This window comes from Neopelma chrysocephalum, unplaced genomic scaffold (genome assembly GCF_003984885.1).
Source record: "Neopelma chrysocephalum unplaced genomic scaffold, ASM398488v2 Primary Assembly neopelma1_142, whole genome shotgun sequence".
Lineage (NCBI taxonomy): Eukaryota > Metazoa > Chordata > Aves > Passeriformes > Pipridae > Neopelma > Neopelma chrysocephalum.
Window position 1 is genome coordinate 1 of NW_020897804.1, and position 548,290 is coordinate 548,290.

The window sequence follows — 548,290 nt, forward strand, 5'->3', positions numbered from 1 at the left end:
CTTCAAGAGGTTTTCTCCCCGAAATTAAGGACTAGAGCGTGATGAAAGAACAAGTCCTTCTGATTGGTCAAACCAAGAGTTTTATTTCCACCTGTTAAGAGACACCTTTGCTTACCAGCAGAGTCCAACACAGATGGGCAGACAGACTCGAATACAGTTAAATACAGGAAAAATTGAACTATATACAGCAAGACAGACATCTACATATTATAAAGACTTTTTTCCTGTATCTATGAGTTCTTGCCAATGCAAAACATTACTGGAACTCAAGTATATTCAGATTTTTTTCTTTTTTCCCCTTAAAAAGAAAGCATGTAATGAATTTCCTATTTTTTCCATTTACTGAGGCATAATATCCATTTTGAGATGCACAAAATTTGTGGCACTTCACAGGGTACACAAAAGCTAAAAATGTTTTGTCTTGTTATTTTATAGTTTATGATATCTAAATTTCAATTAAATCTATTTATGGAGACACTAACTGTAAAGTGTTATTTACATGGAGGGAGTTGTGCAAAGTCATTTAGGCTATGGCTAGTACACTGTGAAAGATGCATGGTTAAGGAACTCACCCTCATCCCCAGAAGTAATCCCTTAAATCCTCTTTTGATCGTTTTTCTCAAGAAGCAGTCACCCAAAGAAAACTGGCCATAATTTAGTATTATTTGTTTCTTAAGCTACTTGGAGAAAGCTGTTCCTGTGACCCTTAAGGGTCTTGACTCTTTTAATGTTGGTTTTTTTCTCTTCACACAGTTAATGCTTTAAGCATTGACTATCTGCTTTTTGGGACACAAATGCAGCCGTCACCATCACCACACTACCCTAAGACAGCTGTAGTCCTTGCCTGTAGTTTCCATTACCAGTGGGAGCACACAGGAACTGAATGTGTGTAACTTTGCAGGAGTCACCCTACAGCCACAATGCAGAAACTGCATATTCCTGCTAACAGTGCTGAACCAAAGCTATTCCAAACCAGGGTGGGGAAGGTACTGCATTTCTTCAGACAGAATTTACAGAACAAAACTTTGTATTGCTATATCCAGAAACATCCCTAAACATCCTCATTTAAAAAAAAAAAAGAAAAAAATCAACTTTACTTTGGGTTGCAAACTTTAAGAAAGATCTTGAAACAGCTAATTACAAGAGCTGCTGTAATTAAAGACTTCCTACAGATCCCTAGGACAGGTTAGCAAAGACATATCCTACAGTTGTGCTGCACCAGGGCACAGAATGGTTCTTATAATGGTTTCCATAATCAACCAACTGCCAAAAGGTGTCCAAGGTTAATTCTGGACTTTTTCACAGATACGCCTACTGCAAATGTGGATCATAAAACACCTATTTTTATCATCTTGTCTACATAAACCTGTTTGTATCGGCTCATCTAGGATTCTACATCAGCTTGCACATTTAGTAACAGACTTGAAGTAGACATTTAGAACTCAGTTCTGGGGTGAAAAAAAAGTAACTTGATAACAGTACATAAACTGGTGTATTCTTGCCTTCTGAAATAGAGGAATTCTCTCTCCTAGGACATATATCCGCCTTCTCTTCTTTTTTAAAAATACACATTTAAAGAAAGCTGGGCAACCCTCAGGGCAAAGAGTGACTAAACTTCTCTCTCAAAAAGCTGTCAAGTTAACATTGCAACCAAACACCTTCTAAAGCCTCCACTTCCTAAATCCACGGCAGTACGGTTATTTAATTTTCAATCCTATGCACCAGGCTACAACCAGTCAAGTATCAGTGTAACAACCAGAGAGAACAGTAAAGCAAACACACTCAAAGCATTAAACAGGGAACAGCTGACACAGTAAGAAGATCTGTAGGTAGTTTGGTATTCACCTGACAAGAGGACAGCATACAGTTTGCTTCTTATTCATCACTCGGAAGCCTAGAGAAGTCTATATTCTCATTAGTTATTAGGAGAGAGTGTTACAGCACAGCAGTAAACCCAAGAGACCACCTCATCATGTTAGAAAATAAATTCAGTGTTTGGATTCAAATACAGGAATTCTTGGGAGTTAAAACAATCAAAGAAGTATTTTCACATTGTACATGTTGCAACATTTCTACGTACTTTAGATCTCATGGAGTTCATAAAAACATCTACATGTTCAAGCCTTCTGCTCAAAACACCTGACTGCTGGTCAACAGCAGGTTATTTTATTGCATAACCTTCATTGTCAATTTAAGCCTTGTTTATGAAAACACAAGCCATCAGTACAGAACTTACTCTACTTGGGCAAAGATGACATGCAGGAAAGTAAGAGTTGTGAACTTCTTACAGGACAAAAACAAAAGTGTAATTAAATGGTAAATTGATAATCTGTCTTCTGAAAAGGAAACTATTCCATATCTATATGTGACGGTGGGAATAATTTATAGAGTAAGAAAAAACAAAATATTCAGGCCCCCTCATTTTAGCATTAGAAAAAGTAGAAGAAAATTGATTAATTGCTTCCTTCCTGGTCTAGGCTGCTAGTCTAGTTTATAGACAGTCATTGATAAAACATTATAACAAGGAACATAACAAGAAGCAGCTTGGACCATAAAAAAAAGTTGTCTAGATACATACAAGTCGTTCTCCAAAAAAACACCAAAACGATTTTATTTGGATTTGTGCACAACCTGTTGCTCTTTAAATCTTCAGAGCACTGAAAACATGACATTTTCCCCCAAAATCCATTGAGACTGTCCTGAGAAGTAAAAGTACTCATATATAAATGGGATGATATTGTCTGTGAGTGAGTTTCTTCCTGCAGGTTGGGCAAGAGTTGGCATTCCTAAGGGAATCACGGAGGCACTGACTGCAGAAGACATGGCCACATTTTGTTGACACAATCAGTCGTCCACTTTGCACAATCTGGAAGAAAGGAAACCACAACAGGCACTGGAAGTAAAGAATTCAACTTTGCTGGTCTCCTGCCACCAGGCAAACAGGACTTAGATATCTGGAATTGTCTTCTACTCTTAGAATAATAAGGAACTGAAAGATCTTTCAGTGCCATCCTGGCAAAAGTTTCTGCCTCTATCCACACCACCAAGAAGTGACTTGGAGTGACAAGTTAGTGTGAGCTTCAAAACAAGCTCTGTGCTTCAAGTTAGATCTCTGCAACATCCCAAACAGGCCAACTGAGTTGTGCAGCTCCCCCTCTGCCCCATTCTCCCTCCCACAAGACAGAAAAGATGACAGCATGTGGACTCTTACCTCTGAGTAGACATCCATGCAAATGGGACAGCTAACAGTACCAGACGGCCTTGTGGCAGAGAGAACAGAACAAGAAAGAACACGCAGCCATTAATCTCACTGCATGTCGAGCGTTCCCGACACACAAAATGTCCCGTCACCATCCGAGCGCAGACCAGCCATGACACAGTTCTTTTGAAGATCCCCGTATATCTTTAGCTCCCTCAGTTTGTGGCACGTAATAAGGAGTTTGGGTCTCCTTGTTTTAAGGGAAAGGTTTTCACTAGGGGGAAGATGCAGTCAGTCACCCTGCTCTATTGCACACACACTTGCCAAAGGGATACAGCTCAGCTGCCTAAGGAACATGTCCTAGCCCAACCGCTAAATATTATTCTCTATTAGAAAGAGCTTCCTGCTCTTTTCTTTTGAAACCAATTTCTATTTTAAACTTTCAGACCTCTACCTTAAACACTTGGCTTTATGTCACCACTCATGTTAAATCACAGTTTGTAATTTATTAATCATAGAGGAATAGAAAGCATGGGACAGCTTAAATTCAAGCAGGGAACCCTACTAACACCCACCCCTTGTTTAACCTAGAAAATTTAACTCCACTAATTCTCCCATTTTTACTCCTCAAATTCTTTAGGCAGCAGCTATAATAGCACCTCAGTAACAAATCATAATTAATGATAATCTTCTCAGAAGGAAGATGAGGCCAACTCTACAGATGGCTCTGGCAATCTCCAGCACCAGGGAGGACCCTTTTGTCAATGTTAAATGCTGCAGCAGTGAATTCTTTCAGCCTCACCTACACAGAGCAGGAAGGCACAGTCTTTAACAGAGAAGCCTGAGGCTGAAGAAACAAACTAATATTTTTCATATTATCCAATTAGTGGGATTTGTTCTCTGAAATACTTAACAACCAAAATTTAAACATCTATAAATCCACTGTCAAAATGCACTATGAGTTAGAATAGTATAGGCCCTTTCAATGGCATATTTATGATCTGACACCCAGAAGTCCCAAACTCGAGTTCTCTCTCACATTGCCTTTCAGTAATCCAAAAGGCTCAAAGCACATCAGCTTCATTAAATCCTGTACTTTTCCCCCTCCGAAGAACCACTTTAAAAAAAGTTTATACGACAATTCTTATGTCCTTTGTCTTCCCTAGTCACAGAAAACCCAAGTTCTCTTAATTAGTCTAAACATTACAGCAGGACTTTACTGTTTCTCTGCTCAATGGGGTCTTTACTGACTGAAACAGCAAGTTCCCTATCTCACATGCAGGGAGATAGGGCTCCATAACATCCATGGGACAGAACAAGAACTGGCCATAAGAGCACAACCTCCACAATCGTCTTGCAAGGATACCTTGGGGAGGATGGCTGCTGCTTGGAGAAAGGCTGCAAGTGGCACAGTGTGCAAAACAAGCAGGGAATGCAGAAGCATTTTTACTGGAATTTGCCAGGCTGTTGCCTACCAGTCTTGTGATATCAAACCTCATTGACACCAACAAAAGTATTTCCATATCTAAAATAACTACTAGAGTTTTGTATAAAAAGCAAATGCAATACATTGTGAGCTATGGTCTGTGACTAATCCCCCTTCCTTGCCATACCCCCATACTCATCTTTAAGGCTGTATACAAAGTTGTACATCTGTCTTGGGCTGGCTTTTCATCCTGAAGTGGAAATGGTATCATTTGATCATCATGCAACATGGGATGTTGTACTCATTGAAAGAGGGAACTAAGTGAAGGCTTCAAAGACAAGTCAGGCGATGGCCATACAAGTCAGTGCTGTCTTTATCAAAAGAAGCACAACGCAATGTTTGGTAGGTCATGAGGCATACGTACTTAGTGCTTTCAGTTTCCTCTTCCAGTGGTCCCAGTTCTCGAGACACTTTTTCAGTCACATACACATCATTATCTCTTGTTTCATCTTCATCATCGCTACTCAGTACACAGCTGTCCGACTGTCGCTGGCTTCTTAGTCTGAGATTTCTCCTTTGTCGTTGATTCTCTGCAATTTAATTTTTTAAGTTAGCTATACTATTATCTCTCTCTATCTGGAACTATCCTTGAAATGCGAGATTAGAAATATTCTGTAAGGGTTCCTATTTTAAATGGACCATACTCAGCTGGGTTAAAAGCAACCTTAAACAAACTAGTTTCCTAAATATTAAGGCCGAACATGTCCAAATATTGTGAATATTTTGCTACATAATGACAGAAAACATTTGCATTCCTCCCCCTACAAACAGCTAAAACGTGACCTTAAAGATTCTCAGTGTCACATGTTTCATGTAATTACACCACCTGTGAATCAATTTCCCCTGTAAAAAGAAGATACCCCTCCCAGTCCCTACTGACAGAAACTGCTTCGATCCTATGGTGAGGAACTGCAACAGTTGCTGTGTGATAGGGAAGGGAGAAGACTGAAGTCAATTATCTCTGCAACTCCAGTGTCCATGTAAAAATAATCAAGCACTAATCAATTAAAATGACATAAAGAGTCACAAAATTAAAGTATCTTCCTGCCTAAGTGTTCAGCTACAACTTTTAATGTCGGTACTTTTCACTTGCTCTTGCTTCATTTAGAGCACAGAACAGACTACATTCTAGGTAAGCAGCTGACAACATACTAATGCATGTCTAATAATATAATCAGAACAAGGCTGACAGATATAAAGGATTAACTTTCTTAGACCTGTAACTATTTTAATATCTAAAGCAATAAAAAAACCAACTTGTTAATTAACACTTGTTAATACTACTCTCTACAAAATTTGAAGCATGTTAGAGTAGATAATGAAACTGAATACTATGACAACAATCACTTTCTCCTTAAGCTCCTTCACTGCAATACAGGTTAAACAAATCTTTTGACATTTTCTTTTTTATTCAAAGCTGATATTCCAGTGCTAATTAAAATTATGGTCAACTTGGGGCTTAAAGAAATTCTATTTTTGTAAAGTAAGAAGCAATTAAAACAGCTTTGATGTATTTTATTTCAGGTACTTTCTACAAGCTCTGATAGTGACTATGAAACACAGACTGGATTCATTCTCTTAAGACACCAGCTAGATGCTTTATCAATATCCTTTGCCTTTTCCTAAATGCATTTTCAATTTATGCTGCTCAAGCTCATTGGAAAAGGCAAACAAAAATAATAAGTCCATTTAAGACAATTCCATTACCAATTTTAAAACGTCCACTCACCTTCAACAATCTTGCATCAATACATATGGGAAAGAAGAGAAAACAAAATACAATTAGACTTTGTTGTGCACCCCTGGTATTACATACAAACACCAGTTAAGCAAAGCAGTTACAACAAAACAAGCTAAGAATGGTAGGCTATTGCTCTTGTTTTGATTAAGAATGTTAAAAGTATTATATTAACTGCTGCTCTCTAAACAACCAAGTGGATGCTGATGGTTCTGCTTCCACTGCTCCAATGGGGTAGAAATAAAGGCAGCTTATGAACCACCTGAACCCCTTCCTCCCTGCTCCCCCATTTCAGTGCCATGATTTATGGTTTCAGGCTGGAGGCGATTCTTTCCCTCTTTCTCCCCAAACAGGCCGATTCAGCAGTGATGTCCATAAATGCTTCATATGAGAGCAGCTGCTGAAAGGAAACAAAATAATCCCCAACCCACTGTTGTCTTTGGTGGAACTGGAGCAGGGGCAGTGCAATTGTAAAGTTTGAAGCCTTTCTTTTGCAAAGGCTAAGGAACAATCCCATCAAGAAGTACCCCCATGCTATTCCTGCTGCTTGTTTCTGATTTGCATAGCAGCAGTGGCATCCCAAATCTGAGAGGATAAACCACACTGCTGGCTGGATCAAAGCTTTCAAAACAGCAGTAAAGGGGGAAAAAAGTAGATTTTTTTTTAAGACTTGTTGGAGTAATGAGATCAAATGCACCCAGTCAGCTAAAGTTGTGCTTGGCATCTCTGACAGGAGTACCTCAAACCAATGCAGCAGCTAAACACTTCACATAAGAATAAGTCAAAGACGTACTCTTCTCTCCCTTGGCTTTTTCTTTAAATCACTAGGGATATTTGAAAAAATTCTTCACCAAAAGGGTTGGCAAGCACTGGAAGAGGCTACCTAGGACAGTGCTTGAGTCCCCATCCCTGGAAGTATTTCAAAGACATGTAGATGTCATGCTTAGGGACATGGTTTAGTTGTGGACTTGGTGGTGCTGGGTGAACGGTTGGACTCAATCATCTTAGAGGTTTTTTCAACCTGAACAATTCTATGATTCTATCTTTGATATATCTAGAAAAGCTTCAACTATCTCTTTATGTTACACTACTCATGACTGATATATATTCACATCAGGTTCTGGAGCAAAGAGGTATTTTATATTATCCTATCACTACCTGCAAGTGCACCTCCAGAGCAGCTTCTGTGTTATGTGTAACAAAGGGCTTCCATGCACTGACAAGTCAATTTTGAACTTAAAGTCAGATTCTATAAGGGAACACAAGAGAAAACTAATTTGACTACAAGATTTAGACAAGTGTGCTGTTCACTACTTACCACAACGGAATCATTGTGAGTTAGATCAACAACCACAGGATCTGAAGATTCACATGTGAGATCTACTACTTCTTCACCAGCTGAAAAACAGAATGTTAGAATCAAGATCAGAGATTGCAGAAGAGTAAAATTGCCTGCCACTGTACAACAGGCCAAGATTCAACCACGTTCTGTCCGTTTTATCTATAAAAATGTGTCCAACATTTCACTCAAGTTTTGCCCTCAGCAGTCCACGCAGAGCATTACCTGCCCTGTCTTCTGCAAGCTGCAATGCAAGGGGAACAGCAGCTGAGCTCCTCACACAGTTCTGTTGGATAATACAGCTTGTGGGAGGCACACAGCAAAAAACAATTCATCTGACACAGTAGAATGTTCATCACACAGAAAAAAAATAATAACTTTAAAGTACCATGCTGCACATGTTCCCTTTAAATGGGACACAACTAATGACAGAGCTTTTCTTATCTTTTTCAAACCCAGGAGTTCCCAAACTTAGTTTGCCACTCTCTGTAGTGGCAGCTGCAGTGACTCCCAGCTCATCAGAGTAGACTTCCAGATGTTTGAGCAGCTTTTGAGGACCTTTCCTATGCAACTCATCTTTCGCTAGTGGTAAATGTATCGTAGCTCAGAACTAAATCAAACCAGTTGTCAGTAGCTTGTTATTTCAAGATGCCACACTAGGTGCTTCCATTCTAGGTTTCCCTTCCTCTACAGTAAAGGGCCTAGAAACGAACATTTTCTAGGCTAAAACACACATTCAGTTGAACACCAACCCTCCAGAAGCAGTTTCTGTTCTTACCAAGTTCAAAAGAAAGCTTACCACTTTCTTCAAGTTCTATTGGCTCTGCTTCTGACGCCATTTCTGCAGTAGAAGCCGTGAGCCTGCTTCTTTTTCGAGCTTGCCTAGAATTAACTGCTCCCCCACGGCGCTTTCGTTGAGTCTAAGAGAGAACAAAGACTTAGCATTTTCTGTGTGAGTAATATTAATGTGGCCCTCGATTTTGCAACACCAACGGAAGCACACAAGGATACAGACAACACTCCTGGAATGATTGTAGCATTCATTGAATGGTGGTATGAGTTATTCCTACCTGAATGCATGGCATCAATGAAAAGACATCACCCCAGATCTCTTACCAGTTGTCTCACCAAGAAAAAGCCTATCAGGATGGTTTGAAAATGAGAAGACTAGTTCACAATTTATCAGGTTTTTGCTCACATTATAAGCATTTCTGAACTATTGCTAGCACCTAGAGAGATTCAAAATCTTCATTACCACTGAACATAAAGTTACATGAAGATTTAATATACTTATGTTCCTGTGTATTAGCTACAAACTCTTAAAATAATTTTCAGAAGTACCATGGAAAACATATTTCAAGAATCAGGATTGCATTGAGTAGTGAAATACTTACTGTGCTCATAGTGTTTCTTGATCTAAAACCACCGATCAAGAGGTACACACAACAAAAAAGTAATGGCAAGGAAGCTAAAACTATAAATTCCTTGGATTCCTTTAAGTAGGTCACTGACAAAAAGTCCAGACTTTTCAGGGTCAGAGAACGATGTCCTTCCAAACCTATCAAAGAGAAGAGAGATTACCTATCTGCAATGCTTGTTCTCTTCAATACTCCCACTCCAAGATTCCCATTCCTGAGTCGCCAGCTTCCGCCCAAAGCCAGAGGGGAGGGAAGTCCCCGAGTTCAGTATTTGAGCCTCAGACACCTGCAGCTGAGCCTGAAGCCTCAGTCATTCTTACCCATTAACTAAACACCAGAATAAGTGAATTTGACAGCAAACTAGAAGAATACTAAGGAATCCCAATGACAAAAGCAACTGATTGACTCTCAAGGCAATGTCCGTGGGCAGCAATCACTGGGAATTGTGTCATAAGCACCCATCTTCAGAGAACCAAAAACTCCAGATGAGCAGTTCTCTTCTCCAACCTACCTTCAGACTCCAGCAGCTGGGAGCCAAAGAGCTTGAGAAGGAATCTAAAGCAAGTGGAGCAGAGAAATTTCAGTTTCAAAATACCTGCTGATGTGCAGGAGAACATGCGCTCACCACAGCTGCTCTGGTGCCTGCAGGTGTGTGTGCCCAGCTACCTGCCAAGGGGGAGAGGTGAAAAGCATAAAGGCAGCTCTGAGCAACTGCCAGGGTACTGAAGGTCCCATCTCAGAGCTCGGCTGTGGTACAGTTACCACAGGCCCAACACACAACAAGGAACTGGGGGAGGGTGTGAGGGGAGACTGTGGAGGGGCTAGGAAAAAAACAATTATATTAAACAAGAATTGCTGAATTGTCTTCCTGAGCTGACTTTGATTTTCACTGCAAAGACCAGCACACATGCTGTTAGCCTACTCACAGATGAGGATACACTGAGACCATGCAGTGGAATAATGAGATGGAACAGCACCAGTGGTCAATCCTAACCTTGAATTAAAGGAAATCGGACTGATCTTTTTCATCTTGAACTTACTCTCTCTAGTTCATAAATCACTTTCTTAAGAGACCCGTTAACACTGAACTGTAATATTTACATTTATGTATAGCTTTAAGCAACACACCACTCAGCAATATTCTCACATTTTTTTATTTTAAAACTGGCACAAAAGCCACAATTAAAGTCAACATGTCTTCCCCCTCTTCCCCCCAGCTGAATCATTTACTACATGCCAGACTTAATGCTCAGTGAGTCCACAGGCAGATTCTGGTCACAGTAGATCTCATTTTCAGAACTGTTATGTGTAACACCCCCTCCTACTACTACGAACCTATTCAGTAAACAGTTCCTTTTAGGAATCTAAACTGACAAGTACAGTTTTTCTGTCTCACCTGGGACATTGAAGACTAAGGCTCAGAGAAAGTTGGGAACTGACTTTGTCTCTTGCTCCCCCAATGCAGGACTCACCTACGCATTCCTTTCCACAACATTCTGTGTCCAGGTAGTGTGAGCTCTCTCTGAACACTTCACACTGTTCTTAAGGTCTAGATTTCATTTCACTTGTTAAGAAAGAAAGCTTTTCTGTCAACCTTACCAACATTCTTGTGAAGAGCCTATTTGACTCACTTTACTGAGTTTCCAGGATAGAGGACAAGAACTTTTAAAACAAGACCATGCCTAATGATGCACTCATACAAAAAAAACCCAAACCCAAAAGAACAGCAGGACTGTTCTGTGAGCACATTTTCTTTGTGCTATAGGAGTTCCTAGTTCCACACAATTATTATTAATGGGTTTGGAGGTTTTAGGAGACAAAGGGAAGAGGGAGGTGAAGGAGGAGGACACAGCATAGGGGATGAGGGATGGGGGCAAGGGAGAGAATCATCCCTAAGCCTGGCACATGTGCTGTTTCAAACTAATTTCTGAATGACAAGCTACCATCTTCATCAGCCAGGTACAAATGAAATGAAAAATAACTTGGGCAAAGTAGTTTTCTGCACACAGCAAAAGGGACAAGAGACAGCAACACATGAGGTACATTAGGAAGTTAGGACATTGGATTCTTTTAAAAGTTTTATTTCATCAAGAAAGTCAAGGACGTTTTCCTCGATTCTCCTCAGATATGGAATTGGAAAAAATATTTGGGATCTTAAAAAGCTGGGAAATGTTAGTTGGTACACATACCTGAGGATTACAAAGAAATTAACTTTATATAAGCTTATTTTTAATTACAGGTTCTTAGAACTGTTTTAAAACAGAACCTTTTGGAGCAACCTGATACACTGACATAACTGCACTGATAAAAGAAAAAAGAAGCTCATTGTATTCACCAGACAGCACCAGTTTGCATATAAAACACCCAGAAGGTTTTCCAAGACCTGGTGCTGTTAGGATTTAACACTGAATACAACCCAGTGCAATGGTTTGTTGACAAAGCATCTTTAGAAAGGGTTAAAAACATGGGAGGAACACCTGGGATGACTCTAAACAAAAACGTTGCACAGATTCTCTTTGGCCACAAGTGGCTTAAATGCCAAAGAAGAGCTAAAACAGAAGAAAAAATGGAGCCAACCAACAAACAAACTTGTATTTTCAAGTTATGGTGAAAAGAAAACCAAAGTAATACACAATAGAAGACCTGTTGTGCTAACACCACCCTACTCACTTTAAATATCCGCTTACTTCTTTAACAAGATATCAAGGAACAGATTATTTACAGGATTACTATGAAATGTCTCAGAGGATCTAGTATCAGACCTCAATGGCAACAGCAGACAGAACAACTTTTTGACTTAAATGACAGAGAGCATGATTGCTATTTAGATGTGTGATGGTTTCAGTCTAGGCCTTCCTGGAGACCAGCTTGTAACCAGGAAGGAACTAGGAAAGTGACAAAGGAAGTATTCCATGCCATTCCTTTACGTAACCTGGGGTATAAATAGGGCATAGATAAGAGAGTTCGCTCTCTTCCTTTCCGGCGAGGTTCGAGAACGGTGGGTCCCTGTCTTGGTCTGGCTTATCTGGAGCTGAGGCCTACGGTGACTGCTGCTGTCTGCCACGTGTGAGGGGAGAGTGCTGGGCCGCGTCCAGCCATCCTGCTTCTCTCAAGGGAAGTGGTGAGATTTTGCCAGTTCTTTAGTTTGCTGGTTACTGGGTTTTTAGATTGTGTAGACCTGTTTTGTTTTTGTCCCTTTTTGTCCTATTTTGTCCTTTTTCCCTTCTCCCTTCCCCTCTTCCCTTTGGGAAGCTATTTGGGGTTTCTGGGGTTATAGGTATATAATATTCTCCCTGTATGTATCTGTTTCATAGGTAAAATATATATTTTTGCTATAGCTTTGGCTGCTTGGTTTTTTTCTTCCCTCTCTGGGAAGCAGACCCTGTTGTCAAGTTTCGGAGACTTGGCAGGAAGCCAGCTCGAAACTTGCACAAGATGGTTTAATTTTCAGAATCTTCCACCACCAACAGTAGGCTTTCTTTGTAATTAATGCAGAGAGTACATATGAGGCACAAACGTTCTACCTGCAATGGCTCAAATCTTAACTTCTTCAGAAGCTGCTTTGAAGAAGAAAGTTGAGAATTATACCCATAGGGAAGCTCATCACTGTAAAACCACCTCAAAATAAAGCACCATAGCCAGGCACATCAGTATCAACACAACCCATCTCAGGAGAGTCATGTTTACAAAGAAAATCAGACTACTGGAATTTATTAAGACCGCGGAAGTAGTCCGCAACATTTCTGTTTTGCAAGAACAAACCTCTTCTGGGGAACTACAGATTTCCACATGTTCTTGGCTTACTTGGGAAACTTCATTGAACATTAACTACCTGAACTGTAAGAATGCATACTGAAAATAAAGTTTGCCTCCTTAAATACACCACAGACCGAGTCTAGCAATGCACAGGAAATACACCACAGGTCAAGTCTAGTAATGCACAGGAACAGAGGTAAACACATAGCACATTAAGAGATACGCTCATCAGTAGGAATTCCTTACAATTTTCAAAACATCAGGACCACTCAATTTAATAACACAATCTGTTACACAGGACTGGAGAGGACAAGTTAAATGATAAGGCCCATACACTCCTCTTCCAGCAGCCACTACGGAACCACCCAGCACCAAGACTCCCAGGAGTGGCTGATACAAAGAGTAATGCATCAACCTCCTTCCTCTCAACCCCTACACATCCAATGACCTCATTAACTCACAGTTTCAGCTGGACTGGTTGTTTTTTTTTGTATGTGAAAACTTAGTAGATCAACTTAGGAAGCCAATAAATACTTTTAACTTCTACATACTTTTTATTGCACCACTGCAGGATGATAACAGTACTAGAGAAAGCCACTCCCCTTTCCCTTACAGGCAGAGCTCTGCACATGCAGTTATTGTTCCTATCATTTAGCTCTCCCAAGGGCTTAAGCAGTGTTGACCTCACAACAAACAGCATTTTAAAGACTATATCCACCAACCTTTCTCTGTACAGGTAGATACTTGAGAAAAATAAAGGTCAAGCCATTTAAAATAAGAATGTTTACACCAGGAGTGGTAACTACCCCTATTCCTCATTTAAGTCTTCTGTTACATTTTTTCCTCCACAAGAAAATTAACACTTTCACTGAGTTCAAGTTGACCTAATTAAACATGTTTGAATTACCATTCAAAAATAATTGATTCTCTAGACAACATAAACTGAAAACTTTTTTGCACCACTCTGAAAATAAAGTCTTGGTCTCCCACGTCCTTAGCATGAATTGAGGCAAATTGTCTTAAGCAAGAAACATTTTCCCTATGTCTGACTAACACAAACAAGACTTTAGTTCATAATCATCCTAAACACAACAAATACACTGAAGTACCTACTTGAAGGAAGCAATTATGTCAATCCAAACGTTGGAAATGTGCAAGGCACAGCTGACAAAACCAGTGTACACTAAATATGTCAAAAGGTGTTATCACACGCCTTTAAGACTTTGCTTCTCATTTCTACCCAAAATGTCTCTTTGTAACACTAACAACAGAAAACACAGTATCAAAGATGCAGCTGCATAACAAGATTTCCGTGGCCAGAAGATGCACATGCCAATCACAAAGTGCTAGTCTTAATTTTTATGTTTTTTATCACAGAGAATACTAATCTGATATTTTACTCTTACAAAGCTTCCTATTCCTGTACTTCCAGCACCTTTAAAGATGCTCCCCTTTTCTCAGATGCCCTACAGCAACTTCAGTTGGAAACAGAAGTTGAATCTATTATGTGTTATCCAAATTAGGTCAAACACTCCCACACTACAAAAGCTTGGTGAGAGGCACTATAAACAGAGTAACATGAGAGATAACCAGCCAACCAGAGATACACCAGCCTGCCTGCTCCAAGCAGGCAGCTACATCTACAGACAAGTATGGTATGTTCACGAGCAGCCTAAGAAAAACAAAACAGCAAAACACCCACAGAACAGAAGACACCAAACCTTTCCATCGGTCAGATGTCCTGTTTCAGAAACAGCAACGAAAGATGGACAATGGCCAGAAGAAAAGCTCCTCATTGCTCTTACTTGCACAAGTTTCTCTGAGAGGCCATAGCTTACTTTCAACCGTCCCAAAAATCAGATACAAAGAAAGGAAAACAAAAACAGTTGAGTCTTTCCACATCCTGTAATCGAAGTGCAGAGGGGGGGCGCTGAGGCAGAAGAGAAACATTCCCCTCCCCTCCTCCTGTCATACCATATGGGGGGGGGAGAGCGGCAACTTCAGGGAGCTACATCCACTGAGCCCCTGCGGTTCCTCCGCGGGAGAGGAGACCCACTTTCCCGGGCACACGGGGCAGAGCCGGCAGGAGCCCCGCCGTGCCCGCACCTCGGCCCTGACGGGCAGGGTAGGGCAGGACAGGAGCGGTGGGGCCGCCCCGCGCCCCCCGGGCAGCGCCGCTCACGGCCCCGGAGCCCCCCGAGCCCGGGGGGGGAGCGGACCTGCCACGCGGCTCCCGGACAGGGCCGCGCCCGGGGCAGGGGTTCGGGCACCGTTCCCAGGCCGGAGCGGCGCCGGCCCAGCCCCGCGCACCGGCAGGAGCGGCCGCATCGCCCCCGCTCCCCCCGCCGCGGCCGGGAACGCCTGCTTCCCCTTCCTCTTCCCCTTCCTCTTTCCCTTTCCCCTCTCCCTTTTCCCTCCCCCTTTCCGCTCCCGTTCCCCCCCTCACCTGCCACCCGGGCTCTCTGACGGGCGGGACGGGCCCGGTGCCGCCACCCTCCCCCGGCCGAGCCCCCGGCCCGCCGCGCTCACCTCAGCGCCGGCCGGCAGCGCGCACGGCAGCGCCCGCCCCCTCCCGCCCGCTATTGGCGGAACTGCGGCCCCGCACCCTGCCGAGTGGTCGGCGCGCACGTCAATCAGGAAGGGTTGACCGGCGGCCCCGCCTCTCCTCCGGCCGCGGGGTGTGCTGGGAGCTGTAGTTCCGCGCGGGCGTGCGGCCTGTGCGGGGCTGTCGGGGCCCGCTGTCCCTTGTCGCTGTCCCTCGAAAGCTCTCCTCAGTCCCCGTGTTAGTTCGGCCCTGACCGCGCTTTTGCTGTGTTCTGTGGTGCTGTTGTACCTGGAGGTAGGGTGTGTGTGATCTCTGGGGTGCCCCTCATCCCTCTCCCCTCCCCCCCCCCCCCCCGCCAGTCTTCTTTAAACGTTTCACAGAGTCACAGAATCAATGAGGCTGGAAAAGACCTCTGAGATCATCGAGTCCAACCTGTGACCGAGCACCACCTTGTCAATGAGACCATGGCACTGAGTGCCTCATCCAGTCTGTCCTTGAACACCTCCAGGCACAGTGCCTCCACCACCTCCCTGGGCAGCCCATTCCAATGTCTAATCACCCCTTCTGTGAAGAAATTATTTTTCTCAGAGTGTTTCCAACACACTGAGCAAAATTTATCAGAGCCATCAACATGGGAGAGCGTTACCTGTTGCCCATGGCATAATTACTCCAGATCCAGTGTGTAACTCATTATAAACAATGGCAGAGGTGTTTCAACTCACCTCACCTCACCATCAAAAAGGGGTTTTCCCAGCTGATTTACCTTAATGCAAGGACCATCTGTCCCTCCCTGGTTTCTTACTGCCCTGTGCCCAGCAATTGGGCTGTTTGTAGCTTTCCCTGGTGACTTCTCTTCTTCCCTGGGTGAAAAGTGCTGGAGGTCTGTACGGGGTATTTTTTTTGCTTGCCATTCCAACGTAACTGTCTGTGTGTCTTTGGTTTCATTTAAACAAGAAAACGTCTGTCTCTCTGAGACAAAACATCATGTTCTCTAAGGCAGGTTGCATTACCTGGCCCGGCAGTCATGTTGCTGGGGCTGATGTGGAAGAGGGAGCCAAATGCCACCCAGCAGTGACCATGCTACATGAGCGGTGAGCACCCTGTGCCTGGTGCTTATCACAGGGCAAAACCCCCTGGTCTTCCTCAGGTCATCTGGGCTTTGTTACACCTCCTGACACCATAGTGGCATGTGAAGGCTTTTGTGGTCTGACCATTTACACTGGAATGAGAGATTTCTGGAACGTGCAGCTTTTGGCACTAGAAATGTTTCTTAATGAGTCTGTCACTATGATCAGACAGGTGAAACCTCTGTTGTTTGTTGGGGGTTTTTTTTGATAGATGATTTCAGAGTCAGCCTTGTTTACTTAGGCTCATCTTCTTGGCTGCAAATAGTGTAACAAATGTGTAAATGAATGAATCATGAATTATTCATCCACCTGTGTTTCCATGAAGCAAGGGTAGAGGCATTTCTTGCTCAATTATCTGTGAGTGGAAGAACCAGGTGCTGGCTGGTCCCTGCCACAGACACCAGGCAGCAGTCTGAGTATAGCTGTGTGGCTTCAAAGCTCACCTGGCTCCAAGGGCATTAGAGCTGCTTTTGTAATGCAATGCTAACAAGTCCCACCAGGCCTTTGATGGCTCTGCACTGGGTCACCTCAGGTTTTGGTGTACCCCACGCTGCTAGAACAGGAACACTAGAGAAGGTGCTCTAGAAGGCAGGGCCAGAGTGGTTCTGAATAGGATCTGCTGTGTCCAGCATCAAGTTATATGCTTTTGTTAGGAGGAAGGTGGTATTTTTTATGTTATTCTGTGTATTCCGTTGCAAGACCTGCCTTCACTGAAAAAATCAATAGCCTATATTGATATAAAAATGATGAATATATAGATATAAAAATAGGAATGTATTGTTATTTTCTTCAAAATACATTCTTTTATATTCCTCAAAACATTGAATCTGAAGATGACTTTATGCATCAGATCCTAAAGTAGCAATAGGGTTATTTGTGACTTCTGAAGGTAAAAATTCCACAGCTGGATTATTGAGATTCCTTTATTCCTCAGTCCTTTCATTTGAGAGCAGGGAAAATATGGAGAAGGAAATAGTTATGAATCAGCTTGATTGCAATTCAGTAAAAATTTTGAAAACTTGGTCCAAAATCACAGGGGAAGAAGCCTGCAGTATGATGGGGTTTTGAAATTTCCACATGACTTCCCTATCTGCTTAATGATGCTTTTTTCTTGCATTTCTAAATTCTGTTGAAAAAGTTTAAGAAGAACTATTCAGCTATGCAACATCCTAGACTGTGACTGTCAGCTGTTAATTGTTGGCTTCTGGAAAATCAAGGTGTTAGAGTCACCACTTAGCTTTGTTGCTCTGGAATACAGTGCAAAAGAATGCTGAACAACCACAAGGGAAGACAAACTCCCTGCCACCAAAGGTTTGTCATTTAAAGATATTACAATCCCTTACTTGGCATGGTGTCATAGTTCCCTTTTCTCTGTAGTTCTGTTTCTATGATTCTTTCTTTTCACTCAGCTGTGTTCCTTAACTCTTTTTATGGAGCACGAGCCCTACTTGCATTGCTTCTGTGGACTACTATAGCATTTACTTCGAGTGAAAAATACAACATATTTTATCAACTTGAGGGTTGTGGAAATGATCTTCACAGCTAGATGGCAACAAAAGAATTCCATTAGACTTCCTGCAATAAAAAGTGAGAAATGCAATGTTGTGAGAGCATTAGAAACAGCTGCCTGGCTCTAATGTCAGTGACAGTCTCCGTCAATTTAAATATTTGCAATAGCCATAATTAAACACTTAGTAACTGGCATTGAGTTAAAATGGAAATACATTACATAGCCTTACTGCTGTGTAGATTTTAATTCCGATTTATATCCTCCTTGGCTTTGTGCCTGGATAAGTCTTGTGATTTAAAGGCTGTTTTACACTGTATAGCAATTATCATGAGGGCAAATTATCTTCTAAGTGAGTAACAGAATTTTGACTTTTTCTGGAAGCAGCTCCCTAAAGAGATCAAACAATGTTATGTTCTCCTTCCACTGTTTAAATACTGAAGAGGTTTACATCTGCAAATAGAGAGATGGTCTTCCTGGGTCACTGAATCTAGACACTGGCTCCTGGAGGCTATCACATCACCTAAACCTTCTAAACAGATTTTCCCTCATCCTCTAAAACCAGTGTTGAAACTGGTGATCCTCTTACACACAGTTACTGTCATGTAAGAAGACGTGTTAGAACCTTGGGCTGACCATGCCTTCTGAAAAGATGCATTTGTAAACAAATGTTCCTTAGGTTTTGCCCTCATATTTATCCTTTTGGAAGATGAGTGTAGCAAACCATGGCATACTATACAATAACAGAAATACAGGTCTCAACATTCTTACCCAGATATTTGCCATTCTGCTGTAGGATCTCTGATGATAAGGTTTCAGTTTCTTAAAGCTTTTGATTATAGCAGAAAAAAATCATTATATCATAATTATTCATTATAAAATAATATAAAAAAATACAATTATAAAGAAACACACCCATTTTTATTCTATTGTGCCTGTAAGACCCACATTTTTCTAATGACACTGTAAAGGTGAAATAAAGAATAAAACTCAACCTTGTAGTACACAGGTACATTGGGAGATTTCCAGCAGGCCTGAATTGGTTCCAAGTGTATTTTACTGTATATCAGAGCGCAGTATGTAGGTTGTGGTTCCAATTCTTGCAGCCACACAGGCAGCCCTTTTCTGAGCTGCTTCTCTGGCCATGAAGCCATGTTGAAGGAGTTTGAACTGTCTTTCGTGAATCTCTTCCAGTTCTCTCCAACGGTTCTCTTGCGAAGAATCCTGCAGGAAAGACACACAGATGATCAGACTGCAGATGATACAGTGGTCTCCTCTTCAGAGGATACACTGAATTTCTATTTGATCCTGCTGGCCGACAACCCGGTTTGTTTTCTAACATGATTGGGAAACTTGTCAACATCAAAGCAGGTGTGTGATGAACAGAAAGGTAACCTGAGCGGCTTTGCGCAGTTTAAGATGACTTAAACACAGCTGCAACACTCCACAAAACCATGGGAATGATGAACTGTAATATACCTCGGATGAGAGAGGGGGTAATCCCAGTTTGGGATGAGGTGTGTGTTATGGGAAGCTGGGAAAGACAAGAGTTAGAGACAGGGTAAGATGCTGTCTTGATGGGATAATAAGAGTGGGAAGGCAGGTGTAGTATGGATGAGCCCTGCTCCGTGGTGGCAGAATGTGTGACAAGAAGGTGAGGTCAAGGCCGCGGCTGGAGAAACTGTGCCTGTGCAGGAAGCAGGGTGTTGCTATTGCCAGTCATGCATGGCACCATCTGCCTCTGCCCCCCTTGCCAGTGCTGGCAGTTGAGCAAAGGTCTGTGAACAGCAGGTCTATTGCAGAGCCTTTCTCCTTATGTAATAACCAGACCTTGCTTGGCATGATGCTGGTTTTCTGGGGGATAATCTTTAAGAGTCCTGCTTGCTTTTTACGCTCCGTTTTTTTTTCTACAATCTTCCTCTGCAGGTTTAAAATGCGTTCATCTTTCATGAGCCTTTCACCAGACTGGGACTTTCTTTTCTTTTCTTCTTGCCTGCAAAATCAAAAAGAAGCAATGAGAAGGCAAAATAATATCATCCCACAGAATAAATCCATCTGAGCATATATTACCTTGATAATAATGAATTTGCTCTTGCTTCTGGGAACCAGCTAGACTCAAAACAGATGTAAATCATATAACTTGCATGTGATATTTGCAACTTGCCTCTCGTTGTTTACACCATAGCATTACTAAACCATATACAATAATAATTTCTTCCCACAGGATGCCATGATGACAATATCTGAAGTACTTCAAGCTTGACATGATATTCTTCAGAAAAAAACGTGCAGAACCTGAGATAATACCACAGCACTTTGCTTGTGAAAGCTATGGAGTTTTCCTTATATGATCATTAGTATTCATCCTGATCGCTGTATTTCTTGGCAAATGAAAGATATTCTTTTGTGTGTAATCCCAATGCCCAGACACAGAATCTCTGGGATAGTGATGTATTAATTAAGGTTAGTTGCACTAGGTGAGCATAAATTGATAGCAGCATGTGCAGCATAAAAGTAAGGCATAAGAGAGAGGGTTTTGGACAGTCTTCCTTTTTTCCTCACCTACTGTAGCCACTTTTCTGTCCTCTGGAATTTACATTTGATCTAGTTTTGCTTACTTTCACACAACTGGCACAATTTACTCACAACTTCTTCATGCAGGTTGCACCATATTATGTAGTGACTCACTTAACATCCAGCTTTCTCATTTATTCAACATTGCACTTGAATTTGGTTTAGTATGATCAAATTGTAGAGTTAATATTATATCATGATCAGCTGTGATTCTCTGGCCAAATTCAGAGCTAAAGGAAGTGTCAGATCTTCCAAAGAATGCACATAATTATATAACATATAATCAGGTTAGATCTGATGCAGCTGGCAGGGATAGTTTATAAAAGGTCTTTTTATATAGTGCAGTGGTGCGACATTACAATTGCTTTTATTGGAAACCAGATAAAGACTCTGAATGACCCAGAGCAGAGTGCACCGGGGCATTGTCCAGCTGATTCTGTAACTGTCATTCTGCCAGTGGCAGGACTATTTTCAAAGACAAGATGCCTCTTGGAAATAAATGTTTTACAACTGAACTCTACCCTTATATCTTGGGTCTTACATCAAGTGTTTTCAGTATAAGACACACTCTCTTCAAGAAACTGGCAGATGGGGAAGAAGGAAGTTCCTTCTGATGCTAAATCCACCAATTTGCCTTAAAAAAGTGTCTGTATCAAGACTCCAGGGATCCAAACACTTCTTTCATCTTGGGAGAGATGGCTTTTGCCTGCCTTGTTAGCTTCATCTTTGCTAACAGGAAACTCTCCATGACAGCAGATTTTCTTCAGAGCAGCCATTCTGGACTAGAGGGCCCAAAATCCTCAGGGAGTGGATGAAGGGGAGATATGAGCTCTGTTACATTCTAAAATGTGACTGGACTCTAAATCAGGGACACAGTCTAGCTTGGCTTCTCATTTCCAGTTGCTTTCCTGAGACACTTCCCAAACCTCTCTGCTTCTTGTGTCATACTGTCTGGTTAGGATAACATTTCCTTATCCTCCTTAATACTGTATATACTCTGCTACACTGAGATTAATTTTTAACACTATTCTGTAAATATGAAAATTAGGTACTATCACTTAATCTAATTGAGAACATGGTTTATTTCTACTTGCACTGTATCAAGGCATTGCATTCCAAAGGATATAGGAGAACGTAACAGTAAGGTTTTATGTAAATACTTGATTAAATCTTGTCAGTGGGAATAAACAACAAAACCTTTCCTTACGTGCAAACCCAGAGTCTTGTAAATACAATTAAAGGAAATACAGCAAGAGGTTTAACATCATGAAGCAGCAGCAGCTGCTTCTGTATTAACATTGTAAATAGTTCCTTATCCCCAGAGTAATATTCAGTCCTCTTCTACAGGAAGTCATGTGCCAGTCATCTACACTATTCCAAAAAGCTGCCAATCCCATAGATTTTCAGATGCCACACCATATCATAATGGAAACTCCAAGAGGGGAAGGAATGAAAAATGAAATTTTAGAATTCTGTTTTTCTGTGATGGTCAGTTGAGAACTTTCATAACTCAAGATGGAAAAACCTCTTATGATCTCTGTCACCTCATATCACGTACTTCCGAAGGAAATAAGGTAACAGCCAGTCAGAAAGGGCCAGTACATAGTTAGAAAAATCCTATCCAGATCCAATATAAAATTATGTGATAATTTATGAAAAATCTTCTGTGTTTAAAAAATGGAGAATTTGAAGATTTGCACAGATGATTCCTCCTAGAAACTACATTTTGCTCTTCATTTACATTTTCAAACTCCACCTTCGCATCAAAAGCATAAAGAGATAGATGTATGACAGCTCTTAACTGACTCAATACTTGTAGAGATAGAGTAAAAATGATGACTTTACCATTCTAAGGACCAGAATATCAACCTAAGCAGCTGGGTCTGTATTTATAACCTCACCTTGCAAAATGGAGTCTTGTGCAGTAAACACATTTTGTTAAAAAAAAAAAACAAACCAGGATTGCCTTATAGTGCAATAAACATTTTTTTTTTGTTTCCTCATACTCTCAGTCTCCCTGTACTTCCCTCCTTGCCTTTTTCTGTCCTGCACCATATAATTCTTAGTTACTGCAGTAAGTAAAGTCAATGTATCTAACTGTTAACAGTTCACTGTTAAGGCAGTCATTATTTTGAAATTTAAGAACTCTACACTATTAGACTGATTACTATTTTGTATTAATGTGAGGGATTTAAGCACTCAAAATCTGACTCCTTTCCAAAACAATCAACTTATTGAGCACCTAATTTTAGGTGGGGAAGTGATTTTTATTCATAACAGTGTTTTCCTTATTTGAAATAAAGATTATGAGGGTGTATAATCAAAGTTCATTCACTGAGTCACAGAATGGCTGAGGTTGGAAGGCACCTCTGGGGGTCATCTTGTCCAACCTGCTCAAGCAGAGCCACCTCGAGCTGGTTGCACAGGAATGTGTCCAGATGGCTTTTGAACATCTCCAAGGATGGAGACTCCACAACCTCTCTGTACAACCTGTGCCAGGGCTTGGTCACCCTCACAGTAAAAAGTGTTTCCTGATGTTCCTCTTGTCCTTTCAGTGGTCACCACTGAGAAGAGCCTGGCTTTGCTTTTTTAAAAGTCTCTCTTCACATCTTATATTTCTGATCCATCACTGATGATAAATCTCCTCCTTCTATTTGAATGCTAGTGAAGAACTCATTACCAGCGTAGGAAATGAGAAACTAAATCTTACTTCCTTATTGGAAACATACACAGGACTCTTTTATGAAGTATTTCTTAAATTCGTGAAATCAATGAAATCACGAGTATTGTGAAGTACCAAACTGAAGTCCCTTATATTGTTAATTATTCAGCTTTTTTTTCATTATTCTAGGCTATATTTTTGAAGATCTGAAGGAACAACCACATACAGCCATAGCATAGCACTATTTTTTTCCCCCTACATGTGCTGTTTGCCCCTTCCCTCAGTTCTGTGCTGTATCTCAGGGTTGTGTTGCCAGAGTGTCTTATGAGTTTTGAAGGATGGGCCTCCATTCTCCAGTCCTCATCCAGAAGGCTTTTGAACCCCTGAGTCAGACCTGGACGCTCCAGGGAACACCTGCTTTAGGAAGTTTGTTCTACTTGGATAGGACCATCACAGCCGTTCATCCATAACCCTCCCTTCTGCTTGTCCTCTTTCTCTTTCTCAGTAAATTAGCATGTTTTCAAACACACATAAATCTGCTGGTGCTCAAGTTTGAAATCTGAGAACTCAAATGTTCATCCACTTCATATGCCAGTGCTGATTTTCAAACTGTGTGAAATTCTAGTAATTAAAGGGATGTCCTGCATATACACTACATTCATTGTTAAGTGTTCTGCAAGCACTCACAAAGCCACTGCTGTGATGGGTGTCATGGCTTGCAGTCTGTTGAAGGCCAAAGTCTCAGTAATTTTTCATGTTCCATTTCCTGTTTTGTTAATATAACTCACTATAGGCCTGCTCAACCTGCTTCTTTTGTGTTGATGTATGTCTGTTTGTTGGGGACCCCTGGTGGCCTAGTGGTTAGCATGCAGAACTCTCACCTCTGTGACCCAGGTTCGAATCCAGCCAGTCCCCCGGGCAGATGGAGCCCGTTAGCCCTGTGAGGCCATCCATCTATGAGAAGGTCACTCTAAACAAACCTACGTCCTGAGGACCTCACTGCCATTGTCCAAGCTTGCTTGGCCCCGGCAGATGAACCTTAGGATTAAAGGGTGGGCTCAGTTCAGCGCAGGCTGTGTCTCACCTAAAAAATCCATTGCGCAGGCTGGAAAGGTAAAAGACCTTTCCCCAAATCTTCGTTCGCGAAGACTGGCCATTATATATTATATTATATGTCTGTTTGTAAATGACATTGAAAGGAACCTGCTTGATAGGGACCTGATTAAACTCCAGCGGACATTAAAGCACTTTTTTTAGCAAAGTTTAGCTGCCATACTTTAGCTGATTAGCAGTAGCCTTCAACATAATGCAATTTAAGACATAAACACCTAGTTTCATATTGATGCATAGGGCTAACTTATGAGGACCATTGGTAAGGTTTGCTATTCTATCCCTATAATGAATTAACTCTGTAAACATAAAAATTTGCTTTTTACATCTCCTGTGCAGCGTATCAAGAAAACAACCCAAGCAATTAATCTCTCACACTGATTTGATAGGTATTTAGGAATTCAAGACCTGCAAATAATATACTAAGTCTATAGTTTCTATAGAGAGAAATAAAAACTGCATCAAAGTGTCTAACATTTGTAAATGCTATGGCCAGCATGCCATATTTCTGTATTAACAAAAATAACACCAGAGATTTGGATTCTAGATGAAAATGCATGAAATACACTCCTAAAGAACAACATTTTTTATATACTTTTTATAGGAGAGTCTTCCAAGTTTCATACATAGATTGCCTGGGAGCCATGAAAGGAAAATGTCTTACAACATCTATAACGAAATGTTATATTTTCTTTATTTGGAGAGCAAACAGGGCACATTAAAATTACTGTATTATTTATCATAAGTCTGACCAGAAGCTTGCAAATTTAGTGTTTAACTTCATTTGGATTCTACTATCTTTGGCATGCTGCTCTGTTCTAAAAAACATTTCAAATGATAGGACAAAAAAGTGAATCAAACTAAGCTTCTCATTCAAGCATAGCTTATTTCAGGATCAGAACAACTTTAGGTCTGAATTAAGCCAAAGAGTTTAAAGTTTAAAGGAATCCAGTCCTATACAAATTCACAGACTGCACATCTAGCAGGACAGATGATTCTTTAAGCAGTTACTAGTGAAACAGGTTTCACATAGTACACAAATTCTTAATGTCCAGTTTGTCTCTCTACTGGAAAGCAGTGGCTTGAGTTGCTCCCACAGGGTTTCACAATATTGAATGCTTAGCAATGAGGGTGTTATTTCCAGCTCCAACTCCATTTCAAGTTCTTAAGTCTTAAAATCTTGTCTTGATATATGCCATAGAAAAGAGGGTCACTGATCTGTGCAGTCAATCCACTGCAGCTGCAGTTATTGATTCATTAAATTCATTAAACTCTCTTCTTAAGTACTAACATATTAAAACCCAAGTCTTTGGAGATTAACTATCAGCAAAAAAACAAATTAGAGCTGAGACTAGTGTAAACTAGTTGAAGGAATACATCAGTACTGCCTTCTGTAATTGAGATTTAGAACTGGATGATTAATCAATAACATGAACTGAACTCTAAGAAGCCACCTTTGGCCATAAACATGAATCTAAGACAGGTCTAAAGACGTATGTTTGTAGCCTGATGGAATACGTCTTCAGAATGTCAGCCTGAAATCAGTTTGCAAAATAAATATAGCAAGACAAGGACTAACCTCTCAAAGCCACAAAAGGGAAAAGGGGAAAGACAACTTGCAAGAAAACTTGCAAATATTCCAGATGCAGTAAAAATGGTGTAAGATGTGTGCCACATTTGATTCTTTTACACAGGCTCAGCTTTATTTGCAAATAGCTGTAACTTAGATTTTAAACCCTTTGTGGAAAGGACCTGTCTTCTGCATATGTGAGGCATCTATGTTAGTTATGGATCCTTGATGACAATGAATAATAAATATAATAATTAATAATAAATATGAATAATGAATGCAGAATTTTATCAGAGAGCCTGTAAGCAAAGAATTTCCTCTTTGATCTACTGCCATATTTAATTTATAACTTATTATTGCTATCAGAAAATATTCTTCCTAAAGTATTTTTAATTTCTAGAATAAGGCCTGCCTTTGCACATTACAGATGATATTCAAGGAAGAAAGCTACAGCCCTAATATTGGTTTAGATGAAAACAAGAAACCACTTTAAGTGGCAAGCTGGAATGATTCTAATACATCAAATTAGTTCTGATTAGCTGAAAAGGAACAGAAGAAAGGCAAAACTTCTTTCTAAATATATATTATTGGCTCTGAATCCTGGGGCAATACTGTCAACACTAGCCTATGGAGTGTCTTCAACCATAAATGATGAAAAGGTTTGTTAAATCTGATGCAAATTATTTTCAAGAATAAAAAGGAAATCCTGTCCCCAGTGTAATCCTCAACAAAAGTCATACTGATTTACAAAAGGGCAGTATTTTGCTCTCTACTTGTTCTTCTCCTCAAGGGGCTGGCAAAATATTAACAAAGTTGCAATGTCTTAAATGTCACATGCTGTTTTATACTGACTTTAAAGCAGCTGCTCGTCCAAGTTCTGCTCTGAATTGGGAAATCTGATCCAGTTTTTCTAGAATAAGTTGTTCCTTAGCTTGTTTTTCATGAATTATCTGGTCTCTCTTCTCTTCCTCTGCTGCCTTCTGTGCTTCTTTGAGTAGAGCGAGGCGTTCACGTAGTTCCACTATTGACATTTCACAAAATAAACCATGGCCACCAGTCTAGAGAACATGAAATATACGTTTAAATAACACTGTAAATACCAAGGGGGGGAGTAAATGAGTAAAAACAGAACATTTTGATTGTGTTCCAATGCATGCTGAATATATTCTGACTTGCAGAAATATAGGGATGGCCCTAAAGTTACTGGTATTTAAAAGCTGGTTTTAAAATGTAGAGCTTATCTCTCGTATGAGAGATAAAGAAAAAGCATTGAAATATACAGAAGATTAATCATAAATACAATATATTTGCTCTCCAAAAAAATTCTACTTGACTTTTAGTTTTAATTACACTTTCAAATTTTAAAAATGTGCAAAACCACTTTTCTTTTTTAATGTGTAAAACCAGAAAAGACTTTAAACTAAAAAATAGGTACCACCACAGGTAAATGAAATGGTAAATGGTCATTTATCATTTATCATTGGTGGCGAATGGAAATAAATCCAGTTGGTGGCTGGTCACGAGTGGTGTTCCTTGGGGCTCAGTATTGGGGCTGGTCCTATTTAACATCTTTATTGATGATCTGGACAAGGTGATCAAGTGCATCCTCAGTCAGTTTGCAGATAGAATCATAGTATCATAGAATTAGCTGGGTTGGAATGGGACCTCTGAGATCATCAAGTCCAACCCTTGATCCACTACTGCCATGGTTACTAGACCATGGCACTAAGTGCCACATCCAGTCTTATCTTAAAAACCTCCAGGGATGGAGAATCCACCACTTCCCTGGGCAGCCCATTCCAATGCCTGATTACCCTCTCTGTAAAGAATTTCTTCCTAATATCTAACCTAAACCTCCCCTGGCACAGCTTAAGACCATGCCCTCTTGTCCGTGCTGGTTGCCTGGGAGAAGAGACCAACCCCTACCTGGCTAAAACCTCCTTTCAGGGAGTTGTAGAGAGTGATGAGTTCTCCCCTGAGCCTCCTCTTCTCCAGGCTGAACAACCCCAGCTCCCTCAGCCTCTCCTCATAGGACTTGTGTTCGAGTCCCTTCACCAGCCTTGTTGCTCTTCGCTGGACCTGCTCCAGCACCTCAATATCCTTCCTGACACCAAGTGGGGTGGGAGTGTTGATCTGCTGGGAGGCAGGAAGGCTCTGCAGAGGAATCTGGACTGGCTGGATCAATGGGCTGAGGCCAGTGGTCTGAGGTTCAACAAGGCAAAGCCCTGGGTCCTGTACTTCGGTCACAACAACCCCCTGCAATGCTGCAGGCTGGGGGCAGAGTGGCTGGAAAGCTGCCTGGAGGAAAAGGACCTGGGGGTGCTGGTCAACAGTGGGTGAACATGAGCCAGCATGTGCCCAGGTGGCCAAGAAGGCCAATGGCATCCTGGCCTGTATCAGGAATAGTGTGGCCAGCAGGACCAGGGCAGTGATTGTTCCCCTGTGCTGGGCACTGGTGAGGCCACACCTTGAGTGCTGTGTCCAGTTCTGGGCCTCTCATTTCAAAGAGGACATTGAGGTGCTGGAGTGAGTCCAGAGAAGGGCAGCAGTGCTGGGGAAGGGTCTGGAGCACAAGTCTGATGAAGAGCAACTGAGAGAGCTGGCGGGGCTCAGCCTGGAGAAAAGGAGGCTCAGGGAGGACCTTACTGTCATCTACAACTCCCTGACAGGAGGTTATAGTGAGGTGGGGGTTGGCCTCTTCTGCCATGTCCCAAGTGAAAGGATGAGAAGAAATGGCTTTGTGTCAGGGGAGGTTCAGATTAGATATTAGAAAAACTTTTTTCACTGAAGGAGTGGTTAGGCATAGGAATAAGTTGCCTAAGGAGGTGGTGGAGTCACTGCCTCTGAAGCTGTTCAAGAGACCTCTGGATGTGGCACTTGGGGATATGGTTTAGGGCTGATAATGGTGGTGCTGGAGTGGTGGTTTTACTGGATTATCTTGAAGGTCTCTTCCAACCTTCATGATTCTGTGATCTCCTTCTCAGATTTCAGTTCAGAGTGAATTTGCAAATAGCAAGTGCCCTAATACTTTGCCTCCATGACCATCAAGTTGTATCCAAAGGAAGTGAAAGGGAAACACTTTGCGACAGGGCTTATATGTAAATGGTAATGTTTGAGCATGGCAAGCAGAAACCAAAAATGTCAAGGAAAGAGATTTTCCTACAGGTATAGAATGGTAGAAGCTGAATATTTTGAATGTCTGCATTTCAAAAATACTCAGTGAAGTTGGTGAAATGGTTCCTAAATTAGGAAAAGTTCTATACTCCTGCAGTAGATACTGCTGGTGTTCAAGCAACTTAAGTGCCATCAAGGGAAGAACTGGTACTTTAAAAATTATGAGAAGGAGTGAGAATTTTATGAACAAATACTTAATTTCACTATGCCAAAAAAAAAGCCTTTAGTAGAAAGAAAGAAAAACAGGGCAAGCTATCACCAAAAGTGTGCTAATTCACTAGAGTGCTATTGTAATAGTTGGTATAAGGGAACTGTGAAGTTGTGATATAGAATCATAGAATGATTTGCTTTGGAACTTCTATGAGCAACCTGTGCCAGTGGTTCATCACACTCTTCTTAAAAAATTTGTTCCTTATGCCCAATGTAAGGCTTACAGTTTCAAACAATTTCCTCCTGTTCTGTCACTACAGGCCTTGGTAAAACATTTTTCTTTTAAGCGCTTTTATACACTGCAAGGCTGCAGTGTGGTCTCCCCAGAGCCTTCTCTCCTTCAGGCTGAACAATCCCAACTCTCCAGCCATTCTTCACAGCAGAGGTACTCCAACTCTCTGATCATTTTTGTGTCCCTCCTCTGGACCCACTCTAACAGGTCCACATTGTTCTTGTACTGAGGACTGCAGTGTACTTGTACTGAGGAGCAGAATCCCCTCCCTCGACTTGCTGCTCTCACTGCTTTGGATGCAGCCCAGGATATGATTGGCTTTCTGGGCTGCAAGTGCACATTGACAGCTCATACTGAATTTTTCATCTACCAATGCCCCCAAGACCTTCTCCACAGGGCTACTCTCAAGCAATTCATCCCCCAGCCCGTTTGATACAGGCAAATGGGGGTTGCCCTGACCCACGTGCAGCACCTTGTTGCACTTGGCCTTGTTGGCCTGCATGAGGTTCACACAGGCCTGCTCCTCCAGCCTTTCAATATCTCTTTCTTCAACTGTATCAACTGCACCACCCAACTTGGTGTCATCTGAAAACTTGCTGAGGGTGAACTTAATCCCACTATTTATGTCATTAGGGAAGACACTAAACAGCATTGATCCCAGTATGGACCCTTGAGGGACACCACTCCTTCCTGTTTTTCAATAAACCATTGACTGTAACTCTGGATGTTGCAAACCAGCCAATTCCTTATCCATCTAACATATCCATATCATTCAAGTCCATTCCTTTGTACTTTCGATATGACCTACTGTATGGCCACTCTCTTTTCAGCAACCTTACATTTTGGTAACTTTACTTGATTTTTGAATGAATTTTTCATATATGACTTGAAACCTGCTGTGTTTTTCTGCTTTGTCTTTTGAGATGAACTAGATGGGAAAATGTCTTTAAAGCCATATTCTGCACTTGGAAACAAACAGTATTTCAGTGGAAGCTCTACTTGAGGAGTCAACAGCCACCATAAGATGCAATGACATGAACTAGGTTCAAAAATAAGAAAGTACTGACATTCCAGTCACTGTCATTTTCCTGAATGAGACCCTGCACCATTTTACAGTTGTGATAGAAAAAGTAATGACATTTCCACATCTGACTATATCAAACCATTATGTCTTTGCAGCCAACACTTTGTGACTGAGTCATCAGGGTAACAAATGTGCAGTGAGACCATACTAAAGGATCTGTTTAGGGTTGACAGAGTGTACAAATCTACCTTTTGGCATTTACCATATCTGTGGTGTAGGATAATTCTTTGTGCTCCTCACTTTTTTTACCTGCTTTTTCCATTGTGGTTCAGTATTATTTCTTCACAAATGGGTGGAAGAAGTCTGCATTTGAAAAAAGAGAATTGCCTTTTTTGGCTGGAAAAGAAGTGGAGAAGCCATAGAGGCAACCAAGGAGAGTAACGGAGGATGGGACATCTGGGGAGCTGATTTTGTTCTTGTTCACTTCTTTCACATTTGACATTAAATGCATTCTAAAATCTGATAAATGAGATGGGGGATTTATTTGGTAGTTGCAAAGACAGGTAGCTTTAGAATCAATTAGTGGCTCAGTTCTATTCAGAGGAGCAGGAGATAAAACCAAAGCATCACCCTGATTGTTCCAACAGCCCCATGGAAGGAAAACCTGTTCCTTCTGTATGATTTCTGCAGACTAGCTATGGATGTTTTTTGTGTTCTTCATTTGAGTACTCATGAAAGAAAGGAAAAAACCACCAAAACAAAAGGATTCTGTGATTTAAAATTGCTAGTGTCTTTTAACATTATTCTATGTTATTCTTCTTTCAGTGTAGATAAGAAAAATGGAAAAGTATTTTCAGCTAATCTGGTTCTGATTTAGTGTTAAGTTAACAGATTTCTGGATGCTGCCTAAGTCTGGGCATTACAAGGCCCAATCTCGGGCATATCAGTTGTTGTGCATCAACAGAAGTTTGGGATACAGTTCCTGTAGACTTAAACACACACAAGTCATTTGCACAGTACATATGTAACAGCTCAGAAGGTTTTGGGTTCTCTTGACCATCTCTTTCATACACCTGAATGGTGACAGTTTTAAAAGCAAAGGAAATGTATTTTGCTAATTACCATGGCTATCACCTCTGCAATATGAACAGCTATACCTCAGTCCAACGTTTGTGTTCATTCAGTTCTTACCCAGGACTGACAAATTTTTGAATTCGTTTATATGGGTAGAACATCTTGTAATCACTTGCTAGTTTCTTTTCGCAAGATATCGGGAAACCCAGGTTCTATTGGCAAAATTCAAAGAAGGTTCAAGGGAACTAAGTTTTCACTTACCATCAGAATATTGCTCTTGATAAAATTTTTTGGTTTATAATTTCGGGAAAGTTCAATTTCAAATCTAACCTTTGCGTTATGGGGTCACTTTGTACTTAATGCACCCAGACTGTGATATATCTGCATGCAGTACATGATTCCTCAATATATGAAACATATACAGGACACATTTATGTAAAAACAGTAATTCTGCTTTTTGGGCTTACCTCTGTTAAGTCAACAAACTTGTGTCTGATGCCAGGTATAGACTCAAGAGCTCGTATTTCTTGAATTAGTTCATATCTTTTCTTAGCCTTCTCCTCCTCTTCTTTTAAAGCTTGCCGAAGAAGTTCTCCACTTTCTTCAGAAACTTGCTGAGCTGAAAGATAAGAATTAATCTCTGTTAGCTGGTTTCCTATTTTAACAAGTAGTCCATCTGGAGGAAAATTCATATGCATTTGTGAATAATGATAGTAATACTGATTTGAAGGTACTTGAGGGAACAGTCTGGCATTGGTGGGAGGAATCATTAGAAAAACAAATGAGTACTTCCCACCTCCACTATCTATCCTTCTATTCAGCTCATAAATGTACTGTATACATACACAGGCACTTTGAATTACTGCTTTGTAATTTCTGTTCTCATCTGTGCATACTATTTCATTATTTAATAAAAGGATATTATACAATAGAAGATATTCATAGTTTTTCAAGCTATGTATATCCTAGAAATCACTGAATTGCAAAGGCCAGTGGGCTCTGCTAGTCCATTTTGGAGTGGCTAACACTCTGTCTGCCTCAACCCTTACGGATATAAGTATGGAGATACACAAGCAGAGAAAAGTCTCCTCACCAAGATATGCCCAACTAGAGGCAGTCTGTTCATACAGTAGATGTTAAACATGGCATTACATTGAAATATGTACAACCATGTCAGTGAAACAGCCTGGGCTTTATTAGCAAATGCATTAACTGAAGAATTTTCTTTAAGGATAATGGAGGATGAGTAACATTATTTCCCTTCATCATAACAACTGGTCTATCTTGGAGGTGTTACATCCTTCTCCCTTGTGATACTGTCCTTCTAGAAGATGGCTTTTCTTTAAATAGCCATCTTCTTCTCTGGATGGCCTTCTCTGGAGAAGACAATAATCTTGAGCCATGATTCTTTCACACCAGTTGCCAGGCAAAAATGATATGAATCACAAGAATCTGAGCTTCATGACTTGACAAAAAGTAGAGTCATTCACGTGTTACTTTTAGATGGAAGGAAAACTTGTTGCAGAACATTAGTGCTTTATTTCTCTCATTTAAGCAAAGATTAATTCCCATGACCAGTAGTTTAGAATTTCTGATCTATCCAGCTTATTCCTGGAATTCATATTCATACATTCATGGGAATGTACAGCCTGGATCTTTCCCTCAATTTCACTTTCCCCTCTGTAAAAATTGTAATTGGTCCACTAAAAGAAAGATGAAGTAATTTGGGGACATTTAGCATCATCTCTCATTTTTCTGGCAATATATAAATACCTATCTGCTGTTTGTATTCCTGGAGCTTTGTTTTTACTTGCTTTACATTCTTGTGTCCTTCCATGACCTGCTCCGCCAGCTCTTTCATTTCTTTCTGTTCCTGTAGACGTTTCTCTGCATGCTGGTGCATCAGCTCCGCTTTCTAAATTGCAAACAAAGAGGTGAACACAACTCCTGATGGCTGGTGACCCGAGTGCCTCAAATCATTGAAACAGGGCAAAGACAATTGGATTCAAACTATTACATCATCCACAAAAGTAGCAAAGGACATTGGCTGGGGACAAGAAAGAGACACAGATTTAAGTTCCCTTCTTTGTTTTATTTACTCACAACTGCCCTCCATGACATTTCTGCTGCTATTTTCCATAATTCCCTCCAACATGTTTCTAAAAGCAGACAAAAAGAGCCATTTCTGGGTCTGGTTGTGAGATAGGAAGAGGTGTGGTAATCTAATATATAGCTGTTTATGTGCCTACAGGATCTTCTTGGGCCTAAGCCATAGCTCTGTAACATAGCCCACTTGTGGCTACCATGTTCCTTTCTTTATTAGAGGAAAGGAATAAGAAGCAGGAAAATGGATTTTCCCAGACTAGATTCCTTGCCGTTCTTTCTGTTTGAGATGTAATACCAGAGTTTTAAAGGGAGGAGGAAGGTCAGCACGACAGCTGTTGGTGCTCAGTGTGTCTGGAGATCTGCATGTGGATGAAATACCCTGCTGGCATCTGTTGACAGGCAAAGCTACCTGGAATTGGTCAGCTTAGAGCAAGTCTTATTTGCACATCCTCAAATCTATTCACATTGGGGCATTTCTGTTAACAAATAAAACACATATGCTCTGAAATTGCATTGAATATAACAATTGCAATAATTTTGGAATGAGTGTGAGTGATCACACTATGATCAGTTGTACATAGTAGGGTTCACTGTAAATCCTTGCTACAGTCTATCTAAACAAACATGAAGACTCAATGCCAAAAAAAGATTGAAAGATTTTACAGGACAAAAAAGGAGTTCATTAAGCAAGTTTCCCTTTTGCAGCAGGGTCTTTATCAAAATTTTGTACATTTGCTGTCCCATCTTACGTTGCTGGGACACTGAAGAGAGACACCTGTGAGAGATGGTCAAGAGAAAATTACTGGCCTACAGGGCATAGCAACATACTGGACTAATAGAAAAGAAAAGCCTGTGACAGTGGCTATGAAAAGTTTAAAATCTATAGTATATGTTGATTATTGATCACCTGTTTAGTTTATAGAAAATGTAAAGCAAGTTTGGGAAAATAATGAAAAGATCTAGCAATGTTTCTGGGAAACTGATTTGCCAGATCAAAAACTGTGTGAAACTGTTTCTTGGCAAAAATACTCAGTTTTCCATACAGATGGATCCAAAGAGGGTTCTCTGCCTGAGTTTTCCCCTAAGAGAGACCTAGGCATGTCAGATAATATGAAGTCAATTGAGTTTTAACAGTTTAAGAAAACAAATTCTTTCATATTTGTGGCTCTCATTTTAACAAGATAAAGAAATTACTCCTATATTTTATTGATTTCATTGCAAATGGTGCTTTGTATCTCAGTATCTGTTCAAAAGGGATTTCCATAATGATGGGAATATAGGGGACCATGCTTTAACCTTCTACTTTTATTCAATTTACTTCTTAACTGTTATCAATCAAATCAATCACCTGTAAAAAGTACTTAAATGTACAAGCACTGCTGTATCTGCAAGTTATAGCACTATTTTTCCTTTGTTTGCAGACTTCAGTGAGTAAAGATGCTGCACAGAATTTTTATACCTTCTTATAGTAGGTATTATCTGTGGTATGTTTTACATTGATTGAAAGTAAGCAAAATTTGAGCATCTCTGGATGCATTACCTCTTCCCTCAACAGATCAGCTTTTTTCTTGTTTTCTTGAATTACATTCTGACGGGCTAGAACTGCCTCTTCATGACTCAGTTTCCCTTGAAGCCTCCTACACTCTATTTCAGCCAGCTGTTCTTCCAAATCTTTTCCACGCATCTGTTTTTGCCATTCCAAGAATTCAGATGGGTCTCCAAACCCTTGTTCCAAATTTTCAATTCTACAAGAGAGAAAAGAAGAGCATACTATTCTAGGGATCTGGCTCTGCAGCCCTTCCTTGGTTCATAAAACATTTCCAGTAGATTTTTGTGATAGGAAGGGTTTGATCTCTGCTGAGAAAAAAGTCAGTCATTGCAAAGTCACTTGGCAGATATATTTTAATTCCAGTCTAAGAGGTGTTTCTACTATGAGGAAAGCCTGAGAAAGCCAGACTGGAAGAAAGTGCGTGAGGGCACAGACCTGAAAGTTTTCAGTAAAACAGAGCCCCAAGAGAGGGCAAACTTTAGCTACGTATGGATTCTCATAAGGAACAGAGAGAATCAGGCTGAAGGTATGAACATTTTCTCAGAGGATTGCTTTCCTTACAGGTAGAAATAACAAATAACTTTTCTCTTTGGCAATCTTCTTGGCAACTTTAACACAGAGAACTAAAAACTTCTGCTTAATTCTGTTTCTGTTTTGCATTCTGTCAATTAAATAATATTGCTGTAATGAGGCAAAGAAGTATTCAGCTATTAAGCAAAGTCACAGTCTTATTTTTTGTGCTCAGCTGAGAGAGAAAAGCCTAGCAAAGCCCTGGGGCAGGCCCATCAAAGTCCTGCAGCAGAGGAGGGAATGATCCAATAACTACGGCAGAGACACAAACATGCAGTGAATTGCGTCTTACTGCTGCTCCCCAATGCATATATATGTGTGTATATATATACATATCTATATATATCTATTGTGTGTTAAATGCAGCTGAAGATTAAACTTATTAATGTAAAATAGTTACAGGGAAAATCTATTCCTTTGCTGAGTAGAACAAATTCTGCCATCTAGAGTGAACAGTATCATACGTAATACAGAAGAGCCTCAATATACATACATAGCTGATAACAGAACCTGAGTGATGTATAATGTCTTACTGCTAGAATCCTGATGTATCTACTGAAACCTGAAAGGTTGAAAGACCAAGTCCAACCTTACACAGTCATTCCAGGACTTAAAATGCTAACCACCTGCTAAGTCAGGTGGTTTAGAAGTAATACTAAATCAAGATGACATGATAGAGGTTTAATCTTTCTTAAAATTTTTAGTGAAAATGTTCTGTAATTCTAGTTACAGAATACAATCTGTAGTTGTCGCGACGCGGGAAGAAAGTGACGCTCAATATGAGAATCAGCAAGCTTCAATTTATTATTTAAATAAGTTAACTTTTATACAATTTAGTTTGTTTTGGGCACATGCTTACAATAAGGCGATTGGATAGCTCAGTCTGTACACGCGTCTCATGTCTCCAGTTCATTGGACCTGATGTTTTGTCCACGCGGTCTGACATAATACTTGGCATGTAGAGGCCTTCATAATTAGGGGCTTTCTGAAATTTGCAGGTGTACCTTTATCTCTAGTTTCTCAAGGCTTTCTTACTATAAACATACTATGTTCTCAAACCTTATAACTAGACACACAGCTAACAAGTATAAACATTGCATATTTTCACACAGTCTATAAGCATAAACATTACAGCTTACAGCTTCTAGTCATGTCAAGCAAGGCCTACAGAAATGCAATAGAAATTGTTCACAGAATTTGAATCCTGCCACATGTAGTGGCCATCCAGGAGTCACCCTCTCCCTAGTTAATATCCTGCGAAAACCTATCCTGCTGAATAATGATTCCTTATGTCAGAGGAATCCTTATGTCAGGATTCCTTAGAGCCCTAAGTGCACCAAAAGGATCTGCAACCTCTTATTCCCACCCCACCACCACCGCCCAGGATTTAGTGCTTGTGTTCAAAGACAGCTCTGTTGCAGTGTGACCGTGTAACACAGGACTGGGCTGAGTGAAAAGAACTGTGTGAGGGAGAGATATGAAAAGTCCTGGTGTGTGTGGAGAGTTTCATCCCGGGAGACACATTTAAGCCAGTGTTAAAAGCCTTGCCTAAGCTATCCTGCAGGTGTGCCTGCACCCAGCCTAGGACCTTGTTGACTTGGCTTCCTGGCTGGACCTCGGTCCTGACTCATCACTTTGGACTCATCCTGCAATCCCTGGGCCCTTGGCTGACCCTGCTGGCTGTCACTGGACCTGCTCCACTGCCTTGCCAGGGTAACACGGAACTGAGCTGCTGTCAGTGAGGACACTGTCCCTACAATGTCTTGCTGTCACCCTCAGCTCCTGGCTTATCTTGCCTCAAGGAGCAGCACATCTTTGCCCGCCATATCTTACTGTGATATAAATGGACTGGTATTTTTATATACATATGAACAAGTTCAAGTATCCAACTTGGCATGTAGTTGACCACAACCATTGAAGAAAATGGAGATACATGAAATTATTTGGCTTATTACAGATGCACCTTTAGGAAGGACACAGAAATAGATGTGTATTTGGGTCATTATTTATTCTAGAGAATCAGAATAAATATAAAAGTGATCCCTGTTGGACTTTGCAAGTGGACTCTAACCAGAGTGCTGAATCAGAACACAGTCACACTGTACAGCATCTACAGAAAAACAATTACTTTAATGTACATTTTTTTTCAACCCAATTCTCTCTATTTGTCAACCATCTTTATAGAGTAGCTTCCAAATGCTTACAACAGATCCATTAGTTTAGTTTACCTGTAATTTACTTAATTATTTTGAATGTGGTTAATTATCCCACATCCAGAGATGTGAAAAGTCATTCTAGAAAGAGAGTGGTCATACCTCTTGAGCTCGTCTTCCATTTTCCTCTGATAGAGGGCACCCTCCCTCAAAATAGCTGCAGTGTTTAATTTAATGGGTATATTGTCAATCTGTCAGGAAAGGGAATGCATATACTGTTGTTAGTAATGTAAACCATAAAACAGAGTATAAAAACATTTCAGTGGGTTAAATAAATTGACCCAAGACAGCATAAATTTTGCTTAAAGCATTCATCTAGCATTAATCTGACATTCACAATGAAATTGCATGCTGTTCATAAACCACTCAAGCTGCTTAAGAAATCAGCAAAGTCCCCCAAGTGGATTATAAATTTGTAATCACTCCTGGACCATGTCAAATCCCATAGAATGTCTTCACTTCCCGTCATATCTTCCAGTGCTCATATACACAGTGCGAAGGGATTCCATCTGTTTTGGACAAAGACAATAAACCACTTCTCTGAAAGACAGTCAGTTAGCCAAAACCATTCAAGTAAAACATAAGCAGAATCTTTCATAGGAAGGTCTCAGAGGCAATTTATAAATAATCACTATTATAACTTGTATTTCCAAGACAACTGGCATCACCCATTGTCATATCCATTTTCTAGATAGAAGAAGCGAAGTACAGGTCTCAGTGACTTTCAGGCCTCATGGTGTAAGTTGGACTAGACCCTGTGGCTGCTTTGTAGTTCTTCAAAGTATTGCCTTAGGACTGACTACCAGACAACCTCTAAATACTGAGGGAGGAAGGGAACAACTTCTCTGCCAGCTAAAATTGTTCCCTGCTCAAGTAGGCTATTTGGAAAAAATGGATCACCTTTGCAGACACATGTAAGAGACCTGATCTGAACCAGGGCAAAGCACTGCTGCTGGGATAAAAACTGGGATCATTCCTGCAGAAAACAAAGCTTAATCACAACACATTAGACTTAAATCCAGACAAGTTCTGTGTTCAGAATTAAAACACGTATTTAAATTCCAAATTAAGAACTTAATGAGTGGCTGAGAAACAGATGCACAGAATCACTCAAACTACATACTGCAAATATTGTATGCACAAATATGCACTGCGGTCTCCTAAAATACATGAGCTAACTGGAAAAAAGCATGTTTCATAATTTCTATTAATTAGGTAGGTTGAGGATAGAAAACACATTCCCATCAGAAATTCACTAAGTAGAATTAAGATGTTTTTACATAGATGGCATATTTTAATGCAAAAAGTTAAATAGTTGTCTGTTTCTTGACAAAATTGTGATAGCTTGAAGAATGTAGGAAAATGCTCAAAACTAATGTATTTTATTTCTTTTGTTTGACCCACTATACTTACTCTTCTTAATGCCTAATGACGTTCTACCTTTTGGTCTGCTTCTCAATACATCTCAGAGTTTCTGCATTATATGAACAGTCACTTGCCAGACTGTTATTTTAGGTACTCTACTGTGTAAAAAATGTAAACTTGGGCATTTTCTCAGACACACGTAGAAGTTTTCATATTTTTGACAATTGTCTATGTATACAGATTTCATGTTTGGTATTTATCAACTATAATTTGGATAGAGAACTGAACTAAGAATGATTATGGAAATACCTTTAGCTTCAGTTTTGCAGTTTATTGACCAGAAATATGACTGTATAACAATGAAACAGAAATATGGCAATACAGTAAAAAATATCTAGGACTCCCAAGATATATGCAGGCAGGCATGAGTAAAATAACTGAATAGATTGTTCTATGTCATATAGTATCAAAGAAGTTCTGAATTTTACTCATTCTCTTCCTGTCATGAGATATGTTTGGTTTTTTTTAAGACGAGAAAATGGAAATAATTGGGAAAATCGCAGAACACTCTAGTTCTTGTAAAAAAAAAATTGTTTTCAGTATTGCCACTTAATGAACACGCTACAGCTCACCAAAACCAATAAATATGTAAAGAGCAAGGCCCGATATGAGCAAGAGGCAGACTGAGACAGAGTGATGATGCATTTGTACTGTCTCCTTCTCCCACTGAAAAGGATGAATGGATAGTTTGGAAGAGCAAGAGAAATAATTGCTGCTGCTGCACATAGTAAATGTGCCTGAAATGGAAAAAAAATATATTTAATATAGTGTGGGTGTTCTAAAAAGAGGAAAGGAAAATACTAGTAGGTTAAAACATTATATAATCTCATTAATTTGAGGATAGGTTATAATCTTATTTATACATCTTGGATAAACTTTCCTCTTAGGGTTTGTCTACTCACAGAGTTGCACAGGTAGGAGGCAACAGGAATAGAAAGTATTTTAGAAGTCAATAACTATATGCCTATCTCTGCTTGAAAGTTAAGCAGCCATCTTGAATATCACCTAACCAATCTTTAAGGCAAATGTGTTTAGACAAGATAAAACTGATTATGCTTCTAGAGGAGACACTAGCAGGTTTTAGAAGTGGCCCTGATCAATGCCAGAGGATGCCAGATCCATATTTTTTCTTATGCAATTTGGGCAGATGGTTTGACTCTCAGTAGTCCACATTAAGGTTTTATATTATCAGAAAAGGGAGTGGAATATACAGAGTTTTGAACTGAGCCCACATAATTACAAGTCATGTGTGTTTGGGTTAACTATGTAAATGTTTCCTGTTTTGGGGGAGGGGTTGGCTCTGTTTTGTGCAGAAGGAACTGAGATCTTACTACTTTTCTGTACTTTAAATGCTGCTGGACTATAAGCAAGCAGACTGAGTAGCTGATACTGTTATTAAAGATAACTCTGGTATGTGATAAATGCCAGATAGGCTTTAGAAATAGTTGCCAGATGCCCAGTTCCCCAAATAGTCTTTTCAGGATATATATGAGCTGTCCCTAAACACACAAGCAGACCTGCTCACGAGATATTTGAGATCATGATACAAGCACAGTTTCCACCTTAAATTATTCTGCATATGAGCTTGAAACAAATGAAAGGTGACAGATTGAACAAATACAAGACTGAAGATCATCTGTAGTACAGTTATTGCAGAAACAGCAACGTGAGTTTTCATGTGTTACACCATTAATGCCGAACAGCCCATTTTCCACGTTTACAATTCCCTGACCCTTGGAAATCCTAGAAGAGAAGCAATCAGTATAGTGGATTTCATAACCTCAGTATGCATCTGAAGGAAACAAGACAAACATCCAGCCTGATTGTATATTGTGTATCAGACAGTCATTAGCTGGAATGATTGCTCAGCATTCTTTAGGATCTCATTTGAAACAGTGATTTACTGATGCAAGATTCTTCTGTCCTTATGCTAAGTTCTTAACCCAAGGGTTTACAAATCTTTTTTTCCTGGGGATGATTCTCAATTCTTACCATATTATGTAAAATCTTCTCCCTTTGTAACAGAAAACACTGTAAAGGCAATATGGTTACATGGTGCAACTGCACACAATTTACCTGTCAGAGCCCTCAGGGAACCAACAGGTTTTAATCACCCTGACCAGCCTCCCCTGGAACCTCCACTCACACCCTCTGCTCACTGGTCTGGGAGCCCCACTTAAGCTCAGATATGGGCTTCAGCCCTTTCCCATTGTGCTGGGATTTTTTCCACTCCTGGCTGACTCTCCGGTTCTGTCTCCTGCTGTCATGGATGCAGGTTGCTGTTGTAGCCTCGTCACCTGAATGGACTTCTAGGGCAGACTCCAGACCTGACCTGTTGCCTTGGTTTGCCCAAGGGTGACTTGCTGTCAGCGAACCTGTCACTGCCACCAACCTTCTCACGTTCAGATACTGTGTCCTGGTTGGTGAGGGCACTGCCTGTGCTTTCATTACCTTTGGCTCCTTATTTCTCTTCCCTCATGGAGTAGCCACGCTACTGTTGCTCCCTGATCATTTCTTTGTGGATTGTTCATGGTGCATAGGACAAAATCTATGAGCCATAGACCAATCCATCCCATGCTCCTGGCCACAGACCTTAGTGTGAAAACATGGATTCCAGGAGAGTTTGTGTCACTACAGGATTTGCAGTGTGTTTTTCACTCCAAAATTTTCAAGCACATCTGACATCAGTTCCTTAAAGGTTTCTCACCTTACTTTGGATCTTCTGAGCCCGGAATGATGGTTTACTCTTCATACTGTCATGTGTGCTCTGCAGTTCAAACCAAAATATATGGTTTTATTTCAGAAACAGATTTTCAATTATTCAGCAAAAAAATTTAGATATTTATCAAAAATAACACTTGAATATTCATCTAGAGTAACAAATACATAGGGGACATATTTTGGAATTGTTATATCCACAAAAACTTGCTATGTACACCCCATTTAGTGGGAAAATTTCAAATCAAATGACCACAGAAATGTAGGTCTAAATATTAACTAAAATTTATTGACTAAGATAATGGTAAAAAGTAAGTGATGCTTTGTTTGACTATGAAATATTACTTATATATATGTAAATAAATTCAGCTTTTAACTGAAATAGATACTGGGAGGACAAAATAGAGTGTCAAAGCACACTTCATGAAATTATTAATTAGTGGTAGAATTCTACTGATGGTTACTAATTTAATTTTATCATGTTAGCTATAGATACTGATGTGAAACTGTCTGGTATCATGGGGATGAACACAGTGAATAGAATATGCAGCAGTGATGCTGAAATGCATATATTACATACATAGCTTAGTGACATAACTGCGAACTGGGAATCAACCAAAGCAAGAATTCTGTATGAATGGGACTGTTATTCCCTCAGCTTGGCGGCTCTGTGGCATAAAAGTTAATGGAAAAATAATATGTGGATTTAGAGAAATATTGCCAGTTTGGAGACTTGTTGGAGGAGTTTCACAGAAAGGCTGATTGTCTCATAATTAGGAGAATAATAAAGCAGCACCAGAAGAAAAGGCGGTTGTGCATTATGCATCCAAAGAGGCAAGTGTTGGTATATGGATGTGAAATGACAGTACAGCTATAAATCATACCACATAATTCCTAAGACCAAGTAAATATAATTTTTCAAATACTCTGAGATATCTTTAAATACTTCAGTCATTTTTCATCTTCATATTGGGGGATTTTTAGGTAAGGAAGTATTTTGTAGCATACCTCTCTCTTTTCAGGCTTCATGGTTGCACACCTGAACTGGTCAGTATTTGCTTTCAGGAGCAGATCCTGCAATTACAACAATTAACTTAAAGAGTTAATTTAAATTCTCTAAGAATAATTTTGTCTCAAAAAGCCTTGCAGCCCTGACCACTATTTTCATTGAATATTCTGGGTTTGAAGGGACCCACAAGGATCATCGAGTCCAACTCATGAGTGGCCCCTACCGGGATCAAACCCAGAACCTTGGCATTAGCACTGTGCTCTAACCAACTAAGCTAATCTCAGAGTCTATTCATTGAATCATAGAATGGCTTGGGTCATCTAGTTCCAGCCCCCCTGCCATGGAGAGGGACACCTTTCCCTAGACCAAGTTGCTCAGAGCCACATCCAGCCTGGCCTTGAACACTTCCAGGGATGGGGCATCTACAATTTCTCTGAGCAACACATGCCAGTGCCTTACCACCTTCACAGTAAAGAATTTCTTCCTGACAACTAATGAAAACCTACTCTCTTTCAGTTTGAAGCCATTCCCCCTTGCCCTGTCACTACATGGCCTTGTCAAAGGTTTCTCTTCATCTTTCTTGTAGGCTCCCTTCAGGTACTGGAAGGCCACAGTTAGGTCACCCCAAAGTGTTCTCTTCTCCAGGGTGAACAATCCCAATTCTCTCAGCCTTTCCTCATAGGAGAGGTGCTCCATCCCTCTCATCATCTTGGTTGTCCTGCTCTGGACTTGCTCCAACAGGTTGATGTCCTTCCTGTGCTGAGCTGGATGCAGCACTGCAGGAGGGGTCTCACCAGAGCAGAGGGAAAGAATCTCCTTCTTCTCTCTGCTGGCCACAATCCTGCTGCTTTGAATACAGTCCAGGACACAGTTGGCTTTCTGAGCTGCAGGTGCACATGGCTGGCTCATGTCCAGCCTCTCATCCACCAGCTCCCCCAGGTTCCTCTCAGCAGGGCTGCTCTCAGTCTGTTCATCCCCCAGCCCCTGCTGATATGGGGGGTTTGCCCCGACCCAGGTGCAGCACCTTGCACTTGGTCTTGTTAAAACTCATGAGGTTCCCATGGGCCCAATTCTCGAGCTTGTCAGGTCTCTCTGGATGGCATTCCATCCCTCAGGAGTGTCAACAGCACCACTCAGCTTGGTGTCAGCATCAAATATGCTGAGGGTGCACTTGATCCCTTAATCTATGTCATTAATGAAAACATTAAATAACACTGGTCCCAAGACGGACCCTGAAAGCTTGACTTAGTATTTATATGAATTTTAATTTCTGATTAAGGACTTGAAGTAAGCAGCTCTTGATTTTCTACACAGTTCTGTGTGGTTGTATCCTCTGCACAGGGCATCAGGCCTTTGATAGGTCCATCCACATGAAACATGTTGCTCATCCAGATTTCAACTCAAAAGCATCATAATTATCCATGGCACATGAGTACCATTGGTAGTAACTATTTCCACATAGCTGACAAACAATGGCTTTGTTTTTGAGTTACATTAGAAGATTATGATCAGGGGATCACAGCACCAGGGATTGCTTCAATGGGCACACCTCTGGCACTAATTCCCCCTGTCATTTTAAAGAGGGAAGCGCAGGCAACCATGTTTCCAGTTTTTGTGTATTTCTTTTGGTTGTAAACCAAATTCCTAATCAGAGCTGTGAAACACAGACTAGATTTTCTAATGGTTTTCTGGGCAGCAGCTGATAACACCAGTGCTTCCATAACTGTCTGGAGTGTGGCTTCCAATGTTCTCACTCCTCACAGATGCTCAGACATGGTTCTTATAATGACAGCTACAGCTTCTGCCGAAATGCTGTGAAAAAAATGGCTTTTTTCATGCATATTTCTGTTAGGACCCATCATTTCAGCTTTCTTAGCAAACAGTCGAGGGAACTGACCTTTGTGAATGCTTTGGATGCCTTTTATAACATTTCCAGAGGCGGCAAAAGCTGCTGTTATTGCAGCTATAATTTCTGTGGTGGTTTTCCTTTGTTTCTTGTATTCGTGCATTTTCTCTACTGAAGAATGTGGCTGGTTGTAAAGTGATTTTATAGTTGCCATAGATTTTTGACAATTTAGGCACTGTGATATTTAGCTTTTCCTTCCTGGTTTTTCTAAGAAGTTTGTAATGTACAAATAAGTGCACAGACAAATAGAGATGTGCTTCCTCAACAATATGGAAATAACAAAAGAATAAAAAAATAATGTTTTATTGATTTATAATGACATATCAAGCATAGATAGTGTGATGGGCCAGCGAAAGGAATGCAAAGTTTATCCCCCTAGAATCTATCCCACATTAAACACTTACTATAGTTTCGAAACAGAATCCAATGCCCCTTTCACAAGGACATGAGGAGAGCCCAGAACAATGATGAATGGACTTGTACTGGCCAGTGAAAACTAGAGTCAGGCATTTTCAGAATGGAGGTGTGAGAGTGCAGTTAATAAGGAGTCACATGGCAATACCTTTTATCAAGCTTATACCATTATTTAATTGGATATGGTGACTGCAGTGTGGGGAGGGAGAAAGAAAGTGTAAATGGACATTAAATTAATTCCTTTCCAAGGAGAATATTATAACAATCTGCTTTAACTATGACAGCAGCTAAATCATTGACCAAGATTCATGTCAAAGTTTGGATAAAATAACTAGATCTGTTTGTTTTTCCAGGCCTCCCTTCTCCTGCTCTCTTAACACACAGACTGTGTACAAGCCACGATGACTTCCTGCTCTCTCAGCTGCTGAAGGAAAGAGTATGAAGTCTGCACGAAAAAAGAAGTCAGAGTCTGCTGATATTTTAAAACAGTGGATGATGACATGGTTATTTATCAGTTACTACTGAAAACAAAAATATTGAACATATTTTATAATTTGAACCCTTAATTAATAACCAAATACCTTAAATATCCACATTTCTTGTGGGAGTAAAAGAACCATCAAACTACTTCAAGCTTGAGAAGACAAGGAAGTAATCATGTTTCTGCTATCTTATATGCCCACTTACAAAATTTCTCATGTGGTACTTGTACAGTGACTAAAAGGTGGATCTTGCCTCAGACAATTAATAATAAAATAAAGAAGATGGGGAAAGGGTGTTAGAACAGATTAGAGGATACAAACTTCATGACTCTATAGAGAAAGAGCCACAAGGTGCAAAATTTAGGTGCAAAAGCAGATCTGTTTCAGATAAAGTTCTAAGATCTGTGAAGATGGAACAATATGGAAGAACAAGTTTAGAAGAAAGGAAGGAGTAGAACAAGAACATAATACACTTACGCTTGCTTTTTGGAAATTTTTTTCTTTGATTTCCTCTAGTTGCTTTATTTCCTTTGGAGGTTTGTAGGTGCTTGGAGGAACCTATATTAAAAGAGAAAAATCTCTAGAACATAGGATGTAAAACATTCCAAGTGACACATTCACTTTTACCACAGAACAGCAGCAATTATTTTTTAAATATTGATTCTTTTCTATTAGTGCCAGTGTAGAAGACAGGGACGGATTTCAATTAGCTGGAACTACCCAGGCTTTTCAGTCCTGTCTAATGTAATATAATCTCTGGTCAAATGAAAAAAAAAAGCTAAACTAGTACAAGAAAGGCTAAAACAATAGTAAGTCCTATAGGCCCTATCAAAGGGGAAAAAAATGTTGCCAGAATGGGACCAGTTCTGTTTGACATCTCAAACTTCAGTTTCACAGCACTGAGTCATATAGGGCAGCTGAATAAAGTTAAGTTGTGGAGCTCCGTGTGTGGTTGTAGCAACAAGTTACAGGGACTCCAACGAAGTTTTGGGAAGAGAAATCCTCTGAAGTTTAATAAATACCCAGGAACTTCATTGTAACTGAGGAAGTCCTTGAGCTGAAATGGTGGGAGACTGAGAAGGCAGGTGGAGAAAGCAGCACCTATGTTTGTCCCATCCCTCTGGTCTTCCCAGACATCTATGTTTAGCCACTGCTGGAAAACATACACTGGGCAAAATGGGCCCTTGCTCTGGTTTACCATGGCTGTCCCAATGTCCTTGTAAGGGAAAACCACTGGAGGTGTGGATTAAATGTTTGGAGGAAGAGGACTGAAAGGGCCCTCCTAGCATTAATCAAAGATTTAGGAAAGCATTCACAGATCAGAAAGTGCTACAGCTAAAATGATCAGGAAGTGACTGTATGGCTGTCATAGGGATCAACAGGAGACTAGGGACTTTGGGGAGATTTCAAGATTTGCTTGAGCAACAAATTTTGATCAGAGCAAACTCTGAAAAAAGATTGAATGTCTCCTTTTTATGTGGGTGAGATAGTCTGACAGTTTAGTGGGCATCTGCTTAAATGTTTATCTTGCTAAAAATGTTCTAGATCAATTAGAAGTTACAAAATTAATTAAAGAATTAATGGGGGAAATGTATAGTCTGTATTGTACTGGAGATCAGTTTAGGGAACATGTGAATCCCATCTAGCTTTATTAGACTATATAAAGAGCTGTGCTTTCAAAAAGTCTTGAATCTGATGGACTGTGGTTCTGTGACTTTCCACTGCCTTTACTATGTGACATCTTTATCTGCAGCTACAATAAATGCACAAACAGAAGAAGCTAGCAATGAAATGCACTGGTGAGACTGCTCAAGTATTTTTGTGAGCTTTTTAAGTGAAGCAGAAATGAAAGTATTTCCCAGCAGTATCTAAGAATTTTTATTATGCTTTCATAGATGGAGAAATTAAAGCCCAGAGGATGTGCAAATGGTTGCATACACAGTGAGTATCAGTTTATTTCACTCTCTGTCCTAGTCATGTGCTTTACCTGCAAAACTGCACTCGACTGCCAATGTAAGCTGAAAATCTCACCTCAGAAACAGCTATGCTTATTGCAAGTAATTTAAGGAGGGGACTTTTCAATCAGGTCTGTTTCAAAAACATTCTTAGCCTTGTAATTCAGCCCTCAGACACCATGGTATAAGTACCAGGCAGACAGACAGATAGACAATACAGCAATTACCCAGTTGCTGGGAGAAGATAAGAAGTCACTGTAAGTAAATTGTAAATTCCAGCAACAGAGAGATCAAAAAGGCCAAACTGTACCTACTTAATCCAAATGTGAAAAAAGGGGGCTGGGAGTAAGACACCAACCTTGCTTTCCCTGTCCAGCCAGTGCTCAGGCTCACACAGGCTGTGTGGATATCCCTTAACCAGAGGTTTATTTTGGGAGTAGGTACCACAAGAAGTTTAAGGAAGAACAAAATTATTAATTGCTCTAAAATTTCATCATTCTTCTATTTTTTAAAAGTTATTGTTGTAAGGTGGACAAGGACAAGCTAATGCAATGCTATTGTATTAAGGGTTTCTATTTTTATACATAAGAAGATCATAAATCTATTGTTTGATCTGTATATTTGCAAACAAAATCCTCTGTATTGCCTAAATTATTTCATCCATTTAGTTATTTTAAACAATCAGCAATTTCATTCATGAAACACAGCTGAAATAATAAGGAAAATATCTAAAAAATACGTGACATTTGGCTGAAAGGCGTTACAATAACATCCCAGTGCAGCCTTTTTGTTTTTTAAAATATATTATTGGTTTTCAGAAAATCTAAAAATAAAATCATTGCATAATCTTATTGTTCTGGTACAGTGCTGATACTAAAAGAGTGGATTTTATTCATCACTCTAGGCCAAGATATCCAAGGAAGTTAAATGTGTCCAAATAATTTTGCATGTTATCAGGTTTAAGCACCTGTCTCTATTTGTCTCCTTTGAAAACTTCAAGGGAAAGCACTCCTTTGTAGAATTGTATTTATGAATGTGTGAGTGTGTATGTGCATACTTGTGTCTGCATCCATGTGCTTGTGTGCAAAGGCCAGTGGAGACAAGAATTTATAATATTTAAACCAAATATTTAGAGTGAGTAGTTTCATTGTTAAATTTCAAAAATAAACTCTCACTTTACTGACTCTTGCCATCTGAGCTTGTCTTTTCAGTCTCTCTTCCTTTCAGGATGTAAAATGGTGATACTGATAACAATATGGCAAATTAAAGTGAAGCTTAATTTGCTGAGATAGATACAGAAATGAGTACAACATGTGTCACTACTACACTATTGGTTTTAGATTCACACAAGCTTTAAATTTGCAGACCTGGCCAGAATGTAAACCAAATTTAGTATAATCCTAACACCCCAAATGAACTTCACTAAATGCATCTGTGTTAAAGCAAATTTATTCTAAGAGGGGCTGCACAGCATAAAGGTTCCAAAATGATAGCAACATGACTCATTCCTATACTGATTAAGTAGTTATTAAATGCAGTTTTTCAGATCCTGGTATTAAGCTATTTCAATGTAAAATCCCATTAACTGTATAACACAGTACCATTAAATTGCTCTGCCATCCTAAGATGTAAATGGTTTCTAAGAGCATTCAACACATGTATTATTTAAAACCTGAAGTGCTAATACGAGGTGGCAGATAATGCCCAAATCTATGATTTCCAAGCTCACTTCCCACTGCATTTGAATACAGATGGTTTTGGAGTCCTTATAAAGTTACTCACAGCAGCTTGATCCCAGATCCTGTTTGCTTTACCCCAGTGAGATAACTTAAAACCAGTTGTGGGTCTCTGATTTGTACCAGTGTAACTGAACCACAATCTGAGACAATCAGTAAAATAACAACTTAGTATTTCAAAGATGCATCTAGTCTCATTTGAGGATGAGCAATGAATTTAAACTGGAAAAACTTTAATTTTACAGATTCAGCACTAATACAGTTAGAAAGGAATAAAATTCCACCCTCAAGGAGGAGCTGCAAACCTAGACTCCATCTCATTTCCGGTTAAATTGCTTTTCTGTTTATTTTAATGAAAGTTCATTTACAAAAAATGTAAGTTAATAAAACATTTTCATTTCAATGTTCTTTTCTTACCTGCTTCAGTGCATTATCCAAAGCAAGCATCTTACAAAGCCAAGGACTATCAGAAACACTTGTATCAATGCTGCCATCAATTTATACCCATTTTGTAATTCTACCTCTGAAAGTCACAAAATGACTACAAGAACCAACCTTTTCCCTTTCCTCTGTTTGGCTTACAACTCGCTTACACAACATTCACTGAAATGAAAAGAATTAGTTTATCTGTGGATTTTTTAGAAATCTGACCTTCAATAACATAGATTATTGCCGAAGTCCTTTTTGATCTGTCAAAGGTTGTAGATTTTCTATTCTTACTTAAAAGAGGTTATTAACTCCCCTATCAAGATTTGGTGCACAAGCATACATAAAATTTAGAGTTTTTCAAATCATAAATCAACTTACAGGTCGTCTTTTTTCCAGTACTGGCAGATGTGTTGGCAGAGGTAGAGGAATGGCACGTGGTTTGGGTACAGTCAAATTAAATTCCTTTGGCTGAGTGACTTTAGAAGTCTTGACAGTGGTAGCACAATTATTTAATTTATTTGTGAGTTGTTCAATCAGTTGCTGGACTTTTGGCTGCCATCTTCAAACAAAAACAGAATTTTCAATTTTATTTTCATTTTTTTAATTTCATACAAACTTACACACTATATGAGGTTGGCATGGGTGCAAATTCTGTAAGGCTTTCAGCCATTCAATTTTGATAAAACTGGTCTATGAATCTGTACTCAGGATTTAGTTTCACTGTGTTACTCCACCTCTTGATAGATGCTGGTCCATTCAGTTACTACTGGTGAAATAGCCACAGTTTTTACAGACTAAGCTACTATTCCTTGCTGCCAGTTCGTTTTCAACAGGACCAGACTATGAATCAGAAAAGCAGCTGTCATAAGCTAATTACACACTTAACATACTTAAATGAAGAGACTATTAACAAACAGTGGTCTGAATAATGTCACTTGTACCAACCAACAGAGCACACACAAATCAATCTCAAAGAACAGGCAGTTCTAGTAAAAAAGATAGAAAGATGTAAGGAGTTTGGTGAGTTAGCAAATGAACCCTCAGTGAACCCTGGGGGCAGCCAAGATTATTTTTTCTCTGTGTTTGCATTTGGACTTGTATGGAGGTTCAAAATTCTTCCAAGGAATGACAGGAAGGGGCATATTAAAGGTAAAACACAAACAGTGTACTGTCATTACAGGAGGAGGCTTGCAAGTAACTTGTGCAAGTGATGAAGCTCCACTAAGATAAATAGGACTCTTTATATTAACATAATTGACATTAGAAAGAGGAACACAAAGACATATTTAAAAGAATTTCCACTACTGAACTGACTAAACTCATCAATGCATCCTCAGCCCCCTGAAGGAAGTTTCAAACGCAGGAACCAAATCTGGTCTTTAACATTCTTGTATAACTTACATTTACCACTTCCAGGCAAAACACGATTCATTCCACTGAGTGTAACTGAGTGTGAAGGACAGCTCCAATAAGCTGAGTGCTAATGAAACAAGCAATGGCCTAAGCATCTGCCTGCATGCATGTGTACATATAAAAACGGTGTGAATATGGATGTGTAGCTCTACCTCTACCTCTCTATCTGTATCTTTACAGTATTGTAAGCATATGTTATAATTAGATTCACTACACTGGAGTATTTTGAGTCAAATTCTGACTTCAAATATATCCATCTCTGCGGTTCCTGTAGAACTCAGTAAAATTCAGAGTAGTGCAAGCCAAATCTATGCTATACGTTTGCTGGAGTGCTCATAAACTACACAGTATGAAAGGATTAATTCTAGTGACTCTGATATGACAGAACCAGATGCAAACTCTTTTTCAGCTGACATGGTTTGTAGCATGTTTTTGTCTAACAGTGTCTGCCATCATCTGGGTTAATCTATACTGTTCTGGATAAAAACAGTGAGAAAGTGACCCAGTAGGCTGCAGAGCTGGTGTTTGTCCATGGAACATGGAAATGCTCCAGTCTGGCAAGGGTACTGTTGCTACTCTATCACCACCTAACCAGTGTGTAGATGCACCTGGCACCTCAGAGCATTTAAGCAGTTAAATGATGCTGCAACTGTGTAAATAAATATTAATTTTAAAAGACTTGTTTACATGCTTATCTGATTTGCTCAGAAGGGATTTTACGACCATCGGCATAAACAAGTCTGTGCATAAAGCCAAACTCAGAGAAGTCAAAAATCATTTTTTCAAATGCCTAATGTCACAGATGTTGAAGTGACTTATGAAGCATGACTCTAACTCGGTAAGATAATTTGAACCTTCTATTTTTTTCTTTCAGATTATGATGTTTGATATATTCAGGGGCACCAGGGAGTACATGTGCAACAGCTGTGAAAGAACATTTCCATGACAGAACCTTGCCTCTGGGTAAGTAAAAAGGATTACTAAAGTCTCATGAAGACAAGAAGGGTTCTGAGAAACTTCAACAGGAGAAACACTTTAACAGAAAACTCAGATTTCAGGGTAAGCCTTCCCCAGCTTTTAAACTTTGAGCTGGCCAGAGACTACTAAGTTCTACTTACCTTAGCAGTGGATCAATCAAATTCTCTTTTACATACAGTGAATCGTAGAAGTGACTCCATTCATCTTTTATCCATGTGTTCAAATGCAATTTATTGAAGAAGAATCTAAGAAACTAATAATAAGTGGTTTATTTTAACTATAAATACTGAAGATATGGTGTACTTAAGACCACAAAAAGATAGCTGTTTCTATTACAAACACTGCTGAAGAGCTAGCTTGTATTTTACTTTGAAATTGTAATCATAGGTGCTCAGTATTTTTAGGTTCTTCTTAGTTGGTGGACACTCCCATGTCTTTCAGCCCTATTTTGTGAAACACTAATAGATACTAAAATATTTTAGTGGCAAAAAAATCATCTAGAGGCTACAACATACAGATGTGTCTGTTCATCTTTAATTTGCTTCAAACATTGTGAAAAAAGTTTTTATTCAAAATTAATTACTACTGGAATACTCTGATTTTAGTATAATTTTACAATAGAGTTTCAGAGTTTAATATACCCAGAGTCAAGTTCTGATTACTTATTACTAGATGATCCATGGAGCCCAGAAACATGTCAGGACTGGCACTGCACCTGAATTACTTAAATTCTTTTCATCTCCCTGGGAACTGGGCAGGGAGAATTGCTGAAAACTATAGTAAATGTTATACAATATATTTTCTTCTTTTATTGAAATATAATTATTTGTCACATTCTCATTAAACTAGAAGACTGAAATTTGGCACACTTATACATTGTATGGTTCTACATGCCGGAGGAATAGCAACTAACATTTGAACTTTTGTTTGCCACTGCAGTTCACCAGAAGGTCAAAAGCATTTCTTTAAATCTTGAACTATTCAATTGGCCTTTTAAAACACTCTTGAAAAATGGCACTCAGATTCAGCCTGTATCACTTACAGCAACATAAATTCCAAATTTGAACATTAGCTCTTTCATTAAAATTCCTGGAAATGAAAGTACAAGCATCATGCTGAAATAGTCACAGTAAGAGAAAAAAGCACACTAAATAATATTGATATCACGAGACATACTGGGAAGCAGTGTGCAGTCATTCTGAGGAGCTTCCAATAGAGACTTGCAGAGCTTAGTTTAGACTCGGCATCAGCCCCATCCTGAGTTGGTTTCTACAGAGCCATAAAGCCCTTTGTATTGAGTTTTTAGTTCTGCAAGACTACCAAGGAGCTTCTTAATTCAAATGCGGTTCCAGGCACAAGGTGCCTCAGAGCTTTGTGAATAATTCAGCTACAAACCACTCAGATTTGACTCAAGGTGTTTGCTGCAGATGTGCAAAAGGTGTAGAAAGCCTTCTACTTGAAATCTATAGTCTTGATATGACCATTTCCAAGGAATTAACTTGTAAATTTAGCCTTATTTTCATCTATTGTGCTTTTGGTAGTCAAAAGACTAATCAGTGCTGCAGGACTAGAATTGGATTCCCCCTTGGATTCCCATTCTTGCCTAGAAACTACTGCTTCTCCCCAAAACTGCAGATGCTGGCTTATCAGCACACCACCCAAAAAAAGATCTTTCATCCCTAAAAGCATGACTATAAACTAAAGTGCTGAATTGTCAAGAAGTTGGGTTTTTTGGTGCTGCCAGATTCTATGGAGTTTGGAAAGTATATGGTAAGGGATGCATTTCATCCCATCGGTCTTTGTCCAAGTCATTCATTGTCCTTATGGAGGATCTTCCTCCGTAGCTCTTGCATATTGGATTAAATTTGTCCCCTAACATAGTAATTTGTACTTATGCAATGCATAAATAAAATGTCAGAAGTCTAGACAGAGTTCATACCCTCCACCAGAACAGAGGCAATTTATAGATATTATTTCTACCAGTCATTGTAACAAAATTTTACATCCAGTTGTCCCAGCAGTTATGTGTGATTACAGACCCAGTGAACAGGTCCCCTGTCCCAGAACACTTCCCACCTTACGGAAGGCCCTGACTACACACAAAGTTTATAAGAACCATAGTTTTAAACCCATCTAAACAAGTGTATAACAGGAATGAATTGATCATGAGCTGATACACTTAAAATGAAGCAGACCCTGAGATTTGAAGCTGGTTTCAAATTTCTAGGTATTCAAAGAGCTCACAGAAGAAGCTGATGTAGAAATACTGCAGGTGGTGATTTGTAAATCCTCCAGTTTTCTTTCACTAGCTTCCACTAAGTTAGACTCCTGCTCTGTTTCCCCCTCAGTATTCCTCTTTATAATTAGCCCACCCTAAGAAGCTTCATTCAATTTTCTACTTCAGTGGCATGTGAGACTACATCTCTGAATTGTTGTTTCAGCTCTCCCTGACTCTCCGTCTCCTAAATATGTGCTGTAACTATCTTTTACAAAGTACAACTCAACTGCCACTTCAAGATGAAGAGATGAAACAATAAAAAAGGCTCACAGTGATTTCTATCTGTTGTATTTAACAGCTGGCTGTTACCTCTTTGAGGCCTCCTACTGCAACACCAGTCCTGTACTAGTTATTAACATTTCTCCCTGTACTAAGACAAATGCATAATCATGTGATTGACACATATCTGATGTACTCCTGAGGTACAGAGAATGGTTAGCTGTGTTATCAGATATCAATACTGTGATGTACATTTTTGTACTGTTTTAGTCACAGTCCCCAAAGCAATGCTACAATAAGTATATGCCACAATATGCATCATACTAGAGAATACTTGGAATGCAGCCCTGGAACGGTCATTGAGGCACTGCAGGGATTGCAAATGGCAATCCAGGATGACTGGACATCCCTTCTGACCAAAGTGTGTCTGAACCAAAAGTCCACAGTCTTAGTTTTGATAATCCCTATCACAGATGGCGAATGTTGGCAGAATAAGAGCCACAAAGCCACAGCACATTTCTTTTTTTTTTTTAACAGCAGAAACGTCTGTGTTTTGTGAACTGAATTGCTAGAACAAATTCCTTATATTTCTGTTTGGTCTTTGGCCACATGTGACACAGGTGGCAAACCAAGTATCAGTGGCCGTTGCTTTTATAGCAGCAAAATGGGGCATCCCAGATTTCTGTTTGGATTCTCTCAGCATCTGTCTCTTGAGAGAAGCCACTGGACAGTCATTTTGGTAACAGCATTATTCTGCTTGCTCTTCTATCTTGAATGTTCCAAAAGTTTCACTACTCACAGAGCATGGTAACCAAGTTTCATTTCCCTTTTAGAAGTGGTGGAATTACACCACAGGGAATTATGAAATGAACTGTACCCATTTTTACTACTTTAATGTACTCTGGCTGTAGTAAGACAAGTGTGTATAATTAAAGACTGGTTTTAATGCATTTTTCAGGTGGGCTGAATTAATACCTTGCTTTTGAGAATTTGAACATACCCTGCTAATATTCTTAATGCATTTTTACACAGTGGGATTGTACAGATTTCTGAAAAACAAATAAAAAGTGGGAAGTTTCCTCATTTGGTAATATCTTTACATCCATGTAAGCATTTGCAGAGCTGAAATGCTTATATTCACAATATAAGCTTTTGACTCTTGATTTAAGGAAATAACTGCAAGAAACAGCAGGTTCTGTTTCCCTATATAGATCAGCCACTACCAGAGAACACTGTTACTGACCCAACCAGGGCTGGTTTTACCTCCCATACACCATAAGGCTGATCTTGTCCTACTATTCCTACCCCATTATAATAGCTAATACAATGCCCAATTCTTATAGTGATATTCCTTTGAAGATCTCAGAAGTTCATTAGAACAGCTGTTAGAAGCAATCAGAACATGAAACAGAACAAAACAGGTTCTTAAATGCTAGAAGGAAAACACTATGTATTTTGCATATTTTACAAGGCAATTAAGAAGTTATAAAGCTATTTTCAGCTTCATATTGAATTTTTATTTCAATAGCATATTTTCTCTAATACACAAATCCTTAAATTTTAAAATAAATATAGAACAACAACATGTATGAGTAATAGAACACAAAAATAGGCTTGAGCTAGCAATGCATGGCTACTTTCTTAGAAGGATAATCACACTGAAGTTAGAAAATTGGATTTTATCCTAGGGTTCTGTAATTATACAACCATAAAGAATTTTTGCATGTATTTTTAATATTACAAAATAAGAGCTTGTGATTTTCTGTTCAAGCAGATGAACACGTGTAAGTGAGGTAGCATTACTATTCTGTCTGGATATTCTGCCTAAATGAACATATTTGAACTTGCATCAGACATAGGGAAACACTGTGACTTTGTGTTGAATGGATTCCATCACACAGTCTTGTAAGAGAAAGGTCTTAAATCTCACACAGTTGATCGCATTCACCTGAAGACTACTCCTGTGAGTAAGGTTCATCTGTGTGATTAAGAAAATTCCATTCAGCCTGTGATGTGCTGAATTTATTTTTTAATTACAGTAAATCTATCCTAGGTAAGTATGTGTGAAAATTTTTTTAGTATCCTAACTGAATGCAGACACAATAGTCATCAGGCAAAATCTACAGGTCAGCATCCTGAAGGAGAATCCCAGATTTCTGATAACTTTTGTTGCTAAGGCTGCAGATCTGCCTTCTGCTGTTTTTGTCTCTGTTGCTGGGGGGACCAAATGCTGCTTCTAAATCCTCTGCTGCAGGTGCATTAATATCATCTACCATCACTTTGGAGACAAAGAACCTCTTCTAATGCAAGAGAAGAAAAACTAGATACCATGGTGATGAAGATCTGATAAGATACTTAAGCAAAGTTACATCTAAAGGAAGAAAAAGCAGGTGCATACCATTGGAAAACGCAGCACTTTCCTATCAGAACAGTTATTCTAGACAAGGAAAGAGAAATTATCTAAGCTGGAACATCAGGACACTGATGCTTAAGCCATATAAAGCTAGGTGAATGGAATCAACAAGGGATAACTGGCAGAAGTGGGAAAATTGTGTTGCTAGCTGAACGAGCTCAAGATGCATCCAATCCAGTGGCTCGTGTCTAAGATGTTTACCAAAGAAGGGGCTGGGAGAGCATTTTAGACAGAGTGATTTGTCTGTCTACCAGATTATGATAATTCTTCGAGCCACTTCTCTGTTCTTTCTGATAGTTAATGAAATATATAATTTTTTGTCTCTGAATGGAATTAATAAAAACCATTCCACAGTAAGTCCGTCTAAAACCAGACAACCTAAACTGCTCTCTCCCTACATATTGCAAAGCAACTGTACTCGTTAAAGAGACACTGGCATCCACATGAACATTCAGAGTAATCACTACAAGGATAAACCTTAGCCTTTTGACTAATTACTAAAATTTGCCTGTCTCTTTAAATCCATATTTGTTATTCAAACAGCGTGTTCAGACTATGCTTTGAAACATCTGGATGATCAAAGGTTACAGATGCTGTGTCACCAGTAATTTAATTTTTAGCCCATTTTCCTGGGAAAACAGGGCTTATGAGAAAGCATTGCCACTCAGTTTATCCCTCTGCCCCTCTTTACAACATAGCTTTTAAGATAATTAGCACTTTCAACCATTTTGAAAGAGAAGCAAAAGATATTTATATTGCTACAGATTTCATGAAAATCAGCAAACAAATAGTGGAGTGAACCCCAAATTCGTGACTCCAGAGAAGGAAAGGCAGGCAGAACTTTGTTGTCCCACTTTCTGTTTGGCAGCAGTTGTTTTGACAATTACATGTTGTACTGGGGCAATTGGTACATTAATAGCTCCAAGTAAGCCATTGTTTTTTGGAAAGGAGAAAAAGTGATGGAAGCACAATAGGCTTGACAATGAAAGTGGTAGTGGGTTGTTCAGGGGGAAAAAGAACACTAATCAGCAGGAACTGCAGTTTCAATTCAGATTCATTGTGTATGGAAAAAACTTCTCCAGCCTACAGTCAAGGAAGGAATGTGAGCAGAGGCAATAGTAAGTGTGTAAGTTGGAGGGACAATTGCAAATCACATGAAATGTAAATCGTGTGATTATTCTACCTTCTCAGGTTATATAAAGTATATTTTAAATTGATCTTTGACTGAATATGAGAATCACCCCGTAAGTATAGAAATTTAAGGGGTTTGTGATAACAAAATACTAATTTAATTTCTGAATTTTAACAGCAAATAACACTAATTTCTCAATTTAAGTTATTCTCAAAATTGAGAAAAGTCATCTGATTACTCAAACACAATGAAGAGATAATTATTTTTTTAAATGTTTTGTACTTTCGTTACCTTTTGCATTTTTGCAGTGTCCAAGGACTTCACAATTCTGCTGAAGTGCTGAAGACCAAGCTCTTCTAGTTGAAAAGTAGCCAGATAACAGATAACTATCAAAAGATACATACATTTAAAATGCAGTAGGCAATTCTAATAAACCTATACTCAGCATACTCTGGGATGTAGACCGTCACTTTAATTTTAACAGTTTTGATAGTGATTTTTTCAACATACTCTATTTTCATGTTTTCAGGGAGGATGGCTCTTATTCTTCCGTTCCAAATTGTCAGTTTATTATACTTAACAACATTATACATAACAAAAATTTTAAACATAAAATTTCGTATTTATTGTACTGTTTTTCCCAAGTGACCACTTTGCCTAAAATGTTATAATATTTGTTTTTGTTCTTGGAAATAAAATCAGGTTTTTAAATTGGGAAATTCCAAACCTCATTCTTGCACCCCTCTCTGACAAGTTCACAGTATGATGATCTTTGAGTTCTTTTCTAACCTAAATGACTTATGATTCTGTTCTATGATACAGAAAGAGGCACAGTCAGTACTGTGAAATTTTTGCAGACCTGTAAAGTTCATGGGCTTCTGTATCAGCCTGCATTTGTTCACTCAGGCTTCACTTGTCCTGCAGTGTTTTAGCTGCCACCAAACAGTAATGGTAAAATCAGTAAATTCTGACCAGTGTGCTGCAGCCAGCTGAGTGTATTGTCAGGCTTCAACCTCATGTGCTTTAGTATAGCAACATATTTAAGCAGTCTTAGCAGAATATACATTTATCTCCTACAAGCTTTATTAAATTCAAATCTGCTCACACATAGCAACAGCCTTTATAAGCAGCTTTGATCATTTAAGTGTCAATGCAGCTTGGCAAAGGGAATCACAAGCAGCTTAAAAAAATGTAAGCCAATGACCTTAAACTCTCAACTTGTTGATAAAGGAAAATTTTCTGGGGCCTCCCCTCTGCCTATGATTAATGGAGGCTTTTGAGTGGACCAGTCCTGACAATCCAATTATAGCAACACTCAGCTTAAAGATATAATTTATGTGCCCCAGACAATGAAAAACATGGCCCTGGAGAAATGGAGACAATGAAACATTGCCATTTAGAATAAACTCAATACACTAATAATTTTTTCCTTGACAGTTTAGGTTTCCTTCTGTTTGTTATTTGATTTAGACTTCTGTACTTTTCCAGATTGTGACAGAAGCAACCACAACTGCCATAAAAAATTTGTAGCTTTTAAAACATAAAATGTAGATATATCTATATGTTTACTGTATTTTTCAACCACTTTGAATTGACATTCCAATATACCCACAAAGCATCTGAACATATCTGACTTAGAGAACCAATGCCAGTGTGATTTGTGATTCCAGCTTATTTAGGGACTTAATAAATCAACTTCAGAATGTGTGTATTAAATGCATAATATAAAAATATTTTTAAATTAAATTTTAATGCACTTCCCAATGTCTGAAATAACTTTTGGAGTAGTAACTATCCTAATTAACTAGCTCATAGTATCAGATGTAGCTGTATTGGAACTGATTTTAACCAAGTAACTAACACAAGGAAACCAGCTGACTTCACTCATGGAGACAGACAGAAGCCTGTTTATGTCATTGTGACAGTCAGTAATGAAGATACCCATGTATGGACAGAAACAATCCTATCTGCCTATGGTGAGATGTGCTGTTCCTCAGCAGATAGAGCTTTGTTACAGAGTTTTGTGTCTGAATGGCAGAGGTAATAGGTTGCATGGAAGAGAATAAAGGGAAATCAGCGAAGAACATTTTTTAAAGGGATGGTTAAATGTCTAAGATGCTTCTTCCAGCCAGTGATGCTTTTTCCACCTGCATCTTACCTGACTTTCTTAGGTAAAATTCCAGTTAACACCCGTAGGAATCCAGACTAAATAACAATTTCAAGTTTTAGACTTCACATTGTAAGGACATTGGAAAATGTCCTGTATTTCATACTGCACTAGGCACAATGACAATGCTCCGAATGTAATATAATACTAAGATCTGCACTAGTAAAATGCTATTTTTTAAAGTTTTGTGGTAAACACATTTGGTGTTGTAAAAACAACTCACCTATGTAGAGATTACGCTCAGGAATCAGGCAGTATCTCCCATCCTCAGCATAAAAGGCATTGACTACAACATCCAATAAGGATTTATATTCTGTGCATCCTGCTAGTGTATCCAATACAAATTTTTCTTCTGTCATCTTAAGAGTCTATAGAGATACAAAATTAATAATGATTAATGTATTCTGGAAAGAAAATGTTTGTTGTGTACAAAAAGTACAATCATTTTGAAGTAAGTTGAAAACAGGAATAACGAACAGCAGTGCCCTTGGTAGGGCTGATGCTCTTCTAATGCTGTCAAATATGGGCAGTCCCAGCAAACTAATGGCCCTTGTTAAGGAAAATGTAACCTTCCCTAGTGTTAAATGTTCAGTTTATCTGCTGACATACACACTGAGTTAAAGCCCTTGACGTGTGAATGTCAGAAGTTAATGCAAGAAAATCTGAAGTCACTGAGCTATGAGCAATGGTTAACCTACGCAACTGTATGAGAAAGTTTCAGTAAGAGTTTGGTTTTCCCATAGGAAACCTCTCCTTTGTTGGCGAAGTCTGTGCTACTTAGGGAGACTAAATTGAGGGGAGAAGCTAAACAGGGATTATGGACAAGACTCTTAATTATTCCTGAAACCTAAGTTTGGAAAATATGACTAATTTTAACAACCTGTGAGTGCCAGGATTCTTTTTAATGCAGACTGTTTCTTATCCAACTATGCTCTAGGTCTCTTATAATATTGATGCAATACCACAAGAGAACAGGAGAATCAGATGCTCACCGAATGCCTTTTGCATCCTACCACGTAATCCCTTTAAAAAGTTTGAATGCTCCTGAACTTTACAGAGAGTTTCTGACATAATAAATAACCTATGGAATATCTGTTACTGTATGAGATAAACTTCCAGTATGAACCACCTTTAAGCAGTGCAATAAAATCTGAGGCCCAGAACAGTTTGTCATTACATGAATTGAAAAAGGACAGCCATGCAATGACAAAATGACAAACAATAATGATCCTTTGATTTAAGGAGGTTAGACAAGAAGTCAAGAAGAAAGCTAAGTGCCTCTTCTGAAAACACATAGTCCACATTTGATATAAGATCTCTCCCACAGCTCTGAAATGTGGGAACAATTGAACTGCAATAATATATCAGATGAGAGGTTCACCTTGCCTAGGAGGCTCTCTGCTACCCTCTTGATCGCTTTATTTCCCTAATGTGATTCATTTCTAGTTTAAGGGTATTATTAGAGGCTGCTGGATGGAACTATGTGAGTTTTCTGATGTATGACACTATACAAGGCTTTGAGACTGAGCACATACCAGGCAAAACTTTACAGTTACAGTTCTAATTTTTAAATGTAAAAAATTATGGAGAAGTATTCAAAGCGTTATTTTCTCAGGTTGTCCTTCAAAGCAAGGATAAGTTTTTTCACTATTCCTGCTCAAAAGCCAGGTTTCGTTCCTTCCAATTTGTGCATATCACCAGAAAAAAACAGAGGAAAGAGACTGAACGCATCTGAAAATTTTCCAAAACCAAAAAAAAACCACTGATGGGAAGCATGGACTCCATCTTGCTAAGCACTGAGAATTCTTGTGAGGCACAAGTCCATTCCAAATAAACCTTTTATTGTTGAAGATTTATGGAAGTTCTTTCATAAAACTAACAAAGAAGATCCAGAAATCTAAGCCCCCACTAAATGATCAAATATACATATCCCAAATTTGATATGAGATATCGAAGAATTCACCACAAAAGGCAAAAGCAAACCTAAATAACTGAACTGGAAAAGTGAGAGAGGATGCACTTCCAGTAAAAGCAGGATTGTGACATTTTTAATCTAAAATAATTGGTCTCCTTGAGCAAATGCTCTTGTTCATGAACAGATCAATCTGCAGAAAACAGCAGATCTGGTAATAAACAGAAAGTCCATAGTAAAACTGGTCAAGCGCATTGGAAACAAGCCCAATAAAAACTCTCACAATTATCTCTGCTAGAAAGCTAGAATTTAAATTGTTTTCAAGATCTTTATTAGATTAGAATCTTTGCATTTGCCTTCTGTGTACTTTGATATGTCATACATGTATGAAGTGCTACAGCAAACCCGCGCTTTTCAAAGGGACTTTGGAGAAATGGCCAAAAGTAGATAAACAGATAACAGCATGATACCACCAGTGCCCAAATCATATCTCCCATACAGTAGAGACTGCAGCATAAAAATACAATGGCATATTCACATTTATTCTATTTTTACTGCTCTGAGTCGACAAATCAGTCACAAGCTAAGTGTTAGAATAAACACAGAAATAAGTGCTTACTCCTTGAGCAAGAAAATACATAATCACTACATGGCCTCAAGCCAAGCAACAAGGTGACAGGAAAGGCAGCCTGGAGACAGCTCTGCCCCAGAACATCAGTACTGATTGGTAATTCTGTGGACCACAGGCCAAAAAGTCTTACCATGAAATATAATCAGTCAAATATGATTTCAACCAGAGAAGGTACTAAATGTTCTGTTCCTACATGTAAAAATTGAGAATAGTTAAGCAGCCTGCAGCTGTGTCATCGAAGGAAGTGATCTCATAAAAACTCATAATCAACTAAACAAGACTGGGAAGGAGGAGTACTTGGATAGGAAATCTCAGAGGTGAGCCAGTTGTTGGTTAAGCCCTGTGGATAATTTAGTGAGTCAAAAACTGAGTCAATGCTTTAAACCAGTTAGGATACTCTGCATAGAAAGTGTATTGTGTCCTCTACAAATTTCTTCAGGGATATTTAGAATTTATCTGTATATATGAAATAATAATTGCTTTGGGAAAGGAATATGTTGGGTCGGTGTAATTTCTGGCACTAATTCCTAAATATATTCTTTCTGAGTAGCTTTATGCTGCGCTTTATGTCAGTGGGATTGGGGACCCCTGGTGGCCTAGTGGTTAGCATGCAGGACTCTCACTGCTGCGACCCAGGTTCGAATCCCAGTCCCCCCGGGCAGATGGAGCCCATTAGCCCTGTGAGGCCATCCATCTATGAGAAGGTCACTCTAAACAAACCTACGTCCTGAGGACCTCACTGCCATTGTCCAAGCTTGCTTGGCCCTGGCAGATGAACCTTAGGATTAAAGGGTGGGCTCAGTTCAGCGCAGGCTGTGTCTCACCTAAAAAATCCATTGCGCAGGCTGGAAAGGTAAAAGACCTTTCCCCAAATCTTCGTTCGCGAAGACTGGCCATTATTTATGTCAGTGGGATGTATTTCAGAGTGGGACAAATGATCCTGAAACAGTACAATATGACAGATTGTATGTTTATAGCACCTTTTGCCTGAGGTTTTCAAAACACTTTACTAACATTAATTGCATTTAGTGAGATTCCTTTTGGCTACTATTACTCTCTAAATGTAGGAACTATGGCATAGAGCAGGTAAGAGATTTGCCCCAGGCAGCACTAAGTCATTGGTGCCAGCAAGAATAAATAAATGCTAATTTGTGAGCCTCTGATCTGTCCATCAGAGCAACTTCTTACCTTTTCAGGTATACTTTAACTCATGTATTTCTCTGAAACAACCAGCAGTTAGCTGTGTTTGCAAGTACGTGTGAGCCCTTCAGCATGAGGAAGGCCAGATAATTTACAGGTCAAAGTAACACATGCAGCAATCATCTTCTGGTGCACTTAATATTGAAAATTTACAAAGACAAAACAGATTTTGAATAGATACAAATATCTGACACTGTTCTCTCTATGGCATTGAATTTAATCTTTTTCTGATTAAGAAGTGTTTAAGTTGTAAAAAAAAAAAAGATTCTGCCTGAAATTATCGTTCAGGATAATGGAAAAAAGATGTGATTGTCTAATTATGTGCTGATTGGTGTTATCTTCCCCTTTTGAGAAATCCCTAATGCCCTTAGCCTGCTTCCATGGATATATTTTCCCTGCTCTCTGACACATACCTGTAGTTGTGAACAACTCAAGTTTCCTCAAGGAGAGAAGAGACTGTGTAAGAAGGCTTGTGTACACAACCAACTTCCAACATGGGTTAGTACAAGAAATAGCATAAATTAAATGGAAAAATATCTGCAAAATGAAAGCTTTGCCACCGTGGTTGTGTCATAATAAGGCTGGTTAGAAAAGGATAGGTGAGGAGAGAAAGAAAAGCTCTTGCTTCTGGAGAGAAAGAGAGAAAGAAACATCTGCCATGCTTTCTGTTTGAGACTTCTAAGGCTAAGGATACAGTCTGAGGTGAAACAAACAGTTTAGAAAGAAGACAATATTTGATGAAAAGATAAAATAGCTTTCACCTCCTGAGAGAACCAAATAATAGTATGTAGTGAACCTCTCTACTTCTAGGCAGAATATGCACATTTTGCAGATACAGTCTGATAAGTTTATACTGCTTCAGATATCAGAGTTAGTCCTCTCCAAGTGTCTAATCAAAATGCTGTGGAAAAGAAAAAAAATATTCCTATTTACTTCATCAGGTTTTGAATCACTCACCAGTCTTCTTTCCATTTGAAATCAGTGAAAATGCTTCCGATAATTTCAATGGGGGAAAAAAACTCCTTGGATCTTAGAATATAACTAGGATCCTGCTTCTACTATTCACAGTAGAATTTTCATCTTCAGGAGACAATGCTGACCAATGCTGTACCAAGAGGTACCGTTAACATTATTTTCCCTTGTAGTTAATATTAAATCGCATGAGCAGAGCACTGCAGAAAACTCAGATTCCATCCTTGCCTTAGGAAGATCCTAATCTGCATTTATGTCAGTAACTAATAATACAAATTAGAGTTGTATAATTTTGTAGGATTTTTTTTCACCACATCTATCATTCTTGCCTTACATTACCTTCATATTTAAAACTAAATCTATGACTTTTGACATTTGGGGATTTTACTCACAGTTGAGTAAAATCAGTTGAGTGGGCATGTGTGAGACACAGCTGAACCAGCACAAATGAGAACTATGAAGAGTTGTGCCAAATTACACCATGTTCTTGTGAAATGAAAATCTTATAAACAGGCTCATCTTGCTATCAACACGAGAGGGATAAAGGAGCAAAACAGTGAATTTGGGGTGGCAGTTTTGATTTTACAGAACTAAGCTTTTCAGTAGCTGGGATGTAGAAAGGTCAATATGATGGCTCTGATCCTGCAACTCTAATTGAAGCAAATAATTCCACTGCAAATAGAGTGAGTTATTTGCACAGAGAAAGGCACAAACATTGCATGGTAACTCCCATGTTAAATCTGTCTCCTGTGATCGTAACAAAAGCTTGATTCTAACAGTCGCATGGAAGAACAATACCTGGGATGCTTCAGTTAGGTACAAAACTTAATCTTCTTTCAAAATAAACAGATGCAGTCTATTTCTATAAACACTCTGATGAAATGATATCTTTATGTACAACATACACTGGAGGAAACATCACTCTGGATATGGATCATTTTTGATAGATTTAATTGAAGAATGCTTAATAGAAAGATGGGGGTTTAGTACACAAGAATGAAGATATTATCTGGAGGGCATCAGTCTGATAAAAGGAGTATTAAAAAGCATTTAGGATGATAAACAAGAAGTAATCTGGCTATTCAAATGAAGAACAACAGAAACAGAGATGTAAATTTGAATGTGAATACTAATAACTTAGGGATCTGGGATAGACTGAGGAATTATTTTAAGTTAAATGTGTTATTCAGGATAATTCAAATTGAATTCTGTTTTAATAGCAAAAACATTTAACTGGACTTATTAGTTTTTAGGAGGTTTGAGGGAATAATATGATTCTTCATGATTGAAGGTGAGGGCTTGTTTGTTGCAACTAGGAATCATCCATCATGTTGCTAATGAACCTATGTTCTTATTGAAAATATTTGCAGTGAAAAACAAGTCCAATATTATGTTACAAACATCATAAATTACAATGCACCAAACACAAAGATGGTAAATAACTGGATTACAACTCAAAGTGTAGTTTTCTTCCTGGAAGAAAATCAAATCTGATCATTCACTGAGAACAACAAACAGAAATTCTTTTTATGATGTAAAGTTCACATATAGCAGAAATAAAATGTATAGAGTTTAACACAGAATCGCCACTAGACTGATTTTGATCATAACACTCTAATTAGAGGAAACTGTGTTATTCATCTCGATCTATTCAATAATTACAAATCCTTCCATATTTCATGTGTTTTTCTCTGAAAACAAGAGGCTAATAATCAGTGAGTTTTCCTACCTAACTCCACTTTTCTATAGATGCCTGAACTAGGAATTGGAAGATAGGAACTGAGATTGGAACATGTCTTTCTTTCTTGCTTTCTGAGTGGCCTTGCAGAGATAATGTTCTCCCTTGACACATTGGTTTTAAACACTATTAACTACCTGCCACTCAGCAATTCTTTTATACATTTCCATCATACTAAAAGAACATTTTCTTTAGACATACAGTGGTTCAGACTGACCTGAACTACTGCCAGAGTAATGGTTTACCGCTCTTTAAAGTTCACTTTCTGTTCCTTTAGCACTAACTTTCTGATTTCCTATTTGTATATTGAATCACTGGGTGGTGGCAAAGAGCAATGAGTGAAAAAGAAAAACGTATCCCAACAGTTATTTGATATGGTGTCTGCTTGATCTACCTCACTTACATAAATGCAGGGCAAGATGGGTGATTTTTCAAAGCAGTACACGGGGATTAGACACGCAGCCGTCGTTTCTGTAAATGGACTGTGTAAAGCTAAATCCCACATACAGCTAGGAAAAAAACATACCTCTTGATAGCAGTATCTAATGCCATCTTTCCTCTATAAATAAAGACAGCAAACTACTTATCTCATGTACACCAACATATGTACAGGGTAATGCTTCTGACTTCGGACAGTCTCTCCGGAATATACTCAGAAGCAGAGTGTACACTCAAATGTTTGCAGAAGAGGTTTCTGTCTCAAAGCTTGAGACGAGATTTCCTACAATGAGAATATGTGCAGGTGGGACACTGAACAGAATTACAAAGATGCATTAAGAAATAGAAATAATAATAATCAAGAGGCCGCTTCTGCTTCTCTTGAAGTTAATGGATACCCTCCCATGTTATTCAAGAGCAGTAAGACCAGAGTAACTCATATGGCCTGATACATGTAACTGATTTTTGACAGAAAGTTGTCAAATTTTCAGGGTTTTAACTGACTATTTGGAAATATTAAGCAGTTTCAAATCAAATGCAGAGAAACAGCTAGGAATGTATTTTCAAAGTGGCACACAGGGGTCAGCAGTGCCTTACAAATTTGGCCATATAGTTTTCTTATGAAAATCCATGCACATTTTGTCAAGTAAAAAACACCCATTTGCATGTGTTTAGTGTGAATTTATACTGTAGCAGTGAATTCCCCTGAAAATTCTGTGTGCCCTGACTGTGCCTAGCCCAGGGCAAGCAGAGCTTTCACTACAGTACAGGATGAGCCTGGGACAAGCTGTGCTGGGTCAGTCTGGGAGCTCACACTGATAGAAGAGAGCCTGTCTCACCTACCTGCTCTGTCACATCTGCCTCTTGTGGGCTGCAGTTTAAAGAGAGATATTTCTTACTGGATTTAGGAACAGTAGAGACTGGAACTGAATGTGCAAGAACTTTGAGATGAGTGGAACAAGACCAAAGAGCAAGCAGGGCTTGCTGCACAGTGACAATAGCAGTGGAATTAACCACTTGAAGAGTTGGAACTGGGACAGGTTAAATAAAGAGACCTGAGCAGGCAAACCCGAGGGTAAGAGAAAGGACAGGGACAGAAAGATGACAGAGCTTGGAACAGAACTCAGTTTACCTTTTGATTCCATCCACCCAATATTTGGCTAGCAGAGTATTCCAAACCTCTACAGTACAGCCATTGTGCACTGCCAAAACATAACAATTTCTACACAGTCTTAATGGAAGAGCAAAATATATTATTTCACACAATCATGTATTTTGGCTTTTGTTTTACTTATATCCCTAACCTTACATACATCTAGAAGTAAAAAAAGAAAATCTTGCTGAAGAGTGACTATGCAAAGCTCTGGATTGTGTCACCTTTCAACAAAGACCAATTGTATTAGTTAGTAAAAGATCTAATATGGAAATCTACAAGTTCCTTCTTACTGTCATTTGCAAAGCAAGCATATTGTCACCCTACGGCTTCAACCCATTGTATTTTATGGCTCTTTCTTTTTTTATATATTCATATGTACAGTCCTTCTTTATAAAATATATTTGCTTTCCTACTTTCACTTCTCTTCCTGTGCATCCCTTGAACAGCCATTTTTACTGCCTTAATTTGCAAGGATTCCCACAAGAATGGTCTTATGCCGCTGGTAGATGGATGACAGGGATATTTGGATCAAGACAGATTGTGCCTTCCAGACTCACTCCCTTAGGACTACATCCAGCTTCCTTTCATAACATATTCACATTTATCATGTACACAAATAAGAAGCCTACACTTCAGTCAAGGATGCTGGCCTCTCTCTGTGACATTTCCTTGTTATTGTTGTCAGCTCAATTTCAACAATGTGAAGACAAAACTTCAGCACTCTCCTGCTACTTCTTTCCTCATTTATTGGTACTATTGCCACCCTGCTTGTCAGTCAAGCTCATAACCTCAGAGGTCATTTTTCACACAGATTACTCCCCTGGATATCATAACCAGTTTACGTGCACATCTTCTTCACTCTTTTTGAGCAGTAGGTTTCAAGTAGTATTTTCCTATTGCTTCATAGCTAAAAATCTAAGGTAGTGTCTCAAAATATTCTATTTTGTTGCAATAAACATCTCTTTCCTGAGTTGAACTAACCCAGTCTTTAGTGAATCAACCATCTGGAATGCTATTGTTAAGTTTGTTCTGCTAGTCCATTGATTTGACCCACTTACTCCATCTACCATCTCACAGTTGATTCTAGCACATAGAACTGAAGCTGCCTGTTAAGATGCTTCACAACTCAGTTCCGTTCTGCCTATAATTTCTTACTTTTTACTGATGTCATCCCCCATTTCTGATCAGCCAAGGATGGCCATCTCCTCATTTCATTTATTAGATTTCCAAAGAAGTAATTTTGTTTACTTTCAATCATACATACATTTATATTGCTCTTAAAACCTACTTTATTCTGACAAAGGTTTTGCTCTGCAAAATGTCCTTTGCTCCTTGCAGTTCAGGTGAGAATGTGTGGCTGTCAGAGGCACTTATTTCCAGGATCTGACTCTTAACACGACTGACATCACAGGGGCTCCTACAGCCCCTGCTAGTGGGGTACTGAACTCTCTTGAACATATTTTGGAATGACTGTGTGTACTGTGTTTTTATTTTGAGGGAAATAATCTAGCCCAAAATTGTTGTTTTCACCAGGAAAAACCCCAGAAAGCTAGACAATAGGCTAAGGAGTATATTTTATGTGGAACATCAACAGGTTATCAAAGAACTAAACAAGACACCTCAGATATCACATTAGATGGACGCAAATACATCCAAATACAATAAAGATCTGCAGTATGAATGAAACATACAGTGTTGACAGTGACTGGAACCTGACTGCACTTTTAGGGGATGGAAAACTACTAACCAATTAGAAAAGTCTAACAGAACAGAAGACAGCAACTTGTAGAAAAGTCTGATATACTGCATATCTAATCAATAAATAAATAAACATAGAGCTGTGTCTTGCAATTATTTAGATTTGTGCTCTTGGAATCTAACCCTCCTGATTTTTGTCTGGTCAGTACACACCATGAGGTTTGCTATTTGTCAGGCTGCTGGCATGGGGCGTACAGGCACGGATCAAGTCTGTGATTTAGAGTGATGGCATCATTCAGGATACAAACTGAAGGAAGTTTCTGCATGGGTCAGTTAATACTGGCTAGTTGGTAGGCGGTCAAGCCTGGAAATCATGTGTACAAAAATGCTGCAATATTTTCAGGATCATATGCCTATTATGAAACAGAAAAGAAAGAAGGGAATTTTTCATGATGAATTATAATCACCCATTTGGTACTGAAATAAAGATGAATTTTATATAAACACATATATTACTTTTTACTTTCTTGGATTATTATGTAGTAGTAAGTGACCTGAAACTATCCTAGAAAAAGATTTTGGCCTTAACTTTGGCATCAGCTATCCTCCTTTTTCTTCCCCTTTTAAAAGGATTTTTTATGAAACTTTAGATTCATGTTTCTGTAATGGAGTTACTGCTTCTTTTGTCTTTGTACCACCTTTCCTCGGCCGAGAAGAGCAATGATCTGAAGATTCATTTTTACAAGTGTTTACTTTGGCAGCAATGGTAGCTGAATTTACCTGCTCTCAGCCCAGTGAAAAAAGGATTATTTTGAAACTCGATCAGTTCCCTGATGTAATTCAGCATATGAATGCACAAAGGGTTATGGCAGTACTACAAGGCAGGAAGGCAGAGGCAGAAACAAGGGGTCTGAGTGAAAACTGTTTAAGAAAGCAAGAACCCAAGGAATGTGTACAGAGCCATTGTCTCAGCCTCTGGTTTTCACATCACACCTTCATAATTTTATATTCCTGTACTCATTTGTGTTTATGCAAAATCAATGCAACAGACCATCTAACAAGAATAGAAATGGTTTAGACCTTATTGTCAGAAGTGGAAATGAGTACTGGAGCTACATGGCAGTGTGGAATCAGAGCTCCAACAATGTCATTTGATAACACATGGCAGTCTAAACAATATCACTGCCTTCCCTTAGTGATTTTCTAAAGCTGATTCAATCCAGTAGCTGCCTCAGCACAAGTCAGGGCGACACTGGGGATAAAGAGATGGGAAGAGGTGACAGACTATGGTCAGGAAAGGATGGGAACTGCTTCAGCCACTATAGCTACATATTGGAAAATCGTGGTCTGGTTACTTGCAGTATTCGATTAGAATCAGGTAGTTGATTTACTGCCACTTTCCTTCTGTGCCACTGTTCTGATGGTCACTTATGTCCTCAAAGCAAGAGTGAGTCAGCTTCTGAACTGCATTCGTACATACAAATGGGTGGGGTTGTTGGAACCTTCTATGTGGAAGGAAGAAAGGAATAAGAAACTACAGAACAGCTTAGTCAGAAGTGGAACAGAAGTTTTCTCTATCACTGTCAGATCCATTTTAGAAGGTTGTTGCCTTCCTGTTTTTTTGTTTTTATCCAAGCAGTTTTTTAACCACTCTGATCTTTACTGCCTTATTTTTTGGTGATAACTGTAAGAAATTTGGACTTTACTCATGAATGAAAAATGTCACTGTAAGAAAAATTAATGGAAGTTACAACAACATGTTAGAAAAGAGACATCTTTATATTTTAAATCACATAGTAAAACAAAGTAGGCTATGTAAGATGAACTGACACTTAATGTACCTGCAACATCACAGCTGATTCATTCAAGAAATCCTCCACGTTCTGATTTTCAGGGTTAAACTTGTCAAGCTGTTGCACAATTACTGCAATAATTTCTCTATGTCTGACCATCTTCACCATGGAGAATCCTATAAATACAGAAAATCTTTAATTTTTCATGTCCCTTTCAGTTGTGGTATAATGTATGCTGATAGGCTCATACAGAAGATACTGCAGTAACATAGAAGAGAACATTTAGGTCAAGCTTTCAAAAGCACAGTTACTCAGAACAGCTAACAGGAGAAAGGAAAATACAGTACAAACATCAATTAAAAAAATACATATTTCTTACATATTTCAACAAAATTACATATTTCTTATTCTGTAAACATCTTAAAATATCTTTAGGATGATACCTAAATGGTTAGATATTTGACAAAAATAACCTGTGCCAGGCTATTTGACAAAATATAACTAAAGGTAATACTAGAGAAAAGTATGAATTTTTGCCTGTGTGCCATACAGGTCCTATTTAACACACTATTCTTCCCAGTGAGATGCAACAGAAAGCAAAATTTTAGTCTTAAATCTCATCACATATTGCTGTTAACAGCCTATTTTTCCAAAACAAGAGAACAGGATGACAGAGAAATTATAAGGAAGCAATGAGACGGTGTTGGTCAGTAACTGGCCACAGTCACATCAGTTGTCTGGGTCACTGTCAAGGCTTCTGAAGGCTCAGCAGGTGGGTGCTTGTTATATTTGATGCTTTGTTTGTGAAATGACTGCATTCTGTCCATCTCAAATGATGTCTTACTCATACGTCTGAGAATTCGTAGGAGTGGTTACCTTGATTTTAATGTTCACATGGCAAGAACACAATGCATTCGTTCCTACTCATGCACATGTGGTGCTGTATGAAAGACCAATGATAGCAATGATCAGGCCTGAAAGTCATTAATCTGGTTTAGCAATGGGAAAAAAAAAATGAGCACAAAAGTAATTTTCAGTGGTGAAAATAAAATATGCTTTTGAAAATAGCTCTTGTATTTTATATATCATCATATTTTGATGCCAGAAAAGAATGCTTGATCAAGATGATGAATTCCCACTGTGGTAAACATAATTAATTTCTTGCTTTAAAATGATATCATAACATTTCCAGATACAGTGGTTCTGTACTCTGCCTTTCAGCATACTCAATAAAAACTGCCTAAATAGCACTTCTAATTACTAAAGTGCTGAAAAAAGAGTTTGTCTGTGATTATGTTCAATACAGGCATTCAGTTACTTGGTATGATCAAGACAAAATGTCCAATTAAAAAAAAAGTCCCTCAAAACAGAGCTGGAACATGACAAGGGATGGCAAATACAGAAAGAGGCACTACTGTTTCTCTGTCACAGGGGAGTTGCTGTTTCTCCACTCCTCTGAGAATCATTTGTTTCTCAGGTAAGAACCTGCCAAGGTTCTTACACTCACAAGGGATTCTGGATGAGCGAGAGAGAAATACCTCTGTACTTCAGGCTGAATCGTAATTCAGGCTCCAACAGATCTAACAGTGACAAATATTTTTCTTCTGGCACAGCAGAAAGAAATTTGAGCTCTCATGCTCTGTACATGCTGATAGTCACCCCTCACCCCAAATAACAATAATTAAAACCAAAAACTGGAATACGAAAACTAAGACGTAGTAATGCCTTGAGATCTCTGGACATACAGGAGTTCTTAACAGCATTTCACTTGTATTTAAACATGCTGCTATTATTATTGTTGATGTTTTAAAACATACACATTGGGAATAAAATGCTTTTGGTATGACATGCACCCTCATTTCCACACAGTTGTTTAGGAGAATACTCTAATTGGTATGTATAAAAATGATATAAATTTATACTGGGTATAAAATGGTAGAAATTTTCTTTCATCATCAGCTGTAGATTTCAGCTAAAGGGTGGTGAGAATCTGACTTACTCTTTTCTTACAATGGAGCTTGGAGATATTTTGAAAGCAATTACATAGGATAAGATTATCCACAATTGTAGGGACTGGTTTCAATGACCTGAAAGATTCCTTCAGGTTTTACATTCGCTCCTACGTTCCTGGCCTAGAAAGACTGCGATTGCATTTCCTCTGATGAAAGCTGTCCTTAAAAAGAGCTGAACCAAGCCTCCCTGCAAAATTCAGTCAGATCAAGCAGCTACTGCTCAAAATGGAATGAGGTGTTCCTCAGCTGTGTGCTAGAAACAGGGCCACTAATACAGGGTACGACTGTCCCAATGTTTTTCATACAGGGTACAGTTGCCAAGTATTTACATCCTGACATTCTCATTTACTCTGGACTTTTCTGCTTTGCTGAGTGTCACTCAGAGTAGTTCTGGGCACAGGTCCTCTTTTTAGCACATTCTTCCCTTAAGGAAGCAAGGCATCAGATGGAAAACGTTCACCCCGAGTATCTATAGTCCAGATCTTAATTTCAATTTGCATGAATGTCAATGTTTTGCATACTTATTGAAGGTGGTTTACTTGATATGAGCATTTTTAAACTATTTTCTTGTAGCACTTAACAATTAAATATTCATTGTACAAAACCTTTTTACAAAGAAGTTGTATATTTATAAGGTGGGTCAGCAAATGGACACCAAGGTTTGCTACTTGCCCAAAATCTCAGATAGCAGAGCAACCCCCTCCACAGAGTAACACAGTCCCCATTTATCTTTTCTATTGCATTTATGAAAACATAATAAAAATGAATACTGAAAAAGGGCAGGTTTAGCTTAGATATTAGGGAGAAATTCTTTAATGTGAGGGTGGTGAGGGCACTGGCACAGGTTGCCCAGAGAAGCTGTGGCTGCTCCATCCCTGGAAGTGTCCAAGGCCAGGTTGAATGGGGCTTGGAGCAACCTGGTGTAGTGGAAGGTGTCCCTGCCCATGGGCTGGGCTGGATGGGCTTAAAGGTCCCTTCGAACTCAAACCATTCTGTGAATCTGTGATTACATGATAATAAACAAGTGAAGGAGCCATGACACTGCCCAGAGCTCCCGTCACTCTCACACATCAGGGACTGTACCCGCTTTTCTTTCCGGAGGGGTCACGTACGGCCACAGCTGCCCTGCACCGGCGCTCCAAGCTGCCCCCGCTGCTCCCTGTCCTGTCCCTGGCTGTTCCCGCTGCTCTCGGCGCTCCAGCGGTGCCCGCTGCCCGCGGTGCTCTCTGTCCCGTCCCTAGCTCTTCTCGGTGCTCCCTGTCCCGTCCCTGGCCGAACCCTGCGCTCCCGTTCCCGGCTCCCCCCGTGCTCCCTGTCCCGTCCCTGGCTGTTCCCGGCGCTCCCAGTCGCGTTCCCAGTTGCCCTCAGCGGCTCGCACCGTTGCCAGGGGCGCGCGAGGGATGCTGGGCGCTGTAGTCCTGCCGCGCCCCCCCCTCAGCGCTGCGGGACGGCGCGACCGGGGGCGCGGAACTACCCGCGCGGGGGAAACAAGATGGCGGCGTTTGTTTGCCGCCGTTGCCAAGAGGCTCGTTTCGCGCCTCCCCGGTGTTTGCGCTCACAAGCAGCCAGTGGCAGGTCAGCCGCCAGTTGCCGGTGTATGGGCAGCGCCAGTGGGCACGAACAGAATCTACGATCCCCCGAGCGGACGCGCGCAGACCAGCCCACAGAGAAGACTACAAGAGACGGCAAGGGACTGCGAGTCCCAGCATCCCCCGCGCCAGGGCGTGGCCCGCGGAGCGCACCACCCGCCCGTCCCCCGCGGCGTGTTACGCAAATGAGCGGCCTGGTGGGCGGGGTCACCACCCGATTGGGTGGGGAGGGGAGGGCGCGGGGGCGGTGCCGCGCATGCGCGGCGGGGGTGGCGCTGTCGCCGGCCGCGCAATGTTTTGGGGGCGGTCGGGGCGGCGCGGAGCGCGCGGAGACGCCGCTCGGTCCCTGCGCTGAGGGAGCGCCCGCGGCCGCCGCCGCGCCAGGAGCGGCCAAACAGCAGGAGGCCATCCGGCGGAGCCTCCCGGAGAGGGGCAGGGCTCGCCCCCGGTCCCCCGAGCGGCTCGGGCGGGCAGCCGGCACCCCCCGTGGCAGCGGCGGCGGCGGGGTGTCAGTGGCCGCGGTGATGATGAACAGGTTCAGAAAGTGGCTCTACAAACCCAAGGCAAGTTGTTTGTGAGGAGGAGCTGCCGCCGCCGCCCGGCGCCTCTCTCCGGGGTCACCTCAACCCGCGGGTGCGGGTCGGGACGCGGGTCCCGGCGGATCCCGCCGCGGGTCCCTTCGCGCCGGTGCCGCCACCGGAGGAGCCGCGCGGGGCGAGGGGAGCCCGCGGGCGCTCGGACAGTCCCGCCGGGCGCTCGGTGTCGGGTCTGCGGGAGCGGCGGTGTGAGCGTCTCGCCCGCTGCGGCGGGGGGATGACAAAGCAGAGCGGGAGCCGCGGTGCGGGTCCGGCCCGGCGGGAGCGCGGCCGGGCGGGCTCGGGGCTCTCCCCGCACCGCGGGGCTGCCGGCGGTGCCCGGCCCTGCCCCGGTGCGCTGCGCGGAGCCCGGACCCGGGGAGACGTGCGGGCGCTCCCGCGGTGCCGGTGACGCTGCCTGGGTGCGCACCCGAGAACTTTTTTAAGTTAAGAAGATTTATTGAACGGTGCTTTCTGTAGGTGTGTTATTTTCTGCCCTTCTCGCTTTGAAATTCTTGGAAGGAATCCAAGAATCGCAGTTTGCTTTGTAATGAAATTACCATCTTCTGGCACGAGTTAAGTAACAACTGTCTGGAGAGCGATCTTGTCTCGCATGTGATGTTCGGGTTGTAAATGAAGGGCATTGCTGGTTTTGAACATCTAGAGCATCCTTTTATTGTCCAGACATCACAGCAGTCAGTATAGTTATTCACTTTATCAAGTATCTCAATTAATTTTTGTTCCTGTTTGTCACTATCGCCCATTTTTTCCTTATGCTTCAATTTCAGTAATGATGTTAAGTCGCAGTCTTCTGAGTAAAGTCTCAGATTTTTCTCAGTAAATCTCCTATGTATTCACTCCTTTTGGCTGAATTACGCCCAGTGTGTTGCAGTTTAAAAAAAGAAAAATAACTCTAGGCAATTCTGCAAAGTAAAAGTTTGTATTATGCTGGCTTTATGGATTTTGTATGTAGTCATAATTCTGGGTACTGCTGAAGAATACATCCTGTCTGATGTTGCCGCTAATAGCTGAAAGGAAAATAATGTAGAGATTAAGTATCTGAAAATACAGTAACAAATTATAGGTAGCTTTCATTAAGCTTTGTTATTTGTTTTTGGTTTATACCAGGGAAAAAATAAGAGAGGAACAGTTAATGAACAGAAAGAAATACTGGTATTCTTAAATGCAGAAGAAATCATTGCAAAAATCGCTTCTGTCACTGCATTTTTTAACCAAAACTCATTAGATTTCGCGTTATTTTTCTTTCTAATGGAGATCTCATCTTTTTGTGATAAAATTTACATATTAATATACTGTCTCGTTGTTGTATGGTGTGTGTTCAGCATTCAAGGTCTGTATCAAACAATGTATGAGTATACTTCTGTGGGACCTCTCTGGTGAAGGAACTTTTCAAGCCTGTTGCATGACACTGGACCTCATAAATCAATGACACCTATTACTGTTAGTTTAAAACCAGCACCAAGTCCTTTTTGTTGTATATTTATGCTTCCTTTGCCAATAGTTTTTGTTAGTTTCAGTGGCTTCCTGGATAATTTTTGTTTGGTATTCAGAATGGGCTGCTGGCGAACTGTAGTAGCTTCAGAAACAGGCATTTTTCCTGGTGTCCCTATTGAATCGGTGTGGGTAGTGTCATTAAATACAAAGAAGTTTGAATAGCACTTCTCTGATAGACTGTAAGATGGAGGAGCTCACATTTGGAGGCTGTTCCTTTCCTGGTTGTACTACTTGCTTTTGTATTGCATCAAGGAATCCTTAGGATTCCTTCCCATAAGGTTAATGGGTCCCATAGGCTGTTTTGAATATACTGTATTTTGAAGATGACTTTCCTGAATATTTATTCTGATGGGGGCTATCACCGCTCATGACTTATGTTACTTACTTGTAATCCTCTGTAGGTACTAAGCATGACAGGTACATTATATGAGTTAGATTTTGCTACTCCCAGTGATGGGGAATGCTGCTTCTGAAGTATTCCAGATCCTACTGTCATATAATAGGACTTGTGCATGGCAGCAGATTTTGATGGCACTGGGCATTTGGCCTACAGCTTTGATGGCCGTTCAGAGATACTGTTGAAGGCAGTGGGGGATGACATCAGAGTGCAGCAAATTCACAATGCAGCCTGCTCAGAAACCTGAATATGTGCTTTAGCTTAATCCCAAGGGAACTGTTTCATAATTCATCCCCCCAAAAACCCAACCCCAAAATATGTAAATTAATTCAGTTTAATCTTTGTAAATGGTGGAGATGGGGAAACGGAGCAGAACAGATAGTGCATAACAAGATGGAATCACAAAACTCTCAGGATAATCATCAATTCCTGTAAGATGCAGGGACCTGCATCGAGGCAGGGATATTTACTTGGTAACTGCTGCATCTGTTTGAACATACCAAGAATGGGAGAGAAAATGTGGGTGTAGGAGGTGGAAAGTCTTGACTAATGTTGCGAGCTTGTCACGGGAACAGCACGGCTCTCCTAGATCCTGGTGCAGTCTTCCTGTCCAGCTCTATTCTTCAGGTATGCTGATATGCCAGATTTTAATAAACCGGATCAAATGCCGGGGTAGAGGTAACCGGAGAATGAAATAAATAGCAGTGACGTGATCTGTAGAGCTGGTAGGGCGCAGATTGTTAACTGATGTATTGGAGACAGAGCAGAGATGGGATTTTGATTCCAGCCTCCTGTGCCACATCGATTGTTGTTTAATTTTTAAAATGTTGTCTGTAAGATGTATTTTGCTTTTGGGGCCTGCGGATTCAAGGTGTGAAGTTTTTGGAGGGAGGCAGGTGTTTGCTTTTGAACCAGGAGAAAATGGGTGATTTGAAGCAATAGCGTTCTTGATTTGCAGCACATTGCTGGAACAACAGTTGCTCTGTTTGACCTGGGGACACACTGCAGGCTTCCCAGGCACTGCCACCTTCCTGAGACAAAGGATGATCCCTTCTAAATCAAAATACTTATCTGTATGCACAGATATGATAGAAATATTTTCTGTCAGTTCAGGGAATTTCTTATCTTGTACCGTCTGCTGCTGGAGCATTCCACAGGTGTCCGGTCAGAACATGCTCCCAGGCAGATCTGAGCATCCAGTAAAAATACGAAACTGGACTGGTTCTGCAGAGTTTTGAAATGCATTTGATCAAAGAATTCAGAATAATTTCTGTGAATGTTGCAGCTTAAATCTGTAGACTGGCTTGAAAAATGCGTGGGTAACTAGCTCACAGGGATACCTGCTTTGAATTGAGCTCATGTTTTACTGGTATTTTGAAAGACCTGTTTAGTGTTTGATGGGGGGAAAAAAAAGTCTGTGTCTAACCACAACCTGAATATGTTTTTAGTCTGCTTAGCATAACAGACTGAAACATCTTCAGTGTATGTTTATTTTTCATAGTTATTTTTTTCCAAAATATTGCTTGCTTTGGGTTTACATCTCTGAATAAATTTTTACCAGGGGGACAAAAGCCAGGGATTTATTTTTTTTATGAGACCTTACCTTCTTTTTTGCTATTTCAATTTGCATTCATTAACCTATTTATTTGTTCCTAGTTTCTTTCGCATTGTATATGTGAACTTCTAGCAGTAAATGTTTAAAGAATGTCTTATGTTCCTGTAATTCACTCAAAATTCATAGTTATTGGTAGTAAAGATAGTGCTTCGTGAATGCACTGCCGCAGTTAAAGGGTGCTCCCAAGGCTTGCATAAAGCCTGGAGATTTTGTAGGTGTGTTTTTTAACACCTCTCTCCTTTAAGGCTGACCGAAGTGCAGCTGTGCCCTTAGTGCTTGTTTTGAATAAAAGCCAACCTAACTACCATGGAGATGTGAAGGTAGATTTAAGGAAATGGCCTCAACTTGTAGCTAGGAGTGAACACTTACTGACAAGTGGGTACTCGGCAGAGCTCTTTCACACCCCTCAGAGGCTGTGCATCATCTCCCGCTGGAGTGCTTGAGATTCTGAGTATTGTAGTTGTTTTCTTCCTGGGCGTTTGTTTTGAAATACTGTTCATTGGTTTCTTTTCTTAAATCTGATCATTGCTTTTTGCAGCTGGATTAGCAGATACATCTTCAAGACAAGAGGTTCTTGCTGCCTGTTAATGTGTCTGCAGTGGTGCTCTGTGATGAGAAGTAACATTTAAGGATAAGTGGAATGGCAGGTTCTTGGAGAAGGCTTGTTTCTGGGTTTGTGCACAGTGCCTTTCTCTTACTATTTTAGGGATCTTCTTAGCTACATTTATATGAAAGTAAGCCATAGCTAGTAATAATTGTTGCTAATAATAGTTGCTAAAGGACTTTGAACAATAGATAGGCTTGCTAATTACAAAAAAAGGCTTAAAACAATAGATAGTAAGTGGGTATCTTGGAAGATCTCAGGCAAGTAAGGTGATGAGAGCATGCCTAGGGGATCGAGCAATCACCTGAAGTAGAAAAGTGAAAGCCAGTGGCAAACCCCCAAAACAATGAGATTACCTTATGTACAGCTTTTAATGTTCAACACTCACCTAGGACTTTTTTTACTTTTTTTAAATACTTCTCCTTGTGCAAAGTAATGCAGGAGGTTCTAGAGGTCATCTTTCTCAGCAGTGTTGTCAGGGTTGCTTAATGGCAGAGCTGACTCCGACAAGTAAAAGATGGAAAATACAATAGGAAATAGTTAAAACTAATTTTTTTACAGTAAGAGAAGAAACATGTTTGTAGGATTTTTTTGTAGGAAAAGTTTGTAAGGAGGAAAAAAGTAAGAGATCTTTAAAGATGAATAGAAGTTTGAACTTTAGAAGAGTGGAAGATAGTAAAAAATTACACAGTCAACTGTGCTTAACATACTGCAAAAAGCATTTTTAAAATTGGGTCAATAGAATGAGATGCAGGAAGAGAGAGAATTATTTTAAGTGGTGTTTTGATAGATGGAAATGGTCAGAAATGAAAAAGACAAAGCTGCTGGAATAGCCAAGCAACTGTTGATACTGATTTTGGGAGACTGGATGAAAAAGGAAGGATGATTTACCAGTGATAGATGGAAAGCAGCTAACATCTTAATTCAGGTCTGATTTCCAAATCTTAAACGTGAAGGGTTGCTCTTCACAAAAGAGAATTAGAGCGACTTTAGTCTCGGGAAAAATGTCTTAGAATGAAGAGTGAAAGAAGAGGTAAATGCTATTTATAACTTAAAGTTTCTCTTGACTGGTGCCATACAGTATTCAAAGCCTTTGGGCACAGCAGTTTGGGAGCAAAATGTATTATTAATTGCAATATTTATATTAACAACTAATGACTTTACAAGACAGAAGATTGAAGAGTTTCTCTTACTTGGAGAAAGAGCTTTTACTGGGTATTTGAAAGGCACTGTTTTAATGACCAGATCTTTGATCTCGGTTATCTGCCTAATTATTCTTGTTGCGCCTCTGATCAGAGGCTGCAGCTATTTAACTACATTAATCAGTGTTATTGATAACAATCCTGAGGAAGGCAACTTATAAATCATCATGCATTATTCAGAGTTTTGCATACTGAATTGCTTCATTTTAGAAGCACCATCTAGTGGTTTGAACATAAGTGTGGGAACTAATAATTCTTCGCTGATAGATTGTAGCACTGCAGCTAAATGAAGACAATTACCTGCAGTCATATTGTTTCTTAGCCTTGGTTTTACCTGTGTCTGAAGAAGGGAAGTAGGTAATTATTGCTGTTGTCTATTAAGGGAATTGCTTGACTGTTTTTAATTACTCTGTTGTGGAATACATACACACCTTGCGAAATTATTTTTGATGCAGATTGCTGTGAGCAGAGTCATTGTGTATCAGATGACAGGTCCACCTAGCCTGGTGTGATGTCTGGTGGTTATCTCTTTCTCTGTCCTGTGACAGATGCCTAGGGAAAAACAATGAGATGAATAGAAACTGATATTTCTTCTGGGCTTTTTTTAAAAGCTTATGGTAGTCTGCAGCTTAGGAGTTTGCTGAGCTACAGATTGTACCCTTATAATTCAAAAGCTCATGAAGACTTCTTCTTAAGATGACTAATAATTTTTCAATTCATTTATACTTCTGGTCTCATTAATGACTACTGGCTTCTCAATGCTTAAAGTTGAGTTTGATCCCAGTGAGGCAGGCATTTTCATTAGAAACTTTTTCAAACAGCCAGTGGTGTCACCTGTTGTGTCACTTGTCCTGCAGACTATCTTCTGGTCTTTCCCTTGGAAACTTGATTGGGATGTTTTAGATTCTGCTCCTCTTCTTCCACAACGTAGTAGTACTTAACAGAATCTAGAAAAACTTGCTTCTTAAAGATTACAGTGCACTCTTCCTAGGTTTTTTTAGAGGAATGACAAAACAAAAACAACTCACCTAAAATATCCTCAGCATTGGATGACAGAAGAATATTTTCTTCCTGAACTAACTGAAAAATAGTGAAAATGCTGTTGATATGCTTCATTTAACTGCTTTAGTAGTTATGATGATCTACTTTCCTGGCAGTTGTGCTAGCAACATTGATTAAAATTAATTCAGTAAAACTATTTTTAAATAATGGTGCTAAAATAAATAATTGAAGGCTGTGTATGTTTGTTTGGCTCATGTTTAAAGACAGACCCACCTTCATGGTGCACGTGAAAGAGCAAGTTCCTCCAGCTTGGTCGTTTAACTGGAGGATGCTGCTGGAGTCTGTCTTACCTGTTTTCAGCTGAATCTTTGTTTTGATCTTGAAAGTACACGATATTCCAAATATTTATTGTACCTAAAATGCCAAGCCGGGGATCGTTGGTGTCATGGCCATATGCCCCCTGCTTGCCTTCAGGAAGTGAGCTGCTGCATTCCATGCTAGCTGAGACTGTTGAATCCTATAAACTGGAGCTCTCCCTAAGTCAGCTAAAAGCAGAGCACTTAGCCTGTGTCTGGTGGACAGCTCAGTGTAATAGAATATGATTTTCCTTTGAGGCAGTGTCAGCTGCCTGCTATGTGAAAACAGGTGAGTGACAAAGACTGTAATGCATTTTCTAGAGGTCTAAATTTAGGATATAGGAAGGAGTGAGGTTTTTTGGGAGGCAGAATGTTTGGATAACTCAAAGATGCAGCATTCCCGTCTTAGTATAGCTTGCTACTGTAACTTACTCTTATTTATTTATTTTGATTATGTGGGTCAGACTTATTACATCCTGTCTGAGTATTTCTGTTCTGCCCTGAAGGCTGTAGGAGTTTCCTTCTTGTCTCCCCAGTAGTCAGTGACTTTTTTGCATTACTTCCTCAGGCCTCTGGCCTGAGAATTCCTCTTTCTGATCCCATCAATGGTGGTTCTTAGTCTGATTCCTCTACATTCCCCGCCCTCTCCTCCCTGTACTGTTATCACTTTTGATCGCCCTGAAAAGCTGATTGACAGGAAGTGAATTAGGAAACAGGATTCTGCAGTGAGGTTGGGGAATTGTGTAAGAATCTACAGCAAGGAGAGTGGACCTCTGAGCACATCGGGTAGGGAAAGCCTCTGCTCTGCTCTGTCCTGGTAGACCATAATCTTGTGTTTCTTCTCTCAGGGTCTTTACTCACACTTGAAAGCCATTCAGAATGAATAATGTAAGAGTGGGCATCACATCAGTTCCAGGTATACCACTCTGGGTGAATGAATGAAGGGAAAGCAAATGGGGAAAGGGACACTGGAGAAGGCAGGTGAAGATGGAGTTGACAAAAACACTTGGCATAAAAATGTAAGACAAATAGTTTGAGGGAGGAAAAAGGGAGGATGACTCCTGTAGTCTTTCAAAATGCTTGCTATTTATTTTGAAATGGAACACAGATTAATTTAAATTGGGGTGATGTGGAATGTGTTAATTCCTGCCTTCAAATGGCACTTTGATCTCTGAGAATTATAGGTGGTTGAAGCTAAACTAACCGGATGCTCAGGGTGTTCTGCATTTCTGCTTTGCATTCTTCTAATTCTCACCTTCCTTTGTAAACCTTTTAAAGTAGGAAATGTTTCCTGACTTTCTGAAGTTCATCAGATGTTCAAAACCCCAGTTTATTCAGGTTATTGTTTCCTGCCATGAAAGGAGCTGAGCTTGGAAGGGGTCTTGTGTGTTTGTCTATAAGTGGCTTTTGGATGTTTGTCATCTAATAAACTTCTTTAGGAGTGGTATGGGCTGTCATATTAATGTCTTTCTCTAATTCTGCTTCTGTAAGCACCAATCTCCCGGCAGAAATTTCTCCTTGCTGTCTTGGACCGGTTGCTGAAGTTTGCGTGCTCTTACCATGCAAATGAGAACATATCAGCATTCTTCTTATAAAACCCTCCAAATTTCTCAAAGCACTGTCTGCTCTTACTTTATTTTCAAGATTCATATATCTGCATAGAGTGCCTGCATTGCTAAACATTTAATGGTTTTTTTTAAGTATTTTTTAATAAAGCTGGATGAGTGTATCTGATCTGGTCAACAACCCTACAAAAATATCTTGATGCAATAGAAGTCATGTCTTTTTATGGTGCAATATGGATAGAAGCCCTTGTAGAATAAGGAACAGTTAATAAGATGTAAGAAGTAGGCAAAAATGTAAAAGGCCTTCATATCTCATCTGGTACCCATGATTTGTTCTGCTTTGTATTTTAAGGAATCTTGCAGGTCCTCGCTGAGGCGTAACAGATGAAGTGGGAATGGTAACTAGGCATTTCTGTGTCCCTTGGTGATGAGTGGTGCATGTTCATCCTGGAACATGGTGGTTACATGAGTGTAGGTCCTGTAAGGACATGTGGTGCCATGGGTGAAACATGCTGTGTTCCTGCAGGTGTACCCACAGGCCCTGTTGTGTGGCTCTAAAACGTGAATTTTGCACTGATTTTTCTGTAAGTCTGCTTCTGCTTCATACAGATATTCCTGGTGGTGAGTTTGGACAGATCTGGAGGTTGTAGGTAGCAGTGGGTTCTTTCAAGGAATGGTCTTCCTGTGCACTGCATAGTTATCTGAGGGGTTTTTTTGTGTAAAGCTGAGCATAAGAATGTTATGTCACGATCACCAGCAAATAACTGGAAGTGGGGAGGTTAGTTGATGTGCCTTATGTTAAAAAGTGCATATTGTGTACTGACAGGTTCTCTCGGGTGTAATTGTTACTTTGACTAATTTCTTGATATTGAAGTGATTATTGAACATTTTCTTGAGAATTGATGTGTTCATGTTGGAGAATCTGATTTCAGGTATTGTGGTGGTATTTTGAAGTTACTGTATGGAAGAGTGGTTTTTTAGCTTTTTGGGTTTTTTTTAGTTTTACTGTATTTTGATAATTTCTTTGCTAACAGGTTTGTTGAAGCAGTTGACTGTATTTGAGGAAGATATTATATCCACAGCAAATATTCTCATTTTCAGTAAAACTGGTTTTTTGTGGTTGGGTTTTTTTAATTGTGGTTCTTTTTTTTTTTTTTGCTTATATTATATCATACCTATGTGTCCAAAACTTTTGACTTTTGTTCACTACTTGCAGTGCCCTCTGTTTCCCTAACATTACTTCCACCTAGATTTTTTTGGTGGTGTTTTGTACATAATTGCAGACTTGATACAAATTTTTTTCCCCTCTTGATTTCAGTCAAGATACTTGACAAATACTAGACCTGATAGTCGTGGTGACAGTAGGAAGACAGGGACTGAAATAGAAAGGTAATAGGTTTTTTTTTTCCCTTCACTTCTCTCACTAGAAGAGACAAGCAAGCATTTATCTTTGTTTTAGAGCCTATATTCCATTGACACTTTAATGTTTTTATCTAGTTATTTTTTAAGTTATATTTTCTCAATTGACCACACTATTTGACAATTAGTTTCTTTAAGGAAGCCTTAGCCTGAGGTTGTAACTGTTTTTTAGTTAATTTCTTCTTTTCCTATTGCAGTTTAAGAGTAACTGTTTAGCACTTTCATAGTAGGCAGTTCTGTGTATAGTTGATAACAAGAAACAAGGAAGTTAATGTTAAAATAACTTACCTCTGAATTTTAAAGTATTTTTAGATATAGAACTGGGATGCAACTTTTTCAAAAATAATTGCATCTTTTAAAAACCATGACATTCTTTTCAGCATGAAAAAATTAGAACTATTTTTCTTCTGTATTATAAATGTTCTGTTAATTTCTTGGTGTAATATATGTGTATATATATGATCTCCTGCTCTGATGTTAACAAATCAGTGTTGGTGAATTGAAGGTGCCTAGTTGTTTATTTCCTGCATGAAACAAAGAGGTTTTCCATTGCTTAATTTCATCTGACTTCATATGACTTGACCAGTGCATAATAAGCTTTTTGATTAGTTTTGAAAAAAATGTGTCTGATAGATATAAATTCATTCTTTTTGAGAAATTATAAACTGTGTAAGACTGTCATAAAGAATACTTCATGAGTGATCCTGAAGAGTTAATAGGTGACAAACTTTCTCCTAGAAACATTAGTTTTACTGTAAGAAAGCTAAGCACAATTTTTGCTTAAGCCCAGAGTCATTTTTTAGCAGTCAGGTCAAGCATTGAAATGTTGTGAGGTTGGTTCCAGTTCTTTTTATAGTTATTTTTCCATCTCTCTCTCTATATATATATCCTAGTGTGCCTGCATGTTGTGTGTGATCCAAAACCTGTGTATCATCTGTGCATCTTTCAAATACAAATAGTCATTCTTCCTATCATTGAAATGGGGGACTGAGGCATGAGGGTGAGATGAGGTTATTTGGTGCACTTAAATGTAAGACAATAGCCAAACTAGCCAGAAGAGCTTAATTTGGGGGTTTCTCAACCATTTTATTCCTCATTTACCACTTATTTCTATCCACTACTTTATATGAGATTATTTTTCTTTTTAGATTACCCTGCAATAACATTTTACAGCTGAAGCGATGGACCAGATTGTATGTACTTTGCTATTCAAAGATTGGAGTGCAACTTACTGTTGCCATATGTTTAGATTCAGTGTCCAACTCTTGCTTACAAATGAGAACATATGGGAGATAGGTAATGGTGATTTTCAACTGTTAATTAGTCATCTTTAAACTGATTCCTCACTAACCATCCCTCCAGTCACTTCTGTCTTTCTCATCTCCCCCTCGTGGTAAAATCACTGGCTTATGTTGACTTGCAAAGCTTCTGAGTATGGGAAAAAAAGGTTTCCTTCTACTGAAATACTTCTGTAATTTGGAGGGGGAGGGTGTTTTCCAAGTCAACAGACGTTAGTGAGTCTTCAACGCACAAAGTACAGAAAACCCATTTCATTGAGGTGGGATATTTTCCTTACAGATGTTATATTTTGTTTGGTTTGTGTGAAATCAAGTTGCTGATGTGCTAAATGTTGCATAATAAAACAGGAATTAGAAGTTCCTCTTAAATGCTGGCACTTGTGAGGTGTATAGGTTTTACAGAGTTGGATAAAAATATTATCACTGATGACTAATCTTAACCTTTGAACCTGTTAATTACAAACTCATGATAGGATGCGATATCACACTCATGATAGGATGTGTATCACATTCTGGTTACTTAACTATGTTATTACATACTGTTGGACTCCCTTCTTTTACTACTTATTAGGCAACTTTTCTATTGTAATGACCTAATACTTCTGTAAAGTGAGATGTGGTCAAATGAATTAGTGCAGTAGTGATCCCTTCAGAGCAAAGAGAGATGTATTCTCTTGTCTCCAGTTTTCAGGATATCTGACTCCTATCAAGAGTCTCTGCGTGCTCCCCTTGTGAATTTTAAATCAACCAGGACAGTACAGAAAGTGCAGGAATGCTGCTGGTGCTCAGCTGGTGCTTCAACTTGTGGCCATGTGCTCCTGTCTTAACTCCCCGCTGCTGGAAATTGTGTGGCTGCATCTTGCACTGGATCAGCTTTCTAACACAGGTGGAAACTCACTTGCTTTGTTTCTATAATTTTGCAGTCAGTTATCAGCTTACTGGAGGAGAGGGGCAGCATGAACTCCTCTGGTGGCAATGTGGTCTTTATATTACCTTGTACCAGCTGTGGAGTTGCATCTTCAGTGTCTTTAGTGCTTGTGCCTTATGTTCTATTCATAATATAAAGACTGGTGAAATGAAACCCTAACCCAGACTGCACCTATTCTATTGCTCTTTCTTTTGTATGAGAGGTGCTAATTTCTTAAATGAAGAGGCCAGGCTGAAACCCAGGTGAAGTTATGTGGGACTAAGAGTTGAGCTTCTGATTCAATTCTTTAGCATAAAACAGGCTCACCCAAAGTTATTTTTAGGTGACATTAAGACTCAGACAGTGTATAAAATGTTAATGCAAGTAATCTTGCAGTGACAGAGGCATAGATAGCATGTGCTGGAAGCAAAGCTCTGCAGAAGTAGTGAGGCAAGACTGTGAGCTATATAAAGGGCAGGGTTTTTGTTCTTGAACTACATGCTGCTTTGAGCTAGCTGTTCTTACCAAAAAGAGCTGTGAAAGTATTTGGTTAATGCTCTGTTGTGTGTTTGGCATATGTGTTCTCTGTTTAAAGTTCCATATATGAATTGTCAAACCTAGAACTTGCTAATTGGGTCTTGGAGCCAGTAGATGGAGGGATCAGCTAAGTGCACTATTTAAACATTAAAAAAATTAATTTAAAGTGCTTTAAAAGCATATCCTTTATTTAATTTTCATCAGCTGGCTCAGAATTAATATATTGAAATGACAGTATTGTCTGATACTGTAATATTTTTCACTGTGTGCTTACTGGAATGAGATTTAAAAAACTGTAAGAAAGAGGAGAATACAAATCCTTATTAAATTTACTTTTAGCCAAAATAATTTTTTTTAATTATTTTGCACTTTGCCTACTTTGAAAGCTAGCAAATAAAACTTCTCCATAGCTAAATTGAAAAGTAAGATTTGGGATACACAAGTAGAGGTATTTTTACTTTCTAGATTGCTGCCCCCACCTTTTGAGCACGACCTGCACAAGTCACTGCATTCTGCACTCAGTGGCACTGCACCACTTTATAGAGGTGTTGAGTGGTTACAAAAAGAGCTGAAAGCTTTGCTGGTTTGGAGGAGCTACTCTTAAAGCAGCAGAAGCTGCTTCTGGGGAGGTTACTTGCTTAAGCAACTTGAAAGCAATATGGGTGATGATATTATATGATGTGTTTCCATATCTGTGTACCTGCTTTCCCCGTTCCCCAGTCCATTAGATCCATGTGGAGCATTTTGGTATTTCATATCTTACGTGCAGGAAAAAGGCAGCATTATGGAGAAATGCTGCCTTCCTGATGTTATTCCCACTGATAACACCTTGTGTTGGAGGAAGAGAAAAAGAGGGTTTTTTTGTGATTTGTATCACTTTTCTCTCATGATAAAGGAAAGTGTTAGGGGAAGTCTATTCTTAACCTGCCTCCAAAATTATTTCTGAATTCTAATTACTTCTGAAAAATCAATGAGGGATTTGCTGAGGAATATGGGGATTGAATAGAAACTGTCTATAAGCGGTGTTGGAGCACCCTCTGCAGCCTCATAATAATATTTAAATGAGCTTTGTATATTTCTGGTGATACATTAAATGGAATGAATAATCACAAAGAAAAATTAAGTATCCAGGTGCTTTATGCTGCTCTACAGGCTCATCAAAGTACAGTAGTAGATCCTTAGGGAAAATAATTAATTAGCATGTTGTAGACCTTTCGTGTCTATTATCCTACTGTACCTCTCCTGAAAAGAAAACTCTCAGCAGTTGCTGTAGGTTCACTGAAGTTCAGACTGAAAAGTAAAGAATAGCATGTCCAGTGGGAGACGTGTGAGAATTAGTTCTGTGTGATAGACAAGTTATAAAGCTATTTAACAAACTGGGGAGAAAAGCTTAAAAAGTATTCCCTCTTGAGCTGCCAGTTTACTGCCTTATAATCTCAAGTTTCCAAGACTGGGTAACCTACAAGTCATTTCTGGGCTCCATGTTCAACAACAGGCTAATCACTGGTGTCATGCTGGGATATAGGCTCAGGTCAGGTTGGGAAAGCATGTGGCCAAATGTATTTCCAATGCTGTGGGCTTTTTGCAAACATCTGGGTTTCTTCTAATTTGCTGTTGAACAGCCTGCCCTCCTTAAATGATGAACCACACTAGGTTGCAGAATAGCTACACAGTTAAGGAAGAAACAACATGTGATTTGTTTTCATAAGTAAATGCTTTTCTTAATGTTCAACAGTAATTTAATTTTTGTTTATAATGTCTAAAGTCAATGACACTTTGTGTGTATCAGGATCATGTCAAGCCTTCTTTGTGTTCCTTCAATATGTTTGAAGGATTTGTTCAGAATATTGTAATGATAACTAATGGCAGCTAATGAAGCACATGGGAATTCTCTGCTATGTCCGTGTAGAATTGCCTGGCTTTGGGTGATATTAATACATCATGTCCTTTTGTACATGACAGATGGATTTGTAGCTGTGCATAATCACAGAATTGTAGAGAGGATGAGGTTGAAAGGGACCTGTTAAAATTGCCTAATCCATCCCTCTTGCTTTCTCAGGACCGTGTCTGGTCAGGTTTGAATGCCTCCAAGGATGGAGACTCCACGACCTCTCTGGGCAGTCTGTGCCAATGCTCAGTCACCTTCAGAGTAAAAATGTGCTTCCTGATGTCCAGATGGAATTTACTTTTATTTCAGTTTGTATCGACTACCTGTTTTGTTCTCACTGGGTATCACTGTGACAAGTCTGTCTGAGTCTTCTTTCTGCCCTCCCATCAGGTGTTTATACACACTGATCGGATCCACTCCAAGCCTCCTCTTTTCCAGGCTGAGCAGTTCCAGCTCGGTCTGTCCTAGTATGACAGATATTCCAATACCTGAATCTTTAGCAGCCCTTTGGACTCTCTCCAATATGTTCATGCAGTTCTTTACCAGGAGGTGCAGAACTGGACTCAGCATTGCAGATGTCTCTCTAGCCCTGACTGGAAAGGCAGGCTTACCTCCAACATGTGGCACCTAGTGCAGCCCAAGATACTGACCTATGGTGCAAGAGCCCATTGCTGATCTGTTCTTCAAATTTGGTAAAACTGCTTTCCCCATCTCTTTGGACAACCTACCTGCCTTTGTAAGTACTTCCCTCCCAACTCCCAAAGCCATCTTAACCAATCTGACAGCACTGTGACAAATTTCTCACCCTCTGCCTCGTTCCCACTGCTTCCCCAGCTTTGGCTATGGCATTTGTTGGAGCCCTTGCTGAGCTGACTCAGCTTAGCAGAACAGTTTGGAGGTTTGTGAGGAGAACTGAATTGACCTCTTTTCCACTCTTCTCCCTGCCCCTTGGAAAGCTTCCCCCCCACATTCACTGATTAAATCAGTTTGACAGTGAGAGGCCAGATGAGCTGTAGTCATCCAAGAACTGAGTTATAGCCAGCCAGGTATGCAGGAATGGGGGTGGAGGATTGAAAGAAATGGGATTACTCTTGGCAACAGCAACTCATTAAAGTTCATCAGTGAAATTGAGTCTGTTGTAATATTGGGGAAATGAACATTTCCAAGCCAGTGGGTTCACAAACTTCTTACAAAGCACAATTAAAACCCTCACATTCTTCCATATTGAATGAGATTGCCTTAGGTCAAAAGCAGAAGTTGAACAAAGATTTGAGAGATAACATAAATACACATGAACTAACTAAAGCTATTGAACAAGGCAGTGAAATGAATATATTTTCTTTTTATGTTTAAAAAATGTCAGAAAATAAAAAGGCCAATTGTTTTCTGCAGATCCTTTATTGAGGAAGGACAGGTTTTGACAGTTAACTTTTCATGTTCAATGACTGATACTTGGTTATTGGACCATACACCTTGTGAAAGTGTTGATTCTGTTTCATTCTAAGTCTTCTTGCCAGGTTTATGTGTGGGTGCATGGTGTGGGTGTTTTTTTATGATGAGCATAAGGAATCATAGGTTTTGGGGGGGAAATTCATCTGGGAAAATAGCTTTTTTTAAACAGAAGCTTTGACTCGGGGTATTTTGAATATAGCTGCATTTGCTGATTTAGGTTTTGATCTGTTTTGGCAGGCTATTTTTAGAAAAGTCTCTAAAGAAAGTTTTCTCTGAAGTGAAAGTTATGGCTCCCTTTCTGTAATGAAAGTAGCTGAAGTCCAGAGTGGTGCTATTTATTCTTATGTATTGTTGTAATAGAGGTTTCAGGAAGGTCCTAAGTCAGTGAAGGCATGAAAGAATTGAGCCTTTTTGCAGGTAATTCCTTTAGAGATGTTGGGATGGGAGGAGAGCCTGGGGCAGGGCTGCTGCTTCCTCTGCCAGTGTCCTGTTCCATGTCTGTGTGCTGCTCTCACAGCTTGAACAGCCTTATTTTCTAAAACCATAAAGCTTTAAAACAAAACTATATCGCCTTTTTCTGTCTTTTCCATTAGCAACCAGTCTGAGAGTATTTGTAGTTATGTAGGCTTTACAAGAGTTGCAGAGACGGAGGAATATTGCCTACTTTTTCTAAGGGAAGAGGCATTGCCAAGCTATTCAAAGGCTAACTTTAGCCTAGTGAAGCTTGTCTGCTTCCCACATCAAGGAAGTGAAAGACATTTCTGCGGGAGACAGTCTGTAGCATCTGTAGCTAGTTTTTAGTGTGACTTGCCACCTAGAAGAGCTCTTCTCTCTTATTCTTTCTCCTGTCTCCTAAGCAAGGCAAGTCACATTCCTGGAAGTCTAGCTTCTGTGAATAGTCCTCTTGGAATTCCTAAAGGGAGCTGGCTAGTCTGCTTTCAGCATTTGAAGTAGTATTGTTTTCTCCCTAAGAGGTACTCCTGGGTTTTGCACGTAAAATAATTATTTAAAATTTTAGAGACATCAAAGAATGGAAATGAATCATAGCAATCAGTTGTATATTCTATATAGGATTCTTTCAGTTTTTGACCTTTTCTAAAGGCCTGTTCTTCTGTAAGAAAAAAACACAAATAAGCCTGAAAGACACTAGAGGATAATGTTCACAATACTGATCACGTTATTTTAGTCTGTTTTTGTCTTTCGACTTAGTCCTTTTCTGTCATGAGAACAGCATCAGGTACCTTGAATCTTTGTTTTAAAGGTATAATGGCTTCCAAGAATAAAAAGACGACTCATTAGAAGAGCTTTTAAGTCAGATTCGCCACAACTTGGTGTGCTGGTTTAAAAGTTAACCAGCAGGGGAAATGAACTCAATTCAAAAGAGAGATTTATAAGTCAGAATAACAATTTATTAAAATAATGCAATAAGTACAATTATACAGACAGATAATTGGTTTTAACCCGCAAAACCCCAAATGTATAACCCAGCACCCTGGGGTATGAACAAAAGTGGTGTACCTTGGCCCACCCCCGAGTCCAAAGCAAAGGGAGAGGGGAAAAAACCTGCTGGTGGGAGAGCTGCTGCAGTCTGGTCAGAAGTGGTGATTGCAGTCCAGTTGAGGGTGGTGGTCTCAGTCTGGTTGAAGGCGGTGGTCTGCAGTCTAGTTGAAGGCAGTGGTCTGCAGTCTTCCTCTGGATCCTACGAGAGGTGGCAAGGTTCCCAAACTCCCAGTTATATACTCTCCAGTTCAGGCGGGAGTGCTCAGTCCCTCCCTCAGAGTAGGGAATTCCATAAAAGGGCATGATAATGCTCAGTCCCTCCCTCAGAGCGGGGAATTCCATAAAAGGGTATCAGAGCGGGGAATTCCATAAAAGGGTATGAGGACAGGAACATCCCCCCCACCTTGCAGGCCTCCACTGACAACAGTTTCTGGGGAAATGGCATGGAAGGCTATAGAATACACAGTTTTGGGTTGCACCCATCCAGTGATGAATTGGTCCCAGCCGTTCTAACCAGGACACTTGGTTTGAGTGCTTTCATACAACTTTTGTAAATGGAACCTTTGTTGGTACCAGAATGCTGCTAATGGTAACAACTGTCTCAAGGTGAAATCTAATTATCGTTTCAGAAAATTCCCGCTTTGTATGGCTGATTTTTTTTTTTTGTTTTGTTTAGGGACTAGAAAATATTGCATCTGTTTTAAGGTAACTTCTTTGTTTAGTTGGATTGTTGAAAAAAAATAACTTTCCAGGATTAGAATGTTATATTTTAATGTTGTATTTAAAAACATGAAATTACAATTTTTAAATTTTTTAATAATACTTAACTGCAAAATCAAATGCCAAATTATATTTTGTTAGTAAGTATAATTTGGTTGTTAATTTTGCCGTGTCTGCAGAGAAAGTTTGAGAAAGGATCTTCATCTTTGTTTTCTGTCTTAATGCATTTTTTCTCACCTGAACTACAGAATCACAGAATGGCTGGGGTGGGAAGGGATCTCTGGTAGTCATCTAGTCCAACCTCAGTGCTCAAACAGGGCCATCTAGAGCCAGTTGAGTGGGACTGTGTCCAGATGGTTTTTGAGTATCTCCAAGGATGGAGATTCCACCACCTCTCTGGGTAACCTGCGCCAGTGCTGTCACCCTCACAGTAAAATAGTGTCTCCTGATGTTCAGAAGGAGCCTCCTGTGTTTCAGTTTGTACCCATTGCCTCTGATCCTGGCAGTGGGAGCCTCTGGAAAAAGCCCGACTCTGTCCTCTATGCTCTGTCTCTTCACATATTTATAGACATTGATGAAACCCTCCTTGTTCTCTTCTTCACGCTGAACAATCCCTCCTCTCTCGGCCTTTTCTCATGGGAGAGATGCTCCAGTCCCTTCATCACCTTAAATGAAATGAAATCAAAAATGTTTGTGACAGATTCTTCTTAATGCCAGCACTAACCAAAATAGCTTTTTTGAGAAAGATAGTTAGGGTTGTCAGGCCCCATTTATCATGTTCTTGATTGTCATCTCTCAGCAGAGGAGAGGGGTTGCTGTAGTAAGGCTGTCATTATAGCATGAATATTGAGTTGCTCTGGGTTAAAGTAGTTAGCAGGATTTTCTTGGGCATCTCCTGGGGTTTCTAGCCCTCAACATCTTATTTCCATTGTGAGTGTTGGTTTGGCTAAAAGGTACTAAGGGTCTGCCAATCTATTGCACTGACTTTTTTGATCATTGAGTAGATGAATGTCACGTAAAAGGCACTTTCAGACGTGACCAGCTCAAGATTCTGCACAATTTAGACCTTTTTTCTAAAAACAAAGGGACCTGAAATTGTATTGATTTCAATATTTTACAGTACTTTTCATTCATATATTTCATGTGTAAACCTTGAGGGTAAAATAACAACCCTGGGCAATAATTCAGATTATGGAAAGTGCCTGGATTAGCCCCTGTTGTATCCCCACTGTCTCGCTCTTCTGGACATCAACAATGTTTGAGTTTTAACTGATATTTCTAGCAGCTTTTTCTAAAGAGTTGGTGAACTCAAGCAAAAGGTCTTGTAAGAATGGAACACTAAACTTGAGTTACAGCTTGAAGTAACAATATGATAAGGCAGAGCCCTTGGTTTGTCATATGAAAGATGCAGATGTTTGCTTCTTAGATACGAATTAATTTGATTATTGGTACTACTCCTAAATTTGAATACCTGTGGGTGCTGCTTCACTTCTGCTTTTCCCTTCATTAAATTTAGGGTAAATGTAGTTCTGTTTATGTTTAGGAATATCTTTTATCTACCTTGTTCGTAAGTTTAATATTTTCCTGAACTGCTTTAAAATGGATCAGATCAGCCCTTCTTAATGAATTCAGTTTCTTCAGAATCATGGCACATTCCTTTCTTCTAGCAAGACTAGATTTGCCCTAATTTAGCACTAGATTAACATTCAATTGTGCTAAACAATTGAAAAAGAAATATGTATTTAATCAGAGTCATGTCCTGGTCTTCTTCCAAGTCAAAGGGAACTCTTGTCATTCACTTCACTTGAAGGTAAAATTTCATACCCAGCTTTTGGAAGGTATTACCTGGGCTAAGACTTTGCAACATAAATATTTTTTTTTCCTCCACTGACCGAACTTTCTCCAATGTGACAAGGAGAAGATCAGTGACAGAAAAAATTATCTGAAAATTTAGTTACAATAGTAACTTTTCTTTTCTTATAAGTGTGTATAGACATGACTAATTAATGTTTTATTTCTTAAAATAAAAAGTAAATTGTGTGATCTACCTGCCCTGTGACTGACATTTTGGTAGCTTTTCTGTCCTTTATTTGGCATCCCTGACACCGATCACAGAAGTATTTGGTGCAGCCAATTGAAGGACTTTGCAACTTCACGGCATCAGGTAGAGTTGCTGTGATGTGCAGAAACAGCTTCAGTTATTCTCAAAGGCATTTTCTAATAATTGCCCATCTAAATCACCTTAGCTAATTAGTAATTATTAATTAGATAATTAATTTATAAAATCACTTAGTACAAAAACTGAATGCACATCTTAAGTGGCGATGACCGTGTGTTGACAACTGAATGTGAAATACATCTGAACTAGTTCAGCAAGTAACAATACTTTTAATAAAATATTGTCATTGTTTTCTTACTATCTGTAGTGTGCAGTTTGAGCAGAAAAGCACTGTTGATCATCACCAATTGCCTGAATAAATTTCTCTACAAAGAAACTTTCCTAACTTGTAAAACTAAACAATTTGAATGTCTAACAACACTTTGCTTACATAATTTGTATGTTTTACTTGTTAATATATAAATTGCAAAAATGCTTCCTAGTCGCAACTTGTCAGTTTGAGCATGGATTTTCCCTTATTAGTATTATTGAAAGTAATTATACACCTTCAAGCGTGGACTTGAATGCAAGGGAACTGGGTAACTTTTGAAAACATAGCTGAAAATGTGATCTTAAACCACTTTTTCCAGTCTTGCAATTTCTCATTTTAAATGAAGGTTTTAGTAGGCTTTAAGATGTGTTTTAATACAAGTATACTGCAGCAGGTAGAAACTTGAGTGTCTCATTACTGTTTCAACAGCACAAGTCTCTTATTAGGCATTGTAAATCAACACTGAGTTTTAAAACAATAACCTCACTGAAAATCAGTCAGATGTGTTTGGAGGTTGGTTTCTTATTGTCTTTCTTTTATTTGAGATGTTTCCAGCAATTCCGTTTGAATGTTTCCAGGTTCACAAGCAAGTGAATCTTTGCTTGAAGTTGTTTTTGCTTGGAACTGGTACAGGTAGCAAAGACTGCAGGGAATTTGATACAGGTTTCTTGTGTTGCTTTGAGACTTCACCAGGTTTGTTGTATTTCTTGAAAGTTTTAATATTACTGATTTTCAGGTATAGAGATTGTCGTGGGTGAGAATTGCATAAACAGCATAAGCTAGCAACCTGTATAATGCATTGCTTAAACAGTATGCAGTAGAGTTGGGTAATTTAAGGTTTGTAAGTGCCTAGACTTCCCAGGAAACTGATTACTTCTAAAATCTCCTGAAATTCTTCTTTTTCTTAAATGCTTAGCTGAGCAGCAGATGGAGATAAAGAGTACTCATAAATTGTGTCCTTTTTTTCTAGGGTTTTTCTTTTCTGTCTGTTTCCATAGGCAGCACGTATTTTTATAGCTGGTTAGGATCAAAGTCCTGATACGTGGGCAGCACTAAAGGCCACCTGTTGATAAGGTCAGTCTGTGGAGAATGTATTTGTGTTACTGTCTCATCCTGTATGATGACTTTTGTTATCAAATAAAAGAAACTAAAACATCAGCACTCCATTGCCCTGTATCCTTCAGTTGCAATCTGCTTTCTCCCTCATTGTTTTCCTTTGGAGAAACAAATTTGAAGTTTGTTGATATCTTCTGAATCTTCAAACCAAGATCTACAAAGCTTCATTGTAGGTCTGACTGGGCCTCCAAACCCAAAAATTTGCTGCCACTATAGATAGATATGCAAGATATCAGAGGACTAAAATTGCACTTTATTTTTTAATGTTTCAGGGACCACAGTATACCAGAAATTTTCAAGCACACAGACACTATGAAACTTGCAGCAAATGTGATAATAGATGATCAATGTATCAATCAATCTAGTGGAAGTGATTTGGTCACAGTGAGGTGCATCATGTGAAGTACATGTAGTATGCAAAACTGCTAATACTTGGTTCTGTCCACTGAATGACAATGCTTTTTGCTGGAAAAAGCACTCTCTTGTGTTGTTTAGAACATCTGCTGTTGAAATGTGCACTGTTCTGGGCTGCTTACTGAAAGCTCTGCATTTGCTGTTGGTACCTACAGCTGGGCAATCCACCTGAAAACTAGCTGGAAATGCTACGGCTTTTCTGTATCAGATGAGACTCTTAAGAGTTGCCACATGATCCCTACATGCATTATTCTGATCTTGAAAGGATTTGTAGCTTCTTTTTAAAGGTAGAGTGTGTTCTTCAACATGGAGTCTTTTATGCTCGTTGGTTTTCTCTAGCAAACAGCTCCAAAGCTAGTGTTGTGACAGGGTTTAAAACCACTGAATTTGTACATGGAACTAGAAACCAGAAATTCTTGAACACTGGAGCTGGGTTTCAAAACAGATTTTGGTGGTTGTAGGCAAGTCACACAAAATCACTAACTAGTTTATAGGGGTGATGATCAAGCACTTGCAGGAAGATAGTTTGCTAAAACCTCAATCTAGATGAGTTGTTTAGACTTAGCTTCTAAAAATCTCTGAGCAACACAATCTCAGAAGTATGATCTACCTTTCCAAAATACATACTAGTGAATAGAGGGGAATCCTACCTCTGAGTAAAACTGATATGAGAATTTTTCATAGAATAGGTTTCAGTAGAAAAAACAAGTAAAAAGGAGTTTTACTGAGATACGTGGGCACATTTTTTATTTTTCTTGATGCTTTTTGGCTTCGTTCTCTTGGAATTCTCTGCCCTTTATGGGCAGCACTAGTGCTGCCTTTCTGCTGTCAGCAGTGACACACTGCAATGAGCACACGACAACGACGGGACCCAAGCCTTGCAGGAGGACACAATCATTCATTTGCCATAACTCCTGCCTGCCATTTTCATGTTGTGAAGAGAATCTTCTGCTTTGTTCAGCAATAGCTTAAAGGCTCATTTAGGTTTTGAATGGGAAGGTTTTGGTAGTGGGGGGGCCTACAGGGGTGGCTTCTGTGAGAGGCTACCAGCAGCTCCCCTAATGTCCGACAAAGCTGACATCAGCCAGCTCGAAGATGTTCCCACTGCTGGCCAAGGCTGAGCCCATCAGTGATGGTGGTAATGCCTCTGGGATAATGGGTTTGAGATATGGGGAAAGTTGCTGCACAACAGCAGCAGTAGCCATAGAAGTGAGAATACATGAGAGAAACAATTCTACAGACACCAAGGTTAGTGAGGAAGGGAGGGGGAGGAGGTGCTTCAGGTGCCAGCAGAGATGCCCCTGCAACCTGTGCTAAAGACCATGGGGAGGCAGCTGTTCCTGCAGGCCGTGGAGGGTTTACAGAAGAATTTAAAGAATTTACCTAAGACATTATAAATTAAATTAGTATCGCATAGTTCTGCAGTAGGTTTTCTGATGCAGTGTAACTTTTAAAGAAGAGTAGTAAGATACCTTCTGTAATTTAGAATTTTGAATCCATAATGTGCTAGCTACATCTAGTTTATTTAAATCAGAACAAACTGAAAAAACTGGGTGTAGAAGTACCAAATTGTACATGTTGATGGACTACAGAGTGAGGTCTGCCCCTTGTAGAGCTTGTCTCTAGTTCTTTGGTGGGTATTATTATAGCTCTGTTAGGTAGGAATCTCTCAGATCTCTTCTTGTGTACCAAGGACCTTGAGTTCAGTGCTTGGTATGACACTGGTCGTTGTAGAGGATGAGAAGTGACATTGCTGGGTCGCTGCACTGAAATGAGTAGTGCCCATCTTGCCGAGTGGAGTCTGGAGCTGGGTCACATCATCCCAGCCAGTTGCCCGGTGGTTTAACACTGCTGCCTAGTGGAAGGAAGCTGAACTCCTGTGTCAGCAAGTTCTAGTTTGGGATGTTATGTTAGCTAATGCTCACTTGGTTGTTCAGGATAGGGGGCGAGTAGGTGTTTCTATGTGGATAAGTGTTGGAGAGTTACAAACTCTAAGGGCTTTTATCTTCAGACATATTTAGAATTCCTGTTCCTAAGGCAGTACCAGGGTCTTAAGTTCATCATGTCTATTTAACCTTATTGTATTTTTATCTTTCCTGCACCTCCCATCTCTCTAGTGATGTTGCAGTTGAACTGTGCTGGAACTGAAGTTGCAGAGCAAAAAGAGGGTGAGGGTTGAGGAAGAAACCAAGAAAGAAAAAAGTGAGCAGGAATGTTTCTTAAACTGTTACTAATTTTGAAATTATAAATTCACATTAGAATGCAGAGAGGCATGATAGGCATCTTGGCTAGCTTTCTACCTATGTTCTGGTTATAATACAAGATTATAATGTCTGCATAAGTTAAAACAAACAAAAAACCTCAAAAACTGCTAGAAACATGAGGATCTCCTTGTAAAATTTGCTGCAGTCAACATACTGAACATAAGTATTTGTGTACTTATATTTACTACCATTCAGAGCAATTTTATATATATATTCATAACTTGTTATTTTTGGTGGGCTTACTTTTGCATGACTGATGGCATGCTTTATTCACAAGGTGTCAGAGCTTAGCTTTGATATGTACTAGCTCTTGATGGGTTTTCACTGGTTTTGGCTAAATTGCAGAAGAAGCTTGAATGTGAAATACAATAATATTTGACCAAAAACCCACCTGTCAATTTTACATTGGTAAATTACAAATTAAATAATCAACGCTAGTTAACAACACTGTATTTCATCACAAAATGGCAGGTTCTTGAAAAAAACCCAATTTTTTCATAGCCTAGAATATCACACGGCATTTGTGATGGCCTTACCAGAAATCATGTGAAAACAGCTGAGAAATATAATAGCTTAATTTTCAAAATAGACTAAGCAGAAACAAGAATAAAGCTGCTTCTGCAGTGTACAGCACTATCAGTATTTATCAGAGATGATCCCAAATACAGAGATGACATTTTTAGCTTTTGTTTCAGTGATAAAAGGCAAGACCTTTCTAGATTGTGATCTTGGAAATCATAAGAGGAATGGTGACCTTTTGCCAATTGGGTGTATTCCTCTTAAAGAAGGAAGAAGATGAAGATGTGGTGGATCTCTTTGGGTGTTTGTACTGCTACTATATACTTCTAAAATGATTCCTGGTGGAGAATAAATTCAGGCAGTTGTAAGTGCCTCACTAGTGCTGCTTCTCTGTTCTGAATCATTACATGCAGAGATGCACTTTGTGTACAAACTGGTCCCTCTCATGGCAAAAGATGACACAAATAGTTCCCTAGGAAAGAAAATGCCATTGTTTTCTGTTGAGATTTACTGCTTCTAGTGGAGCACTGTCACTCGTGCTGCATCACCCAGTTCTGAGGGTTTGGGATGATCCATGGCATTGTCTGCTTTTCACTGGCAGGGCTGTTTCGCTTGGTCTGGGCATCCTTTCACTTTCTCGTTGTTTGGAAATAACCATCCAAATTGTTGCTTTTCTCTTGTGACTTCCCGGGTTGTATTTATTTATAGATTTGTATGTGCATCATCATAGGTGTACACATTTATGTGTACCCATATATTGACTATATTGTTAGAGTTTTGTAATACAGTAGTACTTAGAAGTTGTGACATATGCTTGAGATGGAATATCTGTTTGGGAAATTCTTCCAAACCTAACAGGACTATTGCAGCAGTGGCTTCTTTGTGTGTGTGTGTGTGTATATCTCATGTGAGCAGGGTGTGTAAGTGCTTGTAACTGGATGAGAAAGCATTTCACATGGATGAAGCTGCCATGAGCCAAGAAGGAATAATCATTTCCTCAGCAAGAATAACTTTCAATTTTTTTTCTCTGTTCAAATGAAAGGGTTTCCTCTCTCCTGATTTTTTTCAGGGCCAAGTGATACCAGCAGGCTGCTGCACATCACAAAGTGTCCAGCAGTTCTAGTCACAATGAAGTTACTTAGTTTAACTGTCTTCTGTTGAGTGAATCCTCACCCCTGATGGGCTGACTTTTGCCACTGGCAAAGAGTGAACACTAGACTTTCAAACCCTCTCTTCCCCCTCCCTCCTGCCTTTTTGTTACAGGTCATGGAATCAGACCACAAATTCATTGTAAAAAGCCTGGAAAAGAAATTAACAAAGATACAACATTACCAGTTCACTGGTGACTGTGTTTCTAAACTTTTTTTTTTTTTTTACAAGCTTAAAAAATAACAAGTCTGGCAAGTATTTGCATTTTGAGCTACAAGAGATGCGTGTATTGTTTAGAAGCTTTCACTTCTGCTTCTGGAGCTTATGCTCTCATGACTGTCAAAGTTTCAACTTGCTGTTGGGAACCTTTCATTAGAAGCAACACAGGAGAAACCACTTTAGGGTTTATTCGTGACTTAAAAGAATGTGGCTTGTGGTGGTGTGTTGGAGGCTTTGAAGTGGTGACTCATATTGTGCATCATCAGTATCAGGAAAGAGTGCTTTATATAACATTGATTTTTGTATCTTGGTTAAAAATTTCAGACAAGTAGACTACATTTAGAAACAGTGAATGTGATGTTTGAAGAAACACCAAGTTGGAAGTTTGAATGATGCACGTTACAAGTGACTTGAATAAGCAACTTTGCAACAGGACAAATTGGGATTTCATGTATTTATTCCAGCTTTGACTATTATAAGCAATTTGTACTTTCATGATTATTATAATTTTGGAATGGTTAAAGTACGAAATGATGGTCTATGAGACTACTTGTTATGCCAGATTCTGTACTGGATTTATCATGACTGTTACAGTGACCACCTTTTCCTTAGTTTCTGTATAGCATGAATAGCATAAAACTTGATCAGCTGGAGCTCTTTTGGGAATAACATGCTCTGTAAGACAGAGAAAATAAATGTTTTAATTGTGTAGTTGCCTCCACTGAAACTCTGACGTAGCCCCTAATATGCAGGAGATGTGGATATCATCACTATACTGCATCAACAGAAGGGCTGTTCTGTTTTGTTCTCCCTTTAGCTTTGTGTGTACTTTGTTTTTAATAAACAACATAGCTGTGATCAAATAAACCCAAAGCATCCAACCTCAAACAAAAAAAACCCCAACCCTGGAAAAATTTGTAAAGTTGTCTACCACTTTCATGCTGTAAAAAAAGTACGACACAAGAGAGTGAATAAAAACTTGTAGAATCCTGAAGCTGTCTCTTGGATGTGTTCAAGAAGTTCATAAAGAAACTCTTGCCAGTTTCAAGGAGACAGAGAAGCATAGGGCAGGAATTTAATGGCCTGAAAGGGAATTTATGCTGTGTGGTGTGATGTCTATACCTGTACTTTTCCTGTCTTTCATTTATTTGCAGTTAATATGATGGTTAATAAGGACTCACAGGAACAAGTTCTAAAATAAAAATAGATTGTGTTATGGCTGTAAAAGTATTTAAATCTGTTTGATCTGATTGATGAGAAAACACATTCTTTGAGTATTTCCTGTGGTTTGTTTCAGCATTTTTTTGACTTCCCACCTTTACCCTTACAAGCATTTCAATTCTGATGCTTGAGAGAAGATCATGCAAGGTATTATCTCATGCTTTTCTTTGCACTTTTGGTCTTGGAAAAGTCAGATGTGGTTCAGTGCCAGTTAAACCTTCCTCTGCATCTTGTTCTGGTTTTGGCTTCCGTGTTACCACTTGAAGCCTTGTGCTACATAAGGACTCAGAGGATTAAAAAATTATTGATATAAAATGCTTATATCGTAATTTTTTTAGAGGAAAATTTCTCATTTTCAAGAGAAATGAATATACAAATCCCCTCACTTTAGAAGATGAGTCTGCAGTAGAAATAAGGAGGTATACAAAATACCTCAAGTCGAATGGTCTTTTTCAGGATTGATGTTTGCCTGCTGTGTTTATTTCTTGTGTGCAAGCTTCAGGGAAGAATGAAGTAGTTCTTTATTCTTCTCTTTCCTTAGTGGTCTGATTTAGTAGGCTCTGCACATTAGGTAAGAGAGAAGTTTGCAATCTCTTTATAAAATTCTATTTTGTGTATTGAGACTTGAATTTGGAGTACAAATGCATGCAATTATATTTGAAGAACTGAATCCCCTTTCTTGTGCTTTCCTAATGTACTTCAGAGGAATTATGTTTTAAATTGCATCCTATTGATTAAAACCTATGCAGTATGTCTCCTCTGAAAGGCTTTCATATCTACAGGTGAAGGCGAACCTAATCTCCAGTGGAAAACTGAAATGGAGGGTACAGGACTTGATAAAAGCTGAGCTGAGGTTGTAACCTGCATCTCTTAACCCAGTCTTACTCAGTAGCTGCTCTTCTGTGTTGACTGGCAATCTCACCTCCCCTGTGCGTTGACTGATGAACGAACTTTCTCTAGCTAAAATCTTGTGTGTTGCTCAATAAGAAAAGGCTCTTTGATAAGAAAATCTTGCCTTGGAATTTCTTGTTCAAATCTCACGGTGAATTCTGTGAAGAACATTAGGCTTTTTGTGGAAGATACACATTGAAATTAATTACAGCAATCTCTCTACAATAGTGTTACACCATATGATCTTTTTCATTACATCTGAGCCTGTTTTTATGGTTACCTTTTTAATGGATGCAGTGTTTTGAATGTTGAAAAAGAGGTAAGTACAAAAAATTGACCCTCATTTTAGGAAGCAGGCTGGTAAAAGTTCGCAGACTCAGTACTTTTTGAGGTCTGGACAAGTAGAATTATGGTTCCATTGCAAGTATTCAAAACAATATTATTTTGAATCATTCTGAGACAATATAATATACAGAATGGATTGCAAGTGGTTTTCCCCCCCCCCCCTTGTCTTTCTGAAAGCTGGCAATGGTCATTTTATCAGGAAATGAGAAGCTTTCTGAACGCTTGCTTTTATATTTGCTTTTGTTTATAAACAGCTGTGACAGGGTCTGGAAAGGGAACTTAAGGTCCAATGAATAGGCAAGGGGATGACAAAGGATTGTGAAAATCCAGGTATATTAGGGTATTACATGTCTGCCTTTCTCTTAAAGATCATATTCTTTAGATATAAGTGTTCACTGTGCTATGAAATAAAGCCCTTTTAAAGATATTAAAAGCTAGCTATCTAAAAATAGAGGCTTCCTAAGTCACCTCTTCTGAAAACCTTTGCTTGATGTGTTGAGGCTTCCACTTTTCTTCATTCCTTTATCAGTTAAAGGTAGTTCTCTAAAGTATTATTTGGGAGCTCATTCTCATGCTGATATATATTAAATTTTGCACTGTGGCAAAATAGCTTGTGCTAGTTATTGTTTAAAGGGTTCAAATTTCATAGAAACATCTGTAAGGAAAATGGAATGTTTAGCAGAAATAACACCCTAAAAGTGAACCTTGAAATGTGGTTTTGGTAAAGTCCAAGTGCCAGGCAGGTTCTCCCTTGCAGGTGCAATGTGACTATGAAAGTTGCAAAATACTGCAGATATTGCTGTGCAACACAACTTCAGAGTAGCTTCTGTTCTGTGCTTTTTAAAAGCACACAGTTCCAGTAAGTTGTCATAAAATCATCATAGCCAGCAATAAGCTGGAGATGTTTGTGGAGCAATTTGCTTGTCTCTTGGCTTTCCCAGAGGTGGGTATTAACATGCCAGACTTCATCTCTCACAGTTCAGAGTTACGACTGACTAGAACTGCTTGTATTATTTTACATTTCAAGATTGTTCTTTGTGAGAAAAGGTTATTTTTTTTCTCACTTGCTTTAACATAACTGAACTCTTTCTATTTAAATCTTTTTGGGGAGAGAGGAATATTGCTTATCGTGTCTGAAAAATATTGATTTGCAAGCTTGCTCTGGAGAGCTGTGATAAATTGAAAACATCAGTATTATAATGGAAATATTCCTGAAATTCCCTTAATGCTAGAAGATAGTGTGGTAGGTACTTTGTAGTGTGAGGTAGCATTGGTCTTTTTGAACAGTCCAATTTTTCTAATGATAAAATGATTTTATGTCTTCTGTGTTTTTCTGTATGTGGCTCCTGATAGTACATAGCTTCCTGTATTCACCTTTAAAGGAACTAGTGGTATTCTTATCTGCAAAGCTCTATTTTCTGAAGTTTAGCCTTGAAGGCATTTTAAAAATAAACTTGGCACACTACACCCAGCTATAAGGAGGAAATTTCACTGTATTAAAAAAAACCCTCTTGTCTTACAGCTTTTTTTCTTTTTACTCTTCTGTTTATTTAACAGTCACTGAAAAGATGCAGTTAAGTCGCTTGATAGTTGATTGTAGGTGAAATGATGGAGAGGGCCTGTTCTGCATGGGAACGTGGTGCTGACACATCTGTGTCCTTGGAAGAGGGTGAGTGAACAAACTCACTACACTGAAATTCTGTTAAGCATTTCAGTTCAAATTCAACATGTGTCCAGTACCTCCCAGTGTTTTTCTGCATTAGCTCTTGCTTACCATGTTTCTTAGTCATTCTTGGGATAGTCCCACCATCCATCCTGATTTTTATCCTCAGTTCTCTCTGCTGTGCCATTTCAGACTCTGAGTAGACTTTGCCCCTAATCTGTGTCTCTCTTTCTTGCAAATGCTTTTGACTTTAGGTCAGAGTAGTACAGCTTTCTTATAAAACACTTCAAACAGGCTGCTGGTCATATTTTCTCTTAATTCAGCACTTTCATTGACTGCTCCAAATGTTATTTTCCATTTGGATTCGTGTGGTCACTCAAAGTAATACCTGGATTGGTTACTGTGAGTATACTTGGCACTGTTTTCCACTGCCTCCCTCTTCTCTGTCATAACAGACACATAAGTTATTTCCTTCATTTTCTTTGTTTTCCTGCCTGAGCCACTTACCCCACCTAACTCCAACATATGTAGGAGGTTTTGTTTAATATTGAAAGGTCAGCTCTCTGCAGTCGGACAGTAATACCCAGCTTGTGTTCTTTGCTTTCCTCCCTGCTGCTCCCTGACAAAAATTCCTTGTTGGTTTTTTTTTTCTCCTGCAGTGTAATCATAAAAACCTTGGCTATAGCTAACCTGCTTCTGGGATTAATTAGCATGCTAGGCATAGCTTGCTCCCCAATTTATATGTGAAAATCCTAAAGCTCTTTCACTCTCCAAATATTCAGAAAGTTCAGATCAATGTACAACAGCCCTGAGGTGGATGGTAGGTTGGGAGAGAAAAGGACATCCTGGAGAGGTCAGAGATGAGCACAAGTACTGTTGGCCTGGAAAGGGAATTTATTCTGTGTTTTTATAACCAGTTATAAAACATCACCCGAGCAATGTTCAGGGCAGAGGAAATGCTGCAGTTGCTGGTAGATCTTTTGAGTAAAAGAGGAGACCTTGCTTGTTCTGCATATTTCCTTTTCTTTAAATAAACACAAAACCCTTGTGAAACCCAGGTGTCTGAGTAGGAACTTCAGTTTAGCCCTTCTCATCTGCCCCAGTCTAGCTACAAATATTTTTGAAGTTTAGTGTTTGTGGTGGGGGTTGGTTTGTTTGTTTTTTCTCTTTCTTTGAAACAGTAAGATTCTGTAGCATCTTGTATCGTACTGGTAATACTGGTATTAAGATACCATCGTTATGGTAGTTCATAGAAGCCACACACTTTGTCCCAGTAATTTTGTTTAATACTACTTCAAAAGGAACCAAACAGACTGCTTTGCAGTAATGCCAGTATGTTGATTTGTACCAAAGATGATGATAGATGGTGGTAGTTAATCGTCATGTTTCAAGTATAGACAAGAGTTTAGGTCTTGTGATGGATAAATAACACCAGTCATAAGTTCCCATCAGGATTTTACTCATGAAGTCTAAACCTAAAGGTAGCAAAGCAGAGCAGCTGAGGGTGAGCTCTGTGTGTACACTGCAGACCATTGATTCCGAGTATCCTTATCCTTAGTTATTCTGTGCAGCACACCTGTATTTAACTGAGAAATATCTTCCTAAGATTTTTTGGTGGTTTCAGTTTCCTCACTCAGCCACTGCTGCCACCAGTCTCTGTAAATCTAGTATAGAATTTCTAAAACCAGCAGCAAGATGGGTTGGAGGAAATGAGTCCTCTTTTCTAATCTTGAATGAGTTATTATTTGTGATAGTTACTGGTTTTGTGGAGTTTATTATTTCAATTATGTTGCTTTGGGATGATGTTTGAATAATCTGTTTGTAACCCTCTAAAGCAACCTCTAAAAACATATTTATTTTAATTTTATTTAGATATAAATGAAAGAAGATAAAATTTGTACATTGTAAGTACAATTGAAGTATTACACTGCATGTAGCTGCCATTAGGGGAAAATGTGCCATTTAAATCTTACTTTGCTGAAGAAGCTTGTAATGTTAATTCTGGTTTCTTTTCATTTGGTGTTTAAGACAATTACAACTTGTGTTTTTGCTGAGCAGGATTGAACGCTGCCCGTTGTGACTGTAGTTGTTTCTCAGCATCAGTACAGGCCTGGTTCTTAGGTCAGCTGAAGATAAAAAATAGATTCAGTGCAAACCTGTGAAGAATAGTGGAAAAAATTAGTTTGTCAATATCTGCTATATTAGAGGGAAAGCTATGGATGCTATTTTTATTTTTACTGTGGCACTTGAAGGCTGTATTGTTTCCCATGGCACTCTAAGAGAAAAAAATTGAGTTGAAGGTGAATGATATTCAGAAGAGTATTCTCCAGGACTTCAATGCATGGCAGTCACAGGTTAAATTAGATGATTCTTATATTTAGTGTGAAATCACTCCTGTGTCCCTCTGATAATCTATCAATTCTACTTTTCTTCAAGCTGTCAGAAAGATTGGATAAGCCATTCCTTTTATATTTTTAATGGTATAAGTAAAATTTAGCTAGTTTTCCTTTACTCAAATACCCAGACAAGAGTATGTATGGAGTTTTCAATTACAAACTGTCCCTTTGATGCCAAAGTAAAACCAAAGAAGGATATTCAGAACAACGACAGAGCAGCCTCTTAAATGTCACATAATCTTAAAAAAAAATAAAAGATAAGAACAGAAAAGAGCAATAAAAGTTGATGGACTTGTGCAGTTTTTGCAAGATGATGCTTGACTTGTTTTAGAGTGACAGGGAAGGTAATTACTGCATGCAGGTTCCTTCTGAGCATGTTGCCTGTCACTAGGCATTTGTATTTTGGAAGCTCTGGTTTGAACACCTCACTTCACCCTATCACTGCAGCATGGTGCAAGAGCAGTAGCAGCCTCCTGCAGTAATGGGACATGGCTGTCAGTGCTTGGAAAGCACCAGGAAGTAGAGGAAGTCAGAATGTGTATCTGAAAAGTACTTTATTACATAGTTCTTGTAATTAATGTTGCCAGACCTGTTCTGCTGCACTTGTCAACAGCCCAGCCTTGCAGGGGTCTCCTTCACTTCCTTCACCAGCTCTTCCCAGATCTCATGGCACTGAGCTGCTTCCACAGAGTCAGGTTTGTAGATTTTCCAGGCTCCCTGTGTTAGGCATTTTTGAATATCAGGTTCACACTGCACTGCACTCCTGTTTGGCTGGGCTGTGGTATCTGTTCCTCTCCCAGACCTTGTATGATGCCAACCAGTGCATCTGCCACGAAGGGCTGCAGTGCAGGGCAGGGTCAGTCGTACTGTGGCAGCTCCCAGGGGGCTCAGTGACTCCGAGTCTTTCCCAGGTATCATCCCTTGACTGTCGTGCAGCCTAACATGTGATATCACACATAAAAACAGAAGGCAGTTGAAGGTTGTGTGATTTATAATTTTTTCTTGACTTCAATCTTGCATGACTTGGCAGCTTTTTGGAAGAAGGCAGAAAAAAGGAAAAATGTAGTTAAGTCTATTATTGAGAAGAAAAAATGTGATAGATGAACACTGTTTTCAAGTTCTCAAAACATGCGACTGCATATGTTTAGGCAAAATTTTGCTCAAGACTTATTTTGTAGCTCAGGAATTCATGTTTTGAGATTTTTTTTTTTAATGCAACATGTTCAAACCCATGTTACTTGTACTTATTGCCAGAAAAATCTTCTTGAGTTTTCTTCTTGATCTTGAAAGAGTTGATACTTTTATTCTCTTCTTGAAAGACTCTGGCATTCTTTTAAGTAATAAAACCAGACGGGTTTTCTTGTTTATTTATTTTTATCTTTCTGCTTTCTCCAGGATTTAAAACATCTTTTAGAATTTCCTTGTAGGAATTCCACTTTTACCTCCTTGGACCTCTGCTTATCTCCGTTTGAGCTTATAATCATTTTTCACTCTCTCTCTCAGGTAGTTTTGATTGTTATAATATGATTTTTATTCGTGCTTCCTTAAGAGCAAAACAAACCTTGAAAAGACAGGTGAAATCTCTGGGAAGGCTCGGGATATGGACCTAATGAACAACAGCACCTAAAATCTAATTTATGTTGTCCTTTTTTCTTCTACCTTTTAGCTCTCTCTCTTTTTTTCCTGTGAATTTGCATTGTGAAGTCCTCAGAGGAAAATCAATTTAGTTTTGCAAAGTGATGAAGCCCTCCCCATATTTTCAATCTGATGTAATGTTAAAAGAGACAGTTACAACTTCTTCAGTAAAAAAATAATAAGCCGTAATACTTCGGTATGGGACAGTTAAGCTGTGCCTCTCATTTCTTTGGTAAACTTCAAGAAGCAACTGCTTCATGCTTATCGCAAGCTTTGATTTCTTTGATTTAATGTTAAAAGCAGTTCTTGCTTTACAGCTGTTCCAGACTGCCTTATTTTGCTGAGCTGGAACTTTGGGGAGTGCTTGGCTTGCTGCCTGGTTTTCAGCAGCTTGTCAGGGACAGATGTTGTGCTGTCTCCTTGTGAGTATTTTAAAGCTGCTCAAGTGAATTCTTCAGACAGCACTTATAAATCCACATGGAGGCTTTTGAAGGCCAATAATTTAAACTGTAAGGCTAAAAATTTAAAAGCTTAAATGGCATATTTGACATGCTATTCAGTGAGAATGTGCACAAAAAATCAGAATCAGCATTTGCCAGTTTAAAAATACATTTAGAAAAAATAAATACAAATACAGATTCTATTAAACTCTGGTAAATATTCTCCTGTTTCATATTATTACATAATTAACTCTTCAGTGAGGAGCATGTTGCTCTACTTTGTGATGAGTCTGTGAGATATAACTTTGAATATTCATGTTTTAAACGTGCAAGTGTTTGTCATAGATTCACTATGCCTGGTTCACATAATTCCAGATTCATGTACATACTTAAAAAGGTAAAATGATTTGCACATCCATAACTGCTGGGAGAAATTTGGAATATAAATCAAGTCTGACGGTGATGTCAGTCAAAAAAAAACTGTCAGTGTTTCATGTAATTACAACTTTGAAAATGCAAGCCTGGAGCATATTTGTTTAAAAATTGCTCAAGTCTACTGTTCTATACCGTACTGGCATAAGGATCATTTCAAACCAGTGGTAAGAATTCTGGTTATTACTGGACTAAAGGAAATTCCAAATAGGACAAAATGTTATGGGTTTTTTTAAATTTTCTATAAAAAACTTTCTCAGGACACTAAGTTGAACACAAGTGTGCTTGATAATAAATTTTTTCTCAATCTTTTGTATTTTGCTAATCTAGAGAAACTCCTGTGTGAGAGAAGGGATAAGATGTATAAGGAGGAATTCTCAAAGACTGGTAGCTTAAAGAATGGAAAATTTCACTGGAACAATTTAGTACCAAAATTGGCTAGAAATATGTTCCTGCTCCATCTCTCATCCTTCTATTTTACTTTAATGACATGTACCATCCTGATACATCTGTTTTATTCTGGGGGTGTTTTGTGGTGTGTCAGCCACTAAAACAGGGCTCTTGTCAAGATTGAAAGGACCAAACCATTTAAGCTAATGTAAGTGCAGAGGCTTCAAGAGAACAGAAAATACTTTCATTAGAAGTTACAGCTTGGTTTTGCTTTTCTTCCCTCAGTATGCTGCTTGAATGCATCTTATTTTCTGTAGTTGTCCCTTTCTCTTATATTTTTTTCCATGATAAGAGGTGTGGGGATTTTGTGTAAATGTGCTGTATGTTCTTTAGTGTCCAGAGAGGCCATAGGAAAAGAAGACAGAGATCTCAACTATCCTTTATTTAACTTTTTGCTTGTGAATAAGCATGAAGGATGATCCTCAAGTTGAACTAAACTGAGTAATAGGAATTTGTATTGTCTGTTGTCCCTTTAAAGGGGATTTAAAAGTGTTTGGGCTTTTTAAAATGCATTTATCCTCACAGCAGTTCTGTTAGTGGGCTTTTATTGCCACTGTTGTCCATGAATAACTGATTTATGAAGCAGTACAATATTTTTAGTTGCCTTGTAGTGAGTTCTGGCACAGTGCATTGGAAGTGCAAGGTTAAACTTACTGAGGGGTGATTTGGAAGTTCAGCAGCAGCTTATGCAGACACCAGAGGATATAGTAACCTGCAAACAAAGTAAGCTGTTAATCACATATTTGCACTGAATTAGCCGCTTTCTGTATGACCATGGTTTATTTCATTTGTTATTGTTTCATTATACCCAAGATTGAAGTCAGTATTCTCAAATACTGAATACTTGATAGCTTAGAAATGAGATGCAGATATTTTTGTAATTGAAATATGGTAATAATGGTATTGATGCATGAGGTGAAAGAAGTCTTGCTTCCTATGTCATAACTATTATTTTCTAATTTCTGTGATAATGTGAATAAATTTATCCAGTTAACATGTTCCTTGTATAAATGCTTAGGCATCTATACATGGAGCTGAGGAGGGAGACATGGAATGTTTAATCTTTTTGTGTTCGTTTGGTTTGTTGCTGTTTTATGGGCTTTTTTTTGGTTTGGTGGTGTTTTGGGGGTTTTGGTATATTTTTTTTCTTAATGTGTGTGATGTGCTTGGTAGTCACAGGATACAGAGTGGACGTGTAGAGGACTTTGGCACTGCTCGTACCCCAGTGCTGGAGGAAGCAGGATGGGGTACCCAGCCTCGTCTGGTGGCAGTATGGCAGAATGTACAATAGATCTACCTTGTTTCACTTCGTAGTATGTTTTTTGTTTGTTTTGTAGAACTCTGTGGCATTTACAGCTCTTATGTTTCTGTGTACAAACTCAGCTCTGGGGCTATGCTATTAGATCTGTGAAGATTTGTCTCTTCTGTCTAACCTGTAACCTTTGTAGTACCTCTGGAGTTTGTAGGCAGGCAGTGCTAGGATGACAGTCTGTTGTTATGGACTACAGGGTATATCTTGATCTCCTCCAGATTTTTCTTTATCTCTGCCAGATTTTTAAGCACACGAATGAAATTTGAATTGTCTGTTCTAATTTATACATAACAAAGTTACTAATCTACTTTATTCATAAGTAGAAAGTTACAAATCTGATTTCATCAGTTTGAGTCATCCTTCACTCATTTCCTGATTTCCCTGAAGAAATCCCTTTCCCTTACGTACTTCTTTCTGCCTTCAAACTTGTACAATTGCAAATGATGTTGACGCACAATGAGATGTATTAATGCAGCGGTACGTTTTCCTTTCCAAATGTAATCCATGTTGAATAATGAAAAGCACAGGCTGATCTCATTTGTGATAGATGTGGTGTTAGCAAAAGATCATTTCTTCTCCTGTCCTTGATGGAAATTAGGCTGTCAAAGATACTTGCTGTCCATGTGTTAGCAGATGGGTTTCCTTGGCGTTAAGTGTCACCAAGTTTTATTATGGTAATGGCTCAAGGAAGAAATTGTGGAGAATGGGTTGTCATTAGCTAAGCGGAATTTAACAAAGAAAAAGCATCCTGACAAAGTTCATTTAGAACGATATTCCATCATCTTATAGTTTGTCATCTTTAGGGTTTCACAGTTCTGTGGAAGAAAACAAGAGATACAAAAGTACATTATAAAAAATTAGGAGCCTCCCCTTGTTCATCATCTTTAATGTCCATCATAGTGAAACCTGCTTAAAGTTGGTTAGTTTGCACAGCAGATAGTTGGTAGTTTTTATTAAAGAATTCTCTTCTAAATCTACTTCAATTAAGAGTTCTGAGAATCAGCTATATGCTAACTGATTGCAAAATTCTGAATGTAAATGTCATGGTTTAACTTGAATATTAGCAATAGACAGCATGATTCATATGAAATTTGAATCTCTCCCAGATTTGTAGTACAATGTTCATTAATTCTGATCTCAGATGGTGTGTAAAGTTCTTCCAAGTTTTATGTTTAATTTTTTGTATTAACTTATAAGAACAGTCACAATAAGGGGACTCTTTAAAATACATGCAAAACTCTGAGTTCGAATGTTACAGATGGTTGAGTCTCTGCATTACTCCTATCGTGAAGCAAGCATTAACATGGGCTTCAGTACTGACTACAAGTTCAGAATGTCTTCTACTCAACAGGTCCTTTGGGATAGTAACTGCATTCAGGGTAATTGAATAACAGAATGCTTTAGAGTAACCTGTGCTTAACCAAGTACGACTGAACGTGTACATCAGATTTGTCAAATCTGTACATCCTCCATCCAAGAAATGCCTCTGCAAACTTTTTTTTAGCATTTTGAGTGCAGCACCAATGAGTACCTAAACTGGCAACCAGATTAATATATATTTGGAGTACCCTTGCTGCCCAGAGGAGAAGCACTGATCCAAAAAGTGTCTCGAGCTTCATAATTTATGAAAGCAAGGAGACAATATTATAAAGCCCAAAATATAACCTTGTCTGAACTGACTTGCACAAAAGTGGTAGGATTGGAAGGAATGAATAATGAAAACTTTACTAAGGAGTATCTTGTGTTCATCTCCTTTGCTTTCTATTTAGTAATGCCCAAGTATCTTGTGATGATTTTGCTGTATAGTTTTTTTGTTGTTTTGTTTTGTTTTTAAGCTAACTAGGCAACAAAACAAACTGCACACATTGCAAATCACAGGTCACTCCTGTGAGCCTGGTTTTTCTCTAAACGCCTGCCTCTGCTATTCATGGTCCTCTGGTCTGCAGTAGGTAGGACATAAAGTAACTTCAAGAATCTGTCACTGACTTTAGCTAAGGAAGTTATGCACAATTAACATATTAAAGTTTCTGAAAATTCCTGTAAAGATGGGGAGACCCTTTTAAAGGTATTCCTGCCCTTCTGTTTTTCTGGATAGTGATCGGAAGTAATTTTGTAGTCAGGATCTGAAGAAAGAAGTCTTACATTGGCACTTGGAACCTCAGAGAAATCTTGTAATAACTCTGTGCTGGGCCTGGCTGGAGTTAGGAAGTTGTCTGTCTGCACAGCAGCCTGTGTGGGCCTGTGTGTCGCACTGGTGGCTAAAACAGTGCTGGAGAGTCGGCTGGAGCTGGGCAAGAGGTTGTGAGGGGACACAGCCAGGACAGTGACCTCAGCTGACCAAAGGGATATTATATTCCATGCCTATGATGCTGTGCTCAGTAGTGAAAGCTCAAGGAAAGGAGGAGCAAGGGGGGAGGATGTTTCTGATTATGATACTTGTCTTCACAAGGGTTACCCGTGCTTCCCAGGAAGCCACTGGACATCTGCCTGCTGATGGGGAGGAGTGAATGGATTCCTTTTTGCTGTTCTTATTAAACTGTCACTATCTTGATCCATGAGTCTTTTTGCTTTCCTTCTATTTTTCTCACATCTCATGGGAGAAGGGTAGTGGGTAAAAGGCTGGGGGGGGGTTGGTAGCTGCCTAGAATGAACTGACAGACTCCAAAAGCCATTGCAGACGGAGGATGAATGTGAGGGCAGACCTGTTTTATGAAGTAAGAGGATGTAGTCTTTTGCTCGGGGGGGGGGATTTACCAAGAGAGTTGCAAGATAAAGGATGCAGAAGCATCTTGAAAAGGTTGGTGTTGCTGGGAAGGATGCATGTGATAGAAACCAGTATGTGTGTACCATGCTCTCCAGCCCTTGTCCTGATCAGGCTGGTGGTGCTGAAGGTGCAAGACAGGCTTTAAAACTAAGTTCACTATCTGTCTGGGGGAAAAAAAAAATAACAAAAAAAAACCCCAACCAAACAGAAAAAAAAAAAAACAAACCAAAAAACCACAGAAACAAAAAAAAAGGTGAGGCTTTGTTCGTTTGGTTGGTTTTGGTTTCTTGAGAGCAACTTTGATGCTGGTGGTGTCTGCTGTTGCTTTTTGAAAGGGTTTATGTCATGGGCAGATGTGACTTGGTGACTGTCAGACTATTCTTGTGCTCAGCTGAATGGGTAAACTTCTGGAGAGTTTGAGGATTTGGAATTTGTGTCTTTTGGAATATTGCATCTTTGTAACCTTTATTTACAGAGTGAGAGTTACAGAATGGAATATTTCTGCATTGACTTGTCAGTGGAGGGTATTATTAATTACAGAGTAGCTCTTGTGAGCAAATTGATATAATCTGACTGTGGAGCTCTTCTTCTGCATGGGTAAACAGCTGCATTAAGCTATAAACAGAGATGTATCGGGCCTTCTACTTTAACATGGGAAAAATTAAAAGTTAAAGTTGGTGAGCAGGTTCAACAGTAAATAAAATGACTAGGCCATCAGATAAATGTTTAATGCAGAATGCACTTCATCTTCATCATTCAGTATCTTAACACCTAAGATAAATAGGATACTTGATGCATTTTAGTGTCCTGTTCAAACTCTCTTTAAAATGAACCAGATGTGGCTTCATCAGTTTTTCCTTGAGGGATTTATGGTATCAGATTGCTACATATCAGAATAATTAGAGATGTATGCTCAGTGATGTTAAAATTGTATATTTACAAGATGTAAATGCAGTTCTATAGTCATGAAGTCCGGGAACTAAATAGCTGAATTAATCTGGCAGAAGCAAAGTCAGGAGGAATTACTGATAGCAAGAAAAGGAAGTCTGAAGTTCACTTGTTTGATTTAGCTTTATACAGCCTGTTACTGGTTGGCAAACAGGGTGGTTACAAGGCTCTAATGAGCCATGGGAAGGACTGAGAGTTGTACAGAACTAATCTGCTCATCAAATAATTCCAGAATAGCTAAACAACACCATCAACATTCTTCTTCTGTTTCTGCTATTTACTGTCAATACCTTTTACATATTGATGAAAAATTCACTTTTCAATCTGTGATCTGGCAGGTTTATTAATGTTGTAATTATTATTTTTTAAAGGTCCATGTAATGAGAGCACCTTAGGATGCTGTGTAGAATGTTAATAGCTAGTCCTGAAAAATATCTTAGATTGTTGAATGAATTGTCCCACCTGCCCTTTGTCTTTCTCTTTCAAAATGGTCTTTATGCCATCAGTCTACATGAGTTCTCCTTCTCTTGAACAGTTCTGCCCGAGACTCCATTGTGACCTGCTTTGAGAGACTGTATCTTCAGATTTGTATTTCAGTTCAGAATGAGTTCTACACAATGTCATGTCAGTGGATTTGAATATTATACTCGAAGTTGATACCCTTTGAAATGCATAGTAAATACCTAAACTCTACTTGACACCTTAGGAAGGTACAAGCAGCAAGTACCTACTGATATAAAGAAGCTTTATTTTGGTCATATAAATATAGTGGGAGAAAAATCTTAGGTGTAAGAATTAAGACACTGTGGAAATTAGTTGCAAAGTATATGAAAAATTTTATACTCAAGAACATGATCCATCCTAAAGAATGTTAAGGGAACCTTTACATTTAATGATGCATCAGTACACGTGGTCACTCTTCTCAAAATGCAGCAGTCTGTTTTCCCTCCTACTGTTTCTTCTCCTTGCAGAAGTATTATTTCAGCTTATTAGGAAAACAGTGTTTTTCCAAACTTCATTAGTTTGTTTTAAAAATATTTTATTAGTTTGTGGTTTATTGTAAACAGGTCAAAATAATAAAATGCTTTTTGTGTCATATTTTTAACTTGAAAGGTTTTAAAAGATCACGTGCATTTATGCCATACGGCTGAATTTCTAATTATGTAAGGGTTTCTGAATTCTAATTATAGAGTGGCTTTATGGATGCTGTACAAACATGCAAGAAGACACTTGTGTTGGCTGTCCAGTTTGATACTTGGAGCTGCATTTTATCTTGATCCACCCCCTGTTAACACAACTCCTGGAAGCTTTAGATAAGGTGTGAGCTTTCAGGCTCTCAGCATTCCGTGCTGTAGCTGGTAATTGTGCTGTTTGACCATGAGCAGGATGCTTAATGATTGTGTGCTGTTATTGTTGGAATTTGATAGATCCACTTTTTCTTTGAACTGAGACGTTTAGATATCAAAAGTGAAAAATATTATTTTTCGAGCTTTCATTATGTAGATACTCTTCATTTTCTGAGTTGGTTTTTTTTGTTTGTTTTTAGAACTTTAAAGTCATTAACTGATTGCAACAGAACTCATTACAGCTTTGCTCATTTAATGTGTTCCCAAGGAAAAAAAGCAAATTGCTGCTCCTGTGTTCAGCTGTAGTTGAGTGTGTATTAAACTCTGCCTCACCCCCTGTGCTATTCTGAGCTTCTGCAGGCAGACAAGTGCTGAGTTCAGCCAGGAACACCAGCAAAGCCTTGATGTCCTGGGGATGTTGTCTGTGATGTGATGTAATCAAACACCTTGCTGTTTCAACAAATACCAGAAAAAAAAACTTACGAGTAGTTTGGGGAGGGTTTAAAGGGAAGAGTTGGGCTGGTACAGTGTATGGCCTGCAATCTGGCTAACACAAACACGGCAGAGGACATTTTTGCCAGTATGACTTGCACTTTTATTACAGGAATTGGCAAAGGCCAGACTATAAATTCTGTGTTAGAATTACTGTTTGTATCCCTTCTGACTCCCCTTCCAGCCTAGAGCCCCACCACTGGGTGATTGTTACTTAGAGCCACAACTGAGGAACTTTCTTGTAGTAGGGCTGCAGTGGCTGTGATTGAACTGTGCTCTTGGATTGCTTTAGGCCCCCCAGCAAATGAATAAGGTGTGTTCATAGACACAGCAAAGCTCACTCCTAAGGTGGTTAAATGAGTTGATTTGAATGTGGGGATAGGAGTTTCTTCATTACAGAATCTTTTCCCAGGTGTTCTGGAGTACTCCTATGGTGGCTGTAGATTTCTGTGACTTCTAATATGAGGTTTTGTGTTTATCAGCATTTTGCTAAACTTTTTTAGATGGGAATTGGTTTTGTTTGCAGAGTGTTTCTTCTATGAGCTTTCAGAAAGAGAACTTGAGTGCTGCAAAACGCCCCGTGCGAGTATTGAATCACCAGATTTGATTTTTATGGTCAAATGCCAAATATCCTGAGGTCAGGTAATTAGATTAAATGTTTTTCAGTACTCCATGTGCCTGGCAGTGACTTTGTCATATTCACAAGTAAAAGCAAACAAGTGATGAGTCATGTGATAGGAGCTAAATACATGTATTTTGATCGTCTGTTCTATTATAAGTGTTATTTAGCATCTAAAATACTTAATTTTGTAGTCCATTTTTATAAAAGTTGTCATACCTAGAAGTTAGTATTGTATATGCTTTTAACTATTCCACTTGAATGTTGAAATATTCTGTTTAAGGCAGTTTGAGAGGCAGAATTAGTTAAATCAAGCTAAACAATGAGTTTGGTCTTTGTAATACAGTGAAATATTTTCAGCAAGTCTAGTGTTTTTCTGGAAAGTATGATGAGAGACTATATGATAATATTTGGAAAACATACCTGTCTGACTGAAGAGCTAAGATAGGCATAAATACGTTTCAAGTTCTCTTTGAATAGATATAATATCCAGATATAGATGCCTTTTGGGGTAGATAATCATGTACTGTGCATCCTTTTGCTATAGTATTATGTGGTTTGACTTTTCTGTTTGTACCCGAGGGAAAGATTTTAATAGTAAATTAAACCAGTGGTATATTCTGCAGTCTTTAGCCAGGCTTCCCAAAGCAGGTGTGGTTTGGGGGAGGTGGATATTTATGCTCTGTGATTTAGTGGGATCCAGTGGACATGCACCTGGAAGTGATACACAGTGAGAAACAAGCCACTAAATTTACTGCAACAGGGAATAGAAACTCCCTGACTGGCTGAGAGCATAGCAGTGAAAAGCTGGTGTTTCTTTGCTGTCACTGGGGGTGTGTTTTAGGGAAATGCAGCCCAGCGAGTGGCTGCCAGCAGCTCCAGTGCAATGGGATTGTGTCATGTTTCCGACAAAAGCTTTGCTGTGCGACCACATGACTGCGGCATCCAGAAATAATCACATAATCTTGCTGCTAGAGGGCCTGCTTCAGACTCACAGCAGAACTCTCTATTCGGAGCCTAACTGATCTTTTCTTTATTTGGTTTTTTTTTAGCTGAAGATGGAAGGAACTTTTTAAATGCACCAGGCCCCTTGTGTTACTTGTCTGTTCTTTAACTGCCAGATGTTGTAGGAAGTGAGTTGTATATTTAAAAATGATTGAAATTGTACAAATGCATAATAATTTTTTTAAAAATGGAGTTTTGCTTTAGAGGGAGGATGGTAAAATTAAAAATAATTCCAGGTTATTGCTTGTGAAAAATAATGTATCTGGGAATAGTTGCAGGTAACTGAATTTCCATTTTGTTCCTAGGGTTATGTTTTTTACTTCTAGTGGCATTTCTGAAAATCTCAGTAATTCTCTTATGCAACCACTTGCAGCAATAATACGCTCTGAAAAAACATGAGAGACCCAGTCAAGGCTAGGAGAGAATTTAATGCTTTAAATAGGGAAATCTATTGAGCAACCGGATGCAGTGAAAGATGCCCCTGCCCACAGCAGGGGGGTTGGACCAGATGTCCTTTTAAGATCCCTTCCAACCCAGCTTGTTCTATGATTCTGTGAAGTGTTAATATGTTCAAACTTGACCTGTTCTCAGAGAATTGCTCTACCTTTGCTACTTGTCTTTCCTATTTAGATGGCATAGGGAGGAAGGTACTATTTGTAAAATCTACCAGGTTTTTATGTGAAGTAGTTTGATTTTGTTGTTTGTTTTTTTTTTTTTTACAGACTGAATGTAATGTTATGTAATTCTAAAAGACATAAATGGGTTTGGTTGGGGGTTTTTTAGGTCCGTATTTAGCTTGCCAGCTTAATTTCTCTGTTGTATGCAACATTTAGGAGGCCGTTGGGAAGGGATGCTTTAGCTTTTGTCAGGGTAGGTTTCTCTTATCAATAGAGATTATGGAGACAGGCAGTTCTCCTGCCTCATGTAATCAAAAAAAGCAGGGAGGGAGACTGGCTGCCCAAAACTTGGCTGTGGAAAAGCTGAAAGTTGTTCTGCAAGTCTTGCATGTTCAGCTGAAGGGGAAAAATAGTTATAATGTAAGGCTGGTTAGAGCTGCCACTTTTATGTGGTAAAGTCTTACCAGTTGATTGATGTAAATCAGTATCTTCTGTCTTGGGTGGATTTTCTGATTATTCGCCTCTCAGTTGCCCTTGTCAAACATGCACTTTTGAATGCTTGCTACTTGAACCACCCAGCCACTGTTGACCGATGCTCTAATAATGAGCAATGTAGTTATTTAAGTGTCGTGTGGCATCCTAGGTGTCATATTACAATGTTGTTACTTGTTGCTCTGGCTTTAATCTTCTACTCTTGTGAGATGCCACCTGGAGCACTGCCTCCAGCTCTGGGACCCCTGGCATAGGAAGGAGATGGACCTGTTGGAGCAGGTCCAGAGTTGGCCCCATGATGATCCCAGGGCTGGATCACCTCTGCTGTGGAGACAGGCTGAGAGGTGGAGTTGTTCAGCTTACTGCAGCCTTAAAGTACATGAAGGGGGCCTATAAGAAATATAGGGACAGATTTTTTAGCAGGGCCTGTTGTGATAGAACAAGGGGTAATGCTCTTAGGCATTTAAGTTGGGTATAAGGAATAAATTATGTACTGTGAGAGCGATGAAACACTGGAACAGGTTTCCCCATGGAGGTTGTGGATACCCCATCCCTGGAAAGGTCAGATTGGACAGGGCTCTTAGCAGCCTGATCTGGTTGAAGATGTCTCTCCTCACTGCAGAGGAATTGGGCTAGAGGATCTTTAAAGTCCCCTTCCAAACCAAACGATTCTATGATTCTAGTAAAAGTGTGGAAGATCAACTTCCCCATTCATTTTCAGCTCCCTGTAATGTCTTCACTGAACTGAACGCTGAAGCTGCTTTTTTTTCAGACCCCTCTTTTAATGGTAAAGGCAAGTTAGGAATAACTTTTGATGCTACCAAATTATGCAATAGCTAGTGCGTGTAACTGTTATTTTTATGCTTTTTGCTGTCTTCCCCATATTCAGTAGTACCAAGAGTCTCATTTTAGAGTTGTAGTCTTTTTAGGAAAAAAGGTACAAACATACAGATAGTTGTGCAGTAAACTGTAGATGTCAGTGCCTTCTTAGAACCTCTTTTCTTTCAGTGTAGAGACCATTACAACGTGTGTGTAGAGTTTCAGATGTAGTGGGCTTTAAAATATGAAATATAGCTCTTCTCTTGTATGAAATGATTGCTGTATACATGAAAAATTATTTCAGCAAAGCTTGCTGGGCTTTTTTAACTTGGCTCATAAGTAATAAAAGTGCCAGATGAGAAGAAAAATCTTGTGAACAGGTGTTCACAATTTTTTTTATCTGAAACCTTTCTTACAGTAACAGTAGCCTTTCTTACTGCTTATTCATGGTATTTTTTTACAAGTATTTATTGTTTGAAATTATAAAAAGTTATGGTAGCAATACTTTTTAAGCTCACTGAAGGGTTACCATATTCATTTGAAACCTAACTGAGGCTGAAAGTTTCAGATTTAGTGTGTTTCAGCCTTAGTTATATAAAAAAGCTGAATTTCCTCAGCTGCAATAGTTTCAAGATTTGTGACTTCAAGCAGGGTTGAACTTTGGAATTTAACTTAGATTAAGCCCTACAGGCTCTGTGAAAGGGGGGAGCATTGTAGTGATGGTGCTGTGTGGGGGGGTGTGAGCTCTGTTAGGGAAGGGTGCAAAAAGCCTCCCACTAGTTTGGAGTAATTTAATTTTAAATTATCATAGAATCATAAAATCTTTTATCCGGGAATCTCCAAGTGCTCTATAAACACTTATGGCTTCATTCTCACAATGTTCTTTCGTATTTGCAATAAGGGAGTGCTGTGGGAGTGAAATGTTACCTTAATTTTCCGCATGTGAGATGGGCATGTTATGGGTCTAGCGCAACAAATGTTCATGATGACATGAGAGTGTGAGTCACAGTGTAGACCACAGTTTTATTAAACTTAATCATACAGTTGCAGGTAAAAATTAAAGGCTGTAATCATATTGTTAAAGGCCTAGAACTGTTCCACAGTCACAGAGGGATTCAGTACTAGTGTTGGTAGCAGATACTCATACAGCAGTCAGCAGTATTACCAGGCCCAAAGCTCACATTTTTTCTCATCATTCACCAGACATGAAAGTTAAAATAGGATTAAGATCAGGAAGATCCATTCCCTTTTTTAATCCATTTGTTGGCTCATTCTGCTTTTTCATCTTATTTTGATTTTTTTAATACTATTTTGTACAGCTTCTGAGTCATCAAAAGGTTTGTAAAATGGCTTTTAAAGAGCTTCAGTGTTTAATCACTTGAATACAAGTTAGCAAACGGAAAGAAGCACAGAGAAAACAAACTTATTGAATGATGCTACAAATCTCAGCTGCAAGAGTTAAGAGGATGCAAGTTCTGCTGTTTCCTTGGGTGGCCTCCTCATTTGTCCGTTGCCTTTTTTTTTCCCCTTGTCTTATTTAATCAATATAGTTTTCAGCTTACTGCTTCTTTATATCGTGGTTCCTTACCAAAATGTCACCAGCCCAGCAGTGCTTCAGGTTACAATCTGTATCACTTCAGCTGCCTTAAACTGTAGGTGGAGTTCCTGGTTTTTGCTCGTACCTGCCCAACACTGCCATTTAATATCAGACTTGTAAAAAGTGTAGAACTTAATGTGGAAACATTTACTATGTTTTCATGATTTATTTTTTCCCCCCAAAATGGGGAAACTTGGTGGAATAACAATTTTATTTCAAAAAGAAATCATTAGAGTAAGTTTCTTGGAGACACAGTTTCAGCAAAGGGGAGGTTGTGTGTAATAAATCTGAGAACTGTGAAATGCAGTAGTTTATAACCAAGCTTTTATGAAAGGAGTAAAGAATAAGAAAACTTCCCATCAAAAAGCCTTGATGGAAAGGATCTGCTTTTCCTTAGAGGCACATGAACACTTCTGTACAAACACGGAAAGCCAATACAACTGCAAAGACTTCCTGTTTGGATACCTCCTTTGGTGGTGTTTTCTATAGTCCTCATGCTGCATCAACAATTGTATATCTGGCAAGATCTGTAAAGTTGACTCAAGTGAAGAATTCAAGAAAGGAAAAAGACATACCAATGCTGCAGAACGTGACAAAAACCCATAGATCTTTCTCTGGGATTCCAATGGAGGTTTCCTTAGGTGTAGCCAGGATTGTTTTCATTTTACAAAGAGCAATAAGTTACTTGTGAAGATTGAATTTATCCAATTACTTACATAGTTGGCATACAATTTTTTTTGGTAAATAATTGAGAAAATTGGTTTGAAACGTTGTAAAGATATACTGGCATTTGGTTGGTTCCCTGCTTCCACTTTGGCTGGATAGTGACACCTCTAGATGAATCTGAAAATAAGTTTCATAACATGACAGCAACTTGAAAAAATTAGCAAAACACAGGTTGGCTTATAACTTCTTTTTTCAGGTTTGGATTTTGGCTCCTTTTCTGCCCTGAAAGCTTATTTTCCAAATGTGTATATAGACTTCTCTATGGTTTTGCCCAAAATATTTTCTTCTTAATTTCTGCTCTATAGTCACATTCCTCAGAATAAGGTCCAAGTTTCTTCTGCTTTCACCTACAGTGAGGAGAATGGGATTTTCCAGTTCTGCAGTGTCAGTTCTCAGTTTCATTGGTGTCTGTGCTAAAAATGCAAATTTCTTAGAATATTTGTTGTCTTGAAGGTTCATTTCAATTCAAATATGTGATCATGAACCAAGATTATTGTGCATTAAATTACCACACATTAAGTGTGGAAGTCTGCCTCTTACCTCATTTTCCTGAGTCATGGTTTTTATTTTGTGCTTTGAAGCATATAACAAATGCTACTGCAAAACACTTGGTATGATTGCTAATAAGTTGTGCAAATGCTGCTCAGCTCCAGGGGTAGAATAACCAAGGTGTCAGGTTCACAGTGTTGCTTTCTGCTGGTTTATGCAGGCCTTGCCCAGGTCTTCCTCTGGGGTCACAGTCCAGCTGTGGCTGCTCAGAGGGCTCTGATGACATTAGGCTGAAAAGGCATCATTTCTCTCTGAAGGCACTGGTAGACTTGTCCCTGCTTAAACAGGATTTGTGCATTGTGTGTCTTTGGCTTATCTCAGAGTTGGTGTGTGATGGTCCTTTGAGTCATGAAGTTTTTCTTATATAGAGATAAAAAAGACTTAATGGGTTCTGTACTTTGTATGCTACAGTCATTTGTCTTGATTTCTTGGGGTTTTTATTCAATTTTTAGTCTGCAAGTAAAAACCTGTCTTAACTGTCAGTGTGTATTTAAAGATATTTCTATTTACATTGCCTGTGATATAAACAATATGCAGCAGCATCCTTTCAGTTTCCTCTTATCAGAGGATGTCAGTAAAGATTGGGCTGCTAAAACAGACACTTATTTTTCTTAATTTTCTTTGTTATTTGCTGGAGAGAGCCAACCACTGCTGTTCCCCCTCTGCACCTCTTCTCTGTATTTCAGTACGAACATATTTACAGAGTATTTGTGACAAACTTCTGGAAGAAACCTTGAGGCTCAAGAGTGCTCATTGATATCCTGAGCACCCCAGAGAGGCTTCTTGGCTATCATTAGTCATTGGAAGATGCATCTTCCTCAGCACACACCTTCCTACACCTTCCCCCCATCCCCTACGGTGTTGACATCTCTGTTTCAGTTTGAAGTGTCTCTTCTGGTAGATCCTGTAGGTTACCAGGCAGGCTCAATGCAAACTCCTAACTGAGGCTAATCTGTTTGGCTCATTACTGACTCTAGGTTTGAGACAAAGCACAGGAAGAAGTGACATGAGAGATGCCTGTGTGAGAGTACTGCGGTGAGGGGGGAAGAGATTCACATTTCTTTCCATAGTACCAAAAGTAAGGGGCATTGTATGAAGAAGTGTTTGCAGTATTTTCAGGAAGCCACTGAACAAGTGGAGTAAATGAAGCCCTAGACACCACTCTGGTTCCGAAGATTGCTTAGCTACAGGTAATGCTTACCAGATTCCAGCTATCCTCTAGGCTTTGGGTGTCTGATCCACACCTGGAAATGGGACCCTGGAATAGATAGACTCTTCAGTCCTTGTGGGACTTGTGTTCCTTACAGGATTGAGGGTTGTCCATCACACTTGGAGTGGGAACACACTTGGGTTCTCACTTACAATGCTTTAAAACAATCTGTCAGCTTACGGGTTTGAGTGAACTTGTGAAAAAGATGCTGAGGTTGTTTGCAGAGTTCTTGCTGGAGTAATTCTCAGGTATTAGTTGAAGTTGATGCTACACATAATGAGTGGATAGCAATACTGGAGGGAGCCTGTTAGCAGTGAATGTTTTCTGCCCTTGCTGTGTGATCTGAATTCTGAGGTTGATGGGTGCCCTTGGATGCTGTGTTTAGAGTGCCTCTGAAAAACTGTGGCTGGTTTGTTGGCAGTTTTATCTCAATACCAAAAGAAATTATTTTGGATTTAAAGAATAACCTTCAGATTTGCTATTATAACACTTCTGTGTGTTACAATAGTAATATATAGCACTACTATAGATAGCATTACTTTAAATTTGCAAAATGCTAGATGCTTTCTGATTAAAAGAGCAACTCGTACTGTCTTTTTGTGTTCTATAACTTGCTTGCCATCAGTGAACCTATGAGCTTGACATCAAGCATGAGCTAAATGCTGGAGGAATACAATGGTTTTCTTGTTTGAGTTCTGGAACAGTTTGGGTAAAAGCAGAGGTGACAACTCTAGGTTGTCTTTTTAGGCATGTTCTCCTCTGTTGAATGTTGAAGGAGTAACACGCCTGAAGCCACTTGACATAGAAGTCAAATTCAAATAATTCCTTGTTGCTCTGCAATAAGTTTTTGTGAAGACTACACCTACAAGCAGAAGCCAACTTCTGAAAACAGAATGTCTTATTAAGTCTGACAATGTTCTCAGACTTTGTGTTTACATGTCATACAGAAAAAATGGTGTTTCTGAAAAGGGGGTGAGTAACAGCAAAACTGAATACCTGAGCAAGTAGACAAGGATTTCAACCAGTATTACAGAAAGACAAGGGAGGAAAAGCAGCGTGGAGCTGATGCCTTGTACAGGTCTGCTGAGCCAGTCTCTTTCCTTCTCTTTGTTGGGGTTCTCCCTTCTGGCTTTTTTTTTAAAAATGCTTGCTGTGAAGCTGAAGTCTTGAAACTAAAGATGGTTTCTCAGAATGATTTGGGAGCACTGCAGCGTAACCAGATCATGATGAAGCCTTCTTGGAACTACAGTAATATAAATATTATATTAAGGTTGGTTATTAAACTGTAGAAAGGGACAGAGCAGTTTTTTGAAAACTGTAATTACTTAGGTTATTGCCAAGCTGGAATGAAGGTAGTTGTTTTGCAATAACCAAAAGATGGAAGATAAGTAGTATGAGCAGCAGCATAAAACCTGTGAATGCCCACTGTTTGGCTATTAAGAATTTCTTGTCAAATGTGTTGAGAATTATTTTTATTGCCAGTGACTCACAGTCACTCTCTCAAGGTGCCACTGAAAAATCAGATGTTGCAAAAAAATTGCTATATGTATGTGAGATAAATAGGATAAGCAAAGAGTTAAGGAAAAGTTTTATTTCAACTTTGTAAGAGACATTCTGTTTTATCAGTTCATTATCAGAAATCAGTTCAATCTGTCAGTTTGGTGCTTTATGTGAACTTTTCCAATGGCAACCAGCAAAAATTTTTTCCCCTTGTATATAAATCACTAAATCTGTCAAAGTCTGCCTTCAGCCTGGCTGTTCATCCATATGCTGCAGAATGCTGAAAGAACGGGAATGCAGCTATTTTATTTCTTAGACAGAACTATTTTACTGTGCTCTGGAATGCTGGATGTGGAAGCTAATTAGCATTTTTTTGAAATTTCTTTGTAGTTTATTATTACTCAGTGCAAAACTTCACCTGGGTATATGCAAACAAGTTCATATTTATCTTGGTCGGGTGGTATGATATCTGAATGGCAATGGCTCCCAATAAAAACTAGGATGGGTTCATTTTCTAGCATCTTACAAAACAGTTTCTCTAAGCAATTTAACCTTTTCTATGTGAAACAGTCACTGGGGAACCTTCTGTATATTTCTACATTATAATCGGTTCTTACATATAAAGCAACTTTAAACATTTTTTTTTTTTCCCCAGTATGCAGCAGAGGTTCAGTAGTTTGTTTTTAAATGGAGACAGAATAATCATAACAGCTCTTTGTGGGTTTAGAAACCACATGTCAAGGCTCTCTGAAATGTCTAGCTGCCCTAATACTCGTATTTGAACTTCTGCTGGTGCAGATGTGAACTGTGATGGATTAGTGGGTCATCTGGTTTTCTAAAATTATTTTGTAGCTATCATATTAGAAATTTATGTGTTAAAATAATTCAGCCTTTTATGGCTGTGTGCACTGTAATGAGAATTTGCTCAGATGTTGACTTTAAGGAAAAAAAATTTGGACCACTGAAAGAATAAACCTGAATGTGTGTGAAAGGTTTGTTTCCTATAGAGCTCACACATTTCTGTTTTCTCTGTGATCTGAATTTGCTGCACTGTAACTTTTGCCATCATATCCAGGAGACTTAAGTGATTTCAAGGCATTAGGAAAAATAAATCCATTACTGTATACCCTCAAATGAATGCATCCTACAATATGTTATTACTAAAACTACTTACACTTAGTACAAATAATTAAATTCCATTTATTAGATTATTTTTTCTCCTCAGAATGGGAAGTGTCCTTTTCACTTTTCTGTCCTTCTCACAATCAAAACAACATATGTTGTAACAGCTGATTTCTTGATGAATTCACAGTAATAATCATGAACTGTTGCTTGTTGTTGTTTTGCTTGATGCAAGGACATGGCTTTTGTCTTGAATGAGGTACTGCCAATATACAAGTAAGGATTAGGTTTTAGGGAATGTGTTTAGTGTATTCAGTGAAGTTGTATTACAGGCAGAGTGGAGTTTTAATCCAAGGTTTTTCCAGCAGTCATCAGAAAAAAATTGACAGATAGTTCTTACTTTGTCCCAGTAGTAGATGTAATTTTCAGGAGACTCTTCTTTCTCTTCTCTGCCATTTTCTCTCTGTAGCACATCTGTCTCCCGTAGCTTTGATTCTTTACATTTTACCTGTTTTTCTGGGTGTTAGTTTTTTGTTTGTTTGTGTTTTGTTTGTTTGGATAAGCCAAGCCTCTTAATCTGCATGTAATTTTGGAGCCACAGGTACTGATGCTGATGTCAACTTTTCCATTTAAGTCTGATAACATTTTTCTGAGGAGAAATAACATGTCAGCAGAGGGCTGCCTCAGCAGCCTGATCCTAGAGGACAAATGAGAAAATCAGGCAACAAGAGCTTCCATGAATGAACACATCTTGCACTTCAGAAGTATTTTGTAATAGCTAAACCATCTGCTGCACAGAACTGAAAAATTTTGAAGGCAATGTCTGCGTCTGTTGGTTCCAGGCAACACTTAGCCCTTGCAGAATTGGTCTTTTTACTTTGTGCTCATAGTCTGGCATGGGGCTGGGCAGCCTTTGTCTTGCAGAGGTGTAATGTTTAAGATACGACTCCTCAAAACTAGACCAGATTCTTAATGGCCAGTTTTCAGGGGAATATGCCATGATTTTCCTGTACCAAACTTTGTTTTTTCTCTGGACTACTTGGCATTATGCTTTTTCCTCTCTCTTCCTGGGGTGCTGTGGCTGCTTATGCCTAAGTGAAATTTTTCTTGGCACGAGCTGACAGACAAACCTAAGAAATAGTCTGAAAAAACTGCTACTTTTGACTCTCTTCCCAGCTTGCAACTGCGCTGATTTTATGAATGGAGAAAAAAAATTCTCAGAGCATGGTTATTCCAGTCTAGGTGGAGTTTCTGCCTAGGCTGAGTAAGGGTCTAGAAACCTCTGAATGGACTCAGTAAGTCATGTGGGAATGTGATTCAATAAACTACCAGCTTAGGAGACCCAGACAGATTTAATTCCTTACTACCAAGAATGTATATTCATGTCTTCAAGGTATATAAAAGAATATTAGTAACTGAGATGATAAATTAGTGATAGACTGTGACTGAGAACTATGTAGAGCGTGGAATCCAGACTTTCTTTTGGTTTAAGGGAAAGGGGCACCCCATGTTCTTTAAACAACCGAAGTACGGATACTTAAATTTTAACAGTACCCTGTCCACTGTCCTATATCAGTAATGCTCTGACCTGTAGGATGTTTCTCTCCCAATGAACATCTCAGTTATCAGTTCCTATACAAGACATGAATGGAAGGCCAGTTTTTTTGAGTATGTAATGTTGGGATTGTGCAAGCTGCTCTCTCTGGTTAGGCCTGTGTCTCTCTTGCTTTTTTGTTTTGAGCCTTTCTAGTGATTTTGAGATAACTGGATTTAATAGTACAAAGCTAGACAAAACCATATGTAGTCACATGTGATGGAAAATAAAGAGAACTGTACTAGATTCTGGGTTGTTTGAGGTTTTTTAAATTGCAAATTGTTGTTTCATCCGGCTAAAATGTTGCCAGGGCCTTAGACCAATCTCATGTCACTGAGGTCTTACTCATCTGTCTTTGCTGAAGAGCATCCTGGTATGATAAGTGATTTGAACTTAGTGTCTGTGTTTGCTGTAGGATTTCCAGCCCCCAGTTGTGGGCTGACAAGGAGAGGATTGTATTCAATATGCACATACCTTATGCACAAACCCCTTTCTTGTAATCCGATACAGAATACCATGTTTTATTATGGTTTTGTTGCTAGACATGCTAGAAACAAAACAGCCTTGGGGATAATAGCAGGTTTTCGGGTGAATATTCTAAACTTGTTTAGGTGACTGTGAATACGGAACATCAGCTTCGAGTACGACTCTAGGTTTTGGCCTGATTTTCAAAATAGACACAGAGAAAATACATGTTTGAAATCACTTCTTGTGTCAAGTGTCTTAAGTGTCTGGTTTTTCTTATTCCCTCTCACACAAATGTGATGTTTTGGTTCCCATCCTCAGTTGGCATGTTGCTTTTCATGCACTGTTGCTGTCATAATAAGGACTGTTAAATGACTTACTCCAGGGAGTGGTTTTTGTTGGAGGTATCCTGCGGTATTTTACATTGTTGTAATTTTTTGCCTTTATGGCACAAATGCCCTTCTTCTTTGAGAAGGAGCAGTGTCCTCTGTATTAGTGGAGTGAGGAAGGTTGGAAAATAGAAGAATGATGCTGTAGAAAGACTTGGAGGTACAATGCAGGCAGATGCACTTCGGGGGAGAGATGGTTCAGGGAGCAAGGCAGACCAGTCTGCCAAACCAAATTTGTGTGTGCTGCAGCTACATGTAGTGTAATTCTGTCTGGCTTCTGGCAGCCTGAGAGACTTTGGGCTGTTCCAGAGCATGAGTGAAAAGCTCGCTTTGTATAATTTCAACTGCTTTGCTCTAGTGTTACCGTGAAGCAGTAAGTTTTCGTGATAACAATATTTTGAGTCCAATGTTTTTTGATTGAGTGGGTTAGTGAAGGGTAACGTCAGTTCCCAAATTGCAGTCTCCTGTATTGAGTGGTGCTTGTGGTGAGGTACATTAAGGCAAGGCTTTATTGTAGCATCATCCATTGCAAGTCAGAATAAATTCCTCAGCTCGTGAAATGAAATGTATGAGAGTCATGTTGTCTTCTACATTTCATTGCTGAAGTGAAGTGTGTAGCTGTGCTCTGCTGGAGAGTTTTCCCATCTGTCGCAGAGGACGATATGCAGAGAGGAATTCTGAATCAGTCTTGGCCTGAGCAGAATGAAGAGAAAAGGAACTTTTCTCTTTGAATTCTCATTTTTCTTTTTTCAGATTTTTTCCCTTCAGTATATCTTGCTCTAAGTGCTGCACATTTTTTTTTATGTAACAATTTGTTCAGAGAAAAATTGTGTAAGAGAAGGTTCTCGCATTTGTTCTCTTTTGGGAATCACAAGGCTTTGTTGGGATACCTGGAATAACCGGGCTGAGTGCAGGTCCAGTGTGGCAGGAGCACAGAGCCACATATGTACTGCAGGAGAGGAATGAATGGCACCCTGGTGATGGTGGGGTGACAGACCACAGCCTCATTAGGCTCCTTTGCAGAAATTTGGGGTGTATAAAACAAGTTCTCTATGTACCCATCTGCTCTTCCCAAATGCTAACAATTTTGTGGTAAGAAACATATATAATAACTACAAAGTGTAGCAGTCTCCTGGTTTATGTTTTACGTAATGAAATTATTTCCCAGGAAATAAAGATGTTCGTAATAGCTCTGCTGGTAATTTAGCAAGTCTCACTTCACGGGTAATTTCGTTTTTCCTTCATGGAATAAAGTAACTTGCCTAGCTTTCTTAAAATTTTCCTTTTTTGAATACAATTTTATATATACAAGGTCCATTAATGTAATTTTCATAATTCAAGTTACCTCATTTACAGAATCACAGAATAGTTGATGGTTGGAAGGAACCTCTGGAGATCATTCAGTCCAACCCCTCTGCCAAGGCAGGGTCACCTGGAGCAGATGACAAGTGGGTTTGGAATATCTCCAGAGAGGGGGAGTCCATGACCTCCCTGGGCAGCTTTTCCAGTGCTCAACCACCCTCAAAGTAAAGAAGTCCTTCCTCATGTTGAGGTGGAGCTTCTTGTTTTGCAGTTTATGGCCATTACTCCTTGTCCTGTCACTGGGCCCCACTGAAAAGAGTCTGGCACTCTAGGATTTATCTTGTTAGGAGGCCTGCATTTGTCATAGCTTTAGAATTTGGCTTTATGATTTGATGCTTAGAAGTTACCAGTGAGAAGAGCTGGGTTTACTGTGGAACTTCAAGATGCTTTTCAAACAGGAAAGGTTTGTGTCAGGCTTATAAATCCATATTTTATATCTTTGTTTTCTATATCTGCCCTGTTCTCAACAGTAGTACTGGATTTAGCTTCCGTCTTAGCATGAGTGCTTTTGTTTGTGCTTTTCTTTTGTATCCTGTACTTCAGATTTTTATTTCCTTCCTCATTGCAGCACTTAAGCATTCAGTGATGTGTTAAACAATGACCACTGTATTTCACGTGTGGATTTTGTATAATTTAAATGCAGAGCTGCCTGTCTCAAACTGATCTTTCTGAAGCAATCTGCATTCATATACCACCTGGGACTTTTTGCCATAATTTTTTGACAGGTTATTTTGCTGAATATGGAATAAATATATAAGTGCGTATCCCCAAAATGAGTCATCGTGTTGTAATCAGTCGGTCCTTTTGCCACCTTACTGTAATTACACACCCCACACCCCTCTAGGTAATGCACTTTCTTTGGCTGAGGTTGTATTGGGACATGACTGGTTCTTAGGCTGCTGTAGGTAGTAACATGAAGAATCGAGCAGTAGCTGCTTGGAGAATGAAAGTGTAATGCCAGCTTGATTTACATTTCTCTTTTCAGTCCATTTCAAAAATGTAATTGTGTTTTGCTGAATATAAATAATCTTCAATGTCCCTTCAAAATACATGCATTTCTTCAGACTTCATCAGTTCCAAGTTTTATATCCTATTGCCTGTCATCTCCAATTGATAAATTTTGGAATTCCTTTTCCTCTCAAATAAACAAACAAAAAAGTAAATGAATAAAAATTGTTTCTCAACACATGCTTTAATTATGGATATTAGTCATGATTTTGAATGGCATTTGTATTCACAGTGCAATTTTGGGATGTGGTAACATCATCTCTGAAGTTAATGTGTGTTCCTGAACAGAGCCTTTAATTGGATGTATTCTATTTTAACCTAATTTGTAATGATTTTCTATGTATATCATTGATACTTACAAATAATATAAAAATTATATAAAGGAAAACAAATAACAAGTACAAAAAAATCTGAGTTATAGTATATTGGTGCATATATTTGCAGTTTAAAAAAATCCCCATCAGTCTTCACAACATTTTCTCTGGAAGGAAATGCTATATTTTACCTATAACTTGGTAAGGAAAAGCAATGTAGCTTTAGAAGTTGTAAAATATTCAGTACATGAGGAAAATGTTGCCTGACTACATAAGGTAACTGCTTGGATGAATAACTGAAAACATTTTACTGTTAAGACTTTTCAATTAATTGCTTTGACTGTGTTTGCAAGTTGCAACAAAAGTGTAAAATATGGGTGTCCTTTAAGTATTTCTCCACAGTTGCTTGGGTCACGTATATTGAAAGCAGGGATTTTATGTTTAATAATGCATTGAGGTTTTTTTTTACATCATCATTGGTAGTCCCTGAAGCTCTGCAGGCATTTTGTCTGCAGGCTTGCCTGTGTCATAGATGCTGGGTTTTGAAAACTAAAGCAAAGCTGTGGCTCAGGTGTGGAATAACTGCTGCTGGAGGGAGCAAAACGGAAAAGGCTACAGGTGCTGGAGCTAAATTTGGTTCAAGGAAGTTTGTCTCTAAGGTAGCAAGTAAGGGCAAAAAAAGAGATTTTTATTTCAGTAGGTTTGAACCGGTGTCTCTCGCCTTCAGAAGGAAATTGTACCATTATGCTCCTGGCAAATCTAGAGGGGTCTGGAGGTCTCATCTTTGAACCTTTGAATGGAACAACAAAGTGCTGATTGGGCTGGAGGGACACTTGTCTGGTTTAGGCAAGACTGCAGTGGGAAAGTACTTCCAAGTTCTAACCTCTACTTTGCAATTGTTACAGAGAACAGAAAGGCTAGAGCACAGAAAAACCAAGGGATTTACTGAGAGGAAAACTGCCAAGGGTTATTCTTGCCTGTTTGGGAGCAAATTCCCATGTTTTAGGCAAGTAATGTGATAATGTGACTGTAGGTTAGACAGCTGTACAAGTCAGGCAGCTGTATAAGTAAGGCTACAACTATTACCAACTGTTTTCAGAGCAGTCTTGAAATTAAGGGGAATAATTAGAACTTGGATTTCAGAAATGTCAGGAAAATTCCGACACTTTGATTTTATGTTGATTATTCAGAGAAAAATACGCACTGTTTCACAATTGAAAAGCAATTAATAGCTTTGATCCAGGACTTGCATGTGTGCTGAACGTTCTGTCAAATGCCGTATTCATAGTGAAACCAATTAAATGATTTAACCTGTTATGGGATTGAAATACAAGCTATAGCTACTCCAGCAAGTGTTGTTCTTTAAGGCTTTGGAAGCACTTGAAGTCTCTACCCCATTACTTGTGAGAAGTTAAGAGGCTTCCTCTGCTTTTGGTATGGTCCCTAGTTAGTGTTCATTTCTGGAGCCTGACTGGGGGATGTGGAGCCTGTGTAGAGCAGGGGTGGTAGAGAAGAGAGTTCAGCTGAGCTGGAAGGTAAAGTTTACTACTGTCTGCTGATAAAGGCCTGCAGTAGGTGTTCACATTGAAATTGAAATGAATTACACTTTTATGAGTTAGTATTTTTGCATTACTTAAGCATGCTTCATTTTTCAAACATCACCTTTCTGTTTCTTTTTGTAGTGGCTCCAATGTAGTGTTGGTTTTGGATACTGTTATGAAGCATAACAAAGGAAAACTAGTTTGAATCATATTCTTGCCAAAGCATTGTAAATATTGCAGTAAGCATTACTGGTAATGCATTTCCTTGCTTTTAGCAGCAGTCCTGCAATTAATGCCTTTGCCTCTTTTTGTCCTTTAGCATACTATAGAAATACTTGGCAACCAGAAGTTTGCAGAATGCATTTGGGGAAAGCCTGAACGTGTAGTTATAATGTGAGTGATATTGCTGATCAATGAAGAGTAATAGGCAATAGGGAGTATGTGTGATAGCTTTTCTGAAAGCTGTCATTGGGAATATGGGAAAAGTGTCCATTCATTAAATAGGTAGTGGCATAATTATGGTGTTTATTTATATTTACCAAAACAGGCAGCAAACAGGTCTGAGAAATTGATCTTGCCAGTAGAAACACTATGTGTTTCTTGTTTTATTTTTCCTCTCAATAAATTAATAGAACTGTTCATCTTAGGAAAATATAAGCCAGAAAAGCATTGATGGTTGTATTTAACTTCTGCATAGTTTTTACGCATTCCACATCTGTGATTTAAAAGGAGCAGGTTGGGTGTGGGGAATAGCTGAAGTCTGATAGTTTATCCAGCATGCATGCTGATGAGGAGAAATGGTCAAACTCGAACTGTGTGCTGAGCTAGCACAGAAAACAGGAATAGCTGTACAAACCCATTTGTCTCCCAGGAGAGATTTTCTCTGTGACCGGGAGACCAAGGACAGACCTTGAGGATATTGTTTGAAAAGACCTGGGAATGCCTAATTGAGCAAGAAATATTCAATTCAGCAGGGGGTGGGAGCAGGGGTGCATGGAAGCCTTCTGCCATGCACTACCATGTAGTCAGTCTCCTGTCTTCCAGCAAATATATGCTTTTCATGTACTTGAATATATTTTATTGTTGTTGGACTGTTTCAAAAGTTTTAAACATAGTTTGAAGTACTCTGTGGTCCTGCTGTTGGTCTGTCTGATGTCTTTCTCCTTCCTCTCTTCTTGCTCATGTTCTGGTAATTTTCAAAGCCACTATTTATGCTCAACAGACAACAGGTTAGCAAAGGCATATAGTGCCTTTGGAAAGCTTCATAAAAGCTGTACCTGAAGAAAAGTACAAAGATCAGTGTTTACAGAGCCATAGTGCTGTCTACTCTCTTATATGGATCTGAATCATGGGTCATCTACCACCACCACCTACGTCTCCTAGAACGCTTCCATCAATGCTGCCTCGGTACAATCCTAAACATCCACTGGTCAGATTATGTGACCAATACATCTGTTCTTGAACAAGCAGCAATCACAAGTATTGAGGCCATGTTGCTGAGAACGCAGCTGCGTTGGGCAGGGCACGTCTCCAGGATGAAAGATCACTGCCTCCCTAAGATCCTGCTTTATGGTGAACTTGCCACCGGCTGCCACAAGAGAGGAACCCCGAAGAGAAGATACAAGGACTCCCTGAAACAACACCTCAGCCTCGGCCATATTGATCAACATAACTGGTCTACTCTGGCCTCCAATCGGGAGGCCTGGAGACACACCATCTATAATGCTGCTGATGCTTTTAAGAAAGCACGCAGGATCACTCTTGAGGAGAAAGGACAACGTAGAAAGAATCGTGCCTTGCAGAATATACCATCTAAGGAGTCTTTCTGCTGTGCCTTTTGCAACCGGACATGCCTATCTCGTATTGGCCTTTTTAGCCACCAGTGTACTTGTAACAAACATGGGTAGAGCCCTTCCCAAATCTTCGTTCGCGAAGCCTGGCCATGATGATGATTTATGCTCAAGTGTGCTTGGAAAAAAGATGCTAATCACAGTATCAAATCATTAAAAGCAGTGAAGTTCCTGAAAGTTCCCTAAAATTTCAAGTAGGTCTCTACCTAAAAGGAGATGGTGACTTTCTCCAAAGAGAGTGATGATAAATGCCTGAGATCAAGGACTGTCTGGAGTATGTTCCTTATTAGACATGAATGAATCCCCACAGATGGGTGCTGTGGTAAGCATGGGACAAACATCCACGGAAGCTTGCTGTTATCTGGAAGACAGAGTAGGAAACACAAGTTGACTGATGGCACTTGGAAAGCTACTTGTTTATCTGATTTAGCTGAAATAGTGGAAATAAGATCAAAAGATTTACTTATGCAAACATTCATTTGAAGTTATTGTCAGCAGGCAGAAGCTGGGAAAAGTTTCTGTGCTGAGGGCTGTAAGAGCAGTTTCTTTCATCATTGGGTTTGAACAGATGTGTCTCAGAACAAAGTTTTGATGAAATCTTTTTGTTGCAATGATTGATTGTTCTACTGATATGATGCCAAGGTAGTTAAATCCTGAACATCTGGCAAGGTGCTCAGCCTGAGCTTATCCTACAAGGCAAATGAGGTTATCTATGAGCAACTTTACACAGATGACTGTTCTTTTATTAAAATATTATATGGAACACCTCAGACTCACCATAAGTAAGTTTGCTGAGGCAAAGAAAAATAAAGATGCACTGTGAATATAAAAAACCTTAGAAATGTGCTATGCCTGAGAACAACTATGGAGCAACTCTTTTATAATCAGCAGGCTTGAACTTGCTGGGTCAGGTTTCCCTGTTGTTAGAGTTTTGTCTGTTCCCTGATTAACTAAGATGTGGATTTTATGATCCAGAAGTAAAATTGTGTATATGGCAGGTTGTTCAAAATGGGTTGGTACTGAACAGCAAGTACTGAACAGCAAGGTCTGCTAAGCATGAGCAAAATACTGGAACTATAGACCCAGGAGGGAAAAAATAATTTAGGAATGTGTGTGCTAAAAGATGACAGAACCCAAAAAAGTCTTCAGAACAGTCCTTTAACTGCATAAACTGGTTATTTGAGGTTATTGGGGTTTTTTATTTTGTTGTTTGTCTGATTCTGAAAGGAAAAAAGGTTATAGCAGAGTAATAACTAGAGAAAAATTAACATGGAAGACGCGTCCAATAAGAGTTCATTGTTTGCCCAAGTATTTAGGAGTTGTTATAAATATTTAGACACATCCATTAAACATGGTATAACATAACTAAAGTGGGTTAAAAGTCCTCTAATGCAGAGTCGTGAAGACTTGTAGTGTAGCAAGATGGTTTGCATTGCTGGAGGAAAAATAGCTGGGTGCCACTTCCAAATGGCACAGGATTACTCTGTGTGAGGGAGGGGCTGCAGAGCTGGAATTGAACCTAATAGATCAACAAGCTCAGGGAGCTAAATTGGCTGTTTTCCTCTTGATAGGTAACAAATCACTAAAAGCACTGCAGAACCTTAGTTTGTTTGAAGAGATGCTTAGTGAAATGTTTAAATACAAAAATCTAGACAAATCTGAAACAAACGGCATAAAAGCATTACAAAAAAAACCAAACTCAAAACATTTAAAGAGTGATTTGTACATTTCAATATGTATCCTGACAAGCTGAATTTGCTGTTTCTAAGTAAATATTTGTTCTTTAAACTCAATGTTCTTGCAGCAGCCGAGAATGAAATGTGATTATCTTAAGGTCAAACTCTGAGATATTAGCTGCTGCAGAAGGCTTTTGGTAAGTGTTTCTCAAGTTCATCGGGGTGGGTTGACCTTGGTTGGCTGCCAGGTGCCCACCCAGCCACTCTCACTCCCCTTTGCAACAGGCCAGGGGAAGAAAATAGGATGAAAAAGCTTGGGAGTCAGGATAAAGACAGGGAGGTCACTCACCAGTTGCCATCACAAGCAAAACATCCAATTTGGAGAAGGTTGATTTCTTGCTAATTAAAAATAGCCTGCCATAGGCTAGACAAGGAGGCAGCCTTGCAGGTTACCCACTCTTCACGTGGAAGAACTGGCTGCTCCATCATTTCAGTACAGCAAAACCCCTTTCTCTCCTGCAGTCTGTCTGTCTTTCCTAGAAATCAAAGCTGTGGTTCAGCTGCAGGGCACTCCTGTTCCACAGAGTAGATGTCCAAAAGCTTCACTAATATGTATTCAGCATATGCTTATGTGCTTCCCCCAGAAAATATGGATTTGAGCACATGCTTTTCTAGATTAGTATTATGAACACTCAAAAATAGAAACTCTGTACACTGACTTAATCTGTCATGAGTGAAAACCAACTGCATGACAGTCTCAAATATTTGGTACTCTAGTTCAGCGTAACTGTTATCAGATTTTGCTTTTTGAGGGGTTGGAATTATACCCAGTGTAGGGGAAATTGGAAAAACTTACTTCCCCTGAATTTTGTTGTCCAATAAATCATTATCTCACTGGGGTTTTTTTGTGGTTTTTTTGTTGTTATTTTGGTGTTTTGGGGGTTTTTTTTGCTTGAGGTGCTGCTAGCATTTTATTGTGTTAACAAGCTGTTCACCTGCCTTTCTTGCTTGTGTAATGATATTCTGTGGATAAACACAGAGCAGCTGGCAAAGCTTTAGCCAGGCTGTAGCTTTTTTTCACTGTGCTTTTTTTTTACGTATTCTCGTGATCAATTACCAGTTGTTGTCTTCGTCTGAGTCTTTTTTTTTTCTTTTTAATGCATGAGCAACACCAATTTAAGACTTAATTGCATTGTACAAAATATGACTGAGGAAATTTTTTTCCTTTTTTTTCTCTAACTGATAGCACTTCAGATAGACAGTAGATTAAAAGGAAAAAAAACCCAAACTAAATAAAAACCCAAAACCAAACAACCCCCTCCAAAACAACTGTGTTCTTGGAGCAGCAGAGTTCCTCTTTCATTTGGTATGAACAAGTATTTTTGCTGCTAAAGATTTTGGCATTTAACTGTCAGAAGTTTTGACTCACCTGCCTGTTAGAGAATGATTGTTTCTTCTTACTATTTATCAACATTTGGAAATCAATGAAAAATTCAAAGGGCTAGTCCAAAGGAAGGATATGAATACACTTGCTTACATGTGAGGTGAAAAATAGCAGATGTAACAACTTGCTGGTGTCCCTTTCTGAAGAAATACCTCAAATCTTTGGAATGTGTTGTGTACCAGTTAAACCTACTATTGCAGCTGTGACTGCTGTAGGAAGTTTTCAGTTGGCTAAGTTTCTGTCCCTGGAAGCATGTTACTTTTTCACACTGGCAATGAATAAACTTTGGACTTTTTGCCTAAATCCTATCACTTTTGAACAAAAATTTTTTTCTTTCCAATGATGTTATGTAAGTCTTAGTTACATTTAATTAGCTTGAAACTACTTACATGCAAATAATATCATTTGTAAGCTTTAAAGACACTGAGTTGCCTCATCAGCAGCTTTATTTAAATTGCTTAAGAACCTAATTCTGCCTTGTGCACAGAGCACGTTGTCAACTTGTACAATGACTTGTTTTTCAAAACAGAAGCAGCATTCTCTGTACACTGCAGAGTAGAAGCAAGTTCCTAACCTATAGCTTTTCTGAATTCCCATCCTAAGGGGGATGTGCTTCCACTTGGGAAGTCTCTTTTCTGATTTCTGTGTTGTGCAGTAGTCGTTCATATTTGGGACTGTCTGATAATGCCAGCACTTATTTTAGGGAGTGGAAATTTTGAGGTTGATCCTGTGCTTCTTTCCTTTCCCCGAAAATATAGTAGGCAACAGATTTAGACTGAGAACAACTAGGCCTCCAGTAATAGAGACACTAACACCACTGTTACAACCCACCTCTGAGGCAGGGTAACTGAGATTGCTGTTAATCATAGAATCAGCTGGGTTGGAAGGGACCTCCGAGATCATCAAGTCCAACCCTTGATCCACTACCACTGCGGTTACTAGACCATGGCACTAAGTGCCACATCCAGTCTCTTTTTAAAAATTTCCAGGGACAGAGAATCCACTACTTCCCTGGGCAGCCCATTCCAATGTCTGAAACCCTTGGGTGAATTAGAGTAAAATGACACTGAATAACCAGGGTATGTATGAGGCAGACTTATTTTAAAACAGTTTAATTGCAGCGGAAAGGAGGTATGTGGGCATTTTGGTTCTTTTCTATAAAAGTATAAAAATACTATGAAGAAAACATGGAAGGAAAAGAGAGAAGGAAAGGATAAAATTAGATAGTGGAGAGGAAAGGTATCACCACCCATAAATCCATTGATGAGACTTGATCACTGCTGTTTTGCTGTAGTGGCGATCGCAGTCTTCATCTCTTGGAGTGGGGCCTGTGAAATAAAAAGTTCATCGGGTTATATACATTAAAGCTGGCATGGGAATGCCTGGATCCCTGGCAAGGGAAGGGATTCTTTGTATCTGATGCAGTGCTATGGGGCATGCACATATTTCTGATGGAGAGTTCCCAAAAAGAGTCAGGAGGTGCTTTGGGGTTCTTGGTGGCCTTGAACCTCCTCTGTTGGTCTTGCCCACTCTTTGACCCCACTTCTGCTCTTGCACTGTATTTTGTGTGGTCCCCATGGACCTAAACAGTAAAAAGTGGCTCCAGAAAAGTGCTGCCCTACCTTTGTACAGCCCCTTTTTCCAGTCACGTCCTGCTCTCTTCTTGACCATTTGAGTGGTCATCAGTGTTTGAGACATAGCAGTGCACTAACTCCTTACTGTCCAGGCTTCTGAAAACACCTTTCCCTTACCAAAGGGAGAAAACGGGAAGCTGTGTAGATGCAAGACAGTTCCACTGATGTGAATGTGATGGCCTTTCTCTGAAACTTTTCAACTGTTAGAGCTGTAGCAGAATAGAAATGGGTGAGCAGGCAGTTTAACCTGAAGAGTTAAAAGTTGTGTCATGTGGCCCTGCAGCAGTTAAAAATATCGCACATGGACTGTCACCAAATATTGTCCTGTCATTGTGAAGGCATTTCACAGAATGTGTAATAAAATACATGTATTTGCGTAACATGCACCTTTTACCAAGTACTACTTGAAAAGTTACCCAGTGGATGTGGGTTTACTTTGTTCCCTTGTCAAAAGGCAATCTGAATTTACCATCAGCAAAGGCATATAATTAATGCTTTTCTGTATAGTTTCTTTCCATGGCGATCAAGTCAGGGTTTCTGAGCGTGTGGGAGAGACATAAATGCTTAGTGCTGGAAAAGTGCCAGTGAACAAAGGGAGATCTGGAGCCTTTCATCTGGGGTCCATGGATTCTGTTTCAAACAGGGTTGGGGGTTAGCTATTTTTCTGAAGCCTTTAGATCAGCAATTCAAAAATGATGAATATTATTTTCCAGAGGACACCTGACAGGCATCAGAAGATAGTGCTATCACTAGCTGGGATCTTGCTCATCTGCATGGTTCCATTGCTTAAGTCTGTTCTTTGCCTTATTTAGCATGATCCTGTTTTCGTTTTGTGGTGATGGTGGCTCTGTTCCTGCTGGGATCTCAGTAGAAGAAAAAGCCTGTACAATATTTCTGCTTCCGTACAAAGGATCACAGAAACCTGGGGGAAATGTTGCCTTTAATGTTCAAATTATGGGCTGCTATCAATTACGTTTATAAGATGACGCACATATTATGTTCCTCAAAAAGGGGCACTACTGATATTTGAAAGCTGCTGTGAAAAATCATGCAAAAGGTGCTTGCAATTTTGTTTCAAAAGGAGGAGATCTTCTTGAGAACCACCCTTGTTTCTGGAAATGTGATTTTTCAAGGTGATTCCTAAATTCCAGAATTACTGTGTGGTTTGAGACTGTTCTGTCAGCACCCTGGCTTCTCATTGGTAGAATATTTTTGGTCTTTGTCCTATGTTGGGAAGTCTGTGCTAGAATTCTTCCTCTCCCAGTTAGTCGTCACTTTTTTTAGTGACAGGTTCTGGTTTTGGTCTACCAGCTTGTTTACAAGATGTGAGAATAGCATCTTTTCTTCTGATAACATGCAATAAATAATTTTAGAAACCTGTTGTTTTTCTAATAACCTGTATCTAACAAGTCTCTTAATTTAAAGATGTTTTCTTCTTAACATTCTCTTACAGTCCATTTAAATCCTATTTGAAAAATCAGATCAGGATTCATTATGCAACAAATTGAACTAACCTAATCCTAGTCACTGTTCATTGATAGGACTCCATAGTGTAACCAGTTCAGTAGTTAATACAACTGTTTCATGGGACAGTTTTATACAGACCTTGTGGATGTCAGGCAGGCATCTTCTGATTTTGGTATCTAACCTAATGAGTGGTACTTAATATTAATACTTAGTAATGTAAAAATCATTAAAATACATATTCAGGGAATGATCACTAATGAAAAAAAAGATGTATTATATGACCCACACACAAAGTGATGCTTTCAAATCTGTGGAGAATATTCTCCAGTGGTGTGGTAAATTCTGTAGAGATACACAAGATAACCTGAGCCACTGGTTGGGCTGAATCCCTTTGAATGTTAGATACAGAATATAAAGAGGTGTTAGACAGAAGAAATGCAGGATGCATTTATAGAATGAGACTCCTACCTGGATAGCTCATACTCAGGAGGGTGTTGGGGTGATAACAGACAACAATATCACCACATAAGAAAAACTTTCACACAACCCAACAAAAATTCTCCCCCAAAATCCCAAAGCCTACAGGTTTGATATGTTTAAAGGGGCAGTCAGTGGATACAGAAATAGGCAAATAAAAGATAGTACAAATACTTGATGTGGTAGTTGAAAAAGGCAAAATGAGCAGTGTGTAGAAGTTGCAGTTTAGCAAAGCAAAACAAGAAAATAGATGCGTTAATTTGATGTTTAATGTGATTATTTCCTGAAACAAACTACCCAGGTAAGTGGTCAGTTCTCTGGTAGGTGCTTTCAGATTATGTCTTTCTATTAATTGGAGCAACTATGGATGAGAATTGCTAATTCCTATTCTGTCAAAGAATAGTAAGGAATTTGGATGAAATTAGTTGAACTGTATTTTGCATCTCCTATTTTCTGTATCTCCTATTTTCTGCTACCAATTGGATTAAATTAAGTTTATGAAGTTGTGGTTTTTGCTTTAAATGACCCCCTCTGAAGAGATTTAGAGTTGCATGCAGTTTCAGCTTGCCAGGGACCATGTATGATTGACACAATTAATCAAAGATCACGCTACTAATCCACACCAAACATAACACAGTTGAGAGAACTCAATTAAAACTTCTGTTTCTCCAATTGAAAAAATCAGCCACGTGGGAGCTAAGTATCTCAGGCTTACTTGTTTTGCTTGAGACCAGTCTTAATAAATTGCCTTATTTTGATTCTGCAGTGCAATTTAGGTGCTTATAAATCAGCACTCATGCTTTGCCACAATTCCACACACAAATTCCTGCATCTTTGATTAATAACCTTGTATGGAAGGTTTCAGTGGTTGTGGATAAATGCTGAAGGAAAATGTAAAATTCAGAAATAATAAAAATAATTGGGCAGGGAATGTTTAAAGAAATGTTTTAGGCATTAATGCCTGATTTTATAAATACAGAAATTTAGAAGTAAACAACATTAAATTTAGTAGTTCAACTATAGACTCTCCCTGTTATTATCATTCATTTTGAATTTTATTTGTTTCCCTGACCATATATCACAAGCTTTATCCTTCTCCCTGGGCACCTTTACGCCAAGGCTATAGTGAAGACATTATTCAAGACTGTAGATTTTTGACAGCTTATACTTATGGTACTGAAACTGCTTAATAAAAGACAATGTTGAATGGATTAAGAGGAAGAAACTCGAGTGAAAAGGCTCTCTATTTTGTAGACAGTTGCCAATTAAAGGACAAAATAAAATAAAAAAACCCCTACCACTTTCATTACTACATTTCAACTGCCTGAAAAGCTGTTTCATTTCTGATTTGCCTCAGAATTTAGGGGGTGTAAAGTAGTGCTGTAGGAAGCTGCTAGGTAGTGTGATGGCTCTCAACAGTGTTAAAGGTGTAAATTCTCTACATTCCCATACAAGTAAGGCATATAGGAGCAGGAATGGGTGCCTCTGTTGTCAGGGAGGATTGTTGTTGTCTCATTAAATTGCTGACTGAGAACCAATTCAACTCATAACACTGAGGGCATATGTAGCATCACTTATAAGACTAAACCTTTTCCATGAGTCCTACGGCAATAAAATGCTTGCATTGATTAACCCCTTGATCCTGTCAAGTGTGGAGGATATTTGCTGTTCTCTTCAAAGGGTCCTTTTCAGGGACTAAATAGCTGTGCAAGTTTAAATACTCATGTACTATGAAAGCCTGAAAGGATTCCTCTGTGGGGGTTTGTATTCTAGAGACTAAAATATGGAGGTTAACAATGTGTTGTGTTTCAGATTGGAAAGATTATGGCTCACAGCATATATATTGTTATTATACCCTCAGTGTTATTGTCCTTTGCCATTTGTTGCACGTGGTGCTGATGTCTTTTCAAGTGATATTATCTTCTGGGTTGCTGTTGACTAATTTCTTCACTGTATTGCACTTGTTTCTGTTGGTACATGTTGTGCTCTAATATGCTTATCTTGTTCATCTTCACTAGTTGTCATTTAAAATGTGATACTTCTTGGTAATTTCTATGCTATTTCTGTTTCTTTAGCTTATAAAATCAATGTTTTGACTTTACGCAACAGTTTTCTTTACCTGGAAGTTCTTACCTATGTTATTTTTTTCCCCAATATTTGAGGTGCTATGAATTGTTTTCATGCAGCTTGGCCTTTGTTTTTACTGTTTCTATGCCTAGGCTAGTCTTTCTTAAAAGCATTTTTGAGTTGTTTCATTCTTCAGTGCATTAAGAATCAATTTCAGATACTTTACAGCTATTTGTTTTCTGTTGTATCAGGCATTTTTTTCTTTCATCTAGAGACAACTAATTCTAATTCACAGTCTACAGTTAGCATAGTGTTAATGTTTCTTACACTGTGATTAAAAACTCTTCATTTTATGCACATATCCCACAAATCTTGTGTATGTCATACTAACTACTACTTTAGAATGATAAGAGGTTGTGTTTATCGCAGCCCGTGAATCTTTCACCAAGTTGGTGGCATCTACAAAAAGCTACTCCCTCTCTCCTCCCACTTGTATCTCTACTCTCTTTGAACAGTCAAAATTCTTATCTCCTCCTTTCACACACACTAATCCCTTATTTTTTAAATATTTTGATAAAAGCTTTCATAAGCATCAGAATTGCTAGCTGTTAATATTTAAAAATCCTTCTGTGGTGTAAACCATTATTATTAATATTTCTCAATATTTTTGAGGAGGAATTCCTTTATTCTTCTGTTCTTTCTGTTATAATTTCTGTTTTGTCTTAGTGTGGCCAAAAATCCATTTTGATAATTCTGTTCTTTGCCACTTGAAAGACTTGTGGCATAGTTTTCTCTCTGTAATGCCTTGTTTAGTCATATTATTATTTATTTTGTGAAGTCTTGACATCTAATTGGCCCTGGTAGATTCAGTACCTTTCCCTTCTGTGGCTTCGTTCTTGTGATCCTCAAAGTGGGGATTCTGACCAGATAGCACTGTTCATCGTGCTACCAAGGTTACCACATTGCTTGAGAGATTATTCCATTGCTTGGTAGATTTCGGGGGGAATGATTGCTTTGTTTTTACGTGGAAAGCAACTGAAGTCTACTTTTGTTTAATAAACAAAACTTGTGATTCAGTTGTTTGCTCCTCCAGATAATTATGCCACAAGTAGTGAGAATGCCAGGGTGGTTTCGGAGATTAACGGGTTGAGTCATGTCCCAGGTTTGTTACATGAGATGTTTTTTTTTCTTCGAGGTAGAAAAAATTTCAAAGTGTGGGTAAATATCTCAAGATCGTTCTTTTCCATGCTGCCATAATATGGCTTAAATGTTAAAAAAAGTCACAATAAATACAACTAGCTGAAGTGGGTGGGGTTTTTTTCAAAAATAATATAATATTGTCTATGTCTCCAATACAGAGAACAGACCCGCAGCTCCTTGCTCAGTTCTACTATGCTGATGAGGAACTAAATCAAGTAGCAGCTGAACTGGACAGTTTGGATGGAAGAAAAGACCCCCAGAGATGTACACTGCTGGTCAACCAGTTTCGCTCTTGTCAGGTAATCAAAATGGCACCTTCCTGATTTCATTGACATTTGTATGTGCATCTAATGTATACTATTACCTATCATATTAATTTTTAATAAATGAACTTCTAAAAGGAACCCTTGGCTGATACATGCCTGTCCTTACTTTAAAGGGTATATTTTTGAAAACACTGTCCATAAATTAAACATACTGCATCTCATTTAAGAGTGTTGATGCTTTCCTTGAATAAGAACACACAGTAAAAACTTTGCTTCCTTTATATAAAATTAATATATAGGGCTTACTAGGACATGACAAGTATTTCAAAATTTCAGGCAGCAAAAAATAGCCATGTCATTTGTAGCTGCTTAGGTTTCATATCTCATGAATCTGATCGTTTTCCATTAATAAATGAACTACATTAAGACAGCTGGTAGGTTTTCTGTTATTTTGGAAAGAATGTTCTCTGCTTCATGTAAATAGTGTTGAAGATGAGAGAAACTACTAAGAAACCAAGCAAAAGAGGGTTTTTATCTGTAAATTACTACAGAAGTATGAATCTGTCTGAAAGTTTCCGTTGTATAATACCTAAAAAAAGATTCCTGAGACCACTTACTGAAATATGGCTGTGCTTTGAGCCAGACTTGAAGGGAGAAGAACCAGAGAGTGCAAAGACCAGTTCAGCCAAGTCTAGCTCTCGAAATAATTTCATGGTTTTGTGATAGGATTTATGTCTCTGGTTTGACTGGGATAGAGTTAATTTTCTTCCCAGTAGCTGTGTTTCGGATTAAGGGTGAGAATAGTGTTGGTAACACACTGATGTTTTAGTTGGTGCCAAGCAGTGATCAAGGACTCTTCAGCTTCTCATACTGCCTTGCCAGTGTGTAGGCTGGGGGGGGCACAAAAATTTGTGAGGAGACACAGCCAGGACAGCTGACCCCAAGTGGCCAAAGGGGTATCCCAGACCATGTGGCACCATGCTCAGTATGTAAACTTAGGGGGAAAGCTGGCTGGGGGGTGCTGCACAGGAATTGTCTGGGCATTGGTCAGCAGACAGTGAGCAATGGCATTGTGTATCTCTTGTTTTGGTTATTATCATTTCCACTTCTTCTATCCTATTAAACTGTCTTTATCTCAACCCATGAATTCTGCCTTTTTTTTTTTTTTTCAATTCTCTCCCCCATTCCCTTGGGGCAAGGGGAGTGATAAAAAACTGTGTGGTGTTTAGCTGCCTGCCAGGTTAAACTATGACCATTTACTAAGAAAAAGTATTCAGAAACTGAAAAACTGTTGAGAATATATAACTTCCCCTATCACTCTCTATGCCATTCTGCGTCAAGATTTTCAGTAATAAAATTCCAATTTTTAGAAGTAGAAACTACTTTTGTGGTACAATTAGTATTTGCATGAATGCTTTGATATTTTCTTTCCCAGTCACACCCAAGAAAACCCCTTTAAACCATAGTGGGTTCAAGTACAGAGTACAGCATGCTCAGGTGATAAGAGGTTTTCTGCACAAAAAGTAAACTCTTGCAGTCACCTCAGGACAATTTGAAGTGGAAAGACCATAGTAATAAAGATTCATTAACATCTCCACCAAGTTAAAAATTGTGCAGTCAAGTGTAAAGAATGTATTTTGATTCACCCTTACTAGAATTTCTTCCTGTTATTACTAATAAAATGTACCAAACTTCATTATGTGGAAAAATTTCATCACTAATCATATTAAGATGAGTTTCAAGATAAGTGCTCTGATCGTTTTAGGAAATGTTCACATTAAGTTAGCTGAGCCTGTTGAAAAGGAAAATAGTCAGGTGCTGTGTGCTTGCTTGCAGGAAAACTAAATTTTAAAAGTACAACTTTTTGAAGAGCACTTAGAGAAAGAGTTGACAGTCAACGTATTGTTATGTCAGAAACAATTTTAATACTTCTGTCAACTTTGAGTATCTTCACAGTTTCCTACTGTACTGTCCCTAGAGAAAAATGTGGAGTTTAAGGGTTTACCAAACTGGAAGCCATAAGTTTAGTAAGAGTCAAAATGCAGTGACTTGGAGGGAAAAACGTATGGGTGAGAGTGACCTTGAAAGGTCATTGACTTGAGTCTTCTGTGTGATGGGTCAGCTCTATGTAAATTACCCTTCACAAATATTTGTCTGATGTGTTCTTAGAAACCTCCAGTAATGGACATTGAACAAACTTTCTTGTCAAATTCTTTCCAGACTGGCTTTTTCAGGAAAGGTTTTCTTTTCTGATAATAAGGGTGGATGAAAAATATCATCATGCAAGACAGTCTCCTTGTTGGTTGTTTTATCCCTGACGATGACAGTTGATTCCCTGTTTCTCTGCAGATGCACAGGCTTTCTGATTTGTTTCTTATAGGATAGACAGACCTGAGGAGCTGTAAAGTAGCTTCTCTGAATGTTTCACCTGTAGGACTGTGAGAAATGCAGACTCTGAGAGCATCTTGGTCAGTTTGCTTGACTTGCTCTGTAGTGACTCACCACCTTGTGACTCTTAATACCTTCTGATGTCTGGTAATTTCTTTTCATTTCTCAAACAGATTGTTTCAGTAACAGCAATCTGTTGCTAGATCTGAAAGAAAAGATGGAGATTTTTTTTGTCATGTAGCTATTTCTGTAATTTGTCATTTTCAAAGTTCTGCAGAATAGGTCAGATCATCGTCAAATGTCATGTCCAAAACAACTTTGCTAATTAGGATTTATGCTATTTTGTAGCAGTTTGTGTAAAAGCAATGGTTTGGGGTTTTTTCTTTTAAGAATTTGTCCTGTAAATGCCAAACAAGAGAAGGAACAGTATTTTAATAAGGATTCAGAATGTAAGTATTTGCTAATCAAATATTGCATGGTAGGAGTGTCCTTCTCATAGATGGATGGCCTCACAGGGCTAACGACCTCCATCAGGCCAGGAGACCGGGATTTGAACTCGCGGTTGCAGCAGTGAAAGTCCTGCACGCTAACCACTAGGCCACCAGAGGACCTCACTGCCATTGTCCAAGCTTGCTTGGCCCCGGCAGATGAACCTTAGGATTAAAGGGTGGGCTCAGTTCAGCGCAGGCTGTGTCTCACCTAAAAAATCCATTGCGCAGGCTGGAAAGGTAAAAGACCTTTCCCCAAATCTTCGTTCGCGAAGATGGGCCATTATTATTATTGCATGGTAGGAGGACAAATTGGTTTTAGCCTAGGGTATGGTGGAGTTTGAGAACAATAGAGAAAAAACAGCCAGCCCTGGGGTCAGAATGGTTGTAGTGGAAGGTTGTGCATGTGAAAGTAGGGTAGCAGCTGCACTGTGCAGTAACTCTGTGATATCTCCAACAATAGTCAGGCAATTCTGAGACCTCTTATTTAGAAATGTGCACTTCTGACTCTTCAAGAAAAGCTTCTGAGAAGTGTCTTGTGACCACAAAACATAGTTAACCAGACTCCCAGTCTTTGTATTACTTTTTTTCTTGTTTCATCCTTGTTTTTCCACGTATTATTAGGTTTTCCAGATCATTCCTAATTTTTACCTCCATGAAGTTGAGAGGCATAGTATTTCAGTTAGATCTTAAAGTTTTCTAGGGACAAAGACTTCTAAAATCCCACGTCCTTCTGTCTTTGCATCTGGTTTTGAAATTCATTGTTCCTGGGTTGCTTATTTTCAGGTGATTTACTCATAATGTCTACTGGATTAACAGACGATGACAATTATTATTAAATTTTATTATTATGAAATTTTATCTTATCAACTAGAGAAAGGAATGTCTTTAAATTAGTGTGTTTTTTTTTTCTTTTAAAGACCAACAAGTCTTACAAACTGGAATTCTTTTTGGAGAGACGTTGGATATTATGCTGAATCTTAACTGTATCTGAAGAGCTAAGTTTTATAACTTTGCCTCTATTTTCAACTTATGATAGTACTGTTAAAGATCTCCAAGTTTATTATAGTGTGTGAACAGACTCAGACAAACAAGCAGGTCTCTGCCTAAAGAATGTAGTGCTTTATTGTGGACATATTTAATGTTTTCTATCTTAACAAAACTGGCAGTATTAGTCAAGGCAAATTGAAGGTATGGTGCATTGTGGTATTTCCATGGGATGTGCAGGGAACTTCAGTCTTGAAGACTGTTGATACTTCCTTAGTAAAGAAACTTGCAATTCTGAAAGCTATCTTACACTGTTTTGTCTTAGCACTATTTGCTGATAAGAATCACACTGTTAACAGTTAAATTAATATTTCAGAATTTCTGAAGATCTTGCTACTTGGATTTCAAAAGCTGTGGGTTGACTGTACAGCAGGACGCTGTGTAGCATGTATCAATGAGTAAGAATCGGGGTAATGGTTTTCAAAGCTTTACTTTCCATTTTCACAGTAATGTCATATAACACTGTTTTCCAGTTACAGTAGCCTATTATAAAAATTACATCCCTGGTTTTGCTTTGATTTTTGTATGTCAGTGGTAAAATATTGTAAGAGCATAACATATCTATCAATACAGTATCTTGCATTTATTGTATAGTTAATACCTATTCAACAGAATAAAACACTTCTTTCTCTAGTGATTTCATTTAAAATTAATAATTGAAGTGTGCAAAGATGCACGATGAAAAGCTGTGTAAGTTTTTCTTAAAAGAACAAAAGGTAGGTAGAATGTCATACTGGTTTATTGAACTTGATTGATGATAATAGAAGGAAAGTACTTCGTGTTTTCCTTAAGCAAAATATCCCTGCATTAGTGCATCTTGAGTAATATGCAGTGCTGGTTCATCTGACGGGGTTTTTTTCCTACAACACAAATCATTGCAGTATTTTTGTATTAGTGGTATAATAAGGTGTCCTTTCTGTGCTACTCACAACATCACATGGTATTGAATTTCATAAGAAGTGATGGTGCTTCATGTACCCTTTTGAATTATTCACTTATGCATTTGTGATCGTTGCCTAAAATAATTTGCTTTGACCATTGCTGTTTTCACATTGATTAATATTTTGTTAGTTGAGCTGATAAACTGGTTTAAAACAATTTCTCAGCTATCTAAATGGGGTTAGGTTTATTGTTATGTATTGCAGAACTTGATTGGTTTTGTTTAAGAGTAAAGAGAAAAAAAACGACCTGTGTTTCTAACTCAGAGTTTTGTTAGGACTTTATAGGTAATGAACCTGTGCATAAGTACATTGCATTGTGAAAATGTTTTCAGGATCACAGTACTTGCTTGCTGCTTCAGTACGCTGGGAATTACTTCTTTGTGTACAGTAGTGAGGTCTCAGAATAGCATATGAGTCAGTTCCCAGCAAGGTTTTATCAACATTATTCCTGCAGATTGTATCTCAGCAATGTGTAACTTGATCTGCTGAAGTGCACAGGGAAGGAATTTGCCCCATCAGGGCACTGACCTGAAGCAAACCATAGACTTTCCCGGCTGTGCTGCCCGTTGCACTGTACCACAGAATAGTAAAGTGAGGAATTTATAATATTTGTGAAATATGAGTGTTTCTGGCTCACTGGTAGGGGTGACGGACACTGCATTGACTTGTAGCTTATTATACTGACTTCACTCCTTTCCTGTTACTTGCCTGCTTGGAAAGCACCTCTTGAACTACTGCACTTGGCAGCCCACCATTTTCAAGTCAGCTATTAGCAGTTTCAGTTTGCTTTAATATTAGGCTTTAAAATAGTCCAGCATATAGTGGACTGCTTCTTGTACAGGTCACTTCTCCATATAGTGATGGAAAGCAGACACCTATAATTCTGCAGCTCATTCTCTGTCATAGCACAAGTAAATGTTGCTGAGGAGTCGGAGCCCTTAGAGAAAGCTACACATATCTGTGCTGTGTTGTCACTTGTCTGTCTCAATTTCTGTAGCAATGTAAAATGTAAAATACATGGTGAATATTATAAAAAATGCTGTTTCAACCAGGCTTTTCTCCAAATTTCTCCAAGCTCAATTTGACAACTGAAAGCATCAGTATGAAATAAGTTGAGATAAGAAAGTCAATGGAAACAAAGCTTTGCCCTTCAGTTTTTCATCCACCAATACCTCCAGGCCCTGTTTTGCAGGAGTGGTCTCAATCCACTCATTGCCCAGTCCCAACATGGGGCAGGACCTTGCACTTAGCCTTGTTCAATCAAAATCAAAGTTTTAATGTAAAAAGAAAATATATGCCCTTCATCTTTGAAATACACTTTTTATGTATCTTAAAAGCTTAGAAATGTTATTTGCTTTTGGAAGATGGAGATGGATGGATAAGACAAGTCTGAAAGGGGGAAAAGGTCTTCATCTGATACTGTTTAGTGTCTCGTTGAAACAGTGATCATGTTTGATAATGGATCACTTAGAAGGTGTTTACCAATTTCAGCCTGATACTGGGAAAGCAGTCCAGTTGTCTTTCACCTCAGCTTGCACCATGTACGTGGTGTATTATTTTTTTTCTTTAATTAAAAAAAACCAAACCCAACAACAACAACAACAAAAAAAACCCCCACAGAAACCTGACCCCAAAGAAACAAGACCTTTAACACAACAGCACCACATACAACACTGAAATTGTTGTAGGGTTTGCAAAATGCCAGCAGTGGAGGACAACCATGACTGAGCTGCAGTGAATTCTGTCATAGAGCATGTGTGGATTTCTCTGTAGTGGGAAATGGAAAGACTCTTCAGTGTGTGACATTTGAATTTTTTTATTATATATATTTAAAAATAAATAAAAGTTGATGTAGCATGAAATGACAACACAGGTGGTAATCAATAATGCACAAGGGTGAAACTGAAGCTAGATTGACAAGTTGCTAAATAATGAAAAGGGAACTTATCTTTGTATACAAAACACAATTAATTTTTTATCAGTGAAAAAAGGGATGTGATTATATTATGTTAAATGGTGCATGCTGGGGAAGCCATAGGTTGTTACTAAAAGGAATGTGATGCGAGGTTAAACTGTACCATTTGCTCAGGATGATCACATTCATTGCATGCAAACTTATATGGAAAACCACTGGTTCTGGTGGAAAATGAGGTACTCATCCATATAAAACATGAGGTGAGAATAGGAGAGCAAAATTAATATTTTATCTGTACTTCAATTAGAACAGTAATTTTTTTTGGTCACAAGTTTTGTTCAAATTAACAAATGCAGCACTTTATTCTTTGTGAGAGAGAACCCAGCTATAGAAGGCTCTTAATTTCTGTGGTATTAAAGTCTTCTAGAATTCTGTTTTAAAAAATTAGATGTTTCATTTCTTAGTGCATGATTACCTGCCCTAGATCATACTTTTTACATGAAGAATAATTGACGTGTTGATACCTTGATTGAATATTGACATGGTGGACCTGAGACACACTGGTGTAATTCCCAGAGCATTTGAAGGCTAAATCAGGACAACGGAGCCCAGGTCATTTTAAGCCTGACTTAAGCATTTGTGAAGTATGAGACTCTACCAGATCCAGTTCTGTAGGAATAACCGTAATGTGACGTGTTTGACTATCAGGAGCTTTATAGTTCTTCCACATTCTTCAGCAGTGCCATCAGAGGATTGCTGTCAGCTCTGCCATAGTGTGATTTGCTAGATTTTAATTATATTTTTTTTTTACTGTTACAAAGGATAAATTCTAGTATCAGCCACTGAATTGTTTATGTAGTCTCATGACTTAAATATGCTGCAGTTTGCCTTCTTCCCTCCATATGCACATGGTAGCACCGTGTTAGCAAGATTAACAATATGTGCAAATTATTTTTTTGGTGATGTTTCTGTACTTGGGGATTAAGTCTGTTTTTTTCTGTTAGAAGCTTTTTCACTTAATCATATAAGAAATTCCCTTTTATTTTTTCTTTAATTCTGGAGAAGTATGATAAGGAAGACAAGAAGGCAAGTTATTAATTTTTTTAAGACAGTTCTTGGCAGTGGAATTTAATTTTCATTGTGACCTTACCCTACTTGAAAGTTGAAGGCTGTTTTTTAATGTGAAATAATTGAATTCATAATAATGGATTATTATGAAGAATATTTTGTGGAGTACTGTGCAACATTGTTTTCTCGTGTGTCAGGTCATCATAAGTAAGTTTTCAATAAACAGAATCATAGGATCATAGAATGGAATACCCTGAGTTGGAAGGGACCTACAAGAATCATAGAAGTCCAACTCCTGGCCCTCCACAGCGCACCCACAAGAGTCACACCACGTGCCTGAGGGCATTGTCCATACACTTCTTGAATTCTGACAGGCTTGGTGCTGTGACCACTTCCCTGGGGAGCTTTTCCAGTGTCCAACCATCCTCTAGATGATGAACCTTTCCCTAATATCTGGCCTAAACCTCTCCTGACACAGCTTCATGCTGTTCTCTCTGGTTCTATCCCTGGTCACCACAGAGAAGAGACCAGCGCCTGCCCCTCCGCTTCCTCTCGTGAGGGAGCTGTAGACCACAATGAGGTCTCCCCTCTCATCCTCCCAGGACAACACCCTCATCATTTGTTTGTCCCTTAATCCTTACCCCGAGGCTCTCAACCGTGCCATTGCCAACTGCAAGCTATGTTCATTCCGGCCCCTCCATCACATACAACACCACCCCTGCCTCACCTGCCCTGCCTATCCCTCCTGGAGAGCCTGTAACCATCCATCATGGCACACCAGTCATGGGAACTGTTCCACCACGTTTTGCTTATGCCAGTGTTGATATATCTCTGGGACTGGGCCAAGGCTTCGAGCTCCTCTTGATGGTTCCTTATGCTGCACCTTTAGATGAAAACCTTTAAATGTTTATCTACATATATTAAACATTGGACACAGGTAGGAGTTCTACATATTACAAGGAGGGATTACAAAATATTTAGGAGTTGGAGAAAATAGAATAATATCAGACTGCCCTATTGTTACTATTAGTGTATAATTTAACAGTAGACTACTAATTGAATGGCTGGAGTTTAAGGTAATGGGAAGAAAGTAAATTGTTACCCTTTAGGGTAGCTTGTTCAGTCATTGCAGATTTATAATTATACAGAGAGAAGGAGAAGTTTAGATACTTCAGTCATAACTCCCAAGTTTCTTTTCTGGTGTAGAGATGCACTGGCATCTTCTGCCTCCATCTTACACTTTGGAAAAGAATTTGTGTTAGGTCGTTGCTGCACAGTGTTCTTGGTGAAAAATAATGCAGGCTTTAAGGCAGTAAATAAAAAAAAATCATTTTTGAAAGTATACATGTATTAGCAAGCTGGTTTTGCTTCAAAGAAGTTTGAAATGATTGATATGAAAACAGCTTGTGATAAGGACAACTTTGATGTTGGAGAGCAGGCTTCAGATAGGCTTTGCTACTGCGTGCTTTTGCACTACTTGCACACATGGAAACTTCCCATTTTAAAGGCTTTGGGAAGTATGTACTTGTGAGAAATGAATTACGCAGAAAATGTGCTGTTGGTTAAGAAAGCTTACCTTTTTGCTTATACCACCTGTTCTCTTCTGCTGGATTTCCATTAGTGCTATTTTTTCAACACTTTGGACAGCAGCAGTACAACTCCAAGTACGTGGTTCTTCGTGCTGCGAAGCAAATGAAGCCAACTGCCTTCTTGCATGTTGATACTGCTCTTTGTTCAGTATTTCAGAATTTAATTAAAATGATGTAGTACTCTTGATACTGCCATACAACGCATACAATATAAATTCTTGCCCTGAGAACACATTTTCAGTTCACTGGAGTTCTCAAGGTTTCTGTGCCTGAAGATTACTTACACAAATACCAAGCAACAGTTACTTATATTCTTTGATTTCTCAATTGCCCTGGAGTATCTGTAACTACTGTTAAAGTTGTTGCTCTTTCACTTACATAGTGCTCATAATAAAACAGTGTAATAGTTCATGTAGAAGTGTTAAGTGATGATCATCTCCAGGCTCCAAAGCTTGTTGAATTGATTTGTGCAACTGAGGCACTGAGCTGAGCGGCCTTCTTAATGTAAGCTCTTGTGATTTTTGCTTTAGAATTGCTCTGGTACTGTGAAAACATCTTTTTTGGGGGGTGGGTTTTTTGTTTGGTTGGTTTTTTTAGGTATGATGCAGACATAAATAAACAAGGATGAGTTCTGGCAGGCTTGCAGAGTCATGTCTGTTTTTGATTGATGTGATAACTGGGATTTAGAAGTATTTGCAATTTTCACACATTGGTACGAACGTCTGGCCTCAGTGGCAGCCTTGTTTATTATGTGTACTATTGTCCTCCATAGGGATTTTGCAAATTTGACTAAAATAAATTAACCCTGTAGCTGAAATGTGAAGAGTTTTCTCAGTAGATCTAATTAATAATATATTTGTGGTTGTCTGGCTTATTCTACTATGCAAATAAGAGGCCAGAAGTAAAACATATTTTATAATTGAGAAAAGGAAATTATGAGGGGATTCCTCAACACGAAAAGCAGCATTATCTTGATGTAAATTTTTAGAGGAACCTTAAATCATTCATTTATAATACAGAGACAATAGAAACGATTAGAGGCTTGAACAATCGTAGAATAAAAGTCTCCAAAGATTTTGGCTCTGCAGTTTTGAGTTGAACTATTGTTGGATGTAATTGGTGATATGATTTCACATTGGCCTCTCTTTGTCTTTTGTTTATAGCTGCACAATTTCACCATAACTCAATTAATTCTGTAATCAGTGAAATCAGGTTTTTCATTTGTATTTAATGCTAAGTGTGTTCTTTCTCTCCTAGTAGATGAAGGCTTTTAAATTTACCAGTGCTTTGTATTACCAGTGCTGGGTTTTATAACTGTATTAATGGAAATGCATAGAGTGATTTCAGAAGAAAATATTCATGTACATTTGAGTGGGTTTGGTTAGAGTGCTATGCTAGCCTCAGCAGCTGTGCATGTGGATTGCCCAGTCTTTGATTCAAGCAAGCCCTTGGGCGGTTGGTAGCAATGTTATAAACATTTTAGTTTCAGTAAATCTCTTAACTTTATCTCTTGGATATTTAGTTGAGTATGGGCAAAAGTTTGATTTTATTAAAAATGTTGATTTTATTAAAAAAACCCAACCTGTTCAAGTGTGTATTTCTGTGTTACCACGCATAGTTCCTTAGGCATTATTCCGTGGTCTTTTGGCAGTGTCAGTCTGAAAGTTTTTCATTCCGAATTTACATTATTCTTGTTCCTATTCCCACAATTAAGCATGGCATCCCTCAAAGCACAGCTCTGAGAGATCGGTGGATTTATAGATCCTTATCCATGGCCAGTTTAAGCTGGTCATCTTTATACCTCTGGGAAACACTTCCTCAGCTGTACTGATGCACGTTTGCTGTACTGATGCACGTATTTGCAGAGCCATTCTGTGAACTTGAGCAGTGAAATGACTTGGGTTGCTGTGGATCACTGCACTGAAACCATTTCCATGTGCCCCTGGTACAAATTAAGCTCAGAGTGCTGGTGACACAGCCTGTGACAGCCCAGAGGTGGGGACAGAAGCTACAAAGAAGGTGAGATAAGGGACCGAGTTCTCAAATTGGCCTTGCTGCCAAATGCTGACACTGCAGATTGACCTGACGCCGTCTGTGATGAAAAGTGCCTTTCTGTTTCAGGTGTAAAGGAAACTTATCTGAAGGTGTCTCCTATTATCTGATAAGTTTAAGTGGTGTGAGAATAAGGAATCCCTAGGGGAATATAATATGCCCTTTCATTCAGTGCTTTATCTGAATTGTATCCATGCTGAAGAGAAGCAATTTTTACGAAGAAAAGTCAGCACCAATGGGCATCCCTTGATGAAAAAGGTATCTGTAAAGAGCTGTTAAAGAACTCAGAGGACAGTGCTGTAGTGGATTGGCAATGAGTTATCTGAGAAATACTAATTGTATCATTAACATTCTTGACAAGAGCAAACTGGGAGTATGTACCATAATCACTGTGAACAATGAGGCAGTTCAGAGGTGCCATGTTTTCATGTTTGATTGCATCTGTCCACTGAAGAACATTTTCTTGTAGAATTAGGCAGAAATAGATCTCGTTAAAGGAGACAAATTAGCCAAAACTGTAAGAAACTCCCTGCTGGATTCTGAAGCCTAATGATTGGTTAGAAGTTAGTCAGAATCTATTCCTGATGTTATTTTGTTAATTGATATAGAGGTTAAACAGTGTGGATTGAACCAGGAGTACTTGTAGCTAAAGTAATGGCCAAGTCTTTCTTGCCTGCTTAATTTGCATCCCTCGAGATATTATATTAGTTATATTAGTAGAGGTCAATGAAGGAGACAGCAGGGTAATTATTGAGATCAAGGGAAGAAGTTGACTGAAAGAAACTTTCATGTTCCCAAAGTTTAGAAACTGTAGCAGACAAAGATATTTTTTAACAGTAGAGGGAAGAAACAAAAAGCAGATTCTCCAACCCATTCCGTTGTATGGGAACACTTGGACGTTACTCATTGATCTGTGGTGAGGAGGGAAGCATGCTCATTTTCTGAATTGTATCTGTTTCTGAGGCCTTTTCTGAAATAAAACTGGTGGACTCTAGAAAAATTCTCATAAGTTCTATATTTAAGAGACTTTATGCAGATGTAGGAAAGGCAGAAATTTGTGCCAGAAGGATTAGGCAGTTGACTGACAGGAGAGTGAGCTAAGCCTTATTCAAAGAAAATTATTCTTTTTTATGCAATGTCTTCTAATTTAATTTAGGTGGAGACAGTGCCAGTTTAATAAAGAAAGTGAAACTGAGGAAAGCCTTTCTAAAGTGATGATGTCAAGATTAAGCTTTAATCAGAGACAATGCACATTTCTACTGTACTTTTTATCTGTCACAATAGAGCTTGTAAATTTGGGTGGTTTTCCTCTAGAGTTTCATCTCCAGTTCAGTTGGTTTATAACTGAACACAAAAGACTATTTGTGTGAGTTGCAGTGCTCCAGCAGATGTCTTCTCGGTGCTGCCTGACATCTTCACACAGTTGGTGTCAGGTACTTGTTTGCTATTTGGGTGTGCCATTGAGTGAAAGATTGTAACATTTATTTCACAGACAGGCAAACTTGTCAACCCTTTCATATGTTTTCACCATACTTCACTGTAAATGAAGGAAATGAATTTGAGTGTAATTGTTCTAAGTACGCTAAATAACCTATAAGTATCAGAAGAGTTGATTTTAGTCTGCTGGACTTGGGCCAAAAATACAGATTTTAAATTTACCTTTTCCCACCCATTAATGTAAAGTGACCAATGGAATCTTATAGTTGGGTAGAAAACAAATGTGCAGAGTTAAACATTTCTAATCAGAAAATAATTAATTGCATCTTTTTAAATCTTGTCTGTTTAGCAGCTTTTCTTCATCATTGTTGGGAAACTTTTGGTCACTATAGATTAATTAGCATGATGACTAGAAAATATAAAATGCTTGACTGTAAGTCAAGCCATCAATACAACTCCATCAAATCACAGGAATTTTATTTCCTATCTGTGTTTCATATTTGATCTTATGTAAGGAGTAATTAATATTGTAAGATATTTTTTCTTTGAAAAAAAGGATCCCAGTAGTGTTTAGTACTGTAGTCATAAATTGTAGTTTCCCATGTTAACAAGTTTTTTCATGTATTTCCACTTGCTCATATAGATCAAATAGGTCATTCTGAGAAACTGCCTGTTATCTAAGACTGTGGACAGAGTGGAATGAAAATGCTGTGCACTGCAGGTCAGGGAATTAATTTACAGCAGAGAACCATAGGGAAGAAAGCTGGCTCCATGCCAGCTCAGCACAATGTTTTGAGGATGCAGGATGTTTTCACTTTGCAGCAGGGGAAGGCAAGGCAAAGATGGCAGTAATTCATGGTCACATCTGCTCCATTCTGCCCTCTGTGAGTGGGGATTCCTCTTTTATTCGCTGAGAGTTGTTGTTGCAAGTCTGGGGCAGTACAGAAATTAGATTGCTGGAGATCCAAGTTGCCTTTTTATGGTGAATTTTGTACTACTCTGTAGTGAGCTACATTAAACTAGGAGCTACTTCCGAAAGTTCATACATGGAACAATCCGAAGTTACTTCAGAAAGTGGAGCATCAAGAGCTGTACCCTCTGTAAGCTTGCAGATGACACCAAGTGGAGTGGGAGTGTTGATCTGCTGGAGGGCAGGAAGGCTTTGCAGAGGGATCTGGACAGGCTGGATCGATGGGTCAAAGCCAATGGTCTGAGGTTCAGCAAGGCCAAGTGCCGGGTCCTGCCCTTGGGTCATAACAACCCCCTGCAGTGCTACAGGCTGGGGGCAGAGTGGCTGGAAAGATGCCCAGTGGGAAAGGACCTGGGGGTGCTGGTCAGTAGCAGCTGAACATGACCCAGAGCATGCCCAGGTGGCCAAGAAGGCCAATGGCATCCTGACCTGTGTCAGAAATAGTGTGGCTGAGCACAGATTTTGTGAGGAGTGGCTGAGGGGATTGGATTTTCTTAATCTGGAGAAAAGGAGACTCAACAAGGGGGGACCTTACTGCTCTCTAGAACTACCTGACAGGAGGCTGTAGTGTGATGGAGGTCTGTCTTTTCTGTCAAGTAACAAGTGACAGGACAAGAGGAAATGGCCTCAAGTTGCACCAGGGAGGTTTAGATTTGATACTAGGAAAACTTCCTTCATGGAAAGGGGTATGAAGCATTGGAATGGGCTGTCCAGCACAGTGGCTGACTCACTGTCCCTGGAGGGATTTAAAAGACATGTAGATGTGACACTTGGGGACATGGTTTAGTGGTGAACGTGGCAGTGCTGGGTTAACAGTTGGACTTGATGATCTGAAAGGTCTTTTCCAACCTTGATGATTCTATGATGTTGTGTTGCCAGTGGGAAAGTCAATTAGCTGATGAGGCAAAAAGAGTCTGAAAGCACCTTTGGAATCTGTGCAAGATGGACTGCAGGGAAAGCCATAGAACTCTCTACTGCCTGGAGAGAAACTTGGGATGTGGAATAGCTGTCTGGAAAGACCCTGCTGGGTTCTGAAGCCAGGACTTCTGTGTGTCCTTTGAAATCCTGTTTGTTACATCAGAGAGTAGGACACCTTATTATGGGTTTCTTCTGTTAATGAAAGTAGCCCATAAAAACCTGAATACTAGCTAATTGCTTTAATTACAATAAAATCTTTTTTTATGTTTGGCATTAATTTGTGTTCATCAGTGGCTTCTCTTGGTCATAACGTGATGTTGAAGGAGTTCTGCAAGAAAAAATGTGAGGGACAATTAAACGAAGAGGCTAAAATACCATCTTTTAAGCTCCTGGAGATATTATCACAGACTGTGTTGCCTTGGCTAGATTTTACTGATAATTCAAAAAATGGATATTAAAGAGGTGCTGAACAGTACTTCCTCAAAGGAAGTTATATTCCTTTGAAGAAATCTTGCAAAAGGCCTCAGAAAAGTTGTATTAAATTTAATGGAGTGGAAGAGCAGCATAAATGTTATCAAGGACATGTACAAAAGGGTAGATAAGTCTACCTTTTGTTGATCTAAACGTATGTTTTATAGTATAAGCAAGATGAATTTATTGGCATTTTTTTAGTAGCTATTCTGGAAGCTAATACAGCAATTGATGTTACCTTTATGCTCTGATAATTGAGTATATGGCCAATTACTGCCAGGCCAAAAATAAACCAACTTTTTGTCCTCTGCTGTGGCTAACTACATACATTGTCTCACTACCACTCATTATCTTTCCTATCTAAATGAAATATAAGTGCTCTCTGTTATGTGAAACACTGAGCTGTGTTTTCCAGGAAATGGGGAGGTTGGAGTAAATCCCAAAGCAGAATCTCTGCAGCGGCTGCCTGTTGTGCTTCTGTAAAGCCTCAACAGAGCATCTGAACTGAAACTGTGCACATCCCGGTGTGCAAATAAACCAGAAGATAACACATAAAGCCACCAAAGGATACATTAAAATCCGGAGGCTTTTATGTAGAAAGATGGATCAAGTGAAAGATTTACTACTTCAATTCCAAGTAATTGATTTCTGTTGCTTAAATTAGAGCAAAATTTCAGTGCTACCACATATCCAAACCCATTCGTTATTAGCTTACAAAGCAGAATGCTGTAATTAAATAAATTGAATGTTTTTTAAAGCTCTTCTAAAGAAAAGACTAATTTGCTTACAATATCTTGGATAGTCTGTCTAAACTGGCTGGCATCCTTCCAGTTTCAAAGCAGCTGAAATTTGAAATTATTATGGGAGCAAATATTCCAGATTTCTTATTGAAGTTGTTCTGCTCTGGGTGCCATAAGAAGAATGGAAGAGGGAAGGAAAGTGATGGAGAATTGTTGATTTGGGTTTTTTTTCTGTAGGAGGATAAAATAAACCTTGTAGAACAGCAGAGAACCTGGGAAATTGCACATTTTAAAACAGCAAAAGCAATTCACATTGTAGAATTCTTTCACCATTCATACACTGTATAGCAAAGTTCCATCAACTGTTCTTTCCTTAATCTTCCAGTATCCCCACTAGACTGTGCAGCAAAAGATGGCCATCTTTTTAATTGGCTTTTTCTCTTAGGTTTTTGACAGAATGACCAGCTGCCCATGTGAAGCCAGATAACTCTTTACAAACAGCTGGTACTGGATATTGAGCTGTTGTGATTTATCTCCGTTGGGAAGCGTACATTAAAATTCTAATTACCTATGGTTTAACTTACTAGTACTGCACATGCTAAAAATAGTTTTATTTAAAAAAAAACCTGACTCAAAGTTCGGCAAATGTGGAGATGTGTTGGTAGATCTTGGGTGCTCTGGAGCAGAGGCATCTAGAGATTATAGGAATGTTGAAGAAATGAGGAAGAATATTAAATGTCATTTAGGTGGTAAACAAATGATATACGGAAAAATTAGTATTATTGTAAAAAGTTGAGTTATCTTCATTATGTCCTATTGCCTTTAGTTGCAATATTTGATTTAAATGCATTAAGGTATAACGTTTCATGATGCTTATAATAATTATCTCCTGAGATGATTTAGGCAGCATCTTAGTACTTTTTAACAGGTGTAATGATTAGAGAAACAGAACAAAAACATGGAACAGTTGCTTACTGGATAAGAGTCCTCTTGCTTTACTTCATTTGCATAAAATGTTCATTGATATGTCAGGAATTTTGAGTATGTATGGAGGTGATTATGAAAGGGGAATTTAGTCTGTCTTGTAACTGCTGTCAAATAAGATTGCATTTCAAAAATAATCCATTAAAGTAAAATAAAATTTAGGGGGCAAAGCTTTTCAATATAGCTTTTCATCCTATTCTGTATAGCTTTTTAGAAGAAAAGCAAGAGAAAAATTGCATTTCCCCATATTGAAGTTTGGTGGCAAGTAGAATAAATTGGAATATCGTGTCCTAAAATAAAATGTAATTGGATTATTTCAAATCTGATATATGTAATCGGATTTGAATAGAATTTTTCTCAGAGTTCCCTGCCTTAATATTTCTTGGTATTTCTTGAAACTTTTGTAAAATTTAACTGTTAGGATTACTTTTTACCACTGTATCTCTCCAATGCTAAAAGGTCTTTGCTAACTTTTGTTAATTGTCTGAAAACAGGAATCCGGCTTTTTCATCCTAATGAAAAAGACCAACTTGTATTGCTCTGGTGATAAAGTAAGAGCTGCAGGCAAAGCATCTGGTCTTAAAATAGATCAGTAATAACTGATTTAAAATACATCATGAGTGATTCATGCCCTTCTACAATTTAAATGGTTTTTTATCCTCAATTTCATTCTTTGCTCTGTAACTTTGGGTAGGAGCTAAGTAGTTTAGGAGTTGTTTTTCTTATGGGACCTGTTTTGAAAATATTTTGGTTCCCCAGCTGGACCTAGCTAAATAATGGTGAGAGAAGTATACTCAATACCACCAATTAAGAAATGGAAGGAAGGAGCATTTGATTTTCAGATTTGTTTCTAGAGGAGAAGGTTGAATATTATATGTACCAGTGTCTTTTAAACATATGGGGTGTTGTTTGTTTGTTTTTAACAACTTTATTGAAATGAAACTTATTCTCTCATTACAACCTTGCAAAATTTTACTTTAATGTAAAAATATTTTAATTCTTAATACATCAAGTACCTTACACCAATGTGTAATAAATATTGCCAGTGGTTAATTTATTCATTTATTTTGGTTGAAGACAACTGTGATTACAGCATTAATGTTTAGATTATTTTGTAGCAACAGCAGTTGCAGCAGTCAGCACAGAAATTGCAGAAGATGTGAATAATTTCTTATAGTTAAGTGGCTTTTGTCTTTCTCCATGGGGAACATACTAACAGGGCAGATTTCTTCAAAATTCCTGTCTTCTATTATTCTTTACGTGCAAAGGAAAATAAAACAGTGGGGTGTAGACTTAAAGCAATTCTGTTTGTTAAACAGTTTTGTACAGACAGATTGGTTGTATTTGCTTGAAAAATATTTTAAATAGAACATGATTTCTGTAAATAGTGGAAGAAGCATGAGACAGACAAAACGTCTTTAATGAAAGCACTCAGCCTTTTTCGTGCTCTCAATCTACCTTTATTATGTTAATCAAATTCCATGCGGTTCCCAGCAGGGGTATGTGAAAATTATCTTTTCAAATAAATGAATACAGATTATTTACTGCATATCAAGAAACTGCTTATAGGTCTTTGATTGCTGTCCTGGTGCAGATGTAGATCAGAGCAGTTATTAACACTCTGACTTGTGCAGTGTCCCCTTATCCTCCTGGATGTCTGGGTGATGAGGTAGCAGGTAAATGTGCCAGCCCTTACCCACTGGGGACTCAAGTGTGGAAACTGCCTGCTTTAGATTCCTAGGATGTGTTTAAATCTATTCAACCACAACAGTGCCAATATAACCCACTTTCTAGCAACTTCAAGGTACTCTGTCAGGTGCTCTTTTTGGGAATAACGAAGTGCATATCATTGGGACTGGTGAGGGGAAATGGAAGAAGCATAATTTACTTGTACTTCTAGTTTATTTGCTGATGTTTTGGAGATAAATGGCTGAAGTACTAACGAGTTCTTTAAATCATGCCTTCTCATCAGAAGTCCCAGTAAAGTAGTCGAAGTTAAATGCAATTAATCTGAGAAACAGTTTCTAGGAAAATTAGGAAGGTTGCAGTTTGGTACTCTTCTTTCTGTGCAGTGTTATCCTCGATTTTCTCTATGTGTATGAAGACCATGAGAGTTAAATACTGCATTTTCTATCTATCTTAATTAATTGTTGCCTCACTAATAAATCCTATTAAAAGTTTACAAAAATGTTGTGAGTTTTCTTTGGGAACAGTATACATCTATCCTATATTTTGCTTCAGGATAATGTTTTGAACATCATAAATCAGATCATGGATGAATGCATTCCACACGAACGGGCCAACCGAGACTTTTGTGTTAAGTTTCCTGAGGAAATACGCCATGACAACCTTGCAGGACAGCTTTGGTTTGGAGCAGAGGTAAGTCTGTCATATTTCTGTTGCTTGGGGTTAATAGACACTTTTTTTTTTGGTGGCATGAAGCCACAAGTACATCTTGAGACTTTTCTGAAAATTTTAAGTATAATTACAGAGCAAAGTAAATATCTGTGAGAACTTGCTGTGGGTGCTCAGTGGAAGGGAATTCTTTGAGGTTTTGGCTTTGGTTGAGCTAACAGCAATTTATTTTCATAATTGTGTGCTGTCATTATGACCACCTCTTAAAAACTATTCTTTGGTGAGTTAGCATCTGATAAATACTCTTGATTTTTGGTGTGTTTTTTTTTTTTAAATCCTGATGGGCCACTCATGTTTTGAAAATCTTAGAAACGAAAGTATATTAGGGAATTCTATCAGTATGAAAGTTAATCTCCAACAAATACAAGTGCGTGCTCTCACTTGATTTTAATGGCTGTGTTATGCTGTAACTCACACTAAATGTATGTAACTTTGAGCTGTCATTTGTTGCACATAATTTGCTTGTTTCATGCGCATGCTAAAAATATAATGGTTCCTGTGCAAAACAATGAAGTCCACTTCTCTTAATTGGTTTTTCTCAAAGACTTGCTTCTACAACAATCTGCAGGAACAAGGCATTGTTTTAGTGAATAAGCTTTAATTATTTTAACCAAGGGAAGTTTGAAGTGTCAGAAAAAAGGATGTGTTATGCAAGATATTTATTCATTAGTACTGATATCTGTTGGCTAAAACGAAAAATAAATCATTGTGGCATTTTTAGTGATAAACCTAATGTCTTCAGTTCTGCTGGCCTGAGGGAGACTTAAGGCTTCATGGATTCTTGAGACTTAAAGGGGGCAGTAGTCTAGACATCTCACTACACTACAGCACATTATGGTGCTGTTTTCAGCTTTGCCTCTCCTGTATTTAAAGCAATCCTTGGGCTCCTGTCATTATCCATTCTTTTCTCTACCAGTTCCTCTTTTCTTTTTCAAGTGCATGTTCTCTGTGAAGAGTTCTTGTCTTGTTCAGTCCAATGTGCCTCCTTATGTTCTGCTTTTGAAACTTGCTTTTGACAGTTGTTAATTGTAGGCTCCTCTGAGTCAGGGAAGTCTCAGATAGAATTTACAAAATTAATTTGGTATGTCAGTGGTTTGCAACTCTGTCCTCAGCAAAAACCACAGCAGTTTTTCTTCTCATTATCACGTGCCAGTCACTGCCATCATGCAGGTGGCACCATCGTGTGTTTTAAACCGATGGGAGTCTGCTGTGTTGGCTGGGGTCATTCTTTGTACAACCATCCATTATGAATCCCAGTGAATCCCATCACCTTTTCTTACTCTAAGGGACTAACAAACTGGGATTACAACAGCGAACACACAGGGAAAGTGCCAGCCAGTGTAGTGGCATTGTGGAAGATGCTTGAGGGAATCACTGAGGCAGTATTTTTTAACAGAAAAAACACCTCTCCCTTTATTCACTGTTTGTGTTACATAAGCTAATGCCTTCGCTCTTCCCAAATCAAACTTTCATTGTCTCCAAATCTAACCATCAGGCTGGAGACACCTGTTGGTTTCAGCAAAAGTAACATATGCAGTGATGATGTAATGCTAACTCCTGCTGCTGTAGGCACTGTCCTCCTGTAAATTCATGTAGCAAGAAGGCTGTGTGGACTTTGAGAATACACTTATGTCCTTGTCAGTGCAATCACTGAGTTACCAGACTGAGAATACCTATCAACAGGTAAGACTTGCCTTATCCATACTTTCCCACAAATACTGCTTTGACTCATAAGAAGTAAGAACTCCTCTGAGTGCCCTTAAAACACAAATCACTGCATCAGGGTGCTGAGAAAGGGCTGGGATTGCAGGTCCCCCTTACAGAGCTGTAGAAATACCTCCCATCCACAGGAGCACAGGGCAGAGGAGAGGAGAGGAGAGGGATACAGCTGCAAGTGGAGATTAAAAAAAGTGGGGGGAAAGGAGATCTTTGAAACTAGAAGACTAGAACCACCTTATATATTTTCATTTAATAAAAATATTTCCATTGATACAGCAAGTATGATTTATAGCAGTGCTCATTGTCTTCCAAATGTATCCATAAAGGAATAAAGCCAGCAGTTGTTTTTAACAGCAGGATTTTTGAAAAGTTTTATTAATGTGTTACAGTAAAAATCTACTTTTAATGTTATTGTCAGCTGGTCAGAAGGAGTCCATGTATAATGCCTGGGGCAAGAAGTCTCTTAAATAGCTGGTTTCCAGACACTGAAAGGGAAGAATCACTCGATGACCTCTCGATGATGGTTTTTATATTCTTTCCTGTAAAATATAATCACAATTTCTGTGGGAAGCAGAATACTGGTGTAACTGGCTCTGTGCTCTGATAGCCAGTGTAACCAGTTTTGTTGTAGAAGACATCACAGTTGCAGAATTTCTGCTCTTTCTATTAGGAATACGTTTATTTTACAAAATCGAGCAGTCTGGCCTGAATCAGAACAGACCATGGATCATAATTTTGCTGGATTCATATCCCTTTAATGCAGGCAATCCTTGTGTACATGGAGTATATATCCTGCCAGTGCTTATTGCCTAACTAGTGGGAGAATAGCTTTAAATTCTTCTGTCAGCACTTCTTGCACTTGAACCTCCCCCCGTTCTCACATTTCCTTGGCTGAGCTGCTCCCTAACCTTTTACATGAAAGCTTATGACTCTTGACATACCAGTCTTAAATCTTTCACTTGTTTAATAATTTGCAGCCAACTGGGGCTAATTACTGCCCTTGATCAAAGTATTAAATAGCACATCTTGTGCTTTGTTTTTAACTACAAAAGTAACTTTGTAAAAACTAATATTTTTATCTCTTTGTGTATTTCACAGTGTTTGGCTGCTGGTTCGATTATTATGAATCGTGAAATTGAGAGTATGGCTATGAGGCCGTTGGCCAAGGATCTGACCCGAAGCCTAGAGGAAGTCAGAAACATCATTCGTGACCAGGCCTTAAGGGATTTGAACCTCTACACAGAAAAAATGAAAGACTCACTCAAGCATTTTGATGTCCTTTTTGCTGAGTTTGAATTAAGGTAAAAGAGCTGAAGTAAGTGGGTTGTGAGCATTGACTTGGCCACCGCAGCTGTTGTGTGGCTTGTTGGTTTTTGGAAGTTGGCTGTTTTGTTCTGTTTTTGCTTAATGGAAAAAGTATAATTTTTTTATCATGGTGTTTGAATTCTTTAGTAATTTATTGTATTGTTAGATTTTTCCTTTCAGTGTAGCAATAATGAAAACTAAATAGCTTTTTAGCAATCAACATTTCCTCTCTCCAGCTAAACTATAATCTTCAATTTGCATGCTGGCATATGGTATTTGAGGGAGAATTTCCAAGACACAAAGGGAAACCATAAATCTCTTCTCTTAATGTTTTCTTTGTCATAGAAAAGGCAACAAATATGAGATGTTTAAAAAGAAAAGAATGATAGCAAATATTCCAGAGACTATGAGGTTTTGTTCTCTTGTGCTTAGAGATACAGGCAAGATGCACCCAGTGAATTTAACAAGGCAAATTGAATTCTGCTGAAGGAAGTGTTTTTACATAAGCAATAATTAAACACAGGAACTCATTGATTTGAAAACTTGAGATTGAAAAATGACTTGGAGGTTTATAGCAAAAATAAAAATAACTGCTTTTGGGGTGAGAAAAGTAACTGCTTTTTGCATCAAAGGTCACATTGACCAAGTCTTGCGTTGTCCTTCAGAGTTTAAGTCAGCTACGTGCCTGTGTGTTAGATGCTTGTGGTGCTGGCCATGGACAAGATAATGGGCAAGATTATTTATGGACCTTATATAATACAGTCATTCCTAGCTTCAGCAGAACATGTTTCTTAGAACTGAGTAGTCTTTTAAATTTTCTTGGGAATAACCTGTCTTGTCTCCCATTACTCTTTGCCCTTCCTCAATACACATATTCCCTTGAATTATTTTATTCAGGTAAGCAATCTTTTTCTGGTTAGAAAAAACGTTATTATTCTGTTACATTGAAAAACATTTTAATTGAAAACGTTGCCTAAAAAAGTGCTTTTAAGTGTGGTTTTGAATGCAGACACCGATGACAATCAGTAACTGGTTCTTGGCAGTGTCTGTGCAGTTTCTGGCCTGTCAGTACCAACTCTATGCATGTAGCATTTTTCTTTACAATTGTTTTGCAAACAACTTCTTCCCTTTCTGTGTTAATTGTATTCCAGAAATGACCAATTAAGTAGTACAGTGACAGAAACCCACTTAACTTTTACCAGTGTTTCTTCCCTTGTTGAATTAGTGCTTCTGCAGGTAATTGCACTTAGAAATGCGACCAAACCTTAAGTGTCATAAATTGTCTTCTGTGGGTAACTGAAATGTCACTAATCTAATTTCAGGTAAAACCTTTATAGATAAAATGTTTGGTTTAGTGAGTTTCTTAAGGAAATGCAGTCTTCAAGATGTGGCAATAAAGATCCTTCTAGGACCAACCTCCCTGTGCCCCTTAGTGTAGAATTCTGATAGCTAAATATGTGTAATTATATTACTGAACTACTACTGAATTCCACTGCCTCAGTCTGCAATAAGGAATTTGGCTGTATTTCTTATAGATTCTTATACTGTACAGTTTTCATAGTGAGTGCTGTCAAAATAAATACAAAGTAGTACAGGAAAGGTTAGGTTTCTAAGAAGATTTGTCGTAGGTTTGGGTGCATTTGTAATCTTATTTGTTAAGACGTGTAAAACAGTGGTATGTTATCTTCTTTGTAGTTATGTGTCAGCCATGGTACCTGTGAAGTCTCCAAAAGAATACTATGTCCAGCAAGAGGTAATCGTACTGTTCTGTGAAACTGTGGAGAGGTAAGTTAAGGGCTAGATCTGAGCTTTTATAGAAATACTTTTAATTGTAGTCTTGAAGAAAAACAAAACACCTGGTACTTTGCTTTTCTAGTAAGTATCCAAGTACAAAGTTAAAAAGTATTAAGCATGCTTGCCAGGCACAAGCCTGTGCTGTTTTGTTTTCTAGATAAAAAAAGAAAAAACACAAAAGTTAATAATCCAACAATAACAGTATTGTTCGTATGCCTAGTTATAGATATATACATAAGCTAGAGCTGTTTAAGGCATCAAGACTTAATGATATTTCATGCAAGAATACATGGGGAGGTGATTCAAATAGTTGTTAACCTCTAGTGATTGTCATAAAGAACTGGTAAAAAGCTCTTTAAAGTCTTACAGGACTGGAGCTTGACTCTGTGTATGAAGAGATGATGAAAAAAATGAAATTCATAAGTTCTTTCAGAAGCATAAGGTACAAAGAAAAGTGTGAATTTGAAATGCACCCTGTTGAACAATGTTTTCTCTTCCCTCTTGTGACAGATTAACTAGCCTAGCAGGTGGGCAGTAGGTGAAATACTCAGCTTTAGTGGGATTTTGAACAGTGCAACACTGTTCTTAAGAAGAAACTAGTGAACTTTATTCTGAGTAGAATTATTAGACATCAGTTGACTGTAAAACACCCTTGAAATAAGTGTGTTTTACTGTCACATGAGGAGAACTTGTGAAGCCGACCCTGGGTCTGGTGCAGTCAACCCTTTCATTAAGGAATGAAGGAGGACAGAGCACACTGCCACCATCTGTAGATGACACCAGGATCAGAGGTGTTTCAGGCACTTTAAAAGACAGGATTACAATTCAAAAAAGGTCACAAGTAGGAGGAATTACCTTCCATCAGTCAGAGAGCTACTACGTGTACACATATTCAACTATTACATATACATGGCCAGCGGAGAGCCACAGAGATGATGAGAGGTCTGGAGCATCTCTCCTATGAGGAGAGACTGCTGGAGCTGGGCCTGTTGAGTCTGGAGAAGAGAAGACTGAGAGGGGATCTCATCAATACCTATAAATGTCTGAAAGCTGGGTGTCAAGAGGATGGTGCCAGACTCTTTTTGGTGATGCCCAGGGACAGGACGAGGAGCAATGACCATAAACTAAAACACAGGAAGTTCCACCTCAACATGAGGAAGAATTTCCCTGCTTTTAAGGTGGCAGAGCACTGGAACAGGCTGCCCAGAGAGGTCATGGAGTCTCCCTCTCTGGAGACCTTCCAAACCCACCTGAACGCGTTCCTGTGTAACCTGCTCTGGGTGAGCCTGCCTTGGCAAGGTGGTTGGACAGGATGACCTTCAGAGGTCCCTTCCAACCCTGACTATTCTGTGATTCTGTATTTGCCCACTAAGAGGAAAAAGATGGGTTTTCATTTGCAGTTTCAGATAATCTGGCAGTGGGCTGTAGGAAGGAACAGGGCATGAGAGTGGGCCACACCCTGGTGTGTCCATCTGCTGTTGGTACCAAACAGGGCTGGCTCTGTGTTGTGTTCTGTCCACCAGCAGCAGTATTGGCCAGGGGAGTGCTGACAAGGAATAAGAAAAAGTTATTTCCATTCTTTTGGGGAGCAAAAGCATGGCTAGTGTGTGGTTTTAAGTGTTACTTTAAGCACTGATATGGACATATCAGAGAGGAAATTTGAGGATGTTATGAAACTTGAGGAAATTGGGAAATTGTGAAGAAACCTGGAAAACGTAGCCAAGTAAAAATTCTAATCAAATTGGGGTTTAGTCTAGAAGGGGCTTAAGACATTTGAGAAGCTATTTGAGGACAACAAAGCTTCCCCCAAATATTAAATCACAGAATCACAGAATATTCTGAGTTGGAAGGGACCTGCAAGGAGCATTGAGTCCAGCTCAGGGATTGAACCCCCTAAGACTTCAGTAATAGTCACTGTGTAGAACTGTGTTGGTTTTTTTTTTTTTAGTTTGGGGGAGGGTTGGCCTGGATGATTAGAGCAATTTGTATTTGAAAATTAAACCAAATACATTTTCTTATTTCCCATTACTTCAAAAATGTTTCTTTTAGTTGAAAAACCCTCAGTAGTGGTTTTCAGCAACAAGCTGAAGCTTGACTTGAAGTAGTAAAAAAAAAAAGGGAACATGGCATAAAACTAAATTTGGGGTTGGATTACTATAAAAGCTTTAAGTATTTAAGGGATTTTTTTCTTACATTAATTTTTTGTCTTATGCTATTTTTTTAAAGTAAGACTAAAGCAGTCTATATATGTAGAATACATATAAGACTAAATACATATGACTACATATACATATAGACATATGTATTTATGTCTATATACATATAAGACTATATACATAGTTTAGATAGTATTTAACTTCTGAACTATTTTTGTACAATCAGTTTGGTTTGGCTTATAACAATTTTTTCAATTTTTTTTCCTAGTGAAATGTATTCTTCAAGAGTTTGATCTCTTACTAAATCATTTTATTCTTCTGCTTAGAGCCTTAAGGCTTGGATACCTCACTCAAGATATGATAGATGACTATGAACCAGCTTTAATGTTTACAATTCCAAGATTAGCCATTGTGTGGTAAGTAATTTTTTAACTGTTCTCCATTCTGCCTCATTTAAAGGCTTATTGAAGATTTGAAAAAACACATTCGGAATTTTGACATATTTTCTTTCACCTGAGTTTGCTTGTACTTTCTTTAAAAAAAGTTAAAGAGGAGGATTATGTTTTAAATTAGTACAAATGATTACTAGTTTCATGTAGAATATCAAGACCAAAAAAATGTTAGATCTCTAAATATAGAAGCAGGAACAATTGATCAGACATCCTCCAGCAAAATTTAAAAATTAGGAACATCAGTCTTTGGAATGTCATGTTCTCAGAAATATTTTTTGAAAGCACATATTTTGTGTCACTCAAAAATAGTTTGACTTCAGGATACAAGTGTTGAAAACCAAAAGTATTCACTAAGATATGTGTATTTTTCTCAATGACTGGATTCAAAAGAAGTTATCATGGCAAACTGTGTTGGAACCACTGAGTTAGGCTTAATTCTCTTCAAGGAGAGTATTAACATGTGTAACTTTTGTGTAGATTTGTGTCCTGTTTTGACCACTTAAGACAACTAAATTGTAACAGTGTTTTTGCTTCATGCAGTTTTTGCAATATTGAACAAATCAGACACATTCTTCCTAATAGTCTTCATCACTTACTAAGACAATAGCTTCTCTGGAGTAAAGCCAGCATATTTTTAATATTTTACCATTGTGAATGTTTTAAAGTTAGCTAATATAGATAGTATAATTGAGGAGAATAAGAAACCTCAAATCCCGAGTGTAATACTCTTCTCCTCAGGAAATCCCCGTGGCGTGTTTTTCCTGTTGAATTGGATCTTGTCTGTAACTGTCATTCTAAAAATAATAACAGTAGTAATCTGATTATTGAAAGACAACAGGAATGTGAGAACTCATTTTGAAGCTGCTGCAAGACACAGTGAAGAGGAACACATTTGTGACTAAATGGAAAACCAAGGGCTCTCTGGAAAATAGACCATGTCTATCCCAAATTACAAAGAAGGATAGAGAAGGAGAAGAGAAAAAGTTTAACTGCTCCTAATTATCCAGTAATTTGAAAATAAATCAAATAAATCACTTCCATGTGAAGTTCCAGAGCAAAACTGCACCATCGAGATACAGTGTTGCCTGGAAGAAACTTAAGCCTTTTATTTGGACTGTGAATGGAGAAACCTGTAAAGCCAAAATGGATGCAATACACAGTTGTCAGGCTGTGGCTCTGTGTCCTCATGAGAAGGAAGGATCTGGACAAGGAGAAGTGCTGGATCCACTCAGTCTTTGCAGAAATACTTTTCAGGGCCATTTTTGTCTAAGGTTTCTTTTCAGACATCAGTTTATCATACTCATGTTATATACAGTGCATGTTGTCTGTTATCTCAACAGGTGTCGGTGCGCTTTGCACCTCATAGGAAGTATAAAGACACACTTTTTCACAATTTTTAGTTCTTTCCATGCTACAGCTATATTCAGAACTCTTTCAAATCTTATATGTATAGAGAAGCCATTTCATAACCTTTTTTATTTTGTAGTGCTCTAGCCCACTTCTATCTTAATTTCTTCTGAGAGTAAAGCTCTGTGGAAAGCAAACTGTACCTGAAAGTCAAAGGAACAGTGACTTTGCATCAGGTAGAAGTTAGGTGAGAGCAGCCTCAAGCTTCCACTGAGCAAAGCAGTAATATTTGTTTAGGCAGAACGTGAGACATGAGTCAGCAATAACTACATCACTTCATGGCAGCCTGCTTGTTGAAGCTTGGGAAGCATATAAAAAAAAAAGCATCCCTAGAAACAGGATAATTGGCCTTAAACCACCAAAAAAAGGTGACTTGCAAAAGAAGCAACTTTTCTCTCTCTCATCTCTTCTTACCCTGCTCCTGCCCTCAAAACCCCAATTCCCTGGTATTTTTTTTAATACTTAAGTGGAGTTCATAGAACTTGTGACATCAGCTTTGCTGCTATGTCTTTGATGGTCGCACAGGGTGCTTGCTAGGGAACAACTGAGGAGCAAAAAGACTTTGACAGTCTTGTCAGCCAAGGGTCCCTTGTTACTCTGGGTGATTTGGATGCTGGATAGCTTGCTGAAGCAACATATAATTTGAGTTTAGGAAAAAGAACATACATTTGAAATACCTTGAGTAACAGAGCACTGACTCCAAGGACAGGAAGAGGAAAATGGCCTGGGAAAAAGAAAACCTATGTGTAATCTTGAGTGGGAGAATGTGTGATCCATTTGCCTTTGAGAAACATGCTTTGTTTTTGCAGTGGGCAGGGGATTAAACAGTTTTAAGTAGAGTGGTTCCTGGTGCTGGCAGAATCCACTCTCTCAGACACAGTTTGGTACGATGCAGCAGATACGGTGAAGAAGGTGAATTTTGTTTAATCCCTGACACACAGACTGGTTTGGGCAGTAGTGATTTGGTCAGGAGGAGCCATTGAGATATCTTACAGTGAAGTACATGGAGGCTCTCAGGATTGTGAACTAACCCTTCCAGGGAAATTTCTACAAGTGCTGAGTTGATTTAGAAGCATGGTGTTATCAAAAAGTGGTTTATGTGATTTAGAGAATCTGTTTTCTTTTTTGTCATATGTCAATACCAGGTTATATTTACCTCAGAGGCAGAAAAATAGGAGCTCAGGAGTCAGCTATCTTGCCTAGAAGTTTTTCAGACTGAAAAGGAAAAGCCATTTCACTCTCTTAAATTAGTGGACTTTCCCCAACTTCCTTGATAATAGGTTTCTTTTGGGTTTTTTTAGTCAGTCAGCTGCAGCAATGAAATAAATGTATGTTCTTTCATCGCTTTTTCTCCCATGTTTAAGGAGGGGTGGACAAGAGGGGAAGGGAACTTTTCCCTGTTACCATCTAATTCTAACTGTGGGTGAATAAGACAAAAATAAGATAACAGGATGTAACTTAATTTAGTTTTAATGTTTATGTACGATTGCTTTTCTGACTTTATTCAGTTGTTGCTCTGTGTAATGAAATTCTCATTTTTGTGTGTGTTCATGCATGTGTTTGAATTACAGTGGCCTTGTTGTCTACTCTGAGGGACCATTAAACTTGGACCATAAACCAGAAGATATGTCTGAACTCTTCAGACCTTTTCACACTTTGCTAAGAAAAATAAGGCAAGTAATAAAAGATAGTTGTAACTGCATCTCTTCTGAATAGAAAATCAGAGGCCTGAAAAAGAACTCATAAATGCTTTAAAAAGTGTATTTGTTTGCTGTGTTAACCACAAACCGCATTTTCCTCTCATCGGCCTGATATACCCATGAAATAACTAAATGTAGTTTTTCATTTCACAGTAGTTTTCTGAACTTTTAATCTCTGTGATAGTTTCTTTTTTTCCTGAGTATCATTTTATTGCATTTTAGATCTTCTTATGGTTGGATGATGCCTGAAATAGTAAAGTTACAGTTTATTTTCGGGAGATTCTGTTTCTAATTAGCATCAGTGTTACTGTTAGTTAGGCTTATTACATTTTCTCATTATGTTGTGATGCAATACTCAGATAGTTGTTAACCTAATAGAAATGACTATCAGTTTTTCGTATTGTGGATCTGTTTTTACAGGATGGATCACTTTATATATACCTCTTTCCACAGTACTTCAGTCTTGGTTACCATTGGAGATGTGGGCTCTGGCTCAAGAATAAAGAGTATTAAAATATTTTTGTCTTAGCTGAGGTCTTCAGAATCTTTAGAAGATTTCTACTTTGGAGAAATTAAGCTGAATCTTTAAAGGATCTATACATCCTGGGTTTTTATATCCACCCTTCGGGTGTTAAAAAAAGTTTTCTAAATCTGTAAACCCTATTATTTTCTTAGAATTCAAATTTATATACCAACTGCAAATATTGTTCCTGGAAATCTGCAGAGATAATTTGACAGGGTTTGGGGTTTTTTGAGTCCAATTTTCACCTGTTTATTGCCTTCCCTGAATATCACAATGACAGTTTGATGTAAGAATAGTTTTCACATAGTTTATCCAGATTAATCTCCTCTCCTCTGTTAGAGGTGAAGCGTCTCCTGAGGGAGAATGTAAACTCTGTCAGGGGTGGTTCAGAGGGGACCTGTTTCCCAAGTTAGCTTTTATGAGTATCTAGACCACATCCTCTTGTGTCCCTTGAGGGTTTCCTAGTATTTCTGTCTAGAAGTCTTATTTTTAGGTACATTTGTGATATTCATATTGAAATTTGAGAATTAATATAGACAAATCAACATGTTTGGTTTGTTGGGGTTTTTTGAGAGATTATGATTTTATTAAACATTGAGTAAAGCACAGCAACATGAATTGAGGAGCAAAACCTAAGTTAGAAGGGAAAAAGACTTTATTCATACCAAAACTTAAAAAGTCCATGAAATTTACATTAAAATACCCTATTCCCAATATATGGCTATCACAGATATTTTCACCAGCATTCCACTGACTGACTAAAGCCAAAAGGATATATAAAAGCTAATATACTTCTAACCTCTACTTTCTGCTTACTCCTTATATTTCACAACATGGAAAATGAAAATCAATGAAGTCAGTTTATTGCTCTGTCCATTTAATTTTCAGTTACTGTGAACTTAGTTCTGGGATTGAAAAGGGATTAGTAAAATGCTTGTTTGTTCAATAACTGCAATTTTCAGTGCAAACTTTAAAAAAATGAAAAGACTCTTTCATATTCAGTTTTGGAAGAAGTTCTGATATACTTTAAGACTTATATTTAATCTGTCAAGGGAACATTAAGAAATGTGATTTCAGTTGTCTAGGAGACAAAGTTTGCAAAGTGTTCTTAGTGAGATAGCATCTATCAGAGCAAAAACTCAAGCAAAATGTAATGAGAAATTCCATCTCTGGCAGTCTCTGAATTGAAGGAACTCAAATATTGGCAAGAACTGGGCTCAAAAAGCAATATATATATATATATATATATATATAATATATATATATATATAACTATATTCCTTTAGTAATATTCTTGAATGAAAAATACACTGAATGAAAATAACAATGAGGTACAAATTAGTGTGCTGTTCATATAGGGTAATTGAATTACTTTTAAAAGTACCTGAGCTGTCTAGATTTTTTTTTTCTTATCACAGATTTTTTTAACTCATCAGGCTGCATTTCCTACTCTGTGAGAATGTTCACAGAAACCTATAAAGGAAGATGGAACAAGATACTTGATATCAATATTTCTTCTCCCCAGAAGAGGAGGAGTATTTTTTCCTGGAGTCTTTCTCCAGTCTTCATCACCAATAGTTAAGGCATGAAAATAGATTCAATAGTCCTCTGTTAAAATAGTTGCATCTTGTACTGCAGTTGTGTGCCTGTTGTAAGAACACAGAACATCTTACTGCAGAATATGATCACATCCCAGTGAATTTCTCTGTGAAGTTCTATAGCTTTTTAGCCAACTAAGTATTTTAACTCATGGAGTAACATCAAATACACAGCTGATCATTTTGTAGGATTACAGGTAATTAATTTTAAACTGTATTATCCTAAAATATCCGTAAGGCAAAGATAAGTACTGTATTTAATTATGTGGATCCACATAATTAAATCAGAAGTAGCAGAGAAGAATACCTATTAGCTAGGAAAATTTTTGTTTCCTATTGGTGGCTGACAACTTTGAAAACAATAGAGATTATTGAGACTCTCTGAGCAAAAGCCATAAAGGTTCTTGCTTAGATTTTGGTAAGGTCGAGCAGCAAATTACAGCTTTGAATGTTTTAATTAATATCTAAGCCAGGTGCTTGTGTTGACTTCGATTTTGGATGTAAGACATTCGCGTTGGTGTTTTATACATGGAGCAATGCATAATTATATAGTAGTGTTATCTCTGTTCCGTTGAAATGGAGACATTTGAACCATTTCTGCCAAACTACTGCAATCTGCTTAGGAATTACGAAGCATATTATCTGGCATATGCTTAGATATTTAACTTCAATGCCTGTGACACTGAACATGCTTGTGATACAAGTATTATCCATACAATATATACATGTGAGACTGCTGTACAGAGATTTTCAGAGGGAATTTTGCAGTACTCCTTAATTCTGCCCTATTTCAGAGCTCTTTGCTTCCCTGGTGCTTCTTTCTGGACCATTACAAGTGATTGCAGGACCCCTATGGATTTTGGTGGTGCAGAATCAGAGGATCGTACCATTTTAAGTACATTGAGGCCTTTCTGTATCATTGACTAGAAATCCAATGCAATATGCATGCTGTCAGTGTGTTAAACGATTGGGAGGGAGCAGTGTGAAATTTATATTCTTTTGAAGTGTGCGCAGTGACTGGGGGGAAACTGGTTAGGTTTTCCAAGGTGGATGTGTTCAAAAGCTTTATTTAATTTAAAACTTTTTTTCAGTGAAGGAGTACCAGTGCTATTTGTTATAGATCAGTTTTGGTTTCTCAGTGTTGATTTATCTGAACAGATCTGTGGACTTCAGAGTGCAGGAGCAGGAGGGTGCATGTGGCATCCCTGTACCTGCATCATGCTCTTACAGTGGCAGCTCCATAAAGACAGCTGGTTGTGCTCTGCTCAGAGCATGAACTGAAGCACAGGCTGGCAATAACGATGCTGTTCTCTGAAAACAAGCCAATTTAAAATTCTAGTCAGAATAGGAGCAAAGTTAATGGAGGAGGCTTGAGGAATGCACAAGATTAGGGGTTTTGTGGCCCTGTCCTCTATTTAGACAAATTTGTCTTTAAATGGACATCTGGCCTCAGATCTTTGAAGAAGTAATTTCTGCACCCTGGATATTGGCAGTAGAGTAAAATATGTTGATTGGTTTTGCAACAGGCAAAGTAAATTTCTACTACTGCTTGTAACAAGCAGAGCACGTCTGAAGAACTTGCTTTGTTTTTCTGCCAGTAGCTGTAACCACTGAAAGAAAAATGTTCCTCATGTTTTGAAAGCTAGATTGCCTTCCTGTGATACGATGCCAAAAAGAGTAAAAGCAGGTGAAACCTCAACATGCACTATTTTAAATTCAGTGTTTTCTAAAGCCTCTCTGAGAAGAAAGCACACTGCTGCTGTCAGGGTGGATTGCAGAAGCTCTTTTTACCTGTGGCTTCTGAATAATGAAAGCAGAGGGAGAAATTCTTTTTTTGCTTATGAGCACAATGAGTTAAAGGTGCTTCAGCAGAAAGGAAATGAACTGTTGAAATAGCTACAGTTTAGTTAAACTTACAATTTACTAATGATGCTTGATGTTTGGTATTTTAGTGAGATTTTATATTTCTTTCTGTATACTGGTTGACATTCTTTTTGTTCTCAATACCTACATAGGCATTTTAAAATATGGCATGTTTCTAATGCTGACAATGAATCCTGTATAAACAAATATATGGTGTATCTAAAAGGTAACTGTTAATCAAACATTTGTCACCTTTAAAATTGGCTGGTGAATCTAGGGAATTTTTAACCAGAGAAGTGAAGATAATTGCCTGAACCTCTTTTAGAACAAGCTGTATTTGTTAATAGCAAAGTTTCCAGTGTTTGAATTGGGAAAATGAGCATATTTCCTTTGAATTTAAAGCAGGATTACTTCTCTACTGAAATTACAGGGCTGGTAGACTACCACATATAATTCAACTGGTTATGTCACTCTTTCAGGCAGTGACACTCTTTCAGGCAGTGGATCTGATTTGCCTAAAAAGGACTGTCAGCTGTTTTCATTTATTATTATTATTATTATTATTATTATTATTAATCAGGCTTTATTTACTATCCTCAAAACTGCACACAATTAATCTTAAATTTTGAGGTGGTGGTATTGGCAGCAATAGAGTTCATCATTCAAGTCAGTGAATCCAGCCAGTATAAAGTAAATATGTGTTTCTAGGGCTTATTTTATAATGAATGTGTGAAACCTGTATTGAATAGGTCTGAGTAGCCTTTTGAAAGGAAGCAGAGCAACTCTGGGCACCAGGGAATCCTGGGTGCTGCCATGTGGTGTTCTGGAGACTGAACAGAACCCCAGACAGGTGCTGCAAGTCAGAATATTCAATCTTAGATTTTCCCTGGGCCCATTTCATCATTCCCAGTTATGCTGATGAACTTGGATGGAAAGCAAATTCCTTTGAATGTTGCTTGTATAGTCTGTGTTTGTAAAAGTTGCTCGTCCTTATCTCATGTTTTGAGAAGGGTGTGTGACTGTGGTGTGTGGAGAAGCGTAGCTGATGTTGACTTGGTCAGTTCCTGACACACATCTTCTGACCCATGCAAGCAAAGTTCTCTGGGGATTATCAAACACAAGGATGCCACCTTGGTTCAGAAATCCCTGAGCTCCAGGCTGTTGGCAGCCAGTAGGATGCACTCACTCAGCAGACATCACTGTGTGTCTGTCCTGTGCTTATGCTCTTCCTTAGGATCTATGATCAGAGCCAGGCTTCTCTGCTTGATGGACCTTGGCCTGACCCAAGCTATCTGATATTTTTAGCATCCTTGCATAGGTGAGGGACAGGCTTAACCCCTTCCCTGTTACATTTGTGTGCTTACTTGTTTGTTGCAGTTTTTTTTAAATTTAAAATCCCAACTGTTTTTAAAATCCCACATTACCTCGTTTATGCTTAAAAAATCCTACACCACAGTGTTTCTGTAAAAACTAACGAAGTGAAAATTCGTAGTACAAAGCCTCATGGCAACAATCATGTTATTCTATATTTTTATTCATTCTGTTGGTATAGTTATCTTAAAAATAAACAGTAGTAATGCTGCTATTTTTATGCTGACCTTAAAACTTAAACCATTCTCTGTCAGTTTGTTTTTAAGATGATGTTAAAATACTTAATCTCTTACAGACACCGATTACTGTTTAAATACAAGATCTGAATAAGAAGATGGTGTCATTACATACTGTTTAGACAAAAGAAAGGAATGTATAGGTATTTAAAATTATCTAGTGTGCCAGATAGCAATACTGGTTTATAGCTTTGTTAGGTAAATGGTATTTTTTTTTAAGGGGAATATATGATGGTGCAATTGTTCTTATAAGATATTTCTTTTCGAGGCTTAGATTTTTTTTTTCATAATACTCATAAAGCAAGATTTAAAAACCAAGTATGTTAATTGTGTGGAATGTACATAACCATAAATTTATTCTGACTTAAGCTTGCTTATCTACACTGTTAGATTTTTTTAAATTGTAGGTAGCTGATACACAAGTCAGGTACTAGTGATGTATTTTTTGAGCTGTTTGAAAAACTGATTGTACTTGCAAAAAAAATTTGGTCTGTGAGTTAAATTAAGAATGCAAACCATTGATTGGAAATCAAGATGTGAGATATGTTGAATGTTTCTTTCAGGTTTTCTGGTCCTCTTGTTTAGACTGAATTCTTCTAAAATGTGCATATTATTATTGTGGTGCCAGCTGTATGTCACCTGCTAGCAAATGATTCCTAAACACATGAGGAATAATAGACTCCTGCCCTCTGTTGAGCAGATCTTGCTTTTCCCACCCATTAATTTATGCTAAAATACACTTACTGGTCTTTGAAAATGTTGACAGCAGTTCTTGACAGAGGATACATTTATATGCGGCTTCTTATTGAGAAGGATAGCGTAAATGAAACTCAGATCTAAAATCAAGTGCTGCTGTGTCTGTGGATTTGTTTTGAAGTTATAAAACACTTATAACACTTTGTTTTCAGGTGTTCATAGTCCTAAACTGCAATACTGAGGACTCTTGGTAACACTGGAGATGCTGCATGTCTCTTAAAAACACAGTTTACTAAGTAGCTAAATGTTTGCTTCTAGACCTGCCTGATTCTTAACATCATGCAGAAGCTTAACTCCTTAATGACCGAGTGTTGTGGTTTAACCCCAGCTGACAACTCAGCCCCACACAGCCACTCACCCCCCCCCAGCAGGCTTGGGGAGAGAATCACAAGAATAAGTGAGAAAACTCGTGGGTTTAGATAAAGACAGTTTATTAGGTAAAGCAAAAGCCACATACACAAGCAAAGCAGAACAAGGAATTCACCACTTCCCATGTGCAGGCAGGTGCTCAGCCATCCCCAGGACAGCAGGGCTCCATCACACATAGTGGTGACTTGGGAAGACAAACGCCATCACTCCAAACATCCCCCCTTCCTCCTGCTTCCCTCAGCTTTATATAGTGAGCATGATGCCACGTGGTCTGGGATATCCCTGGATCAGTTGGAGTCATCTGTGTCCCCTCCCAGTTTCTTGTGCACCCCAAGCCTCGTCACTGGTGGGGTGGTACAAGAAGCAGAAAGACCTTGGCTCTCTGTGAGCCCTGCTCAGCAATAACAAAGCCATCCTTGGGTTATCAGACTGTTTTCATCACAAATCCAAAGCACAGCCCCATAGTAACCACTGTGAAGAAAATTAACTCTGTCCCAGCCAAAACAGAACACTGAGCTAAATGTTCAAGGCAGGAAAGAGCCTTGAACTTCTAATCCCTGTTTCAGTGAGCAGGCTTCCAGATATCCTGTTCCATATGTGATATTACTATTTTTAATTAATTCTTTTATCTGACAATATAATGCTGTGAAACTCCTGCAGTACTGTTGTGCAGAATATTTTCCAGAATCTAGTTGAAGGATGGCAAATTGGTTTGCTAATTAAAGTCAAATTTGTGAATTAAAAAAATTGAAATGACCAAATATATCTAGCTGTGGGTGACATTTGCACTGTAAGTAGATGGGGAGGGGGAAAGTTCCATTTTTGTGTGTGTTTTGGTTTATTTTGGGGCTTCACTGCAAGCATGCTTATCATTTGATACCCTACGTTTGCATGACTAATCTCAAATTCAGGCATCAGCAGTCACATGTTCTAAATATGAATGCCAAATGCTCTTTGAGTTACACAGTTGAAAGTACTCTGTACCCTCAAGTTCTGGATTTCTGCACTAACAGTAAAAGCTTTTTAAAAATCTGTAACATCAGTGCCAAGTGATGTGTGTATTTCTTCATTTTCAGGGATTTACTTCAGACACTAACTGAGGATGAACTGCACACGCTGGAACGTAACCTCTGCATCTCTCAAGATGTAGATTTTCCTGTCAGAGCAGATCCTGAAGTACCCTCTGTCATTACACCAGGCTTAGCTGCGACTTTGCCTCCTAAGGAACTTTCAGCAAAAGCTGAGAACACAGAGGCTGAGCTGGCTTGTTCGATGCAGTATGATGAACAGGAGCTGGAACAGCTGAACAGGATGGTACACAGAGTCGGAGATGAAATGTCTTCTCTGCTTTCCCCTCCAAGCATCTGTCAGTCTCCAGCTCACAGACCTACCCTAAGAAATAGTTCTAGTACAGAAGCTTCACCAACACGGCACCATCTTGACAACTTAACCGATGAAGAGGACAGAGTGTTTTTTATGGATGACCTAGATGGAGCAGGAGAAGCTCTTGCTGGGTTGGATTCAGTAAGTGATACTTTTGCTTGGGTGAATAACCCTTGTCATGATTCAAAACAGAACCTGCAATACAGAGATGCTTTGCTGTATGAGAATGGCCATCAGACAGAGGAAACTTTGCTTTTAAAAGATGCTGAAAGTGACTTAAGCAATAATAACAATGTTGAAGATGGAAAGCAGATGTCTGGCATTTCAGTTCCAAATTCGTGCAGCTGTCTGGAAGGTCCGGACTCACAGTTATACCTCAATGGCTGGGATGCGTATGGTGATGATGCAGAAACAGCAGAAGTGATTGCTCACAGGACAGGGGGAATGAAAATATCTGCTACTGTAATATTCAATCCTAAATCTCCCTCTAGCTCAGAATCTCCAGTAACAACTCCAGAAGCAGCTATTAGTTGTGTTCCTGGATCCGCTCATCCATTAGCAAATGAGGAGGTGGATGAATCCCATAAACTCAGTATAGCTACCACAAACTGTCTAATTAATTCCTGTGTGTGTTGTGGCAGCTGTGAAGACAGCAGGGAGGACGGTGTTGAAGGTTTAAAGACTAAACATTCTGCAGGAGGTGTTGTAAATGCTTCGTACACATTAGTGAAGTCTAAGGAATTGGACCATGTAGATAACTTGGACAGTTCAGTCCCTGCACAGGAAACATTAAAACCTGAAACTTCTGCTTTGTTAGCAGAAAGAGACTTTGGCAGTGAAGAGCAAAAACTGCCAATCTCCTCTAAGTGCCTGGCACATTCCTCAGGTTCACAGGTAGGAGCAGAAAGTGACTCACAAGGAGAAGCAGAAAGCATCTCAAATCAGCAGAAGAAGTGGGAGAAGAGAAAACAACTATGTGAGAAAAAAACGGACTACAGTGAAGATGCTAGTAGTGAAAGGACAGCAAAGGAAGATGTAAAGTCCAGATCTAGTTCAAGGTAAGAGCAACTTGCTGTCTTGGTAGTAATTTGCATGTACATAAGTTCTTGTATCCTTGTACTGTAGTGATTGGTGTATTATTAATTTTGATTTTGAAGATAATAGTGTGTTGCAGAATTAAGGAATTTGTCCATATATTTTTTTAATGCAGATAGCTTTTTACTGGACTTCAGCTGTTCTGCAAAACATTTGGAGGTCGTCTGAATTTTTATCATCTAATGTCTCTATATCATTGAAATCAATGTTACATTACCTGCTTAATGTATCCAAGAGGGCATTGCTGCTAAATGGTACCTGGATCATTTGCTGTTTTATAGGAAAAGTGTGTCTGGCAGATACTAAAAAGTTAACTTCTGCATCACTGAATGGGATTAAATTGGAATCTAAACACATTTTGCCTTAGCTTCATTTGTGAGAACGGGGTTAATCTGATCATGTTGCCTGTGGGCATGAGCATATTTGTGAATGTCTGTGTGCTGAAGAAGCCTAACAGAGTGCAGAAGAGCCTTTTAAACCTATTGGACCATTTCAGCCAAAGTTGATAGAAGAATAGTAGTCATGGATTAAGGTTCTGCATATTTAATGACTATAAGGAACTTGATAACAGTGAGATAATAATAATTGTATTAAAGAAAATACCATGCTTCAGCTCAACTTTGATTAGACATTAGGGATCTTACACACATCAGTAGAAAACCTGACTTCACTTTGGTTTACTGTTTTTGAGGATAACCTGTTTTGTATGAGTAATGACCTCAGTTTCCCTGAAGTATTAATATCATGAAGGAGAGGAAAGAAATTAGATAAATTATTATTTTCTATATTTCTGTGACAGCTTTCTTTGTGTGTGTGTGATGCAGCATCTCTCATTTTATGTTTATAGAGTTCACATAACACAGTGAAGGTAGCTTGAATCGTGAAGCACAACAATATAAAGGCTGCAGAAATAAACATTTGTTTAATAACATACCAATTAAATTATGAAATATATTACTGGTAATGGAAATAGAATCAAGAGTTCTTTGGCCTGGAGTTAGTTCCTATTACAGGTAAAATACAACTTAGTGTGCACAAAGCTCAAACTTTTGAGAAGGTAATTTTATCTTTCTGATTATTCTGACTATTTGCTATCTTAGGTTTGCAAGCATGGTCATATTCAAGGCCTTACAACAGGGTTTCTGAATAAACTTAAGAAGTAATTCACAAATCCCTGTGACATTTCATGATTTTGCAACACTTCAAGTGGAATATTGCTTAAAAGTAATTACTGTATATTTAATTAGTTTTCTGATAAATCCTACATCATTTACTAAACTCTGACAGTTTGTCTACTAATTTTTGCCTTGGGTAGGATATTAAATGAAATTTGTGAGAACAAGTCTGCAAAATATAATGAAATTATATATATATAAGCTACTTTTTCAGCCTCCCATTTTTGTGAATGTAATAGCTTCTCCACTGATTTGTCCAGCTTCTATTAAAAGTGTTTAAAAACTTTATCTGAGAATTGTCCTTTTACAGAGAGTTCTGTAAGTCTGTGTTCCTCTGTGTCCTTTTGTTTGCTTCTGGTTCCTGTCTGGCCTCTCCCACCTGTCGTGATTTTGTAGAACCTAAGTCACATTTTGTCTATGTGGTTACTTTTTCAGATTGGAAAAGTCACAGCCTGCTTGATGGGAAGTTGTCCAGACATTGACCATACCTTTGATCCTCCTTTTCCTCTTGCTCCAAACCGTTTTCAATTATACGATTTCCTCTTAGCAATAAGTGAATCAGAACTACACTTACTCAAGACATGAGCAAACCATGGATGTGCACAATGGCATAATTATTTTCTGTTGTTTTTCAATGGTTCCCAGTGTTTGACTTTGGATTTTTTGCCAAGTGGTGTGCTGATGTTCTTTTTGAAGTTGTCTGTTAAAGCCCCAAGATGTTGCTTGTGACCTCAGAGGCTGTCATTCTATATCTGATGTTAAAATGGTTCTCCACATGTTTACCAGTTGTCGTGCCATTTTATTACCTGTTATTCAGACTTTAGGATCCTGGGCAGTTCTTCAGTCTGTTCTAGTTATCACCCTGAATAATTTTGCTTTGGTAGCAACCTTTTAGACCTTGTTGCTCTCCCTTTTTTGTGGACTGTACGTGAAAACAAAACTCCCAGGGTGCTGAAGAACTTCAGCAGTGATCTCACTCTTCTGAAAAGTGCTTGTGTGTTAGCTTCTCCCTATTTGTGGTTAAGAATCATTTATCCATTTTGGGCCCTTCCCTCTTATGCTGTAGCTCCTTAGTTTTCTTAAAAGCCTTTAGTGAGTTATTTTGACAGAACCTACTTGGAAATCCAGAGGCTTGACAGCTGAATTGCCATTCTTCACAAGCTTCTTGACCCATTCACAGAGCTCCCAAGAGGTTCCCTCTGCAGAAGTCACGTTACTTCTTCCCAGACAGACCTTCATATTGTTGTCTACTTATTTTAGTTTTGATGTATTCTGTTAAGTTGCTTGGTATGAACATCAGGCTCACAGAACCAGAGTTGTTTGAATCTCCATGGAGTCCTTTTTATTTTTAGAGATTGCCACCTTTAGACTCTAAGCATCAAGAAAGTTGTAAAAGAAAGGTTAATAATTCATCTCATTCATTCTTGAGTTCTCCTAAAACTCTTGGATGAGTATTTCTGAATATTTTGTTAACAAATTAGTGGTATTTGTCTGTTTTCCCTGTAGCCTCTACCACAGTTACTTTGCTGATTACTTCTAATTGTCTGTATTTGTTACTGAGACTACAGTACATCTATTATTAATTGGCAAGTATTCCACCTTGGCAGCAGTAAAGAAGTACGAATGGAGTTGTTTTGTTACTAGATTGTTGATGCTTTATTTGGAAGCATTCTAATATTAACTCCTTCAGTATATTCTGTGAAAGATGGAGATGCAGGGGATCTACTGAGTACTAGATTAAGAAATTATATATGTATAGGTCTTAGTTTTTTCTTATAGATACCTATATATAGATTTGGTTCTTGCCTCTGAATCACTAGTCATGTTATCAGTAAAAGAGAGAATTCAGTTACAAAACAGAACTTCGTGGACCTTTCCTTACTCATGCTGCCTGGGCAGTGACTAATCACTGGTTTTTGATGATATTTTTAAATTGGAAGATCACATTAGGCTTCTGTAACTGCTCCCTATTAAAAGCTTATGAATGCCAACTTAACCATAGAGGAAATGTTGAAGACAGTAGATTATTTTCAGAATGATGGCCCATTAGCTAGAACAATAAGCAGTCTAATTCACATGGAATAGATGCAGGATAGGCTCATTCATCAAACTGATAAATGTATTTACTTTCTAGTTACTGTAAGTCACCAACTAGGAGAAGAAAATTTCCCTTGTTGGAATCAAGCAACTGTCAAATGTGTATGTTGTGGCACAAACTGCTTGTTTTGGTAGATCAGTTGTTATACTATACGATATGACTTTATACATATAATGTCCCTTATCCAGACCGGTTTACCATAATAATCCTTATATATCTGAAATAGCTGGTATTTCAGGCTGCTTTGTCTAGCCTCAAAATTCAGTGGAGTTTAAAATAGCATCCACAGTTTCTCTGGGGTGAGTGCCTCACACCACCTCACAGTAAAGAATTTCTTCCTAACATCTAATCAAAACCTACTCTCAGTTTGAAGGCATTCCCCCTTGTCCTGTCACTCCAGGTGCTTGTAAAATGTCCTGCTCCATGTTTCTTGTGGGCTCCCTTCAGGTACTGGAAGTCCACAATTAGGTCTCCCTAATTGTGGGTGAACAATCCCAGTTCTCTCAGCCTGTCCTCACAGGAGAGGTGCTCCATCCCTCTCATCATCTTGGTGACTCATCTCTGGACTTGTGATGCAGATTAATGTTCTTCCTGTCCTGAGGACCCCAGAGCTGGATGCAGGATTCCAGGTGGGGTCTCAACAGAGTGGAGTAGAGGGGCAGAATCCCCTCCCATGCTCTGCTGGCCACACTGCTTTTGATACAGACCAGGATATGTTTGGCTTTCAGGGCTGGAGAGCACATGGCTGGCTTATGTCCAGCCTCTCATCTACCAGCACCCCCAAGTCCTTCCCAGCAGGGCTGCTCTTGATCTGTTCGTCCCCCAGCCTGGATTGATACCAGGGGTTGCCCCGACCCAGGTGCAGCACCTTGCATTTGGCTTTGTTAAACCTCATGAGATTCCCATGGGCCATTTCTTGAGCTTGTCGAGGTCCCTCTGGATGCCATTCCATCCAGGAGTGTCAACAGCACCACTCAGCTTGGTGTCAGCATCAAATATGCTGAGGGTGCACTTGATCCCTTCATCTCTGTCGTTAATGAAGACATTAAATGACACTGGCCCCAAGATGGACCCCTGAGGGACATCACTTGTCACTGATGTCCATCAGGACTGAGCCACTGACCACTGGATTTGACTGTCCAGCCAATTTCTCATCCATCTAACAGTCACATTGAGTGCATCTCTCTCCAATTTAGAGTGAAGGATGCTGTGGGAGACAGTGTCAAAGGCTTTACAGAAGTCCAGATAAATTACATCTGTAGTCCATCCCTTGTCCACTGACAAGGAGTAGTCACTCTGTCATAGAAGGCCATCACTGGGTATTGATGTGTCTTCACTACTTTGGTTTTTAAGTCACAGCTGACATTGTCTTTCCCTGTTATTTGCTTGTAAGTATTTAAAAGATACTGAACACCAACAGCTCAAGAGTCTTGGGCAGCACTGTTAATGAGATGCAAATACGAGAAAAGCACTAGGAAAGATGTAGTTAGTATGTGATCTGCTGAAGGGACAATGTGAGAAATAAAGGCTGTCATGTAGCGAAACAAACTGTTAAAGGGGGAAAGTCATGTAAGAATAGAACAGAAGATGATAAAACTATGACAAAGCACCATTTGGTGTTTTAAGGTAAAAAAGGACATAAGTTAACACGAAAACCAAGCTTTAAATCTGTATCTAGCATTCCTTGTTTTTCAACTGGAAGCAAACTGTACAGATTTTTTATTTAAATGCCCATTCTGTCGTAGTATTCTGCCTGCTTTTTCCCAGTGGAAAGAAAATTACCTGGAGTGAAGGTTTTGGGGGTTTTTTGGTGTTTTATAAATATTTGGCTTTCTGTTCTTTCCAGAGTTGAAGAGTCCTTGTCAACCTGCTAATGTTTTATGAAGTTTAACAACTTGTGTCATATTGTCACACAACGCTGGTGTTTTCATGTTTTAGTCTTAAATACCTGGTTCTGTTTCATGTTTGTTTATCTACATGCTGACCTCAAAACTGTTCTGATATTAAAAAAAATCAGATTATTAAGCGTAGTTCCTCTCGTTTCCACTGCAGGTCTGTTGTGTCTAGCTTTAATTTTACAATTTTTTTTTCCCATTTGCCTTGATCTATTTGAATGTACTTATGATGAAGCCTTTTACAGTGCACCTGAAAATTGGCAAAAGGAGCTGAAATTGGTAGTGAGGAGAATTTCTCATCTTGACACTTCCTGCAAGCTCTAGCTGTGTCCATCGGCTGTTAGATGCTGGCGCTGTTTGCATTTACTTGTGGGGGCTTAAAAAATAGAATATTTCGCCATATGCTTTTGCAGTGTAAGGAGGAGGAATGAGGCATTCTTGGAAAAGCATGTTTTGCTATTTGTTGATCAGTATTGCCATCATAGAATAAGGTCAATAATTTATTCTTCTCTAGCCTGGTGTTCAAGTTGTCACATTTCTTAGTCTTGCAATTCTGTAATCTTTAAGTTGTATATATTGTACAATATTTATATATTACAATAGTATATATTGTAATATGTTTAAAATTGTATTTCCTCAGCATATTAGAATAACTATGGAAAAAGATGAACATCTGTTGTTTCTAATTTTGATTGGTTTGGCCTGTATTTCTTTTTTTCAATCCTTGGCAACATGTGACGTGCATATTTTCAGTATGATAACTTTAAGATAAGTTATTCCACCTTTATAAATGCAGGGAAAAGAGCCGTTTGTATTTTGAGGAAGGCTAGAATTTGTTAAAAAAACAAATTCACAAGAATTACCTTTCTTGTCTCTTAGTTTCTAGTATATGATTCTACAAGTACTCCTTTATCAAAACTAGATTGATCAATATTTCAATGTAAAGTAACTTGATTAAATATCTTAAATTCACGCTTTTCTATAATAGTCCCAGCACAGTAAGACTTGTGTATGTTTTTACATTAAAAAGTTGCCTTTTCCTTGAAAAAATAATGGACAGCTGTGCAAGTTCATGTAAACAAAAATATGACTGCTTAGTGTCTAGTACTGATTAATCTTTTAACTACCTATTAAGATGAAAGAAAACTTCTCATGACCAAAAAGAAAATAGCAGTAGATTGGGAACTAAACCATCAGCCTTTCTACTGCAAAACTTCCCTTAAGTAATCATTTATCTGGCTGTTGATAAAAATTCTTTATTTCCCTTTTGGTATTCTGTTTTGTATCTTTGTGCAACTAGCCAAATTCAGATTCAGTACAAATTATTTATTTTTCAGTCCCTCCTCCCATTCTTTATAACAACACAAATCTCAAATTAAGAGTGGCAGTGTTTTACCCTCTCTGTTGAACACAGGTTTTGTGTTGCCCAGTAACATGAGTGCTGTTACAAAGCCTTGGTGTGCAAATAGGTGTCAGTGTTTTATACCAGCTTCCCTTTTACTAGGTCCGTATGTCAATTGAACCAACAGAGAACCATATTAGCTCTCAACATGCAGATTTCCAAATTGAGTATAATAGGTAAAACAGAGTTGTAAAAGATACCTTTTGAGTGGATTTGGTGTGACACATGAGGCTTTATAGTTAGCCTTCCTGTAGTGAGCTGGTCAGAGAAGACCTGTGCCAATTAACCGTTGTAATGTGGACTGTAATTGTAACTCGTAAAGAAACTCATGAAGAAACCATCCTCTGAAACAGAGGTTTAATGAAATGTAAAGGACTAGAAACACATTCTAGTAGAAAAAAAGCACACAAACCAGAATAAAATGAATGCGGCTTTCAGTTTGGTTTCCTTCTTCGATTAGTTACAAAAAGTGGCCAGCAGCTTTAAATATAGGGTTCCTTAGTTTGGTCTGCCAGTATTCCATGAAGAGGCAGTCACATCACCTCATGTCACTTTGCTCTGTTGCCTCAAATCTTTATTCCGTATTTTTATCAGAAGTGCTGAGGAATTACGTTTTGATGAGCATGGTTAGTAGTTTTATCCAGTGTTAGAATGTAATTTTAAAAATAGCAGTGTAGGCATTTAAGACCTACAAATGAAACAAACTTGCCACCTTACACAGTTCAAGCAGTCCTATGAACCCGAGTCAAACACAACATTAATTGCAATGACCATGATGTGGTGAAGTTCAGGTCGCCTGGGGCTGATATGGGAAGAAAGGGTTAGCTGCTGTCAGCTGCAGCATGTGACTGTATGCAGGTGTCTTCTCTGATAATTGTGCTAATGAACATGCATGCTGAGCTATCATCAGTTGATAATGGGATTCTTGAGTTGGGAAAAACAGGTCAATTCACCTCAGGATCTACCAGCATCTTAGAAGAGCTGAGGGAATCTTCAGGTGGACAGTCATAAGTAGAAAATTCTATAAAGAGTTGTCTTGAGTCTGCGTGTACTGAGAGGGAAAGCAGTATGTCACAGGAGTCTGGTTTTATTTGCCTGGTTGTTTTGGTTTTTTTTCTTAAAAAAGCTAATTAGTATAACACAGAGAAAGTATAAAACAGTTATCATTATTGGATTTCCATTTCTTGGTACTAAATAAATGCAGAATTTCTCATCTGAAGAGTTACAGCCTGAATACGAATGAGAAATAAACATTGTAAATCATAAATACCATTTCCTGTACAAAAATTCAATCTCTATTGATACACAGGAGTGAGAAAAACATTTACACCTTGTAATTGCCTGAACTACACATCATTTATTGTAACAAACTAATGTCTGTGAGCGTAGCTTGTGTCAGGTGTGTCCAAGCAGTTTACATTGCCAAATGATGACTGACCAGATGGATATCTAATCCTGATACCAGCAGATCACTCAGCATGGCCAGGTTTGTGCACCAAGAGAAGGATGGAGTAGTGGAAAATGAAGATTTTTATAAAGCAATTTAGAATGGCAAACTGTTAAGACAAGGCTTAAAAAAGCTGAGGTGGTGGAGATGATGAGAAATTATGCTCATAGCAACTGGTTAGATGTGGGAGAAGATTCAAATGAGAGGAAAAGAAGTATGGAGATGAGGTAAGGCTTGTTATCTGTTCAGAAGATATCTGTGAAGATGAACAGAAAGGTAGCATTGAGATCACTGATAATGCAAGTGGTGTGGGCCATTATGTTTAGAGGTTACTAATTAAGTTTACATACTATTTACATACTTTATTGTTTTGCCTTCTGACTCAGACTGTCCACTCCGCATAATTACCTGACAGTAGAAAATGATTTCATGACTTGGGACAAATATTCACAATAAATAATATCCGCTCTTCACAGAGAAGTGGTACTCTAGGGCGGTGGTTGGTTTGGTTTATGTTTTAGCCTAGAGCATTTAACTCCCCAAAAAAGTGGAAGAACTTTGAGTTCTTTGGAAAAATGTAAGCCCTTTAATCTGCATGTAAGAGCTAGAAACCTCAAATTCTTTAAAACAAAAAAATACAGAGAACTAGAACCTAAGAAAATTGGATTTAAGTTCTTAAATACTAACTATTGGTAACTGAGATATTTTCACTGGACTTCAAATATATCAGGCAGAGCTTCACAGAAAGCACAGAAGGACAGCAAACCCGACATCTTTCAGATAAAAATGGTGCTCCCGAAATCAGCTGGCAGGACTTTTACACTGGAAAAATCTGGAAATGGTGGGGTGGGGAGGTGAGAGAGCATAAAAGAAGGTGCTGAGTTTGCTAGTTGTTCGTGTTTCCTGGTTCTGCTGTTCAAAGATTACTTTATTTTGAACTATACATGTCATATTTGCAAGGCAGCTTCTCCTGCTGTTGCAGAAAGAGTGATGGGCTTTACTCGCAAGACAGAAGCAACATATAAATGCTACAATGACTTAAAAAAATTCAATGGTAAATGTGACAGTGGTTTAGTAAGATTTGATGCCAAGGTACACTTCAGTATTTAGTGCATAGAAAACAGAGGGGGGTCAGGCAAAACTGCCAGGGAGACCCTTTCATTGAGTCAGGAGGTTCAGAGAACACCCCCTTCAGGGAAGACTTCTCAGAGAGGAGTCTGGGTGCAGCTGGCTCCAGACTTAATCCCAGTCTTGGTCAATAGTTTATGTCTAAAGGGTTATATATGTGCAGTCAGGCTTTTTATCACTTAGCTAATATTTCAACATTTCTACATGCTTATTCCCAGTTCACTTACTGAGTATCTGATATGATAAGGATTCTCTCAGCCTTGAGGAGTAACCTTGGGAGGCATCCCTACTCAAGGGGAGGTCCTGGCATGCAGCTTGCTGCCATGCAGGAGAGCTCAGTGTGCCCTGGACTGTCCACTGTTTATGAGCTAAGATGATTGACTAATAGTCATATTTGCATACCAGTTGTACTTTGTTTGGTGCATGCTCCACTACCCCTCAGCTGCTGAGAAAGATTTGTGGCCCTTGGCTGCTGTGTTATCTGTCTCCCCAGAGCCCAACTTGGGTGCAGCCATCACGACTGCCATTTTTGGCTACTGCTTAAAGAGAAAAGGGGGGCGAGCACACCACCACACCTGCCCAATCATGGTGTGAAATTACAAGCTAATGGTTTTTTTAATATCATTTAGCTGCCATAAAACAGATAGTAAAAGTACATTTTAGTAGCATGACCATATTGTAAGATTGGATGGGTAAAGGTGATGAGCTATAAAAGAGTAAGCCTTTGTTTAAATGCATATATCTCTTCATAATGAGCAGAATTAGCAAGGGAAATTACATAAAACAAATGAAAGTTAAATAGATTTTTGTTCAAGTCTGATAAAATTATTTTCCGGTTGTGAAGTCTCTCCTTTCAACTAAAGCATGGTACACTTGGGATTTATTTTCAAATTGGCAATCAGAAATGAGAAACATGAAGGGGTACATTTTCTGAGTGATTAGTGGGAGGTAGACAAACAAATCCTATTATTTCTTAGTGGGATTAGAGCACATACCTTCCATACACTGCTTTGAAGAATTCCCCCTAAGCATTCTTCCAGACTTCTAGCTGAAAAAATAGCTACAATAATAAATTTGGTGAAAGAGAAGAGTTTGGAATGTAGCTGGTTTGCATATGCCTAAAAAGCAAAAGAGCATAAAAAAATTTGCTAGTAATTGTAGATAAGTAAGGTAAAATAACTCTGACCTATATAACTACCTCTCCTTTAACTAGAGATGTTTCTTAGGTTTCTCTTTGCATTGTCCAAAGATTTCTGTTGACTGAACATTTGAGTTCAGCAGGCTTGAATGAATCTTCTGCACCGCCTAGAGCCAATACAGCTTTGATATCTCTGCTCAAGATAACGTATTTTCTTATTTAGTAAAATTTATTTTTTTTCATCTTGTGGAATTTCCAGTAGCTGAGCAGTAAATTGTTACTGAAACAAAAAATTGGTCTTTACAAGATAGTTTTGTAGTGCTTATGAAACTATTTTTATTCCTCTAATCCTGGTTTATGTTGATATGATGATGTAAGATCTAAAATGATCTGTTATTTAAAGGCTTTTCATTAGTCTTGGGATGCCAGAGACAAGTTCTGTACCATTCATTTAAATTATTCATATCCTTTTACTCAGTAGCTAGTGTATTTCCACTAATGAAGTGTCAGTGGTTTGCCACGGGACTGCTCCTTCCTGCTTATCTGTAGGCTTAAAGCACAAAATTTGAGGTTACATATATGGCAGTTATAGGGACTAAGCAAACTTAGGATCAGGGGTAGGTGTGTTACCTTCAGCTCCATCAACAGAGTCAGCTTTCTGCTTTCTAACAGACTTTTTCCTTCCAAGGGGAAGGGAACATAGGTCAAACTTGCCACAATGTTCAGAAGTTTTTGAAATGTATGGTTTAGTGTATCTTGGCCTGAAACCCATGGTGACTTTATGAACTTTGAGTTTTGTTATGTCTTCATTATAAGGTTATACAACACTTAGCAGCATGGGCATGCTATTTCCTCCATCTCTGATAAAAATGTAAGATGCTTGATTCTTTCTTGAATGTTTTAACTGTACGGCATGAATTACATTGAAGATTTTTTTAAGGTGTGTGCACACTGATTTTGCCGAATTTTCTGTCCTTTTGGGAATAAAACAGAATAGGTTTGTATCATTTTCTGAAGAGCAAAAACGCAACTGCCAGTTTATTCTTATTTCTGTATGCTCCATGACAAACCATGACTTATCGCAGTGCTCTGTTTTTACCTTTGTTGGCTTCAGCAGTTCATTTTGTTTCCGTATGTTTTTTCAGTTCTCAGGATGGCTTACGTGATTCCCCCCTCAGCTCCATCTCCAGCAGTGACTATGAGAGTGTTTCTGTCACTACATGTAGTCTCTCCAGCATATACGCTCTGAGGTAATAACATCACTTCACAGTCAGATTTGACGGATGGTATTGACGTATGCTCGGTTAAAAATTTTCATTGAATTAATCAAGTGACAGCAACACTTCTGAGTATTCTTCCTTTTGGACAACAGGTGCTTTTTTTTTTTGGTTTGGTTTTGTTTTTACCTAGCAGCTTTCTTCAGTGCTGTGACAACTGAGAGGCAACTATTTATGGAAAAGTTTTAATGCATACAGGAATCAATTACATATGTCCACGATCTCGCTTTTAGTTGTCCATATGGCATTTCTTTAAAGATACTTCGGGTCATAGCTTGAGATGTAACAAATGCTTTTCTTAGCTAGGCCTTGGCTTTCTAGAAAACATGTTTTTCCCATTCTGTTTTGCCTGGTAAAATGAAGTAGTGAAACAGGGGAGCATTCCAGTTAATAATACTTTAGCTTCCACTGTGTTGTTGGCCAAAATTGGTAAGAATACTAGTTTATATTCTCATCTTCTGAAACTGCATGAGAGTTTTAACTTTAGTTTTGTTCAAAGCATTTAATGAGAATAATAGAGGAATGAAGTTTAGGGCAGAAAAATGTCACTAAAGCATAAATATGAGTTCTTTACTTTTTTCCAGTGTTTGTGTAACATATATGTATGTGATGTACTGCATACACTGTATATGCGAGAACATTTTTACTCTGGTACAGACAGTTTGAAATACCAATACTTCAGCTGATGTAGATCTTCCTCCACTGTCTCTTGTGCCCTCTTTTTTTCATCTGTTTGTCTCTACACCCAGCACTTCATTTGAACTTTAGGAGTTCTAAATTTTGCCTAGGTTTGGGGATAAAAAGAGAAGGTAAAATGGCTTTTCTAATAGTGATAGATGAAATACTAACAATAATAATTGTGGGGTTCTTAGGCTGTATCTGTCTTCAAGCTCAATTTTTTTGGAGTTTTGTATTTTTTAAATAAGGACAGAAAGATGCAACGAAAACTGGTTTTCATTGTTGTAATTTTGAAATAGATTTCCTTTCAACCGTTCTTCGAACAAAACCCAGTTTTACCTGCATGCAACAGCTGCCCTATTCTAAATACTGTACATCAAACACTTTCCCACAACGTTGTCTGAACGGGCGGTAGAAGTACCTCATTTACTCTTCAGGAATAACTGGAGCAGTGAGAATAAGCCTTCATTAGGTGCACCACCTCTTTTCAAGGCCTTACTGTACTGCCTTCATATGTTAGTATTGCAGTTGCCACTTTATTCATGCTTAGGTAAATTAAAGTTTGATTTATAAGGCAGTGTTTGTACATGTTCCTTTGTGCTCTTGTCCACTGAACTACAGCATTGTATCATCCCTGTGTGGTTTGACAAAATCTAAGTTGCCTGTTTTTCTGCATTTGAGTGATATTACTGGAGTTCTAGTAGTTTGTGGTCCAGTAAAATAAAATAACTGCCTGTTTGACTATAATGATAGGAATTTCCCCTTTTGAAATACTTAGTTTAAAAAAAATTTAAACTCCTTTAATGACTTATTTTAATGAAATAAAAGAAGAAAAAAAAGTTCAGAAATCTAACTGCTTCACAGTAGTATGTTCCTAGATCTTTGTGCACAGAAATGTAATATTCAGTACATCTATTTGTATTATATTTTAGAATACATTATTTTTAAAGGGCTTCCCTCTTCTTTTATGTTTCTTTACCTAAGGAGTTTTATTTGCCTATTAAACAATTTCTCTAGAGTTGCATTATTTGTTTACTACAACAAGCATGTTCCTTGCAAATGCAATCTCTAAAATGCTTTTTTCTGACAAAGCTGTCTCCATGATGCATATCCAAAATAATACCTAAATTGTTTTTTGTTTCATTTTCTTCTGAAATATGCGATTTTAACGTACTTGATGTCTTGCTGTTTTCACTTAACAACAATTAGAAATTATATGTAACATTTTCAGTTTTATCTGAAAAGTAATTGACTAAACATAGAATTCTTGAAATACATTTATGTAGCCTTCCAACCTCCTGTGAAACATAAGCAACTCCTTTGTGCCAGTAAATAGTCAGTATCCATTTTCCAAATGGAGAACCAGGGAGAAAATTCTCACTCCTTGGATCCCAGAACACCGTTCAACCTATGGGTCGTTGTTTGCCATTTTCGATTTTACTGGGAGGAAAAACCTGTCAGGACTGTAAGGAGCCATTTGGGACCAGTTAAAGAGGCTGTTTCAAGTCAGCCTGTGATTTACTGCCTTAGACGTTTTCAATCATCAACCAATGCTGTGTAATTTTTTTAGAGCTATATTTATCCCACCTAATTTTAGGCACCAAACTCCTAAATTTGGAGTTCCTGAAGGTTCCCTGTTTAGTCACTGGAGAAAAGTGGAAACCTCGGTTAAATGTGTAATTAATTTGTTGAATTGCTTTTGGGTTGAAGATTTTCAGTCTTAAATGAGAACCATGGTTGCATACTTGGATTGCTGACTGTTCACACAGTAGTTTGAAAAACACTTGTAAACTTTGCTCCAGGTTGCTAGAGCACAAATGAGGGAAGAAATAAAGGTATGGAGGGCTTCTCAAATGGTTTTGCTAAGGAAAGGTTGACGATTTCACTGGCACCTGATCTGTGTAGAAGGTTCCGCTTTCTAGTCTCAGAGGTCTGATGGTTAGAACTTCAGCCCAGTTCAGAAGATAATTTTTTGCAAAATGTTCATTAAGCAGTATCCAGACTTGAGATGCCCATACCAATAGTCAGCTTTCTTAGCAAAGAATAAATGTGTTCTATGTATTTCAGAAAGTCTCAGAGAAACTGTGTTTTTATGCAGACTTCGAAGACTATGCGGAAGTCTTTTGTACATCAATGACTTGAGTGAAAATTGCCCTACAGCAAGGAAGTGGCAATAGGTCCATTGATATACCAGCTCCAGGAAAAAAAATCCACCCAGTTTTTCCTTTTTAATGTTTTCTTTCCATAAATGTTATTTTGAGAACCATTTTTAGTATAACTATAAATTACCAAATCATAAACAGGCAGGTAATAAAATACATCTCTGAAATCTTATCCATTTCGGTGCTTGAAGTAGTGAAGTCGGTGATTTTTAAAAATAACCTGCAGGAATTTTTCAGCTTTCAGCATGTTTGGATTATTGGACAAGATCCTGTCATAGCCATTACTTCGAGTGGAAACCTAAGTGAACCAAATCTGCTAACAGAATGAGAGGACTTAGGTTCATTCTTTAAGCATATCAAGTTCTTTGAAAGACTATAGCTAGAAAATGCAAGGAAAGTGTTGCTTTGGGAATGATGAGGAAAAATAAATGAGACAACAGAAGAACCAAGGTAGTTACAATTACCTGATTTCAAAACATCACTGAAGTTCTTGGAGTAAGAGTGCAAGGGAGGAAGAAATACTAATGAATTCTGTATTCAAGCATTTGCCTGCTAGAGTAGATGGTAAACCCTATTTCTTCATTTTAAGGTTATGACAAGCCAATAAATGACAACTTTAAATATAAATAATAACTTTTAAAACTAACCCTAATGATATACTAGATGCCTTCTGTAGTCAACAGGTATGTATTTTTTTATCTATTTATTTAGATATTTCTTTGCAGCTTAAATATTGGGGGTTTGTGGTATGTTTTTCTACTGTTTTAGGCATTTACAAAAATTTGTGGTGAAGTTTTTGCCTGTTTATGGTCTGTAAAAGGAAGCATCTGCAATGAATTGTGGCTCAAATTTATGCCAAAACAGCAAGACTCTGCCAGCAATTAGAGTGGGATATTTATCTGGCTATCTCAGTTAGAATACCTGTATTTGTCTACATGCGGGTAGATCCCAAGGTCATTGGCTTGTTGAATATAGTTGAATCATATGGCTTACTTTATGTGTATTTTGAGTATATCCCTGTTAGTATAAAGACACATGTGAAACAAGGCAGGGAAGGTTATTGCAATATTTAGAATACGAAATCTCTTAAATATAAGAACTGAAATTTTAGCTACCTGCTGCAGAAATAGATGGTGTTTTGCAGGAGGCTGTTTGAAGGTACCTTGCCAGTCAGTTCATGGAATCATGAAACAGCCCAGGTGGGATAGGACCTCAGAAGATCATCTGGTCCAACTTTTTGTGGGAAAGTAAGCCTAGGTGGGATTATCTAGCACTTGGTCTGGTTGCATCTTGAAAACCTCTAGCTATGAGGACTCTTCCACATCCCAAGCGAGTTTTTTTCAGGGATTGACTGTTCTTAGTGTAAAGTATTTTTTTGTTATATCAAGATGAAACCTCTCCCATTGCAACTTGTCCTCTCCATGTGGCATCTTGAGAAGAGTCCGTCCTCTTTATAGCCACTCTTTACATACTGCTGTACTGTGGTGAGGTCCCCTGGAGCCTTCTCTTCTCTTCTCCAGGAAATAAAATACCCAACTCCTTCAGTCTCTTCTTGTAGGATAGGTTCTCCATCATCTTCATGGCCCTCCTTTGGATGCTCTACTGTCTGTGTCTTTTCTTGAACTGTGGGGATGAGAGCTGGATACAAGTAGTACTCCAGTTACAAGCACTTGGTAGATTGGGATGGTCACATCTCCCATCTCTGCTAGTGGTGCCCCTGTGGTGCATCCCAGCATCTGATTTGCCTTCATTGCTGCAGCAGCTTCACTGCTGACTCCTGTTGTCCACTGGGACCCCCAGGTCCCCTTCAGCAGGGGATCCCAGCCTGTCCCGGGCTCTCTGGTGTTGTCACTGCTGCAGGACCTTGCACTTGTCTCTGTTAAACTCCACACTGTTCTTGCCAGCTCACTCTTCCAGCCTGTCCTGGTCTGAGAGATGGCTTTCCCTGCTGGCACGTCCACCTCTCCACCCAGGGTCAGCCAGCCTGGTGATGGTGCTCGCAGTCTCATCATCCAGATGGTTCATGGTGGTCATGAACAGCATGAGGCCCAGTGACCACCCCTGGGGATTCCCACTCGTGGCAGGCTGCCAACCTGAGTATAGACCACTGGTCAGCACTCCCTGAGTGTGAGCTATCAGCCAGTTTCTTGCCCAGCTGACAGATCAAGCAAAATTCTTAGGGATGGACAGTTTCTTACAAAAACAGGTTTTATTTCAGTGCCTCAAAAATTATACAAGAAGGAAAAAGAACTTGGTAATTTGCCAGAACTGTGAATTATAGTAGGAGAATTGAGTTCTTTCATCTCATGCTACAGAATTTATGCTATCAAAGCTACAGCACAATGCCCTAGGTTTCAACAGAGATCACAACTACTCTGGGGATCTTGTAGATGATAGCGTGGAGGACAACAAATACATTAACAATGTATTTGAACTCAAGTGTCAGTCTACCTGATCAGCTCTGTCTTCAGTTCTCCTGTCTTGCACTGTTACCATTGTTAACCTGGTCAGGTTATATTTGAAGCTGTGCAAACTGGCGAATTAATTCTGCATTAATGTTTGGTACTGTCATTTTTGTTTTGATTAGTACGTTACTGTAGATTTTCTTTGCCCCCTTTTTTCTGTCGAGCTTTTTTTTGTGGAGAGACTGCTCATAATCTGAAAAAGGCTGTTAGTAATGGCTTTACATGTACTCTACTGGAATCATGGAAATAAAGAGCTCAGTGAAAAGAGTTGTGGGAAGAGAAAGGGGTTTATACCTTGAGCAAATCTGACTTGACTCCCAGTATAGATGCTCTTCCTGCCTAATGATTTTGAACTGCAAACTGTGTGTGTGTGTCTTAGGCACTGAAAGTCTGTGCTGTTTTGCACAGCTCTGTCGCTCATGCAGTGTGAGGGCACTATTAATACAGCCGTAAACAGGCTGCTGCATACAGCCTTCCTGTTTTGCTTCTAAATCCCTTGCCCCAACAACCAGCTGAGCAGTACCAGCAAAACAAAAAAGTCAGTGTTGATGAGGTCTGTCAGCTTTTGCTTATGATTTTAGTCAGTGAGACACATGTGACTGAAGCAGATGTCTCTAGGTTTTCACCGCCAGGATTCTTCTTGATGTGTTTCATGCCTATCTTGTTCTGCACCTCGCAAGACAAAAAAAAAATAAAATCTCAAAATGGTGCAGCATTTTCTAAGGTACAGTGTTCCTTTTTAGGATATTCTACATGGTATTTTATATTTTATGCTTATCCTTGTCTTTAGTAACAAGTAACTGTTGCAGATTTTATCCTCTCAAGGAATATCCCCGGCACCCTGTGTAAGCTACTTGTTAACAAGTGCTTGTTCCAGTGGGAAGGTGAAAATTCAGTTGTTTCAAGTTTTTTAGTCTTTCTCTATTAAAATAATAGACTTCATATTTTAGAGGTGTTAAAATGTTCGATGTGGTTGAAGTAAATATAGGATAAACTGCTCTCTGTGTAAATCAAGTAAAATAGGGCAGTATTTTAAGCTGACTAGCATCAGTGGCAGAGGCAATAAGACTGTTCAAGCAAATTGGTAGACACCCTAAAATTTGCCATTTGGGGGCTATATTCCAAGTGGCATATCAAGCATATTGTCTGGCTGGAGACTGACACAAAGTGATCATAATAGGTCTGTGTTCTTGTTTCTGCATAGCTCAGTTGTAATTTTCATTTTTAGTAATTTGGCCACAATTATAATCATGTTCATTTTAGTGATGTGAAAAAAATCTGTTGTTGAATGTCACTTGGTGTTTCCTGTGATACTAATAGAACAAAATTACTGGCTTTCAGAAATTAGATTTTATTTTACAGATTAGTGGTTTTTTTCCCCAGTAAAACCCTTTGAATAGCATGTTTGGGAGTATTGAGATTATGTGTAATTAAAATCACTATAGTAACTGCAGTTTTTGCAGAGTTTTTGACAATGCCTACAGATACATTGTAAAATCACAATTAGATTGGAGGAAAAAAGAGGATTTCCTCATACTTATAGCGGCATTGAAGGTGAAAAATGAAGAGAAAGCTTTCTTTTCTAATTAAAATTTTAAGGCTCCACCTAATACTTTAATTAGCTTTTCTCAGCTTTGACTCCCACGTCTGGATATGGAATTCCTGTGGGATTCTCTTAAACCTTAGGATGCTTTAATGCTTCTGCTGCTTGTTCCGTATTATTTTTTGAGGGAACTGATGGAAGAAATATGAAAATATTGTGCTAATAAGTTTTCCTATCCCTCAGAGTTCCTCTTACTGGAGAATGTTTTTCAAGGCTGCTTTTCCATCTCTGTTTCTGCCTCACACAGGAGTTGCAACTCGAGAGTGTATCTGCAGGAATTGGATGCTAAATTAATTCACTTGTTACAATGCCACGCAGAATAGTGGCTTGTGTATTGCAGAGGATGTTGCTTAAAGCTGTATGAAGTTACTCTTTGCCCCTGAAAGTATTAGTATCAGGTATCCAGGTTCTGCCTGTCCTGTGTCAAGTTCTGGATAAAGAGTAAAAGCTGGGACTGGTGGGTTTCTATCCCTGTATCAGATACCAGAGCTGATATTCCATACCATTTTGTCATAAGTGCTATATACTATTTGTGGTTTTCACTTTCAGTTTTTCCAGTTCGGGATATGTTTTTGAAGTTTAAATATTTCTGTGCTCTAATTTCATTTTATTTATCCTTTTGCAGTGTGAGTGAACATTTGAGAGCTTTAAATGTATGTTTGATTGCAAGGAACTGTTAGAAAACAACGTCATGGTGGAATTGAAAAAATTGTAGTAGAACCTAAGCAATATTCTAACTTGTTGTTTTTTCAGTTCTGTTTTTTCTTAAATTTCACAATCACTTTTATCCATTTATGGTTTAAATTTTAAGTAAAGCAGTAAATGTGGTACCTTGCAAGTGTCTAAAATTCATTTGATGGTTAGAAAGCAGCTGTGTTGATTACTAATGCTTAAGTTATTTTTTCATATGCACACTTACAGAAGTTTTATCGATAATGACCAAAACAGCTATTCAGGAGAAAGCACTGTAAAAGTTGATAAACTTTGCACTGGCAGTGTTATTTTAATTCCCATTTGAAATACTGACTTTTGCATTCATCTGAAAACCCAGTCCAGAGGGGTAATGAGTTTGAATAAGCCAGTACCTAGGTAGAGTTTCTTATAATGGATCTGTTTAGCAAGATGCTACTTTAACAGCTGTGGTTTTTGCAGTCCAAATGAGAAATGCTCTGGAGTTTGAGGTTGGAAGAGCTGAGGAAAGATGCAAGAAGATGTTCTTCCAACAGAGTGGGCAGCTGCAGAAGCTGACAGGGTATGGAGCAGAAGTTATTGATGTTGATTTTGAATTCAACCATCTTCAATGCTCAGGACTTTTTCCTGGCTGAAAATATCATTTAGGACACATGGATAATCCTGTTAGCCAAATTCCTTATTTTAATTAGCCAGCCTCAGATTGCCCACGGGGCAAAAGAAGCTAAGAATGGGCTTCTGCAAATCTTGCAGTATATGGAAAGTAATTCCCCCTACTGAGGAATTCAAAAGGTTGACAGCAGATGGGGCTTCTAGCACATGTCCTACTGTGAATGGAGCTGGGCATTACTAATACATGTGATAATACTGTTCTCTAGTCAAGTCCAGTTCTTTTGGTGATTTCTAGCTAGAGGGATTTGCATGCAGTTATATTATTTGTTTCTCAAGATAAAGTTCTGAAGCCTTGGACATGTTTTCAGGGTGGGTTGGTGGGGGTTCCCCCCCCTCCCTTTAGCCTTTTCTCTTAAAACAAAGAGAAAATACCTAAGGGATTAGATTTTAAAACTCTATTGACTTAATAAAATATTAGGGTTTAAAAGTCAGGAAATAAAGTTCTGCATTAAAGTTTTTTTAGTCTGCTTTAAATGTAGCTTCTGGGGTTGTTCCTTAAAACATAGTCTTTGGCTAAATAAATATATGCTATTACCCAAATAATAAGACATGTTCTGTCTTGGGTTTAAATGACTCTAAAATTGATTTCTAGCCACCCTCTTCACTTAAAATAATTGTAAGAACCCATTACTTTCACAGGTTTTTTTCCAACCATATCAAAACTAGCACGTTAGAAACCAGCAAGTTCTAGCCTACTGTTTATTGTGTTTCTTCTGAGAATATCCAAAAAGAAACACTAGAGGTACTGCACAAAATAGGATGGGAGGTAGTATTTTTTTTTATACAGAGTTACATTTCTCTTACCTAAACCTGTATAATTTTCATCTTGTCGTTCTTCATGATGCAACCTTTGTCTTTTCCCAACTATTGTGTTTGTTCCTTTACATGGCCTTTGAAGTTTATTGTTTGTTATTTTTAGCAAATTGGAACCCCGAGTTGACTACAGCCTTGTGAAGTAGAAAAGTAAGAGTAATAGTTTGGTTGACAGGTTAGTGGTGAGATTTCCAGTTACAGCCTACACAAATATAAGTGGGAGCAATGTACCACTTACTGTGCAAACAATAACATAGATTTGCCTGCATTGGTTTCTTTTTTTTTCTTTTTTATCATAAGTATGAAAAAATTCAAATGGGAGAGAACCTTAAAGGTCGTAGAATGGATAAAAAGTGTTTGTTATTGATATTGTACACAGAGCATAAGGTGGACATTGTGCTAAGTTCTGTATGGGCCAAAATGAAAACCATGGAGCTCATGGTAATATGTTTCAAGAAATAGTGTAAGAACTAGAATCTTCTAAATGTACTGATGTATATAGGGAAATTCATGTACCTGATATATCTATACATGTATATATTTTTAGTTATTCAAAACACGTGGCATTAAATAATGGACATGAGAGATTTGTTAAGGCCAATTAGTGCAAATTAATTGATGCCATTTAAGTCCAAGGAACTGCACTGTCTGATAACTTTTAGGTTGTCTCTCATCTGTTTTTAAATGAACTATAATTTATATTAAAGAATCGGGCTACTGTCCCTTTGTAAAAACTTTCAACATGATTTATAACTGTAATGTCCTTCTATGTAGGACATTAAGAATGCAGAAGGTTTTGTGATTTCTCACAAAGTTTTGTTTTAGGGATTTCCTTACTGTAGAAGGTGCCTCACCTGCTACTATACAGCTCACATCAACCTGTCCTGAAGAGCAGCTTGGTCTCAAAATGCATCTCTGGGTGATCCTCTGCATCACAATAGTACCATTTAATACCTAGATTTTGAATTCACTGAAGTGGATTCACAAGCTTTGATTTCACACTACAGCAGGAAGGTATTACCTGTTTAATTGCAAATAGTTGTCCTGCTTCTGCCTGTGCTTGTGTAGTTTGCTGGAGATTTCCAGAGCAAACGAAATAGGAATCCCTGGTGTCACAGGTATTTATATAATATAATTGGTAATTCTATAGTGAATTCTATAGTAAATTCTTTTCTAGTAAATATTTGTGCTATTGTTCATAGAACTTGTAAGAGTTTTGCTCTTAAACTTGGTTGGGATGAGTTTGGCTGAAACTTGAGCCCTCTCTGTTTAAAGGCACCACCAACAATCTTCGGAAATCTATTCCTGAAAATTATTTGTAATTGAAGACCTTGCCTGAAATCAGAGACCAAAAGGGTGGTCTTACTTTCCTTTTAAATTTGGTGACATAATTGTGTCACATATTTCTGTTGAAGCTTGATGACCTTTAAGGTCCCTTTCCAACCCTAACCATTCTCCAAATCTACAGTATATACTAGAATGAGTATGTTGGGTTTTCTCCTTTGCAAGTAGTGACCACCTATTGCTTTTGATCTAAGATTTCGAAGGACAAAGAAACAAAACCGAACCACTTTTTTAAAAAAAGTTTTTTTGAATTTGTTTGAAAACATGATCATTCAGTTGATTTTTTTTGTATTCAATATATTTGATACATAGAGCTTTTAAATTCTTTTTATCTGTCACTGCTGTATATTTAATACATTCCTAAGATACTCTGAAGATTTGTTTGTTAGTAGTTGACAGATTCTTTCAGAGTATCTCATATGTTCTGCATTTGTTCAGAGCAGATTTCAGGTTTAAAGAACCAAACATTTCTAGACAAATTTGGAAGGAGATGTCTATGAGTAGTTACAGTTTTCTACAGCTCTTGACTATTTTTTGAGCACAAATGTAAAATACTTAAGTTTGGACCAATTTTTAATCAGTTTACTTTGGTTGTTTTGTTTTAGACTTAGCTGCTTTTGCTGTTCTTGGATGTGTCAATGACCAACAAATACAGCACAAAGCCTTACAGTGTCACAGATGTCTCGCCACTTCTGAAAATGTCAGTCATAACCTTGTTCCACAGTCCTGTTTTCCATTATGTATGCGTACTGCTACTTAACCTGGCTCACAAGTATCCTTTGGAATGTAAAAGCTGTAAATCAAACTGTTTTTACAGGTGAAAGATGATATTGCATACAATTACATTATTGACTTCTGTTTGCTGGTACATATTTGACTAAATTTCACAGTCAAGCCTTGAGACCAGGCAACGGTACTAGAGATACATCTTGAAAGGGTTGAAAGAGTCTTAATAAACTCTTTATGTATTAAAAAGGAAGAGTAATTTTAAAATGGGTAGATGCTAGCCAAGTTTAAGCAAAAAGCTAATCCGTTGTATCTACCAAAGGGTACCTGTTCCTTTATAAAGTATAAGCAGGTTTACTGTTTGGAATCAACCTTTGATATAAAATCTTATTTCTTTATGTTCATCTTCAGATGTGTTAACTTTGCAATGTTTTTACAGTTTGAAAAAGAAATACATTATAAGCATTGTGTATATGATAAACATTTCACGAGGGGAGTTCCATGCATATTTTGGGCTTATCTCTTCAATTCCTTTGATAATTCAGGGTTCCCTTCAAGAAAAAAGTTGAGAGAATGGCGACTTGTCTCTAGTGTAGTATGGCTATTTGTATTCTGCAGTGAGACTTGATTCTGCAGATACTGTTTGTGAAACATTACAGATTTGAGTGTAGTCTGACATTAATGAAATGCTTCCTACACATCTGGTATCAGCTTGGAATGTTGAGCCAAATTATGCCTGTTAGGTAAGCCACATAGGAAAAGTATTCCTTATAGAACTGGGGGAAAAAAAAGGTAAACTGAACTCTGCAGATCAAATTTCAGGTTTGTTTTATGTAATATCAATTTAAAAATTATGAGAAATCTATTTACACAGATGCAATCATTACTGTTTGGGATACCCTGTTATAAAAAAACCTGTCTCTTTTGCTGTTTATCTGAAACAATTGCAATGTTTCTGTTCTTACAGTATTTCTAACTGTCTCTACAATATTAATTTTTCTGGCTACATTCTTTTACACTAAGATGTATTTTAAAGTAAAGAACAGATGGTAATTAGTCATTCTTTGAAGTCACTTTTGTCTAAATCTGACTTGGTTGTCTTGATAAAGGCAGAGTAATTGTTTCTAACTCCATAGTAATTCTTAGGTCCAGTTTTAAATTATTCTGGAGCATTCACGTCTTTCTTTGCAGTGGCACAAGCCAATCCCAACTAAAAAATATCCTTTTTTCTGAACCTTCTGTACTTGGATATTGTACTTTACATGTGACTGTGCATATGAACATGTGTTATAAATGTGAGTGTGCATACATGCTACCCATCCATCTCACAGTGCTGAAGCAATTTGTATGAGCTCTGTGCTAGGGATTTTGAGGACAAAACGGTTCCAGCTAGTCTTGTGGTGACATGACCAGTCTTAATGACACACCACAGAATCTAACAGAGTCGTCTGGTACAGAAGTAGGTCAAACCACATTTCTTGGGGGGGAGTAGGTGAAACTGCATTCCTCCCATTTGGAAGAGTCTCGAAAAGGCAAAAATTATTATTGAAATTGGTCAGAATTGTGGAAGGAGCCTTTCTTCCTTTCTGCAAAATGGGAAAGGACCAAGTAGTTTATGTTCTTGAAAAGCACTCTTCACAGCTCTGTGCCCACTTAACACCCGACTTCGAAATATTTCTTCAACTGTGATTTGGAGGGAAGAGTCATCCTTGAATCAGCCCCTGCTTTCTCTTGCACTAAGGTTTTTGTGTATCAGGAGTTTCAACAAGACCATTGTAACTAACATAGCCTGCATTTGGCTCTGTCAGGAGCTCCATGCCATTTATGATACAGATGTGTATATCACTAAGAAAAATTCTTTTAAAAAACAAGAAAAGATAGAGCCTATTTGGCCATGTTACAAGGCAGACTCCTTTTTCTGCATATGAGAGCATTTGTGTGAAGAGGCAACCCTCTAACTGCACACCACTGCAAGTCAGGAATTGCTTCCTGGCTCTCACTACCTTTCAGTTTACGCCTTCATAAGCCCTGTTCTTACATGACCTCTTCATTGTCTTGAACACAGACCTTTCCACACTGACAGGCTTGCTATTATAATAGATATATTATATCCCCTACGAAAAAGCAAACTAAAATTGAAAGAGAGAATTCTCACTCAGCTCTCAGTGTCTTTAATAAACCCAGTCAGTCATGGTGCTGCCAGGACTGTAAACATAGAAATAACATCTCTTTACAAGGATTTTCTTTTGTTAGTAGCAATAGATCACGTGAACAAAATGAATCTCCTGCAAGCCTGCTCTTTACTCTGTGTTTGAAAGAATGGGAACCCAGTTAAGGTACTCGTGCTACACATCTTCTATTGATATTTCTATCAATAGCTAATCTCCAGTACTTATTTATTTTCAGTTTTGTTTTTCCTAGGGCTTTTAAGATTGCATGGCCTAATAAACTTTTCTTTTACATTTCAAAGGATTACATGTGGAGCCTACAGGTAGAATTGCAAAACTATATTCTATAAAATTTTGTTATAAGTAATTATAAATGTTACTTACGTGTCTTATCCTGAAATAATTGTTCATGCATACTGCAATAGGTAGGGAATCTGCAAGATGGTGAATGTTTCTGCACCTGATAAAAGCAGATTGAATGTGTTAGAAATGACTTCTTTTGTTATACATGCTATTATGCAGTTAGTAACTCTTTTTTTTAACACATAGTTGTCTGCAGAGTAAGAAGTGCTGGAGTTTTGGATAGCAAAAGTATGATTATAAGTAAGACAGTCCAGCTTTTTGTGATAACTGGCAATACGAATTTTTTTCCAATATATGGAGAAAAATTGTTTACTGTTCTTTCTGTCTTGGAATGTAGTAGAGTAAGAAGACTCGTGTCTCCTTTGGTCAGCACAGTGAATCCTTAGGGCTTCAGTGTAATTACATCCCTCACTCCCTTTACTCCCATTTAAGGGTTTTTAAGGGCAAAGTGCTACTTTTCCCCTAAGTACTTCCTTTTTTAAAGAAGTCATCTTGATTCACAAATATTTTATGTAATTCCTAATATTTGAAGATTCCTACCAAATCTTCCCTGTGGTCTGGGGTTCTTTCAAGCTTCTTTTCTGTAAGAGGAAAATGGAAGGGGGGTTGGGGTGCAAAGGTTTGGGAATGCCTGGCATATGGTTTTTAAAAGAAAATTTAAATTTTGGGTAGACATTTGGTGAACACGTTTTAATCTCTTTAGGATTGATGAGCCATTCTTTTACAATAGTTTGGCATTTCAGCAATTTCTACTGTTATATTTGTAAGGGGACTAATCTACCTCTGTACTGTGTAAATTATATTTTATCACTCTTCTTTCCACTTTTTTTGTTAAGGTTATATTTAGATTCTATTCTTGCTATTTTAAGGTAACATAATTCAGAATTTCCTTTTTTTTCACATTAATTTCAACATTAATATATTTCTAAGTTGACTTCAGAACTGACCTTCACATTTTTAGGTTGATATTCCCCTTCAGGATTTTTGGTGGAGTTATGTTCTCAGGACTGAGCTTTTAGAAGAAGATAATGTGAAAAATGGCACAGCACTTTGTCATAGCTAAGGAAAAATGCAATAAAATACGGACAAGTGATTTTATGCTTAAAATTTTTTTGCAGCTGTGTCACAGAGTGAAAGTCAAATGTGATGGTGGTTGGTTGTGTGCTGATTAACTTCAACAAGAATTTACAGCAATTAGTTCCAGTTTGCTGTAGAGTCTTGCCTGAGTCATAAATCCTTTAGGATTTGCTGAACATCCTGAACAACTGAGTGAAGATTTACATTACTTTCTTTTACATTGTTTTTTTTCTCCGACAGCAGTTTAATGACAAGTTCTTGTTCATCTGATGACATCGATCAGGAAGAAATCCAGCTTGCTTTGCAGGCTGCTAAAATTGCCACACGAGAGAAGATCAGATCTAGATTTCATGGCAGTAATGATCTTATTCACCGCCTTTTTGTCTGTATCTCAGGTATGAGAGTCACCTTTTGTTTTGAATTTATAAACTATTCTTTTTTCTTTTTTTGGTGCACACAAAGTTATGGTAGAAAGGACTAGAGATGCAGTTGCAGGAAGACTGTGTTTTTGGGGCCTGAGTTGCAGTCTGGTCTAGAAGGACCTGTGACCTGATGGGAACTTACAGAATCAGAGATGCAAACATTTTAGATCTGTAGCAACGAAGAGTTTGGACATGTCTCAGGTTTGACTTCAAAGTGCTTTCTTTTTCATGGTGATGTCCTATTGTGTTCAAGGAATGAAATTTGATGCAGCACTTCTAATTTCATGCAAAAGGAATCTCTCAGTATTTCCTGCCAAAGGATAAGGAAGATATGTATTGACTTGCTGGTAGCATAAAGACCAGAATGTAATTTGGCCATTATGGAGAATTAGTTTAATTAAATGTTCAATTTTTATTCCTAACATGAGCAAGTGATCCCCTAAAAATAAACGAAGACACCACTAGTAGCAACAGGCAAATTTAAGAACTTTTTTTAAGCGCAGTGTATTAATCTAGTAACAGTTTCCTCGTTTTCTTGAACTCCTAAGGTGTTGCTGACCAGCTGCAGACAAACTATGCTAGTGATCTGAGAAGTATCCTAAAGACTTTGTTTGAAGTTATGGCAACCAAACCTGAAACAGAAGATAAGGAAAAGCAAAAGAAAGGTAAAGAGATCTATAGTAAATTTCTACTGATAACCCAATAGGGATCCATGAACTATTTTACAAGAATTCCCTTAACATACTGTTATCTTTTTGACAGGACTCACTGTACAGTGATTTGACCTAAGTTTAAAAGAAGTCATGGAAACAGACTGTAAACAGGTTGAAATCACTGCAAGTATAGGTACACAGGAGTATGTCTTAAGGCAAATACTGAAGAGTAAAGCCTTCAGAGTGCACCTGCTGTTTCCATATTCCTATGTGCATTCCTGTGTGTTACCAAAGAGCAGACTATAAGATGAGAATGAGAATTTGGCTTCAAAATAGAAAAATACCCACGTTTTAATTCTAGATTATTAAAATAATGGAACCAGAACAAGATCATGAGCCAGTGAAAGATTTTTTTTTCTCTGTGACCATTTCGATTATTTTTTTCAAAGTGGCAAGTCTGCTAACTTATCTAAAAATAACCATGTCATCTCAGCAAGACTGCAATTACCTTGGTCCTTTGTTATGATTAGAACTATCAGCATCTGAAGGTGATCAGAGCTCTTTTTTTTTTTCCCCACTTCCTTTCCTCCTGATGGAAAACTTTTCCTTTCTCTTAGTTTCGTTTAAAAGCATTGACGATTGTAGGTGACATACTTGGTTAAAAGCTGGATCAAGTTAGCAGAAAAACCTCCAATCCAACCCAACTGCAGTGGGATAATGCACAACATGCATTACAGTTCTCTATTACTTGTGGTTGAAACTTCCAGAACAGTTCTATGGTGGCAGCATGTCATGATGTGAAGAGACTGGTTTTTATATTGTAAAAAAAAAAAAATGGTGTTAGACAGAATCCAAAAAGGGAATAGAAGAGCTCCTGAACATTCAAATAAGAGTAATAAAGAAACTGGAGCTGTAAGGAATTATCATTGGGAAATATATATTAGTCAATAGTACTTGGCTGGATATAATTTCTAGTGGATAAACTCTTGCATTAAAAAAGAAGATGTTGACAAAAGTAAGCATGAACAAAATGAGCAGATAAAAGTCAGAGACTTTTGGGATGAAGTTTCTCTTTGATACATGATTTGATGTGTGTTATTCACCTAGGGAATGTGTCATTGTTCTCATAATCTACTTCTTTAAAAGGATCCAATTTAAGAATTGGCAAATAAAGTGTAGGATGCAGCTAAACTCCTGGAAGTAAGAGGACTGCATGTCCTGTAATAGCAGCATGTTTCGTTTCTGTCATCATTCCAAAGAAGAATAGAGGAGACTTTTAAATCACTGTTTGTGTCAGGGTAAAGAAAAAGCAAGAAGTCTATGAAGGTGTATAGAGGTGCTACTGTAGTCTAATCCCAGAAGTTCTAACATGAACCTTTCAAGTGAAAATTGGAAAAATATGAATGAGTACTTTTGAATTGTTTTACAGTTAATCATGGTTTAAGGAATGCAGCATTGGAAGACTGTGCTTTATGTCAAGAAAGTATATCATCCTCAGAACTTGCAGCAAAAGCCAGAGATGGGGACTTTGAAGGTACTTTCTTCTTTCTACGAATTAAAATGAGACAACACTGGATAAAAAATGATGATTAAAATAAAAAGTCTTAACATTTGGCTCTGAAAAGTGAGTATAAAATGTTGTCATAGTATGTTTTAGAGACAAAGTCAGATGATAAACTGAACATGTTTCTTTCAGGTTTTTTCCTACAGCCTCCTGAAACTCTTATCTCTAAATTGTCATATTCAATGTGAATTCCTCTGTATCAGTGGAGAAAGGGTCTGTATAGTAAAGGCTTTAATACAGCAGTGCATCTGACAAGTTTCTGAGGGCTGAGTGAGTTGGAAAGCCCTAAGTAAGGTCTTCTCAGCCAAATCTGAAGAAGTTTTTTCTATCGTTTGCTATATGTGGAAGTGCTGCTTTTTCTCATGGTAGAATTACCTTTCGTATTCTCTTTACTTTTGTCTTTGATCAAAATATTTCGGTTAATATTCTCATATTCTTCACCATATTACTTCAAAGAAAAGGTAGTGTTAGGTAAGTCTGCTGAGGTTGCTCACATCTCACTGAGTACATGGTAAGAGTGAAGAAAAGAGCATATGTAAGTATCAAAGTTTTGGTTGGATTCAAGCACTCTGAAAACTCACGAGTTGTTTCTCTTTTTCAATCTGAGCTGCTTCAGAGTTGTTATGAACTAAAGTCCTATTATGGCAACCACAGTATAAAAAATGGATTAAAAGATATCAGAGCACTTGCAGTCAAAGAATAAGAAAAGAGAAAGTAGATGTATGAGATGGAGCAAACAAGAAAGCAATCAGCTTTGATCTTCAAGGCTAAGTGGTGGTTTCAGCACACCAGGAGACCAATTATCAGAGCAGTAATATCTCTGTGGTCAAGTGAGAAATACAAGACAACCGTCAACTGTGAAACTGTATCTGAGCTTCCCAGAAATTCAAGTGTGCAGTAATTTCCCTGTGCTTTAAAACTTTGATGTATTGTTATGTATTTATGCACATACACTGCCGTCCTTCCAGTGAGAGGTTTGGAATGCGGGATGACTGAGAACTGAGTGATAAGCAGTGTGTGTCTCTGCCTGGATGCGGAGGGTGGTGGCCAACAGAAAAGAAATATTGGTTCATGTCATTTGTAATAAAGATCAGAAATCACAGGGGAAAAAAAGACCTCTTAAAGATTAGATTTTAGAGTAATACTACGTATTTATAACTTATTTTATGCTTACATAAAACCCATGGTTTGCTTACTTACCCTTCTTCTGAAGCTGCAGGCTAAAGGATCTAATCTATTTAGAACAGTAGGGCTAATTCATGTAGAAATATTATCTCTTCTGGAGGAAGATGATTTGGAGGCAGATAAAGAACTATTCAGAAGTCATTTTAATTGATTTTTCTATTGTGCTGTAATTCAGAATGTCACAGAAGGTGCAGTAAAGAACAAATCTTTAAGCAAAATCCTTGCCATGTATAGACTGTATTGGAAAAGAATGCAAGAGATGATTGATTCTCTACCATTTCAAATCATATTCTTTTGTTTTGAATCGATGCCTGATGCTGTCGGTGAATTTGACTTACAGAACTTGAACTGCAGGATGCTAAATAACCTTCTCACAGTGGATGTACATTTTGTCACAGCAAAGTCACTTCACTTCCCTGGCATGTTATTCAGCTTTTAGGGTTCTTTGGCCTTTCATGGCAGCTTCTATTGGCACGGGGAGTGTTTTATGTTTGGAGAAGTGCAGCCTATGACTTGGGATGTTATTTATTGAAATAGAGGAGAACGGTCTGGGTACTTAGGTGATGTTATTGCCATATGGGAGTGTGGTAAAGGGGAATCTTTAGAGTTACAAGAGCCCCTGCGGCACCCAGGCAGTGTCAATCAATTATGTCCCTGCCCTAAGTGAATGGTAAAACTCAATCTGTGGTATTAATAGCATATGCAGATAACTACAACAAAACCAGCCCTTGCCTGCACCCTTGTTCTGAAATAGCAGTGTTTTATTTGTGTCTTCATGGTAGAAAGCAGAGCCTTGTGGGATAACCAAGTCCCTTCGGAATAAGTAGACATGGATGCCAGAATGAGCACTTTGTGCCAGTGTTTTCCCATGTTAACACATCGTCTAAAGAGCCAGTTAGCCAGTGGTCCTGCAGGGACTCTGCTTTTGGTAACTGCACTGCCTCACTGGGAAGGCTTGGGCATGTCTTCATCAGTCTCCTTGCAGGCTTTCTCTGGGAGCCTTCCTTGGCTGGTGTGTAAGTGATTATGCTGTAAATATCTGCTTGTACAAACCACTACATCCCTTCTGACTGTGTAAACTAATGAGTGTAGTCCACTGTTACTTGGCCTTCCGACTTGCTGATGGACAGGAATTTTCCGTATCCCAAAGAGACAGAGTGTGCTGGGGAAAATAGAGATGAGCTCCATATTCCAAATCAGAACAAGTCACAGAAGGTCTGCAAAAAGGGATATCCAAAGTGGGTCGATTTGTTGAATTTGGGGAAACTGTAGAAACACCCGTTCTATCCCCTCGCTTCCAATACATTCCAGACCCCTGCTCCTCAAGGTCACTGTAATGCTGTACAGAACTTGTTTCTGCTGAGGCAGCATTGTTAGCTAATGGCATACATGGTTTTGCTATCCCTAAGGCATTCAGCATGAGGCATAAACTTGCAGCAGGATTTTCATCTTGGCAGCTATGTGCCTTTGCCCCTTATAACACCTCCCTACATACCTCATTTTTGCTGACCACTATGGAAGGAACAGCCCCTCGCTTTGAGTGATGTTTGGGTGGAGGTGGAAGATGTCTAGTGGTTAAGGCAACCTTTGCTGTGTGAACATTGGTGCCCTATTTCTTGCAGCAAGCCTGATGGGTTTGTCCTCCAGGCCAAATCTGGGCCACGGGCCACCAAGAAGAGTACAGGAGTCACTGCATTTATCCCTGTAAATGGATTCAGCACAAAGTCTGAGAGCATTGCACCAATCTGTTGACATCATTGCACCAAAATTAATTACATCCTTTTTTTGTACATAATTTCTGTAACTCAGGTCATTCAGTTATTTCAGCTGAAAGTGAAAACAATTTAAAGCGAAGGAGCACATGAGTAGCTCCTTCCTTCTGCCATTGTGGAGAACAGGAGCATGTATCAAACTGAGAAGGTCCAGAAAGCTGCCTGCCAGGAAGGCTCTTTCCAATTATTAAGTAAATCCCTCCAACCGAAAGTACCGAATGTTTAAGATTGTATTCAATCAATGGTAATAAAAAAAAAAAGGAAAGCAAGCCCAGCAACCTGAACAAATAAATGGTTTTAAGATTCTACTGAAGGTTTCAGCATCTACTCAGATTATGAAGATGAATCACTTGTTTTGTCAGATTTCTCATTCTTATTGTATATAAAACTCACCAGCTGGTCTGGGTCGTAAAACAAATATGAATGTTTATTATGAGCCAACTGACAGTGGCAAGGGTATAAGAGTTAAATCCTATGACCTTCTGAAGGTTGAAATAAAATAAACTACAGATTAATTGGCATTCCAAAACAAAAGCATTCAAAAATACAGATGAGCCTGTGGTGTGTTTGTTCGTCTTTGCTGTCCTAAAGCTCCAAGATTTTTTGCAGGGAAACATATGCATGTGTACTTCATAGAGTATAAAAAGCACTATATTTATAGGGAGAGAGAATATAAAACAAATAAATTTATATTTTCCTAGAGTATAGGTTTCATTTATGCAGTATTCCATAAATAATTTTTAAATATAGTACAATTTCTTGCCCTGGTTGTATGATGGAGGTGATGGCCAGTGGAGGCAACGTTCTGTAAATAAACTCAAAGCAAATTGTAGTGGCAGATTCTCAGAAGAAAGCAGGTTGGGCTCTTTGCTGTCAGTGGTGTTTGCTCTGCATTGCAGTAACAGCAGAAGGGGCCTGTGTCCTGGGAACTTTTACGCTATTACCTTTCTCCCTCGTGCCCTGGTGAGCTACGAACCAGCACAGGTTTTTGGGAAGCTCATGATCTCCATCTTGGACAAACCACTGGTAGATAATCAACTGACCAAGAAGTTTACAGGGGACTGAGAGTGGGCAGCACGGGTCACACACAACTGAAAGAGAACCTCCAAGTTTGAAAATGTAATAAAACTACTCTTAGTTAACCTAGTATAAATGCATCTCTGCCAGGACAGAGCTGTGTCATTCTTAATATGTAGTACAGTTTAAAAAAAACCAATCATTGGGAAGTAGAAGTTTGATGTCTTTCTGCCATTTATGCATCTGGGATCATGTTTCTAGACCCAAAAGAAAACTTGCTTTGTATTTGCCAGCAGATTCCCATATATATACATAGATGTACACAGAGCAACTTCTTAATTTTTTGTCTTCATAAGTATTTTTATGTTTTATTAATTTTTAAATGTTATCAAGCATAAGTCCCTGCTCACCGTATTTGGGAGCATTATGTTTATCCTTGTGAGTTTGGTGATTTTAATAGTGAGCTTTGGCAAATCTGAGTTTTGACCATACATGTATTTTGGAGTAATTTATTACTCAGGAGGGTTGATCTGTTGCGATTGGGGGAATGTGAACATTTTTAATTATTCATTTCATGAAGTTAAAGCAGGCTAAGAAAATGAGTTACACTTCTTGTCTAAGAAAAAGCAAGAAACGTAGAAATCTGAAGATTTTTCTCAAGGAAACCAGAAAGCATTATGAAGCTGTTGGTATCCCATGAAAATACTTGCTATAGCATCTCATTGCTCTCTGCAACCATATGTGCATTTTCATTCCTTATCCCTTTAGCATCTGCACAGAAGTGCCTTGCTTGCTACCACCTAGTTATAACTCCAGACATAATGGATTTGCTGTGGCTGCCAGTACAAATACCTATTTGTGCCAAGTGGTATTAGCATCTGTTTGCTGCACAACAGCACACTATTTCACCCTGATCCCTTTCCAGCCCACCCGCTTCGATCTAGTCACAAGTCCCTACTACTCCCCAAGCAGCAGCACAAGCACAATTCAGTAGTTTATAGTCCCAAGGCTCAAGATCTTGTTCTTGTTGCAGTCAGGGTCAAGAAAACCCACTCATGCTCCTGTATGAGCAGAATCTACTCACTGTGACTCTCGAATTAGCTGTCAGCCCTAGCTGAATGCTTCAGGTTTTTTTGTCTTCTAGGCACTTCAGGTAACTATTATTTTTAATAATGACCAGCAACACTTTCTAAGTGAAACAAGTTAAATTGTTGCACAGTTCAGTGGCCAAACATGTTCTGTCCACCTGACTTTTTACTTTTCCCTTACTCTGCAGCTCTGCTTACACTGTGCGAGAGAAGAACCTAGCATCAAGTTTCCATATGGAGGCAATGTTTTATAATCAACTGAACATATTTAATCATGCATGTAGAATTACAGGATTTTTACGGGTTTTAGGTTGTAGTGCAATAATTTGATCTGACTTGTGTTTTAAGAATTTGCTCAGAGCTTTTTTCCCTTCTCAAAGACTATCCCTCTTTGTTGGCAGTGTGTGGAGCTTGTTGAGACTTCCTTGCGGTACTTAGGAGGTCCCAGATGTTGATAAGCACAGGCTTATTCAGCTCCATAATCTCATAACTGGGATTTTGATTAGGTTTGAAAATATTTGTCCTGAAAATACACGTATTGAGTGTTCTGGTATGTCATATGTAGATCTACATTATCAATTTTTTCTATTCTGTAACGGTTGTGGCTCTTACGGAGAAGACTCCAAGTAATGGTTATATGGAAGATCCAAGTCTCTGGTCTACGTGATGTAAAGTAAAAATTTGAACCATATCTCAGTTGAAGTCAGTGTTTTCTAGAAGAGTTGTTCCATTTTTTGTAAATAATTATTTTGCCCAAAGAACTAGTTGCTGATCATGTACTAGGACAGAATGTACACAGGACGTCATCATTCAAGGTCATGTTAAATCGAGCAGAGCAGAGACTTTTGAGCCCAGGTTTGCAAAGCTTTGGTGAAAGCTTTCTGATTTGGACTGAAATTCCATCCTAAGAAATCTATTTGACAAGAGCTGAGGCTGAGAAGTCTGTACCTCTTTTCTCCTTCACCCCCAAAATTTTCGTCAAATAATATTGTTTAAGCAGAAAATTTATAGAAAAAATTTCAACCTGGCTGTAATCAACACTGAGCAAGGGTAAAGATTACTTTGGCACAATTGCCTGTTAGGAATCTTACATCAAAGTCAGAAATTGCCCAAAATTACATGTGATGAGGGACATAAAAGGTTCATCTTGCTTGGCAGTTGAGTGAGGGGTAAAGTCAAGTCATCCTAGTTTTCTACTTTCCATGCTTAAAACTGTGAGAATTTACAATTCCTGCTTTCATCAGAAGAGCTACAGCAAGCCCATCTGACCCTTTTTTCAGCTGTGAGGGTAATGCACTGTGACAGCTGCAGCGGTGTAAGTTCCACAGGCTGCTGTAGGAACAGCCCTCCTAAGGTTAGTTTGGTAGAGGTATAATCAGGGGTTTGCATGGTGTGCTCTGTAATCTAATGCACATCAGTGCAGGAGGAGCTTCCAGCTGGAGTCCTACATTAGGAATACTTGATAAAAACAAAAGATGTAGAAAAGGGTATTTTCTTTGAATTGTCTGGCCCTAACACAAACACCACCAGAAGCTTAGGGTTTAGCAGCTGATCTTTAACAGAGAGCTGTGATATGCACGTTTCTGATTTGTTTTCTACCAGAGCATAGATTTCCTAGACTAGGCCTTCTGTAAGCCTCAACAACCTTTAGGATTGTTTCCCTCCCCGCTCTGCTCTCTTGTGTCTCAGCACCACTAAATGAACTTTAAGTTTCCTGATCTAACGTTGTTTCAGTCCACACCGTTGATGGATCCAGGTCCAGGCTCTCTTCCTCTTGTATTCTGAGGCAGGGAAATGTTCTCCTTGGTTTTCTAAGATTAGGTTGGCCTGCATTAAGACTATTGCACATACTTAAGCAAAATTAATTCACATGTGCTTTTTGACAGTTTACAGTGTCTGTGTGATTTTTTTTTCATCATGACTACAGTTTGCTTAAAGCTTCAGCATCTGGGATTTATGTGACTTTTAACTTCAAGAGCAGAAAACACTTTTAGCTAATGAGGTGGCATAGACATGTAAAGGTGAATTCTAAAAGCTACAGCATAACATTAATAAAAAGACAATAAAATTTCTTGATTTATGAGAAATTGTAATGCAAGATTTTTGAATACTTTAGAGCTGGGAATACTGTTTCTCCTTTTTAAATGTCTTTTTATCTTGTGCCTTTTCTTTAAACTTGTTTCTTCTTCATTTAAATACTTGTTTCTCTTCCTTTCTCTCTTTTTTTCTGTGCATGCTTTTAATATTTTCTTCTAAAATTTATTTCTGTACTCTGTCTCATTAATCCCTTCCTTCCCTTCCTCCTCCTCTTTGATGTTTGTGCTGTGGACTTCATCCGTTTCCCAGCAGACTTCTGCAAACTCTCATTGCATGATAAAGCAGTGGGCCAATTAGCCCATGAACAAGGTTTTCCCTCCGTTCCTTGTCCAAATCCCCAAAGCACAGGCAGATAACGCTTTAGAGACTGGATGTTTCTATTTGCTGCAGCATGCAGAGCTAATGGAGCAGCGTAGCCTGGAGAAGGACTATAACATAAAAAGCCTGTGGATGCAGTGCTGCTGGCCCTGCTTCCAGCACATCTTCAGGCTCATGCTTGGGGTTTAATTCGTGTAAGGCACTCTGCTCCTCACATTGAAGCTTTATCCCCTCTTGAGAGTGCTCTTCAGAGAATATTTCAAAAACCTGTTCTATAAAAAGCCCAATGACTCAATCGCTAATACATGTAAGTCAGAAAGGCTGCTCCCAAGGTTGAAGGAGATGAGGTTGGTGAAGGGGACCAAGGGGTGGGATCCCATTGCTGTAAGGGCTTGCATGGGCTCAAAGAGACCAAGTCATTCAGGACTTCATCTACCCTGCCAGGGTGAGCACTTTGGCTCCAATCCAGGATTGCATTTAATTTCTAAGTGCTTGCTCTCAAAAATCTGTGTTCAGTGTAAGGACTTCTTCTGTCACAACTGGAAGCAAAGACATCGGGGTAATGCCCCAAAGTTCCTTATTTCAAATGTCTTTGCAAGGCTGCACCCCTGTATGATTTCGTGCAAGACATTTCTCCCGTGATTTGTGCCCGCACACTGACTGACTGTAGCTGGGTGATGAGGATTAAAGCAATTACATTTGTACAGCATTTTGAATGTTAAAAGCCGTTACATAACCAAGTGTTACTATTTGGGGGTGTGCTGCAGTGCAGCAGATCTTGGTGCGAGTGGTTGGGGTGTTGGGAGGGCACTAAAACCCTGAGGCAACAGGGCACAGGGCTGGCTGTGGAGCCCCGTCAAAGGGCCTTACTGCTGATGAGTCACTGTCTGGGGAAAAATGTGCCCTTTAGCTCACTCTACTGATGCATTAATTTAGTGAATCAGCTGACGTGACACCAACGTGGAGGCAGAGAGAGCCCCTCTACTGTGGGAGAATACTCTGTAGAGAGGGTTGTACTGTTTCTGTACATTGAGTACCACTAAGTTGTGAATTATTTTTAATGCAGTTATAAAAACAAAGTTTGCAGATAAATTCATCTATCAGTCAAGTAATTCTGTAACCATGAACTGTGGATTATATGATTGTTATGAGTTTAAGGTCATTATTTATCAAAATTTGCTGTTTCTCATGGTTTGGGGTTTTTTTGCAATTATTCTTTTTATTTACCATGGAGACAAATTCATGCACAATCAATTAAAAAATAACTTTTTCTGCGTTGCATTTCAAGGGCAACAACAGGAGAAAAAAGCGGGGGGGGGGAAGGAAGGGAAAAAAACCCAGCCCTTCCACCCAAAAAAACAACCAACCCACAACGCAATAAACTGTTATTAGTAGTAAGTTTCACTAGGCAAGCTACATATAGTAGCTAGGGAGGTTGCAGAGAAGGAAAAGGATTGGAAAGGAAAATTTCTTGGCTTCACTGTTACTAATGCTTCGACTTAAGCTGGCAGTCCTTGCTGCTGAAGGAAAGCCTGCCTTTGAAGTAGGAATTTGTAGCCTTGTGTCCCCACAGAATGTTTTCTGGTGAATTGTTCCCAGGGATGAAGTGAAGCCTTCTGTGTGCAATCCCCTATTTTTCACCACATCGGTCATTTCTCTGCACACGGACTTCTGATTTTGTTTGCTGACCCTGTAGTTGTAACCTTTATCAGACAGTTTGTTCACTAAGTGAAGGATTACTTCCTTAAACTTGTTCAACTTCTAAAATAGTTTAGAGGAGCCCATGAAAGCTGAGTAAAATTCTGAGTTCTCTTTGTTTTTATTAATCTGCTTTTTGAGCATTTCCTGCATTGAATGCTATATCCTTTGTACTTTTAATTTGACAAATGTTGAAATTTGACAAAGACGTGAAAACTGGTCATGGTTATTTTTGAACAAAACAGTGGAATTTTCATTTAATTATCTTCTTTCTGCCTGTAGCTGTAGCCCTCCTGACCTCTGCATTAACTGCACCATATATTTTGTTGTTTGAAAATACATTTCTTGAGGCAGGGATTTTGCTTGTCAGGTTTATAAATCAGCAATTGCATGGCTTGCAAGCTGTAAATAATACTCTGAGGCTAACTGCATACAGCGAACTTGAGTAAATACATCCAGCAGTTCATGTTCATGTGTCCATGGATTTCCTTCTGGATAGAACTTGCTTTGCCCTCCATTAGATGTTTGCCACCTTAATTAAGCAATCAACTATATTATTTCTACACTTGTAATTCTAGACTCTCTCAGGTCATGTCAGCCTGTCGTGAGCAGAAGCAACTCAGCAGAAGTGAGCCTGACACCTTTTGCTTTGCCAAAACCAAATCATTTCCCTGCTTGGCTTTTATGAGAGGTTGGAGAGCTCGCAGGAGACATAAACAACTGAAACATGCTGTTCGTGATAATGGGCGAATTCTTTCTCTGCTAAGTCTTGCACACTCGATTTTGTGGTTTTGCCGTAGTTACTGGTGACTTCCAGTAAGAGTCCTAATAATTTAGCAGATGGTAATCAAGCTCTGGGTTTATTACCTGTGGAGTTGCTTGTCTAATTGCAGAAAAGCAGTCGGCCTTTCTGCAGGGAGGGCTGAAGAGGCTGGGAGTGATCTCTGCTCTAAGCTTGTTTTGATGGCGGGTTGCATTGACCAAAATACCTGTGATCCAGCTCTGCTTCAATAGTCCCTTGTCTTCATACTTCATATTGCTTATCTTCTTTTCCCTGCCACTTACATTTATGTAAGATATATTTTATAAGTCCAAAGCTGCTGTGCACTGTTTCAGTGCCTGCTGTGCTCTGCCCAGAGGTGGGTGCCTGGCAGAGATGGGGGGAGTGGAGCCCTCCTAGGCATCGTGAATTCACCCAGCTGCTGTTTGCAAAGCACCTTGAGAAACAGAGATGAAAGCAGCTGCTGTTATATTTTACTCTCCCTACTTCCTTGAGGATCTGGTAATCACATGTTTGGTTTTATTCCCTTTTGATTTATGTTCCCTTTTGTTGCTGTGTTTCTGACAGATCCTCCTGACTGGGTTCCAGATGAAGTCTGCAGCTACTGCACTGCATGCAAGGCTCCTTTCACAGTCATTCGCAGGAAGCACCACTGTCGGAGCTGTGGCAAGGTAATGACTCAGTCAGACATGTGAGAAACTATCCACCAAACAGAACAGCAAATTCATGTGTACCACAGAAACTCGGCTGCACAGCAAAATGCGTGAGCTTGGCCAGGGCTTTCAAGTCACAAGTGGTTTTGTGTATCTTGACTGCCAACTCTCAGCTTACTTTTAGAAAGGGTTGGGGAGGGTTTTGACTTTTATACAGCAATAAACATTTGTCTGCTAAAGGCAGAATTCCCTGTTGAGATCCTAGAACACCCCCCACCCAAATGCAGAGTCACTCTGAACGACTGCTGTAAGCTTTAACGAGCTGCAGCAGCCTGCACTGCCAGAGGTGATGCACACTCAGCTCAGCTGCAGGGACAGTGTGTCCCTTTGCCTTCTTTCCAAACCTTTGCAGTATCACTGTGGTCTGTAGGGCTGCTGCTTTGCAAGTTTGTGGGGGAGGAAGAGGGAGCGAGGGAGAAAAAAAAAACAGTCACGTACTTCAGGAAGCAGAAATCTGCAATCCCATTTCACTCGCTTGTTCTTGTACAAGTTAAAAAGGAAGAGGGTAGTGAAGCTGCTTTCATTAACCTTGTAGTGGACTTGCAGAAGTAGGAACTTGGGAGATATTCACAAATATTCCCTTAGTCTTTCTTTAAAACCAGTGGAGAGAGACGATTCTTCACATCTCTGGTGGAGCTACTTTCCCCTGTGGCCTGCAGAGCTGGACAGGCCTGCCTTGGCCACTGTCAGTGCTGGGGCACCAGCATCAGAGAGGCTGAGCACGGCCAGAAAAACTGGTCACTGGGCTAGGAATTGCCTTTAGAGGCCTTTCACTTACTGTGCTGAGGAGGGTGGTGGTGCCAACACACAAAAGCCCAACACATACAATCTTCTCTCCCCTGTCTTGAAATCAGTTTTATCCCATCCTGTTCTTCAAAGGAACTGAAGTGAAATTTCCCTCTTGTTTTTCAGATCTTCTGTTCCCGCTGTTCCTCCCACTCTGCTCCATTACCTCGTTATGGTCAGATGAAGCCTGTCCGTGTTTGCACTCACTGTTACATGTTCCATGTCACACCTTTCTATAGTGACAGAGCCAGTATCTGACATATTAAACTACTGGTATGTCTTCTGGAGTCTTACACGGACTGATATATTTGACCTAAGCCAAGAATTAACTTGAAAGAGGGACCCCATGAGGGCACGTAGGCTTTGACATCCATTATTATAAATTTTGTACAGACAGTTTTTATTGCATTTTACTAAGCTGCTAAAGGGAAGTATGAAGCGTCTGTAGCTCTAAGGCTACAGTACAGTCTTCCATAAATTTATAACATTAATGTTACGATGCCATATGCAGAACAAATGCACTGTGTGGAAGGAAATAGGGCTCAGAGTATGGAACAAGCATTGCTGCTTATCTCACATGCTAGGAACAGAGTAGCCGGTTAACTAGTCCATCCCAGCGGATCAATCCCAAAGCTCGGACACTCCTGTGCCCACTGGAATTCCAGCATGGCTGTGGGTATCAGTGCTCTCCCTCCTGCTGCTGTTTTTCCCACTACTAGATTTTTGTTACCTATGCTAGGATTAATTAAAGCAAATCTATTTCAAATCCACATCCGATATTTACAAAGGCAGAATATTCTGTGAATCCCATAGGAAGGTCCTGAAGAACTGAAGGTCCTGGAGCAGAATATTTCTGTTGCCTTTCATTTACCAAGCAGAGCAATAACTCCAAGTTGTCTTCTAAAAATTTTTACAACTTCCAGTTCCATATTTTGGACTTTTGGAAGTATTTATAATCGGAACCATTTATGCTAAATCCTGTTAATAAAAGTCTGACACAGAACTTTGGTTTCTATATCAACTTTTAAAACGTAACAAACTTCAGAGGAAATGGTTACCAAATAAATGAATTAATATTAAAATAAATATTTTTGAAAGACTTTGGCAGCAAAATTCAGTAGATGTTACAAATTATTTCTCCCATAATGAGTTTTTTCAATGGTTTTAAAAAGGCAAATGTGTAATGAGATATCCAAAAGGTCCTACAGAATGGTCAACCAGAAAAAGGTACTTGTTGTCCACATTTGGCAGAGTAACCATGTAAAATATTGCATATTGTTACTTCACTCATGCTAACAACTCAGAAGACATTTGTATTTATTTGAAACACCAGGGAATAATTTTTATCTCCACTCGGAGAGGAAAGAAATAAGACTCACGTGGATTCATGCTATGATCTTGCACAAACTATTTGCAGTAAGAGCTCCCTGAGCACTGAGGTTTCAAAGGTATTTGGACATGCTTTGAGTTGGCCACATGAAAAGCAAGACAGTGTGTGCTGTGGTTACAGAGGAAACGAGATCAAGAGCTCTTTGCTGTGTCCCCTTTCCTGACTCGTGGTGTTACACACTGTGTTTCAAGGTGATAAATACAAAAAAGGATGAGGAAGTTGTTTGCAGTATCACGCTCGAGAAAGGTCATCATTCAAAATGATAAAGCAAAACTGGCCAGTGTTGATTTTTTTTTTTAAATATAATTTATTTATTTTGTGGGGACATTCCCTTTGTTCAATGTTCAGTGTTAATGAGCCATATAAGGGTACAGCAGTTCGGCACTACTGTCATTTTGAATCAGATGAAACAGCTTCACTTAGTTTACGTGTAATGCACAAGCCTTATGATGCTGTTTGTAGACAATGTCAGCTATTATGTGTTATTCTCACCTTATTTATATTTTTTACTATTATTACTTCCCTGAAATCCTGCTCATGAAATCCTTGAGTTGGAGTGTCTGCATTCACCAGAGTTTGGAGAGGCGTGGGGTTGCATGATCGGTGGGAGATGGGTAATGTGGTGCGAGCAATGATACTTATTCAGGCTTAAATCTCAGGCTTCACATTGCAATGATTATTGCAGTTTTATTTTTAGGAAAAAAAAAACACAACAAATTTAATGCTTCTTTTATAGAATAAAAAAATTGCAACAAACTTCAATTGTGAAATAAATATGCACAAAAAGTTGCTTCTGTGGAAAAAATCTTATTTAATGGACTGAATATTTATTTAAGCTTGTTTTTATTTTGTAAATGCTGTAATTCAGAATCATTTCCATAAATATGATATTTAAAGATCTCAAACACTATAGTTTCTTATGTAAATACAGACTCCTATTTCTCTTACTGAAAAGCACAATGACTATATCAATACTAATATACATTTGCCTCAAGGAAGACTTTCATCTTGTAATCTCTTCAGATAATTAAAGTGTCAGGACTTTCTACTTCCATGTGCTGGATTGCTCTTTCATTTCGGGGTATGTTTACATGGAGTGACAGCTGCCATCCTGTCAAACAAACCGGCCTCAAGTCTTTCTCACTTTGCAAGTAACATGAAAGAAAGGAGTTTAAATTTGAAAATGGAAGTACAGAGAAGGGGTGGTAAATCAAACCTGGAGTACCAGCCTGTCACTTAGCATTGCCTTGTGCTATCTCTTGCCACCGGCTGAAAATCTCCCTTCCCGAAATATCTTGTGTCAACGGGCACTTCACACATCAGGCACATTTGATCTGCCTGTGTCACATCTGAATAATCTTTTCTGTGGGGGACACAAATCTGCAATGAAAACGGCGCTCCTTGCATCTATGTGCACAGTTATCCTTAGGAAGCATAAATGCCCAGAGCTGCTTTGTTCTGCTCCTTGTATGAGATACAGCTGTTAAAGGTTTTATGAGAATTAATTTTCGTTTCCAGAGGACTTAATGCATGGCTTTGGGATGCAATTTCACCGAACAAAAACCATGTTACAGCTCCATGACATTAGGATCTCAGCTTCAGTGGTGCAACAATGGGAAAACTTTATGGGAAGCCTGCACACAAGTGTAAGATTGCATTTGAATTAATATACATAATATTTATGGACAAATACTGCTGCCTTAAGGTGTGTATGAATAAATGAACAGTAGAAATTTATCCTAAAGGGACATTTTAATAAAAAAGGGGATTTCTTTTCTCCAGAACACAATGTGTTCCGCAGCAGTTTTCCTGTTGGGGATACTACAATGGGAGTGAATGGGCTAATAAGGTAAGAGCAACATTTGCAGAGGTGGCAGTAATTCACCTGGTGCTGGACTCTCTCATATGGTAGGTTCCTTCTGAATCACAGCTGTTTTCGGGCGGGGGGAAATAATTACAGTAAACACTGAAGTGATCCTTTCTGGGTCTGTACAGCATTTTCTGCTCTGTCTGGGTTTGTAAAAGCAGATGGATATCAAGGCTCCCTCTGCAGTGAAAGGAACTTCAATAAAATATCTCTGCTTCCAGGCAATCCCTCTGTCCAGAATGCTCAAATATACTTAAAAGCTGTCCCACAGCATCTCAGTGAGGCGGAACCTGGGTGGAAGTGATGGGTGAGGAATGACCTTTGTGTGCCTTATCTAACCTGAGAGGAAGGAGCAGGAAGTGGGCTGTGTGCCCGTGTGGTTGTGCCTGCACAGGAGTGGGGAGATGTGAAAGATGGGGAAGCAGGGGATGGACTATAGGAAAGCTTCAAACAAAGCCCCATCCCAGTCCTGCCTGGGAGCTGGAGGAAACCACCAGCGCTCTCAGTGTCTCGCTGAACTCACTGTCAGTTCATGCAAAGTCAAAGCTGCTGGGGCTGCATCCTCCAGTTTCCGTGGCAACCCCCGATAGCATCTCCCCGCCAGTGCCAAGACTGCAGCACTCTGCTCCTGCACAGGCAGGCACAGAGGGTTCTGCTTTCTGCTTCGTCAGAGGGACTGTGATGGCTCAAACATCTTTATTTGTAACAAAGGTTTATGCTGCAAAGTCAAGTGCTTACTGTGAACCCTTATTTTCTAATGATAGCATTTTACTGAATTATACTTTATTTATGTTGTTTGTCTGGAAGGAAATCATCCCTATGGGCATCCTTTTGACTATTTCTGAGGGGTTTTTTAGCTCCTTTTCCTTCTCCTCTTTCCCCCTTTACCCCACCACATCACACAGCTTTCAGTTTCTGCTGTGTATAAACCTGAGTTATTCTGTGGCCTCCTTGGGTATCTTGCAGATAGTGAAATATCAGACAACTCAAGGAGCTTTCATCTCTATTGCTCCTTGTACCTGCAGGAACATCCTGCCACAGGTCCTTCCTGGCTGCCTGAGTTGCCATGGGTCTTGCACCATGTTGTTTAAAGTTCTGCAGTATTCCTTTACTTTGTGAAGGAGAAAGGATGGATCCTGACTCCCAGGTTTTAATAGCTGTTAGTAAATAATAGATAATGCCAAGACTGATTTTTTTCATTTGGCTCTTTTGTCCCTTTGCTCTTAAACCAAAAAATGGCAAAATATTAGTCCAGAAGGATGAAGGAAGAGAAGACTTGTTATAGCAGATCTGAAAGTGTGAAGATGATGTTTTAATGAAGTAATTGGTTTTCTTTGAAAACAAGCTGTAACTGCATGTGGTAGGAATGCTGGGGCTCATGCATAAAACAAACTGGGCAATTAGTCTTTCATGAACTCGCTTCATTTCTTGTTTTCACTAAACATGAAGGCTCTGAAGTGTAAAGTATGATTTTCCCTCATGTTTCACTCAAAGGTATGAAGTTGATTTGTCTTCTCAGTTTTTCTCTGCCACCACCTTGCTTGGGCTCTGACTGAGCCTGTCTGCAAAAGAGAATTCTGTGTCCCAAGTGCTGTATCAACAGTGGGGTCTCCAGGCCTCCCACCCCTGAGGAGCAGTGACGGCTGCCTGTGGGCACGAGGTGACTGCAAAGGGGCTGCTGCTCATGTCCAGCTGCTCTGAGCAATGCTGCCATCTGCCCCTTCTCATAGCACGAGATGTCTGACGCAGCTGGGATGTGACGGAATGTGCCTGGGAATGGTGCAGCCAGCAAGCACTGAGCTTGTAACTACCTCAGATACTACAGAGATTTTATTTTCTGAAAGTAACCCCGTACCAGGCACTTACACCACTTAAGCAAGCACTAAACTCATGTCTTACTCTATAAAGTATTATTTACATGGTTTTGCACTTTTACATAGTTCTTCACGGGGCAGTAAAACATTGCTGTTACCACCCTGACATTTTATTCACTGAGTTAATAAAAAAGAAAGAAAATAGCAGCAGGGAGGGTGTTAGAGATGACTGCTTTCTAGGTAATATTTCAGCAGTGGACAGCTTTCAGGTTTTTAGGTGGAATTAGGCTGTGGTTCTGAGGGGCTTGTCAGTATGGTGGAAGATGATGAGAAGAAATAGTCCTGAATTGCACTTGTGCTGGTAATTTCTCTCTGATGATGTGCTGTAAAACATGCTAAAAATATCCATCTTTCTTAAAAGATGTGTCTGAAAGTGATGGTTAAGTGCCTCAGCCTTTTTGGACAGTTTGGAGAAAGTTGTCCCTCATCCTTCCAGGGCTGGAACAGTGGCTCCACCAAGGGCTGTCCCAGTCAGGTCTTGGCCATGAGAAGTCACCTGTCTGGTATATTAAGAGCAGAGATTGTCCTGACTTTTTTTACTGAAGGACCTGTACTGTGCCATCTTCCTCTGTGTTTGGGGAGCCTCTGAGATTGAATTTTGAGGCACTTGATAGATAATTATTTTTTTTGGCCAAGACAATTTGTGGTTGTTGCTTCACTAACAGCTTTTCTGTTTATTATGCAGAGTAAAGCCTGCTGGTTTCGGGTTGTTTTGGGTTTTTAAATTGATTTCACTTTCTTTGGCTTATCTGCAGAAAGCTGGAAATTAATAATTGAAGATATAAACAGAAAAATAATCACTTCTTCAACTTCATAAATACATTTAAAAGAAACTACCTTGTGATCCCTTGGCTCTCAAGCACTGGGAGATGGTACAGGAAAAACTGAACATCGAGTAGTTTGAAAGTCCTGGGTTTGGTCTCTGAACCATCTGCTTTTGTCTAGGAGGACTTGTAGCTACTGGAAAGAGAAATATGGATGGGTGATCTCTGGGGGAAATAGTCTCTCTAGTGGGGAACAAAAATTAAAGGTTTGAGCCAGTGATTGTAACTTATCTTTGTCTAGAAATAACTCTCGGTAATTAAAAAAAAAAAAGGAAATTGCTATACTCCCCATGTAAGGAAGCTCTGTTCAAATAAGAAAATTCAACTAATTTGGTCCAAGTGTGTTGGAACAGAATATAGAGCTACCAGAAATTCATTTGTTGACCCATTTTAAACCCTCTAATTGCCACATTTTTGAGAGTTTCTTACCAGACAGAACATCAACCTTGCTTGGAGATCAGTAGGAAAACCTTGCCCAGCTGTACTCATGAAAGGCAGTTTTCTCTGTCATGTTTGCTCCTCACATTCTGCTTTTGCCTTTTATTTTTTTCTCATTAAAGGAATGATATTGGAGTTAGACTCTAAACTGAGTCTCAGGGAAAATGCTTCCATATTTCCTTCCTGTAGGGAGTATTTGAAACTGGCTGTGCCTAGTGTCTGTCTCAAAAACGTGTGTTGTGAAAACCTGAGGATGCAAACTTGCATCCAGATGCTCTGCCTCCATGCAACTTTTGTCTCATACTGGAACAAAAGTGAAGTAGATGCTGCAGTAAAGAATCTAAAAATCAGGCTGGTGTAAAGTCTGAAAGCTTAAGGGCATCTTAGCAAGAGACTCTTCATGGTACTTACTAAAAATGCCCAAGTAGAGAGCCAGCCTCTGTCAGGAGCCCACAGGTGATGCAGCCCTGAGTTGGGGACCTTGGACCTGGCCAGCCGAGAAGGTGAGAGCCTGAGGGACACTGCCTAAAGGGATTTTCCCCTCCCTCCCTCTTTTTTTGCCCAAAGCAACTCCCAGGAGGGGATTGCAAGGCACTGTCTTACCTACTGCATTGAGGGTATTTTCAAGGAGCTTGGAGAAAAATCCATTGGGTGTGCTGCTTCTCTATTCCCACCCAGTGTTACAGAAATCCTGTTCCTTGGCAGGTAGAGGGGACAGAGATGCTGTTGTCTTTTTGCTTGTTGGTTTTATTTTTTTTTCTCTGTTTGCTTGCTGCAGTAAGAAATGAAAAGAAAAAAGGAGTGTTCACTTTTTAAAAATCTCAAATTCCCATTCATGCAACAAATAATTCTCATAAAGTGATCTAATTACATAGTGCAAGTAAATACAAATCACTAAATAATATTAGGTTGGTTTTAAACAGAAAAAAAAATTAACCCCAAATCAAGCAATTACAAAAGTGCTTCCTCTAAGAACAAACTGCTCGGAAGCCATCGAGAACACCAGCGCCGTGTGATAAATCCCTCTGCCCCATGTGCCACTCCTGGAGGCTTTCCAGTGTCTTCCCAAGGTTCAGATGTTGTCACATCATTAGCTGCCAGAGGAAGTTGGCTCTTGCCAAATCGTATCTTCTTGGCTGCTCTGTGCTCTTGTGCTGCTGGGGTTCAGCGCTGGCAGCTCCAGCAGCCTCTGCAGGGTTGCATTTATTTGTGATATTTATAAAAAGGCTTAAGCACCTGGCAAAAGGGAAGATGCAGCTGAATGGAGGAAGGTGTTGAGCGAGCGTCCTGCTAAAAGTGCTTCTGGCGTGTTTTGCTGTGAGGGAAAAGCCGTGGGAAGTGACTAATGGATTGGAAATCTCTGGACTTGCCATCTACTGAATGTATCAAAGAGAAGACAAATTGCAGACCCCATCAGTACCCTGTAAATGCCCACACTGGGTGCACAGGTCTGGTAAGCTGGGCTCCTCTGCCCACCTGGCAGGGCTCTGAGGGGAACCAAGGGCCAGCAGTTGAGCCAGCTTGAATAAATGCACGTAAGAAAGAAGAGGCTAATTCTCCTGTGGATAACCTGCTGTTGAACAGTGAGCTAACAGGTGTGATGGACTCTCTACCTACGATCACAAGTATTTCTAACACCACATCAGGCGCTCCCTGCAGGCACAGCGATTCAGCCACCCATGCTGGGACTAAGGCAGAGGTGAGCACTCAGTGGGGCTGTCCTGCACCAGAGGTCAGGGTCCTGGTGGTCTCAAGTTTATTAATGGATTCAGGAATTACCAAGAAGAGGGATTTCTCTGTGGGCTGATGTGCTGGTGGGATACAGCAAGCCACTCAGCACTCTCCAACTCCCCAATTCACCCTGGAGTTAATCCTACAACGGGGCTGGAGGCACACTGACATTGGACTGTTACAAGCAGCAGGGAAAGAAAGGTAACGGATTAAACACAAGGAAGAGGGAACAGGGAGGAATGCGCTGCCATTTAGGAGCCCAGTGTCTAATGGAGGGGGAGGAAAATCCCCGACCACAAAAATCTCCCAATGTGCAGTTTATAATCAGCTAAAGGAATCACTTCCCAGTTTTCCAGCAGCAGTTCTCCTGCCCTTGTGAGCTGGCTGTGATTTCCTGCAGTGCTTATCAGCACTGGTGTCATGCTGAAAGCATCGCTCCTGCACCAGGCCCAGCTGGGCTGTGGGTACCACATCAGTGTGCCACGGGTGGACACTGAGCAGGGCTGGGCATGTAGAATCACTGTTTTCCCAAACCCTACCTGCATCTAGAGAATAAATGATCCTTCTGCTTTGTTTTCCTTCACAACTGCTGGCCACAGAGCAGGGAGCTTGTTTGCCTGAGAAGCGGGGCATGGAACACAGTGGCCAACCCTGCACGGACAGTGCAGGTACAACAGAAGATGTAAGTAAATATCTTACACCAAAGGGATTTATTCATATTCTTGCCCAGCAGAGCACATCAGCCACGAAGGACTGGAGGGGGGAGCCAGGCCTTTCCTCTGCCTGAGCATAAGAAGGGGCTGTTGGCTCCCCTGCCGCTTCTGCCGAGTCCCTGTCCCAGTCCATCCCTTCAGACACGTTCAGGATGAAGGGACTGTTGTGAGCATTTGTTGGGTATCCCCAGAGCAGTGGCATTGCAACACTCTGCCACAGTGGAGTCTGTACGATTTTGTACAGTAACTCCATCCTCAACCCTGCACAATGCACTGTGCCTCGATCTTTCCCTGCTAACCACGGTACCAGCATGCTGACGTGCGATCACACTGCTGTAGGGATGTTATCTCCATCCTACAGAAGAGCTTATTAAAATACTCAGGGACACAAGATCGGATTGTCCTGTCCTGCTATTTCAAACATCCATGAATAATCCCTTTCACAGATCACTTATACCTCATCACAGAGTTAAGTGCAGTTCTTTTTACTGTACTCAGACTTTAATATTCTCAGTAGACTGAAGGTTTTAGAGATGCTGAAGTCTCCAGAGACTGATGTTTTAGTGACCCTTTGAAGCTTAACCATGGATCTCAAGAGTCAGTCATCCCTGTTCCTCCTGCGTGGCAGGGGACCTTTTTCTCCCTGCCTGTCACCTGGAGCCTCATCTAGAGATGTGTCTGGTGGGAAGAAGAGAGCTTGTGGGAAATGTCTATGCTGTTGTAAAAGGGTGTTGTGCCATGTAAACTGGGGCTTGGGGTGGCTCTGGGCTTCAGCTTGAAAATCACAGTTTTTCCTGGTCCTCTGAAAGTGATTGGTGTCTTCTAGGTTCCCTTTCCCTTTGGCAGGTTGTCCTCATCGTAAAACCAGTCTCTGGGCTTCATTTGGCTTGTTTAAACATCCCAGACCTGCTGGATGCATCAAGCACAGGCACCAGTGCTCAAGGTGGACCTCAGAAGAATAAATTCTGCTCTCATCTCCATCATTCCCATCTGGGCCTACAGCTCCATCTCAGCAGGTATTTATCAACACCATGGGGCAGCTCAGCTCATGGGGGTGCTGAGCACTGGCTCACTGGTGTGGTATCAGCACACCTGAAATATCAGGGGATATCTAAAATCTGCTCCCAGGGAGTGTCTGGGGAGCAGAGTCACCGTGCCAGGCTGGAGGGTGTGGGTCACGGCTGCAGTCTGGAATATGATGTTTGTGTCTTGACATCAGTCTCTTCTCTGGGTAAACGAAGCAGAGATTGATTGGTTTGTTTTGCTTAGGTGGTAATGAAGCAGTTAATTGCACTCAGTGATTGCTGGCTCTGCCCAGCTGCTCAGGGAAGCATCCTAGAGGCTTGCCCCACGGATCCCAGGCTGTGAAAACACATCCGAGCCATCAGCCAATTCCCGGGCCGCTCAGCTTTCCCAGCTCCCTTGCTGGATTGTTTTGTTCTTTCCAAACGCATGTTTTATCTCCCTGTTTCACCAGCCCTCTGTGCTAAATGTTGTGTGCAGCGATTTGCAGCAGGAGAGGTGTCAGCGTGGGCTCCTCCTGGGGGCTGTGAGCACCGGAGCTGCTGGCACAGCACCGCGCTCGGGTGGCCCCGGACCCGCGGGAGCGGTGGTTGTGCTGCCGAGTCAGTGTGTTATTGCTGCGGGGTGTGATTCCCACCCCGGCTTCTCGCTGTTCCCGGGTGTTTGGGTGTGCAGAGGTTCTGCTCTGCCGTGACTGATCTGCACGAGCCCTTCCAAGTCTGCCACGTGCTAAAATATTTCCCTTCTTTACCACCTCCACCCATAGCCCCGTGTCCCCCTGCTCTGCTGGGGCATGAACTGCTGCTCCTGCATTGCATCCAACAGCTACCAGTCTTATTTCTGTTTCTTTTGTAGTTTCTCCACTGGGACCACTGAGTATTTTTAAGGCCTGTCCTGGCATCCTACGGTCATCTTGCAACAAAACAAACATCTCATATTTAAAATGCAGCAAAGCTATTCTTTCCAATTCTTCTTGACAAATCGTAATTTCTCCTCTTTGAATGTCCCGGCAGCACGGGGCAGGGAGCAGACAGCGCTTCCACAAACCAGGCTGCCCTACCTGCTGTCACAGCACCGGGGTCTGGCTGTGCCGAGTCATTGGACTTTTAGGTCAAGTGCTTGAGCTGCGTGGAAGCCGATTGTGTTGGGGGGGGTGGTTGAGTACCGAGTCCTTCCGTCCCCTGCTTAGCTGTCACGCAGGAGCGTTAAAGCCAATGTACAGCGCAATATTTGGGTCAAATGTAAGCGGTTCAAGTGCTGAAAGCTTTCCCACCTGGCAGACTAGCAGGGATCACGCTCTCCTCCTGGAGCCCCGTCACCGGCGCGGCTGCGGACAGCTGTCACTGCTGGTGGCGGGGTCTGGCGACAGTGCCAGCGCCTGGGAACCCCGGGACCGCCGGGATGGCACCGGGGGAGGTCCCGGCTCCGCTGCGCTCCCGCCTCGAGCGAGAAGGTCTATCAGATTCTCAATGCTCCGTGAACCCGTAGGAGCCCACGAGCTGCAGCGTGAAGCCGCCGAGCCTGGCGGGGAGGGAGCAGCTCCCCGGGGTGGGATAAGAGCAGCAATTCGGGTTTTCATGTCCAACCCCTCTGGGACAGAACCCAGCGACGCTTGTCCCCCGTGCTCAGGCACCGCTCCCGGAGGTGGTGGATTTGGCCCTGGAAGCAGCGGCTGCCGCTGGCCCGGGCGGGCGAGGCGCAGTCTCGGTGTGACCCCGTGCGGCCGCCGGGCGCAGTGCGGGGCGGGGGGAGCGGCCCCAGGGATGCGGGAGACAGGGAGACATTTCCCAAATGTTGCAGCTGCCAGCCGTTGCAGCCCTATTAAAGCAAACAAACAAACAAACAAAAAACCCCAGCCAAACAAACAAAAAAACCACTACCCACCAAAACACCCAGTTCTCTTCTTCTCTTGGGAGTATTCAGGCACTGGGCTGTTCTGATGCCCTGATCAGTCCTGGCTGGCTCAGCGCCGGGCTGTCAGTGCCTGACAGAGCTCAGCCTTCGCCTGGGTCCTCCTGAAGCCCCTGAGCCCGTGCACACACGAGTGGATGTTGAGCGGGTGCCTTTCCACCAGCCGAGGCTCCAGCACTGTCTGTCCTGCTCCAAGTGCTGCCTGTGGCATTTAATACGGAAACAGCAGCAAGCCCCATAAGCAGCCAGGCCTCTAGATCCCCTTGGAATTGCAGCTGGATATGAGGGGCGGTTTAGTGTTTTCCCATGCTCGAGAAGTCTTGAAATGGATATCAGTAGTTGAGGTTGTACAGGCAAATCTCAGTGCCCAAAGTGATGCTCTTATGTGTCCATGGCCTGGCTGTGCACGGAGCCAGCAGCACGTGGGGCTGCCTCATCCCTTTTCTGGCTGCATAAGGGCGAGGGCAAGAGCTTTGTGGTTCACCTTCTCAAAGATGACAGCTGTGCCCACCTGGGCTGATGTGGGAGCCTGCTGGAGGCTTCAGGCTGAAAAATCTACTCAGCCACTGGAAAGACCCGAGCGGCTTGTGAACATCTGCTCCCACAGCAGCACATCCAAGGCAAGTGTCGGAAGCGTGTGGACCAGGACAGCCTGAGCTGGTGCTGCTCCTGTGGTGTGACAGCTGAGAACAGAAACCAGCTCTGAGTGATTTGCATTTCAGTCCTCTGAGGCTTAACATAGAGTCTGGAGAGTGCAGAAGTGTGTCTGCTGTGCTGTCCTTGACAGGGCTGTGTTTAATGTCCTCCCTTGGGGTGGGAAGCAGGAGGAAGCTCTGCTTTTCTGCTGCCCTGCCACAAACTATTGGTCTAGGGCTGTTTTCCCTACAGGTTTCTCTTCTTGCACTTGCCAGGGTCTGCCTCGTGGTTTTTGGTAAGCACCTTCAGGGAGCAGTAGGGCAAGAGGTTTCTCTTGGGGGCTTCCCTGGCCCAACAAGGAGCAGTAGCCATGCAGAACTGTCCATCCCTGTGCATGATACTTGTGATCATCTTTGCGTAGTTTCTACCCAAACTCAGTGAGGCATTTTACACCCACCCCATAAAAAGACCACTGCATGGCTGGGTGATACCAGGAGAAACTGGCAGGATGGGACTTCTCGGAAGAACGACATTCCCAGGCCTCCCAAGGCTTGTTTGTTAATTTATGCTGACAAGTATTTACAAAAATTTTCCACACATCCAGCCCAGAACGTCCTGCTGTCTCCGAATGTGCCATACGGCGCAGAGCTTGGCTTCTGCTCCAGAAGCATCTGTGCCACCAGGCACAACACGTGGGACCAACGTGGGACCATGAAAACCTGGTGAGCAGCTGACATGGCAGAGCAGGGCCAGACTGCTCCGCAGGGCTCCCGCACGCCGCTGATTAAACACCTCAGCTCTTCCTTCCCCTCCACTTGGAAATCTCACTGTGAACTTGACTTAAAGCCTCCCTCTGGGTTTGCAAACTTGGAGAAAAATTTCTTTCTTTGAGAGATGAGTTTTCCTTGCCAAGAAGGTTTTAATAACTCACCATGAAATTTATAGCGTTTAAATTTAAACCACACGTGGGAAAGTGGAGCTGTAACAGTTTAATCCAATTTAACCTTGAGCGATCCGTTCCACAGCACTCAGGCAGACAGTTCACACCACAAGCAAAATTCCTCTGTGGGGTGGCAGACAGCAGCTCTCTCATCATGTCTGTGTCCTTTTGGAAGCACAGACGACCAGGGTTGTCCACCTATGTCCCTTTTTCATTCTTCTGCAGGTCTCCCCTTGGAAACAGCAGGAATCTGATGCAGCTCGGAGTTGGGCATACCCCTAGAAGGAACCTGAGATGTCTTGTTCTAGCAGTCATGTTTTCCTTACTATGCTAAAGAATATCCTTTTCATGTCCCAGTTGCATGCCACCTCCTTTTCCTGTCCCATCAAAAGAGTAAGACACTTTTCAAGGGTGATCATATAAATGCACCTCGTTGGGGAAGCAATTTACTGGGAATCTGTCCAAGGAGAGGAAGTGGGAAAGTTTCATTGACAAGTAACGCTATGGATTGCTAAAAACAAACAAAAAAGGCACCACTGAGCTACATTACAGCACAAAGAAAAGAACTGGGTTGCTTCTGAGCAGCACTGAAGACTTAATGATGTAAAGAGTTGTTCGAGTGTCCCTGGCAGCCAGCACAGCAGGCAGGTTTGTGTCACTGGGGAGGTGAAGCAACACATGCCAAGAAGTCCTGACCTGCACAGCATCATCCCATCTGTGAATAAATGGTCTCTTGATGCTGGTAGAGACTGTCGTAGGGCAGTGTAGCTCTCTGTAGACAGCAGTGGAGGAAACCTCATCATGGCATAAAACTCAGATGCTGCCTTATAGCAATTGAGTGCAACGCTCAGGAGACCACCAACACTGCTGCTGGTATCTCGAGAATGACATTGCATTGGAGTTTTACAGCCTTGGGCTCTGCAGCCATCCGTGATCAGGGAGAGTTGGACAAATCATGGTTCCCAGCCAGTTCTGTCGCTGCATGGTCCAATGTGGTGACCTGAGCAGAACTGGGAGAGCTCTGTTGTGCTGAGATCCCCTGACTTCCAGAGTTTTGTCAGCTTGCTCATATGCTTTGGTGTTTACCTGAGCAGCTCTCCTGGGCAATCCCAATCTCCTGTGCTATGGAAATGGGCACTTCCATTTGTGTCTAAAGGAAACTCAGGCGACAGTTGTGCTGATGGTCTGCGCTCCTCTCCAAAGCACCATGGCCACACCCCTTGGTTCACAGAAATGCAATGGTTACAAGTCATGATTAGCTCGCATTTGGCAGCTAAATGTGGAAAGTTGCGTTTCCATTGACCTGCTTTATCTTTACACATTGTATACATTCACAGCAGTTGTGGCTGTTCTGGTAACAACTACCCTGCTTAGCTCTCTGCTACAGCATAGCAGGCTGTGCCTGTTGGAAATGGGCAGACGTGATGATTTTCTGGGATGACCAGGTGGAGAATAGAAATCCAGGCTAGAACTGTCACAACTGATTTGAACCTCGGAGGAACTGCATGAATGGCAGCGCTGTTTCTGATCCAGCTGTGTTTGCTGTTTTTCTGTACAACTATCCTTGGTGCTGCCCTTCTTGGAGATGTCTCACCAAAAAATTGATAATAGCAAATTCTACTTTTCAGACTTTTATCCTTCTCCCTTGGGCTTGTGCATTTACCAGGACATCATCCAATAATTTGCTTTGGTGATACTTTTATGTGTTTGTTCTGTTTCTGGAGAGAGGGAACTCATCAGCTACATATTTTTTAGATGCATTAGATGTGATGTGGTGAGACCAGAAATAGGTTTCATGCCATGTTCCCAGCTGGGTAGTTTCCCAGGGAGATCGGCTGCTGCCTGTGCAGCTCAAGTTGAAAACTTTGGGGTGGCAAAAAAGAAAATATTCCTAAAACCGGATTCCCTTCCAGCTTGCCAGGTATGCCAGGCTGACTCACCAAGGCGGAGGTTTCCAGAATGACTAATGACCAAGTAGGCATTGATTTTTGCCTGTCTAATGGGACACATCTTACAAAGTCTCCAGTTTCCAGACTGGGTGGGGTGCTTGCCCTTTGAAAATCATGTATTGTGTATCGAGTTGAATGTCCCAAAAAAGAAACCAGGTAAGTGTGTCAGTCCAGGCTCTGGGCTGCCAGCAGTCATGCAAGGTGCTGAGACAGCTACTAAAGCTGCCCTCGTGTGCTCCTGTGCTTCATCACTAGCATGAGCAGGGCCTCAGTTACAGACTAGACTTCTCAAAGCTTTGTGGCCTCATGTAAAGGGTTAATACATTCCCTAAAATGCAGTTTCCTTCCATTTTTTCCCCCCTCTTAAGGGTAATATTTGTTCTTCTGTTGCCACCTTTCTGCTCTTGATGAGCACATACAATTCTACAATTCACATACATGCTTAGGCCTGGCTGCTCAACGAGGCTTGAAGTTGCCCTCTATCAGTAGCTCCATATCAGCTTCACAGGAGACCAGGGCAGACCCTGAGGCTATTGTGATAACAAGGGCATTGCAACATTCTAGGTTATTTCTCATCGTGGCTGTGACTGTTTATTCCTGAATCAGTGTCATGGAAGAAACACAGAAGTTAACTGGACATATTCTGACACAGAATTCTCCACTGGGCACCCGGATGATGGTGGCTTCATGCTGATCCAGGCTGAGGTATCCAACTGATGCGGGAGTGGGGACAGCCCACCTCTGGTTTGTAAATCTGCCAAGCAAATTCACTGCCCTACACAAAGTTATGTCCCCTAAAGAGCACCGCACCCAGTAGGTGTGAGGAGATGCGGTTTTGGGTTCTTTTTGGCCTTTCTTGTATTCTGCTTCATTAGGCTCTGAAACTGCATCACACTGTGTGTGTGTAGTCTCCTGCTCCTTAGTGACAGGCACCAGTACAGATGCAGCACGTTATCCCTGCTCTCTGTTGTTTCCAAGGGCACGGCAGGGCTGGGCTGCCACAGACCTGCTGGACACCCTCCTGGGAGATGCACCAAGAGGCAGGTAGTATTCCAGCCCCATCTAGGGGCTCATGTTCCACTTGTGAGGTAGGTCTGTGGGGCCAGGTGCTGCTCCTGGTTTAACCCTCTCTTGGGGCATTCAGGGACAGCTTCTTGGCCCCAAAACACAGGATTGTCTCCCTGTGGAGAAGAAGAGGGAGCTGCTACTATAGCCCAAGAAAGGCTTTTTCTGCTCCTTCTCTCAACTCGTAGTCATCCCTGCAACCGGGTGTCTGTTGAACTCCAAGGTCAAGTTCTTTACAGATGTTTTAAAGCTAATTTTTCCTGAGTGGGGGCCGCAGGGAGAGTCACTAGGGACTGCTGATATCAAAGGCATCCAAGTAGCCTTGACAAATATGACTGTGATCAAACCAAGCAGTGCTTTGTGGTCTGTGCACTACATCAGCTGCTTATCAAACTCACCTTTTCCTGGGAATAAAACTCTAGTCTCAGGCAATGAAGAAGGGAGAGAGCATTAGGCTTTTAAGAAGCAGACTTCAGAGACTGCATCCTCAAATTTTCTGCCATTTAAAATGTTTCCCTAAGGTTTTACCGCATGTAAATGAAATGATAATTACAATATTTTAATCCAATTAGCTCCCTTCATGATCTGGCAGGTGCAAATTGGAGATGGATCAAACTTCTTCTTACTGTGGATTATGCCTGGAGCCTCCTTAAAGCTGCCGTCTGGCCCTGTGTGTACACGCTGTACAACGTGTGTTACGGGGGGACTGCAGTGAGGTCCTAAATTATGTATAGCATATGAATTATTGCTGAAATGCATCACTAAGACTTCACTCATCGAACATTTCCAGCTCCATGCGAGCAGCATGGGGAAGCAAAGTATTTGCCTGTGGCATGGGCAAGGTTTTCATTTGCATGGATTTAAACAGCGTGTGTCACTGTCGGAGTCACAGGTCACCTGAAGTTAACTTAATACATTCCCCTGCATCTTGAAGAAAATGTATTTTGCAAGCTTTCATCTGATTAGCATGGAAATTACACTGGGATTTCTCGTGAAAATGGGGACAGAGATGAAAAAAATGTATCTTGATGTGTTATTTAAAAAAAGAAAACTCTTTGAAGGCCAGTGCAGCTGCCCTTTCTGAAGTACATCTCCAGCTTATGTCTGGGAGAGCATCTCCTCTTCCTCCCGCCCTTCAAAACCCAGAGCAGCAAGCCCACCCTCTGCAAGGGCAATGCCAGGGCAATGATTTTGGCCTAGGCTGGCAGCAACCTGTGAAAACCAGTGTGAAACTGTCCTCCATAACACCTGTAGGTATGACTAAGATAAAATTGGTAGAAAAGTGCCTGTTAAAACCCCTGCTCCGGAGAGTTTGAATAGCAGGAGGGTTTTTGCCCCACAGTGCTGTCCTGATGTGGCTGTATCACCCCAGGGACCCCACAGTGCACTGAAAGGATGAAGGAGTTGTCTCTCAACAAAACCCAGTGGGGTGGTTTTGACAGCATTACATTATTCCAGAAATAAAATTACAACTTTTCTTTTACTGTTTTATTTTATTTTATGGAAGTGACTGCCTTTGCTGAGAAATTGCTAAACCTCCAGATCAGCCAAGTTAAATGACACAACCATCCTTTGAACATACTGGTCTGCACTGGCTGGGCACCCGCCTTTGCTGCATGGATGTGACGAAGGATAACTTCCTTATCTCTGACCTATTTTGAATGGAGAAATATGATTTATTTTGCCATTTATGTTCCGATTTCTCCTTGGAGGACTGCTGCCAGTCTGTGCTGAATGAAAGGTCTTATGGGATGGGAAATCTTCATTTCTTTTAAAAGAAGGACTCAGTAAATATATTTCAGAATAAGGTTTCTTTTGATACTTGCTTTTCAAATCCCTGTGTGTTTGTATACCTCCATAATCTTCCATCTTCAGAGAGGTGGAAAGGGAATATAAAACTGCCTCTTCTTTAGCACTAAGACCCCAACTGCAAAGACAGTGCTCATCAGTGCCAGGGGAGGATGGAGCTGAGCTGTGAGGAGCGAGCCACAAATTATATGAAATAATAATTTTTTAAAAATGTTTGCAAGCAAACTGGAAAAAATTAGTTCTGTACTGTAACAATCTGTGATCATAAGGGGATAAAATCCTGCTGGCAGTAATTTACTCTGCTAGTGGGCATAGAGATACAGCTGCTTGGTGTGAGATGAGACTGTGTGTTGAGGTGATTGAGGAGGAGGTGTGTGTTTGCACAAGAGCTATACCACTAGCACAAGCAGTGGAGATGCTGCATAAGCCCCGGGACAGATGGGAAGAACTGTGCCTTAAAGGCTCTATGTAAGATTACTGCACAGCAGAACTGTGCACATAGGAATGTACATTAAGACAGGAGTGAAGTAGCAGCTGGAAAGGATGTTTTGGTGGGCAAAGCGCACTCTTTAATGCTCTGTGGTGCAATATGGTCCTACCTTTCATTTCCAGGGGATGGGGAATGCTGTCACCTCGAGGTTGAGATGGAGAGAATCTATTTGACCTTGCTTCCCCATTTAATATAGGCACCAGACTGACTCCTGCTGATCTGTGTTTGGAGTCCTCAACTGCCCCACAAGGTTGGTTGGTTCCAGTTCAGCTCTTGATCTCCACATTAATTTTTCAACATGAAAGCAGAGAACACAAGAAGCAGAAGCCTTGGCAAACTGAGGACACCCATCTGGGGAGAGGGAAAATTTCATGAGGTTATAGAAACCAGAGTCAACAAAACTAGGAGCAAGGCAAGGGGCAGGAGCGATGAAAGGTAAGATTTGCTCTGGGTAAGGCAAGTAAAATAATCACATTTGAGACCATAACCAGCTTAGTGAATTTACTTGATGGCTGCCTATAAATTCATGTCCTTAATAATTTATATTGGAAAATGAAAATTAGGCAGGTTTGGGAAATGCTTTCCACCACCCTCCCCCCCGTTTTTTGCTAACATAATGGTGATCTACCCCAGGCCTCCTGCTGTAAGGGTCTTAAGAGAGGGGTTCAAACAGCCTCTCCTCTGGGAATGGGTCCCTGTGGAGTCATGCTAACTGTGAGATTTGAGGGAAACCCTGTACTCATCAATATTTTGGGAATGGGGGAATAAATCTTCTCTTTGGGCAAACAAAGAAGTGACCACTCATTTGTTTGCAAGGTGATGGCTTGCTGCACCTCTGCTCATTTGGAGCATCTCTTTACAGACAGTGCCCAAAATGTCACCTATGGGGTAAGGCACAGCCCAGAAAGTGTGAAGGTATCAGGCTCCATCTTCCCCATCTTGCACATGAAACAAAAATGGTGGTGTTTCCATGAACCCTGGAAATCCCACACTCCCACTTGCCTTTTGTCTACATAAATTATTTAGGAAATAAAAATGAACCCTCAGAGGCACATTTCTGTGGGAACAGCCTTTGTTGGGGGTGGCTGTACAGGTGCATCTCCCAGAGGTGCCCCTTGAACGGCAGAGTCTGATGGTAACTTTCTGGTGGGACATGAATGTTTGAAGGGTTTCTCATTCCTGTCGCAGACCTCCTGTGTTCTCCCGGGAGGCTTCCTCCTTTGCTTGCCCCTCCCTTTACTGCTGCTGAACTGCACTTCCAGGTATCGCAACAGGACACAGCTCTGGTCACAGAGGTGGAGAAAACACCCCGGCCACCACGCCAAGTGAGGTGGCAGGAGCAGCGAACCCCACCACAGCTCCCCTCCACCTCCTTGCTCTGCTGGAACGTCATGCAAAAAAAAACCCCAAAAAACAAAAGAGCTGCTCTGTGCACGGCAAAACTTAATCATCCCCCAGCCTGGGCAGGAGAGGGGGTGTAAGCTGTAAGTCGTTATATGCTGATGGGGCAAATTTCTGGGTACTCGGTTGCCTCTTTCTTTTCTGCCTTTCCCCTGACTTCTCAGGAAATCTGCAGCAGTTTGACGTTTTCGAGGCTGTTTCCTCTTGCTCAAACCGCCCGACGTGGGGCTCTGACGCGGCATCGCTGTGCCACGAGCCCTGTCGCAACCCTGCTGTGCTCCCTGCCCGTCCTCACGGGAACCCCTGGGAAACACCGAGACGGCTGCAAGACTCGTGCTGGAAAAGAAAACACAGTCTGGTACTGACCGGAGAGGATCAGTGAGGGATGAGAGGGTTTGTGAGGTGCCCAAGGTAACTGGTGAAGACGGAAGTGCTTTAGGGCTTTGTTTATTTGTTACATCAGTGGGGAGGTGGGAGTTTGGGTCCTGCCTGAACCTGGCCTTGGAGAGAAAACCCTTGAGAGTGCTCTGGCTGAGTTTAGGAGTAAATAGCCACTGTTCTTCTTGGTTAAATCCTTAACCCCAAAGAGGCCTCTAGCATAGAGACTTTGCTTAACCAAGGTGCCAAAATTGCCATCTCCCGGCTGCATAAATGTCCAACGGGACCGGTCAGACGTCCCTGGAGCCGCAGTCACCTCACACAGGCACTTCCTTCTCTCCACTGGCTGTGTAGGAAAACTGGGGTGCCTCCAGGTGGCAGCCCTGTCCACTCTAAACAGGGGCTTGTTTTTCCCTTGAGATGGTAAGGAAATATCGGTCCTGGAATTAACTTGGGATTCAGGCCACCTTAGCACGGTGGTAGGACAGTGCTGGGTGTGCTAGTGGTGATGCTCTTGCTTTTGTACCTGTAGGAGTCCTCTTAAACCAGAAGATGTGGGCTTTGGCTCTGCCAGCTCACAGGCAGGGCTGGAGGATTGCAGGATTGACCCTGCAGCCTCCATAGCAGCCACAGTTCTGCCCAGGACCAGGCTGACAAGAATCACGGGGTTAGAAAGATGAGCATGAAACCAAGCAAAGGCCTTAGTCATTGCAGCATTCAATTGACTGGGTACAGATCAGAACCTGGAAATATAACATAAAAATGTAATTAGGTAAAAAAAAACAAACCACCACCACCAAGAAGCATAGACTGGAGTCCTGCATGGAAGTGACTGCCACCAGCATCAAAAAGCTTCCTCCTGGCACTGAGTGGTAAAGTCAGCCTCTACCTGTTCTTGTCCTTGGGCACCCCTGACAGCTACTGGGGAGAGAGGTGGACAGCTCAGGCTGCAGGCAGCTCTGCTCCATCAGCATTCACGTGGTTGGGCACCCACAAGCCCGTTCTTGGTAAGAAGTCAAAAATCTGTGGGTAGCAACTGAGAGGCTCTTTGCAAAATTTGAGCTTGATCCCTTTGTGGATCAAACCAACAGCACCTTGAGGGGCTTTTTAAAGGGGTTTAAAATAGCAATAAACCACTTACAAGTTGACAGCAGTAATGAAACTTGGGTGTTCCCAAAATTTGCAGCTCAGTTTCTATTCCCAAAAGAAGGATAAAAATCTAAATGTTTTGTGGATCTAACTAGCTTATTGCTCACAGGTGCTTAATGGTATTCAGGAAAATGCTCTGTTTTCTGACCAGAAATGAGACTTCTAGGCTGAGCAGGCAGAATTTGAAATTTTGCTTTAATGCAGTGAAAAAGCAGCACAAAGCTGCTGTATGAATCTGAGTTAGTCTAAGGAGAGAAGTTCCTTTATTTATACTTTTAATTAAGGATGAGTTTTTGTTTCTGTCACAATGCACAGAATTATTTCTAAATCATATTTGAGACTTCCAGCAGAAGAGGTTAACTCATACTGTGAACTCATGCACCCAAGGGAGCTCTGCATTAATGTGGCATTTAAGTGGGGAGATCAAAGCTCTGATACCAAATGAAATTATAGTAACAGTTTCACACAAACAAAAACCTTCAAGAAATTTCAGTGGAAGATGCTGGAACTGAGGAATGACTGTGGATGGGGAAAAAGTGGCTCCCAGTGCTGAATTTATTTGGTGGTCAGAGCAGGGGCTGACAGTAGCAAATTACTCACTGATAGTTGTGGGTGCATCAGCCATGGTCGAGGATGTAATGCCCCTTCTGAGAAGCTGCAGGGCAGAAGCAGGGACAGCACTCTGCTAACCTGTACCATCTGCTCCCAAGTTCACTGATGAAGACAAATGCTAAGGTGTCTTGCTGTAGTTTGGATTTTTCAGTTTCCCAGCTTGCACAAGGAGCCTCCTGATACGTTTCTCACATCGTACCCCGCTAAGTAGTTCAAGGAAGCTTCTCTACATAGCAGCTTTTCCTTTTTTCCCCTTTTTAACTAGAAAGCAGCCCAATTCCTAATGTTCCCATCCAGACATCAGTTCTGCTTCTGGTAGTAAAAGCCAAATTCTTTGAACACTCCAGAATTTCATTGTCTTCCTTTCATTTCATGCTGTTTTGCTAAAAAAAAATAAAGCAAACAAACAAACATCTAAAAGAAAAAACACTATATTACAGAGAAACTCTGTACCTTTTCAAAGCCTGCATATCTATCTTACAACAATATTTTCCTAACTCCACAGCTGTGATCAAGTCAATAGCTTGTAAGGGTAGAGTGAGACCTCTAATTAAGCCAGGACTGTAGAAAAGATTTAAGTGGGATCTACAGAGTTGACCTGTCCTTTTTCAAATGCCAAGTTTATATACGTGACCATGCATTTCAAATGGGTCAAGAGAGCTTGGTTGTAAGTACCCAACACATTGCTGTGAATTAATATTTAATCAAATGTACGACATAGGGCTGAATATTAAAGCTTACCTTTGATTTTTACTTCTGTGGCTTTCTTGGGTTTCTAAACCCCTCTGAAAATACTTCAGTATTTCATAATAGTATTACTCATAAAATATGTTTCTTAGTTGTGATTAAAGCCAGTGAGAATGTAAATCTACAAAGGGAAATCTAAGCATGACCTCATCAGCATAAAGTATGTGGGAGACTAATTTAGTTACATCCCTATTAGTAATGACAAATCAAATTGTTCCTCCTTTTAAATCACTAATACAGCAAGGTTTTGCAACTCAGCACATAGCACGCATGATAAATCAGTTCAGTCTGTACACAAACACCAAAGGCTGCTTTAAATCTGGGTTCATTTCTGATTCCAAACTATTTCAATGCAGCTCAGGTGAACCACCCTAGTTCCCTTAATACCTGGAAAGAAAAAAAAAAAAGTTAATCTCTACCCCCATGCGCTGTATATCAAGCACTCAACATTTATAACCCTGCAGCTGATTGCTTAGCAACGTCTTTGGGAGGAATGGCTCACCTGATGTGCCATCGGGCGCTCTTCTGTTGCAGGGGAAGAGGACGGATGAAATGAGGTCAGGCAGAGTAATCTTACCCTGTGCCGAGCGGCGTTCGCTCCGCTCTGTAATGAAATTAATCAAGGTCATTAATTTGATCCTTTTTTATTGTTATAATTTGAAACTATAATTCGAGGTGGCTCAAAGAGGCACAGTCATATCTGTAATTATATGTTTGTATAATTACATTTATATTTTAAGGTAAACATTTTCATGTATTGCTGTAAATAGACGATGTATGATAGAGAGAAATGTCATACTGCTTTCAGCTAGAGCTGCATGACTGAAAACATGGGCTGTAAATGGGATGGGGGAGATACTGAAATCCACCAGTTGTGTGCTGTTTAATTTGGTTTTATGTGAGTGTTTCATGTATCTTACCTCTTCAAGTTAAAACGAAGCCTAAACCCCTAGACAGGCCCAAAATCAAGGGCTAGGGTGATTGAAAAAGACACAGAATTGCTGTTTAGTCACATTAACCTTTAAAAATTGCAGAGCCAAGGCACAAAGATTGTCCTCATCTGGCAAAGCTCTAGGAATTCATGGTGGCTGAAGAAGCACGTGCCAGAGTCACCTCCAGGCTGTGACAGTGGCGGGCGAGCGGTGAGGGACCAGCTGCCGATCCTGCGGGTGATGGTGAGGAAAAATTGCATTGCCTGTTCTGTGTTTAAAGTCTCACTCGGTGAGACCACGGTGGGGGTATGAAAGCTCCTTTTGTCTGCCCAGCCAATTTGGCTGCCTCCGTTTCCCCCCAGGCTCTGCTCACCGGCTGTCTCCGTGGCATGCATATGAGCTCCCTCCTGTCTCTGCTCTGGAGCAAACCAACTGGTTTCTCCCAAGGAGAAACCTCGACACGACTGACAGGGATTTTTTCCAGCATTGCCCAGACAGAAGAACCTGGCATGAGTTGGACCAGACTCTACTCTGGACAGTCCTCCAGCCATCCCAGGAGTCCTTGTGCCCACCAACGTCCATGCTGCGCTGTAGAACCCCAAATGCCTTCACACCCAGCTGAAAAGCATCATGCTGGCAGGCTGCCACCCAGTCCTTTCATCATCTGGAGAATTTCAAGCCTAAAGAAAAAGTCCCCAGTACAATAGTTATTGACCCAGGGTCCGTGGGGCTCTGCAGGGAGCTCAGAGGAGACCCGGGCCAAGTTCTGCACAGCACGAAGGTAACCACTGCCCTTCAGAGAGTGCTGGTCCTTGGCAGTGTGGACACAAGCCAGCCCGTAGCAAAGAGCAATGGTTAATGGTGCCTCCCAGGCATTTTCCACAACGGCAGCAAACACACAGCCTTTGCCAAGTAGCCAACACTCAGCATTTCTTTTCTTCTCCCTAAAATTGTTTCTGGACTTTGCAAACCTCCTCTTCCCTGTGGCTCAATGCTACAGCAGCAAAGTGGTGGGGACTCCCTGGAGCTGTAGAAGTGAGTGACACACAAGAAGGTGATCAGCAGGTCTGTGAAGACAAATCTCCAGAAGCAAGATGAGGACACCAAGTGTGGGGAGCCCAGAATGAAGGAATCCTGTGAAGGAACAAGAGAAAATACAGTGACCTTGCTGAAGGAGAACAGATCAGAAATTAATACCAGCTCTACTCTATTTTGGAGGGAATCTCTTGAAGCATGCAAGAAATCTGGCAATTTACGTTAAATAGTTGAAAACATTGAGATGTTTTTAGTGTAGTAAAAATTGAATTCACAGATTTAGTGAGAAAGGTTCCCAAGTTCTTTATTTACGAATAACCTTGATGCAGCTACCACCAATTCCTTGCATATATGCCCTCCTCAGAAAACCAGTGCCAAAACTGGGAGCTGAACTCTTGAGGGCACAGTTGACACTGCCCTTGGGTACCTGGCTCAGCTCTCAGCAAATAGACGTTTTCCATTTCTCATCTGTACTTATCTCATAGTACATATATAATGTTTGCAACCAAACATTTGTCTATACTTGGCTTGTTCTCTTCTCTGTTCAAACACACACACCTGAGAAGAGTCATGAACAGTTCACAGAGAAGCTGATCACCCAGCTCCAGCAGCAGCAAAAGCATTTACAGAAAAAGCTCTAGTACATCTCTGCAAAATGAACACCTGAACATGGATTTGTAAAAGATGAACTACAATTGAATGACAAAGGACCTGGCAGGCACTGCATGAACAAGCCACACAGAACCTCAAGGCCCAGTCATCAGGTCAGTGTGCCTTATTTTAGCTCACCACAAGTTTTAGAAGTGGTGTGGTATTTTTGCACCCTTCATTTTCCAGCTTCTCATTTAAGATGGTTTTATACAAGACCTGCTGTGACAATACTTGCTCACCTCCAGATTGAAAAAAAAAAGAATTAGCTTCTCAAGTTTTTTCAATTTGAGGACCAAAAGCCAATGGTCATTATTGAAAATTTTGGCTGTGGAAACAATATGAGGGCTGGGAGACAAGGGCCATAAAGCGCTGTGCTCTTCATGCAAATACTTAATCCAGTAGGAAACCAACCAGGTGCCTTTTGGGGCTGGTTTCTCAAATAGGGCAGGGGATTTTTTTTTAAGCAATCTAGGAATATTCTGTTAAATTCAGCAAGTATGATTAAGATGGGTGCAAGTTCATTTTGACAACTTTGGTCCCTTCACTTGCTGTGTTGTCTCGGGATCCTTCAGAGAAGCTATCCCCCCTCCAAAGAGTTTTGTAAATTTGTAGAGCCAAGTGACAGGGAACTGGATTTGATCAGATGAAACTGGCTTTTTCTGCCTCATTTCGTACAAATTCTGGGCTGGCTGGGGTGAGATCAGTGGCTTTACTGGCATGACCTCCAAAACTGAACACCCTACACTTTCCTGGTCACTCTTATACTTTTTCAGCATCTGTAGTAACAACACATCAGCAGCAACCTTGGCTGTTTGAACAGAAGTCTCCCCTGTGCAGTCTGTTATTAAATTCTCTTATGTCTTTATTAGATATTAGATGTGATGAAAGAAGGTGATGTCTCCAGGGAAATCTTGCTTGAGGTATGGGGATGGGATGTTAATGGACTGGGGAAGATGGAAAGTCTCCAAGTGTAATGATCTTGTAATGTCCCCATGAGAGTATTAAGATCCAGTTTTGTTTTTTTTTTCCTCCACAAAGGAAAAGTATTTGAGGTGTATATAAACAAGGTACTTAGCTCTTCCCTACCCAATACTGCTCACTTCTGTTTTAAAGATGATTTTGGTGTCTTTTTTTTTTATTATTTTTATTATTTTGCCCTCCAATTTGCATCCTTTTTATCTCACCTATTGGTACAACCGATGACTTCTCCTTTCCATGTGACAGTTTCATTTCAGAGAAAAATGGCAAAATATCTGCAGAATCACCATTTAAAAAAAATGTTGATTAAACAAGAGAGGGGAGGATGGATGCAGACTGTAGGACTAAACCCTGAGGAGCTGGTGAGCAAGTGCCAGGATCATGGCAGAGATCTGCCTGAGGCAGGAGGCAAATCCAGGGGCCCAGGTAAAGAAATAAATAGGTAAAATATCACATTGTATTTACATTTGTATACCTGAATTTAAAGAAGTGTTAAAATAGAGGTAAGGTTGAAAAGACATGGTTTGAATTACTTACAGGCAGGTGCCAAAATGCTCAGGAAATGCAGATATATGGTTAAACCTGTATGATCAGGAGTGTTGTGGTTATATTTGCAGGATGGCCTGAAAGATGCCATTGGGATAAACATAGGCAGCGGCCCTTATTCTTGTCTGGGATATGTTTGAGAATTAAAGTGAATTAAAACACCCTACAAATTTAAACTGGGTTTTTATTTTATTAAATAAAGGAAGGTGGGGGGAAAGAAATCTTAAAGACCTCTTTAAAGTCATTCTTAGCTGTAAATTGATTGGAAATTTGTGGCTATTTATAATCAGGAATGTGTTCTGCCCTGCAAGTGCTGCAGTCTGATGAAGGATGTGCTCTGCCTTCAGTATATGACAGAAAAAGGATCTTCTCTGTCAGTGGAAGCCAAAGTTGCATGGGATGAGGACAGCTGGTTCTGCAAGAGAAGTCCATGTGCTCCCGGATCCCAGCTTGCACCATCTTGTCACAGTTTCAGGTCTGGCTCCAGTTTGCTCTTTGTAAGCAGGTTTCTCTTGCGTCTCTCTGTCCGGCTGGGTGCACTCACAGGACACCACGCACACACCTTCTTTTTTGGGAAAGCAAACTGAAGCACAGTGTGCTCCCAGAATACATCTACATTGCAGCTGCATTATTATCTGGCACTCAGGCTCTTCTGAGCTCAGGGGTCAGAGGCAGCTGCTCGTTGGCTGCACAAAAACCTTCGCCTTTACGAGGAAGGTGTGTTGTCGTTGGCTGGATGGGTTGTGTTTCTTGGATTGCCTCAAAAATAGTTTTCTGCTTTAACAGACCTGAGTGGCTGATGATCTTAACATTTGCTCTAATTGCTGTTTAACTTCAGAGCTGGTTTAATGTGTGTAGCAGTAGTAGTTACAAAGAAAATGCTCTACCGGAATCTAAATAATTAAAAAAAAAAAATTCCGAAACTTTTATGTGTACAGGGAGAGATTGAAACATGCAGACCTTTTTAGGCTCTGAGTTTAAAACAGTGTAATCACAGAAAAAACCCAAAATTTGCCATCAGGGTAAGAGAGCTGGTGTCCTGCAAACCAGAATCACAGAATTATTTGGGTTGGAAAAGACCTTAAAGATCATGTAGTTTCAACTCCCCTGCCATGGGCACAGACACCTTCAGTAGCCCAGGTTGCTCAAAGTTCCATCCAGCCTGGCCTTGAACATGTCCAGGGATGAGACATCCATAACTTCTCTGGGCAGAAAGCAAGCAGACTGCAAATTGCTTTCTAGCGGATTTCTTAAGATGTTGAAGGAGACTTGTTCCCTTAATCTCAGCTAAATCTAGGTTCAGTTTTTTTATTGTTACGGTTTATTATGATGATGATTAGGAACTGACGTAGGATTTCTGGAAATAGATAAAGTTCTACTAAAACCCATAATATTTTATCTATTTTTTTCCAAAAAGGAGAGGGAACAGCTCTGATGTAGGTGACCGATGTAATTACCCAGCACAGAACCATATGCAGACATGTCTTCACAGCCTGTCCAGGCTACAGGTAGGACAATAACCAAAATCCACCTAATAAACAACTGGAAATTTAAGATTTTGGCTTAAGGAAACCTATATGCCCAGAAGGTCTGCTGGGGAACAAAAAAAACCCAACTACAAAAACATCATAGACGCTCCACAGTGACATAATTGTGTGACTTAGCAACAGGGCTCCCACGGGCAATAAGGAATGCATCCAAGTGAACCCGTGATTTATTGCTGCAAACCCTGGCATGGACACAGAGAGACCTGTGCTCCTGCAAACAACAGGCAGCTCTGCAAATCTTGTCGTCTTCTAGGAAATCACTCTTATGTCACATCAAAACCCCTTCCTTATTCCCCATACCACAAGTCAGTGGAGGCCAGAGGGTGAATGGGGGCATTGCTCTCCATCAGAGCAGTCTGTGCCTGCTGGGGCTAAACTGAGCTGTGATCCTGCCCTTTGGGGAAGCAGAGGAGTTCAGGTTGATCTCAGCTTGGCTTACATCTTTTTGCAGTACCAAATACGTGTATTCAAATCTTCTATGCTCACCCTCACAGTAAAGAATTTCTTCCTAACATGTAATCTAAACCTGCTTTCCTGTCAGTTTGAAGTTGTACCCCTTGTCCTCTCACTACGTGCCCTTGTCAAAAGTCCCTCTCCAGCTTTCCTATAGGCCCCTTTTGGCAGGTTTTTTTGTGTTTTCGGACATGTATCTGTATTTGCAAATTATTTTCCCTGAGAAATGACTGAGGGCCTCTAGATACAGTTATTCTCTAAAATCAGTGACAGTTTTGAGCCATCACCACCTCCATCCCAATTGTAACTGAGCTGCCCTGCAGAGGCTAAATACAACCAGGAATTAAAATACTGTGTTTGGGGTTTTTTGGTGTCTTTTTGGCTTATTTTTGGTTGGTTGTTGTGGGGTTTATTTAATTCTTACTGTGAAGCACTGAGATATTATGACTTTCCGTCTTTGAGTTCAAACTAATGCTAAGGGATTCATTCAGTGAATGGTACTAAATATTTGTTCAGGATGGGAACCTCCAGCCCTACTTTGGCTGAAAGATTTTCTTCTGTGCAATCCTGACTGATGGAGTTTTCCTATCCCTTTGAAAAAAGCAGATTTTCATGCTGTTGTTTCAATGAGGCTTGAAGTTTTACATCCCTGGGGCCATTGTGTAGCTGCTGGAGCTCTGCTCTGCTGGCAAACCTTCTTTGCTTAGAGGTTATTAATACTTTCTTCATTAGTAATTTAACATTGCAAAGTGAAAACTGCTTATATCAGCCATGGACTCACTGGAGATAAGTTTGTGAATGTAAAACATTATCATGTCATGATGATGAGCAGGTAGCAAATCCTGCTCTCTGCTCCCCCACAAGCAGTTGCAGGTTGTCCGGCTTTTTTATCAGCCTAGTTTCAGGTTATCAGCCCAAAAAGTCCTTCATCACAGCATTTAAAATCCTTTCTCAAGTGTTTCTATCCTTTTGCTCCCCTGATCTATGTGCATCTGTACAAGTGTTAATATGGTGACTCGTATAAAGGTGCCCATGAGTTAAGAGTGAAATATTTACCTACCCTTCAGATGCCAAACTCATGCTGGGCGAAAGAACTGCCTTCTTTTCAGCTTGCTCTGGTCTGTGTTTACCCTGCATGGGCTCACCAAAACCTGTTAGCAGGGACCATCAGCTCAGGGATGGACCCACACCCACAGCCCCTCTGCCTTTCTGTAGGTAGGACAGACCAGCGTGAGCGAGTGTTCCCATTTCACCAGTGGTGTGTCTGATGTTCTGACATATCTCGGGCAGTGCAACATCTGCAACCCCAGAGCAAGCATCCACACCTTTCCACAGATGTACCTCATTAAGTCTGAGAACACTAATTGCTTAGGCTGAGTGGGGAGGATAAGGCACCCTTTTGCTTGGGAACCATAGAAATGTTACACTTTGGGGCTGTGCAAACTGAGAACTGTGTAAACATAACAGATAAATTATCCCCTAAGTTATTTACAAATGGGCTCAGAAGTAGGGCTACAGCCAACCTTTGCATTAGATGGGAACAGCTGCATACAGCATAGCCTCCAAATTTCCATAGAAACTTGGATCAGCCATAGATTTTGTATAATTTTGTAAATGTTTTAATTATTATACTATAATACTGTTCTGTGGGGATTGCAATACTAAAGCCAAGGCTCCATGGAAGCCACATTTTAAAAGCAGTTTCCCTAGACCATATTTTAAGAAAAGCAAAGCTGGTTTAGGATTAAGGTTTCTGATAGATTTGATTTTTTTTTCCATGCTACTGCATGCACTCTTTTAAATAAATAAACTCCCACCGAGCTTGCTACTCCAGTGGGACTGGATTGAACTTCCCAGGCATGCATGAATTATAAAGTCAGATATATGTTCCTGCAGAGAGGAGAGTTACTTGCAGAAACCATCTCCTGGTGCACGTAGCCTGCCTTGGTCACTTGAAAAATAAAGCCTTGGGTGCGTGCGGGTGCAAAGAGCCGGCGCCGCGGCCCGACGGGAACCAGCCCTGCATTGCCCCACACGGACGTGTCGCTCCCTGCAGTGTCGCAACCCTGTGCGTTGTGGCCAAGGAGATGGCCCTGCAGATTGCAACAGGGGCTGACAGGATGTGGCTTCTGCGTGCGCGGCGGCGCCGATGTTTACAAGAGCAGGTACCGAAGTGGAAGCGGAGTCCGGCCGGCGGCCCTGGGAGATCTGGTTAGATCAAAGGCTTTCCCACGGTGAGGGTTCCCAGTGCGGCGGCAACTCGCCTCGCGTGGCAGCGGTGAGCGTGTCACCGTGTCTGTGCCATCCCCCAGCATCCCTGCATGGCCCAGCGCAGCCGGGCTGGGGGGCTTCCCTTGACTCGGCTTTGGTAACGCAGCCCCAGCATCCATGCTGCAGAAGTGGCTGACGCTTGATGCTGCAGGTGTATATATATATGTCGTCCCAGCGTGGTGTGGACAGGGGTGTGAAGATGCCCTGTGCAGCTCGGAGCCTGCCCACAGCCAGCCCTGCCTGCGGAGAGGGGCCGCAGTGCCGTGGGTCCAGCAGCGGCTGCTGCCACTAACGCTACCCTGTCAACTCTCTGCTCCTGCCAGGCTCCTCTCCCTGCCCTTTCCCTTCCCATCTCCCATGGACACAAGGCCCTAAGAATCAAACCTACCCGTATGCACAGTGAAATGTCCCTTAAATAACAAATATCCTAGGACAGAGTTGGTCGGCATTCACGGGGTGAAGCTTTTTTTCCTTTTGCAGGGGAAGGTTTGTTTGCCTTTTACTGCTGAGTGGGTGGGCAAGGGAGGAGCTGAGCACCAAACCTGTTGCTTCTAACAGGCCTTGGGGTTTATGTGTTTTCTCTATAAAAATGCTGTGTTTTCTGTCCTGCACTACAAGTAGCAGAGACACCAGCGGGTGGGGGACGGTGCAGCCCAGCAGTCGCATCGTGTTCCCACACGGCTTAAGTCAACTGAAGGTATTTGCCCAAGCCCAGCAAACTTTGAATCGGAACACAGCTCCTAACAAAACAGAAATCCTCCTTGCTCATGCTTTGCTAGTCATTGATCGAGGTAGAGTGATGAAATACTCGGCCCTTCTCACCCTGATAAGCACTTTATTTTTAGACTACCTTTAGCATCGCCTCGGCAGCTGGTCCGGCAGGCTGGGCTGTCGCCTCTGGCTCCCGATGAACACACAGACCCTGCTGGACTGTCACTGAGCCCTTCCAGCTCCTAATTTACAATCCAGGACAACATGTCACTGCAAAACATTTGCTTTGTCATGCCTTCATCTGCCTCTCACCTGCTGCTGCCGTGCTGCATCGAGCCCTGACTTTTCCCAGGAACAGTTTTTCTGGTCAGCTCAGCAAAACGCATCCTATGTCTCCACGTTTCTCCAATTCCTTCCAGCAAACTGAATATTTTAGGGCACTTCAGGGTAATTTGTTAAGACAAGAAAATGCCTGGCAGGATGCTGTTGTGTGCAGAGGCAGCCGCGTGTACAGTGCCCTTGAGCTCTGCCTGTGGTGACAGAAACCAGCCGGACGCGTGTGCCTGGCTGACAAGGCTCTGAGTGAATGCTTGGGTGTCTGCTCTGGGTATCCCAGGTGATCCCAGCATGTCCCAGCCATGGGACTCACATCAGCACATGGGGACTGTTCGCCAAAGCTGCCACTAGCACGAGCAGCTGCAGATCCCCATCTTCTCCAGCTTCACATGCTTTGGGGTTTTTTTGGGCTGAGGTGTGATAACAACACCAGGGATGGGAAGCATTGGGACCAGTGTTTATTCTGCTTGGAAATGCTGATGCCTTGAGAAATGATTTCTTTTGTAGAAATGCTTTGAATTGGACAAAATTTAAATAAACTAAAATTGCTTCAGTTTTTTTACTATATTTTAGAATTTACTGTTTTGGTTCAATGTCTTTCAGTCTTATAGAAAAAGATAATTTATGATTTTTAAAGGCCTACATCAGAATTCATAGGCACCAAACACTTTGATCTACCTGATGTGAAACAATTTTGGAATTGCAATCCATGACAAATTTATTTCCTACTTCGAAGTAGCAAACAAATTCTAAAATTGCAGATTTTTCCCATAAAACAACCAAACCCATCTCCCTCTCAGCTCACCGTTCTGAATGAAATATGTAGCTTAGAAATACAGAACTAAACTTATGACCTGGTGCTCCCTTTTGCCCTATGTTTTGCCTGCTGGGTTTCCACGTGGGATTTCTTAAGATATGTCAGTTTGACTGACCATGTGCTGGGCAGATGCTTTGTACTGGGGTAATAAATCAGGGAGTTTTGGGACCCGGCAGATTTCCCATGTCTGTACCTGCCCCCTGCACAGATTGTTTCCACCTCCTGGCATTTCCCTGATGGCATGGCCGTCCCATCTGCTGATCTTTTGGAGTGTTTTGAGGTGTATGACAGCCTGCAGAATCCTGTAAGCAGCTGAAAAGGACCTCAAATCAACCCAGACAAACTTTCCCAAGAGGAACAAAGGCGCGATACCTTAAAGGTGTTTAGTTGCAGCTTCTTCATTAAGCAAAGGTGAGGAGAGCAAATCTACCTTGTAAAGCACTCCCGTTTTCTCCCAAGAGCTGTTCCCTCTTTCCCTGCCATAGCTGGCCTTCCTCCTCCCTCTTCTTTGCTGGTAATTAGATGTCAGACTACAAAGCTGCTGGCGGTCGGGCTCTCAGCTGCCTCGCTGCACACCGCGTGCACTGGGAATCGTGCTTGTAATTATTATTATTATTATAGTAGCATCTAGAGGGCTCAGACGCTGTGGCAGGCATTTTGCAGGCATGTAGGAAAATGTAAATCCTTCCCCTGTGGATGTGCAATTGAAAGCAAGTTTCAACAAGCGGGAGGCGAAATTAGAAGGAAGGGCTGGGGATGGGTGGCCAAACCGACCACCACTGCTCTCCCTTTGAAGCCTTTGGATAAGGCTGATAAATGGAAATGCGGTCCATAAAAAGTCACTAAGTGTTTTAAAATGTTAGGGTATTTACAAACTTTATTTATTTATTTATTTATTTATCTTAGCTGTATAGTTTTGAATGGCTTTGAAGTCCTGTTTGCTGAAGTCACTTGGGAAACCAAAGCCCCAGTGACTTTCAGGGAGATGGGAGCTCCCAGATCCCCTTCCTGCTGTAAGAAGCAGCATGTTCATTACTCCTTCATCTAAAGATTTCTGAATACTGCATCTAGGGTCAAATGTTTTTGAGTTGATATGCAAGGGGAGAAGAGGATGAGGGTAATGCATCTAAAAAAAAAACCCAAAATTTTACCTAAAATTGTCTATTTATATGGCATCTATGACTTTTTTCAAAGGTAAAGATGCTAAACCCTTTTTATACCAGTAAAATATGAGTTCATGTGGCAATGATTTTGATGCTTTAGATGTGTTTACATTTCAGCCTGGACAGACCTCTGCTCAGTTTATTTCTTTAAAGGTGTTCAGGGAGAAAATCACCAGTTTTAGCTGTTTGTGAATCTCTAAGGACAAAGTTCATTAATGCAGTGTCTTCAATCAGCCACCGTGTTGTGTCCCTGTGATCGGTGCTATTCTGCAATGCCAATGTGCCAGAAATCCCTCTCAGTGTCCAGGACGGATGACCAGGATGGGGTAACCCACGCCGGGCCACAACTGAACAAGAACCAAGGTATTTCCTAAGCATGATCTGTAACTCTCTCACAGAGATCAAAGTTAATGTGTGGACAGGTAGAAAAACAAACAAACCAACCAAAATATCTTTGGAAAAATCACCATTTGGGGTCTGGTTTGGATGGTGGTTGTTCAAGGAGCCATAACGTGGTCCTTTTTTGACAAGGGGAGATATTTGTGCATGTCCTCTTTATGTGCTGATGCCTGAAACCTTACGGTCGGAGATGCAATGCTGTAAAATCACAGGAAGTGGACATAAGTTGATCTCAGTAGGTGGGTATTTTTCATGTGACTAAAAGTATAACGTGAGGGCTTTGCAAAACTGTAATCCTGAAAAGCTAAAGTACTTTCATTCAGAGGCAGTAAATAAGAATTTTTAACTTAGCTTTTATCATGGATAAAGGGCTGGTGTGCCCCAAAGACAGCGAGCCAAGGGAGCAGGAGCAGAAGGAGGAGCATTTGCAAATTTGGCTTCAGTAAGTTGTTCCTTAAATTCAATGAGTCGTGATTTTTTTTCGTTGCATGTGTCTCTCTGTGTATAAACTCCTGCCCAGCCAGAAAAATATCCCTTGGCCATTTGTGAGAGCTAGTAATGGTTTCCTAAGGATTAATTTCTCCTAAAAGATACCGTCTGCATTCCTTTGGAAGATGCCCTCCCACAGGCCCTCTCTTACAGTGCTGCACTAAAAATAGTGCTCAGAGCTTTGTTGCGACAGCCCCGTGTTGCAATTTTTATGGTTAGGTAGGTGAAGTCTCTTCAATTCAGCCAGCTCGATTCACTTAAATTTGCATGATAATGTGGTTAATTATCCATGTATTTCAAATGAATAATGATTTCACAAAAAGATAAGACAGGGTCCTGGTTTTCTTTCCTTATGTTTTAAAAATGCGCATAGAGTTTGCATAATTAAAATGTATTTTCTCTGGGATGGAAATTCATATCTACTGTAGGTTGAAGTGCAAGCTCCTCTGCATGCTGGGATGCCATCCTCCAGCCCATGATCCGTGTGCAGGGATGCTGACCTGCAGCTGATCGTGTGCAGGAACGGTGTCCTTCCACCAATCTATGTGCAGGAATGGTGTTCTCCTACCAATCCAGGTGCAGGAATGACATCCTCCATCATCAGATCAGCAGATCTGACTCACCGTGGCTTTGCTGCCATGTCAGTGCTGACCAAAGGAAGTTGCTGGGAGTATGACTCCAGCCTGTTCTAATAATCACTGCAGAAGGCTGTGCCAGAAGGAGCTGTCACCCGGCTCCTCTATGGCTTTGCTGCAGGGTGTCAGGAGTGCTTGGGAAGGGTAGCAGCCCATCAGCCCGTCCACGCGGAGAGGAGCCCCTTCCTCTTATCTACATACAGATAAAGTGGCTGGTGTCGAAGGGCACTTCCTCATGAGCTGCTGCCATCAGCAAATCTGGTTTGGTCTTGGTGGCAGTTTTAGTCCTTGACCTTTTCCTGTGGTCTGTGCAGATGCAGAAAGTGGGGCAGGCTGGAGCTCCGTGATGGAAGTGAGCACCCGTGATGGGGACAGGGTTGGCAGCACCAGGTGTCCCACAGTCACTGCAGATGTTTAGCCCATGTGTAATCGTGCACCCCCAGAGCAGGACACTGTCTTAGAGATCCCCAAAACCCTTCCTGGCCCAAGGAACAATAGACACAGCAGGTATTTTTCCACCCACCTTTCCTTACATCTCTTTTTCAGTAAATTAGCCCAGTTTTTTGGAAAATGTAAGGCACTCAGTCTCTTCTGGGTGAGAAAAGAAGCATCTTTTTTTCCATTTTAAAAAAGACCTCGTTGAAATAGGACTGTGCCCCTGCTTTTCTATTGTCTAGCTTGATATGAAACACTCTTCTTACCCCTTCTCCAGAATACAGACAAGGTGGCCAAGGACAGGGTAGCACTCCCTGTGCCTTTGTGGGAGCCTAGTCCAGACTGTGCCTAGTCCAGATGCCAGGTGGAAAGTTAATGAGATTAATGGCATTGGGGAACTGAAACTACAGCCCGTGAAAGGGAAAGGATCATCTCTGCTGCTCCCTTTACACTGTTGACTTTGTTTGCTCTGCATGAATGGTTACTGGGCTGGCATGTGGTCAGGTAAAAAATGTCTCCTGGCCCTTCAAGATGAGAAAACTCATGTGGTGTTAAAAGGAGGTTGTGAGGGAGTTCAAGATGCATCCCTTCCCCTGGGAGAGGGAAATGATGCTCCTCCAACTGGGACCTGAGCAGTGCACAGCACCCCCAATGTATCCGAGACATGTGTAGCTCCGAGTCTGCTAGTGTTTGAACCAATGTTAATTAAAGCATTTTAATGAGGATGTTTTGAGAACTGTGTGTTAGTCTGTGCATGCCCTTCGTGAAATATTAAACATCTCTGCCCTTTCAGCAGCATCCTCCTCTCCAAAAGGTCTTCCTGCAAATGGAGTTTGACACTTCTGATAATTTCAGAGCTAAAGAAACCCAGAGAAATAACCTTCTACAAAAATCTTAATGTGATCTTTGATGTTGCAGTCAAAGGAGCACATGCCAGAAAATGTTTTGCTGTCTTCACTTCATCCTCTGGTTGTGTTTGTTGTTGTTTTCCCATGTCAGGTGCAACATCAAGCAGCTGATTAACTCATTAGGCAAGAGCATCAAAGCACAGGGCGAGAGCGTGAAATCTGCTCCTGCGTCCTCCAGCCGCTCCTCACAGCTCAGAGGCTTCTGCAGGGCCTGACTAAGGTATAAAAAGCCATCTCAGTTACTCATGAACAGAAGCATGCTCTGTCTTTCTCAAGCCCTGTCTCCACACTTGGGGACCGTGGCTGTGCCAGAGCATCTCAGGATCCATCCAAGGGCACAGCCCAAGCTCCAGCCTCTGTGTTCATCATTCAGTGGATAGAGGTAGACCCACAGTGTGGTCCCCTCCCCAAAAAAACATCCCATACCCTATGCCACGAGCTTCTCAGGGCCACATTGTATGAATTGTTTCTCTCCCCTGCAGAGAAACACAGCCATGGGACAGTGAGGGAAAGTCCCACATGATGCTGCTCCAGGTTGAAATGCCAAACACCACTTGGTGGACAGGTGATACAGAGAGCACATACACAGATTTTGAAAGCTGCTCCTAACTATTCAGCTTGCTGGAGTTGCAGGAGCAACTGCTAATGCTTAGTTTCTCTTGCAGATTCACCTTAGGTGGATTTCTGCTCAACGCAGTAGTTTGCACCCAAGTGCTGCTCCCTTGGGTTGAAGGCTTCCAAGGTGTTTCCTCCCCTAAGTGATGTGCTCTGTAGCAGTGTAGCTGTCACCCCACCTGGAAAAGACCAGCAGTGCCCCAGATCTTGCTGGTGGAGGGTAAGTTGATCTGTCTGTTATCTGTGTACACCCGCAGCCCTTCAGAAGCAGAGGATTAGCAAATAGTTTGTTGTACTCATGGTAAAATCTTGCAGACCTGAGTATCTGTCTATGCAAGCCCTACAGATTTGGCACAGAAGCACAGCAAGCCCATTGTCTCCCAGGAACGTTCCTGTACGGGAGACATCCAAGACATCACCAGAAGATACTTGTCAGGTATCCAACGTGGTTCTTGTTTTCCAACTCCTCTTACTTTTACCTTGAAGTCATGGCCTTTTTCCCACTCTCCACCTCCAACATACACCTCTGTTTACATGCCACCAGCTTCTGCCTCCTCCTTGCTTGCACGCCTTGACCCAGTGTCTTGGCCCCAGATGAGTGAAGCAACAGGACTGAGCCAGGTCTGCCCAGGAGCCTCACCAAACCTTCCTTTGGCATTAACAGCCACCTAACACTTCTGACACCCAGTAGGTGTTAAGTGTCCACCCCACCCACAACAGCTGTGGTTCACCTGACTTCCTTGACCACCTCTTCTAATGGGAATCGCCGCAGCCCCACAGGGTTTTCAAGGCAGCCCAACACCATCTTGCAGCTACACACACAGGAGCCTCACGAGCTGAAGAGCAGTCAGTGTTTATTGGCAATACTGCATTCAGGTCCATTATGCATGGCACTGCCACAAAGGAAAAAGACCAGATTTTGCACCTGCTCTGCTAAAAAGGATTCACAGATTAGCTCCTTGTTTTCCTCTGAGAGCACAGGTCTTTGCAAGGAGGCTGCTCGCAGGGGCAGCACTGGGGGATTGAAACTGATCCTGGAAAACTCCTCAGAAAGTTGATGGGTTGGTAGCGTAACCAATGGCAAAACGAAGGAGAGGAGCCTGGCAGGATTAATGTACTTTTACGTGGCTGAATCTCCTGATTCCCAGCCCTGGCAGTGGCGTCACTGCTGAGCTCCTGGTTCTCCAGCGATTCCCTCTCTCCTGTAGCCCAACCGGCTTGTGGCTCATTTTGCACTGAGAAAAAATCAAATGCAGAGGCCCTTTGTTTTGCAAATCTGTAACACAAACAGGCCTATTTGCAAACATCCCTGTGCACTTGCACACTCACCACAAGGTTTGTTAGCATCTGAAGCCCTCTCCTGTCAGGATGCTCCAGGGAAGGAGATGTAAGGAGACATAATCCCAAAATGAAGTCATGTGAGGAAATGGTTATGTTTTCTTCTCTTTACATAAGGAGCTGCCACAGTGCTCCTGAGAAATAGATATCCAGCAGCAAGCCGCAGGCAGTGTGAGATGACAGATACATGTTTAAATAATGTCTTTATTCCAGTTCAGCTGAAAAAATAATTACTGAATTTGGGTCTTAAGCCAAGAAGTACCTTTGTTTCTGAGTACTCACTGATTAAAACAACTTGTGCTTTCAGCTGGGTTCTGATAGAGATGCTACATTACTCTTCACAGAGAGTATTAAAATAATATCTGTCTTTGGGAGGAGAGAGTAATTTAGAGAGTGACCTCTATGTTTCTTGAGATTTTAAGAATTTCACCCAGCCTAGAGAAGCTCCTACTTTTAAACTCAGGGATTTCTGCTAGAACAGGAAGTTTCTCTTGCATTGTTACCCAGCAAAACGAGCTCGGGATTATATTTAGCTCCATTCATTCAGCACAATGAAAAGTAAGACTCCAGCCAATTTCCTCAAGCAAGTTTATTAATAAGCACTAGTTGTTTAATGGCTGGTCATTTCTAGGTGGCTGGGAAAGATGACATGCAGCATGAGGTTCCCAGTGGATTTGACCACTGGAAGCACTTTATAATCTGTGCTGGGTACATGTGCAAGCCTGGCAGCCTGAACATTGTCCCAGGTACAACTTGCTGGTCACTCTTGGTTGGCCCATGCTTCACTGGAGCTTCATCAAGGGCTGTTGAGCAGCTTTTAAGCTAGAGCTAAATAATCTTTCAGGGGGTCCAGACTTCAGGCAGCTCTGTGTAAAATCACTAGTGCTGCAGCTGCTGAGCTGGAGGAAGCCACACTCACTGCAGATAAAGCAATCACAGCAGTCACAGCAAAGACTCCCAGCATATGGGAGCATGTGTTGTAGCTTGGGTCAGCCAGTGGGTCTGACTGTAAATCCTGGCTTCATCCATTGCTTTCTGTGTATCTAAACACAAATTGCTAGGGGTGTGTCTCTGCCAAGGGATAGATAACAGACTTGAGGTGGTTTTATACATGACAAACTTCATGACCCTTAACTTTTCATCTGTTTTGCTGGCTCTCACTTGGTCTCAAAGTATCTGTTGTGTGTTTAGGGTGTGCTGAGCTCAAAATATCTCCTGGATGTGCTCAGCTAATTTAGATGATGTGACTTGAAGTTCAGGTTTGCCCTAAAGGAGTGAGATCCCTACCACCCACCTCCATTTGTAGTCATCAAGGGGAGAGGTCTGGAGCTGTGTCCCTGTAACACTTTCAGCAGTGGGACATACCTCCCTTGAGGTCTCAAGCAAAATTCAGGCTATATGATGCCTTGGCTTTGCTTGGACCAGAAAAACTAGTTGCTTTTCTCCCACTGGGGGTGATGGTTGGGAAAGGAGCAGAGGCAGTCTCTGTGCTTCTGCAGAAGCAAAGTACAGCAATCTGCGACCATCCTCTCTCACTCTAGGAGACATTGTAGGATGCCTTTGCAGGCTATGGGTGCTAGGGACAAAAGGACCCAGCAAGCAATGTGTGTCAAACACAAACCATCACTGCTGGGTGTCAAATGCAGAGGAAGGAGTATTGTTAGTCTTAACTTCTCCCTACAAACTGTAGATGTCAATGTATAGGAAAGAAAAATTGTCTGGTACATCAGTCCTGGGAGGGTGGTGGTCAGCATGGTCATGGATCCTTTACTGGAACAGCTGGAGCAGTTTTCCCTCAGTGCCCATCATGTCAGTAGTCCTGGCACTGAGAATTCCCAAAGCTCAGCAGTTTGCACCTTTCCACCTATAAACTCCGGCATCGCTGCAAGGCACATGTTTCAATCCAATCTGCAAGATCTCAGCCAAAAGGACAGCTGAGATTGTGTACCATCAGAGCATGGCATCTTCAAAACAGGTACAAAGGAGGTAGGTAAGGCCACTTAAGCCAGCCAAACATATAAAAGTAAGTTATAAAAGCAATAAAATACTAAGCCACAGGATTCCTTCAGATTCTAGCCATTTTTATGTGTATGGTTGGCACTGCTCTGTTATTCCTGCCAAGCACTCAATTAGCACTTGAGTTAATAAGATGTTTTAATGGCTGTTAAATTAATCTCTTACATTAAACAGAAATCTCTGAAATTAAACTCTGACACTGCTTTCCAGTGTTTTCCAAGGGAAAGATATTCTTTCAGCTCAATTCCTATGTTATCGTTGCCACTAATTATTTGTGTTTATTCTCTTTACTACGCTTATTTGATTTCATTTGAAATTAGATGCAGTGATAGGGGATGTAATTTGGTATTTTTCTCCAATGTGCTGAATAGATGAGGATTAGAGCTCCAGAGCTATGAGAAAATGAGTCTTCATAAGCATTTGTTCAAACAGAAATCACAGAGCCTTTTTGAGGACTGTCACAGCCCCTTTGATTTTCTCTTCATCAGTGCTTTTGCAAGTTTGTTCACAGAGAGCTTTGCCAAAGTGAAAGTATTGCTAAGAGACATGAAAGCATGTACTAGCCCAGGAATACCTGTGAAAATATTTGGACTGACCTGCACCATGGCTGATTTTTTTCTGGTGGTCTGACAGTGACCCAGGCAGGAAAAAAACCCCAATATTTTGGGTGTTAGCTCATCAGTTATTTAAAATAGCTAATGTACTATAAATAGAAGGACAACAATTAGTAAAAGCAATAGGCAAGATGTCCCAAACCCCAGGGATTTAGAATTGTTTCATCCAGAAAAATTAACAGACCAGAAGAAAATACATGACCTGTAGTTAGTTCATAGCTCTGCCTCGGTTGGGATACCGGGAATGACAGTGTCCCAACCTGGCTGGGAGTGGGGTTGGTGCGGGATTGGGTAGTCATAGGTCTCAGTCTGCAATATCTCCCTGGCTTCGCTCAAACTGATGATTCTGCTGTGAGTGGAATAGCCTAGGGCTGGAGCTGTGCTGAGAGAAATGAAAAGCTTTCATAAAATTATGTCATGTGCTGAATGTGCCAGCCTGTCATGTAATAATAGCTAAAACTTTCTGTAATTAAAACAAGTAGCTAGTTATGGTGTCTGACTACGATCAAAGCTCTTTTGTCTGCTTTGGCAGTTGGCACATGTGAAAGATTTTGGCTTACATGGAAAATACTGTTGTGGTTTTTCTCTTGGTTTTAAATGGCAAGAAACATACATCTTGGATTATCCCTAAACTGAAAGAAAACAGTAACGGGAAACTGAAAACGAGAATGTCCATGATGTAAAATGTCTACGATTTCTGGCAGAGGCAGCTCCTCTACCCAGCCATCTTGCTTTTGGAGCACTTGACCAGTTGCTGTGATGCAAATGGTTGAATCGTATAATTTTATATTTCTGCAGAGATGGGAATACAGCTCTTGAGAACATTCCCAAATATCCCACACTGCCTTTTAAAATAGGAATTGCTTTTGCATAACAAATTTTTGTCTGAATAGTGACAAACCAGTTGTCTCCCATTAAAGGATTTTTTCATTACTTGGATTGTAATTGTTTTGAAACATTTTATGGATGAAAGGTACCTTTTTGTTCGTGAGAGAAACCATCATTATTTTTCCATATTCAGGTCTGGTATTTATATTATAAAATAAAGGCCTTGGTGACTAAATATAAACTGCTTTTGCTCTCAAATTTCTGTTCATCTTGAAAAAAAACTCAACCAAACTAATCCAGAATTCCTTTTGCATCTCTGAAAACATCTACTACTGTTTAGAAACTCTCTGGGAGGATAAAAATGAAGTAGGTTTACAAAAAACCCCAAATATCAACTGATTGGTTAAGGAACAATAGCCAATAATATAATGTTTTAAACATTATATTAAGCAACAAAACATAACTGAGGATGTGTCCCTTAGAGAGTATTTCTGAGCATCTGGATTTTTCCACCTCTTCCCCTGAAGTTCTGAGGAACATTGTGTAAAGATTTGCTTCTCCCACACCATGTGTGCAATCATGTCTTTTTGTGTTTCCTGTAGTTGAAAATTATGTTCTGTAAATGCAGTGGGCACAAGATGAATATTCCCCCAAATTCAGCTGTGTTTGATGTGGGTTGTCTTCTTACCTTGGTCATGGCTGGAAGAATGGGTTCTATTTTCAAGTGTCACTCTGCATGTCAGTGTGCCTACACCCTGCTGCTTCTGACCAGAGATATTTCCACCTTTGCAGCTTATCAGAGATGACTGAAAGTCATTCATTCCTTCTTATTTGGATATCTGGCCAATGAACTGATCTTCAGTAATCTTGAGCCAGTTCTGCGTCAGAGGGCAGGACTTCACTGTGAAGGGTCAGAGGCCACCTCTTCAGTCTGTGTAGTCCTTGGAGCAACTCCAACTCCATGGCTGGTGTTTTTGGGCCAGACTGCAGAGCATGCAGGACCCACTAGTCCCTGGATGTTTAGCCAACAACTATTGCCAAATCCTGCTGACCTCTGTGAGGATCTCCAGATGTTTGTATTTTGGTAATGTCCCATGTCAGACTGCACCTTCGTCGCTTGTAATCTTGTTTCCATATAGTGCTGTCTACAAAACGACCCATTCTCATTTCCTCTTGGGTGTGTGACAATTGCTCTTCTGGTATATGAGGAGGAGATGCTTCCCAAGCATAGAGACAGCCATCCAGGATGCTCATGTGGGTGTTTCAGTAGCACAAGATCTTTGGTCAGTACAGATGCAAACCTTCAGCTCAAACATGATGAACCACAGCACCGTGCAGGCTGCAGGCAAAGGTGTCATTAACATATCCAGGGACATTGCCTCCAGGTGACTACAGACAGTATTGCCATCATGTGCAATCACAAGCAATGTGCTGTGACGTTTCCCCATCCGCGACTGGAAGCTGTTGACCTATGGAGCTTTCCTATTAGATTAATTTATCCACAGCTCACCTTCAGTGAGTGCTTTTAATTGACAACCTGACTGATCTACCTCTCACAGAAAATGAGCACTGGCATCTTGTAGACTCATTTCTTGAACTGAAGACATTTGGAAAGAAACATATTTACTGCAGATGTCAATGCAGAAGAGTTGAACCTGCCATCCTCAAAAAGGGCATCAAAGGCCATGGCTGGACTTGGTTTTGCTCCTGTGCTCAGTCTGATTGCCTGAATGTGGCCGCCTTGTTCCTATTATTGGGATTTCAATTGCCTATTTCAAAGACCCCTGTGGAATGCCACCTCCCTTTGCTGCTTTTCCTGTGCAGAGCTCTTGAGCCAGGCTTATCCCTGGCTCCTCATGGCATTCACACCATCCAGCTCTCTCTGTTAGGACATGCCTATTCCCCTCCACAAAGGAGCTTTTCACCAGTAGCAGAAAGGGACAAGAAACATTTACCTGGCACAATACACTTGACTTTCAGTTGGTGATCTTACATGCTGAAGGTGAAAGACTTCACACTCTGCTGTTGCTCAGTCAGGGTCCACGTACAGCCTGAAATGGATGGAGCATTGATATTTTTACATCCCTCCTTCCTGAGATCTCATAAATTGTGATGGATATTATCCCTTTGTCTGTGGTACAGGCAAGAAGGAAGGTTCCCTCACCAAAATTCCCATCATACTGGATGTTTGTCTACTCATTGTGTGAACGTGCATGTTGACTATTCACATACCTCTAACCTTGCTTACCATAACCAGCCTCTTTTTGCATACATCAGCCTTCTGTGGAGTTCTCTTGAGTCCTCAGGGATTCATTCCACTTAATGATAAAACAAAAGATCTGCATTACTACTATTGTAGCTTGAAGTATTTCTCAATATTGTATTGTCTCACACCGGGCTATGGTTAAGTAGGATGGGAGCTGTATTTCAAGCTGGGCATGGGAAAACTAGATGGTAATTTGCATGGCTGCACAAGGTACAGGAATCCACCGTACAGTTTAGCACTTTCTCAAGCTGAGAAACTCTAGAGGAGAAAAGTTCCCTGAAAACCAAAAGCTGAAAAAATGTTGCTATTTTACACCATTTAAATTCTAATGTATAGTTAGGGTTACACAGTTCTAGTGGGCAGAACTAGGAAGATGGTACTGCTTTCTGTGTTGACACTTCTCTTGCTGGAATGTAGCATATATTTTTTTCATTTATATTTGTATATGTGTATAAATGCAGACATAGGTAAGTACATACATATGTGTTTATATACACACACACATGGCCTGGTGGACCTGCCTAGGTCTGCACAAGTTCTATTTGAATTCTTCTATTAACTTTAACTTTCTGTGCTGATTAATGGCCCTTTTACAGTAGAAGCTTCAACTCAAGGCATCAAGGACCATCCGCTGTCCTCAGAGCACTTGGGTTTTCATGCCAAACTTCTACTTAAAAAAAAAAAAAAAGAGCAAAAATCTCCTAAACTGGAAGACATAAAGAGACAAGATCCTACTGCAGAAAACAGAGACAGCACCCCAGAACTTAAAAAAACTTTGTTTAGAACCAGAAGATTGTGTGGAGATCTGTGGGCCAGAGCTATGTGCTGTTTCTTGAAAGACACCAGCCCAAATCTCAAAGGACTCAAGAAGCACTAAATACTACCAGAAAATGTAAGGTATTTATTGTTTTTCAGAGATGTTTTTATTACTTTATGGACTTTGGAGTATAAAGCCAAGGAAACTTTAAGATATTCCTCTCTAAAACCTTCATGTACATTGATCCACCACACACAGATTCCCAGGAGGTTGAAACTGGAAGAGTCCTGATCTTTCAAAGCACACTGGCTCAGGTGGAGCTGCTGGTAACATCCACAGCCTGAGAGTTAGATGGACCAGTAGTAAACGACCCAGAAAACAAAGGATTTCTAAAACAAGTTTAAGCAAAACCAGATGTGTAACAGTAGAGGAATATATATTTAAATAAAAGCTTAATCTTTAAACCTCAAGAGCATACTCCCCGACAGTCACTGAAGTGAATGCAATATAACCCCCCCAGATAATACAATAAACATGAACAATTCCTGCAGGGAGGGATCCTGAGGTGCTTTGCAAGTGTAAATTGATACATAGAAGACTAATAATTATCAGTTTGCTGTGAACTGGGGTCTCACCCTCTGGAAATCCCTGCAGAGAGGAATGGAGTAGGTTTCCCAGATGAACATGAAGTACTGCTGGTTTGATATGCCCTTCCTCCTGGGCATTAATAGTTTGGGAATCTTCTACCAGCTTTCTCAGTAAATCCTTCCTCTACTACACATGTATTTTCATCTCTTCTGCTCCTTAGCTGAGCACGGTCCTACTTGCCTGCAAAATCACTGAGTCCTGAAGGTGGCTCAGCAGGCATTAGTTATGCTTCAAGGGTTTCTTTTTTAAAATTATTTTTCAAAATACACATACTTTGCCCAGATAAAATGGTGGGTCAGTGGTATAAGCACCTGTAGTGAACACGGTAGCAAATACTAAGCAGGTGCTGTGGTCTGTGTTACATCCTTAAAGAAAAAGCAGAGTAAAGGGGACTGGTCATGTCCTTCCACCTCTGCCATCCACAGTCAGCTGCACTGTGGCATCTCTCCAGCTTCTGGCAAAACAACTCCCACTCGGAATATATTTCATGTGGTCAGAGAGTGCTGGAGAGACAGGCCAGAAATTCAGCCTGTTACACTAAATCCAACAAATAGGAAATTATCTGCATATGAACATAGTTTATGCTTTTCCACTTGAAAGGAAATCCCCTTATCAGCTCAGTCTCAGTTGAAAACAACCATGTGGGCCAAGCCAAGTGGCCTTGCTGAGAGGAAATCGGTGGCCTTCCCTGGCAACTGAATCCATGGCTTTACAGCCCTTTGGGGAAGGAGTTTTACCATATTGTGTAAAATAAATTGTCAGACAGAGCTGTTGAAGGGCAAAGTGGAGCATGGAAATAGCACATGGCTGCTCTGCTCAGCCTGATACTGGGAACTGATGCAAAAACAGGGAAGGAGATGTGAGGTTGGAACAGATTTTTTGGGTTAAATGCCAGTTTTTTCCCTTTTAAGTAGACTGCCATCCTGCTGCCACTGAAGTCAATGAAAATGTTGCTATTGAATTTCAAGAAAGTAAGAATCATTGAAAACTTTTCCTTGTTGTCTGAATCTTCAAATCATAGTCCTTCCTCCATTCTCCCCTTCTATGTATTTTTGTCTCAAAATGCACTGGGTCAAACTCATGGAGTCCTATACAGCTGAAGACTATGCAGGTACAGGTGGGATAAAGCATTTTATTTATTAAAAAACCCCCAACCAACCAAAACCAAACTGAAGTTCCCAGCTGCAATAACACAAAGCTACCTTAAAAGTTAAAACAAATACACAAACAAACAACAAAACCTCCAAAACCAGTTCAAAGGAGTATAAGGTGGTATGAAACCCTGGTCAAATACAGTGCTCAAAAAATCAGCACAGCCACAAACAGAAGAGAGTTCTCTGTGTGTTCATCAGGAAGCACAGCAACCTGTTTAAATTATCCAAAGTAACTGCCAGGAAAGAAATATTTTTCCATGTCATCTGATGGCCAGAAAAGTGGGGGGGTTTTTTAGCCCAGAAGTGGCTGATACAGATAATTTAGCAACACACATTAGTGGGCTCTGTGCACATCTCATACAGGGCTTGAAATGTAACTTTTCTCTGCAGCCAGCCTGACCCAACAAACTCAATGCAGGAATAACAAGTCTCCTGAAGTTGTTCTGCACTGCTGAACCACCTTCTCCTTGCCAAGGCTGTGCTCTCTGAGGGCTGGACAGGTGCAGGCAAAGAGCAAGACTTGCTACTCATACAAATTCCCACTAGCCCTCTCAGGATGGTTTTTACGAGCAGCCGTGGTGAGTTCCTCTCTTTTTCTAGGGTGATTCCCATGCTTCATAGTGATCCCAAAAACTGTGCACTGGGCAGAGCAGCCCTGCACCAAGAGCAGCCGAGGAGAAAAGGAGCAGGAACTAAATGGGACTGGAAGAAAAAATGAACTGCTAGCATGGTGAAGTTTCCTTTCGGCCTATGGTGGAGTTATAAGCAGCATCAATAGAACTAAAACGTGCCTTTCCCAAGTGAGGGGAGCTGATTTCCAGCTCCCCGGGGGATTCCAGTGGGAGCCACGGCCCAACAGCACCACCTGCCTCAGGCAACAACCTGCCTCCAGGTAAGAACAAGGCTTGCATGGCATCCTCAGCATCCTTGGTCCCTGTCAAATCCTCTGGGTTGGCAAAGCATTGCTCTCCCACCCCATCCTGCCCCAACAACCAGAATTTGTTTTCCCCAGTTGCAGGGGGGAGCATCCCACCACGTGAGCCCAAAGAATCAACTTTTATATCTGTTCTCCCCTGAAACAGCATCATTTTCCTGGTCGCAACGGGGTCAGTTAAAGTTCCCGAGCTGTGTTGTGGAGGTTTTCTCCACAAAAGCGGGGGTGTTAACCATGGTGGCATGGCACAGCTCCAGCTCCGCTCGCACCACTCCGCTCTCCCGCGGCTCTGGCAGCCGGGGCAGCGCACCCCGCGCTGTTTAAACAGCTGCCTTGTTTCATCTGGGAGGTGGCTGCCCTTCAGTCCTGGGAGAAGAGCTCATCTTCTGGATAGTTTGCATAACAATTAACATTTGTCAGCTGAGATCTGCCTGGTGAAAGATCACTATTTACAAGTAGGCGGTGAGTCTTTTCGAGGCTTCAATACATTTTGAACCAAAAAAAAATTAAGCTGAGAGTGGGAGAGAGCCTGAAGGTGGGCTGGTTTCACGCGGCAGGTTTAGGAGGAGTTTCTTTTGCATTCATCTTGTAGGTAGAAGCGCGGAGCTGCCGTGAAAGGGGGGATTTTTTAGCTCTTACAGATTTCATTCAGTTGTTCCAATGAAATAAATACATCCGCCTAAAACAATTGAAAGAGGTATTTACTGCCTGTGGTTTAACAACTGTACTAAGTCAAAGGGACCAGTCAACTAGAGCCTTATAATTCTTTTCCAAAGAGAGGATGAGAGAAAAGAATGAGACGACAATGCAGTATTTATAATAAAGATGAAATGAGTGGAACTCAATGGCGCCAGCAGCCCCGGAGCTCCTGCTGCTTGGGCTAATGCATTTTACATTAGCACGTCTGGATATCTGGCACTGGAAGGTCCTGAAAATGCTTTTACAAAATAGCAGCATTCTTATAGAAGCAGCATTTCTTCCAAGCACCACCACTGACTGGTGCGCTGGGACGGGCAGCCCCTGCAGCTGGGTGAATCAGCAGGAAGGTTTCAGGTGACCGAGACCTGTTTTCCACTTGCCCTCTCACAGCCATGTTGCTTTTTTACCTGCTCATCTCTGCATGTTGACAAGTGGCAGTACCATGACACCCTGATGGGGCACCTGCTCGAGCAGGGGTGGGTGTAAGGGGCAGCCATCCCTGCCTGGGAGCTGGGGGCCCACAAAGGCAGCATCCCTGACTTCTCAGGTTATGTGGGGGGCTACTGGGCAGATAGATAACATGTTGAACATACAAAATTACATCTGTAAGTAGCTCTGCTCTGCACAGGCTAAATAAATAACATCTGTGTTACAAGAACCTCTATGTGATCTGTATCCCATGCTACTCCATTACTCCATCAGCTAATCTTATATTTGCCTTGGAAGCAATACAAAATCCTCAAAGGAATTAATAGCCAGCAACTGCATATCACCAGAACAATTTATTTTTCATTCTTTCCCCCAACAGACTGGAGAGATACATGTCTCTCATTTCTTTCTGAAACCTGAATTTGAAAAGCTTTGTGCTGCTGCATCTTCCCATAACCTTGCAGAATGACAGCATTAGCAGTAATGAGCAAAGCACAAGCAGCACCCCAGGACAAACTCTGGGACAAGTGGAAAGACCACCTGGGTGTAGTGTCATCAGAAGCAGATGGCAAATGGTTCTTTCTTTTAAAAACTATAATGATAGAAAGGGAAAATTCAACACTTCAGGGTTTTCTTTAGGTTTTTGACATATACAAATGATTTCTTGTTCTAAGAAATAAGTGATACCAGAATATATTTCAATAATTCTTAAAATATGGACCTTGGCTGTTTGTTTTTCTTTCTGCCTAAGCCTCTCTTACACGAGCTTATCTCTGCACAGAAGCAGCAAAGCAATCTGTGGGGAAAATGAAAATGGTGCTAGAGGCTGCCAAAAAGTGTGGGAACAAGTCAATGATGAGTGAGGCAGGGAGAAGGAAATAAATTTATGAAGCTGTTGTCCTGATTGCGATATGCTTGAATCCAACTAAGAACAGGACTTCTCCTTTCCAAAAATACAGTTGATCTCAGCTTCTGACCCCCAAATGCTGGAGCAGCAGGGCTGGTGTAGCAGTTGTGAGCGCTGGCACTCTGATCCCAGCACTGAACCTCTTGTTAATGGACAAATTACTTTTTACTTGATTTTTCAGCAAACCCTTTTGTTCTCAGTAAGACACGTTGGTGTTGCACTCTACAATATCTGCTCTTAATATCTTGACCTCATATATGGGAAATACTTATAAGACCCATAGGATGTGGGCAGGGTTGTTCAGTTACCACAGCACAGTGCCCAGAAGCCATCAGCAGTGTTAAGTCCAAGCCACACTGCTTTTCACTGCTAATCTGCTCACATACTGAAGGAAAATGGGCATGGTGACTTCACCCAAACTGGAAGGTGAAAAGAAACCGACACCTACCTATGTTTTAAGACAACTCTGATGAGATGTGTCTTGCAATGAGTTACTTAAACCAAAGCAGGCAGAGACTTATGGAGAGAAGGACAGCAGCCCAATAGAAGCCCCAGTTGTGGAGATAAATTAGAAAAAAGGCTTTTAAATACCACAGATGGGCAGTAGCTCAACACCTGGGATACAGAGCCAAAGGGTTGGTCTCCAGAACAGGTTATGACTCCTCACATTTAGGCTGTTGAGGCTGGTCGAGATATGGCTTGGATTTGGAGTTGAGGTCTGGACTGAGGTTTTGACTTGTTGCTATTCTGAACAGTTCCCCAGGCAAATGTCTTAGGCTGAGTAACCTCCGTGTCAGGTTTCCAGTGCATCTTCCAGTCTGGATTAGTGTCCTGGAGGAATGTGAAGTATTTAGCAGCACAGTTGCCTGCTTCAAGGAGGATGTGCTGCTGGCCTCGCTCCACGGGTTCCCTGGGGATGGGCTGAGCTTTAACTGAAAGCTGTTGTAAGTTTTGCAGAGTTTTAGAAGAAGACTGGACACCCTGGGGCTGCAGAACGTGCATGTTGGGGCAGAGTCCTCCACTTCTTCATACAAAAAAGCCAAAATCTTAACTCTGAAATTGATGCTAAAGAAAGCAGCTCTTGGAATCAGTTCTGCATTCTCCGGAAGCAGGAAAGCCCCTCATGTTCCTGCCCTAACACATCCTCAGCACTGCTTTCTAGTGGGATGCATTTCAACCTTTTTTTCAGGCATCACTGCTTTTTTACCACCTCCCCATCTCCTGCATTGCCATTTCTTTGCTTTCTTTCTAGTCTCGCTGTCTCAGAGAGTCTGAGCTGGTACTCAGCCGGGACTGGAGAAATGGCCATGGAGACATACAATTTGTGACAGATAATTCTGATTTATGCCACTTGGTGCTATCGCACAGGGCTTTGAAAACAACGTGTCTCAATGAAGCCACATGTATTTTGCTGTCTGCTGCTCTGTGAAGACTGGAACAGCTTAAGGCTTCGCATGTATCCTCCTCTGCTTGGTGCAGAGAGTATCCTGCTATTGCTAAAAGGCATTTTGACAACGTGCATTCAGTATTATCCTTCCTGCAGGGGATCTCAGCAGCAAAACTGTTGGAGTTGCTGGTCCAGGCTGAGTAGATATGGCTTCAGGCTGTGCTGAGGGAGTTGTATTTTCCCACCTTTGCTGTTCATGGTTTACTGGGTGAGCTGGGACAGCTGGTTTTCCCTTCAGGTGGTGCCTGGGGCAGAAGCAACAGATCTGGGAGTGAAAGGCCTAAGGTGTCACTTGCTGTTCCCTCAGCTTGAAGAACAGTTACTCACTGCTATAGTAAAGCACCAGTCCTAAATAACCCCCTATTATTAAACTGGCCTCAAGATGGGACAGCAGAGCCAATGGTGGGATGGATCTGTCACTGTCCCCAGAAATGGCCCAAGTGGATCCTACCAGGGAATGGACATTGTGCAGGAAGGGAAATCTCTGAAATGCAGCTCCCTCAGGAGATGAAAGAATCACCCAAGGCAGTGTTTTGAAGATAGCCTGGAAGAGCAAGAATGGTGGGAACTCTGCATGACCAAGATCTTGGGGATGGGGCAAAGGGAGGGGAAAGGAGGGGTGCAATATGATCCCATGGGGATGTGTGCTCCTGCAAAGGAGACCCAAAATGAGGCTTCTGTGTCCCCCGACTTGCTGCACAACTTGACTGTAAGCAGATGTACCCCAGGAGCAGAGGAGCACCACGCTGACTCCAGGCCCTGCTGTGCTCTTGGGGTGGTGCCCACTCCATGAAGTGGCTTTGGCAGGCCAACAGATCCCGTGTCCTGAATCCCAAGTGTGGAAGCAGGGAATCTGCCTGAGCATGCTGCACGTGATGTGATCCAACCATCAGAGGAGACAGGCAGCTGTGGAGAGGTGCCAGCTGTGAGGGCACCCCAGCCTGACAGTTGCCTGCTTTAGGGTAGGTCACCATGTTACCTCACTTATATCTTTTTATGGTTTTGATGGTTTTGCACATATTTTCATTGTGCTGTGCTTTGCTTTTGCAGTCATGTGTAAAAAACAGCCAGGATACATAAAAACAGGAAAGCTCTTTAATCTTAAGGTCATGAGAATGACACTTGACCTAGCAAAGCTACTTGTCCAGTTGCTTTGCTTCTAATACACTTGATTTTTTTCTTCAGTACTCACAGTGCTTCAAGCCTCTGGATTTCAGCTGTGGTTCCAACTATGAAGTTTTAGACAAGTGATGAGTCAAGGTACGTCTTGAGGGGACTATGGTAAACTAACAAATGATACTACCTCAGAAGAGCTCGGGACTTGCTCTTGCTCTCTTTCCACCAATTTCTTCTTTTCTTGAAATATATTCAAGAGTCTCATAAGCAAACTGGTGGGTTTTGTTCATTGCATGATTTTCTTCAGCTAGTGAATATTAATTCTCCTATTGGGTGAAATAATCAGAATAATGCAAAAAGACCCAAACAAGAGTTGCAAATTAAATGATGCTCTGATTACTTTAAAATAAACAAAGCAAGAAAAATACATTTACTTTAACACCTAAATTCATTGTATAAGCAGAATCAAGAGGCTGAAGACCAGAAGGAATGTTAAAAGTTCCAACGACCCTAAATCTTGGGTCATGCAATTTGAGCTTTGCCATTGGAAAACTGTTGCACATACATGCTGTGTTTTAAAAACAACACTGATGACCCTGCAAGAACACTCAATGGAAACAACTTCCCAAAATCACTCGAGTCTGTGTTCAAACTATTCGACTTCAGAGCATGGCTACAAGGCACAGATATCACTTGTGGAAGTCTCCACACCTAGACTGAACTTTGCAATGGTGCCTATCCTTTACGAATGCTTTCACTACAATTTACAGGAGGGGATCACCCTTGCACAGGGCAGCTCACCCCAGTTTGGCAGCAGACCAGGCCAGCTTGCATTTGGCATGAGCAGGGAATGGCCCTGTCCTACCAAACTCCAAGAGCGCTACTTGGCAGCATCAGACCACATGGAGCTTTTCTACAGCTGCATTGCAGGCGAAGAGCAGAAACCCCTTGTTTCAAACTCCTGCATTATCAGAAAACTTCTAGAGTTTCTCAGGCATTCAGCACAAACCCACAATCTGTCTGACTGAGGGAGAATGCCTTGCAGCGGGATCGGGTTTTATCCGGCACCAGGTACACTGATAACCCTCCCTAATCAGTCGCTGATCTCTGCTTGGTGAAAGCACTCCCTGTGGCATTTTTACTGAAGCTATTTTTAAATGACAGTGTGATATTTTATTTTCTTTTGCTCATTTGTCAACGAAGAACTGGCTGTGCCGCGCGTCTGCTCGGACAAGAAACTTCCAGTTATTTTTCAGCCCATTCCAGCTGGGATGGAGGCAGGGCTGGAGAAAGTGCTGGCTGCAGGCAGGGTGAGCCCTCTAGGGAGCAGCAACCCCGCAGACCTCTGCCTGGCGGGGTCCCCGGCTGTGGGAAAAGCCTTCTAGGTTTTTTTCTGACTGTGGTGCTCATTGTGTTTTAGGCTGGTTTCCACAATTGGGTTGTTTTATGTTTAGCTGAGCTGCTGTTTGCATGAATGTTGGAGTTTTGTTTTGCTGTGGGGTTTTTGTTTGGTTTTTTTTTGTCACATGAATTGCACTAGGTTTTCAAGGAATTACATTTTTAGGTTTAGGTTCGTGAAGTTCTCAAAGCGTGAACATCTAAAAATTGAAAATTAAAACCTGTTATGTCCAAATGGCATCACTGCATGGACAATTCGTGTTTCACCTTGTCAAACAGCTTTCCCAAATAGAGATGGAACAGTTTCCACCTCTTCATCCAAGTGCCTGGACATCACTGCATGTTTCACAAAGGGCTGCACGTTTCACATGTCATTTCTCTCAAAAATTCATTACAGAGTGGCACTAGCCACTTTCCATCCCTCTAGGTTTCTTCTGGATGAAGGAAATATAAAATGCTTGCTGGAATTTTGCTGATTCCCAAGCCCTCCACCCTTAAGCACTACTGGATGACAGTTGTCCCACAGTTGCATACCAAGATTTTCTGCCCCATCAAATTCAGACATGAATGGCTCACAAAAGATAAAACTCCACTGGGAAATATGGATTGTCTATGAGTGAGGGGCTATTGGATGCAAAACATGTCTAACTAAATCCTGGAAAATTACATTCTCTGGTTTTAAGTCCTCTGTTGGTACATGGGCCCAAGATTCCTGTTTTATCCCAGGATTTGTTCCACCACCTTCTCTCACATATGACATGTACAATACTGCTTCCCTACAGAGCTAATCCCACAGATTTGATCAAGATTACTGCTCAGGTAGCTTGAATACCATTCCATCTAGGAAACAGTGTTGGACCCAGTCTCAGGAGATGATCAGTCTCTGCGGTCAGTCCTAGGAGCAGACCTAGATCTTTACTAAAATTTGCTGCCCTGATCCAGCAGATCCAGCAGTTGGAACAAGAGGGAGAATTGCATCCCTTCTTAGCCTTAGCTCTGCCAATTCCCACCAGTTACTGAAGCTGGTTTTCACAGTGCAAAATCCAGTATAACTAGATTGAAACCAACATGCTTTTTTCCCATTGAGGATCTGACTTATATTCTAAAATCTCTTCAAATTTCCAGTTCCTAACACAAAAGCCATCGGGAAGACCAGATATAGCCTGATGGGTTTAATTTTAAAGATGTGTTGGACACTAATAATTTCTGCTGCCTTTGGTTAAGATCTCCAAGGCAATAATAACGGAAGCTTTAAAAATATGTCCCTTATTCATCATGGCTTTACGTCAGAAGTTTACTGCTGTAATCATTAACTAGCCTGCTGCATTATCTATGAAAATTGCTTGGTAATATTTATGAAATGTGACCTTTGTTAATTCAACGTTACAAAGTGTTAGATTCATTCTGTTTGCAAGTGGAACAGATTTCCAAATCACTCTGCAATTAGTACAGTTTGATCTAACCAGCCTATCTCTGCATGGGGTAGCCTTCTACTGAAACAGCAGGATCGCTGTCAGAAATGGAATGTATTTTCCGTATGGCTGAAAGTATGGCTGTGACACCTGCTTGCACTACATCATCTTTGGCAAAGGTAATTGCTGAATGAATATTCTCCATAAGGGAAAACAGTAACCAGACTAAGAAAGATTTTTGTTATGAGAAGTACCTCAATTAACAAAAATAAAAATATTCTTGACCAAAAATGATTGCTATGTGTAATATCATCAGCAGAAACCAAGAGAAAATAGGACAATGTTAGGCTGAAATGGGCACAATTAGCCATTCCACAATGGATACAGGTAAAGGAATTGCAAGTGACAACAGGAAGATTCAGGAGTCGAGATCCTTTGGTGTGAAATTCTCCAAATCACTCCCAAGGCCACCAGTAGGAGGGGATGGTAAGGTCCTTCCCCACCTAAAAAGTCCATCTTCCTGATCTACCTAATGCTACCACGGATTTCTGATTCTCACAGGACAACCTGTACAGCTTCAGCATATGTGGTGTTTTGGAGGAACCAAGTTTCCTTGGAGCAACAAATGTGTTGGACAAGCATCACGCAGTGAAGCCATGTGGCACCATTCAGCAGCAGATCACTAGCAATGTGTAGGGTCTGCCGCATTATTATCATATTTTTCCATTCCCAGAGCTCTGCATGGTCAGTGTCAGCACTCCCATTTTCAATACAGGATAACCAATGCTCACTCCAACTGGGATTGTCTCATGTGACACACCACACTGGGAACAAACTGAGCATCTACCTGTCCCTGCGTTAGTCCCCTGAGTTTGTCCACTAGCAATGGACAAAATCAGAGCTTGGTTTGATGAGCCAAGTTAAGCTCTGATGAAATCTCTACAGACTCATAAAAGACACCAGTCTGGCCCTGTGTTTGATTTTCCTCTAGCGTGACATCTGACTGTGCTTTCCTCTGCAGGAAACAAACATCCTCTTGGATAAAGCAGGGACTGGAAAGCCACAGAGACACTCACTCTCATGTTCTGCTCCCGATGTGAGAACAGAGAAGGAGGCTGAGGCAGAGTTGGAATGGGATGGGCAGCAGGTCCTCATCCAGGACAAGCTGGTGCAGCTGCCCTGCAGACAGCACAGCTCTACCAGGCCAAGGGTAGTTTGATGTGGAGGCAGCAGCACAGGCTGCAGAAAGCCCTGCCCACACTCTGCTGCCAGTCAGTCCTCCATGGTTCATGATTTGGTCCTAAAATTTGAAGCTGCCTGCAAGCCTGGGCAGCTGCCTGCAGTGCCTGATGAACCTCTCCTCTCCCTGTGTCCTTGACAATGTGCTGGAAAACAGAAGAGCTGCTAAGGAAACAAATGTGAGTTGTGCCTGTGAATTACCTGAGTTTCTTGGCGTCTGGCTGAAAACTGTGGCACTCGTTCCCAGAACTCACCAGAATCAGGGAATCCTCCTTCCTCCACGTCACTCCGCTGTTTCCCAAGGGAAAAGAAAAATATACAGACGTTTGAACAAGGAAATAGCAAGTGAGAATACAGAGACGTGTACAGGCTTTTATGATATGGTAACTGGGTAAAAAACAGGCTCCGTAAGTACCGGTACCAGGAGCTGCAGCATTACCTGCTAGTGGCAGTCAGGAGAGGGTCCCTCTGACAGGCTGCATTCAGCACAGCCCACTTACCCTCCAGGTGCATTTATTTGGATGCCTATCCCATTTCCCAGAATTGTTACCTAACACAGGAAAATTTGGAAGGGGTTAAATCATTTGCTGTGAACCAACTGTCAAGAAGGAGAAGATTTGAGAGTGAACATGTGAAACCAGGGAGAAGGGGAACAAACAGCTGCTCTGATGGGATGAGCTCAGCCCCTCCAGGTGTCCCAGGAACACAAACACGTGCCCTGGCAGCCACGGTGAAGGCAACGGGACCGGCACTGACTGCATCACTCAGAAGTGGGGCAGCAACAGTACAGGCATAGCTGCCCTCTAGCTTCTTGCTGGGGCTCCATCACATGCATTTATTGCAGTTTCATGTGCCCACACTGGTGCAGAATAGGTGAAGTCCTGAGGGGATCTGGTTATCCCACAGCTCTGAGGCAGGCACAGCTCCAGGGAAAGAGGGAGGCTGGGAGAGAAGAAATGGTCTGGCCAAAAACATGTCTAGAAATCCCCAGGGTCCTGCTGGAGAGCAGTGCTAGAGCCAGGTTCCTCCCCACTGAGCTGAGCAAGTTCCTCTCTGCAGCAATCAACGCAATGTTTTCTCTTCTCAGAATCAAGGATTGCTCCATCAGACAAAAGATTTTCCTCCTACTGGGTCCTTCCTCAAAGATGGGGCTCTATCTACCATCCACTGCTGTTCTCCTTCAGGAAACACATGTATGAGTGAGTGTGGTGAGAGAGCACCCCACATCTTTGTAATGTCTACGACATCCCAGCATCCACAGTGTGAAATCCCCATTCGGTTTCAGGTCTTCTCTTTGCCTTTTTTTCCAACCACTTCAGCATTTTTGAGCTTCTGAAAGTGTAGGAGTTTCTACTTTTTTGCATAACTAGGAAATTGAGATCTGTGGTTTATCTACTTGTTTCCTGTGAAACACAAAGGGACAAGAGATTGGGGGAGTGTGTGGGGTGGGGTGGGGTGTTTAGATAAGGCTGCCTAGAGAGTACAAGGATGAGCATGCAGTATCATGAAGAGAGATTTTTCCCTGGGTCCCACTGGCATAAAGAGAAGACTGCAATCACATTTGTCTATGGAACTAGACATCCTGGCTGTGGACTTGACTTCTGAGAAGTATCCCTCGCTCCCAAAGAGATGTGCTGCCGCTTGCTGTCACTGTAGCTCTCAGGCTGTGGTTCAACGGCCATGGCAGCCCTCCTCTCTTGCCAAGGGGCCCTGCAGTGCTACCCAAGCACCCTCTTCTTCACCAACGTTAGTGACATTTTCTGCTGTAAAAATCCTTTCCCACATGGCAGTGTTTGCCACAGAAAAGTTTTGTTGACTAGGAGGTGTTTTGAACAACTTGACAAGGAAGGGGCATGGAGGGTGAGGGATGGTCCATCCATGAAGATATGGGCAGCACTGATGGAGAGCTTGGTGCTCCCCATCAGGCTGCCCTTTCCCATCCAAGCCTCAGCCCTGACATGGGCTGGGACTGCCAGGATGGGAAAATGGCTCAGGGAAAGCAGGAGGAAGGCATGCCATGATTCAGCAGCACTCCTTTTTGCAATCAGCATTCCAGCTGCCAGAAGAAGGCAAAGTTCCTGTTTGAAAATGTTTTCAGTTGAATATATCATAAAAAGTAATAACAGATATTTCAAGATGTAAACAGTAGCTCTTTTCCTCTAGCAAGAAAAAAAAAAGCAATAAGGCAATTACAGCCTTTGTGTGTCGCTAGATGTTTACTAACATGTAACATAACTCTAGGGATCAAAAGTGGGGGAAAGAAACTGGATTAAAGGAAATGTGGGCTTTTTTTAACTGAAAGTGTGCACCATAAAACCATTATGCTGAGAGGATGACTAATGTAACCAGTGTGTGTTTTGAAGCGTGTCATGAACACTTTTTATGCTTTCTGAACACACAAAGAGAAACCCCAGGAGAGAATTAATTTACAAATCTGATTAAGCATAGTGCCTAAGTGGCAAAAAGCATCATACAATAAATAGTAGACTCCACAGGTGCGCAAAGCTTTAAAAAAATAAAACAAACATACTCTACAAAGAGCCCAGATGTGTGCATTTTGGATAGTTTAATGTGTTTGATTAGATGTCAGTGATACAGACAATGAAAACAGAGGTCACGTGGAAGTAATAATACTGACCTCTTCTTCATTAAGCCATCATACTGCCTGCTAGTGTAAAGCACATATCTGAATTTGGAAAGCAAAGGCAAGGCTGTAAACAGAAGAATGAGTCCTAGGATAAGGATTTTCTGCTCAATGTCAAAGAAGACTTTAAGAGTATTGTTTGGCCAGTCATAGAGGAATAAGCAGGGGTGGACCAAGAACCTGCCACCTCCTGGGGTTTTTTTCCCCTCACCAGACACAACCTGTTCCCCCACCACTGACCCACAGAGTAGGGCCAATCTACCCCAGCACCAAGTCTTTCCCCTTGGGTGCAAGACCTATGCTGCTTCGCACAAGGTCATAACAAGGTTCTGCTCCAGCCACTTTTGGCACCAGTCTTGGCTCCTTGAGTCTCAACAAAAGCTACCTTTTGTGTGGGTTGTGTCAGCCTTTGTTCATTCACAGTTATTGGGTAGTTTATGATAATGTTTCAGAACTGAGCAGTACTACTGCTCAGCAATCAGGGATTACCTCTCTTCAGGGACTTCCTGAGTTCACAGGAGTTTGGATGCTAATTACAATACCTTGTAGCCATAGATCAGGGGCGCCTTCAAACTCCAGACATGTTTATTAGAAGTTAAAGCTTTAAGTCTAACCAGTGCACTTCTGAATATAATACCTATCTTTTTATACAAGGGGAATATACTTTTACTAATCTTCTCACCCCCCTGGCATAACTGACAGCATACATAACACTTAAACAACCCTCATCATTTAATTCAAAAACAGAGAGGTGACAGAGTGACCTGGCATGACTTACACTTTCCCATGTGAGTGAGTGGTGAAATGCCCTTTCCTAATACTGTCATGGCAGTTGTCTGATATAGGTCTACCTTTCACCATCCTTAGCACATCCAAATGGGAGGCAAAAGTGAAAGTCCATCCCCATGTTACACTGGTCCCAGTAAACAGAAGAAGGACCATTTTGTGGTGAAAGCCCTGAACTGGACTCGAGGTATCCAAGTTACTACAAGTCACTACAGGTATCCCATTCCTCTACTAAAGAGATCCAGGGATTTTTCTGGTTTTCTACTTCCCCTTTCATAGGGAAGATTTATTCGTAACTACTTTCTCCTACCTTTGTCTGTTTTCTCTGTGTTGACTGAAAGGTTTTCACATTAGAAAAAGCTCTCTCACTGTGTGTAGGTCCTCTAGACTAGTCTCCTGTAGATACCAAGAGAACAGTAACAATGAAGAAGAACTGAAGAGCTGCCAGTGTCCTGAGAAGGTGGAAAAAGGAGAATCCATTTAGTAATGCCCTGAAACTTCTTTTCTGCGGGCTGGTAAAACACACATTCACTTACACAATGCAGGCACTGTCAGTGAGGCAGGAAGTTGTGTCCTCGGTATCAGGTCTCTGTGCTGTAACTGCAGGGAGTCCAACACCTTGGACGTGGCTCAGGCAGAGAATCTGTGTCACACGAAAGAGAGGAATGGAAACAGCGTGAAACCATCGGCAACAAAGGAAGGCGAACAAAAACAGGACAGAAGGGATCAGAGACACAGAGCCAAGTACAAGGCAAAAAAACAGACCTGTGGAAAGCTGGTAGGAAAACAAATAAAGTAAGTTTGAATTCTCCATCCTGCCTCCCAGTTTCTTCCACCTCACTAGCTCCTTGTTACTGAAATTTTCTCCCAGTGCTAAAATCAACACAAAGGATGTGGCATCCCACATGACACTTGCAGGGTAAAACATCTGCTTGAGGATGAATCACAGAATCACAAAATATCCTGAGTTGGAAGGGACCCACAAGGATCATCAAAGTCCAACTTCTGGCCCTGCACAAGACACTCCCAAGAACCCCCATGTGCCCAAGAGTGTTGTCCAAACACTCCTTAAACTCTGTCAGGCTTGGTGCTATAACCACTTCCCTGGGGAGCTTGTTCCAGTGCCCAACCACCCTCTGGATGAAGAACCTTTTCTGAATATCTAACCCACCCTGACACAATTTCAGGCCATTCCCTTGGGTCCTGTCACTGGTCACCACAGAGAAGAGATTAGTGCCTGCCCCTCCTCTTCCCCTCACAAGGAAGTTGTAACTTCAGTGAGGTCTCCCCTCAATCTCCTTTTCTCCAGGATGAACAGACCAAGGACCTCATCCACACCCCATACAGATTCTCCTCAAGGCCTTTCTCCATCTTCATTGCCCTCCTTTGGACTCTCTTTAATGGCTTAATATCTTTCTTATATTGCAGTGCCCCAGACTGCCTCAATGTTCACGGTGAGGCTGCCCCAGTGCAGAGCAGAGCAGGACAATCCCCTCCCTGGACCGGTGGCGATGCTTTGCCTGATGTCCCCCAGGACAAGGTTGGCCCTTCTGGCTGCCAGGGCACTGCTGACTCATAGAAAGGTTTGCATTTTGCATACATCACATTTAGCAGATACAGTGCTGTGTGGGTTACAAAAGCCTGGGTCATAACCCCCACATGCTACAGCATCTTAGATTCTGGTCCCCAAACAGATAGAGCAGTTTAAGTGGTATTTTTTTGCATGCAAGATTGCTTTTGGCAAGTTGTCCCTTTTGGAGGCCATTCTTTTTTACTTCCATGATGTCAAAGAAGTGTTTTGGGGTTGCTGAGCAAACGTCTCTCCTTTGCTGGGATTTAGTGCCTCAAGCAAAGCCCCGAACCCAACACTCACCTTGAAGGTTTAGCTGGGAAGAATTATAAGGGAAGCTGCACATAGGATCATTGTTTGGCCAGACCTATGCATCCCACCTGTGAGCCCTAAAAAAAGTAATCACTAAATCAGTCCTATCCACACAGCTATAGTAGGAGTCTGACAACAGTTAGATACTCATTAGCACGATTGATTTCCCATTATCTAATTAATTACTTTAGATTTCACATTTTTACATTACCTGCTTTGCCATTTGTCCAAGAACAGCAAATGGCCCATCACCACAAAGTGATGGCACTGAATTTGTACCTTGCATTTTTCCTCAAATTGGTGCAAAATTCCAATCAGGCACTGGCAAGAGTGGCCCAGGAGGTCCCTGGGTGCTCCATCCCCTGCCTGAGGCTGGAGCCAAGCCTCTTGCCAGGCTCTCATGCTGGAGCTGCCAAAGGTTCCCCAGGTAGCCTAGCCCAGTGCCTTGCTGACCTCATCAACAGAACATTTTGCTGATATCTGACCTCCTTGTTGCAGCTTCTTCCTCTCTTGGATGCTGAAAGCTGATGATTTCCTGCTTGCACTAGCTTTTTTGTTGCATAAGGAAGGGAGCTTGTTACAGTCATCCCACCTGACACTTCACTGTTTCCGTATGTATACCACAAAAAGAGAGTTGGCCATTTTCCTTGCTTTAGGTGGAGTAAGAGAGTGCAAGACAGTGTGAAATAAAGCCCATAATTTTTTATTCTAAACCATACGTTACAGATACAGTTCCTACGGAGTGCTCATCTAACATTCAGTTTCATTTCTCCATAGGAGTAATTAGCTTGCAATGAGGAAAATCATTTAATTAGGCCCACAACTGATTAGAGCCTGGTGCATAGCCTATCGAAATAAAGGAGAAGACACAAATTGATTTCAACGTGTTTTGGGTCAGACCCAATCTTCTAAAGCAAATAGAGAGATAAGACAGCATCTGCTGAGTATTCACCTGCCAAGTCTTTGTGCTGATCTCTAATTTTAGGTCCTACAGGCAATTGTCCAGGTTATTTACCACCTGGGATGTTTTGATCTTCTCTCAAACGTGTGTATTGATGTATGAGCTCTCTTATCTCTACCACGATAACACTGGCCCAACTATACCAGCAGCATGAGGCTCAGGATCAATACTGATTCCTCCATCATTCAGCTGAACAGCATTTTATTTACCTAATTACTAATATCTATTAAGGGCCTGGACTGGAAAATCTTGACTAAGCAGTCTAAAATGCGTGAGCTGGACACGCTATAGAAATGCAGAGTATTATCATCACTGCACAATATGGGATGTAACTACAATCTTCCCGTCACAGATTCACTTGGTTCCCTTACAGCTAATACAAATAAGTGACAGAATCCTATGGCTGGCAGTAGATTTCATTCAGCCACATTAGGTATTATTTTTTCCCTACTGGGAATAGAACTCAGCAATTTGCTTACATAATTACTGCAGGCCTATAAATATGTTACAGATATCTGTCCTGTGATAAAAACCTGTTCTCCCATATAGGTATGTAGACACTTGGCTCCTGGAGAATGGCTGTATGGAAAGACATCACGGGTCCACCTCTAATTTCCTTCTCATCTCAAAAGCTGATTCAAAAGCTGATTACAACTCAGTAGATTTTGCATGTCCAAGCACCCAGGTGAGCAATTTCCATGCTTAAATTTGTAAATATAACTTCTTCTTTCTTGGTTCCTCCTCCATAATAAATATTCTATAAACTAACAGCCTCTATCTATTTTATTGGTCTCCATAGGACACATGAACTCATTCTTCCACATCCAGACAGATTTTCAGACAAAAGTGCAATACGAATTCCTTGGAGCTTCCTCTTATAAACTCAGCAGACATGACTGACAGATACCTAGGATGCTGGTACCTTGGGTAGAGAAAATGCTATGTTTTTTACTGTACAGAATCACAGAATCAATTAGGTTGGAAAAGACCTCTGAGACCATCGAGTCCAACCTATGACCGAACACCACCATGTAAACCAGACCATGGCAGTAAGCGAGTGCCATGTTCTAAGCATAGATGTCATTGAGACTTTGTTACTGACTGATTTTGTTCATAAAGCCCAATTGCCTCCCTCCTGAAGTGGACATTCTGTTTGCCAAAGGCAGGCTGGCTTCAGCTCCCTTTGCTAGCACATGTGCACAACCGTGCTCTGTTTCTCTCTCTGTCCTGGACTGCAGCAGGGTGCTAAGTATTAAGGCAGAATATTCTTTTACTGCTATATGATGGGTTTTTGTCAAAGTTACCTAACAAGAAGGCCACTCTAACAAAGTGTATCTGAGCCATGATTTCTTCAAAGCCTCTTTGCATTGCACTAGTCTATATATTTTGTGGAAGCTTAATGCAACAGAAGTGTACACAAAGCCCCTTGTGGAAGCCTAATGCAATACAAGCATACACAAGGCCCCTTTCCTACACCAAGGGAATGTAATAAGACCATGACATGCCTGAGATTCAGATCTGAAATCATGTAACAAATCCTTACTCTGCAGTATATCTTAATGCCAAACATGCCAGACTGGGGACTGGGACACCCAGCCCTACTCCCAGCCCTTCTCCTGCCTTTGCTGAGTGACGCTGGCCAATTGTTTCACCACTGCCTTGTTTCTTTTTTGTCTTTTAAAACGAAAGCGGTGACACCACTGCCTTCTGTGAAGTGCTTCCAGTGTGGCAGCCTCAGTGAGGATTTTTAGGATGATGCTGTTCAAAATTGCCAGGCATGGTTTAGGCAGAGCGGGATGATGGGAGTAAATCAGCGTCTCTCAAGCTTTTCAATCTATTCCTCACTTCAATCAGTTAAGAATAATTTCATGCCTGATCACAGAAATGGCTGCAGGGGCTGGCGGCAGGGTACTGCACGTCTCGCTGCTCGGGGAGTGCTGGCGGAGAGGGGCAATCGAGGTCCCTGCAGCCAAACTCTCAAGGACGCTAAGATACAAATGTTGTCTTTCATAATAACAGCAATTAACAAGAAATGAATGTTACAAGGGACTGGCATTCAGTTTGAAGTACCTTTTTTTTTTTTTTTTTAGATTTGACTTTTAAGCGTGTGTGTACTATAGTGTTACATAAATCCTTGCTAAATCCCAAACAAAACCAGGAAAAATTCAATTGTTTTGGGAAAGCCAGTGACTCAAACAACTGGACAAGGCCAGACAGCAAGCTGGACTAGTGAGCATCACGTAGAGAGCCCACCAACTCAAATGTGTGGGAGCCACTCGGGTCCATAGGACCCCACAGTATCCATTGTACTTGCTGCTGTGGTCCTGGACCAAGCTACTCTCCAAGCCTATGCCTGGGTTCAGTTCAAGGGGTGTGACAGGTCAAGGACCAACCCAGGAAGCACATGGGGTGAGATTGCACAAACATGACCCCTCCACACCACACAGTCCCTCAACACTGCAGCAGCAACTCGTTAACCCTGATACCCCACATACCTTCATTCACGTAACCTCAGCTATAAGGTCTGAAAGCAGCTCCCTAATGGGCTGCCACGCATCTTCAGGCACTTTGAACTTAAAAAACTTACCCCAAACTAAAAGCAAACCACACATAAAATAAAGTGATGACTAAAAGCCACATGTGTGCCAGTAGCAGTCCAGAGGAGATACAGGGCCAAGCCCTGCCCTCTGAGATCAGGGATGGAGAATGGTCTTTGATCCCACTTTACTTGAGAGAGTAAATAGAATCAGTGTCTCCAACTGGGCTTGGGCACTTACAAAACTGTTACTTCTGAAACTTCTTTCTATTCAACTTTGAGGTGTTTTGGCTTCTGCACCTAGGAAACAGAGTTCGTGATCTCAATCACAGGTGAGATGAGAAATTAAATGGGATTTGAAATGCTGAGTCAAGGAGCTGAAATTTGTCAGTGGCAGCCCTGAGTGCAGATCCCCTCCTGTGCGGGAAGACAACTAACTCTTTGCTGATTACTTAAACCTTGCAACACTCAAGGAAACAGGGGGATGGACTCCAAGGCACAGTGTAGGGGGTTATCTTTGGACATAGGGATAAGATGCAGTAGAGAATTTAAAAAGATAGAAGAAAGATACATTCAATAGCTGCAATGAGCCAAATATGAAAAGCAGCATAGGCCTAATTATTTTTTTAAGGCCATAGGTGGGGAATAGTGAATGAAGTTGCTTAAATAATTGATTGTCAGCTTCAGACCTCTGCCCTCACCACAGCTCACGGCAGTGAGCTGTTCTGATGTCACTGATCTCACATGCTATGTCATGCCACAGGACGGATTTTGGAAAAGAAAGGCACTGTAACATTTAAAATTGTAAATACTACCACTCCAATCACCAACTGCAGGCAGCAAAGAAACCACAAACAGTTCAGGTTTTGGGGTGTGGCTGCTGATGGCTGTCCCTTCTGCTTCTAAATATAAAGTTTTTCAAACTTCACCATGAAGTGACAGCTACCCCTTATCACTGAAGGCCAGCTGTTTCTTTAGCACTCAGCTGTTCCTGCTGCTTGCTCATAGTAATGGAAAAAAGCTATTTAGAGACGCAAATCTGCACAGCCTTCGAGCACATGTATCTTAGAGCCCGTCCTTCAGATCTTAAAGTAATTCGGTTGATCTTCTTTCACACCCATTTTACACCTCTGCACCCACACTGACACCACCAAGGCTAGTCCTGGTTCCCTGGCAAAAATAAAACCACATCCAGAACTAATCCTTCTAGGTATTTTAAAAGTTTTTATAGTGCCTCCTGAGACGGACTCAGTTGAGTTCACTCCCTGGGAGATGCACCTACAGGTCAATGTGTGTCACTGCTTGTTTGGAATAAGCCAGCCCATACACTGTCCTTCCCAAATGCGTGTGGGTTTACTCTGGATTTCATCAGCAGGGGCTCTGTGTGTGTGTGTGTGTGTGGTTTACACAGATTCTTACAGTTCAAGCAGATTAAAACAGTTTATGACTCCTGGGGCCAAGAGCCACCATGAACAGAGATCATCTGGCTTTTGTGATTGCACTTGTCCCCATTTTGCAGTGCTCAGCACCACTGCATGACACTTACTCATGCATAGTCCAGCTGGCTCCAGTGGCTCCTCTCTTCCCAAAGCAGCCTTTCCATGCAGGGAAGGCTAGAAGGACAGGGCCCTGGAAAGTAACAATATCAATGTGAAATTGTGCTCGATGACCTTAAACCAACTATCTTCAAAATACTTCTGCCCACACTGAACAGCAGAGAGAGCAATCATATTGAGTCTGTTTTTTACCCCAGGAGTGGCTAGAGGTTCTGGGTTTGGGTGCCAGGGAGTGCAGGGGAGGCTGAGGCAGCTTCAGTCCAGCAGTCAGAGCTCTGAGGAGTGTTTGGTCATTGCTCATTGTCACCAATGGCCAGTGGGGTGCTCACCACGGGCCATGCACCCTCCTGAAGCACTGCCCTGTGCAGTCTGTGCTTCTTTGGACTCCTGCGTGTTTCCAGAGGCAAACAGTGTGTGCTCATAGTGTGGTGGGGAAGAGCAGGAGAAGCTTCAGACCTTCAGAGCTTCAGTAAATCCACACCTGAATCCTGGGCTTTCATACAAGCATATACCACTTTCACCAAGGTGCATTTATATACCCGGCACATTCATCTTCCTTTCTGGATGTGTGACTGATTCCACAGCGCATGTACAAAACAGTTTAAGGTACGTTTAGACACGTATACAAAGAAATATAGGTGTTCTGAAGATCTGAGGTCCTGCTGGATTGCTGTGGCTGCAGAAGAGAATGGTGCCTTATCTATACCTCTTTGCATCTTTTTCACTAAGTGCCCTATGCATGTGGTCAGGCAAAGGGAACTTTCTTTCCTGTGTGGACAACACAGACCTATGCATATATGGTTTCATGCTGTTTCGTAACAGAAAGCAATGTCAAATAGTGTCTAAACCTACTTCCAGTTAACAGCAAAACTACCATAAGTTTCAATGGGTTTACAGTAAAAACTGCACTGTCTCACCCATATGCAGTAGAATTTCAACAGTTCAAGCAGCGAGTGGAAAACGTTGCAGCAATTTCTTTTTTACCTTAGCAAACTATGCACCAAATTCCCTTCCACCTTGTAATTCACGGAGTCAGACGTTTTCCAAACAGATATAAAATTCTCTTAAATTACAATCACAATGTTGCTTTCTTCACTGTCTTGTATTTTCTCTCATCCCTTGTGCCTGGACTAAACGGCAGTAAAATGTGATCTGTGTTTCAGCAATGTTCAAGACGCACATTACACTTGTGCATCTGAGGCAACAAGATACAGATTTAATACAAAATCAGGTGTAATGTATATGTGGCTTTACCTCAGTGCTGCAAAAACAGTAAAGCATAATCCTTGTTTTAATCTGAATTGCTGTTATCCTCTTAAAGGGAAACTGGCTGACATCTTTTGCCAAGGAATAAACACACAGGACAATATTCTGCATCCCTCCTATATGCTGAATAGCTCTTACCCAAACAGCTCTATTAAAACCAACGGGACCACTTGTGTGCCTAAGTGCTATCCTGCAGGAGGGCTGATTACAGGCTTCGGCACTTCTGGCCTGAAGATGTACCGACGTGTGATCACAGCACAGCTTAAACTACGCCTATTTTAAAACTAGTTGCTCGTGTTAAAACCAGCCAGTTTCAGGCAGCAGCTGTGCAGGAGCCATCTGAGATAAGGATGCAGAGCTAGCAGCGTGAATAGGGTGGTGTGGACAGGAAAGGTGCCGGGCTCCTTCCTGCTCAGCCTGCACGCCAGGAGCCGGGCTATTCTGGTAGATGGATTCTGTGTACCCAGATGACGACAGGCAGCTCCATGTGCTGGCAAGGGGTGGAAAGCCGGCAGTAACTCTGCCCGCATTTCTGAGAGCTTCCCATTGCTCCTTTTATCACAGCAGGCCGGACTATTGCGTAGAGTTCAGCAATTCCTTTAAAACCTCTGTGCGCGTTTTTACAGCACCGCTTGTCTTCCTCTCCCGCCCGCGCACTGTGAGGGGGGTCACGGGTGCTCGTGCCGGACACGTTTTTACAGCATCTCTGCGCATCCCATTTGTATCGTCTTTTCCGTTCCGATTTATTTCTTGCGGTACTCCCCACCACGGACTCCTCCACCCCCGTCCCGGTCCCTCTCTCCCCCTTTCCCTCCCGTTTCCCAGACCCTGCCCGCCCTGCCGCGTCCCCTCACGGCTCCGCGCGAGGGGAGGAGCGAAGTCTTACCCGGACCCCGCCCCTCCGCCTGCCTCTTCCTCACGGCAACGCCACGCCCCCGCCCGCCCATTGGCTGCCCCCGCCCCGCTCCCCGCCCCCCCCGCCGCGCGGCACGCGCCTCCCGCCCCATTGGCCCCTTCCCCGCCCTTCATTTGCATGACGCCCCAGCCACCAATGGGCGGCTGCTGCCTGCTTAACATGCAAGGAGGCGGCCAATCAGCGGGCGCGGGGGCCGGGCCACCACGTGCTGTTGCTAAGCTTCGGCTTCTAAATTGTTACTACACGGGCGGCCAATGGGCGCGGGCGGCGGGGATCTGTCAACATCCCCGGCCCCGCCGGGGGGGCGCTCTGCCCGCCGATTGGCCCCGCCACCGCCCCGCGTCCCGCCCCCGCGCCCGTCCGCGGCCCCCGATTGGCCAGACGGGCTGCCCGTCGGCCGTGTGTCAAATGTAGGTTGAGCGAGGTGCCTTAAAACCGGGGGCTCGGGAGTCCCCGCGCGTGAACTCGGCGCGGGGGGCTCGGGACGGGCAGCCATGGAATTGAACTCCCTGTTAATCCTCCTGGAAGCGGCCGAGTACCTGGAGCGGAGAGACCGAGGTACAGGGCGCAGGCGGGCAGTCGGTCAGGCACCCGCAGGCGCTCCCCGCCGCTCTCGGCCTTTGTTGTGCGGCGGCCGGGCCGGGGCAGCGGCCCCGCGCCCGCACCTGCCCGGGGGGGACCCGGGCTGCGCCGGCGGCACCGCGCTGGGGGAGCACCGCTGCTCGGAGCCTGGCTTGTTTTTTATATATATATATATATAACCCCCCAAACAAACCAGAGGCGGGTGTTCTGTGCCGCCCTGGATGGGGACGGTGCGTGTGCAGCGCTCAGGATCCCTCTCGCTGCTCCGTGTGTGGCAGTCGGTGATTGTATGGCAGCTCCCCTCCCCCAGCGCAGCGTGACAAGGGTTTGCATGATCCGCCTCGTTTTTAGTGTGCACTCCAATAATCCTCCTAATTTCGGCACTTCGGTGGTGGTTTTTTGTTTTGGTTTGGGTTTTTTTTCCCCCTTTTGGTTTACCGAGTTATGTTTTTTTTTTGTGTGTCTCGCTTCTTTAAGAGATGCCAGAATAAAATGCAAACAAATCAACCGGAAAAATTCTGTTCTTTACCCTAGCGTTCCTGCAAAGGAGGAAAAAATTGCATGGAAAAAATATATTGCCACTAATGCTGACTTTGTCCCTAGAAGCAGAACATGGCTATGCATCAGTGTTACCCTTCGATAGTGACTATTCCAGAAAGAAAACAAAGGCAGGCACCATGGCCAGAAAATCCCAGAATAACAGGTAATAGACGCACCGCTTTTTCAGAATGAATCGGCAGCTTTTCCAATGTGTCTATCTTATGTGCAGTGCATACATTTATGAAAAATAATAACTAATCCAGTGTCTCAGTTTTCCCCATCCCGGTAGTCGCCATTTTTCCCCTGGATGGGCTTGGCTCTGTTTTGATCTCTCATATAAACACTGCCACGCGTACACCATCTCCTTAGTACTCACTGCACTTCTGAGCCATCCGCCCTCATCGCTCCTTCTGCTCCGCGCTCACCGACAGCGGCTTTCGCTGCAGACCCAAACACCATCATCGCCACCCAGATTTCTCTTTGCATGGCACTAATTTCCCCCCCCCCCGCCCCCCGGCATTTATTTATAAACCACAGGCAGCGATCCGGCCGCCTCCCCCCCCCTCGCAGCCCGAGCAGATGCAGCCTCCGGTTGCGGCGGCGCTGGGCTGCGGGCGGAGGAGCGGCGTGTGCGGGGCGGGGGGGGGCACCCACCGCAAACTCCAACTTATCCCGCCGGCCCGAGGTGAGGGGATGCCGGGGCGAACCTGACCTCCCCGTGCGTTCTGCCGCACCGCCGGGTCGCCAGCCCCTCCTGCCCGCCCGCCGCATGCGGATCTGCCACAGCGCACGGCTCGGCCGTCCCTCGTGCCGGCGATGGCCCGCCCGCCGCTCCGCCGCGCTGGCGGCGGGTCTGTTGTTCCCCCGCAGCCGCCGCTACCTGCGCTGCGATGGCAGGGGCCGAGCGCTGCTGTGCGCAGGCTCTGCAGCTTTGTTTGCTGCTTGGGCAGCGGCTGTGTACGTGCGGGAGACTTCCCTGTCTTACAGGGACACTGCCGGCCCCTGCCTAGAGCGAACCCAGCCCCGTGCTCTGCCTGCTCTGCTTTGCTCTTCCAGGGCTGCTCCGGAGAGGACCGAGGACCGTGCCCAGCTTGGGCCTGCTTCGTCCCGGAGCAGCGATGCTCTGCCCCAGCGCAGGCTCCGCTCTGCATGGTCATGCTGAATGGTGGCTCCTGTAGAATAGCCTAAAATGAACTTGGCTTGCACGTGACTTGTTTTCCAAAGGAGCAGAGAGTCTCGGCAGGCCCGCTCGGCTCTTGCTGCTCCGGCGGGCATCCTGCACAGCGGCGGGGCAGCCGGGTCGGGTGGTGCTGGGGAGGTGCTGGGCAGATGGCCAGGAGCTGCTCGTGGGGCACCGGAGGTGCAAACCGAAATCAAAAGCTGACGAGCTCCCTCCTCGAGAAAAACACGAGCTGGTGAGCGCCCTGTTCGTGCCTGCCGTGGCTCTAGCAGTGTGTCTTGAAGATTAACTGAGGGGGAGCAAATTGTTCCCCTGTGCCCCTGCTCTGAGAAAGGCAACCATTTTGGGGGGTATTGATTGCAGTACTCCTACTTTTTTCAGTTTTAGTTGAATTCTTTGTCTCATCTTGGAGCACAGAGAAGACGTCAGTGCATTTTGAAAAAGAAAGTCATCAGGAGTGGGAGGCGTGTCTTGTGTCCTGAGACACTTCGGTCCTGGAGATTTTTTATTATTTTCTTATAAAGTATGATTGCTGCCTTTAAAAAAAATTCAAAACAGGTTTCATAGGATTTCTAGCTGCAAACTGCTCCTGGATTTGTACAGATTTCTTGTCTGTTTCTTGCATTCAGGAATTCTGTGTTACTTACAGAGCTATTATTCCATCGTTTTCCGTTCTTAGGGCTCTTGTCATCCACTTTAAAATAGTTATTTGTCTGAACTGTAAGCTGCTTTCAGGAGTTTTTAGGAGAGGATTTGTAATCTATCAAATACAGCAGAATTAAAAGATTTTTGGTTACAGATTTGCTGGTGTTATTAAAGCTGAGGCAGACACATCTACTTGCAGTTACCCTCCTGCTTTTTTTTCTACCTGCAGACTTATGTTTATTTACCTGTTCAGTGTTTTGCTCTGATTCTCACTCCATAGCAGTGGCAACCTTCAGAAATGCCATCCTGCAGTGTGCAGCAGGATGTTTACTTAGACTTTCTTCTAGCTGCAGTGGTTAGATGAGGAATGGGTCGTCTGTGTAACAGGACAGGAGGATGCTTGTCCAGGAATTGTTTCCAGTGTGGTCACCGCTGGGACAGTGGTTGCCCTGGTTAAGCACGGACACTGGCATGGGAAGCAGGGGCACATTACTTTAATGCAGCTCACTATTCCTTCAGGGACAGGGCAGTAGCAGCAGGGCCCTGTGGGCACCTCTCCATTGTCCTTATGGGCTCTGTGCCTGTGTCCAGCAATAGCTGTTCACATTTGCCTGAGTGCTTAGATTTATGGGGGAGAAATTACCTTTATATTTCAACATACAGTTGAAAATCCATGAGGTGCACCAGCATTACTGTCTTATTATTACTTGGAGCTTAGAGGCTATAGGGGCCAAGCCCCAGACTAGAGTCTGAATTTTTTATAAGACAGTTAATTCTTCCTAAGCAATTCAAAGACTAACAGAGGGAGACAACTGCTCAAAGTTCCTAGGATCTGGAGTGGTCGTGGATGATGGGCAAACCACTGGGCAAAGTGTTTGTCCGTATTGTTCCACCTTAACCATTTTGCAGACGTGCTGAGTTCAGAGCATCAGAGGCAGGCAGGTATGACTGTATACATGCCTGAAATTCATGCCTTATTATTGCATTATTTTTCTGGATATAAAAATATATACTTAAGGTCGGAGGAGTAGGAAAGGAGCAGATAACCACACATTTCAAATCTGCAGGGGCATTGTTTTCATCATCTATTTTTGTATCCTGCTGCTTGCAGCATCTGATCAGATTAAAAAGTGAGATACACATATATATGTGTATATATTTTTTTTGTGCTTTATAAGCTTTACATATATAAAAACATGAAAAACATCTTCCTTATTCTTGGAAAATGAGAAGAGAGGGAAGGAGGAGGAGAACTGTCAGATGTGAGGAAGCCTGGTGTGCTGTACCCTTCCTCTTTGTTCTGTATTTTCTTTATATTTCAAAACATGTTGCCTGCCTGGGGGGAGAAAAATGTACCCCATGTAGCACAGGTGTGCTGGGCAGCCCCCATGGGCAGGGGGACATGGATGGATTCCAGCTGCCCTGTTGTTTAGCAGGGGCACTGATCGACACCTTCCTCCGCTGAGGAGGGGGTGATGTTCATGTAAGAAATCATAGCCTGAGACCTCCGTCCCCTGTCGATGGCTGGCAAGGCCCAGACCCACAGGAGAAGGGGGAGGAAGGCTGCCTGTCCTTTGAACGGGATACTCAGGTCTGGGCTAAAAGCTTGCTGGCCTCTTGACTGCGACTAAGTGAGAAGTAATTTTGATAGGTCTGGGTTCATGCAGGGAAAAACACCTGCAGAATTACATTTAATTAACCAAAATCTATAAGCCTTCTGTTCACTGTAGGAATTTAACATTTTTGCTTTGTCCACTGCTAGCTTTAAAATGAAAATTGAAAGCAGGTGTTAGCAGTTTGTTGATAAACAATATTCTCAGGGGTTATTGGTAGCAATCAGACACAATTTTTAGCCATTTATTTTTCACTTGTACATTAAAATAGCTGATGTTATGTGTTTTCTTCTCAGCTTCCTGTGATGTGCCCTTTCCCATGTCACACAAACCAAACTGCTTTGTTTTCTCTCTGGCTTGCCATTCGTACTGTGTCCTCAGCTGAGATTCAGACTTGTTTCCCCTCAGTAATTTTGACCAAAATCCTCTGGCAAATGAAGCTGGATTCTTGTTTTGTGAAGAGGACAGGAGATTAGAAAAAGCTACAATATTATTTTTTGCAGGAAGGTAAACCTAGGTCACATCTTCTTGTTACAATAATACTTACCAGGTACTTGACTACTGTATGATAGATGTCTCCTCTTCGCAGAGCAGTAGCTGTATGTAGCTCCTAAAGCAGTGCCACGCAGTTTAATAATTCTTCTTAAGGTGTAGTTGGAATTGAAAAAAGGCATAAAACAAACTGCTGGATTTAGTGAATAACAAATATTCTAAAGTCAAGCTTGCTGTTTGTTTTAAGGAAATGGATAGGTTACACGTGTGCGATGTGCCGAGGAGGAATGCGACACAAATCTGAAATTTGGTGACGTTTGCTCACAAGGCAGGGCAGTCTGACAGAGAAACACGCAAGCCTGCAGAAAATTGGGCTGCTTCTGCCCTGGCTGTAATGACACTCACCAGGTGTGGGGTACCTTGAGGTGCATGTGGGTGTGAGGTGCATATGTGCCCACACACGGGAGCTCGGGCAGCTGCTTTGCCATGAAAGGGTCAGAAATAAGGTAAAATGAAAACTAAAATCTTAGTGTTAGATGCCAGTCTACTGAGGTCACGGTTAAATTTACTTGCAGAGAAAGGAACTGAATGTCGGTGGTGCAGTGTGTTTGGCCTGTTAATTTAGGAGCTGGTTTATTGAGGGAGAGGGAGCAAAATAAATGCCAGCTAATAAATATATCTTCTGTATCAATTAATATTTTTGTTCATATGTTATATAAATAGACTCGTACTTTGTGTTGTGTTTTGGCAAAGGGTTATATGTAGAAAAAGATGAAAGCTGCATTTGGTGTTTCAAATAAAAACAGAGCTTCATGTCCGAATTCCTCTGTTGCTGTTGGCTCATGGCGAGGGTGAACCTGTGGCCCGCGAAACAAGCCCCTTGCTCTCTGCAGATGTTATTATGTGCCCATACAGAGCAGCTTAGGGATCGCAGCCTGATTTTTATTTTATTTTTCCTTAATTTTTTTTTTTTTTGTGGGAGGCCAAGAATAAAACACTGCAAAGCAGACTGTGCAGGCACAGCTCCTCTGATTTTTTTGCCTGAATTTCTGAATTCGATAGGTCCTTCTGGGTTTGCTTTCCTAAAGCTGGCAGCACAGGGACAGCAACTGATGTCACCGCACATGGTTTTAAAACGGAGGCATTTTAGTCCCAATAAAACATCTCGCCAACAGGCCTCTCCTGAGGAACTGCAGTAGGTCTGCAATGTTTGGGAGCTGCACTGCTCCCGCAATTGAGGAAAACAAATCGTCACCGTATTAGAAGCACCTTCGGACCTGGCCACTGCAAACATGTGGCAGCACAAACTTGAATGCGATACTGGAGACAGAACTCTGCATCGAGGCTGTGCTGGTATGCCTGGTTCCCAGATCCCAGCTGAATCTGCAGAACCGGTTAAATTTTGCTATGAGGAGAATGCAAAATTAATTTTTAGTGGATTCATTCCGTACAGGCTCGCTCTTTGACAGGCTGTGAGCAATGTGTCCAGTTTGAAACAAATGGAAAAAACCCAACAACCAAGGAGCAGTGAATACTAGGCAGGTCACGTGCTTATGTTCAGGTTTATCTGGTGCTTTTCAGGTGCATCCCACAGCAGGTCATAGGTATAGACAGGGAATTTCCTGGAGGCGCATCTGGATCCTTCCAATGAAAAGCTGCATAGCAGTCGCATTCACAGAGGACTGCAGGTGTAAGCCTCGTGCTTTTACACACCAGCTCTTTTGGGAGTGGGAACTGGATGTAGACACTTAACGTGTAGCACCTTGTAAAAACTTCTTGCTCTGTTTGTTCTTACTCTTTTGGCCTGGACAAAAGGTGAAGTGCAGGCAGTGTAGTTTGCCATGGCTGTGTGACCTTAGGTGGAGTTGTATCCTCTGTACATGGGTTGTATAACACCCTGGCAGCCCTGCCTGTACTAGAAAGCCCTGGCACGGGTGAGGTGCTTGCCACTGTTTTAAGCACTTCGTTAACTAGCCTGCTTTGCTCCCTATAGTGCTTTAAAATGTGTTGGCAACTGGTAGTGTATTGGTGACTCATGGTCTAGACCTTAACACCGGGCAATAAACTTCAGCAGTTCACTGCTTTTGTCAGGAGCTGTGCTGGTTTCCCACTGACAAGATGCCCTATCTGGTGGGGTAAATAGATGGAGGAGTAGGGAAGGTGTATTAATACTGGAAACTTAATACTTATATAAACTTAAGGCTGCACATCATGCATAGAGCAAAATCTTAACCTATTATGCATGTGAGCAGTTCCTGCTCACTTTCTGCTGGCAGAAAGTGGACTTGGAGGGGACTGTCACCTTTTCTGTTTTAGTTTCACCACCTGAATTAGTACCTGTCTGAATTACTTAGGTGAGTCTGCTGAATCAAGGAATTCTCAAATGCAGTACCTTGAATTCTTGTTTGGGGAAAGGATGGTGGAGGAGGATGGCTCTGGGGATGTGCTGTTGGAAGTGGCAAAACATCTTGCAGGCCAACATCTGCATTTACTTGGCTCCTCTTTGTTCTTTCAAATCTTCTTTTGACAGTTTCTTCGCAAAGAAAATGTAACTGCTATTTCATAGCCAGTGAAGTGCTCAGCATTTGCTAAAGGAATATTAGGGCTGTCTCAGGTTGATGGTGTAGTTTAGGCAGCAATTTCTGAGGATTTTTTTTGTTGGCTTTTTCCCTTTTTTTATCTGAACTTTTTATTTTCACCTTTTTATTGTCACCTTTTCATTGTCACCTTTTCATCACTTCTACTCCCAACTCTGCCAAGTGAACCTAAGCTAAACACCAGAAATCTTCCTTCCCTTGCAGCCTTTTTTTTAAGGGCTCCACTGACCATTTGTGTGAAAAACACAGTTGTACATCTGTCTCTTTTATGTAAATACACATAGAGATATATCTTCTTAGTCGTGGCCTACATCTTATCTTTTACTGAAGTAATAAAAGACTCCATTTTGAAACAGGGTATGGTGGGTACTGAGTTGTGTGCAGACCAGTTACTATGTTTTTTTCCCCTCACTTCAGGTTGCATGAACAGCAGAAGGAGATGGATATTCTTGCAATATATGGTACTATAGACAGTGAAGGAGATAAAAAACAATATTTAGAGAGAGGCTCACCTCTTCTGTAAATAAATCCAACAACAAAAAAACCCTCATCATGCTTGTGATAGAGCATTTAACTTGTGTAGGTGGAGCAACTCTCAGGTAAATGTCAGGACTCTCGGTTTTGGTTCCTGCATACGGCCTGATGGTTGATGCGTTAGTCAGACACCCCCCCCCTCCTGAAATGTGTGGCTGGTGCCCACGTTGGCACACTGCAGGCTTTTATGTCCCAAAGAGCTCTGCAAAGAGGCACACATCCACTGCTGCTCTGTTTGGTAGCTGGCACAACAACAGCTGTGCCCCTCCAGAGCTGGTCTGGCAGGACAGACCCCAGGAGAACACAGGGATCACCCTTTGTCAACCAGAGGTGCCCTGTGGGTGTGCTGCATGTAGGACTTCCAGCTGCTCACTGCATCCTCTCTTAACCCAGCAAAACACTCAGTGCAGGCTGAATTTCTTGGCCGGTGGTTCTTGTGCTGTCCTTGTGCGTGCTCACCGGAGCTGCCGTGAGCTCTGCTGCAGCAGACAGCTCGGAATGGGCCAGTTCCAGTGATTGTGTTCATCTTTGTGTCTAATTGCCAGAAATGTCAAGGATTTTATGCTGTAGGGATGAATCCAGACCAGCCTGTATTTCTTCTCTTTTCCAGAGTTCCCTGCAAACAGTGTCTTTGTGCCTTTGACAGGCCCATTGGGCGTGTTTGGGGACAACGGTACCCTCCTGTTTCCCATGTATTTTTATAAACATTGGTGGATTTGGCAGTAGTGTTTGTCAATTTTTGTAAACATTGGGGTGGAGAAAAAGTTTGATCTCTTTCTCTGTAGGCATGTAGTAGAAAATAAAAACCCAGTTTCCCCTTATTGTAGTCAAATGGTAAAGGCAGTAAAACACGGCAAACCAAGCCCACCCTGCCCTATTTATGTAGCACTGAATATGTGTAAAACACTTTCAGTGTTGCTGCATTGGTCAACAGCACTTAGGAATACACACATTACTTGATTGTGGCTCACTTGATGCAACGAGTTTTAAAAAAATCACGTAGAGAATTCCTAGACTTTTCAGAAGAAGACAGCAGGTAGTGAGTGACGTAATTGATGTCTTGGTACCAACACTGTGATGCTTTTTTGTGAGAGTGGATGAGCATCAGTGCTGAGCCTTGTACGCATTTCAGTTTTACCTGCAGAGGGGCAGTTCACTGAAGCGCTTGCAGGATTAGGAGTTGCACTGGCTTGCGGGTTTGTTCACTGAGTGTTTGTTTGCCTGAGCTTCGCTTTCTTTTTCCCCCCCTCTATGGATGGAGTGGTGCTTTGTCATCAGTAACACCCAGGTAGAGCTGCAGCATCCAGCTGCACATGTGTGCAGGGAGAGGCAGGACAGCTCTCCACCAGGCAGCGTTTCTGCGGGAAGGCTTTCTCCCCTTGGAATGTCGTTGCTTGCTGGAGCAACTGTGCACTTACCCCTCCAAAAAAGCCAAGAGACTGTGCACTCACCCTTCCTTGAAGCCCCCTGGGTCAGCACATCGTGCCCAGCTGCAGGCTGGGGCTGCAGCACGCTGGAGCAGAGCTGCTCTGACATCATCTGCCTGCCCTAAAAGCTGCCACCGCCTCTGGATCTTTTGATCCTTACGTGCTGGGCATGCATTCGGTGGGACAAAACCGAAAAGTCTGGAAAATTGCTTGTTTTGAAATGGTGACAATAACTTCATTTTAGGAATGTTTTTAATCTGAGCTGTATAAATAAATAAAATTAATATTTTTCAGCTGAATCAGTTGAAAAAAAAATCCTCCAAGAATTTAGGGCTGCCTTCTAATGGCAAAAAACCCGAGGCATTGGTTGGGGAAAAAAAAATCTCCAATCCTGGTAGATTGGAAGAGGATAGTATACTGCTGTAGTCAGTAGAGACAGTGATATTTTTGGTTTCTTTTTCTGTTTGTAGACTCAGAAGAATTAAGAGGATTCCTCTTTTTTTTGCCATTAAGATGTCAACAACAACAACAGCAAAGATTAGCTGCTGATTTTTCTTTCTGCTGCTCTGTGGGCTTGAAAGCTGGATTTTTGGGTGCTTTTTGCTCTTACCTGCTACCATTTAGAACTTCTAACTCTTTCTGCCCCCTCATAATTTTTCTTCACAGATAAAAATCTTGTGGGTTGTTTTTATTGCTAACTTGCTCATTTTTTTATGTTCCTTTCTGTCTCTGAGTGTATTGAACACTAATAAATGCAAATTTATTGTAATTCCTCCCCAAACCCACGGTTTACTCATGGAAATTAAGTTGATACCTTCAAGTATCTAAGGGATGTAAAAGTGAACCAATTTAATAGCAAAGCTGTTTCATAATCCATATAAATGCATGTTTTAGAGAACTCTTTTGTGACTTATGCAGATGTTGGCTTTTAAATATTCTAAATCTTGATTTATTTATCCTTTTCTCTAATATTTCTTTTCTCTTTTTAATAGGTCATCACACAACGAACTAGAAAAACATAGGTAAGTCTTGAAAAAAAAGCTAATTAAAAGATGTATGGTTGACATTCAGGTTACCATGTTTTTTGAAGGATATTTTGCTGAAATTGTTTTGATTCAGCACTGAGTAGGTTATTAAGTTGTTTTGGGTTCTTTTATCAACTAAAATCTGATAGGTATAGCATTATTTGGCTTTTTTTTCCTGTTGTTTGGTGTGCTCTTCTTGAAACACCCCTGATAGTTAGCTTTGGACTGATTAATGCTGTAACTGGATAACCGAATTGTTACTAACAAAGAATCTGATTGCAGCAACTGTTTGCTAGAGGTGTTAAATGCTATAAGTACAAAGTATTTTGTGACTAAGGTGAATGATTTTCGGGAACAATGTGTCACACAGGGTTATTCTATTTTTTTTTTTTTTAAAGTATGCCTAAAGTGCAGTTAATTTTCATCTTGCATGTAAGTACCTACAGATATGTTTTTCCCCTCCGTCTGCTTCCTTGCTGGTGCGTGTCCTGTCCGGAGAGCTGTGTGTGATAGAAATGGGCACCTCCTGAGCTGCAGCCCTGGTCTGGTGTATCCAGCGCTGGGGAAAGCCGGACTTATCCAGGACAGACATTAGACCCTGCAGACCTGAGATGTATAGAACTCAGGTTTTGGAGGCAGTGTTCCCTGTCCATTGTATCATGTCAGAGTTTGTTTGCAGATGGGCCTTTGAGCTGTTTGAAGTCTCTGGGGTGCACACAGAGAGCTCCGAGAGCAAACAGTCTCGGCTGTCTTGGCTCTGCCTTTTGGTTCCCTCACTGCAGGATTGCTGCCTTTCACTTACCGTTCAGGCAGTAGGATAAACTCTCCTTTGGGTAGTTTTCTGTTCATTTTGTGTAGCTTGTGATCTTTCGGGTTTCGTGCATCCAGAGAAAGCAAGGGTGGTGTGTGTGAATATGATTTAAACTATTTGCATGCATCTAAATACGTGAAATGTGGTTGATGGCACAACAAGATTGGACTCGTGGGGGTTTTTTTGTGTCTTGTTCTGTGGCTGCAGTTATGTAGCAGCTAGACCATCACTTCCCTTGCATGCTTACATGCTTTCCTGTAGTTTAATTGTAATATGAGTAAACTGTAGCTCTGCCTAATAGCCACGTGGTCATCCTAGAGATGAGAGGAACTGGAGAAGGCTCAAGCTCACAAACACAGGCCTCAGCTGTAGAATGCAGTGCATTGGCTAAGGCAGTGACATCAACTGGCAGAAGTTCTGCTGATAGAGTCTTAAGGAAAATAGCTGCATGTAAAATTCTGTCCTTTGGTCACACTTCTTTAAAATAAAAAAAAAATCATTGGCCCCAACTGTGATTCTTTCTCACTCTCATTTTTTTCCATCCTCATTTTAGATACTCTGTTCCATTTCTTCCTTCCCCCCTGCTCCATCATTATTGACTTGTTGTCATCTAAACTCCATATTCTCTTTTTTTTTTCTTCAGTCATTTTTATAACCCAAGCATGGAGTTGCCTCTTCTTCCCTCTGCTCTGCCTTAATGTGTTTAAGCAGCACAGTAAATAAGGCACAGCAGCATTAGCAGCAGATGCAGGGCCAGAAGGAGAATCTATTAATTGTTCAATCGCTGTTCTCACTTTCAGTTCTGTGTTGTATCTTTGTAGTAGTTGGACCGTATAGTATTTTCCTTGCTACCTTTTCTCTCTGCCATCTCAAGGTCAAAATAGGTAAACTGCACAGTATGTCGTGTGGTTATACAACTGATGTTTGTAACTGCTGTTGCTTGCTGTGCCTCCTGCAGTTAGACTATACTTGAAGCCAGATTTTTATTATTCCTGGTGAGAACCTGCAAATTAGTGCGAGATCCTTGTTTGTGCAAATGGGTGTTCGCAAAAGCAAATGAGATGTGTACAGTTCTAGTTGCCTGATGTATTGGTGTGAAGGACTCCTGCAATTTTTATTTCTCTTTTTTTTAACAACCCCCTCCTCCAGCGCTGTGGGTGTATGAGCAGATAATAACTGATCATAGTGTTTTTCATTTCACTAAAATTACATTAAAATCTATCAAGTGTTTTGCAAAGTTTAATGAAAGATTCACAGCCGTAGTGCGTCCCTGTAGCAGCTGGTCCTTTTGGCAGAGCCTGTCCTCCTTCCCCAGCACAGCCCTGCCCTGTCAGCTGGGAAGCACTGGATGTTGATTTTGGAGGTGTATCCTTTCCAGGACCAGTGCCTTTGACTCACCACTGCCGTGATGCTTCTCTGGCGAGACACACTGGGTTATCTCACAGGAGCCTGTTGAGGAGGAGCGGAGAAGATGGCCGTGCTCATCCTGCTCCTTACCCAGTCCCTCCCGTGCTGTCTGTGGGCTGGACTCGGTGCTGGAGGGCAGGGAAATGGCTTCCTCATTTACAGGGCCGTTGTGTCCTGCATGAGGGTGGTCAGATCTGCCACTGACTGGAAAGCCGTGGTAGCCTTGTACTGTATGTGGTGCTGTTGCAGGTTCTGCACTGGCGTTGCACATCAGAGGTTTTACCGGTGGATTTGACGTCGGTGGGAATGGCAGTGGTTGTTGATCTCTGCGTGTGCTGGCTTGGCCGTTTGGCACCACTACTGTAATTTGCATTTTCTACTGCTGTGTCTCTTTTCTGTGTCTTTTTGAAGGGATGCTCAGAGGAAGACAAATGGAAGCAGAGACATAATTCCAAGAAAAAAATCTTGTTATATGTTAGAATTCAGATTACAATTATGGTAAAGTGTTTGTCAGCAATTCATACATCCTTTTTTTCTGCTTTAAGTCTCCCTAAAATACCCTGCTCAGAAATTCAGTATGTGCTCCTTATAGTGAAACGCTGTAAGGACTTACCCTCTAATGGCAGTCTTATTTTGGTCCTGTGTGATCAACATTTACATCTTGGAGCTATGAAACAGGAATCCCCTTAAATAAAAAGTAGGAAGGCAGAAAATCTTCTATCCTAAGGACAGATGAGGTCCTAGAAGATATTTTAATAATTACAGACAGGTTACAGTGGCACTTGGATGTAACTAGTTCCTAATGACAAATATATACATGTATATTCATTTATATATTTTTTGTTGTTTCCAACCAGGCCATTATGTCTGTGGGCTTTCACAGAGCAATGTAAACTGTAAGTAAATTAGCAGTCACACTTATTGCAAGGAAATTTTTAAATTGACCTGACCTGACAATTGTATAAAGGAATTCAACTTTCATAGTGTAAAAAACCCGCAAGAATTCGTAAAAGCCATAAGCTTCTTAAAAAGACACAGCATAATCTCATTTATTTGCATCACTTTATACTAGTTTTACATTAGAAGGTAAAAGCCAAGGTGTATCTCCCTGAAGACTGTGCTGAGATCTGCACAATGCTCTGTGAAGGCAGAGAGTCACCTGCCCTCAGCTGTTCACATCTGGACTTGTCCTCCCCAGCTCATGCAAGGCCATGGGAGGGAGCAGGAGCAGCACCTCCCCACTGTGGTCCATCCTTTTTTGGTGGAAGCAGATGGAGCCCTGACAAAGGATGCTGGGATCAACCCATCAGAGTTATTCAATCCTGCCTGGTCATGAGGAGCTCTGCTGCAGGAGGAATGCAAGAATTCTTGCCCTTTCCCTGCCAAAGTCTTTGAAAACAGCTTGTGAAACTTGATGATTTTAAAGAACAGCTTTTAAGAATTAGTGAGGAAATGAATAAAAATGTGCCTTGAAATTGGCAAGCCACGTGCTGCTGTCCCCAGACTGGCACACATGAGCTGAACAAGTGCTGTCTGACCCTGGTATGGTTTGATCTAGGGCCCAGGTCCCCAGGCTTAGGTTTGACAAAAGCTGACAAGCTGAGCCCTTTGCAGGTAAAAGCCAGGCATTGCTGTTGGCAGAGGTGTACTCTCGGGGAGTTTTCCCTGCTTTCCTGTGGAAGGTGCTCCAAGAAGTGGAAGTGCGTAAGTGTTTAACTCCATCACTGGGACAGGGAGCAGTTCCCTCTTGTTTAGGGCTCACTAGTTTATAGTGCAGAAAGCTGAGACTGCTGTGGAGGTGGCCTGCATCAGTCGAGGGAAACAGCCCTGAATTTTTAGAAGTGCAAGACTAGGATGGGGAATACATGAAACAATGTGATTTGCAAAACCTTACAGAAGAAAAGAAAAATGCTTGCTTTCTTCCCAAAGGAGCCTAATGTATGCATTGATTAGAGTGCTGATCAGGGGGAAACTGAAAGTGTTGCCATGTGCAGAGAAGGTAATGCTGACCTGAGGTTTGGGTAGTGCTATGTGTAGTCCTAAAATGTAGTATCTTGCCAGAAAAAGGTTTTTCTATTACATCATCATATGTATGAAATGGATATCTGTATATAAACATAGGTTTCGATGAGCAGTATATATTTTGATGAGAGCCTTACGATGTGCAACATTAGCTGATACAGTAAATAGAACAGGTGCCTCTGAAGTTAAGTTCTAATAGGTAGTTTTCTCATGAAGGAAGTGCAAGTGCAGGAGCACAGTTACATTCAATTTCACCCACCAGAGTTACTTTGAGTTTAAAGTTTACATAAGCTGAGAGTATGTCTTGAAAGTCTCTCTGTGGTGCTTCATGCTAGTAAACTGCAGAGTTAATGAAAAGCATGTAATTGGCAGTTGCTGATAAACCTGGAAGTTTTGAAACAGAACTGAAAGGTCATTGAAATAATAGCATACCAAAACAATACTTAATGTTTATTTTTGTTATGGGCTGCCTTTTCAAAATCATAAATTACCATTGTGGTTAGCAGTGTTATGCAGCATAAAGATGTAACTGCATTGATCCATCACGCTGAATGGCTGTGTTGCCACCACTAGCTGAGGAAACCCCCAAACTGGTGGTGGAGGTAAAGTCCTTCCAGGGAGGGATCACCCAGTATGTGTCTCACTGCTGTGCTTCCCTCATGAGTTTAACTCACCCTGGTCACACACTGGTGCTGCTGGGCCCTGCTTCCTGCCGGCACAGCAGGAGGGGAGAAGCTTCCTGACCCAGCTCACTGTCACAGGCACACCCTGATGCCATCACAGGGAGAGGGTGGGATGGCTTCTTTGAGTGACAGTGTTAATTTGCAGTGTTAATTTACAGTACAGAGCACTGTTACAGTTACAGTTCACTTCTCTATCAGTTTAATGTTTCTCCTAAGCGTCCAGTTCTGGCTGCTGTTGCCTGGAGTGCTGTGCTGGATGGGTCTTACTGACCTGGGACAGATCTCATTGTTATAATGGGTCTATAAAAACTGCTGCCATTTCTAGGATGTGTCCAGATTATATCTAAACCATCCAGATAATGTGGCTGCTACATTATTGGTGGGAACCACGTCGTCTTACTAGCTGAACTTAACCTCCCTAGTAGATCTGTTCTGGTTTTCTCATCAAGTAAAGAACTTTTTTACACCATCTCATTGGTGTGAATTGCAATAAACATACCTTTGCACTGCTTTATCAAGGTAGTGTCTTAGGAGTGTGACTTGCCTTTTGTGATCTGAAGGCCACCATGGTTTGGGCACCGGCTCCTCCTGCCCAGCTATGGCTGATTCTCTGAGGATGCCAGCCGTAGTGGGCAGGTGAATGGTGTTGACTCAGCCAGTGCAAGCCTGAATCTCATCTTAAATCCCCTTTTACCTGTAATTTAATCTGAGGCATTTGTGTCTTAAATTTCTGTTGTGGTTTTTTTTTTCCTTGAGGAGCTTGTTTAGCGAAGTCTGTAAAAAACTGGACCCGCAGAACTGAAGGTTTAATTCTGTGCTTTTGCTGAAACATCCCATGTTTCTGGGCCTGACTGATCTATGGAATTAAAGAAATTGAAAGGTTTAAAACTTTGCATTGAAATGCTGTTCTTTCCTCACCATTTCCCCACTTCTAGAGAATCAGCAAGTGTCTGGACCTGTGGCTTTTCCTGCACTGCCTGCTGCAATAACTAGTATAAATACTTCTGCACTGAACTGCTGTCTTTCCAGTGCACATAGCAACGCACCTGATTATGCACTCCCAACAATAGTATCTTCCCACGTAGACTGCTGGTTTGGAAAGGAGGGGTATATTAAGCAGGTGAAGCTTGGAAGTTAATCTGCTCAGGAAGTTATATTCCAGGTGTCAGAGATGTGCACATCCTCATGCTTTTGACAAAGCTTCTATTTGGCAATGCAAAATGGGACCAAAATACAGCCTTGACTCAATTGTAATGTCCTTTTTCCTGCTGAAATTGGCTTTGAACTGTGGAGCCCAAGTGCAGTCCCGAGTCTGGGCTCCAGAAAGCCGTGTGCTCCCTGGCCAGCCCAGCAGCCAGCAGAGAGCAGATGGGCGAGGAACCAAGTGCATGCGTTTTTTTCCACTTGAATTTGTTCATGCCTCTCTCCAAACATAAGTCCACAGTGTGTCAGCCTCTAATGGACTATGTGAAAGGTGGTTTATGTTTTCAGCATCTGCTGATTGACCTGGCCAGTTCTTACCCAGCATGGTAGAAAGAGTGGGCTGGTGTCATACAAAGGGGAGATGGGTGGGCCGGAATTCCAGCTGTTTTCAGGACTCCACAGACAATGGCGAGGTGCTGATTCCCTGCAAATAAGGGAAGAGAAGCCTGATGGTGACTGCTCTCTTGATTGGAGGAGAAAAAAAGTTGTTAAATTAGGTATTAAAAAAAAAATTTTTTTTTTAAGCTTGCTCAGCTACATTTGGGCAAGTGAGCTGGAACTTGATTTTTTTTGTAAAGGTATTTAGGCAGCTAATGGGCTTTAAGAAGTTGGCCTCTCAAATGAGTCTTACGTAATGCCATGGGAATCTTTGGCTGCATCCCAACCAGTCAAGTCTGTGGAAGCCCACAGACCAAAACTGGGTATACGGAAGTGGTACCTGCTGTGGTTTGAAGAAGTGGCAAATGCACCTGCAAGCCAGCAGTGCAGCTCCAGCTCTTTAAGGCAAGGTTGGCTCTGCACTCAGGATTTACACCAAATCTGCAGGAGGCTGGATTACTTCCTTCCAAGTATGTCATGAGCACTGATGTCAGAGTGTCCCTGGTTGGAGCAGACAAAAAGGGATCAACCTAAGCTGGAGGAAGTGGCTGTGTTCTGTGGGTTGGTTGTCCTGTCTCTTCCTCTCTCTGCCTCCATGCTACATTGGCATCTCTAGCTCTATTTTTAGCACTCCTTTCCCTGGAGGGCCTATGCTCTTTGAGTATTGGATATGCCATGGCCTGGTCCCAAATTCAAAATGTCTCTTTCTGGATGGAACAGTGTGTACTTCCCTGTTGCAGCTCATGCCCTTTTCCTCTCGTGGTCTCTGTCAGCAGACACTTGTGCTTAGATTTACTGCACAGAATTCCTTTGCAGGTCAAGTAGTTTTTAATCTGTGTTTTTTCCCCTTGGTACACATGATGGTTTAACATGTGGCAGGCTGTGGGCCTGACTCTGCCTCACACCCAGGGGATTTCAGTAGGAGCTGTGCCTGCAGCCTGAACCCTACATCACATCCGGGCAGCTGCAGAGGATGCAGTCAGGGTTCCAGAAAGTTACTGAGCATGAACATTTAGCCAGCAGATCATAAATGTGAAAAAGCATAATGCTGTTCCTTCACAGAAGCTTAATTTGAGCCTTTTTTGGAAAAACAAAACAAAAACAACCCCCCTGCCACCTCCATGCACGGGATCCAGTTAAAACTGACTGCTCCTGTCCTAAAGAACTGTGCAAACTACAAGAATGGATAAGGTACTCCTCCTATCTGCCCCTCCCTATTTTTGGAAAGAGAGAGTTGTTTTGGGACTTCATAGAGTGCTGTGTTTTGATATGGAAATGCATATGCCGAACTATGTACACACCCTGCTAAACTAGAGCAGGGTGACAGGACTTGTCAAAGGATGTCAAGTGGCTAAAATTATTGTTTAATTCTAGTTTATGTTGTGCAATTCTTTTTCTATACAGATTAGTGTAACTAATTGTGTAGTGTGTGGAGATTGGCACAGCTGACACAGAAGAGATATGGGCTTGGATGTAGGTACATGAGGTCACATTGCAATGCTTCTGGCTTGAACAACTAACAACTCTAGTTACAGGCTACATGCCCTACATTAAGAAAGCCTATATTAGATTCTACCTTATAGCGAGAAAGCACAAGATTTGGGTAACAGTCAAAGACTACATCTGACCATGGTAAAACATTTCTAAAAAGCTGGAGGACTAGTGGCAAGTCCTCTTTTCCCAAATGCCAGCTTGGGATTAATGCCTGACAAATTTATCTGCTTTTCTTTCCTTGATGGTTCAATTTAGGCAAGTAAGTGAAGATACAAGGTGCTAGGTAAGGGACCTGCCTGGCATGTAATTGCTGCCAGGATTTAGCAGCTCCTATTGAAGTGAGGAATACCATCACTGTTTGCAAATACTGGCTGCACAGACACTCTGTGTCTTACATAGCACATTAGCTGGTATTTACAAAACATAAAGGTAGCAAACCCTGTAATTCCCCCAAGAAAGCTGACTTAATCCCGATTGGTAGGTGCTGTTGTGTTGACTGCTGCAATGAACAGCATGGGTGGAGCAAGTAATTTCTGCTAGGGAAATTTGGGAGCTTGTTGTGTGTGTTTGGCTAGAAGCAGTTATTGGGTGTAGGTGCTAAGAGGTGTTTAAAATAGACTGCTGGGTGCCTTGGTTCCCACTGCCTGACTTTACATACTCACATGGCGAGTGGGTCCAAACTTCCGGCTCTTCCTTCCATTACCAGATAATCTCAGGACACTGCACTTAAGAAATCTGGGCTGAGTTTTGTGGGAAGGAAGAAGGAGGAAAGGGAGAAGAGTTTTGAAGAGCTGTTCCATACCTTAGCATCCCCAGATGGATGATTTTCAGATTCTGCTCAACTGCACCCTGTCTGACTTGGGGACCACCAGCTTTGTACTGTTCAATGGAAAGAGAAATAGGACGGAAATTAAATGATAAACAAGGCGCTGTCTGTGCTGTGGCAAGCTATATCTAAACTTTGGGGCAGGACTGTCAGATATCTGCAAGTGTCCACTGTCCCCTGATGATATATTTTGTCATTGTTTGGCAGAGGGAAATAAGTGTTGCTCATCTTTCAATTCATCTGAAAGTAAGAATACCCATTGCGGTCTTGGAAGAGACCATCTTTAATTACAGTCAGTGCATTTAATCCTTCCCCTAAATTTGTTTATATATACACCTCACTGTCTTCTATTCACCTCTAATTACAAGGTTTAAATGAGGGAGTTGGAGACATACAGCAAGACATTTGGGGACATGTATTATTAATAACTTCAGTGTGATTGCTTTTCTTCTCTTCATTTGGCATTCTCACTTGGGGTCTGAACCAGCCTTCATTTGGCTGGAACAGTCACCCTGCTGTTGTCTCAGGGCACCTCAACTGTTTTGTTGGAGCACATCTCAAGTATCTACATTTGTAAAAGACAGCAACACCCAACCATCTCCTTCCCCCCCAAAAAACAGTAAACTTCACTTGTGCGTGCTCAAGCTGCCATCATTAGCTGCTCTCTCTAAGATGGCCACAAAGCTTTGGTGGGCACATGTGCTGAGGAAGTAATAGCAAAAGCAAAAATGGAAGTAACACATAGCGCTGAATATCTCTTTTTGATAGTTTCCTGGTCAGAGCTTAAAACTTCCTACCTCTGAGAATGAGAAAGTAATTGTTTAGGTGCTGAACTGGAGAGAGTTGCCTTAACTCTGATTAGATTTTAAAACATTGGTGTAAATTGCTGTTGTTTCTTTTGGTGCCTCGTGCACATGGAAGTGTGGAGTCCCTACAGCATTTGTCAGGCTAGTTAAATTGGATGCTTGTATTTACTTGGTATTTGGATATGGAGGTACAATAGACAATAAAACCACAGTTACAGGTATCCAGTGTTGCAGATATTAGTGCTTCACACTCATTTAACTTGATACAGGAAAAGGTTGCTTAATTCTGGCTGTCTGCAATCCCAAGGCCTTATACTCAGTGTGTGACAGCAATGTATGTTTTTAATTTAGCTAAAATAATTCAACTTGACTTGCCTCTCCTTTAATTTGGCATCATACAGTGGTGGTGTAAGAAAAAAAATCTTGAACACATTTCTCCCCTCATTTGACATACGTATAAAATAACCAGGTCTATAGGGAGGTTTAAAATTAGGCAGAAAAAAGCTCACTAGGCCCAGTACTGTGCTCTCTTGGCTTAGTGCTGTGCTGCAGCTCAACTTCTCTAGGCTTATTTAAGCATTGTAGTCTCTCCCCCCCTCCTTTTTTTTTTTAAGATCCTTCCTGTTGGCAGCTGTCCTGAGACACGATGTTCTTGCTTAGCATTTTGATGTGGGGAAACAGTTCTGATAATTAAAGCCGGTTTCAAGCCATGAGCTGATTTGTAAGCAGTGACTTGCTCTGGGGTGTTGTCAGTCGATGAAACGTGTAGCTTGTGTGTATAGAGCCAGTCTACACCTTGTGCCTTAAACTCCATGTGAGAGGGACAGACACGCTCTTGGGAGCCACTTCTGGGTGAGACAGACTGCATCCTCTTCAACCACTTGTTGGTGAATGGTTAATTCGTGGAAAATTATCATTATCATCCTTTTCCCCTCTGCATGTTAACCTGGTGCAAACCTGTTGTTGTTATGCAGCTTTTCCTTGTTTAAATAAATGCAGTTCTCTTTGACCCACTCTGCAGTCCTCAACAAATTCCTTGCAAGAGTACAAGTGAAAGGTGGCAAATGCAAACACACCTGTAGCAGAACTGCAGACCCACGGTGTGGATTTGGATGTGCTGTGGAAATTTGCTTTGTTGTGTTCCACTGCCAGCAAGGGCCAAAGCGTTACTGCTCTCATGTAAATGGTTGCAAGTCCTAATCCACTCTTGGGGTTTCTGTGGGCAGCGGGTGTAAGTACGTGTGTGCCTCCATGTAACTTCAAGTGGGAATTAGAACTGCTTGATCCTGTAGTGGCATGATCTTGTGATGGCACTTTCCTTATCTAATTGGGTCTGACACTGTTCTGAGGTAGCAGACAAACTTGAGTTTCCCTGCAGTGTAATCTAAGAAACTTGAGTGCCAGTAAGACAGATGGGTTTGAGAGGTCTAATTTAGGAGGACTACTAAATTGCAGTGTGTGCATTTCAATGTGCGAAACAAATGGGTGGAAGGCTGGCTGAATGAAGTATTAAATAAGTTTATTAAAAGCATGGCTGATTAGTTTTTTGTGGACTCTGTTTTCAGTGTGTACAAAGATATTTCCATCACTTGTGTGTTTCCCCACAAGGCACTGTTGTTCATCTGCCTGGATTAGGTAGGTACTGTGTGACACTGAGCTCGTGGTACTAGGTGACACCTCCCTCACTGTTGCTTAAAAGCATTTGAGAGGTAAATGTTAAAGGCAATCATTAGATAACGGGGCCAAAAATAGAAGACACCTGAAAAAGAAATTCCTTTTCTGTAGCTCTAAGAATTGTTCGTATTTGCCTGACATTGACTTTGAAGGTTTAAAATACAGAAAATTGTTCTTTATGGATGAGCACAACCTAAAGGCTGAAATGCTAAAATATAGGTTGGAATCTCCTTTTTTTTTTTTCTTTGCAGAAGAAGAGAAATTCACACAAGGGCAAAAACATACTGCAGTGGGTTTTAGCTGTTTCCATAATGTTTGATTTCTGTTGCCTCAGATTCTTGCAAGGTCAGATATTTTATTGCCTGTGGTTGAAGGATGTAGAATCTCGTACATGTAAATTTGTGATGGTCACCATCCAGGAAAGACAAATTATATCCAGCTGCCATTACTTTTGCTTGTGATGCTTTTGGGAATCCCTGTATAGCTTGTAAATTCCTGTTGATGTTTCCCATGAAGCACATCTCAGATTTCTGCATGTTGCTTTTTGTTATCACCGAGACCCAGGACAAGGAAGGGCTGTTAAACCCTTCATGGCTGCTCTTCAAATAAGAGCAGCTTAAGACAGTGGGATAGCTGAAGCCTGGGGCAAGCTGTGAGGACAAGCCTGGCTGCAGGGAGGAGTCTGTTAAAAAACAAGGAGAGAAGATCAGAGTGGTCAGATGTTGGTCCTGCAGCTCTTAATACTGCAGAGCCTGAGGCTATGGTTTCCCAGTGGGTAAACCAGATACCAGTCAGAGCTGCTGGTGTTCCACCTGCCCCAGAGTCCTTGCTGACGTGGGCCTGCCTGTGCCCTGCCTTGTCCAAGTGCTCCTCTGAGTGCCTCCTGTGTTGCTGGGTTGGTCTGTGGGCAGTTTGGCTCCGTGGGTGAGCGTGCACTGTGCTGTGTCACATCTCTGTCACACCTCACACACCTCTGACAGCTCGTGCTCACTCTGCCACAGCAGGAGAGCTCAAGTGGGAGAAGGTTGAGGAACAATACAGCAACAGGCACTAACTGTGCCACAGGGCTTTTATTCCTTCTGCTGGTTTAAGTCAGATGTGACTCTGGGACCCTCATCAGTCTGTCTGCTTCTGCTGTCAGTGCACTCCTGAGGGACAGCACTGGGCAGTCTGACCAGCACCAGGTGCTGAGGCTCCGGTCAGGTCTCTCGTGCTAGTGTTGTCTGTGTTGCTTTACAGGGTCATTCCAGCCCAAAGCAAGCCTCAGGAGCTGCTGTCATTTCCTCATCTTTGCTGCTGTCCCTGCCTTATGGCAGTGCTCAGGCCACCACAGCTCACCTTCCGGTGGGAATAAGAGCATAAAGTGCATTGAAGTCTGCTTTGGGTGTTTTGAGAGGTGAAGAAACGTTATGTAGCCCAGTGCTTGTAATTTAGGACAGGCAACTGTCACTGCATTCAGCAAGGTGCTACTGGACGGGTGGGGAAAGGAGGGAAAGAGAAAGAGGGCAATGTGGACAGCAAGGTCTGCGAGGCATTCCCCCTCTTAGGAGTCAGCAGCTTCCCTGTCAGAGACCAGCCACTCTTCATCTGTCCCCAGCTTGCATCCCAGGTAGCTTTCTGTGCCCTGCTGCCAAGAGGCTTAGCTGGCCAAAAATGCATACATTTAAGGCACTGCAGATGCCTCCCTTAACTTATGTTTACTGAAAGATGTAGGAATAAGTTCTGATACCATGCATATGTTCCAGAACAAGTGGCATCTTTTGGAAGGTAAAAAGGCAAAAGTCAAGTGTGGAGTCTAGGCTCAGCAAGTAGGCTGAAGTGGCACTAAGTGAAAGTAAATAAAATGCACTGTGAGTGCTGCAGTGTGCATTTATATATAGTGTAAAAGAGAACTAAAATATTTCTCAGAGTGATAAAAATGCGCAAAACATGGAAATCATTAGCTGTATAACAGGCAGCAGAGTTTTTTTTTCTGTCTTCCTTAGCATTAGGAACAGCACCAGACATTTCTGATCAGTATTCCCATGAAAACTTGCAGATGAGTCCATGGCAGCACTGACTCTGAAAGCTTGTGATGGTGAGAGACACAGCAATTGCCTTCATAGGTGGTTGATATCCTCTGTTTGGATACTCCCGAGGTATCCCAAGACCAAGGCTGTTAAAGCGATCTGGCTGGTTTCAGTTTAGCAAAACAGATGCAAACAAGTATTCAGCACACTGAAAATGCATATAGGGGATGAAACTCCTAGTTACCACAGTAAATAAAGCGGGCGGTTGCACTGATTGTAGGGCTGTTGCATTTAATTCACTAACAATCACTGCAATTAGGCACTCGCAGCTCCTTCTGCTTGTTAGTTTCCACGGTGCCTTCCCAGGCTTTGCTGCTGAATTTAGTTGCAGAGGCCTCTATGAGGTCTTAGACATAGGCAAAAAATGCCACGTGGAACAAACCTTTGAATATTCACCGGCACCGCAAACTTCAGGATTTTGTTCTTAATATGAAAAAAAAAACACTACATCTATTGCAGAACACTGGTGTTTGGCTTATCTTTCCTTGGATAATAAAAGGCAAGAGGTTTGCTGTTAAGAGAGCGACTGAATTCTCTGCGTTTGACTCTTAAGGCTGTGAGTGAGCTTTTCACACATCTCGTAGCAATTGGCACACTGGGTGCCTTGCTATGGTACAGTGCTTTAATACTGAGAGGTTTTCTTTCCTTTTCACTACAGCAAATTTGTCGTGCAGTTGAAATAGATTGTGCAGCTCAAGTGTGAGCTGGGGCATCCTTTGGAAAAAAAAAGTATTTGAGGTACCCTTTGTAGAGGAGAAAGTATTGGAAGTGTTTCTGAGTGAAATAAATCTGGAAGAGATAGGATTTTATATTGCATTGAGGGTTGTTATCTTCCATTGTATTTAATATTTTTCTGGAGGTGTGGTAAATGCTGTCTGGACCATTAATAAATAGGTTTCTTTAGAACCATTTTTATCTGATTGAATGTCTGTGATTTCTTAAGATGGAAGTTTATATATAATCTCTTTAAATGGCTTTGTAAACAAATGTGTTTTAATTAGTACAGAATCATCTTTGGTAGCTTATAAAAAGTCTTGTAGAGCTGTAAATATGTAATTCCTGACACTTCAGTAAATGTGTTAGCTTAAAGAGGAGCAAGGCAACTATGCTTCAGTACCAGCTTCTACTAAACAGAGTTGGGTATATAATTACATAATTACCTACATTACACGTGTGGCCATGATATCCAGGACTATACAAAATAATACAAACACACTGAATTATCAGTACCATTAAAACAGTTTGCAGGAAAATTCCGTCATTGCTGTAGAGCGTGACTGTGCACAGAATAAAAAGAGCTGCAGCCCTTAAGAGATGCTGCTTTGTTGTGTCAAGCTCCAGTAAGAAAGGGTTGAAGCTGGAGTCAGAAGGCAGACAGGGTTCCTCACCCTGATTTTACCTTGGTGGCAGGTGAACCTGAAGTCACAATGTGGAAATTTCTACTGCTGCATTTCTGCATTTAAGAACTTTGAAATAATGATAACTTAATGAGTAATGATTTTGTCTGTGTTCATCCTGACCAGTGCATGTTACAAAGGATCCTGAGATTCTGTTTGCTGATTCTGTCTAAAACTTGAGTGCTCCCTGTATGCAGGTATTTGCATTTCATAAATAAATCTGTGAAGAGTCTTCCTGTAAAAACATGAGTGTCTTACAATTAGTTCACTTCTGTATTTTATGCTGGATTTCATGTCTGGTTTTCTCATTTCTTTAAGGAGAAAACACAACCATTAATTCACTGCCAGTGTCTCTGACCCAGAGTTGTGGGCTCAGGCCAGACTACTTTGGTTCACAATGTACCTGGAGAACATTTGATTCCAGAAGTGAATTTTTGGTGCAGAGATTCTTCTCTGACTTTATCCTATGTACGCTATTAAGCCAGATTACATAGTCATTATGCAACAATGAAAAATTTAGTAACTGCTCTATATTTAAACCTTTGTGTATTAACTTCATTGCACAGCACCAGGATGGGTTTGAATGTGGAAAAAATTGTGAAACATGAGAAAAGGAATCAGAAATGCTTCAGTAACTCTTGTCTAGCTTGTAATGCCTTCTTCTAGATCAATTTCAAATATGTTTCTATTCTTTGAAGTGAGGGTTTTGTTTGTATTAAATTTGTCCTAAATTTGCCGTGTGATAGGGTCTGATTCTGTCTGGTTTCTGGACCGAAACGGTTAACGTACAGAAATGACGAATTTTTAATTTTTGCATCTATTTCAAAAGTGCCTCTTGTTCTCACTAGCACGGCTTGTAGCGATTGCATTTTCAGTGTCATTTGAGTGTTTGATCTGTAAGTGTCCTTTTCTTTTCAGAACATCACCAAACAAGTATATTTAGCAGTTGATTCGAGAGTATGTCAACCTCCCATACACAGAGCTAGTTTAGTAGACTAAATTTGGGACATCTGAAACACAGACACATGTTCAGCCACACAAGTGTTTTTAGCATTAAGGCACCCTGCAGAAAGCACAGGTGGGGCCTTCTTGTGAGGCCAGAATTGTTCCATGCCCATAAGTGCTCAGGTGGTGCACTGTGGTGAGAGGTACCTTGGGCTGTGGATGTTGAAGCAACAACACCATGTCTGATGCAACCAGCTTCTGCTGGAGCCAGCAGGCAGGGAAATTCAGAGCAGGCAATGTGGGAATACAGACATTGAGTGAGTTTTTGTCCATTTCCTAGCCTTCCAGATCCTTGCTGCCCATCAGCTGGAGATGCTGCAGGTCTAAGATGCCTCCCAGTATGGCCAGGACAGCTCCGTGTCTTGACTGGGCAATCTGCTAATAGGAGGGAGGGGGTGTGGACCAAAGGGAACTGTTCTGGTACTTCCCATAGGATGACAAACTGCTGATAGAGCTGCTTTTTCCTTTCTACAACGAGTTTTGGGTCAGCACAGAATGGGTACATGTGAGAGAGTAATTCTTCTAATTTCAGGAGGCTGTGGAGTGAGACCTGGAGGATGTGCAAGGTGAACTCTTGTCATGAATTTTACTTTTCTCTAGCGAGTTTTATGCTCTTGCCTACAAATGTTCAGAAACAGATGAGCATGGCCCTTCTGACACTTTCAGCAAGTGACCTCTGGCAGTCAGGAGCACGATGCCAACAGTGGGAACTGTTGTTTATGTCTTTGGATGCAGCTTCAAGGAAGTACCCACCCTATGCTACCTACCATAAATATGTCAGCTGTCGAAAGCTTGTCTGCATGGGGTGCCCAGCTGTGGTGGCAGGATGGACAGACACACATTTCACATCAACTTGACACTGTCACCCTGTATCATGAGTGTCTGTGGGCATTTAATGTCCCCACAGCCTGGCTGAGCCATGCCATGCTGAGGACTGAGGAGCTTGTTTGGGGTGTGCACTTTGCCTTTCCAGCTGGCTTTGTGCAGCTCAGTGGCCTCCAAATAAAGTCTGCAGATTTATACTTGAACGCTTTAGGAAATGCACCTTTGCTGCTGTCAAAAAACTGTGCAACTGCTGCTTGAACAACTGTCTGCTGTCTGACTGGCTGTAGGCCATTTCTGTCTGCGGTGCTGGGCCTGAAAAAGCCTTGGAGAGTCCCTGTGGAAAGGCTGCAGTGGATCAGGTCACTTCACAAACATGCCGGCACTGTATCAGTCAGAGTGGCGCAGGTTCAAGTTGCACAGTTGTGTGTGTTTTGCTGTTACACAAATGGGAATCTTGTGAGTCAAATGCTGCAGCATTACAGGCAATCTTTGATTTACGTGTTCATAGACATGAATGTATGTCTGTGAATGTTTATGGCTCTATCTGGGTAAATCTTTAAAAACCTCCAGGGACTGCCTTCTACAGCCTTTCTGGGCAACCTATTCTGGTAGTGCACTGCTGCCCTAATAAAAAAATTTGTTTCCCAATATCCATCCTGAACCTCACAATTCACAGCCATTGCCTCTTGTATTATTTGGCCCTACAGAGAAGTATTTTGTTCCCATTGCAACTGCCTGTCAAGTAGTTGTAGGAATTTCTTGGAGTTGTTGCAGTTTCCTTGGAATGAAGATTATCCAGGGTTAACAATAGACTTTTTTGTTTCTTTTTTTTTTTCTCTGTATCTTGGTATTCCATTTCTTGGTGCATTAAAATGGATTTGCATCTGGGATTTCATACATGTGGCAAAGCTTCTTGACCATTACTTAATAGACTGATTTAACACAATTTTGGAATTGGTTAGGGGCAGCCTTTTTTTGAGAAGTGGTGAATGTGCCTTTCCATAGCTGAATGCTGGAGCAAAGTGGAGTCTCCAAGGACTAGAGTCAGTGAGTGGTCTTCAAATTCACTTCCGGTGGATGTCCTCCTTCTACAGGGAAATTCTTAACAACATTGTTTTGGTCCTTTGTCCCTCCAGTGGGACAATCTGTGGGCTTATTAAGCATTAGAAGAGCTGTAATGCAGACTGATAGGACCATGTTTTGTGGAGAAACGCTGAAGTCTTGAACACCTGAAACCCCTTTATCAGCTGGCACAAAGGACAGTGTGGTAAATCAGAGATAGGGCACCCGTGCACCTCTCCATACGTGGGGCAGTACCCAAAATGGAGAGCTGCAGGCTTGAGGATTCGGATTTTGGATGGCATTTTTTCAGATCCCTACCTTCCCTGATGGATTCAGTACCAGTGACGAGGGGGATATTTTTGTGCATCCGCATGAGGTGAGAACAGTGCCCACTTCTGTAGGCACTGCTGTCCTGGCCTGACACCACACTTGGTGTGGGCGAAGGTGTAGCAGTCAGGGTCCGAAGCTGGAGCACGGTGCAATTACCCACCTTCAACCACATTTCATGCACAGAGACTGTTACCCCGTTGCTCTTGAGATCAGGCTGCTTTTTCTGTTAATTTTTTTAGGTGGAATTTAAGGTGTGAGCTGCAAAACACAAAGCAGCTCCGGCTGTGATTACCTCTGTGAGTGCCTTTCCCTCCTCCGGTGGTCACAGGCAGCCGAGGAAAAGCAAAAGCTGTCAGGTCCCTGCAGAAAAAGAGAAATTAGTGCTGGCAGAGTCTGTACGAGACAACTTATCTGCTGTGAAGTTTGAGTCCCTTGTTCCTGCTGGTGTGATCTGTTAACATAACATGCCTGAAATGTTTTCTTACATTCTTATTACAGTTTTTTCTAAGATGTGCAAAATGAAAGACGTGGGGATATTTACTCCAGCACCACAGGAATTGTGGTGGGCTGGTTTTCTTTTTGTACATTCACAACCTATGCCATCAATTCTAATACACGAGTTAGTCACATAAGCATGCCTGCATTTATGTAAAGATCGACGTAAAGCTTATGCTTTAAAATCTTTAATGGATTTATAGATGCTGAGTAATTAGATGAAAGAAAAAGTCCCTTAAAAAAGAAAAAAAGGTGAAGTTAGAGCAGATCTTTCAGCAAGTGTGTTTATTACATTTACTGCTATCAGTCGTTAGTGCTGAGAATGCCTAAAGCATTTTTGTTAATATTTAGTTCTTTTTATCTCTTCTCATTGGTCAGTTAAAATACTCTTCTTAACTTCAGTCCAGTGTTTTTCATGGCACTTCTGTGAAGTCCTGCTTTACCGGGTTGGCAGGTAACCTAAAAGAATTAGTGATATAAAAAGGCACACAGCCATGCCCCTGAATCCTGGCAATATTTCTGTTAACTCCCCAGTTAATGGTAAGGATGTGCACTAAAGCCTTACTTTCTCCCTGTGGTAAGCAGACTTTCCTCAAATAGCAATAGAGGCAGATAAGTTGAGTACGTAGTCTGGTTTCATTAACGTTTTCCAGGATTAATACAAAGTAGATCTTAGATCAACAATTCTGTATATTCCTTATCAGACTTTTAATTACTCCAAGTATATAGATCATTCCATTTCAATGCATTTAACTCTTTATTTACCACCTCGATACTATTCCTGTCCTGTTCCTTTCCATATCCTCCTTTATCTTCAGTCTCTACTTTCTTGTCAGCTGTCTAAATACAGTTGCATCCAAGTTTTGCTGAGTGACGCAGACGGTTGCGTGTGTGTTTAGAGGCCACTTACAATACAAAAAGATTATTCGAATTTAGTCCCTGAAATAAGTTTTTGTATTTAAAATGCAAACCCAGCCAGGCAGCTGTTGGAGATTACAGGCACAGAAATAAAAATTTACCTGATTAGGATTTTCTGTATAAATACCAGATATAATTTTGTATTTCGCTGTTTTAAAGATCAATATCCCAGTTTAAGGTAGCAGCCTCGGGGATCTGATGGGGCTGTTTTTATGAATACTTAGCCCAGCCTTTGTTGGTGTTGTTTAAATGAAAGGATTTAGATGGGTAAGTTTAGAGCCTTGTATTTAAAAACAAACCCCAGGCCTAAACAAAAAGTCTGTCATTAGTTTTCTCCTGTGAATCACATTTTCAGCAATATTCCTTTTTCCCTAAGTGGCTTGAAGAAAGAATTGACAGTTTTATAGAAATGCTGTTTTCTTTCTTGCCTAATACATGGCTGATTTTTAGGCAGCTAGAACTAGATGTGTTAGTGTGTAGTCATTGCTGTTCTGTATTTAAATTTGATTTTATTTTGCTTTGAGTTTTTTCCCCATTAATTTTCAGGTTGTTTTCACATTGCACTAATCATTCCAATTACACATGTGTAATTTGTCATTTGGTGCATATTAAATCCTCTTCAGCTGCATTTCAAACACTGATGCTGGGTTGTGATTCTGAACTGACTGTTCAATAGAAAGTTCATTCTCAACCAGAAGCATTGAGTTCCCTGCAATGTTTGTTTCCTTCATGCAGCATTGAGCAGATTTGAAAAAGATGATTATTCATCTCACCCTTGAGATCTGCTTCAGTTATTCTTATGGCTGTGTGGGGGATGTCAGCTCCAGGTCATCGCTTTGTTCAGCCTGTAACAGGCTGGGAGAAAGGAAAATAGTAGCCATGTTGCTCATGGAAGTGCTTCGGCATCCATTTATGTCTCATTGAACCACGTGGATTCCTGTTCAAGAATCGTGAATTAAGACCAGGAGAGACCTTCTTTAGGATTTAACTGTAGAAACACACTCACACATGGTTCTTTGGTTCGCCACTGCCTTGTTTTGGATAGTTGAAGCAACTGTTTCGTGGACTATTGTATTGCCAGCTTCTCTTTCTCAAAGAGAGATGGTTTGGAAAAGAGATATTTTTAGAAATACTACCTTGTTCATCCTCTTTTTACTGATAGACTAATGTCATTAGTACAGGAGAGATTGTTGAGGGCAGCAGTAGTGATACTTGCAAAGCAGTAACAGAGGAAGCAGGACCCAGTTGTTGAGGAATATGGCTGGAAGTGTTTTCTCTTGTGTATTTATAATAAATGCTGTACAGTGAGAGGAAGAATGTCTCCTTCTCGGGGGGACTGTGGGCCAGTAGAAGAGAAGAGAAGGGGCATCAGGACCTCCCTGTTACAATATTCATAAACCACGTCTGGGAACAGCTCTGAGTTGTGCAGAGCTGCATGGGTGCCCTTGCCTTGCATAGCAGGAGTGTGTCCTATGGCAGCAGGCAGGGATAGGAATGGGGAGAGGGGAACCGGGGTCTGCAGCTGCCCACAGCTCTGTCTCTGCCTGCGGAAATCACTGTGTTAAAGCAAAATCCCAGTTTTAATTCCTTACCCAGCCATGGGTTGAGTGTGGAGTCTTGCGTGGAATTCTCAGATCTCTGCTCATACTCCCCCTTGGTTGAGATGGGACTGACCAGGCCGAGCAGACTGCTTTGAAACACAGGTATGAGACTCCAGTCTGAGTGTGCCAGCAGCATTATTGCATTTCAAGTGACCTTTCAGTCTGAAACTTTGCCAAAGGGAGGGGAAAGGAAGCCACTCGAGTTCTGCACAGAGATCCTGCAAACAGATGGTGTTTGCATATAGGATATGCTGTTCGGGTGCAACTCTACTACAACGCTCTCCGTTTTTAATGATTGCAGGCGGGCTAAACTCCGGCTATATTTGGAACAGCTAAAACAGCTTGTGCCTCTCGGGCCGGACAGCACCAGACACACCACTCTAAGTCTGTTGAAAAGAGCTAAGATGCATATCAAGGTAAAAACATTCACGCATGTTTTTGTTTCTTTTGAAGGAGAATCTTCCAGAATGTGTATCCATAGAGAGGAAACTAATTTTCACACAAAATCCATATCCATATGTCCAATGTTCTGGATATATTGGCCTTTATTAGTTGCAAGGATTTCAGTCACAGTATCAAGGTTTTGCAATTTACCCGGCAGTCTCAGATATATAAAACAGTCATTTCTGCTTAGTTACTAACTAATGTAATTATTTACACTGTAGCTTAAAAAAATAATATATATGTATCAAAGCTGTTGATTAATGTGTTTGGGTTTTAAGGACTGAGCAAGGTAACATTGTACTGTGTTGCTTTCAGTGTAAAAAGCCAGATCCATTCATGATGAAAAAAAATAAAAGTCAGAAGGATTATAGCTACTAGTGAGCTTTATCCACATCCCAAATCTTGCTGACCAGGTTCTGAAGCATTTTTTAAACATTTAAATGAAGACAAAAATTAAATACAACCTCCTGCTAGTTGCTGGCTCACCTTGTTACGAGTTTAAAACAAAAAAACAGCCCAAAATCTCACCTGTGATCCAGCAGCAGTGCAGGTTCTACATTGGAAAAGGTAATTGAAAATGAATTACTCCTTAGGCCTCCTCTCTCCAAAGACACCTTCACTCCCATTTTCACTGTCGTCATTTTCAGGGAACCTGGTAACGTGCAGAAATAAGACAAAGAGGTATTCAAATGTAAAAGTTAAAGAACAGGTTTCTGCTGCTATGTCCAGGACTATAATTACTCATCTTGCATTTTTTTCAGTGTTACAGGGAAACAGGTCAAGAAAAGTGTCAGGAAAGGTTGAACACTGCCAGTAATCTTAGCATATTTTGGAGAACAGCCTGCTGATGTACATCATTAAGATGCACTGCAGTTACAGGAACGTAATTCATATAAAGAATTAAAGATTAATTTAAGCAAAACTATTTGTGTGAACAGATTTGCAAAGCTACTTCTTCAACTCTTCTAAGCACATTTACTCCAGCTGGGCAACCCCTGTTTTTACCATTTGAGATTTTGGCCTCTTGTTTATAATTCAGGCTAACATGCGTGAAAGGCACTGCATGTGGTTTTTGTCTTGGGCTGCCCCCCTATCATGGGCTTATGCATACAAATTGAAAAACTGTTTTTACAAGTGGCGAGTGTGAGAGATTAGCCCTGTAGTTACCATTTCAGCTGCTGATAAAAAAAGCTAGGAACAGCTTCTTTCCAAATCCACCGCGCACAGTACCAAGTACTCGTTTTCTGAAAACTGAGACTGAAGTTTAACTTTCTTTTTAACATTTTAACTGAACCTGCCCTAACTGGGTTGGCACTTAATTGCTCCCCTTTGTCAGGTCAGCTCCCTCCCTGCTGCACTGCCAGAGCATGGCTGTGCCCGGCTCCCATTTCTAACACAGTCATTAGTTTTGAACTTTTCACACACACCCCCATGTATTGAAACTTACTCTGAAAGATTGGACGGTTTTGAGTCTCCTGGATATGAATCACTGAGTTCATTCCTAAAATAGCTGTTAGAGTTTGGGATTGCAGCCAGGAAAATACAGGAAGAGGAAATCTGATCAATTGGGCACATTTGGTTTGTTGTGTACATGGATGTACCAACCCCTTTTCTTATTTTAACAGTGTGTATCCACCTCTGATGCATTTTTATGGAGTGTATTGCCTGGGAGGGGGCTTAACACCTGGCTGAAGAGTGTAGGTCTCATTCAGCCAGGAAACTGCCCAGTTCAAGAGTGTCAGTTATTTTTTCAGAGATAAATGCTTTTATTTCAGGCTTGCACTGGAACAGCAAAATCTCTGAAGGCTTTTGCTTGTGGTTTGCTGTGCACTGTCTCAGCCCACTCTCCTCAGAAAACCAAGCCCAGGTTCATTCAGATGGCGGGGAGACACTGTCAGCAGCTGTATTCACTCCCTGCACATCTCCTAAATCTCAGCAGTGTAAACACAGCTCACAGAGAAATCTGCTCTTTCTTATAAGTGCTTTTACTGCTATAACCTGTAATTTACTGCATCAGTTAGATAATTTTTTTAGTAATAAAAGGTGTTTTGATTTGTGTGTCCTTCATGCTTTTAATCCCATCTTACTCATTACACTTTTTGCCCTAATTATACCGTCAAAACCAGCTATCAGTGATTTGGAAGAGGGTTCAGTTGAAATATTAAAAGATGCTACTTCTGTTACTGCATTTGGACCAACTGTGCAGCATGTATTCTTTCTATTTGCAAAATTAATACCTGCTGTTATTCTATCAGAGGGGAGATTTTAGGTAGATATGTGGAAGAATCCTTTCACAGGCTGTTTGCTGAGAAATTTTGGATTAATACCACTGATTTTGTAGGAGATATCACAGAATTATCATATTTGCTCTGCAGAGGTTCAAGGAAAAAAATCCAAGAATAAAGAGAATTGTTAGTAAATTCCTCCCACTATATATAATTAATGCTGCTTATTGTTAATTAAGCTTTTTAAATACTAAAATTTTCCATGGCCTGTGGTAGGAGGGAGAGCATTCAAAGGCTCAGGATGGTTCCTTTATGGTGATAGATAAGTCTCTTATTTCACCTAAAGTGATGTTATGTTCTCACTGAGCTGCACTCGAGTTATCAAGATGATGCCAGTTTTGCCTGATAAAATGATTTAAATATTCCCCACAACCAAGGCAACAATAATTTGGCCTTAGCCAAGGAATGTCTGCCAGTGGCAAGAGAGTCTCTGAGGGATTTTTTCTTTTATTATTTTTTCCCCTGCATCCATATATCTTATTGTGAGACAAATTCAGCTGTGACCTAGACGGCCAAAATTGTACTGACTTCTGCAGAATGCTAACTAAAAAATTAAATTCTTAAATTTCATTTTAACTTAATTAAAGTATTTATATTGCTTTTAAATTACTGTTTATGAGAAGACCTTAAGTTACTTCTGCTTTAACGTGGGTAAAAGCTGTCAGCTTACTGTGTTCCTCTCCCTTTAAGAAATTGGAAGAACAGGACCGAAAAGCTCTAAATATTAAAGAACAATTACAGCGGGAACACCGCTACCTCAAGCGCAGATTGGAGCAGCTATCCGTGCAGGGCATGGAGCGTATCCGCACTGACAGCATGGGATCAACAATATCCACTGACTCTGAACAAGGTAATTGAACCAGGGCTTCCCAAGGGGAGTCACAGGAGCAGGAAGGAAAAGGGAGGTAGGGGAACGAGAAACTGTCATTTAGAACTAAAACTGAGCTTTCAACAAAACCCAGACAAAGTTGTTCCATAATGCTATTTGAGGAATAAAAAACGACTGCAACTTTTTTACATTCTTTGAAAAATGTTCCTTTTTCTAATCAGTTTTGAAGCTATTAATACTGTGTGTATTTTTAAAGCTATTTATCCTGTGGATGTTTTTACCAGTTTTTTAAACAATTACCATTTAATGTTTTGCATTTTTAGTGTAATTACTGGTAAGGCTGGCATAATATTTTCTCTTGGAAAAAGAAGTCCTATTGGGCTTAATTCATTTGTGTGAATAAATTAATTCCACATCATTTATTGTGAAATTTTAAAGCATCTTCTGTGTAAGGATCACTAAGGGTTCTCTGCATTTGGTTCTCATTTAAGACAGAGCTCTTGGAGCTGCCCGTTGCCATTTCTTATTTTCCCATTTGGAAGTTTTTCCATGCTGAGCACTCACCCAGGCTGTTTCAGGGCCTGTGGGAGCTGAGTGTTTGGTCTCGGGGCAGTTACTGGGGACAGACGGTCACGCCACAGTCCTCGCCAACCAACACCTGTATGGGTTGGAATTACCAGGAATGGGACTTGCACTATTACCGCCTTTGAGGGTCGGGTTCTTGCTAGATCAGTGTCATGTGCAGGTTGGAACAGTTCTGGGACAGCATTTGGTACTGATGTCATGCAGTGTATTTATGTGGTTGAGGACAGAAGGGATTTCAATTCTCAGGTGGACAAGATGATCATTTCCTCAGGAGTTACTGTGCCAGTTCTTTTTGTTTTGATTACTGAAAATGAAGCATGATTCAGGTTCCACCTGAACGCTGATTGACACTGGCCCATAATTACTTGCTACAGCTGCTGCCTTTCTGAAAATGTGCCTTCTTATGTTTTCTTTAGAAGTAGACATTGAAGGAATGGAGTTTACTCCAGGTGAAATGGACAGTATTGGAAGTGCCAGTGATGCTGAAGACCACTACAGTTTGCAAAGCGGTTCGAGTGACGGAGGTTACACACATTCCCGCAGACTGAATGCCAGGCTCTCATAGTGCCTGAGTTACCTGTTCAACTCAGGACCATCTGACTGAAGCACTTATATATGAATATTCCAGAGGTGTCAACTGCCACTCTTCCGGGAAACCCCAACCACAGTACTCTGACATGGAGGTTTCTTACCCACGGTTCCCTGCACTGTAACCACAATATTAGATATTGTAAATCATGGGTTTGCTGCAGAGAACTGTGGTTAGGTACAGTTGTGACTTAAAGCTAGCTTGATGTAGCCATACTGCAAATTAAAGGAAATAAATTATGTCATTCCATTCAAGAAGAATTAAATTCAAACTGTTGGAAGCATGGCGTAAGGGAGTTTGACAGTTATTTTGATTTTGCAGAAACCATTTTTCAAACATGGAAGAATAAATGGAATCTACAATGTGTTAGTCATTCAGAGATACAAAAAACTACTTTTTGTGGTATTTTTTCATGAAAAAAAAAAACAAAACCCCAAAATATTTTGAATGCTGCATAGTGGGCTTCATAGAGCAAATTCTTTCAGCAGTTGTTGTTTGGGTAAAGCAGGCAGATAAATCTCCAAATCTCAGATGATCTTTAGAAAAGGTCATATTTACAAGTCACTACTGTACTTCAAAACGGGGGAAAAGCCAGCTCTAATAATGACTTCATGTGGGATGATCTCAACTTTCTTTTGCTTTTTGTATTCAATATCCAACCAGCAGCAAATCATTCTATCCATGTTAATGGGAGCAGTAGAAAGCAACATGGCAGTTTTAACCTGTTATCGTGGAATGGATGACATCTGAAGCATTTCAGTGGTTTTATGGGTTGTTGTTTTCGTTTCTTTCTCTGAAGAATACAGAACTCAAGTGATCCAGTTTGTGATGGTTAATCTTTCCTTTCAAGGAAATGAAATCTGTTTGCTTGTATTTTTTTTCTTTTCTTCTATTTACACATGTCAATACATTTTTATGGAAGGCATGGCTTAAGATTACAGTATTCAGCTAGAAGATAATTATTTTTTTTTCTTTTGCACACTATAATTGCATTTTCTATTCTTAAAAAAAAAGTGCAAAAAAATTAAAATGTATGCTGTAAAACAGCAAAGTTTATTTAGTACTCATCAAGCTGTTCAGAACATATTTACCCAACTTGTAGCAATACTATGAAGATGTATTTTAATACAACTTCTGCTTAGTGAAGTCATTAGAGCTTGGCTTGCCGGGTAAGAAAAAAATGGACCAGTCTTTGCATTACCTGTTTAAAGAAGGTCTTTTAAAAAAAAATAATGGAAGGAAAAAAAAAAAAGGAAAAAAATTAAAAATAAAAAAAAAAAAAGAAAAAAGCTATAAACACTTTTAGGGAAGTGATTTTAGCAAGTGTAGTCTATATTTCCTGTAAGAGATTTTGTATTATATTTTCCTAAATGTTCTCATTTACTTGTATAGGGAGGGGAATGGTACAGACCCAGACCAGAGTCTCAGGGACTCTTCACCTTTGTCATATTGTGCCTTGGTGACCATTTATGTATGCCTCTCCTTTTCATTGTTTAAAGGACAACTAAGCTTTGTTTCAAGACCCTCTGTTCAAATGGTCAGTTGTCCACATTCTTGCAGATGAAGCAGAGAGGTGTATTTATATCTTCACCCTCTCACAACTGATTTAGTGTGGCTTTAAGTAAAATCATAACATTAGGTTTTGGTGCGAGGGTTAATTGTCTTTGTATGAGCCCTCCCCTGGATTCTTCAGCACCCAAATCTATATTTTGTTAGCTTATAAAGTCAGGGTCTCTGTGAGACCAGCGCTCAGTGGCTGAGGAAACACAAACGTACTGTGTAAGGCTATGGGATGTCCAAGTGTGGTGCCATTTTTAGCATTCGGATACAAGACCTCATGACAGACTGACCATAATGATCAAAAACAAAGGTTCAGTTGTTCTTTCAACATCTGACATACGTGTCCTCCCTTTGGCTCTTACAACACGGGGTAGAAATATGAAATCATTTTGTGGCAGCTTACAGATCCTTGTTTGCACTCTCGCTTACTGCTTGGAACTTGCCAACAAGGAAAACATACATTTAATTTACATAACCTAATGGATGGCCACCCCTACTTTGGCTCTGGGGAGGGGCCTAAGGTTATCAACTCTGGCAGCTGAATTAAAAAACAATTAACAATTTTCTGTGATGCAGGTTTTGGTATTACATTCTATACACCTTGCATATTACTAAAATCCTCATTATTGGGGAAAGCACACAGCAATATACTCATTGTGTGTAGCTGACAAGCAGCAGAAATTACTAGCTCCTTTGGTGCATATGTAACTAATTTCCAAATCATGGAAAAAAAAAAAAAAGAGTTTACTTTAACACACGACTGTTAACAGGAAAAAAAAAGGCTAGTATATTGTTGCTGTTCATTTATTATATAATGAACACATTCATGGATTGTAAAGTGTTTCCTTTCATGACAAGCAGCTCTTGCACAGAACCTCCGAATGAAAAAAGATTTGAAACTTACAGAAGGAAAAACAAGACTTTAAATTGAACATTATTGTACCTTAGGTCAACCTGAAATTTTCCTTTTAAAGATGAATGTGCTAACTTAATGAGTTCTTCCACGCTGGGTATCCATGGCTTTGTAGATCTTATATTTTCAATAAAAATTACTCGAATAATCTTGAGTGGAAATAAAAAGGGTTTATTTGTTTTTACTTTTTCAGTTATTACAGCTGGGAGCTATTATGCTGGTAAAGAAAAATGACACCATACTGCCTGTGTCATTCTCCCTCAAGCGCAGCCCAATTTAAGGTGGAATTTTCAGGCACAGCTTCCCCAGACAGCAGCAGCCCAGTTAGAGGCAATGGCACAACAGTTGCAAGTGTCCGGCTCGGTGGCTGGTCTGGCCCCCCAGCAGAGCTGCAGTCCCACAGGTGTAGTTGGGGCTCTGACATTCCTTCAGGGACACGATTCTCCTGCTACTGAGCAGCCAGTGCAGCGCTACCTGTGGCCGTAACCCCGTGGGATGCAAAGTGTGTTATTGTTAGTAATTTTTTTAAGCTGGACATTTGTGCATGCATCTCTGTGTGCACACAACTGCACCTGTAACCACGACATGACTGCAAAAAGTAAACTGTTGGCTGCAAGATTAAATCCTGCCACCACCTCGGCAGCTCTGCCGCGTTGTGTCGTGACGGTGCTTTTAGCAGGCAAGGAGGTACCAGTGCTCAGCTCATCTTAATTCCCCTGCAATTAGCACACTGGAAAAGAAGGAGTAGAGGCAAGATTACAGGGCTGCTAGGTCTTTTCCTCTGTGGAAAGGGCTCTGGAGAGATGAAGTCATCGAGAAGTTCTTTTTATGGAGACGTGGAGGTTTGGCCTGTTTCCTGGGGGGAGAAGAAAGGAAGGGCTTTCCCTTGCAGCAGGCAGGTGTCGGGAGGATATGCGCCTCCTCACTGCTCCTGGATTAGCGCTTCCTCCAGCTCCAGGAGTGCGCTCTGTCATCACTGCAGACAGGCATAAAAAAACAGCCTAAAATTGTTAGTTTTTTCTGCACATTCTCCACTGTAATTCAGGGGATGAATCCTCCTTCACATCCAATCTCTCTGCCCAACTTGTACCCTGCCAGGCCCATTGCAGCTGATTTATTTATCTTCTGAAAAGAGCAGGTTTGGCAGTAGAAACTCTTCAACATATTGTTAACCAGAGACTGGATCCTGTATTGTCTTGTGCAAAGGACAAACTCGGTTCAGAGAGTTTTACTGGATTAAATCAGAGATAATAAGCCCCCTAAAAATCCATGAGAAGGACAGTTTTTCATCTGGTGTTTGTAGATTAGTTTCTATCCTAATTTATTACTGTAAGCTTTGGGGTGAAAAAAAAAAGACTTAAAATCTAACACAACTTGCATCTAACTTACAGAATTAAGACTGTCTGACCTTAAAGTGTGTTACTTTTTTGACGTGAATGAGTATGGATTCAGCTATACCACACGCAGCCCACCAACATTTAGTATTATAAGTAAAAAAAAACAAAAAAACCCCCAATAAATTACAGTGATAAATACCAGTATTCTGAGCATCCAACTGTACCCATTTCAGCACATGAACTTAAATGCCAAAAGAGGAGAACTGAGAAACTGAAAGAGGTGAAATTGTTTGACTGTGGGCTCTGCCTGCAGACCTGTTCCAGGGTGGGTACTTCTGCTTTTCCTGGAGGTACTTACAGCAGTCTCTGCTCCTGGAACAGGTGATTATTTCACCATTTTACCAACTTTTTGGCAGACTGGTAATTAGCGGTGAAATTTTTGATCCTCGCAGAGCAGCCCTGTGGAGAAGAAACGTTTTTGAAAACAGCCACATCATCACAGTTTTTAATTAAGTAATATTAATTTTATACACTTCATTTTATGATGGCACTGAAAAAGGAATGTTTGCAAAACAAATTACTCTTTCAGAAACCTGTTGTGTTTTGGTTTTTTTTTTAAACTGGTAGAGGCCACTGTCTTGTGTGGTATGAGCCAGTAACAGTGCACTAACTTGCACTTTCCAAAATTGGTGGAAGGATAATTGAATCTCTTTAGATACCCTTTAAGGAAGAGCTGTACTCCCTGCAAATATTAATGGGGCAAACACACCAGAAATTAATTTCACCAGCAATGAAATGAGCCAATTTGCTTAAGTGACTGCCTAAAAGCACTGTTCTTAATTGGTAGCTGCAAAGAAAGCATTCAAGTGTGTTCTGTAACCACCTAGAATTAAAATGCAGGGGATATATGAAACAGAAAAGCCCAGAAACCATTTGGTCACCTTGGCTGTCCTCTCTGCCTGAAGTATTGTAAATAATCCCAGGAAAAGATTCCTAGGGAGGCATGGCCAGCCAGAGGCTGGCCCATTGGCAAAGCAGAGGGAAGGCACACCAATTTCAGAATTTCTTTCTTCCATTTTGCACGAGAGGCATAAACTGTGGTTACACGGGATTTATGGCATTGGAAGGGTCTGTGCAATACGGATGTTTAAGTGATGAAACTTTGGTGCAGGCGAAGCACTGACTGAGAGCCTTCTGCTGCTTACTGGTGAAATTGTTACCTAAAGGTGTTACGAGTGGGTTCTGTGCCAGAGCCTCTGGGTCCCAGAGCCAAAGGAATGGTTCATAGTCTGTGAGATGCATTTTACTGTATTATACAGATTCATTTGTACGCACGTACATGGCGCTTGCTACGTTCTGTAGCACACGGAGTACTGTGTTGTATCATTATCTCGTCATAATATAAATACAAATTTTTATACCTTTTTGTTGTGGTATCCAGTTTTTTTTTAAAACTGTCATCATTCTTTTTTTGTGCATAGTGTTTCTTCTCTTTGAAAGTCTTTACATGCTGCAGATCTTTACATATTAGTTTAATGACTATTTCATAGGGAGCTCACTGAATTTTAGCAATTCAAATGAACAGCATGGAATGGAGGCTGAAGTGCTGTTAAAAGTTCTTTTACACACACTGGCCTGATGAAACCCCAATAGTTATTAATATTATTTGTCTCTAACCATGGGTGCTGTATAAATTTCCACTATTACCTTTCTGAAGACAAACCAACAACTTTGTAAAACAAAGTGCCAGCTGAAATGCATTAGTGTCTGTTCTAAGTAATTATACTTGAAATCATTCCAGCTCTGTACAAGGCAGAAAAAAAAGCATTAAGCGGCAGTCTGCAAGTTCTGCATGTGTATATTGTTGAATATGAAAGTCACATCATAAGTGACGTGCAGCCAGACAAAAATGAGTATTTTAGTTTGTTACTAGGAGAGATGAGTCGAGGGACAGAGCCGAAATGCTTTTGTGAATTACATCAATTACTCTCAGCTGCAGTGTGTGACATCCACTGGTTTGTATGTGTTTGTCACACATGTTGGACTTAAATACAGCAATGTCTTAAAAATACAGAAATAGTAGTTTAAAGTTGAAATCATGGCAAGTAGCTTGTTGATATGTTTATGTTTGATTTGAGTAAGTTAAGCTGCTGAATCAGTAAAAGTACTCCTGCGCAAAGCATAGTAAACTAATTTATCACAGCTTTCTTTGAAATTAACACTATCACAGAATAAGCATAAAATAAAATCCAGTCCTTACTAACTTACTATAAATTAATCTCCGACAGGAAAAAGCTATCAAACTTTTAGCAGTGCTGTGTTTTGTGACAGCACTTTTCTCAGCACAAGAATTGCATGGGGTAACAGAATTATGACAAATGTGGTGACACTATTTTTGTAAATCCTGTACAGTTTATGACCTGCACAGTTTCTTTTATGACATCCGTCATGTCCTATCATCTGTTTATAAGCAAAGCAAGTTTCATCATGTCCAGGAGCTTGCCTTGCCTATCAGGATGAAGATGTTTTGTCAAAATGTATTTAAATAAGAAAGAGCCTTAAATTATAATTAAAATCATAATGATATAACCATCAGATTCCTCTAAAAGAGGTACTTTAAAGTGGATTTAATGGAAAAGCTATCAGTTATTATTATTCTGTAAACTGTGAATTACCCAGTGTTTTTAAGGACCGTGGCATGGCAAGAAAGGTGTGATTATGGTGTGGGGGCCAGAGGAAGAGCAGAGTGCTGGTGTCACTGCTGCCTTAGAAGAGCTGGGCCTGGCTGAACAGAGATTGCTGCTGATTTCTTTGTGCCCGCTATAGTTTTACACTCCCCACAGCTCTGTGAAAGCCCCCAAAAGCTTGGTCTTCTGTGCCACCGCTGCCCCACTGGGGATGAGCTGTGGGGAGGCTGATGGGAGAGAGGGAGCAGAGCAAGGAAGTGATCTGGTCCTGCACAGTCCCTGCCGAGGTTTCTGCTGAGTCCCAGTGCATGTTCCCACACACGGGTTCAGTTTCTTAAGAACAAAACCCATTTGCAGACAGCCTGGCTCAGCAGCCCTGCTTGGGGTACTCATTCAAAATAGGGTCAGGTGAGTAAACAAACCATTTTCTAGAACAAAACAAATCCCCTTGTGCATTATATGTTTAAATACTTAGGAGTGTTAGCTCAAAGGTGGAGGAGCTTCTTGTATATTTATGGCAGTGAATCCAACAAAGCTGAAGAAAACTAATCACTTTGACCTGCTTTTCTGGGAATACAAGGTCTCAGAATGAAATCCACCGTTCCTCTGGAGAGAAGATACATGCACTTGGGAGAGAAAGCAAGCTGGTGCCAAATTCCTGTCTTATGACTTTGTTATAATAAAAGTTCACATGGCACTTCAAAAGCCATGCTTAATTCAGAATATAAATTTGCTTAAAGGAATGAATTACCTTTTAAAACAGGGTGTTTCTGAAGACTGATTGTTACTCCAGCAATCTGCAGCAGGGACCTCTGCCATCCTGCTGCTGCCAGCAGGCGTGCAGTATGATGCAAAATGAAAAAGCTTCTATACAGTTACAGTTCACCAGCTAAAAACCTATTTCCATATCTCCTCTGAGGGTTTTTTTCCCACGAAACAAAAAAACAAATAAACCCCCCCATGAAACAAACAAACAAACAAACAGAAAAACCAAACAAAAACCAAATCCTAAAGCAGTAACAAGCAACCCACTTTTATGAGAGTTTTTCATCTGACAGATGTATCCCAGCGGGAGGGTTTAGACTGCCCACCTGTGACACCTGTTTGATGGCTGTTTATTACAGCCTTGGATGATGGGTAACCAAGAACTTCTCTCTGAGGTATCAGGCACAGTGATGTCATATTTTGCAGTGGAATAAACACAACATGATATGGATAGAATAGTGCAGAGCTTGCAGACATCCTTCCAGAAATGTTTATGTCTTAATCTGCTGGAATTCACCATTAAATGGCTTGTAAAGGCAGTATCCTATCTCAGCAGCCCATCCAGCTTTCAGACACAGATGCAAAATGACTGCTCGATTATTGAAAAAAAGGGCAAGGTAAGCCTTTAATTATGTTTTGACTGAACACAACCAAGAAAAAAAATGAATCAGAGAAAAACAATCTTGACCCATAAGGATCTGCAAAAGGAAACGGTGAAGCACATGGGGTGAGGTCAGGTGGGGAGAGGGGCTGTAAGAAATTTTGGAGACATCTTTGTAGGGGAAGTGTGTTGTCTAATCTCTGCCCTTGAAGCCGATGGATGGTCTAACAAATGAAAATTTGTTTCCCTTTAGAGGCTTGTTTTTCAAAATGAGAATTTTATGTGCACAATGTTCTGACCTAAAATATTTCAATTCTAGCCTGAATTCCTATGCCAGCGGGGATTATGAGATCATGCTGTCTGTCAGCTCCTCTTTCGTCCATCTGTTCCCCTCCTCCTTTCCTTGATAACTTCTGAACCTTCTGGCTAATTTTCACCAAATTTGACAAATCAGAGATAGGATGGAAGCTGCAATAATAATCCATGATGAAAACTTTCACAGAAATTCCCTGTCTGGGTAGAAAGAAAAACAAATTATTTCCTGCATTGATCGTGGCCCAGTTGAGCTCTTCACTGTTTTCAAGAGGTGGCCACTGGCCAGCACGGATGTAGCTCCAAACCAGATACAGAATGAGCATATAGTGCTGCTTGCCCAGCTACACAGACAGGGACATAGGTTTTGGGAAGTGGGACATTGTAGCCATGTGAGTCTGGAAAGAGGGAGAGGAACCAGTCACGCAGGGAACTGAGGGCATTAGTTGCAGCAACCCGAAGAGACAATTTGATAGAAAAAAGACAGACAGTCTTTTATCAGATGTGTCTTCTTTCATCTAGGATGTGGACTTCAGTGGAAGAGCTGAATTGCTCTCAGGACAGCAGAATTTTAGGAAGTTTTCTAGGTATTTAAAATTTGCCTTTACTCAGGCATTTTTTACATGAGTAACATTGAAACACTGATATTTATGAAACAAAAAAACCCAAACCACAATACTGTGAAGCACAACCCTGCAAAACACTGCTGTAGGAGAACCACAATACTGTGAAGCACAACCCTGCAAAACACTGCTGTAGGAGAAGTTGATTTTACTGCAAGTAACTGACTGAACTGAAACAGCACAGTCTTATGAAATAAGCTGGTGAATGCTTTTGCTCCTTTACCGTCGGAAAGACGCAATGCACTCCCAGCTGCAAGACGATTTGAAAACTTCAGCCAGCTTAACTTGCAGCTGCATATCAGGCTGCATGTAATCTCATGGGAAGGAATTCAACACTACAGCTCCTTTTACCCAGGAGAACTCATTGCCAGGTCAGGGTTTAATCTAAAAGTGTCTTGCACGGACCACATTATACCAGAAATCAGCATTCTGTACTTTGTGAGTGATACAGGTGCTGATTTTGATCTAGAAAACCTCATGCGAGTTAGTCTTAGCTGTGCTGAGCTGCAAGGTTGCTCATTGCCCTGTGTTGATTCATTTCAACAATTGCATTGAGATTAGAGAAGGTGAACATTTAGGACAAGCAGTGGGAGGGCTCAGCTACCCTCATACGGACTGGGTCAATGCTTATCAGGGTGAAATGTAGAGATAACATTTCTGGATGTAATAAATTATTTCTTTCTAGAATAACTGACCCTACGAACCACAAGAAAAAGTCATTCTGAATTTAGTCTTCAGCAGTGCAGAGAATCTCATTCAAGACCTATTAGCTGCTAAATAGTAGCAACTACAATATAATTAAATTTAACACTAAGAAGAGATCAACACAAATAAAGCAAACAGATACTCAGTTTTATGAAAATGACCAAAATGACCTATGCAAAAGTGGGGAAAATGCCAAAAACCCCTAAATGCACAGTTTGAAATGAAGAAGCCTACAAACACCCAGAAGGCTTAAAAAATACAGTTCTAAAAGCCCAGGTATAATATCTGACACAAATAGAGAAACGTGGCACAAACCTCCCCTTGCATGACTCAATGAGAAATTTAAGGAGTCTATTGCAGGGCAAATAGGGAAGCCCAGAAAAACGTGGCACACAAAATGTAAACAGGAAGCAAAGACGTCTAAACTCAAGGAGTGGCTGATAAGGGATGCTCAAACTGTTAATGACAAGTTTACATGGTACTTGACTGAGAACTAGCCCTTGCAATGCAGAAGAGGTCCCACAATCTATGCCGAGAGCTTTCTGGTGAATCCATGGGCCACAGCAACCAAAAAGCCAAGAAAACAGGGAGCATTGTAAGGAAGGGCACTGGAAACGAAGATTTTGTAGAAAACCTTGGTACACACACACCTTGAGGACTCTGTGCAGTCTCATCTCTGCACCTCTAGCAAGGCCCAGTGATGCTGTAAAAGGTTCAGGAGACATCTGGAATAATGGGACGAATGGAGCACTGCCTTTATAGAGGCCAAATTTTGGAATTCTCCAAACCGGAGAGGACAAAGCTGAAGGGCAATGCACTGATGGTTTCTGAGTTGCCATGAATACCATAGGTAAGGTAGATGCAGAGGTGGCATTGACCAAATCCTGCAATGCTAGTGCCAGGAATCATCTGACAGGTTTTGGAAAGGGCTAAAATACAATATAGGAAGCACCTTTCCAAGCAGCAGGTAGTGATGTTCTGGGATGTTGCCTTGTGAAGTTTTGGGGGGGGATACCAGCATGTTGAAGATGACATCAGACAAATCCATGGACATAAAGGCCATGGATTTTCATCAGGGGTGAAAATCAGCGACACAGCAACAGTGGGCACGGGTGGCAGAAGCGTGGTGTCTGGGCACGGGGAAGCTGGTGGGCACAGCGGTCAAAGCGCTGAGCGACATCAGTTGCACTCGGGTCTGCCCTGTCCTCCAGTTCCCGTGTGCTGCGAAGGGGAAAATGGGGGGCAAGAGCCGGGGGGAGCTGAGGGGCCGGGGCTGAGGGGACATGGCCGAGGGCAGCTGAGGAGCCGGGGCTGAGGGGACACAGCCGATGGGAGCGAGGCACTGGGGCTGAGAAGACACAGCCGAGGGCAGCTGAGGGGATACAGCCGAGGGGAGATGAGGGGCCAGGGCTGAAGGGACACAGCCGGGGTCCCGCAGCCGCCCTGAGGGGAGGGACAGCCGGTGACGTCACCAGCGGGCCCGGCGCGAGGGCGCGTGCGCGTGCGCCCCCGCGGGGACGGAGGCGGCGCGTGGCGGGCGGTTCGAGCTGTGGGCGCGCCTTGAGTCTGTCTTCCGCTTTCCCTGAGCGTTCCCACAGCCTTCCCTCAGCTCTCCCTCACTGTTCCTTCAGGCTTCCCCTCAGCCTTCCCGCCGCTTTGCTTCAGGCCTCTCCTCAGCCTTCCCGCCGCCTTCCCTGCGCCTCCCCTCAGTTTTCCCGCCATTTCCCGCCCCGCTCCCCTCCCCTGGAGCCGCCGCTGGGGCCGAGCAGACGCTGCGGTGAGTACGGAGCGGGTGCTGTGGGTTCGGGGCTCGCTCCCAGCGGAGCCGGATCAGCCGCCACCGCCGCGTTCCTCCGTCCCCTCGTCGCGCCTCGTCCCGCTCCGGGCGGGTTCCTGGCCGGGATGCCCGCGGGGCTGGAGGCACCGACGGCCCCGGGGGCGGGACGTGGCCCCTGAGGGGGGGGCCCGGTCGTGCGGCCTTTGGGCGGCCCCGTGTGGGGACGGGGTTGGCGGGTGCTTCCTCGGGACTCCGGGGTTATTGTTTGCGGTGTTCAATGGCAGCGGCAGGGCCGTGGTGGCCCGGCGTGCCCGTGCATAAAGCTGTGTGGGCCCTTTATCGGACAGAACCACAGAACAGTTAAGGTTGGAAGGGGCCTCAGGCCTCCAGTCCGACCCTCCTTCCAAGACAGAGTAACCTGGAGCAGGTGACACCGGAACGCGTCCCAGTGGATTTGAAATGTCTCCAGAGAGGGAGACTCCACATCCTCCCTTGGCATCCTGTTCCAGTGCTCTGACACCCTCAGCGTAAAGTTCTACCTCTTGCTGAGGTTATGCTTGCTGTATTTTAGTTTATGGCTATTAACCCTTGCCCTGCCTCTGGGCACCACTGAAAAGAATCTGGCGCCATCCTCTTGGCACCCATATTTATTTATGCCCTGTTTAGCACTGAGGGCAGAGAAGAATTGGAAGGCCACCCTGTGACATGAAACTCGCATAACATTTTGTTTCATACGTAATCTGTAACTCTGAGTTAAGTCAGACACGTATGGAATTTTAGAGGGATGCCTTTACTTGGTCCAGCCCTCCAGGCTGGCTGGCAAAGTGGAGTTTTGTGGTGTTTTAGAAACAAAGTATTAAATAATATCAAACTAAAAAAAGGCTTAACGTTACCAGACCATTGCAGACAAGGCCTCTTGACTTTTTTGATAATTTATCCATTGCTGTCTGTTGCACACACTTTGGGATCCCAGAGCTGATGATTTGTTTGCTGGGAAACAGCAAAGCAGCAAACTTCTTTTCCCTGTAACTTTTAAGTTGTGACTATTTTCACTAGAGTATTTACACTGATCTTAATTTTAGTTTGTTATAATTGGTCAAAAAGCCTGCAGTATTATGTTGAGATATTTATATGTTAAAGTATTTCTTGTTCCATTTTCAGAGGAATCTTTTAAATGAAGGTTTAGAAGACAAGATTCTGCTGGCTGCTGAGGTAAAAAATAACCCTTTATAACCTAGATCTTGAAGTGCAGTGTAATATCACTGTGGTTTTGTTTTTAGAACAAACTGAAAACCCCACTAATTTTGGAAGCATAAAAATGATTGTGGGTGTTTTTTTAAATGAATGAGAAGAAAACTATAAGTAAATCACTTTTGCAGGTCAATGAATTGCACAGTATTTACACCTGTTGATGCTATTCTATTTTAATAATTTATGTGAATTAAGGAAAAATGTAAATACTTGCAAAGATCAGGGATATAACTGATGTAAAAATGTGTCCTGATTTGATTAACAAAATACATCCTTGAAATAAAAATTGGTTTCTAATCTTTGAATAGCCACTCTAATCCAAAACAACATTCAGTTTTTTTGGTGTGATCTGACACTTTCTTTTTCCTATGCAGACTCTTTTTTATTAAAATACTGAATATTCATTTTAAATGGCAAAAAAATTACAGCTGGAATAATTCCCTGGATTTTTTTCATGCATTTGGATCTTTTCTGCTTACAAAAAATATTTTAATCATGAGCTGTGGAAAGGATTTTGTGGAAACTCTTAAGAAAATTGGATATTCAAAAGCTGATGAGCTTAATGGAGAAGATTTTGACTGGATGTTTGAGTCTTCGGAAGAGAGATCGTTTCTGGAGTGTTTTTGTGGAAACATAAATGAGCAACGTGTCGTATCTGAAAAAGAACTGCAAGATTTTGATAATCTTGTCAAGTGTGATAAGCCCTTCTTGGAAGGAGATGCACTGGATGAAGCCCTTAAAACTTTGAAGCCAATGGATTTGAAGAACAGTAGCCAAGAGAAGGAGGAGGAACTGAAGATATTAGAGGATGAACTTCAAACTCTTCAGAAGTTAAAAAAACTTCAAATTCATCGGCATAATAAGCTTCAACTGATGGTCACTGCAAACAGCCATTTGTTACAAACGCTGCAAAGCAAAGAAGAAGAAGCACAAAAAGATTTGAAAGAAGCGCTGGAAGTCTTTATTGTAGCAAATAAGAAGCTCGACAGTGAACTGCAGTCTCTTACGGATGCAGCAAAGAAATTTGCCTCTTTCTTCACTGATTCAGATTCAGAACATCCAGCGTTTTTTTCCCAACTTTCTTTGGACAAGTATTTTTCTCTGGAAGAACAAAGCACTGCAGCACTTATCTCGCATATAAAAAAATATTTAAATCAAGGTATGTCTGAATGTGTTGAAAATTCACATGAAGGCAGCTTTCATCTTGAAGATTTAGGCGAGCCAGTCACTTGTGAGGGGACTGATGAAGCTTCTGAAGAGACTCAAGAGGTAGCCAGGCTCCAGACAGCGTATATTTGTGCTCAGCATCAGCTAATTCAGCTGCGGGCTGAAGAGGAGGGCATGAAATCAGCTATCAAATGTGCTGAGGGCATGCTGCAGTCCTTGGACAAGGTAAGCTATGGGCACTGAAAAGATGAGGCTGCACTCCACGCAGAATTCGGTTTTGGGATTTCTCTGCCGACCGTTTTCGGCTTTCCCCTTTTATTCATCTTCTCCTGTAAACAGCACCTGGTGTTGTCTTTTAGTTAACCAGAATTCCCAGGATTGTCCTAAACCAGTGTTTTGATCCCTCGCAGCATATAGTGGCTGCATTCAGCCATGAGAGAAAAACACACACTATCATGCGGAGTGGTTTTCCACTCAGAAACACAACATTCTCTCTGTCAAAACACTTAGCCAAGGTCGGTCCTCCCTTTTGATGCCAATTAACTAAATGCAGGTGTAGAGTGACTCAGCTTGTTCCTGCATCTCCCCCTGTTTTGTTTGGACCCACAAGGTTCACTGCAGAGAGGGCCAGGACCCGGGCTTTTTGTCTTCGGGTTTGTCCGATGCACTTCCAGAGGACTTTAAATATTAAAACCAGACAAATTATTAAAAAACCTGCTATTGATGCTGACATATTACCCAATACACTGTCCCCTGTGTGCGTGGCCTGCACTGAATGGGCCAATGCAGCAGTAGCCATGGCTGTAGTAGCTGCCGTGATTACTACAGAGATGACAAAAGCAATTAGCCATCCAATGATGATTTCTTGATTGTGTTAACAGTTTCATTAATTTACTATATCCTGCATCATCCTCCCAGCTTCTGGTTAGGTTCACTGGGAACCACAGTTTGGCTCTTCTGCACATGGAAATTATTACTGATAAATTGAGAGTAGATATATTCTGATTTGTAATACAATTAAAATAATAGGGATTACCTACAGGAATGTTAAAGGTATTGTTAGTCACACTAATCACAACATCAGGTGCGGCCAAGAAGGCATACGAGTGAGACTCATGACTGAGTCATTATGCCAGTTAGTAAGAGTTAGTAGACACAAGGAATTATCCCTAGAATATTTTCTTCCATGTGACATCCAGGCAGGCCTTGCGCCGCTCAGCGTTCACTGGTCTCCTTCTGGAATTCTCTGAGGGACAGCCTCTGTGTCTGCGGAATTGGATTGCATGTCAGGTCTGTTCCACTCATGATAAGGTTTCATCAAACGTGCTGGAAGTCAGCGGGGTCCTGAGGGAGGCAAAACACAGGCATGCTCCTTCCCCATGCCAGCAACTCAATAGGACCTTGCCATAGGGCATCTTTGTGAGTTTTTGTACAATACCTATTGATCCAAATAAAAAAAATTAAGGGTAAATGCAGCTTTGTCTACTTGGGGTGTCACATTCCCCCTTTTTTGTTTCAAAAGTATGGTTTTTAATACAGAGTACACATTTCTTGCACTTGGGATAGGCACAGGTGATAAGATTATAGTTAAGGTATTTTTTGTTGTTTGTTTTGGTTGGGGTTTTTTTTCTTTCTTTCTTTTCTTTCTTTTTTCTTTCTTTTTTCTTTCTCTTTTTCTCTTTTTTCTTTTTTCTTTTTTCTTTTTTCTTTTTTCTTTTTTTCCTTTTTCTTCACTTTCTCTTTTTTCTTTCTTTTTTTCTTTTTTTTTCTTTTTTCTTTCTTTTTTCTTTTTCTCTTTTTTTCTTTGTTACATTGTTTTCTATCAGTTGTATTTTCAAGGAAGATTTAAACACATATCAAAACAATCTCCACGTACATATTTTAAGACAACAAATAATCTGGCATTGTTCTAGGTTCCTGAGGATTCCCAAAATCACAAACACTGAGACACGAAGGCTGTAAGCAAGCAACTTTATCCTATTACTTGCGATAGCATTCCATACACACCGACCCCTGAATTTCTGAGAAGCTGCTGAGCAGGAGGAGAAGATGGAGCACGGTACTTGGCGGGAGGGGCAGGCAGGCCATGCACCTTTCAGGGTGTCCCCGGGATCAAAGCAGCGTGCATCGTGTCTTGCCCCCCGTCCAACCCACCTCTTATATCCCCCTCACAGGAGTGGAATTTTCCAATTGTGACTTCGGCTCATGTGTGGCCAGCGTGCAAACTGAGACCACAATGGCTTATGATACCAACTCCGTCCCAAACTCAAGTTCCCACCAGTTAACCTAATCTATTGTTTCTCTTTCCAAGGTTCAGTATTCCCAACAGTGAAACTATACAGTATTTTCCCATGCCACATTGACAAGCACAACCCAGACCAGCTATGGCAGCATCTCAGACACGACTCATCAGGTCCCTGACACAGGCATAAATTAGTCAATCAATCTGAAGTTTTAACATTTTTTTTTCATCTTAACTTTTTTCTTTAAATCTTGACTGCGGCATGTGTGTGAGGGCATCTAATTGTACACATGTACCTAGGACTAGGTGTTTTTTGGTTTAAAGCACAAAACACACTGTATAAATAACTTTCCTTTTTTAAAGTTACCAAGAACAAAGTTATAGGCACTCAAATTATCAAATACATTCGATGGTTCCAATGCTGGGTGTCTATTCTTCAGATGATTCATGCATTTAAGCTCCCTTTTTATTTTTTTTTTCTTCTTTTGGTTTCGTGGTTGAAGTTCAGCCCTGACATGTTGGCAGCTGCGGAGCTTGGAGAGAGAGGGGAGGCTGCCGTGGTGGCGCACAGTGAGGTGGGGGGGAGTAACCGGGCACTGATTTTTGGGGGTCAACTCCCCGGCCAGAGGTAAATTAGCATGATTAAAGGCAGGAAACAGGAGATTATCACGAGTGAAGGTGGAAGACTGACCCCTCACCAGAGGTCTTAAACCCCCTGTCAGCAGGGAATATAAACCAGGCTGATCAGCAGCACAGATAGAAACAGAAACGGCAGGTAATATATCTTCCTTCTCCCCAAAGAAGTCGTCCAACAAATCTAAAAGAGTGTATTTTCAAGGTGTCCAAATTTAAATTAAAATATTGCCATCGTTCCTTTGTCCCTATATCAGGCTCTGTTACTCTCAGCGGTTGCAAAGCATGCATAGAAGTAAATGTTCCAGTTGCTCATCCATAACCTCATGTCCTACTGCATTCAAGACCTGTTGCAAGACCTTTAGATAAAGTCTGTGTTCTTGGGGAATTCCCTGCCCCATTATTACTACACGACTCTGCAGATTCCTGTCCCGCAGGCTCTGCTGTCGCGTTCTAATGAGATGAATGCTGGCACTTACCAACCTCATTGAGTCATGGGTGCTGAAAAGGGTCCTGTAATGCAGGTCTCACATGGGGGTCACCAGATATGGGCGCTGGAAAGATGAGGATGCACTCTGCACACGATTTGGTTTTGGGATTTCTCCGCTGACCGTTTTCAGCTTTCCCCTTTTATTCATGTTCTCCCGTAAACAGCACCTGGTGTTGTCTTTTAGTTAATCAGAATTCCCAGGATTGTCCTAAACCAGTGTTTTGATCCCACACACTCACAGCATCTAGCGACTGTGAGAGAAAAATACACGCTATCATGTGGTTTTCCACTCAGAAGCACAACATTCTCTCTGTCAAAACACTTAGCCAAGGTCAGTCCTCCCTTTTGGTGCTAATTAACCAAATGCAGGTGCAGAGTGACTGAGCTTGTTCGCACAGTAAACCACAAAAAGTGGTAGAAGGTAGTGGAGTTTTAAACAGCCATGTTCAACTGGATCTAGTGAAGGGAATTGCTGAGCTATTCTTATTTCAACTATTTTTATTTAGTGAAATTGCACTTCTATGAAGTTTTAGTTTTGCTCACAAAACTCGTCTTGTGAAATTACTGTCTGTCATTAGCAATTCTTCATTTTGGCCCAGTACCTTTAAATCTCCTTTCCAGAGTTACTACCTTAAAAACCCTAGAACTTAGTAGTACCTTTCGAGTTTAGTTTGGCTTTGAATTTTCGAATCAGAACTGGCTTTCTGTTGTTTGTACAATAAACGAAATCTTAGCTTTGGTTACAATTTTTAGGGTATTGAGGAGCCAATGTGGTAAATGTATTCCTGTTTATATTGTGTAGCATAAGCTTAGAAAGTTTTAGTTCACTGACTCCTTTGAAACTCAAGTATTTGTACCAAATAAATGAATCTGATAGTTGAAGCCTCAGAAATCTCTCAATAAGTGAGTGACAGGCAGATATGGCTACTGGAGTTTGTGAAGAAATCATAATGAAAGGAAAGGTATTCGCTTATGCCACTCATGGAATTACTTGAGGCATCATGTCAGTTTGTATATTTTCATTTATGGGTGACTAGTATATAGGACTTGATTGATTAGAGTAATTTGAAAAAGATTGATTCTGCCAGCAGTGTTGATCATCCAGTGAATATAAATAATTATGTTTGCATGTGAGATTTCAGTTAGACATGTTTGAAATCTGGGTGCTGGGTAAAATGGAGCTCTTCTATTTTTAGCACAATAAACTGTTTCCTGACCCTGCAATATATTTATTTGACATTTACTTTGTACATCTGTATTTGGCTTATGTTGTAAAGTTCTGTGAAACTACTTGTGGAGTTTTCATTTAATTTTGTAGGTAGATGTAACATAAGCACATGAACCTTGAGTGAACTGAAGGAATGTTTGGAAAGTGGCTGGAGGTAACTGTGAAGAAAATGACGTATATTTTGTTTTATGCAGGATATTGGACAACAAGAAAACCTTGATGCCAAAATATCTAGTTTAAGTGATGAAATTTCAACAATTAAACGAGATATAGCTCAGATAAACAGCGAAGAGCTGCTTCCCCTTCTGAAAGAGAAAGCACAGCTTTTCACTGCGCCAGCGCTGAAAGCGTACTTGGATCATCAGATTGCTCAGCAGGATTGTTACACTGCAAGACAAGATGAAATATGCAGGCACTTGATGAGACAGAAAACATCGTTTGAACTTATTGAGCTGGGCTGTAAAATGGAGATGAAGAAACACCAGGAGATCAGCTGTCAGCTTGAGAATTTGGTAGAATCTCTGAAGAAGAGCACTGATGAATTGCAGCAGAGACTACAGGTGATAACTGAGCGAATTCAACCTGCAAAGCCAAAAAACGCTATTAGTCCCGAGGATGATTTCTCTTGCAGGTAAGTGTTATGGTCACTATTGAACTTTGTCTTGCTTTGAAATAATATCGGGGAGAAGAAGGCTTAGGCAAGCTAAGCCTTTCCTATTGTGAAGTTCTTAGGTACTTGCTGTAGCTAATTAGAGTTTTGAATTCTCAAGAACTGAAGTCTTCAAGATATGAAACCTGCTTCTTCCTTGTCCTTTGAAATTCTTTGCACATTTGCCTGAGGAAAACCTTTTCAATTATCAGTCTTTTTAATAGTGTTGAATTATTCCTAAGCAATATCCAGAAAATAATGGATGTTCAAAGCCAAACCTGTCTTATATGGGGATCTAGGACCTCCTGAAAGCTACTCTAGAAGGATAGATATTAATAACAGTGGTTTCTCAGTTTGATGTGTGGCCTCATCAGCTGAGCCGGCAAAAACCCCTGTGTGGTAGGAGAGAGGAATGACTCCTTCAGTCCATGAATTGTGTTCAGCTCATTTCTACTGCTTGATTTTCACCTGCTTTGAGTGTCCTGTCACCCATGCAGGAGTCTGGTTTTTCACTGCCTAAGTAGTTGTCTCCTTGTAGCTCAGGTGATACAGTCAGGGATGTATGCTGGGCTGCTGTTCTGTCAAGACTAGACCTTTTGATGAGGCGTATTGTGTAATTACAGGTGTGTTACTGTCAGACTTTCCCTCCTTTAGAATGGAGCTTCAGGTGTTGGTTTTTTTTAATAATTGGTAAGTGACAGCAGAGTATGGTTTGACATAGTGAATAACTGCACTAATGAGGCAGCATTAGTTTTGCTCCCATTGTGTGTTTGCATTGTCAACTTGTAACATTTTTGTTCAGGTTTATTATAAAGTCTCCAAGTCACTGAATGTTGTCTGGCTACTTTTTCCACTTTTTTTTTTCTGTTTTTGAAAAGGGAAGGGAGGTTGAAAGAGTTAAAAACTTTGAAGGGTTTGTAAGCAGAAGACACTCAAAAGAAACTCAGTTACTTTTGAAATATAGCTCCTGCTTTTACTAAAGCCAATCTGATTTTATATTAGGGCTCAGCTCTTGAAGATTTTATTATGCAGAGGTGGTAGTAACACTTGAGCAAAGTTATCTGTGATCATATTGGTCTATTCCTGATGCAGTGTAAGGGCACAGTTTGGTATAGTGTGTAACGCTGTCTTTTGCATGACTTGTAACTAGCTGGAGAATTTCTTAGCAGTCTCTTCATAGAAAACAGGAAATACTCCAGTAAGCTTGAAAACCTTACAAAGATAGCTCTTATTTTTTATTGGCCATTGAAGTCAGCTTTTTTTCAGCACTTCAAAAAAAAAGAATCTTATTTTGCAGTTCTTGAAGTGTCGGGAAAGAGTTGGCAAAAGCACACTGTCAACTTCTATTTGCATTCATTTTGTACTTACTAACTGTTACTTTGACATTTCATCGCTGCTAATTTAATATTGCAATATTTTGGATTCCTATTAATCACTAGCTATATATAGATAGAATCATGAAATCAGTGGGAGATACAGCAGTGTAGTAAGAGAGCCCTGAGCAATACTGCCTTTTACTAGTCCTCTGAATTCTCAGCATGGACATCTTCTCTTGACTAATGATAATAGAGTGCTTAGGAAACTTAGAAATGCTTGTGTGTCTTACTTCACTTGTTACAGGCTATATGAGCTCCTGGAAGGAGGAAATGAAAAACAACAGTTATTTAAAACATACAAAAACCTGGAGCGGATGGCTCAGAAGTTAAAGCAAGACTGTGCTATGGTACAAGAGCAGAGAGCAGCGTTTTCTCAAGGGCAGTCTCTCCTCTTGTCCAACCTAGAAAGAAATGTAGATGCCCTTCGTGATTCTCTGTATTGTGGAGGAAATCAGCTACAGCTCCGTAGTCCGGTAAGCCCTTACTGAGTTATTAGAATTATTATATTAGTGTGTGTCATGTTCTTTTACTGACAAAAATGTAGTGTGAAGGCTGTAGACACAAACTGTCCCCACTTGTGAGCAACAAATTTATTAGCATAATGATGATGGACTCCCTATTTACTTGTTCTTGGCAAATGTTGGATTTTTGTAAATGCTGGCAGGTAATAATTTTTTGTGTCTGAGCAAATTGTTGCATCTGACTTAATTTCTTTCAAAGGCATGTGCAGTCCTGTCAGTTTGTGGTGTGGGAAATACGTTGTCTGGATAGGGTGTCACCGGAAAACTCATTTAAATTTCTCTTTATTTCAGATGGGCTTTTTTCTCCCCTGTTACCTGTAACACCCCAGTAGTATGGTTTGGCCCCTTAAAAAGCCTCAGTCATTTGGACAAAATAAGAATAACAGAATTTTGAAGGACAGTTGTAGTAGGACAATCCTGCTACACAGCTCTCAGGCGTTGGGTTTAGAACATCTTTTAAATGGGAATAGGGTTTGTTAAATGTGACTTGTTATGGTTTTTAAATCACTGTAGATACTTCAAAAATGCATTGAGGGAAATCTCCTGTTATGTAATACTTCCTTGGTTAATTACATAAAAATAAATTTAACTTTCATCTGTCAAGTGAATTCGCAACATATAGAACAGTTTTTATTAAAAAATGAAACTGTAATTGGAACAGTACATATGTAGGGACTATACATTATTAAATCAAATGCCTGTCTATTGACTCAAATTACCTCTTAAAACATAGTGACATCTCCTTCTGCTGCTACTGTTTCTCAAGGAAAGTAATTCCTTTAATAAGGAAATAAAGTGTAAGTAGGTGACTAGTCTGCTTATACTGAACTATCATAAGAATGCCAGTTGGGAAAATTGTAGCTGGTAATTAATGATTTAATTGTAAAATTGATTTGGCTTTTTTATTGTGGTCTCTTTTTCCCTTTTAAGATTTGACTAGCAATGAAGACTTTTAATTGATTGAAAACGTCATTCACTCATGTGTCTAGGTCAGGTTTTATGGTCTTAACTCATCTGGTCAACAAGTAAATGAAATTGCATCTTCATAACCTGATGTGAGTTCTGTTACATGGAGCTCAAAAATTGAATGGAATCCCTTACCACCTTTGTTTCTATTTTTTTTGTGATTACTTTTCAATTACAAACAAAAGTGGCTTCCCAAAGCAAAAAAAACCTTCTGTATTTCTAGTTCAGCTAATGTGTTAATAATATAAAAGTATTGATTTTTTGTCTTGTATTTTTTGTTAGGAACTTACTGAGCTGTTTCATCAACTGGAAGTTAATATAAATAAACTAAAGCAACTCCTTGGGGATCTGGTTGCTGATCTGAAGTTGAAGAGAAGCATTTTAGAGTCCAATAAGCTGCAACAGATGGAAAGAGAGTTGTATGTGTATTATTTCAACGACGAAGATCACTTGAAAGAGATGGTGGAGAAACTTGAGCAGCAGTCTCAGGCTAAAGCCAGTGGTCTGGAAGATGAGAATTTCACAGCCAGTGGAGTTCCTAATGTCTAAACTTCAATGTACTCCTAAGAAAGGAAAATGTTAGTGTAAACTGTCTACAAGTTTGTGGAATAATAAACATTAGCTTGTCCAGGCTGACTCTTACCTGTCACTGCAGTGTGTTTGTTACCATTGGATTGGGTGCTGCTTTGCAGGTTTTGGAATCTGCCTGCTAAGTGCAATCTCAGTTTTGTCAAAGCTCTTGGATACAAAGTAATTCATTGTTTAATTGAAAGAATTATGTTCAGGCTGCCCTTCTCCTGGCCTGTAGGTTCATTTCTGCTGCACACAACGTAGCACCAAAAGGAACATTTCATACCCTTAAGTTTTCTTGCATGCTGAGAACCTTTGATTGTGAACCACAAAATAAATGCGGAGGAGGCATTCCAGATTTTGGAACATGAGTGTAATGTGCTCATAGTGAAGAGGAGAGTTCTCCAAGGCAGATATTCCATGATTGTTTCCCTTACAGCTCTCCTAAGAAGATTTGGTTGTCTTAAAAATGTGTTGGAATATGTACCAGAATCTGTTTTAAATACCAAGACCATCTGTTTTATGACCATTCCAACATCTCTGAATTTACCTTATGGCCTGTCTTCTCCATTGAAACCGGTCCATACTTATACTGGGCTTGTCAAAGAAGAAGAATTTTAAATTTGTCTTTTGGACTTCTGAGTTTGCTCTGTAGTTTATAATGATAGGCGTTTCAATTCAGAGTGCCGCTACTTTCATACTGCTGCTTTCATGTGCATTGTTAGCCTGTTTATCAAATTTTTGTATAGCTTCCTAATATACCAATGGAACTAAAATAGGATTTTATAGTATGATAACTTCCAGTCTTTTATATTTTGATGGGATCAGCTGTGCTTGCTTTCAAGCATTGTACATATTGATGAAGGTTAGTATATCAGCTTTAACTTCAGTAACAGTTGTCTTTAAACTGTTTTGATGGCAGTCTTTTAACTTTTATGTGAACATAACTTATTTTGAAATGTTTAATTTTTTTTAACTTACTGGTTGAGTGTCTTTATGTCTGGATTTCATGCTGCTTAACTCTATACTTTGTATTTATTATGAAATGCCAAACTCTATAAATTCAGTTCAGTGTGGTCAATATTTATGGTGAATCTGTGTGTTGGTTTTAGGCCTGTTCTCAGGCATAGTGTCTTGTTTATATTTAGTCTACTGGGTTCTCATTTTGATGTGCCCCTGAGGCTGTGATTGCTGCTTCCCACCCTGAGAATTCAGGGAGCACTTTAACCCCATGTAGGAAAAAAGTGTTGCTCTTAATTATAAAAGTTAGGAGGAGTTGTGTGTGGGGAAAGATTATATTTCTGACTCCTGGAACGTCAGGGAAAAGAAAGCCATTCTGCCTCTCACTTTCCTTCACACACTTACTGATTTGAGCTAGATAGATACAGCCAGTTCTAATGCAGCAGGATGGATATTCCTCTTTGAATCGAGATACAAATGTTTGCACTTGTAAGTATTCAAAGCTGCAATCTGCCTGTGGTCTTGAGCTAAGAAAAGTATTTCCATGCAAGCAAAGGAACTATTGTTTGCATGATGGTTAAACTTGACAGGCTACTCATGATCTGGATTTAGTGAGAAGACCAGAGTAGCAGGACTCTACTTGCTACTTTGTATAGGAATAATTTAGTAAACAGCAGTTTTTGGTGGAGTGATTGACTTGGACAGCTTGGATCCTTTAAGTATTTTTAAAATGTTGGATATTTCTCCTGTGTTTTTATTAAGCTTTATGCTTTCTTCTAGTCTACCTGTAAAATAACAAGGCATCAGTATGGACACCATTATTTGTGATTCTCCAATGTGTGTTGTATCTAGGGATTTTCCAAGTATTTTGTATGTATTATAGAATATGGCCAGGTCAACTGGAAAAGCTACTCCTTTTCAGAAAAGGATAAAGTTTAGGACAACAGTGGCGGTCAAAGCTTGTAGAGACTGTAGGTGTTGCTGACCAGTTTCTCAAACTGACAAACTGTAGTAAGTATTTTAAAGTTACTTGTATATAACAGTACTTGAGTGCATCAATTATACAAAATTTAGGAAATAGAGGTCTTTTATGATAAGTATTTTCTGAAACAGAAATGGTTGTATACCAGAATTAATGGTTGTATACCATGCTAGTAATGTGTGTTTCTTCCATCTTGTTTTGGCTCAATTTTGGCAGTTACTTGACGGTTGGTTGTTTTTGTCCTAATAAAATCCAAGCACCAATAAAGTAAGTGTATGCATGTGCTAGACTGGTTTAAAGATATTGAGGGGGGAAAGCATGTCACACATACATCAAATTCTTGATTTATTTGCTAGATTTTTTTCTGTACTTAAGAGTGCTGATTTTTTTTTATCAGTGTATTAAAACACTGTTTCAAAGATACTAGTCTTTAAAAATTATTACATTTTTATTTACAATATGTTGCTAACAGACATTTCTGGGAGGAAATGTAATTTTCTATTGAGAATGAATGGCTGAACACGTTCACTATGTTTTCAACAGAATATAAGTGAGGATTGTTTGTGGCTGTGATTAATTAATAATTTGTGTGTTCTGCATATAGGTTTAATCTTAAAAATGGAGCGGTACATGTACATAGGATGTGAGATTTCTGAAGTGCCTTTATCTGATACTGCTCAGAGGATTATGACAGCTTTGCAGTCTATTCCTGTAGAAGTTCAGACAAACAGAGAAAATAACCAGAGTAAGTCTTAGTCTTTTTAAGTGTTTTTCAGTTGAAAAATTGAAACACAAACAAACAAAACAATATCAAACCTCTAGTCTTTATTTTTAAATGGGGAAAAAAAAAAGGTGAGGTTTTAGGATTACAGGTTTAGAAAAGGAATTAAGCTGTAGCTGTGACATTTTCTGGGACTTTTCTGGTTAAATAATGTTATGTGAGTGCAAGGAACAGTACCCTCAATTTAATTTTTTTTCTTTCTGTTCCTGTGTGGTGTAGAAGTAGATGAGAATTTCCAACTGTTACTTAACTAATACTCTTAAATGCAATAAATTGGATGTATACATGAACATGACTCTGGACTAGATATTTGAAGATCACTAGAGGTACTAGGAGCTCACCAGGTGGCCAGTGAACTCTCCAGACTCATGTCTGAGCTTTAGACACGTGTTCATTAGCAATGCACTCCTTGTGAAATTCTAGGAGGAAGAGTGAACAAAAGTCCCAGTGAAAGAGCAAATTAGGTGATGTTACAAGTGCTTCAGCAGATCATTCTGTTGGGCAAATCTTACTCAGAACATTGTGGATGCTAGAGAGGTTTTGCAAGATGTAATTTTTATTCTCAATTCTCTGCATGTCGTAGTCTGTCAGTCTGGTAGCTCTGGAAGGAAGTAGATAGAAAGTTAGAGTTTTGCTCAGTTTCAGTTGTCTGTTTTCTCCTGAGAACTAGATTCTGGAATATTATTTAAATGATGGGATTTGTTCTTGTGTACATTGTGTTTTTGGCAGCCTCAGTTTTGTATAAATTATGGTTCAGGCCCCTCTTTCAGTAGTAAAGTATTGGATCAGTGGAGCCTGGTGGTGCAGCAGTGACAAGGGTAGTAGTTCATTGTCAGTCAGTGATACACATTTGAAGAAATAAGTTCATTTTAAAATGGTACATTGTACATGGTACATCTGGGATCAAAACCCAGATGATTTTAAACAAAATCAGATCTCTTTTCAGCCTTGGTTTAATTGCCATTCTACTTCTCCTGCTACCTTGTAATTTTCCCTGCCTTAATTTTCCTCAGTAATATTTTTTGTCTTAGACTGAGGCAGTCTCAGTACTGTGCAATAACACAGTTTTATTGTCTGCTCTTGATCCATTCACTGTCTCTCAAGGTGTAAAATTGCAGATCCTTATTTTTTTTGGAACACCATGAAGTTGTCTGGTATCTTTGACCAAATGAGCTTGTGGTCGTCTTTGTAGTGCTGCTAAATCCCTGTTTATTGGGGAGTAAAAGAACAGTATAAGCATTTTGTAGCAGCAGGTCACATGAAAAGATTTTCTTGCTCTTGTTTTCCGTGCAGTAATTACTCAACAATTGTTTAAAGCGTACGGGTTTAACAGACCTATTTGAATTGCTCTTAGGAAATCGCGTATCTGTCTATATCTATGTCTTTATCTATATAGCTTTAGTGTGGATCTGGAAAGAAGAAAAAGTTCACCTCTCTTAAAAACAAAACCAGACAGAAACCTGCCACATTATTCAATCTGTTTCAAGCTGTATTGAACTGTGTTTTATTGGTAGATTTTTAAATTCTACTTAATGGAAAAATTGTTTGTCTTTTAGAAGGTAAAATATTGGGCTCAAATAGAACAAAGATCCACAATTTTGACCTAGTTGTTGAAATTCTGTGGTTATCTTGGCAGTGGAACTGTAATGTTTCCATCAAACCTTAAGGAGTTGGAGGGCAAGGACAGGTTTCTGCTGCCATCTGGTGATACTTTGCTGTAATTCAGAAATCAGAAGTTGCATATCTCTTCGATCTGTCGTACTGATTGCTGTGTGCTGGAGGAGAGAAATGTAATCCTCATCATCTTCTCTGGAGGGTGGATTTGTCAAGAAAAAGTATCTTGCTGTGAAACAATTAAAAGCACTGAATGTAAACTCAGATACTATTATTCTTAATTTATAATCTTATTGTTGTAGAAAGTGTCAAGAAAACCAAACCTAAAATGTTTGAAGCTACAAATACAGCTATGCCATGTTGGCTGTTCTAACAGCTCAGGTTAGAAGTCTGAGCTGGAGATAAATGACTGATTATACACTTACACCAACATGTAATGATAAGCTTTGTTTCTTCTGGAAAAGGCTTTTTTTAGTGTTTTAAGTACAGGGTCTTGATTTGCCTAGACAAAAATTTTTTAAAACAGTTTTAGTAAATAGAAATAGATAGCTTTATTCTTTGTTTGATGTTGGTCATCAGTATGTGACATTCAGAAAGTGTCTTGCTGCTGGTAATGCAAATTCATAGCTGACAACATCAGTTTATTGTTGTACTCATTATGGGGGGACAAAATACATACTTTGCCCATGAGGTGTCTTTTGGCTGGGTGTGTCAGACCCAGCATGGGTGGCCATCCCACTTCTGGGGCTGATATCACATTACCTTTCTGTCAGTTTGTAGGTCTGAATTTCCCCTTGCTCTCTGTTCTTGTCTGATCTTACAATACTTGTTCTGTTGCAGGATGAACAATGTGAAAAAGTTATCCCCTGCAAGGTTTGCTGTAGGGCATGATATATTAAAGTCATATATGCAAATAGTGCTTTATAGAACAAAGTTATTGTGGAATAATACTGCCTAGTTCCAAGAAAACAGTTAAAAATGTGTAATGTTTGTAGGGTTTGGTTGGTTTTATTCTTCATGCCTACGCCACAAGCTTTATTTTGACCACAATGGTTTGTGTTTTCTTGAAAGAAGGAAATACGCCTATTTGTGGAATTATAGCAATGCCTCTTCTGAGCACCGTGGAAAATGTTTGTCTGCTTTGTAGAGAATTTGAATTAATTTTTTCTTAATGGTGACAAAGAAGGCTTTTGCATATGCATATTTCAGAACCTGCAGGGCCCTTTTAAGCATGAATGATATTAATTTGATAAAATAATTGTCAAGGAAAATTTTAGTACAATTGTTTTAGGTTTGGTAAAAGTGTCAGTAATAGTACTCTGTATGTAACTTAAGTTATGTGCACTGCTTACAGATTCATTTGTTTTGTAAATTGTTTCTTCTTTTTTAAAGGTATAGAGAAGACAAAGGAAAATAAAGTAGGTGATAAGGATGCACATCTGAGAAATGAAAAGGCAAGCATTTTGTAAGATTGAAAACCACTAAAAGCAGTCTTTTTATAGCAGGTTTGGAATTATACACTGGTTCTTTCATAAAAAGCTTTATCATGATATATTTTATACAATCATAGTTCAGGTAGCTTTTCCTGTCTTATTTTGCACTTGGCATGTATTTACCCATGAGAGTCTTGGCCCCAATTCTGTTACCCTTTCCACAGGAAGTTGTTTTTTTATGACAGAGTGATCAGAAGTGAGGTTGCCGCATTCAGGCAGTTACAAGGTTTTAAAAATGTTCTCAGACCTCTGTCACTGGGCAACCACTAGCACATAATCATAAAATGAGCTGATTCAGATGAAAAATTGCTCTGTACTAGGAAGTTAAATTTTGGGTTTAATCATCTCTCTCAGTTTGACTTGATGCGCATGTGAGTGAGAGCCAGGGCAAGAGTGGGAATGGGAAGCTGCAGCAGCCCCAGCTCAGGCCCTGAGCATAAAATCCATTGGGTTGATCGATGAGTTGCAGATGCTGCAAGTGTACTCCTGTCCCAGCTGCAAGTTTCACAGCCTTACTTACTCTGACTCTGGTGCATGTTGCACACTTCAGCAAGTCCATTCAGGCTGCTCAGGATGCAGAAAACTGATTTCTTTTATGGAGTGGAATAGCTTCCTCCAAATTACATTGGCTCATAGATGCTCATGCAGCTGTGGGTGCACATGGGTAGTAGTGGAACCCCTTTTTGTGATGATGAGACGCTAATTTTGACAAGCTGCATCTAGCGAAATCTTCCTACATTGACATAAATGATGAAACTACATCCTGGGAGTTTTCTCTACTTCCAGCCACGTCATTATTTCTGAGAGAAGATCAGTTCTTTGCAGAAGCTGCTGTTTCTCCCTGTGGTTAATTGTAGTACCAGCTGTATTATTCTGACTGGATAATTAAATTGCCTTGTTCTTATTTTTTAACCTTTAAAAGAGAATTGCTTATTCCTGATTTTATAATTACTGGAGTGTCATAATTCAAATTCTGCTGTGTTAAATGATAAAACTATTTGCAGTTTGACTGGAGAATACACTTGAGTGAATTAATTGTCTTTCTATGGCTCTTAAGCATATTATTTTTTCACTTCTGGTAACTTTATAGTGTCCACTTTGATTATTATTGTCTTAAGTCCATTTAATTTGTCTTCATTGAGAACAGCCACTATTCATTTTGGTAGTAGCAAAATCTTAGCTTCCTTTTTCTGTTTACTTAGAACCTGTAGAGTTGATCCTGTGAAGTATGATCTCAAGCAGTCTTAAGCCTTTTTCATTCTTTGACTCCATAGTTCTAAGGTTTGGGTATATGGGAACTGGGTTGAGGAATATTGCAAAACTGTAAAAAAACTCCAGACTTACTGGCTTTGTCATTCTGGCTGGTTTATCCAGATTGGATAGAGATGGACAGTATTCTTTGATCAGTGAAAACTGTCATCTTGGGAAATGGAGGGAGCCCTGCACTGCAGTAACTTGTGGTTCTTTTGAAGTGAGCAAACCTTAGTTTTTGGAATGGTAATGACAGCAGAGGTACTGAAGGAGACTGGGCTGGGAGAGCTGAAAATAGAGTAATTTGGAGAGGCTTCAGTTACTTTTCAATGGAGTGGGTGAATGTTAAATTTATGCATGATGCTGCAACTAAAAATGAGGAGACAACTGCTTTGTGGGACAGTTAGAAAGAACTTAGGAGAGAAATCGGTTTTTATTTCATTCTGTGTGAGATTAGGTTCAAAATCTTCCTGCTGAAAGGTGCCCTGACAGAGACTGTAATCTTTCTGAGGCATTAAAAGATAGATAAGACAGTGATACTTAATTTCAAAAAAAGAAAATACATAAAATTGAAGGAGCTGTTTTAAAGAAAGTATATAGAAGTGCCCTCCAAAATCAGAACATGTGTAGGTAACATACGGATTTATTCAAAACAATACTGAAGATTTAAAATGAATACTAAAATCTGTGCAGGAAAAGGTAGTATGGCCAAGAGTATGAAGGACACTACTAAAAAATGTCGTCATGCAAAAACATGGACTTAACAGAATTTGTGTTCTTTTATACTTATCTTGTTTGACTAAATTAGATGAAGTATACAATAGTATAGTCCAAATAAACTTGGAGGAACAGCTTGCAAATGCATCACTTACACATCATTTTTCCAAATGCCTCAGAAGTAGAAAGCCTGCTGGCTCCTCTAAGGCCTGTTGGTGATCGAGGTGTAAAGAGTATTGAGGGAAAATACAACTTTGTGTAATCTGTAAATAGTTAAACACATTCACCTTGGGGAATCTTGAAAGGTCACCGGTTGCCATTCCGGAGTCCTTGTTTATGAAATCAAGACAGAGGATCTGTCTCAGCTGAAGCGGTTGTAGAAGGAACTAGCAAAATAAACAGTAAGAAAATATTAAGGCCAGTAGCATAACAAGGAAATTTATGAAGGAAATAAGGATGAAGGATTAGAAACAAAACATTACCATGCAGCATCTTGCTTAGTGCTGTTTAGTAGCATGCTGCTGTAAAGGGATCCAGGGACTATCTGGAGTGGGAAAACTGCTCTGACTATAGTGGGTTAAACAGAATAGAATATAGTGCTTATTCATACACCTGATAATACTTCCACAGTGCAACTTCTATATGTATTTTTTTCTTGTAAATTGTTTGAAGAGATCCAGTTGACTCCTGTACTTGGATTTCCAAAGTAATCATTAAGGTTCCTTGCCAAAAGTTCTTTAACAAACTAAGCTGTCATGAAAAAAAAGCTCTGAATAGCGAAGCTAAAAATGAATGGTCTCTTCTCTCTCAGACCCTAATAACCTCATAACTATGGAAGACAGGACACCAGACTAAATGCATCTTACAGTTGTTGATTTGCCATTTTTTAATGTTGGACTAAGATTAAAAAAAAAACAGCAGTGGTTGTGGATGTAAACAGTATATGTCCACAAAATAATCTCTGCTGATAAATACCTGAATTTTGGTTTATGTAATGTGGTTGCCCTAAACTGACTCTGTTTTGTTAGTATCAACATTTTTTCGTAGAATATTGATTTCTTCAAAGGTTATGTAAATTATTGCATTTTTTATTTATCTTCATAAGTTGAATAATTGCTTTGCTAAAAAAAATTCCAATTTTCCCAGGAGGTTTGTGATTCCAGAATTGCCATTTTAAAAACATCTGCCAGCCCTGAAAAAAGTACTGCTGGTGAGATAGTCAGGACAGTGCATACCAATGAAATGCTTGACTGTCAAGATACCAAAATAGTGAGCTGTTACCAGGATTCAGACTTGCCAACATGGGGATATCAAGAAAGAAATCTTTCAGTAGAAGCAAAAAAGCTGGAGGATGGGGAAAAGAAAATAGCTATTCCTCCTAAAAGAAAGCAAAATGTGTCTGTATGTTGTTCTGAGAAAACAAGAAGATTACATGTAAAGACCTGCACTTCTTCACATGAAAGAAGATACAACTGTAGCTCTGGACAAAGAGAGACTTCTGAAAATTATCCCTGTGATATTAGCACTTTGGGATGTGAAGAAAAAAGAGAACTGCTTGCAACTATAGAACAGGCAGTGGCTTTTGTAACTACTATGATATTTCAAGATGGTTCTTCGCAGCTCAGCTCAGAACAGGTTAGTGAAGGATGAGCTTTGTTTAGAGTCAGTTCTGTAGAACTGTTTGAATGTGCATGTGACTGATAAACACAAACCCATGCTCAATGGGAACCCCTTTTTGTATTGCATACCAAAGTATACATGTAAAATGGGGTAAACCTTAATATTTTGACTACATTTTAAGCTACCAAGTAAAACTTAAAGAAAATGAAACCACTTGAGCTAACCAGACATTTGTGTACCTAAAGTTAAACTGAATTAGAATATTTTTTTACTTTCTACTGTATCTGTCACTGTGGATTTTGTTTCCAAGACTGAAACACTTGCCTGCTCCTCTACTGTGTCAGTGGTGTATGCAGTAACTCCAGTGTACATAATAGGTTTCATTTTGTAAAATATTTGGGAACTTTTCTTTATAGGATTGCACAAGATCTGTCAGAGGAAACACTATTGTAATTACACTTAACAGGTCTCAACCTCATCAGTAAAAGGAGTTGTTGTGCTAGTGAAGAATCAGACCGATCACCCTTTCCCTCCCAGCCACTCTTCAACTGGCTGTACTTGGAAAGCTGCTAAGGAAAATGATAAATTAATTTATTTAAAAACTGAACGATCATCTCTCTGGGAACAAGAACAGGCTCACATGAAATTTTCTTGGTGAGAGTATGAAGGAGAAAATACTGTTTTGCTTTATATATGCTTTTAGCAGCAGTAATGTTGGTTACATAGCACAGGCTTAATCTCCTTACATGTCAAGCTCATTGAATTTCATATTGGCTGTATTAGTTCCATGTCAAGTCTGGGCTAATATAAACCAAATAAGAGTAGACTATTCCTTTGGCCTCAGCATATCACTTAACTGCAGCCCTGCAGACCTAGGTTGATATTCTGATAGGAACTGTTTACATTTGCCTTGGAAATCCTTTATGAACAGCAAAAGTTGTATGGCACCAAAGAATGTGTTTCTTTGAGGTTTATCTTTCTTGTATTTTATTTTCCATTTCCTCAACTGCATTTCTTATCTAGTACTTTTTTGATGGGCATTATTACAGTAAGCACCTTTTTTGCAGCTATGCTAATATTTTTTTGTCTTTTTAGCACAGATTTTTTAAATGGCTTTTGAGATCCCAAATGAAGTTTTACTAATATTCAGTAATAATGCAATATATTTTTTAAAATAAATGCTTAACATATCTGTTTAATACTTGGACTAAATTTCAATAAAAAGTTGGATTATGTTTTAAACTTCCAGTTATTATAACCAAAATCCATTTTTATTCCTATTAACTTGGAAATTGTATCCCATAAAGGGAGAAATGAGAACTGAATCTGATTCTTAGATGTAATAGTTGCATGTTAAAAATTCATCAGACTATTTTATGACTTTCGGTATTAACTGCCTAATTGTAAACTGCTGAATTGGGGTTATTAAATTACAGAGCTTTCATTTTTAAGATGTTGGACTTGATTGTTAGTCGAATCTCTGCCACTGTTCCACTGGGACTTGAAACAAGTCACTTTGCTTACCTGTGCTTCTCCAGCTGTAATATTAAGAGTTACGTGACAACTAATTTAATATCTTGTTGTCAACTTGAATATAGATTGTTGTGAATTGAGAATAACACGTCAATAAAACAGGTACATATGAACAGTAGAAATAATAAGTTGAATAAGGGTATTAGATGAATCTTATAGGTAATTATTTCTTGTAAGAATGGTGCAGTTGTTTAATAATGGATCTATACTGCATACAATAATACCTTAGGATCTGTGTGATTTCTAGTATGTCCAAACCCTTGGTATTGTGGTTTCATACCATCAAAAATGTTCTATTAAAAAATACTATTTTTCTATATTGACCAAAATGGAGCTTATAAAAAAAAGATACACATAATTATTAAATCTACATACTGATATATATAATTGGTAAAATCTATTTAAAATAGCATGAATGAGGGAATTATAGACATTTTGAAAAGGTATGGAAATAAATGACAGAGATGAAACATTCTAGATTTAAGTAGTGTACTAACACAAGGCAGTTATGGTAATTTAAATTGCCTAGTAACTTTTAAATCAATATTTTACAATGCTACAGTAACTTGACCTCTGTGATCTTATTTGGATATATTGACGTATTACAGGGATGCCAGTTGCTGTTTTGGATTAAGGTTGCATTTAACTTTGAGAGTCAAACAAGGATTTGTTTTCTTTATGAATGCATGATAAGGCATATCTGCTAGGATGTTTAATTTCTTATAGAATGAAGCTTCAGGTATTATTAAACTGAGAATTTATTATTCAAAATGCAATATTCTGTTCTTATAGGAATAAGGAAATGTCTTGGGTTAACTGTTGAGTAGTAGGTGCTAATTAAACGAATAAAGTATATAGATTCACTAAATGTAGTAGCAATATAGTGTGTGTTAATGAACTACTTCTGTGCAGGCAAGTGTTGTTTCAAATGCTACAGTGCAAAGTTCCAATAATTTGCTTCAATGCAAAAGATTTCCTGAGGACTCTACTTCAAGTTTATGGTAATGAAATCAGCTGGAAACAAGGTAAGTATTGAATCTGCGATCTCATCCTATAATCTCAGTGATTTTGATGTCTCTTGTTAAAATCCCTGGGTGTAGAAATAACTACATTGGTAGCTAAATAATATATTGAAAAACGGTTTAGTACCATGGAGAAGAATATCCCTCTTGGGGAGGATGTGTCCAGAGGCTTGGCATGTGAAGATAATGTATTTCTTCTTAGAGTAGGAATCAAATCATTGAGTAATTTAAGGATAGCTTCCAGTGGAAACAAAAGCTCTCGATGCAGTCCTGACTATAGCCGAAAAGGTCAAAATACTTCATGTTTCATATTCCCTAGTAAAAAGCTTCCTCTGCTCAAAGGAAAGGCTAAAATAAATCCCAGAGATGCTCACAGTTGTCAGAGTTAGGAATTATTTGAATGAGTACTTGTGTTTTTTTGATAGGAACAAATAAGACTTGTTTGTTGGATTTAAAAGCAACTACAAACAGAAGGCATAAGGTGTCAATATAATGTCTGTTTGGTTCCATGTATCAGATTCCTGCTGAGTGAGTTACAAAAGTAAATGTGACCTTTCAGAAAGGGCTCCCTCTATGGAGTCTTGTCAGCTTGTGTTCAGCATCTGAAAAGTTTTATCAGTAAATCACAGTAAACTGGAGGTGATTTAAAATCTGGTGGGAAGATCTACATAAAACAGCACTGGGAATGGGAAAGGAGGGAAGAAATGTCATGATGGTACTACCAGTAGTGATAGTTTTATAACCTTTACACACAGGCAGTACTAGGTCTAGATTAGGTACTAGCTGGTGCATGGGATTTGAATCTAAAGTTTCTAATAACCAAAAGAATTATTGTCTAGGTTTTTAAACTTTGGAAGTTGATAGTTCCTCACACGTTATTTCTGCTATGGAAAAGAAACCAAACAAAAACCCTCCAACAAAACAAACCAAACCCCTAAAAATTCTCTTTAGAGTAGTCCTGCAGCTGTAACTTGCATTATAGACGTTAAAGTTTGCTTTCAGGTAACTGAGTGTGTAAGGTTGTGTAGCAGCTAGGAATAATGGAGTAGGACTCCGGTTCTATTTTGTTGGTTTTCGGAAACAGGGCCATGATTAAGAGGGACGGCCGGGGGCATTCGTATTGTGCCGCTAGAGGTGAAATTCTTGGACCGGCGCAAGACGGCCTAGAGCGAAAGCATTTGCCAGGAATGTTTTCATTAATCAAGAACGAAAGTCGGAGGTTCGAAGACGATCAGATACCGTCGTAGTTCCGACCATAAGCGATGCCGACTGGCGATCCGGCGGCGTTATTCCCATGACCAAAAGAGGGGGGAACCTTCAGACCTTGGCTTCAGTCCATTACCTGGAAGGTGTATGCCTTTCCACCCTGCCCCCCACCCACGTGGTGCTGTGACCCCGCAAAGGAGCACTCACCAGACCACCAGGGAGAGACGGACGAAAGAGGAAGTTTATTGTGGGGTAGGGGTTTATAAAGCTCTTGGGAGGGTCAAAGGGGACCATTTAATGTAAGGGGTCTTACAAAAAAACAATCAGGTAGGGAGTTAACAGCCAAATAAGGAAGGGGTTAACAAAAGACCAATGAGAACACCTTAGGACATCTTCCCAGGACACTCCTGCCTGAGAGATGAGTAGTCTTACGGAGGGTGTCGGGAAGAAGGAGCAGTGACTCTGCAAAAAACCATCTTAACACGTGTTTAAACAACATTAAAAAACTTCTGATTCACCAGTCCATCTTTGGCAGGACTTTTTCCATAAATCCATTGCTACAGTGTAGCATGGAATTCTCTATAAATGTACCTGTGGGTCATCATTTGAACTAACTTAGGGGTTGCTGAAGAGGGTACTTAGGTTTATCTTTGAATATATCACAAAGCATTGTAGTTATTAGTTTTTCCTGGTCTTTGTAGTACTGCAGTACACATGTTGAAATTTTATTTCAGAGGGAACTGAAGCAGCACTGGGCTTGCTCCATGCTATCCATCCATGTGAACATGAGAGAAAGTGCAGTGTAAGGACTTATGATCCTATAGGACAAAAGGTTCTAGTTTTTGGAAACAATGTGTTGTACACCCATGTGTGAATTCATATGTACATTAACAATCTCAGTCTGATTACTGGGAAGCAAATCTCTCCCTGATCTCCGTTGGCAATTTTGTGGATCAAGTTAACAACCACAAAGTGTAGCAGTGGGAGACACTCATAAGCAAAACTTCAACTTGAAGTTTTCCAGTGATGAGAAAGAGAGGCTTTAACAGTAAATCTAAAGAACCGAAGGCTTACTTATATTTTAAAACTTGAAAAAATCAACCAGTGAAAAAACCCACCCCAACCTCACAAAATAACCCTCTTCAAAAATATTTAATACTGAACTTACTCCTGTGTAGTCATGATATTGACTATTTGTTACAGCTGCGAATTCAATGTTTAACATTTTTGTAGAGTAAATACTTGTCCTTTTATGAAGTGTGGGTACAGGAAAAATGGGCAAAACTTTAGAGGTATTTTTTAGTGTAGGGGGTAATATAAATATTTTGATTGTTAGAAATAACTTATTCTTGTAGTTGCCGATAGTGTTGTGTTGGATCCAAGGATTGCAGCATGGCTGATAAACCCCAGCGACACAGTTCCTTCCTTTGAATCTTTAATACAGAAGTATTTTGAAAAGCCTTTCTCAAAGGGAGCAGAAAATACAGATACAGGCACTTTGAGAAATGCATCTGTAAGTAGTTTGCTTTCAATTGTTTGTGGTTGGGTTGAAAGGGGAAGGAAATGATAAAAGAATTGCTTTTGCTTACAAAATGTTGCATGAAAAGATAGATAATGCTTTTCTAATGGGAGAAAATTATTCTATTAATACTACTTGTTGGAAATCTAAAGAAGGGGAAGAAGGGAAGGTTCCACTGCATTCTACCAAGATGGGATCTCATTCTCCAGGGACAGCTGTGAAATTTTCTTTCAAAACTGTAATGTTCAGTAACAATATTAATGTATAATCTTATCTTTTTTCTTTCCACCTCCCTGCAAAATGATTTCCAGCTCGCCTTTCCAAAATGTCTAATGCTGCCTTTTCCAGTTCCTGTGAACTTGTAGACTGTATTTAGTTGATTATTATTAAAATTTTGCTAAATTTCACAGCTGGTAAAGACACCACACCATAGGCTGAGGAACAGCACGAGTCAAATGTGAACTTCCAAGCATGTGAATGAAAAGATCTGAATTTTTATTCTCTCATTATGAGAGAATGTGTGATAAACTTTTCGAGATGTTATCCCCAGCACTATAGAAATTTCTTCCTATATCCTATTGAATATCTTCCTATATTCCTATTGAAACATATTTGCTGAATTTTATAAAATTTTGATGTCTGTGTTTTGGGCCATGGTGATCTACTGTGGCCTTCAGAGGTTGTTTGAATGATAAGATGATGTGCAGCAACCTAAATGATTTTTTTTTTTTGAAACTGTTCACTTTTCTGAGGCCTTGGTTGTCCAGACCAAATATTGCAACATGATTATAGGACTTCTGTGATTTAAGTCCACAAATGTCAATTGGGCTCAGAGCACGGACAGAGGTCATTGTATCGGCACGTACCCGTTGGTATAGACATTTCCAAGAAAACCAGAGCTAGTTTGCTTTAAAACACTGGCTGTAAACTGCAGTTCTTCTGAAGCTACTTCATGCATTAAGCTATTAGTGTAGGGAATGGACAGGCAAACAGGCAGAAACTATAAACTTGTTGGTTATTTCTATATGTCATGGCCCTCCTGTGAGTCAGAATCCTTAGTCTTGTCTCTTTCCTTAGCTTGACTCAGTCTTTTGTTCTTCAGGTATCACATCTGTTCTTAGTTATCATTTCTCAACTTTGTCATCCTGATTCCCAGCTCTGAGTTAAATACTGAAATAATATTTCCTTCCTGTCCCACTTCAGGTCTAGTTTGTTTCCTTGCCCCAACCTTTTTGCTGACTTGTTCACTCAAGTCCAAGTTAATGCCTCCTTGTAACATCCTGTGATTATTCCCCCCCCATTCCTTATTCCTTAATTTGTTACCTGGACTCTCACACTTCCTTTTTGGCTCTTCTGTTTGCTCAGTGAGTCCCAGTTCTTCCTGTGAATCCTGGCTCTTAGCCAGATTTATCTCTTCAGCCTTCTTGCTCTGTCCTTGCTGGCAGGTTCCTAACAGGTGTCTGTACTCCCAGAGGGATCTGTGGTAAGTGATACATCATGTCTAATCCCCCACTAATTCAGAGAAGCTCCCTCTGTATTGTCCTGGTCTTGTCCACCCACCATAGTCCTTGGAATGATTGCTGATTTATTCCGTAGCTCACTATTCACCCACACACCTTCAGCATAGAAGATGTGCTGCTTGTCTATGTATTTGTTGCTGTGCCAAGGGGATCATGGTCCATATTCCCTGAAACCTTTGCTGGAACAGGTGCTAAACATCTTACAGTTTGTGTCATTGCTTCATTCGCTGATGAGCATTGTTGGTGTCAATTGAAGCCTGTCACTGGGCACTTTCCCGCCCCCAGAATGGGATCAAGCAAACTGTCTGTATTTCACAGACATCTTGTTTGTTCCAGATCAGATTGGCATGGACAAGGTTTCTTGGAGACAGGTTGATGACTTTCACTGCAGTGTGGGCCTGCTTAAATTAGTCTGTCTGGGACAGAGAGAAGTCCTCACTCATAGGACTAGACTGTGTAGTGTGTTGACCCCGACTGGACACCAGGTACCCACTAAAGCCAATCTCTCACTCTCTTCTGCAACTGGACAGAGGAGAGAAAATATGACAAAGGGTTCATGAGTTGAGATAATGACCGGGAGAGATCACTCACTAAACACCATCACAGGCAAAACAGACTCAAAGTGGGGATATTAATTAAATTTATTACTAACAGAATCAGAGCAGGAGAATGAGAAGTAAAATAAATAAATCTTAAAAACACCTTCCCCCACCCTTCCCTCCTTCCTTCATAAGTTCTATCTCCTCCACCCCAGCAGTGCAGGGAGACGGGAATGGGGGTTACCGTGAGTTCCTCATAGGTTGATTTCTGCCATTGCTCAGGGCGAGGAGTCCTTCCCCTGCTCCCTGTGGGGTCCCTCCCGTGGGAGACAGTCCTTCATGAACTTCTCCAGCGTGAGTCCATCCCATGGGCAACAGTTCTTCACAAACTGCTGCAATGTGTGTTCTTGGAGCCAACAGTCATAATATCAGTGTCTGTATGCATTTCAAAATGGTATCCTAGCCACCTGAAGGAGGTGGCATGGCTCTGTGTGGAACACCTCTGGAACAGAAGGGATGGAAGTGAACAGTTCTGGCACAGGAGAGTGGTAGTTCTTATATGAGAAAGAAAACTGCAAGGAATTTTTCCTCATTTTACAAGTAGTAATAAAACTGACTTCAATATCAAAGGCAGTTTGATACTATTTCTCTGTGATCTGTGCAAAATGTACATGAAGGAACAGGTAAAATCTGGAATGTTCATGTAGTTCTGTGTTCATGAATTGGGTTTGTCAGAGGTCTAAAAACGTTTCTAAAATGTTAATGTGACAGGAGACATACAGAAAAACAGGAAAACTTATTTTTACAATTTGGTACCTTTTAAAAAAGATAAAAAATATAGAACTCTAAATACTTTTATTTTAGCAGTAAAATTATTGATTTATTTTTTATTTATTTATATCAGTATCAAAACTTAGGTGTGAACTTGGAGAAGCTTTATAATGTAATGATGGACCTTGCTCGTGACTTAAAGGTAAGATACGAAAAGAAGTTGTTCAGAAATAATTTTGGAAGTATTATCAGGAATTAAAGAGAGTTAGTCATGTATTTCTCATTCGAATTAGAATCTAGTTAAATAGAGTGCTTCAGTCCATACTGGTTTACTTTGGCAGTCAACATTTAAAATAAATTACCCATTGAATTTTCCATTTTTTCTAGAAGGAGGAAGTAGTCTCAATCTTTAGAAGAACCTTTTCCTCTGCAACAGTTAACTGAATTATCTAAATGAAGATTCTGAGAACAGGAAAGGTTCAGAATATTGTGACTTTTCTTTTGGTATTTTGAATCTGTATGTTACAGACTAAAAAGTGTTAACAGAGGGACAACATAATATAGCTGGTTTTTCCTATGTATTCCTTGGGTACAAAATCTCAGCATATCTTTTGCTCTAGGTTGTGTTAACCAAACACTGGTCAAACTCTGAACAGGCTTCCTGGCAAGGTGGTTTGATGCCCCAGGGTTGTCGGTGTTTAGGAGGCGTTTGGACAGTGCCCTTAATAACATGCTTTAAATTTTAGTCAGCCCCCAATTGATCAGGCAGTGGGAGGTCATTGTAGGTCCCTTCCAAGTGAACTGTTTTATTCTATTTTACCCCTTATTGCAGTTCAGGATACATCTCAAAAACTGTTTTAGTGGTTTGGGGTTTTTTTTGTGCCTGTAATCACATACCTGGAAAAGTGTCAGAATATTTAGGAATATGCTCAGGTGGAAGGTACATCATAGCTTCCTAGGGGTTTTCTTTGAAGTTGATAGTAGCAAGTGTAGGGCTTAGACCACTTGTTGATGGAGCCATAGTAATCTGGATATCCAGATTAATGTCCCAGCAGTGTGACAAACAATCAGTGAAGCAAGGCAGCAAGGAAACACAAAAGGTGCAGAAACACAGATCCAGCCTACAGGAGGAGTTTTTAGACAAGTCTTGCTCGGTGGTTAGAGAGAAAACAGACTTCCTGTTCTCTGTAACTAATTTGTACATAATCCTATAATTTCTTTATTTTCTTCCTAATGAAAACAAAGTTATGAATTATGAATCGTTGCTTAATTGTTCAAGTGAATAAATAAAAAGGGATAACCGTGTGTCCTATTATAATGAGGCTTGCTCTAAAAATAAACAGTTTGGAAAAATGATTTTTTTTTTAATATCTTTATTAGTATTCCTGTACAAAATGGTTACTGTTTCAAAATGTATTACTATTCCCTACAGAAAGAACTGATACAACATTTAGATACTATAATTTGCAATAAGTAGTATTTTCATGTCACAGTGTTGTCATATAAAAAGGGAATGTATAGAAGGTGAAATACTGCTCACTGGAAAATAGATGCACCTAATGACACTACTATGTGTTTTAAGATCAAAATTAGCTGGTACTGACAAATGTATTTATACCTTGCTTTACAGGCTCAAGGTTTGTGGAACTTATTTTGCACATTGGAGCTTCCACTTATCAAAATTCTGGCAGGTATGAAAGTTCAGTTCAAAATAAGAATCTTCACTATTTTCACACAACTGCTGACTATGCTCAAGTGGAATGTCATACATCAGAATATGAAGTGTTTTCTTAGTCTCATGACAGCTGTGTGAGTTTGAGATTCCATTTCTAAGAAGTATGTAAGACTGAAATTGTCAATTGTAAATGTTTTCAATGTATAATTGTATTTACAGTGATGGAAACACACAAAATATATGTGAACAAACAAGAACTGAAAAAAACATCTGAGATTCTGGGGGTAAATTTTGTATTTATTTTTTCTTTTTGAAATTGTATAGCATCATCTTTGTGCTTTTACTGAGGATAGCTGATTAAAAAGAGAAGGAACCTTTGTCACTTTTAATCTAACAGTTTGGGGTTTTAGTATTTTTTTTATTATAAATATAACTAAGAGATATTTACATTTTAGGATATTTCCCTTTTTATTTAGGAGAGTAAAAAAGAGATATTTGCTTCATTAGCCTTACCCCAGAACTGAAATTGCTTTGCAAATTGTACAGGCCCTTTTGGGTTATATGTTGTAGATTTAAAATTGTAATGAATCTTTCTGAACCTAGTTTTCAGTAGCCATCTTCCTGAGAATTGGCTCTCAGTGGCTCTCAGTGCCTCTCTTTGTAAACAATGCACTCTTTACAACTTACACGTTCTTTGATAAAAACAACCACAAGAGAATCTCATTTTGTAGCATAAAATCTAACTGGATTATCATAGATTACTAATTTATCAGAATAATTTCCATAGCTCTTTTTCTCACAGATCTCTGTAGTCTTCAGTAATCTAAATTCTTTTCCCATGAATGTTGGTAGCTTTTACTACAGTAAATCCCATTCTCAGGTCATGAAGAAAAATAGATTAAAGAGTATATAAGCAGTCTACTAAACTAAATGTTGATAGCTAACCAGCAATGATTACATAATATCAAGTTCTCCATTTTTAAATAAAAGTCTGATATCCTCATTAACCTAGGAATTAGCAGATATTGAAGAAAATAATAATGTAAACAGAATAATTCTGATGTACTAATTTACAGTTGCGGCTCAAAGAGCTTGAACAGGAAGCTCATCAAGTTGCTGGAGAACAGTTCCTGTTGACCAGCAGTTATCAACTCCGAGAGGTAATATTTGTACTGCTGTATTTATGTAAGGTGCACATTCTGTAAATTGTTATTGGTACAGAAGAACTGTAAAGCCTATATGTCCTTACAACTTCCAAATTCTTTTCTTCTATATGAATTATCTTATTTTCTGATCTTAATGAGGGACACATAGTTTTTCATAAATCTGACAATGTTGGATGATCTGTGTTTGAATTAGGCATTTGTTTTTAGTAAATGCATTACATTACTGTTTCAATAGCTCAGAAATAATAGCTCTTTTCAATTCTGTGTTAGTTCTCTTTGCTACAGTATGCTCTATTTACTTTGAAATGTATTCTAGGCTAAAGTTCAAGCACCAAATAATTATCCTTTCTATTTCAGCACTTGAAACACTGAAACATTTGTTACGTGTTTTTCTAACTGTAGGTACTATTTGATAAGTTAAAGCTGCATACGCTGTGTGAGAAACTTCACAGAACTGAAATACAACAACTCGTGTCCACCTCAGAAGCTATGGTGAGGGGTTTTAAAACCAGCTGCATGATTTATCAAAACTTCTAAGTTATACTCCAGTGAAATTGTGATTTGCCTAAAGTTTTCCTAATGATCTTGATTTATTTTTGTATTGTTCTAATTATGCTTTGCATAATTATAGCAGAAAAGCAAGATGCACTCTATGATGGGGAAAAACACACTAGCTACTGAAGCTAAACTTCAGCTATAAACCAGGGTTTAAAACTTTAATACCAAAATGCCTGTATGACCATCTTCTTCAAAGGAGAGAGACTTTCTTACTGGTCAGATTTTGGTAGCTCAGAATGACTGACTGGCTGAGTGACACAGACCACGGGTCATTAATGTAAAATCTGCTGTCAAAGGAAATAGCACCCCAGACTTCCTCTTTGCCATCAGGAGATTTGGGCTAAAACCATATTGTCATCTTTTTATGGACCCTTAACTCATTCATTAATTTCTGTAGGAAATTGCTTGATACCTGTGGTTTGAATTGAAAGTTACCACTTTCTTTGTATGGTTCAGTGTTTTACTTGTGTGCATGAATTTTCCTCAGTCTAACGTTTTTGTTGTTCCCTCTGTAGGGAGGCTTGCCTTCAGAAAAAATGGTTGCATTTGGAGTTAGATCTGCAGGATCTTGATATAATCTTGTTCCCTTACAGAAGCAATGAGCAAACAGTTTAGATACTTGATACACCTGTACAAGAGATCAAATGTATCTTTAGAATCAGTGTAAAAAATATCGTGCATATGAAGCTCCTTCAGTTCTTTCTTTTGTTAGTGTTGGAGCAGATAATTTTCAGCAATGCAGATGTTCATGGATGATCCCACACAAGTGCAGAAATCCGTCAAAAACATTTATTTAAAAATGAAATCAAGACCAAATTGCAGACTTCTTGGTAACTTTAGGCAAATGTGGATGCCCCTTTCTTTTCATAGAATTATTTAGGTTGGAAACAACCTTTCAGATCATTGAATCCAACTGTTAACCAAATACTGCCAAGTCCACTCACTGCTAAACCATGTCCCCAAGTGCCACATCTATATGTCTTTTAAATCCCTCCAGGGATGGTGACTCTACCACTTCCTTGGGCACCCTGTTTCAGTGTTTGACAACCCTTTTGGTGAAGAAATTTTTTCTAATATCTGATCTAACCCTCCCCTGGTGCAACTTGAGGCCATTTCCTCTTGTCCTGTCCCTTGTTACTTGGGAGAAGAGGCCGACCCCCACCTGGCTACAACCTCCTGTCGGGTAGTTGTGGAGACCAATAAGGTCTCCTCTGAGCCTCCTTTTCTCTAGGCAAAACACCCCCAGCTCCCTCAGCTGCTTCTCATGAGACTTGTGCTCCAGACCCTTCTCCAGCTTTGTTGCCCTTCTCTGGACTCGCTCCAGTGCCTCAATGTCTTTCTTGTCATGAGGGGACCAAAACTAAACACAGGATTTCAGGTGTGGCCTCACCAGTGCCCAGCACAGGGGAACAATCACTGCCCTGGTCCCACTGGCCACACTATTGCTGACAAAGACCAGGATGCCCTTGGCCTTCTTGGCCACCTGGGCACACACACTGGCTCATGTTCAGCCACTGTCAACCAGCACCCCGAGGATTTTTCCACTGGCAGTTTTCCAGCCACTCTGCCCCCAGCCTGCAGCACTGCAGGGGGGTTGTTGTGTCCCAAGGTCAGGACCCGGCACTTGGCCTTGCTGAACCTCAGACTATTGGCCTTGGCCCCTTGATCCAGCCTGTCCAGATCCCTCTGCAGAGCCTTTCTGCCCTCCAGCAGATCAACTCTTCCATCCAGTTTGGTGTCATCTGCACACTGAGGGTCCACTCAGTCCCCTTGTGCATATCATTAAAAGATCATTTTGTTAAGATAATAATAGCAATGGAATTCCTTCTTGGAACAGAAAAAGCCTCTGTCCAGCTGCACCTGTTTCTGATTTGCTGCCACAATTGTATTGCTGTAGTTTACATGGGAGTCAAAGTTCTGGAGAACATTTCTGGGGAAGGTAAAAAGTTAACATTTGTTTCTGAAAGAAGAAATTCCTTTAGAACCACTTTTCAGCCAAGTGCCTGAGCTACCATATATGATCTCAGGTAATGTCAACAGTATAACCATGAAACCCCCACACTACTCAACAAGAGGTTTCATAGATCTAATATGTAATCTTGTAGAGTGACAGCCTTGGGAGATGGGAGGGACCGGTGAAATAGAATGCATGTCATCTTTTTGTTGGAGCATAGGGTTTAGTGTTGTAATCAAAGCAATACGAGTGCTAGTCCAGTATTCTCTTTCCAATAACTACCAAGACTTGGTTAGAGAAAGGTAGGCTGAAACCTTCCAGTAGATAAATATCAGAGTTACTCTTAATATGTTGGCTCTCCCTGGTAGCAAGAAAAAAACATTATGCTTTTAAATGTACATTCTAGTACAGTTGCATCTCTCTCTCATCCTGGACTATTGTAGTTCCAGATATTTTTTGTTGTACTTATAAATATCCAATCTACATTTTAATAATTTCATTCTTTTTCTTAACAGATTTTTTTGCGGTTTCCAATAAATGTGATCAGAAATATACTTTATTTTATTGCTTTGGGATTTGACAATTTCTCTTGAAGTTTTCCTGGAACTTTTATTAGGGGATGAACAGAAGAAATTCTCCTGCTGTATTGTGTGTGTATAAATATGTGTGTGTGTGTATAGATGTATTATTTTTTATACTTTTATCATGTTCTCTCTTGCTTTGATGCTGCATAGCACAAAAAACAAACAAAGAACCCTAAGTAACGCACACACATCATACCCCAGTGTTTCCAAAGTTGTTGTGGAGAAGTTTTTATGTCTGCATGTTTTTTTGTCTCTATCTGGGACAGAAAGGGAAATTAAATGGGAAGGAGTCATCTCCAGCCTTCCTAATGAAGGCAGGAAGGAATGAAGGCTTCCTTGGGCCTGGGGTGGGATTGCTTGAGGGACAAAATTCTTTAGCCAATATTTTGTCCATTCAGCTTGTCAAGAAAATTTCTTGCTCCAAAATGCATTCTGTTAAGGTTTGTTTAATAATTTAACTTAACAGAAAAGCATACCAGTAATTTACGTTCTTGATTTTGCAGCTAAATAAATTGCAAGATCTTCATCCTTTGCCTAAGATAATTTTAGAGTACCGTCAGGTGAGCTGATCTTTTTCACATAATGTGGTTGCATTGAAACACAATTAGCAAGAAAGAGAACATATTCATAAAATAATTGGAAAACTGCAATATGAAATTTGTCCAGTGCTATAAAGCATACTCTTAGGGCAAAACGTTTATTTTTTGCGTTCTGAAAAAATACTTTGCGTAAAGTGAAGGAGATAACTAGTTATGGGGGATTTTTGGGTGACAAGCCTCCTGAAAATCCCAAACAGTCTAGTTAGTCTGTTCTCACACTTAACATATTGGGTTTTGAGTGGGTTTTCAGTTGGGTTTTCTTTAATTCCAAGAATTAAAAAAACAAAACAAAACAAACAAAAAAGTGTGGATTTATGTATGGTTTTGATTTTTGGTTTTGTTTGGGGGTTTTGTGTGTGACTTTTTTGTGAAGTTTATCGACCTGGGGACATAAGATGCAAAATAATCAATTCCAATAGTTAATTTGCTAGTATCTGCAAAGTCCTGGCTTTAGGTTATAACTGAGCACTTACCTAACTTATGTTAATAGGTTAAGCTATTTAGAGAGTATAAAGCCATTATTTACTAAGATAAAACTGACTTAACAAAAAAAAGGTCTACAAAACCAGTTCATATTCATTTGGAAAGTAAGATCTTTAATTTAAAAATTCTCTTATTATTATAAGCAAGCATTTATTTTGAAATTTATGTATTTTAGGTTCATAAGATGAAATCAACTTATGTGGATGGATTACGAACATGCATGAGAAAGGTAGAAATATATAAAGTAGATTGTAAAATCCTGAAAGGATTGCAGTGTTTACAGTTTAAGAACTTTTATATATGGAAAATTATAAAGTTCAAAAGAACTTTTGGGTTTATAGTTCTGATTGCAGTGCATTTTTATTACTGGTACTTATGTTAAATAAAATTTAACTCTGTGTCTTCATAATTTTCCTTTTTTTAAAATTTTTTACTTTACTTGATTACAGGGATTTATTTCCTCTACGTGGAATCAGACAGGAACTGCGACTGGCAGACTTTCAGCCAAACATCCTGTAAGTGACCCCATTGGAAGATTTACATTTTAATTGAAATGAAAAATTAATGTAATATTTTTAACACAAGAAATGTTTGTTTTCATGGAAGTGTAGCAGTTGCTGTATTGTGTCTAAATGGTGGACAGAAAAAGCATGTTAAGTGGGTGTTTACTCTAGAACATTTGTTCTTAGTAATACTTTCTGTTATCTGTGCATCAGAATAAAGATTATTACCTGAAGTAGAGAGGTACAATTGTGGGCCGTGCATGTACCCTCTGGACTTCCACTGAATACTTCTTTGTAATGAATTCCTGGAGTTCATGAGCCACTTGTAAAGGATCAGTGAGGCCTGGAAGGTGGGTATTACAGAAAAGAAGGAAGTTCTTTTCTTCTGGAATTTAGGTTCAGGCCTCATAGCAGTACAGGGCTCAGCTGGCAGTGCTGGTGCTCTGGAGGTCTTGCTTGTATGTATGGCTGTGACACGTGGGCTCTTTGTGCTTCCTCTCTTGGCTCTGGTTATAATGATCTCCATGTACATGCTTGTGCCTGAAACGTGTTTTATTTGGCTTTCTGGAGTGCTACAGGCTTGGATTTTCTTTTTTTTTTCTTTTTTTTCACCAAAGGGCATATTTGAATGTGTTCTATGATCCCGTTTCTCTGGGAGTTTGGGAAGCATGCTGACCTTAGGCTGTACAGACTGCTGAGGTCTTGGCATTCCCTCTCTGTCACAGGGTATGGCTGCATGGATCAGAGTGCAGGACCTGGTGTGGGAGGAGACAGGGCTGCTGAGCTTCAAGGGCTCAAGCCAAGGCATAGGTGCAGGAATAAGAAGAAAAGTAGTGACTGCCTGCCTGGGGATGTTTTCTGTTTGGTTTAATCATGGCTTTTCTTAGCAAAGACCTGACCTCTGGCCCTGTGGGGGAAGGGGAATAGATGCAGAGATGGGACTTGGTTCATGAAGGCCAGGGGGAATCCATGAGGCTGTTGTCCTTTTAACTTGTGCTCCGAAGTATTGTCAGTTCTTATCCATGAGGTTTGGGTACTGTATACCTGTCTATGCATGTCCCAGCCTTAAGCTTCTTGGGTACAAATGGCCTTAGGAGCTTTCTGCAGTCTTGAGAGAAAGTCCATGGTCTTCCCCAGCTCTGTGTGGGAGCAGAGATGTTGGACATGTTACTTTTGTTGTGACCACTTGGCATGGGTGGGTTCATGAGGCTCCTGGCAAGCCCTGCCTGGAATAGTGACTTTGGAGTTCTGGCAGAAACCTGTCCTGGGAGGTCACCATACTGGTGACTTCCTTAGCTCTTCTTTCATCTGCCTTCATAGTTCAGGTTTCATTTATATCTTCCTACCCTCGTGGTCCATATTTCCGTACAATTTGTCATCAAACAATTTTTAGGAAGTGCTTTTGCTTTTTGCTGAGTAAAAAACAGTGTTTAGGATTCTGAATTAACAACAGAGTGGAGAAGTGTTACTGCTGCTCTCGAATCTCATGCACCCAGATGGGAGACAGTGATGGGAGAGAATGGAAAAGATGATCATGAAGGTCCCAGTTTGCTGAATTTTGCGATGTGATGCACAGGCATTTCCGAGTCAGAGCTGAACAGACAACTGTCTTGAACAACCACATACAATATAAAGTGACCTTTGGCCCATCATGATAAAAATGACACAAAAGCCATTTTTCTTAAAAGTTGTTTTTCTCCGAAATAATGCTGCTAAAGTTAGCATCCAGGGTTGCCTAAGGCTGGCTTTTCCTTTTAAGGAAAAACATTGGCATGGCTTTTTTTGTTTGAAATGTTTATGGAACTTATACCATCTGTTTCTGAATCATTTATTGATATAGAAGATATACTGCAGTGCCCAGTCACTTTGCTAAGTGTTAAAGGATTGGGAAGGTTCTTGCCAGAAATCATAAATATTGAAGATATTTTTGCAGTTACTATGATATTGTGTCAAGTTTTGGCTGAATATTTGCTGAGGTAGTTTATTTTTAACTGTTTTAAAATGCTTTAAGAAGTGATTAAAGCAAAAGATAAGTGTGAATCAGATACACTGAGAATTCAAATAGAAAAAACATCCCATTTGCTGCAGTGGCTGTGAGAGATGAGGTTCCAAACAAAGATTTCTTTATCTTTCTTTTCTTTTGTAAAGGTAGTGAATCTATCAGTCCTTTTTCCTTTAAGGCATTCAATGGAGTCCAGGAAGGATTTACTTATAGGTTTAAGGGGAAATGACTAGACATTAGGTACAGAGCAGGATTTCTTTTTCAGATACTCTACTGTGATCTTTCAGGCAGATCCACATCTGATGTATGGATGATGTATATTTTTGGCTCTATGTGGGTTTTTCTTGATAGATAAGTTTATTCACATGAATTTTTATGACTTCTGTGTTGTAGCGACTTAGAGGGGGTTTCTTAGCAGAACTTTACTGCAGTGGCTTTCCATGTATTCATCTACTTTAGTTTAACTGTGCACTCTCTTTCTTCTTGTTTGGCTTCTTCTTCTACAATATGTGTAGTGTATAAATAATACATTTTTCACAAATAACAAAGTGTTATTGTAGTATGTTTTTGAGTAGGGACACAGTTGATACTGTAGTCTCCTGCCTATACCGTTGTAGTTCTCTATTTGCTACTCCATGGAACCTGAGTATCTAAAAGTAAATATAAACCCTAGAATTCTTCAGTCAAATAATTTTGTAAAATATCCATAGGCTAGTTATTTTTTCCACTCCATGATGGATTGCTTATGACTATTAGGGGAATTTAATTAGGTTTATTGTTTGAATATGTTATTTTAAATTACTTTTTGTATAAATATACTAGTCTTGTCTACATTAGGATACTCCTTTATTATATTGCTCATAGATAACTTTCCTATAAAATATATTGATGACATTCATAAAAGCTTGTTTATGTTCTCCAAACCCATGTTGAAAACCTCTTTCCAGCCTCTCATGTTTTAAAGCAAAAATAAGTCAAGACAGAAGTGGAAGAGCATAAAGCCAATTAAGATCAAGCCTCTTTCAGAATGAACAGAGAGAAATCCTAATTTGAGATATAAAGATTGCATAAAATTGGATGTTATAATTTGGTTTAAGATGTAAACTTCAGTGCTAGAGTCAGATATTCTGTATTAAGGTTTCTTTGCTCCAGGCTTCTGCAGCAGAGAGAACTGAAATGCTGCTAATGAGTTTATGCGTCTCTACTTCAGAAGCTGTTTGTATCATTAAACTAAAAAGCATAAAGTGCTGGGCTTCAGGGGGCATTTCCTTCCTTTTGGTAACAAAAAGTTATGCCGAAGATAAATAAAATTTTTTACCTTCTTGGAACAAGTGGGAAAAAATAAAAAAGCTTTCCTATTTCGCCCCAGGAAAAATGCTTTTACAGCTTGTCCAAAAAGGCAAAGAAATAAAATAATTTATCTGTCGGTCAAAGAAACATGTTAGCCTTTAATTTGGAAAGCAGGAATGTAATTTGAAGGGGAGGCTAATTAGGGTATATTGAATGTTAACAAGCTTAAAGAAGGATCAAAGTACCTGAAATATTGATTATATCTCAGTTTCTTCAACAGACATAAATAAGATTTTCTGGTAGGGAATTCATGATAGAGAATTGCGTTCTGGTTTATTAGAAAATGTGTGTTGTAGACAGTGTTTGGAACATGAATAATAAATTACCCATCTGGTTTTCATTCTAACGGGAAAGACAATGTCTTGAAGTAGAGACCCCTCTGAGCAATTGCCATCAAAAATTACTCTCCTGTCAATTAACTTAGCAAACCAGTATTCCTGATTATCCATACTATATCTGTGCTACTTCCCTTCTGGGTTGTTTTTTGGAGTGAATGGACTAATTTTCTCTGAGATAAAACGGAAATGTCGTTTTGGCATAGTTTTGGGATTGTTTCTGGGCAGTGTGGATGAGATGCTGCCTGTTTGTCTCTCTTTCATGGCACTATCCCAGTAGGTTTTACATCCTTAGCATACCCACGTGTGCAGTCCTAGCAGGGTGGATTGACAGAACCTTGTTACCAAAACTATTGTGACAGCTCTCAACCTTCAGGCATTTTGTCCAAGGCCTCATTAAAGCTACAGGCTGATCTGTGGTACTACAAATACTCTTTCTGAAAGTTTGAAGTCTGTAGTCAGAATTGGATTCCAACAGAAACAGGATGTTCTACGAGGTGTCTTAATAATGATGAGGAAATATGCAGTGTCCCATTTTTCCACTGTTCCTTTCCTTCACAGCTTTTAGGAAGTTTGGCAGAGCTGATGCAATGTGAGGAGCCAGACGCAAGTCTGGGAGCAAGGATATGATTGCATCTTTGTTTTTTTTCCCCCAGAAGTGAGCCAATAACTCGTCTGCTTTTGAAGCTGCACTGTTAGGAACATAATTTTTGTAAACTTCTTTTCATAGAGCATCCAACTGAAAAGAATGTTTAATTGGATGGACAGTATGGGTCTTGCAATTGCATCGATATTAGAGTGTGTTTTCTTTTTTTCTTTCTTTTTCTTTTTTTTTTGGGTATATTTATGGTAAAGCACTGGGGATAGAGACACATAAGACACATTACAGGTTCATATAAAACATCTTGTCAAAAATCTTCTATAAGGTCACTTAGGCTAACAAAATAATTTTTACCTAAGTATACTCTAAGTATGCTTTTAACTAAGTATGGGCTTCACTAAAATAATGGTAGGTTGTCTTAACAGACATGAGAATGTCTGTGTTTTCTTGGTCCCTTGAGTCAAAGCAATTTAGTGTTGTATTTTCTAGCCAGTACAAAACACTGTCACTCAGAGGAGCTGATGTGCTGTTAGAGAAAGCCGGAGTGCACATCCTGTTTGTTGTGGTTGTCGGTGTTCTCCGAGCATCTCTTGCATCCAGAACATATTTTTGTGCCATGTTTCTTTTCGGTAGATTTATTCCAATACTCTTGAGTCATATGGTGATTATGACTGCACTGATAGCACTAAAATAGTATCTCATTTTATGAGTAGAGTTTTGATATTTTTCCAGTCTCTTTTGTTGCTTTATTTTTTTCAAAGTGTGTCTTAGTGAAGGCTTTAGCATTTAGAGAAACTGTATTTACAGTGTTAGAGACAGAAGTTCTCTGTTTCCTCTTTCTTCCCCACTCATCACAGTTGATGTTTCATGACAGAGAAATTGTACTTAAAAATGAGTGAATGGGTGTGTTGACAAGAGTTCAGTCCAGTTGCATTCAGGCTGAAATTTTACACTACCTTAACATTATGATGGAGTGTTCTGAGGTATTAGTGTGACAACTACAGTATGGAAAGTCACTCTTGGTCATTTCATAACACTCATGTCTGCTGTTCCAGAACATCATCGTGTTGATTTATTATCCAAATGCAAGAAATAAGGTTTCTTCATTACAGATCTTTGTTCTTTCAGCATCTCAAGTACACACTGGCCTTTTCTGTGTTATATGCAGGTCTTTGGCATTCTCTGTTGTGATGCTGCTGATTTGGATAGATTCATTTATCTCATGGTGAGTGTGGTATATCCAATACTAGGATTACACTTGATAGCATGATTTGGCTCAGTAAAGCTTGTAGCATCATCTGGGCTGTAATTCTGTCGGAACAAGAGCAGTTCAATCCTATATATAATTTCTCTTCTATTTGGAATTATTAATGTATAGCCACATATATCTGCTTCTATGCAGTAATATACAAAATACTTGCATTTTATTTATGCAGGATAGGATAGTCTGTCATGATTTCTTCTACAAACTGAACATAAGCACAGAAATAAACAGAGCAGTTAAAATTGACAGCTCAAAAATGAAAGATTCTCTACAACTTGGGGTAATATCAGCCAAAGTATTTTTAGCACATTATGAAATATTGACTATGGAGGCTGAATTCCTCCTTCACTCTCCTTTAGTTTCTGAAAAAAATCCTCAGAGAAGCTTAGTTTTGTAGAAATGTAGAATGGAAGAAAAAATGTTCCTCTAGAATTTTCCTGTGCTAGAGAGAGGATGGCACTGCATGTTTCCACTTGTGTAATTAAAATTAGAAGATAATACATTTCAATACACTACGTATAAATTAAGTTTCAGTACTTAAGCATCTACTACTGTTGAGTGGGCTTGGTTAAGATAGTTGATTATGTGCTGATTCATTTTATCCTTTGAGTGGCCTTTGTGAGCAATGTTTTGGGAGTGCTGCAGACAGAAGCCAAAACTATGCCCTGATCTCGTTTTAGAAATCCATGCTGGAATACAGCTAGAGTTACTGACAGGTTATTTTTCTCTAAAATGTGAGTGTGACTGCAGCACATAGCTAACCAGAAACAAAATTAGCATCCTCTTTGCCAAAAAATGGCTTGTTTTGATTAATGTAGCTTTCACTACCTTACAAACTCAAAGGTGTTTTAAAGTGATTGTAGTAATATCTATTACTAAATATTCTGTTACAGAAGTTAATCTACGCACTTTATTGTATCTCTTGGAATTTTATTAAGTCTGATTCCATGTAGTTTTAGAATAGTTTAAGAGCAATGTTAACATGGTGTTTTGGTTACAAGAAACAATTAGTGCCGTTCGCTCATAGTCTGTCACAATCTTTGTTCTTCACTGTTTATCCATTCACATTTCAACTCCTGGCTGAGCACTTTTCTTATGCCTGATATTGGCATGTGCAGCATCCCCTGATGCCTCCACTGGACACAGTCATTTTGCCTCTGTAAGCTCTGAGGATGTAACAGAGCCCATGTCCTACTGAGGTCGTTTTCTCACACGTAAGGCAGTTGCTCAGATTGAATCTTCAGCAATGTGCACAAATATATGTAATCTTTATATTAAGTATCTGTGTGCATATTTGTTATTAAGTTTTCTGTTGGTACCATTTGTGAGTTAAGATTTTAGAAATTCTGCCTGAAAATTTGTTTTGTTTTTCATATGAAGTACTCCATTAGTGGGAATTTTAGATACACACCTTAGGAAATACTGAAAGCTTGGAAATTTATGTTCTGAGGGGACAATTAAAATAAAAATCTCAGACACACAAGTTATCTCTTTTTTTACAAACTCTCAAGAGTGAGAAGTGTTACTATATTCCTCTAATGTCTGAATTCCTTTTTGCAAGGACAAAATATAGTCTAATTCTGGTCTCAGCATTTTCATTTCACTTCCATCAGTTTCATTATGTTTTAGCATAACAAAAGTATTTAAATAGTTTATTTTGCTGTACAGTCACATTCTTCTACTGTACAATCTTCTTTCCGTTTGTATCTCAGCAAAAATTACTTCAAAAGATCTGAGAAGTCTGACAATACAAAAACGTGAAGGGGACAGAAATGAAGAATGATAAAAAGAGAATGGTTTATAGGGGAATATCAAAAGTTAGGTACATTAAAGGAGACTTCTTGTCTTGGATGGTCCAGTCTTCACACAGTAATGATTTTCCAAAGCTCTGTCATTGGCATTCCAAAGGATTTCAGGAAAATTATCTCAACAGCTTTTCATCTCTATTACATTCAGCTTTCCTTTCTGACAACTCTTTTTTTTTCTGTGTCAGTGAGTGGAAAATATGCCAATTCCTTATTTCCTCAGCAACTTTTCATGAAACTTCAGGAAATTTCAGGCAGAGTTTTTGGAGATAGATGCACTCTCTCGAGTTGGGAACAACAGTGAAAAAACATAGTGGTTTGTGTAAATGTCACTGAAGACGAACAGAATAGGACACAGCTCATCTTGCTGGGTCCTGCGTGGCCTTGTCCTTAGTGCTCCTGTACCAACACGATCATCTGCTGGCTGAGGCTCTCAGGAAGTTACAGTTAAGGACCCCTTGAGTCAAGTCAGGAATTGTCCTTTCCTCACTGCGACCAAAGAAAGAGATTTTGCGTATTTAGGTTTCCTTTAACTCCTTCCATCAGCCTCCCGTTCACAGCCTTTTAAGAGGAATTCCCTGCTAACATATGCTCCATAAATTCCTCGGTATGTGGAACAATCTTGTCTGAGATGCTAAATTTTACCCTTTTTGTAAAACAGCTGTTACGTCTTTTCTTTAGACAGTAAATTCTTCCAGCCTGCAAATCTCGTCATTTTCTGTGTGTTTAAAGGTCTGGTATTTGTACCTTTGGACAATATTTCCTTGATGCTGTTTGCTTTAAAGCCATAATGTGCAGCTAATCTTCAACTATACAATATTTGCTGGCTCCAGCTGCCCCTAAAGGGTTGTTATCTCTGTGCCTTAGCTCTGTCTTTTTCACCAGAACCAATTTGTATCTTCTTGGAGTTTATCTCGGAGTTGGAGCTTCCCGTATTAATGAACATTTTAACTGAGCTAATATTCGAATTTTCATTCAGGAAAATGAAACAAAATGAGTAATAGAATTTAGTCAGTTTATTTAAGGGAAACAAAGCACTCTTTGTCTCTTGAAAGATGCGAAGAGCTGTGTCTGTACAAACCCCTTTGCTTGCTGTGCATTGGTTAGCAATTTGTCAGTATAACCAAGAATCTGGGCTGAAGCCATGATTTGACAAAATAACTTGTCACAGAACATGTCAAATCACTAAGTTAGTAAAATAAAATATTTTTTGTCATTTTAAAAATCACTCATCAAATCCTTTTTCATGTGCTGCTACATCTTTATTCCTTGAGGTCATTGCCAGGTCTAAATTTCAAAGCACAGGGCAGAAAGAGGATTAGTCATAAGAAATCAAATACACCATTCTTATGGCCAACTCTCTGAAGTAAAGAAGTCAGTAATTTTGGTTGCTCCTTTTTTCTTCCCTTGTATTCCCTTTGAAAACTACTTAAGCTTGTGGGAAGGGGATGAATTGCTTCTAAATTTCCCACTTGTCTGACCCCTAAAACCTTGATAATTCTGTGCTGCTGGCTGAGGCAAGAGGGGAATGCATTACTTTTGAATGATTGTTCTCTGCTGAAAAAATGGTAACTAGTACCAAAAATGAAGAAATCCTTTACCAGAAGTCTGCATCATTCTGTGGTTCTTGGCAGGGAAAATAGATGTCCTTAATTTTCAACAAGCCACTAGGTGGCAATTTCAGACAAGTCAAGATTTGCTTAGGAATGCATGTACACATCCATACCAGGCTGGCATTGCTTTTGTGACCTTGTTCATTTTCCTATTTTCTCTATTTATTGAGATGCACGGTCTATTTTAAAAATTAGATCTTCAGACTGTCTTGAAATTGTGTTTCATATAGAAGTCACAAATATAACTTCTTATTCCTTTACAATTATAAATAAATGCTTGCTATGGGCAATAATTAAATGTGATAATTTTCCAAAAGGGAAATCTGAAGAGGTTTGTTTTAATTATTTCTGCTGTGTAATTTCTCAGGAGTGAGTTGCCTCTGACTTTGGAGATGCCAGACAAATTGAGTGAATTCGATGTTACGAGTGCCCTCAGGATTCACAGTCTTCTTGTTCTACATTGGAAGAATGCTCCTTTGGGCAGGGTGCAATTTTCCTTGCTAATTCTCCAGAAGCTTTGGCCTGCAACAATGGAGCAAGCAGAGTGTTGATGCTTAAGGAAGTAGCCCACTGACCCTGTGCTTACATTTCTTCTCAGACTGATTAAATGAACTGTGAGAGCACAATTTTTCAATAGGGGCAGTCCCATGTAGAGCAAGAAAAGACAACTGAAAAAGAAGGAATGGAAAAAATTTCGAAGAAGGAAATAAATGGGAAAAAAATCCACTACAAGAAAAAAAACCACTCAATCAGAAATATGGAACATGAAGCTCAAGGGAGTTGTCATCTACCTATCTATTATCATTGTAATGAAGTTTGGTCTTACAGACCAAAGTCTTACTTCTGCTCCAAAAGTATTACAATGAGAGTCATCAAAGAGATGCCATGGATTTACAAGTTTACTTTGTGTTTCCTTGTGTAGAGTGAAGTTCTTGTTCAAAGAGAATAGTTGTGGCCTAATTAATTTCATAAACTTTTTGGAGAAGAAGATACTAAGAGAAACTCCAGAAATTTTTGGACTTACAATGCTCCGTTTTTTGGTGGAGTGCTACATTTCATGAGATAAACTAGAATTTTGCAGCTCTGAACTTTTTTCAAATGGAAGAGAAAATCTGGGTTTTTCTCAAGTATGAGGGAATAATTGGTTTCCTAAAGCAACAGCTATTAGAGTAATTAAATCCAACAAGACCACAGTCTCAGTAAATATTCTTGCTTGTAAGAAATGCAACTAGTTTTTGCTATTTGTTGGCAGTGGTGGCTACAGTAAAACAATAATTAATTCCTTTATTTTGGTCTGGTGTTTGGCACTGTGCCTCACTAACAGCAGGTGGGTTAGTTACCACATCAAAGCACATGTACAGGATGACTCCACCTGATCTGACTCCTTCCTGGTATCTGTTTGGTCTAACTCCTTCTTGGTTTTAGCCTTCCCTCATGACACATCTGTCCTGTATACATTTGTGAATGGATACGCTTATCTTAGTAGTAAGTTTTGTCTCCATTCTTATTTTTTAGTAAGACCTTAGAACAGTGTGGGAATTAGTGAGAACCAAATGTCCATAGAAAAGTCTGCAGCCACCTTTGTGCATTCCCATTTGTTTCAGTAACTGTGAGATTGTTTTGTTCCCCTCCCTGCAGTTTGTAGGTCTTCAGACAGTCACATTCCATGGATATTTAGAAATGTGGCTCTGAGCAGTTAGTAGATTAATGAGACATTTTCTAGTAAAAAAAAAAAGAATATGTATATAGCTATTGTTGGCTTTGCATACACAGATGGGCGTCTATTCTGAGAGTTACTGGGGCTGGCTGAGGTTAGTTGCTGAAAGAAATAGCAATTTATGCTACTGAAAATATATATGAGGAGGAGGAAGAGAGAGGTATGGGTTAGATGAATCCATGTGAAAAACTATAAGGAGAATTATAATATAGGAAATATGATCCACAAACCTACTTGACACAGAGTAAAAAATAATTAAAATGCACCACCAGATTCTGTGATTAGGTGAAGTCTGTGCTGATTTCAAAGGTAATGTATCCAATATATATCTGTATACTGTAGTGCTTTGAAAGAAACAGAGTACTGGTTTTTAACCTAGGAAGGAATAAAAAAATCAGTGGGAAATGTAGATGTAGAATTTTGGATACCAAAAATGGAAAGCTCAAAAGAGGGTGTAACTGAACTGAGATGCAACTCATCAAACTGGGAAACTGTATATTTGTTTGACTTTTATTAGGTTTTATTTTCCTTGATAATTCTACTCTCCTTGAATACGGTGAACTACCTTATGGATTGGAGCATTGTTTTTGCAAGGCCTGAAGCTGTGTTTGTGAGGCATTAGCAGAGACATAAAGAGTCCATCAGTTCTGAGTCTCCTTGCCAAAGTGAAGTCTGTCTTTGCTTCTGAATAACTCTGTGTACACAAGCAACAGCATAGGCAAGAATCTACATTTCTTCACCTGAAACAGCAGATAAAAGTAGAACGGCTTTTAATAAAAGCATTTTCAAACTCAAGAAAACAGGTTTCTAGTTTTGTGCTAAAACACTGGTTGGGATACACCGGGATTGTCAGTGAGGATGGATTATAGTGGCAAAAAATGTGATTATGGAGGTAGGAGGAAAGAAATCAGCAGTCTGTTTTTCAACATGTACAGTTTTAATCTAGTGTTCCTAGTGAGATTTAATTTTTTCTGCCATGCCTGCTTTTTTTTGAGCATGATGTCTTCCGAAGGGTTTAACTAAAAAACAGTGATCCAACAACCATCTAGATGCTGGGAAAGTGTGTTAAGTAAGTGAAATTGTAGAAGAGGCAATGAATTGATGGAGTGCCCGGTCTCTGTGTGGCAGTTCCATTGCCAAAGAAAGGTGTCAGCATTGGACACCCAGGAAGAAGACAGCCAGTCTGTGTTCATCATACCCAAAGTGACTTTAGTGCAGATCGGATTCAGTACTTTTTTTTTCCTCTAAGTTTGGTAATTATATTACCAAATTTAATCTTTAATCATTTAATACTTGTGGAGGAGAAAGAAAAGGCCTTTACTGATGACAAAACGGTGAAAAAGTAAAGGGTACAAATGTAGGGTGGGTTTTTTTCAGCTTTCTACCAGTCATGATCTGAGATTCAACCAGTGTACTTTATATGTATATAAATGTATATTTCCTTAAAATTTGCTTGGAAATGAAACCAGGTTGTCCTATGACTTTCCACTGCCTCATACCATTGAAGACTTCAATTCTATCTCATTCAGAAATCATGTGAAGTAGAGAGAAGGCAATAGGTTGTCACTGGGATACATGACTTAATCAATTACAGTGATGCTATAAAAACAGAATCATAGAATCATAAGATCATTGAATTTTGTCAGGACTGCTGGAGATTGTCTAGTGCAAACCCCCTGGTCAAAGCAGTGTCCACTAGAGCAGGTTTCTCAGGACCATGTCTAGTCAGATTTTGAATATCTGCAAGGATGGAGGCTTCACAGCTTCTCTGGGGCAACCTCTTCCAGTATTTGACCACTGGCACAGTAAAAAGGGGTTTTTTATGTTTAAATGGAATTTTCTGTAATTGTTTCTGGTCAGTGCTTTTTGTCCTGTCATTGAGCAGCAGTGGCAAAGAATCTGGCTCCATATTCTTTACACCCTTCCACCAGGCATTCTGAGTAAAGTCTCTTGACCTGCTGGTGATGCACTTCCTGATGCAGCCCAGGATGCTCTTGGCCTTCCTGTGTACAAAGGCTCATTGCTGGTTCATGTTTAAGTTGTTCTTTGCCAGGATCCACAAGTCCTTTTCTGCAAACCTGCTTTCCAGACTCTGAACTCTGTGGGATCCTGATTAATCCATTTCTACAGCCTCTTGACGTCCCTTTGAATCACTTACCTGATGTATCAAGCACTCCTCAGGGTTTTGGATTGCCTGCCATCTTGCTGAGGCTGTACTCAGTCCTGTCATCCAGGTCACTGATGGAGGTGCTGGGCAGTATTTGCCACTGGGGTGCCCCAGGAGTGACTGGCCCCCAGCTGCTCTTTGTGCCGCTCACCAAAGGCCTTTGAACCCAGCAGTTCAGCCAGGTTTCAGTCCACCTCACTGTCCACTTATCTAACTTGCACTTCATCAGCTTCTCTGAGGCTTTTATGAGCAATTGTTTTGAAAGCCTTGCTGGAGTCAAGGTAAACAACATCTGCTGCTCTCCCTGCGTCCACAGAGCTGGTCACTGCGTCGCAGGAGGCTGTCGTTCGTTAAGCATGATTTCCCCTTTCTAAATCTGTGCTGACTACCCCAGGTCATCTACTTGACTTTAATATGTTTGCAGATGTTTTCTAGGATTATTTGCTCCATCATCTTCCTGGGAACTGAGGAGAGGCTGATTGGCCTGTAGTGTTCTGCATCTTCCTTCTTGCCCTCATCTCCCCTGATCATCACAGCCTTTCAAACATACTTGAAACTGGGACCTTGACTTCATCCATCCTTCTATCGATTGGGGCCTCTTTAAATTAATTCTCAATTATGGTGTTGGTTTTTACATGTTTTTAATATTTTTTTTTAATAATGCTAGAGTCTTCTTGTTAATCATCTACTAGAATAGCTTAATGGTTTTTTCCCCCTCACTCAGAAACAATGAAGAGAAGTATTAATAGTTAACTTTCATAACCAGATTTTCCATCACACTGTTTCAGGTATATTCCTATTTGTCTGTTGGAGCATGATTTTTCAGAGAGAGCACTTTTGTTTCTCTGTAACTTCTAGCAAGATGTGAATGTCCTTTTCTAACAAATAAGGGATAACTGTCAGATCTCAAATTGGATCTGTGAAGGTTTTTCCATAAATACTTGAAATAAATACTTAAAAGCAAAAATACAGAGGCTGTATTATTATGTAGTCCAAGGTGCTAATGTATTGAAGCCACCTTAGTTTTCCACGTCTGATACAGTAAAACAGTCACTTGACTCAAGCAAAGCAAAGCTTCCTATTTGGAAGGCTCTTGTGAGATTGTCTCCATATTTCTGATTCTTTTAAATATCTAGAGTAAATTTATCTCATCAAATTTGATGATCTAAATCTTAGAATACGTCACCTCCAAAGTGATCTTAGGACAACTTGTAAATATGTGTCTTATACAGATAGATTGAGCTACCCACTGGAGATTCCTGTCCTTGTCTGCTGGCTGTAGAGGGATTCTAGACAGATAGTTTAAACCAACCACTTGCCTAAAGACATCCAAAATTAGATGAGAGGAATGTGATAAGCTTTTCCAGTAGCTTAAAGTTGAGCATTACAACTTTCATGTTTCTTGAGCTACCTCTTTTCTGCAGATTTATTCAAATTATGAGTTGTTAACTAATTTACAAGTGAAAGGACATTTTGCACTTGCAATTACTAGTGTTCTTCAGAATTATTAGTAACACTTTTAAAATTGCATTAGAAGCAGACTTTGTGCATATGCTCTCAATGAAAATAAGGTAACAAATATAGCGATTTATTTTTGTGTTGTAGATAGATTTTGAAATACTTTTTTTTTCCACTTTGTTTACGATTTTGAAGCGAATGAGATAAGGAACAATAATCAGTGAGAGTAACTGTAAATAACTCTAATCTGTGCTGGAAGTTATCTGACCAAGTGCATGTCACAATACCAGTGTAGACCCCAATGAAAAGTCCACACAGTTATCTCTACTGTCAGAATTATTCTATAAGTCAGAATTAAAATGTTGTGGGTTTTTTTTTAATATATGTGTAAAGTTAGGCTCCCATATTCATGTCCAGATACGTAATAAAGGACTTAATTTTCTGAACTTCTGAGGATCTACCGTGGCCACTAAAATTGCATATTATTCATATGAACAAGCACTGATTCTCCCCAACTTATTGATGGAAATTGATCGTTGCCAATAGGAATGTCAGTTTTGTGCATTTCGTATCGATGGACTGAGAGCAGTGTTCCTAGTTTTTTCCCTTGCTGTGATATTATTCTGAATATTATGTAGTAGTTTCCTGTGTCTCTCTCTGTATCTGGCTGTGGCAGGTGTTCAGCTTTAATACATTTAATTGTACATCTTTAAGGATAATACTAAGACTAGAAACGATACTGTTCTGGTTTGGGAATTCTGTTCTTTTACTTCTGCTTTAAATTTCAATAGCTTTGCTGCCTGATTACATCCCTCTTAAGTTTAAAATAACAGTTTTGAGTTCAAAGTTGCATAGAAAATGATCATTCTGATTTGGGAATTATATACCACTATTCACACCCTCTGGATTCCCAGTATGACATACCATTAGTGTGTTCATCTAATTCCTGAACCATTTGCAAATTAATTACATGGAATCACAAAATCAGAGCTTGATGTACATTAACTCTTGTTTCTAACCTTTCTGGATGAAGAGGCATAATGACACAAAATAACAGAAGGGAGCTGTGCTGTGTCTCTTTCCTGCTTTACTGGGGATTTGTGAACCTGGATCTTGAAAGAAAAATCTTCTGCTATTCCTACTCCTGCATATTGGTTGATAAACATAGCTCTCACTTTTAATCTGGACTGATGTGCTGTAGTCAAGAAAGAGTTCCTTTTTTATTTTATCACGCATTTCAAAAAAAAGGGGGAATAGATATTGGAAAAATTTCTAGAGGCTGAAGAATACTCTGTTCCCTTAGCCTTTCTTTAAAGTAATGCACTGTATCCAAAAAAACACAGGTTAAATAAGAAGAAAATTATTTTTATTGGATTAATAATTATCTTCCATGGTGAATCCAGAGATTAGGATTTGGAAAGGCTGCTAGTGAGAAATTGTTCACAGGAGCTTCCAATTTTCAAGGAAGAGTGAATATTCAAAAGTGACTGTAGATGCAGAGTGTGAAGATTCCTTTGAAAGGCGAAGTGGTTAATCTTATTTATTATATGGGAAAAACTTGTTGGCATTAGTATCACTAATGTTCTTATGGTGGTTTTAAACTTTTCAAAAACATGTTTTCATAAACTTTCACTTACTAAGCATTTTTATTTTTCCTATTTGTAGAACATTCAAGGTATCTCTAAACATCCAGTTAGAATTACAAAGAAACAGTACATAAAAGGTAAAATGTGGATTTTTTTTAATAAGTTATATTATATTTCCAAGCAGGCAAATAGCTCCAACATCAACAAACAGAATAGATGATTGATGCTTAGTTATACATTATCATTTAAACTGATGACTTCTGCTGGTTGCTTCTGAAAACAAATTTGCTCTTTCAACATTGATCTAAATAGTTACAAACTTTTAGATTTTTTTTTCTTTCCTTCGGCTACCTCACTGTTTCTTTTTCCAGATGAATTATGCATCTTAAATCCCTTAAATATCCGAGGGATGATTTTGTGTGCATTCAGCTCATGAGGCTTTGCTTGAGGAGATGTTAAACCTAAGCCATTTAGTACAACTAAACACCAGTAGTTAGTCAGGTGTGTTTTTGTTAACAGAAGCAAATTTAAGGCAGATAATTCAGAGAGAATCAAAGTAAAGTCTAGAAAAGCATGAGCAAATTGATGAAGAGAGAAACCCACAATAGCAGATTCAAGTATAAGAGAGGTATTTTGGAACATAAACTCTCCTTGAACACCTGCAGCCACAGCTGGGCAATGCTGCTCATTGTGGTGCTTGGTTCTCAGCTAAGGGCAGGCTTTACCTTTTCACAGCTATTCAATTCCTGCTTTGGAAATAACACAGATCATAAAACAGGAGGCTAGGGAAGATAATGTAAAATTTTGACATTAGCTTTATTTTATCCACATGGTTCATTTTTATAAGCATTTTTTAAAAGTTATTATAAAAACTGTATGAGAAGGAGCTGTGTAAACCTTAGGTGCCAGAAATAACTGTGGCACATGAAACTTCCTGGAAGTTTTGTTAATGAACCTATATAATATGTGCTTCTCAAAAATGTAGTTTCTAAGTTTTACCTCTATCAAGACACACTTATTTTTTCCACTTTTATGTTGACTAGCTTGATTCTGTGACATTTCCAACTACCATCCTTCTCTACACCAAATCAAGTGGTATTCCCAGGATGCCCTCAGTTTCTAGTACCTTGCCAATGCACATTATGGCTTCATGATATTCTTGGGGATTTCTGTCATTACAATCTGGATGCCTGTGACAGCTGTATGTTCTCAATATCATATTCCCCTACCACCTGTAACTCAGAATTTTATTATTAACACATTGCTGCAGCGTGTTCAAAGATAAGAAAATACATTTTTTTAGTTCATTTTTATAGACCCTTCTTTATGAGTGCCTCCTTTATTAAGTGATCCATGAATAATGTTAGTTATTGCAGATATTTGTTACCTCGTGTTTCAGAAGGGTTTGGATTTGGTAAAGGAAGTGAGCAGTACTGTGAGGATGAGTATGGTGGAGATAAAGTTGTACATGACTGATATACAGAAATAATTGTGATGCTGGCAGTTTTTACTCTGCAAGGTTGCTTGCACTGCCATTTCTGTGGTGTTAGTTGTGTGTTTGGTAAGTCATTTGCAACCTCCTATGGTTTTCAACACAATATTTTTGGACTGGTGTTGGTACTTAAATGCCTATCTCTTCTCTAGGAAAAGAAGAGGACATAGTAACTATTTCTCCAAGAACATTGTTTGTTTCACAAAAAGGATGTACATTTTTAGCAGCAGGTGAGATAGTCTGTGTCATTTTTCTCATACATATTAATATTTGCAGTTCTGTCATCTCTTTTTCCCCTCTCCTTTGGGTGACATATTTTACAAGGTTGTCAAATCCCTTAGTATCAATTAATATTGTTATATGATGTGTACTCCTTACTATGCTTCAGAACTGGATGATATTTAAGCCTTGTCAGTAGAAACAAAGAGCTAATAAGATTAATTGGCACATGAAGATAATGGAGGAATCAGGCACCTTGTGATCCATAACTGGAATGTAACTTCTTAAGGATGAGCTTCTTACAGGCGTTTGTCTTTTTTGAGCATGAGGAAATGATTGAACACTCCAGGCTTACATTTTAATTTGTGATAGTTTGGTTAAAATGCAGGTACGATTTTAATTTAGAGCAATAGATTCATTTTAACACTCTATTTTCTAGATTTTTCTCATATTGAGTTAAGGATCCTTGCTGACTTATCATCTGAACCAGAACTTTTGAAACTGTTCCAAGAACCTGAAATCACCGATATATTTTCCACGTTGGCTTCTCAGTGGTAAGAATAAATGTTGCGTATTTTAATAGTAATTACACAAAATAGTAAGTATAACCTAAACTATTGTATTACTGTGTAATAACAAAAGACTGCATTTTGCTACAGTATCTATTTTATTATCTATGGATGACTTGGAAAAAGTGGTACTCCAATAATTTAAAAAAAAATAAAATTCTTATCTCCATATCCAGATTATTCTTTACTGATTTCTTCAGCATTCAGATTGAAAGACTAACTATCAAAAAACAAGATGGACCATTAGTTACTTAGCTGTTGAAGGTGTTTCTTATTGTTGTTCATATGATGGTGATGCCTAAAAATCTCACTTGAGACTGGGACTCCCCTTGTGCTCAAAAGTGCCTGAGCATTCAATAAGTGGCAGGATAGATGTCAAGAAGCTTGCGGTTTGAACAGGTCAGAAAAAGATTGAATAAAATGCTGTAAAATAAAGCTGACTGAACAGAGTGGAGTCATGTAAATATCATTCAATGTTCTTATTTTCTCTTTTTTCCCCTCTCTTATCTTTTTATCTCCATTTTTTGTGGGAAGATTGTTAGCTGAAAATGAAAGCAAAAATAGATATGATTGATTCACCTCAGTTCTTATTCTACAGTTTCTAAATATTTGCAGACATAGCCTTCCCAACCACAGTATTTCCTACCCACTTCAGTAGTTCAAAGAATCTTAGAGTCCTAGAATGGCTTGTGTTGGAAGGGACATTAAAGTTCATATAGTTTCAACACCTTGCCATGGGCAGGGACACCTTCCACTGGACCAGGTTGCTCAAAACCCCATCCAACCTGGCCTTGAACACTTCCAGGGATGGGACATATTTTCTAATATGCTCTGAAGTCATGCAAAGAAACAAAATGGAGCTCAAATTATAATTATCCTGCTACCAACAACTGAATCAGTGCTTGAGGCATGTGCATTCTGGGAGAACATGACTCAAGATCACAAACATTCCAACAAATATATCTATGGAAAGATCACCTTTATTTTGGAGTTGCTTATAGAAGCTTCTATTGATCCTATAATAAATTCTTAGCTCTAAGTAATATCACTGGAACCTCGTGATGGGGTTAAATCCTTATTTTAGTTTGGTGGTTTATTGGAAATGTATGCATGAAGATGAGTCAAATTTTGTCTCAACTCTGGGCACGGCTCCAGAAGTACCATTCTATTCAGCAATCTCACAGCTCTTGGCAGCCGTCAACCTCTTACGGTTGCTACACGGTAACTTTAAATTTAATGAAATATTACAGGCAAATATTTTTATCAGACAGAATTGTCATGGTGTGTCTACAAAATCATTACATAATGGTTCTGCTGACTCTTCTCTTAAGCTTCAGGAAAGCTAATGCTTGGAAGAAACTCTTTTGTCGGATCTATTATATGACTGTTATTAATCACAGAAACATGAAGGATGTGTTTAATCTCACCTAACCTTGGACATTTGTCATGTACTTGGAGAGATTCATTTGACCTATTGTTGATGTCCCCTGTGTAGTAAGATCAATTGCACCTTAAAAGTGACTTCTCACCATTGAGAACAAAGTAGATCTGGGGTGGCCAGCTCAAACGTAGGCATCTGTATTTGTTCTGACAAATTGAATTCCTCCTATTGGATCAGCTCCTAGTGAATTCACCTTGGAGTTTTGAGTTTTGTCCTTAATTTCTTGAGTGCCAAAGAGAAGACATAAAATTACAGGCTTCACAGATGCTTTCCCATTCCAGATACTTATTCATCTCTCATAGTCCACTATTGATAAATAAAATCTTCATGGCCAACAGTTAACTTCATTGTAGTTGATTCCGCTCCGTTGGTATTCGAACAAGTTATGAGAAAAGCAAAATAAACAACAAACCTTTTATCTCCTCTTGGTTTCCTGGTTTTCTCTGAGTCTTAACCCTTTAAAACCTGAGCAAGTGATGTAGTAATGGACATAGCAAATGTTTTGTTCTGTTTGAAGGAATTGGATGTTGTTGTTATTTCTAAATATTTTCTAACATATTTTGGACAATTAGAAAACTTTGACCAAAAAAGGTTTTTCCCCTAAGAGATCTATAAAGAATGGATTAGTTCGTGAAGCTCCCTCTCAGAAGAAAAAACTGAGATAGTGTTAGTGTCTGATAGCATTTCAGCTTCTGAATGCATGTCAGTTGGTATCTTTTAACAGATTTTCTGTACCTAAAAATCCTTAGACTGATGAATGTTAAATCATAAAATAGAAAATAATATATTATTGGACAGAAATCTGAACCACACTACAGAATCCAGCCAAGTTTTATACCAGTTTATTCACTTTTTCTCATGGCTTTTCCACTAAAATGTAACTCCATTCCTTAGCTGCCCTTCAGGTTAAAACCTTCTATCTGAAATCCAACCTTTTGAAAAACCTTTACAGGCTTTTTATAGCATTTGGCAACGAATACACATGGTGGGCAGTTTCTGCAAAGAGGTGAGCTCTATGAGTTTCTGATTGAATTAAGATCTCTTATGTATAAAAGCTTTCCTTTCATAATTTGGTTAGGCATGCTGTGCTGTGACTCAGCCTATTCCTGGGACCTTGGAGATGCATCCCTCTTGGAAATGTGTTGGATCCATGTTTCTATTAAACATCATTCATATGGAATCTTTATACTGGTCAACAGTGCAGGGCATAAGGATGTGTCAGCCCAAATATGTCTATAAAGTGTATTCCTATACTTTATAGGAAAACGCTGAGTGGAGGTACTAACTTTCATGCTAAAATTCAGTATCACGTGCAACACCACACCCAACCCATTACCCCAGCTGAGATGCAACCTCTCCACAAGGCTGTGCTGGGATCTTGTGCTCCTGTGGAGAGCTCACAGAGACAGCTCATTTCAGGAGTGACACATCCTCCAGCACTCTGGGCTTCCCTGCACTGTGCTCGTCTGTTTGCTGTAGACATCTTTTTAAGTATTGTGTGTTCTCTGGGGCAGAACTGTCTTGAAATTGCTATTCACATAAAACCCTCAGAAGCTGCAGCTGACTACCGCAGAAGCACAGAATGGTTTGGGTTGGACGGGGCCTTTAAAGATCATCTGCTGCGCCCCCCGGCCATGGACAGGGACATCTTGCACTTGACCAGGTTGCTCATCTCTGCCTTGTACAGCCAATATATTTTCTGGTCATCTAACATAGTTACCCCAGCTAAAACTAGGATATAAATAGACTTTAATGTTCTCTCTTATATGCTTAGTACTGTTCCTACTGTTCTCCTGTCTCTGTGATGATGATCGTGAGGTATTACCAAAATTATCTTACAGTGATTATTGTGTTATGGCTTATGAAGAGAAATCCTTAAAAGACAGGTCAGCACCTGCTATTACAAGAACGTGAAGAATCCTTTATGTTAATGACATACTTGCTACTGAACACATGGCAGAGTTTCAAGGCTTGCCTAAACTTTTGAAAATTCATAATATAATGGATTCCAACTACTTGCAAGATCACCTTGTGTTATATTGTCTTGATGCCCTGTGAGAGTTATAGCCCTTTTAAATCCAAATCATCATCCCAGTGCTAAAGGTGATGAGAGCTGTCCTGGCAGCTGTCTGACCAGCCAAGAGACCTAACTGCCACTAGACATCCAAACAACAACAGATCTCAGCATGAAATCGCTCTCACTTCTTTAATGTAGCTTTTACACAATAAATGAAAAATAAGTAATTGTATTTAAAATGCTGTTGATGGGCATATCTTAAAATCAGTTTCAAAGATAGATACTGAAAACAAAGTTTGCAGTCTTTTAGGTAGTCTGCGATTTATTTCTTAATTAGAGGTTCAGTGATTACCAATCCCTTTCAAACTGGTCCTTTGTCACCCATCTCAGTAGGTTGTTGTTCCTCTATCACAGTATATGCTCATATTGACCATATTGGGTCAAAATCCAGGAGAAGTATCTTGATTTAGGTAAGCACTTAAGCACACCATAAATACATGATTTCATCCTATTTGACTTATACCTACTTTCCTTCCTGAGTGCTTTTTTGAACTGGGATAGTACTGCTTCAGAGTTCCTATGACTCAGGCATTAAACTATACGTATAATATTTGGGCAAGGCCTTTCCTCTGTTTCTTTAGAATCTGTCTCAGAGAACTGGAGATCCCCAATAGTGACAAGTTCCACTGCATTCAGCAGAGCACAGGGTCGTGAGGGCAGCCTGGCCTTACAAATGCAACTGGATTTTATGGCCCTAAACTGACTCAGTCATTTTAATCTTGGAGATGTTGTCACTGTGTTCCAGTGTTTGCTACAGACATCTCTGATATCTGCAAATTATATTTATGTGCTATATTTTAGGTTATTGAACCTGAAATAGAACACAAAACCCAATGTTGAATTGCCAAGCTCTGTATTCAGTGCCAAAATGTGCATCTGAAAGGGTGAAAAAGGCTCTGGGTTGACCACAGAGCCATCTAAGAGAAGTTAATGAAACATTCTTATCAAAGAAGTTTGCATTTGAGCTCCTGTTAAAAAGCTGGAACAGAATGACAAGGACACCCATGGTCCAAGCTCTATACCTGCTAGATAGGTAGTGTTCTTTGAAAAAAATTGGACTCACTCTTTTCAAGTGTCTGTGGCCCAGCTTTTGTTTTATAAGAACTGAGTGCTTGGAAACCTCGGTTTGACCAGTTAAATCTTAGAGTATTCAACTCTCTTCTCGCAGGAAAACACCAAGCAAGGCCAGACTTTGTGTGTTGAAGCTGAGAGTCTGTTCAGCAAATATTGTAAAGTTGAAATAGTTGGATTTTTTTACTTGAGAAAAGATAAGATTTAGGAAACACATGATAAAAATCTTCAAATATATAGGAGGTTATTGCAGAGTTGGGTAGAGAGTTGGTTCACAGTGTTGTAAGACATGTTTCAGTTAAGTCTTTTGAATACTAAATATGATAAATATGGAGATGCATTATCTATAAAGGCTGTGGAATTTCCATCACTGGAAGGAATTAGACAATTAGACAGATATTTCCAAAGATAGCTGAGGCAATTTCTCAGTCTCTCTCACAACTGTCTTTTTATGAAACTGTGATTTTATTGCAGATTGCTTAGAACATTCAGTTGAAAAAGGGATTTCTTTATTTCAGTCCCATTGGGGAGATTATTAGTTTTTATTTAGTGATTGTTTAATTCTGTTTGTTAATAGTAGCTACAAGGACAAAAATAAAATATTTATGACTCTCACCTGAGTACTGTAAATAGAATAGTGAGTCCTTTTGTGTTTGTTTTTCTTCTGAACTCAGGGGGTTTTTGCTGTTTTAGGGTGGCTTGGGAGTAATTGTTTTTCTGTTGAGGTTTTTGGTTTGGTTTTGTTTGTTTTTTTTGCACAGTAGTCCAATTTCTGTGTGATCTTGGAGGATGCCAACCTACCTTGTGGTCCTGCAATTAGTGTGCTTTAATTCCATATGAGTGGGAGGCAGAGTTGTGGATGTGAATCCCATCAGGTATAGAGACAACTGAGTTGCTGTCCCTCAGAGGCCAGGCAACAATTCCAGAGTGGCACCTTCTTCACCTTACACTAAGAAAAAGTCAACAAATTCAAACCCGATAGCCAGAAGCTCTCAGTGTGATCACATTTCCGAAATTGAGTCCTACAGGAATCACTGAGGAGGTCAGGTGGGCTCAGAGTGAGTCTGTGATGAGCATGTGCACAATGTAGAATTTTGGGAGCCTATTGAACTGTCAGGAGGGAAATGTTCCTGAAGTACCCAGACACTTCAAGGACATCCAGAATTATGGGGCCACTTAATGGAGTGAAAGGGGTTGGTTTGCTGGTTTGGATATAAGCATCCACATTAATTTCTTGAAATTTGTCTGGGTGTCACAGTTCCTTATGGAATTGCCAGTATAAGTTTGTAAGAGATGGGCTTCAACTGAGACTGTCATAGAGAACTGGCCAAGAAATAAATGTAAGGTTACTGCTCTAAGGAAGCATCGTCCCAGTAGCCACGTCAAACTAAGTAGGTAGATGAAGCTTCAAGTGTCTGCTTTATGTTTTAGTCTGTAGAAAACTATTACTGGGTGTGGTGGTTTGGGCTAGGCCTTCCTTGGTGACCAGTTTGTAACCAAGGAAGGGTCCAGATTTACCCAGTATTCCCTACGATTTTTACGTAAGCCAGACTATAAGAAGAGAGGAGGAGAGGCCTTCGCTCTCTTTCCTTCCGGCGGCTTGGAGGTGCAGGTTCCCTGCTGTTGAGTCTGCCGTGTTGGGGAGCGAGGCCTGGCTAGGCCTTGCCAACCTTGGGAGACAGAGGTTGCCGGCGATCGTTCCGGAGCGACTCTCGGTTGTCCCAGAAGAGTAGTGAGATATCTTCTTTGCTAACTCTTTTGTTCTTTAGTTACTAGATCTCGGGCTACTGATTGGGATATATATATATATATATATTTTATTTTAGTTTTGTTCCTTTTCCCCTTTCCCTTTCCCTTGTGAAATTGTATATAAGTGTAAATATATTTATATATATCAGTTTGGTTGTCCTCTCTCTCGTTTTCGGGTTTTTCTTAGTTTTTTCTCCCTCTTCTCCCTGAGGTTTTTTTATTGTTGGGGGGGGGGACTTCTGGTGGTAAGGTTTGGAGACTTGGCAGGGAGCCAGCTTCAAACCATATCACTGGGTTATGCTTTTACCTAGTGAGTGATTCCTAAGGCACCCATTGGCAAGTGCCAACAAGATATGTTTGCCATCTCTAATCTTAGCTTCTGTTTAGATGTGTTTGTCATAAATGGCCTAGCAGATTTATGAAACCATTGTGCCCTTTCTAAACTCTAACTATGAATTAAGCTGTAAAACATGTAGACTCTATATCCTCATAAACCATGAGGTTCAAAGACCTTGTAAGCAGATTCATTACAAATGGATTGAAGAGAAAGTCCAGAACTTCTATATCCAGCAATTTAATTATGGGAATACCTGGGTGACTTATAGTCTTTAGGAACAATATTAGCATATGAAACAAAAAATGTTCTCTTGACCACATTATTTCTCTGAGATTTAATAAGGTTTCTAGATTGTTTGTGTTCATTTAATGTTATCTTTTCATCGTAAATATACCTTTTCTTTAGATGATATTTGCTCTTTCAGAAGGGGAGGAATTCAGAAAGATATTTAGTAAATTGCTTACAGTATGGTCTACTTGCAAGCATAAATCTACTACTACTATGAACTGTGTATTTTCATTTCTGTGAGAGCAGAAAGATAATTGTCCCTCTGCACAAACTTTTCCACACAGTGATAAATTACCTGGGTATTTTCTGTCATATATTCTATGTTAGGTTGTCTTTTGGGCCAGTGTAAGTTCATTGTAATAATATCCAAGTTGGCCTGTGCCTCAGAAAAATACCTTTGTAGATAAAACTGTTGGACAGTTGTGAGTTAGTTTTAACTTATGTACTCTTTTTCAGTTTGGAAATCATAGAATATGAATCAGAGAACACACAAAAAGTTAGCCCATGTGCAATGACGTTTCCTTATATTCTGCAGACAATACGAAAAGAATATAAAGAATAATAGAGTAGAGAAATTTAAATAATCTCTACTAAAAATACTTATGTTGTACTTTGTAGTAGAGGAATATCTCTAATACTGTTCATTATGCAGATGTATTTGTGTATTAAAAGGTAATTACCTGAACAATCTGATAACTGCTGCCATTCTAGTATGAAAACAGGCATTCTCTTTAAAGTATTAATTTCAACCTCTGAACTGTAATTTAACCTGTGGACATTAACTGCTGTTGGTGAATTAAAGTAACAAGGTAATTAGTGGATACTCTTTAAGGGTGATATTTCCTCTGATTATACCAATGAAAGGACGATTTGTGACAGTTGTGTACAATGCTTACACTCATGGCAGCGTTTGAAAGAAGGCTGAAGAATTTGATAGTGGCCTAGTTGTTCTTGTTTCACATTGAGATCTGAGTTTTGTAAAATCCAAACCACAAAATACTCCCTCCTCTCTCATCTGTCATCTGTTTCCTCATATTCATGCTATTAGTGCTTTCTTTTGTGTGATGATGGAGAACAGCATGAATACACGTGTGTCTTCCAGGTATTGAATTTACCTTCTAGTAAGTACTGGACACAATAACCGTTCACCTGAGCCTGTGTGGCTTTCAGAGTTAAGAAAAAATGGCTGCAGATAAGAGGACGTGTCTCATTATTTCTTTTTAGCAATTGCAGTTTATATCTAAAATAAGGAAATGTGTAATTATCATGGAATTCCAAGGGATTTATAAACTCTTAACCACTAATCATTTTGAAAAACAATTTCTTTCCATTTTTATAGTGTGGGATTGGTTGGCTGATGCTTTAAGACATGGAAGGGTCTTTAGCTTACATTACCCTTGCCAGAATCAGGGGAACTCAAACACTTCATTTCCAGTAATGTTGGTAACTGCAGACTGGTTATAAAATGTTCTGAACGTAAAAGTCCATCTTTCCTCAGCTGGTGTTTTTGTGGGATCTTGATAAAATCTGTTGTGAACTGTTTTTTTAAGAGACTGACATGCTAATATTGGAAATTACTTGAGAAAAAGCCTAGAGAGAAACAAAGCACAGAACTACTAGGGATTAGCATATTGAAAGGAGAAAAGGGGGGGGAGTTGTTTGTTTGGGGTTGGTTTTTTTGTTGTTGGTTTTGGGTTGTCTTTTTTTTTTTAAGATAAGTTCAACAAGGTTTGAATAAAAAGATGACAGTACAGAAAGGGTTGTTTTGTTCTTCACAGACTGTCTTCCTCCAGGAAGTGTGAAATTTTATTTCTTTACCACCTGCCAAGCAGGGACTCAAGGAACTGATTATATCTAATAATGGCAAGGTGAGACAAACTGTTGCACACTGTGGGTCCAGTATGAACTATGTCAAAATAGGGACTCTTGTTTTTCCAGCCACTTGGCAATTCAGGATACTTCCTGACAATAGCTCTATCTGTTGATACCCTGCTGAGTTCTGAAGAACACAGGAAATAAGCAGGGATATTTTGGATATTCCTGAAATTAATCAAAATAATTCCTCATGGGCTGAATTACACAAAAAGATACTGTGTCTGTTTGAAAAAGATAAGGTCAAGTATAAGTTTGCACAAATGTTTGGTGGTAGGCTGACTAAATATATATACACCTGCCCGTACCCGTTTTATACAACTTTGTTTCAAATACATTCTTTTACTCAAATAGATTAAAGATTCGTCCTCGGCAAAATAGTCTTTTAGGTTGCTTCCCATAAATGTATGGTATAGCAGGCTTGGAATTCAGTCAAGCTGCCTACTTAGATAGCAAGATCAAAGGCCAGTTAATCATGGTTGAGATAAACAGACCTTTGAGAAGCAAAAAACACATCTGTAGCTAAATGCATTTTAAACAGATATGAATATTTGTCCTGCTATATTAATTTTATGAAAATATTATCAACAAGCTCTTGAAAGAGTCATTATTAATCAAGACATGTCACCTGGATGTTTGTTAGGTGATTAGGGAATAATTAAATAATCATGCTTATCCAGGTGGATTTCTACCAAGGAGACAGAAAGAGCTTTAGCTCTCCTCCCATCCCCTTTAGCAGACACACAGTTACAAGATGCAGCCACAGGGTTACACAGCTCTCTCTCTCCCAGGTAGCGATCTCTAATTTTTTTTCTTTGTCTAAATAATAAACTATACTAGTTTAGGAGTCTTAGAACTCCATCTTTGTCTAAACATTTTTTTTAGGTAGTCCAGGCTATTTCATGCACTTCTATTCAGATGTTTCTATTCAACATATTGTCTCTCGGATTTCTTTCTCCACTTTTTATGAGCTGAATGTCAAGTCTAAAATGAGTTTGAATTAATTAATTTCACTTCATCTGTTGCAAAATGACAATATCTTTGTTTTTTTGGAGTTGCAATGAAGAAGAGACATTCCATGCAATTGAGCACATATAAGATGGTGAAACTGTTTTGCAGTATTAATACAAATTAGAGAGACATGGCTGCTCTTCACTGTGCAGTATTTATAGTTTCTTCTAGAATCCTGCCTTTGAAGAGAGTAAAGTTTTCCTGTGTATTACATGGCAGCCCCCTTAAATAAGTGTAACTGAGTATCTCTGCTGAGGTCTCTGTTTAGAAATGTATGACCCTGTTGTGGTCTTTCAGCTCTGAGGTTTGGCTGTGTAGCTCAAGCAGTATTGATTCACTGTAAATCTGGAGGTCCCAAACTCAGAGCAGCCTGCTTGGAGTTTCACTAAGGATTAATTTAACTTTTCTTTCATTGTCATTGGATTTGCTGGTTTTGTAGTCCTGTTACAATTTTTAGTTAGTTTCAAGGCTTCTACTTATTTTATTTTGTTGAATAGATTCTGAAAAAGCAATTTTGCAGTATGTGTATCATTTTAATTCTGATCAATATCTAAAATGTCTCTCATTTTGTGTCTTGCATCTTCCTTTATTCAGAATGTTACTGATAAAAAGTGCAGAGTCAATAATTTCTTTCCTAGATGCAGTTCAGAGAGAGACCCAATTTCAGTTTGAATGGGAAGGCATGCTCCTTCAAATCAAGTGGCATTCAGGGGCAGGTACTCTGCACACATCTAATGTGCAGATACTACTCATTATGAATCTGGTGTTTAATAACAACTTGTTTGGTAGAATGGTTTGAGTGAGGCTGTACCACTTGCAGCTCCTGCAGGTGTGTCACTGCAGATTTCTTAGGATTGTTCTTGAGAATTTTTTTAAACCTGTGATGCACTCCAGTATAAGCTTGAATTCCTGTGAGAATTAATGAGTTCTCTTGGGGTAGGAAAAGGTGCTGGCAAGGTGACAGCAGTTATTAAGAAAGGGAGAAGCATTCAGAAAAGAAGCTTTAGGAAAAAGTAAGGCAGGATCTCTGGCACTGCTGGTTAGTGCTTTGTGCTTGGTGAGAGTGTGCCTGGTCTTACACAGCAGTAGAAGACCAGAAAAACCTTTTTGGTCATAATATTGTTGCAGGTGACAGTGTCATAAACTTCTTTTCATAGAGTGATAGGGTCTCAGAAGAAGTTTTAACCTACATAATGCTATTGCAGAGATGTTGAATAACCCATTCCTCTTCTGTCTAGAAAAACACCTTTTACTTTCTACCTGATATTTATTCCTACAGTTTATACACCCAAATTATTCTTGCCAATGTTGCCCATTAGCTTTATTCACTCTTTTTGCCTCCTAGTGTGTGCTTAGTAGAAATACTTTAGGAAGGCAGTCAACAGTGTTCTCAGCCCTCATTCTTTAAGGAGACAAGACAGGCTTTGTTAGGGTATTTGTCATCTAAATACCTTAATAAACTAGTGTTAGGAGCAGCTAGTTATGACTACATGTTGATCTGTATTTCTTCTTGGCGAGGAAAACGAGCCTCAGTGGCTGTTTTCACTGAACTGCTTTAGTTCCCAAGGTCAGCTTTGCTGGCTGGCTCTGAAATCTCTGCACCAGAGCAGAGTCTCAGGAATACTTGTATTATGGTTCAGAAGCACAACTAAATTGTGGAACAGCCGTGAAACTGAACTAGCAGAATGATGAATAAAAAGCGAAGTATTGACTAGAGAGACTACTATTTTAATAAAATGAATGCCAGGGATGTCCCTGGTTGCTGGCAGTCAAAATCTGGGGTGGTAAATTTGCCCCAGTCATGTTTGTGGCTCTGGACCAAACGATTCCTGAAATTGCATTTGTTTTTCCACAGTCAAACCACACTGTTTCCTAGTTGTTCCATGATCAATTATTATATCTTTTCTCTGTTTCTAATTCTTAATCCCCTACTTTATACAAAAATTCTACTCTAAAATAATTCTTATTTGCAAATGAAATAGGTTACAGAAAGCAGTAATATTTATTATTCTTTAGGCTCTGTGAAAGAGCTTATTTGCTAGTGGTGTTCAGCCTGGAAAAGAGGATTTGAGGAGTCCTCGTTGTGTCCTTCCAGTATGTGATGGGGGCTTATAAAAAAGAGGGAGAGCAACTTTTTACATGGACAGATAGTGATGGAACAAGAGGGAATGGTTTTAAACTACAAGAGGGGGGATTAAATGTTAGGAAGAGGTTCTTTACTCAAGGGGTGGTGAGGCACTGGCACAGGTTGCTCAGAGAAGTTGTGGATGCCCCATCCCTGGAAGTGTTCAAGGCCAGGTTGGATGGGGCTCTGAGCAACCTGGTTAAGTGGAAGATGTCCCTGTCCATGATGAGGGGTTGGAACAAGGTGGTCTTTAAGGTCCCTTCCAAACCAAACCATTCTGTGATTCTATGAAAATAACTGTGAAAATAACTATAAAAATGCTGAAATTTGGTAAGAAAGTAGGATGTTCAGTTTGCCTTCCCAGAATCAGAGTTTGAAAACATTTTAAGCTCCAAGTTCAGCACTCATGGGTGTTGGTGTGGAATATTTTAACAGTGTTACTTTTGCAGCAAAGCAATTTCTATCTGTTTTGGAAGCTCACTTGCTATGGTTGATATTAATGAAATTTAACACTTGTCTTACTTTGCACTCTGACAGACTGTCTCTATGGCAGCTTATGGAAATTTCACCTTGTAGTTTACAGTTTCTTGGAGAAGGGCAGCTGTGACATTATTTTGGACTGGCAGATAATAAGGCGGAGGGAATAAAGTCTTCAGGAAGCATAATGGCTTTTGTTTTTAGAAGAGCTAAACAGTAGCTTTAAATAAACTAGGTAATTAACTAGAAGTTTAACCAGACAGCTTAATTTTATGTCACATTGGTGGTGTATTATCATTGCCATTAAATGCTTTTTTAGTCTTCTAGAATAAATGAAAAATAAAGTTTTAGGATTGCCACCACCACAATTAATGTGGAAGCGAGTGAGAAAGCAAGCTCTGAGGAGGCTGAACAGTCCTCAGTTTTTCCATGGTGTCTGATAACGTTTGACTTTGCTAATTTCATAGAGAAGCTTTCTTGTGCATGAAACTCTGTCTCCAAATAGTCTTCTCCTTCTAGAGTGACTTTGATAAAATGCACACTCCAGAGCTCAGTAAAACGTTTCCTTTTATTTCATTTAACTCAACTTCAACTTTAGTGTCAAGATAAATCTTGAAGAAATGAAAAATGCCCAGGCAATTCATTCTTCACGTTTCTGTTTGCCTTTAATTCAGTGTTGATCATAGATATAACACAAACTTAAGCTGCAAGAGTGAAGATTGAAAGAGATGGGATATGAAGTATCTCATCTCCCTCTATAGAACCCATTTGTTCAAGATCCTTATATGTAGCATGACTGATTTCTTCCTTTTTTGATTGCCGTTCCAAGATATTTCGATGTTTGTTTCTTGGTTTTTTTCTGAACTGTGTGGGTGCAGTTTGATGTACTATGACACCTCCTCTCTTTTTCCCCTACTTCCTTTTCCCGAGCAAACAATATTATAGCTCCATGTTTTCTTCTGTGTAATGTCTGAGATGACATTACTTCATCTTTTGATTATATATTGAGAACTCTGTTCTTTCTGTTTCACTTTTCTGGTATTTGTCTAAAGACTGCTCTGAAGGCCTGTCTGTTTCTTTATGAGACTTCTAACAGGTCCAAGATGTGTAATTATTTGATACCCTGCTGTAGCTGCCTGTATCATCTTCCAAAATGGCTTCTGTTCCTTCTTAACTATTTGAAGCCTCTTGAAGAAAAGTGTGAAAAGTACATAAGTGAAGAAAGAACTGTAAGACCATTGATTTGCATTCAATCCCTGACATTATTGTTTACGCAAATGACCTCTGACAAATTTTGTGCCATCCCAATTTCCATGGGCCCCTTAATCCATTTACATTTATTTGATCTTTCAGTGGTGAGATCACTGTTGATGCTCACACCTGAAGATGGGATTTAGTTAACTGACTTTTTCTCTTCTGTACTTGTAGACTCAAATATCCTAAAGTAAGACTGCCCTCTAGTTAATAAATTCCTCCAGCAATCACATGACTCAGAAATAAATATCACTTGTCCATGTAATTCACTATGCAAGAGAGAGTATGGATGTGAGAAGAAAGCCCTTTTTGTTGTTTGTTCCTGCAGGAGTGAAGGAGAGAAAAGGTGAAGGTTGCAGGGTAGGATGTGCTTTTTAAAGCACCCTTATCAATGTCAGGGACTTTCTGTTCCAGCTGACAGATGTCCAGAATTGTGCATGTTTCAAGAAAAATCTGTAAGTGACCTTTTTTGTCAAGAGCACTGAAAATTAAGTGCTATCTAATTTGTCTCTTTAATACACGATATCTGTGGCAGCAACATGCAAGGTAAGTATCTTAATAAAGATAATGGATCACTTTACTCCCAAATTAATCTTTCCACAAATTGTTACTGATGATAGATATAATTTATGATATGACCTTGTTGCAATTTCTTTATCTGGTTCCCTGCTACTTTAAAATGTAACAACAGAAGACTTCTGGCCCTCAGAGCAAACTGCAAAGACATGTCTTTATCTTCTGTAAAATACATGAAAACTAGATATTATGCTCTTTAAGAGGAGGTTGAGGACTAATGAAATAAATCTTCATGCAATGAGCTGTAGAGGCTATCAGACAAAATAAATTATTTTATGATTACCTACTGGAAGAAGTTTAAAAGAGCTTCTGGATTCTTGCAAAAGTGTTTTATAGGGGTTGTAAAGCTTTTTCTGGTGCTGAACATGTATAAAATAAATAAAACCACAGTTTGGAAGGGTGGCATACAAAAAGGGAAAAGTGTCAATGATTAAAAAATGTATCAGAGCTGGCAGTACTCTGTGAAGGATGACATCAAGCAGAGAGCGCTGTAATCTTTCATTCAGATAAGTTGAACACAACTAAAAGCTTTTATAGAAACCTCTAAACTAAATAAAACATAAAGTTAAACTCCTGAATGGGAGTTACCTTCTCCCCTCTGTTTATAAGTACATGATCCCTATATTTACATGGGAGATCCATGCCAGAGGTTCTTCAACATGAGCAGTGGACACTGGAAGGCAGCTCTGCCTCTCCCAGTGCCAGGGTGGGAATAAATATATATTGGGTGGGGACCCTTTGTATTGCCCTTTAGATAAGGAGGAAGAGATGTGAGGTATCTGGTCTACTATGTAATGTATCCCAGTGCCATAATGCATTTATTGCTGCGTATACTTGGGTGAGGAGTTTCTTTGTGTTATTCTGTCACCTTGTATCTCACTTATGCAAACCAGGTCATGACAAAAATGCAAATGCAAGCATTTGACATAACATCTGAATCAGACATGATAAGTGTTTAGAAGTGACGTAGATAGAACAATGAAATAAAAAACTAATATATATGTAGGTTACATTAGAAAGGTTTCTCTTCCTGTTAGCTGTTGACCTGCTGTTTCGCTTCTGACAAGAGGTTAGTCTGCATTTTTGTCTTTGTAGATGTCATTGAATCATAGAATTCTGGAATGGTTTGGGTTGGAAGGGACCTTAAAGACTATCTAGTTCCAACCCCTGGCTGTGGACAGGGACACCTTCACTAGACCAGGTTTCTCAGAGCTCCATCCAGCCTGGCCTTGAACACCTACAGGAATGAGGAGTCCACAGCTTCTCTGGGCAACAGAGAGATTTCTTTCCTAATTTCTGAAAAGTATCTTGACTGTATTTCCATTCTTCTGGGCAGTCTGGACAAATTTCATTTTTCGTCCTGCTGTCTCTATGCTTGTATCAGGAAGACAATCTCCCTACTTTTTGTTTTGAACATAGTTGTGTAAATGCCTCATAGTTATACAAGGCACATACATGTGATTGTGTGTGTGGTTTTCACTGGGCGTTCTGTGTCAAACCCTACAGGTTACATCTCTGTATGATAAAAACATTCAGATGGGCTCATTAGATGTATCTTAAGTCTGGCTTTGATCGACATATGAGGCAGAAGTAGTGATCTATTTTGATATGACAGGGTCTTCAGGGAAACTGTTTCCCAACCTCTTCCTTTTCTGTATTTTGTAACAGAGATCAGCCATGCAAAAGTAATTCCAAGCTCACTTCTGCATATTACCTTACAACTGTCTGAGACAGCCTATGCCTGAGCCTTGTCAGCATTTTCCATGAGCCATGGAATAGCAGCTTTAAAAAAAATTGTTTATTCTTGCCTGTTGCATTAGCAGTGAGTGGACTAGGTTATGTGTAGCCAGTATTTTCCATAATTTTAGGATACTCACATACATTGTGGTAGATATTCTCCTTGGTCTAGGTATAATAGGGCCTGTGAAACAAGTGAGCTTTCAGAATTGTCCTCCTACATGATCTACCCAATGGTGATGTTGCTGTAAAATTGAGCTCTTCTGAAGCTGGCAGTTGTCAGTAATAACATAAATTTTCTGTACCTGTTTCATATGCCAACACAAAGTTCCAGGCACAAACTTAGAAAACATAAAACCCTCATCTGCTATTAAACAGCAACAGGTGATTGAAAATGAGGGATTTATATAGTTCACTGATGAAAATAAAAAAAGCTGTAAAAGCAGTCAGATGAACGAATGTGTATTCACCCATACATTCACTCATTTATTGGACATTAATGACCACATATAAAATGAATTTAATGGCACTCCATCTCATTTCCCACATCAACAACTCACAGCTAGGACTTGGATTAATTGGCAGATGCAAGAGAGCAGCCAAGAGTTTGTGGCTATTATGACTGAGCTTAGCTTGGCTGGAATGTAATGCAGATCAAGGCAATGCATGTCTGCCAGATATTGTGTTTGAGAAGTTTGTTCTGCCTTTTCCTGTGCATAAACAGTCGACTTCCGTCACCATACAGCGTTTCTCAGAAATTCTGGAATGTCTTATCGCATTCTTTTAAGACTTATTTCCTCCTATTTCTACCTGTTCTCAAAGTTTTATTTTGGCATTGCTCAAACTTTATGCCCCGTGGCTTCTTTGATTTTTTTTTTTAATTTTTTTTTTGGTGTGTTCATATACTTTATGCTGTGTGAGCTCATTTCCATATCCTAAAGTTTGTTTTAATTTTTTAAAAATATTCAGTGCAGGTAAAAATAAATCCATTGAGATCCCTACTCTGTATTAAATGTGTTATTCCACTTTATACTTAAGCTTTTTAAAAATTACAAATATGATTGCTAATTTTTTTTTCTTGGGCATAAAGAAACTTGTTATTCATGTGTTTTAAAGACTTAATGCAGTAGAAACTCTTTGAGATGTCCATTAGACCCCATTAATATATGAAAACATACAGTGAATTTTGGAGAAATTATGAAAATATTCAAGATATTTGCTTTGAAAAAGTAATAAATTATATATGCCTCTTTTTGTTTCATATCTGTACTTTGTTTCTTAATAATAATTTGATGTTATCCTTCTATACTGTTTGCTAGAAAATTTTTCTCCATTTTTTTTACTCTCAGAATAAGACAGCTATTCCCTTTTAGGCATACAGCCCAGTGCTTAGTAGAACCACCTTTTAAAAGACTTGGTATATCTCTACTCTCTCAATGTTTATTAGATTTTCTGCAATTTGTGGCTTTAAGTTGTTTTTCTGTCCTCACAGACCTTTCCAGATTGTTTAGCTCTGCTAATTCCTTCCCAGGATAATGAGATCTGCTACCCTGGACGTGTCTTCTACCACTGAAATCTGCTCTTTTTTCTACCTAGTAGATGTCTATCAAATAAAGTACTATAATGCAAAGTACTTGCAGAGCGGTGCTAAACAAAGCAAGGTAAAGGACAAACAAGTCAGAGATGTGGAAATAACCTGAAACAAGTAGGCAGGCAAGGACAGGAATGTAGGAGGTGAAGTACTGCACATTTGGAGATTTGAAGATGGTGAAAATATTGATTATGGTCTTGAACTTTTCCCAGCATATGTGGGAATGAGTAATGAGAACGATGTCATAAAATGGAAAAATACACTTCATGCTAGAACTGGTAACTGTGTATTTATTTCTTGCAGGGCTTCAGGAATTGTGCTATTTCCACAACAAAATCTGAAGCAAATTCTTTTTTCTCTTGAGCTTTTTTCCTGCAGCAGTTTCTATAACATTGCAATAACATTCTTCCTCTTTCTCCAGGTGCTCACACAGTGCTGTGTGAGCTGGAGTCGCTGCCTCAGTGCCACTGCCCAGCATCTGAGACTGCTTTATGCCCATTCACCTTCCTTTTCCAGATTCAAATTTATTAAAAAAAATTAATCTCCATTAAAAATCTATTTTACATCCTACCTTAATTCAGCACTGAGTATTTTCATGCATTTGATGACTTGCTTAAAAATTTCTTATACAGATAAGCAAGTAGCAATGTCTTCTTTTCAACATCATGGTGTTCCATGAGTCCAAAGACAAAAGAAAAGTTTTATCTTGAAATAGGTTCTCACAGTACCCATTTAAAACAAATTAATTGTAACAAACATAAATTATTTTGTTGAGGAAACAGGATGAAGCAGAAAGCCCACTGGGGATTTCTAACATGGCTGCTGCAATTTTGAGAAATTACATACCTCCCCTTTAATTTTGTTTTTCAAAATAATAAATATCCTTCAACTCAAACTGCAGGAATGCTGCTCTGTATTACAGAAGGAGTCAAACATTTGAGTAGAAACCAATCATTGTCAATACAAGCAGAAAAAAAGCATTTATTAGGAAAAAGAATGAATACTTTTGATTAATGACTTCTGTTTGCTCAAGCAGTTTTGATTTATATAGCAATTTCCTACTTTATTATTATGTGTTCTTGCATGTGGTACATGAATTTGCAAATACTCAGTTTGATAGATGTAATGCCTCTCTGCCCAGTGCTCACATTTCCCACTGACACACTAGGAGGTGTTGACTGACCATTTTGGATTTAACATTATATTAAAAGAAATATTTGACACAAAGCTCTGAAATTTTAATTTCTTCCCAGTGTTTCATGATTAACCACAGACCAGGAAATGCAAAGTGACTGTTGGGTTGCCGTGAGTACGTGATGCATGTACATCTGCATTGGTAATTGTGTTAGGCAAGGTTTTATTGTTATTGCTGACACTGCCAATCATGATTATAGCAATAAGACTATTTCTGTTTTTCCCAGTCAGCCCTTTCAAGTTGAAGTTTGGATAATGCATAATCATCCTCAAAATCTTGGCAGCAGTTCTCATTGTGCACATAATTGAGTTCTAGTGTCATCTTTCACTGTTAAAATTTCTCTAGTACCACCAGTCCCTCCCATCAAGTCTCACCTTATGTCTTCCTCAGTACCGTCATCTGAGAATTTTGTTTGTTTCTCTACAGAAACTTGTTTCTCTACATGACTTCTTACCCACTGTGTTCTTTCTGTTGTAGCCCTTCTTTTTCAGAGAAGTGAGCAGCTGCCATATTCAGTGCCTCTCAGTTGTCTCTAGCCTCTGACTTCAGTAAATCTGCAAGTAAATTCTGTTGCTGTTTTTCTATTTCTTGCCTTTTCCAGGCAAGTCAAATTATGCAGTACTAGGAAAGCAGTATTACATTTTCCATGGTTTCCCTGGTTTCAGCATTCTTCAGTCTTGGTTCTGCATCTCAGAAAGGTCCTTAGGTAAGATTTGCGCTCTTACCAGATTCTTTTTTCTCTCCTGGTTCTGGATAAATGCTTTCTCAAGTGTCTATATAGTTTTCTGCCAGGTTCTTCAATTCCTGAAGTCTTTCTGCTGGAGATTGTTTCAGGAAATCCTTAATGATATCTAGTTTCCTAATTCTGCACTTATTAGCTTCAATTGCCACTTTGTCCTCTTACTCAGGTACAATTGGGAATCTCAACCTACTTTGTTCAAAAGATCCATGAACTTTTGCCCTGGCATAGCTAAGAAAATAAATTATAAGAATCTCAAACTAGCAGAATGATTGACTTGAGTGGGAATGATCTTCATTACATATGGAAAACACTGTATTAAATTATCCAGTTGCTCATGTTTCTCAGCTAAACTGAGCAGTGAAAGTCCATTTTACCTTTGAGCAATTAGTAGCATTCAAAGGAGCAATGTGAGCTTCTACAAAACTGAAGACTATTTGCCTGATGAAGGTTTGAAACTATGTTCAATTTTATTTTTCTTCTTTGAAAAAATCTGTACTGCCCTAAGGACTTTCTTAAATCTGATTGCACTCAAAGTTTGCCTGTTTAACATTCAGAATGCCTGATTATACCAGCACTAAGCACAGACTAAAATCAGTATATGGGCCAAGTAAGCAAAAATTGGTGGCTCTGCTGATTTCCTAGGTGTTTGAGTATCATAATAATGGTGAAAGACTCTCCTTCAAGAAGATACACAGGAATACACCTACATTTTCTCAAAGCACTTTAGCCAAAACTTTCACAACAAAGCATCTGTCATGGCAAAAACCTCTCATAACAAACCATAGCAAACTTTGGTTTGAAAAATGCGACCAAATCGTAATGAACAGACTCATGAGGAAACTTATTCCCAAAGGGTGCAGATGTCATCAAGTATCTCTGATAACAATTCATCTCCCATGTTCCAAATACAATTTGTGTAGGTATTTGTTTTCAGAGTGTGGGTAGATGATCGAGATTTCCCTCAATACACTTCCCTTTAAACCAAGTGATCAATATTCTTCAGTGCTCTCAGTTGTCAATAATGTCAGCATCCTTTCTGGAGCCGCATTTGGATAAGGTGGCACACACTTGGTTGCAGAGTCACAGCTTTTTATTTTTCACATTGCTAAATCCATTAGCCCTTTATAGGACTGTTTACATCAGTGAATGGGAACTGGGAAGGATGATACTTTGCTGGGAGTGATGTAACTATGCTCTCTAGTTCAGAAACAGTCAGTGCTGCTGTTCTGTGAAGCCGCTATTGTGGAGCTCTGTAAGGCATATGGAGAGATCCAGTGCATGCTTCTATCAGTCACTTCTTGATAAAAGGTTGGATATTCCTGTTAGTGAAGCCCTAATAATAGCCTTTTTAAAACCAGCTTTAGGTCAGACTTATGCTTTGAGTCTCTAGACTCTCACATTTTGAAGAAATGCTGTTGCTGGAAATAACTACTTTTTCTCATGGGTCAGTATTAAATTCTCCTCAATCTAAAGAACTAATAATATAGTAGTAGGATTTTTCCTAGCCAAGAATTTGATTGAAAAGGAAAGGAGAAGATTAAGATTAAAATAAATATTTTCATTTACTATGGGCTATCACCACCAAAATTTGTAAAGAAGTTGTGTGTTCCTGGCTGACAACAAAAGCCTTTAAGTGCTTCTGTTCACATCTTACAATTTTGTAGTTACTAAATGATTATTGACTTTAAATACATTTTCTGCATGGATAACAAATTACTTTTAATTGAAAATGTGTGATTTTTGTTTGTTTGTTTAGGAAAGGTATTCCAAGTGAACAAGTGAAACATGCTGATAGAGAGCAAGCAAAGCGTATAGTTTACTCAGTGGTTTATGGAGCAGGTAGGCATTTTTTAGCAAAAAAACCCCAGCTGCAGTAAGTTTATACTTTATACATAATTTATATAAGTGGACTGAATTGCTAAAGGTAAGTAAAAGTTTGTCAGGGTATTACATTTTTATTTTTATCAAGGGTTATTAAATTATATACCCAGTGTCAAAATTATCAAATTGCCATATACAAAGATTATCTGATTTTGTATTTATTTGCTGCTGACGTAACTGAAGCATTTGCTTTATCTCAAATGAGTTTAATTTTGAGTGGACTTTGCATTCTGTCAGTATATAGATAGAGATGAGAATAACTGCAATGAAATTAAAAGAACTCCAACATTGTCTCAAAGCACATTTATAGAATCACAGAATGACAGCGATTGGAAGGGACCTCTGGAGGTCATCAGATCCAGCCCCTTGTCCAAGCAGGGACACCTTGAGCTGGTTGCCCAGGATTGTGTCTAGATGGCTTTTCAATGTCTTCAGTGCTGGAGAAAGGCCTCCCTGAACAACCTGTGCCAGTGCTTGGTCATCCTCACAGTGTAAAAGTGTTTCCTTACTTTGAGTCTTAATGTTTACTGCCATTTCTTTACCATCCAGAAAACTTGCCAAAATCCACTGTTCCCATCCTGCCTAAGTCCAGCCCAGGTCCCAGATAAGTCAAGATGTTCGACGTACTTTCCAAAACTGCTTACCATTTCTTAAATTTTGCCCAACTCTCCTAATGCTTCATACATGGTTAGAATTACCTTTTCTGGGGAGACAGATGTTTGTATATCGTCAGCCTACAAGCTGTTGTGAATTGGATTTAGTGAACAGCTGACTAAACTTTATGTAGGTCTTCTGGAGAAATCCAAAAGCTCTACAGAAGATGAGTACTTGAAAAACTCATTTAGTAAATGAGAGTCCTGAGCTGCAGGCTTTATGTAACTTGTAAACACTTAATGCTGCATCTTGGGTTCCTGAGATGCTTTCTAAACCATCTTTTGCACTGAGTCACCAGTAGTCCTTGAACAAAAGGCAGAATTGGCCAGGGCATTCAGTTTATTGTTTATGGCATTCAACTGGGAAGGGAAGAAAAACACTTCAAATTCAGCTCTCCAGAATATCTCTTTTATGTATAGGGGGATGTGTGGGTTATATACACACATATAAGAGTAAATATATATATATACACACACCTGCATTTTTACATTAAGCTGTATTTAATTTTAAACATCTGTGTTTAAAATCTGCATTAAAAAAAGCCCAGCACTTGTTCCCTGCAATGTAAATTTGGACTCCCATTTCCAGCTTGAATGGTTTCATCACAGGGTTATTTTACAAAATGCAAGCAATAGCACTCCTGCCCCTTGTTCCATGCACATGCTGCACATTTCCCTTCCCCTTCACTGTGGGTGGAACAGCAGATACCAGATGTAATCAGACTGAATCACCACCAGTTGAATGCCCTGTAGTTCTGTATATAGTCAGAAATGCCTCAGTTACTGGGGCTAGAGCCTCTCTCAGTGAAGCCTTTGTCTGTCTACTCATGCTACAGAGAACTTCCATGACTAGATTTAAGCGCAGTATTGGCGCTCCCTCACTTGCTCTGAAACAGCCACTGAACATTTCGGTGCAGCAGCACTTGATTTAAGTATCTCCTTTGCTCACTTGCTTTGTGTCCCTCTCTCTCAAACAAGGGCAGTTGAAGCATCTCAAAGATAATAAGATGTTTCCAGTTCATTAGCTGTGTGATCAGTTCCTAATTAAGACATGAAATGATATCATTAAACTACTTAGATGGAAACTGGGCTGACAAAAAGTAATTGTTAGATACCTGAAATTGATGGACTGAATTCCATTCACAGTTTGTCTCCCTTCAAAAGATGGCTCACTTTTCATTAAGAAGACATTTTGATACAACTGAAGAGTGTGAATAATACTTCTTTTAGGATTAAAAACTACATAAACACTCCCCGAGGAGCTTGCCTCTATTATGCTTACAGGAGTTAATGAAAACTTGTCATGTAGTAAATAGTATTTTTTTCCTTTTTGTTTTCTTAGCTTTAGGTTATCCTTGGTTCTGTTTCCAAGGTCTTTTCTATAATTCTGGAGGATAATAAAGAAAGAAGGTTTGTTATTAGGAAAAGGTTCTTCCCCAGAGGGTGGTTGGGTGCTGGAACAGGCTCCCCAGAACAGTGGTCACAGCACCAAGCCTGACAGAGTTTGGGAATTGTTTGGATTATACTCTCAGGCACATGATGCAATTCTTGGGGTGTCCTGTGCTGGGCCAGGAATTGGTCTTTATGATTCTTGTGGGTCCCTTCCAACTCAGGATATTCTATGATTCTATGCATACTTTTGCTTGATTTGGAGTAGTTCAATTCACCTGCTTCTGCCTCAGTCATCTTCTAAAACTAAAACATGGAGAATATAAACATCTGTAAAATAAGGAATTAATTCTATTCAGTGGCAGTATGCTCAAGCCCTAAATTGACACAGAGGGATGTCAAAGTGTTTAAATGAAAACTAATGCTATTTTCAATTTTGAAAGATGATATTACAGAATGGAGAACACTAAAAATCACAGACTGCTACTAATAATTCCCCTGGCATAGATAACTCAAGGAGAGTGCTCAGGGAAGCTTTAGTCCACTCCTGGGCTTTGCTTGGCATGGCCTATGCTCCTGTGTTGTGGAACATGATCTGACACAATTATGTGGCTGTGCCTTCACCTCTTTTTGCTTCCCAGGAACTGTATTTCCCTGGGACCTTTCAGACGTCCTTGCTAATTTTGTGCCTTAATTTTCCTAGTATTTTATGCAATACTTTGTTCTCTATATTAATAGTTCTTTAAATGGATAACATGGACAAAGTTAGATGTTACAGTTCTCTAAGGAAGCTACAGAAGTCTTCTAGCTGTTAGCAATATATGCTTTAGCAGATAAATTTATCATTTGCTGACCCAGGAAGAAAACCCAAATTAGTTAGATGTCAAAAAAAAAGTACAGACCTATAATAACTCAGCAAGTGTCATCCTGGATGTCTTGTGAATGTCTTCCTCTAGTACCTTGTCCAGACTGGTGTTCCTGCAGCTCAGTGCAGATCCCGGCATGACTGAGAACAAAATGCTACAGAATTATTCTGAAATGCACATCAGACTGACAGTGATGGCATTTAGGTGGCTGAAATCCTCTCTCTTTTAAAAGTGCTGGATAATTTTTCTTGACAGTATTACCGTGACAAGGACTATTCTGTGCCTTTCGTGCCTTGAGACGTCGCCTCTCAGCTTATGTTCTTTGCAGACACAGGGCTGGTTCTGTGTTGCTGTGCAGCTGAACACAAATATATCTGTCTTTCAAACTTCATATGACTAATGTTGATGTATGTTTTATTTTTGCTGGAACTGTTTGGTTTATAAATGTGTTTCAGCTGTAGCTCTTAGTTTATATTTTCACACTCTGAAAAACTGTCTTCGGGTTTTTTCCGCATTTTTATAAGTGCTTTTAGATCCAATGTAATATATCTTCTGTACCTATATTCTGTCCAAAAGCTATTATTCCTTTCTTTCTCTGTTGAAACACTTTTTTCTGATTTTTTTTTCTTTTTTCTACCCTTTTATCTCAAAACTTGGACACAGATTTTTACAGACATTGAGAAGCCTGTTTGAAATCCGTGGGACTCAGTCTCCTAACAGTCTTTCTAAATTCAGGCTATTTGATCTGATTGCTTCAGCAGTTAAGTTTTGTGATTTTGACACCAACCCTAAAGCTTCTAGCTAAACTCAACCTCACACATCTCCATCCCTTTTTAGATCTTCATTAATATTTGTGTTTGTTTAAAATTGATTTCATGTCTTTATCTGCTCTTCAAAGTTTTCAGATTTCTACTCTGAATTAATAAAATGATACTTAAAGCTTCACAACGCTATTCTGTGAACAAAAGATTTCAGCCACATTATAGGTATAAATTTTAACTAGGAATTTCTTAATTACATAATTCTGGTATACTTCTTATTAATTATATACTTAGTCCAGGAACTTCGGTAAAACATTCAAGCTGAGAGTTAAACATTTATTTTGTTGAAATGTGATTGTAGTATATCAGATCCATCCTCTTTCACAGAGAGAGCTAAGTAAAGCTAATTCCAGTAATTGTGCATGTAACAGTGCTATTGTATATAGTGGATTTCTGTTCTGCTTTATTGCATAATAAAGATAATTTCTCTACCACCAGGTAAAGAACGTCTTGCTGACTGCTTGGGAATTACTCCTCTTCAAGCCAGTCAATTTATAGAGAGTTTTATGCAAAAATACAAGAAAGTGCATGAATTTACAAAGAAAACCATTGAGCAATGCCGAAATAAAGGTAATCCAAAGTCTGTGACCATATTTTATGTACTGATCAGCACTGTTTGACAGTGGTGAAGACAAAGAATCAGCTCAACCCAAATTCTGATAGTTATAATACAATAAAAAAGATGGAAGATCATTTCTTGGTGAATCAGGTTTGGGGTTTTGTTTCTTTTTTTAACCCTAAGAGGAGCTGCTTAAGCCTGTCTGCCTTTTCTCAGAAAGATGCTAACAGAATAAGACATCTGTTCTCAGAGTGAACCCTACTTAATGTCAAGTTACACTGCATCATTTTGACATATGATGTACTCCAACACAAAGAAGCCCAGGGAATCTTTTACTTAATAAATAGGACACATGGCTACTGGACCGTGGAAGCTCAGCCAATTACACAGCCAATTTTTTAAAACTTATTTTTTATTTGCATCAGTCAGAATTTATGTGCTTGAAGTTCAGGTGGTAGCTGTGATGACAGATGTGTGCAGAGTGCTTCTTGGAGCCAGCAGCTGCAAAGTCTTCTTGCATCAAATTTGTTGTTAGTCTACATATTCATTTATATTTAGTGAATCCTAGGAGTGCAGTAATTTGAGGAGAGAAAACATAGCTGCTTGAAATATTGTCTTTTAAAAGCTAATTAGCAGAACTGTCAAAATTGAGTTCTTTTGTTTCTTAATAGGGCACGCAGTACTAAGACATTTTGTAGAAATAAATAGTAAATTTACAATATAATATTACCCATCATTGTATGTCATGGTAGAAACATGTAATTGACTTCTAGTCATGAAAATGGGTAGTATTCCTTTTTTGTACTTTGTAGGGCCTAAAAATCATACTTCCTAAAATCAAGGAAGTATGAGCTGTCATTGTGTCACGCAGTTGCATTCCTTTGTTCATTAATGTTAGTCAAGAAAAGTGAAGGTACTGAACAATCTATTTTCAGCCAGAATTGAGCCCAACATAATGTACCTAGTAAAATATTACACAGTATTACACATTTATTATATATTTATGATCTATTTAAAATAGCAGCCTTCTTTTCTTAAAAATGAATGCATTTCAATAAACAAACTTCTGTGGTAGAGAATCTGGTTTATAAGTTTGGTAAACAAGAGTGTCATGACTAATGTTCTAATGTCAAGGCACACTTGTCTAATTACTTCTTACTCCTCCTTGCACTACTGTCTATCAACCATTTTTTAAACCATTCATGGTAGAAGAGCAATCTGTTTAGATTGTACAACCTCTAAAAATCTGCAGCGGATCAGCATTATTTAATGTTTCTCTTGTTAATCCACCTCAGATTCTAGCTTTCCAACAAAAACATTCCAACCTAGTGAGGTCATATTAAGGTAATTTTTCTTTATCTGCAGTTCAAAGGTGAGCAGCATCCACCCTACTAATATTATTTAGGTATTATGAATGTCTGATACTCCATGTAGACATGATAAGCTTATAAATAATTATGTTTGATGAAGATATTTGTTATTGTATTTATTACTATATTGCTGTTGTTTTTTAATGAAATTGTTGGCATATTAAAAAGACTATGTATTGTTCAAGGTAAGGTTATAACTTTTTCTTTGAAGAGATCTCCTTACCACTTGTGCTTGCATGGCTTGGTTACCACAGAGGAAATGAAGCTGCGACAGACTGAACTTCCATGGTATATAATGACAATTCATGGGTAATCAAGGGGATCAGAAGTATAACAAAATATTTTTGTAAAGATTTATTTTTAACGTGAATGATCTTTTAATTTTTCTTCAAATAAGAAGTTTAGTTGTGAAGATAAGCTAAGGTTTTGTATGTGTTTTTTTGACAAGAGCATCCTCACGTCTCTTTTCCCTCTTGACTCTTCTCTCTTGCCCTCCCAAGTAGTTTTTTTAGCATAATACATCATTAGTTCATTAACTGTGTTTTCATATGTGTCTTTTAAACTAAAAACCTCCACCACACTAAAATTAAGAAAGTTTGGCTGTGAAAGAAACATAGAAATGCCACATAAAGAAAATGGAAAAAAGATGTAATTTGGGTTTTTTTTCCCCCAAACTATTTTATATTTTTGGAATATATTCATTACTGATTTAATTACTTTACAAATTGATTTTTCTTTACTATTCCCAAGTAAACTACTCATTGCATAGAAAGCTCTAATTATGGCTACTAATAGATAGCTAATTCTGCTAGGTATTTATAGTTTCATCTCCCACAGAGAGAGTTTCGTGGTTTATCAGTAGACATTCCTAATGAAAATACAGCTTTAATGAGCAGAAGTTTTCCTTGTATAACATGTACCAATTCTCTGAGTGAAATAATTATTAAATCCAAAATACAATAAGCATTTAAAGTTTAAATAAGGTCTGTTTTCAGAGTACAAAATATTAAATTGACTCGGGCAGCACATAATTACAAATATCTATATTATCTTCAGAAAGAATATTTGAAATTTAATCGCTCCAAGAATACTAATTTCTATTTAAATCCTACCAGGTTACGTGGTTTCCATAATGGGTCGTAAAAGACCCCTGGCCAATATCAATGCACAGGATTACAAACTACGCACTCAGGCAGAGAGGCAGGCTGTCAATTTTGTTGTTCAAGGTAAAGAGCTGCCCAACTACCTTCCTGCTTATCTGCCTGTCTCTTTATCTCTGCTTGGCTTTAGTGGGCAACAATTCTGGCAATCTCAGAAGAATGAACATTCTAATAGTCTACTGGAGGAAGCGTGAGGTTTTACTATGAAAGAGAAGTTAAAATTATGTAATCTGACTATCTTGGAAATTGCTAGTAAACAACAACAACAATAATAATAACAACACTATAAATGTTTTGATACATTGGAGTGCTCTGTGGTGGTTAAATAATACATACTGTGTATAGAGAGAATATCTGGAATTCAGTTCTTCTGATGTATTGTTGTATTTAAACATTTTCCTTTCTGGTTTTCATAGTTTGTTATTCCAGAAGGGTTTCTGTAATTATGCTGCTTACAGATTCTAGCTTTTATTTTGCCAGATAGCTTTAGTTTAAGAAATATAAAACATTACAAGAGTTGTGTGTTGTTAGTATTTGTTTTGAAACCCAACTCATTCGTTGTAAGAAACATTCAAATTTAATTCTGTGAAGGGCAAGAAAAAAATGTTTTTTCACAGAAAAACATTGCCAATTTACCATATAGATTGAAAATGTAGAAATCAGCAGTAAGTGCTTACATGCTAGTTAATCTGATGCATTAATATACTCTGTTTAAATCACTTGGGGTTTAGTTGTGTACAGAATTTAGCTACCCAAGGGAAAAAAACAACCTGAACTGCCAGTCCCAGACTGAGATGCTTCCTACCAAACTATCCCTTGGAAGAATTACTTTTTAATTGGGTGATGCTGACAGGATTTTCCTTAAGTTATATTGGAAGTGTACAGTTTACAGGCAAGTGAAAAGTGCTTTCTAGACATGGTGATGGAGTGCTCCTTATAAAGTGATTTGGATTTTCCTTTTGAAAGGATTGTGTGCTGGGTTTTTTTTTTTTTATCTCTCCAGATATTACTCATTTTAATGTTTCATCTTTAAAATGATGTAAGTATTTATGTCATGTTTGTCACTCCTTATAATTTGTAACTGACTTTAAGGTCTCTGCAAGGACACCTGCAGATCTAGAATTCTAATATATACCCTTTTGCTTGAGTAATAGTTGTGCTCGAGTGACGGTGCCTTGCTGTAGGAGGCCCCCACCTGTAGAATTTTAAAATATCCTTGTAAGATCTGCAGCAAAGGTTTGTGGGCATACCTGTCCATCCCTCTCCAGAGCCTCGTGCTCAGTTTAGCTGGCTCCCATCCAGCTGGATGGAGCCCCTCCAGGTGAAGGCACAATTCTTGAGCCAGCACAGCGAGTCCTGCTGAGCGTACAGTGCACCATTAATGAAGAAACACGGCCCTCTGAGCAGCACTTGCTTTGTCCATCTGTCCCAAGAGCTGGAGCTGAGGCAAAGCTATCACAGGACTGTCTACCAAACACTCATTCCTAAGTACCTACAATAATATTGTCATAGTTCACTGTTGGACAAATCTGATGAAAAGTAGTGTAGTTGTTATTCAAAACATGATATTATAAGGTGTGATAAAGCAAGGATGAATAACTCTAAAATATTTGGTATTCCCAAATTTTATTAAAAATTTCATTCTAGACTACAATGATTTTTTAATTTCAGAATTTCAGCCATGAGATAATACTTTAGGAATGTAAAAACTTAATAAATTATATTAAAACCTTTTATCATAGTTAGTGAACTAAACTTCATTTAATTTATGTGTTCTATAATTATACCTAAGTCTAATTAATTTAAGTAGTTTGCATTTTGGTTCTGGTAGCAGCAACTGGTAGCAGAAGACTTCTTCTGATGCATGACAATATTGAGAGGAATGTAGAGTTCCAGCTTTTACTTATTGCAACTGGATTTCTCACACTTCTTTCATTTTTTCTCTTTTTGAATATTTCCCAGTTCAATAGTTTTCACCAATGTACAGCATAATTTTCTTCAGTTATAATTCAGCTCTACCTATCCACATAGAGCAAACCATTCATTTTATCTTTTATTATTTATTTATAGTTGTGACAAAATCAACCAGAGGGATATAATTATTATCTTTTTAAAAACTTAAAATAGCTTATCTCTAAAGATCATATCTCAGAAAAAATGATTTTGAGAATTCTTTTATATTTTATTACTTTACATTTTTTCATGAAGAATATATATAGAACATATGTATTGTGATGGACTAAATGCTCAATTACATAGTTTTATTCTCGTGATCACTAAGTTACCTGACCTTTGCTGAAACATCCTTTCCTACCTTTCATACCAATGTGTCCCTTTTTGTGATGTATTGAATCAATTTGACACATCATTTGAACAGGAAAACAAGACAGGTATTTGAGGCTAAACTCGCAGTCAGACATTGCCATCTCAGCCATAGGTCTGCACTTGATACAGTTAATGACCAAAACAGTCTCGGCATTGGATTCAGAGGAGGCAGTTTGTCACAGAAAACTATGGAGGAAGAGGAGCTGTTAAGTCTGAGTCGTCATTCTCTTAGACATTCTCCCTTAGCCAGAAGGGCCAACCCCAGGGAAGTGGTCATGGCACCAAGCCTGACAGAGTTCAAGGAGTGTCTGGACGGTGCTCTTGGACATACGGTTCAGATTTAGTGTCCTGCAAGGAGCAGGGAGTTGGACTTGATGATCCTTATAGGTCCCTTCTGACTGGGGGTATCCTATGATTCTATGATTATCTCCCAGCACAGTACCCTTACCATTTGCCTACCTGGCTGTTCCTTATCCCTACTCTGAAAATTGAACCATTTGGAAGAAAGAATTCAAAATTTGTTGAGTTACAGGGTGCGAGAAGGGCAACGTCTGCGGTCTAGGACATTTAGGATATCTGATGGGACGAAGGAGATTATAGCATCCAATCCTTACTTAAAGGATTGTTTCTGTGTTTTATCTGATAAATCTTTTATGTCAAGTGTATGGTTCAGAACAGAGCCTTTCACCAAACTGCAGGCCTGGAGAATCATTCTGCCTCTTGATCACCAGAAATGTGTTATCTATTATGTACCATGACACTGTTTTATGCACCACTGCTCTTAACACTGTAATGTAATGAATATATGAATATACATCACATACACATGGAAATACGAAAAAGTACAAAATTAAGGTTCCAAATTGAAATGCAGCACTGAAACAATGTTCTGACCTTTTGTGACAATAAATTTTAATTGATTTATAGATAAATTTTAATTCAAACTTAGATAATTTCAGACTTTTTTTTATAAAAAGGAATTTTTCAACCTATAACTATGACTGACAAATTCACCTTTAATTGACACATAATTTCATATTGTTATTTTCTAGTTTTAATTAACATGTAATTATTTTGTTTGTTATTTATTAATCTTATAATCTGTTTCACATATTACATTAATTGGATCTGCTCGTTTTGAAAATTCTTATAATTCAGAATCTTCAGATGTTTTTCATTCCTATGCCATAGTTCCAAGAAGAACATTTTCCTTTTGCGTGCTTTAAGTTAAAAGCAGATCACTTTCTTTCATAGGCTCTGCAGCTGATCTTTGTAAAATGGCTATGGTGAAGATTTTTACCTCTGTGGTCGTTTCTCCCACTTTAACAGCCAGGTTAGTCATGAGTGACTGCAAAACTGTTTGTTCTTAAAACAAAATTGGTTGAAATGAATATATTTCTGGCATTTTAAGCAGCTGTAGAAATATCATGTATGCCTCTGAGTCTTTTAACAAGCAAAGACTTGTGAGATGGTTTTATACATTTAAAGTTACATCTTTGTACTGTAATGGTTGGATCTGTAAATCCATCCCAAGGCAATAAAATGCCCCAGGGCCATTTAAACTCAGTCAGATCCAGTTCAGTGGTAGTTCCGCATCTTTGAAATCAAGCCCACTGATCATATCCTTCCTGTATTTTGAGGGTATTGTACAGTGGGAATTGAACATTCAATGGGCTGGGAAAAAAAACAGGAATCAGGAAACCAGTACTCAAGCAAAATAAATGAACATTTTTTATTCTTGTATAGATGGCTTTCCTTTGCTAAAGAAAAGCTTGGTCATCATGATTCTCTTCTGCTGTGACTGCTGAGAGTTGGGCAGGAGATCATAGAACGTCCTCAAGAGTTTTACACTACTAGCAGAAATAATGAAGTCTACTTTTCCTGTAAAAAGGATGGAGGGGATGGTGCAGAGAGCCAGGGAGCATTATTATTTGCTGAAATAGAAAGATACTTTGAAGTCAAACAGGCAGAAAAAAAAAGCCCAAACAAATGGGTTCTCATCTTTTGTAATGCTGTAGCAAACAATCCAGTGGCACATGAATTTGTGCAGTAGAAGTTCAAATAAAAGCAGAGACAGCAGATAGTGCAGAACATCAGTGTTTCTGTCATCTAGAAGGGGTCATAACAACTTAGCTGTAGCGATCATATATTAAGGACTTCAGTGGGTATTTAGGTTACAAAGTAACAGGGTTTGGCCTTCCAAATATACTTGGCAATTATGTGTAATATCTAACCTATAAATACTCTGAGTGTGTATGTATCATTTACACACAGTGGTGTTGTCTTATTTGATCCATGTTTGAAAACATAACTTTTAATTACAAATATAAATTCCACTTTTTGAATTCAAAGTTAGAGTTGTTCCTATGCCAAACATAAAACTGTCGAGTGTTCTTGGTAGTACAGATCTGAAATGGGAAATGATTCTTTGGTGGAGATCCTGCCTGCATTCAGACAATGGTACATTTCTGTGTTAAATGTTGGATGATACACTATCACATATTGCATTCTACATTTTCAGGCAGATTCTCTGCACTGATTATAATTCTTTTTGATACCTGAGTTGAATGAAGAGACTGGAATCTGGCAGCTGTGGTGTGGATGAAAATTTCTGTATCAGTAGCAAGCAAAACTTTGAGTTAGATTAGTAATAGAGGAGTAGCCAACAGTGTTTAGTAGGGGAGGCAAGTGGAGGTGCTGAGAGGGCAAAGAACATACTCCCTTCTGCAGTTCCTACCTGGCACACAGATCTTTAGGTTCAGTAACTGGCTGTTTGTTGTCTGAGAAAGCCAAATATCATGTCTGATAAAGCTCATGAACGTTTTCTTCTCTCTCAACAGAAAATTTTGCTTGGGTTTTTATTTCTCAAAACTATTTATTTTAAAGAAGTAGTGTCACCAAATGGCTGAGGAGGTAACAGATATGGGGAAATATTGGAGTTTTACATGTTGAAATTCCTTGTGAAAGAATGGGGGAATGGCTACGCCAGACAACAGCAAAGTATCACTGACTATCCTGCTTATTCTTATCATAAATGTCACGGCTGGGAAAATTCAAAACTGCAAGGACATGTCAAAGAGATAGACTAGTTTAAACAGGAATTTTGAACTCCTGCCAGCCATTAACAACTGGATGGCTTTGCTAGAGGACAGCATTTTAATAGTCAATAATGGCTCCTTGCTGTAATATTTAGTAGGTACTTATGGCCAGACTTGTCAGAAAAGCACAATCAATGCCTTTATAAATTCTGTGAACACTCACCAGATTGGACAGTGGCATTTGAAAGCATCAGTGAGGTGTTGCCAAAAGAGTATGGGACTGAAACTTGAAATATTGTGTTTCCACTTGCCTGCCAGGTGACATTCAGTTAGTTATTTTTTCAGTAGTCTGTTTCTTGATTTTCTTATCAGTCAAGTCAGGATAATGATCCTAACATCCTTTATGAAGCCCTTTGAAAAATATTGTTAAAAGGAAGTGTGTACATGATCGGTGCTCTTGTTGTAACAGTGGGAATGCACAGTAGCTCTTCCAAAATGAGAATATAATCAATCTCCTATTATCATCCCATCAGATCATATTCATTCCAAAGATAGCACACTACTATCTTTTCTTCTATCTTCATCCCCTTGTAAGTATCTTTATTTCCCTATTAGAATTTCTAATTTTGGAAACAGGATTTTCACTTTGAACAGCATATCAAAGGGAAATATCATTTTTACAGGCTTTAGAAGTGTTTATGAACATTTACACTGGGAGACAGTATCCTATTAAACATAGCTAAGTTTTGGCTAACGCTCAACATTTTGTCTTCCTTACCTTGGAAATAAAGAAAAAATAATTCTAGATAAGGTCTTACAGTTTTTAGTGTTAGTTTGCAGTCTTCACTCACAGCACTGCATTCATTGTTCTGCACTATAAGCTGTTCAGCTGTGAGCAAGCTCTGACCTGACAGTGTGAAACTTCATTTTTGTGTGACTAGCAGTTAGTAGATTTTCAGTTATTGTTTGCACATATGATACTGGATTTGGAAGTCAGGGAAAGGTAATCAAGTCACATTTCCATGAGGCTTCATCAGAGAGGCCTTCTTGATGAAACAGGATATTCCACTGTGACTGATCAATTCTGTTTTGGCAACTAGCAGTCTCATTTTTCTCTTTGTGTTCCTTCATCTTTTAATTCAAATGCCAGCCTAGCAGGTTATGCTTTGACAGTAAAAAGTCAATCAGTTACTTGGAAATAATTTTACAGAAACTGGGAAAAGTAGCATTAAATGCAACACATATGATATGGATCTGATATTAGTATGAGTTGGCTACTGGCATCTCTGCATTTTGTGTGGGCCTGACAAGTAATCACAATTTCTTCAGACTTCTTCCATATTACCTAGATCTTTCTTAAGATGCTGTTCTGCTGCTGCTGGCCAAGTTGCTTGCTGAAAATGTGCTGCTGACATAAATTATTCAAGTGCCAGCTTTTACCTGTCTGATGCAATCCACAAAACCTCCACATGATGTTTCCTGCAGGCAGATGATAGCAAAGAAACTTCTGAAGTGAGATCAAGGCATGCAGAAACAGCTGAAAGAAAGATTTATGGAATTGATGAGAGGGTAAAGGTGCTCGATGAACTCAGATGGACAGTTGTAGTTCTTTTCAGTGTTTAAAACATCACTGCAGTGGCAGACACATGGAAGCTTGGTGAGAAAGAAGGATGCTGGCAAACTGTGGAAGAATTGCTGCCTATAGCAATGATTGTACATATTATCATTTTGTAAGCTGAGGCTGCACTGATGGTTACCCGAAGTCTACGTGACACTACATAAACTTCTCAGGAAGTCATTAAAGATGATAATATCCCAACAACATGCAAATTAATTTTAACAAGTCTACAGAACTATTGAGTAATTTGGTGTGAATCCAGAAATTCTGCTTTCTCACCAATTTATTGTTCCTTCAGCACTGGACCCGTGCCACAAGCACACAGCTTTACTTCTTAGCATGTCCGGAGCCTAGTTAAAGAGAGAGGTTCAGCCACAGGCCAGATCTAAATGAGTGATCTGAAAAGGAAAAGCCACCAGCAAATAAAAAGAAAAGGTATATTTTCTTGGTCCCAGCTGCTTTTCAATAGCAGTGGATGCTGGAGGTTTCGTATGTCTTCGTCAATGAACAAACTCCTTAATCAACCTAATGATTTTCTGAGCTGGTGAGCTGTAAATGCAGCTCACTTCTGCAGATAGGTAAATTAGTTAGAAACAGCCCCTATCATCCCAGGAACAACCATTTCGTTATGTGACCTGCATTTTTTTCAGATACAAGTCATGTGATAATTCACACATTTGTTGGAAGTGGCTTCACTTTTAGTATGACACAAGAATCCAGAGGCATTTTTATAAGGTGTGTAGGGATTTAATCATTATTACTTTATGGACTTCTTATCATTTCTCAGATTTATACAAGAAGGCATACTAATAAACCCAACTTCATGATTACATCATAGTTTCAACCAAATACATTCAGTAAAATGCTTAGAGCTGCTGCTATGTGTGTTGATTTTCTTTAACTCTGAGCATAAACCTTACTTCCCTTTATCTGTTTCTTCAGGAATTAAATAATTGTTTTTAATCATGTTTCTTCTCTACCAGTTAACCAGGATTTTCAAGTAAATGCTTATTGCTCTGATACTCTGCCCACAGTTCCCACCCAGGGTATGGATTAATTCTAGCAAGATGGTCAACTTTTAATAATAATAATGGCCAGTCTTCGCGAACGAAGATTTGGGGAAAGGTCTTTTACCTTTCCAGCCTGCGCAATGGATTTTTTAGGTGAGACACAGCCTGCGCTGAACTGAGCCCACCCTTTAATCCTAAGGTTCATCTGCCGGGGCCAAGCAAGCTTGGACAATGGCAGTGAGGTCCTCAGGACGTAGGTTTGTTTAGAGTGACCTTCTCATAGATGGATGGCCTCACAGGGCTAACGAGCTACCATCTGCCCGGGGGACTTGGGATTCGAACCCGTGGTCGCAGCAGTGAGAGTCCTGCATGCTAACCACTAGGCCACCAGGGGTCCCCGGTCAACTTTTACCTATAGCCTAATACTGGAGAAATAGAATCACAAGGAAAAGATAAAAGTTTTGGATTCTGCTTGAGAGGAGAGTGAGATTGTTTCACACACAAATGCTTTTGTTTCAGTAGCAAAAGTTCCCAGATTGTATTGCTATGTCAGAAATGACTGGGAACTCTCCATAGCTGCTGTCCCAGACCAATATGTAGCTCTTCACCTCCCAAGGTGGCCAAGTAACATTGAATTTCCAGGCAGGCTGTAACTTAGGAAAATCATCCCTTTCCTTGAGCATTCAAAGCAGTATTTTGCATGTATCCACAAGATGGTGAACTGTTACCTGAACACTTCATGCACAGTAAGCCAGAGCAAGTCAGAGTTATTCTTTATAGAAAGAACTAAATATATTTAATATGCTTAAATATCACAGCCAAAAAGGACATTCATGATGTAGCAAGTTTTTCAAGGTTCTTTTATGTGAGTTGTTGGATGCAAATAAATGTATTTCATTTATAAAACCCTTTTGAAGGTCACCTTTTAGATTGGTATGTTTTCAAACACTTTGGATACATGCAAAAATTCTATTATCTTTAATTAACCATCTGTTCAGTTTCCTTCTCTTCATGATGTAGCTGCTGAGAAAACCAATTTCATAAATTAGCTGGATTTTTATGGTTAAAATGTTAAAATATCTTGGTCTTTATCATGGAAACACTGGAAGAGGTAGCTTAAAGTTAATGCAAGTGACATTTATGCAGGCATGATGTATCTTGAGCTATAACTTTTATAGTACCACATTAGAAATCCTGATAGAGGCAGCTTCAAAAAAAAAAAAAAACAAACAGGAAAATTCTACAAAATATTACAAAATTATTATAACCTTGTTCCTTAGTTAAGTGACAACTTAATAGGCATTTTGTCCACTGGAATCTGTGTATTTCTGTGGGGAAACTGTGGCAAAGATAAATAACAGTTAGTATTAGTAGTATCAGAAAAAAAATGAATAGTGTTTTAGTGTAGGGAACATGGATATTTCTAAGAAGAATCGGATCCAACATCCATCTGCTCCATTATTGCTGAGTGTGGCCAGTAGCAGATGCTTCAGGAGGGAGGTGTAAGATTTGTAGTAGGGCAGCCTGTCTGCAGATTTTCATCTTCCTCTACTTGTGGGGATGAGTCTAAGTTCTGAAACATAAGATTTAAAAGTCTTCCCACAAATTCATTGTATGTCATAATTTCTAAATGTTCTTGAAATCCATGCAAGTGTTTGTTACATGAGCAGCCATTCTGGCTTTTTCTGACAATGTCTTTCATTACATACCTTTTAAACCAATATTTTATTTTATTAAATATTTATTTATTAAGTGTGAATGTCTCAGATTTTCAAGTCATTAAATTCTTCTTTTCAGTTACAAAACATAAAACGTATCTCCATTGGTGTTTTGGTGTTTGGTTTTGGGTTTTTTTTCATATATCCCCATCTGTCTGATTTCAAAATACCTTACTGGTTTTATCTTTTTTTTTTCTAGCCACTTAAAAGCTTTAATGCTTTTGGGGAATTTTTTTAAACTTACCTTTATATACAAAACTTTTAACCATGTACTCCTGTGTCTGCAGTTTTGAAGTCTCCCATTAAGCATTTAGAGGTTTCAGATTCAAAATGAAAAATGTGATATTACTAGTTGGATTATTATTTAATGATCATTGATTGATTTGATTATGTCAAAAAAAGGGATTGCATAGGATTACAAGGGATTACAAGGATATTAATTATTGAGATATAAAATCTAATACTGTTGTATCAGAAAATGTTCACAATTTCAATGATCAGGGACATGATTTTTTTTAAATGACAAAAACCTTGTCTAAGTAGAAAATGACTGATTTTACCCCCACAAAGTTAATGCATAGAGCTGGGCTTTTCCAGATGTCAGTTCAGAACATCTAAATCAGAACCAACCTTAATCCCTTGTCTATAGAAGGAGCATGAATTTAATTAGTTTGAGGAACTCTTGGCACATTGTAATGTCCTGAAACACTACATGTGGCTGTTAAAAACCAGCCTCTGATAAAGGCTACTATGGCAACCTTGCCTAATTTTCAGACAATCCAGAAAATAGTTAATAAAATATTAGTTTGTGAATCAAAGGCATTCTTATCATCTGTAGAACAAAAAAAAAAATACTAGTCTCTGCCTGGTTTGCAGTTGGTAATCCAGCTGGCCCTACCTCCTAGCAACAGTTAATGAGGGGAGCTTGCTATTTCAATATTCCTTCAAAGTGAAGAGGATTCAATTAAGCTATTAAGCAAAAGTATAGGGTTTTTTTCAAACTTCTTTCACTCAAGGTGTGCAACGGGTGGGTGGGTGCATGGACTGGAACGGTGAAAGCTATGAATTTTGAATGTATAAATTGCTTTGATTTTTTTCTTTCATGTGTATTGATGTCAAATTGAATGCTTCCTTCTGTGGAACAGCATATTGCATACAAGTTTTATTACTTTAACAAGCCTGAAAAAATACAGGTGGCCTTGCACTGTAAGATTGTAGGAGCAGAACCCATTAATTTGGTGTGAAATGGATAAGAAAAAGAGATAAGAGATCATCAAGAAAATATCTAACTTGATTGATGAACGTTAAGGAGGAAATACTATTTCACTTCTTGGCATCAATCTAGGCGATCACGTTTAGCGTTAATTAAATCTTATGTAATACCTTTCATTTGACGATAGAAGTGTATTAGAAATACTTATTTCTTAGATCTCACAAATAATATCCCCATTTTCTATCTGAATTTGCATTGCTTAGGAAAGTAGCAGAGCTAGACAGGGAACCATCAAATGTGAATTTCTAGTTCTGTGTTTAGCAGACAAAATACTGTCCTGAACTTCAACTTAATCACTAGATGTTTAAGATGGAGTAGATGTAACACTGCAACTCTGAGCAGTTCCTCGGTTAACTGGCAATGTAACCAAGCTGTGGGCTGTGCTATTCAGGATGATAAGGATGAGAAACAGGATCCTCCAACCCAGATGGAGAACCAAGCTAAAAGAGCTGTGCTGTTTTCAGTATGTGAACTGGAGTATGTAGAGTTGTGTCAAGTTTATTTTGCTGTCCATACAGAAATTGTGAGTTAATTTATATTGCTTCCACAGGTTTTTGGGCACGCATAAATGTAACACTTAATTCTGGTCGAACGTTGCTCCTCCTGAATGCAGTTTTTCCTTTAGAGATGAGGTGATTAGTAGAAACAATGCTGAGTGGTTTTGAAAATCCTTTTTCTCCATTCCTAAGTTCTGATAAATTTATGATAAAATTTTTATGTATATTGTAAATTCTTCTCAGAAAGGACTTTTCCTTACTAAGTATTCAGAATATATGGTGCTCTTATCCTGACTGAAGGCATGAGGCACTACTCTGGTACAAACAATAACCAGTTTATCATGTTTTTATTGCACTGGTTTAATCAATGCAATTATTTTCACTTATTCCATTGATTCACAGTTTATTCATCTTTAATATTCACTGTTCTGATTTATATCTTTTACATGTCATTTCAATGATTATGAGGATGCTCTTGCTTTAATTAATTTACTTGCATTAGAAATTATAACTTTTCATGTAACTGTATTCTCTTGCTACAGATGATCCTGGTCTTTTCATCTATTTCTTTTTTGTATCCTGTGTCCCAATTTCCTATTAGAAATATGTTAATCTGTTTCCCTCTGCTTCTGACTGTGTTGTAAGTGACTAATAATTTAAGAGCTATTATTAGAGCTCACCACACTGTTAGTCAATGTCACATTGTAATTTAAGGCAGCGTGAAACTATCTTAAGAAACTGTGAAAAGTTATTACTAGTAACCATATTGATGTTTCAGCCATTTGTAAAGAAGTATTTACTTGAATAACTGCGAGGTATTAAGAAAAGTCTACAATGGGCATTTAATTTAAATCATGGGATCACAGAATGGTTTGGATTGGAAGGGACCATAAAGGCCATTTAGTTCCATACCCCCTGCCATGGGCAGGGACACCTTCCACACAACAGGTTGCTCAGAGCCCCATCTAACCTGGCCTTGAACACTTCCAGGGATGAGGCATCCATAACTTATCTGGGCAACTGTTCCAGTGCCTTGCCATGCTCATAAAGAAGAATTTCTTCTTTATATCTAATCTATAACCCTGCCCTCTGTCATTTTGAAGCTGTTACCCTTGTCCTGTCTCTCCAGGCCCTTGGCAAAATCCCTCTGCAGCTCTCTTGTAGCCCCTTTAGGTACTGGAAGGTTCTGTACGGTCTCCTTGGAGCCTTCTCTCCTCCAGGCTGAACAACCCCAACTGTCTCAGCCTGTCCCCATGCGAAGGTGCTCCAGCCCTCTGAGCATCTTCATAGCCTCTTCTGGAGCTGCTCTAACAGGTGCAGATCTTTCTTACATTATATACTAATTGCAAAGAAATTTGGAAATGGATGTTACAGTTTTATGACTTACACTCCCAGCTACAGTACTTAAAGAAGTAATAAAATAGATCTAATAGGAATAAAGTCTAATCAGGTATACTGTATTTTTACTACTACTACACTCAGGGGTTATATGTGCTACATTGCATCTATTCTGCTGTGGACTTAATTCAATCAAATACATTTTTTATTTCCATTGTGAAAGTTCATTTACGTTCAAACCAACAATTTAGGGTCCCACTCCTGTAAGCACTCTACAAATAAGTCACAGTGCATATGCAAGAGACCTATCAATATAGGACTATGGCAGACAAAGAGAAAAACAAAGCAGCAGTTACATTTCCTTACAAAACAGCTCTACCTGAAGAGCTCAAGTACATGTAGCTGCTGAGCTTTCAGGGTGTTACTGCTTTCAGCTGTACACTCTCTCCTTATGAAGGCGACTGTCCTGATAGCACAGGCACTGGATCAGTTTGTGTGTGTGTGCCTGCAGTTTCATTCTTCAACCCACTCGTTTGTCAGCATGAGGACACCCACTTTGCACATAAGTGAAAACATTATTTCCTGGAAAGGACGCAAGTCACTGAGCAGCTAGGAGTTAATACTGGTGTATCAGTGAACCAAATACTTTTACTTTTGACCTAATTTTCATTAGTAAAATCACCCATTTGCGACTACATTTATTCCAGCTCAACTTGAAAAAAACAAGGTATGTTAACAAAACATAGCCTGTCTCCATAATTACTTGCATTTTTCTGCAAATTACATTGGTTTTAAGTAATACCTTGTCACGTCATCAAATCCCTGAATGACTTTTATAAGTTAGCAAGCACAGTCTGGGTTTACAACCATGGCCTTTATGTTTCCAGAATATGTGGACTGGCAATTCTTTTAAATCCATTCATGGTATTTTAATTTTCTTTGGGTGTTTATTTTCACTTTAACTTATCATTGTGTGTGTGACAAGTAGTTGATGATATGAATGGAAAGAACTGTTAGAATTTTTTGCATATGTTATCTAAAGTCTCTGAATTTTTTCAGGTTAATTGCCCAGATCCATGATGAATTGTTGTTTGAAGTAGAAGATTCTCAAATCCAGGAATTTTCAGGTAAATACTATCTATCTTGCTCTTTCCCTCCCACCTCATTTTTACTCCCCATATCCTGTGATTTCTCAGAGAATAAAGAGCTAATGTAGCAAGAAGCAGCACATTGATTCTCACAATTAGGAAAATGTATACCAAGCAGATTTTTCTGAATTTTTCCACCCCTGGCTCTTATGTAGATAAAACGTGATATACTTATCATCTGGAATTCATCACCATGCTTATTTGTATTTAGTTTTCTTATCAACATTCCATCATCCAGTGTGTGAATTCTGTAAAACTAAATAATAATATTTTCTCCAAGGTTTTAAAGGGTTTTAGAAGAAAATAGACCGGCTTTAAAAAGTATGGTTTGAAAAGTAACTTCCTAAACACTTTGGATTGGGCCCTGTTACATAAAGAAGTATGAAATTCTTAATGTAAGCATATAATGTACTGTAATTTCTAAGTTAGTTTACTGTTTTTTTTAATATTAAGAAATCTTTATGATGGCACTCTCAAGGTTAAGGTAAGTAAAAGTTCCAGCCTACATTTTTATCCTCTTATCTGGCTTACTTCCAGACATTATTTCCTAAGCCAGAGTTTATCTCAGCATCTGGTACAAATTTAGTTCACAAGAGAGGCCACATAGGAGGCTGTTTGGTCTCTTCTCCGGTAAGTAGTGGATTTATTCCTGTAGGCACCGAATGTTTATTCACAAACTTTGGTCTTGTTTGAAGCTCAACAACATGTTTGGCTGAAACAATTAGCATAATGTCACAAATGTTTTAAATGAACCGTACAAGAAATATCTTTCATTATAACCTAAGCATCTAATAAAAAATTAATTTTCACCTTCCTGTGCTGCGATCATTTGAACAGTGCAATTTGCTATATTAGTCTCATTTCATCATTGATCCCTCTTGTGAGTATTAGTTCAAAATGAGAACATTAAACCTCCACCTAATCTAAACAAACTACCTGGGAAATATTTCAATTCAATATATTAGAGGCATTGTAATGAATTAGGTTAATATATTAACATTTGACCTCTAAATAGAGGAGTTCAAATCTGATTTAAATTAAAAAAACACCATATAATTTATTTGAGATTGCAGTATCTACTCAGAAAAGGCAATGTCTAAAAGGGACATACTTTCAGAATTAGGAAGTGTAGCATATTGTAAGAAATCTGTAAGAGATCATAGAACAATTTTTATTATCTTATTTTGCATCAATTTGCATTAAGTATAGAGCTAATATACCCAAAAGATGAAAATTATTCATGGTTGCTTATACATCTAGAAAATCACAGATTCTTCCCTCATTGGGTCAAATTCTGATCTGTATTACTAGTATGAATTTGTAGCAAATTCAGGAAAAATCAATACTTTTCAAGTATAACAGAAAAAGCTCTAGTTATTGTATGGACACCAGTAATACATTATCCCACTATAGAAACGTGATGACTAGGGGCTTTTTTCTGAAAACACTAAGTCTGGTTCAAATACTCAAGACTGGAGTGCACACCACACAGCAACCAATTCATGTATCTCCAGGTGCAGCTGCAGCGTGCAGAACAAACAAATCTGTAAATTCCTTGTCGTGCTTCAAAGTTATCACCTTGTAATTGAAGTCACTAAGATGACCTTTAGAAAATGGACCCGGGCAGTTCTAGAGGTGTGAGATACCTTGGAAATTGTCATTGCACTTAACATAGACTGCCGAGCTTGAGTGTTCAACGTGGGAGTTTGTTTCATTCTGCTGATTGAAGATTGATTTTTTGATTTGTCTCTACTTTGCCCTAAGAGGCAAAGAAAAAAAGAAAATTCTGTGTTACAGGAACTTTCAGATATACTCACTTATGTCAGAACAGAAGAATGTCTTATTCTTAACACAAAAGACCAATGTAAGACATTCATTTCCTTCTTCATCTTGTGATTCGTTCATTTCCTTCCTCTTTATTCGTGACTGGGGTCTGGGCTCCCCAGTACAAGGCAGGGACGGACTGGAGAAAGTACAACGAAGGGTCACAAAGATGATGAAGGTTCTAGAGCATTTCTCCTATGAAGACAGGCTGGGAGAGCTGGGGCGGTTCAACCTGGAAAAGAGAAGGCTCATGGGATCTTAATAAAGTATATCCATATCTGAAGAGAGGGCATAGAGAAGGGAGCCAGGCTCTTTCCAGTGCTGCCCAGTGACAGGACCAGAGCCAGTGGCCACAAACTGAAACACAGAAAGTCCCCTTTGAAGATTAAGAAACAGTGTTTTACTGTGAGGTTGACTGAGCACTGGCAAAGGTTGCCCTGAGAGGCTGTGGACTCTCCATCCTTGGATGTGTTCAAAGACCTTCTGGACACGCTCCTGGGCAACCAACCCTACGTAGCCCCTATGAACAAATGGGCCGGACCAGGTAACCTCCAAAGGTTCCTTCCAACCTCCCTGACTCTGTGTTTTGTGAATAGTGCTACTACTGGTAAAAGAACTAATCCAAGTTGTCTTAAAAGGGTTCAAAGCTGGCTCTTCTCCAGTGTCATTAATGAGGATTTTGCTTGATCTGAATAGGCAGAGAAAGGGTGCATCTGCACTAGCATCCAACTTCCAGTCAGAAGTACATGCTGAAGCAGATCTCCCTATTGTCCCAGTCTGTGATGTGAACAGTTTTGGTTCACATCACAGAGCAGTCTGAGAGCAGTTGACCTAGATTCCTTTCGGATGAAACTAAATAGGAACACTCTTTTCTCCTAATCTTTTCCAATTATTTCAGGAGCTGCTACTGAGGTAACAGATTAGGTATATGAGTTTTAAACCAAAGAAGTGTCACTAGGATGCCTGCTCCTAATTCACTTCAGTGCTTTGAAAATCAAAATATGGTTTTCATCTCTTTACCCAAAGTTCTTTCACCCTTACTATTCTTATTTTTATTTGCCAATATTCTTTAGCTGTCAGCTTTGTCTTTACATATCTAATGAGCTTTTGTCCATTCAGAAACTTTAAATTACAGAATCTGCTGACTTGCAGTTTCCAGCCTGTAGTTTAATGATCCAGAGAGAAATCTCAGTTGTACAGTCACAAAGCTCAGTAAAGGGAAAGACGTGGACTTAAAGCTAAAGGGCAGTGTTTGAGGGCTTTAATGGACTACAGTTCAGTGCTGTGTTATTCTCCTGCATTTAGTGTGATCCAAGAAGCACTGGCCTTCTATTCAGTGTGTTTGCATTCTGATTCCAGTCATGTTTCTGATGTTGCTTTTCCAGGAAAGCAACTACAGATATATGTCTCTGTTTTCTTATTTGCAGAATGGATATGAAATCTTTAAATATTTTTAAGATTTATAAACGGAGAACATATAGGTAAATAGTATTATTTCATTAGATCATAGTGGAGAACATAAGCCTTCTCAGCAGCATTTCCCTCATAGAAGTGTCTCCTTTGTATTGTTATACAAGATTAAAATGTCTGTTTGCTTCTAAGACTCTCCTGAATGGGGGCTGAGAACTGCCACAAGGAATTGTAATGCTGGTGCTTTCTTTAGTTGTGGTTAGGACTTCATAGGCCCCAGTAAGAATTTTCAGAACTTTTCAGTATACAGAAATCCAATTTATAGTGCATCTAATAACACACAGATGATTTTGAATCTTTTGAATCTGATAAACAAGAGGTATGCAATAAGGTGTTCTTTTTCTCTAATATCTACTTCTGCACAAAGCACTGCATGTAACAAGTTAGGTGTTATCTGTATTTTGAAGAATACCTTTTTCCAACAGAATCCATCACCCACAGTTTTATAGTATGCATATGGCTCACTCTGAATGGACGAGGCAAAACATCATTTATTTATAACAAGGCTTTGGGTGTCCAAGCTTTGACACAGTCTGAAATACAATGAAGCACCTACTACTCTGAATTATGTAATTTTCAGCAAAGATATGGCATATTATTTCCCTCAGTTCTCTGGTTAGGGCAAGAACATACCAGCAAAAGAGCTTTTTACAATCCTAATTTCCTATTAGAGGGTGCTTGGGATGTTCAAATCAAAACATTTGGCAGAAACTCATTTGGTTTGGGCAGAAGACTCTCAGCTTTACCATCAATAATCTGCCTGGTTTCTAGCCAGCTTGCCTGTCTGGCTTCCTCACATCCTGAGTTCTCCAGCAGCCCAGGAAGCAGAAAGGCAGATGATATTTTGGGAATGCCAAAAACTGGGCTCTTGGATCTGAGAAGCCTCAGCATCTCTAGTTCTGAAGTCTGTGTAATCAGGTAGACAGACTGTCCCCAGATCAGACAGTGAGTCTGTCCAGGGACTCTGGAAGAGTATTCAGGAACTGCAGAACCCAATTTTTCATTTTGTGGGGACTGTTTCTGACCCTGCCACTCCATGCTGTGCTTGAAATGCCTCTTTGCCCTTGGATTATTCTGAATACATTACTGCTCAAAGGGGGAAATACACTTTGGGGTGAAGAAATGCAGAACAATTTTTTTTTTTTAAAGTAAAAGGATACCTCTAGTTACAGCTGTAAAATCTGATTTCTGATGTGTGTTCTATAAATACCTGGTGGATCTGAAAGGTGAACTTTGCCAGTGGTGATTACCGTGGATTCTTCCATGTCTTTCTGCCTGCTTAATTGCATCCATTAGTGATAATTAAATGAAAGACACTTGATACTTTGGAGTAACATCTTTTTGTAGAAATATATGTATTTCAGTACTTTGTGTTCAATATCACAGTACATTAGAGTAATTTTTAAAGTTTTTTTTTTTAGAACTCATAATTATACATTATTGATAGAATTAAAGGTTTTCTGCATCTGTTCTTATATTTTGTACATGTAAAACATAGAGTTTTAAACAAGTCTTCTAATATTTTACCAGGTATAAAATATTTCAGCTGAAGTACTTACTCTAAGAACACCAGAAAAACCAGTTTAAGGAAAAAAAAAAAAATAAACTAAGCCTATTTATTTTGCTATTCATATAAATTCAGAATCTTACTACCTAAAGAACAGTATCTTAGGTTTTTTTTATCATCTGCCAGTACAAATTTTTGGCTCGTACACAAATTCCATGAAATTTCATTTTATTCTGCTACAATTTCCCGCTTAATGGGCACTGAGGCAGCTGCATAAAAATGTGCACATGTTCAAAAGGGGACTCAAGTAACAGAAGAACAAAAGAATGAACTGGTCATCACAAGTTAGTGGCATTTTCTGTCCTCTGAGCTGCCTTTTTCTAACTTGAAAAACACTGGTGCATAAACTAAAGATGCCTCCAGATAGCTTTCAATTTGCAAAAATCCCTGTTCCATAGATCATATGTCTGGCCAGCTTTGACATGTTTCTGGAGTCATAATTTCATAGGTGAGCGCGCTTGAAAAATGTCTCCAGTTCGATAGGGACAAATAAGCTTTTGTTCCACAGCAGGCATGCGTGTCTTTCCTTTGTTCCTATTCACAGCACTTTCAATAACCATGTTTATCCTGGCCGGTATCAAGAAAATCTAATATACGTTAAGACATACGTTAAAATTTCAGTTCCCTTATAATCTTTTAACTTTGCTGTCACTGGTTTTTTTTATACATAATATTTTAGTGTGCATACTTAGCACTTACAAAGCATTTCAGGATGAGTATAATCAACAACTTTCCTAATTGCTGACTCTGGGTTTTGAGAGATAAATTACAAGGATTGGGAGAGCAGCATTTTACAGATGCCATTGCAGTATATGGCTGGCTGTAAAGGAACATTTTAAAATTAATAATTTATGTGCCCCAGATATACTAGATTCTTTGACTGAACAGAAATAATTATTATTCCCAAAGCCTCTAATCTAAATCTTAGAAAAGAAACAAAAAATTAAGAGTGGTAGAGACATCTATTTAAACACTGCAGTTCCTTTTTTAGTGACCACACTCTAAAATGTATATGAGATAAAGAAGATAGAGTTGTGTATGTCTGGTTGTTTATTTTGAGCTTTGAGAAAGAGGAGAGTTTCAAGGAGATTTGAGAAAGTAGCATGAGATTCAGATGTTATGTACATAGGACTAAAGGGGACCTATCCTGCGATTACATACCCCCATGCCATATGGTCTCCTTTATAAATTTTCATCTCCATATGAAAAATTACTCCCACTAGGGACTGTTCCAGAATTTCATCTCGCTAAAATCTAGAACTTTACATTTCCAGTCTAAATGTATTCAGCCACTATACCTATTTATTTTTGTGCAAAGACTGTGATTTAGTTTAAATGCTTCCTTCTTCCCTGTTTACTGTTGTAGCAGACGACTGAACATGAATGGCAATCCAGCTGCCTTTTCTTGATATTTCTGTTATTATATACTTATTATTTCATTCAAAATCTGTGGTAAAGTAGATGTAGGTACATCTTTTGTATATTTGCAAAGGTGTGATTTCAGAAGGCTGAAATGCAGGCACAACAACTCAGATTGCTTGAAATGAATGGCTTTACTATGCCACCCACTAAACTCTGGGTTGAGAAGAAGTCAGTGTGACATGAGAAAGAGAACAGGGAGCCAAACTGACACAGAAAAAAGGAATGAAGAAAATGGAGCAAACTCACAGAGAGGTTTTTAATGGTTGTCAAAGTGAATGAGGAACCATTGGGTTTGTTCACTGATGTGGCCATTTTAATCTGTGCTTTTTAAAATTAAGAACAGTTAAGAATGCAGCAGAATTCTGACTGTGCCAGATGCCTTAGAGCGAAAAGTCTGTCAACCAACAGAGAAAGCTGTTGCAATCATTGCTGCCATCATGAATCCCCTTTTGGGGATAACAGTTAAATGGGAGAGAAGTAGTCATCTTCAGAGGTCTAGAGAACTGGGGGAAAACTGGTCTAACTCATTGCATATGCAGGCTATGAGAGGATAACACCTGTGTTCTGCACTTCTCATGCAGCCTGGTAGGGAGCTTACTGATGGAAAAAATGTTTATCCAGGACTTACTGGCCACCCACTTAGCCCTCAGAAGGCATCCCACCTGGCTGGGGTGCCCCAGCGTCTGCTGCATTGCTGACCTCCTGGAGCCGACAGCTTGTTGAAATTCAGAGTGGGCTTCCCAGTCCAACACTCTTCTATTAATAGCCATGTTGACTTGGACTGGATTTCAAATGGGTAATTATTTAGGCCAGCACTTCTCCCTTCACAATCTGCGATTGCAATGTTTGTTTCTGCGCTCCAAAAATGATGCTGTGTCCTACACTGGACCATGAATTACCTCAAATCTAACATGAAGCAAATATATAGGTGTAGCTGTACATAGATGTGTCAACAAATGTCTTGGTTTCCTCAGCTTTGGCATTTGAGCCGCTGATCCTTTGAGTTCCTGCATAATTTGGACTTGATGGAAAAGCTCATGACAGCTCATTAGCACGCAAGTCTGAGTGAGCCAACACGGCCTGAGCCCTGCACTTCTGTTCAGGCAGAAGCTAGTTATCCTCATCATTATTAGCAAGCCATCCTCAGTGTCACCCATGTGACACCAAACATTACATGCTGCTCTTCATTGCTGGCATCATTAGGAGAGGTTTTGGCAGCAGCCAGAGCAACAACCATACACAGCTTCTTAGAGTTCTTGTTGCTCCTTTGCCTCTAACCTCAGCTGCCAAAGAACCATGATGTGCATCAGGGGATAACTTCAAAGGAAGCTTCTCAGTAATCACGTGGGTTTCGCTCCAGCACCTCGTATCACATTCCCTGCTATCCCTCACTTCTGTGAGGCACATGACCACATCCATTATTTAGTCATCCATCCTGTCGGAGCGGTGGAGGTTGCTCCACATCTTGTGTTCTGGGGCCGCCTGGTATTCCTATTTCACTTTCACTAGCCAAAAATGATTTTTTTTTAAAAACTGTTTAGCCACTCAATCTCTCTTTGATTTTTATTAGAACAATATGTGTTGCAGCAGCAATCTTTGTCAAGCAAAACACTAATTAGCAGGACCAATGATGACAAATCTGATCCCAAGTGATTGATTTGGAATAATTATAGATGCATTTGCACAGTAATAGTGAGCATAGTGTTACAGCATGATGAGTTGTTAAGTTACATGAATTATACTGAAGTTTAATTGTTTAGATTCTTGAGAGCTCTACTATCCCACAGGGAAGATTTTTTTAAAATTTGGCTCTGATCTTTTTACTTTGAAGAATAAGATATTTTAAAAAGTTCAGACTTCTAGTGGTTCTTTTCCCTAGCTTTTTCTTTTCTTTTTAATTGAGTTTTATGGCCGCACAAAAAAATTAAAATGTATAAAATGTAACCAAACATATAGTTATGAGTACTGAACTTAAAAGCTGAGAAATTCAGCACTCAGACATTCTGTATGTACTCTATATGAAATATATTAATGCTGTACTTATTTATATATGGGATATAGAAGTTAAATAATTCTGCAAATTTTACTGTAAAATTCAGTTTAAAATAAGGAATTGAAACTTCCATAAGAGATAAAATGTAACTTAAAAATAATCTGAAAAAGTTGTAAATAGTAAATTTTTTTTTACACAGAAATGCAAGTACTATATAAGAAAATATAAAGCACGTGATTTTTTTATATATATGTACATAACAATGCTAACATGGAAAATAAAGCTGTAAGTTTTCAAATTAACCTTACAGCACTGGTAAAAAGAACAATGGAGTCCCTGCAGCAAACAACAGCCTTGGAAGTGCCACTAAAGGTAGGGATAATTCTGAATTTCCATTACTGTCTCAGGCATGCTTAGCCTTGTACATTATCATCATCATATCAAGAATCTAGCAAAAACTAGTTTGCCTTCCACTTCAATAGTTTCATTTTCATATTTGTGGGTAATTGCTTTTTAAAATTACTATAAAAATTCTAGGGGAAAATAACTGAAAGAAAGTCAACCTCCCTTTTGGAAAGTGAGATTGTCTTAGCAATGCAGTATGGTAATTTCAAAATCTATTTCATTCATTGCCATGAAACTTCTGTTGGGTGTGGTAGAGTGAAAAATATGTCCCTTTAATAGGCTTTCTAGATGTGCCAGGCATTTGTTACTGTTGAAAAAATATTGCAAAAGATCTTTCTTCAGTAATTTTCACTTAGAAAATGGGTCTATTTAACATTTCCATGTGGGTGCCTAACAGACAAAGCAGACAAAATCCTTGGTCACGTTCAAAGTAGAGGACATCATCTATCAGACCAACATCTGTAAAAACTAAGTAAATAGCTGAGCAAATAGCTATTTTATCTATCTGTGTATTGAACCTAATTGTAATTATTTTATAAAATAATCATATTTCTCTCTCTACTGGTACCCTTCACCCTTGCCTACTGCTCAGCTTTTGTTGCTTGATAGAAAACACTCCCAAGCTTTACAAACTGCGTTTCTGTAGGTTGATTACATTGTACACCTGTGTTTGCCTAGCTTCTTTTGTTACAAATTCCTCAAAAGAAAAAGAGAAGCAAGTGTTTTTCAAGGTATACTACATTTAAATATTTTAATTACCTTTAATTTCAAGCTATACTACATTTAAATATTTTTAATGTAATTAAAAGCATGTATTTACTCTCACACTGCTATAAAGTTCATAAAAATAAATATGGTATTATTGGTGACATATAAATTTAATAGCAAGACTACAGTTCTTCCTTAGAAGACTTTTTGGTAGCTTTTTGACAGGCAACAACGTGCATACTTTGCCTGAGGAAATCATGGCCATGAAATAAATATGAACACTTTAATAGGTTTCTAAGAAAGACAAATGTTTACATGGTTACTGAGAATGTTCAAAATTACATGGGTAGAATATAATTTTCGTGTTACATGTTTCAGACTAACCATTAGCTGGCAGAAGGTTTCAATGTCCTGTGGACAAAATGGGACAAACAATCTTATTCCCCTCTGTCTAAGGTGTTTTACTGTCACACACTGACAAATTCATCCTGATGCATTAGCAAATGGATTCACAATGCCATTCCTATCAGAACAATAATTCTCTGTTTAAATTAAAATTCCAACTGTGTTTTAATAGGTGAAAGGAAACATTCTTGGACAATAGGTGGTTCTCTGGGGGTTTCAAAGATCAGGACTTTTTAGTAGGCAGGAGAAGTATTTGGAGAGATATATTTCATTACCCTTGTTTGGTCTTCTTTTCCTGAGCAAATTACTGTAGGAGTCCTGACATACTTTTACTCCTACAGCACGCCAGACTACATGCATCATGAAGATACTTCATCTTCCTCTGAAGCATACAAAGAGATCAATGACAGAGGCCAGATAGATAACATAACATACCAACAGCTTGATCTCAGAGAAGAAATTGAGAGTGATCTTTTAAAAAGAAGTCTGTATTTTTATTCATGTTGTTTACCCTTCTATACAGTAAGAATATGTCTTTAAGAATTAGAGATGCTGAAGATGAAAAGGTTTTCGTGAAATGCTCCTGCTTTCCTTCAGCAGACTTACTTCAACTAAATATGTGTTATGTGCTCTGTTAATATGAATATTATTTTTTAATATGGAGACAAAATGTCACTAAAGTAGAGCACACATACAGTCTTAATGGGGAGAGAGCTCTTTTTCTTCTTTGAGGTAAAGAATGCTTTATCTTTGAAGTAGCTTTTTTTCCAAAATAGAGTCCTTGCTAATGAGGCAGCTTTCATGTCAGCAAATCTACTGTGTACCAGAGCACCAGGAACTGCAAAACAAACTGAAATTAAACCAAAGCAACAATAAAAATACCCCAGAATTTGAAAAGTAGGTGGTAAAAAAACCCCATAGTATCTTTATGCATTACTGACAAAGTTGCTGATGATGAACATCAAAATCACCATGATGATTTTGTAGCTCTTTTGAAAAGCATAATAAGATGAATTTTGCATTAGCATATTCCTTGCAATTCAGTAACATGTATTTGCAATTTCAAAACCAAAGGTTAGTCTTAATTGTTAAGGTATTTTAATCAAAATTGTTGCAATAATAGAGTATTAATAGAAATGAAGAACATTGCATGATGGATAGGTATGTAATCCAGAGCAGTATCAACATCCAAGGGGAAAAGCAAAAATAGTAATCTTGCTATTTGTGATGTGTTTGTTTGTTTAAATGTTTATTTTTTTTTTTATTCTGACAGGTTCCCTTGAAAGTGATTCTCACCACTGGGAAATCATGGGGGTGTATGACAGAATTGCAGGAGATGTAAAGCAGCCATCGGGGATGTTATTCAGTACCCGAACACCTCATTGGCCTGTGCTGATTCCTCACTGAATCACTAGGCAACAGCGCTGCTGGATCTTTCATAAGCACCTAATACTCTGCATGTGAATTTTTTTACTTCATTTTGTCTGTAGCCCTAGGCAACAGCAGTGAGATAAAACTGGTTTTTACCAGTTCATTGTGTTTCCTTTAGCCAAGGTAACCAGCGGGGAGCTGCTTTTGTTCAGAGCTAAATTACTACATGTAAGAAATGAAACAAGACAATATTAACCCTTTGGGAACATCACAAATATATTTGAGTTAGAGGGATGTTTAGACTTTAATGTTAAATATTTTGTGAGGTGCTTGTGTAAAAATACTTCTACACTGGCACTATTTGAACTGTATCAGCAAATGCTTAACTGTTGTATTCAGCTTATTTCGTATTTTGTGAGTAGAATGCAGATGCTTGGTGTTCATCACATATTAAATGTCCTGTTCCCCAGAGTTAGAAAAAGAGTTCTTTGGAAATGAACTTGATTTTTATCTAGAATTTTGGAGCAAAACAAAAAGCCTAAATGCAATAAAAATAACCAGATTGTTGTCAATTAAGTTAATTTCAAACTCAATTTGCACCCTGTAATCTCAGCATACTTTGGAGGAGGTATTACAGTTTTGCCTAATTTATTACTTTTATTACTTATGTAATGCTAAATATTGTCTAGATAAATTTTAGGATTTAGCCTTGTGCATCTAAGGATTCAGGCTCTTACTCTAATGTTTGGATTTTTTTATTGATAATTTGGTTTTCTGTAGAGTTTATTCTTTAAATGAGCTTGTTTCATAACATTACTGTTTTACAAATTCTGTCTCCATGCTTGTGGAATATGAAGCTGTCCTCAAAGTCTGCTACTAATTAATCAGAAGTTGAAGTCAAGCACAAAACTTTTAAGAGGTGTTCAGTATGTTTCAGCATTAGACATCAAATTATCAAAGTAATACAATTTAAATTTTAGAAATGTATGGTTACAAAGACTTTGCAGCATTTTTAATTTGTATAATTAAATAATTTTGCATTGTACTTAAAGGCATTAAACTATTAAACATTGTTTTCTTATGTTGCTTATTAATCATACATAACCTGTCAGCTGAAGTGAATCAGTCGTTTCTAAAAATGGATTCTTATAGTTATAAAATTGGCAGTGATCATGTAAGCGAAGTCAGAACCTTCTGCATATTAATGAGGGGCAGCTCCTTGGCTGGGGGGTCCAGCCTGGGTGGCTGTGACACTGCACCAGGTCGTGTGAGCAGAGGGCCTGATTCCACCTTTCCAACAGAGAAGAGGCTGCACAAATTTTCTTATGCTTTTTGCTATTTTCAAGCCTTCTGTGTTTACAGTGGCATTTAATAAGTGTGAATTGTTCTGCTGTCTCATGTGTTCCACTCCTCTTGAAGACCTACTGTTTTCGGGAGGCCTGTACTAATTAAGCCCAGTTCCTCTAAGGCTACATTGCTGACCTTCCTACTATATGGAGGAAGTCATCATTTTTTTCTCAGCTGATTTCCACCTTGTGTATTTTTCTTAGGATGCCTACTTTTAAACTAGATGTTGTATTTTTTCAAGTCCTGAACAACACTAGGAACACCCTTCAGCCTAACAAATAACAAAAACATGCTTAAGGACAAAAAGAACCTCGATCCACTTGTGTGAATTGACATCTGTTCAAATATGAAGCTACAGAAATGCAGAGGTCACCATACAGAACAAATTTTCAAACACAACCTTTCACAAAAGACTGTCAGTCACAGTTCCCCAGACGTGTGCACTTTGTAGAGGTTGTCATACAGCAGGCAAAGTTAATATTTTGTTCTCCTTGTGTCACAGTTTCTTCATGGTTTTAAATTTCCAAAGAGTCAGCTAACAAAAGGAAGAGGACCAAGCAATAAGGCACCACTTTTTCACACATGTCCAAGGGGTCATTCTGTGTGCACTGGTGTGAGAACAAAAGGCAAACTGGCATAATTTTTGAGGATTGCTGCTGACCAAGATCTCAAGACTTGGTGCAGTTTGTGTCCCCACAACTTGCAGGATGCATACTGTGAACTCAATATATCTTTCCAGTGTTCCTGATTCTCCAGTAAAGAAACTGAGAAACTTTCTCCACTTGAGAAAGGGTAGTGTTTGCAATCATTTCCCAGCAAGGTCCTCTGCACAAGGCATCACTTTTATCACACTTGTGTGCTGATCTATGTGTAACTATAAAATCTGGGCAGAGAAGTTTTTCCAAACCTTAGGCAAGGTCTGAATCTAAAGAGCCATTATAGGGAAGCAAGGCCAGTCTTGACCACAGATTTCCTCCCAAATAAATACAGGTGAAACTGTTCAGTATGTGATGACTGCCAGGAATTCCTTTGGGCAGCACAATAATTTCACACCAGAGAACTCAAGACCCTTATTATAATAAAAGACCACCTTTTCAGGTTATTTTGGTTCTGCCTGAAAGGGACTTTAAAACATGGTTAGGCTCAAACAGGAACAACCATAAGAGCCCTTTTCCATCCTTAAAACTCTTGATCTCTAGAATGATTCCCTTTTTCTCACAGCCCTTGAAGAAGTACTGGGAGAGCAAGAAACAAAACTTCTGTTTGAATTGCAGAACCCTGATCAATGAGCATGGGAAATCACAGAATAGATGGGGAGAGGGAAATAACTGGTTGTACTGAGGTTCAGATATCCTTTGTGAGCAGAAATTTCATTAATTGATTCTCTGAACACAATAATAGCCCCTTTTGAACTGATTTGTGTCTTTGGGTTTAATTTCAGGTGTGTCTTTTGTGGCCTGAATGTTCCCCTAGATCATCTGTAAATCTCTTCATCTGCCATGTGGAGTAATGGAGAAGGAGAGCTATTAGAACATACTTTAACTCAGTGTCTGGGGGAAATGGAACAGCACAGCTCTTTGCTGGTGTTTGCATGGATGACATGGCAAATACTTACCTGCTTGCAAATCTTCCAATGTCCACACACCACTGTGGGATGGCATAACTGATCTTGAACATTGGTCCTACTTGATAATAACCACAGCTCAAGCACTGGTCTCAGATTTTACGTGAGCAAGACATTTTACACATGAGGAAGAAAAAAGTCTGTTTTTCAAAACTGAGACTAGATTAAGGGATTGAATCTGCTAGAGCATCTAGGACATCATCTCTTCATGTTAATGATTGAGAAATGGCCCTTTAAAGTAAACTTTTTTCATGTTTTGGGAGTCAAAACCTGTTCCTCTCATTTCCTGTTTAATCTGATTTTAAAAGGAGGCCACAGAATGGGTTCAAGGTTGTATTGTAGTTTCCTGATATATTTTCTCAATGGCCTAAAACGTCTTTTCTCACTTCACCATTAGAAGACCAGTCTGGACAAATCCCTGAGTAACCTGGTGTTGACCTCACAACTCACCCTACTTTGAGCAGGAAGTTGGACTAGAGACGTCCTGAAGTCTCATCTAACCTGCAGTTTTGTCTTATGTCATTCCTCAGTTGGACAAGGCATATCAGCAGTCATCTAGATGGAAGACAAACCAGACATTCCCTTCAAATATTCTGCTGCACCACATTAAAATATATAGTGCCATACCAGAAGAAGCCCCAGAAATGTTTTGGGATTTCATTCCTCCTTCCCACCTGTGTTGCCTCATTCTGTGCCAACATTTACTATGTTCCCTGGCTCACAGGCTCACTTTTGGCTGGCATACTTCCTTTTGGTATTAGCAGGTTGTCAGAAACATTCAGGGAGTGGAATGGAATCCGTTCTTCTTTCTGCCATTCTGCAATACTTTTAGTAGAGAGTGCATTTCTGGGGTTTAAAATAAATTTCAATCATGTCCTGTTCTTTGCCTTCCTGGGAAACATCCCCAGCCTGGTCAGCTCATCTCTACTGGAAACAACAGCCACTGTCAGCTGGTTCTCTTGAGACCAGTGCACATCTGCCACCCATTTTTGTAAGACCATCTTGTGTTACCAAGTGTGTCTTTGTTGTCTACCATAAGTCCAGGCAATTCGTTATCCTCTCTGCTTGTGTTTTGGACATCCAGCTTCCAACCAGCATTCACACTTGGTGCATTTTTCCATGTCACCTTCTCTGTTCAAGGCTAATTAGTTGGACAAATTTTAGCTTCTTTCTTCCTCAGCTTTTGCTGCCTGCACTGATAATTTAATCCACTCTCAACCTTTCCCATGCACTTCATAGATAATGTTATTATTGCTAGTAGAACTCTCACTATTAATTGTCCACAAGTTAAAGAAAAAGAGCTGCTTGTCTTTCTACCTCTAACCTTTGTGCCCTCTGTTCACTTCCTTGTACCATGTGGCATGAAGCCTGTGCATTTATAGCATTTTGGAGACTGTGTTCTGGCTAACTATATTTTTACTGTAGTTCATCTCATGATCCATTTTTCCATGTTATCAAAAATTGACTGTGGAAATTCTCTGGGTTTTTTCCCCCCTTCATCTTTTGGCAGCTTCATCTGTTGTACACACTGAATTTCTCACATCTAATTATTCAAAAGTGTCATGCATCAGATTACAATCCCATTTCCCAATTTGTGTGTTAAGCAGAGAACTGTACTTAGAGACTCCTGAGAATCAACCTCCATCCTCCCCACGAGTGGCTGCTGCCTGCTACACTGCCTTTCTGCACAGAATTGGCTGAGACAAAATTAAATATCTCCCTGGGTTACCTTGGCCTTTTTGCACTGATCCATTAGTCCACATCCAGCTGAGTCCAGAAATTAGTTAATTGCTGATTTATCCTAAATGCCTTATTGGTATCTGGCTAGGTGAAGAAGACAAGTGTCCTCAGGACTTCTGCCAGAATTTTTTTTCCTTCTCTTTTTAACTCCAAGTTATGCCCCAAAGCCAGTTCAGGCTGATGGTTGACTCCAAACTGCATGTGAAGGACACCTATAAGAACTTCATTTTTTAACAATGAATAAATTCTGCAGCAGTTTGAAAGCTGGGCCACCCTACTTGCCTGCCAACAATCCCCATCTCTGTTTATCTTCCCATCCGTTCACTTGAACCGTGATGTTAAATTAAATAAGCTTCCCAGGGAGGTTTTCCTTTAAATATAATGAGCTTTTGTAACACATGAGCTGGGAGAAGTCAACATCTTCCCTTGGGGCCTCTGTGGGTCACAGATGAGGTTAAAAAAGTGTTGTAAATGTTGGGCTTTAGTCAAATTCTCTGTCTGTGTTTCCTGCTTCTGATACTACGGCTTGTTATACATTTGATTTTTATTTTGGAGCTGAATTTTTTTCTAGTCCTTTCACCTCTTCTCATATGTGACCTAAACTTTAACCTTCTCCTGGCATTACCCGTATCCCTTAACGCCTTCCATTCCCTGGTAATCAGGCAGGTAATCACCTCTTTAATTCATCCTACCCCTCCAGTCTGGGCAGACATTTATAATTGCACAAAAAACCAAATATTTTTCTGATAATTAGTCACATCTTTCTTTCCTGGAAGGTCTTGATTCCTGTTTATACTGCTTTTGTAGAATTGAAATCTTACATTAAATCCTTCTGGCCAACAGGTTTATAATTCGAAAGGATTTTAACATGATGGAATAATAGTACAAGATTAATAAAAAGAAGCAATTCAATGAGGATAAGTGCAAAGCTTCACGCAAAAGCAAAACCAGTTAGCTACCCAAATGTAGGCAACACATTTCCCAAAATGTGGGGAACAGCTTGTTAGGTATCAATTTCAGGGAAAGACCAGGGGGTTTCTAGGTGTTTGTATAGTGATCAAGGTGTTTGTATAACCAATCCCTCCACTCGCTTCAGCCCCAGCAAGGGCTCGGTTGAATGCTCTGCCCAGTTTTCAGAACTGCATTTCAGAAAGTAGGTGGAGCAAGAGGAAGCCATAGGAGAGCAACAAGAATGATCAGAGCTACAGACAATATCACCTGTGAGGAAAGGCTGCAAGAGTTTTAGTCATTTGACCTTGAGAAGACTGAGGAGATCTAAAAGTAGTCATCCAGTATGAGATGGGCTGTCATAAAGATGGCAAAGAACTGCTCTACAGGTCCTCTGGAGGTAGAATGAGAAAAGAGGGGCTTACATTTCAGCAAGGTATAACTAGGGAAGTTGTTAAGCAAGTCTTTCAAAAGGATGCTAGTGATAGTGAAGCATTTGAATGGACTTGAACAGAGCTTTCAGATGTTTACTACTACGTATTTCTAGATCAAGACTGACAAATACGAGTTGCAATATACTTTTGCTTCATTGGTCCTGCTTCAGGCCAGGGGCACAGGCTGAGCAGCCCATTGGGATCCACGTCAGCCCTAGTTCTGGAGTCAAGGCCTTGAGCACAGTACATACAGCAACAAAAAAGGTGCCATTGGCTCTGCAACGACGGCAGCAAATCGGGCCCTCAGTTTACATCCCTAATGCAAAATGAAGGTGGTTCCAGTACAATGTGTGCTGGTAGTTCTGGACAGACTGTGCTGTGTGAGAAGAAATAAAGGTCCTGGCCATACCTCTCTTTGAAGGCCTTGCTTTGAGCTGGGGATAGATCACCACCAGAGATCCTTACCAACGTGAATTATCCTGGGAGTCTTAGGAGCCGCCAATAACAGACATGAAACACCCTGCTTTCCTCCCGAGTCATTCCCAGCTAGAATCCCACCCGGTCCAGCTCTGCAGTTGGCCTGGATGACAGTGCCATGTTCTAACTTGCCTTGAGGAAAGAGTCCATAATGACATTTTTTAATCACTGGAGTTTTACTAGGATGGAGAAACTGGAGTTTTCTGATGGAGCCTGTCTCAACTAGTGCAGATGGATTTTTCTTCATACTGAAAAAAAATAGTTAAGAGTTTTCTGCTGACCCACCCTTGCTCTTTAAAGGATCTTGATCTTTCGGTCAAGCAAAAAATAGTAGTGTTCAATCTCTCCAGACTTCTCTTTGTTGATTTCCTTTCTCCCCACACATCTCCCCATGTGCCAATGGCTGTTCACTGCCAATTCCTTATGGATAACATGTTACAGAAATGACTACATCAGTGCGTTGCTCAGCAAGCTTTATTAGGAACTTTGAAATGGGGCACATCTTGATGAAAAAGCTCTTGGACAGGGTGGGTGATCACTGGCTGAGGACTGGTGACAAGAGTCCCCTCCACAGGTCTCAAGGAGGCACCTTCAGCTGGGTGAGGTGAAACTCCCAGGTACATTGGCTCTGGAAATGTTTATCTGTATCTTTGCGCATCACTTGCTGTTCTACTGGTGGAGGTTTTGACACATTCTCTTACCCATGTCACCCTTTTTTATGTAACATATGAATGTATTGTATATAACATACACATAACTCTATCATTGCTTAAACACAGTAACATACAAATAAGGGTCTTTTCCCTGAAACAAGTTACAAGATCAGTAAATCATAAAGACAGAAAACGCTATTCCCAGGTTGATTTTCAGGCAGCTCCTTAAGACTGGGCAGGGAGTAAAGTCTGTGGTCATCAGCCTTCCATTAGAAATTGCTGGGTTTTGATGTTGGGCAACAGTTGAATTTCTTAAAATATAATTTCCATGTATCCTACTATGATTAAGGTACACAGTTTTGACTTTAGAAATTACTTTTCCCTCTGCTTCAGTTTTGAGGAAAACATGCCTCTGCAACCTGCAAGCTCAAATCACAAAATGGGCCAAAAGGCTCATAGTACCAAATACTCTTGTGGTGCATCTAGTAGAACTCATCACTGTGAGACATCTACATGTTGATTTTTTTCTCTTTTCAGCCAGAAACACTGATTTTTTTTTCCTGTCTGAAGACTCTATTCTGAACTATTGCTGTCAGTTCATTTGGGAGCATGGAAAGAGCAAAACTACATATCTGTGACTTACTCAAAGGTGAGTATAAGGATGGATCCTTTGAAAGCCATCAGCACTTGACAGGCACGATCTGGAATGCATTAGCTTTTGTGTGCAATACAGTGTATCTCACACTTCTGGGGTTGGCCATACAGCGTGTTTGTGTATCCCAGCCCACCCCAGCCCCAGCACTCCATTTCCTGCTCATGCATTTGGTGTGTCCATCCTTGCTACGCAGGAATAAGTGACCTACTGAGCTGGGCAATTTATCTTTGCTCATTTAGAAGTCCAACTTGGGTCAAATGAACTACTGACCCCTCATTTTATCAGCTGTTAGTATCAGGATTACTGAGCGTTGCTCAGCCTGACAGAAGCAGCAGGAGCTGGCAGACTGTTAGTGTCACACAGCATTTTTAGAATCAGATATACACTCATCAATCCATAAAACACCCAAGATTTATCCGTTGTTTTCCAGCCCTCTGAATATCCAAGTAGCCTGCTCAAAAAAACTGTGTACAGGGAAATGATTGATTCTGCCCCTCTGGGATTTAAGTGCCAACTTTCAGGATTCATGTCCTTGCGACTGATATCCATGGCTTTTCCTTCTAACACTGAGAAGACAGTTTCTTCCTTCAAAAGGCAGTCAGAGAATGGCTGTTGCTGCTGCTCCTGTCCTTTTATCTACAAAGTGTAGGAAACCTTTCTCGCTGAAAGGCTTTCAACATCCATCACTCACAGGAATGCATGAATCACCTGATTACAGGATGTTCTGCTGAGGAGCTTTCTATGCTCCCTCATGGGGTTGGCCACTGTGTATGAACTAATCAATATTTGCTCTGCCAGAGATAGAGAGACAAAAGAAAAAAAAACAGAAAAGAGCACAACTGTGCATAACTGTCCAAGTTACTGCATCCCACAGAAAAGCCTGGACTCTGCAGCCAGTCTCCAATCTGGGAAATGCTTCATGGTTCTAAACATGTCTTTGTGTGTAAACCAGAACAAAGTAGAATGAACTCTCTGTTGTGCCATTGCCCATAGGTACATTCCAGTGAAATGCCCCCTTTTTGCCCTTGGCCTGGAAGGCTTTTCACTTTTTTCATCATTCCTGCATTATGGATCCTCCATGTCCTTCTTCATGCTCCACACTAATGGTACAGAGACAGGAGTGTTCTTTTGTGTCCCTGCTTCCCCTCCATCATCTGACTTAAGAGTGAGCACTTAAGCTATTTTTGTGAGATCTCTTGGCCTTAAAATTCTTTTCTAGTTTACTTATATTTGAGTTATTTCAAATAAATGATCTTAGCAGCAGGTGTTATTCACTCCCCATTTTACTCTGCCTCCTGCTTTTTTTTTCCTCATTGATACTTCTGTACCTAGCAATGACATTTTTTACTTCTTAGTCCAAGGACATTCATTTCTCAGCAACAGCAAAGTCTCTTTTTATACTTGTGTTGCTTTTTTTATTTCCCAGTCTGCCAGCTTAAAGCATTGTCCTGTTTGTGGTGCAGTTAAACACATTAGTCATAGGGAGGAAACTGCGAAATTGAAATCCTTTTACTGCCTACATGAACCTCACATTGTAGGTCAAGTGTTTAATCTTCAGATATTTCCTTTTCCTGCCTTGCAGAACTGGGGAAGCAAACCATCATATTGCCCAGTTCATAAAGCTATTGGACTAAAAGTCAGTTTTAAAAACCGTTCTTGATATGCAATTGAAAAATGTGGGTTCCCTTCCCCAAAGACTAGTGATATGACAGAAGTCAATGGATAAAAGAGTCTAAAGGAAACCTGCATGGAAAAGACTCAACTCAAAAAGCGTGGAGATTCTATAAAGAAGCCTCTGTCTTTCTGCTTCCTACAGTTAAGCAGCAGGAAAGTTTTGAACCCTTTGCTACTGATAACTGAACTTAGACATCACTGCAGGGATCCAAAGTCTCAAGCCTGCTTTGTACTTTTAGCACCTGCAAGAGATTTAGAGAAGAACCACAATTCAGAGCAGCCCTCCCAGTGTGTATCCTGAAGTCTGTCATGATTTCTCACCTGAGGTTGTTTAAAAGTTCATCTGAGCCATCAGGTCATACCACTACCCTTCCAGACAACTTATTGCTTAAAGGCCATTCCTCCTCACAGTGTGGGCTGGGATAGATCTCAATTTTTGCTTACGGAGAACCAAGGTTTTCAGATCAATTCCATGTGGAATGATCAGTGGTCCTCTTGTTCCATCAGGGTATGGCACAGGGCTGTGAATGAGCAGCATCTGGCAGTGATGGCAGTCAGGACACAAGCAAGAGGCCATTACCAAGTCAGGCTGTATTAAACAGATTTCATAGGAAAATATTTCCTATTCTGTTTTCCTCAGACTCTGACATGCCTTGTCTGTAGAGACTGGTTTTGAGTCACCTACTCAGAACGTGGCCTTTGATGATCCACCCCAAAGAACTCCAGTGCCAGAGCCACACAGGTTCTTTATCTGTTCATGAACTAAATTGAGCCGATCCGTTTGAAGACCTGGGCTTGTAATAATTGGAATGGTTTGTGGGTAGAAATCATTATAAGTTTTATTAAACTGAGCAGAATAGACGAAATGCTTGAGATTTACAAGTTAAATGTCTAACTCTAGCAGCACTCCCAGAAATAATAATTAAGTAGAAACTAAATGGCTTTCTTTAATTAAAAAATTTTGCCAGGAAAATAACGCTGATAGGTACTTCACTTCCAAGAACTTCATGTCCCAATAAACTGATCAAAAAGTTACTATATTGAATTTCAGCAAATACTTCCATGCCCATAACAAGAATTCCCTCTTAGTATGCTTTGGGTAGCTCAGTGGTGTTGGAACAGCAGGGAGCACAGCGTGGGCTGCAGAAGCCATTTGGGAAGGTAACTACTCCAGTGAAGGTCCTGTGGGAAGCACTGCACCATGTTACTTCTCTGCAGGAACATCTGTGGATTCATGGACCCCAAGGGAATTTCTTTAAAGTCTCATTCAATGGGTATTCCTCAAGGAAAAGGGGGAAGAGGGGCATAGATACTCTGACCCATCTCTTAAAATGCATGCGATGGGCAGAGATAACCCCACTCTGTGTTTGGGACCTGCACACTGAAGGCCACGTTGCAGCTACAACCACTGTGGTTTAGAGCATCTTGTTCAGAGCAAGATGCCCCAGTGTAAGTGGCTTGAACTTGACTTCATCAGCTCTGCAGCATGGAAATCACACAACCTTTATTGAACTCAATAGTGACAGAGTGAATGTAAACAGATGTGTGTAACATTCTTTAATTTAGAGGAAGGGGAACAAAGAAACAATCTTGAACATTGTCCCTTAGGTCAACCTCATGTTTCACCTAACACGGATTTTATACAATAACATACAACACTGCAAGCAAAGCTCTGCAGCCTCTGGCCTGCCGCCCAAATGCTTAAAGAATGAGCTTTTCAGCCTCCAATTCTACATTTAGCTGTTTACATACAAGGAGTATTAGGCTATTGCACATCAGTGAAAAAATATGTCTTCAATTTAAACACACAACTTTTAAAAATAGTTTCCTAAGAACGAGTTTTTTAGTACAGGAAGGAAAACAAAACACACTTAGATACATTATTCTATATTAGCATGCTCGAAGTATATTAAGTTCACAGCTCTTACCCATCTGACACGGCCTTTTGTAGGGCCTGAGCTTCTGTGCTGTTTTCCCTTAAGACTTCTTTACATATGCAAAAAATACTGAAAATCTGTGCGGAAGCTCTGGTGACAAATCCTTTGAGGCTATGACATGATGAAGGAACAAGCCATCTCAATGAATAATTTTGCAGTTTATTAGCATAGTGAAGTGTTTTGATTACTTTTGCTTAAGTGAATGACAAAGGAACTGTTTTATCATGTACCCTGCTCATTTTACTATTATTTGCCCTATTGAAAGCTACCTTTTTTTTTTTTAAAAAATTAGGCACAGGCATGGCACATTCCTAGGACTAGAGGTGTAATGACACTGATATTACTTAAAAGGCTACTATAGAAATACTGGATAGTCATGTGATTGAGCTGTGCTTCTCAGATGTTCAGAGTCTAGAAAGACAAACAGTCCCAGAGGAGGAAAGGATATTTATTTTTTAGCCAACATAACTTGCAAGTGCTCAAGTTATCTGTGTGACTTGTTCACATTTGCCACGCAAACAGAGCATATAATAAACCTAAATGACTCATCATGAGAGTAAGGGAGAAGACAACAATACTGTTTGCCTCTCCAGCTTGTCAGGTCTCCCAAAGCAATGCTCACAGCCTGCCTGGGCTCACTTCAAGTCATCTAAACACAGGTGTCTCAAATGATACTACATCCTCATGTTTAGCCAGCTGAATCATGTCCTTTGTATTTCTAGATAGCATTACTATTCATATCAAAATCTATTGTATTTCTGTTAGAAAGAGCGTGAAAAACCAGCATCTGCCTTCACTGAATGCAGTATTTCTGCAAGACACAGGGAGGGAGTCTTGCCAGAATGCCCAAAATCTCAAATAATGATTTTATACACTGCAGTAGACCTGAGGCACAAGGCAGAATTGCAGTCCTCCTCCCCAGGGCCAGACTGAAGGCGATGGTGTGTGATAATCATAGGTGTGTTAATTGACATTTAGGAGACTAAAACTGCAATGATAAAAAGTTCAGACCTAGTGTCAGTGAGAAACACCTCAGCCTTGTGAAAATTTAATAGGCTATCAAGGACTTTTTGCTGCAGTTTAATGTGCCCAGGTGCCAGCCATACAAGTTTTTGCTGTCTGGGAACCAAAGTAACAGAACAGATACTGGAAAGTTTTCATACCACTGTATTTGTAGAAACTAGTTGTCACTGTGTGGGTTTGTTCTCTTTTCCTTTTTTTTTTTCCTTTTTTTTTTTTTCATTTTCTCACCCTATTTTCAGCTCCTACCCTTCCCAGGACACTGACATCCCACCTAACATTATCTGAAACAGAATCTGATGAACAGAGTTACTTTTTTTCTTCTGTGTATAACATCTACAAAACTTAATGGCAATGGAGGTAGGGGTAGGTCAGTATAATTTTCCCTGCCATTTGAACCCCATTTATCACACTTGACAGTGCAAAAGATGTATCTCCAGTTGGGTTATTTCTTACAGTGGACTCAGTGGAAGCGGTAGGTGTATAATATACATCTGTACATTCATAAGAGACAAAAAAGGTAGCTGCATTACAGAAATATATATGTATTTATGAGTTTTGATATGAACTGACATACATGCAGGTTAGCAATAATGCTTTTCTTGCATTAATATTTTGAACAGAAAGCTAATCTTTGCAATGTGAAGTAGAATCACAGTCTGGTTTTTTTTTTCCTGTGTTAACCCCGAAGTTATTTCAGGTGATGTTTTGCTGGATATACTGCACTAAAATGAAAGGAAGAACTGCTTCTCTGTCATGCAGTTGTCTCTGTGTATATTCACCATGGGATATGTCCACAGTGTCAGCTGGAGACCATTTGCCTCAGGGCACCCACAGTGGCAGATCTGACCCTGCTCCCCTCACACACACCATGTGTTCAGCTCTCAGAGCTTTGGCACAAAGTCTCCTGGTTTTGGAGCCTCTCACCCACCTTCAGAGCTGGAGTAAAAATTTAGCTATTTGTGCAGTTTTTGCGTGCAGCATGAGGTCATTGTACAAGGCACAGGGCTTTTGTCAGACCAAAGCAGCCTAAACCCTACAAACACCTCTTGGATTGCTCAGCTCCTCTATATCCATGGAAAAAAAAATAAAAATAAAAAGAAAATCAGTATCTGAAGAGGGCATCCAATGCTAAATTCATTTTCTGGTGTTATCTTTTTCGGTTTGAAGGCTTGACCTTCCCTTTCTAATGACTCTCTAATGGCTTTGAGAACCCCCTTGCTTTAAAAGTGGGAGGAGAGGCTCATCACTGATGGGACACCATGCTTGGAAAAGGCCAAGAACAAGCATTTGTAACTGTTTACTCATCCCTCCTTCAAACACTCTTTGATGTTTTGGTGAGAACATACTTTCCCAGGTGGCGGTAGGATCCATCCTTCCCACTTTGTGTGTCCTGGTCCAGTACTGAGTCCTCTTCCCCTTGGTGCTCTGCCCAAATGTCTTCCTAGTGGACATTACTTATAGGGTTTTAAATGGTCCCCTGACTTCTAGATTTTCTTCTGTTCCTTAAAACGTTCCTAAAGAAGTCACAACCTGTAAGACTTAAGTATCTACTTTTTTCTTTGTTTTCTTTACCTTTCCACAAAGAAAAAAACACCAAAAAGTTGTTAATGGAAACCTCTCTCATTATACAGACCATTCTTTCCTGTTCTTGAGAAACAAAATCTCTTCAGCTTAGAAGGCTGTAGGAGCTTCTGTTTTAACTAAGAAATCCACCAGATGTAAACCAAAGTGGTCCCTAAACAATGGAATTGAAAGAATTATCTCGATTTTTAATGGCTATTATTTAGTGTTGCTGTGAGATAAAATATGACTGACAACATAAAACAAATAAAGAGAAATGAAATATAATTCAATTTGCTATAGTGTTCCTTTCTTCCATCCCACTTACCTCTCTGCAGAGAAACACAGAGCAGCTGTTTATTCTTTTCCTACTCTATCAGTTCTTTCCTGTTTAGGTTAAAAAAATATCTAAGTAATATAAATGTAATATAAATACTAGGGGTGAATAATTGATTTTCACACTTCTCTCTAGTAGATGGAACCACAGTGCAGCTAACCAATGCAGCTGGACCAGACTAATGACCACCTGAGCTTTTGCAAGTAATTTGTCTTTACCATAGCATCAAACCTTTGATTCTTTAACAACCAGGAACATAGTTCCCTGTTAAGTCTTTAAGCTTTGGAGATTGAATAAAACCACTTACCTTTAAAGCCCCAATGAATTTTTGCTGAAAAAAATGATAATTTGTCCTTCAGCTTCCCTGAGTTCTCTGGTACAATTAAGCTTCTCTACAGAGGCATCATGTTAGGATTTCTCTCACCTTAGGTATTTCTAGGATAGACATCTACTGCTGGGCCAGTCTAGACACACCTTGGACTGGTCATTAATGGAGAGAAATGAATACTTCTGGAGCGTGATTCATCTGACCCTGCCTTTGACATCCAGATGAGAAGATTTATCTCTCTACAAAGCTCATCCCTCTTCTGTTGTAACTGACATCAGGTGCTAAATTTTACTTTATTGACTTTGCAAATGCAGTCAAGCACAGAAAAGAACGAAAATCTACCACAAAGAAATTAATAGGTTAATTTCCTGACAAATTTGGCAAATTTCATAAGAAATTTTATTATCACAAATGACCATAAATATGGCTATTTTTCCCCCCATACTAATAGTTCATATTCCAACATTTTATATGCAATTGCTGTTGACAGAGCTGATAACTCTACAGATTTCATCTTGTAGGAATATCAACCTGGAAAGCTTTGGTGGCAAGAACTACCAGGGCCTGAATGCATCCTGGCAATTACACAGAAGCACTATGCCAAACCATGGGTTGTCAGGACTCTGGGGAGCCAAGCAAACCTCCTGTGGTGCCTCACCCTCCTTGATGAGGAGTCCATTCCAAAAAGAAGCTCTCCTTGAGATGTTTTCTTCCCAGGGGAGTGTAATCATACCTTGAGATGATGGGGCAGTAAAAAGAAGCTGGTTTGCTTTGCTTCTTTGGCCAGTAGTGTTGTGAAGAGCTGCAATAAAAAATAATCTTGGGGACAGGACATCTTCACCCTCATGAGTTTTTTCTATTTGTTAAAATGGAAGAGATGGTAATTATGGTATCAAACATTTGTGTAACAGAGGTGGCAGGGTGGCAGAGGGAGTGTTGTGAACCAGAGAGATGCTTAAGGGAGTAGAGAGAGAAATGTAGCAGAAAGACTCCAGAGATGTGAAGGAAACTTCTGGGTGACTCCTGCATGTTCTCAGGAGCACTCCAAGAAGACTCTGGCAGTAACTAAGTAGACAAGTGAGAGCTTTCTGTCAGACTGGCAGGTGGTGGTGGGATGGCTTGTAAAGGGGAATGATTGCTGGAGTAGAAATGCAGCCTGGAGCAGCAGGACTGGGTGCCCAGCCACAGGGCCAGACCACGTGTCCCACCGTGGTGACCACACTCACTGCTTGCACTGCTACAAGTGCATCATTACCCAAATATACCCTACCTGATAAACTCAGAGTCACCTAAGCCTGAACTAAAAGACACAACCATAAGGCACAGGGTCACATAATCCTCCTTGCTGCTGGTCAGCCCTTGCTGCTCAGATAAGCAAAGGGAGGTCCAGTTTATGACTCCTGGTGAAGCCTAGATATGAAATGACCCCAACCCCTGCAGTTGTGGGGACACAGGGGAGACTGGGGGAAAGCCAGAGGCCCCCAGATCTTGCCACAGTAAGGCCCTTTGCTCAGCCTGACAAACAAAAGCCAGCCAGCAGCAAGGAGCTGTCTAGGAGAGCACTTGGCTTGTGGTGGAGAGTGGTGGGAGTCTCTGTGGAGACAGCTCTGTCTCTTGGCAAAAGGTGGGACAGGACGGATGGGTGGATGGACAAAGATAGATAACTGGATAGACAGGTAGGCAGATGGAACATTTTGTGGCTGTTTAGCTGAGATAAAAGCAGTTTTGTGGGTTAGATGTGCTCAGCTGTTAGACCTGGGAACTGCCCTGCCCAGTTCCAGCCTGAACCTCCTTCCCTTCCTTTGGGAGAGCACCAAGCCCCTGAGGGGAGGCCATGACTACAGCAGAGGAGTGGGCTTGTGTTGCTGCTTTGCTTTGGCTTTTTAGGAGGCATTAAAGTGCACGTGAGTGGTAGATGTACTGGTAAGTCTGCAACAGGGAAGGGGGTCACAAGGTCCTGTCGCATCCACAGCATGAGCCATGTGCTTGGGAACACTGGGTGTGGAGGCAAAGTCCTTGTCCCCATGAATTCTAATGTTTTTTATCAGGAGAAAGTCACCATGAAGGGTGAAAGAGGCCAGGACAGGGATGTATGGCCTGTTAGTGAAGAGTTTGAGTCCAATTAGCAGTTAATTGAAGTGGTTTAAGGCACACAGCACACCCACACTCCAGCTTCTAAAACCAACACAGCTTTTGTTGCCACTTTTCTGTAATTTCACTGAAGCAGTTTTAGGGTAGAGATGATTTTTGTTAGCTCTGGTATAAATTAAACCTTGTGCACATGCATGAACTTAGAGCTGTTTCTCCCCAGAACCCCCCCAAATCCCACAATACTTGCTATCAGTCCCAGAGGTGTACTGCATACCCCTCTGAGTGAGATACTGCTATCGGTGTCTGCACATCTGGATACAGCAGGGAATTGACAGGGGCCAGATCCACATGGCAAAGGCATTAACCTTATGCTCCACATCCCTGCCTGACTGTTCAGCCAGATAACCCTGCACATCCCAAAGCTTCAACCCACACTCCTTGGAGGGGGATGGCCCCCAGTGCCCTTGCTGGGGGTGCTGCCTGGATGATCTCCAGAGCCAGGTTGCCAGCGGGATCTTGCCTGGGTGTCCCTGAGCTGGCTGGCAGGGCACTCCTGCAGCATTTATAACTGCCTCCAGAAACTGCTTTTCAGGAACAGACATCCCCAGAGGCCATTTCAGCAGCTATCAGTTTATTTCAGCTGTATCTAATTGGACTGAAGGCTGGAGCCCCATTTCCCCTCCCCAAATGGAAGGCCAGAGATTCTCTGCCTCACAAAGGTGTTCTGGAGTTGGTCAGAAATAGCATCCTGTAGGTCTCACACACAACCCGTAGGGAACAGCCCATTTATGCTGTTTTTTACATAAGGTACTGCACAGGTGTAGGGAAGAGAAAGGGACTTGTGTGGCTCAGGGAACCCCCCAGATGCATCTCCACCACAAAAGTATCCTTCTCAATAATAGTTTTGTTTTGAACTCTGCTTCAATGCTACCTTGGATCTCAGCTGGGATTTTGGGTGAGTGCTCAAGCAGCATGTGGAGGCCCTGGTCACTGAGGCAGCCCTGTGCCTGGTGGCCAGGGCCAGGCAGGGCAGTGCCAGCAGTGCAGCGCCCAGGGCTGGCTCCACAGGTACTGTATGGAGCTCCAAGAACATTTACACTTCTGAATGTGTTGGTATGAGCTGGAATGGCATGGAAATATAATCCAAGGACATGCATGAGACACCCAAAGATATCCCTATTTATCAATGGAAGCAGGAAGGAGTGGTGTTTGCCCGTGCTGGAGGGGGAGCTGGAAGAGATGCAGGCACCATCTGCACTGTGGTGTCAGTAACTTGACAGCAATACAGTTTAGGAAAAAACTGACATAAGTTTTAGATTTTATTCATTCGTACATTATTTACAGCAGTTGCTTTCATATTACAATTCTCTTTCATCTTTTCAGTTTTCACTTATAAAAAATTAACCAAATAAACCTTATATAACCAAATTTATCACAGCAGGTCTGGTTAATTTTCACAGTTACAGCGGCCATCAGGAACAGAACTTAAGTACCTACAAGTCATTTGTCCAGAGCACCTCGCCTGCCCCTGCCTGAGGACACCCTGCTGCCCCTGGAGAGCTGGCTGGCTCCCGGGGCTCTGCCCACTGCAGATGGAGAGACCACACCCTCTCACAGGATAAGCTTTGTAGGTTGGAGCTCAAATGCTTAAAGCACATCAAGGGATAGCTTGGACACAACACATCCTGCCACACCAGAGGAACAGGTGTGTGTTGATACCTTGACAGTATGCGAACATCTTTCCAACAGAGCTGACTCCTGCTTCCCTCTGTAGAAAATTACAGTAATTTATTCTATTTTCTGTTGTTGTGGAGCCCCAGTTGTGCAGTAGCAGAGTACACTGGGGTACAAGACTGCGGCAATGAGTGTTTACCTTCCTCTGTGTGACTGACAGCTCTTCCTTGTGTCTGTCTCTCCCACCAGGAATGGTATTTGCAATAACTTGCCCTTAAAACTTTGGTGAAAAACCTGTGCTGCATAAGACTCAAAGTGACTCAGGTGGAGGGACCCCACATGGGCAAGTTCTTGGCCAAGGTGATGTCTAGTCCCAGGATGTCCTTCCCTAGTACTTAATCCTGCTCCCCAGGTGCAACAACAGCACTGATGCCAGCATGTTCCTAATGGTATCACCTTCATTAACTATCTCCCTGGGCTCTCCCCCACGTGCTCATTTGCTTTACAGTGATAATTATTGCTGTTTTAGAATATGTTTCATTTTTCTTTGAGGACTTGTAGCCACTTCCCATTACAAAGTACAGTACATACTATGCTGAACAGAGAAAACACAAGACTCATTTCACATCAGTCTTGTACAACGGTGAAGAGATGCAGAGAAAGAGGCTGTTTGGGGGAATCCAGGTTTCTATTTAGGCGTGAGTGAGTAAGCCACTGCCTTAAACATGAGCAGTTCTGGTAAGCAATTTAGCCTGTTTGTTTTTTTGTTTTTTTTTTCAACTGACATTGGACATTTTCCAAATGCATACCACACATCTGTTTAACACTACCAAAAAAATATTTTTTTTCCTTTACCGCTTTTGTCTCAAGAAGATTTTTGCTTTAATAAAATAACACAAGCACACAAACTGCTTAAAGCTAACGGCCCAGCACAATCATAAGTACAACTCACAAAGCAACGGATGCTTTGTTAAACCTAATTACATTTAAAAAAAAATCAAATATACATATTACAAGGCAAAAGGATTAAGCTTTGGAGGAAAAGAAATTGAAAACAATGTTAGCTATAAGTTCATTATGTTTATATAGCAGTAGCTGCTTCTGCATTCAAACGTGTTACTCGTAAATAAATGTACAGTTGCATCATGTATTTGTTATGCTCTTGGTCTCACTAAGTCTGTCTTCTACTATTTAGATGTTAAAAGCATATTCTCTCCTGCAGGTGACCATTGTGCAATACAAAGACAGCACTGAACAGCGATCAAACTCCAAAAGCTGACTTAGAGCTTGTTATTTTAAACAATACTGTGTTTTGACTAAACTCTCACTTGTTCAAATTAATCTCTTGTTTTATTTTCAGTGAAATGTACACCCAATCACCACTAAGGTAGCAGGTTTTGGTGGGAAATAAACATAAGCATAGTCTCTAGGACTGGGGGATGCAAGAGCACACCATTTTTTTCCTCAAGATTCTGTGTGGATGTATTTTGAGGGAGAAAAAAAAAGAGAAAATGATCCTTTTGCATTTTAAAGCTTATTTAACACTTAGCATTCCTTTGTTTTCTTTACATGGTACAGAATATTCCACTGCAAGACTCCCATTAGCGTGGAATTAAAATGCCTTTATTAAATAGAGTGCATACCAACAGTATCACACTAGCACTAATGAAACACAGGCCCCAGCACAGCAAAAATGAGACTGTTAATTCAGAGGTAACCGGAGGTGGTTCCTGACTTTGTGTGTTTGGCAGTTCGGAATTCCCTGCAGTCAGTCTCTATCCATTTGCACCTCAGCCAGCAAATCTGGCAAATTAAAAGGCAGCAGACCTGCATCACGGATGGGTACGGATCAGCAGCAGCAAGGATCGTGACAAGGCTTTGCAAAACCACAGTTCCCTTGGGAATTCTGATCATGAGACTTTCTGTTCTTGCAGTTGGCCACTGCGAGGACAGGGCCTGAGCCCCCCCAGGCACCAAACACCTTCTGCTCCCAGGTGTGCAGCACGAGGACCCCACCAGGCATATACTATCCCCAACAGCCACCTGCTGACCCTTAGTCCTGCCTCTCCTACACAGGGACTTATAAATTCTGACATAATGACCTAAAGCATCATCCTCATTTCCCAGGACAATAAACAACAGGGGGGTGGGGGGAAATGACTCCCCAGGTCCCAACCCCCCAGACAGATGTCCTCAGGGTCATTTGCCCCCTGCATTTGCTGAAAGGCAATGGTGAAACGAGGCCAGATGCAGAGCTGGCCCTTGGGGATTTTAAGAATTTAGATGCATCCATCTTGAACGTAGCAGAAGAACGACCACGACTTGTGCCCTGGAAGCTGTGACACAAGTTTTGGAGGTGCAGCTACCTTTGCAGCATCACAAAGGGCAGTCCTGCCTCTGTTCCCCACACCACCCCCACTGCACACAACTAGCTCAGCCCTGCAGAGCACCCACATGGTCTCCTTTCAACACTCTTAAACTCATCTTGCTTCCAACAAACATCTTAAAAAACAAGCCTGTTTGTCCCTGACAGGGTCACTGCTGGCTATCTCTCTTCCAGCCTGAAAAGCCCTGCAGCCAAGGCATCTCCTCTCCTCCCTGCAGCAGCCCCCACTCCCTTGGCTGCTCCCCAAGCCTGTGCCACAGGGATGGGAGTGGATGGACCGTGCAGGGAAGAGCACAGGTCCTGCCACTCAGTCCTGTGCGTGGGTACAGCCTGCAGCACATCTGGAGAGAGGTAAAGGCTTGCCCAGAAACACTGTCCCCCATCACACATGGGGACAGAGAGGTGAAGGAAAAGAGTGGCTTTCAGCTGATGGCAACACCCCAAAGGCAATGCCCTGAACTTCTCTGCATCTCCCAGCAGAGACACATTACAGTTGCCATTCCCAAGCATCTTGCAGGTGCTGTCTGATTCACAGAGGGAAAACACAGTGTGAATTCACAACAAATATGAATTTAAGGGCTTCAAGATAGATTAGAAACCACTTTGTTGGTTTCATTGCTTAGCGTTATTAGACTGGATCTGTTCAGGGGCCAAGCTTCCCAGAGAGCTTATTGCCAAATATGACATGTGCTGGAGATGCCAGTTTGCTCAGGATGTGCAGGGAGTTCCCACTCACTCCACAGGGAATGGCTCAGGCTGTGCTGGAGGACTGGAGCAGCCCTGAGGCCCTGGACCTCTGCCACAGCAATGCAATTTTCCCCTTTTTCCTCCTTTTTTACCTTTTTTTTTTTTTTTTTTAACTTTTGGACATCACACCTGGTTCCTTCCTCAGGGAGCAAGGGCTCTGTCCTAGGCCCCTCCAAGCAGAGGGCACTTGAGCAGTGCCTACTGCACAGGGATCAGCAGAAAAAGCCCCATGCTAAGGAGAGAGAAGCCAGGTGAGGAAACTGCACCCCCTGTGCCACCAGCTGGCACACAGCACAAGGGCAGGGGGCTGTGACAGCCCATCTGCACTGCAAAGTAAGAGCAGGCACCTGGCACAGCTGGGGGAAGTGCCTTCACATCTCCAACACATCCTCCACCTAAATCTGAGGTGGTTTTACCGGCCACCACATTTACCAACTGAGACTCAAACCCAAGACACGCTCTATTCTTCCTCACACTTCAGCCAGAATTATCCTTGGAAAGAGAAATCACGAAAATAAATCAGGAGCCTCCCCTCCCATCTTACATTGACATGAGACTCTGTCAAGACTCGAGAATTGGCAATAGGATATCAAAGGGTTTTCTGGCAACGAAACCAAACCCACAACCATCTTGTGCTGCTCCGCACCCACCCAGCCACTGAACTGGGATGGGAAGACTCTGGAGATGATGCTCAGGCCCAGAGAAAGGGCTGTGCTGACCACAGCTATCAGGGGCAGGAGAAGCAAGAAGTTCCCCAAGGGGGCTGCAAAGCCAGGACTGGGGGTCACAAATGATGAGCTGTGGGATCTTTTCCACGCAGCATTATTTAAACCAGCACACTCTGAAAGAGGCAGAGCAGATGAATGGATCCGCCAAAGGCAGTTTAGCCTCAACACGTTGCCCTGCAAGATGCACCGTGCTCTACCTGTACACTCACCCAGGCAGCAGGGGCAAGGCAGAGAGCCCTGGGGGCAGCGGGAGAGCCTGGCATGGTCCAAAGCCGCGGGGACACACAGAGCGGCAACTGTGTGGCTCCAGAGCTGAGCCTGAGCTATCACATTGAGGGAAACTTCCCTTGAATGCAGACAAAACAACAGTATCACTTGATGCTTTTAAGTCCAACCTTGTCTAATCCTATTCAGAGCAGCTCTGGGTGGGAGAACAGCAACAACGCCGGAGGTTGTGTACCCCTGTCCCACCGCTGCTACAGGGGATGCAGCCCTGGCAGCCCTCTCCGTCTTCTGAGAAGAGCAAATCCCAGCCTATTTGGCAGCCAGCCCTTTCCTTCAGAAACAAGCTGTCCCGGCTGGAGAGCTGGGAGCAACCAGCTGGATTTCTTCCAAAAAGCCTGGTCACAAAGCAACTGGCAGAAGCGTTAAGGGAATAAATTTGCTCGGCAGCTACCGGCCAAGTGGCAATGACTCAATCCTTATCTGTGCATCTCCAGCTGGGGGAGGAATGCAGACAGCACCTTGAAAGTCATACCTTTCCAAAGCACCTCTTCCCCAGGAAACTCAACAGGTATTACACGATCAGATACTGTAATATCATCAGTTAAGGTTTACACGTATTAAAAGAAAATACTGGTAACCTGATGGTACTTCTGTGTCTGTGGGATCTGGTGGGATTTATTCCAGTTTTGGATATTCTGACAGAATGTGGAGTTTTATTACAAAGGCACAGGTATCAAATAAAACCAGCAACATTATTTTAATTAAATATCCTAATAAAAAAATTAATGCTCAATTTAGGCTTTACATATTCCTCCCTTATTAAAAGACTAGTTTTTGTTTCTGTTTTCCCTCTGGAAAGGTTTTAGTGCAGTGATTATATAGCAACAGAAAAATAAACTAAAAAAGGCACAAACTGTTTTGTTTTTCTTTCAGCTTTTGCTAACACTTTATATTTGTCTGTTTTACTTCGGTTAATAAATCACTGAATGCAGCAAGAAAATATTCTGCCGATTTCTGTACACTATACAAGAACCCCTACCAACAGTACATTATTTCAGCTTCAGGAGAAATGTACAGCATAGAAAGACTTTTAAAAATATAGTGCCCCATACAGAAATTTTGTTAATTAAACTCATGGTCTCTTGCTACAGTGCCCTTCGCCATCCTTATTTCTCCCCCCTTATTGCTGGGACACACATTGGGACTCTGTCCCTCCAACACCTTACAGGCTGGACCAAGCCCAAGCCCACCACTGAAAGCGCTACCGGTGTTGTGCCAAATGGCTCCTCCACCCCCAGCATCAGTGCCCGGTCCATGGCCCAGCAGGGATGGGGTGAATCCCCTCCCCTTTGCTCTCATTCAGCATCACTGGCCATGTCTCAGTGCTGGGAAAGCTTTCGCCTGGAGAGGAAAGGGCAGCTCCCAGTAGGAGTGAGACAGACAGCACTCCCTGTCCAAGGTCCATGCTGTCTGCCCCCACTTCCACCCCATGGCTCCTTCCTTCTAATGCTCTCCCACTGATGCTTCCATTGTATTTGCAAGTGAAAGCATGGTCAACACATGCTCTACCCTTTCACCAAGTTCATGACAAGGTGGTGGGGTTACCCCCCAACACACACATAATACTTCATAAAATAGTAATTATTTTTTTCCCCAGGAACTGAAGGGCTTTTTCCCTTTAAATGTATTAGCTGAGCCAAACCCCTCTACCCACCCCAAATTAAGTGCAGCCAGAAATGGTTTACTGTAATACCTCTGACACCACGCTTTAAAAATTAAAACCTACCGATCTTCTTTTTCCCCAAGACATAATTCATGCAAGGTTGCTATTTGTTTAAATAAGTTATAAAAGTTGATATCTCAGGCTAGAAGAAGCTGTAGTCTTGGTTATTCTTTAGTTGGCAGGCACTGTACATACATACTGGGTACAGACACATGCCGAATCTGCTTTGCATTGCTTTTTGCATTGTACAATTCACAAATCTGACATCATTAAAGCAATTAATTACCTTTGATGGAAGGCTGCAGTGAGGCCATCTACATTTATCAAACAAGCAGCTGGTTAAGATAATAAGTACGTTTCCCCCCCACCCCGGCACTCCCCAAAATGCTATTATCTGTCACACGTTGCTTCTCTGAAGTGGTGAGATTTGGTGCGCACATTAATGTGCAAATGTGTTGCCATAGGAACTGCAGCCTCCATTACGCCTCAACGACACCATTCAGCAAAAGCCAAAACCAAAAATAACAACAACAACAACAAAATAACCCTTAAAAATAAAATAAAAACAAACAACAAAAAACCCCCCAAAAGGCAGCAAAGAGAAAGTCCAACGCACATGCGGAGTCTGGCCCAGGACTGCAGGTTACACGTGGCTACGGAACAGCGCAGGAGATATTTAGGTTTGATCTTAACTTCACACTATGGTACAATGGGGCTCAGTTCAGCCGGTCGGAGTCTGTGCTGGCTTAGGAAGGAGGGGGAGGTGGAGTGGAGTTGTGGTTACCGGATGCACCCAGGGTCTCTCAGGCATTTGGCAGAATGAGGCACATCCAAAAAAAGTGCAACACCAGTGCCGTGGTGGCAGTGCGATGTGTTTGAGTGCGTGCACGCGCTTTCCTCTTCATGCATTGTAGCAAGCGGGTTGGGGCAGGGGGGCGGGGTTTGCCCCCCACCTTTTCTTTGAAAACTATTAACCAGTAAATAACGGTAGGACGAATGCGTGTTCTACTCACTGGTGCGTGAAATACTGAAAACTGCATTCAAGTAATATTTCTGCACTATTATGAATGCATCACTATGTTATATTATCTTACATTTGGAAAAGGAGAAGACTATGTACACCAGAGCAAGTGGTACTATTTTGCAGTTAAGTTTCTGTGCTTTACGGAGGTACCTGGGAAGGAGAGGCCGCCGCTCCGCTCTGCCCCGCCGGGTCGCAGGACTCCCAGCACCACCACCTACAGCATGCGAGGAAGGGCCGGCCCATCGAGCTGAACGGAGCAAACCAAAAGGTGACATGAGGGAACAAAAACTCAACCCAAAATTGGCAAATCAATGGTGACGAGAAACAGAAGGGTAATTTATTATTTTTGAAGGGGGAGGAAGAGGAGGAAAAAAAAATTATTTTTTTTTCTTGTTTGTTTGGTTGGGTTGTTTTTTTTTATTCTTCCCGCAGCTGCAGGCGGTAGCGGTGGTAGCGGACCTGGAAAAACATTCTCTCCAATAAGGAGCGTGTCATCCCTGGCAGGGCATAATGTTCGACGACACCCACGTGCTTGAACCCCAAGGACTCATAGAGCTTGTGGGCTGCCATCTTCACGGCCGTGGTTCCCAGCACGACAGAGGAGTAGTTGTTGAGCATGGCAAACTCCAGCACTTTGCGGCCCAGGGCCTTGGCGATCCCTTTGCCGCGGTAGTTGGAGTCGACGGACATGCGGCGAAGCTCCACCGTGTTGTCTTCCTCGTTGCCCCGCGCCGCCACGATCCCCACCACGTTGCCGTCCAGGACGGCGACCCAGAAGCAGGAGCCTGTGGGAGATAAAACAGCACATGTAGTCACCAGCCATCCCAGACAGACAAGTGCCCATTGCCAAACGCACACTTGGGAGCAGTGCCTGAGGTCCAAAATCACCTCTCACACGTGGGGACTAACAACCTCCATAAATAAGGACCAAACTCTTTTCTCTTGACACGCTGAACGGAATGTTGCTTTTCCAAGGAAAAGGCACAGCAAAGTCCCTACAAACCAAAGGAAGATTCCCAGGGACCAGGTGTTGTGAAGTGCATTTGGCTGCCTTCACAGACAGGAAACGGTCCCCAGCCAGTGGTGGTACATGATGGGCAACTTCTGACCTGCTCGCAGTCACACTCTCCTGTCCTACCACGTAACTTCACTGCAGCAAGTCCCAGATCCCTCCTGGCACAGCAAAACCCACCCTGGCTGCTTGTTGCATCACACCCTGTGATGAGGGGTTGGCACAGGCAGCCTGTTGTGTTCTTTGCTGCCAAAATCCTCCTTTACTGGAGGTTGCACTTTTCAGAGGCTCTCATCTCCAGGTGAACAGCTTGCCCGAAGCATGGGCAGGACATCATCAGGCTGGACTCACCAGCTGAGAGTCGCTGATGTGCTCTGGGCAGACCTGTGTCTCTGAAGAGAGCAGGGGCAGCACTCACAGGCAGGAGCTCATGGGGGAGAAGCACAGGGCAGTGCACAAAGCATCTTTGGAGATGTAAGAGGGTAAGATTCAACTGAATGACACTGAGGATGGGGAAAGGCTGAGCTTCTTTCCCTAGTGCTGTGGTGAGAGGCAGGGAGCCAGCTCAGAACAGGATGGGAGCCTCTGTGGTGGGGGATGAGGAGCTGGCGGGGCCTCCCCAGGTCGAGGAAAGCTGTGCCTGCTGTGGGGCAGACACCAAGCCATGGTCTCAATCTCACACTGGGACTCATGAGGATATTGCTTTTCAGGTGTGATGCAATAGCTGTCCTGACTGCTCAGGACTCCCAGTGGCTCCTCCTGCCACCTGTTTCTCCATCCACAAGGACCTGATATGAAAAGTTAAATAAGTGACTGCCTGGCTTATTTCTGACCTCTCTCCATGCATGTAGGATATGTAAGTGCATTCTTCTCTTAGAGACTTCAGTGCAGAACTTGCCTAAGACAGCTTCAAACAGAAAATCCAAATTGGGCAGCAAGATGCTGGTAGTGAGAAACTGGGACCATTAATGGCAGCATAGCACCAGCAGGGGAAAACAGCATAAACATCTCCTAGAAAGAGCATCTCCTGTGCACAGTCAAGACCAGGCTCACCCACTCCTTCCCTGCAGGTTGGGATGCTTGTGGTCAGATTCCCCTTGCTCTGGACCTACTGCTGTTCCTCCTCTGCTGGCCTGTGCCAGGTGAGAGCCTCTCACGAGTTGGAAACACAGTGCTCAAGCAACTCAGGCAAAACCCACATAGTTTCAGCAAGCAAAACCAGCCCATTCTCAGTTACACTGGTACTGGTCAGTGGGCACACTGCTCCAGGGATGAGCATGCAGCTTAAAGAACAGGCTGTGCTTTTGGGGTACAGGGGGGTCAGCACAGTCACTCTGCTCTGAGGTGTCTTGCCCAGAAGAAAAGCACTGACTTTCAATGCTCTGGAGCAACATGGTTTCATCCAGGGGAAGAGGACCCCATCACAGGAGAAACCCCTGGTGCAGGCAGTGGCCTTCTTCGCCAATGCTAAGCAGAAGAGAACCTGACTTGGGCAGCAGTTCCATCGTTAGCACCAACCTTGCCAATCAACCAAACCCGCATGCACGACACATCTCTGTAAAGACCAGAGTTAAACAGCCCAGGTGGGTGCTCAGGGGTGCATAGCATCACTTCCTCTACAAAACTGGGGGGAAATATTATTAAAACAACTTGGAGTACTTTGTCACTGGAAGAAAGCAAAGCACTGGAGGGGCGGTGGGAGGTACCTCTCCGGCTGCTGTCTGCAGGACAAGTGCACCTTGTGACTCCACAAAGCCATCAGAAAGAAATGGGCCAGGGTCTTCCCTGCTTCCCTGCAGCACAGCCCAGCTGCCAAGAAAGAGCCAGGTACAAACAAAGGGTGAGGAACCAGTCCAGGTTCACCCCAGCACACCGGGCTCGTCCCCACCTTCAGAGCAATGCACAGTTCCAGTGACGCTCACTTTTGTTCCCCCTGCAAGTCATTTTGCTGCTGCTATCTAGGCCAACTGCTAATTTTTAAAACACCGGGGCCCATCTTGACCCATTTATCACGAGCAGTTAAGATGTCTCTGCTCCGCTGCCGCGTTGACAGCGCGGCTTGTTCCCCTGTGCTCGCTTGGATCTCACAACGTAATTTATTCAGACACGACCCCAGATGAACACCTACAAGCACTGAAACCCAGCAGCCGCCCTCCCTCCGAATACAAATCACAGGGTAGAGAGCTCACTGTTGTTTTTACACTGTTCCTCACGTGGTGGTGGTGCCCAAGGCACTCGCCAGCCCATCCATCACACCTCTGGCCACACGGCAAGCACACCACAACAGGGATCCTCACCCCTACATGCACGGCCATCGCTCCTGTGGTGCAGTCTCAAAAGGAGGTTCATCCCCACCACCCACCCCGTTGTGGGGCAGCCCCCAAAAGCGCCACAAAGTAGCCACCAGCTGGTATCCCCTGACTGCAGCCCGTGGCAGAGCTGTCACATCCCCCTCATCCAGCCCCATGCGCAGCAACTCCTCCTGGAGCTGCTTCTTCAGCAAGGTTGTCTCGATTTCCTCAAACCAGAGACACAACCCAGGTTTCTCTCAACCTGAAGTTACACAATTGCTTCCGTGATTGCTTCCCATTTTTATTCCCTGCTTTCCCTTCTTAGCAAACACCTCTTCTCTGTCTCTGCCCACCAAACCTGAGAGGCTGCTAAAGCTCACTCAGCAACACTTCCCACATTTGTAAAATGGCACATTTCTAGTACTTTGGGGCATTCTGCCTATTCAAACCCCAAATCTGGACATATCCACCACAGCAGACCCCCAAAACCTCCACATTCCGAGTTCCTCTGACTGCCCTCTCCACACCCCCACCCCTGTCCCTCCCAGCAGGAACCGGCCCTGGTTGCAAGCAGGATGACAGCAAACCTGCGCTCCTTGTTAGTTTTTACTTACAACTTTAAAGCTTAATTATAATGATTTTGAGTTCAACGTGAAAAGAAACAGTATCTGGCACATCTCCCAGTGTGTGTTGTGCACATAACGCTTATAATTAGCCACAGACAGGACACATCTGCTCAAACAAAGCGAGTTGTATGCAGCTCTCGCTTACACCAGCACCACCAGGCCCCAAGACTTCAGCCCTACTGCCCACCTCGTGTCTGCATCTGCTCCAAGGATCACCAGTGGCCAGATCCTTCACCCTGCTGAAGACACCTCAAGTTCCCAAAGGTGGCTACAAGCCTAGGAACAGCTTTCCCCTGTGGGGTTGTCAAATCCCTCCTCTAGGCAGCTGCCTAGAGGATTTGCCACTGAAAGCTGTCTTGGGATCACACTGACCTTGGGCTGAGACCTCCTCTCCTCTGGGAAAACCCTCCAGCTTCAGAGTAGGAATGCTGAAGGTCTTCAGATTGCTTTTTACCTAAACTCAATTAGATGACCTTTAAAAGTCCTTTCCAACTCAAACTATCCTATGATTCCATGTTTTCCACAATGCTAGCCAGCTGCAGCTCCTCACCATATCCACTCTTCCAGCGGCACTTACTCTGGAGCAGCATAATAGCACCCTGAAAAACCACCCTGCACTGCCACACCCCCAGGCTGGGGGGGGTTCTCCTCCCCACCTTTTCTTGACCGAGGGGATTGACTCAGGGCTTGTTTTTGAACTGTTTCCTACCTAGGATGAAACAAACCAACACATCTCACCTGTCAGTAATGAGCAACAGCCTTGTTTGCAGCTCTATTAATAGCAGGAGCTGACGTTTTACTCTCTCACATGCTATCTGAAAATAATCACTGCTGCAAAGATAAACACAGACCCTGACAGCTACAACTCTCCCTATCCTTTCAGATACTCATCTTGTGGCAGCATCTCTGTCTCTGCCTTCACCCTCATTTGCAGTCCACCTGCCAAGCCATCACTATGGTCATCCAAAGCCCTTCCAGCTCTCTCCAAGATCTGTTCTTCATGGATGTCTTGCATGTAACTAGAGCTGCCCTGTGAACAGCACTCTGAAGCACTGGAGGTACCTTCCAGAGGCACGAGCTGTTCCCAGCCAAACACCAAGCCTCTTTGCAGCACTGTTCCCTGCTTCCTTCAGGGCTGCCAACTGCAAAAGTGAGGAGAAGCAGCCATGGAAAATGCACCACCACCTTCCTTAGCTCTCTCCACTCCCTCAGCTTGCTGCCTCACCACACAAAATCAGGAACTTACAGGAAAAAGCCATAATAAAGGAAGAAACTTTTTTACAATGATGGTGTCGTGAGGCACTGGAACAGGATGCCCAGAGAAGCTGTGGATGCCTCATCCCTAGTAGTGCTCATGACCAGGTGGGATGGGAGCTTGAGCAACCAGGTCAAGTGAAGGTGTCCCTGCCCACAGCAGTGTATTGGAACTAGCTGGTCTTTAAAGGTCTCTTCCAACCCAAACTTCTATTAAAAAAACCCAACACCTTGCAATACAGGCACCTATGAGAAAGGCACAAAATGGCTGTGATGTATGTAACAAGGAACATGATTTTGGGTTGCTCTTGCTTCACAGCAAGGTCAGACATGGTTCCTCAGCTGATGGTACCCAGAGCCTGAAAGCACACAAGATGGCAGTGTCTTTCTGCTCTAAATTTAAGGATGATTCCCAGCTTTTGAAGACCAAAAGAGAGCATTCTTCTAATCCACCCACCCATCTCCCAGGGCACAGGCTGCCCTCAGGCTCCACACACTGCTGCTGGTGCCGCACCCCGAGAACTTCCCTGGAGCGGTGTCAGCACGCTGGCCACTTATTCCCCACTCCTGCCAAGGAGGCATGCAATTCTCTGGCTGTGCCTGCAAGCCTGCTCTCCCACCCTCCTCCACCATCATGAGCTGCACAGCTCTCCCCCACACAGCCGACGAGGATGGATGGTGGGTGAAAATAAATTCCTTTATTTTTGCTGCAGATTCTTCTACACCTTTTGATGAATAAAAGGCCAGTGGGTGGATGGGTGGAAAGACTGGAGCCAAAAGCAATAGCAGAGAGTACTGCTAGAAGAGAGGGGAACAGAGAGACATCAGCCTGTCCCACCAGCCTGAGTCCTACATGACTGACAATAGCAGGTTCCCACACCTTTCCTAAGGCACTCAGCACTCAAGGACCACTACTCCAAACTCCAGAATTTAACAGCAGTGTGTTGCTCTGAAAAAGCAAAGCTCTATCTTCCAGGTAGGTACTTTTCAAATCCTTTGTTTCCTAGAAAATTCTAGTATTCCCACAAGAACAAGCAAAGCTCTGCTTCCCCAAAACATCCTGAACACACAATTGGGTCCTCCCTAGTGCCAGCACCTACACACTGAGGGGTGACTTTTCTCAGGGCTGGAGAGGGGACAGAGGAGCTCCTGCAGCCACCACCGACTGTTGGTGCTAATTTTGCATGGATGCATCCCTGTGGGAAGGAGTTTGTATGAAAGGCCCAGTCTTCTCCCTCTTTCTTCAGAGGTGGCACTACTATCTCCTGCAGCAGAGCTGTCATTAATTCTCAGACAGAAATTATTTGTGGAACATAATTTCCAGACAGACATGCAACTTCTCAAGGCAATATCCCTTCAAGCACTGACTGTGACTTTCAGTTCTGCTTTGGCATGTTGCAGCGACACAAGAATAAGCAATTCCCCTCTCGGCTCAAAGCTGTCCCAGGTGATGTCCTTGGAGCACCCTCCAGATGAGGGGAGTAGCAGAGATGCTCACCAGTTACCATCACCACTGCTGGGAACGCACCAGGCGAGCACCAGCTCCTCTGCATGCTTACAGCAGAGCCAGGAAAGCATCCAAGGAACCACCGTGAAAAAAGGAACCTGATAGTAAGAGAAACTGTTTTGGAAGGCCAGGCCTTCCAAAATTAAAAATAGGAACCTGCATCTCTGACAGAGATGTGACTTGCAGTTGTGAGCTCTGGGATGGGGAGGGAGGCTGCCCACAGGCTCAATGGGCTTCGCTGGGAGAAGCAGCATCCTGCACAAGGCAAACATCCCTCTCCTACATTTCCCCCAGGCTTCTACAAAGGGGCAAAAGGGGGGAAAAAAATCCAAACACCAAAAAACTCCAATTCATCTCCATGCTTTCCATAGGACAGTATCTGCAATTCCCTGTGTCCCTTGTTCTTAATATACCTACATAAAGGCTTCCCAAAAGTGACAGCCTTGCTAATCCCACAGATCCGAATGCCCCCGACTCCTCCCTGCAACCTGCTGACGTTCTGTGGCATAGCCTGGTGTGACACCTCTGCCTGGAAACATTGGGGCAGAGAGAGGAAATGCAACACGCTGTCCCATCATGAAGCTTTAAATATTTGCCCTTGGAGTCACTTATTCAGCCTCCTGTGCCATCTCTTGATGTGATTTTGGCCAGAGCAGCAGCTCTTTGAGCCAAGCAGGGGTGATTCAAGCAGGGCAGTACAGAAGGAACCAGGGGGTCCTGCACTGGACGCAGTGCAGTGCCATTATTACCTACTTACAGATAACCCATTAAAAAGCCCCGAAGTTCGGTGTCTGGCCTCTCCTCCTGCCAGCACTATTTATATACATCACTGTCAGTGAGACAGACTGTGAGTGGCAGCAAGTGGACAGAGTCCCCAGCCCAAAGCTGTCTGTGCCATGGCTGTGTGTGGCTGATGCCGTTTAAATCCCTGCCCTTTTATCCTGTCTGGGTTTTGAAGAGGGAGCAGAAGAACTACTGAGCACTTGAGGCAACTCTCCCTCCTCCTTCCCCCTCCATCCTTGGTGAAATGCAGGGCAGACCAGCCGAGTTAAATCAACATCAAGGGAGAAAAGAGGTTCTTCCAGGGACGGCTTGGCTGCTGTGATGTGAATGCTGCCAGCAGGAGGAGTTTGGGGCACAGACGTGGCACCGTGGCTGCCACCCAGCCAGACATGGGTAGCCTGAGCACAGGGACTAACCAAGGACAGGCAACAGCTGTCCCTGCCACTGACTGCAGCTGCTCAGCTAGCCAGGATGGGGAGGGATTTATGTCTGTGTTTATGAGGTATGCCATTATTCCATTATCCCTCCTTACCTCCATCTTTCCCGTGCATTGAGTTTCTCTCCTTTCCACCTTTCTAGTTTCCCTTGGCTTCAAGCAGGGCTGCATGGCAGCTCCCACAAGTTCTGCTAATAACTCTACACTTGACTTCAGTTAAAGGCATTCCTGGAGGGATCCTACAAAATAATGGCATTTCAGTGTAGTTTATGTCTATGGAAACTGGGTGAGATGCGAGAGACCCCGACTCCGACACTCCTGACGTGCGCAAGCATCCCACTGCACCACACAGGGCCCAGGCGTAGGGGAACAAAAAATGTCAGGGACACAGGAATTATTCATGCATGAAATTAGAAACGCTGTGAGACTCCTTCCTCCTCATAAATAACTCCACATAACCTACCACTGCAGGACTTATTGCCCTGTTATAAACAATTCCCTGCTGGAAGAGCACAGGGCAGCACATCTATATGCCAAGGGTGGGTGACATCCCTTGATTCATGGGGCATCTGGGCAGCAGGCGATGAGATCACCTACACAGCATGAAGAGAGATGGAGGATTTGGTTCTGAGCACCCAGTTCATCTACTTCTCCATATGCCTTCTTTTCCATCCTTGTTACCTTTCACCTGTGTTGTTACCGAGGGCTGAAGCTACTTGCAACTCCTAAGCTCAGGCAAAGCCTCCAGAGCTGCAAGCAGCAGGGAATCAGTGGGATGACAGTGGCATCCAGCATTTAACCATATGTCCATGGAACCACATTAGCTACCAGAAAACACTGTGACCACATTCTATCACAACAACGGGTCTCAAACTGCCCCAGGAGACAAGAATTCAGAGCTGGCCTCCGCATCTGATAAACCTGAGCATAAAATGAGAAGATCAGGCAATGGGGTTTTGGACTGCAGGCAACAGCTGGCCTAAACATCTGTGCAAACCCAAAACCATATTTGTATTCAGACTGGTATATGGTGTAACGTGCCAGTGCTGATAAGCCTGCAGCAGCAGCACATGCTGTACAGGTGACGGTCCCACTGGGGGATTTTGCTGCAGCCCAGGTTCACCTTCACCTGGAGATGGAAAGGGTGGTGGGGTTGCAATTTAGAATAACAGTATGAGAACTGACTTTCATCAGTGCCTGCTCCGCACTTCCTGATAGAGTTGGTCCTTCCTCAAAAGCACCCAAATACTGTATTCCATTTTGAGGTGTCAAAGCCACCAGAAAACCCATAAGATGTTGACGGCTAGCTATAGTTTACTTTCACTCTAATATTTTGACCAAAGAAAATAAACCCCACATTCTGCAGCAAAGGGACTTCAGGAAGTGGCCAGGTTTGGTCCTAAACAGCATCTCCTGCTGTCACTGCTGGGGACATAACCTAGCAGGCATTCTAATCTTCTTAAAACCTTTGCTTTAAACCTCACCCTGTTCCTTTGAAATACCTCTATGACAGTTCCTGCCCACACACCTCACCCTGCAAAGCTTTGCGGGGGCCCAGGCTGGACGTCTGGATCAATGCAAGCTGTTAGTGGCCATGCCCCCCATGTCAGCACTTCACTGGTTGATTTTTCAAACAGGCTTCAGTCCCCCGGGGCCCAGAGTGTCACCGCGTGTGACAGCACTGGAGGGGGGCTCAGCAAAGCCCCAGGAAGCGCTCAGCACAGCGCAGGAACAGGCTTTTGATGAGACAGCTAGAAATCCAGGCGGTGCCGCAGATGGGATAAAGACAGCCCTTCCAGCACATTTCAGAGGGTGCTATATTAAGAAGTGTAACAGCAGGACTTTTAAAACCTTCTATCAGGCTCTTTTTGCTGGCCATGCTGCACCTTGAAAAGCAAAGACTATAATAAAGCCAATGTATAACAACTGTTCAAGAAAAAGCTGCAGAAGCAGTTGTGGGGGATTAGAAATTGCCTGATTATCTGGACAGATTTAGCCTGGCCCATCTTTCTGCTGCTGAAAAGAAGGACACAACACCGAGAAAGGAGACACAAAACCACTGATGTAGCGACCAGAGCTCTACCTGCTGCTGGGTGATCAAGGGAAAGCACAGATTGAGAAACCAGGCAGTGCCTGTGGGTTTGGCATGTGAGCAATTGTTATCAATAAGCAAAGAATTAAATAGCTTAAAGGAGTGAATAAAGACTAGAATATGTGATTTTGGCCCGGCATTGTCCCCAGGGCTGACCGGATGACGAGTCCCGGCGCAATGGAGCTGGCTCAGCAGAACAGACCGGTCTGCACAAATGGGAAAAACCAGGAAAAAGTATTTAAACTACTTTCAGAGTAGATGTTCCCTCATGCATGCAAAATCCACATTAAGCCTATCAACTGCAGAGTCAGACCTTAACTAAACCAATGCTTTATATTTTAGACTGGTTTTTAGTTAGAAGTTTAAAGGAAAAAAGAAATTAAGCCCTTCTGCCAGCTTTGATAGCCTGGGTCCTGCCAGCTCCAAAAGACTGATGTGACAATTAGCTCCTCGTTAGTGAAATTAGTTTATAAGATGAAATGTGCTGCTGGTTGTGTTTTAAGCCAGCTCCTTAAAAGGACATTGTTAAGGCTCAGTTTCCATCTTCTACATCAATCTTTCGCTACATGGCTTTATTGTTTTCAAAAGGTACTGAGTTCACCTTACAGCAATTTCCACTTGCAAACACTGAAAAAACTGGAAAATCTACAATTACTAGATGTTCTAGAATTCATTATTTGCGGGCTGACTTTTCCTTTATATGCTTTACTGTAAGAAGGGACAGTGCAATAACCATTGAATGTCTTCCTTTAGCTTAGCAGTTGGCCCAGCCATAAATCATGCAGGGAAAACGGATAAATCGATCTGGTTTTCACCATCCATCATTACTTGTCTGCTCTTAATTTAGCCAAGACTCCCTTTATTCAACAGAAGTGCTTGTATCTACACAGGTATTGCACCAAATGCTTCACAGCAAAGAGAGAAACTAAGGTTTATTTACTTAAGGTTAAATAATAAACGCAATTCTGAGCTCTACAAAGATTTCCAAGGAGTTTTATGCTGCTCTGAAGTCAACCAGCTTTAAGGTGAGTCATGTTCTGGGAGAGCCCCTCTTCTGCAAAAGATCACAGCAAAAGCTTACAGAGCTCACTGCAACCAACTACTTTCAGTCAGGAACAAGGTAGGCAAGATGAATTGCACCCAAGATGTAGGTTCATACTTAAGATATGGCATAATGGTGCACTAGGACAGAATAACATCTGTGCATGCAAACTCTTTAAATCACTCAAAAACAAGGCTGAGAGGTGCCTCCCCTCCCAATAACATGAGGTAAGCGAAAGGGAGCGACTAACAATATTTACATATTTAAAAAGTGACAGACAAACCCTGAAAGACAACAAACCAAACTTCCCCCACCCAAAATCAAAACAGAGCCCCAAACAGGACTACATTGCATAGATTACTCTTAGGGGCATCAGCATGGCAGAGCTGGGAATAGGCCACCCCTGGCAGGTAACTGACTGCATTTTGCAGCATTTAATCCCAATGCACAGGACTGGAATCCCCAAGTGCTCGGGCAGATGCCGGCTGGTTCTGCAAACACACCCAAATCTACATCTGCAAGGCAGACAAGTGACAGAAAAGGCCAAAAGCACAACATTCAGCTGTGAATTGGGTAAAGTTGTGTGCATATATTCAGCCAAACCATGCTGTACAGCATATTTCAGTGGTTCTGAACATGTTTTTTCCCCCCTTAGCACATTCCTGTTACCCTCATGAGCCTCTGAGTGGGAGCTTTACTACCACAGCAGCCAATGAGCGACAATGATGAAGAGCAGTGAGCAATATTTCTGGTGCAGAAACACTGAGCAGAAAAGTCTTAGACCTCAGGGAGCTCCTCCGCTTTCCTCCCTAGGGTGTGCTGGGAATTGACAGACAGGGACTGCACTTCACCAAACCCCGCACGGCAAAGAGAAGCCACCACAATACTCTCCTAATACCAGTGATAGATACGGCGCTGCTGCATTCAAAGCCTTTCCTTCTCCAGATTACATGAGTTTCACAAGAATCCTACCTTGTTACTAACACAATGAATCAAACCTCCCTGACCTCTAACTTTCCATTGTATTAATAATCTGCAGGAGTGAAATAGCAGTCACAAGAAGTTATATTTCCTCTGAAACCACAGTAAAGAATTTATTACTCAACACAGAGGAAGACATAAGAAAAAAATAAAAGGTTCAGAGCACAGATTTGGTACTAACTACAGTCTGAAGTCAGGTGGTACATGGCTTGATCTCCTTGAGTCTATTGCAAAGAATAAATATTTCTCCCTATTTCTAGCACAACAGCTTGAAATGGTGCTGCACACACACCCTTCCCAGAGCACAGGCATCCAACCAGGACACCAGTTATCATCAGTTGGGACCAACCCACCCCATGACATCACAGCATGTGAATAGTCACCAGCTGCTGCACCAAGATGAACCTCCCAAATCCATTGCAATGGACTGGGAAGAGCTCAAGAGTTGAGGAGTGAGGGTGGCACTGAAGGACATCTCACAACCTCTGTCTTCCACAGCTGCTCATCCAAGGTGTTCATTTGGGCACTTGTCAATGGAACCAATCCTGCCTGACCTGTCCTGGTCAAACCTATTCCCCTAACCTCTGGGTAAGGAGCAGGTGGCTAAATAATAAGGAAACTGAAATGATAATAAAGCTGCTAAGGAGAATCAGGCTTGGGTCAACTAACTTCAGCCTCTCTGCCCTGCTGCCATTGAGGTGGCACATTGTCTCTGCAGAGATGCTCATCCTGGCATGGAAGATGATGGAAAAAAGAAAAGCAAGGCCTTTCCCTTTGAACAATGGTCTGACATGCACTTCTGACATCCAAGGCTAGAAGTAGCAACAGGACTAAAGCAATTCCCGGCCCAGATAAATAAATGAATACATAACTACCAGACCCCTCTGGAAGCAAAACTTCATAGTATCCCTGAAGTGCTTTTAACACCATCATGCTTCTAACACTGGAGGCCTTCCTAAAGCAATGACCCTCTCCCTACAACAGGCCAACCAGTCCATCCTACTTGGGAAGAGCAGGAAAGGAGGTACTCTCCCCTCCACACCCTGAGGTGCTCTCCAGTGCTGCTGTGGGGCTGAACCTGATCCACCGACAGCTGCAGGCGCCTCCTGGTATCTGCACCTTCCCACATCTCTAACCCAACCCTCAGCCAGGTGGGTGCTGACTCCAATGACCAGGCAGAATCAGCAGACAGAGGTACCACTGTGTTCTCACCATGCTGTGCTTGTAAAGCCTGGTTGCAGGCGATGCTGAGCCCTCCTGAGATGGTGTCTGGGGGTCTTCAGCCCTTCTGAGGTAACTGGGGTGTTGGGACAGCCAGGACTCCCAGGGACACTACTGCAATGAGTGCTCTCTCCTTGGAAATAAGCACAGGCTTTTTTCCAGCAGGAGAAGCCTGTGAAGGCAGCCTACAATCCTTCAGGGACCACCTCCCCATGGCCACCCCACTGCAGCTCCCACTGTAAATGAACACCTTGCTTGTCTGCAGCCCTCTTACTTCTCCACATTTACAATGAATATTTAATCTCTGGGGGGCTATTATATTTATACCTAACTCAGCCAAACAAAGCCCTGGTGTAAGGTTGCTCCAGCGTGTCCCATGTGTGTATGCCAAGGTAAAGGGCTCTGCTGGAGCCCTACACAGCAAGGAGGGCAAACACTGGGTCAAGACTTCACCTCCTGTCACGAGTCATAGAGTCCTACAGTAGTTTGGGTTGGAAGGGACATAGAGATTATGTAGTTCCAACTCCCTGCCATGGGAAGAAATACCTTTCAATTGGTCAGGGTGCAGACCCCAGCAAGGCCTCCCAGGCAGCACAAACCTCCATCACCATATATTGCTTCGATCTTTAACTCTCAGCAAACCAGTGGCAATGCCCCATGTAAAGCCAGAGCCCTGCTGTGGTGCAGAAAAACACATACCTGGATGCTCACTCTTGTTAAAAATCAACGCAATTCTACATCCCTCTCCCAGCACAACAAAACCAATATGGCTTGGGTATAATTCTATTGAACTCCACCATTCCAGACTGAAACTAACACATTTATTTAACGTGGCAGTGTAAGAAAATTCTACATCCATAAATACATGAACATCTGTCAGGCTGGGCACAGACAATGGACCTGTTGTGGATGATGCATTAGCAGAAAATGAAAATTACATGTGCAAATCTCTACATCTCTAAAATTAAAAAACAGAAAAAAACCACTTTGCCACGTGTTCAGACTACCATGCCAGACCAATCAGGTCAAAACATCCCTACAAAAGCCTAATCCCAGATCTCCTGTGATATCCATCTATCACCACCTTACACTTCACATCCACATGAACGGGGTTCCTTGGAGCCCCAGCCTCAATATCAGTCACAAGAGCCAGTGATTTGAAAGACATCTGTAAAATAAATTCATGGAGTGAGTAGGTAACAGGCCACATCTCATTCCATCGGGAAGACATACGGGAAATGAAGGGCAGGCTGTTCAGGGCTAGAGAAAGCAGATACTTTAATGCCATGCACCATCAGACTGTGGCAAACACATTCACCAAGGACCTGTGGAAGGGGGATTAACTTACAAATATGAGCAGTGCTACAGCAAGAAGAGGTGCAAGTCCACACAAATCTGGGTAGAAATGCAGTATTTTGAAGATCTGTTGGATTTTCTCAGCTACAAAGACAATACTAAATGCCCTGTACCTGATGCTAAGACACGGCAGAATGAATGTTTCTAAGAGCAGGTTCACAGCTACAAGTCCTTTCCAATGCACCAGTATTCCCTAAAGCATCATAAATTCATCTTGCAGGCAGCTGATAGCACAAACACACAGCAAACTCCACCGGTTTACTCCACCACTGCACTTTCCATTTATGTCACAGGTCTCCACTAAATATCCAAAGAGCACTTGGACCTATATTGAAGGATGCCCCTACGTAATACACTCAACTCCCAGCACGAGACAAGGGATTTCAGACCATGATTAGGTTAAAGCAAATGCTCCACTGAATCTTTAAGCCAAACTGTCCCAAGAGTTCAGTCTCAGTGAACATGGGAGGTTATGTAAGATTTTTTTTCAAATTTCACTGAAATCCTCTTTAGCTGAGTTATCCACGAAAAATGTTCCCACTTCTCAAGAATCCTTGCAGATGCTTTGATGTTTTTCAGACTATGATGACTCAAAAAAAGCTCCGTAAAACCTGGTGATGGTTTATTCCCAAATTAAAATCGCTGTCCGAGAGCCACAGCTTGATGTTATCCGCTGAACACTGGCAGGTTCTGAAACCACACTAGACTTAGATTTTCATAGCCATTAAGTGAATCTAATTGACTTTACAGGCAGCAAAAGCTTGAAAAGGTGTTTTACAAATGCCCCTTTTAAAGAGTTTGGATTTTAAAAAAAATCTCTCATTAGCATCCCTATTGTACAACAACTTACTCACTGCTCACTTTCTCCCTTTAACAAATCCCACCACTAACGATGTAATTCCAACAAGGAGGACTTTACTAGCCAGGGATCTGCCGTGCTTTTATTGCTATCTCTAACTAACAATCATTTGAATTGCTTAGCACTTAGAAATGGCAGGTGCTCCAAACCAGGCTGTTTTCAAAAGCTTCTCTTTGCAGTTCTACTATTTAACATTATTTTAAATTGAAAGACTACAGATTTAGGTCTTCCCTGGATTCCCACTAGAAGTGTTACACAGTGTTTCTGATGCTGTTATCTAGTTCCAGGGACGATGAACAGATTTGGCACCTCCAAAAAAAGAACAAAAAGTCCTGATCTCAGCAAATGAAGTGGTTTTGGTTTTGGTTTTTTTTTTCATATTCTGACTGCAATAGTGATTTTATATATCCTGTTAAAATGGGAAGAATTAGGTTTATAGGAAAAATCATAGCAATAAAGATCAACAGATACATCTGGAAGTGATGTGGGTCAGATGCTCTAAAGAAGGTGTAAGAAATCCTGTTGTTGGCAGTTCATTTGCCTTTAGACAAAATGTTTTCCCCCCCCATCGACAAGTGGGTTTTGTGCACTGACGCACTGTTTTCAGCTTAGCAGACACAATATCCTCGTGCTGCTGACTTCTATTTATTTTCTCATCTTTACTATTCTGAGTCTTCTACCAAAAAAAAAAAAAAACCAACTTGCACTCACCATGAAAAATATCTGAACAGCAAACTAAGAGAAAGAAAGTACGTATACAATGAAATTATGCAAAGGGACATAAATTCAAAAATATAAGGGGAAGATCAGAGATACAGAGGGATGCTGTGTATGGGACCACCACTCATGGGAAATGCCAGAAGTGATGAATGAAGCCAGAACTAGACCAGACAAAAATCACTGGAGAATTCAACACAGGGCTGGACAATAAAGCCAATGAGAATTCAAAGGATACAAAATGCAAATATTGCAGTTTAATCCAAGACTGGAAACGTGGCATACAGAACTGCTGTGGTAGGGGATGGACATGAGAAAAAAAATGAAAAAAAATACTTCAAGGAACCCCTATTGGTTCCCAGTAGTAGATGTTATTATCTGATAGTTGTTGAAATGAGCGTTGAATGCAAGGTGCACTGAGGAGCCACTAACAGCCAGACAGCTGGTCCACTGCCCCCCATTTCAATTAGCAGTGCTAGCACAGAGCCCAAGAGCTGAAACTGTAAAAAGCAAATAAACTTGCATGGCTGATGCTGGTTTCCAAGTCAGGCTTCGAGCACACTGGCAAGAGAGAGTGGGAGCAGCTTGTATAGCAATTACCGGTGATCGAGGATAAATCTAGGCAAGTAGCTTACTTAAAAATGCAGTTTTTGTCAACACAAAACAATTTACACATTTGTCCTGGATTCACCAAAGCTGCAAAATGAGAGGCAGAGGAAAGGCAGGCTGGCACTAATCCCGCACACAGCTCAGCCCCCAGTATGGCTGGCCGGGACACCAGCACACGTCTCGGTCCTCCCTGGGATCACGGGCGATGTCCCAGCAGCCACGACTTCAGAGATGGAGCTCCCCGACACCACTTCTTCAACTACTACAGTGGTGTAAAATACCTAAATACATAATTTAAACAGGGCCTGGGATCCAGGCAATCCCAGCACTGACTCAGTATAGATTTAATAGTGCCACGCAAAGAACAACAGAGGGACCTGCCTGAGGGGTGACAAACACTAATTGTATCATGGCTCTAACATAATCAGTATTTTTTAAGCATACACTTGGATCTGACCTTCTTAAGGAAGCCTGTAACAGAGCCAACAGTTTTGGTTTGGGCTGAAAAAAGCATTATACTCCCCACTAAACACAGATACTTTCTTCTTCATAGTGAAAAAATGGAGAGGGAGTAGTGAAACAGCTTGATTTGGACCAAAACTATCCTCCCTTTTACTTTGCAGTTCCTGAACTGAAAAATCATTTTCTCATAAAACCTCTGGTTTTCAGTTTTGCCACTTGGATAAGTCATAGAAACAGCACATGAATTTTAAGTGAAAAATATTACTTGCAAGTTATCATTTCAAGCAGGACACGCTGACGTGCAACTAATGCACTGTATTATTCTATTAGCATTTACACTGTTGCAAATTCAATTTTAAATAACAATATCTCGTGTAGCCACTGAAAAATACAAGTGCAATATATGTTTCCTGTTACCTATTTTGAAATGTCTCCTTTCACTCACAGAATTCTACTTTAAAGCAGAAGCCCAGCTTGGCACTAAACCATGGGAGTCCCAGGTCTAAATTTTAGAATAATCCTGTAAGAAATAAATTTTTCAATTTTTGAAAGAAACACTCTTCAGTTATAGAAGACAGTGAAGGATACTGTATATGCTGTCATAAATTGTTAATTGATTGCTGGGGTCCAGCAGGTCAATAGATGACTTAAAAGAATGGCTCAAAGCCATCTGTAACAGACACCACAGCTTGTACCTGGCTCTAAACAGACCACTATGAACTAATTTTTGATGCACCCTTATTAAAGGACATGAGGCTTCATGGTGATTCCACTTGGCCCTTAGCAAAAAAAAAAAAACAAACAAACCCACACAAACAAACAAAGAAACCACCAAAAGCCCGAAACTGAAACCCTATTATTTGGTTACAAGGAATAGATTTGTAAATAGAAACTGGGTAAGACATGCTGCTATCTTTAGATTCTCTTTAAGAATCCTTTCATTAGCCACCTGTCAGAACAACAAAATGATTCCTCAGCTTTCTACAGGGGAAAAAAAAAGAGGGGAAAAAAACCCCTAAAAATACATTTGAAGCTCCCTGTTTCACTGATGCAGAAAGCGACAACAAAGGCTCGTACATCCCTCGGCTCATCGCAGGACCAGATACCAGCAAAACACTCCAAGTCTCTCTCTTTACTGTAGACTGGAAGGGAGCAGCATCAAACATGTGATTACTTGTAACAGATGCCCAGCACTGCATTACCAAAAGAAAAGCACACGCTTTTGCATACACCAGTAAACAATGCTGGGAGCTCCCGGAGCTCATGGACACCCTGACAGTTGTTCCCATCCAGAGTAATTAAATATGACGTGCCCAAATCAAGATCTCAGCCTACAAAAGGAATTTCAGAAATCCACTCTGAAATCTGGGGAGATTTTGAATGGTTTGTCTTCTTAAAAACTAGGCCATCCATTTAGACTTTTACATGAAAACAGTATTTTTCAAAGTATTTAGAGGTCTTCAAGTAGAGAGCAATGCCTAATGTCCATTTCTGAAGTATTCAGGCTGCTGGTCATGCACACTGGGAGGAACCAACCTGACCACAGACACTCTTGGATAACCCTAAGAGGTTGAATGTAATAAATAAATAATGTGTTTGGGAATAAGATTTTTCAGTTCATGCTCCTACATCCAAAATTCAGTGTCAAGAGAGGCTCAAAGCTCTAAACCTTTAAACTCTTGTCACTAGTTAGATATCTGACACAGAATCTAAATTTAGGCCATTATGAGAATCTTAACCTGAAACAGACTTTTGGGTAATTGTTTTAAATTTTAGTCATTCCTAAGAAAGCAAGAGAAAAAAGAAGAGCCTCTGAAAACCCTTTATAAGAGCAATACATTTGCATTTGAACTTGTGCTGAAAAATCTGGAGTCAGAAACTTTTTAGGTTTACTTACTAAGACAGTCATGAGAAATTGCAAACAGCCATGCCAAAAACCATCCAACACTGGAGAAAACATTAAAAAAACTACTCAAAGCCAGAAAAAAAACACCCCAGACCACCTGATGTTCCTGCCTCCATGTTCATAGGTCCCAGTGTGGCTTGTTTGCCGGTCCTGAGAAGCTAACTGTGCCTAGAATACCACTAATGTTCAATTTACACAACTGGTTACTTCTTGTACTGAAGATTAATGACCAGCACTGGCACATACTGGGGATTTTAAACATCTGCAGGCAGAGCTTACGATCAGGAGCATCATATCCACCCAGTCATGGCTACAGCTCAAACACCACTGCATTAACTGATGGTCAGGTCAATGAGGGACTGACTACTTTTAGAGAGAATTTTTGAACACGTGGACAAAAAAAAAAAAAGATTATATTGCTCTGCAAAATTTACTATAAAATCTATTTTCTTCTAATTCTGACATGGGACCGTGCCAAAGCTTGTGGATCTAAAGGAAGAGCTATTTTTGTGTTATGGATACGTGCATTGAGGAATGGGTTTCTGCACATGTTCCTGCTCCAGTGATAAATAAATAGGAAGGGAAGGCAGGCTGCAGCAGCTTGCCCATAAACATGCTTATCCCATTAGTGTGGATGACACAGCCTGGAATCCACAGACTTCTCCCCTTAAGAGGCAACTCCAGCTTTCCCATGTTGGCCCTTGGCTGACAGTGCTGCACTTCTACTGTGTACTACCCGAACCCCCCCAAAGTAGAAAAAAGTTAATAATAAAGGTTTTGTGGGCTAGACAGACCCTGAGGGCCCTCCAGTGGGTTGAGCAGAGCTGCCCCATGTGGCTCAGCACTGGAAGGAACCCAGGCTGTGTCACCTCCAGATCTACACAGCACTTATCTTTAGGGCTGCAGGATTGGGCTGGGACCCGGCTGAGCTGCCTGTGGCCAGGGCAGCCCTTGGTCAGCTCTGGGAATGCGGGATGGGGGTTAGGAGCTGGTGCCAGCAGTGTTGTGCCTTGCTTGCTGTGCCCGTGCTCCATGCTTGTGGGACGGGGTTGCCTCCAGATGGAAAAGCCAAGGCTCCAACGCAGCGAAATGAGGCAGCCACACGTGACAGAGTGCCAGTCTCAGATGAGGTGGGTTTTGAGAGGCAACTCAACTTTAAAGACACTTTACATTATTCAAATGAAACCAAAATATTTCAGTCCATTGCTAACACTGGACTAAGCACATCCCTAATGCTTCAAAACACAAGTTGCTTTTCCTATTGCTTCCTGAGAAACTCTGCACTGGCAATGAGAGATGCCAAACCAGGAAGTTCCTGTCCTGCTAAATTGTAGAAACCCAAAAGCAACAGTGAGACTTGCTGAGCAGCAGCATCTCTGACCATCCTCTGGCAGGAGGCCAGCTTTGGAAATACTTTCTGACAAAATACTTCACACTATAAAATACATGAAAGGTCTGTAATCCTAATCTGGTAGGATCTTATATGGAGATTGTATCCCCTGAAGCACACTCACAGTGTTGCAGAGAGATGCCAGCAGTGAAATGCTCACAGGACAGACCCACCTCTGAGGAGACCCAATCTCTGTTCCCAGCAGTGGTGTGGAGCAGAGCTGGAAACACCCAGGCAGAGATAAGGACACAGCCTCTCCCATGGGTTTTCCAGCTCCCAGCCTCAAAAAGAACTCCTCACTGACCTATGCAGTGTGTGGGAGAGGCACAAACGAAAATCCCAATACAGGACAGACAGCTCAGGGGTTTGGCAGATACATGAGGTCAGGGCACTGCATAAGCCAGCAAGAAATGCTGAAGATAGGGATGCTTCAGATTCCAGCTGCCTCTTGGGCACCGGGAGTGGGGCAGGGCTCTCCAAAAACACATTCCTCCACTGGGAAGCAGCAGCCCTGAGCCTTCTCTGGCGTCAGGTAACTAAGCCCTTTCTTTGCAAAGCAAGGGCTGCTCTATTCTTTCCAAACAATGTTATCATTTGGCAGCTTTGCTCCTGCTTATCTGTCAGCCTGAGCATTACCCAGAATGTGGAAGAACTGGGCTCCATGGCCCACCCTCCACCCGGGGGGCTCAGTGGTGGGGAGAAACACTCCCCCTGGCCCCCTCTCCCTGGGGCTTCCAAAGTGTTTGGGCATGGCAGAACAACCACAGCTCTGGGGCTGAGGATCTCCTCCCAAGATAGACCCTGTATTTTCCCTGCACCCCAAAACTCACTGGTGCTCATCCCACAGCCTCTGCAGGGCTAAGCACCCACAGAGCAAGGTTAACAGGAACCACATGATTTATACCCAGCTGTTCACCTTGCAAACATCTGGGTTCAATCCCTCTGGCATTGAATCCACTGCCAACTGGCCTGATCCGAGAGCAAAACACAAATATTTGCTTGTAACCCAGACAAACATCCCACTGAACTCAAGGAACACCTCAAAAGGCAGGAGCAGCAAACAGGATCTCATCTCCTCACACCACAACTCTGGCTCCACTTCAACTAGTGTCCTTCTGGCAGAAGGACATGAAACCAAAACCTCTGCCAAGAAGGGCAGGTCATCCCTCCATTGGGTTCAGCTGAGTACTGTGCCACCCAGGAGCAGCAGAAATTGAACCCTAACAAGCCATCCCCCAGCAGCCCTTCTTCCATAGGGCCTGTACCCCAGGGAAGTTGGGATTTCTGTGCAGGCACTACATCTGCACCCTCGTGTACTAGGAACAAAGGGCAGCAGAACAGGAAGGCTCTGCTCACCCCTGGATGGAGGCAGGAGAGCAGAGGCACCCATCCTGTCCCAGCATGAGGCAACCAGAGGCACCCACAGAGCAAGAGCTGCAGATGTGCAGCCACTGCTGAAAGCCACAGCCCTCAGCACAGTGAGGTTAATGTGACCTGACACCTCCTGCAGCAGCTACTCCAGCTTTGTCTGCTGCACTGGGCAAGGCAGATGCCCCAACACTCCACCAGGTCCTACAGCCTCAGTTCTCCAGGTTGCCCATCTGTGCTGTCTGTCCATCCTCCTCTGCAGCACTGGGCACTGCTATGCAGCCACCCAGCTTGTCACCAGTGCCCAAAACCCTGACAAAGGCCAGCTCCCACCACCACTAGGTCTTTGCACCAGCAGGACAGATATGCACACCCCTCAGCAGACCCTGCTAGGACAGCCAGCAGTAGGAGACAACTCTTTAAACAACCACAGAAAGACATGCAAGTTTGTCAGCCAAAGCCCCAGCTCCACTTGCTTTGGAGAGCAGCGGTTTTGCTTTGGAGGCAAAGGAGTCCTGGTTTCCATCAGCACTCCAGCAGAGACCTCAGCCTCGCAAGAATCCCTCTAACACACCAACCACTGCAAAAAATATACAACACAACCAACTGGGACAGAAGCTTGAAGAGACACAGTAAAATTGATTAGTCATCAAAATCATCAGACCATAAAACAAGCTCCAGCTGTGCTCCTCTTTTTTGCATAGATAAACGCAAAAGGCAGGGCTCTTTTTAAAATTAATTCCTTCTTTTTTTTTTTTTTGTTTACTAGAGCCTAAGTTACTCTGGTTGACAATTAAGCCCATTATCCAATTCCTTTCTTTTCCACCACCCCAGTGTCTTTTTTCATAGCCTTTGAAGAAGGAAAAAAAAAGTGAATTCCAATAAGTGCTATTTTAAAATGAAAAATGCAAGTTTACAAAGAGCTCAGGAAGGTGTTTGAACCATTCAACTGTCTAAGACCCCAGCACGGGACTCAACACAATTCCTTTCACATTAAGAACAATTTCAAGTCACACCATTGTGTACAAGCTCCAAGTTAAGCACTGGACCAAACATTCTGCCAGACTCTTGGCATAAGTGTTGGAGGGCAAGAGAAAACAAAGATTTAAATTTTGGCTAGTGTACTTCTGCAGAATCACTGTCAGCACATATTTTTCAGTTCATACAAAATCTAGCAGAGGAAAATTAAAACCATAACTAACTTGGAGGTGAGCGGTTCAGACAAACTGCAGAAGAAAAACTCTAATACAATGTAACTCATGGAACTGTTCAACACTAATCATTAACCTGGGTGCTTATGATATCCCATTGCAAACTGGGTCCTTTCAGTTTGGTTTTAAAACTGACCCACAGGTTTTGCGGATGCTTTCACAAAACCAGCAAGAACAACCCATTTTAACAGTTAAAATATCCTCTCATGTAGATCCCTGCCTTACCAGAGGCTATTTGCTGTAGATGCTCTATACAACCGTACCCCAAACCTGGGCACCACAGGGAGCCCTCTGCAAACAACAGGTTTTTGTGCCGAGGTACCATGGATTCCAAAGGCAAAACCTCACCGAAGCCACAAACATCATCATGATCCAAGACCTTAAGACCACGTCCCAGTTCTACCTTGGTGTTCATCACCCTAAGAAACAGGAATTCATAATCCCACCACAGAAATGCTCCCTTCCTCTAGTCTCCATGTCGGAAAAAAAAAAATATTCAAGCAGGTAAACACAGATCCTCCAAAGAAGGAGCAGGAAGTTGCCTGGTTGTACTGCCAGCCAAAGCCAGGCCAAGTTGCAGTTACATCAGGTTGGGTTTAACTCATCTAGTCAAGCTCTGGCCCTCTCCAGCCTCTCTGTGCCCCTGTTCCTGCACCCCATTACCCTCACTGTGACCAGTTCTTCTTTTAACACCTCATTGAGAAAGCTCTCACTAATGTCTCAGCTGCAGAAACACAAAGAGCCGTTCTCATTCCCACTGCAACCATTTCTGCCTGGGTGCTAATTTGTAAACTATGCAAATAAAAGAAAAACTTGGAGCTGGAATTTGTTTTATTGCCATTGTTCTGTCCTTTGGGTGGGATGGGCAATGCCAGTGTGGCTCATCACTGCCTTTCTCCTGATGTTCAGGCAGATAGCCTTCAAAGCGCACAGAACTCCAGGATTTTCCAAGAGGACTGTATTTATACTGCTATCCTATAGGAGAAAGTCTACTCTTTTATATGGATCCAATCATGGGTCATCTACCGCCGCCACCTGCGACTCCTAGAGCGCTTCCATCAACGCTGCCTCCGTACAATCCTAAACATCCACTGGTCAGATCGTGACTGATACGTCTGTTCTAGAACAGGCAGCAATCACAAGTATCGAGGCCATGTTGCTGAGAACGCAGCTGCGTTGGGCAGGGCACGTCTCCAGGATGAAGGACCACCGCCTCCCTAAGATCCTGCTTTATGGTGAACTTGCCACCGGCTGCCACATGAGAGGAGCCCCAAAGAGAAGATACAAGGACTCCCTGAAACAATATCTCAGCCTTGGCCATATTGATCAACATAACTGGTCTACTCTGGCCTCCAATCGGGAGATCTGGAGACACACCATCTATAACGCTGTTGATGCTTTTGAGAAAGCATGCAGGATCACCCTTGAGGGGAAAAGACAACGCAGAAAGAATCGAGCCTTGCAGAATATACCCCCTAAGGAGTCTTTCTGCTGTGCCTTTTGCAACCGGACGTGTCTATCTTGTATTGGCCTTTTTAGCCACCAGTGTACTTGTAACAAACGTGGGTAGAGCCCTCCCCAAATCTTTGTTCGCGAAGCCTGGCCATGATGATGATGATAGGAGAAAAAAAATTCACCAACTGCATTTTTGGAGGAAATGGGAGCAAACTCCTGGATTCACGCCTTGTGCACAGCTACACCAAATAGCACCGCACGGCTTCACGGCACACTGACAGGCATCACTGAGGGTGCTGGTCCCAGCATGCAGAACCCTTCTCCTCCCCAGCCCCCAAAGCCTCTCTGGTCTTTATCCAATTATTACTCCAGCCAACTAGCTTAACATCACTATCATCAAGAACCTTTAACAAGCACCAACAATTCCATAAATCTGCTTTTTATGGCATGGCAGAAGCCTAATTAAATGATTAAATTCTGTCAAAAATTACAGCCCCCACACACTTGCAATTAGCCCCTTCAGGTACCAAATAAAAACAATGCTAACATTTCAAAGACATGTTGGCAGCACAGTTGAGCAGGATTATATTACTGACCCTAAACAAATTGAGGGCATTACTCTTCCTTTGAGTCCTTTTCCTTTATTTTCTGTATCTGTTAGTGTTATAAATACAGGCATTGCGACCACTTTGACCACACAAATCCTGAGCATTAATGAGCAAAGCAGCTCAAACACCTATTAACTCCATATTACATGTTCTTATTCTACTGGAATCTCCTGCTACTTTCTCCAGCACAGTACCTTGCTGAACCTCACTACAGAGGTGCGGAGATGTTTTGCTATGAACCCTTTTATTTTTGTGACACCATCTTTAATAAAGATTGAGCTTTTTAAATACAAGTCACAGATCACTTAATTTTTACAAAAACAAGCCCTGTAAATGAAACAAACCCTGTGTGTAATATGGGACAAAGACCTGGACAAGATACGCACTATAATGGAAAAGGAAACCTAAAGCAAGCAATTCTAAGCTATTTGGGGATTTTCCTACGAGGAGGAGCAACATTTAGCAAGGTTACATTTAGCAAATGTAACATTGCACATTAAAAGTGAGGGAAAGTTTGAGGCTAGGGTACCACCTAGGAGTCCTCTTAAAGTGCCCGGAAGAGGTCTGTCACACCTGGGGATCCGCAATGATACAGCAAAAACATGGCCACATGAAAAAACAACACAGTAGATACCCAAGAAGAGAGCAGGTACTCCAAGAAGATGGAACTAAGGTGGGATACTGGCATCATCTTGCTTTCCCAGCTCACCATTAGCACTCTGCGACCACCAAAATCAAACCTCAAACCCCGAGTGACTGCCCAGGCATCCCCCGCTCTGGTTCTCAACATGAGTGTGTGCCTACAAAAAGGGAAACGGCACCTCACAGGTTCTAAAAGGACTTTTTTTTTAATTATCACATAAGGTATCTTTTATAGCTTAACCAGAAAATATCATAGTGAGATACTGTATTTTTAATTATATTCATACACGTACAAACGGATGGACGCATATTACTTCAAACTGATGTGGCAACAGCCCTTTACATACCTGATCTATGCCTCTTCCAAAACACCTACATTAAGGAATGTTCTTGAACAATACAGGAAAATGGGCACAGTAGCTAAAATGGGCTCCTCCGTGCATTTGGGCTAAAAGGCCTTTCATCTCCCTCTCTTCCTGCTGTCAGAGCTAATACCAAGTTCAAGGAGCAAAGAAATAGCAGTCTCAAGACATAAGGGCTGGGGTGGACCCAGCCTGCAGTGAATAACCTGCATTCTCCACCATCATTGTCCCCGAGCACCCACACCCGAGTCCTTGGGCTGGCTGTGGGACCCGGCAGCGCTGTGCTCAGGGGGTGGACAGAGGGTGCCTTGGATGACTAGGCACCTTGTGGGGGTACTGAAAAAAAAACAAACCGAAAACAAAACAAGAAAAAAACTCAAGCCAAACCAAAACCAGAGGTGGCTTTGTGCCTAGTGTGGCTAAAGAGCTGCATTCTGGTGACTTTTGAGCTTGCTCAGTGCTGCTGACAGGAGGAAAAGGCGCCAGCAGCAGGGAGCAGCCATGTTCCCCAGCAGGCTGGGAGAAGGAAGGCTCCCTCGGGGAATTTGTACTCACCTGGCGGTTTCATGTAATATTGCTCAATATCGGACATGTCCGTGTGCAGCGCACAATCGAGATAGTGCAGGATAACTTTTCTACTGAAGTAGTACCTCATGCCCATCAGAAAGATGGGCAAACAGCAGGTCAGCAGGAAGGACTTGGTCACAACAAAGCACATTACTATGGAGATAAGGAAGAGAAATAAACGACACCTGTCAGAAAAGAGAATTTAGTGTTGATTTCGGAATACAAACTCATTATAAAAATAAATAAATAAAACAATCACAGTCAAAATATACATTTGCAGTACACACACAATTCACGCTCTCGAGATTATCACGTTAAGGGACAGTGTATCGCGACGAGATAACCCGGAGAAGTTTGTGGGGTCCTGGAAGGAGCTGGTGGGGAGGATGCCGCCACGCCACGGCAGGTCTCACTGAGCCCCCCCGGAGCGGGGCCGTGGGGACCCCCAGGACCCAGCACACTGCAGGCCCCCTTCGCTCTCCCCGGTGAGGCCGGAACGCGGCCGGGCGGAGGAGCCGCGCTGCGGGCACCGCTCCGCAGCCATGTGTTCGCCACTGCGGCAGTGCTATTTCCATCAGCACCTACTCCCAGGGCAGCCACCCCGCCCGCCCCCATCCCGCCGGGCTGCCGAACACCTGGGGGGCTTCTGCGAGTGCCCCCCAGCCGGCGGCTCCCCCCGGCGTGGCCCCAGAGCCGCCGGCTGCGCCCCAACGCCTGCTGGGGGTCCCCCTCCAGCGCGGGGCCCCGTCCTCCCCGATGTCTGGGACACGGGGTGCGACCCTCCTGCAGCCACCGAGGGCAGGAGACCACCCCAAAGCGCACCCGGTGCGGGGGGCACACATTATTAATCATTATTGTCACGGGGACGGGACACCTTGCAAGCGCAATTTTGGGCACTGAACTCCGGGAGGTGAGGTGACTCCCCCTCCTCGCCTCGGCCCTGCTGTAGGGGACACCCCCTCCTCACGCCGGGGGAGGGCTAAAGGGGGCTTTCACTGGTGGGCCCGGCCGTCTCCAGGCAACGCCGGAACGCGGCTCGTCCCCCCCTTCTCCGGGCTGCGCGGAGGCGGCCAGTGCGCGGTGCGGGACGCGCTCCCTCCCCTCCGCGCACCCCCAGCCCCGCAATAACCACAAGGACGGAGTCTACCCTCACCCCCCCGGCGGCCTCCCCTTCAGCGCTCCCCACCCTTACAACCCGTCGCGCATCCCCCGGCGGCGCAAGGCTCCCATCCCGCTCCCATCCCGCCTGCCCCCGCCGCAGCGCTGCGGCTCCGCGGCCGCCCCGCACGATGCTGCGGCGCTCCCGCTCCCCGCACCGCCGCAGCGCGCCCGGGCCCGCGGGTCCCCGGCGCCTCCGGCCGCTCCGACCATTTTGTGAAGACCCACAGCCGGAGAATAAACCTGGCGCCCCCCTCCCCCAAAAGGGAGCGGATACTCACCCGCCAGCAGCCCGTAGAGCAGCTGAGTGAGGGGCTGCTGCTTCAGCCCCCTGAACGCCGTGTTGGGAATCCGCTCCATGATCCCCTCGTAAAAGATGCGGCGCACCACCTCCTGCTCGGAGGGGTGGAATTCGCGGATATAGACATTGTCGCGCCGGGGGTCTTCTTTTGGTGGGGTGAGGGGAGGTGAGGGGGAGGGAGTGGAGCCGGCCAAAGAGGGCCACATCTGGGAGGAGGAAACAATGATCGTGTCTTTTTTGGATCCCGGGATTGATTCATGATCTTCCGCCACAATCTTGGTCTCACAAACCATCTTGGGAGACAGACAATGCATGCAAACCGGCCGCGGGGAAGGGGCGAGGAGAAAAACGGGAGGGGGAGGTCAGAAAATTAAAAGAAAAAAATAATTAAAAAAAAAAAAAAGGAAAAAGGGGAGGGGGAAGGAGCGGGGCGCGGAGCCGGGACGGAGACCCGCGGGCAGCGGGGCGCTGAGCTGCGCGGCCGGGCGGGACGGGAGGAAGGAGCCCCGCTGCATTTTGGAGAGGCATATATAGGGCGGGGGGGGCTTCGGGTCCCCGGGGTCCTAGAGCCCCCCGCATTGGCTGCGCGGGGTCGCCATGTGATCGGGGGGGCGGGACACCTCCCCCTTTCCCCCCCCCATCCCTGCACCGCCCCTTGCAAATTACTACGGCGCGGGGCTGCGCGGGCATTCGGGGGCCGAACATTGCTGCCCGCACTCACCGGTGCGCGGGGAGGGGGGGAAAGGGGACGTCATTTCTTTATTTTTTATGTAGTTATCTATGTATATACTGCGAAAGCACCGTGTGCCGGCGGCTTTCTGGAACAGTCGCTGCGGGTGCGCGGCGCTGCGCGGGGCGCAGAGCCGCGGGGAGGGAGGCTGGGCCGGCCACGCACCGCGTCCCGCAGGGCTGCGGCACCGAGAGTCGCTCCCCGCGACCCGGCGAGTCCCTGCGCGGAGCTCCGCGGGGCGCGGAGGGTGCTCCCGTCCCAGCTCCAGCCATCCCGCGTGGAACGCTCCGCGGGGGCAGAGGGGAGCGGAGGATGCAGCCGCGAGGCCCCCGGCGCCTCCCAAGCAAATCCCCCTCCCCATCCCTCGGTCAGTAACTTTTCCAGCCGTGCCCACGCCGCTGCGCGGTGCGGGAAACGCGGCCAGCCCCGCCGCCTCCGCGCCCTTCCGCGGGGCGGAGAGAAGGGATGGAGGGGGAGGGGGGATGCGCAGGGAGGAGGACGGGCTCCTCCTCTTCGCAGGACCCGAAAAGCTTCGGCCTCTCCCGGTTGGAACCGGCCGGCATCTGCCCGAGGCATGCGCCGTGCGCGGCCGGTGCAGGGACGGGACTGGGCGGGGGATGCTGGGCGGGGAGACGGGAGGCGCCGGACCCCCCGGTCTTGTGAAGTGCATCCCCCGAGAGCTTCATCGGCGCCTCCCCCTGCCCGGTGACAGCCCCCCGCGGTAGCAGCTGTGCCTCTCCTCAAACTTCACCTGTGCATCCCCCTGGGACTTGCAGCCCCCCGCGAGCCTCAGCTGTGCCTCTACCTGCAAGGTGCACCCGTACACCCCATGAAAGTTTCATCTGTGTCTCTCACTCTGGTAAGGTGCACGTGTGCATTCCCCTTGCACCCAGCCGCCTTGGAGTTAACATTCCAGTATTCCCCTGCCAGGTGCACGTGTCCCTGTGAGGTGCACCCATGCGCTCTCCCTACAAACTTCGTCCCTGCATCTCCCGGCAGATGCACCCGCCCGTCAGGGAGTGCGGCTGTGTCGCTGGCATTCTGCGGGATTTACTGCCCCGGAGCTCATGGGGTGCACTTTGGTCCTCGGGAAGATGCAGTGACTGGATCTTTGCTTCAAGCTAAAGCTTGATTTTACTGTGGTGATTTCATTGTGGTTTCATTGCTTCACTTTTCTATTAAAAATTTTTTGGGAGTATGAGGGAGGGGAAAGGAGGAAGGATTAGCTAAGGACTTGGAAACCTTCCCACCCAGAGGAGCAGTGCCAGCACCCCACAGGCTTGTGCTGCATCAGGCGTCCCTGGTGGGAATCTGCTCCTCGGGTAGCTGTGGGACCTGCTCGTGGCCAGGCACTGCAGCGCTGCCAGCCTGCTGGAGCACCCGCAGAGTTCCCATTCCTAACGGGCATTGTCTGCAATTGCAGCCAGAGCAACCCCCAGCTCCCAAAGCCTGTGACTGTACTGGAAATCAAAATGTAGGATTATAAAAGTCACGGTGCAGTTACAGTAGTGGATGAGTTGGCCAAAAGAGGATCTCCTGCTTGAGACTGGAGCCTCCCATGGGAAGCGGATCACCCCACTGAGGAGAGGCGAGACATGCAGCATCCCTGCATCCCCCCATCACATCTCATCTCATCAAGGAAGGAGCAGTTGGACTCCTGCACTTGGGAGATACCTGGCAGCCCAAAATTCACCAACACAAAGAGTCTGTGCATGGGGGAAAAAAATTTAAAAGATTGGGGCAGTGTTTGCCTTTGAATTCTGAAAGCTTTGGGCCAAAGATAGGAGGTTGCTGTTTCAAAAATATAATTAAGATAATGCTTAGATTCCATATACCTGGGTTAAACAGGCATTTATTTTTGTTTTATCCTTTCTAGTCAGATGCATTCCTTATTTATGAAATTACTACAGTAATAAAAACAACCCATTCCTTCAAAAAAAAAAACCAAAAAAACCAACCTGCTGCAGTTATGTAACAGCCAAGGGAGTTCCCAATTCTGGTCCCAAGCTATGGACCTGAGTGTTTGCAAATTAGTTATCTTTAGAAAGGCACTAAATACTTGTTTATGCTGCCACATTTGAGCATCTAATGAGCAGTAATTAATATCTCCTACTCCCCCGAGATAAAAGGGTACCATCACTTTCAGCTACAGTGAGGGAACTGAGGCACAGAGGGACTCAGTAATTTATGCACCATCATGCAGTGACTCAGAGAAGACACAAAGCACCAGACCAAATTTCCCAAGTCCTTCCTCACTGTCTGAATGCCAAACTTTGCGTTTCTTGTTGCAAAGCCAGGATTTCAGCTTTCTCTGTAAATGGGGGTGAAGGGTAGGTTCTGCGGGTGCTGCACGAAGGGCAGGAGGGAAGGAGAAGGAGCTGGAAGCTGTGACTGACCGAAGCAAATGTCAGTGAAAATTAAGGGGCTCTCTGAAATCAATTGCAAAAGCCAGTCAGGTTCGCAGACGGCAGATTTGGGTCCCTGGAATGAAAAGGATATTGTTAACAGCAGCTTGCTGGCAAGGCAACTGCTCTGCCAGGAGCTTTTGGTCTTTAAGAACACAGTTGTCATCCCAAGTCACTGAGGATTTTACTCTTGGGTTTACTTCTGCTCTTCCAGGACTTGAGGGTAAATCTCCCACATGCCATGACCGACTGCTGAACCTCACGGATAGAACTAATTTAATTAAGATGGACAGTTTAAAGTTTGAGTGTCGTGCCAGTGCTCTCAGCAGCTCTTGCTCCTCAGTGTAAAACAGGAGATTGTACAGATGTTTGATCCATTGGTATGTTCAGGAAAAAAACCTGGGATAATGAGGGCAGACTCTGTGGCTCTGGGGGCTGAGGATGTTTCAGTATTTCAGTAAGAAACATGCTTTGCCTTCAGCAGATCTGCTTTAGCCTGACTTTGCTTTGCATTAGCACATCAAACCAGAAAGCCTTGGAAATGGCATTGTTTATCCTTCCCAAAATGGCAGCTCTTGCCTTGGGTCAGAGGGAGTCACTCCTTTTCACAAGTTGTAGGAAGGATCCAGCAAAGGTATGACAGAATTACCTCTTCCCCTGCTGACAAGCTCACACCCTGCTCTCCCTCTGAAATGTGAGGTTTTCTGTCCACTCCTGGGCTTTGCATGACTTGAAACATCTTCCAACTAGATTTTACTGTAACTCTTGAAGCAATGAGATCTGTGTGATAGCAACTGAAGCAAACAATTCGGGATGAGCAGTTGCTGTCGCAGAGCATTTATCCCTAAGGAGTGGGGAGCACCAAGGCAGGTCCCCTGCAAGCCTCTGTGACCCACTGCTCAATATCTGCTGGTCAAGGAGAGGTCCTGCTGGCTCTTTTTTCTGCAAGAGCTACAAGCAGCCACAATCCTTTGCTCATCAAGGGCTGTATCTATCAACCTCAGATATTAACTGGTTGACAGCAAAAGCTGCCCCAGGTTATATTAATGCAGTGATTTCAGAACAGTTCATCCCAGCAGGATGAGTCTGTCAGGGATGGCTCCCACCCTGTCCTTTGCAAATTCTCTATCAGTGAGTGAGGGAGGAAGGTATCCAGGTTTAAAGATCTTCTTCTCAACTTACCTCCTGGTTCTCCTCCATCCTGGACCATGGTCATTTCAGCTGTTTTTTCCACCCTTGACCCAAGATGCCCAGAGCAGGCTGAGCACCCCCAGCACCACTTGGCTGTTTGGTCACAGCAACCTCCCACCCTCCCATTTTGCTGGGCTGGGAAAAAAGTAAAAGCCTCTTTGTTGACTGCAGATGTGCATATGAATGTGAGGCATTTGCCTAATAAATATCTTCCCAAAGGGGGATTAATTAGCATCCCAGGATTTGCTCTCACTGAGCTCCCTCTGACTGCAGCAGTTCTGCAGCACCTTCTCTTAGGGACGCTGTTTTCCCCCTGAGAGCGTGTTGCACTTTCCTGATGCACAGACCCCCAAGGCTGAGGATTCACGAATCTTCTGCTCAGGAACCGACACTGGCAGCTGCCCCTGTGCCGTGAGAACCGTGTTGCAGTAACCACACACACATCCTGGTTTCCCCAGTCCTGCTGTGTGCTGTGACCCATCACAGCAGTGATGAAGGCTCCCTCCTTCCCTGCCTGTCTGGGTGCCGTGAATAAGTCACTATAAAACCTGACACGCCGAATTATTTCCAACTGGTAAAAATCCATGAATTGGTAACCAGGGCCAGAGGTGGGATCTGTTGTCACACACAGATCTCTGATGGCATTGGAGCTGGCTGGCCTCTGCTTTGGGCAGAGCAAAGGGGGAAAACAGGCCTCTTTGGAGTTACAGAACCTTACAACCCAACATGGACCTCTAAAATAGATCGAATGAATCATGCGCTAAAAGCTGAAAGTTGGGTTTGTATGTAAAGGGAGTTCAGGGTGACTAGTTCGGCTGTGGAAGTCTCCCCAGGGGATATCTGAAGATTAATCTCTTCCTACAACTTTTTTTGGGTTGAAAGAATTTTGTGGGTTGTGAATTAAATACAAATGTTTCCCAAACAGTGTGCACACCCACGGCTGGCTTTATCCTCTGCGGAATGGGGATTTTGGAACTTGCGTGTATGTTTAATGTACAATAACATCTATGTTGAAGAAACCCCACTCTACATCAAAGCAGCATTAAAATCTGAGCTATGTAGCAATTATTCAGAGATGTATCTAGAGCATCTCAGTGCAGCTATGAGGAATACTTTCAAATAAGGAAGTCTTCAAGACCGGGCTGGATGGGGCTCTGAGCAACCTGGCCTAGTGGAAGGTGCCCCTTCCCCTGGCAGGGGAATTGGAAATGGATGATCTTTAAGGCTCCTTCGAATCCGAACCATTCTGTGATTCTATGATTCTGTGGAGATTTAAAGCATCTTCAGCTAAGATACCTGTCCTGGGGAGACAACATGTCTTTCTTCCTGAAAATATTTTTGTTGCAAGCTTAGATTAAAAAACTTTGGGTTTTCTTTCCAGATTTTACCAGAGACTTTCACCTCAATTAACTGCAGGAGACAGTGCTGTGCAAGCAGAGCAAAGCTCTGTGATGGATGGGAGAGGCTGCCCAGGGGCTGTGTTGGGACCACAGTGCCATGAAGGAGGGACCAGGACTACACGTGCCCTGAGAAAAGCTGAGAGCATGAGAGCTCTTGTGCACGTGGGAATAACACAAGTGGTGTGAGTCAGGAAATCCTCATTTCTTGGGGTTTTCAGTGCAGGACTTTGCACCTTCTTTGTAAATTAGCAACACTGCTTTGGAAAATTACCTGTCTCCCCAGTCAGTTCCTTCTCTTGCTGTAAATAACCTCCAGCCACCTGAATTTTGGCTACCTGCTTGGGTCAGCAGGGTAATGCTGTTACAAAATCTGCTGCATCATGAACAACTCTGTCAATGTGTATCCATCTTTGTTAAGGAAGAAGAGGAGAACATGAGGTTAATGACTGTACTTTTGACCAACAGCTATTTTGCTGGTGTTTTAAACAATGATTGTTTTAACTAACGATCACCAAAGTATGGCTGTAGCTTTATGATGTTGTAAGGAGGCTGATGGGACTTGGATGAGCAGTATTTTATTTACCCTCCACATGGCAGGCACTGCAGCCTGGCAGCAGGCAGGGGGGAAGGAATTTGAAAAGGACCAAGGGGAGGCAAAAGGAGGAAAGCAGAAAGAAAATTGGAGCAGAGAAGGGATGAGGATATTCTGTAGCAAAGAGAGGAATATTAGATGTCAAACCAACCACAGATAGAAAAACCTTGAATTGCAGCTACTGAATGAATGCCCTGGCCCAAGATGAGTTCTGCAATGACAAGGCAGGAAAAGATGTGACAAGGTTACTTGAAGTTTTTCTGGCTACATTTGAGAGTCAGTTCTGCTGCTGAGCAAAGGAAAGTCATGTTTTTAGGTTGGCCTGCAAGGCTGCCCTGTAACTGCTTGCAAGGGCCAGCAAGTGACCCAACTCCTCCAGCAGCAATGTACATGTAGCCTTAGGGTAGGCAATATAGATCATCCCCTATGTGGGTTGGGCTCATGTCAAAGCTGATTTTACACTGTTTTTTTCAGCCCTTGATCCAGGCTGGGATTTTCCTTTCCTTGCATAATGCCTTTCAGCAAGGAGTTGAGGCAAATTTTCAGGTATTTCCAGTTTTCCTGCTCAGTGATGCCTTCAGGCCCCAATGCTGCAAGGTGCAGGCCCCAGATCCCCTTCCTTCTGAATGTGGGGTGAGGGGACACTAGCTCTGGATGCCACAGAGACCTGGGCTTCTTGTGGAGAAGCAAAGCCTATGGAAGAGAGAGGCATCTGACTCACCCCCTCCTTTGCTGTCTGGCAGGCCTTAAGCTCTTAAAATCACACTTCCCACAGCTGCCTGATGCTTTGTCTTCTTCTGCACAGAGATCCAGGAGCCCAGCATCCTCCTCAGGGGCAGTGTGAACATGGGGAGAGGTGTTGGGCATTGTCAGCTAGGGTCTGCAAAGGGGTTTTCGGGGAGCTGGGGGCAGACTCTGACCTGGCCACAGGCAGCAGCCCTCAGATGTGATCCATGCAAAGAGCCCTCTGGACATCTGCTCAAGGAATGTTTCACCCCCAAAGCTTATGGGTGGGGCAGAAGGACAGACCCACTGGAACAGGACACAGTCCCACATAATTGGTTTCCAGTATCAGATGAAGACCTGCCCAGAGAACCAGAAGTGCCCGTTTTCCTAGGGTAGACAAAGCTTCAGCCTGGAGTCTGCTGAGAAGCCCAGTTTGGTTTTGTCTGTGTGTGCTGCTTTGATTTTGCTGGAAACATGGCAAGTGCAGTGTATTTCTTCTTCATAAGCCAAGAATGGTGGTGTTCACATTTTCAGGAAAGCCATCTGCGTTTTCTCACTGCCACTTGAAAAAGCCCATCGTTTAATATCTTCTTGATCTTCCAAGATGCAATGCTTGTGAAAAATGGCAATGCTCCTCCTTTCTTGGGCCTGGCCATCCTTTTCCCTATGCCATCCTTGTGCCTCCTCCCTCCTCAGCCCAGCCCTTCATCCTTGCACATCCCTTACCTCTGAACCCTCTCAGCTCCTGTGGTGCCTTTGCTGCTTTCTTTCCCTCCATCCAGAGCATGCAGTCCACCACAGCCCAGCTGAATTTCAGTTATCTTTTGCACAGCCTGAACTGAGAACTAGCTGGGGGATGTTTGGTGGATATGTAACATGGCAGCAGGTTTCCAAAGCTCAGTTAAAGAAAGCCATGTTAAGGTTTTGTCTGACTCCTTGCAAAGCAGATAACGAGGCTCCAATGACTGCTGCTTACTTCAGCTCTGCTCTCCCTTCGTGGGGAGGTCCACCACTGTCATCTGGAGCTCCTGGCCAGAGCAGAGTGGTGTATGTGGTGTGATTATAGGTAAGGAGCATCACAGGGGTATGTCCAAAATGAGACCTTCAGCCCTGCAACATCTGAGTGGAAACGTTTGGATTCTGAGTGTGGGTCAGAATGAAAGTGTGGTGACAGCTCCCAGAAGCAACAGCCCTGGCAGCTGCCAAGCCCCAAAGGAGCTGACTCACAATGTCCAGGCTCTGAAGAGTGAAGGAGTGATTGGTCCTTTCAGTTTTCATTCTGTTCTGAAACTGAAAGGGGAGGTTTGACTTTCTCCTCTGAGCAGGGCCACCACGTGGTAGTGGAGGATGCCGTGAACCTGGGGTGCCATATTTCCTTTAACAAACTGAAGTCCTAAAAACTTGTGAAGTTTGAAAGCTCTGGTGAAATTTTCATAATGGTAATGTTGCTGTGTTGATTGCACTGGGCAAATTCAAAAAATGCAGTGACATCCCACGGCATCACAGCCCAGAGCAATGAACACAGCCTGGTACCCTTCAGAAGCCAGAGCAGGGAAGAATCCATCCTGCTATTGTGGATGGGTAAAACTGGGCTGAAACACAGCTGGTGTGAGCCACCCTTGAGCTACCTGTGATCCTACATCCTCGGTGTTGGTGCTGAACTGCTGCCTCCGTGTCAGACAGCCTGCGTTGTGCATGTCTGTTTGTCCAGCTGGGACAGTGGATGACCACCCTCCCAGAATGAACCTGCTGTGCAAATACACACTCATGCCATTATCCTGCAGCTCACAAGCAAGTTTGAATTTGATTAAAAACAAAGTGAGGGAAACCGATGCAGCAGGGGCCAGGGAAGCAATGATGGTGATACAGGCAAGAGGTGCAGGAGTGAAGGGGCAGGGACTGGATGACAGGAGGTGTCTTCAGAGAGCAGGAACCTGCCATTCTGAAAAAAATGAGCCTTATAGTGAGAATCCTGACATTGCCCCGTCAATGATCCCAGCGAGCCATGGAAGGAAAGGAGGTTCCACATCCTGAAGGTAGACAGCTTCATCCTGGTCTGCCCTGAGGATGAATTCACTCCAAACTTGGGAGGGACACAAGCAGCTCCTTGCTCAACAGAAAGCCAGTGTGGTTTCAGCTGTAGGAGGTGCCTCCTGGGCAGAGAGGAGCCAGACGAGCTAACCCTCCCCATATTCGAGTTTTGCTCTTGGAGTTTTGCCCCACAATGGAGCCAAAGGTGGGTCAACCCTGAGGCTGCTCTGGAATGTTCAGAGGGCAGCAGAGTCACGCCATGGGTACACAGGCTGGCCCAGGGAGGTGGATGTGCTGTGCTGGCCAGGCCAAGGCAGGACCCTGAGATTAGCTCAGTTGGTTAAAGCCTGGTGCTGATAATACCAAGGTTGTGGGTTTGATCCCCATGTGGGCCACTCACTTAAGAGCTGGACTCGATGATCCTTGTGGGTCCCTTCGAACTTAGAATGTTCTGTTGTTCTATGATGAGTGGGGTTTATCCCACACTGTGCAGCGCTGTGCAGTGAGGAGGAGAAAGCAAATGCACACAGACCTCCAGTGGCCCTCCTGAGTACTACACGGCACTGTCGCTGCCACCCCAGGGACGAAGACCTCGCCTGGGGCATCTCTTCTTCCCCTGCTACTGCAAGTGGGTGAACAAGAGCTCATACACAAAGTGAGGGATCCTGTAGGAAAGCAAAGAAGTATGGGAGAGATACTCTTCCCCTCCCTGCTTCACTGGCCAGTGCCTCAAGGCTGAGGCTGCAGGTTGTGCTTCAGGTCTGGGGAGGAAGACAGCAAGTGCACTGCCTGTGCAGTGAAGCACTGTGTGTGCCACTGCCCCGTGGCACTGCTGTGCTGCCTTTCCTGTGCTTGGTCTGACTTTTTGGGCCCAGAGCCTGCAGCTGGTGCAGGAGGGTGCTGTAGCCAGTCCTAACATGAGTCTGGGACCTGGTGTGGGCTCAGCTCAGCTGCTTACAGTCCCCACTGAGCTTTGGAAACATGGAGCTTTAGAGCAGGTGAGGCACTCAGGGATTTTATTTCCCAGACTTGACCATGTGCTTTCTTACACTGAGGGACCAACACTCAGGAAGGCTCAGTGGCAAACATACTGAAGGGCCAGAAAAGGTCTGCCCTAAGGATTTTTACAGTGTGTCACTGGGACAAGCACCACACATAACCTACTGCCCACAGGAAAGGGTACAGTATGGAAACTCCGTGCCTCCCTCCCTTCCTGCCCTCCCTCTTTGAGACACACAAAGGCTTTCCTGTGCCATCCTCCTCCTGATGTTCTCATCCAGACAGGCACAAGGCTTGAAATCATCAGCTTCATGTGATCTCATCAAAACCCTTCTAGCAACCAGCACTTCTTCATACGTCTCTATTGTAAATACCTCCATAAGGAATGGTTACTCATTTACAAGGTAGTGCTCTACGTGCCAGTCTGCAGACCTTGGGAGAAAAAAAATGTAGCAAAATTAAACTCTAGGGTTTGATGGTGATTTCCCAGATTTAGCAATGGTTTAACCAGGGAATTAGGTTTGATGCTTTTTTCTTTTGTGACCCCTTTCTACCACATGGGAAAGCATTTTTTACTTATCATATTTTCTTAGCCCCAGTCTCCTCCATGTTTTTTTTCTGACTTCCCCGATGTCCATCACCTTCCTGCCATGCCCTCTGCAAGAGGCAGAGTCATCTCAAAATTCAGCACAAATGACTTAGATACCAAGGAGGTATCTTGTGTGGCTTCAGCAAACAGGGTTTATAAGGGAAAAACCAAGAGCAGTGCTGAACACAAAAGGGAAGATCAGAGGATTTGAGTTCAAGGCTTAGTGTCTAATTTCAGCACGTCCAAGTGAGGATTGAAGCCTGGTAAGAAAAACCTCCTTCCTGCTGTTCCCCATCCACCTGCTGGTGCTCCCTGGGGAATTGCTGCTGACTGCTTCAAAATTCAATTTCTGCACTAGAAGCAGCACGTTGGGCCTGGCAGTAATTGCTTTGCCAGACAACCGGCTGCTCATCACTGTCCGCATGCTGGGGGGCCAGAGTGGCTGGGAGGTGGTGCTGGGGCAGTGCCATCAGTCACAGGGCTGCAAGAAGCCCCTTGCTTTTGGGTCAGCACCCCTCTGCACTCAGCTATGCCTCCATGAGTGGCACACCAAGGCTCAGGACTCAGTTCCTTGCTCTGAAGCATGGTGGTTTTGCTGAGATTGGAGCCTTGAAGCAGCAGCACTGAGCCCACTGCCTTCCTTATCCCATCTCTTCCCATCCTACCTGGTCTCTGCTGCATCCTCCCAGTATACACTGGCATGCCCAATCTAGTGGGAAAGCTTTTGATGGTCCACAGGGCCACAGGGTCCCTTGCTGATTCTCACCCTCTGCTGCTCCCTGACTACCCTGTGCTATTTCCAGCACATCTCTAGAAAATAGCTCACTCCCCCCAGCACAACTGGCTCTCTACAGCGGGGAGCAAACCTCAGCAGTTTACCAGAGGGATTCTGATTCTTATTTTAGTCTCCTATTTTAGCCTTCTTTTTCTTTTTATATTTGTTAACTTAATCCCTTTTACAGCTCTGGTAGCAAGATGCTGCCAGTGCAGCATTGCAGTGCCCACAGCCCCACTCCCTGCAACCTGCTTTCCTCATCTTTCCCCCATGAGCCTCCTTTAATTTGGGCAATAAAAGATGCTCTAAGCTAAGCAGATGCTTTTTATTACTATTATTATTTTTAAAGCTGCAAATATCACCCTCTCTTCAACTGCAGCAGAGAAGGTGAAATGGTAAATGTGAGGTTTGGGCATGCCTGGTCCAAGGTGGCAGCAGTGGTGTTGTTTGGGACTGAAAACTGCAGAGTCCTAATATAAATCAAAACTGTGGATTATATCCATTGCCTTGCAAGTTGCTCCATCTCCATATCCCTCATTGCAAACGGCCCTTCCCAAGACCATGCTTTGCCACGAGATCTGCCTTGAATCTGTTGTGTGTGGAAATCTGGTCACCAGAAAATCTGTGTGTAACATCTGTGGGTCATCTCAGTTTCAGTGGATGGGAAGAGGGTGGTATGCTGTGGTCATGTGAGTCTCTTTTCAGTTGTTTTAGCACATCAACACGCTGGTACAATCAACCCAGATGACATCTGTTATTCCTGCAATGCCAGCTATGTATCATCTTGACTCATTTTCTATTAGATCCAGCTGTTCTGGCTGATATGCTATTGACCTTTTCAGCTGGTTCAGCACTTGGCTACCAGGAGGTCATTGGATGCCACTTTGAAACAGGCTCAGTGCTTACAGCTATTCTGCTGGGATGAGGAGGAATTTCATCCACCTGTTTTGAGCATGAGCACCTTGAAAAGTCAGCTGGCCCCTGCCACCAACACGAGGTCACTGCCATATCTGCAGGCTTCAGAAAGCATCAATAAATCACTCTGCCCCTGAAGTTTCAGTAGTCTGTGTAGTCTGGAAAGCGCAGCTCAGCAGCTCATGCCCCCCGTCTTGGGAACCACAGGTTCATATCGCAGCAGGACCAGGTCCTGACTTCAGCTTTGTTAGGTAGAAGGAGATGCCGTAGAGATATGTGTACTAAAAATACCTATTAAATATCATGTAGCAGCCCTGCTCCTTGGGAAAGCATGGCCAGGGCTTAGGAAAGGGGAGAGGACAAAAAGGCAGGGTTGAGGGACTGACCAATACACATAATTGCAATACAGGAGATGGGAACTAAGCAGAGCATCAAATGTTGGGATGCAACATTTCACAGAGTGATTTGCTCTTGTGGGCAGTGATTTCTCAATCACTGTAACTTTAGAAATAAAGTAATTTTATCTTTTAATTTTGTCCATCTTTTTGCCCATGTTCAACCCCTAAAACAGCACTTCTGGCTGAAACAAGGCTAGAAGTTATGCAGACTTCCTTTGCCAAGTAAGGAACAAGTATTTCCATACTACTCCTGGTCAAAGTCAGTCTCATCTTTCATTAAAAACCTTTGGAGATGGGGAGTCTGCAGCTTTTTTCAGTAACGTAATCTCCAGTTTTATTGTCTAGTGTTTAAATCTTCTTCTAGTTACTTGTCATGTCTAACTTGAGTAACTTTTGCTGGATATTACTCCAATTACATCTTATCCTCCTGTCAGGAGCTGAGGGACAACAACTGACCACCTCCAGCTTTACAGCAACCTTTTATATGTTGGAAGATTATTATCTTTTGGCATTTTAGCCTCCTTTTCTAGACTAAACAAGGCAAATTCCTTCAACTTTAGCCACAAACCTTCTTTTAATTTAGAGCATAAGACTAGGCTGATGAGCTTAGGTTAAGACTGAGGAAAAAGTCCCTCTCCTCATCACTGCGGTTGTGCTGACAAAATCATAAAAGCAGATGCAGCTACATCCATGATGTGGCCTTTTGTTTGGTGCTTTTGTAGTCACAGCATAGAGAGGCTGAGTCAGCACAGCCCTTCTGCAGGAGTTTCTAGCCAAGACTCATCTGAAACCTCAACCTCTTTTTGAAACCACTGTGATTTGCAGTGTATTCCTGCCTTGGTTCCCAGCGGCATTGCCATGGCCCATCTTCTCCAGGAGGCTTCCCAGGAGAGGGCACAACCTGCATCTTTGCCTTTTAGCTTTCTTGTGGTTTTGGCTGCTTCTGTTGCTGTGGACAGGGAAGAAAGTGGAGCACAATATGTCCTGCAAGGCTTTTGCTTGGTCTTTGCTCAGTGCAAAATCCTGTGCAACATTCCTGGAATAAGGCAGCCTGGGCTGGTGGTGCATCTTTCTGGAGGATCATGCCTGGACACCCTTTTCTTCCCCCTCCTGTAGGGAGAAGATGGAAATCTGCTCTCCTTGGGTTTCCCACAGGTTTCCTTTCCTCTCTGTTAGTGGGAGTTTATGTGACTGGTGGGAGTTTATGTGCTGTCACAGAAGGCCACCTGGGCCAGGCATCCTTCACCTTCTGGGAAAGTGAGGGGTAGAGTAGGACAAAAGGCAAGACAGACTCCAGACAGCACATCCATACCATGGTGAGGTTTGGTTTCCTTATGGTTGGGTCTGCACTGAATCCCCCTGGGTCCCCAGTGATGAGGATAAGTTTTGAAAACTTCATTTCTGCATTTGATAATTCCCCTCACGTCTCAGAGGCCCCAAAGGGAATCTGCATCCTGCTCAGGGACTTCCCTCCGTGACTCGTGGAAGGCATAAGGTTGTTTGTGGGCTGGAAGGACACACTGGGAACAGCACGTTTAGCTTGTTTTGCTATCTCAGGGGGACTGATTGTAGGGAACAGCTGGTCCGGCCAGGAGAGAAGTGCGATAGCGAGATGCCAGATGAGTAAGACTGAACAGAGCAAGTCCCAACTTGCCTGTCCCTTCCAGCAGATCAAACCAAAATTGACCCCAAGCAAGTCACTCAAGATTAGAGGCAAATGAAAGTCAATGCCTTAATTTTCAAAAGGCACCTGACCCCACAGGAAAGGACCTGTTTGAAGTACCCAGCACCCTGACTCTCTTGTGCCCTGCCCTGATGCTCAGAGACTCCCAGTGTTTTTTTACTGTATTGCTAATAATGCCCAGTTTTTCTACCAGAGGCAATCTCTGTTGTAAATCATGGTTGTAAATCCTTGTCAAACTCATGATGGGTATGGGTCCTACAGCTTGCTCCAGGGACATCCACCTCCTCACCCCAGAGGCATGTGGCCACTGTAGGGGACACGCCAAGTCTGCTGGTGCTTTGCACCCCAAGGCACTTTGCAAACCTTTGCCTCTCCTCCTGAGCTAGCCTTGTCTCACTGTGTGTGGGAGAGCAAGCTGTCAGCCACTGAAACCTCTTGCCAGAGTTTCATCCCTGGTTGAGACTAGGGATGATATGTACTGGGACTACGTAAGGGCTTTGGTCTGAATTTAGAGGTTTAACATTAAGTGTTCAGTTTGCTCATGGTGCTCAACGTCAGGAGAGAGATGAGATCAACCCCCCAGACCCAACTGCCTCTGCCGTGGGGAGAAGCTCTGCAGGAAAGGGTATGAACACAGCCATTATCTCACTCTCCCAGTAACATTCATATAGAGAAGTTTTCTCTTTAAGCAAATGAAGACAGTATAGTGTTATAGTGTTGTTGCCCAAACAGAGGAAGGTGATGCCATTTCATAGCCTTCCTGGTGTCCAACTGCTCTGTATGGGTAGGATTTGCCCTGGGCCCCCTGTCACAGCCCCTAAGTCCCCTAGAGATGGTTCAGTGCCCGCAGAGCACCCTAAATGGTGCTCTGTGTCTCTGCATGGGCAGCTGAAGGGGGCCTGTGCTGGCTCTGCTTTGCAAAACCAGCAGCAGACCCAGCCCCTGGTGCAGGTAGGCAGTGCCTGGCGGGGATGCTTGCTTCCAGACTTCAAGATGTAATTTCTGGGGACTAGAGCAGCTACAGTTGCTCTGGGTGTTGATTGTTAATATGACTGTTTGGATTAAACAGGGAATTACACAACTGGGCTTGGGGTAGCCCTTGTTTTAGCTGTACACACTACAGCCCTCCCTGCCAAAAAATGTCTGGCCCCCAAGTGCGTGTAGCCAGAGCTCAGCAGAGTGTGGTTTTCTTTCCCTGTGAAATTTGCTAGGGTATCAAAGAAAAGAATAATAAATCTGTCATGAGTTGCCGTGAAAAGACACAATCACAGAAGCATTTTTCCAGCTGTAAACCCGAAGAAAGATTCCAGTGAGTGCAACTGAAATGTTTCACTTCCATTTCAAGAATGCAGTGACTGCCCATCACCCTGCTCCAGCTGCAAAACAATACGTGTTCAACGACCTCAAGTGCGGTTCAAAAAAATACTTTTCCAACTTGCAAAATTACTTGAAGCCAACTTTTTTTTTTTACCAGAACACAATGTTTTTAGGTCATCTGATCAATTTTTAATTTTCCCATGAATCTCGTTAGCCCAGCAGCAATCCAATAAACTCCAAAGGGTAGCTGGGCTCTGCCATTTCTGTGAGCACTGGAGGAATAAATGCGGCATGTGGAGTGATTTATGCAAGTTCACTTGTGTTTCCCAGTTGTGGTTGCAGTTCCCCTGCAGCTTTGACACTCTTCAGGAATCTTCTTGCTTCTTGCCCTACAGCTGTGCTCCTGAATGGGCTGTCTGGGTCTCCTGTCTGTGCTGCTGTCTCCCAGCCCACCCACACCAGATCAACCTGTCACTGTGATGAGAGTGGAAAAAGGAGACAGGATTGGGACTGAGAAGGGTGTATGTCAACCCACCTGCCTTTCTGGCAGTGTGGGGCCAACACCTCCACTAGCCCTCTGTGACTATGGCAGTGAGAGGAGGAGACATCAGAGGAGGACACCAAGGCTGGGGGAAGCAGTGACACAGAGGGTTTAGGAGCTAATGGCACTTGGAAGTTTATTTCGTAAAGATGCATTTTGGAGGGAGGATTTAACCTCTATGCATGAGGAAATGTCTGGTCAGGGAACAAGACGGAGGCAGGCATTTTGTTATTAGGCATCTGAGAGGATCTTGGATTTCTGATGAGCTCTGAGACAAGCAGAGGTTCTCCTGGGCCTGAGATGTGAAGTCAAGCATGGGATGAAATCAGTTCCTGGGATGAGATAATATTTAGTATTATTGAACAGAAATAAAGAAAAAGAGAAAAAGCAGGGAGGGAGACTGCACATGGCAGTCAGGCCTTGTGTCCTGCTGAGCCCAGGAGTCAAGGAAAGAGTCCCAGATAGGGACTCTCTCACTCAGGGTAGACAGGCACAGTGATTGAGCAACTGGAGAGCAGAGATCCCAACTAGATCCCTGCAAAGGTATTCCCGCTGCTCCTTCAATCTCTAATTGTTGTTGAGGACATACTTAATGACTCAAGTTATGCTGCTTGTGGGGAGTCATTGTCCTTAAGAAAAAAACCCAAGTGGAGCTGAGATCCCAGCAGTACTTATAAGTTCCTCCTGGATGCTAAACTCTTCGGGGATGACAAATTCCCTGTACTATTTGCATGTGGTGCATCTCTAAAGCACGTGGTATAGCACAAGCCTTCTTCTCCTCTGGGGTCTCTGCAACTGCAGCAGGAATATGTAGCTCTGGTGTGGCCTCATGGGACCGGCATGTCTGTGGACTCCTCTCCAAAACATCAGGAGCTGTCAGCTTTTCCACACAGCCTACAGCCTGGTTGCAGTTCTCCCCAAGGCTCACTGGGCAGGGATGGCTCCAAAGCTCCCCGTTACTTTCTGTATTGTCTGGGGGATCGGGCGATGGCCTCAAGGGTTAACAGCCACTGCCAGCTGTGGCTCCCCAGCAGGGACAGAAAGGGCCTGGGCACCCTGCCAGGGGGTAATGCTGTTTGAGCACTGCTGGCAAAGACTTCAAACCCCTCGGCTAATTTCGGATGTTCTGCTTGTGACACAGAAAGCTGCATTCCCATGTAGGAAAGAGCTCTTCCCTGGGACTAGGAAGGGAAGGGACTATTTATTAATATAAAATTGTCAAGAGTGGCTTTTAATTTCAGATCCGTCTTTCTGAAAGCCTTGGTTGAGGTGGTTTCCTTCATATGTCACTTTTCCTCTAAGGAGCCCTAAATATGCTGCAGAAGAGGCTATCCAAAACCCTGGGGACACCATGCAGGATAACCACTCCCTCTTATTCCAAGAGTGTGAGAGAATTAAAAATTGCAGAGAGAATTAAAAGTTTAATATTAAAAATATTAAAATCAGAGAGAAAAAATTGGGTGAAGTCATGCCCAGCATTTCCACATTGGCAAAGTTGTATATAAGTTTTTATCTGCAATAAAAATAGCTGTATCTATGTCTATAATAAATACAACCTTTTCTTTAAGCTGGTTAAAAGAGATTTTTAGGTGGGTCAGACTTGGACCTTCCCTGTCAGGAGAAGAGCATCCTGCCTGTCTGTGAGGTCCAGGTAAGAAAAGAGGAGCGTGATGGTCTCCAACCAGAGAAGCCGTTTGTTTTAGCTCTCCCGATTTAGGAGTTGCTTGGGAGCTCCTCAACATGAGAAGAACCACCCAGGCTCCCCTCAGTGCTCCCTTATGGAGACACAGTCCCTTCTACTGCAGTAGAAGACCAAACATGGAAACTCATGTATTCAAGGAGGCTGGATTTCCCCATGTCTGGCCCAGGAAGTGTGAGCAGCACTGTGTCCCTGATGGGAGTGGAGACCTTTTATCAGCAAGGGGTTTCCCAGGAGTATGGTGCTGACAGATGCCAGTAATGAGATCATGGAAGAGGGAGCAGCATCAGATGACCTTATCAGTCTCTCTCTGTCCTGGACGTGTGTCTAACCCAGAGCCTGTACCTTGTGATGCACTGGGTCTGTGGCCCATTGACAGCATGAGATACATGTGGCCTGGTGACAACACTTGGTGAGGCTGAAAGAGTGTCCTCTAGCCTTGAGGCCTGTCTCCCACCTTCTCCAGTGACAGTCATTGTGATGATCAAGGCTGCTGGATTTAGGAAGTTTGGGGCAGTGATTGATCCCTCTCTGCTGTCAGCTATATGGTGAAGTGTTACTTCTGTCTTCCTGGTTCCCCAGGGAAGGTGATATCTGGTGGTAAGGATGTCACCATCAATACCATGACTCTTTTAGGGAAACAGAGAGATGCATTCATCGCCCTCCTTTGCTCTCCCCTTTAGGTAAATGTGTCACTGTGCCTTACAGATGGACCTGCCTTAGATCCTGTAAATGTGATGTTAGTACCAGCGCTGGGATTTTTATACCCTCATCCCCCCAGGTCTGACAGCCCTGTGTTTCCAGTTAAAACTGAAAACACCCTTGCAGGATGGGGATGAGGAATCCTTGCTGATCCCAGCTTCTTCAGACCAACACCTTCTGGCTTGAGCAATGGGAGAGTGCTTTGTGCAGGGACTGAGAGGGCAGTGAGGATCCTGCCACACAGGGGCTGCTGCTGCTGGAACACTGGAGAAGGAAGAGTGAGTTCCACTGGCTCTGACAGCAAATTGGAGAATTTGGCATCATGTCCTCCCTGTTCAGTGTCAATTACTCGGTACTTTGTAAAAATTAGGCTTAGGGCATGATTCTTCCTCCACAATGCTTAAAAAGGCCTCTGATCTATATGAATAAACCTGCTTATTTTCAGTCCAGAAAAAAGAAGGAAGGTCATGTACTTCCATACTGTGCTGCAGGTTTCCCTCATGGCTCAGGGGACATGCAATTGAAGATCAGGTCTCTGCTGGGCCTAAGGGACACAAAGAAATTCTCGGCATCACTGCTGATGACCTGAGTGGAAAAGCAGAAAGGGAACTCAACGTCCGTGCTGAAATGAGCAAATCCAGGCATCAAAAATGCAATGACATCCACAGCAACATGGCAAGCCTCTTGCACAGACAAAATCTCCTCAGTCCCCTATTTTGCCCTGACACTGTCTGCTTGTTATGGCTGCAAAAGCCTGCAGGAGCACAGGGATGTGCCCTACAGACCCTCCGTGCCGGGGTCACGAAGTAGCTGATGTTACTGCCACAACCGAGGGTCCCCTGTGGCTTCCCGGGAGTCTCTGTCTGACTGCTCTGACCCTACGGCACAGATGTTCCCATGCTCAGTGGATATGTCAGGATTTCTGGACATCTGCTTTGCCTGGTAAGAGCGGCTGCCCCAGTCAGGCTGCCTGACATCTGTAAATTATAGACAAATGTGCTACAACCTACAAATACCACCGTGGTGGAGACAGAGAGCACGTCCCCAGAAACCTGGAATGCTGGCTGCCCTTCCCTTGTTGGCGATGTTCTGTGCCCATGTAGCAAGTGCTTTCTGTCACTGGCTCTCGTATATCTTCCTTACAAATCCACCTTGGCTTAACAGACCCGCTGCAGAGAGTGGGGGTTTTTCCTTTAGTTTATAAATGCAGTTGGGATGTGAGCTGCATGGGTTCACACATTTGGCATCAAGACCCACTGCACAGCTGTGAAGGAAGGCAGAAGAGAGGATGGGGAAAGAAACCAAGAATGGGGAAAAAGAGGTGTTTGTTTTTAAAAGAGGAGCAGAAAGCCAAAAAAAAAAAAAAAGAAGAAATAGGGAAAAATTAATGAGGGAAGAGGAAAGAGCAGGGAATGAAAGAGGGAGTTTTAGAAAATCAGGGGATGCATTTATTGTGCTGCAGGTGCTTGCCCACACCAGTCTAACGTTCAGCTGGTTCTCTTAGTCCTCACAGAGAGAGAGTTGGCATCCCTCTAACTACAAACCACATATGTGCAAATAAAACCCACAGCAGCTGAAAAACCCTGAGATGAAACACAGGAGATTAAATTACAAGCTAATTGGGCTGAGATGCTTTCAGAGGAGTGAAAGTTTCGGCAGGAGGCAATTTCTGCAGAGGTGATGGCCCTGTCAAACCCTTCTGTTCCCTTTCTCCATAAACCAACCTCACTGTTTCTCTGCTGAAAAGGCTGTGCAATTTTTTTCTTCCTGTTGGAGGTTTCCATCCTGGGCAAGTCTCCAAAGGACTGCAGGACCTACTTCTGACCATGCATTAAACCAATATTTGCCTGCTGTATTCCATACGGGAACTACACGCCTGGGGTTCTTTAGGTCCCCAGAATCAAAATACGTTTCCATTACCATGGTTATGGACCTTCTGTGCTTCTGGGCTCATTTAGTCTGGCAAAAGGGAGTTAAAGGAGAAATTGAGCAGTTGCCTCCTACTCCTTGACAAGCAATGATAAACATGATGGAACCAAACCCTTCTCAGGAGCATAGGGCAGTAAGAGAGGGCAGTGGCCAGTCTGCAGCTTGGGAAGGACAGCAGGAAAAACATAATTTCATGAGGAGTGTAGCACAGCACTGGAACAGGTTTGTACAGAGGGAGCTCAGCCTCTGTCTTTGGAGGTTTTTCAAAATGTGTCTAGCAAAGCCACATCTGACCTAATGTAGAGTTGTCAGTAGTCGGTCTTGGAGCAGGAGGGTGGGCAGGAGGCCTCCAGAACTCCCTCACAACCACTGAGTCTATAGTTCTAGGGTTATTTCCATTCAGTTTCAGCATTTTATGCTTGAAAGTTGTTTTGATTCAGTCTTGCCCAAAGTGATGGTGCTTGCTCCTAGCAAACTGTAACATTTTATTATTTCAGCTTCTGAAACTCTCTTCCTATAATTATTTTCCTTTAAAAGACATCCTTAGATTGTAGCAGGTAGGACTTCCGGCAGGCAATTGAATGTGATCCACCTTTAGGATGTTACTAGAAAACTTTTCTAATTGCCAAAACCGCCCAATTTGTGTATTCTGGAGATAGCTAGGAGCACAAATTGGATTTGAGGTTGAACACTTTGCAGTTGGGCTCTTGGGTGGAGTATTTTATTTTAATTTAAGATTTGTTTTCCTTTTGTTAATAAAATATTCAGCCTTTAATGCCGCATAGTCAAACAACAGTTGGAGAGCCAATTGATTGGTGGTTCCAATTCTGCAGGATCATTAGGAAACCCATAACATTTATCAGCTGCTGAAAGCTAACACATGATGTGTTAAATCTGTGATTTAAAATGAGCTTGATATATAATCCCCGAGACACCAGAGCATCAAGGTTGGATAAAGTTTCTCTGTACTGCACTTAAGAAAGCCAAATTAAAACAGTTGGGGTGAGTGACTTTAATAAAAATTATTTCATACTATAGCAATTTACTTCTGACTCATACAGTCTTCCCCTTTTGTTAGTCCAAAAATTAAATAGAGGAAAAGCTGTGTTTTTGTGGAACAGAAGAGCTGCACAGTTTTTCTTTGGATGCTCTCAAGCTGAGCTGAGCAAAATCTGATTTACTCAGATTTAAGCCTAAGTCATATGCTTCCTGCAGGAATCCCACAGCAGTATTCTATTTTTTCAGGTGCAGAAAAGTGGTTGGTTGTTTTTTTTTTTTAAATTTTATTTTATGTGATTATTCATTCTGCTGACATATAAGGAAATGATGATCTGTCTCCCCATTGTGTATAAAACCTTTCCCTTTACAGCAAATATTGCCTACTTTTTTCCTAATCCTCCACTGCTCAGGGTGGTACTGCATTACAGCGGGTTTCATACCTTGTTGGTTAATTCTTTTTTGGCCTCAAGAAGGTGCGGTATGCAAGTGAATTTACAATCTTTCAAATCTTCTCCTTCATATTAACCCTTTTGATCCTGTTAGAAAATTACAAACAGAACATAATCAGAACAATTTCTTTTTATGACCCTCAGAAAACTTCCTGGAAGAAAAACCCTACCAGAAATACATGTATTTTGCAAAATCGTTGAACTGCTGTGCCCCTGGTCAGCAGCAATATTTCAGAAAGGCAAGGCATCTGGAACACTAATATAACTAAACGCCAGAATTTAATGAAAAGCTGTCAAACCTTGACAAAAGGTGAAGAAAAGAGGAGGTCATGTTGTAGAGGGCACTTCCCTGTGCTCTGGTGATAATAGATTTGCTCTTCTTCAGGGTCTCTTCCTGGCGTGAACACTGACAGCACTGATGCGAACATCTGGACTCCTTTCAAACAGTTATATTATATTATATCATATTATCTATTGTTGTCAGGTTTGTTGTTTTGGCAACTTTAAATGGTGTTTACACAACATCACTGTTGCTTTGACTCCTGAACAAGAGCTTTGGGATAAAACCATCGCTCTCAGTAAGCCCTTGGCTCTCTCCCAGGTGTTTGCTTCCTGAGGAGGAAAAATGGTTAACAAAAACATGGCCAAGAACTGCTTGGGCTTTCTGATCACTGCCTGAAGGGTTAAAGATTTCTTAATGCAGAGGAAAGGTAGCCTGTGTTTGTAGGACTGTCCTATATCCCTGTTGAAGGTGTTCCTTTGTAAACTTTTAACTGCTTGTTTATGAGCTGGGAATTGATTTCTTGATGGCAGTATTTTTTCAGACTCTTCACTATATACAGCAGATCCCTCCAAAGTCTCTTGATGCCCCTAAGGGTTACAGGTAGTGACTGAATATGTTATTATCTTTCTCCTTTTTTTTTTAAACTTTTTTACTTCTGGGAATTCCGGGATGCCTTGTGAAAGCCGATGATTTCACTACATGTTCTGCAACTCCTGCTCTATTCGTTGTATGGTGACTGTACTACAGAAAGCAAAACTGTGTATTTATTTATGCTCAAAGTACTTTGTATATTATTAATATACATATATATTACAAGTAGGGTTAGATAATTAATTAAATTAATTAATCAAGTAAAAAAATACAAAAACCAAAGGTGAAATTCCCATTATCTGTCCCAAGGACCCAGAGCTCCTGTCTAGATGCACTTACAATTTTGGTATTTTATTTATGTACTAAATAGTACTGGAGCATGTATGACTGAGCCCCCAGTAGCATGGATGCAGGGGGCAAGAGCACCAAAATCAGGGCTGCAGGGGAAAAAGGAAATGGTCTTGGTTCTCACAAGCAAAGGGAGACGTACCAAGATTCATTTACTGCTTATGTTCTCCCCATCTGCCAGGTTTATGGTGATATCAATATCCAGGGAAAAGAGGAGTCCAGACAAAATGGCAGGTGAAGAGGAGAGCAAGAGCCAGAGACATCAATCAGGTATACCCTGAGAGATACTGAAGGCACCCAGCTTACTTTAGAGTGGACACATTGTAGATTTGAGGGTGTTCAGCTTTTTTTAAGAGGCATCTTGCAAGGTGAAGCTTCAAAAGGCCTGGACACAACAGGACAAACATGCAGAAAGGGAAGCCTATTCAAGGCTGGCTGAGGATTGGACACTAATGTGACCAGACTTAGCTCGTGTGGGGTTGGGAACCTTTCACCAGGGACCTGCTTCTGTGGAAGAGAAGAAATGACAACAGTAAATGGGGTATTATCAGTGGAAAACTGACATAGTGACAATAAAGGAGACACACTACAGTGGTGAAATGGGGTTTGGGAGGGGCTTGGTAAGATCGTGCAAAACTGCAGAGGCTATTCACTGTGAACAGAAGCTTCTGAACAGAGCACAGGGACTGATTTCTGCCAGCCCTACTCAGTCACCCACTGAGGCTGCACAATGAGAAGTGCCCTGCAGCTCCCAGGAGCTTACTGCCCTAACTCTGCAGTGGGATTGGGAGGGAAGGCAAAATGCCAGTGAGTGTCAAGTGTTGCTAAGACAGTATCAGAGTATATGCAAGGAAAACAGAGTTGTAAGGGACCTCTGGAAGCCTCTTGCCCAACCTCATGCTGCAAGCTGTGTACTGCTGACTCTAGTTGTTGGAGACATGCCTACTTCCAGCTGTTGATCCAGCATGGTCCAGATCTCCCATAGTGCCCATTGGGTACCTACCTACATAGCTCTGCCATAATGCACATAACCACATACCCATGACCAGCTTAAATGGCACTGGGCCCACATTCAAGCAGCTGAATTGTGCCTTCAGACTGGATATACAATTGGCATGACGGGATACATGCAAGTCTGTTTCCAGGGTTGGAGATCTTTAACAGTCGCTTCAGAATTTGACATAGAGACCTAGAGACCAAAATAAGTCCATGACTTAATATAAAGACTTGAGTGGCCTTCCCCTGCTCCCTCACAAACTGCAGTGAAGGAGCAAACAGCCAGACCACCCCCAAAAAAAGCAGGTTAATATAAACCACACATCACTCCTGCAACAGGAATCTATTTGGCCAAGAAAACACAAAAACGATGACAGATGTGCCAATCAGCAAACTGCCCATGAGTGATAATCTTCCTTCTCTCATGCTCTTGTTTTACAGCTTGAACCCCTTGAAAGGGTTAACAAAACTGTGGAGCAGGGAGGACTCAGAGGGCTCTCAAAAGGCTTTTGATAAAGTCCGGCACAAGAGGCTATTGAGAAACTTGGCCAGGGGTGAAAGGTAAAGTCCTGTCATGGATTAAAAACTGGAGAAGAGATAAGGAGCAAAGAGTAGGAACAAATGGCCAATTCTTAGCATAGAAAGAGATTAATCGTGGGTAGCTGCAAGGACAGGATTGCAGATTGGTGCTGTGTTTACTTACCCCTGGCCAGCCAGGAGCTAAAATACAGTTTTGGCTCAAAATGCTCAGGATAGCCAAGACTAGGGAGATTTAATACAAATCCAAGGAAAAAGTCCAGTTCTGCTGGGAATTAATATCACCCATCATGTTTTAAAAGGTATGAAGAGAGTAAAAAGGCAAGTTTTCATGAGAGGCAAAGACTTGATAGAATCAGGCAAATACAGGCTAATGCTGAAAGGACAGAACAAACACTTATCAACCTGTTGTCATGGGCAGCATAATTAATGCACCAGAATTAAAAAGCTAAAAATGTAGGAAAAGGAAAGTCCCAAGGGCACCACATGGCACTGCACTTGGATTAACTACACTGCCACCCACATCACCTGATGGACACCAATGGATGGGAGCAAGGCAGGACCGAGACCTTTCAATGAATATGAACAGCCTACACAGTTGTACATAAATTACAAGAGCTCTCCATCCTCCTGCTCCCTGTTTGCACAAATAATCACTATCTGAACTCAGAAGAGGTACTAATGCAGTTGTGGTTTTCCACTGGAAATCTGTCTAATTGGAGAAAAGTTTTGTAGAATGTTGCTTTTTCTTATATGGGGTAAAAATGGTAACTAATTCAATTTTGCTCCCTGCATAGGGATTTAAAAACACTTGACATATATTAGCAGCTAAAATTTCATGGTTGTCCTCATATCATACCTCATAAACATTATTGTCTCCATTCCACATGGAACATCACTGCAGTACAGAGGTATTACTACAGTCAGTATCAACCTTGGAGGTGAGTTACCTTACTTAACTTAAACATGTTTGGTGTGGAATGACATATCCGCAAGTGTGTCTCTTCCATCTCTCAGCAGAAGAGGTCTTGGTGAATACTTTAGTTTAATTTTCTCTTTATCTTTTAAAAGGTCAGAGCTTTTTTGTTGAGTCCCTTCTCTAGTGTTTAGTGCCAGAGACAGAAATAGTCCCCAAAACTCCTGACTCCCAGTGTTATATTCAAGTGCAAGTGTTCATAAGTGTTCTTTAAGCTGCCAAGTGGAGATTGTTCTTGAAGTCTTTTGGCCAGGCAAGAAAACATCATCTCAAGTACAGAACCACCCTTTGAAGGATAGAAAACCATTCTTTTGCTCTTCCTGCAATTTTGTTTCTCCTCATTTATGATTCTTTTGAAAGAGTATAAAGGGGAATAGAGCAAAATGGACACAGCAATTAAAAAGCAGATTGCGTCTTTCCTACAGAGGAATCATCTTTGGCTGACATGAAATTGTTTGGAAATATCATGGATTCCCTTGATGACAGCATTGCAAGTTAATTAGGTGCACAAAGTCAGGTAATTAGGTGAATGCAAATTGGCAAAAGTTGAAAGCTTCCCTGCTGTAAGAAATCTCAGACAAATTGCTTGCCCATAGGATCAGATGGATTTCCTCACGTATTAAAGTCTTCCAGCAATTTGTATTATGCAAGCTGCAGAAATTTGATAAATAACAATGATATCTATTCAGGTAGCATCAGCATGGTGTTCTGAAGATTAATCAGGCATTGTCAGAGGAGCTGGCTTTGCTTTCTGATGCTTATATCAGGAACCTTCCTGCCATTTCTGTATCACAAGGGAATGGTGACATTTGTCCTCTACAAATGGCTGAGGTTTGCCCTGAAGGGGAAGAGATAAATAACTTAGGTTGGGTACAAGTAACCACCAGAGGTTCCACTTTGTCATAAACATCAGCAGGAGGAGTTTTTCTTGAATGTGGTCTCTGTCTGCTCTCTTTGAAGTCAGTCAGAAAACTATTGAATTAGTGGAAAATGAAGCTAAACCAGAACCTAAGGCTGCTGATCATGTCCTCTTCCTCCCTGGCTTTCCTCCCTGTTCATGTAATAGAGCTGAAAAATTACAACCTGGAGTCCATGTGGGCATCTTGGTGAGCAGGATCAGCATGCATAAAACAGGCTGGTGAACTGGATCATCCAAAGGTGCAGCCAGAAAAGTTCAAATATGAGCTGAATATGAATGAGCATCACCAGACATCTGCTGTCTCGTTCCTATCAGAAACTAGTCAAGTGACAGATTTAGTAACTCACTAAAAAATGAGCTCAGATGAGCAATTAAAGCCTGAGCTCATCCCATCTAGCTCCACGCACTGACCTGGGGTCCCAAGTTTGGAGTCTGACTCCTTACCTCCCTTCATAGTCAAGTGAGAGGTAGACACTGTCTGATGGTAACTGAATAATCAAAAGGAAACTTTGTCCATCCAAAGCCAGGACAAAACCAACTTCATGCATCCTGTGACAGCTGACTGTCAAACCCACTTCTAGAACCCTTCAGTGATGGAGACTTCATCCTCAGATGGTCTGCTCCCATTTTTAGGGGAAATGAAGTGGTTTTCAAACATCCAGTCTAAATGTCCTCAAGTCCAACCTAAGATTTCCTGCCCAACAGCTCGGGGATGGATTCTTCAAGCCAAGAGCCAAAGCCACATCTGTGGTATCACCACACACCCTGTGATACCATCACGCACCTGGGCTTTCAGACCCATGGTAGATTAACATGATTGTGTCTTGCTGGAGCACTTGCTCTCTTCTCCTTGCCTCTCCCAAAAACAAGCTCACCAGGACCGTGGAGGATGTGTAACTTCCATGACTGCAGCACCTGGGCTGGCATGATTTACCTGACCTTCCTTGCAGCTGCGGACAGGGCATCCTGCCCCAGCTGGTGCTTGGGCCACAACAGGCAGCTGCTGAAGACAGCACCTCTGCCCATACCAAGGATTCTCAGTGCAGGGCTACCTGACAGGACTCTGTCTAAGCTTGCCATGTCATTTGCACAGCATGGGATCAGTCAGGTTGGGTTCACTAAATACAAACAAAAAATGCGGTGTTCGCACCTGTCATTTCAGATTATTTCATTTCTGTCATTTCAGATTATTTTAGGCAGCAGCAAGAGCAGGGCAACCACAACCCAGGCAGAAACATCTCTCACCAGGACAAGGTTGGTGAGAGAGAGAGGTCTCATTGGCAGATCAGTGGCCATCGGACATGGCAAAGTCATGAGGTCCTCCTGGGAATAATTATTGTTATAGTTACTGTATGTCATTCAAGTAGGAAAAAAATTGTATGCTTAGGAAAAGAAAGAACTTATTTAAAATTCTAAAAGTCATATTTTGCTTCCAAACTACAGTCATAACAGTTCTTAAATGTCAGTTTTGACTTTTGCATATTTCTATATTTGGCAAATAGTTTCATATTTCTTGAAAATGCCTTTTTAGTTCAGTGTTTGAACCTCAGCCTAGTATGAGTCTGGCAGAAAGCACCTTATCATTTCTTATTCAACAAAACAATTGATAGTAATGTGCAAACAGAGATAGAAATACTGAATATCTGAATATCTTCCTTATGCATTGCATATACTTGTTCTCCTTGTGCTTGGAAAATATTTCAAAGCACGCTTTCAGCTAAACAACTACATCCATGCTCTTTGCCGTGCATATGAGGAAGACAAGATGCAGCAAGTACAAGGTGATATGAGAGAGGTTCAAGCCACGTAAAAGGAAAAATTCTTTCATCATGAGGGCAGCATAGGAACAGGTTGATCTTATAGCTGGCCCTGCTTTAAGCAGAAGATTAGACCAGGAGGCCTCCTGAGGTCCCTTTCAGCCTGGATTATCTTCAGTCCTGAGTGCCTTCAACTCATCTCACACCAGCTCTGTGTGATGGGCTCCCTGTGGAAACCTACAGGGCTTTGGTCTTCTCCAGACTCTCCAGAACTTCCTCTGGAAATGACAACCAGAAGACTCGGCACCAGAAAATCTCCACAGCACGTTGCTGGGAATCTGCAGCTCTGATCCACCTTGGTACATCCACAGAGGAGCACTATCAAAGCTATTGATCTTCATGACACTCCTGCTGTAGGAAGATGTGTATGTCTAATATATGTGGACTGAATTATGTTCTGAGGTTGCCTAATTTCCTACTGAATAAATATAAAAATGTAAAAACCTATTTTAGGGAAGACTGCCCTCCCCCCCCTTGTCTGCCCTGGTTTTCTGAAGTGCCAAACTCAACTGATTGCAAAGGGAAATTCAGTATTAGGTGGATTGGATTTGCTCTCCCAGGCCAAGTGTCTAAAACCTCATTGAGGCAGTGCCTACATTAGGCAGTGATCGACTGCTGCCATTCTAGGCAAGAGGATGATGTGAGAGGCAGTGAAGTACACAAGCACAGAGTTGATAGCCCTAACAGCACGCTGCACAGATTCACTCTGGTGCATGGAACATCCAGGGAAATAGTTCCAACAAGAATAATGCAAAACCCATTCTGAATCTCTCTACCAATGCCACAAATAGCATTTATAGAAATCTGTTGCTGCAGAAACGGGCACAAAATGAGCCTCCTGTTCTTTCTCAATAAAGCTAGATCTCAGTAGGGCCATTTTGCATAGTGAACCAATTAATCAGCCCAGGCATTAGATCAGACAAGTGATTTTGCTCCTGTGAGGAGCTGTCAGCACGCTACAATGATGAAACCAGCTAAGTATGTATGGAACTAACTGGGAAAGAAAATGATACCTGACCAGAATATATTTTCTGCTCAATAATGCCTGCCTGAATTTAGCCTCTCCAGTCACGCCAAACCTCAAGTCTGGAAAGTACATTAGGAGGAAGAGTAAGTCTGTGCGGTGCAAATTGAAATGTGTGGCACCAAAACACATAATAGCTCATGCAGACATCATTCATGCCACCAGTCCCTGGGCCTTCAGAAAGGATTTCTGAAAACCTCACTAATTTATTGTGCCATCTTGACTTCTTATTCTTGGACAGAATAACAGAGGATGACACAGTTACCAGACTTGCAACACAAAACATCAGCCAACACTGGTGCATTTCTCAGAAGAGGTGTAGACCAGAACAGAGCAGAGGGACTCCTACGCTTGTACTGAATGACAGCCTCAGTACGAGTGAATGGATGATGATTATCCATAATTTAATCACCCAAATAGCTTGGAAAGTCTGTCGTTAGTCATTTGAACCCACTCTTTCTAGATGGGAATTGCTCCTCTAGAATATTTTTAAAGAAAGACATTTTGAGGTACTCATTTAACATCTCTAAAGCTTGTCTCAACATGACATTTGAACAATTTATAGGGATGAAAGCACCCATAATTGTCATTTTGCAAGATGAAGTTTTTTCTTTGATTTCCTAACATCATTCAGTTCTTTTTCACAGGCCCTATAGTATGACCCTGTGATTGATTACATTTTTTGTTCTTTGATTTAGTGATTCCAATTCTTAGGAGCTTATCAGAAGCTTCATAGAATTCTGCACTTATCTTAAAATCTTGCTCGCAGGGCAACTGATTACATAAGAAAGTCACATTTTATTCAAAAGAATAAGTTTCTAGTCCTCTGGATTACAAAGCAAATTTAAAACACAGAACTGAAATATCCCAATGGCTTGGATATCCCTGAAGATAAATTGGAAGAGTACTTCTTTCTGTTTCTCATTACTTTGAAGTCAATCTTCAAATGGAAGAGTCTTGTAAATCTTGTAAAATGGCAATTATAGGTGATTTCCTCCATAGAAATTGTCTCTGTGTCACACTGAGGTAAGTTTTAGAGAAGCCTGATTCATCATTTCAGAATATTTGGAATTAGCATTGCTGTAATTTGAAATCTGTAACCATGAACATTGTTTGGGTCTCCCTATTCAGGCACTGTACATTTTGTGTGAGAGTATGAAATCTTTGGCCTGTGCTTATATTTATGCTCCTGCCGGCCAGCTTCCCAAAGAGTACACGCAGACGTTGCATAGACAATGTAATTCCACCAGATTAAAAAAACCCCTTCGCATCGATTACCTCTTTCACTCAAAAGTGACAAGCAAATGACACTGCTCCGACCAGAGCTTTGGGTCACCCCACTGAATGACACAGGGCTGGATATTCACCTCCTAAGGAAGCAGAACAATGCTGGTGAAGACTGCCCAGTTAATTCCACCTCAGGTGTCCCCTGAATATGATTCCAAAACCTAAACTTTGCTGTAGAAGGTGCCAAAGATGCCTAGTCCCACACTGGATGTCTCTGACCCTAACAGATACCTTGGACTGCTCCTGGAATAACAGACCAGATGCAAAAGCAGGATTTCTAGCATATGATAAGCGTCCTCCCTGTTCTTTTTTGAAATTCATTTGTGGTTTGATGTGTGTTGAACCCATAACTGCCTGAAGCTTCTCACAAACTGAAAATTCTAAGAAAGTGGCACTTCAGAAACGATGTGATGTGATGCTTGAAAATAAAACATAGTCCTTGGACCATGAGGCTGCCTAGTAGATCCAACAGGCTTATGTTTCCAAATGCTGATGAAGATTCATTCTTAACATGCATACCTAGTCCTTTTTCACAAAAACCCACATGCAATCAAAATACCCTTCTTTAATAAAGATCATACAAAGTAGATGCAATAGAGAACAACATTTTTAATGTATACACAAATTAAAATTGAGACTTAAATGATGCTGTCACAAGCACCATAGAGTGAAAAAGTGGTAAGTATTTTAAAATGAAAATCCCAATTCATCAGGAACACTCATCAGTGGGATAATTTCCATGCAGGAAGTTTGGCATTCACTTAAGTACCTTTTTGGACCTGGGCCAGGGAATAATATTGGTTTTGCTGAGTTTAACATTAATGACACTGAAAGATTAAACATTTGGTTTTGGGGGTAATCACATAAGTAAACAAATTATTTTGATTTTCTTTAAAATACTGTATTGGTCCCAATGGCCAGCTGGTTCAAATTTACTCTTGGAGTAAATGCTTAGTTGCCATTAGATGTCTGTGAGGCAGGAGATGGCATTCTATAAATACTGTATGACCATGACCACGGCAGGGTGATGCTCGTTCCTAAATTGGATCAAGTGAATGCTGATATGTGAAGTATGTTCTCTGTTCTCCTTGCTGGCCTCTTCTCCCACTACCCCTGCCCTGCTCCCTCTGATTGCATCTTACCAAGCCTTATACCCCTTAATGCCTGGTTAATTTTAGAACCACCATCATGCTGAAGGCATGGTGATAATCATACATGCACAGACAAAATATGTGAAGCCATGTAGGTTGATAGTGTGCCATCTTCTATGGACATTTATAACCTGCTGGGAAAGGCTCACTAAGGAAGTGACATATGTTACTAGTTAGTCTTGTTGCTAATAATAGTAATCTTTGGTTTAGGGTGTTGTTTTTTTTTTTAATCTGGAGCAGGTGAGAATCACCCAGGGTCCATGACCTGCATGGGGTTCATGGAGCAGTTTAAAATGTGTAGTGAAAACATAAGTTGTAATGTGAGTCATCTACACACCCAAATGTATGCACGGTTTGGGTTGCTTTTCTATGGGAGCAGTATGCACATATTCAGTCACTGCTGCACCTTACTCTGAAACTTGGGAGCAGTGTATGCCTGGGAAGACTTGGGCAACATTGTATGGAAAGCTTTATATATTGCTCATGGGAATCATTCACCATGACACTGGAGTAATTTGGGTTAAAAACAGCAACTGTTTAACAACAACTGAAATAATGTGGGATTAAAGGGGAAAAACGTGAGATTAGAGGGGAAAAATAGTTATCCAGACAAAATTACGAGTAATATTTTAAAGCATGACTCCATTGATGTGAGCAGATACCTTATAAGTGGGATTCTAAGTGTTGTGCTCCATGGGGGCAACCTAGGCCTTCTTGATATAATCTTGATAATGCACACGAACACACGAAATACCCCTGGACATGGGGTACCAGGTGCCAGTATTCCAAGCTATGATTTTGAGTCTGCCACTAACATGTCTTAGATTTCCTTCTAAAGGCTCTCTGACTATTCTTTTTTTTTTTTAAATAATTTTGCTGCCTTTTCTATCAATTTCTATTACCTATAACTCTAGTCCTCTCCCTCGTTCACTCAAATACCTAAAAAATGCCAAACTCCCTGCATTTGCTTTTAATCTGGAATCAAAGTCTTGTAACCATATAACACTACATTATTCAATGACAGGTGACTTTAGTTGTAGGGGGTGACAGTCCAAAGGCTTTTGCTCATTGTAAAAAAAGCTTAACCACTTCTTTCACCTGGCTTGGACAAGTGTTATATTCCTCATCTACAACAGTGTTTCACTCAACCATCACCAAAATAATAGGTTATTGTAGCCTTAACCAACCAAGTCATCTCACCTTGCTAATTGTGAGGTTCTATATTACGTGTGAAGAAGAAGAAAAAAATAGGACAAATATAATTTTCTAATGAGTTAGATAAAAACCTGAGTGTCCTTGGCAGCGACTGCTCTGGGTTATATCCTTATGAAATAACAGGAAGACTGTTATTTTATAGGGATATATGAATATATATATACGATATGATATATGAATAAGAAGAGGTGAGGTTGTGATAGTTACTAAGGAAGAATATGGCAGCAGACAAAGATGAGTGGAGTGTATGGAGTAGGCTGTGTGAAAGCTGGAAAATTCAGACAAATCAAAATTGTATCTTCAGGGCTACACTTGGTGTGGCTACTTTGGTGAAGGCATTTGAACTCAATCATTTGATGTGCATAAATAATGAGAAATCTGCCTCATAGTAATTTAAACACTGTGAATGAAAAGACTGATGAGACAAAGAACAAAGCCCCTGGTGGTTTAGTGTTCATCTGCTGAGGAAAAGTCCATGGATGCTGAGTGAGGGCACTCCTGCTGACAGAAGAATGTAGAACTGAACTTTGTTTCTCTACAATGTGGTTACAAGGACAGGCCTCTAACCTTGTTGTGGATCACACTCATTTCTCACCGGTGTTTTGGACTCCCTCCAGCCTGCAGAAAGGAGGCAGCAGAGGGATTTGAAAACTCCCCCAAATTCCTGGGTCCTTGGAATGGAACATGGAGAAAATATTCTCAGTATTTTAGGGAACTTGAAAAGGTCTTAATGGAGAGGAACACCTGGAGATCTCATAAAGTCCCTCTCTCCTGCGAACAATGCAAGATGGAACAGAATTGCAGTGAGTCAGTGGCCAAGCCAATGGTAGAAAGCCAAGGGCCATGGCTGTGAGGCAAGTGCCTCATCCAAGGAACAGATTGGGCCCCACAGAAGGAAGAAGACAAGCAGCTTTCCAAGAACTGACCTGACTGCACTAACTGTTAAACTCATATCCAAAAGCAGAGGGGGAAGGAAGCAGTCAGTAGTCATTTAAAACAAAATCCAAATATAGAGAATGGAATTAGTCAAATTATCAAAGATACAAAGAGAAGAATTATATTGAAAAAGGATCAAGGGGCCAAAAGAAGGAGAGGCAATCACACGGTCAGAACTGCTGGGATCTGTCTGACAGCTCAGAAACAAGTCCTTGACAGTTACTGATTAGTGTCCTAACCAGTAAAGAGGATACCAGTTTGTGTCTTCTACACACTAAAAATTCACATCACAGTTATGTGCTTGTAGATACACAGAATTCACAAGTATTAAACGTAGCTGGAGGGAAAGGAGAAGAGATCCTTATTCTAATATATGCTGGAGGCATTTTGCTGCCAAGACTAAACGGCCTCAGAATTTCTAAAAATTATAGAAGTTAATCTCCTTACTCAAACTGTTACATCTAATCCAGGAAATTCAGTATTAAACCTCATCTTGACAGTCAAAGAAGAACTGACCACAGAATTAATTTTAGTGATGGCTTTGATACAAATGGTTTTACTTAATTGGATTTCTTGTATACAGGCAAAATGAAGTCCAGATGATTATTGTAATGAACTGATACATACATTCAGTCTCTTAGAAAACTGTTTTACAAACAGACACAGTGATAATCCAAATAACTTGGAAAGAAGCATGTGAAAATATGATGGTTAGCTCAGTTTTTTAAAGATTTGTCTTAAACTGTCCAAAAAATATCCATAATCCTGCAGTCAAGAAAGAGTCAAAACCTCTGAAAACTTTACTTAGAAGAAAAATCAAGTGATCCATTCGTTTTTGAATACACACACAGTTTCTATTGACAATAGAAACAAAAGATTGCTTTGAGAGTTTCGAGGAAAAGATTAAAAAAATCCACTCAGCATACACTAAAAGGGAGAAAAACTGGCTAAACTAGCCAATCTCAGAATTACAAGAATCATAGTTAATGCGGTAAGCTTCTACCAAGGCTGCACAGGGATTGTTCCCATGCTATCATGCATTTCAATTATGCATTGAGTGGGGAGACACTGGAACAGGCTGCCCAGAGAAGCTGTGGATGACCCATCCCTGGAAGTGTTCAAGGCCAGGCTGGATGGGGCTCTGAACAACCTGGTCTAGTGGAAGGTGTCCCTGCCCATGGCAGGGGGTTGGAATGAGATGATCTTTAAGGTCCCTTCCAATCCAAATGATTCAATGATTCTGTCAATGGAAAAAGATAAACCAAGTCCTCACAAAGTTATTATGTGTGACAAAGACTGTAGGGCAAGTTAATAGAAGGGAGACAGAATGGAGGTATTGAACAAACATGATTGTATTTTTAGATGAAACTGGATGGACAAAATTACTTTTATGACAACTGAATGCAAATACCATATTTAGAGTGAGAGGCTGAGAAATTTTCACAGCCCAAGGCACAGTTCTCTGGAAAACTGACTTGGAAAAGCATTAGCAAGTAGCAGCAGCTATTTAGCTGGCCATGGCCTACCATGTTGGTGCAGTGATTAGAAAGGTAAATGGGATTGAATGTCCATGCTAGACATCGGTTGCTTTGGTGTCTTCCTGTTTTGGGTCTAGAATTTAAGCAAGCATCAATAAATAATCACAAGAAAAACAATCTCCGTGACTTATGGAAAAAATGGAAGGTGACTGAGTTGTTTGATCACTGTCTAGCAGAAGTCTGACACCAAAGGAGCTCATTTTGGTGTACAAAGGTACAGGAGTCCAACTCTGAAGCTGAGGACAGGCAATTTCACAATAGAAATTTCTACCAGTGAGGGAAACTGGCAACTGGAACAGTTCACAAAAACCATGCTCCATATTTCATTGCTTCTTGTCTTTCAAGTCTTTAAATCAAGATCAAGATTTTTTTCAAGAATATAGTCTCGCTGTAACAGAACTCTGGGAAGGCACACATCCCTCCCTTGGGAAGGTGTTGGACTAGAAGACTCGGATCACAAAGTTCTGGCCATAACAGCCACAAATTTGCAATCTGGATTGTAATCAAACATTTCTTTATTTGCCCCTGGCTTGGAAACACCTTGGTATTATTCCCTCAAATGTTCCCTGCAAAGAAACGTCTAACAAGGAAAATTAATTGCAAATAAGCAGTTGTGTCGTGAAGCAATTTTTGTTGTGATTAATCTAAATCCCAAATCCATTCTCACTGGCTTTCCTGAGGTTTGAGAGATGGCAAGTGACCTTGCTCCATTGGGTCAATTGCTCAGATGTAAACCAGGATTGCAAAATTAGTGATCAGCCTGCGCTGTGCTGCGAGTGTCTGGTTGCAGTTTGTGCCATATGTGCATTCCATTTCAAGGGGGCCTGTGAGAACAATTTTGAGGACATCTGTTAGCAGTGCAGTCCCACAGGAACTCTCACAGGTCTCTTGCGGAACGACCCATTTTAATTTTGAAAATCCTGTGCTTTGTCTGTGAGATAGGGGATTTTCTTCACAGTTTGTCAGGGTTGACTCTGCTGAATCCAACTACACCAGCCTTGGCACTCCATTCACAATCCAGTCTTTGGAGGGAAATAGTCCATCTTTACTAGTCAAGATGTCCAATTTGCATTTCATTCATTCATTTTCCATTTGTGCTGCCAGGTGTTGTAAGGCCTCGTGATATCTCTAGTCTCCCATGCAGAATACTTTTAAAAACAGGAATTATTTGAAATTCATCATGAAAAGGGCTCATCCACCTTTCACAAACCCCTTCTCAGCTTTACAAACCAGGTATTATATAGGCTCAGATTTTAGAAGAGGGACTTGAAAGGCTCATGGAAAACTTCAGCTTCCTCATAGTTTGAAGACATTTTGAAATCAGACTATCTCAGACGTCAGTGAAAATATCTGGTGATCTCAAAACGGACAATTCCCTCTCCCCACAACCCTCACCTTAGAGTGACTTCGCTATTGACAGCTCTTTAGTGCCCCCTCATGATGATTTGTGTTTGACAGCATAAGCAAGAACGTGAGCTTTCAGTATGAGTTATGGTTGAGGTGCAAACTTCTGCACTTCTGCACTGTAGGTGACCCTTTGTAATGAGACAAACACATTTAAAAACTATAGTCTGACCATTCGCCTCCACCTCGTTACAGGACCAGAGCACGATGCTCCTGTAGAATGCTGCCATTGCAAAAAGGGACTACAAAGATAACTGTGTAGGGTTCTGTCATGAAATTTGGTCAAATCCAGATTAAAGGAGATGCTCTCTTCTAATTCTCTGTATGATTTCCATTGCCCAAAACTGCCTGGCTTTTAGCAGGAGCTTAGAAAACAAGAGTGATGCCCTATGCCTGTGTATGCTGATAATAGTACCTCTCTTGACTTCATTAAGTTTAGGATTTTGTCAACGACTCTGACTTAAAAAAAGCAGATACCCTGTAAATTGTAGAAGAAGAGTGAGGAATGAATGGGGAAGGACCACAACAGGAACTGAGCTGGCTGTACTCAATTTAAACTTACATAAGCCTAAGACTTGTAGATATGTATGTGTGTGATTGCACATTAGGCAAAATAAAATCAAATATCTTCTTGAACCTCCTTAATTTATACATTTGTGAGAAGTCAGCTGGTGAGTGATGGTTATCAGAGCTGACTGAAGGTCTTCAGGGAAAACAAAAGTATCTTACAAATATTAAGGTCCTTTTCTGTCTAGTCTCTGTCTAGTCTAGTGTTGGTACTGATGAGGTGCTAAGAATGTGCCCCACAAGTCCATTTAAAGACACTTATCAGAAGCATTTTATATTGAAAAATCTCCTCTGCCTCATATCCCTTCCTCCACTCTTCTCTCTTCTAGACATGAAATGGGTCTTTTGGGCTAAAGAACTGGCATGATTCCAACATTTATTTATCTATTTATCTATTTATTTAATTATTTCAACAAGAATACAAACTGACCTGTCAAAATTCACAAATAAAAAACTTGTTGGAATCTGGCTACTTTTTCACAAAGATACAATGTTCTCTTCTGGTTGCTTAATGGATCAGGAATCTGAGACTGCCTTCTCAGGAAATGTTTCCTGAGTAGTTTAACTGCTAAAATAAGGCATCTATAACCATGGTGAAAGTAGTAATTTGTTTCACTACTGGCACTTCTTTGTCATTTTTTAATTTGGCAATATGTCCTGATGAGGAGCAGATATCACAGAGAGAATAATAAAGCATGTCTGAACAGTAGAAGACTGTGAGAACTGGCAAAGTTAGCTGGTAAGAGAAGCAGTACCTGAAACACACTTACTGTGGCTGTTTCTGTGCTATAAGCAAGATGCTTTCTGGAACAAGGCCTTTAAACACATAATGTGATGTCGAGGAAAGTCTCTGGAAACAGGAAACACCATGTCTGCAAAATCCTTATCAAAAAGTTGAACCTGATACACAACTCAAGATGACTTGATGGGAAAATAAAAAATCTTAAATAAAAGATACGCATCTTGGAGGAGATTTTTCCAGTCCTGTTAAGTTATGGCTCCTTTTCCTAAACAACAGTTCCATTTATGCCTGGTTATCAAGGTCTTTCAGATGGAAGAAATACAAAAACCTTAAGATGAAGGACTACTGTGCAGAGCTGCTGGTGGGGAATCATGCAATGTCTAGTCTAGCATGATGCAGTGAGCTTGAGAAATTGTAACCTTAACTATGCTGCATAGTAATTCAGAAGATGTAAGAACTGAATCACAGCTTGATCCTGCCATCCCACCGGGTTGAAATCCTTTATGGAATAATTGCACGTATGTCAATGGGATTGCAAGAAAGGTGAATTCGGCATGGAGATTTTAACAGAGTAGTGGTTCTGAGAAAGGGCTGCAAGATGTATTTTTTCCTAGAAAAATGGCAAAAACTAATTTAAACCAGCTTCAGTTACAAAGCAAGTGAAAACAAAGACTCAAAATCTGCTGTGCTGGCATCTTGTCTCTGCAGTACGTGTCACATAAACCTGCAAGTTAACTGCTTAGTGGCACTGTTCTGTGTGGAGCATTTCAAAACCCCATTAAGCAGGAGACAGAGCACACCCCAATGGTCAGAGATTCCTCACAACCTTCAGCACTTCCAACACATCTCACAGTACTCTCAATTCTTCAATTCATTATTAAAAATATTAAGCACCAGTCCTGGTAGGAATATGGTAGGGGAAGGTTCATGTACATTTTTTGCCCTGTTTCAACTGATCTTTTAGTTTGTCTTCTCTTAGGCAATTTCTAGTCCGTGACAATATTTGGTCTCATATATTAGAGTATTTGTTTCCCAGATTGCCTCCTGTGGAGGACTTTGTCCTATGTCTCTTGGAAGTCTAAGAAAGTCACATCCACTCTTCTGTGGCAATATATTAAAAAAACTAGTAGATTAGAGACAATTTCCCTTCAGTGAATTCAGACTGAGTTGTCCCCATTCTGTCATGTTCATCCAACTAAACTTCTGGTTTTGATTAGTTTCAACCAAGGCAGCTGGCACTGGAGAAGGGTTTACTGGTCTCCCATCCTAGGATCAGCTCTCTCTAAAATGCAGATATGACATAATAAGAGACAGTGTATTTTTGTTAGCAACTACTCTCCTTTTTTCCTGAATTCCTGTAGTTCTCTTGGGATATATACCTTTCATTCCTAGCAGTTTGTGGCTCTTTAGCTTGTTCAACACCTCATGTTTTAACATTTCACTGTCTATGAGTCGAGCCTGAAAAAATACATCTGGGGCCAATATTTCCCAGCATCCTCTGTGGTGCAGATTGATATTAATAAATCCTTTAGCTCCGCTGGTCTTTATGCTCCTAAATACTTCGTTGTCACCTTGGCGCTCTGGGGAGTCTCTCTGAGGCTTCCTGTTTCTGCTGTGGTGAAGCTTGGAGTTGTGGGCTATCTGCTCCTCTGAAAGGCACGTGCCTTTGGATACAAGCCTCCATAGGACTGCATTTCCATTTTCTGACCTTTGGCACTGAGGCTCACTGCTCTTCTCGCTCGCAGCGTGCAGCTGAAATAGATACTCCTAAAATACGCAGTGCACATGCGAAATTGAGGCTCCTTAGAAGCCTGGATGTGGCCAGGTTCTGCTCTAAAGCAAATAAAGAAATCATTCAGGTCTCCAGTCATGGCTTATTTTGAGTGTTTAGTTACCACAAAATGAAACATCAGACTCTCCGTGGTCATGTGCCAAGATGCCCAGTTTGAGGAAGTATGTTCTCTGGAGAAGATATTTCCTTTGAGCCGATAACACTGAGCCAACAATTCCTTTCAAAATTGATCTCTAAATAAATGGGGCATTATTCCACAGGCCTGTGTCAGTTACAGCTAACAGAGAAACATACCCAAAGGAAACAGAGCACCACCAGACTGAGCAAGCTTGACAGTACCGTTAAGCTCTGGATCAAAGCTGGATCCTCTACATGTTATTTCTCTAGAACAAGAAGAGGTATTTGCTCACTAAGAGGTCAGGGTATTTACTTTGCTAAAGGAAAGTGGGTGCAAGCCCTTCTTGCCAGCTTGCAAATAATTTCTGCTCTAGCTCCCTACTTTATGGATGCACATTTTCCTGTCTAAACCAGCTAACATTGATTTCAGCAGATGTTATGCAAAATGGAGAGGATGTAGTGTGGGGGTGTTTGTTCAGAAGAGACAGTGTTTATCCCCCTTGGATGCTGAAGGTTTTATGCAGAGCAGCTGGCCTGGCCTCCCTTGGTGAGTGAGACAATAGAAGTCTTATGCTTCTTAGTCTGTCTCTCAAATAGAATTTATTTGCTCTGTGAATATCTTTAGAGCAGTTCTCCATCGCATGGCTCTCCCTGAGCTATCACAACTTCAGGATAAGCTCAGATCATGAACTGTGCACTCAGAAAAGATTAGATAACAATCATGACAGTATTCACAGGGCAAAAATTGTGCAGACTTGGAAACAGAAGACCAAAAGAGGAGTGGAGAAAATGTCTCTGGGTGCAGTCTGGGCCATAGGTATTTTCCTGACCCAGCTTTCCTTTTCTAATTATTAAATTTTTCTGTCTTTGTATTGTTGGACCAACATTTCATTAAGCTTAACCCTTCCTTCAGCATGTTGTTAACCACTGGACGGGAATTGCTAATGAAGAGCTGCATCCTTGCTTGAATGGGGCAGGAACCCATCATGGGGGACAGTAAACTCAATCTGATGTCAAAAGTTCAGCACAGTTTTCAGGCACTGTGCTGGGCAGATGGGTATTGGCTCAGTGATATCTCAGGCATTTAACTGCCCCAATACCAAGGCATATCCTTGCTTCAAAAACTCTTCTCAAGGGGATAAACTGGCAGATCCTGGCCTTTTCTGACCAAGGGTTTTCCCACAGTCTAGTTATCCCCAGTTATTGATATTCCACAGCCTGGTCCCTAGTGCCCAGTGCTGTGCATTTCTCCATAACCTCTGGATTTTTCTAAGGAAAAAACCTGCTCTTGGATTACTCTTTCAATGAATTTCTGCCTCCATTCAATCTGCAGTGGCTGGAGCATGTGAGATGGCTGCAATTGCCATGCTGGTGATGAAGAGGTCACAGACTTCCTATGTCAGCCCGTGTCACGCTTCTATTGCTTCACTTAATTTTCTGTGCCTTCAAATCCCTTGTCTTCACACTTGTCACTTGAGACAGCAGGTAGGAACATGCACAAATGTTTTTATAAGCAAACACAGATCAGATTGGAATGTAATTGTTCAACCACTATGACTTGCCACTCTATTTTTCAGTGCCCGTATTTAGATGTGATTTGTGACACTCAGTTTAAATATAATCTTTTACATTAATTTAGCATGTCAGTCTCATATTGATCCCACACTTAGGTCTTGTCATTTGTAGACAGCGAGCATGGTAAGCTTCTCTGCCTGCTTGAGGGCTGACATCCAAATTCTTCGTACATGCCATTGTGCTTCCCCTGTCAAGCTCTTGTAATCATTTTCCTGGCTCATATCCTCTCCCAAAATGTGACTGACTGAAAATCAGTTCAGTTGATTGCCTATGTTTCCAGGTTTTCTCTTCATGTGTCTCAAATTCCTTTACTGATCTCATC

The 548,290-nt window shown here is 40.8% G+C and overlaps 6 protein-coding genes and 3 long non-coding RNA genes across 34 annotated transcripts; 5 read left to right on the forward strand and 4 right to left on the reverse strand.

Moving 5' to 3' along the window:
- Positions 1–62: 62 nt before the first annotated feature.
- On the reverse strand, positions 63–15,485 carry RNF4 (ring finger protein 4). Of its 3 annotated transcripts, none has more exons than XM_027699890.1 (8): positions 15,383–15,485; positions 9,157–9,320; positions 8,562–8,682; positions 7,742–7,821; positions 6,415–6,424; positions 5,050–5,215; positions 3,212–3,260; positions 63–2,866 (listed from the first exon to the last, which is right to left on the reverse strand). In XM_027699890.1, exons 2-8 carry the CDS (start codon positions 9,163–9,165, stop codon positions 2,717–2,719), a joined length of 585 nt encoding a protein of 194 aa, XP_027555691.1. In that variant the 5' UTR covers positions 9,166–9,320; positions 15,383–15,485; the 3' UTR covers positions 63–2,716. The 3 variants fall into 3 exon arrangements, with proteins under 3 accessions (XP_027555691.1, XP_027555689.1, XP_027555690.1); XM_027699888.1 differs by lacking the exon at positions 15,383–15,485 and adding an exon at positions 14,742–15,017; XM_027699889.1 differs by lacking the exon at positions 15,383–15,485 and adding an exon at positions 9,692–10,215.
- A 162-nt stretch (positions 15,486–15,647) lies between these two features.
- Positions 15,648–24,111, forward strand: LOC113975670. The gene is made up of 3 exons (XR_003536880.1): positions 15,648–15,775; positions 19,310–19,486; positions 23,541–24,111. It is a non-coding gene; the product is annotated as an uncharacterized LOC113975670 (long non-coding RNA).
- Positions 17,525–75,828, reverse strand: CFAP99 (cilia and flagella associated protein 99). 6 transcript variants are annotated; one of them, XM_027699915.1, is made up of 17 exons: positions 75,491–75,590; positions 72,444–72,571; positions 61,081–61,225; positions 58,982–59,076; positions 52,789–52,901; positions 50,636–50,816; positions 46,615–46,695; positions 43,335–43,400; positions 42,316–42,375; positions 38,286–38,374; positions 35,392–35,596; positions 33,519–33,660; positions 32,213–32,364; positions 26,884–27,089; positions 19,946–20,108; positions 19,111–19,339; positions 17,525–18,183 (listed from the first exon to the last, which is right to left on the reverse strand). In XM_027699915.1, exons 2-16 carry the CDS (start codon positions 72,561–72,563, stop codon positions 19,172–19,174), a joined length of 1,986 nt encoding a protein of 661 aa, XP_027555716.1. In that variant the 5' UTR covers positions 72,564–72,571; positions 75,491–75,590; the 3' UTR covers positions 17,525–18,183; positions 19,111–19,171. The 6 variants fall into 6 exon arrangements, with proteins under 6 accessions (XP_027555716.1, XP_027555718.1, XP_027555721.1 ...); XM_027699917.1 differs by lacking the exon at positions 17,525–18,183 and adding an exon at positions 75,658–75,828 and having other exon boundaries at positions 19,020–19,339; positions 75,520–75,590; XM_027699920.1 differs by lacking the exon at positions 17,525–18,183 and adding an exon at positions 75,658–75,757 and having other exon boundaries at positions 19,020–19,339.
- A 509-nt stretch (positions 75,829–76,337) lies between these two features.
- ZFYVE28 (zinc finger FYVE-type containing 28) lies at positions 76,338–230,006 on the forward strand. Of its 5 annotated transcripts, none has more exons than XM_027699884.1 (14): positions 76,346–76,559; positions 147,896–148,036; positions 167,253–167,390; positions 170,244–170,446; positions 172,146–172,235; positions 174,727–174,816; positions 177,831–177,932; positions 185,752–187,116; positions 198,582–198,686; positions 213,718–213,869; positions 214,445–214,561; positions 215,979–216,083; positions 226,637–226,740; positions 227,695–230,006. In XM_027699884.1, exons 1-14 carry the CDS (start codon positions 76,521–76,523, stop codon positions 227,824–227,826), a joined length of 2,883 nt encoding a protein of 960 aa, XP_027555685.1. In that variant the 5' UTR covers positions 76,346–76,520; the 3' UTR covers positions 227,827–230,006. The 5 variants fall into 5 exon arrangements, with proteins under 5 accessions (XP_027555688.1, XP_027555685.1, XP_027555684.1 ...); XM_027699883.1 differs by having other exon boundaries at positions 76,347–76,559; positions 213,715–213,869; XM_027699885.1 differs by lacking the exon at positions 198,582–198,686 and having other exon boundaries at positions 76,347–76,559; positions 213,715–213,869.
- A 54,833-nt stretch (positions 230,007–284,839) lies between these two features.
- Positions 284,840–297,037, reverse strand: LOC113975646. Its single transcript, XR_003536866.1, has 4 exons — positions 294,994–297,037; positions 288,605–288,711; positions 288,379–288,520; positions 284,840–284,929 (listed from the first exon to the last, which is right to left on the reverse strand). It is a non-coding gene; the product is annotated as an uncharacterized LOC113975646 (long non-coding RNA).
- Positions 297,038–297,601: 564 nt separating this feature from the next.
- On the forward strand, positions 297,602–336,198 carry MXD4 (MAX dimerization protein 4). Of its 4 annotated transcripts, none has more exons than XM_027699860.1 (6): positions 297,602–297,743; positions 298,302–298,470; positions 307,788–307,817; positions 329,128–329,242; positions 332,246–332,405; positions 333,386–336,198. In XM_027699860.1, the coding sequence occupies exons 1-6, from the start codon at positions 297,680–297,682 to the stop codon at positions 333,532–333,534; spliced, it is 687 nt and encodes a 228-aa protein (XP_027555661.1). In that variant the 5' UTR covers positions 297,602–297,679; the 3' UTR covers positions 333,535–336,198. The 4 variants fall into 4 exon arrangements, with proteins under 4 accessions (XP_027555661.1, XP_027555662.1, XP_027555664.1 ...); XM_027699861.1 differs by having other exon boundaries at positions 298,371–298,470; XM_027699863.1 differs by having other exon boundaries at positions 298,374–298,470.
- An 8,382-nt stretch (positions 336,199–344,580) lies between these two features.
- Positions 344,581–453,578, forward strand: LOC113975665 (DNA polymerase nu-like). 11 transcript variants are annotated; one of them, XM_027699897.1, is made up of 26 exons: positions 344,581–344,838; positions 346,000–346,050; positions 357,775–357,902; positions 358,478–358,618; positions 361,661–361,722; positions 364,876–365,364; positions 365,816–366,003; positions 367,795–367,907; positions 370,466–370,623; positions 373,593–373,661; positions 375,090–375,150; positions 375,354–375,418; positions 376,211–376,294; positions 376,703–376,792; positions 379,900–379,956; positions 380,654–380,707; positions 380,928–380,993; positions 396,959–397,016; positions 398,524–398,601; positions 399,030–399,144; positions 420,459–420,541; positions 424,751–424,882; positions 427,357–427,467; positions 430,981–431,059; positions 441,278–441,345; positions 452,434–453,578. In XM_027699897.1, exons 4-26 carry the CDS (start codon positions 358,492–358,494, stop codon positions 452,565–452,567), a joined length of 2,541 nt encoding a protein of 846 aa, XP_027555698.1. In that variant the 5' UTR covers positions 344,581–344,838; positions 346,000–346,050; positions 357,775–357,902; positions 358,478–358,491; the 3' UTR covers positions 452,568–453,578. The 11 variants fall into 11 exon arrangements, with proteins under 11 accessions (XP_027555698.1, XP_027555699.1, XP_027555697.1 ...); XM_027699898.1 differs by lacking the exon at positions 357,775–357,902 and adding an exon at positions 449,953–450,014; XM_027699896.1 differs by lacking the exon at positions 357,775–357,902.
- A 24,677-nt stretch (positions 453,579–478,255) lies between these two features.
- Positions 478,256–506,617, reverse strand: NAT8L (N-acetyltransferase 8 like). The gene is made up of 3 exons (XM_027699895.1): positions 506,063–506,617; positions 504,612–504,776; positions 478,256–478,651 (listed from the first exon to the last, which is right to left on the reverse strand). The coding sequence occupies exons 1-3, from the start codon at positions 506,394–506,396 to the stop codon at positions 478,284–478,286; spliced, it is 867 nt and encodes a 288-aa protein (XP_027555696.1). The 5' UTR covers positions 506,397–506,617; the 3' UTR covers positions 478,256–478,283.
- A 9,054-nt stretch (positions 506,618–515,671) lies between these two features.
- Positions 515,672–518,530, forward strand: LOC113975684. Of its 2 annotated transcripts, none has more exons than XR_003536882.1 (3): positions 515,672–515,785; positions 516,896–517,008; positions 518,226–518,530. It is a non-coding gene; the product is annotated as an uncharacterized LOC113975684 (long non-coding RNA). The 2 variants fall into 2 exon arrangements; XR_003536883.1 differs by having other exon boundaries at positions 518,363–518,530.
- Positions 518,531–548,290: the final 29,760 nt, after the last annotated feature.

Coding starts and splice junctions, on each gene's coding strand:
- RNF4 (XM_027699888.1), bottom strand. CDS start 14,886: ATGTTTCTCTTCTGCCTCAGCGCCCCCCCTCTGCACTTCGATTACAGG. Junction 8,683..9,156: donor CAAGAAACACTATGAGCACA/GTAAGTATTTCA, acceptor GTTCTCTCTTAG/ACTCAACGAAAGCGCCGTGG. Junction 7,822..8,561: donor AATAGAACTTGAAGAAAGTG/GTAAGCTTTCTT, acceptor TCTGTTTTTCAG/CTGGTGAAGAAGTAGTAGAT.
- CFAP99 (XM_027699915.1), bottom strand. CDS start 72,563: ATGGTGAAGATGGTCAGACATAGAGAAATTATTGCAGTAATTGTGCAA. Junction 59,077..61,080: donor TGAGCGTAATCTCTACATAG/GTGAGTTGTTTT, acceptor ATCTTTTGATAG/TTATCTGTTATCTGGCTACT. Junction 42,376..43,334: donor TGAAGCCTGAAAAGAGAGAG/GTATGCTACAAA, acceptor TTTGAACTGCAG/AGCACACATGACAGTATGAA.
- ZFYVE28 (XM_027699883.1), top strand. CDS start 76,521: ATGATGAACAGGTTCAGAAAGTGGCTCTACAAACCCAAG. Junction 170,447..172,145: donor TTTGCTGAGTTTGAATTAAG/GTAAAAGAGCTG, acceptor TCTTCTTTGTAG/TTATGTGTCAGCCATGGTAC. Junction 214,562..215,978: donor TAAGGAAAAGCAAAAGAAAG/GTAAAGAGATCT, acceptor ATTGTTTTACAG/TTAATCATGGTTTAAGGAAT.
- MXD4 (XM_027699860.1), top strand. CDS start 297,680: ATGGAATTGAACTCCCTGTTAATCCTCCTGGAAGCGGCCGAGTACCTG. Junction 298,471..307,787: donor AGAAAATCCCAGAATAACAG/GTAATAGACGCA, acceptor TCTTTTTAATAG/GTCATCACACAACGAACTAG. Junction 307,818..329,127: donor AACGAACTAGAAAAACATAG/GTAAGTCTTGAA, acceptor TAATGATTGCAG/GCGGGCTAAACTCCGGCTAT.
- LOC113975665 (XM_027699897.1), top strand. CDS start 358,492: ATGGAGCGGTACATGTACATAGGATGTGAGATTTCTGAAGTGCCTTTA. Junction 376,295..376,702: donor GCAGTTATCAACTCCGAGAG/GTAATATTTGTA, acceptor TTCTAACTGTAG/GTACTATTTGATAAGTTAAA. Junction 380,708..380,927: donor TACGAACATGCATGAGAAAG/GTAGAAATATAT, acceptor ACTTGATTACAG/GGATTTATTTCCTCTACGTG.
- NAT8L (XM_027699895.1), bottom strand. CDS start 506,396: ATGCATTGTCTGTCTCCCAAGATGGTTTGTGAGACCAAGATTGTGGCG. Junction 504,777..506,062: donor GCTCTACGGGCTGCTGGCGG/GTGAGTATCCGC, acceptor TTATCTCCATAG/TAATGTGCTTTGTTGTGACC. Junction 478,652..504,611: donor ATATTACATGAAACCGCCAG/GTGAGTACAAAT, acceptor TATCTCCCACAG/GCTCCTGCTTCTGGGTCGCC.